General features: G+C 50.4%; 7 protein-coding genes across 16 annotated transcripts; 4 read left to right on the plus strand and 3 right to left on the minus strand.

Annotated features, from left to right (window-relative positions):
* The first annotated feature begins 14582 nt into the window (after positions 1-14582).
* On the plus strand, positions 14583-312025 carry CACNA1B (calcium voltage-gated channel subunit alpha1 B). The gene is given in 50 exon segments (XM_055720862.1): positions 14583-14913; positions 17077-17182; positions 23654-23793; positions 118687-118778; positions 120876-121028; positions 125254-125441; positions 147981-148084; positions 164239-164354; positions 173783-173839; positions 174578-174652; positions 176615-176704; positions 180601-180810; positions 190430-190542; positions 193891-194003; positions 197926-198057; positions 198935-199007; positions 203506-203623; positions 210354-210421; positions 216045-216151; positions 223176-223238; positions 233002-233823; positions 235068-235282; positions 237447-237567; positions 241034-241163; positions 242690-242749; positions 244002-244108; positions 247871-247882; positions 252562-252658; positions 255163-255323; positions 256520-256657; positions 257565-257766; positions 259308-259472; positions 260323-260433; positions 260594-260677; positions 270842-270958; positions 273803-273868; positions 274516-274607; positions 276440-276590; positions 279436-279563; positions 286840-286936; positions 296323-296431; positions 298058-298165; positions 299597-299709; positions 300708-300835; positions 301953-302079; positions 302658-302768; positions 306972-307179; positions 307345-307556; positions 310860-311111; positions 311113-312025. Coding segments are annotated over 50 exon segments (7107 nt in total). The 5' UTR covers positions 14583-14653; the 3' UTR covers positions 311398-312025.
* Positions 312026-320087: 8062 nt separating this feature from the next.
* On the plus strand, positions 320088-410738 carry LOC106631359 (collagen alpha-1(I) chain-like). Its single transcript, XM_055721404.1, has 69 exons — positions 320088-320203; positions 354957-355104; positions 355865-356023; positions 356592-356787; positions 357354-357497; positions 359289-359330; positions 371889-372150; positions 372235-372644; positions 376034-376078; positions 376955-377074; positions 381272-381310; positions 381438-381491; positions 382372-382425; positions 384794-384901; positions 385616-385669; positions 386748-386801; positions 386928-386972; positions 387267-387320; positions 388075-388119; positions 388504-388557; positions 388644-388688; positions 389044-389097; positions 389516-389560; positions 389823-389876; positions 390645-390689; positions 391379-391432; positions 391840-391947; positions 393687-393740; positions 394077-394130; positions 394337-394381; positions 394995-395048; positions 395299-395343; positions 396069-396122; positions 396869-396922; positions 397109-397162; positions 397415-397468; positions 397842-397895; positions 398083-398127; positions 398441-398485; positions 398845-398952; positions 399222-399275; positions 399586-399639; positions 399855-399908; positions 400212-400319; positions 400774-400827; positions 401140-401247; positions 401581-401634; positions 401761-401814; positions 402067-402120; positions 402545-402598; positions 403351-403458; positions 403664-403717; positions 403878-403931; positions 404224-404277; positions 404762-404815; positions 405016-405069; positions 405378-405431; positions 406150-406203; positions 407297-407350; positions 407430-407483; positions 407650-407703; positions 407826-407843; positions 408016-408069; positions 408270-408332; positions 408634-408799; positions 409102-409208; positions 409443-409523; positions 409792-409980; positions 410380-410738. The coding sequence occupies exons 1-69, from the start codon at positions 320107-320109 to the stop codon at positions 410527-410529; spliced, it is 5433 nt and encodes a 1810-aa protein (XP_055577379.1). The 5' UTR covers positions 320088-320106; the 3' UTR covers positions 410530-410738.
* Positions 410739-413315: 2577 nt separating this feature from the next.
* On the plus strand, positions 413316-418321 carry SLC31A2 (solute carrier family 31 member 2). Its single transcript, XM_055720841.1, has 4 exons — positions 413316-413445; positions 415931-415997; positions 416747-416918; positions 417524-418321. Exons 1-4 carry the CDS (start codon positions 413440-413442, stop codon positions 417690-417692), a joined length of 414 nt encoding a protein of 137 aa, XP_055576816.1. The 5' UTR covers positions 413316-413439; the 3' UTR covers positions 417693-418321.
* Positions 418322-418451: 130 nt separating this feature from the next.
* On the minus strand, positions 418452-449786 carry NIBAN2 (niban apoptosis regulator 2). Its single transcript, XM_055720840.1, has 14 exons — positions 449580-449786; positions 433167-433297; positions 429597-429725; positions 429373-429478; positions 428474-428641; positions 424806-424921; positions 424626-424730; positions 423490-423652; positions 422854-423041; positions 422497-422652; positions 421779-421895; positions 421232-421339; positions 421008-421119; positions 418452-420617 (listed from the first exon to the last, which is right to left on the minus strand). The coding sequence occupies exons 1-14, from the start codon at positions 449632-449634 to the stop codon at positions 419674-419676; spliced, it is 2598 nt and encodes an 865-aa protein (XP_055576815.1). The 5' UTR covers positions 449635-449786; the 3' UTR covers positions 418452-419673.
* A 10952-nt stretch (positions 449787-460738) lies between these two features.
* STXBP1 (syntaxin binding protein 1) lies at positions 460739-483825 on the plus strand. 2 transcript variants are annotated; one of them, XM_055720435.1, is made up of 20 exons: positions 460739-460903; positions 472325-472374; positions 472552-472633; positions 472994-473070; positions 473320-473398; positions 473489-473592; positions 474429-474577; positions 474987-475071; positions 475269-475399; positions 475795-475902; positions 476014-476074; positions 476707-476772; positions 476969-477049; positions 477166-477304; positions 477518-477627; positions 477806-477907; positions 479201-479286; positions 479585-479739; positions 480749-480872; positions 482152-483825. In XM_055720435.1, the coding sequence occupies exons 1-19, from the start codon at positions 460867-460869 to the stop codon at positions 480856-480858; spliced, it is 1812 nt and encodes a 603-aa protein (XP_055576410.1). In that variant the 5' UTR covers positions 460739-460866; the 3' UTR covers positions 480859-480872; positions 482152-483825. The 2 variants fall into 2 exon arrangements, with proteins under 2 accessions (XP_055576410.1, XP_055576411.1); XM_055720436.1 differs by lacking the exon at positions 480749-480872 and having other exon boundaries at positions 460740-460903.
* Positions 483826-483986: 161 nt separating this feature from the next.
* AKNA (AT-hook transcription factor) lies at positions 483987-499961 on the minus strand. 6 transcript variants are annotated; one of them, XM_055720434.1, is made up of 22 exons: positions 499848-499961; positions 494237-494521; positions 493123-494084; positions 492494-492568; positions 491872-492016; positions 491561-491718; positions 491419-491478; positions 491204-491304; positions 490938-491100; positions 490705-490832; positions 490452-490625; positions 490049-490256; positions 489831-489937; positions 489381-489598; positions 488959-489145; positions 488420-488585; positions 488100-488199; positions 487785-487931; positions 487596-487697; positions 486809-486934; positions 486345-486501; positions 483987-486053 (listed from the first exon to the last, which is right to left on the minus strand). In XM_055720434.1, exons 2-16 carry the CDS (start codon positions 494406-494408, stop codon positions 488420-488422), a joined length of 3024 nt encoding a protein of 1007 aa, XP_055576409.1. In that variant the 5' UTR covers positions 494409-494521; positions 499848-499961; the 3' UTR covers positions 483987-486053; positions 486345-486501; positions 486809-486934; positions 487596-487697; positions 487785-487931; positions 488100-488199. The 6 variants fall into 6 exon arrangements, with proteins under 6 accessions (XP_055576409.1, XP_055576404.1, XP_055576403.1 ...); XM_055720429.1 differs by lacking the exon at positions 499848-499961 and adding an exon at positions 495304-495593 and having other exon boundaries at positions 486345-486498; XM_055720428.1 differs by lacking the exon at positions 499848-499961 and adding an exon at positions 495304-495593.
* Positions 499962-500453: 492 nt separating this feature from the next.
* On the minus strand, positions 500454-555261 carry WHRN (whirlin). 4 transcript variants are annotated; one of them, XM_055721214.1, is made up of 13 exons: positions 554550-555261; positions 537888-538103; positions 526054-526179; positions 514662-514864; positions 514287-514323; positions 512737-512949; positions 512198-512410; positions 510374-510406; positions 505231-505302; positions 504234-504831; positions 502769-502947; positions 501967-502089; positions 500455-501266 (listed from the first exon to the last, which is right to left on the minus strand). In XM_055721214.1, exons 1-13 carry the CDS (start codon positions 555147-555149, stop codon positions 501084-501086), a joined length of 2796 nt encoding a protein of 931 aa, XP_055577189.1. In that variant the 5' UTR covers positions 555150-555261; the 3' UTR covers positions 500455-501083. The 4 variants fall into 4 exon arrangements, with proteins under 4 accessions (XP_055577191.1, XP_055577189.1, XP_055577190.1 ...); XM_055721217.1 differs by lacking the exon at positions 554550-555261 and adding an exon at positions 539805-539937 and having other exon boundaries at positions 500460-501266; XM_055721216.1 differs by lacking the exon at positions 526054-526179 and having other exon boundaries at positions 500454-501266.
* Positions 555262-566013: the final 10752 nt, after the last annotated feature.

The raw sequence follows: 566013 nt of genomic DNA on the forward strand, positions 1-566013 counted from the left end.
TACATGGATTTTTGCAGGTTTTGCGCAGGGAGAGGATCACCTTCTGAGGGGAAGGTTTACAGGGCTCCCAGGTGGGATGAGGAGGGAACACCAAGAGTGCCTAGCACTCTCTTGGAAAGCATTGAGCTCTTCTGCTTTTATGCTGCTTTCAAAGCAAAATGAGCCTGATGTGTTTATTTCTCAGTGAAGTGAAAAATGCAGCTGTTCCCAAGAACTAATCCTTTATTAAACAGTCTGAAATAGGAACAGTAAAGAGCTCAGTATTTTCTAAACGGTGAACAGGGCTGCTCAGTTATTGGGTGTTATCAAATGTTTTAGGACTAAAGCAAGTAACCGATTTCTGATGAAAATACTGATTTTTTTTTTTTTTTGTCCTGGTTAAGTATAAAATGAATGAGGTGTTTGGAAAGATTGGAAAATGGGTCGGTGAAGGCCACACCTGGCAGTGCGGGCATGGTGCTGGATCTGGTGTTTGCAGGCTGACTTGGCAGGGGAGACTGGTGGAGCTGGGAATAAACTGAAGAGAAGAGCAAAACCTATGTAACTATGCTGTGTGCCTGTTCCTCCACCTTGGCAGGGAGGAAAGACCTCAAAGTGGGTATAATAGTCATGCTCCTTTCAGATTTTCTCTCCCCAGATAGTGTAAATCAGTCGTGGCGAGGCTTGCTGATTTCTATGTGACTTGTTTCACTTGTAACCTTTCCCCCATCCATGGCTGCTGCTGCCGTTATCTTAGCAGAAAGCCAGGCTTTATTAACATGCCTCCAGGCTCTCCTTGCTTTAGAGAAACATCTTTTCCACAAGGTGTGCTGTTCCTCTGCATGTTTTTTGGATAGAAGTATCAATCTCTGTGGCTATGGCTGCCTGTTCAAGTGATGTGGTCCACTCCTCCTCCACAGACAGGGCTGCCCCTGCTGTGTACAGGATGGTGGCTCAGTGGGGCTCATCTGGGCTGTTGTCCCTTCCCACCCTTGCTCCTCACAATGGCTAGGGGGCTATTTGTAGCAGAGAGTGGTCCTGGCAGCTTTGTGAGCACAAGGATGTACCATTCCTCACTGTTCCCACTTAGCTCAGGTCACAAAAACAGGTGGTCACCTTGTCAGGGATGCTTCAAAGCCACTGCCATGACCTTGCTGCCCGTACAGCAGGTACCACCAACCTTGCTTAGCTCCAATACCCAACAAGTCCTGCTCCTACACAAGCTCTGATCACTCTTAACTCTGTCCTTATTGCTCAAAAGCATGAAAAGCTCAGTGCACTGCATGCCAAGCCCTTCTGATTCTTGGTCCTGGGGGTCTTGGCTTTCAGCCCTCATTGGGCTGCTCTGCAGCTTCAAGTAAGTGACCCCAAAATGGGGAGGCAGGGTGGCAATGGTGCTGGGAGCTGAGCCGACCACCCTGCTCCCTGGCGTTAATGCACATTTCTATTCCACCTGGGTGATGATCCCTCTAATTTTCACTTTCCAGGAGATGATGTCAAGTGGATACTGAATGCCCCGTTCACTGGCAGAGGAACTTGTCCCTCCCCTGAATGCTTGTGAGCTGTAATTACTATGTTTAACTTGTAGAGATGCCAGTACTTAAGACACTAGCTGTACATTTGTGTTTTGCCAAGGAGTAACTTGAATAGCGGAGACCGTCATTTGAGAGGAACAGGGGGACTCACCCCTTCTTGGGGAGGGTGAAGAGCCATCACATTTCTGTGCTCATGGAAAACTGACCTGGGGAGAGGAGCAGTCGTGATTGCATCTAACGGTCCTGGATTGGTTAACTGAAGAAAGATTTAGAAGCATTTGATCTGATGATCACACGGGCTGCTTAGATGCTAAAGAAAACATCAAAGAGCTGGCTGTGGAAGGCAGTCTGCTCCTGCGGGATGGCCTCTGTCCACCCAGCCCGCCTCCCTCAGCTGGGCGTTGGGTACCGCTTGTCCCCGAGTTGTGCAGTTTTCTTTCTTCATGGAAGGTCCAAGTCCTGCAGCAGATTGAGATGAGGTAACTTCCAAGGGGAGACAGGCTGTGGGATTTGGATTTTTTTTGGTTCAGATTATGAAAGATTTTTCATTATTTTAAGACCATGGACAATTTCTCCTATCACAGAAAACCAAGTGAAGGCACAGGAGTGTTGTCTTTTTAGGAATAATACAACCACAGGTTTGAATATTTTTTTTTAAAATACATGTGACTTCCCTTTGGATTCCCACAGGTTTTCTTAATGACATCAGTTTGTGTCTTGCAAAAAACTTCAACTGCATTCAGGTGAAAAAAGACCTGGAGCTCCTCATTAGTCTAACCGGTAAGCTCCTGGGGAGGGAAGCAACCGTTAGCATTTGAGGGGCTGTTGTCACCTCTGGGCACTATGTTGTGTGTTGATGATGGGATGTCAACTTCTGGACTGTCCCAGACTGGAAACAGCAGATGTGACCCCTGTGCAAGTTGGACGGTGCCATTCTCTGTGTCTTTGGTGTCACTGCCACCTTTGGGAACTACAGCACCATCAGCAGGTGTGTCCCACCATGCCTGCCATTGCTCTTAGAGGTGGAAAACATGTTGCAGTAAGTGCTCGCTTCATCAGGAACTGGGTACCTGTTGCTAAGTGCTTCTGAGAATCCCACTGGGCTATAAAGACTTTCTGAAACTTTGCCTTAAAGTAATTTTTTTAAATGGAAATACTTTAGAGTGTGCTTGTTTTTCACAAGCTGGTGATAGGTTTAGTGCTTGTGAAAAGCTGCCTGATACCTTCAAGGCTCCTCTTCTGACCACTGGGCTCCACTTGCTGCTGAAACTCAGAAAAGAACATGAACCTCCTGGTCCTACCTCTGTGTGGCTTTTTTTTATTGAGAATTTTTAACCCTTGTCCTTGCCAGTTCTTGTGATGTGAACTTGTTAGAAGAGGTCTCTTCCTCTGATTTCCCACTTTCTGGCATTGCTGGGCCTCTTCTGCAGCACGACTCTCTGGAGAGCTTGCTCAGCTTTGCCACATGCAGGTAGTTTCTCTTGCTGATGGGTCAGCCTGTGGGGTTTGGGCACACGTGGCTGTATGCAGCGAGGGTTTGAGATATGAGCTCTTCAGCCATCTGACTTTCCTGGCGATAAATATTTGGTTGTGGCATGTGCTCTGTTTGCTGATTAAAATTATTTTCTCAGTAATAGAAGCTCTCAGTGTCTCCTCTAATGTGAGGAGGAATAATTAAGTCCTCTCAGTAATCCAAATAAATAATGCCTTTGGAGAGTCCTGAGTGCATCATAAATCATCAGAGTTGTGTTCCTAAGATGCCACCTCCTTGTGTCCTGATGCTGAATGATTACAGCAGGGTTTTATCATGTGTTCTATACAGATCACCCGCTGGCCCCTAATGCCACCTGTAATGTCACTGCCTGAAGAACCAGTTGATGCTGTGGCGTCCCTGATGCCTGGTTGTGACCTGTTACCATTTTATGTAACCCCTTTATAACGGGAATGAAGCAACCTGGGACTTTTGGCACTCTCTTGTCTAAATAGCCCTGTTGTGGAAGGAAATGCTGCCATCCCTCCACCTGTACTGAGGTGGAAGCGTCCAAAACCTGGCCTGACAGAATCCAGTGCTGTGCTATAAATATATGTACACATGTGTATGTATATATGTATGGTTTTTATATATATACATGTATATCCATTTGATTTTTTTTGTTCTTGTTGTTAGAGCTTTGGAAGCCTGTACAGAGCACATGGGCACCTACCAGGTGTAAGGGAAGAGGCAAGTGCCTAAGAAAGAGATTCTCAAAGGGCAGCTGGGAGAAATACCATGAAGAAAGGTGCAGCTTTTCCAGCAGGACATAGCTATTGGACTCTGAACTGTTTCTATTGTGGTTATTCCTCGAGTTGTAAATTATATGCTCTCCAAGGTTGGCCTCAGAAGACTTTCTGGGTGGCAGGAGGCGGTGGTACCTCCTGTTGCACAGCATCCCAGCAATGAGAGCATCAGGAGCTCCTGTCAGGGTGCATCACATTGGAAGGGAAGTGCCTGATCCATGACACTTGCTGGTTGTAAGTGTGCCTTTTTCACTTGGCATTGCAAAGGCTTGGCTAGTTTCAGGCACAACCAGAGATGGGTGTATGGAGGAAAATAATTTTCTGGTGGGAACTTGAAGTCTTAGAGACTTAGGAAGGTTAGGAAGCAGCCGGGCAGGGGTTTGCAACTTTGGGCGGAGATGTTCACCTCTGCAGCAGCAAGGTGCAGAGCAGGTATCCCCGAGGAAGTGGCTTCACCCATGTGCGTATCTGTAAGCGGCTCCATAAAGAACTAGATCCTTTCCTTAAAGATTTTGGAAATGTCCAATTTTACACATGATGTCCCAGTTACCTACAGCAGGTTCCAGTGCTGGAAACCAGCATGGATGAAAATCCTCCATCCCTGCAAGAGACTGAATGGACCCGCCACAGGGCAAAGTTGCTGCTCCCCTCTTTCAAGAAGAAACCTGTCTTGTGCAGAGCAGGGGTGGCTTGGTGCTCTGGGAGGCTCAGCCATAAGCTTTTTGAACAAATGCTAGCAGCTTCCCTCTGCTGAGACAGACTGGCTTTAGTCTGGTTTGTTTACAGAGTCTCTGGCATATGAGCATGCAAAGGAGCTGCAGGAGCAGCTCTGTGCTGTGGGAGCATCTGTCTGTCATGTGGACCAGCTTCTCACAGTGCCCGATCCTGGGGAAGGAGGAGAAGGGTCCCCCAGGTTGTGGCAGGGAAGCTGGACCACTCTGAAGGGATGAGAGCCCTGGCAGGGCTCCAGCTTCCCCAAGATCAGCATCACAGGAGGAAGAGCTCATGGTGGGCAGTGGGTGTTCTGCTCCCAGAGCTTGTGGGAATCAACAAGGAGTGGCCAAATACCTATATATATACCTGAAGAAGCCACATGTGCCTGTGCTGAGGATGGAGGAGCTGTGTAGCGTGGCACTGGGGGCTGCCTAAAATCCAGTGCCAGCCCGGAGGCTGTGTCCCGTGCTCCCGGAGGAGCCCTGAGCAGAGCTGACTGCAGAGATGCTCCCGATGCCTGGAAGAGCTGATGTCCCCTGGCTGGGCAAGGGGCTTTGCACCTCCCCCAGCAACTGCCCTTGCAAATCATCAGTCTTGCAAAGGCTTGTACAAGCCAGAAACCTGCTTAATTGATAAGGCCACTCTCCTGAGCGCCGGGGGTCGTGCTGGCTGGTGAGAGCCAAAGGCAGAGGTGCCAGAGCGGTGGTCGCCGGGCGCAGAGGCGTGGGGGTCGGTGGTACCCAGGGCCGCGCCTGAGAGGAGTTTCAGTTCTGTCCGTGCTGGAGCAGAGGGCGCTGGAGCCCGACGAAAATCCCGAGGCTGCGGCGAGCGGCTGCCCAGCGCCCGCCGAGCCACCCGTGGGCTGGCGAGGAGAGCCCACCGGCTGGGTTCTGTGGGATTGATGTGTGTCAGTGGTGGGCAATTTCCCCCTTGCAAAGGCGGCCTGCCCGCCCCCCCCCCCCCCCCCGCCCCGGGGTGATGCCTGCCCCTGAAGCGTGGGGCCGGGCAGGAGGACAGGCTGAGGCTGCAGGGGAATGGTTTTCCTCCGAAAGCAGTTTCCCACCTTCTTCCCAGCAGCTCTGGGCAGTCTAGGAAGCCAGACCCTCGGCTGGCGTTTCTGTCCCTCGGCCACCAGCTCAGGGACAGCGTGTGCTCCTGCCCCCTCCCCGCCCTGCCCCCTGCTCTGTAGGGTTTCCAGCCTCCCTCCCTTGGCACCCGGAATTAGCTCCGAGCAGCTGGTACTTCTTGCCAGAGGGATAAACACTTCAAAATGCTGGTGATCACCGGTTTTTGCATTTGGGATTAGCTAGTTTGTACCTTCTTAGCCCCTCTGTGCTGGCTCTATAACCTGAAGAAAATCTTCAGATTGCCTATTTACCACTTCAGTGCAGTAATCTTGCTCCACTGACTGGTTTTCCCCTCTCTTGTGACCCTGGGGGTTGATTTTCAGGCTTTCCCACATCTCTGTTTCCATGCTGTCTCATCCCCCTCCTACCATCTTCATGGGCTGGAAGGTGGCCCCTGCCTGTGCCTTGGGCTGCTGCTGCTCCTGGCCAAGGGCATGGCACTGTCAAGGATGGCTCTTCCCCAGCATCCCCCCACTGCTGTGGTCCACGGGCATGGACCCTGGGGCTGCTGCTGCCACAGACAGGGGCTCAGGGGCTGGTGGCTTGTGGCAAGGAGGAAGCGTGGCCCTGTTAGCTCAGCACTTCTCAAGCCAAAGGTGTAGCAGCACTCCCCTTCTGCAAGGAGCGTCACTGTGGGTTTTGCTTGGTCCCCTGCCTGTAGGCGTGATGGGTCTCTTGGGCAATGAGCTAATGTCCTGAGTGGTTTTGCTGGCTCCTAACCCGAATAGAATCTTCTCCCACCCGTGAGAAAGAGCAACCCCCACTACTTCATTTAATGTTTGTGTGATGGGGGTAAGTGATATGCCTAAAGGATTAACTCTTCCTTTTCCTTAGTCTCTCTTCACTTTACTGTGTAAGCCAACAGAGAGAGTGTGATAGAGATTGCTGTATCATGTGTGTGTGACCACAAGAGATTAATTAAACAGCAAGCCCTAATTACTAAGGCTAAGGCTGACAGACTTACTGTGCCTGTAAAATAGCTGAATACTTCATTTACACTAGCATGTGGACATAACTTTCACCATTAGCTGAATAAACAACGAGCACCCAAGCTAAACGGATTGGTTGCCTAATAGATGTACCATTATAAATGGAGCTATCTCCTGGCGCAGGCGTTTGGCTGCCCTCTGCCTGGCTCTGGCTGGCCAAAGATACAAAAAAGCATATTTTGTAAGGGGGAGCTGCTTTACAATACACCAACCTGCCTACACCTGGGGGATTCCCTGCCTGTCAATATTATTCAGCTTTCAGGCTGCTTATCAAAGTCGTTGTCATTTGCATTTCACTGCAGGTTGGGGGGAAAAAAAAAAAAAAAGGAAGATATTGAAAGGCTAAAACAAAACCCCAACTCCCAGCGCAAGGCAGTGGAAGTAGGGCATCTAGCTCCTATTTCTGCCTTTCAATATCTTCCTTAATAACAATAATAGATTCTGAGAAGTGAAAGTTAATCTGTAGCTCCAGAGCTTTTTATTGTGTTTCTCCCTTTTTGTGTGCATTAACCTTTCAGATTTTAGAAGGCTGTGGAGTGTGCATTGCTTTTTTAATTCTTACTATTCTTGCTTGCTGCATAGTTCCTGATCTGGTCCTAGACAGAGTACCAGCGCATCCACGCATTAACTGTAGCTCATTGAGCACTTCATCAGACCTTCAGCCTGTCTCTTAAATTTATGTGTTAGGTGGATTGGAGGTCCCGAGTGGGTTTGAAGCTTCGCTGAGCTGAGCACTCTGCAGAGGAGGAGGGAGCATCCAGGATCACAGAGATAATAACTGAAACAGGGAAAAGATAAGCAAAGGATGTCTAGATGCCTGTTTCAGGATGGGGGGAAATACAGCGATTCAAAGGCCTGTGGTGTGTCCATGTGCTCGGGACTGCTGAGGGTGCTCGTAGCAAAACCTTGGTGGACCCTGTGTCTCCAGGCTCTGGTTCAACGCTTTGCCAGCGGGCAGTAGCACTCACTGCATGTTGGCTAAGATTACTCCTGCCACTGAAGTTTTGGGAAGGGGGAGAAGTTACCTCTGCACTGGCTTTGCTTCTGCCTGCGTATTTGATGTGTGGCTGAACATGTCTGCAATCTCATTTAGTCAAAATGAGTTAAGTGCTCAATTTTTAGCTAACTTAGCCTACTTTTAATATGCATAGTCTCTTTTATTTTGTGCCATATGAACTGAAGACCCCATAGAGGAAACTGATCCTTGTTTTCTGTCATCTGACTGCATCACTAAAACCTATTCCTTTTCCTCAGTTAAAAGGACGAAAACCATCTTGAAGCTGGGAAGACTTGGTTTGTGCTGGTAAAAGGATTCAAAGATACTTTGAAGAACATTTCCCTGCAACAGTGTTCTGCAAGAGGATGTGACGTGTGAGGTGAGTGCCACCAACCTAACCTGATTTTAGCTTTGCCAGGATTTCCTAAGTCAGTATTGAAGGATGAAGGTGAACTCTCACTTACTGCAATTGCAGCACTTCCGATACTATCATTACCCTATATTGCTTCTTTGCTCCATAGTGATGCCGTCTGGGAGGTAAATGTGCCCAGACGGCTGTTTCCAGCTGTTCCAGAGCAAAGGCTTTTATTTTTAGTGCATGAAAATACTGTAGAGGTTACCTGTTCCCCCGACATGACCTCCCTCAGAGACTTCGCATACACACATGCCTAATTATTGCAGATGTCAGGAGCAGAAACACCCACAGAAGCTGCAGGTGCCCAGAAAGCAAACGATCATCCTCCTTAGTTTTAGAATATGAACTTTCACAGCAACAGCCACCCTACAACTGAGGAAGAAGAAGGCTTTGCAATGTGTTATTCTTGTTGTGTAATATTGTTCTTCTGTCCCCAAGTTCTTCAAAACTTTAGAGGCACTTGGGAAAGGGGCCTTCCTACAATTTGTCATTGGGCATCTCAACCCAAAACTTGGCAGCTATAAACACTGAGCTGTTTGCCTGTGTGTTCGTTTCTCCATATTTTCTCTCTTTATGCCTGTAGAACTTCTCTTGCCCGTCACTGAGAAGATGACAAGCTCTTGGTCCTTAATCAACCTGTGTTCAATAATAATCCTGAAAATAATTCAGGAAAAGTGTGATTCCTTTTGCAGTGTGATTTGACATGTACCTGATGCGCTGGGAGCTTTGCAATAATATACAGCAGGCATCTGTGGGGGCAAGTACAGACACTGCTCAGTTTATATGGAAAGGAAACTGGGAGAAGCTGTCTTCTGCTTGCTTTAACCTTTGGGCAAGTGACTGATGAAATTCCAAAACTTCTCTGACTTTCCTTTGCCAGCCCATCTGGCTCCTGATCTGGACCAGTAGATTTCTGGTGCTTTATCAGTCCTTATGATATTTCTCACTCTTGGATTTCAAGAGTGATGCTCATGCAGAGCTGAGCCTCTACGTTACTCTAGTTTGTCTAAAGTCAGATTTGAAAAGGTGTTTCAACACTAGATGTTGAGAAGCTGAGAAGCATCTAGGCAGATTTTCAGAAGAGTCTAAGCAGAGGACAGACCTGAATCTTAAGGAGGATTAGATGTCTAACCATTTTGTGCCACAGACATATATATACTGAAAGACAGACTAAAGCTTACCTAGTCCCCCTCTCTGGTGATCAAGTCCTCAGCTGAACTGAGGTCTGAAGCAATGGAAAAAAAAGTGTGAACTTGTTGCCTTTCCCTGCTGGCTGGTCAGTCTTGGAGACCAGTCGTGTAGAAATTATCTTAGAAATGCCACAAAGAATAAAAGTATGAAGCCTGATGTGAAAATAGTACTTTTTATCCATCATTTTATCAGAATTCCCCTGCTCCGAGCACTGGGTACATGTAGGCAGGTTGCTTTTCCACAGAGTAAACACTGTTATGGTGTTGCTGGGGCTGGAATGTGGTGCACTGACACTGTAAGTGGGACACTGGGCACCAGACAGGAGGTTTCTTGTCTGTCTTCAACGCACAGACAACCTTGCTTCACTGTGTCTTGTGAATTCATGGCTCTATTGCTGTGAATTTTCTAGTGTGGTGTTTTTCAGACTTTGATCCTGCTTGTTGAAGCACTTTCTGAGTAGACTGCCTGGCTATTTAACTACCTGGGACATGAAACAAAGGTGCCAGCGGACTTAATTGCACTAACTTCTTCCACAGTCAAGTAACGGCTGCTGGGTTTTGTGTCATGGTCTGTCTACAAAGGAATTAAGTTCAGTAGAAACAGAGTAAGTGCAACTGCTCTTGGCTCCTGGTGTTCATTCAGGGTTAAGAGGTGATGTGGGGAAGGTGCTGAGCTGGCACTCATGGTACCTGATTTCCCTCCATGACCCGCTGTGTGTTTGCAAGCACCGTGACTCTGTTTCCTTTTCCTCCATTTTAATGGTTTAGACTAAGCTCTTGTAAATAATAAGCCTGATCTGATCTGATCTGATCTGGGCTGGGAAAGCAGTGTGGTGCTGTGGCCTTGGGATGGTGCTAGCTTGGAGGTTTTTGCGCCCCATCATGCAGAGATGAAACTGCCACGCCAGCCAGCTGCAGCCCAGGGGCTTTGCTATCCATACCCCCAGCCCAACTGATGAACTCCCAGGAGCAGGGTGCCTCCTACTCTGCACTTGTGCAGCAGCTAAGGGTAATTGGCCCCAGTAGTTTAGGACATGATTACAGATGACACCACAATCATGACGTGTGTGTAGGAGGAGCTGTGTCTTCATGAGGCCTCTCTTTCCCTTTGTCCACTCTTTTATCCTTTTATTCTTTTGCATAATAACACTGCATCTTCTGGCAGACTCAAGCACCAATCTTTAACAGTTTTCTCTACATGCATCACAGCAGGGTTTTCCTCTAGCACAGCTGGAGTGAAACGTGTGCATGCAAGTGAGGAGAGCAGGATTCACTGGCTGCTCCATATGCTGCTTTTCTTGGCCTGGAGCTGTGGACCTTCCTGTGGGCTAGAAGGTGATGTGAAGTCTGTGGTGTTTGTTTGTTTTTTAAAGGAAAGAAGCTAGTGGGAGCTGCTCTGTTTGAGAATAGCCTGGGTTCAGAGCTTCAAGGTGTGTGGGACTGAGGTGGCTGCTCTGTTCCTCAGTCTTGCAAATTCTGAGAGCAAATAACAGCCTACCTACAGTTCTCTGATCCCTGAACTCACCTGGGCACAGGGAGTGCCGGGAAACCTTGGCTTTCCCTCTGAGCTGCTCAAGGGGACCAGGACCCAGGGGAGTCAGAGTGTGGTGGGAGTCCCTTCCTCTCTTAAAGGAAGAAATCTTACTTTCCTGCTGCTGTTTCTGCAAATGTATCCCTCCTAACCTGCTCAGTGGGGGATGACAGCTGAGGGGATGCTGGGATAATGTCCCTAAATTTTAGCTACAGTCCCTTATATAGAGTACCTGTGCTCATGTCTCTGGAGCACAGCAAGTTGGAAGTCTACTTCGTGGTTCAACCAGAAAACCTCCCAGAGATGGATCCAGACTGTCCCAAGCGTCCCCATGAGCTGCTTTGCCACAGCAAATAAATAGTGCCACTGGTGCATGCCATGATCTAGGTGTCCCAGTCATCTGACATGCAAAGACCTGCAGTATTGTACTATTTTTCCCTGCCCTGTCTCAGCAAGGCAGGCTTTGCCTTTCCAGGTGGAAGTGCTGCTCCATTAAGCCCAGTCACCCGCCTCAGGCTTGGTGCCTGGGATGGGGGTGAAAGTCCAGGGAAATGCTTGGCTGCCTGGCCAAGCTGCTCAGCAAGAAGGAAGGCTCCTTGCTGAAGCCAAGACAGCCAGTGCTGGAGAGCAGTGTGATATGCTCACCTCTGTCTTCGGGGTTTATGAGGAGTTACTCATGACCAAATCCATTTTTAGAACTTGCCATAAAATGCTCTTTGCCCTCCTGTAGTGGTAGATTATAGATGTCTGACCTGTTTCAGTGCTCTAAATTTTTTGCTTTCTCTTAACTCCCCTGCTCTTTTCATAATCTTAAAAAGGCCAAATAAATCCTGATGCTTCCCCTCTCAAAGCTAAATAATCCTGCAATTGCAATCTCCTTCTTGTCTTTAAGACTTTCAATGCTTAAAATCTGTGTGATCTTCCCTATGGTGTGTGTGTGTGGGAAAAAAAAAAAGGAAGAAGCCCTGAGCATGCATATTGAGAAAAGGGCAAACTGGTTTATAGCGCATCCCCATGACATGCTCGCATCATTTTCTTGCCGTCACAAACACCCCCACCACCCTGTCTGCTGACTTCACTGCAATGCCATGGTGGGGAGTTTGTTCCTGGGAGAGGCAGGATGGTTTGGTGGCTCTAGGAGTTTTACCTGATTCTTAATCCCACCTGAGGCAGAAGACAGCACTTTTTTTTTTTTTTTTTTTTAACTTTTCAGATCTGTCATGTCATTCATCCACCCTCCCCATTTTGCAAACACAGAAGGATGCAGACATGAAGATTTTGGAAACCAATTTATTTCTTTTTTTCTGGATGATGATTTCCGTCAGAAGAGGTGGGGGATTACTGAAAATGGCATTTCCCCTTCTAGTGACTGCTGATAAAAAGAGCCAGATTTTTCCACTGAAAACCACAAGACCACAGAATATATTAGATTTAGTGACCAGAAGCAGAGAAGTGAAAAATTTAGACAACTAAATAAATCAGCTGGGGGAAACTTGATTTCCAGATGAAAAAATGAATTCATTATAGAAAAAATGCAGTGAGAATGAAAATGTTTTTAGGGGAAACTTTAAAGAAAAAAAACCCCAACATTCCTCTGCTCTGTTCAGCCTGTGAGTGCCCCACATGCTCCTCCTCCCTCCACAAAATAAAGAAACTTTCCCTCATGAGCCAGTTGTGTGGATCAGCTCCGCGGTGCTTGGGGGTGAAGGCTGACAGGAGGAAACATTTTAATCTCTGCCCAGGGTCTGCTCGAGTGTAACAGGGATCCTGAGCCAGCAGGAGCTGGAGCAGCCTGGTGGCAGCCAAAGCATGAGGCCTCGTTTCCCAAAGTCTTCAGCTTCTTTCTCCAGGTAAAGCTTCTCCCAAAACCTCCAGCACTCAATTTAATCTGCAAATTACCCAAACCTGGGGTTTGGAGAAAGTCCTCTTATTGTATTCCCAGCATGTGCATGGGAAGGCAACATCCATACCGGAGCTTCTTGCTGATCTTTCAATTGCTGATCAATTCCCAGGGCTTTGCAGAAACGGTGTGGCCACGTTCGCGTCGGGGCGGTTGGTGGCTGTTCCTGTACCAGACCCTCAAGGCAGCAGGTTGTGATGCGCCTTCCTCCCTTGCTGCTTCCTTCTGTGGCTCCTTGGGTTAGTGCTGTTGCTGGGTCACCTTGGCAGCCAGTGCTGCCTCCGAGGGTATCTTCTGGCTGTGCTGTGGTGTGAGAAAGCCCTTCAGATGCCAAACCCCTGGGTAAGAAACCACTTTCTTCTGGGGAGTCACCCTCTGGATATTGCCAGCCCTTATTTGTGCCATTTGTGGATGTTGCCAGCCCTCTTGCAGTCTGCTGAAGCCAACAGATATTATTGCTACAGATTTGCCTAGTTGGTGCGTTGGTTTTGAACTGAGATGGCTTGGATGACTAAGGCAAAACCCACATTATCAGCAAAGTCCAGGGTTTCCTTTCTGTGGGAGAAGTGACAATGCCCCTCTGTGACTACCCTGACTTCTCTGGAGGGTTCCTTCTAAAAGTTAATAGTTTGTATTCCAGATTTAGCCTAAATGGGAAAGCATGTCCTCACCAGCTGCTGCAGTGCCTGTTGACGTGAGGCGCTCCAGGAACGAGGAGGAGTTAGCTTTCTGACTTGTGCTGGATGGAAGCAACAGAGGGTGTTGGAATAAACAGGATTAAAGGATTTCATCCATACGTACAGGATTAAAGGTATCCAGTGCCCTGCATGCAAACCAAGGAGAAACAAAGTAACTTGTCCAGAAGGGCACAGCTCTGTTCCAGTCCAGCCTGTGTGCACCAATCCTGCACCACCTGGGCCCCCTGTGCTGGTGCGGGGGCTCATCCCCCCCTTCTGTCCTTGCCACGGGTCCTGGGGCTGGATCTGGAATGAGCACCCCCATCACCCCACACCCCAGCTCCCTGCCTAACATATCCCCACCCCCATTGCCCCCAGACTCCCCCTGGGGGTTCTGGGGGCAGGGGGCAGGGGACGGGTCCTGCCGCGTCTGGGGGCACCCCCGGCTTCAGCAGCTGGGCAATGCACGTCTGGCCAGCGCACACCTGCGCAGCGGCGCGCAGGGGCAGCTTCGCCTGTCCTGTTCCCCCTCCCCAGACAGCGGCACCCCGCGGCCGGGGCTTTGCGCGCCCGCGGAGCCCTGCGCAGGGGGCGGGGGTCGATCCCTCCTTCCCCGCGGGGAGTGGCCGCGGCTCGGCTGTATTTATCGGGGTGGGCGGCGGCGGCCGGGCCGGCTCCATCCCTGCCTGCCATCCCTTCATCCCTGTCTTCCTCCATCCCTGCCTGCCGTCCCTGCCTCCCTGCATCCCTGCCCGCCTCCCGGTGCCGGTGACTGGAGCGGGCGGAGCCGCGGCGGCCGATTGGCTCCGGGCATCACATGCGGCGGGGCCGTGCCGAGCCGGGCTGGGCTGGGCCGGGCCGGGTTGGGCTGGGCTGGGCACGGCGGAGCGCTCCCGCGGCGGGCACGGCAGCAGCGCAGCCCCTTCCCAGCCCAGCGCTCCGCCGGCTTCCGCGGAAGGGAGCGCGGCCGCCTGCCCCCCGCCGCCAGCCCCCCCGCCGCCCCGGCCATGAGGTCGGGCCGGAGAGACGGCACCGGTGCGGGGAGGTGAGCGGAGCCCCGGCGCCTGCCTCCCACCCCCGGGCAGCCACAGCGGCGGGGAAGCAGAGGGGGTGGAGGAAGGGAAAGGGATTATTTTTCTCTCTTTTTTTTTTTTTTTTTTTTTTTTTTTTTTTTTGTAAATCAATTTATATATTTTGCCGCGATCAATCCCGATCCCGCAACTGAAGCCCCCGGAGGGAGAAGTGCTGCGCGCTGTGATGCGTCTTCCTCTCGCCTCGGCTGCCAGTTTGGATTGTAGCGCCCGGCTCCGTGCACTGAGAGGATGGCTCGGTTTGGGGATGATCTGCCAACCCGCTATGGAGGTGGAGGGCCGGCCGGGGCTGGAAGAGGGAGCAGCCGGCAAGGTGGCCCCCAAGCCGGCCAAAGGATGTATAAACAGTCGATGGCTCAGAGGGCCAGGACTATGGCTCTCTACAACCCCATCCCTGTCAAACAGAACTGCTTCACAGTCAACAGATCCCTCTTCATCTTCAGTGAAGATAATGTTATACGGAAATACGCCAAGAGAATAACAGAATGGCCATATCCTTTCAGGGAGGGTGTGTGGGCATGGTGGGGAAGGTGGGGAGGGAGACCAGGGGAAAGAGACACCCCCCTCTCGGCAGCTGAGGATGAGTGTCTGGTGCTAATGTAGACGTGCATGTGTGAGCCAGTGTGTGTAACGGGTGTGTGTGACAGGGATCCGTGTGTCCGACATAATGTATGGCCGTGTAGCTGGGTATCACAGGAAATTGCTTCTGTGGGAACGCAGAGCGTGCTTTCGACTATGCCAGGGGTGTGTGTAAGACATACGTGCATGTTGGTGTGTGCTTAGGTATGAGAGATACAGTTGCATAGATCTACATTTCCTACAATTGAAGCCAAATGTGAAGGGTTCTGTGAGATTCAGGATAATGTATCCTGATTCTTATTTCCATCTTAGAGCCTTTCAACTCTTCTTTCTCACTCTGAATAAAAGAAGGAACATGGGATAAAAATGGTGACACCTTGGCATTAAAGCTGCATTGATAGTAGGGACATTGATAGCCAAGATATCTTATGAATCCCATTAATACAATCATTGCAGCTAGGTTTTTAGTGGATCACCTTCTGAATCCTGAATTAAAATCAACACGAATCTTGTCACTTTGGTTAGGTGTATAGCCAAAGCTTAGGCTGTACTAAAAAAAAAAAAAAATAAAAAAGAAAAGCTTTGTGGCAGAGAGAGGTAGTAAGTGGAGAGAGGGATCATCTGCTGTGTTGTGAAAGGGGCAGATGCTTTCTGTCTCAGAACCAGCTCCCAGGCCAAGTGAGCTGCAGAGATCTTCCTCAGAAGGGGGCTTTGCTTGTAATGATGCACACAGTGGGGTTGTAAGCCATGGGAGAAGGGAAACAGCCTATTTGAGGTTACCAGGGAGTAGATATAGTGTGTGTGTGCGCGTGTGTGCATACAGGAGTGCATTACACTGGCGATCTCAAGGGAGCTGGTTGTTTTCTTTTCATTTGATATCACACACCTATTAATCCTCAGCTACCAGCAGCCAGGCCTCCTCTCAGCCTCCTAGCAACACTTTCAATTGCCACAGAGGCCAGCTCCAGTTCAGGCTTCCCCAGTTTTCACTTCCTGAGGGGCTAACAGGAAAAAAACCCACACCAGTAGAGTGAATGCACTTCCCTTCCCCCTGAACACACCCGCACATATTGATTTTTCTGTCCGTATTATAACATCGCAGAGATTGCTGTAGCTCCTTATCCGTTGCTCCTTCCCTGCATTCAAGTCGGGATAAACAGGCCCCAAAGCTCCGGTGGCAGGCAGAGCATCGCCCTTCCTGCAAGGGTAGGCGCAGTCTCTCCCTCTCCTCCTGCCCCTCGGGCGGCCGGCCTGCGTCTGTCTGCCGAGGTGTGGGGGGACCCACAGCGCTGCGGAGCCGCGGGCCGGGCCGGCAGCGCGCCCCACGCCGGAGCCGCGCCGGGCGGGCGGGGCAGGGCGCTGTCCGCGGTGCTGAGCGCGGCTGCCCGCGGAGCTGCCCACGGTGCTGAGCGGAGCCGTCCTTGGTGCTGGGTGCAGCTGTCCGTGGTGCTGAGCGGAGCCCCGGCGTCCCGCCGCCGCCCGCGCTCCGCCCGGGGAGAGCCGGGGCTCGTCACAGCTCCGCGCTGGAGGCGACGGCGAGGGGCAGGGGGCTGCCTGGCGCCGGGTTCACCGTCCCTGGGGTCCCTTCCCCGGGGTCCCTTCCTCGCACATCCCCACATCGCGCCGGCGGTTATTCTCTGTAGACACTCTAAATTGAACTTTTCTAGCCCATCGCTTATTTTCACTATGCACTCCAGTTAAACGGCAGGGAATTTCTGAAGAATAATTCAGCAGATGGCATTCAACTGTATAATCTATTTTGGGGCAGTTTAGCTTATTGGTGTCATTTAAAAATTATTAATAGCTTTTTGTTTCCTTTGGACCATTTGCTTTCTTGCTCCCAAATTTCCTGAGCAGCTTAGGTTCTAAGTCACTAACTTTCTCAAAGAAGAGAGCCATTTTCCTATTTCCAAAGTCATTGCAGAAAGAACTGAGGAAGACAAGGAAACTAAATGTCTTCAAAAAAGACGAGAGATCTTAGAACGCTCAACTAATGTAACTGTTTAGGTAGAAATGGGAATTGAATGAGTTTCTCCTTGTGTTGTCTAGTGTATTCTTTAACTTCTGGTCCCCACTCCATTTGAATACATGATTTTAGCTACAATCATAGCCAATTGTATTGTGCTGGCTCTGGAACAACATTTGCCAGATGGAGACAAGACACCTATGTCAGAGAGATTGGTGAGTTGTATTCACTTATTCACTTTTTTTTTTTTTTTTTTTTTTTTTTTCTGGGCTAATACAAAAGCAGTAAGTTACCTAAAGCTGCAAGTGCTTGTATCTGTTTTAAATATCCACATGTAAACAAACAGGCATTGACCTGACAATCAGAAAAGATAAGTCAGTGACAACAAGTATAACTCTGACCTCCCAATGCCATCTTCACAAGAATGCTTCATCACTCTAACCAGCCCTGCCCCGTTGCAGAAGAGCTGAATCTTACATTATGATTAGAAGAGCAGCAAACTCAGATTGTCTATAAACCAAGACAGGAAGGGACTGCCAAATGCTCAGAATTATCTGTAGAATCAAATGAACTTCTGTGATATTTTCCCAGGAAGTGGTAGAACAGAGTAACCTTTTAGGTTTGTATGTCTTACAGCTATCTTCCTGATACAGCATTTATCAAGGACCCTACAAAGCAAACTTTAGGTTTAGATGATTACACTTCCCTTTCAAAAAAAAGAAACCAACTTACAGAAGAAAATAATTTACCTGCAGGGTTTATGTTAATGAGCCAAATTAGCTTATTTCAAAAGAAAATACAAGAATAGCTTCAAAATCATTCATCCATTTATCATCACTGTAGGAAAGATAGGTAGTATTACTTTTACTTTTTTTCCCACTGTTAATGATCTGGAATGTCTTTCATGCCTAAATGCATTAATCCTGATGCATGTTCAAAGGGTAAATAAAAATGGATCCATATGTGTTTTACATGTAGATATCAAATTACGCAAGCAAAGATAATATTAGGCTTGCTGCCAAAAGCTAGAGCCTCTGAATGCTGGTTGCTGCAGTTTCCAGGGTTGGTCCATACCAGTGGGCAACTCTCACAATCTTATTCTTCAGAAACAGGAAAAAGTGTGTAAGTGATAGATCTAGAAAGAGCTTCAGAGTCAGCTAGTTGATACTGCCCACCTACATTGTGTTTGCTTAGCCTCTGAATTATTTCTACTTAAGAAGAGATAAGGAAAAAATCAGAGAACACGCATGTATGTTGATCTTTCTGCCATTAACACATCTTCGTATGTTTTGGGGTTCGCTAGTAAAGCAAACCTGGGCTTGTGAGAAAAGCACAGATTTAGACCCAGGGCAGTGATTGAGAGCTGGGAAATGCCTTCCATAGTTATATGGACTAGTGAAGGAGAAAAGTAGTTTTGTGGATGTTCTGGTTTGGTAACCCTTTGGTGATATGTTCTTTTAAGCAGCAGTGGGTATGGTTAGCACATTGTTTCTGTGTTCCTCTATGTCACTAGATACGTAAGGGGATCCTAGATTGTTTTTTATTGGTCCTTTCCCCCCTTTTATTAATTTCATTTTACAACACACACACCTTCAGTTCCTGCCCAAATCGTTCCAGAGGGTGGCACTGGCATTACCACCCAAGAGTGTAAGACAACTGTATGAATTCAGTGCACAGTCTCCAGCTTGCTGGCTCTGCCTTGGTGATGAAGGAAGAATTAACCCCTGAGTTTTGTCCCAAACACTGCTGTGCAGCATTGTCTTTGATCCAGACATTCTGGAGCCATTTTCACTACACCACATTTTCAACTCTGAAGGTTTATCATACCCTTTATCAAATCCTCTGAAGGGGTTTATCATAGAATAACACGTATGCTGGACAGATTAAGCATTGTGAGTAAGAAAACCTGTCTTCTGGTTTTCAAAGTAAAACTTCTTTAGAATGCTCCTGCTGCTTCCATAAACCGTAAGTTTCACTGAGAATGTTACAAATCCTTGCCAAACCAGAGTGGGCAAACGTTCCCATACATTTACAGGTTTGTTGAGCCAAATTGTAAGTCCATGCACAACAGCAGGTGCTTTATTGCTGTCTTTGGCAGGAATGGAATGGGGCTTTTTTTGGTTAATGATAGATGGATATACCTTTCCTTCTCCTGGGTTCATTAAAATCTCCAAATTGGAGTGAGGGCTCATGACTGAAGAGCTAATCATATCTTAAGGTATGAGATGTACATCACAAGCCATTTGTGACTGGGAGGTGTAGGCAGAGTTGCTGAAGGAAAATCAAAGCTTCCCGGATACTTTGTGCCACATATACAAAGACAAAAAAATCTCAAGATTGTCTTTTTTTTAAATCTGAGGAAAAGAGGGAGGACTTGATACAAACATTTTCATTATTTTTCTCTTTTAATCAAAATTTTCGTCTATGAATCTTTCAAGAGATCCAAGGTATTAACCTGCAGTGCAGTCTCACTTGGCTGTTTTCTGTGCTCATGTTACTTGCCAAGCAGGGTTAATTAAACACATGGGAAGAGCAAGTGATGTCTCAGTATATGCAATATTTCAAGAATTGGAGTGGCTGAGTTATGAGTAATCTTTCTTTGTCCATTTTCTGTATGTAGTTTGTAGAATGGAAAAGCATCACTCGGCTCTAGGATGGAAAGTCTGATCAAAACCAGGGCTCTGAAAAAACACCGTCTGGTGGTCAAAGCATTTAGTGGTGAACTGGAGCATGGACTTCAAGTCCTTACTCTTCAGACAAGAGAAATAAGCTCATTCTTCCAGTAGCAGCAGAATGGCCTACCCCCTAAGGGCTTGCCTGCTCTGAGCTGTGAGCCTCGCATGCTTTGGCTGCTGGAAGTGTTTATTTCACATCAGTAATTATCCACTGGAACAGAGATGCTACAGACTTGCTACTGTCCATCTCAGCTGAAAGCCTTAGCCAATAGGTTGTAGAGTCGGTCCCTCTCTCTATCCGAATAAATATTGCGCTGTTTGTATACAATGAAGTGATGGCAGCTGAAAAGATGCTGAGGGAGTTGTGCTGAGTAGCCCAGAGCCTGCTGGTGAGAGATCCAAATGCGGGAATGTGAGCTTCACATCTATGCCCTGAGTGGCCTTGCAGGTGGATGTCTTGTTCATGATGCTCTTGGCTCTCCAGGCTGAGGCATGCTCATTCTCCCTGTCTCCTTCCTAATTTCTCATTTTTTCATGAGGCACTTCAGTAGACCATAGATTTGTCCCAGCCTGATGGAGGCGATATCAGAACTTGCAGGATGGGAAATTTATTTTCTGCCCCGTTCTGCGGCACACCCTGTTTGAAGACACCAGTGGGTCTGTAGGATGTTCATTTGCATGCCAGGGCTCCGAGTGTTTGGCTTCCCTGGGTGTTTTTGATGTGAGGGCAGACTATAACTTTTCTCAGACATTCAGCATGACAGCTCTTGCACTTTACTAATGGATTTAATTTTTTATCCTATCCACAGCCGCTTCGTGCAGTCATATGCGAACTGTTCATATTAACCTTTGCATGAACAAAGCCCTACACACCCAAACCGATCAAGGCTGTCACATCCAAAGGCCAAGGAAAGACACTAGGACATGGACTAGGAATAGTAATGACTTTCCAGACTCAGAAGTTGTTTCTGATCTGAAACATATTGATTAAATGTGTGTTTGGCCCAGCCTCAAGCTTCGCTGTGTCCACAGCAAACAACCTGCTAGCACAGCTCTGGCTGCTACCCAGAATCTCCACCCTCCTTTCAGGCATGCACAGCGATACTCTTCATCACCTGCTTTCCCACTCCTGAACCCAAGCAGCAACACAGCCTCCTGTCTGAAGGGGCTGCAGGACACCCTGGCAGCAGGGTTTCTGAGCTGACAGCAGTGTCACTTCAGTGCTGCGCAGGGCATCACACCTGTGTCCTTGCCCTCCAGCTCCTTCCCTTGCACAGAGTCAAGTGAACCCTTTTTTTTCAGCAGCAGACCCCACTACCTAATGGGGCATACATTTTATTTTTCAGCCTGTTGTTACTGCTTTGATTCTTAGGCTAAATTAGTGTCAGTTTAGATAAGCTTTAGTAAAGACCCTCTTTCTATCCCCTCTTATTTCCCCAGCTACTAACTGCCAACCTTAGAGATGGGAGTTTTCCTTTGACCCACTTCCTTAGAGCTCTGTGTAGTCCTAGCTTTGGGAATAGCATATTCTATCAAACCCTTGAGTACCTGAAGCCTGGCTTTTTAAAGCTGGGAGCTGTAATCACAAGGCACCTGACCTAGATTGAGCATACGACTGGTAGCAGAGTAGATACAAGGCTTCCAGGAAGTGAGGGAGTTAGTGAGGGGGAGTGTATGTGGGTAAAGGTGTGTTTTTTTTCTGGTGTGTGTTAGAAGAGCTGTTTTTAGAAGCATGCTAGTAGCTGTGGGATGGAAACATAGGCTGGGCTAGGAGACCTTTGTTTGCAAAGACTTGGTGTACTTGTTGAACTAGGAGGTGTGGGGTTGGAGAGCATGCAGTCTAGGCTGTCAGAGTGCTCCTGTGTGCAGAAAGGAAAGCAGAGGAGCAGTAAGGTAACTTTTCCTGAAATCACAGCTGATGATTTCTGACCTCTCTTCTTCTTCTTCCCCATTTTCTGTGCTGGGTTGGAGTCCCAGGATGCCTCTAGACCTTCCTGTGGAGAAACTTCTGGAAGAAGACTCTTATTGTAGGGTTTTTGTTGAAGGTCACGAAAACAACCATGGCCTTGCTTTGTTCCTGTTTCTCTGCGGGTAAATAGTACTGACATGGGCAGCTGAGTTTCTCAGTCTGTCAGCAGCAGCTTCTGTGTCCTCTGAGCAGTGTCAGGAAAGCTCTGTGGAGGAGCAGAGGGCTTGGAGGTGCTGCTGTTTGTGGAAACACTTCTTTGGCTGGAGGAGAAGCTAGTTATGGGTTTGGTTTTCTGTCGTTCTGCCCTCCCCCGTTTCAGCCGAAGGCCTGTAGTGTGAGGTCAGCAGCTGCCCACTCTGTGCTGCTGTCTGGTCAGGCGGTGTTTGTGTGGGTGATCTGCAGGTGACCGGTCATCTCGCTTGGCTGTAGGGGAACGGGGGGTGAAGTTGCTGGGCCTGTGAGTTTAGGAATGGTGGAGAGGAGTAGAGACAGGGTGAGAGATGAAGTATATGGAGCAGGTGGGGTCACTGAGGTGTGTAGGGATGCAGGGTGCTGCTTTGTAGGGAACAAAACTTTAATTCAGGTAATGATGAAAAAGCTTGTCCTGAAGTAGCACTTTGCAACAACTTGGAGATACCTTCAGTGATTAAAGTTTTGTGGCTGACTTGCTGAGGATGCACTAAGTGTGTAAGCCCCTTTGGGAAGGGCATGCTATTATATGGGCCTCCTAGGTGTGCAAATCCTGGCTTTCTCTTGCAAGTACTATGCCTAAAGCATGGCTCTGTGTGCCAGTGCTGGGTCAGAGTTGAGCAAGAGTTGTCATGCTTGTAAAAAAATTCTTGTATCAAAACTGCTTTCTTTGTTCTGTGGCCACAAGACTTGACATTCATGTTCTTTTTGTATAAAAGAAAGAAAATTACCTTTTTTCATCAGTAGAATTAAAAGTGTAAACAGCTGTGCATCAAACGGCAGCTCAGCTCTTTGGCTGTGATGGTCAGAAATGTCAAAGCCACTGCAACAAAGATTTCTTATCTCTTAATTTGGGGGTTTGCTTCCTTTGGGTAGGGCTGCTTTACTTCCATTGACTTCAGCTGAAAACAGAGATCTAAGGCACATTTGAAAGTTGGTTACAGGTGCCAAATGTAATTAACATGTTCTTGAAATTGATGCCCCTTGCTTTCACCTTTTGCTTTGTTCCTGCCTACGTCTTCCTTCCAAATGTGAGTGCTTCCATTTGGCATTGAAATTCTTATCGATATAGTACAATACTGAGGGATCTGGTGCCATAGATGGAAAAAAAAAAAAAGATTTAGTAAAACTGTGGAGACTAAAAAGCTTGATTTTTGCCTCTAGTGAGTTAGGATGTGAAACTGTGATCCTGTGGTACGCTTTAGTCTGCGCCACGGGGCTGAGCCACAAGCCTTACTGCTTCTGCTGTCAGTGGAAGGGAGTGGGGGTTTCTCCCTGAATCAGATACAATGAAAGGAAAACAAATGAGACTGCAGCTGTGGAAACTGATAAAATGGAGGAGAAAGAGTGAAGGAAGAACCGATGGAATAAATGATAAGTAAATAATTTCCTACCAGTGTTTGCAAACTTGCTGTGCTGGCTGTTATTCCCTAAGATATCCTCCTCTTTAAGTTTCCTGCATGAATTGTAAAGCACATTTTTTTTTTCTTCCATGTCAATAGCTACAGAAATATGTGATCTCAAGTTTAAATATACCCTTAGAGCAAAACTCAGTATTAAAATTCCCTCCAGAATACTGAGTAAATGTAAAAAGTGTAGGGTGAAGTCATCAGAGTAAAGGCAAATGGAATTTCCAATGTGAAAAAACAAATTTACCTTTAGAGAAATAGTAACGAAATTCTCAAATTCTTCCCTGTGCTTAGTTCCAGTAAACTTAAACTTCTGGTTTTGGGTCTGTTCAGAGAGCTGAAAAGGTTGTGAAGTTGGTGCACATAGTTGTTCATATGGTTCTTGCTTTTAGTGCAGAAGCATAGGTATCTCCTTGACACCTCTGATTTTTGTTTTTTTTTCAGGATGACACTGAGCCGTACTTTATTGGAATATTTTGTTTTGAAGCTGGTATAAAGATCATCGCTCTGGGGTTTGTTTTTCATAAAGGCTCTTACCTTCGAAATGGTTGGAACGTGATGGATTTTGTTGTGGTCCTCACAGGGTAAGTGACCTCCTCTTGCTCTAAGTTTAAAGGGGTCTCTTGCTTTCATTTGTGTTGGTTTTTAACTGTGGGTTGGGGTGGGAGTAATTTCTATCTTTAAATAATGACTATTGTGCTGAACGAGTTGCTTTCAAAGCATCGTTTGAACCAACTAAAAGGAGGTTCCGAGGACATTTATTTGTATATGTGCTGGCATGTGTCTTATCCAGATGTGTACTGACATTTCTTGGGACTTTACAGGTTCTAATGGCCAATAGGTACTTGAACCTGATTTCAGTCAATCTATCTCCCGATGTGATAGGGTAACTTTAGAAGTCAACATGGAGTGAGCTAACAAAATTAATGTTTAAGCCATTACAACTCTGAAATCGGTGAAGTTTCTGCAGGAATGAGTTTGGTCAGCTATAAAATAACTTTTCTAAAAATAATTCAAAGAGGGTGCCTGTCTTACAAAGGATGGAGCTAAAAATCTTAACCTGTGCATTTTGTACCATGGTTTAAAATGATGTTGCTGATTTCTTTCGTGGAAATGCTTATGGTATTTCTGTTATACATTGCAACAGCTTCTGTATCTATTGATGTAAATGTAGTGTAACGCAAGTGGATAATGAAAACCTAAACATTAAGCAATGGTTATGATCTACAAAGTGTGCTTTAAAGCTCCGAAATAAATGCTTCAAAGGTCTGAGTAAGGTCCTGATCTTGCAGTCTTCATCTTGGAAGGATTTCAGTTAGTTTTTCCTCAAGAAGACTGCAGTCTGGCTTCTGTTATTAATATGCACTCATTTCACACACCTTCTCTGCTGCTGTGTGTGAGGAACATATATATTCCTTGGTCTGGTTGGTGGAATACAGTAGGATGCTGTTGGGAAAATGCTTAAATACATATACAAATGTATTCATTAGATACATTATGACTATAATTCTATTTGCATTCAGGGTACCATGTGATATAGCAATTCAGAGGCCAAAGGGAATTCTTTATGTATTGAAAGGGAGAAAATAAATATGCAGGGCTTGATTCCCCTGCTGCTGGGGCTGGGTATTTAATCAATAGAAACTTCAGTGGAGCCATAAGAAGAATCAGATTTACATACTTGGAAGCATAGGGGGTACCAGGATGAAAAGAGAATTAGCACAGATGCTACAATTATTCACACCGACGGTATGTTCTGATTCCTATACCCTTTTGTGTGTTTAAAAAAAAATATTAATATATAAAAAAAATAATCAAGGCCCTGATGCTGGAAAGGACTTTGGCATGTGGTTTAATTTATCCTTCAGCAAAGCATTCAAGTACATGTTTGAATTCAGCTGACTCCAGTGGTTCTGTACTTAAAGTTAAGGCTATACATAAAAGCTTTCTTGAATTACAGCCATGTTGTTATTTGTTTAGGCATGTTTTAGATTTGTCTTTTTTTATAAACACAGGCCAAGAATCAAAACATATTAAGAAAAAAAATCGAACCCATAAAGAGCCTAACTGTGACGATGTGAGATGTTCAAAGTTTTGCAACAGTAGCTGAAACATCACATGAGGAATCGCAGCCGAGCGTGCAATGCTATAGTTGTGGCACTGGCGTCTTACTGGTGCTGATTTCATTGTGAGTGCTGCTTGCAGCGCTGTTTGATCTCTGAGCATAATTGCGAAATATCGGCTTGATTAGACAGCTGTAATAAGGAACCCTGTTGCCATCTGCAAACATGCATATTCTTTTGAAGTACAGTCCTGTTAACGTCAAAGCTGCTGGTTTCCAATGGTGATACTAGCTGGGCTGTATTGAAATTGTCTTGTACATGGACTTCCCACCAGGCAGGCAATGCAGGGAAGGCAGGGTGTAAACTGATTGACATTTAAATCCAAGAGTCCTCTCCACTGAGGAAACCCACAGGCCTCTAATCCTGTAATTCAAGGGCTGGATTTAGCAAGATGCTTGAGCTTGTGCCTAATTTTTGGTGTCTGGGGTGGGGTGAGAGAGCTGCTGAAGATAACAGGGTTATTTGTGTGCTTGGTTAGATAGATGCTTTCCTGAATCTGGGGCTGTATTTCCAAACCTAGTGGTGAGATGGAGGGACCTATAGCAGAGAAATCATGTTGAACGAGCTGCAGCTTCACACAGGGGATTGAATTAGTGTTTTCTCTGTAGCCTGTTGTGTTTTCCTCTGGATTTCTTAGATCCTTACTATGTTCTTCGCTCGCTCCTGTGTTGCCATGGGTCTGTGCTGGAAAGCAGGAGCTCCTCTTCCTTGGGTTTCCTTCACTGGCCAAAACCTGTTCCATCTGCCCATGCCCTGCCCTAGCTCAGCTGACGGGGGAAGCCTGAGCAAGGGCCTTTATCGGAGCCAGGCATCACCCTGCAGTTCTGCATTGGGACTATAAAGGCAGGTTGCTGAGGAAGAACATTTACTCCTGACAACCCTGGCTGTCTCTCCAGGGAGGGGATGTGGGGTGGTGACACAAGTGGGACCTTAATTTTTGTTTCTGTGGAAGATAGTCTCATGTTTTGAAGAATGATAAAGCAGGTTCTGTAATTTATTGGAGAATAATAAAAAAGGGACAGTGCTAAACTTGTACTTAATGTGTTCTTATAAATATAGATAGGTAGGAGATCAGTTTTTGAAATCTATTACTACTCTATCAAAAGCTTTCCATTGCCATATGTGCAAGGTTTCTACTTGAAAATGTTACTTCATGTTTCCCAGGCAGTGATCAGCATTCAGTTCCTAAGCTCAGTTTTACATTGATCTTCAATATCACAGAGGGATTTTGATTTCTCTTTTTTCTATGTAAGCATGAAAGATCATGAAAATGCATTTCATGATACCACACGTGGAGTTGTATACCTGCTAATCCTGTTGAGTGCACATTTTTATTAAGGTAAATGGTGAATGTCAGAAGAATCTGATCTCATTTTCAGCTTTTAGCTAAAACCCATAAAAGCAAAGAGCAGCTTTGCTCTCGTTAGCTGTTTCCATAGGAAGAAGGCCAGCCAGTGTCTGGGTGTGTTTTGGAGGAGGCTGTGGGAGAAGGCTCTGCATTTATTCAACTCACCCTTATGTAAATATTACAGTGATCATGCAGTAACCCCTTCCACCTCTTTTTTTCCAACCTCCTAATTTTGCTGCTCAGTGCCTGCAACACTGGTGTTGATGAATATGTATTCATTATTTATTTATTTACATAAAATTATTTATTTACATGCAATAATGGACATTTGGTTTGTCAAAATCGGACAGTAGAACTTGTTAATCAGAAAATAAATCAGAGTTGTATTATATGCAGCCAGGATCAATATCCTAATGAGCTAAACCAGAGTCTACAGATAGTGGCCCAAAATGGTTTGGCTTGCTGTTCCAGAAAACACTCCCTCAGTTTCTTTCCACAGCAATGCTATGGTGCCTTTTTCTCATTTACTTTTAAGGAAGCATGCTGATTTGCTATTAATAAAGGCCTGGGAAAATAATAGGTTGCTGGTCCTCAAAAGTTGGTTTTTTTTTTATCTCTTGATTTTTTTTTTTTTAGTAATTTCTTGTAAACTTCTCCAGTTGTAGATGAATATTGAGGAAAGCTGCCCTGCTGTGGTGTGCCTATTCCTATTGTGGAGAGAGACACATGCGTTTTATAGCTCCTGCTCATTTTATTTTCATATTTTTATGGGATTGCATTTGCTCTAGTGATGACATCAACCTCTAAATCACATAGAAATGCAATTTCTCAGCTGGCCTGGGACTATATGATCTTAATGCGCTTTTCCCTCAGTAAGAGCAAAGGGACTTTTTGCGCTATTGGCGCAACCTTTCTTGGGGTGGAAACCTCAGAAATCCATAGTTGTCTTGGGAATGAAGTCCTCCCTATATCCAGCCCCCTCAGATAGCAGTGGATGGAGCTATGAGCCCAGATTCAGGGCCTCGAGGGTTCAGACTGTTCCTGTTAGAGTTCATGGGATGACTTCTCCTGGTGTCCTGGGCTTTCAATGCAATAGCCTGAAGAACTGCAGTACTGGATTAAACTGCATCATCTCTAACTGTAGCTGGTGTAATAGGGTGGCAGTTAAGGGGAAGAATGGAGAACAAGGCATGGATAAAATGATCCTTCTTTTCCCGATTCCCCAAACTCAGTTGTCTAGGGATTTATGAGAAAAAATATGCATCTGATGGCTTTGAAACTGTATGGTTCAAGCAGACAGTCTTCCTTGGTTGTGTTTTGCAGGCTGTTTATACTTTTGCCTTTACCATATCCTGGGTAATGGGTTTCATGGTTCATTTACATATCACGAGAAAATGTGCTGCTTATCCCCTTTTTCACCACTAGCTTGATGTCCATTGGCACCTTCTATATTTTGTGTAGCAAGATCTGGAGAACAATCATTCCCATTTCTGCATGCTTATGGTTTTATGAATCCCCAGCATTTCCCCAATCAGAGATCTATGCTGCCCAACCTCCCTCGACCTGAAAGCTTTTCTCCACACCACTCACCTGTGCTGTTGCTCTGGTCCTTTCCTAGCTCTATCATATCCCCTTGGAGGCGGTGACTAGAACAGCGTGCAGTGTTTGTCCAACACCAAGAGTTGCTGAAGACTGGTATAAATAAATGAAGCGCTTGGAAGGGTTGTGCTCTGTCCTTTATGGACAGAGTTAATTTTTTTGGCTTTCAATCAGCCTGGATTAAACACTCTCGAAGAGTCCTGGTAGCTTCTTGAGCCAGTTGGATCAGCTGCCTGGATCTCTGGATGGGACTGGCAGAGACAGTGTGTGCCAGGCCTGGAGCTGCCAAATGATGTGCACAAAGTCTCTGTGCTGTTACTGATGTCTCAGGCTGTCGGGAACAAATTAACAAAAGCTAGAATTATCTTGAATGTCTGGATGACTGAGAAATGTGTTCCTAGCTCCTGGTGATGCTAATAATTTGAAGACTAACTCATTTAGTAGCATAATAAAGACCTGTTCATCCTTGATGCTAGCTTTGCTAGTTACCAGGATCATCTTAGTATGTGGGCAGTCCGAGATGCTATTCCTGGTGCAGTGTATGAGGAGCAGCAGCAGCCTTGGTTGCAGTGATGGCTGTCAAAGGGGGAGGCATAAGAACCATCCAGCCTGGTCTGAGTAGCAGGCTGTGAACCTCTGATCTTTCCATTTGAGGTGGACATACACCTTAGACAGGGTGTGGGGTGAGATGCGACCATGAAAGTATGAGAGAAGTAGATGTCCGGTGGAGGGCTGGGATTTTTAAAGCTGTCAAACATACATAGATGTCTATAGTCTTTAGCATTTTTTTCTCCATATGCATGTTCCTGTGAATTTGAAAGCTTTTAGACTAGGATTTCTGAATTATGAGGCCCTATGTGATGGGCTCTTGCACACTCCCCCAAAACACCTCAGTCTTGCCACCTGCAAATAATCATAGAACATGGTAATTTGAAAAACAAAATTAAAATGAAATAAAAGCCCTTGGGTGCCCTGCCAGCATCACTTTGGACACCATGCTCAGTGCTTTGTTTATAACCTTTAGAGCTAGATACCTAGGGAATAAAGGGGCTAGGAGCAGGGAAATGCAGATTTCTCTCTGCTTTTCCAACACGGAACTTCTGGCACTTCTGTGCTAGAAAGGAAAGCTGAGCAGCAACAGGATTTGGGAAAATGGATACTTTAAGAGGGACAAGTTTCATCTTGATTAGTTGTCACAAGGAAAACGAGTAAGCCTCTTTGCATGGTTATACAGTATGGGTGGTGATGGACAAAGGCTGATTGCTATTAGCATTGTGCATGAGTCACGCCAAGAGCAAAGCCTCTATAGATTTTAATGGAGCTGATCCTTGTTTTCAATTTCTTTTATGTTCTAATGACGGATGGATACGTGCTGGCTCAGAAAAGCTAAGGGTACCTTCTGAAATTAAATCAGATAAAATCAGACAAGGCAAAGAGAATTTACCTGCTTTCCTGAATGCAGGGTGTTGACTTGTGATCTGGCTGGTGTAGGGGGGCAGTAATGGAGGAAGGCAAGTAACCAAATTTTTTTTTTTTTTTTTTTGAGGCAGAGAAAACAAGTGGTTGGTAACTGGAAGGGAAGAGAACATGTGAGGTCTCAGTTAGAGGAACTTCCAACTGTTTTTGACTGTTGAATTTTCTGTCCCCTGGCCATCTGGTCTCTTGGGGAGCTGGAGAAGCAGTTTCTTTCAAAGGAGAAGATGTTGAACAGGAAGTAAGGATTTGTGGGCTCTAAACCCACCTTGGCAAACGTCCCTGCTTCCTTTTATGCACTGTTACAGCCAGTTTTGCCCAGTGGGGCAGCAGGTTCTTTGAGACTGGAGCTTGCTTTCCCTCTGGGCTTGTTTAACCAAGCAAAGGGGGTCCCAGGCCATACTGAACCGGTTGGAGTGTTAATAAGGGCTTCTGTCTTTTTGTATTATAGTGGCTTTTGTGCACTGAGTCTGGTGGGAGTGGGCAGAGGCAGGCTGAGTTAAGCGGGTGGGTGTCTAGTTGTGTGGCTGGCTGCTAAATTAGAAGAAGACTTTCCTGAGCAGTGGAGGACTCAGGGCTGTGCTTAGAGGAAGGCTACAGATGGTCATGGACCCTCAGAGGACCCACAGGTGGGGACAGCCCTTCCCAGGCATGCCCCCCTCGCTCCTTTGGGTTTTTTTTTGGGGGGGAGGGGAGAGGCCTCCCTTTTTTTGCACCTCTTTCCTACTCCTGCATGTAGGGTAGACCCTTGAGGCCTGGCTCTGCTCTGGTTGTGGCAAGCCCAGTGTTTCAGGTCAGAGCATTTCTCAAAGGCAAGTAGACTATGAGCTTCATGCACTTCTCTCTTGCTTTGCTTCTCTCTTGCTTGATTAGAAGTGGCTGGAAGGTGCTGAGTACCTGGTGTGTCAGCTGATAAATGGCCGTAGAGCACCACGAGAAGCCAGGAAGCTGAGGCACGGACAAAATGCTTTTTTCCAAAGACAGAGGAAGCAAAAGCATTTCTTCACATTCCCATCTTGTGCCACTTTCCATGTTTTGTGCCTGTTTATGCTGTTTTGAAGCTTTTTGCTCACAGAGAGGAGGGTGCTGGACACCATCAGAGGATGCTTACATCTCCCTGGCCTGCCGGCCCTGAAGTTGGGCAGCTGTAAAGTGAAAGTGGCCACCCCGAGTGAAAGGGAGCTGTGTTTTCTCATCACGGCCAGGCTTTTATCAAAGCTAGGCAGGATCGTTAGTCCAGAGTCCAGACAGTATTTTTAGCATTTTTATAGCTCTTGAAGGGAGGCTGGTGGCAAGGAAATACTGTCCCTCTTGAGGGACCCAGCTGTTCCAGGCAAAGGCAGCTGTGGAGGCTGCAGGTGGGAAGAGGACTCTGGACCCTGCAATCTGCTCCTAATGCCTGCTCCTGCCCCAGCAATCGTGTCATGGGGGCGTCTGCTCGCTATTCTCCACAGGTGGAGAGCATTGCATACCTACCCACTATTATAGCTGGGTATGAATACAAGGAATTCAAAACCAAAGCAACAAGTAAAATTGCAGCTATGAAGTGCTCTAAGATTAATTTACTTAATGCTCCCCAGTTTATAAAAGAGCAACAACCCAACTCCAAACCTCAAAACACCCAAGTGTGGTGTGGAGTGCTGTGTCATGATTAGATGAGCAGGAGCGTGTGGGATTTCTTAGGCTCCTGTTTCTCAAATGTTGCTCCTGCTGCTGTGCCCCATTCCCAAGTGACCAGCTTTTGATGGCAAAGTGTCTGCTCATCTGAGGTGGTAAGGACCTGGCTGTGATTGTTGAAAAGAATGAGGATTTAGAAAATCAGTCTGTTTTTTAACTATAATCTAATCCTGAGTGCCAGAAGCAACTGTGTCACATTTGCACATGCATCCTTAGATCCACACCCCACCCCAAAGGTTTTGGGTGCTTTGGGAGCATTGCCTTCCTCAGGGCTCTCTGAAAACCTCAGGGAAGCTTAGTGGAGGTGGAAAACTGATCTTTGATTTTGTTCTTGCTGAACCACTGCCAATGTGTGTGGGACGTTCTGGCCAGGGCAAGGCTTTGGTGCTGGAAGCTTGAACCAGGTGGATGAGTGGCCCCAGGTCTCTGTAGGTAATCCAAGCTTTAGGCTCAGCACCTCATGTTTGGGTACCTGGAGGTGCTTTTTGACACCAAGGTTAGGCGCTTCGCTTAACTTCAGCCATCTTGGATACCTTCTCTCTGCTGAAGGATCCGACTGAATTGGGATGGAGGGAAAGGATCCCCTAAATGAGTTTACTAATACCAGTGGCTGTGGGATGAATGGGGCAAAGTGAAGATTGCATGAGCTCTTGGCTGCATGGAAGGGCCACTTTTATGCCATGGGGAAGCCTGGCAGCTTAGGCTGAGAAAGAACTCCTGCTTCCTATATGTGGCACATTAAACATGTAGTGTGAGCTAGCGGGTTTGAAAAGTTGCCTGGTCCTCACAAAGGACCACGGCCACCTAAACAGTGCTCTTCAAATACATGTGAGAAATATTTCCTTCCTGGCATGGTCAGCATTAACTAAATCAATGACTGACAATAAATATAAGGCTTTGTCTCCTTCCTCCTCCATTTACCTGTGTGCTGGTGGTCAGGAAAATCACTTTTCATTTGTTTTTGATTAATAAATGAAATCAACTTATTTGCTCAGTGATCTCAGGGTAGAATATTGAGGAAGCAGGTGAGGTTTTTTTCCTGTGGAAATTCTTCTGCCAGTGCTGGAGAGCATGTCTTGGTTTCAAGTGCTGGCTACAGGGCTGGGTGTGTATGTGTAGGTGGTTCTTGTGATCAGCTGTAGACTTTTAAAAGCATCCCTCTGGAGCAAGAAGTTCAGGTCACTCCTGAGTGAACCCCCAGTTTTTAGCCAATAATGGGTTTAGCTCTTGGCTCAATTCAAGTCAGCTCATGTTGGGCTGTGTGAGATTTAAGGAAAAGATCAGAAGTAGAGGTAGGAGTGATGCTGTGCTTCACTGGGAACAGAAATTGTACTTGGTGCTCTCAAAAGAGAGGGCTGTTCTCAGCATGTGACACCTATACCATAAATCTGTTTGCAGATGCTGTGAAGGTTGTTCCTGATGGACGTTCCTGGGCAGAGGTTAGTGGAGAGTTGACTCCTGCCCTTTACCTCATTAAATGTGTCAAAATTCCCTGCAAGGGCCTGCAAAACAGGAAGTACCCAGTGTCAGACTAAGGGTTTAGGAACATGTTGATGGTCCATGGGGTGATGTAGAGGTAAAGAAATGAAGGACAGAAATGAGTTGCTTGGAGGAGTCTAAGACTTTTTCAGCTGCAAAATATCCCTGTGCTGAAGAGCACTCAAACTGAACTGATAATCAGAAATACTTAGTTGGACAAAGCTTGGTTCTGGTTCAAAGAGGAGATAACTCAAATTTGAGCTCTCAGCTTATTTTCCAGTTAAAAAAAGAAAGAAAGAAAGACTGGAAGATTGAACTTTCTTTTGGCTTAGTTCCCCATCTCAAACATCCTGAACCAGCATCCTTGAATAAAGTTTGAGCATGGGAGGTTAGGACAAAGGCTGTGAAAATGATGAAAGGGTTGGAGAAGCATCCATTTAAGGAGAAATGAAAAGGCTGGGAGAGTTAAAATTAAGAGGAAAGTCTCATAAGAGCGAGATAAAGAAAAAGAGAGAGGAAATCTTGTTTCCCTATCTGTTTTGGCAGGGTTCAAAAAGCATCAGTGAAGAAATTGGAAGTTTAGAACTTCTTTACTAATGGAAATGTAATTAACTCATAGAACTCATCACAAATTGCCTCAGCTGAAATGGTCTGTTTTGGGTCTTAAGACCAAAGGAGCGTAGAAATCATCTACAGATTCACCAGAGAGGAAATGGATTTTTGAAGGAGAATGATTAGGCCCTTTTCCTGGTGCTCCCCGAAATAAGTTAGGTGGAAATGTGAACAGGCTGTTTCATAATTGTCCTTTTCTTTATCTTGTAATTTCTTCTGAATCATGCTGGAGACATGATTCCGGACCAGCAATCCAGTCTGTTACAGCATGACCTGTGAAATACAGCAGGATATGTCAAGGCTAAACGTTGTCTTTTTATACATGAAACAATATCAATGGAAGTAGTGGTATTCCATCACTTAATGTCTGATTCAAAGATCAAATGTCTTTTTGCAAGCTGTGCTACGGCATAGAAAGAAACTTCAATACTCCAGTGCTGTGTTAAGTGTGCCCTCAAAACCTGCAAGCCTAAGCTTCAGGGAAAGATCTGGGTTTGAAAATTGTCACGTTTCATGTGAACCTAAGGTGGTTTCTTATAATGTGGGTGCCACTTTGGTAAAAGTGTTCTGGTTTGGTAGAGGAGTGAGGTCTGGCACCATCATGCCAGGCGCTGCAGGAGTATTACTGTTCTCTCCATGGCAGAACATCACCTTCACCTTGTTCTGGGAGGAGAGGGCTCTCCTTGGCTACAGTCTCCAATCTTTGCAGGATTTGGAGCATGGAAGAAGATTATGGCAGGTGAAGTTACCTTGTCAGAGGCTGTCCCTGTCCTGGATGAGGCTTCAGTCAGACATGTGTGTTTTCAAACACATCCAGCTGCCAGAAATTGAGAATCAAAGCTCTCATGCTGGGTAGGAGTATTAACAAACCTCCCTCCTGATGCCAAAGACAAACCTCTGCTGCTTTTCTGGCCTCCAGCATTGGGTGAAGGGTGGCACCCACAAGCTGGGTAAAGTGGCAGTGAGCTATTTCCGTGCCATGAAGAAATATGCAGTATTGGCTGGTGCATTTGATGGTAGATGGGTGGCACCTCTCTTTGATGGTCATGAGAAGTAAGTCTGGGGAAAAGGCAAGATGAAACCCTCAAGTTTTAGCTTGGTAAAGACATGTACCATTGCATCCTGGCTGCTATGGTGACAGGACAAAGACTGAAGTCCAGCAAATTCCTTAGATGTCTTTTAAATCCCATTCTTTTCAAAGGCTCATAACCATGTGCTCCAAGTGAGTGACGCTGTATCATCCCAAAAACATTTAGCTGATAACATCTATATCCTCATCACTGATCTATGCAGATTTTCTTTACCCTGAGAAAGATGTGTGAAATGAAAAATTTTACCTTTCTTTTGTTCTCTGATGCGAAATCCCAGCCGTGTTTACCTGCTCCCTGGGCAGAAGCACTACAAATTCCTGAAGTTCTGTGATCAAACTTCTCTTCTAGCCTAGACTATGGGTAAATCCTGAGCTTGTTGTGCAGTTCAAATTTATTTTCTATATTAATGAATAAAGTACTTAAATTGGTTATGTACATTGTAAGAGGATTTGGAAATATTAAACATGACCAACAGTTGTGGCAAGGGTAAGACCACTCCATGATCCACTAAGTCTATTATTAAAAGAACACTGTATTTTTCTTTACCTCCCAGGTTACAACATTAAAGCAGGTATAAAATTATGGTAACCCCTGACTTTTGCAAGAGGTGAAAAGGACAAAGGAAGCTTAGCATGATCCAATTTCCTTGCTTTAATTGGGAGGCATGAAAGAACACGAGACTCTAGCAAGCAGATAATGCTGTGTCTGAGACAGATCCAAGAGAATACAGCTTCAGTTCTCTTGCCTAGAAGATTGAGCAATGGAGTGGGATTTTGGGTGTCCTGTTTTTCTCTTCAGTCCATGTCATTGGCTACTAAAGGGTTTTAGGCCACTGTTTTCCTCTTTTGTGTCCACATTTCTACCTCTTTAAAAATGAAGGTAATAACGATACCCAAATTTGTAATGTACTAGTGAAAAAGGCTGCTTGACGGTATTGAAAAGAAGTGAGTTTAAAATGTCTCAAAAGAAGTAAAAATAAGTCTTTAAAAATGTTGAAATCGAGGAGAATTTGAATCAGAAGTAAAATAGATGGTAACAGCATAATCTTCTAGAAATGCAGATGCTCACTCACAGTGAGTGGGAGAATCTTGCATGGAGCTCAGTGTTCGTGTACCACGGGGAATGTGTTAAAACGATGGCGTGCCACACAGGGGAAATTACAAATGTGGGTGTCTGTCAGATTTTAACCTGAGGAAAGATTGGACCTTTGGGGGAGGTGACATGCTTTGAGTCAAAATGTCCAGAAGTATTGTCACTGATTTGCTAGAGAATAAAAAAAAGGAGTGGCTCTACTTTTGCTGGAGCAGAAGTGACTGAACAGAGAAAGAGAAATGTCATCCATGGTAAAGTCAGTCTTTAGGATAATGTCCTGGCTTTAAACTGCTTGAACCATAAGTAGATATTGAAAAGATGGGGATGACGTACAGATACAGGGAATGGATAAAAGGGAGAAGTTGAAGTCCTTGCCTGGTGCCTTCTCCTTTCCACAGGAGAAGGATAGAGGCTGTAATGGTTTACTGCAGCACAAGCCTCACCAGGAAAGCAGCACTGCTGAAGCAGTGGACTATAACCACTTGCCAGGTTCACCTGTTTGGGTTTCAGAGGCCTGATGTGAGAAATGAGCCACTGCCTGCTTGGCATGAAGGAGCGCAAAGAACAAGAACAGGCAGGGACATGTATTTTATTTTCCTTCTTTTTGAAACCTGGAAGACCTCCAGCTCATCAAATAGTATTTCTGCTTCTGATCCCTCTAGGGCTGTCCTCTGGTCTTGCTTGTGTGGGAAGGATGAGAAAACCTTTCCCTGTAATTACAAACCTCTGGTTTCTAGCAGTGGTGGGATCAATGCCACGTGGGGTGGAACGTGGGGAAATTAGTGTCCCTTTTCCCCAGGTCACTGTAGCACCTCCCTGCCCATTAGCAGGAATGGAATAACCCCCTGCATCTTTGGAAACCTTTGTTCCTAGGGAGGAAGGCTGGGGTGAGGCTTAATTTCTGTCTAATAGCCTGTTAAAATCTTCACGTCGTTTCTTTGAGAATGCCATTAAAAATCAATTACATTAATGGGGCCCAGTTGGAGATGTTCTGAAATATGGATAGGATCAAGAAAAGTGACTTTGCAAAACAGGGCCCTTGGTGCTGCAGACATTTGCTCTGCTTGCTCTTCCCAGTCACATGTATGGACCAAACCTGATCCTTGTTTTCATGAGCTCTGCAGAGCTGACCTAGCTCTTTAGGAGCAAGTGGTCAAAGTCATGCACTATGGTGCAAACCCATTGCCAGTGGGGTTAGGAGGGAGTATTTCTCTTGCCCTGATATAGGCGATGCCCCAACAATACAGTTGGGCTGGTTGCCTAAAATTACTCCAGCATCACTGCCAGGTCTAGGAGCTCCTGACCTTGGTCATCCAACTCAGAGTACAGGCAGGTACCTGACATCTTAGGGATGTCTGGTACTCCATGCTGCTGATGTTGCAGGGGGTCCGTGAGCTTATTGTGTCATTGTGTGACAAATGGTCCATGTTCTTACTCTGATCCCAAAGAGAAGGACTATCCAGCAGCTGGACATCAGGCTGGGTGAATGGAGATCAGTGTCACTGCATGGTGACCAGCACAGGCTGTGTCACTTTGTCCCATCTGGGAAATAACAGTACTGCCCAAGTGTGTAGGGGTGTTGTGAGGATGAACGTGTTGGAGAATCTTTAATAATTGCATCCTCTAGTAAGGGAGGCTGCGTGGCTTTCTGAAATGGCCAGCTGAGTAATGCTGTCTCCATCCTGCCTGCACTGAACAATGTCTTCATCTCTAATTCCTAGTTTGCAATTCACCATCCTCTCAAATCTCATTTTATGCACAACTGTGAGCTACTATTTTTCACGTGGAAAACGTGAAACATCGGTTACATGTCTATTCCTCCTTTGGAAAAGCCTGGCCAGTGGATATTTTTGTTTAAAAACTGAAAGCAACTTCTAAGAGCTCCGAGTGGTTTGTGAACATGCTTTTTCAGACATTGGGAGATGGTATTTCCCCAGCCTGCTGCTCCAGAGGTATGAGAGAACTGAAACAGCCTTCTGCCTGTAGCTAGGTTGTCACAATAACTGTCATGCAGTTTGTGAAAGAGGATCCTGACCCATGGAAAGAAGGCTGCAGTGGAGCGAGGCTCAATGTCCTTGCAGGAGTGGTACAGGCACTGTGTATGGCAGGGGAAGGTGACCCATGTGTGCAGCTTGTTGTGAGGCTGATCAGGACCTTGTACAGTGGGGAGACTGAGAGAACATCCACTGCAGCTTCCATGGGGGGTGATTTAATGGGTGCTGGGGATGTGCTAGAGGGGGAAGAGCGCCATGTGCCTATCAGTCTGGCTCGTTTCTGGCCATGGTGGCACTGCTTTGGTCCTGCCACTGGTGTAGGAACTGTGACTGAAGTTGGGGTGGCAGTGAATATGCTGGGGAAAGCTCTTTACCTGGGGCCTGGCATCACTGGGATGGATGGATTGAGGTGAGGCTAGGAAGGAGTCTGAGGTACCACAGTGACTTGGGATGAAGAAGGCACAGGAGAGGGACAAAGCATCCTCACCAGGACAGAGGCAAGGCCTTGGTATACAGCCCAGCTGGGCACTTTCCATCATGCTTGGAGCCTCCTGGCTCTTTCTGCAGGAATGTTTGTAGGAAGGGAAGAAATCTGTGAAATCCAGCTGCCTCGTGCCAGTGTTTCCAAATGGTGCGTGGGCAGCTCAGCTGCAGGCAAGTGGTCTGAAGGACTCAGCCATGAGGCAGAGTCCCATGGTGTTTGCAGCCAAGTGTCAGGCAGTGTATGGGTGTCTGTGTGAGGTGCAGAGAAAGCCTACAAATCTTGAGTACTACCTCTTATCCGCAAGCAATTCCTGGCTGTTACTGCCTGCTCATCTTCATCAGGAACCATGGGTCATACTTATGTCTGCTTTCCTCCTTAGGAATGAGGGACTTGAGGAAAAGCAGAACGACCAATAAGACCTTTAAAACCCTGACAGAAGTGGGGTGAGGACCCACATAGTTGCTCTGTGTGCCTGGATTGAAGGACATACAAGGTGCAACTAACAAGAGCTAGCTGTTGCCTTAGCTAAAGCATTGACGTAGGGTGACAGGTAGAAAACTGCTGATCTGGTACCCTTCACCAGAGCTGCATCCTGTGCAAGGGCTTCAGCCAGTGTGTTATCACCCTTAATATCTCAGGGCTGAAATCTAAGATGGCATGTGAGCTCCTCAGGCTCCTTCCCCTCCCTTGGCACCGCTGTCTACCACCTTGTGCAGCCTGCAAATCAGCTGGGGCTCGCTGTGCGTTAGATGCTGCAGACCCTGGGAAGGTGACTTGATGGAAATGATTGCTGAAACGTTCAGGCTTGGCTTTGCAACTTGAGGCTGGGTAACTGTGGCGTGCCTTTCATAAGACACGATCGGGTGCTGCTGAGGCTCGGGCGTTAGGTAGCTGGCTCCTGCAGCGTGTGGCGCTGAGCTGCAGTCTGTGCCGGATGCAGATCCTCTTCCCTTGTGCTTTGATGAAAGCAAATTCAGCAGCACAAAACCCACCTCCTGCCACTTCCCACCTCATCCGGCCCCAAGTCTGGTTTGTGTGTCTGTGCGAGGCGGATTGCTACATCCATGAGCTTAATACGAGTGTAACCTTGTAGTAGAGAGATGGAAAGGTCGTTGCTTGAGACTAGCCCCAGCCAGACTAACAGTGCAGCTTTCTTGGAAACGAGCTGTGTTTCAGGCAAATATCCGGGAGCTGAGGATTTTTTTAGCTTGTCTCTTGCTGTTCATTTTCTCCCTGGCACTGGGGCTGCAATTCCAGGAACCCTGGCTATACTTAAGAGTGCCTCTCAAACATGGATAAAAGTAATTAAACCTCTCAGCTTTCTCTTTTTTAGACTTAGTGTAGTTCTTCAAATGTAGATTTAAGATGGGGACAAAATGTACAAGCTGAGATCTGACATCCTGTTCCAGCATCGAGCAGGTGAATGAAAGGATGAAGAGACTATTCAGAGGGCTCCAGTGCTGCTCCTGTAGCACTGAGAGATGGTTGCTTGCTGCCAGGTGCAGCCTTTCTTACTGTTCCCCTCTTCTCCCCCCATAATTAAGCAGTTAAATTTAGCTGTCTGATAGGTATGGAAATGTATGTGGCACAACTACTTTGGCTGTGCAAATAACTGTTATTTCAGCTTGCTTATAGCTCTGCAAAATCAGGGAAATTGTTCCATGCCATGCACAAGCACTGAAAGAACTGAGTTTCAGATGAAAAGCAGATTAAAAAGACAAGACAACTGGGTGAAATGAGGAGTAACGTTTTTGTCTGATCTTGATTTAAGGAATTTTTTTGAGCTTTTAATGTTCTCAATAACTTCAGTTTTATCTGGGAAATTAAAATGTAACATCGTTTCAAGCAGAAAAGACCAAACTCTAAAGGTTTCCATTTAACAATGTTGACATATGAAATGTTCTCCATGTTCTCTTCCTTCAAGGAAACATTTTGGCAAACTCGGCTTGAGTTACTCAAGTGTTGTTGTTGACCTAAATTTAGCAGGGGGCGGCAGGGGGGAAGTCAACAAAAATTATCCAGCAAAAAAATTCTGTTGTGCTGCTGTGATACTTGGTTCCTGGGTAGATGGGGGCCAGCAGACAGAGCATCCTTAAAGATGGAGTCTTGCTGAAATGTCTTCTCCGTTAATGAGCCTCCCTGATTGCTCTGTGCTTGTTGGCACGGAGCCATGACCCAACCCGCAGAAGCTGAATTTCAACGTGCTTAGGCTGATTGGAGGGTTGCACACCTGTGGTCCTTGGAGTTGTTTTGAGGTATTATGGGTCTCCACCTCCTGGGGAGCCGGGTTGCTCTGTCCATCCCTGATGGAAAGCCACTGCTTGCGCTCATCAGCAGAGGTGCAGGGGATGCCTGCGATGGAGCATATGGAGCAGATGAACATCAGCCTGGGTGCCTGGTGGGATGGTGCAGGCTGTGCTGCCGGGGCGCAGATGGTGTCCTCCCTCTGTCGAATATTAACTTACATCTCTGCCACACATCTGCCCCTGGAGCCTTTTACAACCCGTGCGTGCAGCACGCATGCGGTGGGTGGTGTTGCAGCTCTGTTTGCTCTCGGTGCTTTGCTCCTGTTGGGTGCAGCATGGTAGGGAGGAAGGCTTCTGGTCTGCCTCAGCCTGGCTGCACCTGTGTCACGAGTAGGGAGGAGGTGGCCTTCCTGGGAGCACAGAAATGCTCTGTGGCATTACTCCTAGGAGGAGGGACAGCCCACCAGACACCTAGTCCATGTCCAAGCTGACTTGTCCTGTTGTAAAGCAGACTCTGTGCCCCAAACCTATCCTCAGCTTAGTGAGCAATTTGTTGGAAATGGGGAAATGTTGGAATTAACCCTGTCTGGCACTGTGATGGTCTTTGATCACCCCCATGATTCTCTGCTGGGCTCCAGCTTTGTTTGGGGCTGCAGAAGATTCCATGCTAATCTCATTTGCCATCTTTATTCTTCAGTGCACAGCCCTGGGTCTTATTTACAGCTCACTACTCAAACTGTGGGCTGAAGATGGAAGTCTTTGTTTCTTTCTAGGCCTTTTTTTATGGACCTCATTGCTATAGTATGAGTGCTTCACACAAACATTAATTCATTTTCACAACAACCCTGTGAGATGGACTTTGATATTTCCTTTTTACAGTGGAAAGGGAGGTACAGGAATATGAAAGACAAAAGTAACCATTAATTTTCACGTAATACTTTCAAAGCATATTTTTGGGAATGGCAATAGGCTCGTTTCTATTGTATGGGCTTGTTCCCTGTCAAGTTTCAGGGCACCGATCCAAAATGAAAGATTTCTAGGGCTTCTCATAAACTCGCTGGAGTTTTCTTACAGTCCTCCTTGATTTTGGAAGGGGCTCTGCTCCATCAGTCACTGAAAAACCCTCAGACACCTAGAAAGCTTCACCTAAAAGTAGAAAACTATAAACAATAAAAAGAGGTGGGAGTGTTTGGCTTTAAGTCTGTTGGTAACTTCGTGTACTTCTCGTCTCATGATGCATAGACACATACAGGAAGAAAAAAATCACGTAGGTGATGGTGGTAAAGAACGTCTTAGTGGACGTTTTAGCTTAAAGATGACAGTTTATGCAACTTGTACTGAATGCTCATCTGAAACCTTCAACCACTCATCCCATCATTTAGCCCTGTTTGCCATCTGTTAGTGAAAAGTGATTTTTAAGTTGTTGGTGATATAGCTGTACTGTGGAGGGAAAAAAAACCTTAGTGGTATTATTTCTTTACTTGGTATATATGTACTTCAGGAGGAAAATGTCCAAGAATAATTGAGATGAATCAGTTTTCTATATGTGGATTGTTTGAATATTTAACATCTGAGATCTTGTGAAGCAAAAGGGGCAAGGAACAAACACTGTTTATTTTTAGGACTGGAAAGTGGTTGAAGCTGCTGGCCTAGATCGCGTACTCCTTCCAGGAGGGAGGAGCAAGGGAGAAAACAATTGTAAGCAGAGCGTGTCTTTGTGTGATGGGGAGGATTTCTCATGTTTGTTTAAGCTGACAAAAGCAGTTGATGTTCATGTTGAATTCTTTCAGCTGTGGAGGGAAAAAGTAAGGACTCGTGTGGAAACTTTCCTTTTTTTTTTGAAACTGGTTTCATTTCCAAACTTGTCCAAACTGAAAATTGTCTAAACTAAATATACGTAAAAAAATAAATGATTAAATAAAGCAGGGGAAGACCTTCTCCCTCTCCCCACCTTTTTCCCCATTCAACCCCTGGCTTGTACCCCTGGTCAAGAGCTGTGAGCTGCCTGGTGAAAGAACCTCCCAGACTCCCATTTGGCCCAGAGCTGTGGTAGATGGGATGGTGCCTTGGCACTCAAAGGCTGTTTTTGTTTCAACAGAGCAAAAATGAGCACATGGCATGGCATGACACAGGGGAGCTGGCTGGTGCCCACCTGCAGGAGGGGATGGGGTGGGCTGCCATTGCCACATCCCTGCTGATGTTCCCAGCTGTCTGTAAACCTACACTGAGAGATGCTGAGCATAGAATCATTTAGATTGGGAAAGACTTTTGAGATCACCAAGTCCAACAGTTAACCCAGGACTGTCAAGTCCATCTTCATCAGCGTTATTGCAGTGTTTTGGGGCCCACAGCCCCATTGGTGCCAGGTGCTATGCGGACCAGGTGGTCCAATTCGTTTTTGAGACAACAGCTCTGCAGGGCTGGTTGTAACCCCAAAGTGGTTAAGCCCATTAGTGGCTATAGCTGCTGCCTTAAAAATTTACCCGTTTGACCACTTGGCAACAAGAATCTGGGAGGATTAATTTGTGAATAGGGTGGCTCAAAAAACTAACCCGGGCCGCCACCACCCCCTGCCCCATGTTCATCTGGGGAAACAAGACTAAACTGTTAAAATATAAAATACATATGTCTGATTGTCTGGGGGGTAGTCACTTCCTTGCTTTCCCAGCTGCCACAATACGAAAATCTGGGGAATCCTGTGGGCATTTTTCCCTCCCCTCCTCTTCCCTGTGCCATTCCTGGTGCTTTGCACTGGTTACAGTGAAAGATGCACCGTGACACTACTGACCTGCTCAGAAAAATTCAGCTGTTTGTCAGACAGGTTATAAATAGTTATCAAATTAAGTGATAGTTACAGGTTGGGAAGAAGTCTGTGCTTTCTCTGCATTTCTTACTGGGATATATTGCTGTTACTTTAAAATTTAAAATAAGAGCAGGATAAACTGCAAGGATGGAAATAAGTGGGGAGAAAAATTGCCTTTCAGTTGAGACCGAGAATGGAAAATTTCTACCCAAAAGAAGAATATTTCTGGAAATGACAACACAATGGAAACATAGTTCTCTAATGCATTCACTGTTAAGTGAACATTATTTATATTGGAGGAAAGAAACACAATGTAGCATAAGTTATTTGGCTGCATGCTTGGAGAGGAAAAAAAAAAAAAAGGAAGAAAATCTGTGAACAGACATTCATAGCTTGCAAGTGGGGAGACTGGGATACAGATGAGATAAAGGATGAAGGCTCCAGACTATTGCTCTTGTAATTTGCATTTTGTTGCTGTATATATAAAATTAAATTACAATTATATTTGTTTCAAGCAGAAGTGCTTAGCAGGCATAGGAAAAGCTGTCTGAAACGTTAAGCATATATTCAAACTAGTTTTCTTGGAACGAAACCATTAGGAGTAAATAGCTACTCTTTTCTTGCTGGGGTGGGATTGTGTTCTCTATGTTGCTCTAATAGCAAGTCTAATGTAATTTTTGATATCTTTTTTTGGAGAGGCAACACATTCTTGGCCATGTGATCCTGCAAACAGTGGTGTTTTTGTGTTAATACTTGGATGCCTCTTGCTCCAAAGGGGAGATGCAAGCCCCAGCTGACTTGGGCTGATTTGTGTGATTAACGGATAAATTAAATTCTGGTGCAAATCTAAGCAGAGGTTTTATTCTTCCTTCCCTTTACTCAGCCCTTCTAAACGTGTTATAATGGTTCAGGCTCTATAGTTGTGCGGTGCTGCTGTTCTGTGGCACAGGCCATGTGTGTGTTGCCAGGACCTACAGCTCCAAGGATTTTGGTGTGTTTTGTCATACAGATGAGAGTGTGATGGGAAGGTGAGGGAGCTCCCAGTGATCCTCCTCTTTCCCAGCTTGAAAATATTCTTCTTGTGCACAAAAGAGGTTTTTCAACATCAGTGTGGTCCCTTGCGATGGTACGCTGGTGGAGACCCCTTTTACACACTGCACTGCTGCTTGTTCAGGCAAGTCATGTCTTTGGAAAAGCCTTTTCCTTTTGCCAGTGGGAAAGGCAAGGTTTTGTGGTTAGGTTTTAGCAGTTTGCTGTAGGTGGTAGATCCTTAAAAACCTTGTTGCTGACTTCAATGGCTTTCAGATCAATCCCAAAATCTTTTGATCGTGTTGCTGTACAGAATTCCTAGCTTAGGACTGGTTTGGTTGCTGGCAGAGGTCCCACTGGCTTCTTAGGGGTCCGCACTCAGTTCAAGGGGGTGAAGGTAGAAAGGTGTCATGTTTGTACAGTGGGAAGAGATGGGCCTTTCTGTCCCACAGCTCATTGTGCTCTACATGTCCTTCCCTGTTGTCGCAGACTGATGCACACAGGTCGGGGCATGGCTGTGCCATTTGTACACCCCGTGGGCAGGAGGTTGGGAAGGCACAACATTGCTGGTGGGCACCTACTGGCTGCTGCTTGTAGGGCAGCCCCAAAGATGTTTGGGTCTGCAGGGCTCCTGTGTGCTGCTGAATTATTCCTTCAGCAATAAAGAGAGTCAGATTGACAGCTAAAATATTTTCTCTCTTTGTAATGACTTTTTTCACTCAAAATTTATGGATCTCTTTATGCTCATAAAACATAGAAAGTATCTTCTCTGTCCTATTCCAGCATCACTTGCGTAAATTTGAATCCATCACTTTGAAATGATATCATTGCAAATGGGGTGCAAGATGAATAATGAAATATCTTGAACCCTAGTAACTTCAAATTAATGTCCTTTACTGCAGAGTAATTACTGTCCCATAAACGAATCCTCTGTACCTCTGAATAAGGCTTTCTATCCCCTCACGCCACAAGGTCCTTCAAGCTGTCTGTTTCAAGCTGGTCCGAACTAAAAATATACATAGACTCCAGGTCCTGATACTTTTTCAGCCCTTTTAATTGGTTTCGTAGAACTGTTTGAGGCTGGAAGTGTGGCTGGAGCACATCTCTGCATGACTTTGTCCTGGACACCAGTGTGATTTGCAATAGCCCTGTTGCTTTTTAGGACTCCAAACAGCATGTCAATTTTGCAGCTCTGCCTCAACCCTTTTGGAGCAAATAACAAATGGCTGCAGTCATCTTTTGTTGCAAATGTGTTCTACTGTGTTCTTGTGGCTGTGAATAGATGCTTCTAGGAACATCTCGTGATAGGATTTTTGCTGATGAAAGGAAAGGCAAAACTCCAAACCTAGGTATAGGCTAATGTAACTCATGTCCTTCTGTGTGTCCAGTTTGCTTGTGTTTCTCAGTGCCCACAGTGCAATGAAGGAGAATCTGGGCCCGGTATTTCATGTACAACCGAGAAACCACTGGTATCACTGAATATGTGGAAATTTCAATCCGCTCTCTTCCAGGAAAGTCTTTCCTCCCACTTCCCCAGTACTTTGTGACTGATCTTGCTTATTTCTACAATTGCTCTCTTGGTTATAGATGAGGGACTGACTCCGGTGCCTGAAAGGAACCTTAGCAATATGTATATATCTCCACAATTTTTAGGATTATTACTCTGTCTTACAGGCTAACAATCAGATTTTTTCCTTGTTTCTTCTTTTGTGGTTTGCACTGTTATGTTTTTGAAATTTCAGTTTGTATAGTATTATTCAATCTATTCTGTATAAATCCGAACCCTGTGATTGGCCTTTTTGCACCACCTTATCATTTGAAACAGAAAGATCATGAGCAGAAAGCCATGCAGACAGATAGAGTATCCCACCCCAGGGCCTCTAAGGATGGGAAAGGCTGGGTAATGTATTGGAGAGACCTGAACCTGTTTGTGGGCTAATGAATCTGCTCCACAATTACCTCATTTTATAATGACTAGTTGGTGCCAGAAGCTTCAGGAAAATAATCAGCCCCAAGCTGAATGACCATCAGTCTGTGTCATTAAACAGGGACTGACCCAATCAACCAGAGCTATTTAAAAATTTAAATATAGTCTCTTAGATGTCTGTGTCTGCATGAATCTCTGAAGGCTGCAAATCTGTGTTGGGTCTTCTAAGAAAAGTTTTCAAAAAAGATTTAACTTTCCTCTCTCATGCTTAGGATCACGAGCAAGATGGCCCTGATGATCTACGCAAATGTGTGCTGCTCTTGGGCCATTTCATCTTCATAAGGGCCATTTAGCAGTCTTCTTTCAGCTGGTGCAAGGGAGCTCTTTGAAGTAAGGGTCAAGGAACTTGATGCAGACAACTGATGCCATCCTCTGAGCTGTCCTTGCCAGCTGCCCAGCTTTAAATATCTCAGATGACACTGTGAAAGACTCCCCGCAGGGCTGTGAGAATCCAGAATGAATAAGTATCCTTGGATTAAATGATGATTGAGTGGCTGATGAAATGGAATGAATGAGGTGCTGCAAGGCAAGAACTCCTCCATTATAACGTCTGACCTTGGGCCAAATTTCCTCTATATCCCCATTTGTAAAAATGGAATTCTATTGTGTCATGAGTTAAGGTTGAAGTTAGCGCCTTATAAACCAGCTTGCTCCGGAGGGCAGAGATCACCATTCTGTTCATAGCACCTACCTCTTGCTGCACAACTAATGATATTTAAGCAGAAACTTTCACTTAATGGGCTAAGTTATGAGCCAGGTTTTTCGTGGGGCTGAAATCCTTTGTGTGAGCCATGTGCCAGGTCAAAATGGCTCCACCAAGATGTCCCCTAACCAAGTCTTCTTGAGGCCTGACAGAGACAGTCGTGCTTCCAGCTTCTGTGCATCTTTCATCGAGGAGCTTGTGGCAGCTGGCAAACAGACTGTTATTGAATATCTCATGAAAGATGAGAGAAACATAGCTATTACCCATCTTCTAGGAGAGGAAATGAAGGAGGGAGGTAGTAGAATAGTAATAAAGCAGCACAGAACAAAAATGCAGTTGTCTTGATGTTTGATTTAGGCAGCTGCCTGCTTTTTTAAGACCAGGAAGGGGAGTGGGTACAGAGCATGCTAAATTCCTCCCCCTCTAGAGCTCGGTGTGCAGTTCATTGCAGATCTTCCTAGCGCAGATATAAAAGTGAGGCCCCAACCTAGCAAGGTCACTGAGCCCACATGGCACTTCTAGCTGAACTCTTTGGGTTTTGGGTTTGTTTGTTTGGTTTTTTTTTTAAGTCCTAGCATCCTGGCAATGACACATCTTAGCATCTGCCTCCGTAAGCTTTCCTTGCACCTTTAATTGCTATGGTTTCTCCTCAGCTTCCTCGCTGGCTCTTCAGGGCACCATTGTACATTGTGAAACTGCTCCCTGCCATCCAACCCAGTGGCTGTGACTGTCTGTTATGTGAAGTGACTGTTACAGCTTGTAAAACATCCTGGGATCATTTGCTAAGAGAGGTGCTACACACGTTTAGGATCGTGATTATTAAGCCCAGAGTGCTTTACCTGCACAGTTCGGTTTTACATAAAACCAATTACTTTCTGAATGATGAGAAAAATGACCCATTGCAGGCTGGATGAAGAATCCCTGGCTCTTATAAAAGCTCAGCACTGTCACTGGGAGCTACTTGTTATGTAAATCTGGAAATCCAACAGATGAAGTAAAGAAGTGGAAATGTGGTTTCTGATGGAAAACTACTTTATTTCTTTACGGTCATTGTGTATTTGAACAATAGTGTTATCTGGGGGTCTCAAACACAGCAGGAAGCATTACTGATATTTCCTGAATGAGTTTGCTGACCCCCTCCCAGCTTGTAAAAAGTAAAAGAAAAAAAAAAAGGGCAAAAAAAAGCATGCTTAAAATGGACAGATGACAATGAAAAATACCAATGGTGTTCTTTTGTATCAGCGTTGGAGATTTTATGTTTGCCTTCCCAGAAATGACTGTTTCTTCCACAAGCAGTTGATTTACTTATTCCTCCTGGATGACGCCAGTTTCTTGAGCCTTGAATGCATTCCTAGTCAGGCAGAAATACCAGATGTGATTCTGGTCTTGTTCAATGGTGTAAGTCATTACCGTCAAGAGAATCTTGTCGCCACCTGGATGAGAATGGAGTCACAGAGAGCCTGTTTTCCTGTATTTCAATTTATTTCAGTCAGTGTGGAGCAAATATTTAATGATTCTTTTCTTCAAAGGAAGTTAGAGATCTCCTTGAGATTGTTCTAAATGAGCTCCACAGGCTTCTCCATCCAGATTTTAGGCTGTGAGCAGCTTTCCTTGCAGTCTAGGTGGTACTGTCTGCCTCTTTGCACAGACAAGTTATCCAACAAACCCTCAGAAAAAGCTTGGTGAGTTGAAGGGGAAAATATTGACCTGAAGGAGCAAAAGGGCACAATTACTTTTGTGTGGACAGGGAAAGGTATATCAAGATGCTCAGGGATTGTTCTGAAGGGCTCAGGGTGGTTGGGATCAACACGTTTTCCTTGGTGCTGTGGAGCCTGGTGGAGAGCTCTGCAGTCTGGTTCATCTAGACAGGCTGGCAGGGAAGGAATGGAAACTGGTATCAGAATTGCTTTTAATGTCAGATAGATTATTCAGACGGTCCTGGTGGCTGGAAATGGCACAACTGAAAAATAACAGGACCTCTGCTTATGGGCAGTGTTAGCGTCCTTTCATGTGTTCATAGTGCTGGATAAAAGTGGGTGGGCGATGCTGGCTGCTGAGCTTTCTTAGCTCAAGTATCTTGCAAAAACAGGGGCTGCATGGAGAAAGAAGGTATTGTCTTTCCCAGCTTCGGGAAAATCTGGCAAAAAAAGAGCCGGTTTTGCAAGCGATGATGTTTTATATCCTTGGGTGCTTGGTGAGTTTGACAAGAGGTTGTTGAAAGGCTGGTGGTTACCTGGACTCTTACCGTGGAAAGTTTCTTAGCTGTAGCTTAACCGTGTTTCAGGGGCTGGGGCACATGAGGTCTCCTTCATCATCATTTTCTAAATTCTGGTTCTGACTTGTTTGTAAGAGTTGTTTCAAATTTGTTCCAGCTCAAGAAACTTTCACCCACTGTGCTGAACAAAGGGCTCTCCGGAAGGCCAAAGAGACAGTTAAGAGCATACATAGGGAAAGAAGCAATGTCGTAAGGGAGTAAAACATGAGTGGTCTTTTTTTTTTATTTATTTATTATTGAAAGATGGAGGTTTCAACACAAAAATGGGGAAGGAAGGAAATTTTAAGTGCTTCGTTTTGGATGCCCCTAAATATATTGCTTTTACATATTTGAAATTATACTCTTTGACTTTATGCTTTGAAATAGCACTGGTCTAAACGGTAAATAAAAATTGACTCAGACATCATAAATGTATTACACTCCCATCAAACTAAATATTTGGTTGGCTTCTCTTAATGCTTTTCCCCTAAGAAAGCACACTGTCTTGCAAACTTTTTTCTCAACTTGTTCAATTGGATCATCAAACTGAAAAGCTCCTTTATCCAGCTCCAGGTGGCAATAATTATTTCTTTCTGTTGTTTCTACACTCAGAATTATGATTTCCACCCAGGGAAGTGTCTGCAATCAGGATTTTCCATTGCTAGTCTCCTGGGAAATGAATTCCTCTTGAATTAGAAGGGACCTGCCTGCTGGCGTGGGAAGTACTTAAACCTGACAGGGAAACAGAACAAAGTAAATACAGGAGAATAAGGAAATGAAGATAATATTTCTGACAGCTTCTTTGCACCGAGCCCTGAAAGGGTATTCTATAGAAAGAATCTAGCACGATGTGAAAAAGAAGTGGCTTTTATTCTGTTTAGTGGGACTGTTTTCAAACCTGTGTTGAGGAAGCGTGTGGATAGGAAGAATCACCTGTTACACAAAGCAGCAGCATGTCTCTGGTCTTCCGCAGTCTGTAATGCCAGAAGAAATACACGGAAGAAAACCAGTTCCTCAGCGTAGCATTTGGACTTTGCTGGTGGCAGGGCTGGGCTGCTAAATTCAATTTAAAACATCTGAAGGGTCTGCTGAAACAGTTCAGACCTTAGAAAGAAACAAAAAAAGAAATGCTGAAAGGTTAAGAGTCTTCTACCAGCATTTTCCTGGAAAACGTGCAGCATTACAGGTGCTTTTGTATCATGAAGAGAAAGTCAAACCGTTTTCAAACACGAGCAATCAGAAAGGGCTGCAGCCAAGCAGAAGATGTACCAAATCTGGCAAGAGTCAGAAAGATGCATCTCCAGGCAAAGTTCCCGGAGATGAAAGCATAGGTGGCTCTTGCCCCATAGTCACCAAATTTCATGGGGAAAATGTTTAAAACAACCCTGCAATGATTACTTTAAGCCTCAGAGGTTTAGAAAAAGGGCATCTGGTGTCATCAGACCTCCCTGTTCCTCCCAAGATAGATGAATTGCCAAAGAGGTACTTGAAGATTTAATTCCGTTTTGTTTTCCCCTTATTGCCTGCAGCCTCTGTACTGGGGGGGAGCGTCCATGGACGGATCCCCAGTTTTCTCTGGATTTCAATGAAATCAGAAGGCGGCAACTTTCTCTTCGTTTTATTTTACACAAAATGCTTTGAGTGTTTCACATGTGTTGTGGCAGGCTGTCTGCTCGTAAAATGGGGCTCTGGTGAGGAAGGGGAGGAACAATCTTTGAGGCAAAAAACCACTCAGTAGCCACCCCCTCTCCCAAACTGAGGATTCACGTGTCCCCTCTGCTTCTCCCTGAGAGGGAAAAGGAGCTGAAGCTGAGTGAAAAAATCACGCAGTTTTCAAAACAAATTCCTGGATTGAGTGTGTCACCTGCCAGTCACCGCCCCGAACGTGCCGTATGCTTGTCTCCTTTTGTCTGGTCTTTTTTTAGGATTTCAGCTGTGCAGTGACAGGATTGTCTTACAGCCTGTTTGTACACTTGTCTATGAAACAATTTGCCTGAGATGGCCCTTGTCCAGTTGTAGGCCAGTCCTGGAAGCCCTCGGGCAGGAGAAGAGCAGCTGGCATGTCCATCCTTTTCCAAACGCTTCTCTACCTGGGATTTCTTCTGCCCCGAAATGTGTGTTCATATATATTTATGTAATTTTTTGTTTGTTCTGAGCTGGGAGGTTTGGTACATTCATACCCTTATTTCTCAGCATCTCTTTATCTCCTGGTGCTTGTCCCACCAGTTTCACCCTTCAGCTCAGGAAGGACCAGGGCAGGTTTCCTCTAACTTAAGAGGAGGAACCTAAAATCTTGTCAATCACTTATTTCAGTGGTTCTTTTTTCAGGGTGTAGTCTGTTGGGACCAGATGCTTCTTTCATTTTACATTGGATTGTCCAATGAGGAGCCATTTGTAGAGCTGTTAAAGTGGAAAAACATGTTTTAAAATATATGTATTTATATGTATACATATAATACCCCTCTCCTCCCCACCTCCCCCGCACATACAGATATCTTTGAACTGAAGTGCTTTCTTTCAGTGTTCCTAAATTTAAAGCATCTGAAAAGAAGTGCTTTTAATTTAAGTTAATTTCTTGTTACAGTTTTTCAGCAGAAGTGGGGCTCAGTCATGGATAATCTTAGCTTCCAATCATCATGTCCAAAATATTTTAATTTAAGAAATTACTACATACCATTTCATTTTATTAACCTATTTATCTACAAAGAGCCCATAGATGATCCAGGACTGCGTTATACTAGGTCCTATACAAATGTGAATTGGATCTGAAACCAATTAGAGGCTCAATTTCAACATGTAGGTCAGTCATTAATCTCTGGTTTGCCAGACAATATAGCTACTTTCCCCAGTACGATAGCTACACATCTATATTTTGGGAATGTGATTCAGAAGAAATTAAGCTTGCATGTAAAACTGTAATTGTTGCATCTCCGCTAGCAGGAAACCCTAGCAGCATCTGTTTTAGCACTGATGTGTAATGTATTTGTTAATGGTCCAGAAAAGTGGGTTGTGAAGATGCAAGGGTCAAAGTCTCATGTAATTAGTGAGATTAGCCAAGACTGAAGGATTTCAGGAGGCAGGGACCAAGCTGGCAGGATGATAGCAGGTGGAAGTCAGCACTGACAGCCACAGAAAGACAACTGATGCCATGGAAGGAATAATTTGAGCTTCTGGTATGATAACCGCACCTTAAGCGAGTGGTAACTGTGGGGAAAAGGGGGTGAGGTAGATCTGGGTGATGTTGTGGAGAAGAAATGGAAAATCTTCTCAGTGCATGGCAATAGTGGAAATAGTAATAAACACACTAGGGTTACAGTGGGATAAAAAAAAAAAGTGTCTTAATACCAATGAAAGACCCTTTTCTGAGCTACTCTCTGATCCTTGCATCTAATGGAGTATATGGAGTAGAAATAGAAGTCGTTAAGATGAAAAGCAGTAGAACTAAAGCAGCATTGAAGTCTAGGGTCATTTAATGTAAAGACATGACTAAATGGGGACATGAGAGATGTAAAAAGTAAGAAATGACAGACCAGTGAATCAGTGGCTCCTTTTCTTACTTTTGAAGCACAAGGAGAAATTGCATGTAACTACTGAAAATAGTAATAATAAAAACAAACACATGCAAGGAAGAATGATATTTGTACTTTTTGCAGAGGACACAAGCTGGGAAGCTTAATCTCTAAATATTATCAAGGCTGAGGACCTGAGTATGTGACATCTCCAGACAGTCCAGCATTGCTAATGTTGCATTAAAGACATGGTGTCATGGTTGTGTTTCATGGCACCTGCAAGCCTGGAAGGGAGGGAAGGAGGCAAGTGGGAAACACTCCAGGGTTTCCTGCCTTTTTTCCAGGTCCAGGCTGCTGTTGAAGATTGATTCCCTGAGGCATCTCCCACGCCAGAAAAGGCCTTGTTGCGTTACAAGATCGTCTCCAGGCTGGGGATGGATTTAAATTTGTGCTGTAGGTAGAAGGTTCAGGACTCTGTGATCTGTTCCCAGACCATTCCCTTCCTCCTCTATTGAACTGTGCAGATGAAAAAGAAAAAGATGCTTTGTCTCTGCGTACTCCGCAGCTGTGGTGGGAGCGCGCGTGCGTGGTGGAGGTGTGCGGGACCAGGCACCGCAGCACAACGGCAGCATCACGGGGGACGCTGTGTCGCAGAGGGATGGTGGGTGGCTGGGGAGGAAGCCTGCCTGTGGCTAAAAATAAAGCCCAGGGGCGGGTGGGGGATCTCCCCACCGGCACACATCTGCTCTTGGACTGGCGCTGCTCCAGGCATCCTTCTCGCCTAGCCCACCTCGGTCCAAAGCGGTTGGTCTCTCTGGTTGTTGTCATGTTGAAATTAGCTGGGGAGAGACACTTCACCCATTTCCTCGCCTAGTTTCTATGGTGATATTCCACTCAACTGTTTTCAGCAGGTCTGAGTTTATTTCCCTGCAGATAAGGCAGCCTATGCTAATATACTGCAGCCTGGGCTCTATATCTTGGCAACAAGCTGAGGGTTCGTACCACTGAAATTAAATGGCTCTAGGTAGAAAGTATTTCATGCTGGCTTTGGCAATAGCTGGCATTATCTCGTAAAATAATATTTTGATTGTTTATTGCTGCTGTTTGACACCCTAAGCTGGAAGGCCAGGAAGCACATGGAAATGTGCATTCTCATGTTCTTCCTCTGTGCTCCCTGGTGCAGAAAGCTCAGGGGCTGCCAGCTCTGGCTTGGTGAAGGCTGAAATACGGTGCAGGATGTGGGAGGAAACAAATGTGTGAGAGAAGGGCGTTGGAAGCAGTGGGAAAGGGGCTGTGCTAGGGATGTTCAGGCTGGTTAGATCTGTCTTGACTCCAGGTGAGTAATTCATGCCCTTTTCTTTTGTGAAGGAGCTGCTGCAGCTCCCATCTCTGCTCCACCGGGAAGGGCTTTGTGAGTAGGCTCACCTGTTTTTCACTAGCGTGGCCTGAAGGCTTTGCATGCTGGCAAGGGAAGGTGATGAACATCTCCCCACGTGCAAGGGGGATGATGGGGGATCACTTACACGCTGCTCTTGGGGCTGGTGCAGTCCTCACCCAGGCTGCTTGCTGGACACCTTCCCTTGGGATGGTTCACAGGGCGACAGCTCACCCACCCACTCAGAAACTGTCGGGCACAGGGACCCCCAAGGACCCTGTCCTTCCCTCGTGCCCCACAGAAGAAGGCTCAGTCCCATTGCTTGGTGCACCAAGCGCCACAGAGGGTGGTACAGCAGCTTAGCTTTGACTGTGGTGTTATTTGGGAATGGATGTCTTCTCTTTAGCCTTCTCCAAAGAAAATATGGTTCCAAACTTGTCTTTACTCCAGCACTGTTGCTGTGGCAGGAGTAGTCTCTCCCTGTCGCGGTGTGCAGTGGTTTGCTTCTGCCAGACAGCACGACATGTTCAGTGAGGCTCACCTACCCGAGTCATGCCTGCATGGTTGCTGCAGAAGGAAGGCAAACTCCGGGAGAAAATGGAACCCCCCAACCCAGCAAGCCAGACTGCGACCTCTGAAAGGACCTGACAAGTACAAACAATTATTTTAATGATTTAATACAATATCCTGCAGGGGGGAAGAGGAAGACTAGGAATATTGCAGCAGAGCTCATGGCAAAGTGATGCTGATCATCGTGGTTCTGCTCTGAGCAGGAATACTCCTGTCCAGCAGGAAAAAGAGGGCAGACAGTCCCAAACACTGGGATGCACCCTGGGGACCAGGGACCCTGCAGTGCATCATGGAGCTGGCAAAGCAGCTGAGCTTGTGTGAAGTAATAATATGCTGAAACCCACCTCACTCTGCCCTGGTGATCATTGGACTCTCAGCTCACGTCTTTCTCATTCTCACTTCTTCACCTCTGTGTCCCCAGGCTAAAGCCTGTTTTGAGAGCTGCCATCTTGAGAAGTGCCTCGGAGCCTCAGTAATGCTGACTCTTCCCGCAGTTGCTGTGTGAGCAGGCAAGAAAGCAGGTCTGTTGTGGGCTCAGACAGCATCTGTGCCTTCGCAGGAAATGTGGTGGCACCATCAAGTCTCCTGCAATGTGACGCAGGTAGTTGGCTGCTTCCCTGATACACTTCACACCTCTCAGAAGTATGACTGATCTCACCAGTGGCATTTTAACATACCCACCACCAAAGCTCTGGGCTGACGTTTCCAGCAAATTCTGTTCCTTTTCAAAGGGCCTCAGTTTAGAGAAGACCTGTGAAAACAAATGAAGGTTTCACTTCGGAAGTTGCAAATTTAAGCTCATCCCAGGCTCACCCTGAAGGTGCTGCCCACCTCCCACGGTTGAGGTGACTGAGGATGGAGCATCATCAAAACATGGGCTCAGCTCCCACCACCCGTGACCAACCCTCATCTACTTGGCCAGCTTTGGCAGCCAGGGACCCTGCCTGTGGAAGAGTGGAGGTAATCCTGCCCTGGGTTGGAGAAAGGATTTGGGGAAAATCACCACTGCTTCTGAGGGGCTCAGAGTCCACTTGCAATGAATGCTATGGAAAAAACAGAGCACACTTCTAAGAAGCACTTCAACCCAGGGCAGCTCCCTGAATGTCCTGAATCCATGGGGACTAGGGGCATGATCTTGTTCCTCTGTGTTTTTAAGAACAAAATGTTTTCTTGGACCCAAATGGAGAATATTGATGTAGTGGACAGAGCTGGACAGTTCAGGAAACCTTCGAAATTTATTCCACGTCTCCAGGATGCTTATGGATCCAGAGCACTGTCCACCTCCATGTTCTATAAGGGAAATTTAGTAAAGGTTATGGTTGTAGCCACTAAATAACTACAGACAACTGACCTGTGTTGCAGCTAATTTTGCCGCTTGGGTTTATTTTTGTCCATCTCAGACTAACAGCTTGTATGTCTGACAGAAGCTTGCTTTTTCTTTTCCCCTTCCAGTGAAGGATTATTAATAGATGAGGCATCAACAAAGACCATTTGAGAAATAAGATGGGACACTTGCTCTACAGTGGAAAAAAACAACAGCACACACCCACATGAAACATTCTTTTCTTTTTAAAGAACATTGACAAGAAAGCCCTCTTTTCCTTCGGGAGGCATTCATATTCCCCAGAGTTCATGATTCAGCCAGCATTTCTGCCCTCTTCAAATAGATTAAAATCTGAAGGGCTTCTTTTTTCTGCTATCGTGCTTGAATGATTTTAACTTAGGTCAGATGCTGACTTGCAAAAGGCTGGGCTTGAGCATCATCTCCTGTTATCACTCCTATCTGAGACTTCATGCTCTTCATGCTCTCTCTTCAGGCTTTAATTAAAATGGGACTAAACATAATAAAATCTTATGCTTCAGGGTAAAATATAATTACCTGAAGGAATCGGGGAAAAAATATTTTTCTTTTGTGAATAGCGCTGGTTGATGTAACGTGGGTTGATAGTGTTTTTTTTCTGAGAAGCAGTTACGGGCTACCACTGGAAACGGACCTCTTGGGCCAAAGCTTTCTGCTTGTGAGAAGCTGATGGTTCATTGGATGGGGCTTGGATGGTGGATTCTGAGAAACAAAGAAACTTTATCTCCAGGGTCTGGGAGACTTTTGGATTCAGAGCTGAAGCAGCACTTCACAGCAGAGCAGTGTGGAGGAGCTAAGGAGAAGTGAACGCACTGCCTCTGTTCAGGTGCTGAGCTGTCCCCAGGGTGCCACCACTCATGGGATGCTTCTGCCCTGGCTGTGCTCTCTATTTGCCCTTCTGTGAGATGCAAGTGATGTAATTGTCCTTAAATCTTGGCACTTGTGGTGCTGTAACAGGCTTTCTCTCAGCTCAACAAGCAGCCTCTGAATGCAGAGATGGTTTCAGAGAATTTATTGTGTCAATGCAGCACCTGCCCTGTTTCCCCAGGGATCTTCATGAAAGATCCCTTTTGTTAGGTAAGTGCTTGAGAGTATTGGAAGCGCTGATGGGAAAAATGAAACATCACTGAGTTTAGCAGAAGTTTTATTTGAGGGCCTTGAGCCACCTTCAGCCCAGCTAGGGGATAGGTAATAGGCTGCAGCCGTATCCAGGTGGCTCAAGCCCTAATTGTAGTCCTGGTGTCAGGTGAGAGGGGAGGAGGAGGTTTAAAAAGGCAGAGGGTGACCAGCTCCTCTCCTGGTGCCAAGGAGAGGTTGATGCTGGTTGAGGCTTGGGGGCAGCAGGCAGCTGAGCTGGGAGCTGGACTCTGGCATTGCTCTCGGGGCTGAAGATGTGCTTGCTCCTGATTTCTTCCTCTCTGTGAAAGGATGGTAAGTCTGGGTCTTTGGCTGTTGCGTCTCTCAGGAATGCAGGTTTCTCAGGGCTAGGCATGTGCTTTTTGTATATAAAGCTCTGTGTTTGTGTGAGGTATGGTGGGGTGTTGGCCAAGCTAAGTTTACCAGGGCTGTTGTGATGTTGCATGATGTGCTGTTGGAAGGTAGCTGGTTGCTGAACCTCAGGCTGCTAAACTGTCCATCAGTTCCCCATAACAACAAGGATATGGCCGTTCATTTGACAGATAAAGCTTATGAAACCCCTTTGGAAAGGGAGCAAAGGCTCTGTTGTTATCATCAGTGGTGGGCCACGAAACCTGCTTGCTATATGATATTGCTGAAGAAGGTGGCTGAGTCTGAGACTTCACTGTCAAAGATCGTGTCTCCTGTGTTAAACCAAACCAGAGCTGTATTTCCTCGTAGAACAGAGTTTCTGCACTCCTCGTGCAGAGTTTTGCTTCAGCCAGGCTTCAAGTCCCCCATAAATTGGGAGGGCATGTTAGAGGAGGGGGAGCACACTCTGGTCTGTCTGGTACTTCTTGATTTACACTACAGCTGCATGTGTGACAGTAACTTTGTGATCTAGGGTCACCCAGCCCTAGTATCCCCGATTTTCCTGTTTGTCTGCTGCACATGAAAATAAAGTAGTCATAAGAGCAGCACATTTGTATATCCTAGGACTTTCTGGCATGCTGGGCTGTATTCTCTGTCCTGTTGGCTGCAGATAATTGGTGGCTCAGGTACCATTAAAATTTTAAACAGCCTCTAAGAAAGTGATATAAAAAGGAAAAGGGAAAAAAAGCAGCCTGTTATGGTTCCTGAACTGATATCTGAATTGTGTGGAAAACAAGAAGTATAATATCTCCAAAAGCCCTGTTAGTTAGGTATCTGAAATGCAGAGATATGCTGAGACTCCAACTGTTTTGCTAGAAGTGTCGACACCAAAACTAATAACCTGCTGGCTATACGAGGATCTGCACAAACAAGAAGGGCATCTAACTGTGGCCATGGGATTCATAACTTTCTTAACTGTTTTTTTCTTGATGTTAAATCCTTAATCTTATTAACAATTTTATTTATAAAGTACCTTCATAGAGGTGCCTAAGATGTTGTACAAGCCATAAAAATGCACTAATAAAGAAAATAGCCTCATAAAAAAGTATAGAAATGAAAAGAAGTACTAGAAAGGTGCTATAATGAAGATAGCAGCTGTTACAAGTCATATATTGATGTCAAAATTGTCCCTTCTTATGCTGTAAAGATTAATAGTTCGCCACTGGGAGCTCAGATACCATGGTGACAGGACCAGGGTGAGATTTTGAGTGGAACAGGACAGATGGAAAGAGCAAAGTCAAAGCAAAGGATGCCTTGTCGCCCTTGTAGAGTGAGGAACAGCACCTGCTGTATCGTCCTGGGCCCCTGAGGTGAGCTGGTTCCTACCAGGGCTCAGCGCAGCTCTTTGTTATGTACCTGCCATCCTCCCCTGTGCTGTCTGGGGCCAAAGAAATGAGTACAATAACTGGCCCTTGGCCTGAAGCATTAATCGATGGAGTGCAGTGCTGTAACCCCCGGGCTCCTGCGTGCACACAAAAGCTCTGTCCAGTGAATGCAATGGTGTCCTGTTGGTATTTGTCTTGAACCAAGCATCTTGTGGCTTTGCGCTAATTTAGAGGTAGAAAATCTGTGTCATCTACCTATCTGTCCTTCTTCCTGTTCCCATTCTGCAAACTTTCTGGTCCAAATATTTCCAGAGCTACAGCTCCTGAGCACCAGTGGTGTGCCAGGTTGTGGTAAAAGCCGTGCTGTCCTCGCTGTGTGTTTGGTTATGTGCGATGGCAGGGATGAACGGGGTCTGCAAGCTGTGCTAGGGGTGTAAAAGGTTAGAGACTGGGGAATGTACAAAATGGCTTATCTGGTTCCCTCTGCTGAGCCCAGAGACAGCCTTGACTATTGCACAACACTGGTGGCACAGGAAATTGTGCCTTTTGTAAAAAAAGTGGGTTTTTAATCAGTGGCAATTGCTATGTGATTTCTCAGAAAGAGGAGCAAAACATACCCCCACTTTCATCCCCACCTCCGTTTTCAGCCCCCAGTTTATTCTGCCTAGTCTATTTTTGACTTCCTAGAGTTACTGGGAGAACAAGATTAGCAACTGATCATTTATGCTGATTTTTAAAGTGTTGAAATGTCTTTCATTAAAACTGTCATTCAAGAAAAAAATGTTAAATTGTGCGTTCAGTTTCACCACGTGCTGCAGCTACGGATGCAGCTTCTATCTGTGTCTCTGGGACAGAGGAATGTGGATGTTGCTAGTGGCAAATTTGCCTTGTCTTGGAAGGAAGAGAGGGGCCAGCAGAAGCAGCTGGAGGGGGCAGTTGGTCCCAGCTGTGTTTGATGGCATCCCTCAGTGATCCCCAAAAAGCTGTGGAGTGGCAGAACAAGCTGCATGGAGCAGGACACGGTGTGTCCTAGCTGTATTGTGTGTGATCCTTGCTTTTATGCAGCCACAGGTGGAGACGCTTTTGTGGCCTGAAGAAAATAAGGGCTTGTTTGTCAGTAGTGTTGACAAAAAGAGTCTACTTTTGCCTCCCAATGCTGTGGAAAATGCTTCCCAGTGTCTGATTTAGAGGCATTTACGGTCTGAAGCTGGGGGTGTGCCTCTCTCCAGGATGGAGGTGGTGTGGAAAAGTGCCAGCCCAGTAAAAGCTTTCAGCTGGGCTCCCCAGAGGCACTGCAGCAACCTGCTCTCGTGCTGGGGTTGGGAGGCTGAGAAGGGATCTGGCCTCCAGCTCATTTCGCTGTTAACCCCTCCATTCTGGGTCAGGCATTCTGCTCCTTCTCCCTGGCACCTTGGTGTTTTCTGAAGGCATTCCCCTCTGGAGCCACGCACAGCTTTGCCGGTACCCCACTGGGGTGCTCAGCCAGCTTCCCCTGCCCTTCCAGGCTTCAACAAGAGTGCTGGGGTTGTACATGGCAAATAATGGGGCCTGGCCTGTGATCACCTACTTTATTCCCTTTGTAACTGCAGGCAGCATCTGCAGTGTTGAAAGGCTGCTGCAATTACCCACCTTGCCAGCCATTGCTTCTCTCCACATGCTCTGTTTTGATCCATGCTACTCCTGGCAACTTGTAGCATTACCTACCAGTGCTTTGATGTTTTGAGACTGAAGTATGTCAGAGGCAGCATAAAAATTGCATGTAATTATCCTTGGTCTGGGTCTGTGGGAGCAAGGAAACATCAATATTGATGTGTGACAGCATTTATGTTTTATGTGCGAGCATATATCTCCTCTCCTCCATATTCAGCAGGAGTTTTTGATCGCTGCCTGTGTGCTACACCATTAGAGAGCTGCTCTTGTGCTGTTTCCTCCTGGGACTGGTGCCTGGGGCTGGGGGCTGGATGCTGCAGTGGCCTCTGGAGCTCATTACAGTGGATGGAGCCCAGCCCTGGGGGACTGGCGGCGGCTGCACAGCCAGGAGCAGGGCGACAGCTTCCCAAAGTGTCTCTGCACCAGGTTTCTTCTCTGTCTGTACTTCTGCACTGCTGCTGACATCGATGAATAATTCAGGCTGAAAGGTGGAAGAGGGAGGATGAGTGCTCTCGTGGCTGGGAGAAGGGAGGTGGTGGGAAGAGGGGAGTGGCAACAATCCTGCAGTGGTCCTGGACCGGGGAAGGGAGGTGGTCGGGCAGCAGTGTAGGTGTTGGTGGGGTTATAACCACTGGTGCAGAGACAAAAGAGAGGGCACTGCTGTCCCTGGAGGGAACTGGATCACCTCTCCTCAGCCTGAGGATGCAGGGGACATGCAATAGGAGAAGGGGTGGTGGTGCAGAGAGGGGCTGGTTGTGTTCAGGCATAAACACCTCACATGGGAGAAAATCCTCATGGACTCTGGTTGTCTGTGACCTGACCTTAAGTCACAGCCAGGACCAGGCATTTCCCACCTCGCTTTCCCTTCTGCACCCAGCCTGGCTCCTGCTCTGTCTCTTCTTTCTCATGTTGGTCCTGTTTGGACCATGTTGCTTATTAGGCAGCTGGGCTTCAGGAATTTGTGCCCTGAATGTCTTTTAAGGGTCTGTCCCCTCAGATGAGTGTGCTGGGCAAAGCCTCCCAGTGTGGGGTGGGATGGGATGGGGGAGCACGGGGTAGTGTCTCTGCAGAGGAGGCAGCAGCAGGGCCAGCAGGTGAAATGCCACAGCACTGATGGGCCGCACATGCTGGGACAGGCCAGTGGAAACACCCTGGTGTGGACTGGGTGGGGTGAGGTTCAGGGGGTCCTTGCCATGTCGGCAGGGTTTGCTCTGAACCAGAGTGAACAAATGAGGGTGAGCTTAGGAATGAGTCTGGACAAGCCTTTTGAGAGAGTTAAATAATGGAAAGCCACGCGACAGAGGGAATCTGTGGGACAGCGGCATCATCCCCTTTGGGACAGAGTATGTGTGTGCCAGGCAGAGCGCAGCAGGGATGGTGGGATCTGTCTGTGCTCACAGGAGCATTGGATGCTTGTAGCACTGCGGTCTTGGTAGTACCATGCCCAACCCTGCCCAAAGCAGGTGCACCTTTCAGGCTTCCAAGCTCCCGACCTTTTGCAGATTTTACAAACCTGGATCTTGAATCTGGTGCACTGGGGTCTTGCTGCCATCCCTTCAGCACGTGGAAAGCTATCAGGTGTTTCTGACTGGGGCAAGGCTGGTGGGAAAGAGCCAAACTGATGTTGCAACAGAACCTCACGTGTGGACAGACAGATGGCTGTGGGGTGGTCTGCTGATGCATGAGGCGATGGACTGGGCTCCTGCTGGCATTTCATGATGCCTTGGGACAATGAAAATATTTAAGCCATGTTGTGCATGGGTACATACCCATGCAGAGGTCACACTTAGACCACGTTGCTGCCCCTGGAGTATCTATCCTAGGGATTCGAGATTTGCCCTAGTCTTCAGGGAGCTGTGCCCGTTCTGCACAGGCATATCTGGGACCAGCACCTGGCCTGCTGAGCACGCTCAATGCACAAGATTTCACTGTCTTCTTCCTACTGCAATTCAGTATTCCTATTCTCAACTCTCAGAGGAGTGATTTGATGAGAAATGCCACCACTCTGGTATTCGTAACTGTGAATGGCTTCTCCCAGGGAAGCTGCCATTTTGCTAATACTGCATCAAAATCGATTTCCCTCCCAGATATGGAGTAAACCACAGAAAGAGAAAAAAACCCCAACCCCAAACCCCAACAAAAAAAACCAAAACCAACCCAACACCTCCCCCTCCCTCAGTCACTAAGAAATTTATAATTCTCCATACATTTGGGAGGGAATGACATTTTCTGTGCTTTGCTTCTCCTGTAGTCACTTTTAAAATGTCCTTTGCTTGAGATGGCTGAATAACTTCAGCCCTTTCAGTAAATCCAGTATAGTATCCACTTCACTAAAGCAGGTGTGGCCATGGTAAGTCATTGGGTTGTCAGTGTCAGCTGCTCTTTATGTTAAAAATTTTCCTAATTACTGTCAAGACACCCAGACACATTTTTTTAGCAGCTTGCTCCCCTTTGTTGAAATTAGTTGCTTTGATGAGGATAATCTATTATGCTTCAAAGTGAGGTTAGGTTCCTGTAAGTAATGCTGTAAATTGAGTACCACAGGGGCTGCTCACACCACTTGAGAGCTGAGGATAGAAACCTTACTCTGAAGTTAAGCACTAGTGCACTGGACAATGCTGATGGCTTTCCTGGAGTGTTGGTTCACTGCAACGCTTCCAAGAAAAATCAACTCATTCATAACTGTTTTGAAAATGTAACTTTTTAATGTTGGGACCTTGTGGGTTGTGTCCCCCAGTACCTTGTAGGATGATGATGGAGATTTAGGTGGGTGATCTCAAGAGGTTCTTTCTGCTGTTCCTGGTTTGGTGGATTTATTCCTGTACTCATCAGTCTAACTTAACTGCAAACAGACTGACACTGAATAAGTATTGGTTTTGGTTTTGCTCTTTAAAAAAGACTTTCTTCCCTCAAATGCATTGTTTTAAAGAAGATTACAGTTCATATTTGTCTGGGTTGTTAAAATCTCTAAAGAAATTACTTTTTGCTTAAAAAAAGAAAGAGACAGCTACCAACAGCTTTCATTTCCAACATATTGTAGCTTCTCAGCGCAGTTAAAAGCAGTCTCTGTTGCAAGGCACTCATTGAAACCATGACCTAGGGCTGAGATTAAACAATCATTTTGCAGGTTTGTCCCTGTGTTGGCATATTTGATGTATTGCTGATCCAATTAAGTTTTCACACAGTGGTTGTATTGTTACTGCAGGACTTCTTTGTTTATTAACCTTTCTGAGTGAGAAATTCCTTCCATAACCCTCAACAGATTGGACATATGCTAATCTTGCGCAATAGAGAAGGGAAAGTGTCAGAGGGAGGTGAACGAGCTGCCATTCTGCTGGAGGAGGTAACTGGGCTCTACTGGGGCTCAGGTTAGGGGTTCAGCAGTTTACAGGCTCGCAGCTGCTGTTACAAAATTAAATATTCTAGATGGCAATATAAGCATCTTTTATCCATCTATGCTTCCATTAAAGCTTTCCATGTTAGGTGGTTTGCAACCTTGAATCATCCATGTTTTTGTGGAAATACATTTTGCTCTCCATCTTGTTGCTGTTGGCATTTCAACGCCGTTGTGTTTGCTCTCTATTACTGCAGGCTAATAACTCACTTAAGACCTGTGATGTTGTTTCTGCTCCTTGACTGGCTCGTGTCTGATGTGCTGGAGAAACTATATTGTCGGAGGGCACCCTGACTCCCAGGGACAGCTGTGTGGGGCTTTGCCTGTGCCCGCACTACGCATCTGAAGCGACAGGGGCTTGTATTCCCCTGGGCAGAATCTGGAGGGTTGCAATGCAAGGGCTGGAGATGGGCGGTGTGTTTCTCGTTGCACAAACTGTGTGCTGGCTTACAGAGCCAGGAAATTGATTTTGACTTGCTGGTCTCTGCTTCATGTCATTCATCAGGTATGTGTGCTTAATAACACGTCTGATTTACTTTTCCCTGGAGCCTGTACCTAGAACCTCCGGCTGCAGATGCACAAACCCCTGTGACTCAGGCTGCAGAGCCAGCAGAGGTTCCAAAGAGGGAAAAAATCTTTTTGCCTTTTCCAGCCTCATGGGGGAAGAAATTTCCCCACAGCATCCATGTGTACAGACCAGCTGCTCTTTGCTGTCCCTTGCTGCATTACCAGGATGTTGGCTAAGAGAGTTAGCAGAATCACTGTGTGTGTGTGCTTCTACTATCCAGCAATGCTATTATAATGGTTTCTTCAAGTGCAGGAGTCAAGTGCTCTGGCTTTTGTTTCCTGCCACTATTTTTCCCATGCAAATTCTAGCCAAGTAAGAAGTATACCTGTTGTAAAACACTAGTGAAGCAAACTTTCCTCTTCAAATGCCACATAAACAGCAACAGGAAGGGACTTGAGGTGACCTGTGCTCCTTTTCATTGTAATTCACTATGCGCCACGCAAGGTCTCTGTAATAAGTCCAAAGCACATCCTTGAGTCTGTCCATAATCAGTGAAACATAAGTAATGTACTTAAGCCAGCAGGATTTAATTCTGTGGTTATGTGCATGCTTACAGGCTTCGTTGTATCAAGGCCTGCACCAATATTACCAGTAAAAATAAAAGTTGTTGATGTAGATTGCTTTCCCTAACTTTAAACAAACCCCAGATTTACTTCCTCTTGGGTTTCTGTTGTAGCCAAAGTTTTATGGCCCTTTTATTTATTTTATTGCATCTACCCTGAAGCAACATGCAACAGCCCAGACTCTCTGCGGCTGATGTCCCTGCTTAGATATTTACAACCCTGCAAGAACCCCTATAGGAATTCTTCAAGTAACAGCCTGACTCTTAGCAAACTGTAAAGGGGGATGAAGGCTATTTGACTCGCCTGGTGCTGTCTCTGAAAAGAAACAGAAGTAAATAAGTTCTTTAGGCTTTACTGTTTTTCTGGTTTGACTGCTTTCTGTTTGAAATGGCACCTATAGTGTTTATAGTATTCTTTGAGAACAGACTGAGCTTGGTGAAAGGAGAAAAACATTGGAAAGGACTGACAAAGAGCAAGGCTGGCTCCCAAACTCAGAACACAGTTCTGTTACACCATTTAAAGGGAATTTTCTTTCCTCTAGTCACCCCTAAAAATACAGATTATTAGTTCCAACATACCAGCTACATTGTTCATCCATTTGGGAGGATGGGGAAGAGGAAAAATGCTTCAAACATCTTTGGCTTTCTTGGCAATTCAACAGTCTTAACGGCAGATGTGGGGCAGCATCCCATTTTCTTCCCTTTGGCTGTTCATCAGCAGTAGCTGCTCCGTAGCATTCCCGATCCTCTGGGCTATGCACCACCACGGGCAGCTGCTGGGGCACAGCAAACTGCATAAAGACTTGGAGGGGCTCTGTGCCTCTTAAGGACCTACAGTTCTCCCAGCACTGCCCTATTTTTTTTTTTTTTTAATGCCTTAGATATTTTTAGATCTTCAGCGACAAATATAGTTAATGCATTCAGCACTGACGTCAAACCCAGAGCCAGTGGGTAGCTGGAATAGCTAACATTTTATTTAATCATCTTGGTAAGCAATATTTTTTCCCTTCCTTTCTTTTTCAGTTAGAGAAAGAGGATCTAGAAAGGCAGTTCAAGCTGGGCCAGACTTGCGAGTACAGGGGAAGGTTTGTTTGTTTTGGTTTCCAAGAGGAACTTCATTTTCTACCTTGTTGCTCTTCAGGCAATAATTTATCTTGGAAAAGTAAGACTGAGATGCTATCCTTTGGATCTGGCATCATCAAAACATTGCTTTTTGATAACTGGTTAGTTATGTTCATCCCTCTTTGTGCCCAGTCCATGGAGGATGTGAATTACAGAGTAATTACAGTTTTGTTCTCTAGTTCAGACAGAGGTACGTTGGTCACTGGCATTTCAGCCATGCATCCCTGCTGGATTAAGCCATAAGATTTCCATAGGGGTGATGGAGCTGTGACCTTTCCCATGACACGAGGCACACAGAGAGCTAGTGTGGGAATTAATACAAGGTATAACTGTACAAAAATACGACCTCTGCAAGCACCAAAAGCAGCTGTGGCTGGCCCCAACCATAGTTGTTATGCCATGGATCTCCTGATGTTATTGTCCTAAGCATCCACTGCGCTAAATCATTGAATGTTAAGTAAGTGTTTGAAAGTGCTTTTATTGCTTACATTTTGTATGAGATAAACAAATCAGTTGGTCAGAGGGAAGGGCTGTGAGACTGAGAACATAGAGCTATGTGCCCCAAGGACATGGGTAACCTCTCAGGTGGCTTCTTCCCACTGTCCTAGGGCAATCACCACAGACCCCACAACTTACCTCCTTATGAAGACAAACCCATGGAGGTCTGCAGCAGACCTTGGGCAAGGCTGGGGAACGGCCAGGTGCTCCTGCACAGGGAGAGGATGCCAGGTCCTGCCACTTGCTGGAGGTGGTAAAAACAGAGAGTAGGAGTTTTGGGGAGGGCAGGTCCTGCCTGCTGCCAGCCCCAGGGCACAGGCAGGGCTGCCCACTGGGAGGGCTTTACTCTTGCCCCATGTTTCCATGCAGTGGTATGTCCAGCCCTGGCAAAAAGCACTAAGAGGGAAAATGTTGTGGGTGCTCTTTCCCTGGGGGATAATGAATGTAATGGTGCTCAGACCCTGGCAATTATTATTATCCTGTTTTTTACAGCCAGTAGTGCAATATTTGAGACCAATGTCTCCATGACATAGAGCAGAGGTGAGAGAAAATCAAAATACTTAGCACTGGATCTTAGCTGCTAGATGGCTCTAGCTCTGATTTATATTTCGTGGATAAATTATTTGATTGTCCTGGGAACTGGCCTTGGAGCTTGGCTCCACAGGGTGACACTGACACTGAGTACTTGGCTGCTCCTGTGTGAACTACCCAGGCTTCAGGGTTGACCTCTACCTCCTTTCTGGAAAGTACGTCCTTCCAAAAAAATGTGGAAAAAATATTTTGGGTTATTATTATTTTACCTGTATGCAAAGGTTCTTGCTGAAGTAGTATTCTTGATAAAAGAGGTTGAGTGACAGGAATGAAGATCTCCAGTCATACAGCTCCAGTGAGAGTATAAGCATTGGCCTGCTTAGCACTGGAAGTTTTGTGTGCGTCTTTTTTGAATATGGAAAACCTTTTATTAATCTCTCTTGGAAGAATGTGTTTGGAGGAGCGATGTATTCGGTTGGACTCTTCCATGGGCTGGGTGGGAGCAGCAGCAACCTGTGTTTTGGCACTTGGCACTGCTGTTGCCGTGGTAAAGTGCTTGCTTTCTCTTTCCAAACACATCCACTGAGAAAACGGGAACATGAGCCTTCCTCTGTAGGCAGCTGGAGGACTGAGCAGCTATGATTGCCAGGTATGTTGTGCTCAGAAAGGGGTAAATCACAAGTTACATCCCATTAGCTCTCAACAGTAAGCTGAAGTAAAGTACGGGAGCATCTTAATACTGCAAGTTAAAACTTGAAGATAATGCCGAAACGAGGTTTCTACAGGTAGCTTTAGAGCTGTTTAATTGTTTTCCCTTAAAGCAGTCTGGGGACTTGCTAAAGCCTTGGCTGTGCTGAGTGTATAAGCCTATAAGTAAGGTTCTTGTAAGTCATGTAATACCACGAAATAACGGTGTTTGCAGAGCCCTGAGGTAATATCCATGGGGCTCCCAGATTCAGCTCTTACCATCGAGCCAGATGGTGAGAAAAACTCTCCAGTGGCCCCAGGCATTGGTCTGGGCTCGGCCAGCCCTGGTTCCCTGCGGTGCCTGCTCCCTGGGCAGCCTTTGCTTCTGGTTGTGCCACAGTTGCTTGCTGTGAGCGAGCTTGTTCTTCTGCTTGGCAACTTGAGGTTGTTTTACCTCATGTGCCCGAGCAGCAGAGCTCTGTTGTACTCCTGGGGCACCCACAGGCTAAATGCGAGGCCGATGAGCATCCAATGCATCCTCCTGGGAGATGGACCATGTTTCCTTGCTCCTTTGCTTTGCTGCTGCAGGGCAAAGCTGAGACTTGCTGCACACAGCCACTGCCATGGCAGAGTCCACAACGTTCTCTTTTATTACTCAAGGATACTGGTAAAAGTGCCTCCAAGGGACCCCTCAAGCGGGTTCTGCCTGTGTCCAAGACTGTTTTGCTTTCTGTAAGCCATCTAGCATGCCCTTCCCCTCCCTCTGCCAGCAGCTCCCGTTATTTCAGCTCTTCCTCGAGCCTCATTCTCCAGGTAACAATGTTCTTTCTCTGCAACAGTAAAACCACACATTTTTCTTAACAGGCAGGTCTCTTTGTGCTATTTTGTGATAATTTCCTTTTTTTTGGTTTTGTAAATGAACATTGCTGCAATCTGTGTTCTAGAAGGTTTTTTTGGGGGGCCTTTGGCAATTAAAAGATTGGGGTCTGATCACTGTTATATAGGGCACGTTGATCCAGGAACGAGCTGGTCTTGTGATTTATGTGCAGCTCCAACTAGATATTGGACCCTGACCAGCATTGATCCAGCCACAGAACAATGACTTTTTCTACCCTAAATTGATTCCTCTGAAGGGTTCTGCTGGGATTCCTCTTTTCTCTTTGTCTAGTGAGCACATCAGGTAGGTGATCTCAGCTGACGCTTGCCAAGTATTTTAATTTCACCCTACTCTAGCTGTTGCAAAGCTCAGCACGTTCCATACTGAAAGCGAAGGTCAGCATTTAGCTGCACCAACTTTCTTTGGCTCAACTTAGATCTGAATTGCTTGAGGAAGGATTTGTGGTGGTGTGGTTTTGTCCAGGGTCTTACAAGCGGAGCTTATAGTGCTGCAAAGTCTCTCCAGGTTTGGGATGCCTGTAGGTGCCACTGTAGTATAAATGCAATTATCTGCCTGTTCTCTAGGAAAGGGAATTGTGCTTGTTCGTAGTTTTTCTGCTCTGCTGTGGGGCTGCGTGGCCACAGCAGAACAGCCAGACCGATTCTGTGTGCTCAGACCTACGCAGCACAGCTTAATGTCTTCAGCAAAGTGCTCGACATGGTAATTAAGTTGCATATGCGGCTCTGTTAAGTGAGCCATGAAGTCAATATCTCCAGTTCCTCTGCAGACACCCCCTGCCACGGTATTTATAGCATACCTGCTAGTGGGCGGTGTGATTCTTTCTTGTGGGTTTTTTTTTTTGGTGTTTTCTTAAATTTTCATTCATGAAGGATGAGGCTGCACCGCCCACTTGGGAGTGATGCTGTCGTCCTGTGCTGCTGCGAGCATCAAAGCTCAAGTCCCTGCACAGAGGTGCCCACTCTGGAGGGAGCTGGTCAAGCTGGTATGGCTTTCTGCTGGGTGTGGACCAAATCCCACCACCACACATCACCTGGGTGCCTCTTGGGACTGTGGTTCTCATACAGGCTGAGTGCAGGGCTGCTTTTGGCTTTGCTAGACAGCCCCAGCTGCCTCCCCTCTGTGCTTGACACTCTCTTCCCTCTCCCTCGGAAGCTCTCCTCCTCCCCTGGTCTTGTCAGATGAACCTGGCTTGGGCAGACTGGGATTTTTGTACCTCAAGTTGATTGTCCAAAGGCAATTACCTTCCTTTCCCATCTGAAAATCAGGGCTGCTTTACCAAGCCCTAATTTGTACACGAAGAATCGCTTCTTCCTTCATTTTTTTTATATTGCTCCACCCCTTCAGCAGCTTCCCCAGCATCTCCAGCACCCACCCCTGCTCGCCTGCAGCCTCCCTTGCCAGTGTGTTCATCGCCCCCTTCCCCTGACAACTTCTCTCCTGCTCCTGATGGACCCTGATGCCTTCCTTGGTGCTTCAGGCCTACGCCACCTTCTTGCTTTCTCTGGCATGCTATGGCCTTCCTGGAGAAAAAAAACCTTCCCTTTGCTTAAGAAAAATAGTCGTGTGAGCCCCAGCTGCTTGCTTTGCTCGCGAGCCCTCCACCACCTTCCTGAGTCATGCGTGGGAAGGGAGCTGGGATGGTTGTGGCTCTGGGGGTCTCTGCTGTGCAGCTTGGGTGTCTTATGGGTCTGGTGAGCATGGAAAAAGGATGCAATGGAGAAACTGCATCTGTGGCTTTCTCAGTGCAAGGTGCCAGACTTGGAGCACAGCATCTGAGCACGGGACGGGTGCCTGTGTGCCTCCCCGCCAGCAGACCTCAGAGGACCCCATCCTGCTTGTGCCTGGCATCCATCCAGACTTCTCCTCACAAATAGCGGGTCTGAGACACAACGGACACCTGCCTGCTAGGACCTGGACCAAACCCATTTGCTTCACACAAACCACCAACCAGCCATCAGATGGTGGTTCTGCATCCCTGCTGCTCTGGGCTGGACTCGGACCAGCAGCTTGTGGGCTGGGCAAATGTCTGCCAGGCTGCAGTAGCCCCTGAGCTACCAGAGATGCTGGGGACGTGCAGGTAGACACGTGCTGGATGGCTGCACGTGGACCTGCACAGCACGAAAGCATCAAGGTGATATTTTTTGCTTTGCCCTTCCTTAGGGATAAGGAATGTCAATACAATAAAACTCACTTAAACAAATGCCTAATGTGAGACTAAACATCCTTGGAGGACAGAGTTATTTTGTAGGCTCTTTAGACAGCTGCTGAGTGCACTGGAGGCCTCCAAGTGCAGTTCAGAGGAATAGATAAATTTTGTTGGAAGAATATGACCCCAATGAACACAGTGCTTTGAAGGAGTAAACTTCTAGATGGATATACCAATAAGCCCTCTAAATAAGCAAACCCAGGGATCAGTCTCTACTTTTGCTTGTGTGACTGCACATGTGATTTTTATTTTTTCCCTCCCCTGGAATCTAATAAAAGAAAACATTTTGAAGAAATTAAGTCAATTTAAACAGTGAGTTGGAGAGAGCCAGGGGAGAGCTGAATGAAAATTACAGTGAGACGAAGTGAGAAGGTGGCTGGTGTCCTGCTCAAGTCGGTGATACCTGTTTTTGAATACCGTCATGCACTGGGATATGGGATGGGAACTGCTCAGACCTGGTGACAAGTCTGAGCTGCCCTCCTGGGGGACCCTCTGTGGTCCTGCCTTGCTTCAGGAAAAATGCTTTCTCTTGTGTGGATGCATTTCTTTACCTGCAGCCTCTGAGCACAAGGAATAAGAGTGAGAGATGGACACAGTGGGTAGAGGTAGAGCTGTAGCAGGAGAGCTGAAAGGAAACTGAGAATGAGCAATAACAAAGCCAAGGCCGTTCTGGAAGAGGTTTGGTTTTGGGCAAAGGATTTCAGGAGCTGAGGACAAATTCTCCCAAACGCTTTGGAAAGCTTGAGCCATCGCAAGTGGTTTTACATGAAGTCATGGCATTTACCAGGTCAAGGCAGCTGCTTTCAACCTCTTTTAGTTTCTGGCTCCCCAGAGAGGAGGTGCAGGATTCTGAATTTCTGATATAATTTTTTTTTTTTTACATCTCTTGTAGCTCCCTTTAGGAATAGACCAGAGACCTTCTTGGGAGGTCCATGGCAGGTGAGGGCACAGTGTGTAGGAAGGGTGGGATGCTGCTGGCAGTGCTGTGTTGTGCTGGAAACACAAAGACCTTCAGACTTTGGTGATGTTCCCAACCTTCCTGTCTTTGGGACACCTGGAGACAAAGGTCCATGTGTCACGAAAGATGATTGAGCAAGATTTGGATGCTCCAGTGCTCTGTTGAGCCAGATGAGTGAGCCTGGTGGCACATGGACAACATGGGCTTTTTCTTTCTTTGTCCATGTGTTTCTGCATCTCATCACCCAAACCCAATGTGCTGCCAGCAGCTTTCTACAAGGGAACATGGGTTTTCTGTCACATTAGTGGCATCCTTCTGGGTCCTACTGACAGCAGCCAAAGTGGATTTGTTCTCTCAAAATATTTTCAGGTTATGCCCAGCAGCCTAAGCTTATAGTTTGTGCCTATTCCTGTGACTTGGAGAGTCATTTACTGTGTGATTCAAAGGAAAAGAAAATGTTACAGCATCAGATGGGCAGCGCTTTGCACCAGGGCACTGACGGATTGAGCTAGCCATGGGTTGTGTTTGATCTGGCACTCACCACCACATAATCTTGGCTGGTTTTCAGCCTAGCACGTATAGTTTGCCATATTGTGCTGCACTAAGTGACAGCTCTGAGTGAGATGTGGACTGGTTCCCAGTCCTGACCCTACCTGAGTGGGAGGCTGTGAGGTTCGGTTGGCCAGGTGCAGTAACTCTGGTGACAAGGGGAAGGCTGGGATGTAAAAATAGATCTTTGCCTCCCCTGTTCCCCTTCTCCAGCCCTCAAGAGGGGTAACCATTGTTATGGGTCACTCCCATGTTGCTGCTGAGACAGCAGGCAATTTTTCCTCCAGAGGAGGAGGGAGGAGATAGGCAGGCTCAGCAGAGGTCCTGAGAAAGGAGAGCCCTGAGCGGGTACCGCAGGCAGGGAGGTGAAGCTGCTGCGAGCTGTGCTTGGAGGTCTGAATGCTTCTGGATAACACGACCCCAAATCTCTTCAGTGTGGGCACAGATCCACAGCTTCTGCCTGCTCACTGGTTGCAGCTGTGGCTGCTCAAGCCTTCTGTATTTTTTCCTTCCCATTGCTTTGTTTGGACTTGCACAGCTGCCCATGAGGAGTTTGCTTTTCTTTTTAAATAAGCGTCTCTCCTCTCTTAGTGCTCTTGGCTGCAGAGTAGTTTCAAAGCAGGACTGTACTGCCTCAAAAATGAGAAGAAGAATCCTTTTTGGAACTCTGTTGGAAAACTCTCTGCTTCCTCAGCCCGTCTCCAGCATTGTGAGTGGGGCTGAGTGCGGAGATGTGAGCACATGGCAGTGTCAGTGGGGTTATGGGCACAGACCCTGGCCGCCGCATTTCACTTCTAGTTTGATGGTTTCAGTGTAAGCTGTGAATTTCTGCCTGGAAGTGGTAGGCTGTCCTCCTGTATCGATATCATTCCGATCTGGTATTGCAAATCCCATGCTATAAAAGCATGATTAGGAGAGAGAGAATAAACAGAGCAGCCATTATTGATGCCACATAATGCATTGTGTCCTTACAATATAAATTTTTCCATTTCCTTTTCTAATTTCTAGTAATTGAGCTCAATGAGCCTGCTTGGAGCTGATTTCTTGATACAGTTTTCTTTACATCTATTTCTGATTTCTGGCCTCACTCCAGCTGCTTGCTTGATGGTGCATTTTATTTTAGCTTCTTAATTTGCTGTTAGAGTTGTCAACACCATGGGGCCCCCTTGCTGCTTTGCTTTGCTTAAGTAGAGTGGATATATTTCTTAGATTAGTTAACCTCTTCGTTGCTGCTAATATAATAAACCTTGCAGGTGTTATTAAAAGACACTTGCTGTGTTGGTGGCAGGTGAATCTAAGCAGGCAAAGTGGGGCTGCTGGGCTGTGCTGCTGCGCACATTCCAGGTATGCTCAGGTAGGGAATGAGCCACAGACATGGAGATGAATTTACCAGACTCATCCTCATGTACCTTCAATTCCAATGACATCCTCATACAACTTGCAGCTGCCCAGCAACAGCCTCCAAGGACCAGATGCGGATGCGGCCGTTGTCTCTTTCCCCATCCACATCCAGGTAGTTGCATTTAGAAAGAATATTATGGACTCACAAGCAAACTGCTTTGAGTACAATTCACTCTGATTGCAGATTTGAGGAGGTCAAAATCTCACTCTTTTCAAGTCCAGGCAGTTTTGTTGAGTGCTGCAGAACAACATTGACCTACAGCTACCTCAGAGCTGGCTCGCTGCCTTTGCAGTTATCTTTCATGCTGGCTTTTGTTGATGCAACAGAAAGCATTTCCATCTTCTCTTTATCCAAGTAACAGACATGATCAAATCAGGGTTGTGATGAGGGAAAATGAAAATATGAGGCATAGAACAGAAGCAGAAATGCTTTCCTTCATGATTTTCTTTTCCCCCTTGGTGGCTCAGGGGTTTATGGCTTTACAGAGAACTCTCCCTAGCACGTTTTTCTTGCATTGCCCACTTACATTTTGCAGAGCTTGGTTATGCAGGCAAAAAGTAGCTGTTTTGCAGGTGTCCCCAGTACATTTTCACTTTTCCAGAAGATCTTTTTGACACAGCATGTTCTCTTAGGCACTTCCATGCTATTGCTAGTTGAAATGTCCCAGCTGGTCTGTGTTTACTGCTGCCTGGATGTAAAAAATTGGTCCTAGAATGTGTGATCCCCTATGGGGCAGAATTTTATTCCTTTTTAAAGCTTTCACGTAGGTGTTTTGGGTTGATGGTCATGTGATCAGCTCTTGACACAGGGACCATGCTGTTGCCTGATGGCTTTATAAGACATCTTGTTCTATTGCTCACTGAAGAATCATCATTGAGAAAATAAAGCACATGTTTGTAGCCTGTTGCTGAAATGCTGATCTGCTTCTTTGGCTGAATCATCACCCCTATGCACATAATCACTGTTTATTGTTTACCTTGCTTCTGAATTAATCAGCGAGTGGCTTTATAGAGGAGAAAGGAACAAGCAGTTGTTTAACCTTGCTTATGGCAAAATCTCTTTGGATTCCTCATTACTGCAGAATTGCTTCTGCATCTTGGGCAAAATAGGTTTTCATAGATGGGGCTCATAGCCTAGCATGCAGTTGTGACTATTGCTGCACTGGAGGGTATCTAATTATGTTTATTTTTTTGTTACGTAGTGAGTAGGAATTAAAAAAAAGAAGCTTGATCTCATTGTGTTATGTGATATACAAAGGAATGGGAAAGAAGAACAATCTCTGCCATCGTTGTCTAGCTGTTGGGTGGACAAAACAGATAAGAGGGAGATATGGTTATGCTGTGGGTAGGGTTTAGCAAGAGAACGTAAAGCTAATGATACAAGTTGCTGGTACAAATGAGGCTCTTTCAGCCAACACCATCAATAGCACAGTTCCTTTTGCAGCAAAGAAACAAACTGCAATTACTTTCTGTTTATTAGCCAAAAGAGGATTTCATTGCTGGTTTGTTTTTTTTTTTTTTCCCCTTGAACACAGACATCTGCAGAAGATATACATCAGCCCACTTGTAGCTTGAATAGAAGAGCGTTTTGAGCTTGATGGTGATGGAAAAAACCCAACTATGGTTAATAGTTTCTAGCTTTAATCCTTTGCTGGGTACTTGTATTGGCAAAGACTGTCCACCCTTGGAGGCAAGTGGGTGGTGATTTGCATGGAAAGAAAGAAAGAAGATGAAGTTGAGATGTAAAATAGAAAAAGAAATTGCCATTAATTGGAGAAAAGCCTGGATTCATCCCAGTTAACTTTAAGTACTTAAATGATGTACCTGCATAAGAAGATTAGGTCTCAGAGAGGAATGTCTCCATGGGGCAGTTCCACACAGTGAAATTGCCTCAGGGGGCATCTCTGTGCATTGGGGAGAGAGAAATAAGAGTGTGTTCAGGTAGCTGGAATGCTACTGGGTTACGCTACCCTGAGTTGTCTTTGTGCAAACCCTCCATGGCTGTGCTGGCTTTGCTTTCCTGCAGTCTTTCAAGTCATGTAATGAAACTGGATGTGGCAGTAGAGGGAGAGACCTGGGTGAGATGGAAATCATGAAGCTAAGCTAATTAATCGTTTAAAATAGCCTTGGCTTGTCCAGGTGGATTTTGCAATTTGCAATGCAGCCAGCAAGTCTCCAGCCATACGCAGGGAGTTGCAGACTTGTAGGGTTGGGGCTTCAATTACCATCCCTACACTCCTCCAGCCTGGTTTCCGAAATCTGAGGAGACTGCAGTGTGAAGCTCTGTGGCATGCTGCCACCGAACACGTGAGATGAGTGCATATTTACATTTTTTATGCACAGCACATAAACCAGTTTTTACAGCCTGAGGTAAAACTTTAATAGTTGTTTGATGGTAAATTTCCATGTCAGCTGCTCTGGAATTTGGTTTCAGGGCCGAGCCAGGAGAAGCATATTGTAGCGGGGGGATTCCTGGTTATGTGAGAGCCACAAATGTGACCCGGGAAGGCAGAGATCCAAGAGGAGAATGTGAAGTTTGAATGATAACAGTTGCCTCCTTCCAAGATGCAAATGAAACACCAAATGTTCAAGTTCAAGCTGGGGTGGCAGCTTTTTTTTTTTTTTCCCCTCTTGAAGGATCTGGCCACCCCCAGACTGGGTCTGATGCAGTTTCTTTCTTGAACATATTGAAGGCAGAATTCATCATCTTGGTAACTTTTTCCATATGGCTGTTATTCCTCCTGGAAATAATTTTGTGTTTGGCTTCCCATTCCCTGGTCCTCCTTTCCCATGTCTGATTTTTCTGATTTTTTTTTTTTTTTTTGCCTTCTTGAGTATGATTGTGGGTCCTTTGCAGTTCTTGACTTGAAAATGAGCCTGTATTGAATTTGGGATAAAGATTAGTAGGGAGCAGTTAGGTATGCACAGCACTGCTGTCGTAGCACGCATGTCTCTAGCCCACTTCTTTGCTCGGACATACTCACTCATCCACATGGTTACCAGCACCAGGCTCAGCTATCCCAGCTTGCGTGAGCACACTCATTCATGTCCTTTGCCAAGTCCTCAGCTCCACCTTGGTGTCAAAAAGCAGGATAATTACATTCCCAAACTTTTGTGAGCCTCTATGTTCTTTCTATTAGCTCACCTTTGCAAGGGTGCACGTTGTCATGGGCCAGCTGCTGAAAGGGAAGGAGGTCAGTGGGTCTCTGCTTTTCCAAGAGCTAATGGAATCCAATCAGCAGCATGTTTTGTGCCGCTTTATTAGAGTGGTGCTTCTGCCTTGGGTTAGTGGGCCTGGGCGGGGAGCTTTGATTCAGTTCTGATTCTTTGCAGCGAATCCTGATTGCAATCTTACAGGTGTCACTCAAGCAGCCAGAGGAGGGGAGGATTTGTTGACAATGGTGCTCTCACAGCCATCTCCTTTCCTTGATAGCCTCAGTGACTAACACCTGATGCTAAAGTAGACTTGATCTTTGCTGGAACAACCTTGAGGTGTTCTATTGCTGGTGAAAAACCTGCGCAAGTGCCAAGGGCTGATTCTCCCAGAGAACCGCTCAGGGCCAAAACCTCTGGGCTCTTTTCAGCGTGCAGGATTGTAAAGCAAAATTACATTCAGCAGTGTAAATTGATGGCCCATAAAAGTTAAGAGCTGATGCTAACTCTGGAGGGAAAGGCATAGAATATAGGTTGCCCTCCCACGCTCTGCTCTGCCCAACACCTGAATCTCAAACTACGTTCATCTTGAGGGGAAGAGGATGAGATCTTGCTAAGCAGGCTGAGAATATCCATCTGAAAGCTCTGACACTCATTTGATTTGTGCCATCGTGCTCGTCAGCATCCACGTCTCCAGTAGTGCCAGGCAGTGGTAGCACCCTGTTGGTGCCAAATACTGACTTCACTGGGGTGTCTGGCATATCACGGGTCAGGCTCTGAATGTCCAGATGGCAGCAAATTGCCCATTAGGTGAATAATTGGGTTTTCTGGAAGGGAACAGGACCTGTGACTGACCTGTGTTCCCAAGAGACACTGCTTAGTAACCTTAGATGTTGGTCCTGGAGCTGATGGCCTTTGGGAAACAGAGAGTCCTCCTGGATAAGTGTGGTACCCTCTTGTGCATATGTAACCCATTGCAGAAAAGGCCCTGAAGTATGTTTCTTTCTCTAGTGGGCAACCTTAGATGGGGCATGGAGACCAAGGAAAGCTGCTTTTTTGGAGCTGAATCTTTTCTGAGCTCCTGGCTGGTGGAGCCCAGAGGTTGGTAGGGGTGGTGAGGGGTAGCAGGAGCACAGAGGCTGTTGTATATGATGGTGAGATCATTAGCACCACCTAGCTAATGAGAGGGAATAAAGTTCCTGAGAGCAGGCTGGAAGAAATTGAAGGTAGCTTAAAGCCCCTGGAAGGAGGAAGGAAGGATCATAAACTGACCTTGCTTGGCCAGGAGCCGGTTCGCATGGTAGATCGCAGGCAGGGGAGACTGTGAGAAACAGCCTAATTACTGGCACAGGCTCACTGGCAAATGCTCTCCTGCAACCCCCCCGGCGTGTGCTGCCAGCGGACACGCGAGGACAGAGCTGGTGTGTGGAAACCACTTGACTGGCCTGGAAAAACTGGGTTCGGTGGGTCTCTGAGGGATCCTGCCTTTTAACATCTAAAAGGAATTAAATGCATTTAGAGCTTTGGGAAAACTGTTGTGTCCTCACCCGAAGCACTTGATCTTTGAAAGAACAAAAAAGAAATGTTTTTTTTCACTTTTTCACTTGCTTTCTTGTCAGTCTGCTCCCCTTGTAACCATGGGATGACCAGACTCTCATCATAGCTTTGACCAGCCAGTTCAGCCCATGTTTGTGTGGGCACTGCTGCCTTCCCAGCTGTGGAAGATGTGGGAGATGTGACACCCTTGAGCAACCTGGGGAGAAGGGGGTGAGGGGATGGATGGAGGAAGCCTTTCCTCTGCTGTGCCAGCTGACCTGTACTCAGCTTTCCCAGCTGGAAGTGGCAGTTACCTTGCCTTCTACCCAAGGTGTGTTTAATCCATGGGAAGATAACACTGGTGCAGTGGCAATCTAGATATTTCTTGTTGGAGCAACTCAGGGCACTGCTGAGAAGGCAGCTGCATTGCCGGTATCTTATAGACAACGTACTTGGCATTATCCTTGATATTCAGCATTGTTCTATTAATTTTTCACATTAAAAGCTATTGCCCTTGTGTAGGAAGGAGGAGTAAGGACAGACACTGACACTGCTGCTTTGTGATGTGCCACCTTCCAACCGAGGGTTGTTCCTCTCTAGATGTGGGGAAGGACAGCCTTGTTTCCTACAAAATGGGTCTTCTTAGGACACTGTAGCTATATGGCAAATATATTAAAGTGTTAACTGAACGATGCTACATGCTTTTAACTGCCTTTACTGGAATATCTGAAAATATTAACTAAACCTTGCGAGAATCCCTGGAAGTCGGAAGACTGCTGTTACTAATCCCTGTTTGTACCCATGGGACACTGAGACAGACACTGGTGCAAAAGCCTGTGAGTGGAGCCCCTGGCTCTAAATCATTGAGCAACGATCACATTTCCTTCCTTCCTTCCTTCTCTCCGCCCTGGAGTCAACAGTGGGTTTTGCACTCTGGGGGATGGTAAGTAATGGCTGGCTGTCACTTGGTGTCATCCCCATGCGAGGACTGATGCCATATTCATTGTGCTGCTGTGATGGAGCCTGACACAAACAGAAGCAATAAACTGTCAAACGTTAAAATTTGACCTCTGACTCTAATCTTGGTGTGCACCTATGTTTGCAGGCCTGGGTCCTCATTTTCTTTTCAGTCTTTACCTGGTACATTAGAGCTTTCCCTGACGCTGCTAGCACTCATTAGGAGCTTTTGTTTTGGGACATGCTCAGCTATCACCCAGTTCTTGTTAGACAGACAAAGGTAATATTTCAGGAACCTGCTAAGATCCCACGTTCTTCCCTGAAGTGTCAGTCTCAGCCATCTGCACCCCTTCCCACACCCAGAGCCTGTGCTGGTGTCTTTGTTTCTTAGAATCTCCACCCCCACCCCCCCAAGGCCAAAGCAAATGCAGCTGGGCTCCTGCAGTGGACCCACGCTTTTGTGCATGGACAATTCCCGGGTGTCTCCTCCAAACCCTCACATTCACCAGCATGCCTGCAGGCTTGCAGTGAGGGCATGCAGCGTGGGTCGGAGGCAGCGGGCTTGCAGTGAGGGCATGCAGCGTGGGGCGGAGGCAGCTTGGCAAAGCCCAGACCACTGCTTCCCTCTGGGGCAGGCTGAAATGCCAGCCTGATGCCTACTTCAACCATTTCTTGGCCTTCAGCAAGGACTAAAAGCTAGTTTTACTGTCTCTAGTACCCATTGGAAGATTAGTTCAATGAATAGTGAAGAGCACGTGTTAATTGCTGGCTCCATTCCAGCCTGGGTCACTCCCTGGGGTTGTTTGTGTGTGACCCTGCTGTTCCCTTTGCTGCAGCCTGTCCCCTCCTGCTGCATCCCAGGGGCTGGGAACAGGGGGTCTCCCACGGAGCCCTCTGATGCTTTGCTCTTTGTGTGCCTGGACGGCAGCATAGCACATTTCCCTCTTTTAATTAAGCTAACTAGGTGTGGGCGGGGCTGTTTGTGCAGCTGGAGGGGCTGGAAGCACAGCCCAAGGTGCCCCAGAGGGGCTGTTTTGACGTTGGGGGATACGATGCTGTGCCAGAGGGACCCAACCCTGCAAGGCATGAGCTGTGTATGACCGCTCCAGTGTGATACCCTGCAGGGGCAACAGCCTGGGTGTCACCAACGGGGACTATTCTGCCCTGGCTGAGCTGCCCCTGCTCCTAGCAGAGGTGACTGGTTCAGGCAAAGGGTTGTGCTCATGTGCTGGTGGTATTTTTGGCGCTGGAGTTATGCTGGATATTGCTGCGTGGCATGGTGCTGCATGGGGAAGCGTTGTTCGGCCCCAGCAAGCAAGGCTGCCCTCTTGGCATCCCACACCACAGGATGCACCATGGTGATGTTGGAGAAATTCAGCTGGATCCATGTGTAGAAGGTAAATTTTAAGGTGTCTCTGCAGGCATTGTGAGCCCTGCTGGTGGAGGCTGACTCCTTGCAGATCCATCCCATAGCTGCTTGATACAACTTACAGATCTTGCTCTGTTCATGCTGAGGGTCAAGGTTAACAACAGATTCCTGAGTGACATGCCTTGATTGTCCCCTCTGGCCCTAAGATTATGATTATTGCAGGATGAACTCTTGTGGCATTTAGATTTTGAGTATTAACAAGTTTCTCAAAGGTTTATATTAAGTGAGCATGATAAATAAGTAACGAGGCACACCGGTGGGGTGATGAGATGTCCAGGAAATACCTGGGTCTTGGTAAATTATCCCTAGAAAACATTATACCGTGTTGTGTTTAGCAAAGCCAGCTCTAACCACTGCTCAGTGCGTTAAGTGCCCCTGTTTCTGCAGGAGTTGACTCTGGCTGGTAATTTATCCCGTTGAGATTTAAATGTTTTTCTGTGGTGACTTTATTTTGGTCCCTTGTGCTGGGCAAGGTGGCAGATGCTGTGAAAAGCCAGACCATTCCCATTTCACTGCTGGGCACCAGCTCACCCTTATGGCCCTTCAGTTTGATCCCATCCCTGTTTGCTCCCCCAGCAAGCTCCTGAGGACCAGGCTGATGGATGTAAGGAGGGACCTGGTGTTTCTATATGTATACCATACCTAGCTTTGGGGTTTGCTTACAAAAACGAGATTTTCAGTCTTGAGGACTTTCAGTAGCCATGAGACTTGTAACATTTTGTTGTTAAATGTCCCCTTCTTGTGCTGGTTGGCTGTGAATGAGGAGCAGGCTGGATTCCTGTCACCCTGTCCTAAAAGAAATTCCCAGGGTGAAATTCCCATTGATGGTGGCTCCCTTTGTTATCCTTGTTGTTAACAGCTGAGATAAGAGACGTGCAAAGAGTTCTTTAGGAGGCTAAATTTGTTTTGCAAAGATAAGGGCAGGAAAGATGAGTATTAGTTAATTTGGCTGCATCAAGGTGGCTACTTGACATCTGCCTCCTGTGGAACTTTGCCTGGTGACCAAAGTGGCTGGTTTGGTCCCTAAAGCAGACATCACTTTGAAGGCAAAGTCCTGCTTGCATCAGCCCCTGTCCGGCTCACCAGACGTCAGTCAGCTGACGGGGGGAGGAGGAGATGGCCTCATCCTGCCCCGAGCAGCCCAACAGTGCACAGCCAGTTAGTAGTATTTAGGCCAGAGATCAGAATTTGTTGCAGTTCCCTTCAATATAGGAGGTTTCAAATAATCCCATTTTCTGCTTCTTTTGCTTGCAATTCCACGTGCTTCCCAGCTGAGGGGTTCAGGGGAAAGCTAGGGCTCCTGGTTTTCTGTACAATATTGGTTTTCTAAGCCCAGTTTGCACCAGTGAAGAAGAGGGATGTCTTGTGCTTCAGCATTTCTCACCATTGTCCCCGTGTTGCAGCATGGTGCCTGCAGTGGGGGAGGGCCTCTGCCACCCCCATGTCGGGTGGGTGTTCCTGCCCTGCATGGGACATCTCCTCGTGCTTCTGGTAGCCAACCCCCACACGTGGAGTCGGGCCAGGGGACCAGCCTGGCTCTGGAGCACTTGCATAATGTGCAGAGCATCTAATTGGGCTTGCTGAGCCGCAGCAGGGCTAAAATGCTGCCTCTCTTCTATAAATAGAGTGAGTAGGCCAGTTTGCCTTGAGACAAAAATCTTCCCTCCCCCGAAAGCATCCTAAACTTTCATGCCTGATGGAGCTGGAACCACTAAAGAAACGGATTGCTCCCTATTAATTGCCCCCTGGTCTTTCCTTTCCCTTTTTCAGAGTTTTTAACCCTAACTGTAGTTTGAGTGCCTCTGTCCCAGCAAGTTCTCTCCAGGTGAGGGTGAGGATGCTCTGGTGGGGGATGTCTTAGTGTGGTGAATATTGGAGGGCTCTTCTACAGGTGGCTTCCTAGGATAGAGGAAAATTTGCGAGTTCACTTGAAGAATGCTTTTGCAGAGCTAGCTGTGGGCAAATTCCTTCTGATAAAGGCAGACTACGTGAAGGGCAAGTTGCTGAAGGACTCAGCAGCTGAAGGACAGGTTTGGAGAGCTGCTGGAAGCGTTTCCAAAAGGAATTTGAGCTTTGCATGCTGCCAGGTGCAAATCCCACAGGACCAGCATGGTGCTGCAAGAGAAAGCTGTGCCCTGCCTGCCTGTGATGTCCCTCACCGTTGTGATCTCTTTGTGTATGTCTGGTCCATCTGGCCCCAACGTGTAGTGCTGAGTCCGGTACAGCCTCTGTCACGGTCCCTGCTCAGCACTGGCCATCCCTCCTTGTCTCCAGCCCTGCTCAGCCACTGTCCACCCCTGCTGTGAGCCACTCTGCCAGGCTGTGACCTTGTGGGTTATTTTTCATCTGAGGGTCAGGCCAAAAGCAATAACCTCCCTGCATTGCCCTTTGCTGGAACCAAAACTGAGCTGAACCTTAAAAAAGTTTCCATAAAATCTTTTGGTGTTCCAAGTTCAATCCTTTTTTTAATTTTTATTTTTTAATAATTTTTACTTCTCTGTTAATCCATCCCTTGAGAACTTGGCAGAAATTCGGAGCTATGCTCCCCCTTACCAGCTTGAACCTTAAAAAAGTTCCCATAAATTCTCTTGATTTGGTGTTCCCGTTCGATCCTTTTTTGTTTTATTTTTTTTTTATTTATTTTTACTGCTCTGTTAATCCATCCCTTGAGAACTTGGCAGAAATTTGGAGCTATGCTCCCCCTTACCAGCTTGAAAATATTTCTATATTAAAGGTTCCAAGCTGCTGGTTAAATACAGTTTCATTTTCATTCATTCCTGCTGCAAGGGATAAATGAAGTATGCTGAGGAGCTAATTATTTTGGGATGTTTTAGACCATTTCTGCAGCCTGGTGTGCTGGTTCGTATTTCTCACTTGGCCCCAGCTCTGCCTCCTGCTAGCTTCTTCCATTGGAGCTGTGTTCTCAGGGACTAGGGTAAATGGTTTGGATTATCGAAGCACTGCTGGCGTGGTTTCCTTGAGAATGTGTAGTCGGTGGCTGAGGTCGTGTTCGCATAGTCCTTGTGTCCTCCACACGGTGCTGCCCTGGCCCTTCAGTGCCTTTCTGATAATCATTGTTCTCTCACCGGGACCTCAAACTTCCTTTTTCTTTAGTAAATGATTCTTTGTAGGCATTTCTAAATGGATTTTCGGGAGGAAGCGGCCTTTGCGGAGGAAGCACTGTCTGTGTAGCTCAGCACATCTGGCAGACCAGGTCTTGCTGAGCTTCATGCTTGTGCTGAAGAGAGAAGTGACTCAGACTAAAGAATCAACTGCCTGTTCTCCCCAGGTGCTGAACGACAATGGCTGATGTGTGAGATACACACACAAAATCTGAGAAACTGTAAATCCGCCACTTGGACTCAAAACCAATTTTGGAGTCTTGTTGCTCTCTTTCTGTCCTTGGTCTGTAGCCTTGCCAGGCTGGTTTGGAGGCAGAGGTTTGCTCCTCAGATGGCTGTGGGAGGACAGGGGTGTGTGTATCCCTCCTCACCGCTGCAGGACGATGCTCTCTCCAGAGTCAGGTGCTAGACAAAAGGGAAGGCAGGTCTAGGCAGAGGTGGTGGCAACCACTGCCCTTTCCTTCACACGTGGACATAAGATGCTTCATGTGTTTCTTGTCATTCCTGCTTTGGAGGTGGACTTTGAGGAAGGCTCCTTTGGTGCTGTGTCTAAACCAGAAAAGCTTGTGTGGTCCGTGTTAGCATGAAACCTTGCTGGGTGTGGGTACATTGCTGGACACTGGAATGTGGTGGTGGGAATGTCCAGCACTGGTGGGTCATGCTGTGCATGCCCAGCCCTGTCCTCTTCCAGGTGCCTGAACCTCTCCCAGGAGCACCGTGAGCGAAGGTGAAGCTGAGAAGCCAGCAGGATGCTTTCGGAGAGGCTGGGGGTGTGCTGGGGAGGCGGTGGGGTGGCTCTGGTGGCTCTGGTCCCTGCTCCAGCCTGCAGGCAGCATAGCCATTCCACGGGGGAGACCTGAGGAACTGCCTCCTTTGTTGGGTTAATTGCAAATAAAACTCCAGTCAAGGAAAAACGTGCATCCCATTTTTCCCCCTTATAAATGCTATGACACATGGTTTTGTATTTGTTTAACTTGTTGTGCTTCTTTCTTGCTTTTGTCCTCATTTCTTATCTGTCTGCTAATGGGGCCTGGTTGTCCTTTAGGAGTTACTGATTTCAGTTTGCAGCACAGTGTTTGGTGGCCTCTGGACAAAGTATCTTAGGGATTAGAGGGTATATGTATTTATTTTGTGCTTTTTTTTTCTCTCTGGCTTACCGACTTTTAACACCTTTGAATCCTACTGAAACATGTCTCTTGTCCTGAGATTTGGAATTGATTCTGTTTCCTCCTCTTTTGGTGGCTTTCCTCACTGGCTCATAAATTTCACCAATAAATCTATGGGCAGCAGCTTTAACATTGTCAGCTGAAAACAGGTTTAAAAAAATCTCTGCGTAAGGAGCCAGAACATCCTTAGCTTTGATTCTATCCCAATCCTGAAATTATTTCTTTTCGGTGGGGGGAAAAAAAAAAGAAGGGACAAGATTGGTTTTCTGCTGGATTTGCTCTGTCATCCCAAGGTGGATCTGCAGCAGTTACCAGAAAAATCCTCCGGAGATTGAGATGAATCATTTACCAGTTGAGGCGGGCGCTGGTGGAAGCCTGTGTAGCCAGGGCATGCAGTGCAGCAGGGGTGAGCTGTCTTTAGCCTCCTCGATAATAAGAACCTGTGGCTTCCTTTTGTGCCGCTCCACATAGGAAGATGCAGTTGGAAACCACTGGGGAGACAAATGATTCAAGTAAACATCTATTTGGCTTTAAGCTACACTAGCTGTGTTCTTTCATTCCCTCTGAAAACCAGATTGAAATTTATGAGGGTGGTCCAAGTGCCTGGAGGGTTGTAAACTGCTTAGGGAGACGACGGGTGTCATTTGGGTTGAGTTTGCATGAAATCACCTCTAAAGAGTCTGGAAAATGACAAGAATTTGGAAAATAACAGGAATTCAGGATATTCTGATATAACTCATTTTCTGCTGAGTTTTTGCTGAAGGCTGCAGCAGACCTTGGATGGTTACTGTTGCTCCTGCTGTTAGCCCAGGCTAGGCTCTGCTGCCCTGCTGGGCTGCGGTGGTGTCTTCCCCCGGGCCAGCAGAAAGCAGAGCAGGGCCATGCTTTGAGGAGACTGGGGACACTGCTCATTGTGTGGGACACGGACAGTGGTGCTGGTCACCCTGCTCTGCTGCAGCTCTGAACTGGGGACAGGCTGGTCACTGCAAATCACTGAGGTGGGTTTGAGAACAAGGACCTGTGGGAGAAGAATTAGAGTTCATACTAACCCCGAGAGATGCCCTGGGCATTTGCTGGAGGATTTTGCAGATGGCAGTGTTACTGCTAAAGGGAAAGAATTGGGCAGTGCCTTGGGGGAGGCAGAGAGACAGAGGAACCCTGAGTGGGACAGTTATTTGCAACTCAGACACTTATTTAATGTGGTTGCTTTCCTTGCTTTGCAGCAGGGTGATTTCCTCTTCCCCCCTTATTTCATCCCAAGTGTTTCTGCTTTTTCTCATTTTATCACCTTCATCCCAGATAAAACAGCAAGTACCTTTGGAGACTTTATTTCCTACTCCTGGTGTAGCTGCCACTGATGTCGCTGGTAGACCCGCCTAGGTGGAAGTAACTTTTGGTGGCAGTAGGACATTTCTGCTGTGGTCGGAGAAGAGGAATCAGGACTGTAACATGCGCTTGGGAACAGTAGAGGGAGCTTGGAGATGGGTGCGGGATCCAGGCGGGGCGATTTTGATCTTTGCCTGTTTTGAAGGCTCCAGCTGGAGCCGGTGAGCTCTCCATGCCCCAACACCTTCCCCCATGTGCCCAGGGAGGGAAGGGACATGGGAGCCTAGCAGATCCTTATTGCTTTTAGGGTGTGTGAGACCTCAAAGGCTCTCCAGTGGTTATATACTGCGTTAGCCTCTATCTCCTTATTATTCTGGGAAGTGTTGCACTTGAACAGCTCCTGCTGTACTTCCCTGTTAAGCCCTTGAGCACAAGCTCAACTCTGAGCATGTGCTTAAGCGCTTTGCAGAGCAGGGCTCCTCTCCCAGGTTCCTCCCTGGCAGGAGAGGGAGCCCGGGCAGACCCAAGTGGATGCAGCGTGGCTTGGGAGTGAATGAGGCACTCTGATCCAGTGGGAAAAATATAAGGAAATGAAGTCAAGTGTCTATGGACTCCTTCTCTCAGGCTTCCAGCGGCTTCGTTACATGACCCTGGGCAAGGCAATTAATGTCTCTCCAGGTTGCCTGCCTGGTTGGGAGAGAGGAGCTAATGCCAATCTACCAGCAGCAATGGGAAGTGCTGCAGGAGCTATTGGTGAAACTGCAGCCGTGTGCTTGGACTGGCACCTGGGGGGGGACATGGGTATGACCCTGAGGCCCTGGCCGCGTCTGCCGCTCTCTAGCCAGACCATATTAACAGTAGATTATCCTGCTTTATTTTTAATGATAAAAGTTTGTTGGTTGTCAGTGGCTATAGACCTTACACCAGGGTGTTTTGTGTGTCAGACAAGGAAAATGATGTATCAGACAAATGGCTTGATGCCATGCTGAGGCTGATGAAAAGCTTTCTTTTCAAAGAGCTACCCTATATTGTTCCCTGCTCCTGTGTTTTGGGAGTTCATTTGTTGTTTTTCTCTTTGTTAATCACTACTGATAGTTATCAGTCTAATAATTCTGGGGTTTGTTTTTTTGGCTGGGTGCTTTTTCACTTTAGGATGAAGGCTAAAAAATACCTCCAGTCCTAATCAACCTGTAAAGCTGCTGGGATAAGCAGGGACCAAAGGGCTGTGCAGCTTGTGTGTGTTAGTGCACACACAAGGGAAATACCAGTGCTGAGCAATCTGAATGGAAAAGCCTGCAAAAGCTGGCTGGGTTTATTGTATGTATAGCATAGGTGCCGTCTGCTTCCCTGGAGCCTGTTCTAAGTCGGGTCTTACTCACGCCGCAGCTTGTATCACTGTGGAATTCACACTCAGCACTGGTGAACAAAGCAGGGAGCGCTCTGTGGGTTTAGTGTGGTGCTGCTTACATTGCCCAGCTTATAAACTGCTTATGATGCTCATCGTGTGAGTCCCTGCGGTGGGGAGCCTCTGAGGAGTGGGGTGAGATCCGTCCCCGGCTCTGCCTGGGGCACAGCTCCATCGGATTTACTCGCTGCAGAGCCTGGCTCCACAGCATAAGCTTATCGTGATGGTGGTGATGTGTTTATTCTGCAACATAGGGCAAGCTGCTGAGGCTGCATGCGTATGGCATGTTGCTTTGTGCGAAGTGTTGCAGACGTGCTTTCGCTGATCGGGGTGGGCTGGCATGAGAAATTCCTGCCCTCAGCTGCAGGTTCCCATGCCCCATTAAGAGGTAACGTTAGGGAAAATCGCAGGAAATTGCACCACGTCTTCAAGGGGGAATGGAGGGAGGTGAAATAAGGTCACCCAGACCCAGATCTCTTGTTCCTGGCTCGCTGCAGGCAGAGCAGAGCGAGTTGGCTTAGTTCTGTCTCAACAGCAGTTTGAGCTGAGCTGCATTGAGCTGCATCCCTGAGGTGGGATGATTGCCTCTAACCGGGGCAGGAATTTCCTACCTAGACCCAGCGAGATCTGCAAGAACACGTGTCTTTTTGGGGAGACAAGGTGGTGGCTCTGCAGCACCTGGTGGAGGTACGGGCACACCCCATCTCATCTGCTCTGGAAGCCTCTGGCTCCATCTTCCTTGTCGGTCGCTCCATGGTCACTGTTTAAAATACGATGCTAGAAAAAATTCAGTGCGGACTTCAGGACTCCTGACCACCTCCAAAACCCAGACAGCAGAAGGGATGCAGTATGAGCAGTGGGGTTTGGATTCGGTGTTGCATCCTCTGCATTCAGCTTGTGGACTTGGAGCGTGGTTAATGAACAGGGTTATTTGAAAGGCAGCTATGTTCCCCCGTCTTTCTTAATACTGTATGAAGAACAGGCGTATAACAAGATCAGGCTGGCATTTTCTAAGTGCAGCTGAGGCTGATTTCACATGCTGAAGGCACCAGAATTCAAAATAAATGCTTTTAATGTCTGAAAAATGGAAATTAAATGAATGCCTTCAGAGTACTGGAGGGAGTGAGGCAAAGGCGATGGTGAATGAAATAAACTGTGATGACAGGAGAGAGGAGAAAAAAAAAAAAAAGAAAAACAGGGAAAAGAACAGAGAGGACAGAGCAGGTGTGAGAAATAATATCCCCAGCCTGGATCCACAAAAGATTTGGTTCCTGGCTTGCTTTGAAAGCAGTGGGAGATAGATGCATAAATGCTGTTGTGACTCTGGTCCTTGGGCTTTTTGCTTATTTTTTGTTACTCTTAAAACTGCATTTTTTTGCTCTACTTTTGGCAACATCTGGAGGACCGAGACCCCTGTGCTGCCATGGCATGTTCTGCTCAGTAAAGTCAGGGCACTCGCTGCCACCCATCCATGGGGACAGGTCACCCTCTGCATCCCCAGCTGGGTCTGCTGGAGGTAGAGGGATATTTTGCCAGTGGATCTCCAGTCTTTTGGCACAGGATCTTGCCGTAATTTGCAGCCAGGAACCTAAAAAAAACCCCAACCCAACAACCCCATGCAACAAAGAAGAAAACCCACCAAACCCCAAAACTACCAAATGAGAAAATGTTTCCATAAAAGTACGCCCAAGCTACCCTTAACCTCACCCATTCTCAGTGAAAGGTATGATTACAGTTGATATCAGTTTAACAATTAAAACAAGTATCACAAATACTCTATAGAATTAGTTCATCCTATTAACGCTTTCGGGCAAAAAGTACTTACACCAGTTCAAACTCAGGGCAGAACCTGGCGTTTCCACTGTGAAAAGTATTTTGCAATGTCAAAATCCACTTTTGGAAAGCTGAACTATGAATCTTCCAGTACAATGAAAATGGTTTGTTTGGGGCAGAAATAAGTTGTTAAATTTTATTTTTAGAATTTAGTTTTGGTATGAGTCTTAATAAAATGAAAGTAAATGTGGTTTCAAATTAAGAACAAACATGTTAAGACATATTGGGACATAATTAAGACAAAAAAATGTTAAGACAGATTGGGACTGTTTTCCTAAAGAAAGTTTTTGAGTTTGACCCATGCTAATAGAAAACTTTGATATGATCTAATTGTTGTTTTCTATCAGAAAAGTGTTCTTACAGAAAATTTACAGCCAGTTCTAATCAATATTTTCCTTTCTTGTGACCTGGGTGTCCTTGGAAATGAATGTCCTGGCACAGTTCTTCGTAATGTTTTTCCTACTCTGTGACATAATTTAGCTCAATTGCACCTGGAGACAGAGGAAGCTTTATAACCTCCTGCCTCCCAACCACCTCCTCCACAGCCTGCCAAGCTCAGCAAAATTTGCTTCTCTTGCTTGAAGCCACTTGAGGAGAGCTGCTGCTCTTTGACCCTTGTCTGGTTGCTGCTGCTCCCTGCCGGGACTGGGATCCCTCAGCGCATCCCTCCTGGTACCCTGTGCAAAGCCCCTGTAGCAGGGCTGGGATCCCTCAGCGCATCCCTTCTGGTACCCTGTACAAAGCCCCTGTAGTGGGGCTGAGATCCCTCAGCGCATCCCTTCTGGTACCCTGTGCAAAGCCCCTGTAGCAGGATGGAGCCATCATGTTGCCGGTGGTTGGCAGGCTGGGTGCTGCCCGTGGTGCGGCAGCAGTGCAAGGAGAGGGGAACAAAAGGTTTGTGCTGGCCGGTAGAGCTTGCACCAGCAGCTCTCTGCATGGGGCTGAAGCACTACACTGCGGAGCTGTAGCTTGGCTAAAGAGCAGAGGGTTCACATGGGAGCCAGGCTCGGCTCTTTGCATGTGGAAGCGGTTGCAGGAGTCAATGGGAACTTTTGTGCTTGCTACATTCCTTTCCTGTCTTTGATCCTTAATTCCAGAGAGGGTTTTTGATGCCGGTCTGGCAGCATGGATGCCCTGGCCCAGTTACAGGCATCTGGAGTCCAGCTCTGCCTCTGCCCTGTGCTGCTGGAAATCAAGCTGGGAAATCCCAGCAGGCGATGCACAGCCATGGGGTTACACCGGCTGCCTGCCTGCCTCCATCCTCAGCTGATGGTGCTGGGAGAGTGGCTGGCTCAAGCCCCGAGGCACATAGGCAGGGCCAGGCGTGCTGTGCATCTCTGCCAGCCGCAGACCTTAAAGCTGTTTCAGTCCCCAGCTCCTTCTGCAGGGAACAAACTCACCCTGCATGTCGGGAGAGATGTGACATCTTGAAGGGTTGCTGTGAAATAAGCCCCAAGTGATCTCTGGGGTTGGGGGGAGCATCTCCTTGGGGTGGTGATGGGGTGTAGAGTGAAAAGAGATGAGGTCTGAGTAATTCTTATTTGATGTCTGCTGTTTTGCCTGAAAACCTGAGTCTGGCAACCTCCTGAGCTAAAATCACAAATTTCCAGGGCTGAGCAGTGGGGGCTGGTCAGGCAGTGTGGGTGTTTGGGGAGGTGTAGTCTTCTGTTAGACCAAATGATACAGCTGCAAGAAAACACATGATTTTATTTATTTAAAGCAATCATCTAATGATGAATGAATTCTTGAAAGCTGCTGTTTTCCCAGAGGGCCTAATAGGAAACATTACCTCTCCCACCCGCCCTGCCGCTCCACTGTCTGTCAGGAATTGAAGAGTTTTTTTCTATAACATGAAAAATACCGGAGTTTGCTGATTTAATTGCAGCCTTAACAGACTCCTGACTGCTGGCTCAGGCAGGGAGAGGAGGTATAAAACACCCACCAGGGAGTTATGTGTGTGCCAGAGGGAACTGAGCAGCCGAAGGGCAGCAGTACCTTTACCAGAGCAGCAAAGCTGGCGTGTCCGTGAGCGGTGCACGCTGCCGGCTGCGTGATGGCACAGCCTTCACCTCACACAGGCAGAGCTTCCAACAGGCCTGAAACCTCTGGGCTGTGACTTGCCCAGGACACATCAGTCCAAATGTGGCACTCCCGATCTGCACGTGCTCTCTCACCATCAGCCAAGGTGGAAAGGTGCATGGATGCTGTGCTAATGCTAATCTCATTTCCCTTTGATAAGAGCGATCCCAGTGCAGTTGTTTAGGCACCAGTATGCAGCTGGGTAGCTACTGGAGTGATACGCTTGTGTGCTGCAGCGTGCCTCTGCAGGATGCACCTTCTATCTCCAGGGTTGTTGCCGGTGGGAGGAATAGTGGAGCAGAATGAACTTTCCCCAGTCTGGGACCAGCTTGGACATGAGGAGTAGTTTCTGGTTTGGGCAATTAGAATGGACAGGTGGAGGTTTCGTGTCTTGGAGGAACAAAATAAGAACATCTTGTCCTGTGTTAAGGTTCCTCTTGACCTGATCTGGTTTGGTGTTTGGTCAAATGGTACGTCTGGTAAACAGGAATATAGGTGTCCTGCTGCAGGGGTGAAGCCATAACCGCTCGCTTTGATAGCCTCCCTGATGGTTTGAAGGTATTTATGTCAAGTGGAACAGTTCCAAGTGAAGAGGCATAACTTGTCCAAGAGCTCCCTGCAGCATCGTGCTTAGAGCTTTTTGCATTCAGGAGAGCAAACTTCAGAGCTAAGCTCTGCTCGATTTTAAGACACGAATCAAAAGCAGTGTTGCATTTTTAAAGAGTACTCTAATCATCAGGCTGCTGGGCGTTTTGAATCCCTTCTGGTGGAGTAGCTCTTCTACTCTACAGAAACAACGTAAGTAGCTGTTGAGGCAGGGACCAGGGAGGGTTCCTCAGCAGGTGCTTCAGGCACCCACACTGATGTTGGCCATCTGTCTTCTGCTTCCTGCCCAGCACAGGTTCATCTGCTCGGAGGGAAGCAGCTTTGAGAGGACGCATTGAGAACCACTCATCCCTGCTCTCACATCCTAGGAACAAGGACCCCCTTTTGGCAGAAGTGAGCCCATATCTGCTCGCTGGCGGGTGCAACGTGGCCTCCGGTGCCCTGAGCAAGCACATCAACCTTGAGAGCTTGGGGGAAAAGGGGTGGCACCGGTGTTTCATCCTTCTCTAGTGTGGTTCTGAATTTAAGCCCCCCTTTTCCCAATCCCATCTTTTCCCCTAGCACCCAAATATCTGACTTAAGAGTCAACAAACCCAACTGAACCTAATTGGGGGGTTATTAGGGGTGCATTCTTCTAGGCAAAGCTACTCCAAAAAACATCACCTAAATCTGCTGAAGGCTTGTTCCTCACACATTTTCCCTATTAAAACATTAGCTCCTGATGAGCTGCAGCCACACAACAGGTGAGAGAAACCAGGTCCCTGAAAAACAAGTGAAAAGGGATGCATGAGGTGTGGGTAGTAACTCCTACAACACCCTTTCTTCTTCTTTGAGTCTTTTGCAGCTTTGCTCATCTCCGGAAAAAGCAGAGCCACCAGGACAGGCTTACTGTCTTGTGTGGTGAGAGCCTGGGTTTTGGGAGAGATGGAGAGACATGTGGGTTGGCAGCTTTGGTTACAGAGCGCCTGGTGGAGCAGGGAGTGATGTTGCAGACTGGTCCCATTGCTTTGGCTGTGGGGAAACTGCCACCTTAGGCAAGACCAGCTCCTGATCCAGGTGGCAGTGAGGGCACCTACCTCAGGGTGTCCATCACCTTGAAGCCACTGCCACCACGGTACTGCTCACCCAGCTGCGAAGGTCCAGGCATGGGCTGGCACAGGGGTGGACTCAGCTGTCCAGTGGCTTCCAGGCATCTCTCTCAGCCTGGTTCCTCGAGCTTGGTCTATTTTCCATTTCTGTTCAATAATCTGAGAAAAATAAGTTCCAGCTTGCTTGGTGGACCCTAGGTAACTTTCTCGTTTTTTTCTAGTAAGATGTGAAAATAAGATGGGTTTCTCCATTTTCCTGTTTTTATGTATATATTTTAAAGCTCGTTTATGCTGACATATGGAGAACTACTGAAGTTAAAACACCATTTTGAACCACCTAATTTAGCAAACACTGAAAGGAAATGTTTGATTACTCCTTCAGCTCTTCATTTTTCCTGGCTGAGGCTATTTACTGTATTCAGCCCAAATTAGCCAGCACTTTTGGTTTCACTCCACATGCATTTTCCTTTGATAAAGTATTTTCCAGAAGCAGTTTGCTCAGCTCTCTTCCTTTCCCGGTGTTTAAAATGCGAATGAAAATAATATTTCTCATCTTCAGAGGGTGTTGAATGGGAGACTCATATTATTTAGGATGCACACCAGTGCTTTTGTATGGGAAACAGTGTGTGTGGATTGAAGATGCTGTAATGTATTTTATACAGATTTTATTTTCCTCCGGTGATAGCTGTGTTTGCACACAAACTAGGAATTTGCACGTGTGTGTGCTGGCAACGTATTTTTGTATGTGCCCCGAATAGCTGGCTGTGTGAGGGAGATGTAGCTGACTTTTCCCTTGGGCAGCTGTAGAAGATGGGTTTCTCGTGTTGCTAATATTGAGGCTAAACCTTACCAAGTTAGCGTATGTGTGGTTAAATTTTTATTAGGGTAATTACTGTAGAATAATTGAGAGTTTTGCTCTGGTTTGACCTGTATCAATTAATTTGTTTTTCCCCTTAGTGTAAGAGGATGGTGCTCTCCACCATCTGAGGTATATCGTTTCAAAATACATTTTCCACTCCTTCTGATGTACTGCTGTGATTTAGATGGAGAGGCCCGCTTTATGGATAGCTTTAATTGTCATGCACTTACCACACAAATGCTGCAAATCTCCAGATGCTAACAGTTACTAGCCTCTGTGCAGATTTACAGATTTTATATATATGGGGCTTTTTTTCTTTTTTTGGGGGGGTGGGGGTAAGGTAGAAAATTGTGTGTTAAGCTCTTACTTGGCTCTGGGGTGGGCAGGTGGGCATGGGATTTGGTCTTGGCAGAGTTATTTCTGCATTTCAGGCAGCCAGACCCACTCTCCCGCCTGAATATTCAGCAGAAATATTCTTGGGTTGCCTTGATAAGCCCTGCTAAAGAATTGATTTGCCACTTGTCAGTGCTTGCACATGGCTGAGGCAGGTGTAGACAATTTTGGCATCTTCTCTCCTCCTTTCAGAGGAACGTAACCTCATTCATTGCAGCCTGTGGCATGCAAGCGCCCTGACACAGGTCCCCGTGGGTCCTCATCGCATCATCCAGCCCTTGCCACAGTGGTTTCTGCCAGCAAGGAGAAGTGCTGGGGGGGTGGCTGTGTATCTGTCTCCCGCATGGTGCCCGGGCCCCCAGTGCAGGGTGCATCCTGCCAGTTGTGCTGGGGGGGTGCAGCAGCCCATTTCCCTCATGCTCTGTAATTCCCCAGGTCCCTTTCTCAGTCCGTGGGGTTTCTCTGCAGGTCAGCCACAGGCCCCAGGTGCTGCATGTGAATCCAGCTCCTGAAACATGTTGGCTTGCTTAGGGGTAATGAATTACAGAGCGATTTCAGTAACGTTGTGCTGGCTTGCAAGCCCAGGAGCTGGTGTTCTTATTAGCCCCGTTATATATGTGTATGTTATATATGTATATCTGCCTTTTGTTCTCCTTTACACCTTTTAGAGATGAAAAATCTCTCTTAGATCATCACAGCTGTGTGTTCAACAAAGCTGCTGTTCAGGGAAGCAAGGGGCTTGGCAAGGGGAAACGTGTGATGTTGCTGACTTGACGTGCAGGGTTTGAGGGCATGTTTTGGAAGCCTTTATGCCGCTGGGTTACACATTGCTTTTGCAAGAAAATTTGGAGGGACTCGAGGCAGTGATGAGGTTTGTGTGAAGCTGGGCTCTGTCTGGGGATGATGCAGCTCTCTCATGGGTGCAGGTGTCAGATATGCAGTGGGAAGGATGGCATGCCCTGGAGGTTGGAGGGGACAAAAGGCAGTTGTACGTTCAAGGGGGTTTTGCACATGAAGTAGGGAAATGGCATCTATGGGGCAATCTTAGTCATGCTTGCCATCGACTGGAAGAGACAGCAATACCAGTCTACCTCTCCTGACACTTTTTCATGCCTCTTTCTAACCTCCAGCACCTGATGAATGGGCTGTGGGGATTGCCTTTCTGCGTTATCCACCTCCTCCGTGGTGGCCAGGAGGGAGTCTGTGCTGGGGGGGAGGCAGGGGAGGCAGGTTTGGCTCCTCACTGGGAGCAGGTCCCTGCCAAGCCCAGAGCCCTTTTGCTATGTACTGTTTGGAAGTGAAATATGAACAGGCATCAGCTGCTCCTCATTTAAATGCTATTAATATTTGGAGCTGGAAGCTTTGGAGCAAAGGAAACTGCTCAAACTGGGGTAATAAATTTTATAGCGGGCATTGGTACTTACAGCCTGGAGGGGCGAGACCAGCACATGGGTCCTAGTGGAAATGCCTGGCATGGCCCATGGAGGTAACTTCATTCAGCGTAAGGACATCTGCATTGCTCCTCTTCTTTGCCTGCTGAGTAAAACAGCTAGCACCACTCTTGCTCTGTGTAAATTATTGCTATTTCTTACTATTGATGTTACGTTAGTGACGGAAGGCTGCCTCTGTGAGATGCATTTCAGACTTTGCAAGTCTGTTACCCAAGTCTGGGCAAGGTGTCCAGCTTGCCTTGCCGAGGAAGAGGAGCTGCTTTCCGTGGTGCTTCACCCCACCCTTCCTGGGTGCTCCTCTTCTCAGCGCATGGCCTTTGCAGGATGTCTGTGGAGGGACCCGAAAGGATTAAGTTGAATTTTGTGAGCCTTGAGGATCTTCAAGGCTGGTTGAAATGAACGCTGTGTACGTGGAGCGACAGTCCCTGTGCCATGGAGCACTGGTGCAGCAGGGCATGCCTGAGCTGGGCTTGTTCCTCGTGCCGGGGATGGGCTGTGCTGGCTGTATGGGAATGCCAGCCTTCCTTGCACCGCCTCCCTGCCGAGGTGCTTCTTCAGGCCTGAAAGGAAGGAGCTTTGCTGTTCAGCAGCCCACATTTAGCATGTCACCATGCCCCGGGATGGTTTGTGGTGTCCCTCTGCCTCGCTGCCACTGTTTCATGAAGCAAAAGCCCAGCTCGCACTACAGGCTACTTGCAGGGACCTTACAGCCTTCGTATGCCTGGGGCTCTTTAAAATACTTGCTAACATGGTTATTGCTGTCTTTCTGAACCCATTCTAGGGGGCAAAGGAGGTCTCTTTGAGCTAGGACAGGCTCATTGCAGAGCTGGTCTCGCCAATTCCCCAGACCCACCAGAGTGAGAGCGCCCTGTGGGGAGGGGGTGGCTCTGGTCACTGTGGTCCTGGGACACGGGACCTAGGAAGGTCTGTGCATGCTGGCCTGGCCTGGCTGATAGCAATACCTGTTGCCCAGGGATGGCACAGCTCTGCTACGCTGCTGTTATCTTCTGCCTTCAGGATGTTTGGAGTTTTATACTGTAGTATAATTTAGTTATAAATTTTTATTGCCACCAGTGATCACCACAGGCTCTGCTTCTAAGGGACTAATCTCACTGATAAATAGACGTTAGGGTCAGCTTATTTATTCCAGCCTGAGAGCGTATAATGTCAGAGTACTGTAGAAATCGCAGTTTATGATTTCAGAATTAAAAGATGGATCAGAAGATAGCTGATGTGAAGCAAACTGGGAGCAACTGGGTGTGTGGAAGGAAAGGCCTACAGTTACATGGGCGGTGGTTGTAGGGGGGGAGCGTGGGCAGGCTGCTGATGCAGAGTAAGCGTGGGTTTGGATGACTGTTTTTGAAAGGGTTGGGGGGCAATGTGGTCTGTAGTGCCAGGCTGGAGGTGTGCAGTGTGTGTATGTGCATAGTCTGAAGGCAATGAGGAGGGTGTGAATAATAGCATGAGTGCTGCTGGTACTGGTGCATTAGGTCTTGGGAAGATTGTGCTCGTAAGTCAAGGGAACGAGGCAGCCGGTTGTTCCCTGTCGGAGGGGTAAAAGGCTTCAGGCCAGTCAAAAGAGAGATCTCGTGGGACAGAATTCCCCTTGGTCAGCGCGCTGCCTGGAGCCCCCGCGCTCCTGCCCGATGTCAGCATGAAGCCGGCAGGTTCGTGCCTCAGCCCGCTCGTCCTCTGAGGCTCCCCGGGAGCAGCACAACCTTGCAGACCTGGCTGGTCTTCAGCAGTTTCTTTTCGGCAGGGGAAGAAGGACAGGGTAAAGCTTTAATTATAAAGCTGCTCCTGCCAGATATTTCATGCTTCTAATTGCTGACACAAGCTGGCCTGGAATGTTTTTCTCCTTCCTTTCCTGCTTAAATAAGTAAGTAAAAGCAGGTTAAAGGATGCTCAAGTTTCGGAGCAAGCTGTGTGACAGATGAGAGATTTCCACAAGTGCTTTGGCCTGATCTTTCCATCGCTGTGCTGAGAACTGCGGGGTGAGGGTGGTAGGGATTTATTGACGGGCAAGGGTGGCACGAGGCAGCTTGAATTCTGAAGGTGCAATTTGACTTCATCTTCCCAGCCCAGGGCAGAGATGAAAGTCTACAGATGAGTCAATTATCTGGGCTGCGGGCGAACACAGTCTGAGCCGTGGAGGAGGATTTGCTGACCTCGCACCCTGCCGAGAGGCTGGATGTTGCAGAAGACAATCCGTCATTGAGGTGGGGAGCATGGCAGAGTGCTGCCACGGCTCGACCTGGCCAGGGGGGAGCATCCCACAGCGCTGGTGGTGGGCAAGGAGAGCCTGGCCCAGAGAGATGGTGCAGCGAGTGGTTGCTGCTTGTTTGCTCCTCCAAAACTGCTTGTTGTGTGCCTGTGGTGAAGGTGCTGAAAGTGGCTGTGCTGCAGGGAGTCACTGACTTCCGTCCAGCTTTTGCCTGGGTATCGAGCTGGGGGATACGGTTTCTCATAGAAGTAATTTAATATATGCATTTTTAACCTGATGAAGTCTCATCGGCTCTGTAGCCCTGGGCCTTTCAAGTGCCTGGCCCTGGCTGTGGTGTCAGTGCAGAGCTCTGTGAGATGGCTGTGCCGGGGAGAGGCTGGAGCTGGCAGGGTCATGCCGCCCTGCAGGCAGCTCCAGGCAAGCCCCGGGCTCTGCGTTGCCCAAATGAGAAGCGGATAAATCCTGCTGTTCTGTGATTCCCGTGCTGCTCCCAGTGCCCCCTTGGAAATGATGGGCAGGACAGATCACTCAGATAAATGAAGGATTAGAGAGATATTTCTGTAAGCACACAGGGCTCACTAAACAGCTGCCTTTGAATGTAGAGGGGAGCAGTGAGGGCAGGGGGAAGGAACATCGTGTCAGATAGCACAACTGATTTTATCTGTCTTTACTTCTTCCCCTCTGCTTCATCCAGCTGCACCCAGCAACTACCTGGGGAGAGCTGTTTACAGACTGAAAGTTTTAAACCTAATAAAAGCACTAGCTCCAGCCAAATCCCCTCTCCTCGTTGCCCCATCTCTGTGTGTAGCTGGTGGCAGACTCCTTTCCAGGCAGTTTCTGGAATGAGCTGGCTGGGTTTTTGGGAAGAACATTCTGCAAAGCTGTTGCTGGAGTCATGTGCTGTCAGGAAATGCTGCTGGAAGGGCAGGTGTGGGATGCGGCAGGTGCTTGCTGCTTCCCGCTGCATCCTCCTGCATCGCAATCCTCCTCCATCCCTCTGCCCTGCCCTGGTGATGCTGCTGCTTGTAACCTGCAGGTCTCACATGGGTGTTCATCAGGGAGCAGAAACTCCCTCAAAATGGCTTCTCACTGCATCTTGTGTCCTCAGGAGGGTCCTTGGTGCACAGGGAGGATGTTAGAAGGTGTTTGGGATGGGTGCTATGTCCTTGAGGGAGTTGGGAGGGTTGGTGCCAAGCACAGAAAAGCTCTGATGCTGTGTGAGACTGCATATCACCATGAAGATGCAGGGACACAGCACTCTGAGGTGATGAGATGTATAACAGCACAAGGGGAAAGTTAAACTCCATGTTTCTGCATAGGTCATGAGTGCTATTGAGTGGGAAGAGACAGGGAAAGGTCATCTGCTGGTGCCCAGCAAAGCACTGGTGGAGGTGTAGGCCAATGTCCATGCTGGTTCTTCTGTGGTGTCTGGAGGTGTTGGCTGCCGGCTGGTTTCTGAGGGCTGGGACCAAAGTCCTGAGATAGTTTAGGTCCACCTTAAAATAGAAAGCATTGGAAGTGGGGGGCAGTGGCCCACAGGCACCAAGCTTTCAGTCCTAGCAAATTTTGGTGTTGAGCAATCTCGGCTGAAATGTGTTTTCACTTTTGGCTTTTTGAGATACCTTTCCGAATCATTAGAGCATCATTTATCATTAAGGGGAAAAAACCCATCCTCTTCTGCAATGGTATGAGACAAACAGCACAAGCTGCTGTGCTGGCTGGGAACCGATCCTTCTGGGAGCCTTTGCAAAGTACTGTCCTATCTATTAATTTGGAAAGATCGAAGAAACTCTGGTGGCAATAGTATAGAGAACATCATATGGTCAGTTATGCATTGGTAAAAGACAGTAATTTTTCAAAATGTTCCCCAAAAGATTATAATTAGTACAATTAAGTGTCTCCAATGGTAATTTTATTCTACTCAGCAATAGTACAAAGGATAAAAAAACCCCTCTGTGAAATAGCGCACCCATCATATGTAAGCCAACATCTTCATGTTGTGATCTGTACAATGTGTGCTTGTCTAAAATTATATTTAGCTCGCTCAATTCTGGATAATTTATTGTCTGCTGGAGAACAGCCCTTGTGTCGCTTCTGCGCTTAGAAACAGGAGCGTGGATGGCTCAGGGGCCAAAAGCAGCTTTGGTCACACAGAGACTGTGCCGGTGGGGTCTGACGGGGGTGAGGGTTGGGAACGCCCATGGCCTTGCACTGAAGTCCCTCTCCCGCTCTGTGCCTCAGTTTCCTTTTTTTTGTTTGTAACCTGGCAGCTACAGCCAGCAACACAGTGAGCTGGTTTGGCGATGATGGGATGGCACCCTTACCGTGTTAATCAGTGGGCTCAAAAAGTGAAAATGTCTCTTTTATTTTAACATCCCCATAGCCCTCCTGATGGTTTGGAAAGGGTCTGAAAGAGCAGGATCCATGGGGCAGGTGCCTTGAAGGAAATGTGTATTGGAAAGCATGCTGCTGTGATTTGGGGTGCTTGTGTCTACAGCTGAAGGGTTGGGGGTGCCTCCAGGACCCAGCTCCGTGCTGGGCACAGGCATCAGCACCAGCCAGGAGCTCTGAATCGCTCCTGGTTCAGGGTTCTCCAGCTCCGTTCTCCTTCGCAGACTTGATTCGCTGGTTCTCACGTGCCAAACAGACAATTAGCTTTTACATTTCCCAGCGATTTTTTTGTGGTGGCTGGCTCCATTGCTGCAAGCATGAGCTGGAAACTTCATTATAGAAAGCAAGCACAAAGTCAGGTGGAAGAAGAGATAATTACCTTTCTGATACAATTATGGCTGGGCTGGTGAGCCTTTTATCTCAATCCGTGTACTTCTGGTGGTAATACAATAACAGCAAGGATTAAAATTTACTTGGTTATCCCTCGCCTATGGCAGTCAGAGCCATTTTCTCTGCGCAGTGGGGAGAAGTTTGTTAGAGGAGACCTCAGGTTAAATGTTTGGGGAAGAGGAAGGAGCAGGGGGAAAAACCCTTTGAGCTGTTTAAGCAGCTTGGAGGGAGATGTCCTGTCTGGTGTGTGAGCCTGTGTTGGGAGATGGTCCCATCCCAGGCGGAGGTGCCACGCTCCGATGCGAATTGGGCTGTGGAACTGGAGCAGGGAGGAGGTCTGGTCTGGTTTGATTGATGTGAGCTGTAAGCAATTTCCCTGTTGAGGTTTTGTGTGTGTCTGCCTGTCAACGCTGCTCTTTGAGCAGCCCCTTCTGCCACTGCCGGAGGAGCAGTGACGGATGTGGCAGGTCCCTGCGCAGGTGAGGAGGGTGCAAGCAGAGCAGAAGGCAGGGCTCCCTGTCCCCCTCCCCAGCCAGGTGACAGCACCCACTTTAAAGCTTGGGAAGTAGCTTGGGCTTGTGGGTTTGGGGCTTAGCTTGTCTTTGTGGGGCTGCATAAGGTGTGGGACTTCACTGCATCTTCATTGCACAGCTGGAGAGACCAAGGGAATCTCCTTTCTGTGCTGTGGAAAGAGCTAGCCACCCTCCAGCAGCGCAGAAGTATCTTTCCTTGCTGTCTTCCTCAGGCTTGTGAAAGACAAAATTGAATCCCTGGGAACTCCCCGGGGCACTGTGATCTCCTCCCCACCCTGGTGCCCTCTGCCGCAGGTGGCATGGCAGGGACCAGTGTCAGGCTCCTGCTTTCAACCCGCCGATCCCAGGCAGAGGGCTGATGCTGTAGGCGGCATCTCCGCAGCCCTCTCCCACTGGGAAAGCCCTGTTGCGGTTCTACACTGGGCAATGGCAGGGCTCTCACCAGCTGCCCCCTCCACCCTGCTCGGCTGGGCACGGAGAGGGGACAGTGGATCTGGGCAGCCGATGGTGTTACAGAACACTGAAAAGGTCAGGGTAGTACCGTTTGCTGTTCTCTTTCACGGAACATAAATAGCATTAAAATTCTGCTGTCTCATTCGTGTAACGATGGAGAAAATGAAAAAGGGAAAAGTCTTCCCTCCTGTTCCTGGGTCAGGGAAATGGAAATGGTGTGAGTTCCTAAGCTGTGCTCAGCTGTGACTTCCAGGGGTCTGATGTAGCTGTGTGTGCAGGTCCAGCCTCTCGTTTCCGTGAGGAGTTAAAAATATTTGGGGACAGTCACTAGTCAACAAATTTGGTGGTCTCAGCTTTCTTCTCAGTTTGGGTTCACCACCTTGATCTTTGGCCTAGCTTGCCTCACACTCTGGGATGTGTTGGGGATGGGGAGACATGGGTTCTGGCAGGTCGGTTTGATGTGGTTTAAGCTGAAATAACATGATGTGAGGATGGTGGCTCAGAGGTGCTGAGGGCTGGGACAGCAATGGCCAGGGTACACGTGCATTTAGCGTTGCTTCTAAAAGGGGCAACGGGGTGGCACGAAGCATGGTGGGACAGCAGTGACATGCATCAACTAGGTGACCCACTGCCATGAAACAACTGCAGTAGAAGCAGTAACCAAACTGTGGTCAATTTGGGATTTGTAATTGCTGCAGGATATGTGATCAAACTTGTATGTCTTTATCTCCACGCCCAAATTACAGTGAAAAAGCTATTGCCAGTAGTGAGCAGGTCTACCTGAGCAGAACCCTGGTCTCCTTTGTCCCTCAGAGCTGCTGCTGATTCATCCGAGCACCTCCGTTGTTGATTTTGGGAGCTTCCAGGCTACGATGCTGCTTTAATTTATTTTTTTTTTTTAAGAGCAGGGCCTGAGATAAATGCCAAATCCTGACTCTACCCCAGCCTGTAAATTTTGTCATCTGCAAAACCCAGATGCAAACTTTATCACTCCTGCACTCTCCTGTGCTCTTGGCAAAGCCATGCAATTGATTTTGCTTGGCATCCTCCAGCCTCTCTCTCTCCTCCCCTCCTTTTCTCCCCCTCCCACAACCTAACTTGTCCTCATTTGCTGGAAGCTTTGCTGGTGATCTGTGTCCTGCATGGCTCCAAGATCTGTCCTCCAGGAGAAGGACTCATCTTGCTAAGCTTGCTCCTTCTGAGGAGGATCTTGCCCCCCAGCATTGCATTCTCTCTCCTTGATCTGATGGTGCAAACCTGCCTTGGATCTCTGCTCATTCTCAGCAACCTGTATTTGTGTTTGAACTCTCCTGCCCTCACCTCCATGCCAGCCTACCAGGGAATATGACAACAGAAGAAAAAGGCCAACATAAATCCATTGCTTCTCCATGAGTTGCAAGGAACTGAAGGAGTTTCCCCTCCTGCCAAAAATGTGGTTTGCTGGAGACTGCTGTGACAAGCAGCAGCTCGTATAAATATCCATGTGCAATCAGTCATCTGAGCCATCAGTGAGTGAGGAGGTGAGTGGGTTTCCCTGAGCCCTGGGAAATCCAGCTGGTGATGGTGGCTGTGCAGGAGCACGAGCACTTTGACTTTTGGGCTGCCTCACGGGGGGACCTGCTGCCCCCAGCTGTCCTGGCCCCCCCAGCTCTGAAGGTGAATGAACATGGGGGAGATGCCACCGAACAACTGTCTCCACCTCAAACGCTGAGACCCTGCACCGATGGGAAGGGACCATGAACTACCTTGGGCTGAGGGCAGCCTCCCTCCAGGTTTGAAGGGTGGCTGCCCACAAATCCAGATTTTTTTCTGCCCCGCCTCCCCCCCCCCCCCCCCCCCCCCCCCCCCCAGCGAGAAATAGTGGAGGGAAGAAATTCTGGTTCCAAAAGTTTTTGTTTCAAAAGCTATAGTTTCCCCGGGAGAGTTCAACCTGATTTTAAGCAAAAATGCCTGCTTTCAGCCAGCTTTACAGTATTGCAGTTAAAAACAACCAAATAAAAATAAAATCTGAAGTCATATTTGAAGTAAAAATGAAACCAAAGTGTTTTGTTATTTCCCAATGGAAAACTGAAATTGATGTTTACCTGAACACAAACATTTTTGGTGGTAAAAGGCATTTTTCAGCACAAAAACCTTTTTTGCTGAGTGCTTTTTCTAAAAACTAGCAATACTTCTTGATTTGCTTGAGTTACTGCCACTAAGATGCCACCTATTTGCATTTTGCCGAGGCTGCTCTTAATGTAGGAGTTACACAATGCAGTGTTGTGTGCTTTCTGCTGTTTCTCTTAATCGAGGTAGTGCTTAGAGCCCTGAAACATGATGGTAATGCCATTGTGCCTGGGTGCTGGAGTGCTGCAGAGCTGCTGGCAGTATCTGGTCTTGAGCTATGGACTGGTCCTTGTAGGCAAAGCTGGGGAAAGCAGAATGGGAGCAGGAAGAAAGCAGAGCAAGTTGCTGAAGGCCCCCAAAACAAGCTGGGGCCCTGATGGAAGGAGGACTTGATTTTTTTTTTTTTTAGGTGCTTCTCACTGCTGGTGTCTCCCCAGATCTCAGTGCCATGGATGCATTTTATCTTGCTGTGGCTTAACCCAGCTGGCAGCTGGGTGTCGTGCGGCTGCTTGCTCCCCCCACTCCGGTGGGATGGGAGAATTGGAAAAAGGTAAAACCTGTGGGTTGAGGTAAGAAGACTTTAATAACTGAAATACAGTAAATAATAATAAAAGTAACGAAGAAGAGAGGGAGAGAGAGGGATAGCACCCAAGTGACACAATACAACTGCCCACCCCCTGCTGACCGATGCCCAACCGGTCCCCCAGCAGCGATCGGTGGCCCCCGGCCAGCTCCCCCCAGTCTCTGTACGGAGCATGAGGGCCTGTGGTATGGAATAGCCCTGTGGCTAGTTCGGGTGAGCTGTCCTGGCTCTGCTCCCTCCCGGCTCCTTGTGCCCCTCCTCACTGGCAGAGATGGGAAACGGAGAAGTCCTTGGCTCAGGGTGAGCACGACTTTGCAACAACTAAACCATCGCCGTGGTATCAACGCTGTTCTCGCGCTAAATCCTAAGCGCAGCACTGTACCAGCTACTGGGGAGAACATTAACTCTATCCCAGCCAAAACCAGGACACCTCCCCAGCCCTCCACCAGCATCCCAGTTCCCTGCTGTGTGGTGTGATGCAGGAATTACCACATTAAGTTGTCGGCTATGTGCTGTGGGAAGATGGACTGGGTGGTGGCAAGGATGGCTGAGGGGGACAAAGTGCAGTTCCCCCCCCAAGTGCCACCTTGCAGCAGCAGCCCATGCCTGGAGCTGCCGCCTCCTGCTGTTTCCAGGGCTACAGGAGGAAGGAATCACTCAGGATACCAAACTGGAGGGAAGGCGATGACTAGGCAAATGTCAGAAATGCTTACTCTGGAAACCATGCTGTGTCCTCCCCGCACCTTCCCTGGTTGGAGCTTAACACTGTCTAGACGATGGTCTGCTCTGTGCAAACTCTCAATTAACGTAATGCTGATAGACTGGGAAAGTGCTCAGGGGTCCTTCTCTGCCTTGATGCTGGCGGGTGCAGCCCCAGAGCTGCAGGTGATTTAGTGGAGGGGGTGTCACAGTCAGGAGGGGAACTGAATGGGCAGAGAGCAGACCTGGCTACTACCAGCCCCCTAAGATTTAAACCCAGTGAAACATGAAGCATCTCCTCCTTAAAAATCACAGGTTAAGCAAGAAAGGCATATTGTAAAAAGAAAACAGCACATGGAGTGAAGCGGTGACTTGTCTTGCTCTCTTGATGATTAAACTCGTCAGATCTTAAAGCCACTCTTGCTACCCCTTGCTGAACCCAACTCATACATTTTGGACACCAGAGATCACCAGCACAGCTTTTGGTTTCTTCTTCTGTGCTTGTGCTTTTCTCTCTGTTGCCTGTAGAGGTAAGCCTGGTATGATTTACCTCCTAACGAAACACTTAACTCTGGTGCTGAAAAGCTAGGGGGAGATTTCTGGACCATTTCACAGCAATAGGCTGCATCAACAAAAAGCATCTGATGCTGTTGGCCTACATCCCAAAGTCCTCGGTGCTATATTCTTGTGTGCTGCCTTGTCAGAAAGCTGCTGTGGACTGCAGGATACTTCTCGCCTCTCCTGCAGCTGTCTAAGAAATTCCCCACAGATGTCTTTCTCGCCTGCCCCATAATTCAGGTCTGTCTTCATGTCACGGGGAAAACTTGCCGCAGCAAATCAGCAGCGCCAACGAACATACAGTCTTCTCTGCTGGATGCTGCTGTCTGCTTGTATTTCAGATGGCTGCAGCACATGGGCAGACTCATCTGCCTGGTCAGTGGAGTAAAATGAAGCTCCGAAACCCACGACTGATGCAAGTGTAACCTCCCCTGGAAAACTGCAACATCCATCTTCGCTCTGCTGGCTTGTAACTGCCCGATGGGCCCAAAGGGACTGCTCTGGAAATCTGAAAAACACAAACATTTGCTGCTGTGCTGGGACCTGAGATGTCAGCTTTCAGCCCAGAGCATGTATTTTTTAATGGCTGGATTATACAGCCCAGAAATGTTGAGCTTATGATGAAAATGCTGCCAGACTTTTTATCTGCAGCAATTCCGGTGTTCTTAACAGCCCAGTGGAGAGCAAAAGCCTCCGTTATCTGAACTGCCGATTAATTTAAGCACATTCCCCTGTCCCGTTATAAAGATGTCACTTCCTTGCACCAGTGATATTGCTGTGGCCTCTGAGGTCCCACAAGCACTGCTCGGTGGGACCTGGTGGCACTGCCCTCTTGCATTGCTGACTAGTAGGTGTCTGCGCTCGTGTTGGCTTTGGCAGGGGGGTTATCATGCTCTGGTGGGTGAAAAGGGATGGGCAGGTTGGGGAAAGAGTGGGCTATGGCAGCGTGGGGAGGAGGATGAGGAAAGCAGGACTGGCAAACCAACGCTGGGAGGGGGCATGTTTTATATTGGCGTCGGGGTGATCCTTGCAGGTATTCAGTGTTGCCTCCTGAGCGTGCCGAAGCTGTGATGCGTTCTTGGGATGTGTTGATTCCAGACCAGTGTGTACCTGGGTGCATCTAGTTAATTAGACTGCATAGGCAACAGGTTGCTGCTTCTCCAGTTTTTTCAGTTTAAGGACATTGGTGGTTTTTGACTCCTGTGCAAAGTAGCTGAGCACTACTGCTCTCTGACAGGTGCTTCCAGTCATGTCCTACAGAGGTTAACTTCAGCCAAACATCCCCCTCTTGCCTCACATCTGCCAGCAGGCTGCTGCACCCTCTGGTAAGCTGCATCTGGGTCCCTGTTTCCTCAGCTTTGCCAGTGGGGAGCTGGTGTGGTAGCTCCGTTTGACTCAACCAGAGCAAGAGCAGCATTGTTTTAAAAAAACAACAAAACCCCCTTGTTGAGCCATTGCATTGGTATGGGCTTAGTCTGAGTGGGTATGACCTGGTGATTGACTTCCTAGCAAATCTGGGTGAGGGTAACTTGCATGCCATGGTTCTAACAGCTGAGCGTTGCCAGAAGAGACTTTTGAATTAAGCCTTAAAAGTTTCTGGGAAGCCAAAACGTATTGTGTTGTGGTTGCACCATGCTGGGCAGAAGCAGCTCTTGGAGGCTGCTGTGCTGCAGACAGTGCTTGCCTGGGACTGCGCCGATCCCTGTTGGCTGCAGAACCTGAGCTTTATCTATTATCTATACAAACTAGGGAAAAGAGGGGGTTCATCTGTCACGTTCATGAAATACTGTTCCCCAAGCACCAAGCATAGGAGCTGATATAACTAAATTATCCTAAAAAACAGAAGGGGGGAAGCTACAATTTTTGTTTGCAGTATGGAAGGAATAAATTCTTTCTTGTGTCCACAGCCCAGCTTGCAACAGGTTTAAAGCACGGTACAGATGGCTGTGCAATTATTGCCAACATCTACTCATTATATTAGATAAGGCCCAGGGTTTATTTAGCAGAAGCAGATGGAGGGAATACACAATATTTTAGATGTCTTGGCAAACTGTGTTTTCCTCAGAACAACATTGCATGTTTACTGTGATAGTCCTGGCCAAAAAAAAAAAAAAAAAAAAAAAAATTCTAAGAAGGAGAATGATGTCTTTTGGGAGTGAAAATGAGGTGTGCATTAAAGTGATATTATATTGCAAGTCTTATGATATCTGGTGCCTTAATATTAATCCCTGTGACAAGAGGAGAGCTTCAGCTTTTATATGAAAGTGTGTATTTCCTGTGGCTCATACACTAAAACTTGAAAGTGTGACCCCAGCTGCCTACAAAAGCTGAGGAATTGCAAGACAAAGAGAGCGCCCTAATATTATTTTTTGCATGGTCTCTTGGCTGTTAATCCAGCCTTGTCGATTTTGGGGCTGCCTGCTTGTGTGACCTGGCGATACAGCATCTCTCAGCAAGGGGCACCTGCTGCAGGCTGAAAAATGCTTGGGGTTTGGGTCCTTTGAGGCAGCAGGTTTGGACAGGAGGTGCATGGGGACCATACGTGTCTCTGCTTGCTCAGAGCATTCATAGGCAAAACCTCCCTCAGAGACCACTGACCTGGGTGACAGTGTCCCCTGACTATCTGTGACATGGCTAGGAGCAAACCCCCTGGCCAGCCTCCCTCCAAGGGGAAGAAACCCAGCTCTGTACCTGCTTGTAGAGGTCCCAGATAGCCTTCCAGTCTTTGTCTTTCTCCAAAACCTGGGATGTCAGAGTAATTTCCTATAGGAACATTTGCCAGAGATGGATGGCATGCAGTTTTCTTGCCTTGTTGAACTCAACTTGAACATCATCTACCTTGATTCAAGCTGTTGTCTGGAAGACACAGGGTGGCAGGTGAAGGTGAGGGAGTCAGCACTGCCCCTAAGGGTGTAACAAGGTGGTGTAACATGGTAGTTGCTTGATCACATGGCCTGGAGGAGCAATCAGACATGGTGATGGGAGCAGGAACACATTGATAGTCAATATTTTACTATATTGTGGGAAAAAAGGAACAGGAACACTGGAAATTCTGGTTAAACTCTCTTGCTAGATTGGCTTGGTTCAGTTTGCGGGTGGTTTTGGGTCTCCAGTTAGTCAAGTGCACGGGTACATCCAGGGGTGGATGATGCTGATGATCCATTTTTGCCATTCTCATCCGTCTGGCTGCACCAGTGAGGGCTTTGCTGGCCAAGTGCTGGAGAGGGAACACAAGAAGTGTGCAAATGTGGCAGCACGAATTAACTACCTCTCTGCTCTCTACCTTCCCATTTGTTATATGAATCTTCTAGGTTATCATTTTGCATGACGTGTTTATCTTTGCTCATTATCTGCCCATCTCTCAGCTGTTACAGGATCCAGCGATGCAGTGACAAGGTGGAGCGGAGGGAGGCCATCCCTCCCAGCACTCCCTCTGGAAACTAGTGTGTGGTTCAGCTGGTGGCTTGGTGGAAAAGAAAAGCCTGTGGTGTAGAAAGGCCCAGACAACAGTAACCTCGAAGCAGTCTCCTTTCCGTCCTGAGCAATATGTCCAGCACTGACAGATATTTTTCCTTGTCCTTTGCACCAGTCCTTCATTGACTGCTGCTCCCCGTCCTTCTCCAGCAGCACCACCAGTTCAGCACCCCAGGAGGGAAGGCTGAGCTCTTATTCTGACCCATTTTGTTTTGGTTTGCTTTTTCAGCTCTAGTGTAATTTGATAGCGATGGCATTTTCTGCTCAACTCATGAACAGCTACTTCTGGGGACTGGCCAAATGGAGAGGGTGATGTGGTTCTGGTTCCAGATAACACAGGCTCCATCACTGCTCCCAGGGCAATCTGGCACAGAGGCTTTCGTTGGGTGGGTCCTATGGGGAAGGAGGGTTGAGATGTGCTTTTAGTGACCTGGAACTCTTACCTCCTGCAGGGTCTGTGCTGCCCTGCTAGCCCACCTGGCAGAAAAATACATCCACCTACCAGCTGTCCCATGCTTTCTGCTCAATTCCAAGCTGCCAGCTAGCAGAGAGCAGCCACGCTCCTCCAGACTTTCTGGCACAGCCATGAAATGTAGTGTCTGGTTTGGGTGACGTTTTTCATGCAGACATGATTTGGGGCGTTGTATTTTTCAGGAAAACGACAGCTTTAAATCAAGTACAAAATATTTGCAGACATGACATCAATTGCTTTCACTAGAAAGGAATACATTAAAAATCAGAATACTTCATTTTAGAACTTGACAAATGGAAGAAACAATCCCAGATGATGTTTTGTTGTTCTCTCTTCCACCTCCTGCCAAAGTGAAAATACTTGAAACATTTTGCTGACCCTGAAATCCCCCTCTCCTCTTTAAGAATCGTTTGCTACTGAGCTAACCCCCTTCATAGCTTGCCCAGGCACAAGAGGCTGTAGGGTGGGGGGTGTGACCCCAGATGTCTCCATGAAAGTGATTTGGGCTCCCAGTTCCTGCTCTCCATATCCTCTGATGCCAGGAACAAAATACTGGGATTCCCATTTCCAAGGACAGAAAGCAGCCATCTCTCCTTTGTAACGTTAATGTAGTGAGACTCAAGGTATGACCTACTTTCTAGCCACAATAAAGTGCAGGATGGTTTTAACTCCTCAGTGCTCAGTTTTCCCAGCGTGAGCTCGCTAAAATATTTTAGACATATGCATTTTGCTGTCAGCCTTTATTGCTTATTGAGAATGAGCCACCTTTTCTACTCTGCGGTGTGGTATGTTCATGCCTTTCCTGCTTAGAAGCAACAAGGACTTATTTGAGCAATTGTCTCGTAACCAGAGTATCTTCCTTCATCCTGGGCAGAAGCCAAGCCCTCAGCAACCTGCACTCTGCAAAACCTCATTTGTTTTGTTCGAGTGTTGCACGCTGCTTAGGTGCTGTGTGTCTTGCTGTAGCGGAGGAGGATGTGTCTACAGATGCTCTTCTCCCTGGAGCCTGGCTCAGGAATTAGTCAGGAAAGTAGGTTGCTGGTGGTTTTGGGAGCGGGGGGAGCATTCTGCTCTCATTTTGTTGTGTCTCCTCCCAGGACTCTAGAGCATTTCTGCCATGCAAAGAGGAGAGAGTTTGCATTCGTATCTGGGCAGCTCTGTATGCTGAAGGCTGGTGGCAAATTTAACGCTGGCTACAAAAGGCTCAGAAATGTGCTTGTTTGGTGTGACACCAAGGAATGAATTGGCTGTTTGTGCCTCTGAAGCAGTGCAACCCCGTACTATTGAATATTGTTATTTCCTCGGTATATTTTATTTTACCCTCTGTTTCCTTTGTGTTATAGCTAAAGACAGGCTTTTCTTTCACCATAGCGAGGCCGTTTTGATGGATACAGTGATTTTTGGCACAAACACATTTATCTGAGGAAGGGGATCAGTCTGAGTTGCTGTTCAGTAGGCTGGTATTAAGGAAAGGGTTGGGAGCCAGTACGTGGTGGTGTGGACGTGCTTTGAAGGGAAGCAGCAGGCTGAGACACAATCTGCAGATATCTGCTTGGATGCTCAGACTTGGTGGTGGCCATCCAAAGGAGAGGCAGAGCTGGCAAGCTGGGTCCTTTCATTTGGGAGGGACTGTGGACAGCTGGTGGGGAAGGCACCAGCGTGGAGTGATAGAGCCAACAGAAGAACCTGGTAATGCCATAAATTAAATGGTGCAATTAGCATGCCAGATCTACTTATCGGCTCAGACCTGGTGTTGACTCTGTCTCTTTGGTAGGCAAGATAAAGCTCGCATGCCATGAAATCAAGCTGAGTGAAAAGGGGCATCTTTCCAACTGCTCCTGTCACCCACCGCTTGCACGCAGGTTTGTGCCGTGGCTGGGAGAACCAGGCAGCAGCGGGGCTGGCGGCCACGTCGCTGCAGTCCAAGCGCAAGCCAGGCTTGCTGTGCGGAGCAAACCGGCTGCCTGCATCCGAGGGGCTGGCTGGCTCACGGGCACCCCTTGGCTGGCTGCCTCTGCTGCGCTGCCCTCAAGTCCCGGGCAAGGGAATCAGCCAGATCGTGTCACCAGCGTAAGGCTGAGCAGTGTGTGCTCTGGAGTTAGGAAGGTGAAAAATACTCGTTTTGATTTGCACTGTGGCTGAGGTGGCTCTCAGCAGACAGACACCCACTACTCGCCGCATCCTTTTGCAGCTTTTAGTGTGTGCAACTGGTGTAGTTTCTCCCTGGGAGTCTTGCTCATTGGCTTCATCTGCTGCCAAGACTTTATCTGCTGCTGGTTGATACGTACAAGGAAACAGGGGCAAGTGATGCCCTGTTGCCACAAGTTGTCAGAGATCACGACACCGTGTCTTCCATGGTGCTGCCTATTTGCCATTGATGCTCTGGTAGTCCTTGGAGGTCAGCACTGTGAGGACCTAATAGCTCTCTTGCAATGCCTCCAAAAATACTCTGTTCCTTGTTCTCCCTCCCTAATTCATTTCATCATGACTTGCTGCTTTCCTCCTGCAGCTCCTCAACCCATTGCCTGGGTGCACAGCCCTTGCAGCCCTTCGCTTGGGCAGCAGCTTCCCTGACAGCCAGTTCTGTCTTGCTGGCCACTTTCACTTGTCCCAGGCTCTCCTGCTGGTAGGTAGGCGGTTCCTGGCCATTGTGCAGGGCAGACACTGGAGAAGTTGGTGTTTTCAAATAAAGACCATTAATTCAAGAGGTGGGATGCGCACAGTGAGGCCAGTGGTTGTCCTGTGTGGGGTGGTGCGCTTCTGGTATTCCTGATTCTGGAAAGTCTTGCCAGCTCCAGCCAGGAGCAGACTGTGTGCTGGTTTGGGGTCGTTCAGGAAAGCAGCAGGCAGAGCAGCCTCCCATGGCAAATGGTTTCAGGGGAAAAGAAAAGAAATGGAGAATATATATTTTTGTAAATTTTTAATGCTCTGCATATGCTGTTGAAGGGAAAATGCTGGTTAAAAAGCCCAGCTACTTCAGATGAATTTTACAGGATTTTTTTTTTTTTTTTTGGGAGATGAATCTTTTCCATAGAATCTCTCATTTCAAAACAATTATTTCTTTCCACTTAATTTTTACTGTAAAATTCTCAAGTGCTGCCACAGTGGCATAGGACCAGAAGGTTCCCTTGGATTGCTAGCTACCATGAACACCACGGCAGCGATCCTGGTGGTGGCAGCTCCCATGGGGTTGGGGTCCTTCTCCATCCCATAAGCAGCAGAGGAGAAACCGGGAAGGAGCAGGTGGGCAAGGATTACAGCTGGCAGGTAGCACAGACTGAGGCAACGGTCAGCCCACCGGCTGCCCATGGGAGGGAGAAAAGTCTTGAAACTACTCAGCCAATACTTATTAAGGTATTTATTTTATTTATTTTTCCCACTGGTTTCCATTTCCTGGGGGTCACTGGGGCTTGTTAAAGATCAGCAGCCTGTGCCTAAAGTCAGGATGGGGATGATTTATTGGAGTTTTCTGTGCTCCCGTATCTGTCATGGTTTTGGGGGCGATGCTGCTTTAGGTGGGGTGAATCTGTGGGTAGGAAGTGATAGCTGCTATTTCTTTTCCTAAGACAGTTGCTGTGATGCTGGCTAGGTTTATCTTTTTTTGAGGGAAGCTGTCTGGTGCGTGTTCAGTCTTTCTCCTAATCTCATGGAAGAGATTGATCCACTTCTTAGGAAAGGGTGCTTGGGATAAGGTCTCTGAAAAAGGCTCTGTTTCCACATACTTTCTAGGACTAGAATATAATAAATAGCAAGTTTACATTAAAACTGCCTATAATTTATGCCCGTGATTCCTCCTTTAGCAGAACCTGCCCTGGCACCAGTGTTGTACAGTGGCAAGATCCCCTTGGAAGCGTTAATCATTCTCAGTTATTCATCGTGCTGCTTTTTGCTGTAGCTGTATGTTATCTGCTCACAAGCAGACATGCTGAAGCTGCTGGACTTGCAGCCAGGTCCAGTTCTTTCCTGCACGTCTCATGCCACCTCCATTGTGATTTATAGGCAGTGATGCCAGGAGACCAGGCGGAAAATGTGCTCCATCACCTGCAGATATGTGTGTGTCAAGTGTGGCCTCCCTGGCTGCTCTTTGAGAGGCCGGACCCAAGGTGTGGTTGCTTTTATAAGCAGAGATACGTATAGAAACCCCTGTATTTTTGATCATCTTGGCTCTCGCTCAGAACATCTCCTGTGTTTCTGTTCCTCCTCCTCTTCCTGCCTTGGGGGAGATGCAAAGCACCTCTGCCACCTGCTCCCTGAGATATCATCTGGAAAAGCTGAAATAAATCCACTAAAAGGCCATTAAGGTGGGAGGAGGACAAGGTGGGGATGATCCTGAGGAGCAGGGCTTTTCCCCACTCCAGCCCTTGGGATTTAGAGATCTGGGGCTAAGCTTGAAGGAGTTTCAAGGCAATTTCTTTGGTCAGAGCTTCAGTCAGGAGATTTGTTATCGGGCAGTTCTGAGAAGTGCAGTGCTGTACGACAGCAGGTCTGGCTAAATCAGTACACAGAAATCCCGAGCTCTGAGGTACTTTAAGAAATGGATTGCTAATTATTTATGTTAGCATAATGTTCAGGAAAGGAACTTTCCCTTCGTTCTTTGCTTTCTTTTATACCCAAAGGAATAAGATGCTTTTATAATTTATTCCAGGCTTTGCTAGAACAAAAGTTGTCAAGTATTTCTCACAAATCCGACCTCTGTCTCTGGGAACAGGTGTCAGTCAGAGCTTGTTGATGGAGGGGGTGATGGAGAAAGCAGCATTTCACCAAGTTGCCATGAAAACGAGGAGTGCAGTGGTCCTGAGCACTACTGGGCTGGCAGGATGCATGCCCGGATCTGGCACAGCAGCATCTGAGCAAGAAAGGTTTGGTGACTGGCCGTCCTGCTCTTAAAAAAGGCAAATTACACGGAATAACTTATTTAACGAGATTTTGTTGTACTTAAACACTTGAAATGCTATCAAAGACAACTTCCTACCAAATCCCAGTGTTTCTGTTCAGCCTGCTAGCAGATCAAGCTGTTCTTTGTGAGGTTATCTCCTAAAAATCTTCTCTTTTTTGCTATTTTTTTTAACCTTTGGTAGCTGATTTCCTCTTCCGGCACTGGCTCGCCCGCCACCTCTGCTTTGTTCTCAGCTGTTCGCTTGCAGCCAGGGATGCTTCGCCAGGATTGTCAGGACATGCTTGTCAGCCTGCTCCTTTGATCTCTCTGTTTCTCTTACTTTTAATGATAATTTCCCACTTGTTCTGGCCTAACTCACAGTGGCTTCTGCGAGCTTTCAGCTGGAGTGGGGGAAAAAGTAAAACAGAAAGAAGGCACTTAGGCAAATGCCATCAAGTTAATTAAAGCTTTTTCTTCACTGGGGCGTTTTTCCATGCATGTCTGTGAATGGTTTAGGGGAATGGACTGCTGAGCAGCTGTAAATTAACTTTGGTTTTGTATGAAGAGCAGGCACCATCTCCGCCCTGGCACGGCTTCCCCCCACCGAGCCACTTTGCTGGGCTCCAGCTGCTGAGAGCTGCCGCGGGTCCTTTGTGCCACCCCATGTGCCAGGGCTCCTGGGGTGGACACTGACCCCACAGCACTTCTAAAAGCCCTGGGACCCTCTTTCCCCTGGTTCCCCTGTTCGGAGAGCCTGTCTGGGGCAGCAGAGCGATGGTTGTGAGCAAGCAGTGCAAGAAGGCTGCAAAGTCCAGCCCTCCCCGCTCCAACTGGTACAGAAAACCTGTTGGATGCCCCCCTGGGTTTTCTCATCATCTGCCTCATTTACCTGCAAGGCTCAGATGTGGATTTTTAGACCTAGAGAGCTACCACCTCATGCCATTGCTTTTCTGTTTCTTACGTGAAAGGTGGCTTTGTTTAGGATGCAGCTGTATTTTTTTTTTCCCTTTCTAGGCAAACTCTGGCCAGGGTTGTGTTGTTTTTCAGGAGCGGCTGATTTGTGGACAGATGTAGCAGTGGCAGCTCAGCTGTGCGGTTATAGATGGTTTGCATGATTCAGCTGTGATTTGATATGATCCATGGACCAGCTCTCCAGTCATGGGAGATGGTAGGCTGTAGGGTACCCCATGTAGGTTAGCTACAGTAGGTTCCCACAGTGCCAGTGATGTGGCAATTAAGGAATGATTAGGGGTTTTGACTGGGGAGGTGGAGAGGCTGGTGTTGCCATGGTTTGAGTAGGCTGGTTTTAGCATCAAGCCTATTAGGAAGACAAGACTGGAATGAAGACCTCCAGCTACTGGAACGTTTTACTGGCACCATGGGACTAATTGATGGTGTCCCCTGTTTGCTCCCATTTTGTCCATGAATTTAGAAACATCAAAGATGAATGTATCAAGCACCCCTCCTCTCAGCTTGTACTAGGAACGAGGGCTCTGCCTGATGACAGCACGAATCCATCTTAGCTCACTTGAGACTAATTGTGCCGTTAGTAGCAACATCCAAGCTGGATGTTTAAGATTATCTTTTGACTTGAAGTGCCTGTGCTATTCCCAGGCTGCAGAGGTTTATAAGTGAGCATTTAAGTTGTGAGGATGGATGGAAGGGAGGAGAGCAATGAAATAGTTGGCATGGGTGCAGAAGACTAAATTAGAAGTCTCTGCATGTGATGGTTCTTGGTTTAAATTGTCTCCTGTTGCTTATGCTCAAACAGCATTGACAGAGCTGATGTAATGTGAATTTTCTGGTTGTGAAAATGTAGGAACAGGTGTCCTATAGAATAGATACTCTGCTCCTCAGGTCCTGGCTTGCTGCTGCCTCTCTTGCCATCCAACATCTCAGCGTGGGTTTTTCCTGATCTTCAGCACCTCCTGCTGATGGAGTCTGGCCCTTTCCGCACAGCAATGCTGATCCTGCTCTTCCCTGCCCCATGCTTGGCAACAGTGCTAAGTCAGTCAGTAAGTCAAGGACAGGGTTTTCATCTGAGTGTAGCTGTGCTGTGAGTGCTCCCAACACAGTTGTGTCCTCTGCTGCTGAATTTGCCAGACATATTATGTATTATATAGGAAATCAGTGTGTCTTGTTTTAAAAAGCTTGTCTTTTTCTTGTATTTTTTTTTATGGTAGCTGGCCATTTTGTTGAATGCTCAGCAGCCTGTTACCAGGAACTGAGAAAAAGGGCACCTGGGCAGGCACAGATAAATCGCAGGTGTACGCTGTGGGTGCTCTGCACCTCGGAGCATCTCTGTGCTCCGGCATGGGATGCTTGCTGTGTCTGGGTGCTTAATCCCCAGGGGACTGCCTGGGATTAGTAGTATCCTTCCAGCTCTGCCCGTGGCCCATGGCACCTCTGGAATCCTGCTTTCCAGCCAGATTTGCAAGTCCCTCTTGCTGCTGTAGCTTTTGGGGAAGGCTTGGCAAAGTGAGTGGTTATGGTCCCCACTGGCAGCGCTTTCAGCAGTTGCAGGTAACAAAGTACTGGCAGCTTGTACATTTGGTGTGTACTGGGGTGGCTGGGGGCTTGCAGACCCCACTGGTGAACTGGTTGCTCAGCCACTTCTACCTTGGTAGAACTGCCTGGGGACAAACCTGGTAAAATCTAATGGCAATTGCTTACAATCACGTTAAATGGTGCAGTCCATGGGGAGCTGGTGAGAGGTGTTTTGCTCTGAAGTAACTGTGTGGTTGGCTTGTGTTAGGGGAGCCCGGTCTCAAATTAAGAATATTTTTGTTGAAGAATCATAGCAAGTGCTGCAGTAATTAACGAACACAGTTTTGCCATGCGCTCTGTAGGTAGCTTGCCTCACAGGGTCTTTGCTTAAGGAGTTTGCATCACTGTGACTTGTGGACACTGTGACAATATTTCTTCCTTTACTGTGCCCTAAACCAGTGAAGACATTTCATTTTTCTATGCAGAGCACTTAGAATTTTAAGAATCATTCTGCTTTGGGAGCTGTATTTCTTATCAGAGTTACTGCAGTGTATCAGAAGAAATACTTGCATCCAGTTCTCTGGATATTCTCCTCAAAAAAAGATGCTCTGAACAAACCTGAATTTTGCACACGGAGTAAACTGTTTAACTAGAAAGTGCTTCAGATATTAGGAAACACCAGACATCAGTACTCGAGGGATTTCTGGATTTATCACAGGGAAAAAAAGCTCTGGCAGGTAATTTCTAGCATAACTGAGGGATTTATTTCCTTCTCACAGTCTCCTTCGGAAAAATGGCGTGTGCTTTCCTAGAGGCACAGGGTGCTGCTCTGTAACAGCCAGAGCCAGGCATGCTCGCTGTGTGTAAATGGCCTCGTAAGGAGGCTGATGTTGCAGATCTGATGTTGCAGGTTTTCTTACAGCCTGAGCAAGGCTCGGCAGCTCTGGAGGAGTGTGTGAATTGATGGTTTTCAGGGGACACAATCTGCAATGTGATTGCAGGTATAAAGTTCAGAGCAGCTTGAATATTTGCTGGTTTTAGACAACACTTCTGTACGCTTTGGAAAGAGGGATTTGCATTTAATCTCAGTTTTTCCCCCTCTCTCCCCTTTTACAATTAGGATTCTAGCAACTGCTGGGACGGACTTTGACCTGCGGACCCTGCGAGCCGTCCGAGTGTTACGACCCCTGAAGCTTGTGTCGGGAATCCCAAGTGAGTGTTGTGATAAGGTCGTCTTCATAGCCAACGGTGCTCTATAGCTTTTGGGATGTTACGTGCTTTTCTGAGCAGCATTTTCTTCGCTTGCTTCTTCATGGTCTGTGCCACCTGCCCTTGCTAGGTCCTGATTTTTCTGTCATCCCGTTTTGTGTGCAGCCAGCCGATTTCAGCGCTGCGCTCACGAATGTGCAGGTGTGCAGCAGGGACTCCTTTGCCTTTGGGCTTGAATTAATTTTCTGGGGTGTGAAGACCTGAGACTCACATTTTTGCAGCTTTCAGGCCCCCAGCCCTGAGGCTGGATCTTCTGACAGTTTTTACCAGCTGGGCATCTTGCACTAGGGATTTTACCCCTTAATAAGGGGGGGTGGGGTGGGGGGTGGGCGCGGAACAAAAGGAAAAAGCAGGTAGGACTTTGCTTTGCCTTCTCAATGGGTGACTTGATATATTTGACATGTTAACGTGAAGGGTGTGAGTGCTCTGGTGAGGAGCTGCAGCATGCCGTGCTGATGCCCTGAAGCCATCAAAGTCCCCACACCGTTGCTCACTGCCTTTTTATTTGTCGCTGTTTACCAGCTGCTCCACCCGCTAGCGGGGGATCGCTGTCAGGAGTGTATTTTGTTTCTGATTGTGGAACAGAGAGATTTTTCCCTCCAGCAAGAGCTGGTGAAAGGGAACTGCTGCTCTGTGGGACACTCTGCTCTTCTCTGCGTTAACCCCTTGGCAGCCAGACGGCCCCCTCTCCTCTTGGGCAGCGGGTTGGGACATCAGCTCTGCCACCTCCCTGGCTGCCTCAGCACTAAAATGTTGGTGCTGGGGAAACCTGCCAGGGGTTATGCTCTGCACTAACAGCTCCAAAATTTCCTGAAACCAGCATCCTTTCATTGGCAAGGCTTGAATTTGAATTCCCCCAGGGAAGAGGTCCTTAGCTAGGCTTGGGAAAAGCATCGTTTATTAACAAGATCTCTAATAAGGAGATGCTGCTGGCGGGTTTTTCATGGACTTGTTGCCTGTGTTGTCATAGTGACAGTCTGAGGATGTCAGAGAAGTAAGGTGGCCCCTCAGGGGTGTCCCTGTTCTGGTGTGGGTGGCACGCTGCCCCCAGGAGGATGTGCTTTCCCACCCAGTGATGTGTCCTGGACCAGCACAGTATTTTCCCACAGAGCATTATTTGCTCTCTTATTTTTAGTGATGCTGTGAAAGCTGTGTGCTGAGGTTTTTTTCCTGTAGTAAATAAAATGTACAACCTTGAGGTACATTCATACACAAGCTTGGTGTATGATTTTCTTCTACTCTCTCAGTACTTTTCCCATCCAACAGATCATGCTTTTTTTTCCTGCATGCCCCGGTATTGACCTCAGTGCTGCTGTACAAGGTGGCAAGACAATGATGATCCTTCATTCTCTACACCTTAGGACAGGCCACCAAGGTGGCATTCAGCTGCTGCTTATCGCTGAAGGTTTTTTTTTGTTACATGCATCTATATGACGTTATCTGACGCCTCCATCTCTCCAGCCTCTCTTGCCTTATCGCCCCTGGTTTTAATTGAAAATGAGTTTTAGTGCCAATGGAAAAACTGTGGATGGATAGCTCTGGAGACAGGGTTTTGTTTCTCCAGAAGCAAGGTGTGATAGGCATGGCAGCATCACGGCTATTGTGTCAGGGAGGCAGAGGCAGCCCCTGTGCAGCTTGAGCCCTCCCTGGAACAGGGGGGTGCCATGGTGCCCAGCTCTGCTGCCGCATCTGTGCTGCTGCAGGATCTGCCTTAAGGACCTGATCCAGCTCCAGGCTGTGTCTTGGAACTCCACTGGCTTCAGGAAAAGTGCTTTTTGTGTCTCTGAGGCTTAAGAGACCTTTGAATCTGTGAGCTGAAGAAAAGGGGTCAGAAAAAGATAAAGCTCCCGATTTTCTCTCTCGCATCTTGAGTGCACTATGGCTGTAGCATCTTTTTTATAGTGCCCTGGGAAAAGCAGCATTGCTTGGCATCACCAGTCCTAAACTTCCCCTTGGACAGCCCCCCTCTCCTACCTTGTGCCCACCCCCAAACCCTTGTTTTTCTTCCCACTGATTGTATGTTTTTCCTTATCCCCACAGGCTTGCAGGTTGTCCTCAAGTCCATCATGAAGGCGATGGTGCCCTTGCTTCAGATCGGGCTGCTCCTCTTCTTCGCCATCGTGATGTTTGCCATCATCGGGCTGGAGTTTTACATGGGGAAGTTTCATAAAACCTGCTTCTCTAATGAGACAGGTGAGCTCTGAGCTTTGCCCCCCTCCCAGTGTATGGTTACTGTGCTTCTGGTCCCCTGCATCTCATCGGGATGCTTTCTACCCTGCTTTTATGTTGCTTTTCCTTTTTCCTCTTCCATGTTCACTGCATTCTCTTCCTCTTTACCCACCTATTCTACAAGTTAACAGACTTTGGTGCTCATCCTACACCCGCTGGAGCATAGTCTCCTCTCTCTGTTACACCACCCCTGATGCTAGTGGGTTGCTCTCAGTCTACACAAGAGTGAGACAAAGGTGCTTAGGGCCTCCTCTCATGGGAGAAATTTTTCATGGTAGAAATACAAACCAAATTCTTGTTACAGCTTGTTGAAGGGTATGGGGTTGTGGTTTTTTATTTTTATTTGTTATTTTGAGTGATTAGCCTCTGTTTACATTTTCATTGGGTTTAGGTCTCTGAAGAGCTGCTGGATGTTGAATTTCCTTGCAAGGTTTCTGGGGCAAGTTGCATGGGTATGAGAAAACTTTGGTGTAAATAGTAAGATTGGAAAGACTGGGAGCAACCAAAAAATAAAATAAAAAAAAGGACAATAGATGGAAGGCAAGGACCCCTTTGATGGAGAAAAGATAAAAATGTCCTTCAAACAAAGAAGGGCAAGGAAAATGGGGCACTGCAGAGTGAATGATGTGTCTACCTGTGAGGAAGTGATAGACCCTAGAAGATGGAGGTGAAGAGGAGTAATGCCCAGAGACCCTCGGCTGGGACTGGCTGCCATGTCAAAGCCAGCTGCTTGTCCCTGCCTCGGAACTCACTGCAATATAAATAAATAAATAAAAGACAGAAAACCAACCAGCCAATTTTTTCCATGTGATATTTTAATATTCCTTTATAGTAGTGCTAATACGTGTTGGTTATCTGGGCTATTCACAGTTGAAAATATTGTTCCTGTCTCCAAAAGATTGCAATTTAAGGTACAAATGGCAGTCTTTAAAACACAGTCTTGTATTTTCAGTGATTATCACTAATAGGTCTTAATATTGATTTATTTATATGCATTCAAATGGTAATAAAACAACTTCCCTGCCAAATCTCTGGGCATCCTTCACAGTGCTTTCTAACAACATGGAAACAGTTTAATTTATTCAGTTTACAAAAAGCTTTTCAAAAGCAGGGTGAATTTTTTTTCTTGTTTATGTTCCTATGAAATGTTAGAAAAACAACAGGACTTGTAAAGGACAGTCAGATATTGTGACTTGTAAGCGAAGCACAATGATTCCTGGAAGAAATGAATTTTTGGACTGGATTTGTAGGAAAGGGAAATCTTTTTGTGAGGGGGATGTGTGTTCACGCCAAGCAGAACAGGTCTCAGCCCACTGCACAGCCTCTGGGGCTACTGCAGCAATTGCAGAGGAATAGTATCGGTGACAATATAGATGTGTAGGAAGCAGAAGCGTTCTCACTGACATGGCAGGGAGAAAGCAATTACGAGCAGGTTTGCATTCCCAGGTCTGTTCAATTGCAACCAAAGTGGGTGATTTTTTTGCATCCTTTGTTTGCAGGTAGTTTGCTGAGCTCTGAGGCTCTCTCGCTGATGGGCTGACTTTAGCCAGTGGGCTAAAGAGAAGAGCAACTTCTTTCCTCCCTCCAGAAACTAGTTAACGTAAAAGGGAAAAATAAAGCCCAAAGCTGTTTGTGTTCTCTGCAGACAACTCTCTGACATCAGTGATGACTGAGAGACCTCTGTGCCAGGACAGATTTTTGTCATGTGTAATGTCGTGTGTAAGTGACTCTTGCTTGCTGGGTGGCTTCCAGCTAGGAATTGGGCGTGCAGCCGAAAAACTGGTGTGTGTGTTGCATATCTCTGCATCGCAGCACCTGGCACCTCAGTGGGAGGGCGCGGCGTGGCCCGACCCACCTCCCCCTGAATCCGCTTGCCGGGTGGTGTGGGAAGGCGCCTGCGTTTACAGGCACTGGCCCCTGTTTTTCCCAAGGGTAGCAAGCTGGTTGTCGGATGAATTATGGGGATCGATTCCACCTGCTCAGCGGGAAATGGCACGATGGTGTTTCTGGAAAGGCGGGGAGCGGTGAGGTTTCCTGGCGCTGTGGTCCCTTGTGAGTGGAGCAGCAGAGCATCCTGCAAAGCCATCAGCTGAGCCTTTTAAAACCTAAGTGCTCATCAGCTACAAAGAGGTACATTAACAAGCCCAGACCTGATACCATGGGCTCCAAAGGCTGGCTTGAGTGTGGAAATGTGAGCCTCATTAAAGAGATGCCTCTGTCAGAGGGTAGCAAATTGGAGAAGGAGGACTTGCTCATGCTTGTTTCTGTTCCAAATCCCCAAAGTGAGCAAACTGGGATTTTTCCTGGAATCAGGAGCCACGTGAGAGGTACCAGCTGCTACTTCAGCACATCATGAGGGGAACCGAGCGCAGATGTCAACAGCAAATGTTGCTATAACCCTGCTAATCCAGTAGCCCTGGGTAGGTTATTAATAAACCGCAACGAAGAGAGAGGCTGGGGACTGAAATATGGCAGAAGAGTTATTCAAGGCATTTGCTACTCAGCCTGACAGGCTGTTGTGAGCTAGTGGAGATATTTCTCTAATGAAAAATGGGTAAAAATTAATACTAGCCCATGTTCCAGTGGATGTCCACCCTGTTTTCCTCTCCCTGCATCCTCCATGCTGTACTATTCTGCCGGCACAGCATTGTTTTTAAGTAGCCACCCTGCAGTTGAGCCAGCCCCAGTGCCTTGAATGTGCTTCAGGAGAGGAGAGCAACACGCTTTTCTTTGAGAGTCCCCTTTTCTCTGTCTTCTCCAGCCTGGGCAGTAGGGACCAGTTCTGTTCTTTTTTTAAAAAAAGGTAAAAAATAAACCAAAACCCACCCCAACACTTCATGGTAGATATGCAGTGCATTTTCAGAGCATTACCTGGCAACAAAAGGCCAGAGATAAAACTGGAATCTCTTTTAAGGCATGCTCACAAATGGTCTGCGAGAGCCAGATTTGGTATTTTCTTTTTGCAGGCTTGTCTCACTAAGCCCCTGTGAAAGCCTGTGGTGACCCATATGGGAGCTGGAGAGAGATGCCCTGCATTAAGGTGTTGAGTCAACAGGAAAAAGCGTCACACACACACACATAAATATATATATCTCCTGGAGCCACAGTGACAATCTTGTTTTCCTCCTGCAGGCTTTGCTCTATGGAATGATTATTCCTAATTATTGCTAGTGCTGATCTTGTTTTCCCCCTGGTGAACTTGATTTTGTGCAGTTTGCTGCTCCATTACCATAACGTGTCACTTTAAAAACCCTTTAATATTTCCCGAATTGCATCTCTGTGTAAATAGCAATATTACTTAGTATATTTATTTACTTTGAAACCCCAGCACTTTAGTTTTCCAAACTGCTCTCTGTTGGTGCTTGCAATGTCTCTGGAGGGCTGCAAGGCTTCAGACTTCACACCTGACCCTCGAAGATGCTGGCCATCCTCCTGGCCATCCCTTGTGGTCCTTAACTAGGACAGATTCATCCTCCTTTGCCTTCTCTGGGTTTGAAATGAAACTCAGCAGAGAAACTTCATCCCTGCTGCAGACAAGGTGACAGTTGGATGCTTTCCCTGCCATGTGTACCTATGGTCCGCAGCATTGCCCTTTTGGGCAGAAATATGAAGCTTACGGAGGGGCTGGAGCTCTTAGTCCCCCTCGCAGGCTGCTGTGGTGGTACTGCCTTGTGATGAAGCCAGGGACTCACATGCAGCTGTGGTCTAACATCTGTATCTGGACAATGTTGGGGCTATCCACAAAGAGCTCTCGCTTAAGCCACTGGTGCAGCACCTGCCCTTTTGCTTTGATGTTGTAGTGCCAATATTTAGCACTTGGCTATGCTGTATGAGGGTGAGTTGTTGGCTCACGGTGTTTGAAGTATGCACCATTGTCAGATCCTTGCTTTTACTGCACTGTTTTTTTTGGTAGCCTTTCATATATATGACATGGCTGAACACTGAGCCAAACTATAAATCATGGGCACTCCAGGGATGTCTCTGCTCCACCCTGCCACTAAAACATCTCTTATAACATAGCAGTAGATAAATGATTGCATAGGTGTAATGTCTTTTACATGCCCATAGTGGCACAAGGAAGCCTGAAATGTAAATTACATTGATGTGGTGGTGCAAGGAGGATGCAGCAGCACCTGCTGCTTGAGCAGCTTTGGTCGGTAACTCTTCTCACTGCTGTTCTTCTCTGCAGGTGATGAGGTGGGAGATTTTCCTTGCGGAGAGGAGCCTCCTGCCAGGCAGTGTGAGAGTGGGACCACCTGCAGGGAGTACTGGCAAGGGCCCAACTATGGCATCACCAACTTTGACAATATCCTCTTTGCTGTGCTCACCGTCTTCCAGTGCATCACCATGGAGGGATGGACAGACATCCTCTACAATGTGAGTCACTGATGGGGCTGTAGCACTCCTGGGGTGCTGTTATGCATTGTGTTATTTCAGAAACGGTTTTTCTGGGGGAAAAAAAAAATAATCAGTTTGTGCATTTTCCCCGTATTGATTATCACCTCATCCTGCTTTTAGGAGGATAGTTCCTGTTTTCCTGAGGGTTTTCCTGTGGGTTCTGTAAGAGCTTTTGAACCACTGTTGTGGCCTGTGGTGGTTTGAGGCTGCAGACTTGCTTACCTGCAACGTAATGTTTTGTGTCAGTGTGGTGTTAGCGTGTGTAAGAATTGGTGTGTTGCTCCAAGATGCTGGTGTTTTCTGCTGCAGCATGGGGGGGTGATTAGGACCATGTTCTCACTCATGATGTCCCATAGAAAATCAGTTACTAAATTGCACAATATAGGGTGGCAAAACCAGTGACTCATTAATATTTTGTACTTAGGGGCTCTCTTGACTGGATCTAGCCTTTGTGGTCAAACTTGTAATCTGCACCAATGAACAGCACCAACTGGATGTTAGCATCAAGATCCAGTACTAGTTTTGGCAACTCTGATACAATTTTACAAAGCCCTACCAGCCACTTCTGCACCTGACATGACTTTTGGCTGTAGAGAAGACACATCAGGCTGAATTTTCTTGCTAGGGTCTTCACTGGCTGTGACTTCTGCCAGCCTGGACCATGTCACAGCCACTCAAGGTCAAAACCTCTTGGTCAGTTTTACTATTTCCAGTTTTACAAAGAGTAGGGCAACCTCACCCAAGTAGTAACAACTGAATGACTCTTCTGTCTTTCAGGCAGTGTAATGCTCTTGTTTGTCTCTGAAATATCTACCCACCCTTTTGAGGTGTTCAGTCTTGAGAGGCAAGCACCTCACCCTGGCTAACAGGCTGGGAATAGAGCCTGTCGGCTGGTTTCCAGCATCTGTGTCATATTTCCTTGCAAAGTGTGATGGCTGCTCTTTGGGAGCTGTAAGGGACCTGTGTGTCTGTTGCAGACATGTTCTCCCCAGCTCTGTGACTTACTTAGGTCTTCACGTTTCTGCAGTGGGTGTAAAGTTCTGTGGTTGGGGTCTGGAGGATAGTCTAGCTGTTTTGTACTCCCATTTTCAATGGTGGTAGAGGACTTCAACAAGTACAGGGACAGGAAGGAGGGAGCAAGTGGTGATGATTAACAATGTATGGCTATGTTGGCTGCTTCTTTGTGGTGACTGTAGAAGGAAGGACAATCTGGCAGCCGTGCACAGGTGATCTGAATTACCCCATGCTGTCCTAGCCAGAAGTGCCAAAGTGGAAAAATAACTAAGGTAGGCATTAATAATGCCTCCGGACCATTTCACTGGCTGGTAGGACTACAAAGTGTTCAGTCTACTTCATTATAGACTCTAGACCCATGCTGGGCTCTTTCGCAGACCTTCCCGTGAGGGTTTCTGTAGCAACAGGAAAGTATTATTAATATCAACGACACTAAATTGCACGGTACAATTCTGCTGTGTTTGTAGCCGATATATCTGATTTATTACCTTCTGCATTCATTGTTTCATTCCTCTGTTTTTTTTTCCCCCGGTCTCTACCCACTTAGAGCAATCTCTAGAAGGGCCCATTTCCCCACTAGCATGCCCTCCCCTCTCCCTGAAACTTTATCACGCAACCAGTTTTGCCCATTCTCATTCAGCAATCCTGCTCCTTCCTTCTAGTGCCAACTGTTGTAAGAAAAGCCCATTAGCATCCTGGCTGGAATCGATTAATCAATACGTGGTGTATTAGATCATCTTCTCCCAAACTGCCTTTTGTACCACATGCAAAAACCAGAGCTTACTATTGGGGTATTGATTTTGGGGGTTGTTTTGAAAATTATAGTATCATTCTAGATACCCATTAATCTAATTGGAAACAGATGCCTGGATGAGACACAGTTGATTTGTTGTTATAATGTCAAGCCTTGACTGAGACCCCAGCTTAGGTTTTAATACTTGGTGGGTTCATGTCTCTGACAGATCCGAGGGTCTCTGGATGGTCCCCTTGTTGGGTGGAGGGTGAACAGTGTGTGTCGTGCTACAGGACCACTTGGCAGATGATGCTCATGTAACTAGTGCCAGCAGCGATCTCTGCCCCTCTTCCCTTGGCCCTGCCCTGCACGCTCTGTCACCCCCTCCCTGTGCTGCTCTGCTTGCTGAAGAGCTGGCTGTGCTTTTGCAAGTTAGTAGCTGAGAAAAGATGTGGGTGGAGAAGATCCACTCTGTGCAGCCCTTTACTTTTTCACAGCTTCAGTCATCTGCTGTTTTCTGGCCACTTGGCTTTCATCTTGGTTTCTTCTGTGCCTATTCTTAAGTTCATCAAGTTTAAAAATGGAACAAAAGCCCAAACGAGGTTGCAGCAATGACTGAAACCCCAGCATGATGGGTGTTTGTGGATGCAGTTGTCAGACTGTGCAGAGGTACCAGCAATGCAATCAGACTGTCCATCCAACACCAGTCAGTTCAGCAACTGTACATTAATGCTGCCTGAGTCAGCTGGATCCCTACTGGGTTGATATGGAAGGAAGCTGGGAGATGTTGCCTCTTGCATCCAGAACTTGAGCAGTGGGATAAACGAACATGTGTCAGGGCCCTTTACCTTGGTTTGTGGAGCACAAGAAGTAAACCAGCATATTTTATTTAGGCTCAGACAGCAGTGAACATCAGAGATTACTACTTGTTCAGGGAGCTTTGATTCACCATTTGGGTTCTCCACTGCTGAGGAGAATGTTTTTGGCCAGGAAAACTTTGCAGTGGTGGAGCTAGTTCCCCTGCCAGCCTCAGCCTCTGGAGTCCTCAAGGAAACCAGCGTTCCCCTGGGTGCAGGATACTCATCAGAGCTGAGCTGTGAACCTACTTTCAATGTTTTGCTTAATTAAGATTTGCAAAAGGCTGTGGACCACAAGAGGCAGTCTATGTAAACTGTGATCGTGCATTAGTAAGAAAATGCTTTCTGATGCTTTTTCTCCCCCTAACTAGAAAGTGGGAAGGTTGCTGCTCCTGAGGCTCAGCAGAGCGCTTCCTTCTCCCCTCCCTTTGTGTGCCCACTGCCACACGGTGGTTTGGTTGGGGTGGGTTTGTTGCTTTGCTTGTGCAAACCCTCTCCCTTCCTGCTGCTAAAGCAGACAGAGCCCCACATGGGTCTGTCCTTAGGGCTGAAATCCCCTTGATGCCAGGCAGTCTAGGACCCAGACCCATTACGGGGAAGCTGAGGTTATGACTGCTTCCTTAATGGGCCATTCATTTCCCTCTGCAAAACTGTGATTGATTGATTGTCCTGCATCAATAGGGCTTTGTTATTGCTCCTGTTTTCCTGCTACTACATTTGTGGTGGGATATTTGGAAGAGTTAGGGTTTTTTTAGTTGGCAGCGGTGGGGGCTGTGTGTGTGTGTCAGTTTCAGGGTGACTGGGGGGCATTAGGAGCATGGCTGGCAGGTGGAGGGAGGTGATCTCCCACTCTGCTCTGCCCTGGTGAGGCCACATCTGGACTGTTGTGTCCAGTTCAAGAGAGACAGGGAGCTACTGGGGAGGGTCCAGCAAAGGCTACAAGGATGATGAGCATCTCCCTTAGGGGGAAAGGCTGAGAGCACTGCGCCTGCTTAGCCCAGAGAAGAGAAGGCTGAGGAGGGGGGATCTTATCAATGCACACAAATATCTCAAGGGCGAGTGTCAGCAGGACAGGGCCAGGCTCTTTGCAGCAGTGCCCAGTGACAGGACAAGGGGCAACGGGCACAAACTGAAGTGCAAGAAGTTCCAACTGACTGTGAGGAAACACCTCTTTACTGTGAGGGTGACGGAGCACTGGTGCAGGCTGTCCAGAGAGGCTGTGGAGTCTCTTCTGGAGACATTCAAACCCCACCTGGATGTGACTGTGCAACCTGCTGGAGGAGAGCCTGCTTCAGCAGGGGGTTGGACTGGGTGGTCTCCAGAGGTCCCTTCCAACCTCGACCATTCTGTGATTCTGTGAGATGTGCTTTACCAGTTCAGCATTAATTTCACCAAGGGAGAGAGTTTGCTTTGTCCTGAAAGTAGCTTTGAGACTAAAAATTTGGGCTGTGGTGGCATCAGGCAAGCTGAAGAGTTTTGTGTAAAGTGGTCTTCAGGAAAGGGGGAGCTTGGGCTTGAGTTTGATGGTTTGGCTCAGGTCTTTCCAAAGTGAGAGGTTTGTTGTGAAGGTTTATTCAGTCAGTTCCGAGGGACTTTGTTTGTGGTCCAGGTGCAGCCTTCCTACAGACTTGGAGAGAAATAGCACCAAAGACTTGGCTTTGCAGTAAGTAATCTACCTTGCAAATATTCGTGCCTTCTGTGACAAATTATTTAGGAGGGCAGGGAGAATGCAAGTCCACAGATCTCAGCCCAGTATTTCCTTGCTGATCCACTGTTTATACTCAGTTTCATTTTAATTAGAGCAAATCATAGAATCTTTTGGGTTGGAAATGTTCTTTAAGATCATTGAGTCCAACCATTAACCTAGCACTGCCATGCTGGTGAAAGCTTTCTAGCAAGACTTTATCTGGAAGGTGATTTATGCTTGAAGCAAAAAACCTGAATCATCAGCTGGTGAAATGCTTTAAGAATAAGCCGGGGGAAGCTCCTTCCTGAATCACAATAGCATCAGAGCAATTGCTCCAAACAAGCACTTCTGTGAGCTGCAGATCTGTCAGCTGTGGTCTGTTTCTACTCAAAAAGGTCCAAGGAGCAACAGGTGATTTGGGAAAGTTGCTGTGTCCTGAGTACAGGGAAGAACCTTTTCTCCAGCAAATGGAGTGCACTTAACCTTCTGCTAATTCAAGGCTCCAGTGTGATCTCGGTATGCATTAAAATAGAGTAAGGAACTGTTTTCCTCATCAGTGTAGGAGGACTCAGTGTCACAGTCCAGTGTTGTGAACAGTTTTTCAATCTAGTCCAGTTCAGATAGATCAGAGGTCCCTGAAGTTTGGGCAGAGCATCTTCTGGACCATGAAATCAGGGAAAAACCTACCTAGAGCACAGCTCACTGTGGGCAGCGATGCTGCTCAAGTACAACCTGCCCTAGAGTAGCAAACCTGTCTCTTTGCAGCTGGGATGAGTTTGGTCCCAGGCTCATGCACCCAGAGGAGTCATGCCTCTCAGCAATGTGGACCAGCCCCTGCACCGGGCTGGTGCAACCATTCTGCATCCTGGTTTGGTGGTGCTGACACAAGCTCTGCTCTGGGCACTGTTGCTCAGGGTGGGCGCTTTCTGCAGTCAGTAGTGTTCACATGGAGCATCACACTGGGGTTGGGGGTGATGTGAGACCCCAGGGGTTGCTGCATCCTCTTTGCTTGTGCTTAAGCTGTTACTGAGGTAAGTGGTAACTGGTGATCAGATAATCCCTTGGGGCCATTATATAAATTTATTCATTAGTTCCCTTCAAGCATTTTAATATGTTAAGTATTACCTTGTTGCACTTGTTATCATGCTTTAAGCATAGTCATCTGACAACTACCAGTGGCTGCTGGAGCTTAAGGATGTTAGCATTGCTGAGGGAGAATGTTTCCAGTGATGGCCTCCAAGTTCTTGGCAAACCAAGGTGCAGAATCTGGGTAAAGAAAACTGAGTCTGAGTACTGGGGACAAGGCAGAGGTGGGAGGAAATGGGACAAATGCCAAGGTGGGAGGAAATAAGGCAGATGCTCAGCAAGAGAAACTGTGGTGCCCTGGGATCCGAGTCCTTCTGAGTTCTGGTCTTCCTCCTGATCTAGTAAACAATGATGTGTAGAGCATCTTGTTTCCATGCTTAGTGTGGGAACATTGGTGGATTCACCTATTGCATATTGCTGATATAGGCTATTTGGAGGTGTGAAACTTTTTGAAGAGACAGTGGAATAACTTCTGGTTTGCTCTTCTATAGCAGCAATGCTCAGTTTTTCCCATGCCTTGCATAACCTTATTACTCACTGTAAAACACAATCCTGATTGCCATGGGAAGCTCCCCTTGTTTTGCAAAGTGAGAAAAGCCTGAAAAGTCTTGTTGCCCGCCCATGAATTCCCCAATTAAAACAATTATTTTACTATGCCAAGTAGAAGCATTCATTACAAAGCCTGTAACCAGAGAAGCAGCACGCTGGTAGCCTTCCATGAGATATCTAGGGTAGACCTAGCACCGTAGCTGCAGTTAGCTTGGAGCTCAATGTTTTCCGTTGTATACAGAGTGAATTGGGAGGGTTTTTGAGCTCCTCGCTGCAGTCCTTGCACAGCCAGCACTGTTTGAGCTAGCTGGTCTATACCCCTCCATGAAGTGTAGTCATGCCTTTGCAGTGGAGGTGCCTGATGAGCTTCCAAGGAGCTGAGGAGTGTGGTTTGTGGTCCCCATTCTACAGAAAATCATGGGTCAAAGCTGATTCACCTGAAGTTGGCTGGAGTCTTGATGTTGACTTTCAAAGAGCTGGGTTTTCACCTTTTATCTTTTCTCTACAGGAGTTCAAAGCTACATGGTGGAATTTGCTTTGCAAAATAGGGACTCCTTGCAGAAAAGGAGAAATGTCAAAGTGTACACTCACTCTCTTTTGATCTTAATGGCAAGAGATTTTCATGTTTCTTCTATTTTCTACCGACAAATATTAGTGTCCAGTGGGTATTTCAAGACTGTGGACTGGGCCTAACCTAATATGCTTGCAAGTAGGAACAAACAGTTCAAATAAAATGTAAGTCTACCTTAAATTGTATCCCAAATAGAACTCTACCCTCACTGAATTTAGAATAAGTTATGATTCACTTGGTATTTTTCATTCCCCTTTGTGTCCTTGAACTTCTTGATTCTTATAAATACATAGAAATGGAAGATTGGTATATAATTGATGTTCCATTTCCAGCCCAACCCAGAGATGGTTTTGTTGGTAGGATGGTGGATGTGTTGGGGCTTGTAGGAGCAGAAAAGAGTCAGTCTGATCCAGTTTTTTGGAGAGCTCACATGTGCCTTTCTGGGGGCATTTATCTATGAAGATTGAACTATTGACACTCTGTTCATCAGTCACAATTGTGAGTTGAAGAATCCAAGGTGATGCCCTCATGGTTTCCTGCCTGCTTGTGAGATACCTCTTGGGCTCAGGCCCCCCCCTACACTTTCAAGCACCTGGTTAACGCTTGAAGGTGACTTAAGTGGATTTTTGAGGGTCCTTTGCTCATGATTGTGGTTTCCTGTGGGGTTATGCGCTTGGCTTTCCTCATGTGTGACTGTCACACCTGCTTTGGGAGAGCAGCAAATGCAATAGCAAAGCCTGTGGGACTCCGTGAAGGTGGCTTTGAAATTGCACTTGTCTCCGAACACACCTAATACGCTGTTGTCTTCTGTCTCTTGTAAGTGATCTGAAGCCAGTCCAGTAAAGCACAAATCCATAATTGCTAGATACTGAGATGGATGAGAATAAATGAAGTTTTGTTTATGGTAATATTTGTGTGTCTTGGTGCTGGCAGCCTGCGGTGTTAGTGGCTGAGGGGTTTTATGACAAGTTCAGTCTCCTGTGATCACTCTTTGTTCGTGTGTGTGTATCTGCTCTCCTTGTCCTGAATTAACATACTTATGAACAAAACTGTTTAGACAGCAAAAGCGTAAGCAGACAGGAAAAGGGGGAAAAAACCTGGTGGAAGTGATTTCCTTACATTATGTTCACAGGAAGAATAAGCCCAAGGAAAGGTTTGGTTTGGCTACTGGGAAGCACACAGTGCATTTCTGATACAGTTTTTCTTTTACACTGCATTTTCTGTTGTGTCCAAGGGCAAGCTTTGCTCCAGTTGAATGTGGGGTGTCAGTGGGATGCCAGGACCCAGGGCTGGAAGAGAGCAGTACCAGCAAAACAGACCAGGGGACTGATGCCATGCTTGGCATTGACAGCTGTACAAGGGCAGCATGGAAACAAGGGCGCTCTGCTTTCACTTAGGCTTTCTGAAATTGTGTCTCATGAGCTGAAACGCTCTCTGGGAACACAGCATGTGGCCAGGGCCTCAAGATTTGCCTGTGTCTTCAAAAAAGTGGGCATAGACCTACTGAAGATCTAATAATTCAGCACACTGAGGGAAGTGAGGAGCAAAGGGATGAAAAAAATTAACGATGATAAAGCAAGCAATGTGTAGAGGTGTGTGAAGAAATGTGCCTCCACAGTCTGTGCATAGCAAAAAGCCTGTTCTGACTTCTCAGCTTTTTAGAGCATCTCAGATGCAAGAGCAGACAGCATCTGCCTAACAGCTAGGTTACACATACAGTGTAAAACTTCCCATAGCCCTGTCTTGGGGAAAGATTAACCTTGGGACCTGATGTTCGTCAGTGCTGAACTTTTCCTGTCACTGTGCGTTTGCTGTAGGAAATGCACTGAGTGCCAGGGGAGATGCCTGGGACCAGGCACTGCGTTACAGAGCCAGCAGTGCATGTGTGACATGCTGGTGTCGTGCACTCGTGATGGAGATGGGAGCTGAGCTCCTGTGCTGTGCTAAGGTGCTGCATGGATGTAACTGTGTTCTCTTTCTCCCTGTGGTTTCATAAAGAAGAGAAAATCCCTTAATGTTGTTAGTGTTAAATGGCATTCACTATTGAGTTAGCATGACTTTAATTTGCTAATAAGAATCAGCCATCTTGTACGTGCACACAAAGGGGATAGTTAATTCCCAGTCTCTCGCTGCTGCTGTGGGGCTGATGTTGATTTGTGTTTCAGTATCACCAATCAATTACAGGAAAGCTGGGCAGCACTGGCAGGATTAGGAGCAGGCAGCCAAGAGCCTGGCAGTAGCTGTGAGTGCAGGATTGGTGCGATAGTGAATAGCTGGGGGAGAAGGGAAGACTGTGGATTGGTGTAGAACCAGTACTGGAAGTGTGCAGAAGGCAGGGACTGACTTAGGGATGACCAAACCCTTGCAAGGAAAGCACAGAACAGATCAGCCAAACTATTAACTTGAGCACAAAACTACATTGGAAGTTCTGGCTGGAGCTTTGCCATGTGTGAAACCCACCCCAACAGAGAGCCTGCATGTTGCCTGTGTCCCATTTATACCTCTTCTGAGGTCTTGAATGGGTTGATGTGTAGACCTTCTTCCAGATGGTTTTAGAGGTGTGGATTTCACCCATGTTTCCTGCTGAATTTAAAGCTGCTCCATCCCATTATGTTGTTACACCATGTGTATTGCTTGGGTGGCATGGAGGTTTATTATTATGTAGAAAAATTAGTCTTTTAGGTCAGAGTTCATTTAGATTATCATTATCACTTGTATGTGACAGTCATTTAGTTCCCAGCATCTTTCCCAAGTTTCAGAAATTCTTGTATGAACAGATCACCCACTACCTGTGCCCTGCTGCCAGGCAGAAACCTAATGACACAAAAATAACCAAACTTCTCTGTGACTGGAGCTCCGTGCCAAAACTGTCCTGAGCATCTTGCTCTTGAGCAGAAGATGGACTGGATTTTTCATCTCCCATTTCCCCAGAGAGAAGCCTCACATCAGGCTTCAGAGTTACATATTTGCTACTAATGAGACCTTATCGTGTATATATATAAATATAGCAGTATAATGAATTGGTGTGTTCATCAACAGACTTGTAGTTCAGCCTGAAAAATCCCTTGAAACAGCAGAAGTCCCCCCGACTAGCTGAACTACTCTGTTGGCGCCTGTGAGAGAAAAGCACATGGTAAATGGAGGAATCTGTACAACTGATAAGTCCTGTGTGGAATGATGAGCTGTTAGTGCAACGATCTTATACCAGTCTTAACTCTGCCCTGGCTGATATCCATTTGTTCATGCTTTCCTCCTGGATTTTGGAGGGCCATAGCACCTGTCTGCCAAAGGGCTGAACTCCCAGATCTGTTAGGGGTGTTACTGCATAGCGGACTTTAAATACTTCCTCACCTGGAAGGTTTTGCAGAAATCCAAAGATATTGTAACAGAAAATGCAAAGCATGTCTAAGGCTAAAACGTCTCTGAAGTGTTTAGATGCCAAGGTGGGTGCAATGCACGTCCCTGTCTGTGCCTGGATGTCCATCCGTCTGGAAACACAGACTAGCTGACCCTGTGCCCCTGTGGACGTTCTTTCTAAGGCTAAAAGGATTGGGACATTTCAGCCCTGAATCAGCAAATTGCTCTGCTCAGAAAAGCACTTGAGCAAACGTGTAAAGCTGAGCAAGAGCTTCAGTGCCTCACTGAATCTTCTGCATTTTATTTAATGTTTCAGTGAAGGTATGTTCAAAATGATTGTGGGGTGCCTACCTCCAGGTTTAATAAGGAGACATTCTGAGGTATACAGCAAGAGAGTGACATATATCATACAAACTTAAAGAGCCCCTTCAACAGAGCAATTGCTCTCTGGAAAAAAAAAAAAAAACAAAATCTCCCCAAACAACAACTTAATCATCGGTGCTTGCCAAGAAGTGAAAACTCCAGCTGAAGAAATTCACTTGCAGCTTGACAACATTATAGCATCAAGGGTACAAGCATCTCTCTTACATGCCCAACAATTGCTTTCCTACGCAGGATGAAAAAGGCAGCTGCATGCTTTCAGTAGTATGCCAGTCTGCTTACGCCATGATTACTGCATCTGTGGCTGGAGTGGAAGAGAAGAACAGAATGCTTCTAAGAAAACCAAAAGTGAACACTTTGTTTGCTCCTATAGTTCCTACAAGAACCCAAAATACCTGTGTCTAGGCTCTTTGATAGAAGAGGCTGGCTGTGCGTGGGCTCTGGGAGAGTCGTTCTTTAATCTCCAGGCCACGTGCCCTGGGGTTTGGGAGAGGGAGCAAAGGCAGGCTGCTCTAACGGGCACAACGCTGGGGTGTTGCTGTGGCCTTGTGTCTGGGTGACCTGGTGGTGGGACGAGCGGGATGCTCAGGGTGTGGGTGCAAGGCAGCTCAGGTGGTGCTGGGCTTAGGGACCGCTGCAGATGGGTCCTACCAGGGCTGTTTTCTGTGTTGTGTCAGCAGCAGAGAAGACGGGGAACAGTCTGCTAGGTTACAGGTCACCTACGGTCACTCTGTTGGCATTACGCCATGGGGGTGCTACAACAAGGTGTGAGCTGAAGTTGCTCTTTGGCAGAAGATGCCATCGTTCTCTCTGCCTGGCCTTCAAGGTCAGCACTGGTGACGTTCAAGCTTCCGTCCTTCTTTTTATAGAATGATAGAATAGTTTGGGTTGGAAGGGACCTTTAAAGGCTCCTGCAGTGAGCAGGGACATCTTCAACTAGATCACTTTGCTCAGAGCCCTGTCCAACCTGACCCCGAACTTTCCCAGGGATGGGGCATCTACCACCTCTCTGGGCAACCTGTTATTTTGCCTCCAACAGACAAAATTCCCAGCACTATAGAGACTTTCAAACAGGTGATTTTTAATCCAGATTTGGTTTTCCATCAACATTTTATTATTTTTTTTCTTGTGTTTTTTGGTGCCGAAATCCAGCAAATGCTCCGCAAATTCCTTGTAGGAGGAAAATTGCCCAGTAACTGTGGAAAGCGGGGTAACTGTTCGTGAAATGAGAAACTCTAAATCAAAGTCACCTTGCCTAAGTGTACAGACAGGCAAGTCATGTACAAGTTGAGAGAGTTCATCCACATGTGTTTGTAGCCATGTCAGAGCTCAAGGCACAGCCCAAGCAGCTGGAGAACTCTGCACTGGCCACTCTGGTCACATATTGAAGCATTTGATGTTGTTTTAATAATAGTTAAGTCACCTGCTCATCAATGCAACAAAAAAAGCTGGGTGTATCTGCTTATTCTAGGGTTAGCTGGTTTGTTAGCTTGGTCTGTGGCAAAGCCTTTTGTTGTTCGGCAGCATCATTCCCTGCGAAGGCTCTTGGAACACGGAGAAGAGCAGCTCTGGGCTAGACTCATAAATTTCTGCAGACTTAATGAATTGGCACTATAGTAAATATTTTAACACTTAAAATTGGAATTTCACAGACAGTCTTCATTCAGATTTGGAACAGTCTGGCAAGGCTTGTGGTTATAAATTTTTTTTCCTCTCTAGCAGACAGTCCTTATCTCTTTAAAACATCTTCATAAAATGTCGCGAAACATCTTTAGATGGAGCTGAGAGGATCATGACCAACTGTGTTTTGCTTTGTTTTGTCTGAAACAGGAAAATGGTAGGGATAAAATAGCTTTGGCCCCCTGTCCTGAGCAGGAGGGTTTGCATTGACCAAGGACTGTTGGACTTGGGGGTTTTGCCATGCTCTGAAGTTTGTGTGACTGAGCCCTCGGCTCCGGCTAGTTCTGTGGGCTGTAGACGTATCTCCAAGGTTATTTTCTGCTTGTAATTAGCTAGAAGAGAAGCTGTACCGCTGGAGATAGTGTCATTAGAGGACAAAATGAGAAGCTGGCCTAACCTAAATAGATCGATACTCTGCTCAATCCCAATCCTCTGCTGAAGATTGCATGCATGTAATAGCCTATTGTTACAATTTTATACAATGGAGTCAAGACTTTCATTAATTTAAACAGTTTTCTGCTATTGAAAATTTTTTGGGAAGCTTTTACCGGCGATGTTTAGAGGGGAAATCAGAAAGAATCTAGATCTGCATTGAACATGATGAGGAAGCCTGTGCATTATTCTTAGGACTGTTGTTAATGATAGTGATTTTGGGCATTGACCCACAGTTTCCTACATTCAAAGTCAGAGAATGATCGAGGATCGGATTGTTTCAGTGTTCTGGGAATCGGTCCATGTGACTGGCCCTGTCTTGCTGACTTAGGGGCTGCAGCCCACAGGAGCTGCTGAGTGGGAGGAAAAGTTTATTCTGCATCTACTCGCTAGACCAACAAAACCTGTGTATTGCTCTGAATGTATCCTTATCTAAATATCACACGTATCCATGAGCAACCAAACTGAACAGAGCTCTAAATACACGTGCCTGTGTGCATACATAAGTATTTGTATTTCTCCCTCCTTATGACTTTAGGAGTGCATTTCGGGACAGCTTTGGCTTTTCAGTGGAAGATGGCAGATATCTGAAGCCTTGTTGGTTGGCTTTGCAGTATAAGAAAAAAACATCAAGAGAGCACTGAATTTATTATAAGTGTATCTTGACTTACACATGAGTCTTCTCAAGCAATGAATGACAAGCACAGCACTCCGGCTTTCCGAGAATTTCAAACTTAAAAGCAGTGCCTGTTTCTCAAGGGGTGATCTTTCCTCAAACTCTGCACGACCCAACCCCAACAGCCTCTGTGCTAACCTTGTGTGGGGACCTGGCAGTGCTCCCTCCCCTGTCTCAGCAAAACAGAACTTGGTTGCGTGCTCAGAGAAAAGGCACTTGAGGATAACGGTGAGGCATCTGCAGTGCTGGTTTGAATTGTAGAGTCTCCTGGAGTTTTGCTGGATGAATTGGCTGCCCCCTTAGCATCTCGGTTTGAGTCACATTTAGGTGAAACTATTTGAATTACTCGGTCTTACTAGCTATTTGGCTTTTAGATTTATGATGAATATTGAATACAGGTAAGGAAGGTTTGTTCTTTGTTCTTTGTTAGACATCGCTTCTGAGGGTGTTGAGGTAAATGGGTCTGGCTTGGTGCAGATGCTGGGTGACCTGTGGGCTGAGTACTGTGGCCATTAGCAAGGCAGTGCCTTGGTCTGCTGTTAAAGACTACTAGCCAGACAAAAGGGTTTGGGGTTGCAGGTAGCCCATGAGATGCATTTGGGTGCTTCTGGTTACAGCTTTGGTCTTTCTGGGCTCTGTTCATCATTGTGCCATTAACTTTGCTGTGTGGCCTTGCAGAAGGAGCTCATATTTGTAAAATGCATGTTCCAGACAGCTTCAGGGCCGTAACTTCCCAGGGTTCACAGGGTTGCTGGGGTGATGCTTTCTCCCGAGTACCTCCACCACAGGTCTGACCTTGCTTATTGTGAACATGCATTACCTGTTTCCAATAGGAATTGCCCATGCCAAGTTTACATTCATAATTAAAAGTCCAGAGCTTTTTAAAAAATAAAAGGGAGGAGAGATTACAAAAAAAAAAAAAGTATTAAAAAGAATAGGTAAAGTCCCTTGGCCAGTAGTTTTTGACAGTGAAAGAGCTTTCACAGTGCCAGGCAGGCAGGTAGGTATGCTCATGAATAAAGCAGCTGAGTGAGTCCACACTAGCTGGGGAAAGAATGAATTTTTTATCAAGAAATCTTGTTAGCTTATTTACGTATTGATTTATTGGTGCCATAAGCCTTTGGATCAAGGCATAAACCATCAGTGGTTTTGCCTTTTCAGTTCTCCCCACTCTGTAAGGCTGGAGAAGGGGAGAAACAAAGGGAGGCATTTGCTTCTGTTTAAACTTGGCCGAATTAACGTTATTATTGCATGCAACAACTACAGTTAAAACATGTTCATACAAGGCTAGCAGTATTGTAGCTAAGTGGAAAATGCTGCCAGCTTGTAGGATGTTAGGAGCAGTGTTTAAGACTGACTCCAACTTTCCCTGCAGCTTGCTGGGCTGAGGCAATTCACTCCCTCTTCATGCAGGGGCACCTGCCCTGAACTCACTGATCCCAGATGGAGGGATGCTCAAGGCAGGGATTTGAAACCCAATCCAACCCCGTTTTGCTGTATGTAGCACGTGTGGGAGTGTGAATTGGGCTGACCACTAATTTCATTAACCAACCTGTTTTAGTTTTATCCTTCACCCGGATGAGCACACCAGGCAGGTGTGCTCTGTCTTCTCCCTCCCGTGGGTGGTACAACCCCTGAGCATCAATTGGAAATGCACCTCGCTGCCAATTTAATTTTGCTCTGAAGGGTCAATCACCAGCACTCCCCCATCCCCGGCTGTCATGTCCCTGAAGAGCTGAATACCAGATGCTCTCTGCAAATGGGCTGTAACATCTGAAAGTCAGTAACCAAAGTTACTGGGCTGACTTTGTGCCAAGATTGTATTTAAACTGGAAGGGATGGGGGGAAATGCTTTTTTTGCAGATATTTTGTGTAAGCCAGCACATTGGGTCAGGACTTGAGAGATGGGACTGCTCTTGCTGGTCTGCTGGGAAATGTGGAAGCAGCTCTGCTCTCACCTGGCTGTGACCCAATTTCACCTCCTGTGAAGCTGGGGATAACAATAAAGACCTCAGTGCAGGGCTTGGTGGTTCTGGGTGAAAAATGCTAGATAAGACTTACAAGATAAAAGCCTTTTTTAAAAAATGTGGTGTTTCTTTGGTTTTTTGTTTGTTTTTTCTCCTTCTGTTTTTAGTTGATCCAAAGAGATTGGGGGGGGGGGGTGTAAGTAGGAATAAAAGGAGAAAAATTAGTATTTTGGAAAAGCAATACTTATTAATACCTTTTCAGTAACTGAATAAATGGAATAGAGAAAAAATATTTCACAGCTCTACTGAATGATCTGTTAAGGTGTGACTTTCTCAGGGAGATGAGGAAGATGCTGCACTCCTCAGCTCTTCCCAGTATGTTATTGATGGGAGACTAAGGCCCCTTCATTATCCCTTAGACCCCTGGATTTATTTCTGAAGGCTGTAATATTTTAAGTTTATGCAAATCCCTCCAGTCATATTTGTTTAAAATGAAACCTGAAATACGATAAAGCTATCCAAAGCCCTGCTAGGTTTTAGGCTTGAGATTATCTTTTTAAGGGGGAAGCCAAGGTCTCATGCTCTAATCTGACAAATACATTAGCCTACGCTGCACCAGGTTGGATTTTGGGACAGATACTTTACGGCTTTCAGCAGAATGGGGTCCAGCCTTGCCACCAGGGATCTTGCTTACAAATACATTGCATATGATAATGAGTATTTCTTAATGAGAGTAGGCAAAGCTTACGCTTGACCACAGCTAAATGCATTCAGGGACTTCAGATGTGAGTTAGATTTGGACTTGAACCTGCTCAGTTCATATGAAGCCTCTGTGCCTCGTTCTCTATCTGCGAAAGCACTTTGCACTCCCCAGAAGTGCAGATCGATGCTTTAGGCTGTTACAGTCATGTGGAATATGTAGCATCTCAGAGAAGTGACTGGTTTAAATGTCATTTGAGTCTGTGACTGTGTTGTGAATAGGGTAGCTTGTCATTGATTCCGCAGATTGAACTCGGAACGGCTTTCCTCAGCAAATTTGGGGTTTCTGCCCTTATAGCCTCCTGTGCAAGGTCTGTCTGTCTCTGATGAAGAGCTCAGCGGGAGTTGCTTAGCGCCTAGAGAAAATGTGCTGGGTAAGGCAGGGCTCTGTGTGCTCGTTGTACACGCTTTTCATATTTTTGGGTTTGTTCTTAGTAATTTCTGTGTTCACCTAATCCTAAGAATTGGAACAGACAGAAATAAATCAACCATAAATAGCGTTGTTAATTAACAGAAGTAGCAAGGAGCGAATTGTGAAAAATCAGATGAAGGGTAAATAGAGTTCATCTCTCAAAGACAGCTGAGAGTTTTCCTCAATGCAAAAGCACTTATCTAAGGGAAAATCACACTTTAATTGCCCCAAATAAGTCAGGCTCTGCCATTGATTAGATTAAAGTGAGTAAACTCTAGGTGTACTATACATTTTGATTAAAACCATACTAAAGAGCTAATGGTCTGTGGTGTTTCAGCTTTGGCTGTATCTGTCAAATTATACCCCTTCTTTATTGAACCCCACTCTGGAAACATTTCCAGAGGATTACATGTTAGCCCATTAATTGCTTGTTTTTCACGTTGATGGACAATGTGCTGAGCAAAGTGGTGGCAGAATTTCCTCCTCTCAGATCCAGGGCAATTGCCTCAGGGTTGCTGCTCTTGTCAAAAGTGGCTGAAATAAGCAACTCATATAAGCAGCAGAATGGCTCCTTGCTCAGGGGCAGAGAGAGTTGTTTTGTTATTCTGCTGGTAAAAAAAAGTAGAGTAACTTGAAGTCTAAAGGGGTTTCTAACAGCCTGAAGAGGTCAAAGCAGCGTCTTTGCCCAGCCAGGGAACCCTGGCTGGAGACCCGCTGGCAGGACCAGTCCAGACCACCTTCTGAGGTTTGTTACTCAGGTTGGTGCTGGCACACAGTGTAATGGTCTGTGACTCCACGCGTCTGCAGACACTGCCCTTAAGGTCTCATTTAGAGCTCCAAGCCAACAGAAGAACACCTGTAAAGGCATTTTGGCTGCCTTTAGGTGCTGGCAGAGGAGCTCTGGTGAAGGCTGTTGTACAGCTACTTGCTTTGAGAGGTGCCTGCCACCCATAGCAGCGCAGAAGGGAATTTGACCCTGAGCCATGAAGCTTGGAGTGTGTTTCCTTTGCTCCTGCTGTGAGCAAGGGTGAGTTTGCATCGTGACTGCACCCACAGAGGTGCAGAAGGGGGTCTGTGGGGGGTTTGTCCGTGCTGTGTGGGCAGTGCTCAGCGCCTAGCTTGCACTGATCCTGTGCACTGGCTTCCTGAGTACAAGTCAAAGTCATCAGGAAGTCTGTATAATTTGTACTAATTATAGCCTTACCATAAAGTCAGGATGTTCGCGTGTGGGTCTCTTCCTTCCAGGACAGGAATAAAGGAACTGCAAGTGGAGGCAGCCATGATTTTGGGAGAAGGGCAAAGAGAATTATGATTTTGTTCAGAAGCCTGGAAATCAGGAGCTGAAATGTGAGACTTTTTTTCCTTAGGTTCATTGCAGCACAACAGCCTTCAGTCAGGGTATCCCATCCCTGCCATGTACCACCTGGCATTTTCCTACAGCAAAGGTCTTTGTTGTTCTGCTGCCTTTGTGTTGCCCGAGAGGATTTAATCAGGTTCAGAAAGTGTTTAATAGCTTATTTTAATAAGTTACTTAAACATGTGGTATCAGTGCCTGGCTCTCTTGGTCCTTGGAGTGTACTGAGTGGGGCTGTGGGCAGTGCAGGGTAGTGGTGGGTTGGTCTGCACCAGCTGGGGGAAGCTGTCAGTTTTGGATTGCAGATCCATCGGGTCTCAGATTGAGCCCTGGGCATGGCCTTAGTGTGCTGGTTTGCTGCTGGCTGGTGGCACACGTGCCCAGGTATGTGGAATTCCCCTTTTTTTTGCCACATCAAATATAGATTTAAGTCGTGTTGCAGAAGCTGGAGGAGAGTGGGAGGTTGGGGACAGCTGTGCTGTCTGCTTAGAGGAAAGAGTGGGGCAGGATTTGGGGGATTATTCTGTTTGACTGGCTCTAATTTGCTGTCTGTAAATCTCCCCAAACCTAAGATTTGCCAGCCATTAAGCCGGGGCAGTCACTTGCCTGTGCGAGGCTGTGTGTAAACCAAATTTCACTTAATTGTGTGTTTGTTATTTTGGGATCCTGGAACTAGGATCTCATCACTGATGTAAACGGTGATCAAGCAACCTTGGGAGAAATTGCACAGGCTTCCCTTCCTCAGGGGCTGCTGGGTCTTTTTTCTGCAGGAGCTCTCTTAGTTTTCCCAGTAACTTCCCACTGCTGATGGAAGCCTTGCTGGCAGGGAAGTGCTGTGGAGTATTTACATGCTCCTTCCCCTACCAAACCAGCTCCTGCTCCCTTTGATCAGTCCCATTTGAAGTCAGCAGTGTGTGGGATTCGGCAAGCTGCGAGGCTCCCCAGTGATGCCCCAGCCATGGGGAGCACCGAGCTGGAAGCAGGCAGGATCCCCAGAGAGCCGGCATCGCGCTGCCAGGATGGGGATGGCCTGGGAGAAGGATGTTGGAGCAGGCAGGGCTTCGCTGGCCATCTCACAGTGAGGGCATGGGGCTGGCTGGAGCAGAGCTGCTTCTGGAGCAAGAAGCTCCACCAAGATGAGAAACTCATCTCAGGGCAGCCAGGCAGCAGGGCTCTGCCTCCTTGTGTCCCTCGGAACATGGGAACTGCCGAAAGGAAGATGGAAGGTAATACGAAAGCATTTCTGGTCTCTGCAGCACATTGCAAGCAACAGCAGGCTGCTTTCAAGTCAATTGTTTCAAAACATATCTTTAAATGAATTAATAGTTAGATGCAGCTGCCATCTTGTTAACATAACGAAGTGGTGGCCGAAGAGCTCGGTCGCTGGGAGACAAAAGCGAGCATTAGTGCTGGACAAGGCACAAAAGTTGTGCCTTGGTTGTGGGAAATACCTCGTGTTGTGCCGGAGTACACTCCGTTCTCTTTGGCTGTATTGAGAGCTCAGGGCATTAATCTCCCTGCGTGACAGAAGCCTTTTAGCCTCTGCATTTGTTGTAGATGACGGTATTCACCCACCTTTCTCTGTGTCTCTGTAGAGAGGTGGCTGTGCTGTCACTGCCTGGGCATGCTGGCAATGTGCTTGGTGCTGTGTGAAAGCAGGAGAGAGCCCCCAGGTGCTTAAAGCCAACTTGTGCAGAGCCAGCATATAAAGGTTGTCCGTTGGCATCCAGCTGTGACCTGGGTGCTCCTGCTGAGCAGTGGCATCAGGCTCCAGGGTGGATGATGAAGCAGTCTCACCTGGAAGAGGCTAGAAGGATGCTGTTGGGCATTTAGGTTACACTTTTAGCAAAGTAAAAGCAACCAACCAAAAAAAAACCAAACCCCAACAAAGATCAAAGGAAAAGGAGGCAGCAGCTGTGAATGGGCATGGTGGGTGCATCTTGATAAAAGTGCCACATCCAGGGGGTGGAAGCTGCTTGGAGCTGAGAGGGAGCTGTGGCAGCTGGGCTGGTTGGGAAGAAAGCTACAGGGGCTGGACAGTTTGTATGGGCTTTAAATGCTTCAGGTACAGATCCCTCTGACCCTGAAAGTGTCTCTCAGACTTCCCGTGCCTCAGTTTCCCGCTGTGTAGCACCTTTCCTGTGGGGATCTTGTGCTGTCTCCTGGAGAAAGGCTGCAGCTTGGTGTAGGCACTGCTTGGGGGGGCTTGTGAAGACCCCTGTGGCTGTTACTGACCGGTGGGTTCCTCAGCTCCTGAGCAGTGAGGGAGCTCTCTTGTAAGCCCTTCCTGTATTTGGGTGTAATTCTGGCACATCGTGACAAGTATTTAGTTTCTCCTTCTTCCCTGTCGGGTTAGACCTGTGATTAGGATCAAGTAGCACTGACAGTCAGCCAGGCGTTACACCAGTGAAATCTTTTACCTGGAACATAAGAATTGATTTGATCTCTTGACTCATCCTACTTAACGAGCAAGCCTGGAGCTGAGCCACAGCCCAAGCCCCAGTGGCTCTGCAGGCAGAAGGCTGCCTCCCCTGCTCAGCGCAGCCAGAAGTGCCTGTGGGACTTGGGGGCTTTCCTTGGGGGAGAGGATTTTGATTTTCCTGGCAGCAAACAGGTTTGATTCATTAAAGCATCTCATGGCAGAGCTGGTGCCACAAATTGTGTTTGGGTTCAAGCACGCTTGGGAGCACTGGGAAAGATGCTGCATGTCCATGAAGGTTCTGGTTTCTCGGGAGAGGTTTTCTGTCAAACCTTTGGCCTAGTGTTTTGCCCTCTAGTTTGTCCTGGATCCCTGTCTGCGAGGCAGAGCAAACAGAGTGAGTCCCTGCCCTGCCCTGAGCATAAGGTAGTCTAGCAAATGCTCAGAGGAGAGTGGTTAATTAGTCGCATTTCAGCACATTTCATTTTTAAGGGCTTTGATCATGGCATGGAATTGTGGATCTGTCGCCAAGTTTGGGCTTCAAATGAATAAATAAATGATAAACGATCATTTGGCAGCAATGAACCTGCTGCACTCTCTTTGCGTGTTTATGTGGTTTCCCTTCTCCCATCTGTTCCCTTCCTCCAGCTCTTCCTTGTGGGCTGGCTAGCAGTCCCCAGCCGGGCTGAATGGGATGCGCTTGCTCCCACTGGAGACGATGAGGGCTGCCACATTGGTCAACAAAATGAGAGTTGAAGAACAGCCTCTAAATATAACCCCCAGGTGTTGCTCTGACCACCCCAGGAGAGCAGGCTGGGGCGGTACCAGGTGCTTTCTCCATGTGTCGGGGAAGAAGCACTGAGGGTGAGCGTCCTTGTTTCCTCCGAAGCCGCCTGTAGAGACGTGGTGCAGGAGAACAGGGAAAAGAAATAGCTAAAAGCAGAGAGAGAGGAATGGAAAGACAGAACAGTGAATGAAGAAGTAGCACCACTGGGGAGGGGTGATGGGTATTGCAAAAGGCATTAAAAAACAGTAATGAGAGATTGGGCTGCACAGAGTTTTCCCTGTCTGTCTGCTCTCATTTTCCCAGCCCGTTTTCTCTTCAGATTAATTTGTCTGTCACGCGCTGGTTTTGCCTCTAGCAGGGGTGGTTTGTGGTGAGGCTAGTTAGTCCCGGTTTCTCTCGGGTGAGTCACTGATCAACTGACACAGATATTTCTGAAGATGTTCACTGTTTAGAGAAATGCTCGTCATGTGTTTGATCCAGAGCGTGTTCCTTGAGGAAGAATTTGTGCAGATATGCACCATATTAAAAATGGCTCAGAAGGTATTTACTTTCCTTAGTGCTGTCAATGTTATTCCTTGCAAGAAATGCTACGACATTGGTCACCTGCATCACACATCGGGTTTGCTTGTTTGGTTTTGCTCATGCAGAGATGTTTTGAGATGGCATCAATTGCAAGAAGTTTAATTCACACTTCTTCCTGTGAATCCTGTGAGCAAAATTATGCTTGCAAATACAGTTGGGAGTAGTGACCAAAAAGCACCACAGCTAATAAGTAAAAGGCACCAATATCGGTTAGAATTGCTGCATTTTTTACAAATCGGTGTTTGAGAGCACTTCTTTGCGGTCTCTGCCAGCCCCTGGGGCTGGGCAGGTAGGTGAGCTCTGTGTGTGTGTTCTTCACCCTCTGCAGGAGGAGGGGAATGTCTTTGGGTCTTTTTGCTTCCCTTTTGCCCTCCCTTACACTCAACGTTAGATTCTCAAATTGCTGCATTCTTCATGCACAAGAGAAGAATTTGCATTTTTCTCCACACTTGGCTTCAGTAAATGGCCATGTGGCGTTTTACTTTTCAGCAGTTCTTTAAAGAGCTCCCTTGTGGCTGATGAATGCAGAAACTTTGTCATAAACTAAACCACCCTTCCCTCCCCTTAATGTAGACTGCTGCTTGCTTCAGGGAGCCTCAGGCGGGTTTTGATGACAGAAGCCAAAAGTGCTGAGTAAGCAGATGTGGAATTGCAATCACTCTGAAGATGCCTCGTTTTCTTGCAGACTTCTTGTCTTCTGCTCTGTGTGTACGTATGCACAGATCCTGGGCACGGTGCCAGCTCTGCCTTAATTGCAGCACAGATTAAAGGAAGGCTGTGGTTCCCTCCCGTAGTTGTGTGTCTCAATTCAGATGTAAATACCATGCTGATGCTCAGCACATGGGAAGTCAGAGCTGAGCTGGGCAGGGAGCAGGCTGGTGTAGAAAGCCTGCACGGAGCTAGGTCGCTCAAAAGTGTGTTTTGGCCCTGCAGCAGGGTCAGCTTGGAACTGTGGAATTAGTTGAATCTTCTCACTGGAGCTGGTGACAAATTGTGGTGTGGACGATGGGATAAGCAGTGCGGTTCAGCAGTCCTTTTGCTGGCATTTTAACTGGAGAACATAACAGAACTGGCCAGTATATCACTGGTGGACAGCCCTGGGGGAATCTGAGGGGCATCCCCCCCTGCCCTTCTGCCCTGCAGTTTCTGTATGGTACTTTTTTTCTGAGGTGAACTAATATTTGGTTTTCTCTCTCCCTTTTTCTTTGTTTCCAGACAAATGATGCTGCAGGAAATACCTGGAACTGGCTTTACTTCATCCCTCTCATCATCATTGGCTCTTTCTTCATGCTCAACTTGGTGCTGGGCGTCTTATCAGGGTAAGGCACTAATGACTTGTGTGTCTCCACCTGGATATGGAAAGGGAAGACCTGTTGGCTTTAGCGCTGTGGGAGGATGTAGGTGAAAAAGAGAAGATGGGGTGGTGCATTACACCGTACGTTTAAATTTCGCACATTTCCTACCCTGCCCTTTCCTTGCAGAGGGGTACTTCGATAAGACTACAGAGGCATAGGATGGGGGGTAGGCGGATGAAAAATCATTACATGAGTTGATTCTGAATCCAGACCCAAGAGTTAAGTGAGCTCCCTGTAACTGTACTGACTTTGGCTTGTGCAGCCAACACTTACACTTGCGTTGTCTTGAAAACCCATCAGGAACCCACCGCTGCTGGTACAAATACTTCAGTGCTGGAGCTGGACATCAAGGTGTTCATAACCACATTTTCATAACATTTGGTGTAACTGTGCAGCACGGAGAAAAGGGAAGGTCAAATAAAAGGCAATTAGAAAAAATCTTAGGGTTTTGTTGTTTGGGTGGTTTGTTGGTGTTTCTTTTTGTTGGTTTGTTTCTTGCGTTTTTTTTTGTGTTGTTTTTGTTTTTAGTGGTTTGTTTTTTGTTGGTGTTTTTTTTTTTTTTTTTTAATCTCTAGCTGTTTAAGCCAATGTCTGGATTTTGGAGACACACTAGTCACTTGATGTTCAAACCCCAGGGTTCAGCCAAAGATTTGGTGTTTGTTGCCTATGAGTTTTGGGTTTGGGCCATTGCAGAGATCAAGCTGCCAAGTTTGAAGCCTAGCTGGAATGTCCCCAACAGCTGTGGAAATTTGATCTGGAATTAACAACCTGACTGATCTTAATGGTTTGCAAGCCTCAGGCTTTGGCACTTCATTTTGCCCACAGTTTCTTCTTAGCCTGTCCAGGTGATCTGGATTATATAGATCTATAAAGATCTGGATTTATTTCTGGCTCTTGGCAGCATGGGAAGAGAGAAAAGAGTTAACGTTGCTGAGTGGTTAAAACCCTTCAGTGCTGCGCCTTTGCTCTTTGAGTCACTAGAGCAAGAAAAATGTTTCCCAAAGAACAGATTCGTGCTCGATTTTATTATTTTGTTAAGGATCCTTGTCCTCAAAGCACATGCTGGGGGCAGGAGCAGGGAGGCAGCAATGCAGTTTTCTTTGAGGACTGGGAGATGTGCTGCTACAAGAGAGGGTCATGGGGGAGGCTGTGTCATGCTTTTTGCTGTTCCTTCAGACCACGAATAATAGGCATGATCAATAACTGATCAAAGCCATTCATCGGACATCCTGTTCTATCAGAGGCTTTGTAAAGGAGAGCTTCGTGACCATCGTTGTTTGATGCATGATTTAAAGCGAGCGCTGGAGCCAGGGCTGAGTGCGGTTCATTAGGTAGTTCATCTTTCTCGTTCCACAGTGGGGTCAGCCCACGTTGGCTGAAATGATACTTGTGATTTAAAACAGAGCTCAGAAGCCTGCAGGCTCCTGTTCCTTTGTGTTGGATTCAAACGTGTTTGGTGACCAAAAGATGGAGACCTCTGTCTGGCCCTCCTGAAAGCCTGTCGTTGCTTGGGGCAAAATATGAATATTATATAAATTCTATTAAAAATGCAGCTCTGTGCATCAGGCTTCCCTTTGTTAGAGGTAAGGATGCTATCTTCTTCACAGAGGGGAAACTTTTAAATTCTATTTTGCATAGTGGATTGATGCCCTTGGCTGGAATAATTCTTGGGGACAGGCTGAAAACCATAAACACCAGTAGCACAGGTGCTGAGCACACTGTTCAGAAGGCTGCTGGTGGGCTTGCAGCTATGGAGCAATGAAGGAATCTGGGTATATCTGAATGGACTGGTGATGAGAAGGCACCAGACAAGACTGAAAGACCCTCTGAAGACAGAAACTGTTGTAACTATATTCTCTAGCCCAAAGCCTCAGGCAGCACTGTAGGGGAAAAAAAACCAAAAACCAACCAACAAACAAATTCCTGCCAGATGTTATTGCTTGCATGGGTTTCTGGGTTGACTTCCATAGCAGTTTCACTCAAGGACATTATGCCACCCATGTCCCAGTGACTGTCAGCTTTGGCTCCTGCAACAGAGACTGGCAATATCCCACGTTCCTGTTTCAATAAAACAAAGTTGGTTTAGGGTTAGGGGTTCTACAAATAGCACAGGGTTAACTCAGCAATCACTTGCCTGCCTCTTATTTTCATGATCTGTGCATCTCATAACCTTTACTGTTGTCCTTGCTGTATCCTGGGGGTGATGCAGTGCTCTGCCCTGCTCTGCACGTTACAAGAGGGAAGCACGGGGTAAAAGGGATGCAACACCTCCAGGAAAGAGCTGCAAGGCCGAGGTTAGGTCACTCCTTTCCTAGGCTTGTGTGTGATGTTCATTATTGTCCTCTTTCACAAAACCCCTGTTGGTCAGGTTGTATTTTATTTTCCAGTACTTTGCCATATACACGGTCAGTGCTAGGGGGTTCAGCTTCAGCATGTTGCTGTCTGTACCTTGGAAAGCCGCAGAAAAAGCTTTTGCCGGAGTATTTTTCACTCCTGTTAGTTTTTGAGCTATTTCTTCTCATATATTTGTGCTCCTCAGTGGGAGATGAGGAAGCTACAAATTTCTGAAGTAGGTATGCAGACACTATCACAGATTATGGCAATATAAATAATCTGAAATGACAACACATTATTGAGCTTCCTACTGACACTAGACTATACAGAGTTTTGCTATAACTCTTAATAGATTTTTTTGGTTTTCTGTAGTTATTTGTGAACCCATGTCAACATTGGGCAGATATGAGTAGGCTTAGCTCCTGGTTTATCTGTATGAGCAGTGTAGGTAGATTGACCCAGTTAGGATCCGAAGTCTCATCTGTTAGCAAAACGTGGAAGCATTTGCATTTCAGATGCTACAGAAGAGATGATACCTCTTTTAAAATAAAGAGCAAACAACCTTTCCCCTCTGCTAATCCTTCTGGAATTATAATAAAAACAAAGGCAGGGAAGTGATAGGAGATGTGGAAATCTGTAAGTGTTGGTAAAAACATGGTATATAAATAAGCCACAGTTGATACGACACAAATCTCTGAGTACCTGGCTAAAGATGTAATTAAAAGCATGTTGACTCCATAATTCAGATTAGATGAGGCTCTGCCTGCTGTACAGTGTGTCCTCCTCATGTGTGCTGATCAAAGCACTGCCAGTGCTCCTGTAATCAGTTAATATTTAAATACCTTCCCCAAATGGCACACTCTGCCTTCTGTTCCTTTCCCTTCCCTGATGTGAGCCCTGGGGGCCAGCCAGCAGAGCTCAGCTCTGCTTGTGCCACCAAATAAGCAGGTTTCCCCAGTGTTCCTAGGATGTAGGGTGCAGAGTTATTGCAAATATCTCATTTCTGATGGTGCAGTAGGGACACTGGCCTCTCCTTTGTCTTTCCATGACGCGTGTGGCAGTAGATGCTGGGCCGTAACCCCTCACCACTGCGCTAAAGGTGGGTGCAGCTCCCCCTGGCCAGGCTGCACATCACAAGCAAAGACAAACTGTGCTGTTCTCTAGCTGTGAATATGGTAGGATTTAGAGTTTTCCTGGAGTAATGTGGTGGTCACAGGTATGCAAGTGGACTGCGACTGGAACAACTCCTAAAATCCAGGAGCAGCCTTTGCTTGTTGGCAGAAGGTCCAGGGCTCTCCAGCAGGAGCACAGCATCCCGTTTGCTGTGGAGTAGTGGTAGTGTGGGTTTCTGTCCCTCGCTGGGGATTTTCCTCTCTGCTCCTAGCTATCTATTCCCCCTGCTTTCTGTTTTCTCTCTCTGGTGCTTGATCCCTCCGTGAGCTGATAAAACTCAGCAGAAACCAACAGAGCAGAAAAACACAGATTATTTTCTTCTGGAGCTTTTATTGTGTGCCATAGCTGATTCAAGAGAAGATCAGGACTGCACAGGGCCAGGAGAGCAGAAGTGGGAGGAGAGATTTCTCGCCCCTGTGGTAGCATTAAGATGCTTGGTAGGCCCATTTGCTTCTGCCTGTGAACTGTAGAGCTCTGCCCACTTGATCAAGGTAAGCAGATGCCTCCACGTGCTGCGAAGCATGTTGGGGTGGCTGCCCAAGCCTCATACCTCCCCAGTCACAGGCACAAAAGAAGGGAAAAAGAGAAATGTAAAATAAATAATAATAAAAAAAAGGAGATTAAATACCTGGTTAAAATTCTGCTGAACCACCCATCTACTCAAAGGATGAGCCAGGTTTTGTTCATACCAGACTGAACATTAGTTCTCTGTTTTAACCATGAGAAGCCATCCTAGCCATGCTAACCTTGTTTCAGAAAGTTAGGACGCCTTGGTTCCCAGAAATCGGAGTAGCATTTTGTTAGGTTTCTGGCACAGAGTGGAACAACAGCAGTAGTGAAAATGTTTAGAAATTTGTATCCATAATATATTTCTTTTGAAACATCTTTTTACATTGGCTGTGGTGGGTGGTTATTCTTATTTATTAGATTATTTGTAAACTCTTTCTGACATAGGGTAGCAATAAAGGCATCCATCCCAGGGAATACAACCTTTCCATAGAAAAAAGATTGGCTGCCTCTGATGGCACCATGGGAATGTTCTGGCTCCAAGTCCTGCCAAGAAGGATTGACCCCAGATGCCTTTCAGTTCTCCCTAAACACAGTGTTGTTTGTTGCTGGGAAATCATGGCATTTGGCTTCGACATGGAGCAGAAAATGTCCTGTGATGATCCTGATAAATTTTTTATTGCACTCTGCACGTGGTTCTTCTGCACTTTACAGTGAGGAGGGAAAAAATACGCCTCATTGAATTGACAAGTCCTGACCAACGTTCATTCTTCTTTTGCCTGTGTACTGTTTTCTGGCAGCCCTCTGCCCCCCTGCTCTGGCAGCTGTTGCCACCGAGAGGTGGGCGCCCATCTCCACCCACCCACCCACCCCCCCCCAAGCTTCCAGGCATTCCCTCCATAGCAGTGATTCCCAGTGCTGTTTTTCTCATCCTGCTGCTTTTCCCCTCCCAGCCCTCAGCCTCCTCGCAGCCCAGCTAGCAGGTTTCTTCTGTGGGCTGGTGGGATTATGGAATTTTCTACTGCTTGGGTGTTGAGCTGGGTATTAATTTTGCCTGTTAATGAGCTGGATGATTCTGTACAATATGTTTGTGACTGTTTTGATGCTTTGGATTACACAATGCAAAGAGGATAAACGTTATCATGGGATGCTGTGAGGAAGATGATTTAACTTATTTCAAGGCTAAGTGCTTTTTGGCACCGTTTCACACAGCGGTGGGGAATGGTGAGGGTGGCGAGACAGCAGGAGCACTGGCCAGGGAGGGCAGCACACTGTGAATGATGCATGTGAATACTGAGAGCCTGTGTCTCTTGAGTGTGAAAAATGCTGCTTGTCACGTCCTCAAGTATTTATGGTGATGCTGGAGGTATTTCCAGACCAGCCAGTGAAGAGTGATGATCTTTCCTAAGGTTTACTCATCTGGCTGCAGTAACCAAGTGTGGAGAGGTACTGCAGTGGCCAGTCTGCGTCTTCCCTGCTTAAGTATTACCGTAACATGGTCCAGACCTGGCCTGAGATGTGCAACACCTGCCTCTTGCTATAGGAGACCACCTGGTGTAAGATCTGCAGGCAGACATTTCGAATGGATGCAACATCTTTGTGACAGCAGGAGCCTGGCAAGGGATGCAGCTGTGGACCGTGCTGGCACCTCACAGCTGAACAAGGGTCAGAGTAAACAGCGCTTTTGTTCTTCACTGCTGCACCCTGTTTTGAGCGGTCTGCAGTGTGGGGTGATGTTCTCTGGGCAGGGTCCCATTAAACATTTGCCCTGCCATGCTCCTGTCTCCCTAGGGGCTGTCTGTTTCTGGCTGGCGTACCCTGGGGCGCTGGGGCTTTTGTGCTGTTAGGGCAGCTCCCTGGGAGGGTGCACAGCCCCATCGAGACCCCATTGAACCGGCTACCTTGGTGACTTCTCTGCTGAGTTTCCTGACATGTTTTCCAATCCTGAGGATTTTTACCAGATTGAGATCATAAAACTTCAGCCTGCAAGATGTGCAGAGGCTGGAGAAGAATCAAGCTGATTAATTTGTCATAATGGCAAAGCATTCTTCTGTCCTCCTTTTCCCTCATTTCAGAGACAATCATTCATTTTCCCTGCAAATTTGTTCCAAGTTCACTGTTACCTGCTGTGATCTGACTTTGGCTGGTGTTAATTATTTGCAGCAGAAGAGCTGCATCATGAAAAATATGAGATTCTGCTTCCTTTCTCATTGCTTTTAGTCTTTTCACAGCTTGTCCTTAAAAAGCAGGGGAAAGACAGGGCAAAAAACCATATTTCTTTCCTGCTGTTTCTTGCTTATCACCTTTTTTAACCGAGACGTTGCTGCAAACAAGAAATGTGGGAGAAGCACATGTGTTTTTTGCAGAAGGGGTCAGGGAGCAATGAGTTTGCACGTGACCTTTGTCACACCAAGCTAAATGTCCTGTCGAATTTGGATCCTTTGCTGCTTCTGTGTTTTTGGTTAGCGTAGGAGAGGTGCACTACCTTTATTTGCCTTTCTGTTAAGCTGCAATGGAAATTAAACCCTGTAATATAGAAATTATATATAGGAGACCTAAATTTGAGCCTCCTGGGGCCTCTGCTTTGGCGTGGAGACATGATGAACAGAGCCAGGGTTTCATCCAGCATGTGCAGTAGGCTGATACTATGAGATAAATAGTACTTTTTAATTCCTTTTTCTCTCTTTGTTGTCGCCTCCTTCGAGCCAGGTTTGCCCAGCTGTAGCACTTGCAGCATTTCAAATCGGAGTAGGTGGAATCAAAGAGAAATCGGCACAAGCTGAATGTAAAGACAAAAGGAAGGAAGACACATTGAAGGCTTCACCTCTGTGCTGTTCCTCTTCTCTTTCTAGAAATACAAGACGTATCCTGTATCTGGCTTGTATTTGAAACATCTTCCTGCTATGTTCGGTGATAAAAGTGACTGTGAAGCCCGGTTCGGTGCCGAGAGATGAATCTCTTGGTGATACTTTCATCCTTTATCAGCTGGTTTCCCCCCCTTTGGAGCAATGAGGAGGAAGCAGAGGCAGAGCCCTAGCTGTGCAGGATTGATAGAGCCAGTCCTTACTCCTAAGCAGTGGATGCTAGGGTGGGTTAAGCCACTTGGCCAGCTGGGTCTGTATGTTTGGGCTCAGTCTGGGAAAGAAGGACATGCTTCTTCAGTCCAGTGTGATCTTGGCCAGCAGCAGCTCTAGGTGGGACAGAAACCTGTAACGCTCTGTGTCTTTGGGATTTCGTGCAGCTGATGGGACAACCTGGGGTGGATGATGAGCCGCAGAGCTTTGTGGCCACAGAGCTTCTATCTTTTATCTTCAGCACTACGAACTCTCAGTCCTCCTCTGGGCTTTCCTTGTTTAAAAACGGGGTTCAAAACTCTGACTTCTCAGCAAACCACCTCTATGGGCAGGCAAACTATCTTAGAGGTACCAAACATCACCAGCATAAAGAAATTCTAACTGATGGTTTTCCAGGTGAATCAGTTGCTTGGTTTCGTCTCATTCCAGCACTTTCCAGCCTGATATCCCTGCGCCCCTGGGATGTGCTGTCTTTCACCTCCCTCAGATTTTCTTCTTGCTCAAATGAGGTGCATTTCCATGCTTTTTCTTCTTGTTCCAGATGGGCTTTTTAATCAATATGTTTTGCCTATGTTCAGTGGTGACCTGGGCCTGATTTTTAGAATTATTTAAAACCAGTGATTTAACAGTACTCTATATGCATTTCTATTCACGTTTTCAGATCAGTAAGTCGGGGGCATGAAATTATTTTTAGTTTTGCCTGCAGGTTTCTCTGCACTTGAGGATTTTTTCTGTGAGTGAGAAAAAACATACCTTGACTCATCCTAAAGTCTTGCCGGACCTTACTGTGGTAAAGATATCCAGTGTTATGGTAAAGAAACTGATGCCCTTGCTGATCTCCTCTCTTTTGTTTGTAGCCCTGCTGGGTGCAAGGTGCTGGCTATGGCTACAGCTGAGCCATGTCCTCTTGGGTTTGCCTCTTCCCAGCTATGGGCTGTGACACCTTGTGTCCAGGCAGCTGGAAATTGCACTGCTTGTCTATTTACTCCTGGATTTATTTTGTATTTTTCTTTTCCTAAGTCAGTTTTGATTCTATCCTCTGAAGAGGGTCCCCCGTGGAGAGTCGGCTCTCTTAGTCAACCGTTTGGTTACATCTATGTCCTGCGATACTTTCTGTCTCTGAAGACAATCCTGCAGAGTACGGTTTGCCCTTTCAATAACTGCTTGCCTGGTTGGGGAGTGAGGAATCCCTTTAACGTATTTAATTCCCCAAGTTGTCATAAACCTAGAGACTTGTTGACTACTGTACGCTGGACCATTGTCTGTCTTCATTTCTACAGGTACTCCCATAACAGCAAAACAAGACATTAAGTGTCTCTCCACATGTAATGCCTTTTCACCGGTTTGTGCAGTGGGCCACATGAAATGAGAATAGGTGTCAACTGTGACATGCACATACTTAAGCTTCCCAAAGTCAGGTACATGTGTTACATCCATTTGCCAAACCTGAAGTGCCTTCAGACCTTTTGGGTTAGTGCCCACCCCTAAACTAGGTCCATGATGACTGCATTGAGGACAGGAGCAAACAATGCCCTTTGCATCTGCCATGGGTATTTACATACTGTTGATGTAAAGACTTTGCATTTTGATGTAACATCTTGTGGCTGTTACGAGCTTCTTCAAACTTATTTGTTGGAGGAGTTATTGCCAGACAGCTGACTGCTTCATCAGCTCTAGCATTACCTTCGCCTAACCCAATGGTCCACTGATGACTTCTAATATGCATAATACAAAATTCATGTTTTCTCTGTCGAAGAGTACTACACAGTTGTATAAACATTTCACCAAGATGTTGGTTCCGCCTTCGTAGTTTCCAGAGTGTTAACTATGGACCGCCATGTAGCTCCTAATGCTTTAGCTTCTTTTCCTTCTCTACCTCCCTTGATCGTAGTATCCCAGAGGCAATTGCCCACTTGTCTCCATTCCGTAATACTAAACAATAACGTGGGCTCGGGGCTCTTATTCTTTTTTCGTGCCCAGCGAACTAAGGTCTCCACTTCTGTCTCTTTAACACCCTCCCCTCTCTTAAAGAGGATGCTAGTTAGCAGTTTAATTGCCACATTTAATTCCATCGCGGTCTTCTCAGAGCTCCCCCCCTCACAGAAAGGATATCAATGGGGAAGACGCACCGCACTTGTTGCGGCCTTCCGTAGTGCCCTCCCTCTCACAGAGAGGAATTTAGCGGAGATCCCCGCCGCGATTTACTCTATGTGGTCTTACCACCAGCAGGGGTGCGATCTGCAGCTCTACACCAAACTCTGGACTTCGCTTTTTGCCTTCCAGGTTCTGCCCGCCTCCGACCTCCAGCTCCCTAATGGGACAGCTTCCCTTCGGGTCTGATGCATGGAGACTTCCGCATTTAAGCGAACAGCATTTAAGCTAAACCGCGTTTAAGCGAATAAATGGGTCCCTGTTTGGGCGCCAGACGAAGAGGGTCCTCCGTGGAGAGTTGGCCAAGGCACGACAATCACACCAATATGGCTACGTGCCGTGCTCCCTTTATTAAACAAACAGGCCATATTTATAACAAACTGACCGCTCACCTGACTTTACACACAGGTGATTGGATAAAAGTCTCTGCCCACGTGGGCATCCGTGTCACTGATCAGTGGGCATGCTGCAGGTGCCTGATCAGAGTGTGCCGATAAGAGTATGTTGATTCCACGGTTACCAGGACTTGCTCTGCACCTGGCTTCTTGTTTGTGCATAGCTTGTTTTCTTTCTCACCCTGCTTGTTCCCAGGACAATTTAAAGTTGCTCTGCAGCTTTAACTAACAGGCCTGGGTTGTCCAACACGGACAATGGTAACATATGTCCTCAGTCCTTTAAAAATCCCTCTACAGTCCTCCACCTATATTTCTAACTTGCCAGCATCCACCCGAGTTAGTGCACTGAAGGGAATGATGCGCTCTCCCCTGCCCCTTCCTCTCACCACTTGCCTCCTGTGGGCTGCTGTGAATGATTCAGCCCCTGCTGTGGCTGCCTTTCCTCCTCTCCTGGAGGAGCTTTTGTGAGAAACACCAAAGGCTGGTGCCTTTGAGGTGGCTGGCCTGCAGGGTGCCATCGCTGCAGGACTGCGGTTCTCCTGCTGCTGCCTCCCTGGCAGCCCCTCTCAGGATCTCAGAGCTGTTGTGTGGTGAGGTGAGTCCTTTAATCTCTGAAAGAGTTCAAAGAGTCGCTGGTGCTGCGGTTGATGAAGGTTCCCTAGTGACAGGGCACACTGCTGAAGTGAAAGGTTTCAGAATCAAGGGAAGATGGTGTCCACTGTTGCTGCTCCGATCCTGAGCTTTGCTGTTGTGCTTCAGATACCCTCCTTCCCACCTGACCCCCCTGCCTGCCTCCCTCTGCTGCCCTGAGTCACCACAACACCCACAAGACGGGTGAGGATGCTCAGCAGGTCCCCAGGCTCTTCCTGCATCTGCATCCAGGACACTGAGCACTTTCTTTTTTCTCTTTCCACTTCCCACTGTTCGTCTCGCTCCTGCTCACTCTCCATGGGCTTTCTTTCTTTTTGCTAGGGCTCCCTCACTGCCTCTGTCTCTCAAAGAACAGGTTTGCAGAAGGTAAAGAAAATGTTTAGTGCAGCCAAGGCTTTGTGTCCTTAGTTGCATAAACAGTTACAGTCATAAAGGTGTTGGGCTTCTTTGTTGCATCCAGCAGAGGCTTCTCCTTATAAAGAATTTACTGTTCTCCAGGAAGGCAAAAGACAGAGATATGAACCTGCAGAATAAATTCTTTCCCTGGAGCAAGAATCTGCTTTTCTATGAACACTTGGATGCTGATGTGATTAGTGAATGAAATGTGGGCAGTATTACCTGGGTCAGACCAGACCCTGGTGAAGCAAGCCACAAGGGGCTTTGCAGGACTGAGTGTATGAGGCAGCAAACTCAATCACTCAGGTACTGCAGGAGCTGCAGGATGGCAGGAGCGCAGGGAAGGCTGGCTCAGCAAGAACCTGCCTACCATGTTATTGCAACAGGCTTCACCCAAGCAGTTGGGATATGGTTGGATTAGGACAAGGTGACGTACTCCAGCATCAGAAACAGGTGTGAGAGGGAAAGGAAAAATTAACCAAAGGTTCTTTCTGTTTCCTTGTCACAGTTACTAACCAAAATAAATGGCAGGAAATGGACTTCCAGCCTTAAAATGCAATTAAGCCTCTCTGCTCACATGTGGATGCTCTCAGGGTGCTGGGAGGTGTGTGCGGTCCCTGTGCTGAGAAGTCACCCTAAGGCTCTCTGGAGGGTCTCCTAGGTGACGTACAGCCTCAGAGCAAGTGGTTGCAGCCTACTAAGAGTACAGGAGGTTTGGTTTTACTGAAAAAAGCAGATAGTATTGCATTCATCTTACCTCTCTTAGCATCCAGCATGTTCGTATGTCTGGGGTGCTACAAGTGCGTGTTGTTAATACAGTTCCTCTGCAGCCTCTTATGGAAATTCCTACCCCAGTGTTGCTCTTACTGAAAGTTAGGGGGGGTAATTGGCACCAAGTTTCTTTGGAGGTTCCTTCCTCGCTGATTGTGGAAGGGGTGGACTGAAACGGGATTTTTTAATATTTCACCTCTCCTCATTCTGGCAGCCCCCGAGTAGCACAGCATGCATGATGTGGTACCACTGCTGCTCTTCCAGCTCGTGTTGTGATGCTCCTCCAACTCACGTGTCAGGCAGCCAGGGGAGTTTGTTTTCCATCCTCTACCTTAGACTGTCCCTCCCTGCTTCCGAGTGACACTGGCTGCTTACAGGCTGCTGACAAGTATCAAATCCCTTCTTGGGCACTGTTCCACGTTCAAGCCACAAAGCTTAAGCTTACAAATTAAGCCTTCTGTCTCGGCCAATTTTGTTTCTCCACCTGGAGAGTTCATTTTGGCCTGTAACTCAGTCAAACATCTGCAGTCCTGGCTGGTTCCTTCGCCAGCAGCTCACCCATTTGAGTTATTTGGCTCCTCTCCATTCCTGAGGGCTGCATTTCTCCAGGCAGGACTATGTCCCTAGATGTCACATGCCATCCAGGCTCAACTTTACTCATTCTTTGGATGTACTTGGACTGGAGATGAAGCCAATCATAAAACACTGGGGGTTTTGTTTTAGACTTAAAATTCTTAAAGTTCTTTACAGCTACTTTTCAGGAGTCCCTGGTGGAGTCCTCCTGAGATCTGAGCTTCTTTCTGCTCACTCTGAACAGTACTTTAGATTCAGTGGATGAGGGCTGTTCTCTCGTTTTGAGATTTGAGGTTTCATTAGATCATGTGTAGCTCGGGTATTATTCTGAATGAGGAGCTGATTACCTGTGTTGTTATTACACATCGCTAATCATCAGCACTATTAGTGGTAGCAATGACAGTGATGCTGTATCATCTCTCTCTGCCTCTTCCCTGTGAGTGGGAAGCATTTCTGTCTGCTTTCTAAGTGGAAAACCTGAATTGCAGAGGTTTAATGGTGTGATTAGTCTTGTAGCAGGCGTGCTGTCGCTGGCCCTGGGAGTGTGCCATGAAACCCAAGAGCAGGAGGCGCATCCATCTCCATGCTCCATCTCTGCTCTCTGCTGTCATATAGGAAAGTTAATCATGGATGAAGATTATGGTTTGTTTATTTTTTTTTCCGTTTTAGTTGCTGTGACAGTATTTTTAATTTAAGACCAGCATGGATTAAGTACTTGTAAGAATTTCGTGGGCTTATAATCTTTTACTGACCCTGGTGGTTACTCATGAGTTGACCCTGTCTCTTTTGTGGCTGCAGGGGGCTCTTGCATTTCCATGGAGTGGCTATTCCAGTGCATATTTATACCGAGATTTATTTCACTTTTCCACCCACCAAGGTGATAAGCAACAATCATCCATTTTCCTGGTGACTTTAAGCACCGACCACTCTTGAGAAGAAAAATGGGACACATTGAGCTCGACGGGATGGCGTGTGGTTTCCATGATGAATGCCCTTTCTTTGATTTCTGTTTGTTCCTGCTGTCTCTATAGAATCAGTTAGTCACCACTGTCATGTTGTAACTAAAATGCATTGTAGTCATCTACGCAGGCAGAGCTCGGCTTCCTCCGAAGCGGTGCCTCCTGTTGCTGTGCTGCGTGCAGGAGTACCCACCTTCCCTCTGCTCTGCTTAATGCCTCTCTGGACGGTGCTGAAAGATGCAGATTTTGGAGGGGTTGGGGCATGTGGTGGTTGAGGAAAGCCAAGGGTGAGAATGGGTGAATTTTATTACTCCTTCCAGAACTGGCCAAGATGTGGAGGACCCACTATGAAGAAAGTCCCAGAGGTGCAGTCAGACAGGAGGCAGCATGTTTCCTGCTCAGGTTTCCTATCTGCTGGTTTGGGAGATTTTTGCAAGTCAATGGCATAAATAGCAATTAAGCTGAGTAGAAGAGGAAACTTATTTACTGCTACCAAACATTCCCATAGGACTTTCTGTGTTTTCACTTAGAACTGGCAGGAGAATTTCAGCTGAAATATTTTTAGATGAAATATGGCATTTTGATACAATTTCTCCCCCTTTTCTTTGACTATGTTCTGAAATTTTGTTGAAAAGCTCTCAAACAGAAAATCTGGGAGTTTTCCAGTTGCTGCAATTGGGGAATATTTCAGCTCCTGAATGGTGATGAATGTAGTGGAAGAGACACACGTGTTTTTGTTAATACATTTGATGAAAGAAACCACAGCCTTTTGACAAGTTCCAGCTTCATCAAACCTCTCTCCTATCTCCTGGAAATAGGAGAAAAGGGCAAGTGATGCGTTTCTCTGCCAGGAATACCATACAGCAAGACCTTCCACTCTTCAGCCTGGATGATTTTGCTACAGCTCTGTAGCACTCGAAGGTGTTCAGTGAGCGGAGATCCAAGGCACTGCCTTCTCCTGGAAGTTCCCTCCCTACCCCTACAGCAGTGCCAAGCCTGCCAGCTCCAGGGAGCACAAGGGTGCAGGTGGCTTTAACCTCAGCAACATTCCTCACTGGTTTCTTGTGAAAAGCGTGCATGGTTGCACAGAAACTACTGAAGTTTTGCAACTTAGCACGGCTTCTCCCTCATTTTCTTACACGTTTGAAGTTGAGATTAAAGGGACAAGTCCTAGGTAGCTCTTACTTTCCTTAGGCCAGATAGGAGCTGGCAGAGAATGAAAGGCTTTGCAAGGAAAGCTCTCCCCCCTTGCCCGCTCCTGGTAGGCGAGGGAGCAGTACGCAGCTCATCTGCTGTCCTGCCTGCCTGCTGTGGTCCTTCAGGAAAGTCCTCACAGGGTGGTGCCTCCTGCTCCCATCCAGCACAGCCCAGCTCTGGGGAATCTGTGGTGACAAGAGCCTGTAATGCAGGAAGTGTGGCCCCTCCACGTCTGGCAATTTAAATGCACGTTGTCACCTTGTGCTGTCTGAGCTCATTCCTCCCACTCTGGAGAGAAATCAAAACTGAGAGGGAGGTCCATGGCCCCAACCAGCAGCCAGTGAACCAGAAATGAGAACATTAAAAAGGAAAAGGGAGAAAATGCACATCCAGCTGACATGTGCAGGATCCCAAATCACCCAGCAGACACATGCTGAATGCCAAGGAGGAGCTGTGGGTTAAGAGCAATGTTTTGGTTTGTTCTATTTCAAGGATGCGGTCATGGGCTGTGCTGTCAGATGGGGGACAGGAGAAGGGAGTCAGGAGATGGGGATGTGCTGCTAAAATCAAGATAATGGCTCAGCCGATAGCAGCTCTCGCATCAGTGGCTGGTATCGGTGTGTGTTGCAGGGCTGAGCCAAGATCTTCCTGCAGTCCCTTCTCCGTGGGTCAGACAGTCCTGCCAAATGAAGCCAAAGTGTCAGCTTTGAAGGGTAAAGTGTAGACTGTGAATGTAAAGCTGCGTCTGGCACTTGCAGCTCCTTTTGCCCCTCCATTCTTCTGCCTTCCTCCCATCTCCTGCTCTTTCTGGCTTCTGAGGAGCTTGTGTGTGTAAGGAACAGATGATTAGGTGAGATATTCAGTCGAGAACAGTGGTTAATTACAGGTTTGCAGCAATTAACAGTTAACTGAAGATTTGAAGGACACAGCAGAGTTAAGATGTGAAATGAGAGAATGAGCGAGCCACTGGTATACACAGGGGACAAATGCCCGATCCCACATTTAACCATATAGCTAGAGCCACTGGGGGACTCACTGCAGTGTGTGCGCAAAGCGACGGGCTGCAAGGGCTGGTTTGCATGGTAGGCAGGGATGTACATCTCCAGGTGGGACATGAGAAACTTCCCAGAAGTGATACGAATTACCTTGGGGAAACCGCCAACGTGGGTGTCTTACAGTGGTGGATGCAGTATTGTCTCAGAATCCTTTCAAAGTGGGCAGTGGGATGAGCTTGGACAAGATTTTTGCAATGGTTGGTTTAACCTTAGGTTCGAACTCTTCTGTACGGTCCTGTTCTAATGATTTGATATCTAGACACTTGCCTTCCATGTGATTTTAGTAAATAGCAGGATCATTGTTACCCTCAACCCAGAGCATCTGGGCTATTTCACCTTGACCCCAGAGCACCCATCCTCTCTTGTAGCTCTTATTTGACTTGTGTCTGTCAAAGTCATCTTCAGCCTGGGAAAACTCAAGGAAAGGCTAACAGGGAAGAGCAGATGTCTTCCAACACCAAGAGAGTGTTGGGGTGTCTGTGACATAATATTGTGCTTCTAGAGGAAATTCTGCTGTGGAGTGAGTAGTGTGGAGGGAGATGGAGGACAGTTTTTAGTGTTGAGGACAATACTTTGTATTGCATGACTGGACAGGTGGTTGTGCATCGGGATCTCATTGCAGTGGGTGCGGTGTGGCCCTAGAACACATGCACATGGCAGTTTGCAGCCCTCCTTCAGGATGAGGGAGGCAGAGAAACAGCTGAGCTACCATCAGAGTAGTAGTTTGGTGGACAGCAATGCGTAGCATGCTGTGGTTTCCGCTCACTATTGCTGTCATCGATTCCACGAGCTGTGCGAATACAATCCTAAAGACAAAAGAAGGGCCGTGTATTTTCCCTGACCACTTATGACGCATGCTTTCTCATTCTTCTCTCTGCATAGTGAATTCGCCAAAGAACGAGAGAGGGTAGAAAATCGTCGCGCTTTCCTGAAACTCCGTAGGCAGCAGCAAATTGAACGGGAACTAAACGGGTACTTGGAGTGGATCTTCAAAGCAGGTAAGGCAAGAGGTCTCATGATTTTGGTTCAGTGTGTTTTGTGGCAATTAGAGTCTGGTGATGACAGAGAGGACAAGGGCCCTAAACGTGGGGGCCATTGGGGTAACCCACGACTGGAGAGGGCCCAGCCAGCACTTGGTGGTTTTGTTGGGCTTGTTTCTATTGCAAGACATCTCAGTTTGGTTAAGCAAAAATAAAGGAGATGGGCCAACTTACGTTATTGCTGAGATCAAAGCAATTGTCTTAATACAGTATAATATAAAATGTGATACAGTGCCCAAAGTCTCCACCGTGGGGAAGCTGTTCCCTTATATGAGTCATTTATATTTTATTTACTTTCCACCACAGCTGTTTTATAAGCCTCTCTTGCTACGATGGTAAAATACACTGGAGTGTCATTTTTATGAGCTACAGAGATCACTTGCATGAAACTCACCCCAGCACATATTAACATTGCTTTATAACTATTATAACTGAACATTGCGGTTTATTGCAAGCTGTGAGCAACTTTAACAAGGACCCAAACACACTAATTTAACGAAAAATAGCATGCTTTTCTTTTCCTTTTTATCGGACAGTAAAGATTACCAATAACCTTTCTGCATTATAGAGTAGCTGAGATATATATTGACATAACCACAGTGCAATTCATTCACATAGCATCAAGAAAGCTTCTGGGGCTAATTTGCTTCCTTGCTTACTTTTCCGAAAAGCTGAAACATCTGAGTAAAGGGAAAATTAATTTCAAAACAATTGTGGAGAGAAAAAGCAGCAATGGTTTCTCAAATACATTTTCAGATGCTTTTCTAGGCAGGTCAGCTACACCCTTGTCCTTTACAAATGGGGAAACTGAGGTCCAACATTATATGGTGACTCACCTGACGTCAGCTGGTAGGCGGGTGGCAGGAGTGGTGCTCCTAGACTGTGGGCTGGCACCACACTAAAATCCATGTCATCATTCCTTGTTTTGAAATCCGTGCTGATGTTAGAGGCCTGATGTGCTAAAATGTGCTTGTGCAAGGATGTAACTGGATGGTCACAGCAACTCGCTGCAGCATTGCACGTGCGTGAGCCGTGTACCGGCCAGGGGCCAGAGTATCCTGGTACTATTCTGTGTGCGAGTGGCTCTGTGGGTTTTACAGCTCCTGTTTTATGTGCACAGCCTGGGTGCCTGTATTTGGAAGAGTGTTTTCCCATAGCTCCTGCTGCTTTGCTTCTGCTTTCCCCTCTGAAAGGTTCTGCCAGCCCATGTGGCGTGGGGACGGGGGCTCTGCCCTGCTACAGGGCTCAGGGAGCGCTGGAGGGGGCGACTGCAACACCTCCCCCTGGGGCCACTGGTCTGGGCATGAGTTTTGACAACCTGGCCAGGGAGGAAAAAGACTGAAGCGCTGAAATGTAGAATAGGAAGAAGCAGCAGCAGTTTGTATGGTGTCTCAAGCCCGTTATTTCCCATAGTGCTATGCACAGTGACAGGCGGGTGCCACTCGTATTGACGGGCTTTTATTCATTGTGACTGTTCAACAGCAACTGTCCTCAATTAGGCAACCACACTTCATCCTGTGTTTCTGTAGGATTCAAAAAAATGATCGTTCATTTTCTTTCCACTTACAATTTGTCTTCCCATTTGTTTACAGCTTTTGTGCTACTCAAATTCAAATTAATTAATGGTTTATCCAGTGGCTGAAGCAGAGTACACTGTGGCTCTCCCTTGGTTCTAGTGCCATCTTGCTTTTAAGGCTCTTGTGATTGCTCGATCTCTAAATCCTGGTCTCCCCATCAGTAAAATAAAGATGAGAATTCTCTTGCAAAGATGTGGGTTGCTTTGTTTCATTTTGGTGGCTGTTCTGCCCAGAAGAGCTGTGCAGAGGTCATTAGCTGATCTTGTCTGCAAGTTGAGGTGAAGTTCTAAACCGTACAGCCCTTCTCTGCTCCAGTTCTGCATCCCTGTGGGAATGGCTGGCTCTTCTTTTTCTGTGTTGCCAGTGCTGTATGAATGCCATATCAGTTTAGAGTGAAATGCTGTAAAATGCCCACCTTTTTATTTTGTCTAATAACAGAATAACAGAAGGTTTCTAATCTTCTAATAACAGAAGATCAGAAGGTTTTCTAGAACAGGAAAGTGTATGCAAAATAACCGAATCAGGGAATAATAAAAATATTCTGTATAAGCATTGTTGAAAATACAATAGGAATATAAAAAAGCTTCCTAGTACAGCTGAATAACGACAATAATTAAAAGCAACCTAGCAGCGTTAGTAAATCTTTGAATACAAAAGGTAGTGTGAAGGCTGACCAAAACTGAAAATCGCGTGTTTAGAATTCAGGTGCTGAAATCTGGGACTATGCCGTCAGTGGGCATTCCCCATTTCTGTTTTAGAGGCCAGGGTTTCAACTATGAAATGATCATGAGTTACTAAACTAGGTAATCAGTCTTCCTTGTCCAGGACTGCGTGTCTGCAGACTGCTTGGTTGGGGGGAACAAAACAGGCAGGGGGGGACTGGGACGGGGGATGGTCATGGGCAGTCCAGCCAGGACAGAAATCTCTTGCAGCAGCCCCGGGCACTGAGGTACAATAAGCTGTTTGCATAAAAGAGTGAGCAAAAGCTCTTGGTCTTCTGCTCCAGTGTAACTCTGGAGGGTTATGTTATTATTCATGTGAATATCTAATTGTTTTTAAATCCTTCTAACATCCTTGACCTCTTTGAATCTTGTAGCAAGGAGTTCCACATACGCTTGGTTTGGTGTTAAAACCCAAACCAACCCACCAAACAGTATGTCCTGTCCTTGATTGTAAACACGTTGCCTTTCTGCAGTGAGAACAAGAGCTCAGGAGCGTGCTTCATATTTCTCTTTATTAATTTTCTGTCTCTGATCTCTCTCTACCTTGTTTCATCTTATTTTTTCAGCTCTAAAGCACGCAGAACCAATCTGCTCAATCCTCTCGCTTCCCATGGAAAGCTCTCTAGGTTTCTAATATTTATAGTATCCTCTCTAAGCATTTTGTTTGTTCGTTTTTTCTCATTTATTTTTGATGCGAGGTAGGAAGAGTGGAAAGCTGCATTCCAGTGATTTGTAAAGTGGCATTTTAACACTTAATCTGCCTGATTTTGCTCCGTAATGTTTTACATATTCTGAGTAGCTACTGGAGCTGGAAAGGAGGTTTCCTTGTTCTCACTGCTGCTCAGGTTTTTGCCTCAAGGGCTGTAACTGGTTTAGGACCAAGGAAAGTATTTGAGTGACTAAAATCACTCCTTCATCTGTACACTACCTCCCATTGGTGAACTATGATTTTAATTTAACATTGTGCTCATTATTTATTGACCACTCTTGAGTGTCTTTTATGTTTCTCTCAGCCTTCTCTATTTGTTATTTGAATGTTATATTATCTCTTGCTGTACATATTGCTTTAAAAAGGTGGTTCAGATAAAACTTTGGGGTTGTTTGCTATCAACCCTTTCTTATACTGCAATTGTAGACTGTTTAGTCCCCCAGAAAAAAAAACAACCAAAGGGTCTTTGGTTTCTACTGCTTAAGTGCTGTCTGACTCGAGCGTGTTCCAGACCTGGTCTAATGACTTGTCTTATATTTGTGTTGTAAGAATGAAACTTCAATAGTCTGGCTCTTGACTTTTATAGTTTTCTTTTTTTCTGGTGGTACTTTTAATTTTTTTTTCTAATGGTAAAATAAGAGGATAAAAGAGAACAAAGTATTAATTAAAAGTGCTTGTGAGGTTTTCAGGTAGGTGCCTTGGCACAGCTGAAAAATTTTGGTGCCAGCTCACTATTAATAAATTGCCAGAGGTGCAGCTGTGCTTGAAACTGAAACAAACACAGCTCAGTCTGTTTTAAATGTGGATTATTTAATACTGGCAGCAGCACATCTGCTTGAGGGATCTATACCAAGGTGTTTTAGACAGTGACAACCTTAATGTGCAAATGCTTGTGTGAGTTATACTTAATACAGGAAGCCTTAATTGATGAAGTGCTTAAACAAATGGCTTCTTAACAAAGGGTTGGAGAACTAAAGGGAAGATTGTAACACAGATAATGTGCTGAAGTGCTGAATTTAAATGTGCATGACTTGAAAAAAAAAATCAACTCACGGTCTGACCAATTTCCTTAGAGTTTGAATTGACTTTCTTCACTTAGCATTATACAGAGGCCAGGTATGAGATTTCTAGCTTGACTTATATCTCAGGTGCACGTTGAAGAATGAATACATAGGGCAATCAGGAGGGTTTAAATATTTTCAAATGAGATACCAAGTGATTTCATGTAAGAGTCCCATATCATGACATCAAGTCTAAGCAAGGACAATTGTAACTTGGTAGGTTCCTCTTGAGGATGTCAAGAAGAAATGCCATCTTATATGATGTAAATCTGTGTCTTCAAATCTGTAACATTTTCAGTCTTACAAAACTAGTGCAAGTTACAGGTGGGAAGCAATGATCAATTCCTATCATTTCTTGCATCTCAGAATTCAGGCCAAAATTTCGTATGCCAGTTGCCATGTTAAGCTCATAAACATTGACTCTGGATCGTTTAGAAGTGACCTGTATGGATCACTTAGAAACAGACTTGTAATCTTAAATTTAATCTTGAAGAATAAAACCAACTGTCTGTTTTTTAGTAAATTCTTTGAAGGGAACAGCTCTGCCCACCACTAGAAGTCAGCTGATATATGTGTAAAAAGCAATGCTTTGCACTGTGTTGCTCCTCTAGGCACGAGACAGCAGTTCTGCTCCCCAAACGCCTCTTCTTCAGTTTTTTTGGCTTTTATTTTCAAATAAAAACTTCAAAAAAAACTTTCAGTTTTTTATTTGATATTCAACCAATATCAAATAAAGGCTTATGATGAGCAAACCCTGTCCTGCTCCACCTGCGGCGTGCTGGGACAGGCTCTGCTCTTCATGCCGTGTTCTCGCTGGGCTCTGTGCAAAGGCAGTAGCAAGTCAGTTTGAAATTGTGCCTGTCAGAGGAATTTTAAAGCGGTGAAGCCAAGCAATGTAATCCATGCAAATGATTTTGCCACCACGGCTTTCTCCATTAAACTCCTCAAAACCATAGCAACTTTTAGGCTGTCGTGCTGCATTTCCAACTGAGAGTGTGGAACCAGAAGTTCTCTGCACAGAGTAAAGTGCTTAGAAGCCCACAAATATTCTTTTGAGGAAGTTTCTCTTATCTTACAAGGACATGCATCGTTTTTGAAAATACTTTGCTCAGACTGGAAGTCTTTCAGTTCAGACCTAATCAAGTTGCATGTCTTTTGCATTTTAATTCTTTCCAGGTCCATCACTTTGCACAGCACTGACTCTGAGTGTTTCTTTTCTCCTGGAGTAAGCAGGCTTTGGGAATGAGTTTAACCTCTCTCTTCCAGTTCACTGTAACTTGAATGCCATTCCTTGAGATGACAAAGGTTTATGAACCTCAGGTTTCAGCTTTCTGTAGAAGGAAGAGAGCAACAAGCCCCTTGATACCGCTGCGAAAAGGCACCTACATAGATGAAAGAGAGCAGCAACGCGTGCGGGATGGCAGGGGAGGATGACTGCCGGGAAGACAAATGACAGTTCCCTGTGAGAGAGTGACGACTTCTTCGAAGGGCTGCATTTTTACTCATTTTTTCTGTTTAACAAGTCTGAAGCTTCAATGGTTAAATTCAGTTGTTCTTCTTTTCTTCTAACCTCTTTTGCCTGTTGAACGTCAGTCATTTCCTGGAATCCGCTCTTGAGCCCACAATGTTCTGTCTCCCCATGCCAAGGGGAGAGGGGGCACCGTGTTTCTCTGCTGCTTTGCCTGTGTTGTTCAGCTTGCCAGTCCCTCAGTATAAGGTTTGCCTTTATTTCCAGTCCTGTAACATGCTGTGTGTTGTCAGTACTTAATGACCAGCAATTAATCTTACTGCTGAAACACCTCTTACTCTGATGTCCTAGCAAAGCCCCTGTGCGTTCGTTTGGAGGCGAGGAGTTGCTGGTCTGATACTGTCTGTGTGAATATTGCTTCTTCTACTGCAGGGGCACTGTTGTTTGGAGGTTTTTCAAGCATCCTAATTATCTTCTTCCAGTCTCTGTGTTACAGTGATGACTAAAGGCAATACAACTTCTGATCCTCTGCTTAGGATGCTGTATGGTTAAAAAAACCCAAACCCTCAAAACAGCCTAGCAATGATGAGTAGCCTGCTGAGCTGTCTTTTTAGCTGGCTTTAAAAACTGTGTGAAGCCCCACTAGAGTAAAGGTGGTCCCTTGGTGTCCCAGAGGATACAAGACAAGACAGGGAGTGACTGTCAAGGGGGAGAACTGGGGAGCGGTGGTGAAGTCAGGCTTGAGGGAATTGCACTCGTGAAACCTGGCTTTTGTTTATTTTAAGGGAACAGTAAAACCGAGCCTTGGTGAGATACGTCTATGGATGGAGATATGTTTTGGCACCAGCTCGGTGCCCTGAATTTGGGGCGCGTTTGCAGAGGTGTCTCGAAAGAGCATGTACTTTGTAGGTGAAAATATGTTGATAACAAATTGTCACACCTTAGAAATTCAGGTCCCACTGGCATTTATCAATCTGGTTTCTGAAACCTCAGTACGGCTAAACTCCTCACCCATCTGACTTGGGGGGGCACAGGAGCATCAGATGGCATTATCACACCGTGGCAAATCGCGATGGTTATGTGTCCATACAGTTCACAGGTCACCTCTGGGGACTCAGGATTGTTCCTCCCCTGCTGCCCAAAGGACAGCGGAGCGTCAGCACAAATTGTTACAGGAACGTGCGGAACAAGAGGCCGCTTAGACATGGGCAAAGAAGAATTTCTTTTTCCTACTCTGAGATCGTTGAAAGGAACCGGTACCATGATTCTCCTCCTGCACTGACACAAATCAAGTGCAGAACAGAGCTTCCATCTAAGTGAACAGGCTTTCTTTCCTGGAGTCTTCTAATTTTTTTAACAAGACATGACTGAAACCAGCACACCTCCGAGCACGAACTGGGAAGCGTGCTGGCTCTTGCCGAGACCTTCCTCCCACAGACGCGGCTCTTACGCTGCGCTCGCCCGTAAGAAGAAGCCCCAGAAGAACAGCCGCCTGCCTTCTGACCTTTGCTAGCTCATTATTTTCATTGCTCACCACTTGCGTGGCAGTGTGTCCATGCCCTGCAGTAGCTTGTATTAGTCTATTTAATTACCAAACACTCTCTAAAAGTCAGCTTTTCGTTCTCGGAGTGGCAGAACTGCTCCTCTGGGAAGTGTTCGCCTTCCCGTGCTTGCTCTTTGTTGTAAGACCCAAATGTGCACTCCACTTCAAATGGTTTTGCGTTTTCACTGCAATGTGCTAGTATGTTGCATAGGAAAAAACCACATCTGCATTATGTAGAGGAGCATGAAATGGAGAACCCCAAAACACTGATGGCAGAACTAACCCCTGGAGCCAGGAGTGCAGAAACATCTGCATGGCACTATCGACTTTACTGGTACTAGGTGCTAGACTCATTTTTATGCAGAGTTCTGTGGCAGCAATATGGGTATATAACCTTCAGATACGACATAAAGCTTTTAAAATCACACTCCATGAGCAATGTAGGCTTTAAGAAAAATCTGTATAAAATGTCCACTGTAGTAGCATCTCAAGCTTATGCTTGTTCCAACGCAGGTTTGCTTTGTGTTTCACGTTTACAGGCCTTTGTTCAGCTGCCTTTGGGAAGGGGTCTCCATATCTAAACCTCCCTTCTATGTGTTTTAGGGCAGTCATATTCACCGCTAATTGCCATTTAACTCCTTCCATATTTTTAGCACCCAAATACCAGTACGGCTTTTCCCTAGGCAAGACTTCAGAAGAACCTTTTGGTTTCTGAGGGGCCGGTTTGAGAGAGAAATCTCTTGAGCTGTCTAAAAAAGCTCATTTCACTTTTCTAACCTGTCTTAAAGAGCCTCAGAAAGCACCTGGATTGTATTGGCTTATGGGCTTTTGGAAGGATTTCATGCCTTTTAAAGTGCAGATTTTTAGCTCAACTGACATTTGTAACCCTCTAGCAACTCTCCTTTCCTCTGTGCCTCTGGTGCACTAGTTTGCACTTTCTTATTTTGTTCTCCTCTGCTTGGGTTTCCAGTCTTCCCTAGTCCTGGATATTATTTTTCAGCCTTCTCAATTTGCTCTGTTATTAATGTATCATTCGCTCTCTCCCCCCAATGATTAATAAAGAGATTATATAAGGCTTGTGTGGTAGTGCTGATCCCTCTAGTATACTAGACAGCTTTCAACTACACGCTTTGATGTTTGGCCTGTGTTTTTTTGGTTTGTGGGTGGGTTTTTTTTTTTTAATAATTTTTTTTTTAGTTAGCCTTCCATCTAGTCTGGTTTAAATGGACTTTAAAGCAAAATTTTGTGGGAACTCAGTGTCAGATGTTTTAGTAAGATCCCAATTTTACATTTGTAATTTAAATTATATTTGTGCCAAACGTGAAAAAAAATGTCATTTATAATATTACAAGGAAGTGTACAGTTTACCAGCTGCCAACTCAATGTTTTGTTTCCTTTAGGTTGTCCTTTAGAAAACCATTACCAAATTTTACAGCAGCAAGGTCAGATCTGTGGCTCAGACTGTATGAGCTGTATGGTTTCGATATTGGTGCAGTGTGGTGTGTACTGCAAATTGACCTGGCTGCTAACATTTTTATTGTGAAACCTTAGGAAATTTGGTTGCTTTTCATGCAGATAAAAATGAGTCAGTTTGGGGGGGTTGAATTTTTCAGTGTTTTTTGAATTCTTTTCTCGTAGGAAGGTATAAACTTGTATTTTGGAGATGAGTTACACAGGAATAGAAAATGAATGGTGGTGTTCTTGTGTGAGCTGTGCTAGCCAGAACTCCCCCATGGAAACTTTGCTGTGGATTTTATTTGGACAAGGGTTTGATGCAGTGGCTCTTTGGTGACATACTGTCTCCTGCAATGTGGTAGCCATCCCTGCTTGTGTTACCCTGTGCCATGACACAGATCTGTTCCCAACGGGCTGAGTCCTGGTCTTATTGATGGAGACAGAAGAACAGCAATGGGTGTAAAGCATCTACCACTTCTCAGTGTCTCCAGTGTGGCAGGGCATGAGGGACCATCCTCTGGCTTGTGGAGACCTGTGGTCTTACTTGGGTCAGAAGGAAGGTTCTTGGTCTCCAGAAGTCTCTTGGGGACGATAGCTGGGTAAAGAAATGAGTGGGTTGTTGGGGGTGAGCAGGGAAATCATGGAGGAATTGCTACAGTCTTCCAACGGTTTGTCTGGCCTCCTCCCCCTGTGGAAGAGGGGCACAGGGTACAAAATATGGTTGTCATCCATCCCTTCTTCCGCAGGCTTGGTATAACTGGTGGCACAATGGGGTAATGCTAGTGGCAGCTGGTTTTAGAGCGAGGATGCGCTAAATGTGAAATTGAATCTTGCTGGTTTACCTTTTACAGAGGAGGTCATGCTGGCGGAGGAAGACAAGAATGCAGAAGAGAAATCTCCTCTGGACGGTAGGTCGTTCTGCTGTGCAGTTTTCCTCCTGTGATACGTGAGAGGTTCACCTGCTGTACGCTGCCGTGGCTTTCCGTTGTAACCAGCAAGGTGTGAGGAACATGCTCTTTTGCATGCACTTGGCATAAGCTGGGCTAAAGAGTCCCTTTTCCCGTATCGGGTCTGTTTGAGGTTGCAGGTGGATGATGAGCAGTTACATGACACCGCTCTGGGATGGGGATCTGCCCTTGGGGTCGGTCGGTCCTTAGGCTGCCTGTGGGACCGGCAGCGTGATGGGGACGCCCGCCAGCCTCTGCCGAGCGTGGCTGGCTGTGTCTACGCGCAGGTTGTGGCGGGGGTAGGCTGCAGAGCGGATGCCAGAAGAGAAATGCATTGACTGAGAGAAGGCAGGGCTCCAAACCGAGGTTTCCAAATGGATTTGACAGAGACTAAGACCCCTGTTACTTGTAAGCAGTAAGACATAACAGGGTGTGGTGATCCTACCTTCCGACGTGTGACCCTAGCACTGCAGGACGGCTGGAGGTACCGAGCTTTGGATGCAGGTGCAGCGGGGCCATGGGGACTGCTCTCCCTGTGCCTCCAGACCGATGAGCTCTTAGGATGCAACAGCCAGTCAAAGTTCAGTTAAAGATTCTTCCCTCTCCCTTTTCTGACCATCTTTCGTCCTCCCATGTCTCCTCCTTTCCCCTCCCCTCCCTTTCCCTCCTCTTTTTTTTTCTCCTCCCATTCACTGTCAGGGAGGGCCGCCTCGGAAGGGCCGATTCAACAAGGCACGGCACCGGCAGAGACTAGCAGCGGCAGCAGCTACAACAGTGAGTGGATTGCAAATCACCAGGGGCTTAGGCGGCACAGCGGGGCAGTGCTTCTCCCCCCGCAGCCCCACGTGCCCAGGTCACCGGTGACATTTCCTGGCTGGTTCTGCACCTTGCTGGGAGCCACACGGCTCCTTGGGCTATCAGGTGCCCAGCTGCTGGTCCACCTTGGCCAGCCTGGTGACCTGCGCTCGGGGGGGGGCTCGGGGGTGGAAGAGCTGGGGCTGCAGAAGGTCAGGGCTGAGGTATGCTTGGAAAATCTTCGTGTGGGTGCGTGGGTGTGTGTGCGCTGGGGAAGTTTGTCCGGCACGTGGGTGCAGACAGGGCTGTTAGTCTCAAGGTGGAACGAGTGTCTGGAAGAGTAGTCTGAAAAGTTGAGTGGTGGAAGCAAACTCGAGGTGGGGACAGGCCACGGAGTAAAGACCCAGGTACACTAAGGCTCCCTCTATGCTAGTAAGCTAAAGGAGCCCAGCGATGTCCCCAACTTTGAAGGCAACTGTTATGGAGCAGCCCACATCTATGCTGGTAAATTATCTTAGTCCCCAAAACAGAGGGGCATTGCACCCAAGGTGCCTGTAGAGGTGGCACGACCTAATTGCTAAACACATGCAGGAGTTATTTGGGAGAGAAGATAAAGGAGAAGGTGCTCAATTCATGCTAGGGAGTGTTGTAAAATTTTACTCCCAGGGCTGGTTATGTTCCAGTGCTGGGGTTGGCCCTAGCCATGCTGGAGTGTACTGGGACAGATGCAGCCTGAAGGACCCAAAAGCTGGTATCGCTGGGACTGAGGATCCAGCCTACTGCTGGGTGGGGAAGGAAAGAGCAAAAGTGGTTATTTGCAAAAAATTGGATCCAGCTCACAGGTTCAGAGCCTCTTCTCTTTGAGCCTCTTCGAACCTGGGTGATGATCTGGGAGTTTCTTTGAAGTGACAAAGGCACTAACTCTTGCCTTAGCTGCGGAGGAAGAAGCGCATCCGTTTCTCTGTCAGGGCAGGGACATTTGTGTCGAGTGAGGGGATGTTCTGGTAGGAACCTGCCCCCAGGGTAGTCGCTGCAGAGTGAGTGGGTTTGCTGTGTGTGCCTACTGAACAGTATGTATCACCACACCGTGGGGTGTCTTACTGCTGATAGAAAATGGTGCTTAGTTACTGTATGTCTTGAAGCTGTTACCAAACTGTATCAACATATTTTTTTCTGCTAGTTCTCAAGGTTTTGCAGGTAGGTGGTCATGGGACCAGCATCCACGCTGTTCCTGCGTTACCCCTTGCACACTGGGTGAACAGTGCACAACTCTCCGAGCCTTAGGCTATAGTTCTCTTTCCCTGTTGAGTAAAACGGTGTAGCGATGTTTGCCCTCCCCACAAAAGATGCTATTGGACAAAGTGTGTTTTCAAAGAGTTATGACATCCCCAGGGGGAAGGAATTGTACACTGGGTGCTATTAAGGGTATGTTCACTGATCTGTGGCAGTTGCTTTCGACATAGCATTTCTGCTCCTTAAGGCATTGTTCTGTGGTAAACTGTACCCGAGCACCGTGAACGCTAACTTCTTAATGGTGCACGCTGTAAACAGCATTAATGTTTTAATGGCTAGAAGCACTCATAACCCACTGGGGCTCAGAAAGGTTCAGTGACCCTGCCCAGCCTTTCTGCTGTGCTAGAAGGTCCAGCAGCTGCAGTGACTCCCCCCCTCTCCTGCATCTGTGGGGTGACATGGAAGCCTGCAGACCTGTGCTTGGCAAACCTTCGAGATCTGGAAGGTCAAATAAATAAGCGACCATGGCGTGGAAGCATACAGAGGCCCTGCGAGGTTGTAGGTTGTCTAATTTGCTCCAGCTTCCCTTTGTGTGAGAGCTTGAAGCTGGCACTGGGAAGTAAACGCTGGCCCTGGAGAGTGAAGGGAGGGGGAGAGAGAATCCACTCTGAATGCTCACAGGGCATTTTCTCTTTAATTTGCACACAGTGTTGAAAAGAGCTGCAATAAAGAAGAGCAAAAATGACCTGATTCATGCTGAAGAAGGTGAGGACCATTTCACAGACATTTGCTCCGTGGGTGAGTACTGGCTTCGCATCCCCTGAGGTTTAGATCTCCACCTAAACGCGGTCATGCCATGTTTCCTCTGAGCGGCTCCTTTGCTCCAGAAGCTGCGGTTTCAAGAAGGAGAATGATCACTGCTCCTGCAGCAGCGCTCTACTTCCCAAAGCTTCGCAGCTTCACCCGCTCCCCCCCACTGCCCTGCTCAGCTGTTGCATGCTGCACCCTTTAAAAGAGCCCTGCCAAAATGCTTGGAGAATCTGTGCTGTGTTGGACCAGACTGCAATTCTGCCTGGAACATGCTCATTTGTGCTAATGAAACCCAAATATGTCAAACGATACTGCTAAGCCCCATCTGTTGAAGGGAGGAGAGGCAGTGGACACAGTCACATCTGCCACCGATGCACAACATGTGGTTTTGCAGCCTTTGCCATGTGAATGGCTGCTGGGAAATGCCGGGCAGTAGCCCTTATGCTCTCATTCTTGCCTTAGAAGAAGATCTTAAAGCAATTCTCTTCATTTTTAAAGCCAAATGTGGAGATACACACCTGTGCGCATGCAATTACCCCCGTGCCTCTGATGCAGAGAGTGGCATCCCGCATAGGGTAGCATTGATGGTGCGAATTTGGCGTCTTCAGCCCTGGAGAGTAAGACCCTGTCAGGCTACAGAGTTCCTGCCTGTTCAGCAGTTAGCAGGGAGCTAGTTCCCTCCTGAGATGCCAGGTGGAGAGGCAGGAGACAGGTCTGGGGTGTGCAAGGGGAGGCAGGCTCTGAGTGTGCAGCATCTCATCTGTGGGGAGCTGTTTGGACATCAGCAGAAAGAACTTTCAGTCGTGGGCTGTTACTTGCTGGCTGGGGAGACATCTTCCTGACTACTTTGGAGTTAGCTATTTTGCTTATTCCTCTCCCTGTTGTTTGAGTCTGTATTTTGTTTTGCTGCTGAAGCAGCAGATGTTCTCATTAACTTCCAAAGAAATGTCTTGGCACCCCAGTTACCATGAAGCAGCAAATCCTGGATGCATAAGAGTAGCAGCACAAACAGTACATTGGAGAGCACATGTCCATATAGGCTTGCGAGCATGAGTGCTTCAAATGCACTTTGGAAACTTGGCATTAACGTTTTAAGAGATTACAGCTGCTGCTGGATTCCCCATCCCACCCCCCACCCCCCCTTTAAATGAAGACCTGGTTGCAGGAAATGAATGTTGCTGAGCATGTTACTGACACCATCACCCACTGTCGAACTGCCACAGTCCCCCAGGCTGAGCAGACTGCAGGTTTTGTGGCTATAAACTGCTGACACTTCTATGAGAGGTTTGTTGCTGAAAGAGGGCAAAAATGCAGCAACCGTCCGCATTTTTGTTTCAGTTTGGTTTATTCTGAGCAGCTCGGATCCCTGCATGGATAACGAGGAATGGTCATTTCTGAAACATTTGTTCGTGGTTGCAATAATTATGAGATCTTTGTATTCACATCCAAGTCCCTCCAGGCTCTGGGCACCCATGCCACGCAAACAGATCTTTGAATTCAGCGTTTCAGGTGGCAACGGATGACGGAGCATCTGGACTCGTGGATAATCTGATGCGGAGCTGGAAACTGTCTCAGGAGCATATGGCAGGGAAAATAACAGCAGTGCTTTCCACCTTCTGCAAGTGGTTCACCCACTTGGGAAAAGTGTTTTTGATTTTGATTCATGGAACAAGGCAGAAAAGAAGAGATGGATACAGCAGATACTTCTGCAAGCTCCTGAAAAGGCTGAAACTGTGCATAACACAAACAGTCAGATCATATGGGCAATTACGCATAAAGAATATGTTTTTGAGAAAAGGTTTTTTTGGATGATTTTCTATAATGTCTTGTTGATGGGAGCGTAAGGAGCACGGAAGAACTAGCAGTATAATTACTGAGTGCAACACGAAGATGCAGACCAGAGTGGTAAAGACTTTGACAGGTCTCTTGCTGGCCGTTGACTGAATACGTTGCACTTTAATTCAAACACAAGTACCTCAATGAGCCTTCTAATTGCATTATAAAGCTCTACAGTGGTAAACACTTCCCAGTGTGTTCTCTGGAGTTGTTCTTAACAGTTATTCTTTTCTTTCCTCCTACCTCTTAGCCTTTCTTTCTGCACTAATAAGCGTGCAGCAGTAGGTTCTGGCTCCTTCTGGCTTCCCACCCTCTACGCTGCACCAGACATGGGACACTGTCTTGATTGTCAGACAGTGAAGCCTGGAGAAGTGGATGTTTCCTATGTTAGACCAGTTTAAATACTGCTGGTTGTCTTTTTTGGAAGATCAGTAGAGAGGGGATCAAAGGGCAGCAGACTATTCCCATGCAAACCTGAGGGTATAGACTGGCTTGAATATCTGAGATCTCTTTACCTGCCAACAGTGTTATGGTATGGTGCAGCCTGCATCTTTACCTGTAGTTCATTTTGTTGTCTTAAAGCAAGAGATGAACACTAAGGGGTTTATTGATTTATTTTTTACACTGCCAAAGGAAGGATAATCAAATTAACAGAACAACAGCACACCAAGGTTTTCTGCAAGGAGTTTGTTCAAAGCCTGGCCAGGGCCAGCTCTGCCTTTGGCATATTGGTGGATGGCCAGAAATGTGAGATGGAGCAGAGAGCTTGCTTTCTGGTGGGGAGATGGTGCGGCACGCTTTCGTGTGGCGGTGAGGCTTGGAGAACCCATTGCTGTCACATCTGGATGCTTCATCCTTTCTATGGGTGCTGCGTTTGATGTTACTGTAGGATGAAACAGGGTGAGATTCCCACCCCTTCCAAGTGTTGAAATGTAAGTGAGCGCACTCAAAAATTTGGCTGCTGCAGCCAGAACACTTTGTTCATGTTAAGTCAGCCATCTCCAACGACAGCCAGTGCAAGTCATCTGCTCTGATGGTGCTTGCTCCAAGACAGGACGGCGTGTGTCCTGGTCAGCCCTACCCCCCGGGAGGCTCCGTCCCACAACGGGGAAGGGTAATAACATATTATCTTGCCACAAACCATCTGGAAACAAGTTTGCTAGCCATTTCAGAGGGGTGCCAGCACAGCGTGAAACAGGTAGTGGACAGCCTGCAACAATCACGATTTTCCATGCTTGCAACGGTGTCTGTGGCTGTTGCAGAAGAACTCCAACAGATGCCTGTGTTTATTACTAACGTGTGCTGATGTCTCCTGCCTCCGCACTGGCCGGAGATTGCCTTTTCATCATTCGTCTGAACCGTGCCTGCTACCACAGGGGGAGAGCTTACGTTAGAAATCATTCCTTCCATCAGCTTCCTATGGTTAAAAGTATTTGACTCTTTTCCAGGGTTTCAGACTAGAGTTGAAATGTAGCTGATATAGGCAGAATTGATACAAATGAGTAGCTGTGCCCAAAGTACGATGCGTGGAGGCAGGTTGAGCCCTCTGCTGTAGAAATACATGAAGTTAGAGAGTAAAATAAGGAGACTTTGCCCTATTCAGTCCTAAGGGCTGGGTCTTTGCCTGGTTCTTGGAGCAGGGGAAATAGGGACCAGCTTTCCTGTTGCCAGCTACCCGGCTCTGAGGGGATGTGCTCCACACCACGAGCAGAAACACCACTGTGCCTGGTACTTTCTGTCCTTCCAGTCAACCAGGAACCCAAAAGTTATGAGTTAAACTGAGACAACCAAGATTGCTCCAGAGGGTTGAAAGCCCAGTTTCTTTAGATGGTGGAGCTGGACATTCATTCATGAAGTCTTAAAATCCCAGCCTTCATTCCTCATGATGTCATTGCAAGCAAGATGCCCTTGCTCAGCCCATAGTCAATGTGCCCAGCTTTCTGCTCAGCCGTGTTTCTGGCGCGTGGCAGAGGGTCTCTGTGCCCAGGAACATCTTCCAGCCTTTCACCTGCCAGGATGTGGTGTGGTGACTCTTCTTTCTGTCCCAGGGTCTCCTTTTGCCCGTGCCAGTTTGAAGAGTGGGAAGAATGAGAGCTCGTCTTACTTCAGGAGAAAAGAGAAAATGTTCCGGTTCTTCATTCGGCGCATGGTGAAAGCTCAGAGCTTCTACTGGATTGTCCTCTGCGTGGTGGCCCTCAACACGCTCTGCGTCGCGATGGTGCACTACGACCAGCCGGAGAAGCTCACCACTGCGCTGTGTGAGTACTGGGGACTCCACCTCTCCCCTAATGAGGTCTTGCATTTTTGAGCGTGCTGAGCACTGCAGTCACATCCCCATGTGGTCGGTTTTTGGCTTCCTAAGCCTCCCTGAGAGGAGATAATGAGTGGTTCTACTAATTCAAGTGTAATTGTGTCACACAATTCTGAAAAAATCCTCCAGGACATAATACTGGTTTGAGATGGGAATGTTATCCTAAATGTTATCTGAAACTTCAGATTCAACCACATTTAAATCTTGTAATGTGGCAGGATTTGTTCTGTAGCAGGCTTCATTGAAGGAGGGGGAACGGCTCCCCATGGGGGTAAAGGCAGGTTTCTCTGTCTAATCAGCATCTGCCCAAAGAACTGCAGAATTCATGCCACTTTGCAGCTGGTCTGCATCCATGGCTGTGGTTGACGTTGACTCAATGTGAGGAGCCCACCAAAGCCACTCTATTACTCTCCTCAAATAGATGGGAGAGAAAATGTAATGAAAAGCTCATGGGCTGAGATAAGGACAGGGGGAGATCACTCTGCAATTACTGTTACAGGCAAAACAGACTCAAATTGGGGAAATTAATTTATTACTATTCAAATCAGAGCAGCATAATGAGAACTAAAATCAAAAATTAAAAATACCTTCCCCCCACCCCTCCCTTCTTCCTGGGCTCAACTTCACTCCTGATTTCTCTGCCTCCTTCTTCCGAGCAGTGCAGTGGGAGGGGGAACGGGGCTGTGGTCAGTTCATCACACGCTGTCTCTGCTGCTCCTTCCTCCTCACGCTCTTCCCGTTCTCCAGCCTGGTTCCCTCCAATGGGTGCAGCATCCCAGGCCCAGCCTGCCCCAGCCGGGGTCTCCGCAGGGTCTCTATTCTGGGCTCTTCTCCATGAGGCCACAGGTCCTGCCAGGAGCTGCTCCAGCGTGGGCTGCCCATGGGTCACAGCCTCCTCTGGGCATCCCCTGCCCTGGCGTGGGACCCTCCAGGGGCTGCCGGTGGGGATGGGCTCCACCACGGGCTCCATGGGCTGGAGGCACAGCCTGCCTCATGGTAGGCTGCACCATGGGCTGCTGGGGAATCTCTGTCCTGGTGCCTACAGCCCCTCCTGCCCTGACCTGGGGGGCTGCAGAGCTGCTGCTCTCGCATATTCTCACTCCTTCCTCCAGCTGCAATTGTTGCACAGATTTTCCTTTCCCCTTCTTAAATACATTATCCCCAAGGTGCTACCACCATCACTGATGGGCTCAGCTTTGGCCAGTGGTGGGTCCCTCTTGGAGCCAGCTGGCCTGGGCTCCGTTGGACATGGGGGAAGCTTCTAGCAGCTTCTCACAGAAGCCACCCCTGTAGCCCCCCACTAACAAAGCCCTGCCACACAAACCCATTACAATGGGTGATTTCTGCTGTGGATATGCTTAAAGCTCTGATGTCCCTGGGATAACAACATGTGCATGGGCAGTGCTACCCGGGAGGACCAGCTGTCTGTCTGTCTGTGCTTATGGAATTACACACTAATTCACTACAGCTGTAGCAACTATTGTCATATTCTTTAAAAGATTGCAACTTTCCAGAAGGTCTTTTTTGATAATCATGCCTTCCCTTACTAATGGTGTGTGATTAGATTGGATAGATGTCACGATGCCCTTCTGCAAAAGTATGTACAACAGTAATAAAAGTAATACCATTCAGAAGATAATACTATGTTTCTGCAAAAGCTTTTATTTTAGCTTGGTTCCTGTGATCACCTATGCGTTTAGGCTTCAGATAGCCTGTAAGTGCTTTTGAAGTCTGATTTTTATTTTTTAATTGCATATTGTTTTGTCCTATGATGAATAATAAATAGAAGCAGCTTTCTGCAGCTGGAGCCTTTACACATCACAGGGTTACACTGAGGTTTCAGACTTGCTCACGAAGCCTGGGGTTTTTTTTAAAAAAAGTGGAAGGTGAGGGCCAGAGCTTCTTTGTTTAATGAAGGTGATAGGTTATGACTCCTAGAGCTGGAAAACTTGTAGAAATTGGTACAGTCAGAATGTGGTGACACTGAAAATGGGACACTGCAAGTTTTTCCTTCTGAAAGGAAGGGATGGAGAGTTTGTTTCTGGAAGATGGAGCCATTGCGTTGGCTACTTCCGACTCTATAAAATGACCAGGAACAAATCTCGTGTTTAGCACCTGATGTTCAGATGTGGCTAGTTCAAAATTTTTCAAATGAAACTTCTGAAGCAAGTGAACAGAGGGCTAGGAATAAACCCTTCAATATTTCAAACAGTCTAACCTAATAATTTTGGCTTAGATCTTTAAAGATACTTATCTACCTAATTTTCCTTGATTTCTGTGTAAGTTAGATACTTAAATATTTCTGGCCCCAGATTCTCAGGTCTTACCTTATTATAAGAAAGCAAACTTTTGAAGGGTTTTCTTTTTGTTGGTGTGGTGGTTTTTTGGGGGTTTTTTTGGTAGACTAAAAAGGTCAAGAATACTAGCTGCTCTGACTTCAAAGAACTCCCTATTAATATTTGCTGAAATATTTAATACTACCAGGTAACTGGAGGTGTAATAAGTGATGCATAAGAAAGAAACTTCTTTCAACTCTGGGTTTTTTTTGGTTGTGAGTTTTTTGTTGGTTTTTTCCCCCTCCAAGATTTAGACTGAAAAGAGAGACTGACTACATGGAGAAGTCAGTCTTACTTTATTAATTTCCTAAATTTAATAGAGGAAATAATAAGCTAGGTTGGCAGAGTAATTAGAAGTTCGAGGCTTAGGACTTCCTCTTGAATTAGGACTAAATGGCTAGAAAGAAAAACTCAAAATAAGACTCAGATTCACAAACCCACTTTCGGGAACACCTTATGCAGTAACTTTTCAAAGAGAACATAAAGAAATCCATGAGCCAGCAGCTTCTACTGAATGTTCATATGAGAGCTGGAAGAGATGTTTCTGTTGATTAGGATTAAAAGGACACCTGAAGGTGGGAAACATTTCTAGGAGAGAAGCCACAAATTAGGCTCCCAGCTTGCCTCAGCTGAAGACAAAACTTAGGGAAGGTTGAATTTGTGCTGTGCCTGGGATCAGGGATTGGGATGGATCTTTCTTTCAGGAGCTCTGCGTGTGTCTGTAATGCCGTATTGTGAATTAGTTTCAGAAGCACTTGGGTGGCATACTTTAATTTGTTGGTGCTAGGGTACAACCTAGCTAAGAATAAGTGATCCCATTGACTTATGTTTAATGGATAAATCAGAAAAGCACCAAGGAGCTGTGTTCTCAGGAGTTAAATCCTCAGCATCCTCCCAGCCATAGGTACTGTACTGTGTCTCATCTGCCCTTGATATGTCTTTGCATCGTTGCGCTGCCATTTACTCATAAGGCTTGAGTGTCCTTTGTCAACAAGGAAACACCTGTCCAGGTGAACCAATTCCTTAGATTCACTAGAAGAAATCATAGTGGCTACAGATAAGCACTGCTAGAAACAACACTGTAAGTATTAAGGTGCAACACAGAGATGGGTGACAGACAAAACCAGAATATCTGAGGATTCACATGATGTTCTCATGTAGGCATAAGCATTGGGTCTTTAAATGGAGTACAAAATTAGCCACTGTGATATAGAGAATAAAAACCCGAGATGCAGAATGAATGGTTGTCATGGAAATTCTAAGATACTCTAGGTAACTTTCTCTTGTGGTTTTTTGTTTTGTTTTTGTTTGTTTGGGGTTGGTTTTGTTTGTTTTTTTCCAAGATAGTTTTCTCCAAGACAAGAAGCAGAGGTGCCATGGGTTCATTCTGGCAAGGATTATCTCTGGTCTGTCCTGCGGCATAGTGTAATGGAAACTCTGGAGAGAAACCTATTTTAATAAAATTTTAGAACAAAAAGCTTTGAGAATTGTCCATTGGAAAAGCTCAAAAGTTCAGCCTCTTAAATTAAATTCTCTTCAGACCTTCCCAGCTTTTCGGGATGATGAGCTGTAGTATTGTATTCACACCTCTCTTTGCATTGGTAATGACCTAAAGTTTCTGCCTGCTTTCCTGAAGGATGCCATAGTTTTCATAGCATCATTTTCCCTACTAATCTAAAGTTGAATCTTGAATGCAGGGAATATTTTACCCCTTAAGGTACGTGGGACTTTGCGTGGACTAACTGGTTGTTTTGTTACTGCAATCATGGTTAGACTGGACTTGCAGCCTGTTTCTCCCGTGTGTACTAAGCTGCAGCCAGCCTGGTTAACCCTGCAGTAAACGCATTTGTGAGGGAACCCAGCTGTGGTTGAGCCCTCCAGGAGTGCTCCTTGAAAGCCCTGTTCCACCCAAGGTCTGTGCACAAATCCATTAGGTATAGGCAGAACAAGATATCACAAAACGAGGGGATTTTAAACAGCTCCTGGAAATACTTAGCAAAATCCTTTAACTGTAAGAGTGACAGGTTTAAAAATGGCTTTTAAGTTAATCCATGATGAGTGAACTTTGCTGCAGAGGGGTAGGACTTGGCTAGTCTGATGTAGAGCAAGAGAGAAATAGCCAATTCTAATTATGTTGTTTCATGGAAGGTGCTTAGAAATGAACTGATGAGGAGTTTTGTGACCTGCAGCAGCAGGAGAGGAGTGTGGTAAAGTCTTGGGAGGATCCACTAAACCCTGGAACTCTACCCAGGCACCTCTAATTCAATTATACCTGTCCCTCTGGGGAAAAGTTTAATTACATTACAAATTAATTTTGCTTAAAGAACAATTGGTAAAAGCCTACGGGTCTGCATTGATTTATTTTCCCCTTGGTCTTTTCTTTTAACTTTTTTGTTCTTGATTCATTCTGATTAGCTTTCTGCTTGACTCTCCATATTGCTGCAACTGCTTTAGAAAGGGAACTGTAGGAGCTCTAGAAAAGGGCTTGGGTTTTCTTTAGTCTTACTGAAAGAGCTGATTAGAAATTCTTTGAATTCTTGTGGTGTGATGAATAACAGGACATACTTTATGCCCCTTTAATTATCCTCAAATTAGGTCAGAGATTTTCCCTCTCCGTATGGAAAGGACTCCAGCGCCGAACTGCAATAGGAGTTTTCTGGTAGGGCACCTGGACACATGGCATGTTCTGCTCACTGAAGCATGGACCTTCAGTTAAATAAATTGCAGCTCCCTATAAATGTATAATTTTCATGCTGCTAACCAGGACTGTCACTTGTTTGTGCTAATTTCCACCGTTGCCAGTATTCTCCGAAAGAAGATACCTCTGTCAGAAGACAATTCCACTGTAGCCTAGAAGAGCATCACTGAGATCTAGTAGCAGCAAAGATGCACCTTCAACTGAAGGCAGCAAACCAATGAAATCTGTAAGGTGGGCCCACGTTGGAGGTACAAAATTAAGGGATTTGCAAAGGACTGTGTCCTTTTGAAATATGTGCTTCAGCTTGAGCAGAACTTGCAAGGCTGATGTGGAAACGGCAGAATGTGTTTGTGTGCTCCGTGGTATGCAGGAGGCCAGCAGAGGTGGTGGTGGTGGGGGTCTCCTCTTCCTCTGGCTAAAGCTGTGGAAGAAGGCTGGAACCAGAGCAATCTGGCCTCCATGGGGTGGGCTTTAGGGACCATGGTGAGAAGGTTTTAGGACTAGATCAGTAAGCTTTCACCTGGTGCCTGCTCATTGGGTTTCCCTTCCCCTGTGGCTGCCCTTCATGAAGCAGTGCTCTCTCCAGCTAACACTACGGTGATCCATAACTTGCTCCTAAATTTATATCTGTCTAAAACCATGACTGAGAATGTCTCCTTTCTGAGAAATACAATATTTGGAAACAGTATTTTAGCCATTATGGCCTGAGAATGTCTTCCCTGTCTGCTGTGCAATACTGAACCATATGTTTGGTGCAATTAGACCTTTTTTGATGATGTTGTGTTTGCCTTTGAAGTAGATAGCCGGCTCCCTCTGGATATAAACAGGCAGCACTTGCAACTGCGAGGAAAAGGCTTTCTGAAACGAGCATATTTATTTATGTCTGCTGAATGTTTCACGTCTGCTTTGTCAAGTTGTACTCTGCTGAGGTTCTCCTCCTGGCTGGTTTAATGTGCAAGGAGGATGAGGAGAGGAAACCAAAGTGTCAGGCTTGGCACCTGCTCCTAATGTCATTGGACTTGGAGATGGAGCAGAAATGGACTTAATCCATGAATGATTGACAAAAAAGAGCTGCTAACTATCTAATTCAAACATATGGGGCAAAAAAGATGCTAGCATGGCCTTTGCCAATAGCACAAATTTGAAATTAAATAAGAGTATTTGTATCAAACTTTTTTCCTTAAATCACATTACAAAATGCTTCTGCTTAAAGCAGATTAAATTACATATGGGGTCTGAATACCAGGAGGTCCAAACAGTGAAATTGCATTTTCAATTATATAGGCGGGGCCATGTCAGAAGAAATTGTGTTTCTGATCCATCTGCTGCAGAAGCCGATTCATTCAGAGTCAATTCCTTCTGCCCCAGGAGTTCGCTATGTCCGTATTTTCCTTGCCTCCATCCCTTGTCCTCACAGTACCATCTGGTACCTGCTGAAATACAGCTATTGCTGCCTGTTTTGAACTCTGCTCTAGATGGAATTTGTTCGCTGTGAAAGGATAGGTTGGGTGATTCTTCAAGACCAGCAGGAAGAAGTTGTTTCTTGAACGTTCTAAGTTTCTAACTTTTTCTGTTTGTTTGATTTTTATTTTTTTTTAATTGAGTATTTCTTGATTGTATTTCACTTAAAGCTAGTTTTTTTTCTCCTATATTATTCTGGTTATAATGGAACATTGCACTTGTTGATACCTGGGATTTGTTCATAGTTTTGCTGGATGGGTGACTGAACACTGAATCTTGTTTCTTTCCTCCATTTCCTTCTTTTGAAACGATGGTAATTGTCTTGGGAAAGTGTACTGAGATCTGCTGGTGCAAATTACAGTAAACCCCACCTACCTAGTATTTTTGTTGTTCTGTGAAAGAATATGGGGTGTACCTGCAATGTAACTCTTTGAGGTGAGTCTGGTGGACAGACAAGGGGACAAGAACCTCCCTGCCAGAGTGGGATGTGAAGCAGGTGGAGGTTGCGTGATGCTTTCTGTAGGTCTGATCTACAACCTCTACCTATGACTTCAAGTTTTGCCTGCTGAGTGATTTAAGCAAAGCCACCAGTTTCAAAGCATTGGTTTGATATTGATCCTAGTGATAGGGAGACTTTACACCGAGGTCATTCCAATCAGCACCATCCGCCTTGCTGAGCTCGGCTGCACGTAAAAGCGAAGATGGGAGTTATAACATCCCAGCGAGGGAGAGACGGCTGCCAGCACAGACACCGGTGTGAGCTTTCCCTCTAGGCTAATGACCCAAATGGGTGGCAACAACAGCACAAACATTTCTGCACCAGAAGATGTGCCTACTTTACTGGGGAGTTTTGCCTTCTGTTTCTTACCATTTCTGAAGTACATAGGGTGCAGAATGGAAGTTCAGGGTCTGGCCTGGAAGCTAGTTTAAACTTCTGATTTACAGGGCTGGCTATTAATAATTAAGGATTTTGACATTCTTACTGCTTCACAATTGCGGTCTTTTTAATTATGTGCAAGGAAATTCAATAGCAGTGAACATGTGTTTGTTGTTGTGTTTTTTGTTGTTTGGTTTTTTTTAATTCTGTATGATTGGACTTGTCAGCCATCTCATTTTATGCTTGACATTGGTTCCCTCAGGTTCTTTCTCGCACCCTCTGCACTTGTATAGTCATATGGATTGCCAGTATAACTGTGGGTAACTCCCTGCTCGGGGATCCCTTGTGTCGAAACCCACTTATTGCTCACTGAGCTGTTGCGTCTGATGTCAGAAAGGGGGGAAAAGTTGTAGCATGGTGCTGGCGTGAACATGCTTCTCCCAGCAAGTTCCAGGCTTAAAGGGATATAGAGATGTGCTGCTCCTTCATGTGACCATGCCTTCCCCTGAGCACTGAGATCCAGAGGATGGAGCCTACCTCTCGGTAGGAAAAAGGCTGAGAAGTCTGCAGACCTCATACTTTGTCACCTTATTCCTCAAATGTGAACACTTTGCCCTTGATAATCTCCTTTAATGACATTGCTCCTGTTTTCAAGGAGAGTAGTGGTACATGGTACAATTAATCCCCTCCTGGTATTTCCTCCCTTATTACAAATGTTGGCAGAGGGTTCCTTGTGGGCTCCTCACTGAAGTGGTAATAAAACCTTTCCCATCTAGTTAATGCTTCCTGGATTTCAGTTAACTTCATGCTCATAATTTTTCATTACTGTCTTTCATTTAAAATTGTAACCACCTTTTTATTTTTTGATAATTGAAGCTATATTTCCTCCAGCAATTTTAAAAGGCGAGCAGCAACACTGCTTGACCTGGGCCAACCATGCTTACTCAACGTGAATGTGCAAGGCAATGAATGGAGCACAAAAAAAGTTTGCAAGGACCTTCCTTCCCTTCCTTTCCCTACATCCACTGGCTGAAGCCGCCTATTGCAGGAGGTGTACAAAGCACCTGGGATTCAACATCCTCTAACTGAAATTTTCCTTGTGGCAACTTGTATCCGTTGGCCCTTGTCTGTCCACGTGCACCTTGGAGAAAAATTTGGCATCAGCTTGTCTTTATCATTCCTGGAATCATAAAACTGCAATTACAGAAGACAACTTTCTTGTAGCATCAGCACCACTGCAGCATCTGAGAACCTTCTGTACTGTGCTAAGCAACGTGATTAATCTCTGCTCTTTGAAGTTTGATTCTTTTCCTCATCTTTTCTCTAAATGGAGAGGTGTGCCTTATGCTGTTAGGTTTATTTCGGTAGTGTAGAGGGGCTTTGCCCTTTCCTTGTTTCTTTTTTGACACTACACTGTTGCTGTTGCTTATTGGTGTCCAGACCTAAACTTACATGACTTAAAATGCCAAAGGCAGTGTTTTCTGTAGCTTCAAGTCTTGAAAACTTTATCTGGAAATTGAAGTCTCTGGCTATGTTCCTTCTGCCCTTTGTTTCATCATAAGTGATAAATTTCCCATCAAAAGCTTCACAGCCTATTTGCTTGTGATATATAAAGCAGAAGGAAACAGAACCTGCTCTTCCATAATTATATGGTTATACAGGCATAATAAAAATAAATGGGTCTATGTGCTAACAGTAGACACAACACCTTTGGATGTGAGCTCTCAGAGGCAGCAGTTCTGTTGGGTATGAAGGTATTTTTATCATGAGAGGGTGTTACAAAAGCTTATACCCCGCTCCCAAAAGTGCCCATCACTTTTAGGTACAGAAGTCCCAAACATACTTTTGCAAAATATTATCTGTGCAATTAAATGAGACCTTTAGAAGTGTTAGATACAGAGCTTTCTTTTGAAATTCCTTTACAAAGATGATGAGACTATTATTTAATGCTCATGGCACATTCCCACAGTACACATGAAACATTGCCTTTGCAGTTCTTGAAGGCTGAATACAGCTTATATGCATATAGAAATAATTATGTCAAACTGTCCTCAGGGTCTTGTTTGCTATTGCAAAGGGATTTTCTTCTGGCAGGAGGCAGTCTGTGTTGTGAAAAATTACCATTGTTCCCCACATGAAGAGATCTGCCTAGCAAGGTCTTGTGGACTAATTTAATCTCTTTTCCTGTTTCCAGATTTCGCAGAGTTTGTTTTTCTGGGTCTGTTCCTTACTGAGATGTCTTTGAAGATGTATGGGCTGGGGCCAAGAAATTACTTCCACTCTTCATTCAACTGCTTTGACTTTGGGGTGAGTAGCCTTTGGCTGTGGGGATGAAGTGTGTGGCTCTCCCATTGGTCACTGGGGTTGGATGTTTAAATGGGAATGTGGGAATCCATGGGAAATGGTGCTCTAAGTGCATCTTCTGTGGGGACTGTAGTCATAGTATAAATTAGCTGCAGTGAAACACGTTAAGCTTCCCCTAGTTATCATCCTTTTTGAAGAAATGTGACAGCTGGGGATTTCGCTTCCTGGGGTGTTCACAGCATCAGCACCAGTAAACGCTCTGATTGCTGCGAGATTCTCTCTCCCATTTAAATGAGGTGATTGAAAGACAAAACCCGCACACATCTTATTGCTCATCTTCCCTATCATCCATTTAATGGCCTTTCCCTCAAGATACAGTAGTTTTCAGACATGAGTGCCCAGAAGCTGAAGCCTAAACATGTGGTTAGGTGACAAAAAGGCAATAACTCGCATCCCTTTATTGCAGAAGTACAGGCTGTCCCCTTGGTGCTAGAACTGTGAATGGTGGGGCTGGTTTTTGACTTGTCTAACGAAGAATGTTGCATACAGATGTTTATTTACTCATTAAAAGCTATTAGGCGGCAAACTGCTCCTGGAGAGCTTAATTTGGCTTCTCTTACCTTTAGTGTGGGCTGAGCAGCGCTTCCCAGAGTGGGACTCGGTCTGTAAGGTTCCTTTAACAAACCAGATATGAAGCTTAGGGTACAGCCATGAGGAAAATAGCTCAGGTCATTACACGTGTCATCCAGGTCTTCAAAATTTAGTTGGTGGTTTCTAGTCTTTACCTGACAAAATGCCAAGAGTGATTCCCCCATGGAGCAAAATTCCCTGCTTCAGCTCTGTCCTGCTAGGCGGGAGGAGGTATTCTTACCACTCCGAAATCCAAGACTATAGGAAAAGCCAACTTCTCATTTCAGCAGCATCAGCAGGAAAAGTCAGAGTTAAACAGACTTTGAGCTCAAACCATCCAGCCCAAGAATCACCTGTGTCCAGCAGACTGAGGTGTTGCACCAGGCTGCACCCAGTGTGGGGCTCTCCTCTCTGGGGTGCCCACGGCAGCTGCTGGTAGCTCAGGGCATCGAAATGGCTTGTGCCACTCTTCCTGGCTGCGTAGCCCCAAGGGCAATGCACAGATGCCAAGTGTCATGAGAGGAAACCAGGGCACCAATAACACAGACAACGTAAGCTAGCGGGATGGCTGCACATCCAGAGCTGGCGCCTCATCCGAGGGGCAGAGAGGCTCTCTCAGCTGAAGGCAGCCCACCCACGGCAAGGTTTAATGGCACCAACAAGATGTGCCACGGAGGCTGGAAGGGAGAGTGTGCCTGCAGGATGCAATGGGGCTGACACCTGGCTCCCGTGGAGTTCAGCACATGCCCAAAGACCCAGCTTCTGTGAGCCGAGTCGAAGACATCAGGTGGCCAGGCAATATCGCCCAGTTGGTCATTGAAGGGGATCGTTGCCTTGTTTGCATTGTCTGGTGACAGATCCTGGATCGATGTCCTTCACCAATGGCTTAGGTAGGCTCCCAGCTCCAGCCAGCTTGGCCCCATGCCAGCTGCCAATTTCCGTGGATCCTTATATCCAAGATGCTCCTTCCACAACAGAAGAGCTTGTACCTGATGGTCAGGGACAGGTCATTTAGGAGCTCGCACTAAGCAGGAGGTAAACCTACCGGCTCTCCCTGCTTTGTGGCATGCTGTGGCAAGTGTGGCACTGGCAATAAGCTTTGCCGAGGGTTTCCCAGGAAGGAAAGCTGTTTCTAATTCCTCCTCCTTTAGAGAATCCACAGGGATCCCACTTCTATCTATTTTTCTTCCTCCTCACCCACCTTCCAGCCCCCAGAATTAATTCAGCTGCTTCACCCCCGCTGGAACATCACACAGATCTGTAGTCAGTTTAGTTTGACAAACCATCAAGATGAAACCGTTCAAATGCAAAAAGCGGAAACAACAAATCGGAGAAACATCAGTCTTGGGAGTAACAGTCTGTGGGGTCTCATGTGAAACGAGCTCCCAGGAGGCCATGCTGAGATGCCAGGAAAATTAATTATCAGCGTAACATGTGGAGGGGCTAAGGAAAAGTTTTTGCTGATTCATGAGGGATCCCCAAGAGTGATAGACTGTGGGAGAGATGTTTTAGTTCCTTTTTCTGATAGGAGAAACCAGATGAGCAACTGTTGTGTATGTCCCTTTGCCGCTACACTTTCTTGAAGCTCAGGGTATGGCATTTCTTGCAGAGCAGCTGCAAGCAATGCTGACCCTTTGAAAAAACAGCCAGGTTTCTGCTTGGGAAAAGGGTTTCCAAGCTGGTGAGTCTTCTTGCACTGCCCAGGTACTCAGACACAGCTCTGCCAGCCCTGGCCTCCCACTACCGCTCCCTCTCCAACACCAACCAGCTGCTTGCTGGGTGTCCAGTGATGATGTGTTTATGGTGTGCTTTGCACAACTGGGGACCATGGTCAATGGGAGCTCTTCAATGCTGCTTTAATGCAAGTAATAACAGCAACTGGCAGCAAAATGCCTGTCTTCTCTTATTAACTGTATAGGTATAATTGCCCTTTTCCAATTGTGCTTAACCCATTATTATTGTGTCCTTTTTATAATAAAGGATTTTGGAGAAGAGTTCTTTATCCCTTGAGGTTAGTTCTGTGCCAACCTTAAAAAAAAAAGCAGACAAAACAAAACTTAAAAAACCACCTTGACTGGGGACAATTTTTTCAATAGCCTGAGGCTCAGGGCCTGACAGGCAATTGGATGTGTATGCTAGAGGCTTTACAGGGTGTCTTAATAGCTATTACCTTAATTGCTCTCCTAAAGACTCTCAGTTGCCAGTTTCTGGTAGGTGGTGCCCAGAGCTAATGCTTTGCTGTTTTGCAGGGCTGTGGGTGAAGGCTTTTGGGGCTTCTCATGGGAAGGGGCGGATGGGGCAGTGTACCCCTGCATCTCTGCAGTCTTTGCAGACAGACTGCATGGGGTGGGAAAGTGAAGTGTTGGCATTTACAGTTTAAAAAAAAAAAAAAAAAAAGATAAACTATGTATGATGCCTTTCAAAAAAACGTGGTTTTCAGGCAGTTTGCTTGCTAGAGAAGAAAGTAACAAATTCCTGTCTGTGCTCTCCCACGTGTCTGCCCCACTTCCAGGTATTGCCCTTTTTTAGGCTGGACTGTGGAAAGCTGGAACAAGATTTTGTAGTGCTGTTGGCTAATTTGTGGTTTTGCTGAAGCCTCCCTCCATAAGCAAACCAACACAGCACAAGCTCTGATTGTTGTTCTGCCCTCAGCCCCTCTAGAAGCACTACAAAGACCTAAGCAGAAGTTTTGCCTTATGTAAAATGGATTTTTTTTTGCAGGTCATCGTGGGAAGTATATTTGAAGTTATTTGGGCTGCAGTGAAACCGGGTACCTCATTCGGCATCAGCGTACTGAGAGCGCTTCGACTGCTGAGGATTTTCAAAGTAACAAAGTAAGTCCAGCTCCCTTTTCTGCTTACATTGTACTTGTAGCATCATTTGAAATCCGTATCAGCAGCCCCACAGCAAGTAGTACTGCTTTCCACTTGTAAAAAAAAAAACAAATCCAAAAAAACCCCATCTAAAACCTGAAAAAACAACCCCCAAAACCTCTGTATTAGCTGGCACAAAGATCTTGCCTGTCCTAACATCCTATGTCTGCACTGGCCCTAACTGGGAGTGGGGGCAGGAGCAGAAGAAAACTGCAGATGCAGAATTGCCCTTTCCTCAGCTGGGCAATTGGGGTTCCTGGCAGTTTAGGGAGTTCCTGAGTCTGTATTTGCATCCAGAAGGACTTCTAATCCCAGCCTCAGGTACAGGTACCCTTGGGCGGGTGGCTCCACAGTGTAGTGATGGGCTGCATGCCACCATCACTCTTCTCTTTGTTTATAAGCTTGCTTAAAACAAAAACCTCGCGAGGTGATCCCTTATTTCTTGTGGTAAGAGAAAAAAGTTTCTTATTTACCTTCTGAGCCACATCAACTGCTCACTGACTTTGTCTGCTGCTGAGCTGGTGATAGTTCCTTAAGTATTTAGGAACTGGAGAACTGAGCTACCCTGGTTATTGCTAGATATTAAATCCTAGTGCCTGAACCGCTGTGTTGACACAAACACTAAGTCTGTTGCTGCTGCCTGTGTCTGGTTTAGGAATGTCTGAAGTTTTCAGGCTTGAGCCTGTGAGGCTGAATTTGCAGGAGAGTTGAGTTGCAAAGCTTTTCAGTTGTTTTCATGCTCATGCATTGCGTTAATGTGTGCTGGCATTAGCAGACAGCGACTATGCAGTTTATAAATCTATCTAGAGCAATTTTCTTCAGGGTTTCAAAATTGTGGTGTGGAAACTGATGACACATTTAGGTGCTCCTGCTGTTGTTTTCCACTTTTTAAAATTTAATTTTTACACCATTTTACACCATTATCTCCTTAGATCTCTCCTTTTTCCATCACGCTCTTACTTGTTTTTGGCTTGTAGTGACAAAAGGAGGAATAGTACTTCCCTCAAAAAAACCCAAATCAACAACCCAATCACCTCAAACAGACAAAGCACAGGATTGAGCACATATTAGAGCAAAACAGTCTTTCGAAGTAACCAGGTGCTTTTGCAGCTGGTTAAACCCAGTTTAGCTCTGTAGGGTTTGCTGATTGGTATCTGCTAGTTGTTGTGCAGATCCAAGGTTTGTGTGTGATGACTCCAGGTTTTGTAGCAAATTCATAGTGATTAGTTGTCAGCAGTTAATTTTATCCAGAGCTACTGATAGTCATTTATTTGTGCGTTTAAAAATTTAGTATACCTGTGTGTTGTACTTTTAAAAAAAATCTGGACATTTTTGATCTTTCTGTGAGTTTTGACTCTTTAGGATTTTAGCCACTGTAATAAAGGGATGAAGCCTGAGATTTAACTTAAAGCACGTCGCGGAGCAAGCTGAGCGCTCTCCCCCCAGCTCAGGACAGCGAGTGGAATTCTCACCCCACTGGTGCTGAAGTTCCCTTGACCTAATGGTGTGGATTTTTCACATAACAGAAGCTGGGGACACCTCAGCCATGTCCCACATTACCCCAGTGCCTGAGCTGCACACCCCAGTCTGAGCAAACTCATGGGGAGCCAGCAAAAGCGATGGCACCAGGCACTGATTGCTGCCCGCCCACTCTCATTACAGTCTTTGCAGTGGAAACATCCTGACCCTCAGTAGGTCCTTTTCCCTTTTTCCATCTCTTTCACAGCCATTTTTCTCTGAAACTCCCTGCCCTGTTGTTCTTTTTTGCCTCTATGTCTATCAAAGCCAGCTGCAGTCCACTCGCTTTGAATAATCAATATTAGACCTTTTGATTCGTATGTCCCCACTCAGTGTGACTGCAGAGAATTGAAATAGTTAAAGAGTTAAATTACAGCTGGCCTGAAAGGTGACGGCAGGGTGTACTAGGAGGTGACACAGCCTAGGAGGGGTTAAAATTCAACTAGGGGGACAAGGAGAAAACAGCTTGATGTGTTCCACTCTGTCATGACAGAACTGAATAGGGAGTGGCATCTGTAGAAATGCAACTCCTCATTAAATCCTGGTGATCGGCAGGCAGGCAGGGTTTGGTGCTGAGCTATTCCAGGACAAGACAGAACCTCCATCCATATCTGTGTCAGGTGGTGTTAACCATGAGGTGCGAACGAACCCTTTGCTTGTGGCAGATTTTGCCTGAAGCCTTTGTGTTGAGCAGGGGGGAGCGGTGCGACCAGCAAAGCCTCCCTCCTCCTGCAAGGGTCGCAGCTCACCCCTTTTGGCTTCGGCACGGACCCTGAGTAGGTTTGCTTGCAGCTTTTTCAGTTGAAGGTTTTCTCCCAAGAGACCTGAAGCCAAGTTTCCTCTGAAACCTCTGTTGCTGTATTATGGATGTAACTTTTCTTGGAATGGGTGCAATGGGAGTGCATGATCCTGCTTCTCCTGGGATGGATGTGCCTGTATCATCCTCAGCACAGGGAAGCACAGGGCACTTCAGTCCTCCCAGCTACACCTGGGGGGAGAAAGAGGAGGAATGTGAAGATAAAGAAAATAGAAGAGATGGCGCTTCTGCTCTTCTGACTCAAGCTCTGAGTTTTTCTCCCCATCAGCAGATCAGACAAATCCATGGGCTTCCTCCTGCTGGATACCCACAGCTGCACTGCGGGAAGGAGCTGGGTGCATGGCTCTGTCCCTGCAGCCGGAGGACAGGCAGGGCAGGACGGTAGAGCTTTCCACTGTGGAGCGTGACCTCTGGATGGCAGCTCCTGGTGTGGGGTGGTGGAAACAAGAGAAGCCGCTGGAGAAAAAGAGAGAAAAATTTCCCCCATGGTCTCAGATCCAAAACTTTTAACAGAGGACATGTGAAATGGCTCTAAATCACTCATTTCCTACTGCCTGCTCCAGCGCCACAGTTCTGCACGCCTGTCTGTCCAAAAGGAGATTGTCAAAGAGCTCCTCCGCTTGATAGCTCTTTCTGCATTTTCTGATTCATTAGTTTTCCTAATATAAATGCTCCCTGCCTGTTCTCAGCAGGGCAATAAAGCCAAGGAAGAGAGCTGTTCCTGAGAACCCACCCCAGCATGCCGTCACTTGACGTGCCTGCCTGCGAGTGTGCCAGGAGCCATCTCGGGGGACGTGGGACATAGAAGCAAAGTAACTTCAGTGTCTGGCCAGATGCGGCTTGGATGTGTCAGTCAGGATTATGGTTGAGCCGTTCCCTCTTGCCGTGTCAGACTCATGTCCTGGATTTGTTTCCATTCTCCGAGGCAGTTGCTTAATCCTGGATGCTTAAACTGTGTGGCTGAATTGCCCCACACTGAAGGCATCGCTGTGCACGATTGTGGGTGTTAAACATGTACAGAAATGTTTAAACACGTGGGAGTTTCAGTGCACTTGTGGGGGCTGGCATTCGGTAAGTGGGAAGGACATGCCGCGGGGACGTGCTGGTGGAAATGAGCTGTTTATTCCTGATCCGTGTCTTACGAAGGGAGATTCACTGTCCCTACATTAAGTCTCACCTTGTTGATATGGCTACATCCCTGGTTTTGACACCCCTGCTGACTGCTGTGCTGCATGAGAAGATGCAGAAAGGTCAAAATCTATACCAGGAAAGGGGTTACTGAGGAACTAAACTGATGCTTTCCCTGCAGATGACTGCTCTGTATGGGTGCACGTATACCAAGGTGCCCGTCTCTGCCCTTGCGATGCTGCAAGAGCCTCTGTCACTCTGTGAGCTGTATTTCCCAACCATAGAGGGGACATTAAAAAAGCTGACGCCCCTTGCTATTCTCTTCTTTTTTTATAATAAGGAAATAGATCATTTTAGTGTTTTGTCAAAGGCTTTTCTCCCACTCATGTTATCTCTTGGCTGCTCTGATCTCCAACGCAGGTACTGGAATTCCCTGAGGAATCTGGTGGTCTCCTTGCTGAACTCCATGAAGTCCATCATCAGTTTGCTCTTCCTGCTGTTCCTGTTCATTGTGGTGTTTGCTTTGCTGGGGATGCAGCTCTTTGGAGGACAGTAAGTCTAATTAATTATTGTCCTTTCAGGGGCAATCCAACAGCAATTGCCTGGAATACATAGCAGGGAGAGGGGCTGCAGGGTTTGAGGGGTTCACATCGTGGGTGCAGATGCCAGTCTTTCTGGGCTGCTAAGTGCTCTCAGTGTGTAGGAAAATACTTCTTGTTCTGATGTTTTACCTGGAGCTGAATTCTTTCTGGTTACCCTTGCTCAAAGCTGCTGTGTCCTGCCGTGGTCCCCATGTACACCCACAGATCTGAAACTGGGCTGGGGGAGGCAGCACTTTCCCTGCTGTTGGGGGAAAGGCACGTCACAGTGCATTTATTCACTTGGAAACCTTTTCTGCTGGAAAACAGCTTTGTTGAATCTGATTTTTCTTATTAGAAATGCCAGTTGTGATGAATTTTGCAGTAAGAAATACCAGAATATTACTGTTCAAACTCCAGCATAAATTTTGAGGAGAAACAATATGGGGTTTGTTTTGGTTTTTTTTCTTTTTTCCCTAATCAAACCCTATTTTATCTTTAAAATATTAAAATGAAATGATCTGCTAAGAGAGCAATTTCAATTTTGACTTGTACACTTGAGGACAGAAACTTTTGGGAATGTTTTGTTCTGCAAAATCGTTTCAGATTTTGATTGTTCATTTTAATTGTGAAAATGAATTTCAAAGACTTTTCTGCAGGAATAAAATTGAGTTTCTGATAATAGTTCTGTTAAGCATCTTCTCTGAGATGCTGTGTTCCCTGCTGTGGTTGCCTGGGGTGTTATTGCCAGGTGGAACAAATGTTGCTCTCTGCCTTGTGTTAGAGGGTATTATGAGGCTGTGTGAGAGTTGCTTGCCCCTTACTGCTCTTTTTTCCCCCCCCCTTTCTAGATTCAATTTCCAAGATGAAACACCAACCACTAATTTCGATACCTTCCCTGCTGCCATCCTCACAGTATTCCAGGTAAAGCCAAACCTTGCCCTGGGTAAGCATTAGAAATTAAATTTCTGAGTATCTCTTTCTGCTTATGGGGGGGTGCAGAGGTCCCCCCAAAATCCATGGAGTTTAGGAAAGGGGAAGCCGGTCGTTCTCGTGTATTTTGCTACAGTGGCCAATCGATACATATTAAAAATCAAATTATTAATTTTTTTTTTTTAAAAAAAAAAAAGGAAAACTAGAACAAAATACTTTTTGCTAGGAAAAGAATATTGATAAAAATAGACATTTCTGTTTGGAGCTGACAGACTGTGCATGCCCACGCTTTTCCCCCCTGAGACCCCTGCTCACGGCTACGGGGGCAGCACTCGCATGTGCCTGGCTGGGTGAATCGTCCTTTCGGAAATCCTAGACCAGCGAGGGAGTGGTTGACCTGTTTCACTTTCTCCTGTGGTTGCCATAATTTAATGAGAGAGGCCTGAGCTAGCTCCAGGCAGTAAGGAAATAATGTAGCATTTTTGCACGGTAATAGCTCGAGATAAGATAATGCTGGATAAGAATGACAATCAATGGGAGAGCACAGAAAGAGGCATCAGCCTCGGGCAAGTTGGTGTGATGGCAGGGAGATGTCACAGTTCTGGCAGATGCAATGCTAATGGATTTAAGAGGCTAATTTTGCAGCTGTTCTCTGCATGCCTTTTTAAAAAACAGTTATTTCAAGTGTTTCGGTAGAGAGCTGGGGATGCTGCACCCTGCTTCGTGTGTGGGTAACACTCACGGGTCCATGGAAAACTGCCCAGCACAAATTGTTGATGTGGGCTTGAGTCGAGGCTTGACCCCAGAACTGAACATTTGTAGCTCTCAGTGAGTGCCTTACGTATTTCAGTGTCATGCCCCAAATAGGAGGGGAAGAGGGAAAAAAGGGTTAGTGTCAATTTTTTGCATTAAAACAGAAAAAGAGTCTAAAAGAAAATGTGTCCTGTGACCTCTGCATAAGCAGCTTCACATGGGTATTGCTTCTCTCCAGATGTGAAGCAGGTTTGGTAGTACTTACCTCGCAGGATATTGGAAATCATGGTAGATTAATATTTGCATAGTGTTTTAGTACACATCAAAGAAAAGGCTTAAAGAAACGTAAAGGTATCGCCACAGAGCCAGAACTGAACACAAGTCAGGCTCCGGATATGAGCATCTGGGAATTTTGATGTTATTTTGCTTTGGGACTATAGCTGCCTCTTGAGAAATACTTAGCTGAAATATTTCCTTTCAGTTTCTGAGATAAATGTAATGTAGTGGCTGTGGGATGAAGGAAAGCACTGTTGCTTTTATGACACTTGTCTAGAATGTCAGAGCTACGAATTAAAACAAGCAAAAACCATCAGCGTTAAGTCAGTGTAGCTTCACAGAGGCATTTCAATAACCTCTACTCCCAGTCCATCCCCCCTGCTCCCCTGAATTGCAAATACCATGGCAATGTTTCTTCATCACATGGGCTCTGGATTTTCTTCTAACCTTGCCTTCCATCAGCTCAGGCAACCAAGCAGGCTTGTTCTGTTGCTGCTGTAATGAGCAGAGTAGCATCTTTCACTGAATGCATTCGGTGTATGGAACAAACGTAATAAAGCTAGATACACCCTGTCCATCCCTAACCCCTTTGGAGATTTTTTTTTTAAGAAGCAGTCTTAAACAAAATCTTCTGCAGCCTCCCTTAGCCTATTTTATTCGAATAAACCTGGCTGGGTCACGATCCTCAGCCACGCGACTCCCAGGACCTCTTTTGCCCACCTGGCTGAGCTCAGCGTTGGGTGCAGCTGAGCCCCGCTCCCCCTAAATTCCCTTTGACGAGCGCTGCACGTTTTTCTCCAGCTCCTGGCTCCCATGAAAGTCTTTGTAAGCTGAATGTCAAGCTGTGTATGTACAAAATACAAATACAAATTATATGTATATATTCATATATGCCTATATACACGTGAAAAATAACTAGTTGCATCCTCCTATTCCAGCAATCATAGAGCTGGAAGCATGTACAACATCCATAAGCGCAGAGACCATAAAGCAGAAAGACCTGTGTTAATTCTACATGTTCTGCTCCCCGAGAGCTGCCAGGTAAATCCTTGCGCACTGCCAGCTGCTAAGGAGCACAGCACTGGTGGCTGCTGGAGTGGCGGTGGCAGGATGGGACTGACCCTCAGCTCTGCTGGTGGGTGCCCTGCTGAGGCTTGGGAAGCAGAGCTGGCTTTGGTTTGATGTCCCAGTGCCCTGGCTGCCCCTGCTGACCTGCCTGCGAGATATGACACTAAGCTGATGTGATTTTTGCATTTGCTCAGGCCCTTCTTCAGGAAAGCATCTCACTTCCAGGACAGTCCTTTGAAACGGTGCCGTACTTCCTCTGCAGCAGAGTGTCTCCCACCGTTAATGTCATCATTAGTTCATTAAGATTCACCGCAGCTCAACAGCTGTTTTTATTCCATCACCTGGTGGCTCCTCAGCCAAGCCTGGGTATTAAATGCCAAGACACACTGGACAAAATGTTCGTCGTCAGCTCTGCCCAGGCAGGCTGGTTAGTTTACATTACCCATCTCTATGCAAAAGTTCCATAAAACATATTTTTTTTCCCCTTGAAGTTTTCATTCCACTTCCAAAATAATGCAGTTGGATTTTCGAACACAGACCTGACCCTGCTGGACTTTTTTATGTGCAGCCTTTAATTTGTGATACCTGCAGCTCCTGGTCTTCTGCAGCGAATAGAAGCATTCCCACCGGTTTCCCTTTCCACAAATGTTTGTGTGATCAAATCACTTCATGGCTGTTCCCTCAAAGCAGGAGCAGTTGTAAATTCATGGAAATTATGTGAATGCAAGTTTGTGAACAGTGTTTTGCATAATTAAGTGCCAGAGTTCAAAGCCCTGTGCCCTGGTTCATATTCTCTGGTGTAAATCCAGAGTAACTCCAACGTTGTGAGTTAGGCTTGGGCTCTGAATTCTGGTTTCTGAATTGAGACCAGATTTTGCATTTAGGAAACAAGATTGTGTATGTGCTGTGTGTCACTGTGTCTGTACTTGTTCTTAGCCTACCGCTCTCATCAGCACCAAGCCTGCAGCAAGAAATTTTCTCTCTATCAGCCGCGGACGACTAGTTTGGAATTTGCAATCATTTCGAGCATACTGTATGCACATGGGACTTGATTACTACAACACGCATCATGCTTTGGGCTCTTTTTTGTGGCTTTTTTTATTTTTCTTCTACTAAACACAAAGACAAGTTCCTATTTAGGAATTTGAGCTTCACATCCCAGTGGGCATGTTTTAATGTACTAAAAGTAGCTATTGTTTGACTCTGCCATGGCAGGCAGATGAAGTGCTTTCCACCCAAAATGCTGTTGTGTTACAGTCACTGGTGAGGAATGGGAGCGGCAGGCGATTCAGACTGGTGCAAAATTAGCACCTAGCATGACAAGGCTTATTTGAGTCTTAGGTGTTTTCACTTACTCTGATTAGTTTTTCTATTATTCATGTGTTTGCTAATTAGCCTCGGGTCAGTATCCAGAGCCTGCAGCCAGGACAGCTCTGCAGAGCCAGGCTGCGGTGGTGCTTGCCTCCGTACAGGGATGCCAGAGCATCACGATCCCCTTCAAGCCACCCTCATCTGTCCTCACTCATACACACTGGTTACTGCTGCCACTTTGTTTTTTGTTTTTGTTTTTTTGTGGTGTGTGGCTGTCTGGGTGGCTGAGCATCCTCCTGGCCTTGGCAAGCAGGAAACCTGGGGAAGAACCGGGTGTGGTGGAGCTCCCTGGCAAACGGCGCCGTGGCTGTGCTGCCCGGTGCCTGGGATTTGGAGCTGTGGTCACCATGCACTAGCTGCAGCGAAGCTGCCGGCAGCCTTGTGGAGCAGAGGATCAGTGGAAAGCGATTACAGAAGTTTCTCCTCCTGTTGTGCAGGCACTCAGGGTGTACAGTGTGTGTGGGCTGGGGGGAGCTGAGCAAACCCTTGGTGTATGGAGTGAGTGAAAGGAGCTGACGCTGGCAGAGATCCCGCTCAGGGCACTGGGCTTTGAGGTCAGAATTTCCTTAGGTCTGTGGGAAAGGTCGTGCACAGAGCTGTTGGAAGCTGGTATTTCCATGTGACTCAAAAACAGAGATGGGGGGAGAAACTGTGCTGGTGGTGAAGGGCTAGAATGTGGCTTTTGCTGCCTCTACCCGCAAGAAAACCTGCGGTCAGAGGTGGGCGGCAGGTATGGCACTAAGAGAGGGCAGGAATGGGGCAGCAGTCCTCCCTCACCAGTGGTCCTCTCTCCTTCTCAGCCCGTGCAGAGAAGAAAACTGTGTCCAGCCTGGCATGAGACCATCCAGGGCTGGGAGGCTGATGCCCAGCACTGCAGTCTGCCACACTAACCTGCTCATCTGTTTTCCCCCTGGAGACCCATCTGGGATCGCATCAAGCTGCCTAGCTCCCCCAGACTTTACCTACTTCATCTCTCCTTCGAGTCACCCTTTCTTCTTTTCTCTTGAATTTCGCTGTGCAGATCCTGACGGGGGAAGACTGGAACGCAGTGATGTACCATGGGATAGAGTCACAGGGTGGTGTCCGCTCGGGGATGTTCTCCTCCATTTACTTCATCGTCCTGACGTTGTTTGGTAACTGTATCCTTGTACTTTGCCTTGTGTTAGCAGCACAGTGTGCCATGCACCCTTCCAAAGATGCTAGAAATACCTAGTTTTGTTTAAATTCTCACACCAGCACTTACACTTTTTAAAACTAAATCGTTGCTATAACTTTGTTCATTACAGCACCTGGGGTAAGAGGTGTAGGTAAGTTCTCCAAGTCGGTGTCACTTTTCTGATGGCAAAGTGAACGTAATCTTCATTCATTTTAATTTTCATGTTTTACCTTAAGAATGTCCTATTATGAGTTAATTTATATTGTGGGGAAAAAGATTGAGGTCAAGGAAGAGCTGGACCTCTGTACCTTGAACGTCTTCACAGACAATTTGCATTAGGTCAGAGGAAGGAAGAATTGAAGTTGGTTTGGTGTGTCATCAGGCTCCTGTCTCTTGGTGCCTTTGTCTACATGGCAGCTTAGCCTAAATGCTTGAAATTGTCTTGTCTCCACATAATGCTTAAAGCTCAGGTCTGGATCTTGGATTTTGGGCTCTGGGATTATTTGGTCATGTTCTAAGACCTGACACATGAAGTGTCTGGAAGATGTTTTGTTCTGCTTAGTCCAGGAAACTGGGAGCTTGTGTTCCCCCCCAGATCTCCCAGGGTGTCTGCTGGGGAACCAGCAGCATTCCGACATGTGCTATGTCCCCAGGGAGGTCTAAGGAGGCAAGAACATAGCAGTCATGTGGAGATGGGATTTGAAAAGGAAGGCTCTATTTTACAGGGAAATGAGCAAAGAGATTCTCCAATCTGATGGCTGGGTGTGATTAGGAGGGCCAGCAGAGCATAGCAGTTGTGATGGCTCTGTTCCTGCTTCGTGATGGAGGCTGCTAATGGGCTGATGTTGCGTAGCATTGCTCACATTAACTAGGTACAAAACTGGTGGTGGGAGATGCTGGCTGGCTGCAGTGACAGGCTGTGTGGAGTCAAACAGAGCATCCTTAAAAATGGAAACTTAAAACCTGTTGCATATACGAGGCAGCCTGGCAGGTTTGTTTGTTCTGTAACATAGGGATAATAATGCCCAGCACTGCCGCTCTGCTGGAGAGCTCTTTGGAGGGTTTCCCAGCAGTGCAAACCTTCTTGCTAGTTACAGTCCTAGTGTTGCTAGTCTTTTCCTAAGAATCTTGTTTGGGCTGGCAGCATTGGCTGGGTGGTTAGGAGAAAGGGAAGGGGACATGGGGGGCAATACTTGTACTAAAGGTGTAGAGGTGTTCTAGACACGGACCCCTTCAGCTGCTGTTCAAGATGACAAGTGATGAGATGTCAGCACCCACGGACTGCACAGCAGGGCTCCAGCCCTTTGCTTTGCCTGAAATGTCCCCATTAGCACGAGGAACCGAGACAGGGAACAGAGGAGCAGACAGCATGCGAGCTGTGCTTGTCACACAAGTGTGTCTCTGCGGGATTTATCCCATTAACGTGCGCTGTCAGAGCCAGAGCAGCCGTGATGCCTGCGCTGGCTCGGCAGCTCTGCTCAGACATCTGCCTCGTGGCAGGCAACATGCCCCCTTCCAGAAACACAAGGCTTTGGAAAACTGGGTCAATGGAGAGCCGGGAGGGAGGGAGATCTCTAAATCCTCAGGGCTTGGCATTTGAAAATGAGATTAAGCTATAATCAGGCTTGACAGCAGAGCTGAGAGAGAGACTTCTAACCTTAGAGCAGCTAAGATCCAGCAGTTTTGAGGAACAGGATACAAATTCCTTTCTTGCACATTTAATTCAGAGGGGGCTTCTCCCTTTTCCTTTAGTTTTCCTTAAAAGGGGAAGAGCAGGGGATGCTCAAAAGAAGGGAATAAGGTCCTGGTTCACCTATTGCCGCTGTCATGAACTTGGTATTTGCCTCTGCTTGCTCTGGCAGCGTGGCAAGTTGAAACCTTACCCCCGTTCTCCCCAAACACCATCCTGGCAGAGAGCAGCTGTATTGGTTTCCCTTCTGCTGCAATGGAGATCCTGGCCGTGGCTTTCCTGGCTGCTTCTCTGGGACCATCTCTGGTGCCTCTGTCACCCCCTTTGCCCGCAGCCTCATGCTGGTGGCACACCTTGGGCACAGCCAGAGCACTGCTGGGGACACCGCCTGTGCGTTCAGCCGGGGAATATGCCAGGTGCAAGTCTTTAATTCTCCGTGAGTCCTGCAGATGGGGATGAGTTTGCTGCAGGTGAGTTTCTGTGAACACAAAGTACAGAGAGAGGGGGGAGCTGGCTGACAAAGTAACAACACTCAGAAACCCTTTTATAATGTCCCGGAAGACTTCTTTCACCAGCTTCTAGTGATCAGAGGTATAAACCTGAAGCAAATCTTTTAATTTCTTTGGAGATTTACCTTCCTGTTGGAGAATTAAGAGACCTGGCCCAGCCTGTCTCTGTAGAAACAGCCTGAGAGCATCAGCTGCTCTCACAGGGAGCTCCTAAGAGCCTTTCTGCATTGCACATAGACCCGTTTGCCTTTAAGCATCATCAGCAGGAGGGGAAAACTGAGGCTGGAGTGTATGGTGGAGAATGGGGGGTTAAATCTTTTTGTCTGTTGACCACGTAAGCCCACTAGCTGCTTGCACTGATATTTCAAACAGTATCTAAGCAAGGTCAGTGCTACCCCTGCTTTTCACTAGCTACAGTGTCGATGCTGAGAGCAAGCAGCAGGCAGTCATTTATCTCTGAGGGAAATCTGAACTGTATGACTTACCAGGGACTTAAGTTACCATTAACTGTCAAAACATAACCAGGAACACCTGCAAATAAAGTTTAGTTTGCCAGAAAAGAACAGTCCTGCGTTTTTGTGGGAAGAAAAATAGTCGTTAGTGTCAATGATGCTGCAGCACCCCAGCGATGTTAAGGACAGGCAAGTGTAGAGGGTGAGGTACGTGCCTGAGCCTTGGCATCACTTTCCCAAGGAGAACCCTGCAGCCCAGTACACAGCAAGAGAATGCCCTACAGAAAGCAGTCCAAGTCGTTGATTAGCTTAATTATAATGTGAGCTGTCTTTTCTGCCCTAACTTGGGACTGCACAAAGATGTGCCGGCCCCCCCCGCCCCCCACCCCCCCCCCCCCCCGCCTTACAGAACTGCCCCTAAAAGCTTTTTGAATGTTCTTTTTTTATGCAATGTTGTTTTCTTCATGTGGATTGGCCATCAGCACTCATCACATGGATGTTCACTATAGCTGAATTTTTAAAGTGGGACTTCTTGGTTTTATTTCCTTATATCACTACTGTTGAAATCAGTCTAAGCCCTTCTGGATGCTGGTCAGCAAAAAGCACTTCAGTTCCTCTGCTGGGAGAGGGGTCTTATCTTCAGTTTTTGCATGTTGGCATTTGGTGTGTCCATTTTTAAGGGTTAAGGCAGATTGGATCAAATCTCATTGAAGAATTGGCATTGGCAATCTTGGGTCAGCTTGCAAAACCTGCTCTTTTTAAACATAAGTGACTCCTTTCTTCTCCTATTGCTGCTTGGGGCATCGTGATTGTTCTTTTTCATGAAGAAGAAAGGTGGGTGGGTGCCAGCTTCCCCTGCTTCTTACTGCAGCCCAGTTGTTTTTGTGAATCCATTTGCATTTTCAAGGGACTATTCTAAGGAAAAGATCCAGAAACTTTGTTTTTCTAAGTCGGAAGTCTCTCATGTTACATTCCCAGTTCCAGAGAGTCTTTGTGGAGCCAGACCTCTGCATCTGAAGTGGTTTAATGGAAGTAGTATGATTAGAGTAACAGCAGGATTTGACCTATTTTCTCGGAAATTGCCCCATGCCTGTATTCATTGTTATCCAGTTAATTGATAAATTGATGCATCTGTTGAGGAAAGAAAACTAGAAAAAAAAAAAACCCTGACCATGAAAAACTGCAGAGGACCCTGAAAGGAGAAGCAGCAAATGCCTGGAGCGTGCTGCTCTTCCCCTTGTCCTTGGCTCTGCATGGGAGAGCCGTACACGGCACCGTGTGCTGGCTCAGCTGCCCGGCTCATACAGCCTGGACCAGAGACCGGAGTCTGGGTGATATTTGGGAATCCCTGAGCTCTGCAGAAAGGGCTAAGGAACTTTTTTTGGGGGCCAGAAACACCCAAGACTGCCAGATTGTGTCTTCTTGGAGATGGATCAAAACAGCCTGATCTGCTAAAAAAAAAAAAAAAATTAATTATATTTCCAGTGGTTGATTATGTTACACGAGACATTTTCAGCATGTGTGTGTAGGAGGCAGGGGTAGGAAGACAGTTTTATTACCAAGACATTTATTCCCAGAGCAGGAGGCTTGGAAGTGTTTCCAACATGTTGGAAGCACCCCAGAGGAAGAAACCCAAACAGCCGGCACCAGCTGGCACCCTGGCGGTGCTGTAGGCAGTGGTGCCCCATCCTCCCTGCCTGCACCCCCATCCTCCCTGCCTGCACCCCCAGCCCACAAGGGGCAGCCCCCTCTTGCCAACTTTCACTTAAAAGGAAATAGAAATTAGTATCTTTGTAAATGAAAAGTTGATTGAGCTCTGACTTCAGCGTGGGAGGGGGGTGATTATTTCAGCATCATCATTCACTTTTTCTTGTTCTTTATCTGCTGGGCTCCCTAGGATTGAGGTGCTCCCACCCTGCCCTCCTCATTGTCCTGCTGGAATGGAGGAAAGAGCAATTGATGGGCATCATGTTTCAAAGCTCTGTCTGTGCCAGAGGAATCATCTTCCTGTGATAAACTTGCATCCCGTATTACATGAAACAGAGAAAACCTGGCCTTTGCCTGGAGAAACCCCAGGGCTCTGCATCCCGTCCCCTGCAGGGTTTGGCAGTCAGGATGCAGATGCAACCTGAGAGATTAAATGCAGCTCCTGCTCTCCACTGTCAGAAGCAGATGCTCCAGTTTTGATAGGCATTCCGGCTCTGGAGACACTTGTCTCAATGGGAATTAGAGACGTGAACATCTGGTTCTGCAGTCTTGGCTGAATTATGTTGAGTAAAAATTCTTGAGAGGGAAGGCAAAGCAGCTTTGGGCTGGTTGTTTGAAGCAGCTTTGGTCCCTGGCTGCCCTGGGAAGTCTCCTGACGCCATGCCAACGTGGGGCAACGGCTGTGCAGCCTCTGGAGGCTGCTGGAGCACAAGGATTTCTAGGCACGCTCCTGTTCAGCAGAGGCGACTGTAGTCAATGAATCAGCTTTGCACCGCTCTGCTTTTCTGTTTATAGAGAAATCTCAGATGCCTCCTCCAGGCATCCTTCTGAGAAATGGAAAGTAACCAGAGGGGCACCAAAACCAAGGTTTTCCCAAATCCTGTTGCAGGTTTGCTGGCACCCTGGGAGCTCACGCCTCGCCTCTCCCCACCTCGCCGGAGTGGTCGCTTGGCTCCCCTGGCATGCTGCCCTCCTCCCTCAGCCTTGCCCTCGCTGCGGCATCGCTTCCAACTCGCAGTGCGATGCAGGGGACACATTAACCCAATAGAAAATAACTGGATCAATTGCCTAAAACTGCTGCAGTCATTTCACTCAGCTTCTGGGGACCTGCATCTGGTCCCCGACTGGCATTTGGCTCTGGCGAGGCCAGTGCAATACGAACGCACATCAGCGTGCTGCTTTAAAGCCGTTGTGAATTTCCAGAGGGTAAACACTCATGAGATCACCTTAATTCTTAGAGACATTCATATTTGGAGGACTAAGCATCACTTTACACAGCTATGGAGCGAGTGACTCTCCTGTCACCAGGTAATGTGCAAGAGCAAAATGGGTTTTCTTATTGGAGAGTAATTTAGGCTTGGTTGTGCTTTGCTGGCTCTCCTTTCACACAAAGGTGTCTGATTTACAACAGGTTTGGGGCTGTTTTGCAGACGCATAGCTGGAATAACAACAATAAAATATAGGAAGGGACAAGTAATAGCTGAAATCATTAAGTGGAAAAACGAAAATAAAATATGAATAAATAATTACAGGCAAATGTTATATCTTAGTGATACAATGCAGTGCTCTGCAGAGAGACCCAGGCTAGCGTGGGCGCTGGCAGTTGTTTAGCTGGGCTACCTGCAATTTGGCCTGGACTAACGGCCCATTTCCCAGCAGAGCTCATTAGCTCGGGCTGGGTGTCCTGCTAACAGGCTCTTCTGGAGATGCGCTCTGCGGGATGCTGCAGCGTTCAGGATAGAGGACGTCCATGGCCGTCTAATTGTCATATCAACTTCAGTGTGATAAGTCATGATAGTTTCCTTCTGCCAGCAGGTAATGCAGCAGTGACCTAAGCTTAACTTTTTCATGGTACCCGATGCCTTTATATAGCTATATGTATATATTATGCAAATGCTGGCTTTAAAATGACTGATTTCCAGGAGCTCTACTGGTTGTCCTTTTAAGCAAGAGGGAAAAATGAAGGTGGTCCTCTGTGTGTGTGTATGGGCAGGAGAGGAGGTGTGGATTTTCTGGAATGAAAAAAGAGGGGCCATTATGTCTTTGAGACAACCCCAGGGTCCCATAACAGTTGCCCCTATAGCGCTGTGAAGCCCATTGCTCAGCACGTGCGCACATCCTCCCCGGGGGGGTGCTGGGCCAGAGACAGACAGATGTCTGGGACCTGCTATGCTGTGGAGCTGGCTCCCGGCCGAAGCGGGGGGGTTAGAAATGAAGATGAAGCAGTGGTGCAAGGAGTCAATCCATAATATACCGATGGCTGGAATCAGGGAAAGAAAGGTTGTGGCAGCAGAAGGGGAACATTTTCTGTATCTGCTGTGTGAAGATTTTTTTCCCTTAACCGCTCCCCAAAAGATACGCTCCTGAATGTCTTCTTGGCTATTGCTGTTGACAATCTGGCCAACGCCCAAGAGCTGACCAAGGTATGTATGAGATTTCTGTTCCTTCAAACTTAGAGCACAGCTGCTGGATCTAAAGCACACGCTAATGAACCTCCCAGACACTCAGAGGTTTCCTCTAGACCCTGTTCACGCGGCATCTCTGTTTACCGGTTTGCATTGTGGAGAGGGACTTGGAGGCTTATTCTTCAGGTTTGTTTCATTTCAGGCTTGTTTCAGCCAAATCCTTTGTTTTTTAGTTGCGTTTTATGACAGAGTGGGCAGTGGCATTGCTCATCTCGCTGCCGCGGGGAGATGCACAGGCATTTGTAGCATTTGCTGTTTTCAAGACCAGAGGCGAAGCAATTAACGGGTTTTGGCTGACTTGAAGCTTAGATTCGAGGAAACACAGGTGTCATATTGCTGCTTTTGCTGTCTCACACTAATGTTTCATACCTTGTTGAGCTTTTGGATGAATCAAAGAATTAACGTTCTCCAATCAACTCCCTGGAAAACAACTTGCAGAGGCTATTGTGAATTCTCAGTGTAGATGTTATAATTTTCCTGCCTTTCACCAGGTGCAAGAGAAATCTGAGGCAGCAGTCCAAGCACAGGCAGAAAGACAGGTCCTGGCAAGAGGTGGAAATGACACTGTACTTTACTGTATGCACAGGTTTATAACGGAGCATTCCCTATGGAAAATAAGGTATAGCCTCGGTATTGCGCAGGAAGGGCTGCAAGTGCTGCAGTTTGTATTCATGTTATTAGATACTTTTTTTCCCTCGTTGTACCATAGTTGTATTTGTGAGGCAGCAGATTTTTTTTTCCACGTTTCTAGTTTGTTCTTACTAAGTGCCCACCCCATTGCTGTGCTGCTGCCAGCACTGTAAGTCAGTGACCTGCCAGTGGCAAAAGCAGCACCATGTCCACCTTGGCAGTTGTGTTTTACAAGCTTTATTTTATATGCCTTTTATAGGGTAAGAGGATCACTAACTATGTGTTTACACAGCAGCGGGCAAGGATATTTTCTCTTTATAGAGTTGTAGAAAGGTGCAGTAGTTTGTGGATAAGTGATGCAACTCCACAGTTCAGGGGGACAGAGATTTCTAGGAGCTTCCTGCCCCACTCCAGCTGCTGAAGACCGAAGCAGCCAGCCGTTCCCAGTTAAAATCCGTGTCTCTGTGGCAGCTGAGCTTGTCTTTATCAGCTCTTCTCTTCTGTGGAGCTGCGTGACTGGCTTCAGGTTCCAGCTTTGACTGGAGCCTTGTTTCCTGACAGCTGATACCCAGCGCAAATCGTACAAGAGGCTGCTGGCTCTCAGGTGTATAATAAATGTTCCTGTGTCTCTGAGAGCATGTTCTGCATCCCTCCTCTCTTATCATGCAGCTCAGGGTTGTGTTTAATGGCACACTGTTTGTTTGGTTTTGGTGTGGTTTTTTTTTTTTTTTCTGGGAAGTTTTTCCCCTTACAGCAGCTCAGCTGTTTCTCTTTAAAGCCCACAGAAATCTCCAGCCTGGAGGCATGCATCCTCCCAGCCTGTTCGGGAGATTTATGGGCATCCCTTGGATGTGTTGAGAGACGATCAGACCTAGGACAATTCTTGGATAATGAAGCTCATCCTACTTCTGCATTAATCCTTTTAGTGCCTTCTTGTGAATATTTCAGCAGCTGACTGGGACAGTTAGAAACCTGGCTTTGTTGATGTTTATAACGTATAATTAAATATTGATGAATTCAGCAGCATTGCCAAATCATAAAGCTTCTTGAGAAACTCTTTTTTGCTTTAATTTTATTTATGATCCCCCAAAATCACTAGGGCTTTCAAAAGAAGAGCAAAAAGATAAAAGTAATTCAATTATATAGCATACCTGGAGAATGAGGGATTTATTGCTAAGTAAATATGATCATGCAAAACCAAAAATGGCCTGGAGATATAATTAAGTTACTCAGGAGTCGGTTGATCTCAGGAGACTTTCTTGACATTTACGCTGTAAAACTAATAGAGATCAGTGCTGCCTACAATGTGGGAAAACCGTAAGCAGTTTGCAACTGCCTCTGTTTTGGAAAGACAGAAAGCTTTCCAGCTGACCTTCAGGACCGAAACTTTTCAACCAGTATTTCTCCTCCTGGATGCTAATTTGGATTTTTTTTGTCATGGCATTGGAACGTTTCTCAGTAGCCTTAGCTGGGCCTTGTGACCTGTCACAGAAGTTACCAGAACTGTAACTATATTTAACTTAAGCTTGATCATCTGCTGTAGGTTACAAAACTCACCAGTACTTTGGAATGACTCATTTTTGGGAAAAAAAACAAAACGACTCACCTTCTTTGCTTTGAATATACAAAGAATCTGCTCTCCAGCCTCTGCCTTCTCCCCCACCAGGTCTTTCTCCTCCTTTCCCTTATCACTGACTTAAATTTCACCAACTTAATTTCTAGTGATTTCTCAGAACTGTCCCAAATCTCTGTGGGTTGTCTATCCTCTAGTTTTTTCTATACACTGGCAGGTTTTTTTTCCTGTTCACTTATTCAGAGGGGAATCGAAAATTGCCCCCCAAACGTGCTTTGAAAATCTTCTTTCTGCTGACCATGGCATGGTGTCTGTGCTGACCACAGCAGTTCATTCTTCATCCTCGTTAAAGTGGCACATAAAGCCACCACCAGCGATCCTTTATTTTCCTAAATGTCCTAAAGCACAAAGCGTGTTCTTCGAACTCTGTGCACTGCCAGCAATCCCTGGGAAAACAGTATAAAAACATGCAGTGTGGGGTAGGAGGGATGTGTGAATTTTACATAGAAACTTATTAAAGAGTTGAGAAATTCACGGAAATAATGGAGTGAAGCGAGCGGCAAAGGCAAGAGTCTAACGGCCATGAAGGTTCTTCCTCCTCCTCCCCAATGGAGAGGGTTTTAATTGGGTGAGGTTAATAAAGAACAGTCAGTGTTAACTGTGCACATCATTATGGGTAGCACTGAAGATGGGCTTTTCCATGTGATAAACTGGTTTAAATGAAGATTTAGAGCTCTAGAAGACAGAAAGGGACCATAAAAGAGAGATGCCCTTATAGGCAGGGCCTTTATATGCACTTGCCCCTACATAACGATGGTGACAGTCTGGGCTGTTGGTGGGATGGATGGATGTTGCCATTGCAGCTCAGAGCTGGCTTCAGTCGTGCACCGTCACACTCCTGCGTGCTCCAAGCAGAACAGGACGAGCCTGTGCCCCAGTGAGACCTGGCAGTGTAAGTACCAGGCAAAAAATTAATTAATTTTTGTAGTGATCTGCAATCTCTTGATGGAAGGAGCTACAGAACTATTATTAAGCAGTCATCTGCTAAAGAGTGTGCTTGTTCGGAGTTAGGGACGGCTGCAATTGTAGTGACAACAGATACTGGGTGCTTTACTTCAAGATACTGAATCTAGCAGAATTGCTGATGCACCAGGGAGAAAGGAGCAGAAGCTGCAAATTTTAAAGAGATGGTAAAAACTGCACCTGGTGCTTTAGGTACAAAGAAAGGAAAATCAAGAGCCTTTGAATGTATGTGATTTTAACACTACTAGTGAGTCCTCAAGAGAAGAAACAACTTGAACATACCTGTGGAATGCAAGGAAAACATTAAAAGCTTTTTTATGGGGGTGGGGGCACTTATTCCTCAAAAGATTCATGCTCTGCAGATACCCTTTGTGCTGGTTTTGGCTGGCACAGAATTAATTTTCTTCACAGTAGCTAGTAGGGGCTGTGTTGTAGGTTTGTGCTGATCACACAGGGATGCTTTTGCTCACCCGGAGCCAAGGGCTGTTCTGCTCCTCACCCCACCCCACGGTGAGCAGGCTGGGGGGCACAAGGGGCTGGGGTAGGGGGGCACAGCTGGGACAGTCGACGCCACTGACCCGAGGGATGTGCCGTGCCATATGGCATCAGCATGTAAAGCTGGGGGAGGAAGGAAGGGGGGGGTGACATTTGGAGTGGTGGCATTTGCCTTCCCAAGTCCTGGTTAAGCGTGCTGGAGCCCTGCCACCCTGGGGATGGCTGAGCCCCTGCCTGCCATGGGGAGCAGGGAGGGATCCCTGGTTTTGCTTTGCTTATTAAACCATCTTTATCTTAATCCACAAGTTTTCCCACTTTTCTGATACTCTCCCCCATCCCACTAGGGGGAAGTCAGCAAGTGGCTGCTGGGATTTAGTTGCTGGCTGGGGTTAAACCACGACACCCTTGATTCACAACAGGCTTCCAAACCACTGATGAGTTTACTGGAAGCTGGTAGTTGATTGACTTTGTATAATTGTTCAGCAGGGCTTTTTTTCATGGCCTGTCTCAGGTTCTTTATTCACTACAGTAAGAATTTACTTGTTATAAACTTACTGATTTCTGGAAAGGAAAAAAATAAATAAAAGAATTTACCACTATTAAATTTTTGGATTAATTTTTTGTCATTTCTTTTTCTTTCTGAAGGAGAAAGAAAAACAGTTTCAAAATGAGGTGCAGTTTAAACAAATAACACCAAAGTCAGAGCAAGGAATTGTTTATGCATATGATATTCAGGATGGATAAATCTATGGTTTCCTATTGCAAAGCTAGATGTCTTGCTGTCTGCTCTCGTGATTTTAAGCATAACTCTTTCACAGTGTTATAGCTGAAGAACAGAGGTAGACCTGTGGCATTTCAAAAAGTCTCACAGAAAAGCCTGTGACTGCTCTCTTCTTGACATCTGGTTATTCCTTGAATATGTGTGATGCCGACATGGCCATCAGAGGGTCTGGGTTTATCCTGCCATGATTTTACTATCTAATTTGACCAGCTAGAGAGTTTAAAGGAAATGTAGCCTAGACGACCATTGAAGAAAACCCAGGGTGTTTCTTTGCTTTTTGCCTTCATCTCATAGCTTAAGATCCTGTAGTTTAAATTTGAGCAACATTTCTCCTGTTGTTACACTAGGTAGGAGGAAATAAATAAATTTTTTTTATTCTCTGCGGGAACTTGCAATGGCAATAGAAGTCAAAAATCCACATGGTCTGGGGGTATGAGTAAAGCATGGACACAACCATCTTTCTGATGATTGCTTGAGTCTACAGACTGCGCCTTAATACGGCTCCTCCACCCTGTCAGTCCTCAGTAATTCAACTGAAATCAGTGGAAATATCTGGGGTAAAGCTGGTGCGAGCTAGATTGCTATTGCTTGTTGGACTTACTGTTTCACAGTACTCACATTGGCAAGAGGTCATGAAGGATTCAGGAGTCTGCCTCATATATTTCAGCAGGAACGTGGGCTTTAGAATGTTTTTACTCAGGTCTGAGATAAACGGGGCTCCCTTCACCCCAGAAATGTCACATTGTGGTCAGGTCTCTCCCCGTAGTTTCCTTTCACAAAACTAAGTGGTAAGAGGAGACCAAAGAGAGGTAAGAAGCTTTGTGAGGGAGATGTAATCCTGGTAAAAATGCACTGAGCACTTGACCAAACCCTGCATTTCTCTTCTCGACCAACTGTTGCTGGCCCCAAACCCTACCTGGCAGTCCTTGCAAGAAGTGACGAAATTTTGCCTTACATTAATGAGTCTGCACTGTTCTTGCAGCATGGTGGTGACAGTCACATGCCACTCGTGCCTTGGGGACTCTGGTTATCATCGTTACATGATGCATGCTCTGATTTCTCTTGGTTTTCTGCACCAGGATGAGGAGGAGATGGAGGAAGCCACCAACCAAAAGCTCGCCCTGCAAAAGGCCAAGGAAGTGGCAGAAGTCAGCCCCATGTCTGCAGCTAACATTTCCATAGCCGCGTAAGCATTATTTTATTATTTGGGAAGTTTATAATTTCGTTTCTGTTTTTTCAGTGTCAGTATGTGTTCGTTCAACTGGAGCATCCCATAGTACTCTGTGAGCCCTCTTATACCGTCTCTGTTACTGCCAGGGCTTTAGGTTGACTGAATACTTCAGTGCTGATTAATTAACCATGGATTTAATTAAGTATTTATGTTAGTTTGTTTCTTCTTCTTTTTTTTTTTTTTTTTTTTGTAATGTCTCATCTTTTGCCTTGCTATAAATAACTGTGTTTTAGAAGGATTTTTTTAAGCTGTCCTAGGATAGATTTCACCAGGTGAAGTGTTAACATTTCACTTTGGATTTTTAATTACAAGAGGTATGTGTGGACATCATGTCTTAGCTATTCTTTAATGATCTCTGCTTTGAGAATTTAGAGTGTAAATGCATCCTCCTAAATATCAGACTGAAAAACATGCTTGAATGCACTTTCCTTGCTGTTTGAAGGAGTGCTGGGTTGAATAAAGTGATGTATGTGAAGAGTCACTGGTTTGTAGCTAGAAACATGGATTTGCATCTTCAGATGCAGGTCTTCTGCATGGATGTGGCCATATGCACAGACTCTGTGATACCAGAACCCTTAGAAAACATTGTCTTGTGGTCCATCTTTTCATATATACTGATCTAAAGTGAAGTGAAAAAATTATATGTAGGTGGAAATACTTGTCCATATGTTGCTGAGGTCAGTGCAGAGTTCTGCCTTCGTGGAATTTTAGCATCGGGACTACCAGCATCAAAAAATTTGGTCATGCATTTTACTGAGAGCTGCTGATGTTTTCCAGATCAAGCATAGAAAAAGAAATTTCCTGTCTAATTTTATTGCAAAGTATCTGAAATGCAGCAGGATCCCTGTTTGTTCCTTCAGTGTGAATCTCTTGAGACCTTTGTCACTGGGAGTTTAATCCACTTCATCAAAGACAATAGGCCAAATGGAGCCAGTTCATTATATGTGAAGGAAAAGAATGGTATTAATTTGGCTTTTTTATTCTTCTTACCATTTTACTCTGCTATTACCGCTTTAATCAGCTTCTATTTTCACCCTGTATGCTTGTTGGTTTTAAATATAATCCCTTTCTCACAATGATTTCCTGTCTGGTCTTGAAAAGAAGTAAAATGAGGATATTTACTCTTGTCCTTTGATGACTTTCCTGGTACTGTTGTTTTAAAATGGAAGATAATGCTGCTTATTCTTTAATCAAAAGCACGATGCATGTGAAGATTTCTTAGAAATAAGCAAAAAGCCCCCAGTTTAACGGAGCTAAGGTTTCTCACGACGTTGTTTGTTGCTTAAAATAACTTTATTTCATGATTTTTCACCAGGTTTGCACCTGGTTTTCTATATCACAGGGCCGGTTTTATGACCACAACTGAAAGTGAGTACAAAATTGTGGATCTCTGCTTATTTTGCCTCAGATTGTATCTGCCCAGTTCCCTACTGGCCGCATTTGTACAGGCAGGTAATTAGGGTGATGAATGAGCACATTTGGAAGTGCGGTCGGTCGCTTGCACATCTAGTAACCACAGCAACACCGCGCACGCCGGGGGGTTATCTCTGCTTTAGTGCCAGCCAGGGGCTTACCAAGCCACGCATGAAGCTCGCAGGGCTTTAGTTTGGGGAAAAAAACCATGTGTTAAGGTCAACAGGTTGATGACCAAATGGATGATAACATAGAGGAGAAGGCAAGGGAGAAGTTTGGTCTTTGGTGAGACAGAAATAGGTGTATGGATGGGTTGCTGGCTCATGATCCAAAAGGTATTTAATGAAAGCATGCCGAAGCAATTTGTTTAAAATAGAAATACACACATAGTGTACTCCAAAGATGCTTAACAGCTACAGCTTTTGGGTTTACAGCACCTATCCCTTAGATATCTCTATCCCATACAGTAGGGCTGATGATGGGGACCTATGGCTGAGAGCCAGATGTGCCCCATGACTTGGTCTCTTGCACTGTTACACTACACAGTGGTCCTGAAGAAGGAGCAGATGCTGTGTTGATGGCAGGGCTTCTCAGATCAAGCCTCTGATGCAACTCAAAGCTGAACATGCTAAGAATGAAAAAGTGCTGGGCATGCTTGGAAAAAGGATTTTTGGTGTATGGAAATATCACCGCAAGAAGCAAATGCCAGTAGTGCCTTGGTGCACCTAAGTGGGTGGTGGTGAGCAGGGGCTGGGAAAAACCGGGACTGAGCTGCCAAAGGCCTGCTGCAAAGGTGGGTCTGCTCTATCAGTTTATATTTTTGTTTTCTCCTAAGGAAAAATTGGTTTAGTTTTATAATTTTATTTTGGTTTCATAACATATGAAAATTATTTTCTCTAACAGGCATCATCTATAGCATGGATCAATGTTCTGAAAACATCAATGTTTTCTCAGTAGAGGAATCATTTTTTGCATCAATCCAAAGAGGTCTTTCAGGTGTTAGCAGAGGGTAGCATGACTTGCATTTCCTTCATCATGATGTTCATGTTCCCGGGATGCTTGTGCACTTCCCACAGAGATGGTAAAGGCGTCCTGGGGCTGAGGCTGGTGAAAAGTTATGTCAGTTGTTCTGCTGTTTCACCGACGAGGTGCTGTGCTTGCTGCTTTGCTTCTTTCTCTTGTCAGTCCTATATCAAGGACTGAGGGTGTGTATCTTCCCCTGAGTCTCCTTCCAGACCATTCCACACTCTGTAGTGTTGTATCTGCTCCCCTGCCTCTGCATTTTCCCTGTGCAAATACAGTGTTCTGTGCGCTCCTGTCCTGCAGTTTATCTGCACCGGTTCTTCTGCTCTCCTCTGCCATTCAAGCCTTTGACCTCCAGGAAACATCAATCTGTTATGTCAGGTGCAAAATATCATTTCCTAGGCATAAAAAGCCGGCTGCTGGTTTAGTGTGTCAGCCCACTCGGGGCGCCTGAAGAGGTACCTTCACCTTTACGCATGTAATAGCTGCTGCGTGAGCCACGGGGGTTTTATGGTTGATAGATGATGAAGCCCTACGGTCTCATGGGGATCTGTTTTAATAATATATTCATTATTACAGTGGCATTAAGATATCATCTGCCTTGCAACTGACTCAAAGTGCTTTATTACAATGTTCTACCTGCACTTGCTTTGTAGCTCCTACTTCATCAGTCTCCCAGGACTTTTTTTGTCTTCTGCTCCACCAAAGGGACTTCACGTGAACAGATTTGTCTGACCACAGTTTGTTTCTTCACCTGGTGAACTCTATCCTGAAGGGGCCTTTTTGTTTTGTGGTTTTTCAGGATTAAAAGCTAGGATGGTACATTGTTTTTCTCATTGTTGCAATGTTTGGTTTAAAACAGAATCTCTGTTTAACATGTGTTATTGCATTTTAATTTGAGCCCATTGTTTCATTCTTTTTTTTGTGATTTTTTTTTTTTGTTGTTTTTGTTTTCTGTTTAGCATTTTCCTTGCTTTGTTGTTTCTGGAGGTGAGTTTCTGGGTTTGTTCAGTTTGCCCAGCATTGTCTTTAAGACCCTCTGTTTCGTACAACATTTAAACCACTCAGCCTCTCAAACTGAGCGACTGTACAGACCGATGGGTCTTCAGAGCAAACCATCGGTGCAGCTTCCCTGGTGGCCAGAATGGAGGAGGGGGGGGTGGGAAAGGGGGCAGTTACACAGGCAGTGAGTGCGCAAAGCACTTTGTGATGCCCCTGTAAAGGTGCTGGTAGAAGGGAGAGCCATCAGGCTCGTTCCCATGGCTCATACAAAGACCCCAGTGCAAACACGGTTTGATTGTCTGGTTTTGCTAACCTGAAGCCTGAACTCCCCACACTGGGGTTCCTCATCCACCTTTTCTATTCCGGCCAGAGATGCACCAATGGCGTGTACAAAAGGGGCTGCAATAAGCACACCCAGCCCAGTGTGGGCCAGCAGACCAGCCGGAGAGGACACGAGCTGTGGCTGACCTGGCACCCAGAGCCCACCACATGTTTTCCAATGGCCTCTCTTCACCTTTTCTTGGGAGAAGTCTTAAAATACCAATCACAACATCAAACAGACACTAAATTTGTAGGAACCTGCTAGATAGTTAGGCTGAAGACATGCTGAGTGAAACTATCTGCATTTTGTAACTGATGGGATGTTTGCAATTCCACATGGTAATGGATTACAGTTGTAGCCAGACCCAATGAAATTATTTAAGGACAGGTATAGGGTGTGAGTTCTGGGTGGGAGAAGAACTTTCCAGATGCAGTGGATGAAACTTTGTTCACAGTGGCAGAGGCAGTTCATGCAATGTGGGCACTAGACCTAAATACAGTCTGCAGAATTGCCCCCTACCGTTTTTCGAAGTGACATGTGCTTCCTAGGACAGCCTTCCCACCTCTGAAGACCTCTTCATCTGTCCAGGCTCTGACTGGTTTCTGCTGGTCCTTCAGAAGGTTGTTCAAAGCAGTTTACATTTTAATTTCACGCCCACAGGTGGATACTGCCTGTTAATGTGAGCAAGTTGACTACTCATTAGACAAGTGCCAAGGGCAAATACAGGTGTCACATCTTTTCACAGTGACTTCTCAGAGTTGTCTGTCCCTTTTGTACAGGTCTGGGGATGAATGGGTTGGGGTTGGGGGGGTGGGGTTTTTGTGTGGGGAGTTGCTATGTTTCTCCAGGACATTTTCCATCTCAGAGGTTCCATATTTTCCTTTTGTGTTAGGAATACTGTGGTCTGTTTCCAAATCCCTGTTGGGCTGTTGGTACCCAACAAGACCCAGCAAGAAGTGTGCCTGAACACCCAGCCCATCAAACGTTCTGTGCTGGGTGATGTGTAGACTAGAAGAGGTGTTCTTTTTCTCTTGCTGGCCTGTGCTTACTTCCCTTGCCTTTTCCCCCTGAAGTGTGTTGATGTGTGAGGTACTGTGATTCCTCCTGTTAGCTTACCTTTTTGCCCTTGCTGTTGGTGGCATGGTCACTCAGCTACACCTAAAGACACTCCCTCGTACTCAGCCCCTCGCAGATGGTAAGTAGCATCAAGCAAAGCTCAAGTACTTCTGTCATTTTGATTTGGAAAAGGAAGCGGTCTTTGTTTCGTGGCTTTGCACCCCGCAGTTCCAGCAGAAATTTAGTCAAATTTATGGTTTTAAAAAAGCAGACTCCAGCAATGGGAGCAGAGGAGCGAACCTGGAGTGCTGCAGGACTTGCATAATGCTGGCTGGCCGGGTTACAAGGATACTTGGCAGGATCAGAGCATGGCCTCCGTCCTGCACTGCGCCAAACGAGGCAGGGATAAACACAGAGGTTCATTCAAGCTGCCTGCCGAGGGATGCTGAGATCTGCTTTCAGCAATTAAAAGCAAAATTTCCATGGGTATTGCACAATGTTGGTGCTGATTTTCAGGCAAACTAGGGCAGCCCAGTACATTCTCCTCCACCGTGAGTTTTCTACCTGTTTTGCCCAAGAAATTTCTTACCTATGCTTGAGGCATTTATGCAGTCAAGGGCTTGTTCTCTGCAGGTTTGAGCTGACACCCTGGGGGTTCAGCATCCAGCCGAAGAGTAAAGGGGTCCACAGCTTGAGCAACCTGGAAACAATAATTTTCTTGGCAAGCAAGCATGGCATCCCACCCCCACTTTGACTCCTGCTCCCCTTTCATTTGGCACAGTACAAATGTAGGAATACTGAAGTTTAGGCAAAATACTTTACCTGACTGTTGAGCAGATTTTTCTCTCCAAGCAAAACTTTTATGATGCCTTTCATAATTTGTTTTATATTCATTCCAGGTTTCTTGACCTCTGGATTGTTGTGTTATAGACTTTACCTGGGCCAACATTTCTGTTCAGAAGAATCCATTAATTTTAAATAAATTTTTATTTAAAACTCTCCTTACATGATAACCAAAGAACATTAGATTTTAACTGGACCTTCTGGTTGGCTAGTATTGATTGTTAACAGATTAAGAGTCTCATGGAAGCAGGAGAAAAAATGCTGGAACTGAAAAAGCAAATTCAGGAGGTGAATGGATTTTATTTTCAGTCTTGGGGAGGTTTCTTTGGATGATGTAGATTTATAAAAATTATTTATAACTATGAAAAAATTAACACCTCAAGCCAAGATATATCAAGATGTTTAAAATTCTGGTTTTCTGTAGATTCCTTGCCAAAGGAAGAATAAACTCCTTTTCTGTGTAATTCAGTGATTTCTGTATTTAGAACCCCCCACGTATAACAGTGTTTGTACAAACACTGGATGGAGGAGAATCTACAAAATTATTTGTGAACTGAAACAAGCTCCTTTCCATAACACGTGATGTCCTGCCCAAGCCGCAGCAGACCGATGGCTTTTAGACATTGTGAGCCACATTCGGACAATCTGAGCCCAGGCACATCCCCGTGCCTGTCAGAGGAGAGAGGTAGGTGCCACTGAAGAACAAATCCAAGGCAGGGACCGAGGAGAAGCAGCCTGGCACCAGCTGCTGGGGCTCAGGTCGATTTTTGGTTCTCTGGATGTGGCCCAGGGTCTTCCCTCCAGCCGGGCTCTTCTCCATGCTAAGGCTTCTTCCTTGTGCCATGGGGCCAGAGCAGGGATTAGCATCCTGCTCCCACTTGGAAATAATTATTTGCAGCACAGCTGTAAAAGCACTCACCACCTGTTTCTACAAAGACCTCTACCCTGAGGTCTTAAAGATGACTTCTGCGGAGGACTTTCATTGTGTGAGTATAGCGTATGGAGGCATAAAGTCCTGATATCATCGTGTGGCTTTTGGTTCACCTTTTGATTTTTTTCCCTTTTGGTTCTGTTTTTGATTCTTTGGTTGTTTCCCTGTTAACTACAAGGTGGTGTGTCTGTGGCTTCCACACTTTCTGAAGCTTGCCTGGTCTCCTACCAAGATGCACGCTGCAGTCTGCATTCGATAGGACACAGCCTGTATGAGTCTTTTCCCAATGTCTTTTATGGTTTCTCTTCTCTTCTTTTTTTTTTTTTTCCTTTTTCTTTTTCTTTTCTCACTTTTTGTTTTCTTTGTTTGTTTTGTTTTTGCATGTGCAGTTTTGTAAAGCAAACTCGAGGTACTGTATCTCGCAGCTCGTCAGTCTCCAGCGTAAATTCACCGTGAGTTGCTCTCTGTTACAATATTCAGTAAATGGATTTATGATTTATATCTCTACCTTTATACACCTCCCTCTTTCCCCTACTTCTGTTGCCTTTGCTGCCCCCTTGTTTTTTCCAAAATTCATTCCCATCATTGTAGAAAGCCTCCAGACCAGCATACGGTGGAAGGACTGGAAGGTGTGCAACATTGCCATATCATGCTTGTGATTTGATCATGAGCAACTCTGTAGTGTTTCGTACATTGACTGTGATCCCCCCCCCCCCTTCCTTCCTTCCTTCCTTCTTTTTTCTCCCATCCCCTTATTTTCCTTTGTTCCTTCCTTAACTATTTTCTGCCTTCTTCTGTCTGCCCTTATTTGATGGTTCGTCTTGTTCTCACTTGTGTTTTTGTTCTCTGTGTTTATTATGTGCTGGGCTGATGGCTTTGATGTTCCACCGGTGTTTGCACTTATGGTTCAATAGGAGAATGAGGGCCCACCATGAGTGCGCTCTGTAAATGAAAATTGGAGGAGGACTTTAAGAAGAAACTTCTGGAAATGGGGCCCAAGTGAAACCAAATTGGAAAACTCTACATAAACATCCTTGGGAAAGTTATGCTTGTGAGAGCGCTGGTTATGCCTGTGCTCTCTAACCTTCTTGAGCTGGACCTTAAAGCTACAGATATCAAAAAAATGAGGCACTCTGCAAACTCCTATGTACCCGTTGTTGAGCAAACACAGTGGTAGACCTTCCATTCGCTCCACGCACTTCCTAACAAACAAATCTTGCTGGCTTTGCTGTGAATCACGAGTGTGCTTTGACACCGATGCAGGTTTGTAGAAAATACCATGGTTCCTGCTGACTAATACAACAAAACTTGTCATCAGCTTCTCCTCAGCCCATCTTAGTGTCTTTGCTTTGGGTTATACTTTCACCGTTTGATGTTATCTTTCTTTAATGCTTTTGGAGAGACAAGTAAGTGCAATTCAAAACCGTGTGGGTTTGTCCTTACGTGCACCATAGCAGATACTAAAGGTGTGGTGAATCAAAGGAGGTTTTCCACCAGCTTCCTGACATCTTCCTTTTCCCCTGGGTGTTTTGGGGGTCCTTGTCCACTGGTGGATCTTACACCTGTTTGTATTAAAAACATGTTGATATGACGTGTGAGTTTAGCTTCTGTGACCAAGACTGAACTTTTGCGACTAACAAAAGTAGGTGTGACATGTCTGTGCTATGGTCTGAGATCTCATGGGGTTGGGACAGTGAAAATTAGGGGAATAAACTAGACCAAGGCAGCTTTTGACTCACTCCTTCCAATGCATTTTCTGGCCGCCTGGAGTCTTGACAGGCAGAAAAGTGCAGAGAGAGGTCTGCTGCCCTTTGGGTCTCTCCCACCTGCCAGGAGGGAGGGGAAGGTTAGTGGTGGTGATGGAGGAGAGGTGCTGCCCAGCTGAATTCATCCCAGCACAAGTTGCACCAAACCGGTCCAAGGCAATGTTTGCCCAACTAGGAATAAAGCCTTGGAAAGAATGAAGAATTTGACACCTTTTCCAAAGTTCCAGTAAGGAAGCTGCCTTTTAAAAGGGTTAAATCAAACTGCAGGTACTAAAATCCCCTTGGAAGCAGGATTTTTCTGTATTTGGAGGCGTCTCCGTTGAGGTCTGTTGCTCACTCCCCACCAGCAATAGAGTCAGTATAATAGAGGCTGCTTTTGCTGATATGACTCACATCTGTTCTCTGAACAGAATAAATTTTTACTGTAAAAGGCTGTAACTGAGGATTCTCATCCTCTTTAACATTTCTATGCACTGTCTGGGCAGTAATTTGTAATTTCCTATGCAAACCAAGGCTGTTTTTGATGGATGAGCCAAGTGTGCATTTTCTTCTTTGTGCATATCCAAAGAGCATTTCCCCAGCAACCCCCCTGGTTTTGGTTAAATAAATGACTGGACCCCATGGCAGTGTGCAATGCATGAAAGTACCAGTCATCACAGAGCATCAGTAGAGCCCCCCCTGAAGTGTAAAGGCATCTGAAGGTCTATTTACTCAGTATAAACTTCACGGTTAGAAATGTGGTTTTTATTGTAAATTCATATAGATAAACTGGAACAACTCCTCTTAGGGCCATGCAGGTGCTGTGGACTCTCATTCCCTGGATGAATATTAGTATGGGTTCCAGATGCCTTTATAGCTCTTTGTTTCTACCCACTGTGAGTGCTATTGCTGTAATTATACTGAATAGATAAGTGGTCTAATTTCTGTGCACAGATAAAAGTTGAGCAGTAATCTACTAATTGAAAAGAGCTTTTAAAGGTTCAAAAAAATCCCTGTTCCTTTTTCTCCCTTGGATTGCTCAAACAGCATAAAATACCATGTGCCTTTAATATCAGTAAGCACCAGGATCTGCAAAACCATGGTTATCTGTTCTGAAAGAACAAAGCTTATTCAAAAATCTTTTCAGATACAGAGGATTGGGTTATTCCCATGTTCTTTTTTTTTGATTATTTAAAAAAATATATTTCTAAGTTGCTAAGAAACTAAAGACAAAATACTAGAGCTAGTTTCTTAATTAAAAAAAAAATATCAAGGTGAGTCATTTTCTTGTGCTAATTCCAGCCTTTCATGCTATAACAAATTTGTGATACAAGCATGCAAGCAGTACAAAATAATTTTTTAATTTACTAAGGAAAGGTAATTAAATACAGTTATACTCTATTTCTTTAAGTAGATCAGCATTTATCTAAAATACATATTGAAATTGGCAACTAATTTATGTGTACACAGGTGATGATACAGCTAAGTGAATAATTATGTTGTATTTTTCCAATAGTATGTATTTAAGAGTTATGGGATGTTGAATTTTCATGTGAATCCTTATATTGCAATGGCTGATGAAACTGAAAATGCTCCATTTAGTAACTGGAGGTTTTCTTTGTATTGCTGTTCTTTATTGTTTGTTTCTAATAGGATCCAGAGGTGTCAGTCATTGCTTGGACATGAAAAATGGCATGTTCTTAAGACATTTTAGAGAATGGTAAATAAAGCAAAAGCCAGTGTGTCACAAGCCAGGGATGTTTTTTTTTCCCCCGAACTGCTGAACACCTGCACCTGCCATAGATTATTCCCCCCCCCACCCCCCACCGAACAAGACCTGGTTTTCTTTGGCAGCTCTTTCTTTCCCACCCCAACCATCACAGCATGTCTCTGCTGTATCCATCCAGCTATAGACAAGCTGATAGGGAACACAGGGAAATGAAAAAGCCTAAATATCTTCCACCAGGATGAATTTGTCATTTGCCATCCAAGAACCCAAGTCTTTCTTGATCTCTATCGCTTGCTTTTGTATATTCACTGTCTGGGCCATCTGCTTTATTTCCATCCTTACAGTGCAAAAAAGGGGCTGTGACTTCATTCCCTGATGGGTTTTGTCTCAGTTTTTATCAAAAGCTTGGAACTCATGGTGGGACTTGGGCTGTAGCAGGGTCTGGTCTGAGCCATTGCAGTGGTTAGGAGAGTGTGGCTTGAACAGTTCAGAGGAAAAAAATAATTTAAAGTAAATGTAATTTGACTGGGTTTCAGGAGAACTTAATGGTTCCACATATTTAACTTTGGTGTGTTTTCTGTTAAACCAGGCCATAGCAATGTGGCTTTGAAGTTTCATTTTTTGTTTTAACTTTTAACTCTCTCACCCTGTTATTCACCACTGAGGATGCAATTATTTGATCACAATTCATAACTGAAATACCAAACAAGTCTTGAGGTCTGAAAAGGGATCTAGTGACTAATGATAACAACATAACTTGAGGCAGGATAAATATTTTCTGGCATTTCTTAAGATCAGAATGTGCATAAAGCTAAGCCTCATATTTATACTTCTGGGATTAGTGTGTGATGTACTTTTGCCGAAAACAATTAGAAAATTCTTCTTACTAGAGCAATAGGGAGCAGCATGCAGGACAGTGAGTGTGGTTGAGTGAAATCATTCTGTTATGAAAAAACTCAAGCTGAAAGCAATAAAACTTTTGCTACATTAACACCAGGAAGCTTTGGCTTGCGTGAGCTTTCCATCACTTCAGAGCTGTACAAAACCAAGTGGCACAACTGCCTTCAAGCTCTAAGCAGCAGCATTTAACAGTTTCTGCTGCTCTTAGGAAATCGTGGCCACGGACATCTCATGGGACTGGTAGCAAAACGCTAGATCTTTCCTGACTTTTTTTTTTTGGTACACACCTTGGAAAGTTTCTGACTCTATGTTGGGCTTGCAGCTGCCAAGCCGTGCGTGCCCACATGCTCAGCAGCTCCTGAAGGACCTGCAGCGGCGCTCAGCTCTGTCCCCCTCGGGCATCTCAGCTTCTTCCTCCTGCTGAGACCAGTTACCTGTGCTCAGCACATCCTGTATCTGCAGCTCTCCAAACTGTCTACAAGAGCAAGTGAAGGGAGTGGAAAGTCAATCTGAGGATGACCATATATGAAAAAAAATCAAATGTTGCATTTAGTGAACTGTCTCGGTCTAAGAAGTTGGCATCTATGATAGTCTGAAAGGCATTTCCAATTTCAGTAGCAAGTTTCTGAACACAAGGGTGTGATATACAGCTAGTATTATATACTTAGACACATTATATAGGCTTAGACACATTCAAAATTTAGAGTTTCTAGCTAATAGACTTTAACAGGAATATTATGGAAGAAAATGTTTTCTTTCTGAGAAACTGCAATATCAGAAATTCTAATATATAAAAACAAAATCAAATTTAAGAATCATATTGGAAGAGACTGGGCAGTGTTTTGTGCAGCGGTCCTCGGTAAGGGTGTTTCAGTGCTGCGCACCATTGCAGCAGCTGGGTGGGAGAGCACAGTGCATCTCCCGATGGTGCTCAGGCAGGAGGTGGAGCTCATAAAGAAGAAAAGGTGCAAAAGCATCCAAGCGGCAACTCCCAACGTCACTGGGAAAGCAAATTCAAACACTAGTGGTGAGTTCATCTGAAAGAAAATTGGTTTATCAAACCAAACGGAGAGAAAGCGTTTGGTTTTGTGCATGCCTTCTTCAAACTAAAACTGCTTCACTTTATTTCCCGAGTGGAAAATTGAAACATGGGAGACACCTTCTCCATCTTTATGAACAGCAAATATGATTTTAGTGGAAAGGTTTTTGCATTGCATTTTGTGTTGAAACTGTATTTTAACAAGAAATTCCCTTTTATCTGTAATCAGAAGATATTGTTTCATACCCACAATCTAATATATAGGTATTTTTAACACCAAATTATTATGTTTGTAGTCAGCTTTCATTCATTATTTACTAAAGCAAAATTTTAAGGATTACATTGATGTAGCTGATTAAACCAGGAGTTCTGGGAAGCAAAGCCATTAACTCTGAAACAGTATTTTAAAAGATTGTGATAACAATATCTTTAATCATTAAGGAATACCCTAAGATTAGAATATGACTAAAATGTGCTTTCCTTTCTTGAATGATCTACACAGTGACTGGTCACATTTTTTATTTATACCAATATTAGTCACTGATTCATTCATATTAATTTTATTTGATTCTACAGGACTGGTATGGTTTTCTTCCCAGCCACAGGCAGGAATTGTTTGACTGCAGGCTTCTTAATCCAAGCAAAACCAGTGGAGCTACTCAGAGGCGTATTAGCAGTAACACCTACTAAACGTTTCAAGCCTAGAGGACCTGAAAACCAAGTGTATTGCCAGTACGCTGTACTGCAGACAGAAAATAGGGATGGGAAGTAATTGTAAAGAGAGTGAATTAACGTTAATCTTTGTACTATGTTTGTAAATCAGAAGCGATTATTGCAATCTTCTTAATGGATTCAGCAGGATTTTAAGAAGCAAATAGTGAACAGGATTTCAGATAAGGAGTTGGCTTCATAAATAGATAGTTTTCCCTTGTGGAAAAAATATTTGTTATCGCAAAGGCTCATTTTTTATCAGTTTGGGCAAGTCATGCTCCACTGCAGCGTATCGTGCTTGTGCTGTAGGTGGTTGGTGTCTGCCCCAGTTCATGCAGCCCCCAGTAACCAACTGACCCAAGCACTGGGGGAAGCAGAGGAAATGATTTTGCCCTGGCTGATTCCCATCACTTCTGCAGTTCTTTGTGTTCCGTGTGCACAGGCACTGTACCCTCGTAGGCAGGCAGTTGTAATGGAACTGGATTTTGTTTTACTGTGATGTTCCTGTTGTGCCATAAATAAGTTCAAAAGCTCTCCTCCACTAAGAAGTACAGCAGAGCAACAGGAGAGGAGAAGCTGTCGCACATGCCCATGTTCAGTTGCTGTGGGAACTTGCAGAACGTGAGTGTCATATAAATTTAATTGGACAAGCAGGTGACATGTTCCCTCCAGTAGCTGCTGCTTTGGCTCTGAAAACCCTAAACATTGTCCCTAGAGGGACCAACCTGTTCGATCGCTTTACCTCCATTTCCTACAGCTGACTTTATGTGCACTGTCACTTGCGCCTGATATTGTTGACTGATTTGAATATGATAATGAGCTTGCAGGCAGGCTTTGCATTTTCCTGATTGTGTTTTTACTGTGCTTCATATTTCTGAGTTTATTTGTGCGTGTGTGTGTGTCTTTTTATGAAGAAAAAAGAAAGAATGCAGTCATTACCTCTGAACCTCCTGCTCTTTGACTTGTTAGTAACCAAAGCCAGTGGGTGGCTGTGTGTTGTAGTCTTTTGACAATCACCTCTTCTGCTTGTGTCAGCGTTAAGGATGCATCTCATTTCTAGATGCTGAGAAATTCGAGTCTGTAATGTCAGTGTCTGATTTAAGGAAGGGATTTTAGCAAAACAGGCTTAGTTAATATGTGCATTACTTGGTTTCTGCAGATTCTCAGTGGTGTATGTACCTGGCAGCATCTTTCAGTTAGCCATGAGTGAAGTACAGTGGAAACTTTAGCACCTCAGAGATAATTTAAAGGCTGATTTATGTTCTTGGCCTAACTGAAACACAACTAAAAAAAAAAATCCTCTTGAAGTGATACATCTTGTGTCAGAGTCAGCAGGTTCTGAGTCTCTCCTCTGCACTGTGATGTATACCAGCCCTGCATCCTCAAGCTTCCTCCTCACCATACCCAGGCTGGTTTAGGAGATTTTCTTTATATTTTGGCTTTGATAGGCTCAGTGCAGGCACCGATGGAGAGGCTCTGTCCATGAAAGTTGCCTGATGATTCATTGTGTGTTTTACTTTGGAAAGTCTCTGCAGGGAGGCTGGGGCTTTGTGTCCCACCCCTGCGTGGTGCCTGCCTCCTGGAAATGGAGCACCGGGTGGTGCACGGTGAGCAGGCGGTTGGGCTCTTCTCTGTGCTCTTAGTTTTGTAGGTAAATCGAAGGCTTAAGTCAGCGTAAGGACAGTTTCCCAGCCCTAACTCGTTATTACTAGTTATCACTTCAGTGTTGACAGCTCGCTCTGGCTGTTCAAAGCACAAAACAGAAGCTGGTCCCCACCCCAAGGACTTTAACTATAAAGTGAGAAATGTCCCCTAAGAACAAATGTGCCTGGTGGCCCTCACCGAGGCAGCGCTCGGGGAGCTCAGACACGCATCGACACATCCCTGAGCTGTCTTGTTTTGCTGAGCCTGTGTGCCGAAGAGAAGGCTTGTTTTTGTAGCCCAGTTCAGTTCAGTGCAGCAGATCTGGAGCACTGCAGAGCAAAGCACTCTGTCTATCCCGGAGGATGCACGGGACAGCCCGGGATGCCTGTCCCAGGCAGCTCTGTCTCTCTGTGCCCATCTCTGCTGACTGCAGAGAGCTGCACATGCAGAGTGCGTGGCTTCTCATGGGAAATCCTTGTACCGGGTGGCAGGTCTGGGCAGTCAGAGGGTTTCTATGTTGCTTGTTAATTCCCCATAAAACCAAATATACTTGCTGATGAGTGATGGCTTTTCAATCTTTTGTAATGTTGAACCAAAAAGACATGGTAAGGTATTGCCTGCTCTGATGAGGCTGTTCATCCTTGTGCCACAGTTACTGGGACAGCCTGGGGGTGCTCTCCTCTGATGAGGAGCCTGCTCTCCCTTCGATGTGGGATTTTTGGTGAGTGGGGCTCTAACTGATGTCCCCAGTAACTTCAGGTATCATTTTTGTTTAGAACTGTGATTTTTGTCTCCCGTTCTTCTGCTGTGGTGTAAACGGGGCACTCAGCTGCTGGAAAATTAGTCCAGAGTGCAACTCTGGGCAACGGGGGATGTAGGTTTTTAGTTTTGGTGATTAGCTCTGCTCATTCTGATTTCTGGATTAAGTCAGATTCCTTCACATCTGCCTGGGTGCCCTCATCCCGTCTGCAGTGAGCTTTTAAGTAGCTTTTTGTCTTTTTAGCAGAACCAGGCAGCAGCACCTTCTGCAAAGCTGCAATCCCCCAGCAGAGCTGGGAGATGCAAAGCCTTTCCGACAGCTCCCACCGTGCGACATGAGCCCGTCTGAACGCCGCCTCCCCCAGGGTCTGCGCACAGCAACAGAGCCTGACAGTTCAAATCAGCACATACACACACAAAAGCTGCTTTCTTCTGTTGTCAGGGGAGCCCAGAAAATACATAGGGAAAAGATGTCTGCCTCCCGCGCGGGCTGGGCGCTGGTGAGCCCCACGCGGCCCCTCCAGCTGCAGAGGGCAGGCTGATGTGTAGTGAATGGAGACATCTGAGCAGGCTGGTGGAAGGAAAATGGTTTTCCTGTCTTTGTCAGAAGAAGTTTCATTAAGGAAGAAAATGGGTGCTGATCCTCCACCAGGCTAAATCCAGAAATCCATCCTGGAAGCCAGTGGGTTTACTGTGATTTCATGCAAAAGCAGCATTTGACTTGCAGTCTTTAGGAGGAAAGAAAAAAAGCTGTCCCTTCCTGCACTGGCCAGGTAGCGACCCATTGGCATCTGGTGGTCAGAAACCAAGTGCTGTGCTGGAAAATCAAAGCATTACAGCAATGCCAGTGGATGTACCCTCATCATAGTAGATGCCAGAGGCAGAAAAGGGTAGGTCTCGTCAGAGGGTGAAGGTGTTCTCATCACATCTGCATCTATGGATGACTCCCCCAGTCCCTGGGGTCTTTTGACTGTACACAGAACTGTTTTCCTTTCTCACTTGTACTTTTCCAGACTCTGGTGATGCTTGGGCTGGGTGGTCCATCCTCACCTTGGAAAGTTGCTGCAGGTTTAGAGCACCAGCTCTCCTGTGCCGTTAGCCAACGGGCCAGCACAGCCCAGAAGGTGACCCCCCGGCTGTCTGTAAGGGGAAGGGGCTGGTGGCAGGGCAGTCAGCCGGGGGTCCTCGAGGGCAGATTGCATTTCCCCTCGCTCCTCCTGCCAACCTAACTTCTCTTTCTCACTGCTAATCTGCTCATCCAGGCATTTCCAGGCAGGGAGAAAGGTGCTGTTGACTGTGGGGCAGCCTTGTAGGCTGTTCAAAAGCTCTGGTTGTACTAGACCATTTTTGTGTGCTGAGACTCTAACTCTTCAGACTATACCTGAGGCTTCCAGCGGGGATGGCTACCTACTTTGTAGAAATCAAGAAAACTCCTTTCCAGAGGGCCTGTTTCATAGTGCCTAATGCATATGGGGGCAAACTAACACTGATGATCCTGCTGCCTTTCCCTGCTCATGTTCTCCACCAGCCATTTTCTCTCCATTCCTACAATTTCTCTGGCTCAACCCTCTAATCCCCCGTCTCAGCTGAAGTTTTCCTCTTTTTTTTTTTTTTTTTTTTTTTTGGTTGTTTTTTAGGGAATCGCTGTGAAGTTGGATACTAACTTTTCACCTTCTACCCCTCCTTAGCAAGCAGCAGAACTCCTCCAAATCCAAGTCTGTTTGGGAGCAGAGGACCAGCCAGATCCGGATGCACAATTTCCGAGCCAGCTGCGAGGCGCTGTACAATGAGCTGGATCCAGAGGAGCGGGTGCGTTACGCTACCACACTTCACATCAGGCCAGACATGAAGACTCATCTGGATCGGCCGCTGGTGGTGGAGCCGAGGAGTGAAGGGAGGAACAACATCAGCAAGCTGAGCCCTGTGGACGTGCAAGAGGTGGAGCAGACTAAAGTCAGCTCTACTGATGGGGCAGAGGCTCCGCGAAAGCACCACCGACATCGGGATAAGGACAAACTGGGAGAGCAAGAGAAGGGGGATGTGACTAAGGATGAGAATGGGGAATCTGGTGCCAACAATAAGGAGGAGCGGCACAGGCAGCACAGAAGCCGCAGCAAAGAGGTGGAAGGGGGGAGTAAGGAAGGGAAAAGTGATCGCAACAGGAGTCAGGAAGGGGGAAAGAGGCACCATCGCCGAGGGTCAGTGGAAGAAGGTGCCGAGAAGGAGCACCGTAGGCATCGGACTCACCGGCACTCTGCTGAACGGCAAGGCAAGGAAGGCAACGGGGCAATCAATGGGGCCAGGAGTGAGCGGCGTTCCCGACACCGGGGAGGGTCAAGGTCTGGAAACCGGGAAGGAGAGCCCGGCTCCAAGGGTGAGAATGGAGAAGAGCCTCACAGACGGCACAGGTTCAGGAACAGGGCTCTGTCAACGTATGATTCAGTGGAGAAGGAGAACGGGGAGAAGGAGGGGGAGGCTGGCGAGAAGGAGCACCGGAATCATCAGCCCAAGTAAGTGAGTGCTGCGTGGCCAGGCTTGTCCCTGGGACAACTCGAGGGTCACAAGGCCCCAGACACATTTCAGGGAATTACTCATTCCCCTCCCCATGGCATTCCCTGCTGTTGTTCTTGCACTCACACCAGCCACCGTCGTAACCTGCAGCTCTGTTTTGTTTAAATCTGTAATGACAGAGGCTCCCTAAGGTGACTTCAGTCCATGATGGCCCATAAGAATAGCTCAGGTTTAAGGAAGAAAATATCCATGATGGAAATACCAACAGGCCCTCTAGGACATAACATCAAGCAGAGAATTTCACAGCCTCTGAAGGAAGTTTCCAAGGGACATATTTTTAAATGGCATACAGTCTTGCTTATAGCCCTTTGGTTTCCTGTTTTTTGGGGGTTTTTTGTTTGTTTTGTTTTTTATCGTGAGCCTGTCAGCTGCATCACCAGTTGTCGCAGCACATGGTTTCTTCCATTAAGAACAATGATGTACCCCATTTGATTTAATTCTCATGTAAGTCAAGTGAGAAAAATAGTATTCGTGAAGCATTTGGAGTAGTTAATAAAGAAGGATAGATTGCCTTTGTAGCTTTATTAGTCTGATGGAAAAGAAATTTCACTGGGATTCTTTAGAATAGAGTTCATGTCACCGTGGAGAGCTGTGAGTGGCACTGAGATGATAATTTTCCTGTCTATATTATTCTCCTTTCAGATGAATTTCAGAACACTTTGCATACTGTTTTAGTTTGATCATGTGCACAAGCTCACTTTCCTCCTCGCTGAAATATAGCTTCTGCTGCAGAGGATTGCAGAAGCTATTTAGTTGCTTACAGCAATGTTACAGAATGGTTTAGGACTGGAAAAGAGAATCACCAGATTTAAATAAGGCCTCAGGAGAACATTAAGAAGCAGAATGTCAGACTTCATTCAGAAACCAGCTGACGCTGGAAAGCTAATGTCACTGCTACATGCAAGTGCCATGTGGTCCTTGCTTATCAACCTCAGTTCTGAGTCTCATTAAACCGAACAAAATGATGTTCAGTGGCACAGTTCTTCTTAATGTTGTGCTTGGATGTTGGAAAGGTCACATGCTGTGCCAGTAGTAAGTTGTCCTGCAATCTGGGACTTTTCTGCAAAGCACTTCCACAAAGAAAGCAGTCTATGAAACTGAGCAAGAGATGCAGCACCAGGGCACATATTTTATCTGCATCCTTCTTGGGCCACATTTAATAAAATCTGGTTTTCTACCTTAGGGAGAATCAGTGTGAGATTGAGGCTAGTGGAAGCGTGAGTGTCCCTGTGCACACCCTTCCCAGCACCTACCTGCAGAAAGTGCCCGAGCAGCCTGAAGATGCTGACAACCAGAAGAACGTGACACGGATGATTCAGCCACCTCTGGACAAAACCATCACTGTGAACATCCCTGTCACTATCACTGCCCCGCCGGGGGAAACCACTGTCATTCCAAGTGAGTGCCTTTGTCCCCCTGCTTTTTGCTATGAAATTGCCAGAAAAGAGCTAACTTTCCTAGGAGCTAGCAACACACACTGGGTGATGGGGGCTCTCCTGGCCACCAGCATCCTTGCAATAGGCAGGCAGGAGAACTTCATATAGGCTTTACAGTTCATGTAGCCTGCAGGAACCCAAAATGAGTGCCTGGGTCACCTGGTGGCTCTGGAAGACACCACGTAAGGTTCCCTGGAGATGGCTCACCCAGAGCAGATCCACAGATCTTTACATAAGAGAAAGATGAAGGAGCAAGAAAACCAGCACAATGTTAGTAACTGAGAGCGGTGCAGCAAAATAAGCAACTTGTGTAGCAAACTGGTCGAGAACTTGTGAGCAGAGGAGAAGGTCCTCTGCTTTATCACCTCCCTTTGCTGCCATGCTGCAAGCTCCTGCTCCCACAGCGCTGTGCCACAGTTCCCCTGGTGTCCCAGGGGCCTGGCTGACCCCAGATCCCTCAGCAAAGGAAGGGGAGGCAGTGGCGTTGCATTCAAGCCCACAGATGGAATTCATGCTCCTTGGCGTGTTAGCTGACCCCGTCGTGGAGCAGCACATCTTTCATGGCTGCACAGCTACCAGAGCACCCACCTGTGACCCTGCCACCTCGGGCTTCTGCAGGCTGTGTAATTTTAGAGCTTCTTGCAGCCCCCTGCGCCTCGTTTTCAGCAGATCCACCATAGCTTGCCCTTTTCCAGAGCTCTCTGCCCTGGGTCTATCAGCAATAGATTTACGCCGTTTCACAGATGGTCCCAACATCATTGTGCCCCTCGTCTGCCCCGCAGCCACCATCCTGTTGTGACCAGCTTGCGGCTCATCCCTGCCAGCAGAGGCACAGCCTGGAGAAGTCTCGAGAGCTGGGGGTACAAGGAGAACTGCAGGGTGAGATCCAAGAGATCCACCTTAGGTTGCAGGCTGTCAAGACTCTGCTTTCCAGGAAGCACAGCCAAAAGCTAGTGGTTTCTATGCGTGCTTTTTCACTGTGTTTTCAGCCACACGAGACTTGTCTTTCCACCCCCTCATCCCTCTTCATTCTTCTTCTTTCTTAAATGGTAATTTAACTATATTGCAATCCTGAGTTCCTGTCAATCAAGATTTATTAGGCTCTCTCTTTCCTGGTCATTTCCTCTGTATCTGGCTTGAGATACAATAAGAGTTTATTGAACATGTCACTCACACACAATGAAATGTCATTTTGTTGCAAAATAAAATAAAAAGTAATAAACCCCCCTGCACCCAACACATTGTCAGTGGGTGGGATTTTTGGATTCTAGGTTCCATGAATTAATAGACAAATATGTATATCTGTGTAGCAAGAGAATTTGCAGCATAAATGTTTTCCAGTTCATATATTGGAAATTATCTTAAGTAAATCACTCTATAAACTCACTGCAAGTAAACTTATGATGGAAATTATTTCTAACTTTTGGAAGTAAGGTTCAGAACAGTTTTCTAGAAAGGGATCATGTAAATTAAAAACCTGATGTGAGATGGAGCTTGACACCTTTATACATAGAAACCTCTGCCAAACCTGGGGTGCACTATGCAGGCACAGAGCTGGGGGGTCCAAGAAGTCCCTTCCAAGTCTCTGTTCCTAACGCTGGGAAGTTCAGCAGTTTTAGTCCCAAAATTATTAAAGCTTGTCTATGAATTTGTTCTTCTACATATTCCAAAGCCAGTCATGCTACTGCTCCATGGGAGAAGATACAGAATTATGCAGTCGGTTAGACTTACCGTCTTTTTTGCTTTCCAAGGATCCCTAGCTGATCCTGTGTCCCTAATAATTTATGAAATTTGGAATGAGATTTCCATCCCCAGTTTGGCAGCTTTTGTATATGTAAGTGTAAGGTTTCTTTGCCTGCGCTGGGCATCTTCGTTTCCTGGCCATTTCTGAGATATTGCTCATCAGTGCAGTTAAGGAGTATAATTGCAGTGTGTATCGTCCTGTAGTAAATAGCGGTGATAATAATCAAATGATTGTTCATCACGTTTAATCAACATATTCAAAGGCTGTTTGCTATCCCAGCTGCATTGTTTGCATATCCAGCTGTTGTAGGCAGCCTGCTGTGTGAAGACTGCAGATACATTTTTAACTCTCTCGTTTCTGTCTCCTTCAATTCATATTTCAGTGAACAATGTTGAATTTGAGGGTAAAACAGAGGAGAAGAAAGACATCGATGACTTGACGAAAAATGGGCCTAAACCAATCTTGCCTTACAGTTCCATGTTTATCCTAAGTCCTACAAATCCGTAAGTCCTCTGACTCCGCAATACCACTCACGGGTTACAGGTACTTCAGGCACTGGTATTTCAAAGCAATAACATTAGCTTGATCTTCATCTCTGCCAGTCAAACACGTTGGGAAATTAAATAAAAGCTCATGTAGGCTGCAGAGCAGATGCTGCCTTTCAACCAGGCATTCCTGGGAGAATAAATTGCCAGGACAGGGAAAAGAAGATGCTTTAGGCAGGTCCCTCTGATGCTCAGGTGGGCAGTTATTTGCTCTGCTGTAGATCACTAAAGGGTGGGAGCATGGACTGTCGCTGGGTCGTTACGGACATTATTGGGAGAAGCAGATTGGGGGCTGGTTTTGTTGTTGACACAATTTTGCAGGTTCCTCGGCGGGACCTCATGCTCTTTCCATGCTAGTACCATTGCATCAGTGAAAACTTTGAGCTTCTGGGAAACCTGAGTGGTTTTCATTTGCCAAGGCTGGGAGTACAGCTTGTGGGATCTGCTGGGATTACAGCATTGCTTCCGCTTCAGGCATCTCTACCTCATGGGGAGCTTTGTACTCAAAGCCTGTAAATACTGAATATGTCGCTCTGAAGGGCTGCAGGACTAGACAAGAGCAGCAGGGGTTGTAATAATTGTAGCATGAAGTCCTATGAGTCATTTTAAGCAGTAACTTAGGGCAACGTAGGGCATTTGAAACTTCTGCCAATGCAGAGACCTGCTAGGACCAAATGTGATCATTTCTCTCTGGCTCAGGTAGACATGTTGCTTTCTGGGGTTGTACACTGTGTGCTCAGATACCGAAGGTGAACTCAGGCCCTTCCTTTGGCAAGATGATTTAAGAGAAGAATGGGTGCTGCTGCACCTCCTGCTGCTCAGGGCTGTGGCATCCTGGCTGCCTGTGCGGTCAGTGGAACAAAACGGGCTGCTCCGTGTACTCATCTTTGGCATCAGAAATGCCTCTGTGGTGGAAGTCATGGTCTGACACCCCTGGTCAGTAGGCAGGCTGAAGAGTTTCTTTAAACTCAAGTGCCAGCTGAGTAGTTCATGCTGCAGTCCTGAAAGGTCCAAGATGATACAGCTGTGAGCAGAAGGAATTCGTCACTGGGGGAAGTTAGAGACTATCTGTCAGTGCCAGCCGTTAGGGAGAATGACCCCAAACTACCACTAATCTAATCTCATCTCCAAAGGAAATGAACTGAAAACTCAATATCTGATCCTTCTGCCTCAAACCCGCAAGAGAGATGCTTGTGTTTCCCCTCTGCCTTCCCCAGCCACCTGCCAGGCAGACCTCAGGACACTTCAGGATAAATGAGCCAAAACCCCAGAAAGTTGCCCCTTTTCAGAACACTGTGATAGCATCGTGCTATTTCAAATACAGCAACGTGTCCTTTGAATTCATGTGAAGGGGGTGGGGGGGGCACTTGTAATATTTGCACTTCAAATACAGCAACGTGTCCTTTGAATTCATGTGAAAGCGTTAGATGAGGTGCACTCACAATGTAATTATACTTTCTGGGTCAAATTTGAATTAAGGAGCTTGGCCCCTGCCTGGCTGGATAAGGAAAGAGTTATTTCCCTAATATTTGGTAGCTCAAGCCTCTTTGTTTTGGAGTGACCACCAAAAATGAGTGTTAGCCACAAAATGTCTGCTGAAGGCAGCACTGCAGAGTGGGAAGCTGGATGGTCCCAAGCCCAGAAGGGTCTGAGATGAGGAGTGGACCGGGCAGAAAAAGAAGCAGAAGAGGTTTTTTTCATGTGTGTCTTCTCTCACCATGTCCTACAGTTTTGACCTTCCGAGCATCATGGTCCAGGGTTAGGCATGTTGTTTCAGTTGCCTTGCAGTCTTCTGCAGCGCACATACCCCTTCCCCAAAAGCTGTACTAAAAGACCATTGAAAAAACAAAGTTCACTGGAAAAGACTTGTTATAACACAGGGCCAAGGGGAAATAACAAGACAAAGACCAAACTCTAGGAATGTCAGCGGCTTGTTTTTCTTCCTCTGGGCAAGATTCAGACCCAGCTGGATCCCCTCAGGTGTTTTGGCTGGTGCTGACTTCTCAGGAGAGGTCTTTCTGTTTGCTGGGGTATGAAGGTTTTCAGCACATCTATTGCAAACTATCTCCCTTCCAAGCCCTGCTGGGGATGCATGACCCGGGTGCTTCTAGTGGGCAAAACAGTTCTGAGAAGCGTAAATGAAATGTGTTACTTTCCAAGTGCCACCACCCCATTAAAGCAGACATGCATTTAAAATGAGTTCTCAAGCACCACTGGCAGTTTGCAAATAATCCCACATCTCACTGCTGGTTATGAATGGTGAAGATCTGAAAATAGGGTCTTGTTATTTGTCTGATGAATCGAGTTTGATGCAAGAATTATGGTTACAAATGTTATTGAAAATGTTGCCTTTCACTTCTATGAATTTGTGGAGCACGTAGATGAAAATCATCTTCTCTTGGGCTGATGACCCGGAGTGAAGGGATCCACAAAAGCACTTTACTTCATGTTATTTTGTATCAAATCTGTTTCCTTGGTATTTGTAACTCTCTCTCATTCTGAATCCATTAGCAAGCCAGAGAAAAGAGATATAAGTAGATGTGAAAAATAAATTTTAATTCTAACTGTTCAGATATTTGCTTAGAGAAAATGTGATACAGTAACTTAATTATATTCTCAGATAACAAAGTTGTTGGCAAGTTGCACATATAATTTGATTCTTGGGCAGAACCAAAGTCCTTTACTCAGCTGACAAATAGGGTGCAAATGTGGAGTTCTCTGTGCAGTTAAGTGTTAGTGAATTGTGGCCAAGGAGAGTTACTAACTGAAGTTTGTGAATAATTTTGCATTGCTTAGAAATTGAGGCATTTGCCACTCAGACATAATTTGTGAAGAAAAAGATTAGATTAATCAAATATATCACTAAAGTATTTGTGCAGCTTATAAAGCATATCTTAGAATAAAGTGCAGGCAGAAGTACTTGGCAAGAGAGAGTTTGGTAGAAATAATACTCATAGTTACAAAGCCAATTTCAGCTAAGTCTCAAAGTGCATAGCATATATCTCAATTTTAAAGGGATTAGTTGATATTAAAAGGATTGAAAACCTCGTTTTGAACTCACAGGACTTTAGCCTGTGAGTTCAAAGTGAAAAGGATGGGGGAGTGTATAAACATAATTTGTAGAATTGAGTCTGAACACTTGAAAGCACTCAGTGCCCCTTTGATGGGTGGGTAGATGTCATTGCTTTGCAGAGGGGTAGAGAGCAGTGCGGAGATGTTAAGTGTCTATCTTTAAATCCCACCGCAGATCCATTGCAATCGAGAGTTTAAAGCCATCAATCCTGGTTTTTATTTTCTTACCATTATTGTAATAGGAATCCTAAGGTGGTATTCCTGACGAACGTTGTCCCACTAGCCTTTTGCAGCACTGCGCCTGGCTTCCAGCACCCGCAGTAGCCCTACCATGTACTTATGTTGTTCGCAGGATTCGGCGTCTGTTCCACTACATCGTCAACCTGCGCTACTTCGAGATGGTCATCCTCATAGTTATAGCCCTCAGCAGCATTGCCCTGGCTGCAGAAGACCCTGTCCAAGCCGAGTCACCGAGGAACGATGTAAGTACCAACCGACATGGCCAGAATAGTCGTCGTGCTTCTCCCAGCAGTTGTGCACGTGGCACATCCGTTCCCATCTCCAAAGGGTAGCATGGTGCATGGGCAAGTGAAAAACTGGAGCTTTCTTTAATGACATACTCAAAGTAGCTTGTTCCACTGTCCAAGGGCTCACAGTTCCTGTCCCCTTCTGCTGCTTCAACCACATCCAAGGTTGAGAACTTGGAGATCACCAGGTGTTTGGCTGGTGTGAGTTCCCTGGAAGGAGCCTACGCACCCTTCAGCAATGGGAGAGGCTTCCCCACTCATGAGGCAGGGTGGTCCTGCCATCCCCTGCTCCTGCCAAAGCAGGGCTGAGGAGGGAAAACCAACCATAGCTTTTTATCTTGGTGGGACATAGTAACAGTCTCCTAGAATTAGTAGCAAATTACTGATCCGTGGATGCCAAACCACACTCGGAGACGTTGCAGATGGGTGCCGTTATGAGCAGTAGTAGGAGTGTGCCATTTTACGTGACGGCATGCTGCCCAGGAGCGTTCGTGAAGTAGATAGCTGGGCATCTTTTTTTGAGCACATTCACATGGGGACATTGGCACAGAGCTGGTTACAGTTACATGACGACTGAAAGTCTACGGAACTGAAGATGAAGTATAGAAATTGCAGTATGCAGTTGCCTAATTTTGGACTCTTCTCAGTGTAGATAGTTGTAGGATGTGAATATTGTGATATTTATATTGAGTTCACATCCATTCACTATGTATAACCATATGAATCTGTGATAGGTGTATCCCATCCACAGAATTATGTTAAGATTTAGAGATCTATAGATATTTAATGGACTGGTATTGCAGTTACCAGGATGTGCGCTGAGGAGTCTGTGTTCATCCAACCCCTTAAATTAAGGAACTGAACTGCTCCAGAGCACAGGTCGTCAGACTGGGTCAGAGCAGGAATTGCCTGGCCTGGCCTCCTGCTTCTGGACGTGGTCAGTACTAGCGTTTTGCAGAGGAGGATCCACAAACCCCTGTGTCTGTATCCATAATGAGCTGAAGAAGCTACAAGCAATCTCTCTTCCTCATCCTTAATAACTGTGGAAGCAGTTTTACAAAAAAGGATTTTATCACTCTCTTAAACTCCCAAGGTCTTTAATAATACTATCATCAGCTACAGCAGAAGAGAAACCCAGGCTGCTACACAGATGCTGGCAAACAAGCTCTTTAGGAAAAAAATATTCAAATATTTCAATTTGAAATATCTGTTTAGCCTTATTAAACCTGCCATATATGCAGGTGCACTGGAGCAACCCATGGGCATGCACCCTGCAGTCTGGCAAGGGCTGGAAAAAATGCCGCTGTTTAAATCAGATGATTCAAGTTTGTGCTTAAGCTATTTGAAAGCCTCCCATCAGATGCTATTTACCCATTGTAGCAAATAGACCATTGCTAGAATAGACTTTTTACTCTTCGCTTAAGTGCAGATTATTGCAGTGTGTAGTCTCCCCCTAACATGCATTTCTTTTCCCCACTTAGGCTCTGAAATACTTGGATTATATATTTACTGGTGTCTTTACCTTTGAGATGGTGATCAAGGTAAGAATTTTTCCAAGCAGAAAGGTTCACCTCTTTTGGATTTACACTCATCTACTTGAGGGAAGCTGTAGGAAGAGGGTGGAGCACGCAGGGGCTCCCAGGGAGGTGGTGATGATGGGAAGCTTTAACTCAGGAACAGCCAGTGCAACAACAGATGCCTTTCTGTAGGGGCTCTTCTATTTTCTTTAATCTCACATTTTATGGAGGAAAATAAGTATATCTTTAGTAGCTGTGGTTGTGTAAGAGGATAAGAAGAATGCAGAAGAACGATGCAGAAATGCCCGTGTGTGGCTAAGGACCTGGGAGCTGTTAGACATTACTGAGACACGTCTGATTCTTCCCTTTTCCTTTGATGCTGGTCAGGAATATTAATAGCAACTGATTCTTGGTCTGTCATGTCACGAAAAGCTGAGGTTTTATCTTTTTACTTCACTTAGTAAGGTGATAGGTTTTGCTAAGACTGTGGACAGTAACTTTGCAGAAAGCACAATTCTCATGAAGTCAGGATTCATTCTTAGGGTGACGATGGAGTTAGTTATTACTGTCAGAGCAAGATGCAGAAGAGAAGCAGAATAAAAATCAGATTTTCCCTGGTTTGCTCAGTAGAGGGATTTGAAGCGAGGTGAGGAAAGTAACGTTATGTGGGCAGTTGTAGAGCTCTCAGAAAAACAGATCAAATGTCTAGCATGGATCTGGAGACTCAGCTGTAGATCTTGAGCAGCACTGTAAGGAGAGACTCAGCCCCGTGCAGAAGCCAGCTGGGCTGCCGCGCTGAGCAGCATCCTTCAGCAAGCGCTGGCAGGCAGGTGTCTGACTGTTGCGTTTGGCTGTGGGTCTCCCCATCCCCGCTTTGTGTTTGGTTGTGTAATATCCTGGGCCAGTTGTTAATTCCTACTAATCTGGTAGGATTGGGGTAGAATAAAATTAAACTATGTGGACGTTTCACACGCAGACTGCTGTTCCATGAAATAATGCATGTCTGTACGAAGATTGCTATGCAGCAGTTAGTGCTCTTGTCTCTTGTGCTTTTGGTTATGGTTTATTGACTTCAGCTTTGCTTTTGATGGAGCTCTCTGGGCCTCTTAGAGCTAAGCACTTTGACTAATCATCTGGATGTTGCCCCGCTGCTGTGAAGCCCTGAAGAAGAGTTTGTGAAGGGTCGTTTGATCGAGGACATTCCTCTGTGCTTCAGTAGCATTGATTCGGTACTTGTTTTAATAAAACTCTTTCTTTTCATGTGTTTCCTCTGAAGATGATTGACTTGGGGCTGTTACTCCACCCTGGCTCCTACTTCCGTGACCTGTGGAATATCCTGGACTTCATTGTGGTCAGTGGGGCCTTAGTGGCATTTGCCTTCTCGTAAGTACATTTTCCTTCATATCTGAATTTTGAGGAAATAAGTTGCAGAGGAGGCAGGACCCTGGCCTATAGAGCTTGTTGAAGTGTAGTGTTTGTGGCTCTGTTTCTCAGTGAAATGTTCAGTTTCTGCCGTTTATCATCTCATGGCTCTGGGGGAAGAAAAAAAAATCCCTAAATTTGTGTTGAGGAATCTCTCGAAAATTCTCTCAGCTTTAGGTTGAGGCCATTCACTGCTCTTGCAGACATTAAGCCAAGATTTGTGTGGCTGTATCTTTTCTAGGATATACTGTAACGGCCTGTGGCAGTCCAGTGTTTTCAGGCAATTGTTTTAAAAATTGTTCTTGCTATGAAAAAATAGTTGATGAAATCAGCTGATAACTCAGTGAACTCTTTACAAAGCATTATTTCTGGAGTCACAGATCTTTCTGGTTGATATACCTTCGGTATTTCTCTCTCCTCCTCCTCTCTCATTCAGCTTACTTGTATTTCCAGAGAGTTTAACTTCTAGGGCTAATTGCTCCCTCCCACAAACACAGCTCTCTATTTTTGACATTAAATAATGTTTCATGTTCTTCTCTAACGTCATGGAGGATTTTGAGTGAGAGACACAGAAGAATTGCTTTTTTAAAATGAAGATTAACTTTTCATTTGAGCTTTTTCTCTCAGAAGAGACCAGAGGAAGAGCAATGCAGGTTTTTCAGAACTTAGGGAGCTCAGAGTTGGATGATGGAAAGAAATTTTCCACGTGTAGTTCTGGGCCACAGAATAATTGTATTGCAAATATTTTCCCAAGAAATTCTAGGAGATGCCCTGGAAACAGGCTAGAGGACTTGGCCAGTTTAATCTTCTGCTAAATAAGCCTTGAGTAATTACAGTGCACATTTACCAGCCCATGCCCAAACTCCACTCACCTGTTTGTTGACATGATGATTACAGAAGGCAAAGAAATTGTTTTACTTGCTAATGGGAATTAGCAGCGCTTTACTTGCTAATGAGAAAAAGCATTCACCTTTGTCAAGGAACTGCAGAAGCGTGTCTAGTGTATTTTAGACTGACAGTCATTTTTAGGCAGACAGCCATATCCATTGCTCCTTTTTATGTGCTCTGCTGATGAAAAATGCTGCCACGTCCCTTGCAGCACAAAAAGTTACTGGGACCTTTCTGGTGAGGTTGGCCTGGAATATTTCTCAAGGCTTTTTCATGTTCTGAGGTGGCAAAATCCCTTTCACAATAAGGCTGGAAGATTTGCATTTTAGATCTTCTATTCTTCATAGAAAATGTTGGACAAAACAAGTGAGAGCTAATTTGCCCAAGGAGCGGATAGACAGAAGGAGAGGGGATTGACATGCTGGCACGATTTTGGACCAGTTGAGGAGTGGCAGGTGGTGATATTGGGATCTGGGCGCTCTGTGCCAAATCCTACACCAAAGAATTGTTTAGATCTTGGAGAAAGTCATGTCCAATACAAGTTTTCCAAAAGGACGCTCCCCTCCCCTTGTTAAAGACACTGTCCCTATTTATTAGAAATTTGGTTTTCAGAGAAGCTGAGGGCTCTGTTGGAAGCAAGATTGTCTTGAGATGGAATTGCTGGTCTGGTCTGGTGAATGTCTTGCTTATCTAAAATTTGACATCCAAAACTAGGCTGCTTTTTAAGCTTGACTAGACATGTGTGTGGCTTAGTTTCCCTGCACAGGAGCTGTATTAGGGTAACATCTTTCAGAACTGGATATGGTCAAGGCTGAGTTAAGCAAAAAATTACTAAAAAAGAAGTTTAGCAAGTTAACGGAGGTCCTCGGAATTGAAGAGAGGTATGAAAGTAAAATATTATTCATCACAAGTATTGCTTTGCAAAAAAGTATTACCCAAGCCTGCGGTTCACTGAGAATTTCCCATTTTCATTAAGAATTCAAACTTTCAAGGCAGGCTGTGAGAAGGGGCATTTTGTGAGCCCTTCGGAGCAACTCCGTGTGCCGTGAGAACAAACACCAGAGTCTGCCTTTAAAGAATCTTCTCTTTGAACAAGATTTTCTTTTGGACGAGTTATGAACGAAAATGAGTAATATTTAATCTTTCTGAGTCTTTCAGTGCTCAGGTTTTCTGTTGCTCACATTGGGCCATGAATATCTAACAGCACCTCATCAGCCTCTAAATAAATTACTTGTACATTCCCTGACTGTGCTTCATAATAGTGTGCCCCAAGCTGCTTCTATTTTACATGCTCTTTGAGTAAGTATTGAGCAGGGATTTGCAGAAAGCGAATGCGTAAAACCTGCCTGCCTATTTACTGTCTCCCAGATTAAAGTGAGTCAAGCCTATTTCTGAGACCTGGAAAAATTTGAATTTCTTTTGTAATTTTTATTATGACTGTAACCTCTGCTACATGCCCGTGTTGCGGCAGGCAGGGAGTGCTGACGTCCAATTCAGAGAATACTTGCGGTATCTCTGGTCTAATCTGAGAGCTGGCAATCCAGTCGTTGGGAGGAGATGATTTGCTCTCTGTTCCCACTAGTCCAGTTATGAATACTAACAAGTCTCAGACCGCTGAGATGAAAATTGGGTAGATAGTCATGTCCCTAGCTCAGCTGCCTTGTTTGGGTAAGCCAGACAGACGCACCCAGCCTGCTGAACCTGGATAATCCTGAAAGCAAGCTCTTGGAGAATAAACTCTCTAATCTTTGTTGTTTAGTTAGTGGGATTTTTCTAGCAAACACTACAGTCCTGTCACTCATCATCAGTGTCACTGTAAAAATGTATTTAATGTAGCTGTTACTGGTTACTGTTTGCAAGAATACACAATTGCCACTCAGTGGGTGTGATTTAATTCATGCATGTTCTTGACCTCATTGGTGTCCAGTGAAGATGATGTGAATCAACTTCTTGCTGAACAGACATGTCACTGAAAACCTTGGAAAATCAGAGCCCCCTGAAAGTCTTCTATTTGGAATACTGCAGCAGCCTATATTTGTTTAGGCGTACAACGTGTTATCAGCTGTTGCTGCAAGGTTCACAAAATCCATCTCAGCCTCTCAAACTAGCTATCAGCCTACTTTCTGCCTGTAGCTCTTTAGAAGCTATTTTGTGCTTGACTGTAGTTCAAAAAAATAAAACAAAATGTAAAACATGGCCCCCAGTGAGATGCTACAAATATTAATAACATTGATGATGATGATGATAAAATAATGCCTTCCATTTAGCAATGTATGTCAAAGAGAAATTCCTTTCTTTTGCTAGAGATAAACACGCCACAAACATACAGACATGTTTTGGTCTTTAGGGAAATAGGAGAGGAGCTTAAAGCAAACTAGCAAATTTATCAACATTTATCAGCCCCAGGTGTAAAAAGTACTTGCTTAATAGAAACAGCTGATGAATAGCAGCGCAGAGATTGCCTTTTTGCATTTTAAACAACAGAAAGGCGCTGGAGGTGCACGTAATTTCACACTGCTCTTTGAAAGACCAAACAGCAGTTGCCAAACAGTCCAGGTTATTGCCTCCCAAAGTACTGGAGGGATGAAGGTGTGTTTGCCCTGTCAGCTGAGGGGCTGATGCGCCATGGGGGGGGGTGTGGGTATGTGCTGCAGAGCCGGTTTGTTGCTTCCTTGCTTGTTTTTACGAACATTGAGTTGGTGGGTGTGGGACAGGGATTGGGAGTATCTGCCAGCACATATCCGTGTGCACGGGGTGCACTGTATAGCCTTATGTTTCTGTTTGTCATTGACTCTGCTCTTTCTTTGTCTTCCTCTTGCTGGAATCTCTCTCTAGGAGTTTCATGGGGTAATATGTTATTCCTGTCTCTTGCTGCACCGTTATGCCTGTCACACATGTGTGCACACACTCGCCACTGTGGAAACAAACCATGTTACACCCATTGCATCGACTCCTTTGTCCCTTTATTACTCATTATTCAGTGAAATGTATTTTCCCTTAACAATCCTCATTCATCCCAGTTTTCTTTAAGCAGAGGACAGAAGCAGACTAGAAAGCTAAGTAGACCAGAGAGTCTTGACTAGAGTCAGAAACCACGATAAGCAGATATATTTGTACTGAAAAGATTTGAGGGGATGACTTGGTGGGTATATTGTTAGTGTGTGAATAGTAATCCATGAAAATCCTCATAACTTGGTTTAAAGAAGCTGTTTTATTCAGAGGATTGCACCTCTAAACTATGTTAGCAGTGCTGGAAGCATCAGGACTAATTTCCTGCAGCCTGGGCAGCAAGACCCAGCTGGGATTCAGGCTGTCCACCTCTGACACTGGGGAAAAGTCTTTGGCATGAAAACAGAGTATAGAGAGCTTTTTGTGAGGTTGGCAGGGGCGATTTGTAAAGGAGGTAGAAAAAGTATTTAAGCACCTGCAAGGAGGTGGCAGTTTTGTTGTCCATGCAACTCCACTTCGGGGACAGCGGGGGAGGCAGAGCTGCAGGGTCTCACGCCACAGTCCCGAGCCTGGGTGGGCTCCTGTGCAGCAGGTAACCCAGGCAGGTGCTGAAAAGGATGCACAGAACAGTGTTTGGTGTGGTCCGGGAAACCGGGTACTTGTTTCTTGCTTCTATCTAGGAAACCAGATTGTTTAGTCCCTGGGAGAGGGTGACTTTGTGCTTGGGCAGAGTTCTGTGACCTCCTTTACTCTGCGTGGAGGAATTCACTTGCCACCCTGGGGATTTCAGGTGATGACAGGAGGCAGCGACTCCGCCTTACACTCAATATTTGATGACCTGTCTCTAAGAGGCCCATGTTACATGAAATCAGAGCTGTCGGCAGGAGCAACAGAAACAAGAAGCTTCCATTTTAAAGAACTATTAATTTTTTAAAGGATCGTTTATTTATTAAAGCGAAAAGGGCCATGCAAAGCTCTTTTTAAATATTGTTAATGTTTTAAATAAATGAGCAGCAAACCGCCCCAGAAAAAAACAGGACTGGACTAATGCAACCAGAATTGACCTAATGCGATTTTTTTCTTGGCAGTGTTCTTTTTTTTTTTTTTTTTCAAAGTCCATGGGCTTCTTTTCACTGTCTGCCTGTATCCTGCTTGCTCTCCTGAATTTTGTAGTTGTTATTCTGCAGTCACCTAAGATCTTGTCCTTCCATAACAATTTATTTTTGTTATGAGGAATGTTCTGGTCAAATGTGTACTAGTATACAACTTCTGACTGAATCCTAGTTCCATCTGGACCTTTTATTTTGTGGGGCATCTGGATTTGTGTTAGAGTGGTGTAAAAACCACTCTTGGCAGAGGGGTTCTTAAAAGCACTGGAAAAAACCCTTAAGATTTTATTTGAAAGGCTGAGATAGTTGCAGAAGATCCATTTAATTAAAATGCAATTTGCATCACTCTAGCAGGAACCTTACTGTGACAAGAAATCAGTATGCTTTTTCAGGATTCTCTATATGACTTAGATCATAAATCCCATTAACATTTAATTGGCTCATGCTCTTTATTTGCTTAGGTGCCTGAAAGGAAAAGAAAATAAAATCAACCCTTCTTAGCGTCCTTCGTTCAGGCAGAAGGAATGTTGTAAGATTGGAGCTGTCTGCCCTTCACCTCCAAGCTCTCAGCACAGTCATCCGCACGCCTCCCCGTGCGAGGGAGAACCAGCTGCTTCTCTCATAGACCCAGGAGGAAGGATTTGCTCTACCCCACGTATTCACTAGTCCCCACTAGGTCTGTTTAATCTTCCTAGGAATATTAAGTCCACAGAGGTTGTTGCTTCAGGCTTGGAGCCGGACCTGAGCTAGGTCCTTCGGTGCCAAAAAGTGTCTTCGTTCTTTGTCTTTAAGTTCCCTTCCAGGGGGGCTTGTTAGTGCAGTTGTGATTTAGTGCAAATGCATGGCAGCGTGGTGAGTAGGTGTTTAGGTCTCCTGGAAGCAGGAGTACTGGAAGACACTATGCAGAAATATCCTGTGGTTCTGCTTGAACCCAGGTGTGAGGGCTGCTGAGGTTTATTAGTTCAGTTGCTACCTGCCAGTGTCTGTGCTGCTAAACCAGGCTGTGTGTGTTAGTCTGCAAACCAGAAATGTGGACACAGATCATCAAAATTGAATAGTTCTGGGCCAAGGTATCCCGCCTCTTTCTTTCTCCTACTGCTCCAACCACATGCCCCTTAACACTCTCACCTTCACTCTTCTCTCGCCCCTACCTTCCTCAGCTCCTGCCTCTTTGCCCTGGCTTCTTCATCCAGCTAAACCCCAAAGAGCTGGGCAACAAGGATCAACCCCAGCCATTTGCTTGGCCTTTAGTGGGGAGGGGGCAGAGGGAGCAGCAGAGGCAGCCAAGGTGATGGGCTTGTGCTGGGTGACCATCAGCCATGGGGACAGGTTTGCTGGCCAAGCCAGGTGGTACCTCCTTTCCAGCAACCTACTGCCCCTTCTACCTCCCTCCTGCCACTGACTGTCCTCCTCAAGAGGCTGAACAAAGAGTTTTGCAGCCAGGGCATTGCTAAGGGTCAGACAAAGCTGCCTGGGGAGCAGGGCAGCTCCAGCTTGGCTGGCTCAGCTGGAGGCTGTGGTGACCAGGAGATGGCTGTGGTGACCAGGAGATGGCTGTGGTGGCTGTGGCAGGCTCGGTACTTGCCTGGGAGCTGGTGATTTGAAAGCAAGTATGTGAAGGCAGATATGGGCCAGATCTTCAGTTGTGCTAAAACCTGAAGAGAAAGCCAGTAAAAGCTACGCTGACAGTGTCTGCTTCATCTCAGCCAGATTAAAAGGTCTTTAATGAGAATCAAAAAATGATTTCTTTTAAATATATAATAGTTACTTTGTGGCATTAAATCGGTGCTGTAACTCTGTGAGCATTAGCTCAATCACCTGGATTTACAGCCACCGGTCGGGATCCATCTGTGACTGATTTAAATGGCCCTAAAGCAGCCCTGAAAGGGAGAGGACAGGTAAATTTCCATCCTGTTCCCACCCTCCTCCATTTCTATTAAACATGTGCAAAGGCAACTTGCGTTCAACGTGTAAGTCATAAGATGACACAACCCACGGCCCTCCAAAAATTCCTTGTGTCTCACTGCTTATTGCATTTCAGGACAACTGCAGTGACTGGTAGTTGGAGGATGAGACAGGAATGTGTATTTCTAGGTTGCAGATTCCAGTCCGGTGTTAGTATTGAGTAGTACGGCATTCGTACTGAGTTATTAGTCTTTGAGAAGTGGATAGATTGTAAAAAGATGCCTTCCAGGGCTGAGCAAGGTCAGCCAGCCATGAAACTGGGTGGTTTCTTCCGCTCTTGGTGCTTACCCCTTAGCATAGTGTGTGGGGCTGGCTGCTAGCAGGGTGGGGGGAGATTTGCAGCCCCCTGCCTGCACATACCTCTTGGGTTACTAGCATTTCTATTGCTTTCCTATTGGAGAAGAGAAATATTTAGCAAACTGGAGGAGCATAGAATAGGTATATCAGCATCTGTTCAACATGTTACTCATTCACACCTGTGTTACTTCAATATGGTCTCAGACTCAAACCTATAGTAATGAATAAAACTCCGTTAAAGATTTTCATCCCATTTTTCACTTCATATGAAATGAAAGAGAATGTCATTGTTTTGCTGTTGGGTTGGAGGAAGATGTAACTGTGTCTTTTTTGTTTGTTTTGGAAGTGCACGAGGAAAGGACCCTTGTCCTTCCCATAAAAACCTCTTAATGGTAACAAGAGGAACCATCTCAAGTCTTGCACTCAGTTTTAACAAAAACTAAAACCAAAATGTGACTTACAGCACCTGCATGCGTAAGTGGGAGGTTGCCCTAGCACTGTTCCAGGCATGTAATATGCCGTCATATTACATGTTCCTGCATGGGTTTGGTAGCATGTCTTCCAAGAGAGACTCAAGGATGAGGGTACAGGCATGGAGTGGCTCTGGTCCCCAGGAGAGCTCTGTCCCTCACCATGAAGGCTTCAGTTCCCTCTGGTTACTATCTGCTTGTCTAGACACAACATCCCTGCCAGAGAAGTGCAAGAAGCACACAGAGAAACACCCTCCTGTCTCACCTAGGTGCCTCGCGGTAAGGCGAGCCAAGTGTGACTTTCTCACTTCTCCTGCCTGGGGCTGGGGTGAACATGCTAAGCCTCCTCTCCTGGTGGCTGCAGCCAAGGCGTGCTGCTCCCTGGCTTGGACCGTTGCCTGGGTGGGGATTCGGGGCAGGAAGGTCACCAGTCCCTGGGTGATGCCCAGTGAGTATCTGTGAAGCGAGTGAAGGCTGGAGAGCATGTGTGACTGAACGCTGCAAGGACACAGCCTTCCTCCTGTGTGGTGATGAACATGTCTCAAGTGGGCATTCATCCGCGGTCCTCACTAGTGTCTGCATCTGTGGTGAGGATGACACCCAAACCCTGTAAAAAATAACAACCCCAAAACGATTCCACAGCCAAAACCACCCTGGGTACCTATAGATATTCTAGCTGGTGACCTACAGACCAAACTATTCGCTCTGTTGTTCTTGTGCCTTTTATCACTTGCAGAGGAACCAAAGGCAAGGACATCAACACAATCAAGTCGCTGCGAGTTCTGCGAGTCCTAAGACCGCTGAAGACCATTAAACGGCTGCCAAAACTAAAGGTTAGAGCATAACCACAAATCTTTCTTTCTCTGGAGTTTTGCAACTGATCTCAGTGGATGCTGATTGACTAAGCTTCATCCAAGTTATTTCTGTTCCTTTTCTTTTGTTGCAATTGATCTCTTTGCCAGATTTATAAAAATAGCTGTGCAGATGTTTAGCAAATGTGAAACACTTATTTCTTTTGCAAATATTGTGTGCAATATTATGAATTACTATGAATCCACATTAAAATCAAACTTCTAAAAAAAGAGAAGAAAAAAATGCAAGTAAATTAAATTACAGTTTGTAAATGTGACGCTCTTTGAAATTATATAGGAGAAAATAGGTTTTGGAATGTTTGATTTTCCCTAGAGAACTTCACGTGAGTATTGCAAGATTTTCCACAGTCAGCCCAGAGAGAAATGTCATTTTTGCATGAGGACTTTTAATCTGTTCATCTCTTCTGTTAAAGAATATGTAGTGTGGGGCTTGATAGCAGTACCCTTTCATCTCTAGAATACTAAGTTAGGAAGTAAAATGCACCTAATGGCCTGTGGTTAGTTATTCAGCACCGTTTCACAAACGCTTTGAGATACAGCCAGCTCCCGGAAGCAGAGAATGGAAGGAGTAAAAAATTTCATCATTTCTGAGTTTTGGGAACTCCTGAATACCTACTGTAGCATGTCTTCATGTGTCATCACTGCTTGCAGGCTCTTTTTCTGTGAGAGATGGGGCGAAAAAGTGATGCGTGCTTTTGCAATGGTGAAACTGTCTGATAATTCCCATTTTCACACAGTGGCATGTAAAGGTCAGGGTCAGCTGTTATATAGATTTGCTTTTGTTCTTGCCCCCAATCCACGCTTAAATATTTTTGTTTTTATGCACTTCTATGCCTACTAAATTCACCTCAGAAAGGAAGGAACAGTTATGTTGAACAATGTAGAAAAGGGTCTTTCTTTGTTTAGAAATTTGGAATGTGCAGCTATTGGGTCATAAACCAGCCAACAGTAGCTCAGTCCTGCAGCAGGATGCTGAGCACGCTTTTTAAGTGAATGTCTTCCTTATTTTCAGGCCATTTTAGGGAGTAATTTTACCACTTCTGAAGACGTATTCAGAAATTTTTGTGTGAAGCAGAAGTCATATTCATGTGATCTGTGGACTGGACTGTGTTCAGTATGGGGCCCCTCGCTACAAGAGGGATGTAGCGATGCTGGAGCGTGTCTGGAGCCGGGCAATGGGGAAGAGGCTGGGGCACAAGTGTTATGGGGAGCAGCTGAGGGAACTGGGGGTGTTTAGGCTGGAGAAAAGGAGGCTTGGGGGGGACCTTATTGCTCTATACAGCTCCCTGACAGGGGCTGTAAACAGGGGGGGTCGGTCTCTTCTCCCAAGTAGCAAGCAACAGGACAAGGGGAAACGGCCTCAAGTTGCACCAGAGGAGGTTTAGGTTGAATATTAGGGAAAAAATTCTTCACTGAAAGGGTTGTCAAGCACTGGAACAGGCTTCCCAGGGACATGGTGGAGTCACCGTCCCTGGAAGTGTTTAAAAGACACCTAGATGCGATGCTGAGGGACATGGTTTAGTGGTAGGATGGGCAGTCCTGGGTTAACTGTTGGATCCGATGGTCTTAAAGGTCTTTTCCAACCTGAATGATTCTATGATTCCACAACTAAAAGTCTTCAAAATTATCTCAATTTTTTCTCCTGGATGTGGTCTTGTGTGCAACAATCAGCAAAATTGGTAGGGTGATTAGAGATATTTCCAGTGTTTTAATTCAGGATTTCTGGGTTGCATTAGGAGTGTAATTTTCTGAATTATTCACTTCCATTCAGAGAAACAGGAACAGTATTGTACAAATCCCATGCTTGGGCAGTAAGACTGCTCAATTTCTATTATTATGACAAACTTCTCAGACTAAAATTAAACTGCAAATTACTTGTAGCAATGAATCAGTGACAAATAACCAAATAATAAATGTATTTGAGAAGGTCTTTGTTAGAGAGTCACATATGCTGACTGAATTAGTCAGACTTAATCTTTATAGAAAGTTCATTAGAAAAGTATTATTTGAAGCATTTTGTTGTTTTGTATCTGGTGTATTTTCCTGATTATTCAAACAGTTCAAATAACAGTCAATGAATAATATATTTGATGAGTTTTTACTTATCGACTGGGAGTTAATTAAACGTGAGTAATTTTTTCATTTCATAATTGGCCATGGAAATATTTGCTCAGGACTAATATTCATCTCAGCAAGCTGTGATTGTCTTTATAAATTGTATGAGCAGCACCAGAAAATTCAGTGGCACAGCCAAACTCACTGAGAAAGCAGGAGATGTAGAAAGCCGGAGTTAATTCTCACGGTTGGAGCATGACTCTTGGTCAAACCCTTGGTGTGCAAGTCGATGAGACCACCTATGGGTTGTAGGTTGGGTAATTGCTCCCGAGTGTATTTAGATGCTAGATGCCAAGATGTTAGATGCACTTTTCTTTCAACCCCTTAGCCTTGTTCTCCTCCATCCCCAGGCTGTCTTTGACTGTGTGGTGAATTCCCTGAAGAACGTCCTCAATATCCTCATAGTTTACATGCTCTTCATGTTCATTTTTGCTGTCATTGCGGTGCAGCTCTTCAAAGGCAGGTTCTTCTACTGCACCGATGAATCAAAGGAGCTGGAGAAGGACTGCAGGTACGTCCAGGGGCAGGGGCTGTGGCAGGGGCTGTGGCAGGGGGAGCCTGGCTTTCCTCCAGCAGCAGCTCCCCAACTCTCCCAAAGCTGCATCAGTCAAACCTGCATCAGCTGCATCCCAAACCTGCTGAGCTTGATGAGTCTCCTGTAAGTAAGAGCCGTGTTTCAGCATAGTTACCCTAGAGGTGAATTTTCCCTTTTGTTGTTTTAATACCTGCGTTGTTCCTGGCTCTGATCTAGCAAATGCTTACCCGAACACTTAACACTTAACGATGCAGGGGAGCAGCCGCATTTCCCAGGGAGGGCTAGGTGTGATTTTAAGGTAAAGGTTTTTTGAAGGGATGGTGTGACTTCTCTTTCTACCTGCTGCCTTGATTCTTAGGGCTTATATGAATTAGAAAAACATAATGAATAAATAATCAGAAGTGAGTTGGTAGGCAGTTAAATAGCTCCTAATTAGCTAGAAAAGGGGACAGTATCTGAAGATCTTAAGAGCCCTGTCATGCTTTGTCCTTCCCGGCAGCCTGTCGAGGTGTATTACTCACCACAACATGCATCTTTCTCACTTGGCTTTTCTCTCGGCACCCAAAGCACCTCCTCAGCACTGCCCAGGGCTGCCCACCTCACCCGCCTCCTGCTGCCTTGCAGGCGCAGGGCATGCCCCCCCGTGGGACCCCACGCACACAGCAGCCGCAGGGGCTGTTGCTGCAGTTCTCCCTTGCAATCAAGCAGATGTGTTACAGAAAGGAAGGTGAAATTACAGAAAAGGGTATGTTGGAGGGGAACTCTCCAGGTGCCAGGTCCCTTGGCCCCTCAAAGCAGGACCCATTTAGAAGTTAGATCCAACCTGAAGTAGGAGCCAGAGACTTCTCTCCATCCAGCAGCCCTGTATTTTGTGGGGTCAAACAATCTGGGGGCCAGCTTGCCGTTAATTGCTGGCTTTGCCTAATGAATGAATACCCTGATTACAATTTCTTTCGTTTCTAGATCTCAGGTCCAGTTCCTGCGGCTCAAAATGGCTCACAAAATGGACTTTAACTTCTGTTACAAACCTAGGGGCTGTCTTTTCATTTGCCTTTAATACACAGCACAGTCGGACTCTGCTACTGGGGCTCCTCGATGCTCCTCAGTGAGTCATATGAAATGGCTGATTTGGTTTAATTTTCTCATTTGGTTTGAATCTCTGTTTTTCCTAGGGGTCAGTACCTCGATTATGAAAAAAATGAGGTGGAGGCACAGCCCAGGGAATGGAAAAAATACGAGTTCCACTATGACAACGTGCTCTGGGCTCTGCTCACGCTCTTCACTGTCTCCACAGGCGAAGGGTGGCCAACGTGAGTACATGGGACTTGGCAGGGTCAGTGACCATGGAGGTAATGGCAGTTTCCACAGCTCTGAGGGACGCATAAACAGCAGGCAACCTGTGAAATAAGGATAGTCTTTTATCAGCTAAGCTTTTGCTTTTCCTTGTGTGATTATTGGGTGAATCAGCAGGCAGGGCTCGCTCTGCGGGTTTTTTTGACGTTCCTCTGAGCTTGCACAGGGATGCTTAGGCAGTTTGCAGTACTTAGTTGCTTGCTTGCTCCAGGCTTTTGGACTTGCACACCTTTCTCAGGTGTAAAATTGATAATGGTAATGTAAGAAAATTAGGGGGAAAAGTATTGTGACCTATGCTGAAAGTATGCTGGGTATGGCAGTCCCAAAATTATATTTACTGTTCAGCATATGACTTTATTTTGGCACACTTTTCTGCTGGGACACGTGGAGTACAATTCATGGTCAGGGTTTCTCCATGGCAGGGTCTTCCCTGTTCTTCACGTTCAACTGTTTCATAAAATAAAGAGTAAAACATACAGCATCAGTCTTCCTTTTCCAGTCCCTCACTGTGTTCCCCTACTTGGAGATCATCAGTCCCTTTCTTTTCCCACCCTTTACTTCATCCCTGTTGACCAAAGAAGAGAAGCCAGATCTAACTGTATCCTCTCTCCTTGGCCGGGGGATCAGTGGATCTGTATGTAGCAAATCTCCATCATTCTGCAGAATGGTGAAAGCTGAAAGGGTTTATCTAAAAATATCCTCAAGGAAAACTTCTTCCCAGCCATAAAGATGGGAGCGAGTTTGACCTGAGCATATGTGGAAAACCCTCCACACAAGTGAAGGCCAGTGAGTGACTGTCAGGGTGTCATCGGTGCTTCACACTGATTTCATTGACTTTTCTTCTCTCTTTGCGCTTGATTGCAGCGTGCTGAAGCACTCAGTGGATGCTACCTACGAGGAACAGGGTCCCAGCCCTGGCTACCGAATGGAAATGTCGATCTTTTACGTGGTGTATTTTGTTGTCTTCCCTTTTTTCTTTGTGAACATCTTTGTGGCGTTAATCATCATCACCTTCCAAGAGCAAGGAGATAAAGTGATGTCAGAGTGCAGCCTCGAGAAAAACGAGGTACCCACGTCTTCTGAATCCAGAGTTAGCACCTGGGGGCTCAGAGCACCTCGATACCGGTGGAAGCCCACTCCTCATCCTTCCCATGCCGTGGGGGGCTTTGGAGCAGTTGTTACCTGAGGGTGTGTGGTGTAGAAACCAAAAAAATTACAGACTTTTTCAGCTTGTGCATAAAACCAAAACCAGGCAGAGCCCCTCAATGCTTCACATTAGTAAGCACTGTCACAAGTCCCCATGGACCACACCTCCGCTTCCAAGTGAAGATTGGCTTGCATGTCAGCTCAAGCATGTAGGTGTGAAAGGAGACAAATCTTTGGCCTTTTAGAGGCCAGGCATCAGATATCAAACTGAACTGCAACAGCTACAGCTCACCAAAGGAAAGCTCCTCTCACCAGGCTGGTTTTGTGCCTGGCTGAGATGATGTCCTCCTGACATGCCATGGGAAGAGTGTAGGACCAGAGCTAGCAAGTATAAGGCTTTTCTTTAATGCCCTAGCCAATACCATCATTTTCAGCTCAGGAGTCTCCCAAGTTGGATGTGATTTTTCTTTAGTTAGGGGTGTCTGTGTATCTTTCTTCCATGGATGTAACCAGTTTCCACCTGAACCCATGCAGATTTTTAGCATCTGCAACATCCTTCATCCGGGGTCCCACAGCCTCAATGACCTGTCGTGCGAAGAACCATCTCTTTTCATTTATTTTGAAACTGGATCCTAATTTTTCATGAAAAGAGATGACTTTTTAACCAGTTATTAATTAGTGCATTGTTTGTCTATATGAACAAAAAGTCCAAAATAAAGCAGAATGTTTAGAGATGCTTTACCCACATTATTTTTCAACTGAGCAGAAAGTGTTTGTGCAGTAATTTAAGATTGAATTCTTATCTAAATCCAAGATGAGAAAATGTTCCAGAATCAAAACTTCTTGTGGGTAGAAACCAATATTTAACGCAGTTTTATACCCATAATAATGTGGACAGAAACAGCCAACTAAGGGAGTCTTTGGGAGTTCACCCAGCAATATTTGTTGGATAATTTATTAGTTGAGTTCCATTCACATTCTATGAAATGTTATTAGCTGTACAGGTTTTGCTATGTGTGAGAACATACCTGAGTTTCATGATACTTTTTTTAAAACACAGATAACATCTTTACCAGTCCTCCAGTTTCTACAATTACGTATCAGGAGGGAATTAGCAGTGTTTGCTGAAGTGAGCCTGTGGATTTAAAACTCCCTTTCCCAAGTGGGATGGGATCGGGACCTACTGGGAGCTGGACTGGGATGGAAGGCTGTCTCTTAGGATTGGAGGGGGCCGTAGGGGTGCTGTGGGGTTTAACATTTCAGCAAGTGTCCAGCAGTAAGCACAATTTGGGGACCCTGCACTGCATTTTAGAGTAGTCACTACTCGCAGGGTGTGTGAGAAACACTTAGAAATACCATCCTCCACTAAATGCTCTGCTCACTCTCCCAACAATATCCTGACTGATAGAGACTGCCAGCCCTTTTTTTTTGTATTCTTTTCATCCCATTTTTGTTTTGTAGAGGGCCTGCATAGACTTCGCCATAAGTGCCAAGCCACTGACCCGCTACATGCCTCAGAACAAGCAATCTTTTCAGTACAAGATGTGGAAATTTGTGGTGTCCCCTCCCTTTGAGTATTTTATCATGGTCATGATTGCACTCAATACCATTGTCCTAATGATGAAGGTTAGTGGGTTGTTACTGAATGTTTGCAATTTTGGGCCAGTGAATACTGGAGTTTGCTTTGTACTCTTGACCTGAGAGCTGGGGGGGGGGGGGGGGGGGGGCGCGGATCGGCAGGAGCAACCACCACTTCTCGTTTGCTTGATGTCGTTTTTAGATGCCTTGTGGGGTTCCTTCAGTCCCCAAAGCGAGGTGGTTTAGTTGTGATGAGATACTGAGAATGGGATTTCCCTGCACAGTGCTGGTCTGGCTCGTACCCCTTTCAGCATGTGGCCAGTGGGATGGGAACTGGGCTCTGCAGGTCCTGAGCTCCCAGCTCAACCTGGGCTTCGTGCTGTGAAGCAGGGACACTTCTTGGGGATGCTCAAAATCCAGCCACGCCAGGGAAACTACTCGAACATGCAGTAGCATTGAGCTTTCTGGGATGTAATTCACAGGGCTTAAGAGGAACAGGTGCAGGTAGTGGTGGATGATATGGTGGGTGATCTCCCCTCCCATCCTTTGCCTAATTTAGACTATCTTCATAGTCAAGGGGTCACCATATTCTCAGGGTCTGCTGGAAGGAAACACAGTTCTGCACTTGTCCTCTGTTTTTGTAAATGACCTTTTTCCCTCTTGGCCCATGTTGTGCTTACAGGGAGATGTACACCAGCAACAGTCCCCGAGTCCTGGGGTGATGTTTGCTGCCCCATTAGGATAGCGTGTAGGCAACAGTGTGCTGCTGGAGTGGCACAAATAACTGGGTTGTAAACCCACTAAAATGAGCAGGAGCCTTGCAGTCAGCAGGTCAGCTGGGAAGGTTTTATTCTGTAAATGATCTTCCAGTAACAGCGTTTCTTCCATCCTGATTTAGTTCTATGATGCTCCAGAAGCATATGAAGAAATGTTGAAATGCCTGAATATTGTCTTTACATCCATGTTTTCAATGGAATGTGTGCTGAAGATCATTGCCTTTGGTGTGCTGGTATGTGCCTTCCTCGCTTACTTTCAACTGTTTCCTCTCTACATGAAATGCTTGTATTTCATGACACGCGTTTAAAAACAAGCAAACAAAAACCCCCCTGTGTTGCAAAAAGAAAATAACCCCTGGATCTCTCTATCCCCCTTGTGTTTTCATTTGGCAGAATTATTTCCGAGATGCCTGGAATGTCTTTGATTTTGTAACAGTGTTGGGAAGTATTACTGATATTTTAGTAACAGAGATTGCGGTAAGTACAGTTTGATCGATTCTCTTCATTTACAAACAAAGCTGTACCCTGTCAGGATATTGCACCTTCTCCCTACCAGCCTCGTTCCCTAAAGCTGCCTCCAGGACTCATCATGTGATGAAGTCCTCGGGTGACCTGGCAACCTGTTCCCATTAGCTCTACTCTTTCCACAGAGATGAGCACAGCTGTCTGCCCCAAAGACTCTGGTGCAAAAAGCTCTGATGAGAACAACAGTGCTGGTGACCCTGCCAGGAAGCAGTGTCTCCTCATTCCTCCAGCGACTCGAACCCTGAGCCGGTTTTGCCTATTAATGGAAAAATCCTGTTGAATTTAATAGAGGGAAAAGATCAAAAGGAATCTGTTGAAGATTGCTGGTCTGTGGTGTGAGGTGCTTTACAGGGCACACACACACCTCTGTCCCTTGGGGCTCCTGCCCAACCATGGTCACGGGGCAGAGTGAAGGCGATGAGAGGAGTGAGAAGTGGAGAGGTGATGGGAAGGTAGAAACAGCCAGAAACTCCTCAGCCTGCATAGTCTGGATTAGGGTAACACAGTGCATTTTTTGTTAAGTGCACAAAAGCTTTCTGGGGTGATTATTAAAACAAGCAAGCAACTTTACCATAGGATTTGTTGGCCAGCCCTACAATGGCTGCTGTCTCCCTGCTAAGAAGTCCTGTACATTACACAAGTGTACAAACTTGCCATTAAATTCTAGAGGATTTTTCCATAAGGGCATAAATGTCTGATGCAAGCCTTGACAACCTGATATTATCCAATTTATAAATTGCTCCTCTCCTCTCCCAATGCATGTTTTAGCTGATAATGCTGTATCTGTATGTGATGAATTTGAACTTTACCATATTTTTTTTTCTCAGTCCCTGGGATTTGTTTATAGATCTGTTTTGTGTGTGCTAAGAACTATGCTCCCCAGACTTCTTTACAGGACATTCAGCTGATGGTGAAGACTATATTACTGTTTCTAACAAAATACATCATTACCTGATCTCCTTAGTAAAAAAAAGCAGACAAACCCTCAAAGTTTTGCTCCCCACACAAACTGTGTTGATTTAACTGTTGGTGAATCCTATCTCATAGACTTTGGATTACCTTTTGTTTCCAATGCACAGCTTACAGCCAGGGTAAAGTTACTCGGACCAAACAGAAGGTCTAACTAACGCTTCTCCAGGTGTTTAGGAGATTTATTGCACTGTGGGCAGGCACTGGCTGCTTGCCTCCACTCCCTCTGTTGTGGGACACTCTTTCTTGCCAGACTCAGGTACCCGAACTCTTGTCTTGGTTTGAAAATTAGTGAAAAATTTTGCAAGTCAGCCACAGGCAGAGTCCTATGCTCCTCTTCCACCCCTCTTCTGACCACTGTCACTGGGAGGAAGCAGCACAGCCACCTTGCACGTGGTAAGGGAGCCTGTGGTCTCACAGAGATTGGTATCTTCTCTTCAAGAAGGTGTCTCCTTCACAACCCCAAGCTCACATGCTTCTTATTAAACCCCTTCTTTGTACAGCTATTTTGCAGGTAGAGAGCAGCCATCAGTGTTGCCCGGTCCCTGCTGGGCAGGTAGCGGTCCTTGCTTGGTTAACAGCCCATTGCCTCTCCCTCCAGCTCCCACGGGGGTGGGCCAGCCTCGGGGAGCGTGGCTGGCACCTGGGGCATTGCCTACAGAGCCATCGGGTTGGGCTGTGCTACATCACTGCATTAACAACCAAGTCACAGCGCAGTCGGGGCTGTACATGCATGTCCCCAGCTCATTGGAAACAGCAGCTGTCCCTCGACACTGCTGGCCAGCCATCGGGGGTAGGAGGGTTTGTGTGTGGGGAGAGGTCCCCCTTCCTTCTTCTGGTCCTTGGGCTGGAGAGTAGATGTTCTCCCAGACACCCTTGTGCGAGTTGGCAGGCACCGGAGCGATAACCTCGTGGGTGCTGGGGGTGATGGCGTCACCCTCCCACTCTGCAGTAATTTCTCTGGTTTCCAGCATCAAAGATAGCAGCAATTTGGGGATGCCTTTGAAAAGTAGTGTGAAATACCTCTAAAACCTATAAACTACAGTAGGGCCAAGCTCCCAAGCACCAATACACCTTCCCATTGTCCTCCCAGGTGGCAATGGGGAGAGGCTTTTGGTTTATGAGAAACTAGATCTATTAAGTCAAACCTTAGAGAGGACTTTCTAATGTAGTCCAATACCTTTCCCTAGGCGTTTATTCAGTACAAAGCTGCTCACAAATATGTCTTTAATATAAAAGCTATATATCCCACAGCACCACTCCAGCCCCTGACTTCTTGGTCCTCTGTCTCAGTCTACACACCCATTCAAGCTCTGCTCTCTCTAAATCTTCCCCTCCTGCAGGATTTTGGTGTAGCCGTCATGCCTCCTTCCCACCAGCTTTCCCCTGCAGACAGGGAGTGCCCAGAGGCTGCCTCTCCCCACTTTTTGCTAGACTTGACTTTCAGAACTCCTTTCATATGGCTCCTCTCTGATCTCCCTCCAGCCCGCCCCACCTGCAGCAGCATGCTCCTCCGCACCCAGCGGCTGTAGTAGCCACCATCTGCGCCTCCTTAAGCCGCACACATCCACCTCCCAGCCTCAGGTGGGGACAATGAGCTGGGAGCTCAAAGGCATCACACGCAACTTGCTGAAGGGGTGTTAGGAACTCAGTTTGATGATGATGCACGGGTCTCAGAATCACTGCTTAATTACACGAGCAGGAGTTTGCGGCGGTGCCCCAAAGATCAGTTATAACAGAAAAGTGAATGGCAGCAAATAATGGCAGCTTTCAGGATGCCTTTCATGGAGCAGTTCATTCTGCTTCATCCAGTGATATGTGGTGGAGGCAGTCTTGTATAAAGGTCTCCACCACCACTACAAGCCTTCCTCCTCTTCCAGTCCTCAGAACAGTCTGTGGCACAGAGGGTGGAAAATGAGCAGAAGGATCCAGCACTCTGCTCCAGTCCTGCTTTGTTGGCTCCATGATAGGTTGCAGCACATGTTATTCTGAGCCACAGCACATTAGAGGAAACCCAAGGGGTCCCAAAGCTGCCTGGGAAACACCAGGACCATTTTGCTGCCTGGAAAGTGGTACAATGCATGTATATCCTGGAAGAGTTACACTTTAAACCATCTTTGTAATATAGAACATACTGCACCTAAGTCACTTAAATATTTCTGGTATTTAGAAATGTTAAAAAAAAATGTAGAAAAGGGCTGAAAATCCAGATCAGTGATGGTGAGCATGCTGTTTGCAAGCAGCAAGGACCAAGGTGTGGACTGGTGAGCGCTTCATTTGCAGCGCACAGGTCAGATGTATGGCTTTGAGTCTTTAATCCCACTGCTTCTGCCCAACTTTTTTGCCCTTTGTGTTTCCAGGTAGGGTAAAGTAGTAACTAAGGCTTGGGATGAATCATAGAACAATTTAGGCTGGAAAAGACCTTTAAGATCAAGTCCAGCTGTAAATCTAAGGCTGCTAAGTCCACCACTAAGCCACATCCCTAAGTGCCACATCTACATGTATGAACATCCACTCTGCCCAAGATGCCATAGCTCATGCTGAACCCCACTTCAGCTTGCTGGCTCAGTGCAAAACCTGCAGTGGAGCAGCTCTCTGCACCTTGTTATGGAGCTGAGAATAACCAAAGAGGAGAACAGGTCTTTACTCATCACCACTCAGAGCTGTGTCCCCAGCAGGGGATGCCCTCTTCTCCGGTTTGCCTTCCTCAGCCTTTCCTCGGCTGGTGGGCAGCTGTGGGGGTAGGTGGGTGGCCTTCCCTGTTAGCCTTTCCCTGGGCGTTCAGCCCTGTATTTACCTGGTCACATGGGAGGGTTGCTTGGGCTGAGAAGCCCAGGTCAGAGCCACACCATGACCTCGACTGCCAGTCTGCATTCCCTCCCTGTACCAACCACCCGGGAAGGTCCCTGTGGAGAGGGGATGCTTCCCGGGCATGACTTTGAGGTCAGGCTCACAACCAGTTGCAGGAGCACCGCCTTTCTCCATGACTATAATTTCCAGCTATAAGTGTTCTCCAAGGTAAATACACCTGCTCACCTGGGTGATCTCATCTTGAGAGACTCTGCTTCCACCAGCCTTGCTGCATCGGTACTTTTAACCCCCTAAAAAGTAAAGATAAAAGGAAAAGAAATGTGTTGGTTAATTGCTTTATTTTAATTTTCTAGTCGTGTCATATGTAATTTACTTTGTGAATGCAGTGGAATATATATATATTTTTTTATTTCCTTAGGCAAAACCACATATGTCAGTTTTTTTACCCTCTCAGTAATTGAGGTAAAATAGGTGGCATTAAGGAGAAGGTGTCCTTGCGGACACGGCTGGTCTCAGGAGGCCGGATGGGTGTACGGCAAACTGACATCTATTGCTATGCCTGGAAATATAAAAAGCATACTGAGAAGTGTTTGTGAATTGTCTCCCAATTTGCATTACAAAATGAAATGCAAATAACTATTGCACTGTCTGTGTTACCTTTAGGATCTCAGAATCTCTTTTGGTTTGAAGCATTTTTTATTTATATAATTACCATAAATTAACACCCCCAAAAGCCCAACAGTTTTTTTCCAGTGAAATTTTCAGAGTTTCCTTTTTTGCTTGTCCTGATTACTCATTTTCTCTTTTGTTTCCTGTTTTGTTCTTTATTTTCCTTATCTACCTGCTGAATCACGCCATCCAATCAACATACAATGCGAAAACCATGTCTCCGTCTGTATGTTGTGCACCTGCTGCTCAAAAAAATAAATTTGTAAATAAACTTGCAAATATCCATCCATGAAAACATCACATATAGGACACGGTTGGTTTCATTGAATTTAAACAATTATTTAAATTCTCTGCTTTTATTTTCTCTCGTTTTTCTTTAATTTAATTCGTTTTGATGAGATTTCCGATTGCACTGGTGAAAAAGCCTCACTGCAGCGTGCCTCAAAACTGGCTTCTGTTCTGCATCTTCTTCCCTTGGCTAATTGGTGACGTGAGGCAAATGCAGTTACCAATAGCCTGTTCTCCGCTGTTTGTTACACCTGAACGATGATAAAGGGGAGACTGACATTTGCTTTATTTTGGTGGAAATTGGCATGAGAATAGGAGGGGAAGGATGCTTCTGAATGACCTGGAGTAGCGAAGATTGGCTGGCTGGGAAATCCTTCATTTTGTAAGTGGTGGTACCAAATTCAGTTTTTCAAAATTCAGGTTTTCTGTTATGATGAGACACATTGAGCTTTCTGCAAAGGGAAGCGGTGCATTTAAAAGGACTGCCTTACAGGTATTTTAAGCCCACAATTTACACTATATTGTAAGGCAAAAAAAAAAAATATGGTTGAAACAATTGCAGATGTGCTTCCCTCAAATCAAAAGAGAAGTCACAGGACAGAGTGATTTTTAGTCAACCTTGAAAATTCTTTGTGATAGGAGCATATAGAAGCATTTGACAGCGTCCCTGGATGCAAAAGTAAAATGCATGAGTTGTGTCATGAAGAAGGCTGAAAAGTACCGGGAACCGGATCCCACTGGGAAATTAGTGCCTGATTCCAAAGATGCCTTTGGAAATGTTGGCCTTTGTCTTTGAAAATCATGAATTAAGCAAAAGAGGATGAACAAAGGAAAATAGAGTCTAAATATATATATATATTATTCCATTTTGAATTGTCTTGGCTATGGTTAATAGCACCAGTGAGACCATAAGCCTATCAAAAATACTTTCTTGGTCACCTGGCAACAGGTGTTGGACCTGTGGTAGCACCTGGGCTTCCTGTTGCACAGTTGCTGTCAAACAAATTGGAGGGCACCCTCATGGCATTTGCTTCCTGCAAATAAGCTCCGTGCGTGCTTCATGGAGGGTCACAGGAGGGAGGTTTCTGCTAGGAGGCAGCAAAGAAGAACATGACAGTCTATAAGTTAAAAGTTTGCCTAGTGCAACCTGAGAGGGGAATCCTCTGTGTGTGCGGCGGTGGATGGAACTGTCACAGATGTGTGGGAGCTGTGAGGATGTCAGTGGAGACTTTGCCTTCTGCACCCCTGGCCCAAGCAGCATGGATAAGTGCTCTGGCATCAGCTGTGCACGTGAAAATATACTGAAAAAAATCAACTTGTCTTTGTTTGGCCAAATTTTAGCTCTCTACGTTGCAGGTTAAAGATTTAAATGGTCATCCTGCCATTTGTTAGGATTGCAGTGTCTGTGGTTACGTGTGCAGGTCTAGGCTCCTGCCATCACTCGGCAGCCAAGACGTCCAAGTTAGACCTTTGGAACATCTAGTTGTCCTCGGGAGCTGCCACCTTCCTTCTACTGCTGCTGATGGGAGCCTACAGTGACTACAGCAGAAGCACCAAAGCCAAAAGGTAGTAGGGAATGAGGAGAGATACTGACATCACACATAAAATCCTTTTTCCAGTGTTCCTGGCTCAGGATGAAAGGATGTGATATGACATACATGTAAGGGCAGAGTCCCCCAGATGCAGACAAGTGCGGCAAAAATATTCAGCTACTTAAAATCAGCCAGGGTTTCCCCCAAGTGTCTGAAGAAGAAAAGACCCTATGCAAGATTCAGGAACTCTTCAGGACTGGCAATGCCTTGGACATTTGGATGAGAACACACCCGATTCCCCCTCAACAGTCGTTCCTTAGCACAATGGGTTGATTCTTGCTGATGCCAGATGAAGAGAAGTGCCAAAGTTTCCTGAGTGATCCCATTCTTGGCTTGGTCAGATTCCTCTTCCTACAGCTCTTTGCAACTTTGGTTGAGCTCTTCATTTTGAGGACAAAAATCTGAGGTTTCAAGCCTGGGGGGTGGTTGTGTCCTGCAACTCAGCTGCAGGAAGAAGCAGGGTTGAGCAGCTCAATTTCTTTGTGGCAGCATAATGTAACCTCCTCCACTAAATCCTGCAAAGCATGTCCAGCCATGGCATAAACCCATCATATTCCCACTGAAGGTTTCAAAATCCAAGCCAGTAAATCCCCTGAGCTGGCGTGCAGAATGGAGCTCATTCTGCACCCCTGTGGACAGTGGGCACGAGTGCTGTGGTCTGCTGCTGAAGATGCTGGAGGAACAGATCCAGGCAATGGCTGTGCAGCCTCTTCATCTCTTTTCTACTTTTCAGTGCAGAAAACACCCTAAGAAAGGGTAAAAGAGCAAGCTTCCCAGGGTGGGACAGCAATCAAGGCTAGTTCTGTCCCCATGATATCTGTTGTGCCTGTTTCCTTGCTGCTTTGCAATTTGCTCCAGGGATGCCTCGTTTGGCTGAGCTGTGGTCCTGCTCCTGCCATGGGAAGCTGTGGCTCTACCCAGACCCTAGCAGGCTGCTGGGTCCCTTTGGTACCAGCACTCCCTCTTTTAGGAAAATAGTGACAGGCCACAGGGAAAGGTTTTTCAAACAGAATTTACTAGTCCTGAGATGGATCATAAAATCATAGAGCTATGGTGCCTCTTGCAAGCACTGGTCAGCCTTTAGCATCTGTGCAACAGAAAAGCAAACGAAAATCCTGGCAAGAAAGACCTTGATAACCCAGAAAATGATCATACCCATGTCATTGCAGAGGTGGCTAAGTGGGAGGAGAATTGATGCAAAATGCTGTTATCCACAAGAAATATCGCAATGTGGAGTTTCCCCTTTAACTGCATGCAATTTAATACCTGCCTGGACAGTTGAGGTGTCGAAGGATGGGTTTTCTACGTGATGTGCTGAGGGTTACACACGCGGAGCCCTCCCATCCATCATGAGCGTGTGTAATTTTGCCTCCCTACGAACAGCGCAGAGAACAGTCCTTCGAACGGTCTGCGAGTGTTGGTGATGGTGGATTTTCCTGGGTTGTGAGTGATTCCTTGCGGAGCCGAGGTTTTCGCTGCGCTTTAGGAAATGGTAGTGCATGAGTTAAAAAAGGAAGGGTTTTTGGGGCTGGGGAAGGGAAAAAAAAAAAAGGTTCTGTACTGTTTGTCCCTCCAGATCCTAGGGAGTGGGGGTTAGGGACGTAACTGCACGGTTCTGAGCCCCCTGTTCCATATTGTGTGTGTACAGACTGGTCTGTACGCACGTCGCACAGGGGTAGCCCGTGCTGCACGACCTTCCAGTCAGCTGAGACCACAGCAGATGTTATGCATCATGTCAGCAGCGATTATGAGATTCTGGCAAAGTCTGAGCCAAGCAACGTTCTTGCCATTAAGCCGCAGTAACATGAGAAAGAGGGAGGTAAGGCAGGTCCATACACAGAGATGGATCCTGCAGATGCCGCCTGGGCACGTGCTTCTTGGTGGAGCATTAAGCTTGTGCACGGGAAGGATCTGGCTTGAGCATTGCTCCAAAGGTAAAAATTCATCAGATTCACAAGCCTGATGCCCAAATGCCATGAGCATTACACGTAAAGTCTGGTCCTGTTCCCACTGGTGGGGAGACTCTGGTTAGGATGGGCTCTGGGTTAAACCTTTGTCCTGCACTGAAACCTGCCGCGACTGTTCCGCGGAGGTGTACCAGCCTGTACCGCAGCCAGCACCGTGGAGCAGGTTACTAAGGACCAGGTTAGTGATGGCACCCGGTTATCCAGCCGTATGCCAGCTCTGCCCCCAGGTATATATGGCCTTACCTGCTAAGGTGAGTTCAGCCCATGTTTTGGGAAGGCAACGTAAGTGATGTGAAAAATAAACTGATGCTGAGGCAAGTATTGAATTTTTAGCACCTATTTTTACTGACCTTGAACAACCCAGGGGAATCCTTGCTTGTGTTTTGCCTGCCAGAGCTGATTTCTGTCGCTGACTTGAATGAGCTCAGTGTTGTCTGCTCTTTCATTGAACATACCTGTGCTTTTCTCTTTTCTCTTTATTTGAGGATTGAGTCTGATATATGGTCTGTGCCTAACTGAGCTGCTTGTGTTTTTAACATGAGAGAAACCGAGTGCATGCCTGAGACTGATTTCTTGAACTCTCTGATGGGATTGGTGGAATGTGATGCTAATGGCCCCAAAACTGAGCTGGCATTTAAAGAAATGAATAGATCCAACAAGCCCCCCAAATCCAGCATGAGCTCTGTAGCCAAATGAGCAAGAAACGTGGGTCAGTTCAATATGACTGGGTGTCTTCTGGTAAAACAATAATACAAGGGAAAGACTGGTTTTGCTCAACTTTACCAACAAGAGCTCCTTATGATTATATTTTCCACTCCACTGCTTGATAGTTTAGAGTGGGATGCTTTCTCTCTTTAGCTAACTCAGTCAAATAAGTGGCTGTGAACAGAGATTCACAAATAAGTGAATTGGAATCAGTACGGAAAGGGGGGATATTTTTCATCTCCTTAAAATAGGAGGGCAAGAGGGATCTGGCTTTTGCATGTTTTGTTTTGGAAAGAACCCTCTCTAGATTAGCTCATTGGGGCAAGAAACCTCTTTTCCCTGGATGAAAGAAAAAAATGGGGTGTGGGGTGGGGAGAATCATAAAACAGATGGAAATCAGAATCTGTCTCCAGCAGTTCTTTGATTCACCTGTGAAGGCACATTTAATAATAATTTAAAAAATCAGCAGGTTCCTAAGGCACCCTCCTGCTGCTGAACGTTAGCCTCCCCAGTTGATTTTCTGCCATTGATCCATCTTCGAAACAGTCTTGCTGGTGCCATTTCTCCTTGATGAGCCTGTCCAGTCACATGATGTATAAACATTTAAAACCTCCAGGTTAGAAAACATCCTCATTCTTTCAAGGATGTTTTAATCTTCACTGGACAATGCCTTTCTTTGTTACGGTAGAGGCTATATACGCAATCCCTTGCAACTGTCTTGGCTAAAGTTCAATTCAATGTAGAAAGCAAGCTGACCAAGACTTAAAACAACCTCATTCTTTACAAAATGATAGTACGGCACCATTACCTCTCCCTGAGGCTTTAGGGGGAGAAAATCTGCCTTACTCAAAGAAAATACAACCTCCATGGACAGTGTGAAAGGGCCTTTTCTGTCATTGACCCAGTAGCAGAGGGGAGGGCTCTTGTGGAGAGGGATTTTCTCATACTTGCTGCATGTGGAGTGATCTGCACTGACGAATGTTTCTTTTGGAAGGTTTTCTGGTGGCCGATTTGCTGCTTAGATCGTGAAGCTGGTAATTTTAATTTCTTTTTTGCGGGCTGTGGTTTCTAATCGCGTTAATTTCTGAAGGACACAAAACCTTTACTTTCCGCAGGACAACTTCATCAACCTCAGCTTCCTGCGGCTCTTCAGGGCAGCGAGACTTATCAAGCTCCTTCGCCAGGGTTACACTATCCGCATCTTACTCTGGACATTTGTGCAGTCTTTTAAGGTGAGTGTTAGGCAGGTGGGAGACAGGAAAGAGATGCGGGGAGATGCTAATGCTTGGCACACCTGTAGCATCCTCCATGGAGTATCAAAGATTTTCCCCTTGCCCTAGGAATGGCCTCTCTGCACCTCTACAAAGCGATTACAGGAATATTAATTCTCAGAAAAGCTGACTGACTTGCACTGAACATCCCCTGAACACTGCAGGTGCTGAGCATTTTGGAAAATGAGTCCGAAAGCTGGACGGCTACTGATGCAGGCTCGCAGCAAGCATGCAGAGCTCAGGTTGCTCTTGAAACTGCCACAAAATCCCTATGGCAAAGTCTGAAGACCCTGGTATTTGCATAAGGAAACAGTAGTCTGACTAATAAGTGCCTTCCTGCCTGCTGTTTGCCAGCAGCAGGTCTGAGGTTGATTGCTTTCACTAGGCTTCAGTCTTGGTAAGAATCTGATAGAGATGAAACCCAAACCCTTGCATTTTGGTAATACAAGCTGTGTTTTTATGACGTGGAGGATTACAAAAGGAGGTTTTGTTCTACAGTGGAGACAGTTACTTCACCTGGTTTGCTATAGCCCTGCCCTTCCCTCCCAGCAAGCAGCAGCACATTGTGGCACCAGGGTAACTGGCCACAGCAGCTGGATATGGCGCTTCTGAACTAAGCGACCCTCCAACAACTGCCTTGCAGCAGCTTTGTTCTCAACCTGCGCTTAGTTTCGAGGTAGCTGTTTTCCAGATCTAAATAAGAGCCCACATGCCCTGAAGCTGGTTGTTTTTAACAGGTCAGCTGGCGGGATGCCACGCTGCCCAGCGCTGCTCATGACGTGGCAGGTGGCCTGGCGAGCCTGGGGACCATACCTCTGGCTTTGCACAGGGTGTCCTTATTCTGGGCTGAGCTCAGAGGTCTGTGGGTGATAGCTTATGTCCTGGGTGCTGACAGAAGCTCAGGGGAGTGTGTCTGCGGGGGGGTGCAATGCCAGGGTATTTTGTGTGGTGCTCTCTGGAAGGCGTTATGGTGGTGCTTGGTATTTAACGACGCAGCGTGCGGTGGGATGCAGGGATGGTGGCACTTGGTATTTAACGACACAGGGTGCGGTGGGATGCAGAGCAACTGCGGGGTTTTTTTGCTTTAGCTGCGCTTTCAAATACATCACAGTCTCTGAGTCAAAACGATGCAGAGAGGTTATTTTGGGTGATAAAACTGTGGGAAGGAGTCTGGTCTCTCCAAGAATGGAAAAGGCTTTTTAAGAGAAGAAAGACATTCCCCTCCTGCAGTTGGAGGGAGATGCCAGGTGGCTCTGCCCACACCAGGCTGGGAGTGCTGACCAGCCCTGTGCTGGCTGCAAGAGATCTGGGGTGGAGAAGGAGTTTCAGCAGAGTGTGAACATGGCTACTGCTCTGCACCGGAGCTGGTCAGGAGGGGAGTTTCTATTATACTATTTAGACTATAGGGCAAAGTCTTTTGGGAGGTTGAAGATGGGAACATGGTGATTGCTTCTTTCTACAAGTAACCTGGAGAAGAACTGCAGGCTGTGCTGGTTTGTTTATATATTTATATATGTTTATATAAAAATATACAAATAAATATATATATACACACATAAAAAAATGTGCTGTTATCCCATGGCCAGGGGTGGAAGCAAGTGCTGTATTACACTGTACATCCCTTTGGGAGACACCAGAGAGGCAGCTGAAGCTCTGGCATTCAGCTTCTGTGTTATGCTTTCCCCTAGCCACCCAGCAGCTCATGGAAAGGGGCTGCGATCTGGCAGGTTGCAGTGCCTCAGGCTTGTTGGGTAGTGTTTTACTTGAGGATGGACGGAGGTGTTGTTGTTGCTGCTCTTATCTTGTAACACATGAGGAATCCTGCAGCCAGGAGAGCCTCTCCCAGAGGCTGAGATGTGGGGTCTGCAGGTATAAGATGTTCTCACTCAGGAGAGCGTCCTTGGACTGTGTGGTCTTGGCTGGATCTTGAGAGAAGGGCTCAGCCAAGGGCCTTTTCAGTATAATCCCAACCCTTTCCAGAGTGTGTGTGCAGAGAGCTGCCCCTGAAGCTGAGCTGGGACAGTTCTGGAGCTGCACAGGGAGCTGCTTGTCTGTCTGTCCCCCCAGCATGGAGCTCTTGGTCCTTGTCCCTGGTGCAAAGGTGGCCAGCAGAAAGCACATCAGCCCTTTGCCCCGTGTTCCCTGCTGGGCTCCCCGTGGGCTGCATAACCCCTCTCCTGCCCTGAGCATCTCATGGTCTAGCCCTAGGACAAGGCTTCCCGATTTTTCAGCTATTACTAATTAAGAGGCATTAATTACCCATTCATTTAACCTGAGTGGAAAGCAGCTATTCCTCTCAGCTTGGGTGACATAATTACGTTGTAGTCTTCACAGATTTCTTGCTAAAACTCAGAATATTTTTGTCCTCCTGGGATTGCAATCTTGCTTGTTTTGGAGCAGGAACTTGTTTCTTGGATGTACATTTCTTTTCTTGTACTAAATTTACAGCAAGATCATTAATAATTAATAATTAATGTTCCTACAATTATGCATAGAAAGTGCCAATGCCTGCCAGTAGCTCCAGTGCTTGTTGTGGAGCTTCTTACTGTGTTTTCCCTGCTTACTGCTTATCTGCTTGCAAGGATGTAGAGAGACCCCTTGGAAAGCCCAGGCTGGTTTGTGATCAATGAATACCTGGCTCCAGGGGTTTGTCTTCTGAAGGCTGCCAGAACTGTTCATATTCTCTTCCCCGTTCCTTCATCTGAAGGACAAATACCACAATACACGGTGTTGCCCAGGAATTAAATGCTACTGGCATATATAATGCATTTGCTGACATTAATATCTTCTTCTCCTTTTCCACAGGCCTTGCCTTATGTGTGTCTCCTCATTGCAATGCTCTTCTTTATCTATGCCATTATTGGCATGCAGGTAAAAATTTTAGGTTTTATACTGACCATAGGTAGATTAGTTTTGTCCCACCAGTTCAGGGTGCAAACGGGTTATTGCCTCCACAACAGGATCAACAACTGACTTAGGATGAGGCAAAAAGCTCATCTTGTCTGGTGCCAGGTATCTTATAAGTGAAAAAAAAAAAAAAAAAAAAAAAAAAGTTACTTTTTCTGCCCTTATTACTAGGTCTTGTGCTGATCCCTGGTTGTACAAAGGGTGAGAGTGGGCAGGGAAACCGACTGTGGGTGATGGGCTGGCAGCACAGCATCGCCGGGGCAGGGGGTATGGGCACATCCCTCCCACTGGGTACCGGCACGCCAAGGGGCACTGCACCCTTCTGAAAAGAAATGGGAAAGTTTTCTTGCCCTGGGATGGAGCTGAACTGTGGTGTTGGAAAGGGTCTGTGTGAAGGTGGAGCATGTTAACCTTGGCTTTTTCCCCATTTGATCTCCACAACACATTTTTATCTCTCTCTTCAGCACAGGAATTATTCCAGATTTTGAGATCCCTTAAACCAGGACAGATTATTTCCCTGCCTTTTCTTCCAACTCCCCTTGATCCACCTTTATTGACAGTGTCCACGTGAGGATGTCTTTGGCCTGAATCCTTTCTGTTTTCTGCGGCAGGTATTTGGAAACATTGCACTAGATGATGAAACCTCCATTAACCGGCACAATAACTTCCGTACCTTCCTGCAAGCCCTGATGCTTCTGTTCAGGTAAGTAAAGTTTAAAATGCCACACGACTTGCACGTGAGCAATAAATAAGCCTTTGCTTTTGCCACTTCAGCTGCTGAGACTTGAGCATCCTCTAAGAAAGGTGTTTGGAGTAAAGCATTTCTGCTTCCTCCTCCTCCTCCTTGGCGTTAAGGGTTGGCCTGGTACATTACCTGAGTACGATGGATGTGATTCAACACAGCAGCACCTCCCCAAAGTGACACCCATGGCTGTGACATGCTACATCAGCTCAGGTGGAGTTTAATATAAGACTCCCCTGGTTTGTCTGCTTCTTGTCATGAAGCTTACTTTTTTTTTTCCTTAAGTGAGAATTCCTTTAATTGGTCATTTTTGCATTACCAACAAGTTAACAGTTCATACGCCAATGCCACCTCTGCTTCAGAGTGAAAGTGTTTCCATCTGGGTTCATTCTGCTGGGAAATGAAGCATTTTCAAATGGGGAAAAAAAAATAATCAATGAAATGACAGATTTTCATTTTCAGACCCAGCAAAAATGAAGTGTAGGCTCTGCTCCCAATCAGGGCAGCTGGGGGAAGATTTCCCTTATCTGGATGTGTGCCGTGTGGTTAATAACTGCTCCGGCCCCACAAGCACCTGCCGGCCGTGCCGAGGCTGGGTTCCGCAGCGCTGGTAACTGGATATCTTGCCTGGGATTTCCTTTGCATCGTTTCTGTGAAGCTAGATGGAAATTAAATTAGCCCTCTCTAGCTCAGCATAATCACTCCACTCAAAACTCTGAATTTTAATAAAACCGGATAATTATTCAGCCTCATGTCCAAACCTCTTGGTCCCTTTCCAGACCCATGTGGCAGGCACGGTGGGACAGAGGGTGCAGAGGCAGCAGGACTACGATGGGAAAACGGGTATCTGCACAGGGGAATGGGGCTTTGGGACTCAATTCAGAGTAATCTGGAAGCTATTTCAGTTTACACTGAGCATCAGGTTTTCTCCCTGACCGGGAGGAAGGCTTGTGAGCTGGCTCTGTGCACAGATTTGCATGGCTGTGAGCAGCACTGCAAGGTGGGCTCTTCATGGTGCTGCGGAGGGGTGCCCCTGACAGCACCTCTGGGTGTGCTGCAGGAATTACAGAGAGAAGAATCAGGGGTTATGTAGGAAGTCAGAGTAAGCCATCCTGGGGGATCCCCTGGCTTCCAATCCACGCATGCACGTTGCAGGGGATGGTTTATTTTGAGGATGGACCCTCTGGAACTCCAAAGTTTTTCCTTTTAGCTATTTTTATCCCTACAGTAGAAGTAGAAGTTAAAGGGGGAGGAGGGAAATGATGAAGAAAACCCAGGAACTGTCATGAAAAAGGGACCCGAGTCACTAGGACCAACCAGCCCATCCTGGTATTTCTGTACCTACCTGATAAATAAGAGATTCAAGCGGAGAAACCTGGTTTTATTTCCCATCATTGCCACAGGGTTCACAGCCAGCACTAGGGCAGAGGCATCAGCTGCTTCAGAAGGGAACAGTCTAAACTCTGTTTACTTACATTTGCACTTTGCACTGGACGTGTTTAAATCAGTCTGGTTTTGTTCTCCATAAAATCAATAAAGCTGAACCTACCTGAGCCTGTTCAGCTTCTTTTACCCCCCTGTAACAGAGGGAAATGTTTTTTCTCCTTTCTTTTTCATGTCAGCAGGCTGATAGTTCAAATTCACAATGTAAATGTAGTCTCTGCACCTGGACACAACCTTGCACCTAGTTTAGTGAATTTGGCACAGTAATAGCACGAGGTGGATGCCCCCAACCCCAGCCTGTAATGAGGAGGGGGCTGGATGAGCTTACCCTCTGCCCTCCCCATCTGCAGGAGTGCCACGGGGGAAGCCTGGCATGAGATCATGCTGTCGTGCCTGAGTAACAGAGCCTGCGACCAGCTTTCTGGCCTCACCAAAAATGAATGTGGCAGCGATTTTGCCTATTTCTACTTTGTATCGTTCATCTTCCTGTGCTCCTTCCTGGTAAGTCAATCCCCATCTGTCCCAAAGTGGAGGTGCCAGTGTGGTTACCCCCCAACCCCCATCCCTTCCTTCCCCTCCCCCTCTTTCTTCCTCCTTCTCCCTAATTATGATTTATACAACATTACATGACAGCTTCACTAAAACCCATTTATCATCCTGGTGATAAAATCCCTTTAATCCCCAAAGAGATCATTTAGTCATTAGTTTAAAGGGAAGGTTTTTATCTTTCTTCTCACAGGGGGGTCTAATATTTGGAATTAGGCATTAATCTGTTTTGTTGTGGTTTGTAATGTGGTCCTTTGAAGAAGGGGCTCGGGAGAGCAGGGTGAGAATGGCCAAGATAACACTGGTTCAGAGGTGCTTGCAGCAGGCAGCTGGGAGCATTACACTTATTTGATGACTTGTGTTTTGTTTTGTTTGTCAAATAAATTAAATAATCGCTTTCTTCTGCAATGGTGCCAGGAAAGCTTTAGGCATGAAAGTACATGGAGCTGCTGTACTCAATTCGTGCCCGTGGCCATCGTATGGGGCTGGGTCTAAGCTTTAACAGGTGCCAGTGTTTTCTGATCACTTACATGCATAAAAAGCTCTCTGCTCTTGGGGCTTCGTTCACTTCTGTGCACCACTGGGACAGAGGAATAGAAAACCAGGGACAGAGACCCAATTAATCTTCAAGCAGGAAGAGATGAAAGTCACAGCTCTGAAATGTACCAAAAAGCAACATATCAAACCTATGTTCAGTTCCCTGGGTTTGCTTTAAAGTATAAGATTTGATGCTTCATGCAGCTAATCCTTGCTATCATCAGACACCTTTAACCAGGCAAAAGAGGTACACGTGGCAGTTTGAAGCTGGTCTCTCTATAGCCATCAGCAGTGGCCCCTACTGAGATCCTTTGTCCGACTGCTGTTGCCCCTTTGACATCCCATGGTTTATTTCTTCTACATATATTAAAAAACGTGGAGCCCTGAAAGCTTATACAAAGTTATCACTCCATTTACTGCTTCCTTCATCACTCTCTATTTTAAAGCCAAATTTTTGCCTTGTACAAATCCCTAACCCATTATCAGACACCCTCATTGTTATTTTCAAGTGCATTATTATTCCTAAAGTTTTCTTCAAAAAAACCCAACCAAACAAAGGAAAACCAATACACACACACATTCACTCCCTCACTCACTCTTCCCGGCTCACATCAGCCGTTCCACTCAGAATGTAGTAGCAAAACTGGGGGCTGGAGCACATCTGTGCAGAAGGCAGTTTTGCGTGAGCTTTGCTGCTGAGTCAGTGCTCCTGGAAAACCCCGTGAAACCACACCCTGGGTTTGGGGGTTTGCTGGCAGGGAATGGGGAGAGCCCTGTGTGGGGAAAAGACAGGGAGGGCAGGCTCCAGAAATAGGCAGCGGAAAGCCAAGCAGCTGGACTGCTATGAGACGGGGCTGTAACTCATTTTTTAGAATGAATTTCACTGCAATGAGATATGGTTCCCCACAAGCATTGCAAAGCTGCAGCCTGGCCAGGAGGGCATGTTTTTATGGTTTGTTCGATGCTGTTACACCACAGACTGGGGGGTATTGGATAAAGTATTTGTTTTTAAATGTTGTTTCTGGCTCTTTGTGGATGTCCAGCTTGACATAATTTTCCTCCTGTAATTTACACTGTTGAAAAATACAAACTGAAATTTAAAAATATACAGGAAATTTAGAAACAGCTGTGTGTCAGTGAGGGAAATGTACTGAGCTGTGGCTGAAGCTGGGAGCAATAGAAAGGGATTTGGGATCAAGTAGAAAACTCTCAAAAGTTTTGCTGCCTCTTGATGCTCTGGGGGTTCTCTGTTACGTGTACCCCCTAAGAGCCAAGAACCCCTCCTTCCTCCAGATCATGCAGGAATGGGAATTCTTTAAAACTGCACAACCCCCAACCTCCACTGCCTGATTTTCTTTTAACAGCTGAGGATATCTATAACCAGTTTAATTCTGCTCCTCCCCACACGAGAGCTCACAGCGGCCCTTGCTCAGCACATTGCGGAGGAGCCGTGCTGGCGGCAGCAGCTCAGCCTCCCTGCAAAGGGCACAGCAAAGGCGGAAAGGGGACTCATACAAGTCAGGTCTTTATCCAGCACAGGAGCATCCGTTCCTGCCTGCCCTCCTGTTCTTCCATTCTGCTTGATCTTTTCCCATTGAAATCCTCATGACTCTTCCGTTGGCTTTAAAAAGAGGAGAATCTTTCTATGCCAGAAGCATTTGCCGGGCTCTGTGTTAGACAGCAGCCATTAGGGACAGGAGCCTTCGGTGTGTCCTGCCCCTCATCTTTCTGGGGATCTTTGAAGGTTTGAACTGTTATGAGTTGAAAATGGGATGTTCCGGTTGAAGAATCATTTTTCTTCTAGCTGTTCTTGCCTTGATGTGCCTTGATATGAGAGTGCTGGAAGAGTTCGCATCACCCAGCTGGTGAAGCAGCCGGTGCATCCCATGTGCTGGTCTGCACTGGTGTAGGGAAGAAGGGGCAAGGGACAGGTGCTGAGCCAGTGGGGTTCTGGGGTGGATCATGCAGGGCATCACCTGGGATGTGGATGTGGCCAAACTTTTCATGGCCAAAAGCCGTGACAAACCTGCCCTGTACTTCAGAGCTGGAGGTGTCTTACAGCATGCAGGGGAGGGTGAGGTGGCAGCAGGTCCCCAGGGACAAGTTTGTAGAGTTTATTCTCCAGGGCATGGCTGCTTCTTGTGGAAACCACTCACCCTGCTAAGGGAATCATACCTGCTCCCCTTCCAGCTTTTTCTTCTCTCTTCTCTTTCCTCTTCCTTTCCCTTCCCTCTCTGACTGCATTATTGCTTCCTCTCTGCAGATGCTAAACCTCTTTGTGGCTGTGATTATGGACAATTTTGAATATCTGACAAGAGACTCCTCCATCCTTGGGCCCCATCACCTGGATGAGTTTGTCCGTGTCTGGGCTGAATATGACCCAGCTGCCTGGTATGTATGCTGTTACGCTTTCACGTGAAGAGAAGGATATACATTATGTATAAATACCATACCTATACAGGCAAACAGCCCGTTTTTAATGTGAGTACAGCTCCAGAAGGAAAACCACTCCAAAGCTTGAGCTAACGTTGGTGCTAAATGCTCCAGCTTCAGCTCACTGTGCACTGGAGATGAGTGAACCTGATGTCATTACAAGGGCATTTCCATCTCATAGACATGAGATAGACGTAAACCAACAAACCAAGAAAGTACAGCTCACCCTCCCCCCCGCCCCCAGCCAAAAATTAATAGGGTAGATTCAAATGATCTTGGCTAAATTGCCAAGTAGAAAAGCTCTTCACCATTTCTAAAGGGAGCTTTGATTGCCTTTGGTTTCTGCGTTGCAGTTCGGAGATAAAAATGTGCTGAATCTCTTGCCATTGGCAGCACTTTGGGTAACTTGAGAGGCTGGGTCTTGTCGTACCCCGTTTGTGCAGCATTTTTTTCCGAGTTGAGAACCACCTTAATGGTTTCACAAATCCTGTGGAGAGACAGGAGGCCACATTAAAAAACAATAACAAAAAGCAAGTTTTCGAGGTGCTCTTTCTTTCCCTTGAAAGGAGATGATGTACCCCACTGCTTTGCATTTGAGTCAAGTTCTACAGACTCAGGCTTCATCATTTGTGTTCACCCACCTGTGAGGCAGCAGGGAGTGACGTGATGGTTCTCAGTGTAAGGGTGGTTTGCTTAAAACATCCGATTTTTAAACAGTTGTTTCTCATCCAACCCAATGTTTTGATGTTGGAAGTCTCCTTCTAATGACATCAAATTATAGAAGGGAATTTTGTTCTTCTAAGCAATATTTTAGCTTTTGGACTTAAGGCTGAAACGTAAGGTGTAAGAAATAATAAGAAGAAAATGCAATAAGCCTAACTCTGGAAGCATTGCAGTTCTCAGTGAGCTGCTGATAAAATGTTCCTGATATACGAGTGTGTTAAAGGAGGAAATGATTTTCTGGCAGCCAGGTGGTGAGGTGTTTGGTTCTATGGTTTTATCTCTTTGTTTTTCTTATTCAAAGACACTTGCAGGGAAAGCTGCACACCTGGGCTTATGTACCACAGCAGCGGAGGAGTGGCACTGTGTGGTGGCAGACCCAAGAGCCACTGCTGAAGTATTTTAAGGCATTTTTTTAAAACAGTGGCACAGCTCTGGGCAGTGATCACTTCTAGAGCAAGGCTGACTTGAATATATTTGTTTTCTCCATTGCCCAGAGAAAGCTACTGCACCACGGTCCTGGTGACTGTGTTATTTTCATTTCTAGATGCTCTAACATACAGGTCACAGTAATTTCCTTTATATTCTGCAGCTTGGGAATTTGCCTGTTGGGAGAAGTTTTTTGATTTAAAGCCCTACTAATTTTGTATCCATTTTCCTCCCCACGAGTCACTCTGCAACGAATCTCCTCTGTATTTGTAATGAAACTGCCTCCAGCTCCTCCAATATCTCCGCTCTTTTTTGTTTCCCTTTAGTAGAGACAGATGCAGAAAGTATTTGTGCAATCAGCATCTCAAACTCCCTGCTAGGATGCAATTAAACTGCTTTAAAATCTCAGTTAAATTGACTTAGGCTAACTTTAAATGTAAACCTATTCCAAAACAACTGCATTTCTCTGAACTGTGTGCGATTTTAACTAGCTCAAAGCCATCCGTACTACAAGCCTGTGTATATTCTGCACACATAGTAGCAGCTTGTAAGCTCCAAGCAGATTTTCATTACCACGTGCTCTGTAACACAGACAAGTCCTTTGTGGCTATTTGGCAGGCAGTAAATAGCTTTTTTTTTTTTTTTCCTTTTTCAAATCCAGTCCTATCTCATATCTCTAAAAAATCTCAATGAGACTGAAAACTTGGGAGTGCCCGTTTTCTCCTTAGAAAATAGTATTGGCTCTGGTTAGCATCCGTGGGAGAAGTAACGCACCTGCAAGGGAAAAAAATAGTATTGATGTGCTTCTTTAATGTTTATGTGTTCAGGAACTTTCCACCCGTAAGAGGCACAAGCATTAAATTTACAGAAAGATGTGTTTGCTCTATTAACTCTGAGCACAGAGGTTACATTTTGTGAGTCACTCAGGGGCCAAAGCTTTTAACTTCTAGAGCTGTTAATATATAATATGTCATATATTAAGATTCTAATTCCTGTTTTGCTCTGGTGTGAAGCTATTAATGTTGGCAGAGTGACTGGGGGAGGGAGTGAGAGTCAAAGGACAAGCAGGACATGTTGCTTGAGGCTTGATCCTAAAACATGTGCATATTCTGGATTTTCCATGTGTGAATAGTTCCACTGAAATCACTAATGTTTTCATAAGTTGGACTAACGTTTCCGCAATTTAAAAGTAATCTGAAATCTGTTCACAATTTAAGGTCAGAACTAGTCTTTTGGTCATTTAGGCTGAACTTCTGTGGAGTTCTGGACATGGTATTTCATAACAGCTACCTGTGGATTGAGCTTAATAGCTCACCTCTTAAGGTCCGGCTCCCAGCAGTACACCCCATTGTGATCTGAAGACACAGGGTGTTAGAGGACCAGGTTTTTATTCAGCTGTTTGTTCCACTAGTTGGTCAAACTCATTGAAATAAAATGTTGATCCAAATTTTTTCTAAGTCAGCCATCTCCTTTTGGCATTTCAGCTCCCAGTATAGACACGTGTAGGGCTATGGTAAATAACCACCATAGCATAATTGGCAAGAGAGATGCCTCCTAGGGAGTGTTCTCTTATGTTTACATGCAGGTGAGCTAGTTCCTACTTCCATCTGTCACTGAATGATCGCCTCTCTCAGGGTCTCTATTTCGCTTGTCCCAAGGAAAAGGAAAATACAGTCTTTGTTCACTTCCCGTAGCTTGAGACCCTCAATGAACGATGCTGCATGGGTAGAAAGTACAAATATTTTTATACTTTTGTTATATAGGTAATATTTTAAATATAGGCTTGAAGTGTATTATTTACATACCTATTTCCAACATCACCTTTGGTTTTGTTACAAAATCCAACTTTCTGTAAACTTTTCCGGGGAAAAACATTCAAAAGGAGGTAAAACAGTAGCTAGCTGCTGCTGCTCTAGATGTGTGTCCCACGCGGTAGGGGTAAGTACGGGGAAACTGCTGGAGTTAGGGGTGGCAGAAGCCTCGGGCTCACAGAAAAAGAGAGCGAGAGAGAAATGGGGCACAGCCAGTGGTTTGGGCCAGGGCTGGGAGTTAATCAGGAAAGAAGTGAAAACACTGAATATAAGGATTAACTGGGAAAGAACAGAAAATTGTCTTTCTATGAGCTTTTATTTGTTCAAGATACATAAAGTGAGCACTTTATCTCTCTTATAACCCCCTTCCCAGTGCATACCCCTTAGAGATACTGGAAATGTTGGTCTTGCCATCACAGTCCTGTTAGTCGCTCCCAAGAGCTGAGGGAGATGCTATTGTGGCAGCACCTTCAGCAGTTGGGAGAAGGTGCAGGTGCTCCCAAGGGAGAGCTTTTTCACACCTACCTGAAATAAAGGGATGCTGATGAAAGCAAACAGAACTCAAATAGATATAAACAACCTGGGAAGGAATCCCTGTTTGTCATAATTTGTCATAATTTGCTGCCATGACCTTCCAAAGCAATACTTCTGCTGGTTTTCCAGCCCTCCACAGGCTCTTGGAGAGCTCAGGGAACTGCTCATACGTATTTTCTACATGCTGATTTTACATAGCCATTCTAAAATTTCAGTAAACTTCTTGACTCAGTTAAACCAATATACTTTTTATAACCATGATTAGGCCTGCAGCCAAGACTTGCACAGTTCCATTTGATCTGTTTCTGAATTAATAGTTTCAAGTTGATTGTGAAGGTTTTGAATAGACCTTAATTTTTTACATCCAAAAAAGCAGTAATATTGAAGGAGATATTCCAATATATTCCAACTTTCTTTATATAATGTACCAAAATAAACATAGTGAAGCCAAATCATCTCGTTTTTCTTTAGAGGTCATTTTGAAGTTCAGTACAGCTCTTTTTGTACACGATTTGGTTACTTATAAAAGATTAAGAAATGTAATCCAGCTGTTAAATTAGCTGAAAATATTGTTGAGAGTTAATGAGACTGGCCATAAAGCTACCTCGAGGTATCTGATTTCACCTACTGGTAATGAAGGCTGGATTTTCCCAGTGCCCATGGCCAAGGCAGCTCTCGAGACGGTGGTTTCTGGACTTCCAGCAAATTGCTTATTGCCCATGAAGCCAAGCACAGCCCTGCTGGGGTTATGTAGGTGGTAACAGTGGAAGGTAAAGGTTCCCAAGTTCTTTTGAACCAGCTCATTTGAATCCCATTTAATAACCCATTAAATAGGCGATTTGTGTGCGGCAGGCTCTGGTGGTGTTGGGCTGCTGCAGCACCTGGGTGGTGGCTGGAGACTGTCAGGCGGCAGATGCTCAGGCACAGAGAAGTAAAACATCAGTGATACAGGTAACTGAATGTAGTGGTTCAAAGGCCTTGCCGTGGCACTGAAGGTTTCACAGAAGAAAATCCAAGACTACAGAATTTGTTAAGGAGTTGGAAGTTCTCTCTCTCTCTCTTTCTCTCTCTGTTAAAGTGCCTTTTCCATTGCAAGCCTGGTTGCTGTCAGACTAACTTTGCTTTTCAGCGTGTTTTGCCCTTCCAACTTCTCCCATTTGTCTGGGGAAAAACTGATTCTTCTTGGGTTTTGCTGTCATAACATCTGATGTTTTCTTTCCAGTTGCCGGATTCATTATAAGGATATGTACAATTTGTTACGTGTAATTGCTCCACCCCTGGGCTTAGGAAAGAAGTGCCCTCATAGGGTGGCATACAAGGTTTGGAACTTCAGAGACTCCATCCAGCATTTTCAGTTCTGGTTTTGTTTCTTTTTAAACACCCCACCCCACCACCCCCCAAACTGCAAATGCAAAGAGTACAGAAAAGAAACTGTAATGTAACTAACCCTTTGCCTGAAACAAGGAATGATTGACTGACTGCCTCCTTTTTCCTCGATGCATCCCTTCCCCATCTACTCCCACACCCCAGCTGGCTGAAGACAGGCAGCTTTATGAGACAGTGAACCCTCCAGCTTCCATCCTGCCGGGTCTAGGTGGGAAGTGTTGGGGAAAAGCAGCACAGCATCTGAGCACTTTGTCTATATATACACGCAGTGGAGAGAAATGTCATCCCGAGATTTCTAAGGAGTAGCAACTCCATTTTGTTTGGGTTTCATAGCAGCATTGCTCCAGTTGAATGCCCGGTATTCAAACCCTTCCCTTTCCTGAGCTGAAAAAACATTTGATGTGGACATTGGTTAACTGGGCAGCAGGGTGGGATGGGTACCTAGGCTAGGAAGAGATGAAGGGATGAGCTTTCCACAGTGCAACAGCCAGGGATTACCTTGGGAGCAAAATTACCTCTCTGAGATCATAAGCTATGGTGGACATCCAGTGAAACCTCCTTCCTCATGGTGCAGGAAAAGTACCCTGTGCTTGGGAGCTGAGCCAGGGAATTGACAGATCTTGCCAAGAAATCAGCACAGGATGACACTGGACCTCAGTGGGGTCCCAGTTACAGGCAGGGATTTTCCTGTAGTCAGTGCACAGAGAGCAGAAGATGCAGAAGAGGGGAGTGGAAACAGTCAGTGTGGAGCTTGCTTTTCTCTTTCACTCCAGCCCAGGTGTTTTCCACACCTAACTGGGGGCTTAGGAGTTAACAACCATTGCAGAGAAGGCACGAGACCCTGTACCTCCAGCCAGGGGGCAGGGGCAGAAGAGAGAAGCCAGAGGGAAGCCATTGGCTGTAATTAGAAATTGTGTCTCTCAGCAGCCTTTAAATTAGCTCTGGGCTAAAAAGCCTGGGTGATATTTTAACTGTGTTAGTTACCAAGGACAGGAATAGCTGCTTTTGGCTTGGTAAGTTCTCTCTTCCACCCCCTCTTGCACTGATGCTCTATATAGGAATTGGGACCCGTGTCAGGGTAGTGAGCTGGCATACAGGTGCCTGTTTCTGTAGGAGAAAGGGATTTCATATGGGAGCTTAGATCTTTGTTTCCTTCCTAGTATAGTGGAGATGATAATGCTGTCCTGCTTTTCCAAGGGTTAAACATTAATTAATAACGTGCTGCAATATACTTAGGTCTCCTCAGATGACAGGCAGCACAGATTTGCGCAGCGTAACAAGCAGGCAGCTCGCTGGGACAAGAAAATGAGATTGTTATAGTCATGCTCCCAGTTTCAGTAGTCAGAAAAAGGCAAAACAGAATTCCTGGCTGTTTCTGCACTTGCCTTTCAGGGCAGGGTTTTATTTACCACGTATGCTGAAGGTAGGCACCATCAGCTGGTTTAAGGGCTTTTTCCCAAATCTCTGCAATTCCCAGTTCCCTCTAACGTACAGGACAGATGGCCACCCTCGGTGGCGGAGACAACCAGTTCCCATTGGCTTGATGAAAGAGGGTCCCAACAAATGACAGGGAGAAACAGGTCCCCTTTCCATCACCTTACTGCAATTCAAGGTCTGGGCTCTGGTTTTGTCAAACTGGAGTTCAGGCTGGAGGAGGACTGAAGGCTGGCCGAGGTTTTGCGGAGCTGCACCCTTGGCTTGGAGCCAGAGCAGTCCCAGGCTGTTCCCTGAGCAAACACACCAGGAACTGGCTTTTCGTTTCTCTCACAGCCCCTCAGGCGAGCCTGAAACCCAAACTCTGCATTTACTGATGGAAAGCTGAATGTTTTCTCTAAGCCCTGTCTCTCCCTGTCCCATAATTCTGCCTACCAGCTCTCCCTGGCATGGTGAATACAGCCTTGACCGACTGGTTCGGGCGGGGGTTGAGAAAGGGAAGCATCCCTCTACCCCCGCCAAGAGCCAGCCAAACCCAGCCCTCCCCACAACTACACCCTCCACCACCACCCCACCACCCCAAGCAGAGACATCAATCATTCCCCACAGGGACCCACGTGCCGAGGCACAGCTCTGGCCACGGGACGTCCCTGCAGTGTGGAGGAGACGTTGGGCATTGAAACGCAGCAACGGAAGTGGAGAAACCTTTCTATTTACCCACCTCTTCATTTTGGTTTTGTTTTCCTGAGAAATCTGATTAACCAGATCTCTGTTTTCTTGTCTGCTTTCCCCTCTCTCTCCTCCTTTTCATTTGCTCCATTGTGTTGCCTTTTCCCCTTCCTTCCCCTCTTCCCCCCCCAACCCGGTCTGGTTTGATTTTTGTGTCCTCTCGCTTTTGCCTCCCTCCCTTTGACTCCAAGCGGGCGCATCAGTTACACAGACATGTATGAGATGCTGAGACACATGTCCCCACCTCTAGGCCTGGGAAAGAAATGCCCTGCTCGCGTTGCCTATAAGGTAGACCAACCCCCTAGAAACTCCTGCCAAACCACCAGCTTTTTGTGCCGTGGCTGACGTGGGTGCCGGTTTTCTGTGGCATTAGTGTTGTTCTCCTGGACTTCTCTGGTGCTTTCTCTGCTTTCCAAGCAGACTGGATTTTGGATCTTCTGCTTCTTTTTTTATTTTTCTTTCTTTTTTTTTTTTTTTAAACCTTTTTTTGGTCTTTGAAACTATGGCACATCAGTTTGTCTTTCTAAGTATGTCTCTGCTGTCTCTATCAGTGTTTCTCTCTCTCATTCTGCTTCCATTTAGGCTAATTTGAGGAAGGAGGGTGCTAATGAGCAAATTACCCCACCAATATGATCCCCATTTATCTTCCTACAGCTCTTTGACTATCCATTCTCACTAGCCCTTCAGTAGTATGTTGTTTTTCCCCCTCCTTAATTAGATTGGAGTAATTAGAGTAGGCAGTACTGTAGGAGTTAGCAAGCTATTAAACAGAGGCAACACCAGAAGGGCTCCTTAAATACCCTTGTGCAAGAAATTATTTTAACAGAAAACATTTAAGACTGTTAGATGAAGAAATCATTCTAACTTATTGTTTATTCTGAAAAACTTTTTAATTCAACCACAAAACTGCAAAAGGCTGTTAGCTGCCGCCTTTCAGATGTTGTGGGGATGAAACTGAGCTAGACATAGAACTGGAATTAAGGAGCAGACCCAGACCCTGCCAGTTAAAGCTGCACTGCCTTCCCAACGGCTCGCAGGGCGCTTGGAAATTTACATTTGCAGGGCTGATTCCTGGGAAGCTTCTAACATTGAATGTCACAGTTTTAGAGGGAGAGGTTTGTCATAAGCATTTAGCACTGGCGTAATTGGGTGCCCATAAAACTCAACAGGGTTTTTTTTGGCAGTTGATGTCATTTGAGTCACCACCAAGCCTAATTACTGGCCCCCACCGTGCTTGGTGCAACAGATCCCAATCACAACAGCCCCTCCAGTAGTGCTTGTTTGTTCACTGAAGCCTTATGAAAGCAAGATTTTGCAAAAAGACTCAAGCTAAACCCAAACCTTGGCCTGCCTTTATGTAGGGCACTTAGCAGCAAGAAGAGGTTCAGATACAAGATCCTTCTTCAGAGTGTTAGGATTTAAAATAAAAAGAAAATTAAACATAACCTTAAGGCTAGCCAGTTAGATATCTTTTATGTATTTCTTCTGATTTGTTTCTGGCCACTTTGGTAGCTGCTTTAAAACAGCATCTCTATTATGAGTAATTCATACCCACCGTACCATAACTAAGCCTGAGAAACCCAGCTACATCAAAATGCCAGCTCTCAGCTATTTCAGATAGATGAGTAGATAGGTAAACATCTGGATAGAAGTGCCAATTATACGCAGAAACCCACTGATTTTAAAGTAATCGGTGTCTCTTTTTAACACCTGTAAGTTTCCTTTGACTTAAGATGGAGCTGTGCCCTGCTGAAAGCCCGGCAGTAGGCATTTGCAGCTGGACAACCCAGACCTGCTGCTCTGTGGTCACACGTGTACCACAAGCATAAAGCTTCCCCACCCCCCAATCTTGTGCAGTTAAAAAAGGAAGAAAATGAAAGGGGACACAGAGATCATGTGTTAAAATAGGCATTTTAAACAAACCCTTTGGCTGATTTTCTTAGTGTGGTGTTTGTGTGCCTCTGCGATTGCTTTTGACGGCTGCAGCAGGCTTTCCCCGGGCAAAGGCACTGTAGATGTGCCTTCCCTGTCTGTCTTTTCCCTGTGAGTCAGCTGGGACCTCATTTAATTTGTCTGTCTTCACAGAACAAATCCACAGAACTTAGGTACATACCAACGGTTTCTTTCTAAAATACAGACTCCTGATTTTCTTTAAAGGCATCTTTGATTTTTACTTATCAACTATGAAACCTCTAAAGGGTGTCTGTGTATGACTGAACCGAAAGTAGAGACTGGTTCCAATCAAACAGCTCAAATCTAGACTGGACATCAGATTTCTCTGAGCTTGAAGGTGATCAGATTCATTTTGCATGTTATCAAAGAGCCCCAAAATACAGAAATATGGATTTAAGACCAGATTTGAATTTTTTCCAACAGTGTAAGGCTGCAGCTTGCACTGACCCTCACTCCCAGCTATGGCTGCTGATAAAACTAAACCCTTGTGGCGAGGCAGTACTGGTTTTGGCTCCCTCCCTCCTCCCCTTCTATCTGCAGCACCAGGAACAGCATGTCCACCGAGACAGATTGGTGCTGAGCATCTTCCCCCAGGTGGCGGCTGCGTGTGGGTCGTGGCATCCCCTTGCCCTACACCTGCCAGCTGTTCCCCTACCAGTGCCAACCTTGCTGTCCTCCCACAGCTGATGGGAGACTTGGGGAGCACAGGGCAGCCCACCCAACCATGCACACCTTCCCGCAGAGCCAGCCTGCAGAGGGACAACGACCCCCTTGTCCTGCAACTGCAGCAGAGTCAGTGCTGACAGCCGCCAGGGCTTTGTCTCTGAGCTGGTTTTGCTCTCTCTCTCTCTGAACAAAATGATATTTTATAAACCTTACTGGTCTGTCTGGCAAAAGCTCTTTTGCCCCACGTGTCCATCCTTTTTCTTTCCATATATTTTTTTCCCAGTCCTCTCTGCAAAGGTTTGATGTGTTTTCCCCATCTTTGTCTGTGTTGCCTTCTCAGTACGTGCACACTGTCATTTTGTTTGGATTTTTCCCTCTTTGCAGCCCCCTTGGCTGCTGTCCTTCCTTTCTGCTGTTTTCTGGTTCCCCTTTCTCAACTGGTCTCCTTGGCCGGCATGACCAGCCTCTGCAGTTCCGTGCGCGTGGCTTGCTGCTTGCCTGGGGCTGCATGCGGGGGGGCCCCGGCTGCGCTGCTCGGGCACCAGGAGAGCTCTGTCCTGCACTGGGGGGTGAGAAGAATGTGAAGGGACTGAATTTTAAAATCTTTTCTACTCAAATGAAAAGAGGAAAGAAACCCACTTTGACTTCACTCCAGTGTCTTGAGATTTGATTGCTTGTCCATTTTCAGATGAGGGTGGTGATGTTTTTTCACGCTGTTGACAGTCATGTGTTGAGATTTTGAGGCCTCTTAGACAATTGTTTGTCTTGATATCAGCTTGTTGATAGTGAAGGGTCCTGGGGTTTGATGTCCTATCCAGTAGTAGCAATAAGGGCAGAGCCGCAGCCAGCTTTGCCGTCACCTGGAGTCAGTCTGTCCTTTGCACTGCAGAGCATCTTTAGAAAAAATAGGAGAAGGAAATCTCTCTGACACTGCAGTGCCATCAAGGTATCTTGCAGGTATTTGCAAGAGTGAAGTTGGAGGAGGGTTTTTTTTGAGAGCCTGAGGGTGTGATTCTTAGGAATGGTGTGATGCAGGAGAGGCATTAACACAAGCCTTTCTCCACTGCTCTTCAGAGTCATTTTTTTACCACCCTTTCCAGGGACAGGAGAAGACAGCATCACCAGCAGCCACGGCTCTACACTGTCCAAGTCCTGCTCTAGGCAAAGTCCCACATGGAGTCTGCTGGGCGATGCTGGCAGCTGGAGGGGGCTCTTGACTTCGTTTTGTGGCTCTGTTGATGCTGTCAAGCAGAGCTTTTTGCTCCCTATTTCAAGGGCGATTGATTTACTGCAGGGATTAGAAGGGCTCTGGCTTCTTCCTTTATCACCTCCTGACATGGCCAAGGCTCCTGGATATGCGATGGGGGGTGATCCCAGAGCTGAGCTGGCTCCCCAGCCCAGACAGGTCCAGCTGTGTGCCTGAGACAGAGCCCACATTTTGGGGCCCAGACCTCGCTCCTCTGTTGGCCATGGGAGGGAGGAGGGCCCTGGCCAGCCTCTCTGAAGCCAACAGAAGAGTTAAATGAGAGTAGAATAATTACAACTAGGTCAGGGTGAATTATTCATAGCAAATAATTTATTCACCAAACTCAGCCTTGTTTCCCACCAGCAGTGTTCCATTGTCCTGAATTTATTCCCATTTGGGACTTATTCGCAGAGCGGTTCTTGTCCCAGTGGCTGCGCGGGGGCTGTGGATGGGGTGCTCTTAATGATTCAAATCCGTTGGGGTGCCAGCTAGTTTTCCTGGCATTTGTAGCTCCATATGCTCCTCTTCCTGCTAACGTTTGGACAAATGTGTCGGTGAATAAAATTTACAGTGCAGATATTTCTGTTCGGTGCTCACTTTCTGGGTCAGGCTGGGAGCCAGCAGGAGACCTTTTATCCTGACTTTTCATACTGGGAGGAATTTTCCCCCATTTCTCTAATAAATTCCCTGCCTATTCAGACATTGTCCAAGAAGTTCTGAGCAGGAAATCTGCAGAAACCAAATGTTGAAAGGGCACAAATTCTGTCAATTCTGCTTGACACACAGGTTTGGTTTCTCGTTAGCAGTGTCTTTGTTTATTTGCAATTAAGTCACTACTAGAACCTCTCTGACCACACAAGTAACCAGAGCAAAAAGCATTGCCTCCCTAACCTGGCTGTAATCGGTTGCTGTCTCGTTATCTGCACAGAGTTAATTAGGAGACTCTAGAGACACTGTTGCAGCTCCTGCCTCTGGGGCCTTTTCCTGCAGAAACACTAACGAGCTCCCCTTACTCAGGAGGGGGATGCCTCCAAAACCACCTAATTAAAACCAAGGGCTGGAGAAGGGTTCCCCAAGCGCAGCTGGGAAACAGAGGCGGGGACTCCATCTGCTGCCAGCTGCTTTTCCTCAAAGGAAATTGGAGATGAAGGGAGGAAGAGGAGCAGCCGGGGGGAGGGGGAGGCCCTTTCCTGCCAGGTCTGGGCACCTGGGAGGGATTTTAACCTTTTTTTCTTCCTGCTTCCCAGCTATTTTCCTGGATACCCCTCATTTGTGGCTGGCAGTTTCCAAGGCACCCGAAGTGATGCAAGCTTTTTACTAGTGTGGGGAAGCATCGGGTGGCCTGACATCTCCATCAGCAGGCTCATATGTTTTCCTTCTGGAGTCCAGAAAGATGAAAACTTATCCAAATCAGATTTATTTATTTTTTACCAGATTTTTGCATTGACTTCCAAAGCACAAGGGATTGGTAAGACATGGCCTTGAAGAACAACTTCAGCCAGGAGTAACAGCAAAAATGGGGAGAGATGTTAATTTTACTTTAAATCGCCATGTACAAGCTAAACAAGTGGTTCAGTTGTTTGGCTTTTGTTAACCATGTTGTTGCCTATGCTGTATGAAAAGCATAGAAATTTTCTCTTGTGTCCTGGTTAAGGATAAAAATCAGAAGTTCGTGATTCATTTTTCAAAGACCAATTTTGGGTCAACAAGAAAATTCATCTTTGAGAAATTTTACCAGTTTCAGTTGGATTCCAGTTCCTTTTAAATGGGTCCTATAGAAATGTAAATGAATTAAAATACAGGTAAAAGTAGGAAGCAGCTTTGAAAACGTTGGAATTTCTTGCTCCGTGCATGTTGGAAGGAGATGTTTTTACATTAAGGTTGTTTTATAACGTTGGAGGGAAGAATTAAGGTATCTTTTTGTTTGCAGTTTCGGCCTTTCCATTGCATTTATGGCACTAGGAACATGCACTAGATGATGGGCAGGGACATTCTGGTGCCGAGTGCCTCCTCTGGGGCAGCTGTGCCAACATCTGGATCACTCCTTGGCTCCACTGGTGCCTATGGTGGTGTGGGGACATGGAGTGAGCATGTCTCACCAAGCTGCCTTCTCCCTTGCCTCCCACATGGCGTGGTGACAAAGCTATTTTGAATCAAAGATGAATTAATTCCTTTCTGGTACCTGCTTCATCTTCAGCAGGAGCTCTCACAGAAATGTGGCATATCCATTTAAGCAACATATTTTCTCATGTCAGGGGCTTCCAAGAAAGCAGTTTTCACTGGTATTGGGAGGGATCTGGGGCAGCTTGTAGCTGAGACCTGTCAAGCTTTGCTGTAGCAGGTTATAAGGCACTTTTGTCTCATTTTATGGGGTTTTTGGCTAAGAAATGGAGAGCTGCTCTGCTCTGGTAAGTGCAACTTGCAGTCCACCTTGCAGTGCACGTGCTTCTCAACTGGCAGTCAACAACCTACCCCAGAGGAGGATGGGGAGATGTGTTCAGGTTTGCTACCCTGATAGGAGAGAGGGAGACATCCCACCCAAGCCAGACCAAGCCTCCCCTCTCCTGATGTGACTGCTAGTGCTGGCCATCCCTAGCTAGGGGCTGTGAGATGCATGAGGAGTGATACAACAACCCCGCCTTCTGTTGGTTGGTGATTTACCAGAAATTTCAATGACCTAAAGGTGTCTGGGTTGACCTGTTTGATCAGTTTGTATTTTGGGATGGGAAGAATGCTGTAGACCAGGCAGCATAGAGGGCGATGTGAGGAGGAAGGAAGGGACATGCTCTGGAGAAAGTTTTTGTGGTTGGTGGCTGGCTGCAGCACTCCTATGCAGCATTTCCATGTGGCTTTTGCTCAGCCAGCCTTCCTGCAAGTGTACCATTACAAGTGTGCAACCTCTTGGAACATCACTCTCTAAATCCTTTGTCCCTGATTAAATTTAGGAGGAAACACCACCACCCAGCATTGCTGCGTATTGCTGGGACATGGCCCGTGTTTTGCATCCATGTCCTTTGGGAATTTGGTCTGGAAAGTCAGCTGGGGGGACCTGGGATATCTCAGTCCCAAAATGCATTTTGGCATTAGCTTTTGTGAGGATAGAGCTCTCCTGTGGGGAATTCTTTCTCATCTGCTTGTTCTTCACTTCCATGCGTCTTCTTTCTCTCTCCATCCCTTAACTCTCTCTCCCACTGAAATGGGATTCAGTGGGACTCTGTAAGTGATAACCATGGACTCTTGTCGATATAACAATTTTTTTGTGTGCTGAGGGCAGAAGTCTGAATTGGAATCCTGTTTCATTCGACACCAGTGAACAGAAAAAAATTGTTGTGGCATTGCCAGCATTTGATACTCTCATTGAATTGTAAAAGGAGGAGAGTCTTGGTTTTATTTCCCTATCTCTGAGGCTTGTCAGACATGGAAGATAACCTCTGGGCGTGCTTTAACAAAAATCTTTGAGATTGTAATGGTTTGTCTCAGACTTCAGGAGGCAGGGTAAGCTGTTACATGAGTTTCTTGTCCCTTTGGCATGCAACGAGATCCGGAGACAAGTAACAAGATAAATAAGGAGGTCTCGTCTGTTCCGAATGTCAGCTCACTTCAGAAGCAGAATTTCTGCACTGGACCAGTGCCCTGTGCCCCCATCAGTGGTGACACATGTCCTGCCTGGAGTGGGGCATTTTCTCCTTGGCTGGCAGAAGGTACCAGGGCTGGAGTCTGTCCTCTTTCAGGCAGCAAAAGGCCTAAGGCAGCTAAGTTCATACTCTGGGAAACTGCGTATCAGAGATTTCTGTAAGCAAGGAGCTAACCCAGTGATGGACCAAGTCCTCGTTCACCAGTGTTGGCTCACGTTTGAGTAGAGCATAAGAGTAGGGAATCGGTGCTCACGCTGAGCACTCTGCCTCTCACCTCACCTGAAACTCCAGGCAGATCCCTGCTCTCAGCTACACGCTGTTTCCCCTCACCAGCAAAAAACCTGCCCATAAGCAGCAGCACTTCCACCGTGCAGCTTCCCCAGCCAGCGAGGAGGGTGAGTGGGGCTGCGTGAGGTACCCCTGAGCCACCGCCGTCACATCTGCAGCTAGGTCTGCGCTGGCAAAGCTGCAGCTACGAGAAACCCTCTCAACCATCGCCATTGCACAGTATTACAGGGTGCTGAGCCTGGGCAGGATCTGGCCTTGCCTGTGCGCTGCCTGCCAGGGCAGCTTGCTGCCTCGGTGAGCCCGCAGCCCACTGCTGGCTCTGCTTAGATTTCTTTTGCAGCATGTTGAGCTGTTGTTAAACAAAGAGAAGGTTTCTGAACAGTGATAGGGATCAAAATAACAGACTAAGCAGCCTTCAGATATGGATGAAATTCCCTCCCAAGCAAGGGGCCCAGGCCAAGCTCACACTTGGTTTTACAGGCTGCTGGGAGGCTCTGCTTAGACGGATGAATGCCCAGAGACTTCCTCAGGTTGCACGTACCCTTGGTGAACGGAAACACTGAGGCTCGTCTGATATGGGTCTGGCCAAGGAGGTTTCTGAACAGCTTGTGAAAGCCGAGGAGCTGAGAAATCATTAGATTGCCAAAGGAGAAGAAATCCATCCTTTAAATGTGTTGCTAAGGTTATCAGCAAGGCTTGTCTCGTCTGCATTTACATGATCTGCTGCCAGGAGTGTTAAGGGAGCCACAGTTTTCCAAAGCAATCTCAGGTACTTCATTGTTTACAAGAAGAATGACTTTGCCCTGTCACAGCTGGTCCTGGCTGGTGATGAGGATGGAATTGCTACCAGGTCTGAAGATCTTGGAAGACACTGGTCCTGAGGGACTATTCCATATCTGTCCGGAAAGAACATAGTTGGGGGAAACTATAGTCCTCATCGTGTTAATCCAGCCTCTTCCTCTGTGGATAAGGTCCAGATGGAGCTGTGTAGCTCACTGACTGGAAGGAAAGGAAGAGACCTTCAGAGCTCCTAGGATGCCCACAGTGAAGGAAGTAAGAGACAGAACCCAAGGGTCTCAAATAAAAAGGATGTCACACACCTTTAGCAGCCAGCCCCAAACTGCCCCAGAGCACTAGAGCCACACCGCAGGGCTCACCAGCCTTGTTTTCAAGTGTGCTTCAGGCTGTGCATGAAATGCATCCTCGTGGAACCACTCCAGAGACTGCACAGCTCCTGTACAAAGCACTCACATGCCTCCTGTTGTCATTGTCACTGACAGTGCCTTCCTCACGTCCCACTCACCTGCACAGCTGGAAGAGGCTCGGTCACTTTCTGGATGGAGCTGCATCCTCGGATGGTAGATGCAAATCCTCCAGCATCTTCCTTCATGTGATGGTGCCAGGTCCCATTTGTTGCTGTCACTCCTGTTGTAGAACCATAACATGGGTGAGGGTAACTGGGGTAGGCAAGGATGGTGGAGGTGGCTCCACAGTTTGTATCTCCTGAGCATGCTGCTTTGGTAGGGTGACGGGTACCAGCCACGTGTCTGGAGGCTGCAGGTATAGTTGGAGACCATCAGGAGCAGGGTGCCAGGTTTGAAATGGAACGAGAGCAGTCACATCGACTTCTTTTGGAAGGAGGCAGGATTGCAGTACAAATGCTGGCAAATCAATTGTTTAACCACTAAAACCACTGTTACAACTCAGACCTGCTCCTGAAAGGGAGGTGACATCTATATGGAAAAGATGCATTTTAGCTCAGTGCGCAAAAAGTTAACGGGCATTTGTAATCTGGCTGTTTCTAAGGCCTCACAGAGGGGGGAGGGAAGGGGGGTGGGGGGAGGAATCCTGACTCACACTCACAGCGACTGCATTTCTCTCTCCAGCGCCTGGTGCGGATGAACATGCCGATCTCACCTGAGGATTTAACTGTCCACTTCACGTCCACGCTGATGGCTTTGATCCGCACTGCCCTAGAAATCAAACTCGCCTCAGGTGAGAGGGAGCTGATGTTTAACAGCATGCGGGGGCTCAGACCCCGATTTGGTGTCTTCCCAAAACCACAGAAGTCCTGCCCCAGGTGGAAATGCTATTTTCATATTATCTGCCAGCGCCTGAGGACAAGGGAGCCTGGGGCAGGCAGCAGTGGGGTCCTGAGCATCACTCTGCCTTTGGGGTGGCTGCACACTGGCAGCCCTGCCGACATGTTGTGGAGAACTTTGGCCATCTCCATTGAGAGCTTTCAGAGAAGCCCTGTGCATGGGCTTGTTGCTGTACATCGGAGATGAGAGTTTCCACACCTCTTAACTATTCCAGCATGAGGGAGGAACAACCCTTTCTCTCCAGTTGCTCTCTGCTGGCAGCGAAGCAGTGACTCCAAGTGCTGTGAACTGCATTCTGCCTTGAGATAAAACTTAATTATTTAAGTGTTTAATCAGGCATTTACTTGACTTCCCAATTAAACTTTGCAATGTAATAAAATCATTGGCCTTTTCTCTGGGTCGTTACACTAGTTAATCAGGCTGGCTGGGGTCAGAATCAAGGCATGACTGGCCAAAGCGCTTTTATACCTCATTTAAAAGCTAACAGGAGGTAACAGTGCTCTTATAAGCAAAGGGCAGGGCAGGGTTAGGATGTTGTGCTTTTCCTAAGTGGTTTTAGGCCAGCCATTCAACCTCTACATATTAATTACCTCCCTCATATGTTGCTTAAACTTTGCCTTTGATGCTTTGGGTAGGCAGTGCTGGAAGACAACAAAAATTTGAGGTCACTGGGACTTCCCTAGGGAGTGACACCAAGTATCGCTCATTTCTAAGGATACGTTTAGGACCGCCTGGGGTTTTAGGGGCCATCGCCTTATTTTAGTAATACCCTCTAGCTAAGGATGCAGCGAGTTTGTGTTATTTTAGGTTTCTAGTTACCTGTCAGCAATGGTAATCCAACCAGCCTTTTCCAGTTGAAAAAGGCTCCCCCCACCCTTGTCTTTGGCTGCACACTGGAAGGGAACCAGAGAAGAGAGCTCAGCTGATAGCGCTGGATTCTTTATAAGGTTTATGTTTGCTGTGGGTTGTGAGGTTTTGACCTGTTTTGTTGATATGTGCTTTGTTTGAATAGGTGTCATGTGCTACATTTAATTGAGTCTTTAGTGGGACTAACAGGCCCTTAATGAACCCTCCCTAATGAGTTTCCTTGGGGAGTTCAAATCGCCACGTAGCAGAGTACCCAGAGCCTCCTCCCATTACTTTTCTCTTAGAAAAATAATCTCTGTCATTCAGATGAACTACTTAATTGGCTACCGTGCAGTGCATTCATCTGGGAGCTGGCCTGTTGGCTTACATATACTTTAATCACTTTCCACTTGTGTGTTAAGACCTCACTTTGGCCATTTGAATAATGCTGCTGTGTTCGGCTCTTTCTCTTTTACCTTGTGATATCGCTGCTGACACCGAACAGCGTGCTTACGTCTCATTGTCAAAGACTTTGGGAAAAGTTGGTGGAGAGGTTTTATAATCAACCATGGCATTGCCTTCTGCGTTTGCAGTGCCAACAGTGGTATGTGCGCACAAGGGTTTTCACTCTCCTTCATGTGCCTCTCTCTCTCTCCCCTATCCCATTCTGCAGGGGGTGTTAAACAGCACCAGTGCGATGCTGAGTTGAGAAAGGAGATCTCACTGGTTTGGCCCAATCTGTCCCAGAAGACGCTGGATTTGCTGGTGCCTCCTCACAAACGTAAGCGGTTCATCAGCCAGCCCCCAGCCCCTCGCAGCCACCTAAGAAGCAGGTTTCTCCCTCCTTGCCCGCTCTGTCCCTAGCCCCGTCTAGGTGCACCTAGAGGATGCAACAAAGAAACCAAGTGCAGTTTGGCTTCTTGGTGCCCTCCCTGCAGGGTTCACAGCTCACACCTCCATGCTATGGGCATATACGGAGCAGGGAAGCTGAGGTCACCTCTAGGCATGTATTTCATCATGCTGCAGCAGGTTTCCTATACTTAGAAAGAAAACAACAACCAACCCAGTGCCAAGAAGGGACCAGTGCCCTGCGTAGCCTCTTCCAAAGCCTTTTCCTGGCCTTTGTCTGCCTTCAGCCTGTGCCTTTCAGGATGAGAGAACAATTTCTACTCTCTGGGCTCCAGAAAACCAGGACAGGAAAATTAAAGTTTGCTGAGAACTTGCAGAATCACAAGTGGGGTATTTTAAGGTTAAAGGCCTTTGTGTCACTTGATGATGTACTGGGCAAATGTGCCAAGAAAATGGAAAGTTTGCCATTATCTTGATTGACCCAGACAAGGGCTCTGGATTCCTGATTAATAAGAATCAGTGCAGAGCAATAAAGACATTGTTAATTAAGAAAAAATGAGGGAGCTGAGGAGGTGCAAATCAGTGGGTAGTGACTGCTTAAGGCTTTTCTTCCCCTTCTCTCTTGATGGCTGTGTACCTGCTGCCTTAACCCTCTGCTGCACAGTAAGTGCTCCAGCCGTGCCAGGAAGGGCTGCTAGCACAGCTGTGAGGGTGGAAAAAGGCAACTGGAAAAACGCAATACTCTTTCAGTGTACGTTAGCCCATTATGCCCCAGTTGACTATAATTCAAAGAAATAGGAGTAAGGCTTCTTTGTTGATAAAAAGCTAGCTGTGGGTCTGGTATTAATTTAGCGAGTCTTCTGAGGGCAATGCTTACAATGCCACAGAGTTTTCCTGCCTGGTCTTGTTCTGCACGTTCTCTGCGAATGTTTGCTGCAGGGAGCTAGAGGCAGCGGCCATCCTCCTCAGGTGTGAAAGGCAGCAACAGGCAAAGATCTGAAGAAGTCTGTTGTAACTTTTTTTCTTTCTTTCTTTCTTTCTTTCTTTCTTTCTTTCTTTCTTTCTTTCTTTCTTTCTTTCTTTCTTTCTCTCTTTCTTTCTTTCTTTCTTTCTTTCTTTCTTTCTTTCTTTCTTTCTTTCTTTCTTTCTTTCTTTCTTTCTTTCTTTCTTTCTTTCTTTCTTTCTTTCTTTCCTCCACTTCTCTCTGTCTATTTTGCCTCATTGTTCTAACCTCACCTCTTCTTTTGCCTTGTTTTTGACACCCATTTGTTGTTTTTTCTTCTGCTCTTTGACTTACTCTTCTCCCGATCCTTCCCTGCTCCTCACATCAACATGTCTGCCGTGTTTCACCATCCTCTGGCAGCCGATGAGATGACTGTGGGGAAGGTCTATGCAGCGCTGATGATATTTGACTTCTACAAGCAGAACAAGAACACCAGGGAGCAAGTCCACCAGCCACCTGGAGGCCTGTGCCAGGTACCCAGCCACGCGGTAGCCTCTCGGTCCTGCCCCTGGGCAGCTCTGACGAGGGTCATCAGCACATTTCATCTAGAAAGTCTGGATGCTTCTTCATGCAGGGTTTGAAAATGCTCTTTCAGAAATGGAAACCTCTCCTCAAAGTCTCTTTCTGTCAAAAAAAAAACCAAACCAAAACTGTTGCAATTGCCTTTTCCAGTAGGTCAGGAAAGATCTTTTCAAAAAAATGTCAGGTGACGTTTGACAGGCTAAATGCTAGTTTCAGAAGTAGTAGCCTAGAGACTAGGGAACACTGAAAGATTTATTTGGGATACCAAAGAATTATTGAAAGCTGATGCTAGTTTGTATATAAAATGTTTAAGTTGCTCCTGAAAATGGGAATTAATCAAAATTGTTTTGGCTGTAAAAGATTTTAAGATTTTTACAATTTTTTGAAAATATTTCCACACAACTGGCTTGGGGTTGTGTGCCCAATGGCATCAACCAAATTTCCTTCCCTCTCCTTGCTCTAACCTGCTGACTCCTACCCCTTATAATCTTAGCCTCCCAAAATCACCTCCAACACAAACCCACCTCCCGAAAACAAATTTTTATCCTTACCCTAGGACAAATATCTGTTGATTTCAGGATACCCTCCAGCTGATCTTCAGCATGGCCTGACTGGCTGGCTCACAGATGGGAGGCTACGACAGACGCTGTGTCTGAGCCACCTGAACTGCAGAGCCCCTTTGGTCACGTCAGTGGGTGCAATCCCCTAGGGACCGCAGGATGCTTTGTCAGAGGGCAGGGGGCTGCAGGACAACTTTGGCTTACCCAGAGCTGAGGGCAGCAAGTGTCCTGCAGAGCACCTTCCAGCTATGGGAAGGCTGGGGTGTGCTTTCTGCTGGGCTGATCCCTCAAGGTGACAAAGTGGACTTCTTATTAATGAGGAAAAGCACTGCAGGGCATCCCCTCCGCTCACAGCTCTGTCTCTGACAACCTTTCCTTGTGCTTCATAGCCTGGACCGGTGTCACTCTTCCACCCCCTGAAGGCCACCTTGGAGCAAACCCAGCCCACAGCGTTCAACAACGCAAAGGCGTTCCTTCGCCAGAAGAGCTCAGCCTCACTCAACAACGGGGGTGCCTTGTGAGTATCCCGGGACCTCCTCGCCAAAGCTGTGACACAGAAAGGGCACGCTGGGTGTATGCACCAACCCCAACCACTGCTGGTTCAGTTGCTTTGGAGGTGGGGCAGCACCGCTGGTGACACCAAAACCAATGGCTCCTTCACGCCATGGATGGGACAATTTCCCACCTGTGGCTACCAAAATTCCTCCCTGTGGCTCTGCTTCCCACTGCTGTCTCAGGTGTAGTTATCCACGTGGTGTTGGCATTGGGGTCTCCAGAGCTGTGTATTTTCTTAATGGTGTCCTCTGAATCTTAATTGGAGAGCTTGTCATTGTGGCTAGTTGTAAGTGTGAGTCTGCTCACAGGAATTTGGGATCATTGCAAAACAACCAAACACATCCCGACCCACCAACCCCCACTGCAGTGAGTTCATGGGAGTCAGAATGTCCTTGGGAACAAAGTCATCCCTCTAGCTCATGGCACTTGGCAATGGCAAGAGCTTCTTGAGACTTTCCGGGACAGAATCTGGCTCTTTGTCTTTAGGTAAAATAATACCTCCACAGAGAAGAGGACAGTTATTGTGTCAGTGATTCCTAATCTATTCTCCATTTCTTGCTCTTCAGGTGACTGTCCTCTGGGTCACAAGCACTATGGTTCTTTAGTAATAGACATCCAAAGTATAAATATCCCAAATAACTGTGATGGGGAAACTAAGATCAGACTGAACAGAGAAACCCAGGGCCACCTGTACCACTGTACCTTCAGTGTATGTACTTCAGCATGGCCACAGATGGGTTTGACCCATGTCCAGCTGGTCTTGGACATAATTTGCCTGAACTCCAAAATTCTTCATTCTTCATCAGAACTTAAGCTGCAGAAGTTGTTTTCCTTAGTTACTGGGGAAAAAAAAAAAAAAAAAGTGATAGCTGGTTTGATTTCCTTGTTGCTCATGAGATCTTCAGGCTGTGTAGAAAGTGGCCAGGGACGTTATAGCTTCACCAGCAGCTGCGCCTATCCTGAAACTAGTTTCACAAGTGAAACCTCAAAGGGCATCTGAGCCATTTACCTTCATCACAACAAGGTCAGCAAAATCTCTTTGCAAAAGAATTAATCTTTTCCTCTTTTCCTTCTGACAGGCCAGCCTCAGAGGGTGGGATCAAAGAGTCCAGTTCTTGGGGGACCCAACGCACCCAGGATATGTTTTATGAAACCAGGACACCAGCTTTTGAACGAGGCCACTCAGAAGAAATTCCCATTGAACGGGTGAGAAAACAGGGTGAAGATGCGAAGATGGGGTGAGATGCAGTAGGTTTTAGAAATGCAGTAGGTTTTTAGAAATTTTAGAAAATGTTTGGAAAAAACAGGTAAAGACAGGGTGAAATGCAGTAGACGGCAGATCCGTCCCTTGCGACAAGCATTGTTCTGTCTCTTACAAGGCCAAGGTTGCCTGAATATTATGGAGAAAAAACAAATCCAGTAGCTTTTACAGTCTGATAGCTGTACATCTGGGCACGCTTTTAATGGAATTACACGTGGGCTGCAATAGGTTACTTAAGGTTATCTCTTCCTAGGTGTCCCATTGTCATCAGTGTATAAACTCAGATGAGGAGTTTCACAGGTCACCTGGGGCTTGTTGCCATGGCTGGTGGAAGAGCTTGGCCTGCTGTCATCCTTGTTGAAGACAGCACTGTAGATAGAGTAACCTGGGCACTCCGCAGCTCTTAATTTACTCTCTTTCCCTCTTTACAATTAAACCAGACTTAGCAGAAGCCTGCTCAGATGAAGGCTTCAAAGCTGACGTTCATATTCTTGCTACTGAAACTATTTCTTGTTTCAATCAGGTGGTAGAAATGAGGGAAATCAGCCCCACACTTGCCAACGGGGAGCACCAACCAGGCCTGGAGAGCCAGGGGCGGGCAGCGTCCATGCCGCGCCTAGCTGCCGAAACTCAGGTGAGCGAGGAAGATGCTACTGGTGGTGGGAGGCTGAGAGCTGGTCAAGAACTCGGTATCTTCTCTCTGCTTGCCATGTTGTTGGAAGTTGCTTGCAAATATTTGTTTTAAAAGATGTTTGCTGAACCTGGAGACAGGTAACCAGCCTTTGTGCTTGGATGGCAGGTATTTATAGGTAGATACACCACTGTCCCAAGTTCTACTCATCCCTGGTTGCAGCAAAAAGAAACCAAAGAAATCCCTCTGGCTGGGTAGCTGACTCAGGACTACCTACCCAGTACTGTGTGTTCTCATTAACCGAGGACAATACTGTTTGCCAGCCTGTATTCCTGGAAGGCATGTGTTTCCCGTTGACAGTTGCATGCCGTCTATCCAGACAGCCAGTCAAGGCGTGCTCCTGTGCCCTAGCCACAAAGAAAGCTGGAGATGTGCTGTGATTCTCTTTGATGAATGTAGTAGGTACAGAAGTACCAGGGAGTATGTGCCTGGTAGGCTGCATTGAGACGTTAAGCATCCTCCCTGGGTTTTTTTCTCTTCCCACTCTATTATATATTTAGCATATATTGTATCGTGGCTTTGGTCAGTAAGATGTTGAGGATTTCCCTTGTTCAACTTCTTGTAAAGAAGCCTCATCGCTAAAGTTGACTTTTACAGCAACTTGTGGATGCTACTTAGCGTGCAGGATGTCATGGTTTTCACAGATCATTTTGGGGCATTTCACATGTTCATTGCCAGCTTGTTGTCCCGGCTGCTCTCCAGCCACCGTTCTGCCTCCTGTGTGTCAGAACATCTTACTGCTCACAGTCATGTCTCTCTCCTCCAAAGGGCCTGATTCATAGTCAGGAAGGAGCAGCCGGTGGCTGTGGGCTGTTTCCCTTGCTCTCCATGGGAAGCAGAATGTAAAGGGTACGCTGCACCCTAGAACTAAAAGCCTGTGTATTGCACGTAGGGCAATAGCTCCAGCAGATAGCATCTTGTTGGTAATGTGCTCAGGCTGGCACAAGCTACACTTCATCAGCTAGCGCGTTTCCCAGCTGACTTCAGAAACTGCAGCCTTTGTATGAGCATTGGGATTCTCTGTGTTATCGGGAACACTACTCAACATGCTTAATAAAAGAAAAAGACCCCAAAGCAAACCCATACCCCCTCCCTTCCCCCTTCCCAGAACAAAATTGTTCTTTATCCTGGACCACAGGTAGCATCTTTCCTTCCCAGGCAGTGCGGTTGGCAGCAGCAGTGCCAGCAGCACGAGCCTTTCCTCAGGGAACTCCTCTCCCCTGCACTCGAGTATTTGCAGGAGTGAGTGTCTCTTGCAGGAGCATGGTACGTGTTCCCCAGGGCACAGCTGCCCCATGCCAAAGCTCCTGAATCTTGTTATGAATCAGGCCCGTAATATCTGAGCGGATCTAACCTCATTTAATAATATTATGTTTTGGTGGTTGTAGCTTCAGGCAAATAACTGATGTACTTTCTGTGTGTGTCTTCCCCCTCCATGCCCTCACCCTCCTTCTCACATGCTGCTTCTGCTCCCCCCAAACTTTGATTTTTTTATAACCCTTATTTGCAATGCTTTCTGTTTCTGGATGTCTCCCTTTCTGTTTGCCTGTCATTCCTCTGTCTTTTTATGTTCTACTTTTTTAATACAAAAAAAATATCTTCCTATGCTTTCAATCTCACCTCCTCCCTCGCTCTTTGCTGTCCTCTTCCCCCATCACCTCCCCTCCCTTTTTGTCATCGTGTCTGCTGCACATCTGCCGTGATGTCTGACAATGGCTGTACTGTGGGGCTGCTTCAAATAATGTTCTCATCTTGTCCGAATTGTTTGCAGAGGAGCAAAGCACGGTCACCTGGGAGTTACCTAGCAGTATGTAGTTTGCACTAAGTTGTACCTTATTAAATTCATGTTAAGAAATAATTAACCTTCCTTAACCCTTTACTTTTTCCCCTTCTCATTTGGAGTCCAATGTTGCACCGTTGCAGCCGCTATCTCTTTCCACTTTGCTGCAGTTCCCTCAATCCACGATTGCACGCTGCACGCTGTAATAGCAGGGATTTTTTGTTTGTTTGTTTGTTTTGCTTATTTATTGGTTTTTGTATGCCTTGTTGCACAGGAATTTAGGAAGTGAAAACAATCGGTTTGGTAATGAAGAAGCAATTAGTAATTCTCTGAAGGGTTATGGTATAGTCTCCCGAGGCTTGTGGGGAGTCTGTGCATGCCCCGTTAACGTAACGAGAGCATTGTCAGGATTTATGGAAAGGGTATTCACTGCTTTGCCACTTCCCATTAGTGTCAGTGGGGACTTTTGTCCCTGGAACAAGCACAGAATCATGTCCAAAGAGAAATGTTCATTTCTTATCAATGGCTGGCTTTTTGTTGGGAAATTTCTGTTGTCTTCTTGCTGGCAGCTTTTATATGGATTTTGGAAATCTGAGGAAGGGTTTTTAGTAGGAAGTATTTTCACGTTTTTTGCCCATCAGACCATCCACCGTACAGACCTCTCTGCCTCCCTCCATCTTCAGGCTGAACAGCAAGCAATGAGGACAAACATGAAGATCTTCAGTGTAATTTCTTGTTCACACAACAAGGGCCACAAGAGTGGACAAATGCAGCACAGCGTGGTCCCGCTAAGTGAACTGGTGCAGACCCTGGGCTGCACCGATGCCACAGGCTGGGCTGTGCTCCCCTGCCCCAGCCAAGTCTTCCTTGTGCCTCTGAAAGAAACGGGAAGCACCAATATTTAGGTAACTGCCTAGCAACAGAGAGAGCACCAAACAAAAACTCAACTCAGACTGCACCTTTGCACACAAGATAGCCTGCCCGCAACAGCCAGCTGGGAGAGAGAGTGGTTCTTTCTACTCAAAATAATGAGCAGAGCTGTGAAACAACTGGCTTTGCATTGTGTAAATATCATGGGGCAACAGAGATCTGAATTTCAGGATAAGCAAACAAAATAGGCATAGACTGTAAAATTAATACAAGGCTCTTTGGAAAGGTTACAGTGAACAAAGTAAATGTTCTGCAAGAACTGTTGTTGGAGGCACATATTGGATTGTGAATTCCAGCCAGCGTAAGAGCTGAGGGACCGGAGGATGTCCTGAGCTCCTTCCCTGGCTGGCTGGACCCCCATGCTCCGAGGTCTTTCCACTGCCATGCAGCTTTGATGCAGTGGCAGACCCAGGGAAACCTTCAGAGGATGGATGAAGCCCTGACTCCACCACAGAGCCAGCTGGAGGCCAGCAGAGTGAAAGAGAAGGACGCATGGGAATCGTCCTCATTTTCTAAGCTTTATACCTGGCAATTGGGTAGTAGGGAAGGGATAGGCTGTGAGACCAGCTGTCCTGCAGCCCACTTGCCCTGGCTTCTGCAAAGCATTTTTGTAAGGTTTTGAAGCTAAAGGGAAGGGAACAGGGTCTGGAGCTGCCACTGGCACAAGGACAGGGTCCAGCAGTGCCCGTGGGAGGTGCCCAGTGTCCAGATGTTTGGCCACAAATGATCTGAAAATAGCAATAGCAAACCCAAGTAGTGATTTTTTGAGATGTCCTGGTAGAGTTGCAGGACATGCATGCTATCCTGCTTGTCCCAGCCCCAAGGGCCTCAAGGAGCAACAGTGGCAGAAGAGAGGTTTAAATGTTTGATTGGAGTGGTCTTCAACCACAGGGAGATAGAACTAATTTCTCAGTGGCTTTGCTTGTACCTTGCCCACTTGTTCCTGATTTTATTCCCTCTCCACATGATGCCCAGCAATGCTTTCATGCTTTCTTCTTTGGAGTTGCTTTGGGATGACAACAGGTCCTGAAGCAGCTTTGGGTGAAACTAGTCTTGGAGAATTATCTTTGTGAGATGCTTGCTACTGTGCTGCCCTATGACCCTGCTAGTCTACTGTTGACTCCTGTGATGCTGTGTTTGGTGTGAAGTGCTGCATATTGCTCTGCACCCATGGTACCTGTGGATTGGCACTCTGCTAAAAGTAAAGCCCATTTCAGCAAATGGAGATCACATTTGCTCCTCAAATTTAGCACTCAATCTACCATTCCACAAGTCCTTCTACCCATTCCAGTTATATCCAATTAACCATTTTTTCTCCTTCCCCTCCTTGCCCCTTTCTCTTACTGTATGACCCTCCCCGTGCTGGGAACCAAGCAGCTGAGCACGGTGCAGTGCCTGCCCTCACCCTGCTCCATGTCCCTCCATCTCCCTTGCAGCCCATCCCTGACACGAGCCCCATGAAGCGCTCCGTCTCCACGCTGACCCCGCAGCGTCCTCACGCCATGCACCTCTACGAGTACTCCTTGGAGCGCATGCCACCAGAGCAAGGGCATCACCACCATCACCACCGCTGTCACCGGCGGAAAGAGAAGAAGCAGAAGTCCTTGGACAGGTCCCCCCACCAGCTGGCTGATGGACAAGCTGGTAAGTGCTTTGCAAACAAGAATTTTTCCCTTGTCCTTCTCCCTTCGGGATGCCCAGAAGTCATCTGATGTGCTCTGGAGTCCCATCTACCTGGAAGGACCTCCCTGACCCACACTTGGAAGTTCCTCCCATGTTAGTGACCCCCAACCAACATTCTTCTTTCAGTAGCCCAGTCTGGTGAGTCTTCTTCCAAGGACAAGAAGCAGGAACGTGGCCGGTCCCAAGAGAGGAAGCAACACTCTTCCTCCTCCTCCGAAAAGCAGCGCTTCTACTCCTGCGACCGCTACGGCAGCCGGGAGCGTTCTCAGCCCAAGTCTGCCGACCAGAGCAGGCCCACCTCGCCCAACGGAGGGCCAGAGCAAGGTCCACACAGACAGGTGAGGAGATGCAGGGCAGGAAAAGAGCCCTAAGGCCTTCCAGGGACGTACACACATTTTGTATGTTTAGAGACAAGCAGAAAGGAGACAGAATGGGGAAGAAAAGCCAGGCAGTAGCAGATAAAGCCATTGAGGTCCTGCTTGACGCTTCACATCCAAAAGAGGCATGGAAGTGTCACTTGATGGCTCTTTAGTAGCCGCCTACGGTGTGAGTGACTCAAGGCATCTTGCAGAGACCCCACTGCCAAGGACTCCCTTGCTCATGGTTGCAGCAAGAGCAGCCTGGGAGCCCTGAGAATGGAGAGCTTTTGATGCTGGTGGAGAAAGTCCACCTGAGCCAAGGTAGGCTGGTAGCGTGGCATGGGACCTGGGCAACTGAGCTGAACTGTTCCCCTGCCAGCTGTGTTAATGCAGCACCCACTGCTGCCCCGTGCACAAACACGTGGTGATTGCCAAAGAGATCCTGGCCATTGCAGTACAAGCTGGTGCGATACTGCGCAGGGATCGCAGGCAGCCAGAGCTGTGATTTCAGCAAGGTTTGCTCATATTAGCAGGATTTTCCAACTGCCGTCGCCTGGGCTTCAGAGCTGTCCTTTATGGTGGAACAGGTTAATTTTCTGAAAATTGAGGGAAAATTCATTTTTACCTACTGTCAAATCAATCTTCAAATGTGCTCTCTAGCTGGGAGGAGAAATCACAGTAAGGGAGAGGAGGGATGTAGGAGAAGGCAGGATGCGGGTGGAAGAGGACTCCCAGTGATGCACAGCCGCTGTGCCTGGAGGGGGGCTCTGGCCACTCTCCAATGTGTCCCTGAGCTCGCAGCCTGCTGGTGGTGTGTGGCTGACCGGGGGTCTCCAAGGGGCTGAGGGGTGCTGTCAGCCCTGAGCCCCTGCAGCAGCTTCAGCTGGTGGGGAGCGGGCAGGAATCCTGTGTTCAGCAGGGGTTAGAGCCCAGGGGAAGGGTTTAAATGAAGTGGTTTCTGCGCAACATCCTGCTAGCTGCAAAATGAAGCAGCTTTTTGTCTTCTTACCCTGTCCTGTGCCTTTCTCTCTCCCTGCATGGTCCACTGCAGCATCAGGGGCTGTGTCCTGCAGTGAGTGCTCAAGGACTGCTGCCCCGCAGCTCTGGAGAGCCCTGGGCGTGGGACATGCTTTGCACGGTCATTGTCAGCCTGGGGGGAGATGTGACATCGGTGTAAGGTCCCATGCACCCAGGACTGCGTGTGGCCATAGCAAGAGGGAGCTGCAGCCTAACGTGTCTTTTCCATTTCTGGTTTCTGCAGTCCCTGACTGACCTTCATCTGATTTTTCAGATGAGTTTTTCTTCCCATTTCTTAATTTCTCCCTCTGGTTTGAGAGGCAGGAAGATGGCACTGATTTTTAGCATGATGCCTCTCCTTTCTTGCGGGCTCAGTTTACCAGAACTTCAAATATCACATATGTTTTAATTAAAAAAACGGAAGCATTCCCATAGTTCATAGACATGCAGCGTTCTTTTCAGCGCAGGAGAATTATTAAACATAAATCCCATTTAATCTGGGAAAAGCATTTTTTTTCAATGAGATGAAACTTCTTAGAATTTCCATATGTTTCAGCAGGAAGGAGCTTGCTGGACATTTTGAAAAAAGACCTCACCATTTTTTTTACAGTCCAAGACCCTTTCCTGCATTGGTCCCGGGTAAAGAAGGTTTGAAAATCTCACAAAAAATATTTTTAGACAGCGCAATATTTATCTAAACAATTTAATTCTGGTTTGTTGTTTTTTTTTAAGTATCGTAATTTTGAGGGGCTCAGCCTCAGGGTCTTGCAAAAAGCTGAGCATCTTCTCCTGGATCTGGGAAAACAGTAGGTCACTGGGTGGGGGTCACCACCTGCTCCATCACCACAGGGAGGGAGGTGATGGGAGGCAGCTCAGCCGGGGATGGCAATACGTGTCTGTAGCAGAGAGTCAAGCTGAAATGTGAGGAAGCCAGAGAAGGGAGAGGGTAAAAATGAAAGAAGAGAAAGGCAAAGACTGTTTCCAGGCTGTGAAAGACATGAGTCATTGGCCCAGCAGCACAAGCAGCAAATGCCACATCAGTCCCCAAAGCTTGCGGAGAGCAGGGCTGCAGAGCGTGACACCCACGCTGCTCTGCACCCCCAGATAATGCAGGTATCACCCCTTCTTCTGATGGACAGGGCAGGGCTCATGTGAACAGCTTCTAAAATAGCCTCTGCATCTAGCTCCTGGGCTGGTAGTCTCCAGCACTGCTGCGCTTGCCCTGAAAACTGTGCTGGCAGAGCAGAACAAGCACTGATTGCTAGCCCAACAAGCAACACCTTGATGTTTTTCTAGGAAGGAAAAGAGGCTCTTTAAAACATAAAGGTCTGGTCTCAAAATCTGCTGAGAGATTTTTAAAATGCGCTCGCGGGGCTATTCATGTACTGCCCTGGGAAAATGTAAACAGAAATGCCACAGCAAGAGTCTGTTCCTCTCACTCGTGGCATTTTTTAACTTACTGTAGCTTAGTTCACTCCCACGTGTCACTATTAGTAACCCAGGAAGCTGTCAGATTCTTCTGCCACTCAAAAATAAAATGTGTAGTATTAAAGAGGAGGAGGAGGAGGTAAATGTATTTTTGTTTAAGGAACTTGCTAGTTAAAGCCCACCCCAAAAGCTTTTCATTGTTGGTTTGGTTTTTTTTCCAGAAAGGGGCTATTTAATCAAAACGCATTTCATTCCCAAACCTACAAAAAATTACTCTGCCCCCAAACCCTCCTTCCGTATAATTCTGTTTTGAACAGAGAAACGATCCCCAGCACCAGTAACCACAACTGTCAGGTGAAGTTTTGCAAAAATCCACCCCCAGAGCAAAGAGTTCTGTTTTGCAAAACTGTATTTGCAAAACTAAAAACCCCAACCCCCAAACCCTCCCTTGTTTTTGAGCTGCTCCCACCTAGTGCAGGTAAGGCGCATGTCGAGCCCGTGTATGATGTGGATGCCTTCCCTCCGGACAGTGTCCCCTTCTGTTGGAGCCGTCTGCCAGTTTGCGTCCTACTGATGCTCTGATCGTTTCTGTTCTTCTTTACTGCTCGCAGAACTTTAGTTCTCCAGCACTTTACATCTTGTGTTGAATGATTTCTCGAGAACCTCCTCCCCCTAACTGTGCTTGTCTAAACTCTCTCTTTTTTGCTTTTCTTTCCTCTTGTGACTTGTCTCTCCCTTCTGTTGCTTCTCCTTCTGTTTTATACCTGCCTGCCTTTGTGTTTGTCTGGTGTTTCCCTTTTTTATTTTTTGATTTGCTTTGTTCCAATTTTTATGTAGGGCAGTGGTTCAGTTAATGGGAGCCCCTTGCTGTCGACATCTGGTGCTAGTACCCCATGCCGGGGTCGGAGGCAGCTCCCACAGACTCCACTGACCCCACGCCCCAGCATCACTTACAAGACCGCTAACTCCTCGCCCGTGCACTTCACCAGTTTCCAAACCGGCCTGCCCACTTTCTCCCCGGGACGCCTGAGCCGCGGCTTGTCCGAGCACAACGCGCTGCTGCGCGGGGACCAGCAGCCGCCCCCCGCCGGCGGTGGCCCGCATCGGCTCCGACCCCTACCTGGGGCACCGCGATGACGCCGACAGCCCCTACTGCGTGGTGCCGGAGGACACGCTCACCTTCGAGGAGGCGGTGGCCACCAACTCGGGCCGGTCCTCAAGGACTTCTTACGTCTCCTCCTTGACCTCCCAGTCTCACCAAATCCGCAGGGTGCCCAACGGCTACCATTACACGCTGGGTCTCAACACGGGCCCTGGGACTGGCACCAGAGGACGTAGTTACTACCATGAAGCCGATGAGGATGACTGGTGCTAGCGGCATGGCAAAACCCTTCAAGGCATGCGTGTTAAAAATCGATGAGTTTTATCATCTGGAAGGCTGCGCTCTCCGATGCGCGCGGTGCCTGGGGCCGGAGGGAGGCCCATGGGGCAGCCCCTGCCACGAGAACTGCTCTGCCCCTGGGTCTGGAGACACTCCTGCAGCCTTTCTCCTCTCGCCTTCTTTTTTTTTCTTTTTTTTTTTCCTCTCTTTTTTTTTTTTTTTTTTTCTTTTTCACTAGACAAATCGAGGAAGAAGGCTCCCTCCTTAGGGGAAAGGCAGTGGGGGGAATGCATCTTTCTCTCCCCTCTCGCCTGCCTCCCTGTTGCCTTGTCTAGTTCAAAGACACGCACCAGATGCCAAATCTGCGACACATGCGAGAAGCCGAAAGAAGAGCAGTCCTCACCCTCAACGGCAGAGAAAGCAGACTGTCGATCCTTTTTGAGATTGGCGCAGATTTTGTTGGGCTATTTCTTAATTAATTTGTTATATTTTTTCCCCAGTCAGGGTGGGAGTCGGGGGTTGCAAATGAACACGCACGAACAAAGATCGCATCCGCTTTTTATCTCATTCACTGCTAAGAAAGAAGTGATCTACCCAAGAAACTGGGAGAGGAGAGACACAGACCAGAACAAAGGACAGTCCATTGGGACTTGATGTTCAGCCACAGCAATCCTTTTTGGCGGAGCTGGTGACCCACCCCCGGGCTGACGGAGCGCTCTGGCAGCCAGGACTCTGCTCTGACACCGCTGCCATGTGGATCTCTTTATTTTACTCACCACGTCGGGTCCTTCACACTGACACATGATAAAGCCACAAGAGAGCTACTTTGTAAGGACTGTTTCCTTGCTGCTGAGACTTTTTCTTTCCGTCCCTCTCTCCTGTTGACCGCAACATGCCCTCACTGTTTTGTCTTGTTTACAATATAAGCTTGATTTAGCAAAAAAAAACAACTAAAAAAAAATATCCAGAAAAAAAAAGAGGAAAAAGCATAGGGGTGAGAAGAAGAAATGTTATTGGTTTTATATCAAGCTATTAGATAGAACTTTAACTTTTCATTGTGTGCATTTTTGTAAATTGTACAGTAAAAAAAAAAAAAGAAAAAAGAAAAAAGAAAAAAATACTCTTTATGTAGAGAATTAGTCCAATTGTCATTCCAGGTCCCACTGTTTCTACCGAATGCTCCAGTTGTTCACTACTAAGTGCCTAACCTTTGAAATCTTTCACAGCGACGATGCAACCTCTTGCTTCGATGCATCAGACCTTGGGCGAGCGTGGGGAGGGGCAGGAGGGGAGGGAGGGCACAGCCCGGAGGAGCTGCTCGTCTTGGAGGTTCCGCGGAGCACACAATGCCCGCGTCGCGTTACTGGACAGTGTATTCGAGTACCAGGTTGGAAGCTTACAGTGGGGAAGGCAAACACGGTTTGGGGTTGGTTTGGGTTTTGTTGGCCTTTTTTTTTTTTTTCTCTTCTTTTTCTTCTTTTTTTATTTATTTTATATATATTTTTATTGGTGGGAGGGGAGTGATTGCAGCAAATAAAACCGGCCTTTTCTCATTGACTAATGTTTAGGTCCTGCAGGAGAGATGCAGGTGGAAAAGTACAGTATCTGCAGAGATGCTCTTGCAGGAGCAGCAGCGCCTTTTGCACTGCATGTCAAGTTGCAGTCGGGCTGCGAGAGCTCTGGCCAGGTTCTATGGGCAGTTGGAGAGAGCAGTTGGAGAGAGTCTTGATTTTGTTGCCTGTTAAGAGAAGGTTAAAAAAAAAAAGCGCTAAACCTCTAACTCTGATTCTCAGGGATGAGATGTCTGTGTTCTTGCAATGCCTCCTGTGTTGGATGATTTCCTTCTTTTGGGCACGGGTGAATTTCTGTGCTTTGAGCCTGGGAAAGGGGCAAACGCGTTGTGCCAGTGGGGAGGGAGCGCTGAAAGAAAAGCCAGGGCAGGACCTGGTGTCTGTGGGTCTGACAAACCGTTGTAGGGCTAATTTGGGGCACAGGCAGCCAGACGACGCGTAGTGAGCTGTCAAAAGGTTAAAGAAGGAAGGGTGGGAGGTGCCAGGCAAGCACATGGCTAAAAATGCTGATAGGAAGGAGGAGATGGTTGGGCAGATAATTTTTTGAGAGGATCTACCAAGCCCCAGGACTGTGAAACCTCTGCAGCCGAAGTGGTCGCTTATGATGAGCAGAGGTCCTGCTGGACCCTGGTGACTCGTTTTGTCGCTGGGGTGCTTGGAGGGCATCAGATGCTACCAAAATGCTCAGGAGGTCTCTCGTGCTCTCAGCAAAAGTCTTTCAGCCTCAGGCAGGGAGCAGTCTGCTGTAGGGTGGGTCTTCACATCTCCTGTAGCTCTTCTGTTGAGGCAATTCAACCTGTTTTCGTTTCCTTCTGTGTTTTTGGTTTTGTTTTTTTTTATGTTCCGTTACGAACTAGTAATCTCTGGCCAATCTCATCCCTGGATTCTGCTAAAGGATAACTCCTGTCTATATCTTTGTCTCTGTATTTATGTGCACTTTGAATAAAGCAAGTGCGGTGGCCAGAGGTCCACCATGGGTAATGGCTGTAATTTGCAAACGGAGGGCTATGCAACAAGATGACACGTTTGGAAACACATCCAAACCACCAACAGTCAGAAAGACCTTCATCCATTCTGTAGCTTTATCTGCTGGATTTTCCTGTTTCAGGCTTCAGCATGATTGTGACCAAATGTTTTATACATTTTCCTTATATGAAGGCACAAACACTTTATTTGAAATTTTAAAGAAAATGTTACTATTTTACTCCAGGAAGGAGAGGGAAAACACAATCTCTCTGACAGTGCATGCAAACATTGTACCCACAATGGAAAGCAAAAGAGATGTCTTTCTGTACTGAGTAATTCTGACTTTTTCTCCACTCTGCCTTTCCCCTTCCTCTACCTTTTCAGCCCCCCAGGCCCCAGCCCCTCACTGACACACCATCTGGAAGCGCACAGCCAAACGACGGCCTTGGGTCACTCCAATTCTTAGGCAGAACCCGAAGAAGAATAATCTCAAGTTGTCTAATCCTCCACCCGCCTCGCAGGGGTCGATGACAGTGACAGACAAGCCTGACCACAATTGTTCATAACCCTTTTCCTGCCTTTTTTTACAGCCTCTCTGCTGTCTCTTCAATGCATACATGATATTTCCAAGAATCCTCATAGTGAGTTGCCAAACTTGAATTGCACCAATCAGTTTTCTGCATCCAGAACCAGTCTCGTAGTGGCTGTACTTTGAATAAGTAATGTTTGCATGTAAAATATATACATATATACATATATATAAAAAGTATGTGCATGGAAAATGTTTATCTTCGTACTTTTTTGATACAATGTATTCATCAGTTGTTAATTTTTAATTATATTTGATATAAATTGGGGGTTTGTTGCAAAACTTTATATTTAAAAAAACAGTGTTAAAAATTATAAAAGTTCCAACCATGCAACACAAGCGGAACTTTACCCCCCCCAAAAAAAGGGGGAAAAAAAAAAGGAAAAAAAAAGTTCTGTGATTGCCTAGTTTGCTGCCTGAGTAATATTTATCAGCCAAACTTTGAATTCTGCAGTTGTTTCTACAATTACATTTTGTATGAAGCAAAGTCCTTGAATTAAAATAAAAACTTAGCAAAAAACCTTACAAATTCAAAGATGGTGTGTGCAGTGTGCCTAGTGACCGGGAGAGCAGCCTCCCACCGGCGGGCTGGCTAGGAGAGAGCTGCAGGAGGCAGCTTGGCTGGACCACCGCGCTGAGGGATAGCCCCTGAGATCTGGTGTGAAACTGGATGTAGTTTAGCCCAAATTGGGATGCTTCAAAGAAATGGGCCACGTCTGTGTTTGTTTCCATACAGGCTTCACAGATGCTTGGTCTGAGTAGAGAGCTGTTTGCAAATTTGCCTTTGCAGTGTGGATCCAGTATGGAGATTGCAGTTCCTGGAGTCCAACAGGCAGCAAAATCACATAATTTAAGCTGAGGTTTACAAAAAAACCCTAGCAGTAATTGATTCCTTCAAGGTTTTTGACAGAGGGACGGTTTCTCTTGCTGATGTGCAAAAATGTTGCGCATGCGGCTCCCTTTAGCATTAACCCTTATTAAATTTCTGCATTTGAACCCATTTCTTGGCGTTACCTCAGGGAAGCACGGGCATGGACATCAGTGGCTGTGGGGCTGGATTGGCGCCAGCAGGCTGCCACGTGTCCAGGGTGTGCTGTAGCACTTGTAGAAAAAAAATAATATTAATAATTATAATACTTGCTGGGTGTACCTTGAAGTTCCTACTCCCGAGGCTTGCACTGAGCAGAAGGAAAACCCAAGGGCTGTTGGTACATGGGCAGGAACTTTTTCAGGGAACATCCTGGGTGGAGAACCGCCCTGATTCCCCACACAGGGGAAAAATCCACTGTGTGCAACTCCTTCATCAGGGACTGCTGGTGCGATGCTTCTGGCAGCGCCAAGGACAGCTCCAAAAAATTTTTGAGAAAAATTAATAGCAGCTGCAGAGCGTCGCTGAAGGGAGGACCATCGCATTGTTGCATTTCTTAATACTCTCCAGAGCACGAGGTCTATTTTAGTATGCAACTCTTATTCTTCTCTCTTGCTGCATCTTTGCTGTGATGAGACCACCCCAGGTCCCACCTGAGACTTGGGCATGGTGTGAAACGCAAGGGAAAGGTCCTTAACTTCCTGATCACAGGTCAGGCTGTAACATGGGAAGAAAATTGTTTTGCTTGAGGTCACACAATACATTATTAGTGAAGTTTTGAGCAGAAGAACTTCTCTTGACTTGCAGTCTAGTCTGTGCAGGGTTTGGGTTTCTTGGGCAGGGTGACAGGGGAGCACAGGGGAGAAAAGTAGGATTTTTATTACCTTTTTGAGATATCCCAAACAAGCACGCAAAATGGATTTCTTAATGTGTCTGAGCAGTGTACAAGGGAAGGTTTGTGCATCCCAACTTCAGCAGAGACCCCGTGGCATTTGCTCCACCACAACCATCTGGGGAGCTGGAATCTGCCTGGAGGACCAGATGAGCAACCTCTCCCCTCCAGATGTGTGTCACACAGGAGCTCCAAACCCAGTTTACAATCCCATATGTGTTTTTAAATCCGTAAAGCCTTTTGATGGTTTTCTGCCCACCCCCCCCTTTTTTTTTAAAAAAAAATTTCTTTTGACCTGTTTCAGTTGTATTCTTTTGGTCCGTGAGACCAAGGCAGCAATGCACCCCACAGCTTCTACAGGGACTGCCTAAGCCCTGGGCTGAAGGAGCTGGAGCAGCTGGGATCCCTGCTGCCACACTCAGAGCATCTCCCACATCTTCGACACTGGAGCTGAAACACCTGGCTTTGCTTCGCAGGGTTTGGGTCCAGCTGAACTCCACAAAACGGCTCTATTTTTGTACCTTGGCCCCAGCGCTGCCTGGTCCTCATGGCCGGTGTGACAACATTCATGAAAAGCTGCTGTGAGTGAGTTTGCATCAGGTCTCTTCCCCTCAGCGGCACATCTTGCTAGCAGAGACCGCTGTATTTCTGTTCCCTAGATCTCCACTCCCAGCCCTGCGGATACAATCTGGATCAGTATTTCTGAGGACAGCACTCCCATGCTTTGTTCTCGCATTAGGGGGTAGCATTTTCAGGCTTTTTGTACTTTCTAGGGAAACAAAAAATGGAAAAAGGCTGGTTCATCTCCCCTTGCCACTCTTTGAGGGGCATTCCTTGAAATATTTGTCTAAGGATGCAGAAAACTCAGGGCAAGACACTGAACACACCTGAGTCCAAGGTGCTTAGGGAATTTGGCTTTTTGTGCTCCGCGGAGCATGAAAACCCAGCATCACCGGCTGATTCCCCATTCCAGCCACATGTGCAGACAGTGCCTGGAGACTCCTGTGTGCCCTCCAAAGTGATGAATTACTCATCCCAGCAGAATTCATCCCTCTTGATCAGCCCTGAGTAGATCTCCTGATATTTTCTGAGCTGTAGAAAGCACCATTTTCAGAAAGTGCCTGACCATAATAAGCCTCAGCTCAATGCTGTCCCCCAGCACATTCCAAAGTATTTTGCGAGAGAGGCTAGTTTTGCATCTCCATGTAATAAAAAAAAATAAACTGAGATGCCTCGAGGGGACTAAATTACCCAGGGTCATGCAGCAAACGAGTGCAGAAGAGAGGACAAGGTCCTGAGCTCTTGCAGGTTACTCTGCCTCCTTCATGTCTTGGTGTTTTAAATCACTGATGTGTGCGTGATAATTTTACATCCACAGGCTCCTGGTAGGGTGCTAGTGAGGTGCCACAGGGAAGCTGGCATCTCCCTAGCAGACCCATTGGTTCATTGGAGGGAATTCAAAGAAAAGGAGCAATAATGAAAATTATGAAAGGCCGGGGACTGATGTATGGCGATAGCTGTGAGGAGCTCTGCACGGTGATGCGGAAGGGTGGCTCTGATAAGGCTGTGCAAGTATTGGTGGGGGTGAAGTCCTGAGGTGGGGCATGAAGGAGGTGCTGAGCTGTTTGAGAAGGGCGGTCTGAGCAAACCAGCTCCCAAGCGAACTGATGGAAAGACCAGCAAGGAGACCCCTGGCCCACAGAGGAAGCCTGGGACATGCCGACAGAGCAGGGCTGTGATTTTTCAAAGAAAACAGTATCAATAACCGTAGTTTATTCATTTTATCTTCATCTCCCCTTTCTGTCATTGCTCTGAAACAGAATATCCCAGCACTGGCTTTGTCTGTGTCTTTTTATTATTTCTTTGTTTCTGGCAGCCTTTCCTCTGCCCAGCACGGCACAAGCAGCGGAGGAGGAGGAGGAGGAGCAGGCACAGTCCTTGTCCAGCTACTCCTGCACAAAAGTCTGAAATACCCACAGGGGTGTAAACCCCCATTTTTCTCACAGGAGACTGAGGAGGGGAGTGGATGTGGTTGCGTCACTGGATTCAGCAAAATGAGAGCATGTTTAGAAAGAGGATGCTGAGCTGAGCCGACAGGACTGCTGCAGGATAAATGCATGACTTTTCCAAGGGTTTTTTTCCCCTCCTCATGAAGTGGAGAGCTGGTTTAAAAGACCTGGTTCTGCAGCTGATCCACCTAAAAAAAACCTTCTCCTGCAGTGGGCTGGCGGCACGTGAAAGTAACGGAGGGCAGCACCTCTGCGCTGCGAGGAGGTTACGTGTCCCACAGCAGCAAAGAGCCAAGGGATGCGACAGGAGAAGTGCTGCTGGGAGAGGTCACAGCCATGGAAGTCAGCAGGATTCAGCAACACCTGAGAAAGGAAAGCCAAGCCTGTGTCACATGCTCTTGACAAATAAAGTCTTCTATGGGGCAAAACAAATGTCTCCTTGAGTGTCTCTGACCTTCGTTTCCTTGACCAGCTGAGTCAGTGCGTGGCAGGGGAAGGGCCTGGGAGCGGCTGAGCACAGAACGCCAAGATCAGGCAGCAATGGAGCTTACCGAAGCCTAATTCCCCACTGCCATGGTGTGGTGTTTGAGCAAAATGACAGCCAAGGTGACACCGCTGGACGTCTGAGCATCTCCTGTGCTCTGGCAGGGTCCTCCACCCGCAGGCAGGCAGGTCTTCAGCCCCTCGCTCCCATATTTTTTGGGGGTCTCTGGGTGATTGCTGCAGAGAAAACATGAGCATGGACTGGGAGTGAGCCTACCTCCCCAGTGGGCATGAGGCATAACCCCCCAAGGGCCTCTGGGAGCGTTCAGGGGTTTGTCACCCAGGGCAGAGCAGCCTTGGCGTGGCTACAGTGGCAGGGACTGTGCCACTGGTGATACTGGAGGGCTTGGTGTGCAGCCCAGTGGGCTCTGCCAGGGGGATGCACTCGTGCTGGGTGCTGTGCAGGCATGGGGCTGTCTGGGGTGGTGATTGGGGAAACTCACTTTTGGGGTGTCTGCTCGCAGTGCTGCTGCTGTGGCTCTGGAGCCTGCAGTGGTGTGAGGGCTGGGCAGGACCTGGGGGAGGGGGGATTTAACCCATGCAATGCCAAGAAGGGGGTGAACCAGCCCAGATTCTGGGTACGGAAAGTGGCATTAAATCCAGATGACCAGTACAGCTCTCAGGGGGTGGGGAGGGGGGGGGGGAGGGGGGGCCGGGGTCCCTCACTCACCCCATGATGCCACGGTGGGAGGCTGCCCTGTTCCCATCACCCTGTGGGAGCAGGGTCGGGTACCCCCCTGGGGGAGGCAGCAGGGTGGGGTACAGCTTTGGGGACAAAGCACTCTGGAAAACACTTACAGCAACTATTATTTGAGTAGCTGGGGTGGTGGTGGAGGTGTCTCCTTTCCCTATGAAGTGCAAACCAGCACGTGGTGGGGGGCAACCCAGCACGTGTGTGTGTGTGGGGGGGGGTCATTAACCCCTGCAGCACCCGCTGGATGGACAAGCACGTGTGTCCGAGCCGGCACAGTGGGGCAGGGGGGGATCCCGAGGGAGGGGTCCCCTCTCCAAGCACTGCAGCGCCGGGGGGCGTTGGGAGCGCTTCTGATTTGGGGTGCGGGGCGTTAACCCCTGCAGCGCTGTGCCCCGGGAGCAGCAGTGCGTGCGGGGCAGGGGGCGGAGGGAAGCCCCCCCGCGGGGTGTGGGGGTCCCCGCAGCGCCGGGCGGGCCGGGGCGGGGCGGGCCGGGGCCGGGGGCGGGGGGGCCGTGCCTGCCCCGGCGGCGGGGCCGGGCCGGGATGCGGCGGGGCCGGCGCCGGGCGCACGATGCGCTGCGGGGCGCTGGCGCTGGCGCTGCTCTGCGCCTTGCCGCTGTGCCCCCCGGGGCTGGAGCCCCCCGAGCCGGGCTCGGGGCTGCACGCAGGTAGGAGCGCACCGGGCCGGGGGGCGGCAGGGCTGGGCAGCGGCCCGGGGGGGACGGGCGTGCTGCCGGCTCGGGGCATCCCGGGCCGGGCTGCTGGGCGCGGCGGTCCCCGCTAGGATGCACTGTTAGCCCGGGGCTCGGGGCCGGGCCCCCCCCCGGAGCGGCCAGCGCGGCTGGGATCCCCCCCGGCAGCGGGTTCCCGCGGGGATGCGGCAGGGGACACCCCCCACCCCCACCCCCTGCAGCCCCGGCATCGCGGCCGCGCTTGCTTTGAGGGCACAAAGGCTTCCCACAGCTGCCGCTGGCATCCCCCGGGGGCTGCGGGGGGCTGCCCCCCTCCAGGCGCTGGGAAGGGCTCTCTTTGGGGGGCTCAGTGTGGCATAAGGGTCTCGGCGGCAGGGCTGGAGCAGGGCACGGTGTCCCTGCTTTCCAAGGGAAGGTGTCCCTCTTCTTGCAGGAGCAGAGCAGCCAGACTTGCTGGAGCTTGTGCATGGCTTCTCCGATGTGTAATATAACATAATGGGCTTGTGTGTGCCACAGCTGGAGCTATTCTTCTATCTGGGGCACTGCAGCACGTCCCCATGTCCCTCCTCTTTCCCCGCTGCGGCCAGTCACTGAGTCATGAAACTTTTCATGAAACTTTTGGGTATGAGAAGTCCTGCCCCTCCCTGTGGCAGGAGCCCCCAGCCGGCTCCCACCTGGGGCAGGCACAGGGGGGTTCAGGCCCCTCACCCTATGGAATGGGCCACGGGGCTGGTTTGTCTCATGAAAATGACAAACAAGCTGTTCCCAAAGTTTGGTGCACAGGGCTGGGGCTTTTCCCTGGAAAGTGCTGAGCTGTGCGGGGCATGACAAATACTTTAATAAAGTGACTGTAGAGAAGGATGTTTATTTTGAAGGAAGCACCGACGTTTGTGGTTGCATTTGCACTGTGCTAACACGTATGGGTCCCGGTCAGAGGCAGTGACCCCATGCTCCTGTCCACTGCGCAACCCCCTGCCCAAACCCATCTGTGTCTGAGTGTGCCGGAGGCTTCAGTATGGCTGCATTGGTGGGAATGTGTTTCTGAGAGGGAAACCACTGATTTATCTCACTAGAGCTTAACTCCACTTGAACCTTGGCTCAGAAACAAGCAGTTCACAGCCTGAGAAACTGAGCTGGGACTTGTGTTCCAGGGGCTGGGACTGGAGCAAAATCCAAGTGGGAATACGGTGCAGGGGACTGGGGTTGAATTGAGGAACGTGGGAGATGGTAACTCCCGTGAGGGTATTGGGCTGCGTGGGGAGCAAGGGAGAGGGCAGAGAGGGGTGTCTGCAGCCTGGCGTCTCCCTGGGCACAGCAGGGATGGGGAGAGCTGGAAGTGCCGGTTGGCTGTAGCAGCATTAGGAAGCCACATGCTCGTTATAAGGGTTTATTTCCTTTGGGTCATGGGGCAGCCCTGAGGAAGATTTGACTGAGCGTTGTCCAGGTGTGTGGCTTTACCCTCTGATCACTGCTGCCTGGGCTGGCAAAGGTCACAAGCTTCGGCAGGCTTTCAGGTCTTATTGTGGATTCTGCTGGGCAAGGGGGCACTGTCCTTCAAATGTGTGGGCTTCTCAGGCACTGGTGTAAAACAAGACAGTTCTTTGTGGCCGAGGTTCTTGTTCTTCAGCCGGTCCCTGCTGATGGTGCAGTTTGCTCCGGGGATGGCCTGAGCAGCACAGCTGCAGCATATACCCTCCAGGAGGTGGATGGGGAGCTGGGGGCTGCGGAGCCTGGCTGGCCTTCCTGCCCTCGGAGCTGGGCTTGGCTTTGCAAGCTGGAGCAGTGGCCTGTGGCTGGCCGGGTGCTTTGCATGCTGAGCCCAGAGCAAGTGGGGAATAATTGAAGCAGGGAATGAGCGCCCAAGGAGAGCAGCTAATGACTTCAGGCAGCGGTTAGTTGGTGTGCAAAGCTGGTAAGACCTTGTTGAGGTTGCATGTTCTCTCTGCTCCATGCGGAGGAGAGGGCATGCCGTGCAGCATCTGCGGCACCTTAGGACTGGAAAAAAATTAAGATTCAGTTCTTAGATGGATCCATTAGGAAATTAGGATCTGTCTTCTTTCCTGTCCCCAGCTGAGTCAGATGATTTGTTGATGCCTCCTGGTTCTCTGCTTGTGTTGGGATAGCAAGCAGCTGGTATTTCGGCAGTATCGCTGTCATGGGGGTGGCACCATCTCCTCCCTTGTGTCAGGGTGGAAGAGTGGTTTGCATGGGTTGGGCTTGGGCGAGGTCAGTTTATAAGTTCATAAGCCCCAGCTGGGGCTTTGGGTTGTAAAAGCAGGAGGTGAATCCATCTGGGAGGGAAATGGGGCTGTTGCTGTTTGTGGTGGTTGTAGCTGTTACCAAAAGGATGTTTGCTGTTGATCTCAGGAGGTGTGAGGGCACCAGAAATGGGTGGGAATTGACTCCAGTACTCTGGGAATGGGGTCTCCATGCATCTGTTCCCTCAGAGCACACCCATGCCCTTTAAGCAAACTGTTTGTGCTGAATCAAATCCATCCCTTGAGCTCTATTCCATGCACCACCCAGAGCTGTAAGCTGGTGTGGAAATGGTGGAGAGGATTTTTATATTTTTTTTAGGGGACCATTATAAGGCAGCAGGTGGGACCTGATCTCCCTGCGATCACTGCTGCTGTTGTGCGAGCTGGTGTGCATGGCACATTGTGCAGGGTAGGTAAAGCCCCAAGGCTGAAGAACTGAGCTTGCACCTGTTTTTCCATTGTTTCAGCTGTAACAATTCCTGAGTGAGATGCTTCGCAGCACCGTGGGTCTGTGAAGGTGGGGGCAAGGTGGCACTGGCCGCATTTCTCTGAGTTTGGGGTGCTGTGGGGTTGCACGAGCCCTAGCTGCCTCTGAGCATCCCCCCTCCATGTTCCTGGTGCCCAGATGTGCTGGCACCAGCAGACACAACACGGGTGTCTCTGGGGCTTTGCTGAGCTCAACCCGCTGTTCAGGGGATGCTGTGTTTAAGAAGGAGGGGAAAATGGGTAAACCTCCTTGGGGTAGTGGGAGTCCAGTGGCTCCAGGGCCCCTGAGAGCTGTTTTTTCCCCCCATGAAGTGCAATAACCATAATTGCAACCCGGCCCCACAAAACTCCCCAAATCAACCCAGAAAAATCCCGTCTGGGAACGTGACCCAAAAACGAATGTGCATGAACAATTTGCCATTAATTAAAGCTTAGAGTCACCCAATTAAAATCTGCTTAATTAAGGGATGCATCTGCAAATGCAACGCTTGGCTCCTGCAGATGGTATTTCTTGCTCGAGGGTTGGTGAAAGTAGTCTTTCAGTAAATTATCCTCCTGGAGGTCTGGTACTCCAAAATGTCAAATACAGCGTTGCGGAGCAAGGCTCCACAAATCTGGTGTCTTATGCTATCGGGTGCTTGTAATTAGGATGTGTGTGTGGACTTTGTGAACTAAATGTGTAACCTAACATAAATAAGCAAAATCATACATAAATTGTGGTGTGTTAGTACTGTTTGTGTATGTATAGTAGCGTATACTTTATAGATCACATCTGTGTGCATGCATGTGTATGTATATAAAAATGATGGTAGTCTTAACTAGTTTCAAGTCAAATTGCTTAAAAATTCAGAAATACCACATTTGGAGTCTTCATATCATCTGCACTTAACCCTCCAGTGCATGCACATTACTATGGAGTCCTCAATTAGGCAATTATATGGGTTTTGGTTTTTTTCCCCTTTCACAAGATCCTAAACTGTGCATTTAAAATGGCATAAATACAGGGGTCACTGCCCCTATCCCCATCACAGAGAGCATCTGTGCAGCCTTCCCCTGTGGCTGTTTGCCCCTGTGAAGGCCGAGAATGAACGATTAAAACTTCAGAGCTTGTAGGAGTTACAAGGGCCCCCAGACAGACCCCGCCAGTATATTTTTACAATGCAGCTTTTATCTCAGAGGTCCTTCGTGTGATCCTCTTAGCCAAGGTTTTCTGCACCAAAGGATGGAGGGGAGAGCCAGCCTGGCCTTGTTGTGCTTTGGGTCCATTCGAAGGGGGCTGGAAGGATGGATGCAGGGTTGCTGCAGTGGTGAGGTGGTCGGTCTGCTCAACTCCCCTGCAAAAAGAAGAAGCAAAACCTGGAGAATTTGGTGTGGTGGTTTTTGGCCGGGCCTGAAGGAGTGCCTCTGTTTTCCCATGTGATGTGAAAGTTGTCCCATCGTAGCATGGAGGCTTGGAGCGATGGCAAAGCTGGTGTTCCCAGGTGAGCTGCAGTGGGAGGTTGCCCTTGCAGCTGAAAAACACCCCCCTCATCTGAAGTCTGAGTTTGCTGGGCATCAGTTTCCAGCTGTACCTGCTGGATGAAAGAGCCCTTTTCCACCCTAAAATCTTCCTGTTCCTTTGTCCAGGAATTGGAAGGAGGTGGGTAGAGGCAGGAGCCCTTGCTGCTTTCCCTCGGACAAATACAGGTGGCACAAATGCCATCACTTGCACTTGTTAACTCTTGGTTGCTGGGTTGTATCCCCCCTTGCACCACCCTCAGTGCTGGCTTGGGTGTTTGGGGAACCCCAGCCTGGATGTGGCCCCAATTTCCTCTGATATGTCTGGAGGAGAAGGCACTGACCTGGGACATGACACTGCATTTCAGGATGTGGCATACGCTGGAGGTTTTCACACTGCCCCCTCTAAATGCTGCCATCCCACCTGCTACTGCTTTCTTCCTGAGGTGATGGTGACACACTATGCTTATGGCAAAGCCGTAAGGGACGGGACCCCGGGGTGCAGGGACACTGGGGGTGTGCATGCACAGAGCTGGTACCGGTCCTTGGGCTGCTGTATCCTGACAGCTGCTGTGATGATGCTTTTTGTTGTGGTGTTTGACTTTGCCGAACTTGAACTGTTTGGATTGAAGAGTCTTTCTGTTATATGTCTGTCTCATGCTGAATTATTTGAAAAATTTCAGCCAAAACTGTCCAGCAATTCCCAGGATCCCTGTCTTCAGTGTGTATTTGTATTCCTGTAAGCTGGAGCACAAACTTGAAGTTTGGCAGCAGCCCCATGAGAAATCCTTCCAGATTAGACCAACTCATAAAATCTTAAACCTTTCCATGAGCAATGGGCCATACAGAACCTAATTTTCTAAAAACTCTCTCTCCCTGTCGATTTATTTTTTTTAAGTGCCCACCTTCTCTGCGCCAGCAGGTCTGGATGCGGCCCTGGGTGGGCTCTGGCACTTGGCAGCCCATGTCCCCATGCGTGCCACCACCTGCCTTGGCACCAGGGATGCTCATGCTGCTTGCACCTCTATTTTTTTGCACGTAATGGGTGGAAATCATTACATTTCAGCTCTAATGTACTGAGAAAGGGCTTCAAGGGTGCATAAGTGCTCTTTCTTAGGGGAAGGTTTTTCTAGAGGAGAAGGAGAATGGATAGCCTGTATGCTGCAGGTTTACAATTACATAAACTTACCAGGAAGTTGAGCTGGATGATAGAAGCATCACACCTGTGGAAAAATAAACAGTTTGAACTGGGCTGTGCACTGTTACGCCTAAACTGGGGCCTGCTCTTGTTGAAATACTGACAGGAGCCTCGCTGCTCTCCCGGGCAAAGCCTGGTGCCGGCAAGCAGCTCCAGCTCCTGGCGCTCAAGCCAAGACTAAGCCAGACTGGTTTTAAGTTTGCTTCCAGCAAGGTGGAGGGGTCCTGGGGGGTGGATGCAGGGTCTGGTGTGAGAAGCAGCTCGGGGTGGCTCTCCCCACCACTTGCCTCCGGCAGGCTCCCAAAAGGCTCCTGATTTCTCGCAGGGGGAACTGCCATCTGCTCCTGGTTGAGGTCCTGGCTGTGCCGTGGGGGCTGACGTAAATTTCCACCGCTGGGCGAGGAAGCCAGAGCTCTTTGTCTATGTTCAGTATGTGCTATATATATCCACAACATTAATCTTCTCTTTCACAAACCCTGTAGTCATTGTGGGGCCATGGGCTGGTGTTAAGCCTGTGTGGGCAAGGGATGCTGGCTGTGCTACCACTACCACAACCACAGTAGCTGCGAACGGTTAGGGCTGAGCCTCCAAGGAGAAGAGCTGATCCACTGATCACTGTGGTGTGGGGGGTCATTCGTTCCTCTGGGGGTTTGGGTTTTTTGAGGCTTCTTTGGGAAGGAAGGCTCAGGAGCCCCTTTGGAGAGGTGGATATCACATAGCTGGTGGGGACTCTTGGGTGCTGGGGGCTCGGTCCTCAGGGTCATAGCTGGGTGCAGGCTTGGGGCTTGGCTCCACAGGGTGTGAGGAAGGAGCCCTCCTCTGCAGGGATGCCCTGGCGGCTGGGAGGGTCTGTGCTGGTGGGGCAGCTCTTGCCCAGGCAGGCAGGGAAAGGGTCTCTCTATGCTCCTGCCTGCCAACCGCAGCAGCGTTTCAGGGGACAGGTGCGAGCACAGAAACCTCCTTTCCTTCAGCTAGAAAGAGAACAGGTGGCTGTTCGCCCCTACCTACTATCCCATAGCATGGTTTGTGGGCTATTTTTTTTCATGTCCTTTGCTCCCTATTTTTAAATGAGCCAGGTTGGGTCTGTCCCCTTCCTTCACAGCGCACAGCAAGCGTGGGAGAGCTCAGCGAGAGGCTGACCATCCTTGGCTCTGCGGGCTGCATCATGGGGTGTAGCAGCACAGTGAGATCTGGTGCTGCCATGGGCTCTGCTTCACTGGGGGCAGACGGAGGCATTGGCAGGGGGAAGTGCTTCCTGATCACCAGCTGTGGCAAAGGGACTCCTTGTCCCTGTTGTTCCTTCATTGTGCAAAGGCTTAATTCAACCTGCAGCCCCTGTGACAGAGCAGTCAGCTGAAAAGCTTTGCTCCCTTGTGGTCATCAATTAAGAAAAAAACCTCTCTAAGACTTAAGCAACCTCTTCCCCTGCCTTTCCCACTCCCAGAACTCAAGGGAGCAACACAGTGACAAAAATCAGCTTCTGTTTAGGGCACGTCAAGCTTGACAGTGCGTCTCTGTCCCACAATGATGGCAATTAGTGCAGCACTAATTACCCACATGGAACTTTGCCTAGCTCTCCCATCCTTCCTGGCAGTGTAATTCCTGCAGGGTTAAAGGCCACCTCAGGTCACATCAGGCTGATCCTGGTGCTGCTGGGGACAAGGGTGCCCGGGCGCGCAGCTGTTGGTGCTGGCTGGGTTGATGGGATGCAGACAGCGGGATGGGGGCTGCAGCAGCCCCTTGCCCTGTGACCATGAGTCTCCTTGTTTCTTTGCCACAGTGGTTTCACAGACAGCTTGCAGCGTCTCTGCAGGACGGAGCAGCAGTATTTGCTGTGATGAGATGGATTTGTTTTCCCTGGTATCTTTTCCTGCTCCTCCCTGCCCAAGGTGCCTGCTGGGGGACAGCATTTGGGAAGGGGCAAGGAGACCCAAGGTGACACGATGGCTCTCCATGAGCAAAGCTGCCTCTGGCACTTCCCCTTCCCTGCTCACTTCCAGCAGCCCTGATGCCTTCTGCAGGTGTCCCCCCGGCATGCAGGAGGATGCAGGTGCACTGTGGCCAGCTTCCTTCTCCAGGAAGGACAGACCCAACTGTTTCAGTCTCTCCTCACAGGCAGGTTCTCCAGCCCCTTGATCATCTTCAAAGCCCTCTCTATTTTCTGCCTCCCCTCCCATCAGCTGCTTGGTGGCCAGGGCTGGATGATGTGCTCCACAACAGCCTGCCAAGGCCATCACCCTGTTGCAAGCCCTAAAATTTGCCTTGGTTCCTCCTCTAAAGCTCATGGGAGCTGCAGTGGGGAATTCTTGCTGCAGGAGTTTTTGTTGGGGAAGGTAAATGCGGAGCTGCTTGTGGAGCCCCCCCTTCTGCCTTTCCATGGGGGTTCACTCCCCGGAGAAGAGTGTAAAGGGGTGGTTAATTAATGAGGTTTCAGCCCGGGCTGGTCTGCTTGGGGTTTGGGGAGGGCTTCTGAGGCCGTTCAGCCAAGCTGTGCAGTGCAGTGGGGGAGCAGTTGTGCTTGGTTCCCAGTCGCCACGGGCAGCAAGTGAGCGGCGATGGCTGCGCCAAAACTGCTCTTCACCCTGGCGTCCTTTTCAATGCTGCAAGTTGTCAAGTCTTTCTGCCAGTGTTGCCAGTCCAAAACATTTTAAGAGTTTGTCAAGGGACCCAATAATTCTTTCCTGAATATCAAGACATAGATACACGCTTCTGTGCTTATTTCTGCAGGAAGAAGGTTCATCAATCCGCTTTTTAGAGCAGAAGGGGAGTTTCTGCCCAATTCCCATGGCTTCCAGAACTGGGGCTCAGGGAAGGCTCCAGCCTTCACTGGGTGATGAGCACAAGCTCACTGGAGCTGCTGTGCATTATTGAATAACCGAGCGCATTAAGGGCTTCGCCAAGCAGTCAGTTTGCACAAGACTTTCTCAGAAGCTTCACACTGGCGTTAGCACAAATACCCCTCTGTTAACACTGCATCGTCCTGCCCGGAGCAGGTTCATCCTCAGGTGCTTCTCCTCCAGGTCCCTCTCAGTGTCTGCAATGAGGAGCAAGAAGTAATTGACCCTTTCTAGACACATGGCTTTCTTTTTAGGCTTACTGTCCTTTTCCTTTTGTTTTTTAAAAAAGGGAAGGTGTTAGTGCAGACCATGCAGCTTTGTGGCTCCCAAGGCAAAGGGAGGCAGCTGGGGTTTTCTAGAGGTGTGATGCCCTTTGGGATCGGGGTGTACCTAAAATTGGAAAGATGCTTGTACTAGACTCTGTCTGAAAAATGCCTGTGCTGATCTGAGCATGCATAGCATCTCCCATGGCAGCTTGGCCCACAAGGGCATTGTTACTGCTTGCTTTTTTTTTTTTTTTTTTTTTTACACAGTCAAGTTCTTCATAAATTAGTTCATTATTTGAAAGATGGGAGTGATTAGTAAAAAAACTGGCAGAAAATGGAGATGTGTTGGGAAGGGAATCTGGCCCCAAACATCAGAGCTGGCTGGAAACATTTTTCCCCATGTCTTTCCAGTGTGTTTGCAACACGAAAATGCACTTTCGGCACTTGAGATGCTGAGATTTTCCTACATAAAATTTTCCCTTAGAATAATTTGTAGCTTTTCCATTGAGAAAACGAAAATAGGATATTTCACTGCGGAGCAGTTTAACCCCAGTAAAACCAGTTACCCCTTCCAGCTTGGAGCAGTGGCTGCACACCTCAGGTGATAGGAAGTCTCCTTTCCTCGGGATCTGTCATCCCACCCTGCTTCTCCTTCCCCATCCCAGTCCAAGAGAGTGGGTCCGTTCATCCTGGGAACTAACACAGCTCTGCAAGGCGATGCAGGTCAATACTAAGCTCCCTCCAACTGAAATAAGATAGTCCATTTCCAAATATCTCGTTCAAATTGTTTCACTTGGGAAGAATGTCAGAATTCCTTTTTTATCGAAAACGCCTCAGTGAACTGCCTGGTGACTTTAAGACATTCCTTCCCCTTCTCCTTCCTAGCTCCACGCATTTTTTCTCTGCTCTGAAACCAGACAGATGGAGCAGGGGTATTTCAGTGCCTGATCATAACCACGCGTGGAGGCAGCGGTGGAAATACTGGCGTCTCCCTAGGCTGGGATTTCTCATGTCTGCTGGAGTTGCTGAGCGCCGGGGGCTCACCAGGCTGGGGAGGGCTGAGCTTCGCTCGCCCCTGCTGCCCCAAAGGGTGAACTCTGAAATATTGCTGCAGCCACTTGCATAAGGTGCTTCACATATTTCCCCGGACAGTCTCGCAGGGTAACAAAGAGCTAATGCGCAGATTTGGTGCTGGGGATGAGTTGGGGCAATGCGTCTGGTGGAAAGAAAGGGCCAAACCTCCTGTAGCTCGTGTCACCCTCACGGCTTCTGGCCCTGCTTTGGGCAGTTCGTGTGGTGCTTTTCCCAGAGGCTGGGCATTTGCCATTCAGTGTCCCAGTAACCTTCCTGCCACTGAAAAAATCTGGGCAGGAGATGCTGCTGCCGAGAGCAGAGTCGTGGGCTGAGGCTGAAGCACAACACCATGGGGTGTAAGCTCATTCCCAGGGTGGCGGGAATCTTTCCATGGGCATATAGCCTTCTGTCCTGCTCTAAGGAGTCCCATAATCTGCATTTATTGTCACTTGAGAACTCTGCTTAGTGGTAGGGGCTCAGCCCTGCGGATGGGACCTGCTGCTGCAACACGTGGTGTTCCTGCTTGTGTGTGGTGACTCCATATGGCAGGTGTGCAGTCCGTCCCCTTCTGCACTTGCTGTGGGGAAATTATAGGGGTTGGGCACAGGTCAAACAGATTTACCCCAGGGAAAACAGTTGATTTTTGTTATTTTCACCAGAGTGCAAATGAAAATCAATTTTTATTTTTATTTTTTTGTCTTCTAAAATCATTCAAATAGTAGTTTCTATTATCTTAAAGAAAGATAATCAACTTTTATTTGTTGAAAGCTGACTACCCTCACGACTAGCATTATGCAGGGGTATGCTTCCCCAGTTGCAGAAGATGGGTGTAAGTTGATACATTGAGATAAGACATAAAATATTTCCATCGGGACTTGGAGAAATAGGAGAAGCATGTAGGTAATACATTGCAGAGACATCTTAAAGCACTTCAGTCCCGAACTCACCCGTGACAGATGTAGGGATAATCTCTCCTGCTGCTATACTGCAGCTCTGCAGGAGGATGCAGCTGATCCTTACCGCAGCAGCAACCGTTTAGAGCTGGCAATGAAAACCAGGAGGTCATGGTGGGAGGATGGTTTAGTGCAGAGAAGGGCAGGGGGTCTTCCACACCAGCTCACCTGGATGGTTTTGATGGGAGAAGCTGGTCTAGTATCCCTCCCTCATTCTGGGGTGGTTGCTAAATGCCTGGTGTCCGGACCTCTTTCTGTGAAGGCTCTGAGCTGACATCTCTTTGCAAGACGAAATGCAGCCAGGCAGCAATGTTCCATTAGCTCCTCTCTTTCTCTCTTGTTTTTTTAAACCTGCTAGACATGATGTTTTGAAGCAGTGCTGTTTTTTTGCCAGCTTGCTGTGTCTCATCCTTATGCATTCCCTCTCTCGCTACTCCTGTCAGTGCCAACATTTATGCCATTGCAGTTTCAGCAGAGCGCTCTGGTTTAGAATGGAGAAACACGGGAGTTGATGGGCTTGCTTGGAGCAAATCCCACCAGCTGGGGAGAAATGCCATGTTGCAGTGCAAGAGCTGAGGGTGACACAACTCACCCCTGAAAACTGTAAATTGGAAGAGGTATTCAAAGTAACCCCAGGCATGAAGACCTTGGAGTCGTAGGGTGAGGGTGGGGGGTGAGGAGAATTTATTGGGGTATTCTGTATGTGGGACCCAGACCTGGTGTGTTATGGGGCATTTCTATGCCTCTGTACTAACAATTAAGTGTGTGTATACTTAAGATTGAGTATGAGTACATGCTACAGGTTAAGTATGGCTGTTCAGAGTGAAAAAGGTAAATTTTGTTATTACTTTTTCTGCTTTGCGGCTGCTGAGCCTTTGTTTCTAAGCCACATTTTCCTGGTAGCTTCCACTGGGAGTGGGAAATGCTTTACTGAAGAGGCAGGTTAAATGAGTTGCCATCCAATGAAGGCATCTGCTGCACAGAAGTGAAACCTTTGGTTTGAAAGAGTTGCCTTATTAATATTTTCTTAAAGCCCTCAAATGGATCAATTAAACAGCTGGGTTTTGCCCGTGGAAATGCTGGTCTTTGTTTTGGCAGGTGGGAATGTACCAGGCCTGAGTGAGATGTTCTGTAATGAGAGCTATTAAAAGGTCATTAGCGATGCAGAGGGGTTTTGAAGTTAGATCTCACTTTCCGGCAGCGAGCTTTGTGTGAGCAGATTTTTAACAATCCCTGTGATTTTTTTTCTTCTTCTTTTTTTTTCCTTTTCCCCTTACTGGAGCATTTCAGCTGTTTTAATTTTGAAGGTGACAAACTAAAAGATTTGGGTGAGAGAAGTGAGAGGAGACAGACCTAGTCTCCATCATGCCACATGGTCCTCCTTGTCCTGGCCAGTGACTAGGGGACACGGATGCAGAGATTTAACTGAACTGCAAAGAAAGAGGGAGAAAGAGAGAAAAACAGTGGATGCACACTCTGTATGTAAAGTTTGAGTGACTTAAAGAACAGCTTTTTGGTAGGATGGCCTCACTGTCCCACATCCCTTGGAAACTCCTGCCTGTGCCTGGGTCTAGCCAGCTCCTTGGTGCCTGTCTGGTGTTTTCCCCATGGATTCTGTAACAGAGGGTTGAACGCAGCCAGCACCGTGGCACAGAGATGCTTTGTGGTGTGAGTGCCAGAGATTTTGCAGGAACTCAGTGGCCACTATCAGCTGGTTGTGGGGTCTCGCTTTCTTCCAGGACAGGGTGGTTGGTGTAGGAACCTTCATTCCTGGCAGCACATGCAGAGGTCTGGTTTGATTCCATGAAGATTGTGTTTCTGCCTTGTGGCCTCAGAGCAAAGCCAGACAACCGAGCCCTGAGCTCCCTACCACAACTTAAATGAAAAATTGCACTATTTGTTCCTGTTTCATGTCAATAACTGCAAGGTTTTGTACTCATCTGGGAGGAGGGAAGGGCCTGAGCTCCTCACACAGGAGTGTTTGAGCAAGACATCAGCCTTGGGGAGATTGTAGATCCTGTGCTGAGCCCTCCCATGCTCCATAGGCAGCTGGAAATTATCCCCAGCCTTCCCACTGATGTGCTCTGTTGCAGAGACAAAAGCAAAGCAGCTCGCAGCTGCCCCAGACCTGCTGCTTCGGCTGGTACAGAGGAGGAAAGTGCTCCTTCTCCCTTGCCAGTGGGAAATGCATGAGGGTGAGCATGTGTTTAACACACACACACACACTCCCAGCTGTACGTCACCGCCAGGTGTTTTCTAGTTGCCATACAGTCTGAAACGGCTTTTGGCGTTAAATCCCTCAGGGCTGAAGTCCACTTTGATGGCTATAAACTGGATGCTGCAGTTGTCAGGCAGGTCAGTGCTTGCCCCTGCTCCCTTGGCTGACTTGAACGTGGACGAAAGGTGGGGGTTCCTGGGCTGGCTGCTCACCCCTGACTTGCTCCCAGCCCCCAGGAAGAGCTGCTGATCCCAGCTTGCTGAGGATGAGCCACAGCGGTGCCCAGCTCCCTGTGTGTCTGTGGCTCATGGAAGCGAAAATCACCCTGCTCAGGCTAGGCAGGTCTTGCAAAGCCGTGCTTTAACGGCGGAGGTCCCCGATGTTTCCCTCCTTTGCAGGATAAACCTTTAAGCTGCTAAACTTGCTTTGAGCAAAACCTTCCTTTGGTGGGTCTTTCTAAGGAGATCAGGCGCCTGCTCAGGGTAGGCAATTTTCTGAATCCTTATTAATGGGTTCATTTTATAATGCCTCTCTCATGATTTTCCTCTCCAAATGAGTAGACTTTGGGGAATCCTATACCTTCTGCAGTAAAAGTGCTGTTAATTTTCTTCCACAGCTCTGATGGTTTTAATTTTAACCTCCCACGTTAGCTGTAATAACCCATATGTTGATTGTATACATTATTCGAGTTGCTGCTGGCCTACCTCAAAGTTGGGTTGTGGTCAGGTTTCAGTTGCTGGTAGGACTTTAAATCCAGATGAGATGTTTTTCCTAAAGGAAAAGATGTTTTTCCAAATTCAGCCACAGCTGTTGGTGTTAAAGTAGGAGTTAAGCTGGAGATCTGCTTTGGCATGTTCTTTGTAGGACACCAGATCACAGTGGTTTGGGTGGTTGGGGTTTTTTTCTGTCTTGAAAATGCATAAATAGGAGCAGATCCCATGCTCAGTGACCAGTTTCGTACTGTTTGATGGATGCTGAGCAAAAGTAACCCAAGATTAAATTAAAACAGCAAAAATGCGGTGCCTCACTGTTCATCCCTGGCATACATGCTTTAGAAGGCAGTACTTAGAAGTCGTGTCTTGTGATTTAACTATTTAGATTTTATATTTTTCTATCTCAAATATACCAGGCAGTCATGGTTCTGGGTGTGACTGTACTCCAGAAGCGCTACTTGTGTCACCTGGGTAGTTGCTTGCTGCTCTCTGGAGCTGGGCTGGTGAGAAATCAAGTTTTATGGCTGTTGAGATATTGCAAGTCAGTTTAATATCACATGCAGTGGCAGGAGGTGTATCACCCACATCCAGGAGTAGGAGATTGTCATAGCGTAATTCACGTTGGAAGAGACTTCTGGAGATCACGGAGTGCAGCCCCTTCTCGAAGCAGGTCCATCTAGACCCAGCCACTGAAAGGGCCACCTGGAGATGACAACTGCTGGGTGATCATTTGCCTGTGGAGGCATGAGTGGCATTTCCAAAAGTGTTCCTTTGTGTCTGGGCTCTTATTTCTGGTCTGTGTAGTCTGGTTTAGTTTAACTTGGTCGTGAGCCTTGGAAAGAAGCGTCTGGGGTTACGTCAGAGACTGCAGCTTTCTTCTTTCAAGTACAAGGAGCCAACTGATACTTGAATGAGCAAGGGGAAGGGGAGACGAAGCTGACATGCTCCAGGAGGTCCCAGGGTATGGAGGTAGCTCCAAGCCTTGTCAGTGTGTGGGAATTTTCCCACAAAGAAGGGAAGGAGGAGAAGGGAAACATCGATAGCTGGAGACTGATCCTAAACTAGGAGGTTGCAGCTCTCCCGGAGGCATTAAAGCAACGCAGGAAGGAGCATCCCGGGTGTCCCAGCATGTTGTGCTGCTCTGCCTTCTCCCCAGTCTTTCATTTCAGCCAAGGGACCCCTATGCCTTGCAGCTTCCTCCCTCTCCTGAGCCAAACGTGTGTAAATGTGGCCATCAATCCCACTCTGGATGGTTTTTACACACATAGGCTGGTATTTCCTCCCAGCTCCCTCTCCCCCTTGCACGGCCCCTTCACAAAGAACGGAGTCAGGCATCGCTCATGACCTTGACCTCCGAACCTCTCCTCCCCCTCCTCCCAAAATGTGAAGCATCTGGCAGGCATGTGCTGCCCGGCTGCTTGGTGGGGCTGGTGGAGCTGCCGTGATGTTACACAGCCTGTGGCTTGTCTCCAGGCTCCCTTGCCCTGCTCATCCTTTTGGGACATGTTTGCTTTGCAGCCCCGGAGTGGTGCTGCTCCTGGCTTGGTGGCTGCTGTTGGGGAGGCCCTGCACCTCAAAGTGATCCCTAAGAAGAGGGGTGGCCCATGCATCCCTTCTCCTTTCGTGTTGCTCAGAAAACGTTTCCTCCAGTGAAAGGGTTTGGTGGCTGCATTGCAAGTTATTGAGGGTTTGACCATCACAGAGCAAGGAGTGATCTAGAATGACTCCAGCCTGTGAAGAGTGAGCCAGATCTCCTCTTGGTTCCTGTGTGCTCCTGGCTCCCAGCCAGGGAGCTCAACGGGAGCTCTTTTTAGGGGCCATTTTGAAGAGGAAACCAGCTAGTTCTCGTTAATCTCTTCCCGGTGCCTCCAGCAGCCATGGTGTGGTGTGGTCTGGAGCTTCAGACTGACACAAAGATACCCAGGTGTCTTGTCCCCTGACCATGGTGGGGTCCTCTCCTGCCGATGCAAAGGGAAGGGGAAAAGAGACTCCCCCTTTTCCATGGGTGGATCTGGGTGCTGGGGCTGGTTCATCCGTCCACAGAGCCAGGAGGTCCCTGAAGTGCTCCCCATGGGCAGGAGGCCAGGGCACCCCTGCACTGTGCAGCGCCGTGAGGCAGTGGCGGTGCTTTGGGCAGGGAGAGGTGGGGTCGTCATCATCAGGTTGTGGGGGGTCCCACTGGGGCTGGTCCTCCCCCAGAACCACTCTCTGGTGGTGTCGGCAGGGGCAGGCGATGCATTTCTCTCTAGGATGGCTCACTGCAACGTGAGTTCCCATGTCTTGCATCTGTGGGGCCAAGCTGTGAGCGCGGTTGGTGCTGTCGGGGGGGAGGCTGGGGCTGGGCACGGGTGCTGCCGTGGGGAGATGGAAGCTTTCATCAGGGCTGGGATGTGGTGGCTGGACAACGGCTTCCTCTTGGTGGTGTGGATGGGCTGGGTGGTTTTCTGGCTGGATTGAGGGACTTCTGGCTTTAAAAATAAAAATAATACGAAGTTTTAAAAGAATAAATAAAATTCACCTCTGAACCTTCGCGTTCAAGTTTTCATGTTTGAACCGTTAGCAGTCAGATTTTCCAAGCTTTTCTCTATAACTGTGAGGCTCAGGAAGCTTAATTACAGAGGGATTCAGATCTGTTAATGAGTCCAGCATCTGGAGCATTAAGTCTTCGTCTGCGTCAGCAAGTAGCGTGCTCCACCAAAAGCAGATCTGCAGAGCAGCGGGTCCAAGGCCCCTGTGTCCACTCTATTATGGGTCCTGTGGTTTTTACCTTGAAATGGTCTTGGATTTTCAGTGCCCAGGATACTCTCCATGTTGGAGAACATTAAATGTCCTCCACAGCACTTCTCCTGGCTCAGTGTCACCAGAAAGGTGTCCGTTTGTGCAGTCCAAGGCTGCTCTGAAGTAGAAGCTAAAGCACAATGTGGGGGTGGTTGGGGTGTTTGTTCATCCTGAAATGCCTTCCTGATCCTAATTAAAGCAACTTGTGCACTGGTGGGGTTTTTTTTTTTTATTTGCTATGTTTATTTTCCCCCTTCAGAAACAGTTTGCAGAAGCATGTTGTGAACACGTCTCTGCTGCAGCTCGGTAGAGCGTGGAGTAATGCTGTCCCAAGGGAGCCCTTCTCAGCCTCCTTTTCTGAAGGAGCTGGGAAGTGTGGAGGTCCCCGCTGCACGCTTGGGTCTTTAAAGCAATGCGAGGATGGCAGAGCTAGTTTTCAAGCCACCTCTCATAATCTGCATTAAGATTTGCTCCGGACTTGTGAATCTGAAATGACAGAGAGGCCCCTGGCCCTGGGCTCCCTCCCGCGTGTGACTGTGACTCACGGTGCGGTGACAGACGTGCTCTGGCTTGTAGGCGTGCTCTGTGCTGGTGGAGTACACGTGCAGCACGTGCGCGGCTCCCTCAGCGGTGGAATCGCTCCTCCACTGGAACCTGGCGGCAGTGTCGGGGTGCTGGCTGGTGCTGCCCGTGGGGTGCCCCATCCTGGGGCTGAGCCCCCCCCCCCAAAGCACTGCCTCAGGCACTCTCCACCCAGCGAGATGTGAGAAATGAACCCTGCTCTTTTTCACAGCACACAGTTGCCTTTTCCCTGCTTTAATCTCCCCAAATGTGTTTTTGTTTCATTTTTATATTCCTTTCAGGCCTTCGCTGGAATTCCCACAGGGCCCAGGCCAAGCGGGTAGGAGATGCTGATTGGAAACAGAATAGCGCTGGAAGTAACCGAGATAAATGGCCTGATAAAACAGCAGGAGCCTGGCTGATGTGCAGGATCAGCATGGGACTGTCCTTGTCCCTTCCTCCCTGCTTGGAGACATCCTGAGCCAGCCAGGAACCAGCCCACTCCCATTAATTGCTCCATCTTTTTTTTTTTTTCCTCCTTCTCTTTTTTAATACCAGCATACAAACATTGCTGTAGAGAGCAGGGGTCAATGCAGCTCAAGCTTTGGCTCATAAGCACCCTGAGCCCCTCTGGTGGGGTTGTGCGTGGTGAGGTCTTGGTCCATTCCTGCTGCTTTACATGCCTGCCTGTATAGGAGAGTTGGCTGCCAAGAAGAAGGGGATGGGCATCAAGGTTTTCCGTAGCATAAAGGCATGCATGTTGCTCTGCTTGGAAAAATGAGTTGGTTTTTCTTCTTATCTCAAGCCTAAAAGTGGATTAAGCGTGTAGGAGAGTAGATGTCTTTTTTGAAGCCTGTAACATCAACAGTTGCCATATCAAAGACAGCGCAAGAACTGCTTGCTCAAAGCACGGTGCTGTAATCAGGAGATTAATGACGTCTCAGGGTGATGGTTGCTGTGGCGTTTAAAGCAATGCCCTGGCTTTGTCGCTTTTGTAGCTCTTTCTGCAGTCGAGCAGAGCAAAGCTTCAGCTGTAGCTCCTCAAGGACCCCCATGCCCCCACCAGGGTGTTTCTCTTTAGCTTGAATGACAGTTTGCTGCTGAGCACTGTGTTGCCCAGGTCTGGCAGCCATCCCTCCTTCCCTGTCCCCTTCCTCCGTGGATTTCTGTGAAAAAGTAACTGTCCGTTGCTCTTTCTCCAGGAGGGATTAGCACCCACAGAGCTGCCCGGCGCTGGCCGATCTCCCCTCCAGTGACAGCCCAGCTCTTGTAGGCACTGACCGCATTGCACCCATGCAGCTGTGTGCCATCGGGCTCGCCGTGCCTTAAGGTGGTGATGACAGAAGGGTAGGACAGGCTCTTGAAATGTAGGAATCAAATATTTTAGGGAGAAGAGGTGTCTGACCCCAACCGTCCTGCACCTTAAGGCAGCATCCTGGCCCCTTGGCTGCAGCAGGGAGGGAACAGCTCCACTGACTTTGTAGATCTGTGATTTGCTCTTATGTTTTATAGATTTTTATAGTGAATTAATATTAAGTATTTAGGGCTGAACTGATTCCTTAAAGTTTATTTTGCGGAAGTTTTGGTGGGAAAGGTACAGCTATTGAAGCCAATTCTACTTTTCATGTGATTTTTCTGTTTGCTTCGCTTCCAAACTGCAAAAAAAAAAGAAGGAAAGATGCTTCTTCATGTAGTTCTTCTGCTCGGGGAGGACTGAAGTGTGCTGCAAAGACTGGAAGCACTCTTGGTGGATAAATCTAGCAGGTACTGCTGGGATTAGACAGGAAAGTAATGTTCCTTGTCCTTAGGAAATACAGGGTGAGAGTGAGAGCAACCATCTCGTGGTGTCTGGAGCACACCAGCCTCAGAGAAGTACTTGTACCTTCACAGAATTTATTCTTATTAGGGATATTTTTGGGAGAGCATAGAGGAGCCGAGCCATGCTGTGGCAGGGGGTTGTCCATGTCTAAGGAGCTTACAGGTGAGCTGTGGAGAGGGTTTTTGGAAGTATAGGAGACTTAGGTCTGGTGGGATCCCAGTTTCTTAAATCCTGTCCTCCCTTGGGACCATGCTCTCTGCAAAGGCACTGTTGTCAGATGCTTTGCTGCTTGTTCCTGTGCTGGACGTCTGTTCTGGGGTGATCTGGACTTCCTCAGCATGTGCCTGGGAAGAAAAAGCGGTGGAGCCTAGGGTTGGGAAACAGGGGCTTGCCTTTCCCAAGTCAGCTGCGGATGCTGGACATCGGCACTGCCCCTCCCTGGCCCAGGAGCTGTGCGAAGGCGCAGGGGTTGCCTGTCCCACAGGGATGCTGTGCAGATGCCTGAAGCTGTCCTGCCCCTCCAGCATCTCCACACAGTGCCTTGATAGATGTGCCAGTGTAGATGGGTCCAGTAGGCTGCCATGACCGGCCCCGTTCCACGGGATAAACCTTTTCCTTCCCTATCTACCTTCCTCACCCTGCTCCCAGTTTTCCTGCAGAGCCTGGTCCACACTGGCTGAGATCTTGAGCTTCAGGGCTGAGAGCTCCAGGTTGCTGAGGATTGGGCACCTCTTCAGGAGCTTGCAAAGCCTAGACCCTTTGGGGGTCACTGCCAGGAACAACGTAGAGCCCCCCTGATCTGCAGTGTGTTGTGGCTAACCTACTTGCTGGCAGTAAGATTCAAGGCCAGGTGACAAGGATTGGTTTTCACAAGTTGGGAATGTTTTAACGTCTCGGAAAGAGAAACCTTGAAACCTTCCACCAGAAGGATTTCTCTCACTGTGATACTGGATACAGTATGCAGCTTAAAAAATAATTCCTGGTACTTTGTTTTAGTTTAGCAAACCCTTCTTTTTCAGTCTGGGAAGTTAGCTCATGGGTCTAGCTGCTCGTCTGGTTTTTAATCATTACACAGAGGTGCAGGGCAGTAGCGTAACGCACTGCTCACTTCAGTGATGCTGGAGAGATACTAGGGGGGGGTTATGGGTGAAGCTCATAGGACTAGAGGAGTTCTGGTGGCTTTCAACCTGTGCCTGCCTATAAAGGTGGTCATTGGAGTGGTCCTTTTCACCCCTCCAGAGTATTTTGTGCTAGAGGTGATTTGCAAGTGAGGTGCAATAGAGATCCAGCAAAGTATTTGCCACAGAGATTATCAAACACGGTGCTGGGGCACTAAACCAGAAGATGCATCTATACGTGGGGATGTTCTATAGGAACAGTGAAGTTGAGGGAGGGTGGGCTCAGGTATCGGCTTTGGTGGACCTTGATGAACTTGGTGGAGCCTGAAGCTGAGCTGCCAGTAGAGAGGTGTCTCTTGGTGGCTCGGTGCTGGTGGTGAGAAGGGGGGTAGATGGAGCACAGCTTGTGAAACTGGGTCTAAATCGGGTGAATGATTTCAAATTGGGAAGTGGGAGTGAAATTCAAAAGCATTAAAACAGTTGGTTTTCCTGTGTTTTGCAAAGAAAGCTTTTTGGGGAAATGTGCTGACACCTCAGGGGTTTAAAAACAAAATTTCATTTTCAGTTTCAAACACCTGTCTGTGTTAGTTAACTAAAGTTCACTTGCACTGAGTAAAAGAAAATAAAAAAGCGGTAACTCATCCACAAAGATGAAACCTTTCATTTCTAGGCTGACTCAAAATGACTCATTTTCCTTCTTTTTTCTTTTTTTTTTCTTTTTTAACTCAAATATTGGGAAAGTTTTCAGTTTGACATGAGTTTCTTTCCAGCAATTTCGTTTCACCCTGAGACCTCCCCCACATCCCAAATCCAGCATTTTCTCAGGGTTGTCTGTTCACAGAAGTGGTGCATCTCTAATGAATGTGTTTTCCCCCACTCCAAGGCAGCAGGAGGAATGAAGAGCACATTTTTTTGAAAGGCAGATCCATCCTTGCTGTTAAAACAAGACTCGTCAACTCTGGGGCTCTCCCAAAATCTGCACTCTTACCTGAGGTGGGCTGCACAGAGGCAGCACCCATGGGTGAGCGTGGGTGACCGCCACCTTTCTCAGTTTTACTTGTCGTGAACAGTAAAGGCTTAAAAAATTCTCTCTTTTTTGGTGGAAAACTGAGGGATTTTCCTCTGGGTTCTTCTGCATAAGAAACTCTGTTTTCCTTCCTGGGAAATCCTCTAGGTTAATAAAGAAATGGAAAGAAAGGAAAACTTTCTTTCCCTGGAGCTGGGAAGTGGTTCTTAGCGGGTAGGATGCTCCAATGCAACTTTACAAGTAGAAGATAGAGGAGTAGACACAAGCCAGCTGGATGGGATGCTTTTCACAGGGAGGAAGAGGATTTTGAGCTCTGGGGAGAAAACAGGGGTGGAGATCTCCACATCCAGCAACGGGCTTTTGTGTAGAGGCTTGCTGTTGCAGACGTTGACCCATGGCCATGAGGCCATGTCCTCCTTGCAACCTCATCTGTAGATGAAGCTGCAGGAGGCTGCTTCATTCTCTGTGGAGCATCCATGCCCATCCTTGGCCAAGCTCGCTGCCTGCAAACCCTCCTCTGCCCAGGATTGGGCCCCGGCGAGCCAAGGCTCAGCCCGGGGACATGGGGCAGCGGTGCGGGAGGAATGCCTGCTGAGGGAGCTCCAGGAGGGTCAGCCCTCCGCGGAGGTGGTCCAGCGGTGCCTCCATCACAGTCTGGGGTTTGACAGCTTCTCTCCACATGAAGGAAATCCTGATTTATGTTTATTTGCCTGAAGCCTTCTGAGCTGTGGTTCAAGCAGCGTGGGCTCAACCTGACCCGTGAGGCTTTGGTAAAGCGAGACTTTACAAGAAGAGGAGGTCTTTTTGCTTGAGGGTCTCAGGGTTCCTGGCTCTGCAGGTGGCCCTGATGCCTGAGAAAACAGCAGCTCGTGGCATCAAGCAGATTGCCGTGAAACTTGAAGGCTCACAGGCACCCTAAGATGCTTCAGGTGCAAAAATACCAGTGGAGGGGGAGAGGTGGGAGGTGAGTAGCTCTGTGAAACACTGAGCATAACGAACTTGGAGGAGCATTCAGGAATTGAGTAGAGGTTGAAACCACAACAATTCAGTCGTTTGTGCAGGAAAATTGGCAGCCGCGAGTGTGGAATGAATCACAAATGTGCACATGTTTTGCCTGAGGTGAATATCAGAGTGCTTTTTGGCTGTGAAATATCAGCTTGTTAGTCTGGGAAACACTCATTTTTAATTTTTTCTTTATTCTTGTGAGCAGCATTGAAGGGAGCATGAGTTGAAGGTCAGGACTGTTGCTCCTGCCCTGCTCTACCCCAGGCTGTGCTGTTGCTGGTACATGAGGCTCTTGTACTTCTTTCTCTCTCTCCTCTCATTCCTGCTCTGTTTCTGCAGATGCCCCGTGGAAGACAATGAGTGGAAGCTCGATAAAACCTCCAGAACATTGCTCTGGATCAAATGAATTTTAATGCCAGGTCACAGCCTGAGCACTGACCCTTGCACCAGTATCCAAATGTGAGGGAAGCAGAAATAGATCCCTGCAAAGCGCTGTGCACTTCACTTGCCTGCAGTGGAAAACTCCATTTAATTAAGTGCGCTGGTACTAATTTTGGGTTGGGCATTAGTCATGTGCTGAGTAATGGGAACTGGTAGAGACACTTGCAAGGCGTGGTGGCAATGCTCAGCTCAGGCAGGTCCAGCACCACAGCCCGGGGCTGTGGCAGACATGGGCTCCCAGAAGCAGCATCGGTTTTTCCCCTCTGTCCCAGCATGGGACCCTTGCTGCTTTGCAGGGAACGCCAGTATCTCTGAAGTGATTAATTGCAGCATGAAGTGGCTGTATTTTAGCTAAGGTCAACCATGCACTGACCTGTAGCCATTCTTTAAAGCAGAAAATGGGCCTTGCTGAACGAAGGCATGTCTAAGAGTGAGTTTCCCTGAGTTAGGGTGGGTTTGGATAGAGATAAAAAGTTTGCCAGATGCTTGTGCAACAGGCAGTCTCCTGCAGTAGACCCTGTGCTCTTGAGAAGAGCAGACAGGAGTTGCCTTTCCCTGCTGGCAGTTGGGACCTCAAGTCTTCAACAAGCTCCCATGAAGCATCCCCCGTCCCATCGCTGCCAGGCAGATGGCTGGAGGAGCCTGGCAGCCAGAAGACCGTGTCTGGGAGCCCTGGCTCTCTGCCCGTCCTGCTTGGCTCAGCATGGGAGCATGTCCCTGGCAGCCTTGTGTCCGGCCCTGTGTCCCCTGCCTGTCCCCTGACTTTTGCCCTCAAGCTGTCTCCCCTGAGTGCCAACTTCTCTCCAAAGCCAGGCGCGTGGGACAGGGAGTGCTGGTGTGCATCCAGTCTGGCGGATGTAGCTGTCGCGCTTGCCCTGTGCTTTGGGACCGTTGGTTACTCCAGGGTGATGTTTTCAGTGTTTTCTCTGCAGACTGGCAGGCAGGAAACAGCTTTAAATGTGAAAGCAGATGCCAGTGAGCATCCAACCCCCTGGCTGGGGCACGATCTACCATCACAGACTCCAAGAGTCTTGTACTCATGGCAGAGTTCATTGCGAAGTCTCTGCAGTTTGCTTCTCTGGCTTCTTGTCACCCCTGAACTTGTGAGTTCGTACGTGTCAAAACAGATCTGAGTGTCAGTTTGCCAGCTTTATGCATGTGGTGGGGCTGGAGGGCACGAGGCCAAGGGCACAGTAAGTTCTGGGTAGGATCTTTGCTCATCCTCCAGCTCCTCATGCAGGGATGCAATAACAAGGTGTTCCCTAGCTGAGCGAGGTGGCAGTGACCTGAGCCAGACCTTTACAGTTGTGTTATATGTTTTCTCCCTGAGTGAAGTCATTGGCTTTTATCAAGCTTGGAAAATTAAGCTATCCATCCGCCTCATGTTCCCCCAGCCAATTAGTCTTCTGGGCCACTGCAGGGAGGTTGATAAAACACATTTGTCATGAATACGCTGAGACCCAGCAGAGCAAGAGGGTTGTGATTGCCAGGGCTTGATGTTAGGAGCAGAGCAGGCAGCTCTGCAAAGGACCTCCAAGCGCACAAAAGGTGAAAGCTTTGAAAAGATGCTCGCTGGATATCTCTGGTTCATATGGAGGTTGCCCTTTTGCCTGCTCCTCTCTAGCTCTGCTGAAGTCTTCTGCCCCTGGGGTCTGCTGGCAGCAGAGTTTGAGTGTGAAAATCAGCCAGGTTGGGGAAAACACACTCTGATTTATTTGATTGTAATGAGGACAATAGCAAACAATTTGGTCAGTGCAAGGACTGGATTGTGGGATTGCTGGGGCTAAAAGCTGCAACTTTTATTGCTTTAGCTGGAGTGTAAAAGATCCCTGCTTGGCATACAAGGTCTCGAGGGAGCAGGGAGGATGGGCACAGGAGAAGACAGGCAAGAGCTTCCAGGCAAGTTCTCTGAGACTTCCCTTTGGCTAGGGCATGCACATGTACATCCTACTTACCTCAGCTCACATATCCTCACGGTGCCTCCCAGCATTAGCTCTGCTTCATCTCCCCACCGGTACAAAAGGAAAATCAATTTACCCATGATGGTGTGGAAATGGAAATGGAAACCTGGGCAACATGCTGAATCATTGGGGGGAGCCATTACATAGGTAGATCTGCTGGAGCCGAGCAGGTTACAAAGCAGGATCCGTTTGGACACTTCAGGGAATATGTTGTGCTGAGCTGTCATTTTTCCTGGGGATCTTGGTCAGCAAGCACACGCGTGTACAGCTGGGGACAGCGCAGGCGCTGCTCGTGTGTGAGCAGTGTGGGGATGCTCGTGGGTGCAGCCTGCACGGGTGTGAGTTAACCTGAGACTCCTTTTTACGCCAGCTGGGTGGGTTTGCTGTTGCTCCCTCCAGCTGTGACCCCTACCAGAAACGAAGCTGCACTTGCAGGTGCTGGTGTCTGACCCAACAGGGCAGCTCCAGTGTTTGAACATGGGGTCCCCTGGGTCTGAAAGCACAAAGGACCTTTCACTACTTTACTGCTGCTACTTTCCTGTGGTTTTTTTGGTACTTTGATTGTAACTTGGAAAACAGGAGTCGCAGAGGTCCTGAGCCAACGTGTGCTTTTTCGTGGTGTGACAGATGGCTGCTGGCACACGATCAGACTCTTTCTGGTTGCCTTTCACCAGTGACTAACATCTGGACATATTGCCTTGGATCTGGCTTGCCTTGCACGTCGCCAGTGATATCAGGTTTAAGCTTCAGATTTTCAGCCTCTGATGACGTTACACGTACAGTTTAAAATCACTGTCAGACTAAACCGAATGAACCCATTCATCACTAGTGGAAGGAGCAGTCGCAGGGGAGTTTGGAGGAAGGGTTTGGGTTTGGGGCGCACCAAGCCCTTATTTGCTGAAATGAGAGGAATTCCCAGGATGGGCTCCCTGGACATATTTATTTTTATTTTCTCAGGCTGTAATGTCTCCCAGATGTGTACGTCTGCAGCAGAAGATAATACTAACCTGACCGTTTCCCTTGTTACTCAAGACGCTTTCAATGTTGTTGAAATAATAGCTCAGGCTGAGCCTCTGCCAGACTTTAAAATAACTACTCTAAGACAGTGGGAGGTTAAGCTGGAGAAACATGTGTGAATACCAACTTGTAATGGAGAAGAAGGGAAATGAGGTATTTCAAAAGTAGGTATTTCCCATCAAACTATTGCTTCCTTCCAAAACGATGAAATTGCATTTCCTTTTGTAAGAAATCTTCCTGCCTTACCTCTACCTCTTCACTTCAGTTTTGTAGCTTCTGGTGTACGTTTTGCTGTTCCCCCTGCCATTTGGTGAAGAAAGAGGAGTTAGGAGGTAAACCAAACCCTTCCACCTCCTTCCCTTCCTACCACTGCTCTGAGAGCGTAGCCTGCAGAGGGGCTGCTTGTGTGCTGCCGTGCTACGGCTGGCTTTCCTGCTCCCACAGCATAAAAAGTCTGAGATTTTAAAAATGCATCCCATTCTGCCTTAGGAGGAGTTTAAGACTTCACAAAACATCATGAAAGCTCAAGAGGGAGAGAATGAAAGCTCAGTGTGTCCAGGGATCTCTTAGGCAGCCCAGACAGCTGAGCAGAAGCATCCTCCGGTGCTCCCTGGGACAGGAGAGACTGGAGCTCAAGTCCCTGCTGCTAACACAGGCACTGCCTTTGGCTCAGCAAATCCTCACACTGCAGGGATCTGGGAGGAAGCAGCAGGAAAGACTCATTCTGTTCCTGCCCTTTTCCTCTCCTCTCCTGCAAGCATCTGCTGTTGGAGCCAGGGATGGGGGCTGGAGAGACCTTCCTGTGGTCCTGACCTTGTAGTCTGTCAAATCCAGACAGCCTTGGCCATGGGAGCCTGGGGGGTGTGTGTGTGTTTGTGTGCGTGTGTGCATGCCAACGTGTGTGTACTTTCCATCAGCACAAGAGGATGCTGAAACTCCAGGGTCCAAACCCTGGCTGTGCCACGAGCTGCCCTGCTTGGTGCTGACCATCCCACCCAGAGGGGGTTCTCATGATCATCCCTTCATTGCTTTTCTCCAGTGGCTTTGTGCATACTGACGTTGTGTCTTCCAACCCTATAAAACAAAACAACAGAGAGGGAGGCTCTTGGAAAGCTCGTACTGGAAACAAGCCCTTGGAGTGTGACAATTTGTAGAATTTGCTATTAATTTACTTTGACAATGAAGCAATAACGAGAAGCTTATTTACTAGCAACAGTGAGGGCCAATGTTTTTGGGACATGTCCCCACTCAGTGTCACACAATTTTTACTAGTATGTTTTTTCAGTTATTTTTAAATTAATCCCACAGAATCTGCTGTATAGGCATTGTAGACTGATTCCGATCTGGTTTATGCTGATTCACTTTAATTCAGTAATTAAGTTTAATTGCTGTGAGGCAGACTTGAACAGATTGAAGAGAGGCTGTGTGAGGATTTGTACAGGTTTAAATGAAATCCATTTAAAAATACCTCTCTAGTTAAACCTATTAAGCAGTGTTAAGAATTGAATTTGGATAAAACATCAGTTCCACCGTGTTTGGTTTGAGTAAAGTGAGTGTTTGAGCTCAACCCAAAAGCATTTGCCGTTGGTGGTCCAGGAGGGGACAGGACATGCATGCACAGAGCAGCAGAAGGGGGAACTGGGAAGGATATGTGGGGAACGGGGGACAGGAGATGCACCAGGGTGTGCATGTGCCCTGGGGGATGAGGGATGTGCAAGACTGGGGTGAAGTGTCGCACCCCAGAGCATTTTCCTAGAGACCAGGAGCTCTGGGTTGAGTTAGCTCTCTCGGTTGTTCAGGAAGGAGATGGTTGAAAGAGTTGTGTGGGATCTCTCAGTAAATGTCTTGGGAATGTTAGAAGTGGCTTCTTTTTTGTTTTCTTAATTAAAAAAAAGGTGAGGCCACCAAAGCCTGTGGAACAGGTAGCCATTGCGAGCTTTCCTCCCAGCACCTCCTTCAAAAGGGTCGTCAGACTCATTTCTCAGCTGTCAGGATGTTGATTTACTCCATGTTTGCAAAGCCTTTCCCTGTCCCCACGAGGGAAGGAAACATACCCTTTTGGTTAATGGGGTGAGGTTTTCATGCTGTCTCATGTCTTGGGTGTTTAGGATTTGCAAGGAGAAGACCTGGTGAGGATGGTGAAGCTGGAGGCTGGAATCCCCAACAAGCCCACCGCCCCACTCCTGTGGCCACTCTGGTATCGTCGTTCCCGTAGGGGTTTAGCAGCTCTTAAACTTCTTGCTTTCCTGCTCCCATTGCTCTTCTCCCAAAAACTCTTTCACAGACTTCTTCCTTCTGCCACTTGGCCTACTTTTTCTTGTAGCCAGTGTATCCTTATTCAAGGTCATCCTCGACTTCCAGCAGCCCTACCTTCTCCCTAGGCTTTGTCCCCAAAAGCCCCTTCCCCATGCCAGCAGAGCCCCCCATGCTGCACTGGTACAAAGGAGCGGCAGCATGCCTGCAGATCTGCATAATGAGCTTGAAAAGAAGTCTGTGCTCTGATTTTTCCTGTCTAAACAATGTGTACAGCTAGCTCTTTCTTCTGCAAAGGTTTCACTTCCCTGAAATTTTCTGTCCTCTCTGTGGGTGCATGGTTGCATTCACTCTTCCGCTAATAGGTACAATGTTCTCTGTGAGAAATGTCCTTTTTCTTTTTCTTCCTGCTTTGGCTCTGTCCCCTTCAACTTGCAGCTGCTGGGTCAGAACCAAATTATCTCTGCTCTCCAGAGCAGGGAGGCAAAGGTTGAAATCCTCTTGCATAACCCTCAGGATGCAGGTCCATCACCACGAGCTGCATCCGCTTCGGTTCAAACCTTGTCTTATGGGCCTTGTGGTGTTGCCCTTGAAAAGAAATACTAGATGACAAGGGAAATGGGAACAGTAGGAAACAAATGTGGCACAGGAGGTGATGCAGATGGCTGCTGTGGATGTTATTTACGTTACAAGCAATGCTAGGATAGAAAGAGAAGCAGGAAGAGCTTGTCCTGCAAACACAACACTACCAAGGTGTCCTTGACCTTGTCCACCCAATGTGCAGAGTCATCAGGCAAGTCCAAACAAAAATGAAGCTGCCATCTTGGTCAGCTTGGTCCAGAGAAGGTCAGGCACAACCTCCAAGCCCAAGAACATCTTTCAAGAGGCAAAGGGTGGAGACGTGTGAGCCATCAAGAGGGGAGTGGAGGAGCATCAGTGTTTTGAGAGGGCTGTCTTGTTTCAAGTGCTTGGCTACAGACCATGCCTGTGTTAATGTGGTGGTGTCAGTGGTGTGAAGTGCCAGGAAACACTTGCCCCACTATAAAGTCCTCTTTTTCCATCATTTAGTGCAGAGAGCCTTGATTATTAAAGTCTAGCGGTGATGTACAAGCCTCTCTAATTCAGAGTTTGAAGTGCATGGCTTATGATCTTAAGCAGACTTCTGGCAGGACATTTTCATAAGGCATTCAGAAATTAGAGGGAGAAAAGACCCATTAAGTCATATGCTCCATTCTCCAGCCAGCAAGCACCAGGGCTGTCCCCTGGAGTTGTCCCCAGGGCTTGTCAGCCCAGTTATTTCTGGTCCCAACCAGTGGTGCCACATCCAGGGGAAGTGACTCAGTCTGACAGACCCTGTAACCAGTTCTCCCAGGGCTCCAGTTATGTTTTATGTTGTTTAATGTCATTGCCTTGTGCCTCATTTCCCTCCTTTGGGGAGAACGTAAAGCCGAGTATAAGCTCCATATCTGTGTACAAGCCAGAGGAGAGCACAGATGGTCACTTTTCTACATTTGCAACCTGGGATACTCTCCCAAGGAATACCTTCCATCCGGATGGGATGGTGGAGAACTGCTACCAAACCCTATCTGGTCCATGAGAACACTAATGGGCATAAATGGCCCTGACCAGCCTCACCTGGGACCTCCACCCACACCCTTATCCCTGGAGCCACTTTAAGCTCAGCCCTGTGCCCCTAGCTTTCCCCTCAGGTACGGTGTGGGGTGCTTGCTTCTCGCCTTGCCTCTGGCTTTGCCTCCTGGACAGACCATGGACCTATGCTGGGTGTAGCTTGTCTCTTGGTAGGACCCCTTGTATGCTTGTTGTTCTATGTCTATCTGTTGGATGGACTTTGCACCTGCTGTGTCTCCCTTTGTGCTGTGCTCCCTGGGGGACCCTGGCCCTGGCTTATGGCTAGCTCTGCCTGGGGCTGCCTGTAGACCCCGTTATCAGTGCCTGGCTCTGCCTGGTGTGTTCACCACCATTGGGACTGTGTGTGTTGGCAAGGCACTGCCCGTCAGGGGTCCCCTGGCTCACCAGCCCCTGGGGAGCACCTGGCCCTTGGTGCTGCCTGCCACCTCCCCTCTCCCCTGCCCAGGCCAGGCTGGTGGGGCCATGCACACCAGCTGTCTTCCCAGTTGGCCTTGCAGGGTAACCCAAATCCAGCTCTGCAAGATTCCCTATGCACCTACCCTCCTCCTCGGAGGACGGATTTACCTTTGGCGTTGCCCTCTGCGCCCCCAGTCTGACCAGGGCATTTTCTGTGTTTCCTGGTAATCCTATTGTTCCTTGGGAATTTTAACTCTGCGTGGGGCCAAAAGACTGACGAGGGCAGGAAAACCCTGTATTGAAAACATTGAGCTTATGGTGTGATGCAGGTATGTTGGCAAAGTCCCTAGCACCAAACAGTGAGGGGCATACGCAGAGCCCTCTGCCTTCATTTCTCCTTTGTCCTAGAAATGCTGGTGCTTTCTGTGTGCTTTATATTTGAGCTGGAATTTGTTTATAATTTCTCAGAGTGGTGGGGTAAAGTCTTTAATCCCTCTTTCTGTGTCTTTTTCTAAGTGACTTCATTTTGAAAAAGGGATGCACAATTCTTTTTTTATTTATTCACCATTTAACTTTTTTACAAAGGAAGCAAACAAGAAGTCATAGTTTTTTAAATAGTGTCTCTTAAAGTGCACCAGTGTGCTCAGACCAAAGCAATGATTGTCCAGGGCATGCTGCTGAAAACTAGAGCATGCACCTTCTCTTGTTGAGCTTTGCAAAAACTCTGCTGGTTTTCTCTTTTAGCCTGAGCTTAGGATTGCTGGGACAGCCGCAGTTTTTACTGTGGTCAGGTCAGGTTTACCACAAGGTCGGGATGGCTGTTACTCTTGGTACGGTTTCTGGGCTCTTGGAGGCAGGGACCTCCTGTCACCACACCAAGCATCTCAATGAGTTCGTGGCATGTGACTGAATAGCTCTGTGGTGTATCTCTAACAGCTAGTTACAGGCATCCCCCTTTGCTGTGCTCCCCATCCTTGGAAGCATTTCTGTGAAAATATGCTTGGCACCCTGATGGCCGCTGGTTAACCTCAGCTTGGGGTTAACTTCAGCTTGTGATGCCACGTTCTTGGCTCTGGCTCCGGTGGCCGGTGCTTGCCCTTGCTGAGGTTGGCCCATGCACAAGTCTCCCTGGCACTGGGCTGCCTGGGAAGATTCCTGCGCTGCTTTAGGAGCCCAGAGGCAAGCTGAATTTGGCAGCAGCTGTTGAACTCCAGGAATCTCTTTTCCAGCGTAGAAAGAGCCATTCTGCAAGCTTTTGGTTTGAGGTTGAATAGCAAAGATGCTGGTGTGGCCTGCTAAACGTGCACTGCAGGCAGTCTTGGCTGGCATTTCTGCAGATGGGCGAAGAAGAACCCAAGCCTAGAGTCCAGTGCAAACACAGCTGGACTGTGCACATCTTGGGGTGAGCCCTGTCTCCAGGGTCCTGGGCAGCATTGCTGCCAGGGTGGAGGTAGGAGCATGCTGGTAGTGAAGGTTGCACAGCAGTGGTAGAGTGTTTGTGAGCATAGCTGCCCACTGATGGCCACTGGAAGGGGATGGGGAAGCCTGGCTGTGAAGCATGGCAGCGGGGTGCATACCCGTGGGGATAAGGCACCTGAGCCCCTAGGAAGGCTGAAAGCTCATGAGAAAACATGATCTTTTGTAAAGGAATACAATTACCATATTGATTATACAGTCCATCCTGTCCCTGACTGGCTACTGCAGTGACTGCGCTCGCTGCATCCTTGCATCCACCTGTCTGGGATTAATCTGTTCCCAGAAAGACTGTGACCCTGATCTCTGATAGCTGGTGACTCAGACTCTGCAGCTGAGAATTGTTTCCACAGGTAATCCATGTCCTTGAGAAGCAGCACGTCTGCTCCCAGAGGTTAAGGCAAAGAGAGAAAAGAAACCTGCTTTGAAATTTAATCTGTGACATTTCTTGAAACAACCAGAAACCCACCAATGTCAGGATGGAGAGTTGACCCTTGGTTAATCCTGGAGAGAAGTTGCAAACAAAAGCTTGGGTGGTGAAGCTGGTTGAAGCACTAAATCCAGTGTTGGAAACAACCTTGCTGTGCGTCAGCTTCTGCCCCAGCATGAGAGCATGGTGCCACGAGCCTCAGCTACCGCAACAAGATGCTCTTCAAAGTGTTTGTAGATCAATCCAATCTGATGCTTTGCTGGCTCGTGCAGCACGGGCTTCTGAGGCCCCACTGGCTTATCCCAATGGCACAGACACTAGCCAGATGTGGCTCAAATAATACATGGAAGGCTGCTTCTGGAGAACAGGGAGGGAGGAGAAAAAGCCATGCATGTGGAAGAGCTGCAGTCTGGAGCTGGTAAAGTGGGAGAAGGGCATCTGCTTTCCAGCTTCCCCAGCTCTGCGTGAGGACTGGTGTCTCAGAGAAACATCATTTTTTATTTCAACACTTCTCTTTTGGCTCAGGGGGGAAGTGAGGGAGAAAAGACTGGGGTTTGCATGGCTGATCTGCCCAGAGTATAACCGTGCAGCTGATCCCCAGGGTTTAAATGCTGATCTTCTCTGGGGATTGAAATGACCTGTTGCCATTCCATTGCCCTTGCTTGTCTCCAGTAGAGGTCTGGCATCACCCTCTGAACTGCGGGCATCGTGCAGGGGCTGTGCTCAGCTCAGCTCTCACGCTGCCATTCCCAGCGTGCATGCAACCCTGTGGAGGGGTGCTCACAGGGACGGGAACATGACTAAATCCTTCCATCAGAGACATTCAGGCTCTGACGGCTGTCATGGGGGAGGCTGCAGCAGTGTGTAGCTCCTGTGTCAGAGCTGGGGTTGCTCTGGGCATGCAGTGGGAACAGCCTGTCTCTCCCTTGGGCTAATAAGCACGATGTGTGCTGGTGCCCTGCACAGTGCACAGCTGCTCCCTTGGCTGTGACGGGTTGTGCTTCCTGCCTGAGCATTAAGAGATCTCATCAGTTTCAACATAATTCTGTTTTTCTTTCATGCCATATTTTTTTCCTGGGGCTGGTGAGGGGTCCGGAGGAGAACATCAACGCTGGCTGTTTAAACCTGCTGGTGTAGCCCTGCCCCTGTGATCGCTCTCTTGCTACCTTCCAGTTCTTTGGCCTTGGGGAGAGAAGTCTCTGCTATTTTATTTAGGAAAGCACCAAGCACATGCTTAACTTTAACCCTAGATGCATATGTTGTTGTGGACCATGACTTTAACTTTCAGCAAACGCCCAAGTCGTGTGTTAAAGCCATACTCTGCCCAGGAAAGCTTCCATGCAAACATGTTATTTCTGGTACTAAGTCCCCAGCCGCAGCCTGTGGAGGAAGGCACTTCACCTGATAGAATCCACTGAATTCACACTTGTCTGCCTGTAATCACCAGCAAAGCTGATGAGTGATGAGGGCTGCAGCCCCCCGAGATGGAGCGTGCGGGTCTTGGCACATCCGCTGGTGTCAGCAGCTGGGAGATAACCTCCCAAAACTTGCCTGGGAATGAGAAGGGACAAACATCCCTGATATTTTTTTCCCCTCCATCAGCGGTGTTTGGTCTCAGATTCATTCCCCACGCTGTGCATACACATCACTTGCCACTCTGATAGCTCTGCCAGCTGGGTACTGTTTCAGGATTTATGACTGTTCAAGTCTGAGGGGCTCAGCCCTGCACCCCGTGGCTTGGTACTGTTTTTGCAATGTTCCTGCTGCTGAAGGCTGATGCACGTTCACGTTGCTGAGCTGAGGGTTGCCTGGGAACATGTAGATGCTGTGACCTTGTGGGGAGCTGGGGAAATACCAGCTGAAATCCCAAATCACCATAAATGGCTGCATCTCCTGCAGGACCCCATCCGCTCCCCTCCTTCCCAGCACACTGGTCTTTCCCTTGCAAAATCTGAGGAGACAGTGGCAGGCCTGATATGTTAGTGTCTGAACTGGATCAAAGCAGCTTTCTGCTCAGCTGACTTGTTATTTTCCAGAGCAGCGGATCTATACGGTGTGTATATCTCCTGTCGGGCTGCAGCACGCCTGAGGCTGTTCATCTGCCCTCAAATAAATCTCGCGCCTCATCAGCAGTGGGGACTGGAGTGAATGCAGAGGCTGGCTGCCTCCCAAGTGATGGCAGACACTAGTGCTGATGGTACTGGCAGGATTCCTGGTGACAAGTCATCAAGTGGGATTGTCTAGGCCCTCCCAGTGCAGGGACTGTGGATCCAGAGTGACCGAGACCCTTCTGGCAAGTCTGGACCCATGGGGTGCTGCTCTTGGTTGGTCCCTCATCCCCACGCCTTGCAGGTGGCAGGGTTATTGCCACACTGCCCAGCAGCATAAAGGGATGACAAGAAAGGAGGGACCTGGCTGCAGGTGGCTCTGAGGTAGAAATGGTGTATCCAGGTAGAGCCAGATGCCTGCCTATGATTTTTTATTATTTTTTTTTTTTCACTAATGGAGGGGAACAAGAGACCTTGTAATTTCAAACAAACGTTTATTCAGGTATTTCTGTAGTTGAAGGATTCTTTAGTTACAGCATGAACTTGGAAGGGGAATGTCTTTTATTCACCAAGGGAGTTAAAAGCCCCTCATGAGACTGAAGTGACGGAGCTGCTGCCAGATAGCCCAGACCAGGGGCTTCTGCCCAATTCAAACCATCTTGCTTGTTCACAATGTAATTCTCAAAGTGGGCCCTTCACCCGCTGGATGATGCACAGCTCCTGGCCCTGACATAGCAATGAACCCTGCTTGGGGCAGAGGGGAGTGCCCTGTGGTCTGGCTGGGCCACCTGCCCCAGTGAGGGACACGGTAACTGCATCCTGCTCCTGGTCTACTTCTTTTGAAATCAGGCAAACTTCAACAAGGAAGCTTGGGAAAGGACTGAGCAGAATTTTCTATACCCAGATGATCCAGGACTTGTGTTTTAGGACATTTGTGTCCCCAGCTCTGCTTTAAAGTCCTGAGCATCCCAACTGTATTGTCATAAAGGTAGCAATGGCCTTTCGTGTCTCTAGGACACTGACTTCTCAACATGTATTCTGTTCCAAAAATCACCTGGCTGCTCCTGAGGTTATCTGAGTGTTTGTTTTGGTCTGACCTTACTGATTTTGTGAATTATTTTAATTTGCCCAAATTGCATTCTCTTCTTCCTGGGGGTTTTGTCTGTTGTTTAATAGGAAGAATAAAGAGAGCAGAGCCCTGTAGGGAAGGTCTCTCAGCTACTGAGCATCTCTTTCTTCTCCCCCAATGCAGATGAAGTTAACTTGCTGGACAAAATTACTTCCCATGCGCAGGACCTCAGCAATGTTTCCTTTGGCTATGATGAAGCCAACTGCAGCATCCTGGAGATTGGGCAGTACGCTACCCTCAACATCCCTACAAGGGAGGCGTTTGGGGACAGGTAGGCTGCCTTCAGGGGCTGGGGTGCTGATCATCCCATGCATGCTTGGTTTGAGGGGTTGCTTTATGACCCCGTTCCATAACGGCACAAAGATAACACATCCACTCTGTGCTCTCAGGAGCTCAGTGCTTCTTCCCTCTCTTTCATCTGCCTTGGTTGTGTGCAGGCAAGACACATGGGCACAGTGCTTGACTGACCCTTTCCAGGAATGTGTTTTCTTGGTGTTCCACCAGGAAGACCTCTCTGCTCCAGCACATAATTGGAGGGAGGAAGGGACAGCACAGCCACATCTATCAGCATTGCCTGATGCCAAGGTGCTGGTCTATGGCGGCATAGACCGGGCTGGGACATTGCCACACTTGATACACGGCTGTAGCTTGCTGTGGGCAAGGACACAGGACATGGTGAGAGAAGGCAGCATTGAAAAGCTGCTTGTAACAGGGTTCCCATCCAACCTCAGCAGTGGGCAGGGCAAGACTCCCATGGGAAATCACGTGCTGAGATTGCACCTGAGAGGGATGTGTTAAGGTTATACGGGCAATGCTAATTTTGGCCTCACCGCTTCTTTTTGAGTACCTGACCTTACAATCTGAATGATTGTTTGCTCTTGTTTTTTTTATTTTTTGTTCTCACTGAGTTCATTTGTGCTGTGGCTCCTTTTTTTTTTTTTTTTTTTTTTTTTTCCTGGCCTAAGAGGGCAGTTAGTTCATGGTGGTGTAGCAGCTGCTGCAAGATACCATACATCACTTCTTTCTGCTAGGTTTGCAGATGAGCTGAGTGTACTGATGAAGCTCAGGTACTCACTGAAGGAGGACACCAGCCTCGTGACCATCCTTAGCCATCGAAGCCATGTGCTCTTCCAGATCAGGATTAACCCCTACGCCTTGGTATTTGTCACCACGAGGAGGAGACACTATGAGTAAGTTCCAGCTCAGGTGCTTTTTTTCTGCCTTTTCATGCTTCCTTTTCTACTCTGAGGGCCAGAGTTAAGGTTTCCCACTACGGGCTTTGAGCAGTGATGCTCTGACCCCACCTCAGTTGAGTCAAGGTCATGTCCCCCCACCCAGGTGACAACCAAGTCCCTCAGACCTGGTGGTGTGACTGCACAGGTAGTTGCTGCCTAACTCCACTCTGACAAAATGGTGCAGATCTGGGAAACAAAGCAAAGAACAACAAGACTCAAATACCTGGAGGTAAATCAAGTGGTAAGAGACACAAATACCGATAATTTCCCAGACACCTCAACTGGTTGTAGACCTGCCCAGATCCATTGGATAGAGATAGCATTCCCATGCTGGAGGAGAAGTGGTGGTGCTTACTTGTGACAATAAGGTGGTCCTGATTTCTCTAGTATTGTCCTTTACCTCTGCACTAAGGATGGATGTATCAGGGACCCTCGGAGCTAGTAAGGGCAAAGCCTAGTCCTGCACAAGGTGTGGGACCTGTTTCATGTTGTACCTCTTCCCTCTCCCCTCTGGGACATGCAGGTTCCCAGTTTCCTTTCTTGGTGACGGGTGCTGGCACCAAGTTGCTCTCAGCATCTCCTTGGAGAGGCTGGAGTTGCATGTGGACTGTCGGCTGGTGGACAGAGTGAGCTGGTCCAGTTATTTCGGGATGGGAGTGAACACTGAAGGGCTGGTCATCATTGGAGGCCTCATCGAGTCCTTCGAGATCCCCTTTAAGGTGAGAGCTTGGGCAGACCTGGCAAGGCTGCCTTTGAGGACGTGGTCTGCTCTAGCTGCATGAAGTGAGGTTGCAACTCCCTCTGAAGGAATCCATTGCCTTCTCTTCCTAAAACACACCATTTATTTTCCCGGTTGGGGAGGGTGAGCTTTGCAAAGGCTTTGCATTGTGCATAGTGCTTGCTTTTGGGCCAGGGCAATGCAAGTGCCCTGCGTTGCAAGGGTCCCTTTCAGTGCTGCCTCTGCACCAGGTACTGCTCAGGCTGGGTCAGGGCAGGATGCTCCCTTAGAGGGGAATAGTAAGGGCCTGATCCTGCAGTGTGCTTAGCGCTTCTTGAATCCTCACTGTTATGTAATTCAAGGATAGCTTGTACATTGCTGGCTCTTAGCCTTTGCTCCCGGGATCTTTGCATCTAGCTTTTGAAGATGAGCAGTGAATGCTGATCACTAAATCATCCTGTAAAGAAGTCCCTGGCTATGAAAGGATGGAGGCATGCACCGAGACCTTTCCCTCTCCTCTGGAGGAAGCATGAGGGTAAACGATGGTTTCTGTGTTTTCCTCCCCAGGGTGCTCTACAGCAACTGACCTTTGTGATGGGAGACCCAGCAGCCGCTGGCGAGCACTGCCACAGCTACAACTCAACGTGCACACACTTCTTCAACCTCAACCGCTTCGCTTCCCCATGGGACCTTTCACCAGCCTGGCCAGAGGTGTGACTGAGGGCAGCTGACAAATCTGGGGGTTGCTGGTCCTCTTTGGTGTAACATGGTTCAAATGAAAGGACCAGCCCAGGACATCCACGCAGCCTGGAAGTACTTGGGTCTCCAGTTGAGTTGAGGTGCAAGGAGGTGATGGTGGCCAGCACATGGGGTGGTTCTTCATTCACCATCCAAACCCTCCTTCCAGGTCATAGATGGGTTTGGTGCAAAGGGAGAGTTAAAAGGAGAGTTTCTGAGCCAAAGAAAGGCTAGGGGGGTGTATGTGCTTATGTGTTTAACACAAGAAAGTTTTGAGTAGCTATTGAGTAATACTGCAGCTGGAGCTTCACTTTAGGAAGAGGCCAAAAGCTGTACTCAATAATTGTACATCACTTTGAAATTCTTGCTCACTCCCAGCAAGATGGCTGCACTGCACCCTTTGGTGCATCATCCTTTCAAAGGTGGTCTCCTCTGTTTTGTGAGCATTGCTGGAAAACAGAAGTTTTGTGGATTTAACATTTATTACAGTGTTCAGCCATTTTCCAAGAAATATGTTTGTGCCAAAACCCCCCAGATCACATAGTAAATCCCCATGGAGCACCCCACCCAGTCTTTCATCAGGAGCTGGAGGTGGCCCAGGGAGACACCTCATCTCTCTAGACCAGGTACCCAGAAGGGTTTTGTAGCTGCCTGGGAAGGGCTTGCTGAAGGGGCAAGCACCTATCGTCAGTTTGGCACAAACCTCTGGAGTGTAATACCCTTTTCTGATGGTTTGGTGAGGAGCTGGGCCAGCTGCTGAGGACGGGCAGTGTCAAGGGAGGGAACTGGGTGTCGGATGGGGCATCTGCCCTGTCTGGATCCTGCCCAGTGTTTCCTTCCTGCGGGATCCTGGTGCCAGCACACCCAGGCAGCGAAGTGGGAGCGGTGACACCCAGCTGGTGCTGCTGCCCCTGCCTCTCCCTGCCCCTGGGGCAGCCCTGCAGTAACTGCCCCATTCCCCAGGATGGGCTGCATCAACCTCTGTATTTACTGTTTTAAGAGGAGGATTTCAAGAAAAGCCTGGATCATAAGGGATTGAATAGGAGCTGGCTTTGCCAGGGAGTAAATGTGGAGAAGGCAAAGTATGTGACGCAGAGCAGGCCACACTGGCTGCCTGCTCTAAGGAGACTGGTGTGTTTGAGTTCCTAGCAAGTGTCACCCATGGTCAGCCCCAAAATGTTACCTGGCATTTCTCATGCTGACAGGCCTTAGGTACTAGCTGTAGCTCCGACAAAAGTTGGACTTACTCCCTAGAGCGAAGAAGGACAAAACCCCACAAACCAAAAGCTACAAGATGTGACTTCTGATAGTGTAAGGTGGTGGGCTCCTCTTAACCTGCTCTCAATATCTAATCTCCTGTGCTCTGTAGGTGTGGAGCACTCACCTGACCGGCTCCCGTGGCTTACCCAGCAGAGAGAAAGTTTTATTTTAACCATCAGTAAGTTGACTGTCAGTGGGAACGCACAGGATAATTGTGCCCCACCTCACACCAGCTCCCACCTCTTGCGGGCCTGCTTTAAGACTGATCAGCTTCAAAACGAAAAGAAACTGTAAAAGTCACCCAAACACCTCAGAGGTTTAATCAAAAGCTGTTCCCTCATGTCACAATGAATGGCTGGTTCCCGCTGTGCTTTCCCTGGATGTCTCCTGTGCCGTCACAGGCAGCGTGCCCTTCAATCCTGAAGCCAACAAAAAGCGCGTGCTTAAGTCAGTGGAGGTCCTTGGGCAGTGATATTTTTCCTCTTTCTTTCTCCATCTGTCCAGGTGCCCAAGGAAACCAATGAAATTCAGGACTCGTCTCTTCAGGTATGACTCCTGCATTGCTGTGGGAGGTATGTGCAGGGACCCTCTCTCCCTGTGCCCCTCCGGTATGTCTCATCACCAGAATGTCTCCTGGGGAAACAAGTTGCTCTAAGGAGCAATCGGGTACAAAGGCAAAATACCCAGGCAAAGCTACTAGTTATTATTGGCTTTATTGCAATCTCGCTCTTTAATGGTTTGAATGTAACTCGACGTGTCTGGGAGCTGGTGGAAGCCAAGGTGACTTCAGGTGACCTTCCTGAGCATTTGCACTGAGCCTAAGAGGGGTGGCTCGGTGAAGGTGGTGATGAGCTGGGTCAGGGCACTGCACGCACGGAGGTGTCGGTGGGTCTGCCCGCGAGCCTGGCTGTGGCTGGGGTGGCTTGGAGGGAAGGAAGCAGCGAGGTTAGTGGGGTGGCAGGTCTCACCATGGGACAGGAAAAAGCAGGAGGCTGGGTGACTGCTGCTTCTGCCTACATGGGACATGGCGCCGGCCTGGGGAGGGCTTGCTGCTGCTGCTCGCCATCCTTGAGGTGGCGGGAAGGGCTTGAAGCTCTGCAGTGGGCGCAGGCAGCTGTGGTTCTGGGGGTTGCAAAGCATCATGCTTCCTTGGCCTGGTTCCTTGGGGAGCCTGCTGGTGGGAGAGGGATAGCTGCTCCAGAGTCCCACTGGTGCTCATGGTGCTGGGGGCTGCCACCTTCCCCTCCGAGCTGCTCTCACCCAGCAGGAGCTTGGTGCGTTGCTCCAGGCTTCTCTCTGTGCATCGGGGAGATGGGTGATCGCTCTCAGTGGGGCAGGCTGCAAGCCCTTTATGTTTCTGCTTTATTGGGGATTTCTAGCCAAGGTTTGCTGTTCAAGTTCATGCAAACAGGTGTCCTGAGGGGGAAATCTGCCAGCGAATGTAAACTGAGATTTTTTTGTATGTGTGGCTGAGCAGTACAGAGTCCTTTCTGTGTTCCCTTCGCTCTCCCAGGCATTGCTGTTAACTGTTTGGGGATAGCCTCTGTTCTCATGCCTGATTTAAACTGTCTGGCTGCACCTTGCTAACTCCTTCATGCGAGCTATGCTTCATGTATGGCCAAGTGGTCTTTTGCAGCTGGGTTCGTATCATCTGCTCCGGGGCTTAATCATGGCACAAGCATTGCAGCAGCAGGCATCCTGCTGCTTTGCTGATGAGGGTGCTTATGGGTTGGGTTTGTGATGATGATAATGAGCTGAGATGGCAAAATGACTCTTCCTGAGCATGTCTGAAAGGTGGTCTCTGCCTCCCTGCAACCACTTCTCAGGTCCTGATGGATCCTCTTTAGGATGTGCTCCCCCATCTGATGCTCATTTGCCAGCTGACCTCGCTGCCAGCGGTTCTCCCAGCAACTGGTGTGAATTGGTGAGATGTTGCCGTAAAAAGAAAAGTGGTGACATTCATGGGTCTACAGGGGAAGACTAACAATATTCTGGATTTGGGACAAGTTTATTTTTCAAGCACTTAATCAGGACCAGAGGCGCCTCGGGATCTCTGACATTTGGATTTATTAAAAGAAAAAAATGCACTACTAACGTGTTACAGTTTGAAAATAATGAAGAGCAGATCAGCTCTGCTGCAGGGATGATCCACAGCTATACTTTGTACTGTGCCTTTGTTCATTTAGAAGTAAATTAGTATATTGGTGAATTTCTTAACTGCTAATTAGAGCTAAATAATTGTGGAGGGCTAGGGTGATGGTGGAGAAAGATGTAAGTGGATGAAGGCAATTGCTTAGTTGTTTGTTACTGGAAGCCTAAATTATACCTGAATCGTAGTCTGGTCCATTTTTTTTTTTGGTTTGGTTTTTTTTTGGTTTTTTTTTTGAGGGATGGTTTGTAATTTATGAGCAGTCTTTGAGACCTGGATGGTATTGAGCCACTTCTACCTTTTATCTTCTCTTTGTCTGCCTGTACTAAATGTGAGCAAGAGGGCTGAGGTGATTACTAAACTTAATGGCTTTTTCCAAAGCAATTTGATCTGCGATCCTAAAGCCATTCAACCAAAAGTCAAATAAAGCCTAAATCTCACTGATTTCCAAAGACACAAAATTTGACAGGTTTCATTATCTGGACAGTTCAAGCTACTTCCGAGATTTCTCCGTGATTAAAAAAATAAAGTGCTATTCCACCTTACCAAGCCATGAGGCATCCTCTAGCGAGAATTGCAGCTACTCCTCCACATTTTATGATTTGACCTTCTGCCTTAGTTCAGGTTTTTGTGCCCTTGCTGGCTTTTATGGCTTGCCATATGCCAGAAGTATTGCAGCAAGGGCTTGGTTTGATCGGCAGCTTCTCTGCTCCTTCTCAAGCAACTTCACGGGGCATTGCACCTCCCAGCAGTGCCTGGTGCCCTGCTGCAGGTTGGTGGCCACTTGCTCGGGGCAGCTGCGTCTCCTGCGTGCAATGGCAGCAGGGCTGTGCTCTGCCCCAGGGTTGCTTCAGAAACTATTTTTGCTCTTTTTTTTTTTTTGGAGGAGGAGAGGCGCTTGTGCTGTTTGAGAGCGTGGCAGGGAGCATGGGGAGTCCTGCAGAGTTGTTCCAGTCTGGATGTGACCCTGGGATGTGATGCTTGCAGGGCTCTTCAGGCTTTTGGGTTGCTTCAGGGTGCCTGGGTAGGATGCTAGCGAGCCCCAAACATCCCCCTGTGAAAACAGGGCACTGCTAAGGCATCTCACATGGACTTCCAAAAGGAAATAATTAATCTGGTATATTATTTAGGCTTACAACATATTCAGTTCCAAAATCCAGCACCCAGGTACCGTATGAAACTTGTGAGCAAAAATTTCTGCCCTTGGTTATACGAAGTAGTGATGGGGGAGGGGTTTGCTGTGGGGAGCTATTCCAGTTTTGATGGAGCAGATGTCTGCTGCACTCCTGGCCCAAAGCAACTGGAGAAGGACCGTGCAATGCCTTAGCTGGGGGCTGCAGCCCTGTGCACCTCCCCCGGGAAGCAAGGGCAACGCCAAGCTGAGCACCAGGAGGGGATTCCCTTCCCCAGACCCCTGCTGTGGATGCTGCAGATCCAAAGGCAGAATTACATCTGGCCTGATCTGCTGCTGAACGCCGCCCATAGGATTTCCTGGCAAGTATTCCTCCTTCAAATCAGTGAAGCTTGCTTAGTAAGAAGTCCAACCTTGATTTTCAACTTCCCCATGACTGAGCTTCTTCCAGGGGCTTGATGCTAGAATGTGCTGGAAAAAGAGTTTAAAACTGTCTTTCTCTGATCTTGAGATTGTAAATCATATTGTACCTTTGTGTGTTGGATAGAAGCCTCTTCTAGCCAACAAAAACGTGTTTCCTGAGAGGAGACACTAAGCTTTGAAAATACACATCACCTAGCTTGACCTAGCTGAAAACTAGGGCAGCATGTTATGCTGGTTGTCTGGGCTTCTGTAGGCAGAGATGCTCCAAGCTGGGTTTTAACCTGTTTGCCATTTAGAAAGTCAGTTGAGTTTTTGGATCGTGGTATCAAACCGTACTAGCTGGGAAAAAAAGCCCTGCAGAAGTCTGGGATCATTACATCAACGTTACATCTTTGTCAACAAAACACTCTTAATCTCCTCAGGCAAGATACAGAGTTAGTTACATGGCTACTCCTTTAAAACCATGGCATTAATTATCTGTGGTTTCTTTATTAATGAGCCCCATATTAGTTGCTGTATTATTTTTCTTGGGCTTGGCTTGAGGGAAGAGGTCTGTAATGACTCAAGGCCTCCTGTTTGCATTTTTTCTTTTTTTCTTTTTTTTTTCCTTTTTTTTTCTTTTTTTCTCCCCCCCCTGGCACAATATAAAGCCTTTTCCCGGTCCCCTGGAGCTTCCCCAGCTTTCTGAGCCACATTGAAAAATCAGTGCTCGTGTTCGCGAGAGCCTGCTGCTATTTGAATGCTTTTTAGTTTGAATTCTTGGGGCAAGATTGAGAAACCCCTCCTCCTTGTCCCTTCTGGACTAGAAAGTATCTCGTTGTCTTCTGGTTATGTCATCTGGCTTTTGTGAGACATAGACAGAGGCGGCAGCTCCTGCTCCCCGCGCCGCTGCGGGTTTGGCTGCTTCCACGTGGCAGGGGGTTGCGATGGGGACCCCGTGCTGGCACTGGGGATGGCTGGGTCAGCGATTTCTCCTGTCTTTACTTTCCTTGTCCAAGTTGATTTTCTACAAATCATAAACTCCATATTGCTTATCACAGGCCAATTCCTTTTTTTCTTCTGCTTTACTATCCTTAATGGTCACTTTCAGTTTCTGCTCATTCCCACCTTCCCAAGTCCAGTTTCTGGGGGTTTTAAACCCACATGCCTTCTGCCTCAACTCTCAGGCTTTGGATGACTCCCGAGCTCTTTAAAGCAGTTCCCAATTTGTCTTTCTCAGCTGGTTCTTCTCTAAATTTGGCCTATTTGAAGGAGCAAACACGTACGCTATTGATTTTGGCTTTTGGTTCTGTTTACACAGAACGGATCTAATTCAGTCATGACGACTTGTGCCTAAGAGACCAGTAACTCTCAGCTTGGAGAGCCCTTTCCCCTGAGCTCGCCAGATGGGAGTTTGCAGGATGGACCTTTCCCATGTCGGACAGTGAAGCTGAATTAAAAAATGTTTGTCTGCAATGTGTTGGAATTCAGGACTGTGTTAGTGCAGGCTGCCAGGGCTGGATCCCGGCTTCCCACTGGGAGTCGGCATCCCTGGCTGGTGTGCATCCTATGGATTCCTTCTGTGCTGCCTTTACCCGAGTACCTGAACGCCTCAGCTCCTGCCCTGCAGTGCCTCACAGCCGGCAGTGAATAAGACCTGGGCATCTGCTGGCAATAACACTTAAACCCGGTGTTTTAGGAAATTGGGATCAGAACTTGGGCTGTAAGCCCTGGCTTCCCACCATACTCTTCCTCACCCGATGCCATCTGCCAGCTGTGCCTAGATGTCTTATCCACAGGTGACTTTCCTGTGAAGAACTTGCTTTTAAATCTTTGGCTTTGTGGAGTTGTCCTCATGAGGCAGAGTCTCCAGCATCTTTTCAAGCCAGGTCTCCCGTTGTCCTCTGCCTGTCCCATTGTTTCTGGCTGTTGATACCCATGGGCTTCATGGGCTTGAGCCTCCAGCCCCCCGTGATGCCCTATGGGAGCAGAAAGGTGCTGATGTCATTCATTAATTTCCCTCTTTAAGGTGTACACAATGAGACACTAAATTCTCTTACAGGTGGCTGTAGCTGAAACTTTTCAATACTCTGGTTTGATTTGTTGCAAAATGTGTTTAAGGAAATTAACACTTTGGATCAAAACTGGTCTTCAACCAGGAGAAATACAGGTCAAGTTGGAAAGCTGAAGTGCTTTGATTTTTTTTTTTCCCACCATTAAAGCTATATTTCAAGACTATTTTTAATCGGAAAACCCCTGAAAGCAACAAAAATGCAGCATCAAAACCACACTACTTTGAAATTTGATTTTTGGAAGAAAAACCTGAAATCTTTATTTCAGCTCATGAGGAAATGGTTGTGGATTTTATCCCTGCCAGGGACTGCTGCACAGAGGATAAATATTCACCTTGCTCCCCTCAAGGGAGCTGTTCTCCTGTGGCGATAGTCACCCGGGGGTTGTGTATCCCTGCTGACATTTGTCCTCCTCTTAGGAGCTTGTCTGGGATGTATAAATGAGGAACGGGTCTGTTACGGTTCTCTCCAAAGTGGCTCCTCAGACTTTGCAGGTCTGCAAAGCACTGGTCACACCACCACAGCGGGGCAGGGAAGACCATGGAATCATTCAGATTGGAAAAGACTTTTAAAATTGAGTCTAGCCATTGGTGATGCTCATGAGTACCTGCATGGATGCAGGCTCCAGACCTTGGGCAAACCCTCCTTCCAGCGAAATGAGGCTGGGGTGGAGGCATGGCTTGCAGGATGACAGGTGATGTCAGGGCAGGCTCGGTTATTATGGAATCATTGGGTAGTTTGGGTTGGAAAGGACCTTAAAGATCATCTAGTTTTACAAGCACATGCCAGCATTTCTGGGGGGGACAGTGTGAGGGTGTCTGCTATGGGTGGTGTGTGATGGGGTGAAGGAAGGGTGTTGAGAAACCTCCTCTCTGGTTTCCTGAGAGGAGCCATGCCTCTGCTGATTCATTTTAATGGGTTCGATGGGACCCTTGCAGCCTCTTTGCCTGGGGTTTCAAGGCACATCTAGGTGTCAGGGGCTTCTCAGTTTTGTTAGCAACTTAACAGCAAACTTAAAAAGACTCCGTGTAACAGCCCATTGATTTTAAGAGCTTTCTTGCTACAGGCATTCACATGGCAGCCCATAGAAACCTGAGCCCAGTCTCCATGGCAGCAGCCAGTGCTGCAGATGAGAAGATGCCCTGGAAAACCTGCTGGCACCTTGCGGCCAGTGGGCCCTGGGACCAGGGCTGGCCACTGCTCACCCTGAAGATGTGCAGTAAACACCTGGATGTTGTACCTTGGTGCTTGTTTTAGAGATGGATGTGCGCAGCTGGCTCTCCGTGCGACCTCTTCTGCCTGTGAGCAGGGAATGTCAAATCATCCGGCAAGGTTTTTCTCTTCCCATAGCAGCTTATGCCTTGAACTTGTCCATCCTTGTCCTTTGTGGAACAGGTGAATCCCTGCGGAGGGGAAAACCTTCAGCTGCTTCTGCCCCCAGCTCCCTGGGCCAGTGCTTTGATCTAGTGCCTGAATCCTCCCTTTTATGGCTCTGTTGGGCACTTTTATTTCCTTGGGCTGCTGTTAGTGATTAGGAAAGGCCTTGGCTAGAAGGAAGCTCCGGGTGGGAGTGGGGCTGTTGTGAAGCCAGTGACTCTCCTGCAACCCCAGGTCTTGGTGGGTTCTGGCTTGGCTCAGCTGGAGCTGCGTGCCCTGCTTGGGGATTTAGGTTGGGAGATGGTGGTGATGTCCATGGTCTCAAAGGTGGAGCTTGGAAGTGAAAAGCCCCTATTTTCCCCCAGAAGATGTTGGTGCCTCATTAAATAAAGGAAGAAAATGCCTGTTACGGAGTTTCCTGCATCTTTGGGTGGCTTAGGTGCTGCGGGAGATGGGACCTTGCAGCAGATCCTGGTACCCAGGTCACGGCAGATCCTGGTACCCAGGTCACGGCAGATCCTGGTACCCAGGTCACAGCAGCCTGAGACAAGGTTCAGCACTGCTTTTTGTTCCATCTCAATTGAAATACTTTCACTGTCACATTGAAAAGCCATTTCTTAATGTCCTGCATTGTTGCAGGTCTGTTCACGGATGAAAAGTCTGGTTACAAAATAAAAAGCCAAGAACTTTTCTTTGAGGGGGGTGGCTGAAGAGGTCGTCTGCACCCCTGCTACAAAATACGCCTAGAAATAGCAAACCCCAAAGCTAACGAGGAAAAAGTCCCTTTGTAAAACTATTTTAATTGGAACTTAGAAATAGGCCAAGTCCCTGCCCCCTCCAGCTCTTGTTTCTTGTTGGATTTACTATGCGCCAAGCCCAAAATTGAATCATGCAGCTGGGATTGCAGAGGGTTTAATTACCGTGCACGGCTGCAGGAAGAGGCTCATGGAGGAGCATCTAACGCCTGGTCCTCGCCTCCAAGCCAATTTGTGCCATGAGGAGGATGGGGAGATAAACTTCCTCTGCCTCCCTCTGAGATGAATTTTTAGCCCCTTTCATGTTTCAGATGCTTTTCTCCAGAGTCCCAGCTGTTGGAGTTGGAGGTTTACAAATAATGCTAAATATGTTTGCTGGCCAGATGTTGGAGTGTGTGGTATGGAGCTGCCGCCAGTTTTGCCGTGGTTTGCTGACAAATTATGCAGGCTGTGGACTGCATTGTTCAGGGAGGAAAGTGAGCTAGTGGCTGCTAATTATAGTGCATTAATAGGAGCAATTAGCATCTTAGACTACCCAGAATCTTCTCCTGGACAAGCCACAGGAGCCGGGTGCTGGGGAGGTGAACGGCAGTGGTATCTGTGGCCAAGCACGGGCTTTGTGGGTCTGGTGAGAGGGTTGTGGGTAGAGCTGAGGGCACTTTGTGGGTCTGCAGAGTCTCCAGGTCTGCCCCATGCTCTGTGCTTCCCTTCCCAAGGTGGGAAGGGTCTCCTTGCTGGGGGTTGGTAAGGAGTCAGCCCTGCAGTGCTCGGCTGGGCTGAGGAGGCTGAACCAGCTGCCTGCAGGTCCCTTGGGTTGCCCTTCGGTTCCTCTCACATCCTCCCTGCGAAGGTGACCTTGCAGGGAATGTGGTTGCTCATAATTAACAGCTGAATCGTTTTAAAGATGTACAAATGATGGAGTCAAGTTTTAGCCAGAATGCTTTTTCTGCAGCGCTCTGTTTGATTTCTTGCTTGAAAGGACTTTGTAAAATAAACTAGGGTTTTTTTCTAAGGCGTATTAGTTAAAAAAAAAATAAATAAAAAAAAATAAAAAAGTGCTGGTTTAGAGTCTGTATGTTATAGCTCCTTACTGACCGCCGCCAGCTCACAGTCATCCTGCTTAAACAGAAACAGGACCACAAACCAAGTTAGTTAAAGCTAATGAGAGGGGGACTCTTAACTGGGTTTGAAATCTGGCTTATATGTTACTTTGAAGGAGCCTCTGAAGGGTTTTATCCTCATGTAATTGAATTCATTGATTCTGATATATTTGGGAAGACTAATTTAATCCAGGGTGCTGATGGTCTCTGCATCAGCCGGGCGGTGTGGCTACATAGGGGCTAGCCCGGGTGAATAGTGTCTGCTTTTCATACAAGCCGTCATTAATCCCTTGGAGCTCCCTCTCCCCGGTGGCTGGTCGTGCTGTGTAGGAAGGGAAAAAAAAAAAAGAAAATTACTATGCTGTGTAAAAAAGGGCTGTAAAATGGAGATAGAGGAAGAAAGCCCATCATAGCAAGGGCAGGTTTCTGCCTTTCCTCAGCTCCAGTTTCACAGCCCTGTTTAGCCTTGGACTCACGTGCAAGGAGAGGGAAGGAACAACGTGCGCGATGGGAAAGCACCAAAGGCTCCTGCCTTGTCCCGAGAGCCTGGACTGCCGCGGGGGGCTGCGAGTCGGACCTGGCAGTGGGTCAAGCTGATGCCTGGCAGCTCTGTCCTCACCCTCCCCACATGCTGCATGGCTTCAACCCCTATTCCAGCAGCTTTGGGGTTCCAAAAAAAAAGCCTGAGGGTTTGATGAGCTGATGGCTCTGGTTTTCTTACTTCCAGGAGAAAGGTGGGCCTGCAGGTGTGCGGTGGGTTAGAGGAGAACATGGCTGGCGGGGCGGTACTGGTTTGCTCTCTGGGCTGTGTTGTATGCTGTCACAGGGGAGGAATGTTCTTTCTTTGGTTGTTCACTAACGTTTCTGAATGGCTTAAGCAAAACCACAGGGTCTTCAGCTGGAAAGGTGCTACGTTCTGGGTGGAGTTTCTGATGCTGATCTAAGGGCAGCAGGGCAAGGGCTTGTCCTGCCCTAGGTCCTGTTCCCAGCAGTCCCCCATTCAGCACTGTGCTCTGTGAACTGCACGGTAGGGTCCATGCAGCTCCCTGGTCTGCCTGAAAAACCACTCTAGCACCAAAAAATTTCTTTAAAAAATCCGGTGCCATTTTAATGCAGTGCAGAGTGTGTCCATGTGGTGAGCTTTGCCCAGCTTGCAATTGCTTCCTCAGACCGACTGCTACCAGCCACTGCCCAGGCCCCTGTGGCTCTAAGCAAAGGGCACAGGCTGGCCAGGATGCTTGGATGAGGGCAGGGACGTGCCAGCTGGCCACACTCAAGAGCTTGCCGTGATGCTCCAGGTCCAGCCTGCCCATCCTGCGGATGAGCAGCACTGGCTGCTTCCCTGCTCTCACCACTTGAAGCCTGATTTCCTTCCACCTCAAAGGCAGCAAAACCGCTGTGATTTAATTGGCAGCATGTTTTAATTTGTTCCAGACTCTGCAGGCTTGTTCATTGTACATTAGCATTTCTCTTGATGAAAACAGCTTCATTGCAGCCTGTCCCCTTCAGGTGCTTTGCTCTGATGACTTTGTGCAGAGCTTTTGCCCCTTACTTTCCTCCATCTCCTTGAATTTTACCCAGACACTGGGTGCTGTTCAGGAAACACAGTGTTTATCTTCTTTTGCTCTTCAGGGCTGCAATGATAACAAGCTCGCCTGGAGGTTGAGCCGGTGGGCTGGGAAGTGCCCAAGGGAAAATCTGAGAGCATCTAACTGCTAAAGCTGGCTGAAGGGAGCTGGCTGGAGATGAATGAGGCTTGCCTTTTCTAAATTGCTTCTCCCTTCTCTCTTGTTTTATGTGTTTTACCCTTCAGTTGCATCCAGTGGTTTTCCCAGCCTGCAAGGCAGGACCATAGGTCCCTGTTAGAGGTCTCTGGAGAAAGAGGAGCTGGCTAGTCACCTCTGGTCTTTGCTTTCCCACTTGCTATCTCTCTTTCCTTTGCTTTCTGTCTTTTCTTGCCTCATCCTGACCTTTCTCAACCATTCCTCCTTGGCACTGGGTTGCCACTTGCCTACTTAGCACCTACTATAGACACCGTTCTTTAGTATAGACTGCTGGGTGAAGGTGTCCAGGGGTTGTGTCCTTGGCTGGCATCAGCAGTAGTTATTGGCACTGCTCACTTTTTAGGAGGATACTGATTTGCCCTTGTTAGAACTTCTTGTGGGGAAAGACTCTGTCTGGGGTGGATTTTGGAGGGGGAAAACAGTTGTCAAAATACTTCATTTTGATATTTAAACAAAAAAAAGTCAACATATTTTTTTCTGTCTTGAAATGAGGTTTAGTTTATAAAATTGCTTGTGCATGAAAGCTTGACATCAAAGTAAATTATAACAAATTCTATATAACAAACAAAGCCAGGACCGCCCAAAAAAGTTTTTGTCAACTGAGAGCAAAGCATTTTGACTGTTTTAAAAAGAAACTCTTCAAACCTGACATTTGAAAATTGAAAAATGAAGATGTTTGCTTTTCCTCCCCACTTGGAATGGGAAGAGGTTGGAAATCTCCAGCCTGATGGCATGGCATCCAGCAGCAGAGCAAAGGCTTCAGCAGCTCCTGCTGACTTTGGAGCTCCTCTGCCTCCCAGAACCCTCCAGAAGTGGGGTTGACCAGAGCCACCTCCCCCGACCCACTGGTACCATTGGATCCTCACTTGCAGAATCATCACTTCTGGCAGTGGAATTGTTGGGTTTCCTACTTGTTGTTCATGCAGCTCCACGTTAGTGCTGCCAGGCAGGCATACACCTTGGGTCTGTGGTGCAGAGCAGAATTAGAGCCAAGTAATGGGTTCAATCAACAGAAGATAGGATGGGAAGGATGATGGGAAGGATGCTCCTTACCTCCTTGTACCTCTCTGCTCCCCTTCTACAGCCCCGCAAGACAAGCATGGGCCTGCATCTCCCTCTAGTGACTTCTTGCAGACTATCTCTTCATCAGCTGCATGGCACCAGCCCCAAGGAGCCACCAGCCAGGGCTGAGCTCTCACCCAGCTCTTCTTGGTGCCATGGGCCAGGTTGTCTGTGCCCTGTGGAGCTCAGTGGAGCGCGGAGCAAGCTCTGAGCTAGGGGTGGTGGGCATGGAAGTGCTGCCAGCTGGTCCAGGAGAGGCGAAGGTCCTTCATACCCACCAGCCAACCCAGCCCTGGGTCTCTGTCTGTGTGGCTCGGTGTGCAAGCCCAGTCTTAAGACACTTACACTGGTGTGTAATGTAAAGCTGATGTGTGTTTTAAATGCAGGTAACTCTAGAATTTAACTCCTTTTCTACATTCAGTGCTTTTGCCTTGAGCGTAGATGTTTCTAGCAACATGGCAGTTCTCCTCCACCCATGGGTGGTGCCTAGGCTCCGCTGGTGGTTGTAGGGCTGAAAGAGGCATCGTGACCTGCACCATCCTGAGGGAGCCGTTTAACACGGTAGCTGAAGACAGAATGAATTCCTGGCAAGCCACTGCCTTAAATTAATTTGCCACAAGCAGCCAGGAGGCTCCTCCACCTGGGCTGGTGCCTGCCTTCCCTTCCCAACCCTCGGAGCTTTGCCAGCAGCACTATTGCAGCTGCTGGATTGGGAAGATGTGTGGTGGGGGCTGCGAGCTCCCCTCTGACCTGCCCGTACCATTGCCCCGAGACCACCAGGAGCCTCGAAATAAGGCAGAAGCAGCAAAATCAAAGGCTGAAGGGGCAGGCTGATCCCCCATGTAACTCTATACATTTGCTTTAATTGTTTTAGTAATTGCTCTCAAGCTTGGGTTTCTGTCGTTAGGCTGTGGGCTCTTCTCTCGGTGCCTCTCCAGCACAGAAAATTGCGTGGGGGGCTCAGTGCGGTGGGACTGTGAGAAGGAGGTTCATGTTAGCGTGACCCACGCCAACAACTGGCTCGTGTCCCTTGTCGAGCACCAGTTTTATTTTGTAGTGGCTGAACTGACCTGCCTGTTGCTGACGAGCTGCCCTGGAGCTCAGGGGCTCCTGCCTGGGACTTGCAAGCCATGAGCTGCTTCATCCCCCACAGCAGCGTTCATGCATGTGGGAAATTAAGAAGCACGAGTGTGTTGAACAGGGAAGGGGGCGTGGGTGTGAGGAAGGAAGTGAAAACTTCAAATTTCATTTTTTCCTTTCTTCCTTTTCAGGACTCCAGACTCACCAATTCAGATCTGAGCCTGGGGCCACCTTGGACGTGGGACAACACCCAGGAGACCCTCAACCTCCAACCCGATGGGAGCTCCCTGACATCGCTCTCTGCTACCGAGATGCCATCTGCTGAGGAGGAGGAGGGGAGCCTTTCTATTGAGGATGAAGACTTTGAGCTGTTGAACTCCACCTATAATAAAATCACTGGCCCTGGCAGGCCAGGGCTCAGCAGGAGCAGCCCGTGGGTCGCTGGTAGCTCTGGTGAGTTCATAGTCATAGTTACCTCTGGTTTTCCTGCACAACATTGTGACGCCTGGGTATCTGATGGTGCTTTTGTCCACCCAGGACCCTCCATCAAAACACACAGAGCAGCCAAGAAGGAGCGTGCCTCCGACCCCCGGGAGGAGAACGTCACCACAGAGAAGCTGACGGGTGATGCGGGCAGCCGCCGACGGCTGTCACACGGCAAACCCGGCGATGCCATCGCTGACCTGGACGTGCCTGCCACCTTCGCCAAGGTCTCCCCATCGGTGCATCAGGCAGCTGCCCCCAAAGGAAATGTTCCCAGAGGTCCCCTGGGGACGGGGTCAGCGGTGGGTGTCCTGGAGCATCCTCCAGTAGCAGCCAGCCCTGCTGTCCCAGGGCTCGGGAATGGTGCTGCCCGCTCAGGGCACCCCATCTCACCGGTGACACGCAGGCAGCAGGGTCATGCGAAGCCGGGACCACCGGGGCTGCCAGGACCACCGGGGCTGCCGGTGAGTGGTGGAGGTGATGGCTGTGGGAGGGGAGTGATGGGTGGTGGGTGCATCTTCCCCTCCAGAGTGGGTGGTGGGTGCAGGCTGCTGAGCTGCAGTGCCAGCAGCTTCCCATGGGAAACTGGGGGGGAAACTCTTCTCTGTGCAGGCAGCATGGGGCTGTGCACCAGCCTGGCCCTGTGAGAAGAACCAGAGAAGGTTTTTTGATGTGCCTGAAGAAACTCTACTGGCAACTGAAGAGGAGATGATGATTCCCTTATCCCCCCTGCCCTAGAGATGGTCTCAAGTCATTTCACCACATTGTTAGTTTTCACTTCACCAGGCCCTGCCCAGAGGCAGGCTGAGGGGCTCAGTGAGGCCAAGCCATCTCCTCCAGCCCCTGTCCCCACATCAAACCCCACGTGTCAGCACATAGTCCCCACCGGCATCTCTGTCTTTTGCTTCTCTACCACTGTGACACCCCAGAATTTGTGCTGGTACTAAGCAGAGCATTGAATTTGTCTTGAAATAAGTTTTGAAGTTTTGATATTTTTCAGATTATTCATCCATCACAGTGAAGTCACCAGTTTTCACTGAGAAGCAGCAGAATATTTTTTTTTCCTATGTTTATTTTCTTCCAACAACATGATTTCCCTTATTTGGTTACATTTTTTAATTCCTCTAGAAAATTGCATTTGATTTACCCAGTGCCACATAGTGACTGACCATGGGCACCTTCTCACCCACCCTGGGCATCTGCCCACACAAAAGCCATCTGGGATGCCCTGAGCTCGGGGCTGCCCTGGGGGATTCATCCGGATGCTGCAGGGCAGGTCTCCACACGTGGCTGGTTTTATGGCTGTTCAAGGGACTTGGCACTAAATTTGTCACGGATGAGCCAGGCTTCATAGGATAACTGTTAAATTTAGGACTGCTAGCTTCCCCCTCGAGCCATCTCCTTGCTGCTGCAGCTATTGCCTGCAAAAATAGAAGAAAATGGCAAAAGGAACAGATGCTGAAGGATGAAAAAAATCCCAGAAGTGCAGGAAACGTCACGGCATTTGACAGCCCTGCTGCCAGCCGGCAGAAGGGGAGGCAGCACGAGGAGGGGACCCAGCCAGGAGGGAACTGCTTTTCCCTCCTGTAAAAAGCATTGAGATGGGGTTTTCTTGGTTGTGAGCATCCTGGGTGGAAACACAGGTACAAGGAGCTCCATTGGGGCATTAGCAGTTTGAGATGCTGGCACAAGCAGGTGTGGGCTTGAAGCTCTGCCATGGCATGTGCCGTGCATGGTTAGAGCTATTATTGGAGCTAAAATTATGTCCTGAGCATGTCAGCCTTTCCTGATGTTTCGTTACTGCTCCCCAGGGCTGAGGACAAGTGGGGTCTGCCCTTGCTGCTGGTCCCCGAAGGTTCTCCTGCCTCCTTGGGTCTCCATCCCACCAAGCCCCTTCAGCCGCCCTGAGTCATGGGGGGTCCCAGGCACATAGAGGCTGTTTTGGGGCTGCTGCCCAGCCCTGAATTCATACCCACACGCCTCACTGCTGCCATGCCCCATGCTCGTGGTGATGCTGGCAAAGGTGCGATGGATGTTTTGGGTGTTTAAATGTATCCTGTGGAAGGGAAACCAAAGAATTGGTGTTCTTGCCTTGGAAAACTTCATTAAAAGGGGTTTTCCTTTGGGAATGGGTTTTTGCTGTACCTCTGGTTTTGGTGGGAGTGATGTGTGGCTCACCCTTTCACTGCATCATCTCGGGCAGCCTTGCACCCGGGACCTGGGCACAAGGCAGGGTGCGTGTCTGAAGGTGACATCTCTCATTATTCTTGGAGGAAAGCTTTGGGAATAATGGGGGGTTAGCATCAACTTTTTCACTTGTGGGTTTTTTCTTCTCCTCTTTCAGTGGCAGTTGATTAGGGAAATTGGTGGGGCACAGACCTCCAGCCCTGCACCCCACCAGGCTCCTCTCCTTCAGTGCAAGTTCATGTATGTCGTTTGCCACCCTCAGAGATTTTTATGCCTTTGCAAACACTTTGAGTAGCTGTTCCAGTCAGGAGGTTTGGATGGAAGTGTTTATTTATAATCCTGCCGAATCCTGATAATGCTCTAATGCTGTTCAGGGCATTTCTGGGCTGCAGACCCCACAGACTGCATGCCCTCAGTTCCCATACCAGTCACCATCCACTGTAAAGTCATTGGAGATCAACTGGGGAAAAAAACAACACGTTGTGAGAAATTAAAAGTGTTTCTTTAAAACCTGCTGATTTTTATGATCTTGCTAATCCTCCTTGCAGGGGTTTCATTGTGTTGCCAGTATTCAAAAGCTCCTTGGCTTTCATAGACAGTGTTTCATGGGGGTTCCCAGCTGTCACTATGTCCCCATAGGCTTTGCTTTTTTTTTTTTTTTTTTCCCCCTCAAACTTAGCACTAGCTGTTTAGCAGCAGAGATGTGGTTTCTATTTGTAGGCTTAAATTGAATCCTGCTGGAGGCATCTGGTATCAGGGATGACGTGAGTTTGGCCTCTTTACCCATCCCAACTTACCATTACCCATCCCATCGGCACAAGGCAGCGAGGTCGGGGCTTGCCTCGGTGGTCACAGGAATGCTGCTGTGTCTGTGCTTGGGTTGTGTTAATTCAGGGTGGATTCCCAGGCTCGCTACCAGGCTTGGATAAGGCTGTTTGCAAGCTCAGAACAAAAACGACAGCAGTAACTGGAGCCACCAGAGCCGCAGCTCTGCAGCAGACACACAGGTAGATGCTGTGCTGCAGCCCAGCACGTTATCAGTCTCTGCTGACATCTTCCAGGGAGATTTCTTTCATCACGAAAAGCCAGGATCTCCCATCTGACTTGGTTTCTGTCTGGACAGATGCTTCAGTAAGCCCTGAAGTGGGGTCACCGCTTGGCCAAAATGCGCTCTTTTGACTAGAGATGGGCTAGATCAGATCTCACACAAGTTAGAAGCCACAGATGTTTGCATCCTTGTCCAAACTACTGTTTGAGTATGTGGACATCATCCAACTTTATGGGATTTTTCCCTAACACTGTCTTTCCTCACCAGGTGTCAGGAAATGTGCTCCTGCTCCCCGGCCATATCATCTGGGGCATTTCTGTGATGGATGCTGCAGGATTACACTGTGCAGCTGCCTGAGCAGAGCTGCTTTCTGATGCCAGGGCAGGAGACTGGGAAGGGAGCAGCATAAAATAGGTTGCACTTTCCACCCGCTGGTCTTTGGGGTGTTTCTTTGAGGCTCGGTGCTGCTGGGTTGCTCTGAATCAGCCGTTTCAGTTCCTGCTTCCCTGGAGCTCGGGTGGCCCTGGCCATGGCACTGGTCACCCAGCCACCGTGGGATCTCCTCTGGTTGTGGGGTCCCCCTTTGGGGTGACACAGTGCTCCTTCTTTGCCTTTCAGGGCTGTCCTGGGAGACGTGGACTGGTGGGACCCAAAGGAGACAAAGTGAGTATCCGGGAAAACACAGGAAGGTGCAGGATGGGGTGTAGGGTCCAGGGCAAATCCCACAGGTGGTTTGGGTTGGTTTGGCTGTTTTTCACCAGGAGGGCAGTGTGAGCTTATGAAGTAGCAGCCTGGTGGCCCTTTGTGTGCATTTGGAAGAGGAAAGAACTTTTTTTACTGGGTATTTGAAGCCCAGACTGAGGACTAAGCTGTCCAGACAAGCTGCTCTCCTTCCTCTGAGCCACTTCCTGACTCTGCAGAGGCAGCAGAGCAGAGACAAAGCAGCTTTAGCTCAGGTCACCTGGAGGAGGGATGCTGGCATGTCCCGAAGTTCAGCCCCATGCTATATCCACCAGCTCATCTTGGAGGGACATCTGTCCTCCAGCACCATGTTGGTCAGACCCTCGGCTGCCCTTCCTGCTCCAGGAACCCCGCACACAGCAGCGCGCACGGTGCAGCTTGGTCTCCTGCAGCACACAGCATTGCCTTGGAGATGCTCTGGATTAAGTGCGGTGCCTCAGTTTCCCCATCAGTAAAACAGTGATAGTGCTCCCAACCACTTTTGCACAGCAGTTTCCATTTTTCCCAAGCTGTAGAGGGTCAGTCTCATTGCCCCATGAATCATGCCACTTCTGTGTGCTTTAGCTTCAATTCCTGTGGCATTTAGATGGGTCTGGGCACAGGCACGTGTGTGCGAAGCTCATTCCTTTTGCTTTCCATCTTGTCATGGTTATTTAGATGTTAAGAGCTGGTTTGAACCCAGGAACGTGCCTAGACCCAGCCTCCACCCAGAGGCTGACTTGAGTCCGAGCCCATGTCCAGCCTGTGTTGACTGTTAAGCCCCCGGCTGGTTTTAAGGAGCTGCCCTTGTCTTTCCAGGGGTACCCTGGAGCCATGGGTCGAACGGGCCCCCCCGGTGACCCGGGCCCTGTGGGCATCCCCGGTGTCCCCACCATCGTCCTCTGGAGGAACTCCAGGGAGGACTGGCAGATGTTCACGGTGAGTTACAGCCACAGCAGGCTTGGACTTCCCCGTCGGCTCCTGGGCAGGCATGCCTCTGCTGGGATGTGAGCTGGGAGGGAGGGTTTGCCATGGTTTGAAATCCCGGATATGCAGGGTGGGAAGACAGAGATGGGGTGGGCAGGTGGGGGCAGAGGGAGGATGCCAAGGCTGCAGCTCGCTGGGGGTGGCTCTGCGGGCAGCTGTGCTTGGTGAAACGGGATCAGCATGTGCCCTATTTACAGCTGTGCTCACACAGCTCTCGCTTTCCCCTGTGACCGACTGGGAGATCTTGGGTCCCTGTGGTCCACGCACATCCATGACATCCCTAGGTTGGTTCGTGGCCTACCGCTGTAGGACAGGGGCCAAAGGTCCAAGCCATGCAGAAGGCAGCCCCTCTCCTGCTCTGCATTACCAGTTACGAAGCATTGCTCCTGTTTTCCACCATATTCCAGTTTCCTGCTGTGCCCCAGCTGTGTGCCGTGGCTTTGGCTCACAGGGTTTGTGCCTGTCAAGCTTCTTGCCAAGACGAGGTATTTTTTTGCCTGAGCTCTGCTGCTGGGGGGGAGCACAGAAGCAGGGATGGGACTTGTGGGGAGGCAGGAGTGCTTCAGCTGCTGCATAGCTGGCTGCAAAACCCCACACACTGCAGAAGCGATCACTGCAGCCACCCAGCCAGCCCCGTCTGGGTTTCCCAGCTGCCTACAGCTAAGCAGCTGCTGTGGTTAATCTCAAACTCCCTCTCAAGCCTTGCCTGAGGCAGGCAGGGCAAGAGCTGAAGGCACTGGCTTTCTAACTGCCTTAGGCACTTCACCAGCCTGGGGCTCCCTGGAGTGGGATCGCTCTCTGCATTGTGCATCTGTAACATCCCTTGACTTATCTTCAACTCATTGATTTGTGAAGTGTGATGGCACCCTCCACTCCAGGACAAATGCCTTTGGTGCTGGCAAGACCATACAGCGAGGAGGACCTCTGCTCTGCAGCACAGCATGTCCTGAGAAAGGGATGATGCTGGCTGGAGGTATGAGGTGGGGAGTGGCCCCGTGCTGGTCTGGCTCCGAGCCTGGACTGACTGACCAGAAGTCCTTGGGCCAGACCTGCCCCTTGCTGTTTTGTGTTGGCTTAGATCAAAGCATCGGCAGATAAATACCTTCCTTAGAGAGCAGATTCCCCCTGGGAAGGGCAGGAAAGCTGATCATTGGGCGATACCTTGGTTGACCTGGAGGACCTCCATGTTCTCCTGTCCTCCTGCTGCTCTAGAGCAGGTGCTGTGCTGTTATCGATGCTCACAAGACCCATTGCAGGCACACAGTGTGGGAAGAGAGTAAACGGGGAGAGAGGAGAGCAAGCTGCAAGTGATGGCTGGAAGAAGCTGGCAGTGCCAGAGAGCATCTCCATGCCTGCGCCAGGGCAGTCACCTTACTCCCAGAGCATTTGGGGTGGACACCTGCAGAATTGATTCCTGTTGTCAGAGCATGATTACAGCACTTTGCAGGGCTGCTGATGCTCTTTGCTCCGCACACTCAGTCAGAATTGCATTTTTTTTTCCCCCTGCCTGCATTTGGAAAGGGATCTCGGGCTTTGTTCTTCTGCAGGCAGAAGTGCTCATGCCTACGGATGTTGCTGCAGACTGTGATTCCTCTGGTGCACCATTCCTTTGGTGCTTAGGTGCTGGGAGTGCTGGAGGGAGCAGACACTCGTCTGGGTTTGGGAAGCTGAAGCTGGAGGGCTGCCGGGGCCCTGGCCGCAGGCTCCCGGTGGGTTGTGTGCTGGCACTTGGCCCGGTGCTTTTGGCAAAGTGCCGATCTCGAGGGGAAGGCAGTGTCTGGCAGGGATGACGTGGGGCACCCAAAAGCCTTTCTGGGCTATTGTGTCTGTGGCCATATGACCCCCGCAGCGCCGGTGGCGGCGTTTTGCTCAGCAGCAGGAAACAGGAGTGCAAAGCTGTGGGCTGGGATTTGCTAATCTTTGTTGAGATAGCACAGGGGTGAAAAGCTGGGTTCTGTGGGGATGGGGGGGGGGGGTGGGGTGTGCTGTCTGCTTCTGCCGTCCCCTGTAACTTACTGGGGGGCTGGAGAAATGTTGTGGCTTGGGACAGTGCTGCTTTTGCCAACTGAATGCTTGTGATTTGGGGGCTGCAGGGGTTGACATTCTGGGCATTTGGGGTTTGTTGTTGGCTCAGCCTTTGGAAATGCAAGTCAGAGGGGCTGCTTCTCAGGCTGGGGGATGTAATGCGGTATGATGGACCAGGAAAGCAAGGGGCGTCCCAGAGCAGTTATGGCTGTTGGGATGCTCAGTAACCTGTCCTGCTCCTTCCTGGTAAAAGAAGCCTTTGCCATTCATGGAAACTGAGCAAAACCAGCTTCAGGCCACCGCGGTTCCAACCCAAGCCCCTGTCATGCGTTTATGTTTACAACAGGTTGACAGGCCTTGGGTTTGCCAAGAAGTTGTCTCAGTGTAGCTCGACGGGCAGGAGCTGTTGCAGTCTTGTTCTAGCAGTGCTGACTTCAGTAGTGGTGGAGTCCCAGAAGCTGGGGAATGAGGTGGGAGAACTGGAGCTCCCATAGTTATTAGGGAGCTTAATTTACAGTACTAGAGTCCTTTATCTCTCCCAGTATCTTTAAAAGCAAGAGGTCAGGCTGGGAAATGAGGGCTGGTAACCTTAGAGCAAAATAAAATAGTGCTTCATGCAAAAAAGAAGCAACCTTTAGGTATGTCCTGCTACTGAACAGTCAGCAGCGATGCAGTTCTATGGCTGTGTGGCTTTGTGGCCGTGGGGAGGGTGGGCACAGGGTGGGCTGGGGAGGGTGGCTGAGACCATGCTGCAGAGCATGACCTGCTCCTCGAGGAGCTGTTGGAAGGGTTTTCTCTGCCCTACTCTCGGGCTGAAGTTTTACAGGAGGATGTATCCATACAGCAGTCACTCCCCGTCCTCCATCCCCTCTATCTGCGTATGATCCCGCTGCCCGTCACACTGCTCCCTGCTGACCAGAGCTGCAGCGAGCAAAGTACCGACTATTTCCTGCTGAAATTGCAGAAGGCAATTAATTTCTCTCCCCTCTCCTTGGCATCTGGTGCTCTGAAATATGAGTTCATGTCTCCTGTGGGATTTTTTTTTTCCCCCTTTTTAAAAGGCTGGAATATTTTTTTTTAAGCCTAATGAAACAATATCCTGTCCCAAGTGAATCTGAGTTCACTGATTCCCGAGACAAGCAAAAGCTTTGGCCATGCTCCAACCACCTAAAAAAGTTTTTCTGAGCATCTTTTGAGGGAAATGAGAACTGGCTGGACAAGAGGACTGTGGCCTGGCCCTGGAAGGCTGGCAAGGATTGCTCCTGTTCACTCACGGTAATCAATTCGGGATCAACTTGAAAGGAACCAAGATGCCTGGTGCAGCATTAGAGCTAGTTAAATGCATCCATCCATCATCTGCCCCCGAGAGCCCCGCTCATTATTAGAAATATTTCCATATGTTGAAAGGTCTGTGTTTATTTTCGTTAATGAGTTCCTTGGCTTTTTCCCTTCTCTTCTCTCTGGTATCGGAGGATGGATCTTTGGGGGGGTGGACAGGAGGGGGTTTCCTGGCGCCCCTGAGGCTGAAGCTGGGGAGCACGTGGAAATCTTGCCCCTCCAGCTGCTTAGGACTGGGGTGATGGACAAGGGGGGCTTTTCTTAGCCTTTGATGCAAGCCAGGATTTGGAGGAGCTCTCTGGACCATATGTCTGGGCTCACCGTGGGAAGGAGGAGGAGGAGCAAAGGTGGGTTTTGCCTCCTGAGTGTCTGTGGTTTGTGGTGCATGGGAGGGCAGGAGGATGGCTGGTAGCTGGAGATACCTGACGGTACCTGCACTCACCAATAACATGTTTCTGACCTCTCCACATGCAAAACATTTTTGGTGTCCCAAGGCTGCAAGATCATCCACAGGGAAGCTGAATTTCAACAAACTTCAGAAGAAGTGGACTCTGTCTTAGTTTGCTAATGAGGCCAATAGTTCCTTATCTCCTACACATTGTCCTTAGATTAAGCCTTCTCCTGTGACATGCACAGAAGTAATATAAAAAAAAGTGGATTAGAGGATTGGTTCATTGCTGTCTTCCCAAACAACAGGAAAAAAGTGTTGAAGACAGCAAAAAGGGATTTGGGATTGGGTTTTGGGGTTTTTTTGACATATTGCTTTTTCTCCCACTCTCCTTTCAGCAATCATCATTTTACCAGCTTCTGCATGCAGGCTGGCCGGTGAGTATAGCTGTTAAGTAACTTTTTCTGGTTTGTTTTTCCCTCGGCTTGGTCAGCTGCGTTTTTCTTCTCTCCAAGCACTCTGTCAATGAGATCTGTTTTACAAGTGTTTCTCTTTTTCATTTAGAGAAAACCTGGAGCCCCTGGCCCCCCCGGACATCCAGGGAAAACAGGAGCACCTGTAAGTAAGAAAAGCCCTGGTGTCCCCACCGTGGCTGGGTGCTGCTTGGCCCCACTGCCACCCTGGCTGGCCCGGGGCACCCTGCAGGGTCAATGGCCTCAATCACTTGCACAGTCCTGAGCTGCCCCAAAAAGTATCTGCTGCCCGGTGGCTTCTGGCATGCTGTAATTAAGGGCTTTGGGATTAGGTTTCAAAGAAGCCTAATGGTTTGCTTGTCTGCTTTCCACCGAAACCCAGATGATGTTTGATATCTAACTCCCCGGGTTTTGTTGGCAGACGCAGCCCCTGCCCCTCTGTCTCTGCCAGCTGAATGGTGCTGCCTTGTCTTCCCCAGGGCATCGGGTTCCTGCCCCCCTGTTTGGATAGGGACCATGTGGATCCCTCCCAGAGGCACAAAAGCAAGCCAGAGACCAGCTGATGCAGTACTTGAATGGGGCCAAGCCCCATGCTGGTGGGTGTGCAGCCCCGTGCCCATGCAACCCTCAGGATTGCTGGGTGATGCTTGCCCACCCCGGCATCTGGCCTCTGCAATAAGGGCAGTGCCATGAGGCAAAAAAACCAAAGGCAAAACTCCCTGTCCTGACCTCCTGTAGGGCGCCAAAGCAATGGGGAGCGGGGCACCAAAGCTGTGGGGAATGGGATCTGTTGCTGCCTCCAAGCCTACCCTGGCCACGGACCCTGTGATGGTGGGCAGGGTGGTGGGTGCGCTGAGGGATGCGAATCCTCCCACTCTGCCCTTCCCAAGGCTGCCTCTGCATTGCTTGTTGTCCTCCCCGTGGCAGCCTCTGCAGGGCTCCAGCTGTCCTTGGCATGGAGCAGGACCGGGGGGAGGGCGGAGGGGGGGGATGTGTTTTTTGACTCAGTCCCTGTTTGCACACAGGGACCCTGTGGAGATCCAGGGGAGCCTGGTGAGAAAGGCCAGCGGGGATATGCGGTAAGTGGGGGTGCTGGCTGGGGGGGGGGGGGAGCTTGGCTGCAGGGCAAGCCCAGTTTGGAGAGGCTGAGCGTGCCCTTGGGGCTGTCCTGGGGACCCTCGGAGACCCTGCCCCTCTTGGATCAAACCCGGGAGCACTGGGTGAGGGAGAACTGTAACAGCCAGGTGTGCTGCTGGTTTGGGAATGGTGCAAGGAAATGTGTGCCTGGTTTGAAAGCTCATGGGAGGTGATGTCCCCTCCCCCTGGGGACCTTGCTGTGGCTGGCAGGGGTGGCTCTGCACAGCAGACTCATTCCCCTGACTGAGTCAGTGCTGTAGCTCCTCTTGCCCTGTGCTTGCAGCACCCTGCTCCAGCAGGTACATGGTCTCAATGGCTGCTCAGCACAGTCCCGTTGGGTGCTGGACTCTGCTGTGTGTTACCTGATGCCCTCCCAAGCTGGTGGACACAGGTTGGCACAGTTGTCCCAAAAGCATTCTGTCCTTTTGTCACCTGCTGAAAACCACCCACCTCCTTCCCCGTGGCTCTGGCTGAAGGGATGTGCCAGTACCTGGCCACCTCCCCCAGGACTGACCGAGTGAGCCCATGGGGTTTGGATGCCCTGTGGGTAAAAGGAAAGGCAAGCAGATGTCCCAGTCTCCCAGCATCGCTGGAGCTTTCCAAAAAGCTTATGATAGAAGTTAGAGTCAATATCTTGGGCAAGAAAGGGAGCTACACCACCAGGCGCTGCGTGTCTGCTCTCCTTTGTGTATCCTGCCACCCTGTCACCCCTGGCCCCACTCTTATGCAGCAGGGGTGCACCCCAGGGATAGTATTTTACCAGCTGCTAACATCTGGAAGACATCACTGACTGTGTTAAGCCGGTTGAGTGTAAACACTGGAGTCTGTCAGTATAGCTTAACGAAAAAGTGCCGAAGTTATTCTCCATCTTCACATAAACAGGATCTGTGAGGAGAGTCAGAAGTTCGGGGTGGGGATCAGCACAGAAACGGAAAGGAGTAAATTTTTTCCACCCATCACAGTCCATCTGCAAGCCTGATGTCTTCAGTTCGGGGGGCTGTGTCACAGCCACAGCCCTGTCCCCAGCTCCTTGCTCTCCTGCTCTTGCTTTGGCATCTACCAAAGGCTTTGTGTGGCAGGTTTCCAACAGGGAAACTCAACTCTGCTTTGGACTCGGCTCTTGACCAGTCTGGGGTGGTTTTTGTTAACGTTCATGTTTCTACTAGATGTTGGCCCAAGAGGTCTTTGATGCCTGTTCAGGCTCCAGCAGGTCTCCGCTCCCTGCTCTCACTGCCTGGGGCAGGCTGATTGTATGACACCAGGGGTGAGGAAGAGGAGGAGGCATTTCATCCACCTGCACCAGCCCCAAGCACCATTGGGTTGGGTTGGGTTGGGTTTGCCCACGATCTGTTTCGTATTTGGCCTGTCTCCTTGGGCTCGCCTGCCACAGTCACAGCCCAAGGTGCATCGCAGCCCAGGTCTCTTTCTTGCAAAATTGCAAATAACAATAAATATTCCCCAGAGCAGGGACTAGGAGTGGAATGGGGCAAAAAAGCTGGCTTTGGGGCTGGGTCCCCCAAGCATACATGACCACTAATGAGCATGGGGGATGCACGTGGGTGGCTGTGCGAGGCTGAAGCCCTTGGGGGAGGGAGATGGAAAAACAAACCTCCCCAAAACAAGCTTTTATATTTTCACAACCAGATTCTTCACTTGAGAAGTAACTGAGGCAGCTGCATGTTTCTGCCCTTCCTTCAAACTCTGACTTTGCAAACTAGAACAAAGTTCAGTTTTTGGACTTGACCAAATGTTCCAAAATTTTTGAGAAATCAAAAGTCAAAGTGAGTTGAAGGGAAATGTCCTCTCTTTGTTCCAGACTGCGCTTTATCTTACCTTAATTCAGAATAGTCCATGAGCTAAGGGATAAAAAAGCTGCCTGTAAGCTTTAGCTGGTGATGCCCAGTCCAGAGGATCTGCTCAGGCTCTTGCATATGGGAAGGCATCAGAAATGGCTTTGAGCATAAGCCCCAGAGCAAGAAGCAGATGCAAAGGGTTTTCGCTTGCCCTTCTCTTAACGTATTGCTGCTTCTTTGCCTTCTACTTTCTTTCTTTCTTGCTGTATGGCTGCTGGTTGTGACTCTCCCACGGTTTCAGTCGGAGAGCCTGGGCAGACCCACATGCCCAATGTTTACAGGGCCTGGATCCATGGAGGTTCTCTCCCTGCCAGCCTCCCCGTCTCCTTGTGAGGTATTTGGTGTTCAGCAGGTATTGCTGCAAAAGCAGGAGGCAAGGAGAGCTCAGCATTTCATTTATTGGTTTCGTAATGATGTGGATTTTTTAATTTTCTATGCTTGGCTTTTTTCTACCCAGGGTGAACCCGGGCTCCAGGGCTTGCCAGGACGTGTGGGTTACCCGGGCTCAGATGGCTTCCCTGGCCTGGATGGCAAACCTGGGCCGTGGGGGCTGCCAGGCGAGCAGGTGAGCTGCAGGCAGGGCCATGGCATGGCTGGTGTCGAGGGGAATGTGCATCCCCAAGCCCTGGGCAGGAGACAAGAGGCTCCTAATGCTGCTGCTCTTTATGTTCCCTTGCCTCCTTCAACTGAAATATTCCTCCTAAGCCTACAAACCCAGGCAGTCCTGGATTAATGCCTCAAGTTTCATGCTTCCCCCCTAAAAAAGCTGTAGAACGTCACGTGTGTCTGTTGAGGTGCACCTGGGATAGCCTGAGCGCTGCAAATCCTGCACTGTGGGTGGCCTGAGCATGAGGGCTGGGCTGCTCATCTGCATCTGAGCCTCCCAGTTGCTTTTACAGGAGAAAATAACTGGGAGAGGGGAAGAAAGAAATGAAACCAATTATGGACTGCCTGGATAGAGTTCAAGACATGAAACTGGTCACTTGGTGGTGTGACAGTTCTTGCCCTTTTCCAGACCCCTGGCAGCAATCCCTGGGGAGCACGGACAATGCACCTGGGCTTGGAAGCTTTCTCAGGGGGGCTATTGGAGGATGGTATCAGGGGCTGGACCACACTGAGAGGTTTGGGGGTCCCAGCAGCCCCCTGGGAGTGTGCACCAGGGTGGCCGTGGGCAGGAGGCAGCACAGTGGGGAGGGGGGAGTGGGTCTGGAGCTGGACATGGGTGGGAGGCACAGGGCAGCCCCTCAATGCCTGCTTGGCTCCTTTTCCCTCTCCCCAGGGACTGCAGGGCTTCCAGGGTGACCGGGGACTGGCTGGCGAGAAGGGAGAAGAGGTAAGGTGGCTCTCACTTGCTCAGCACTCAGTGCTGTGGGCACACCTCGGTGCCAGCCCCAGTCTCAGTCCACTTAATGCCAAGCAATAAGAGCTTTCCAGTACTGGTTCCACTGGTACTGCACCAGCAGCGCCTGGTACCCGCATCCCCCCAGGCCTGCAGCCACGTGTGCCAGCCTGATGTGATGTTACGGGGTGGGATGCCCTATTGCCACGCTCCAGCCGTGTGGGGTCTGGCTGGCAGCTGCCCTCACCGCTGCGCCCGCTGTGCAAGCCCCCAGGCAGCGGGGGCTGCTGGTGCACGTCGCTGCAGTTCCTCTCCAGGCTGCTCCCAGGGTTTGTCAGCCACGATATAAAATGTTCAAAAAAAAGCAAGTGCTTTTTTCCCCCTTTTCCACCACCCAGTCTTTTTAAGGCAAGTGTTAGCTAAAAGTTTTGGAGCTGCCCAGGAGATTTTGGGCTCCTTTGAGGTCTGATCATAGTGGGGTGTTTGAAACCTAGTTTCTTCTTTTTTGAAACAGCAGCCCCACACAGTTTATCATATAGCTTTTCTGGCCTGGACTTTGTACCCTCTGTGCCTGTGAGCATCCTCCAAGCATCCAGACAGAGAATCTCTTGCCCCTGGGCTCAACCTCTGTGCACTTGAGCACCCAGCAGCTGCAGACACGTGAGGCTTTGCACCGCTCGCATGGGCCCGTGAAGCTTTTCTTCTTCTTCCCCACGGCCACTGTGCACAGCTCAGGGCACCATGGTGTCCTCCAAGGCACAGGCGATGCCACCCAGCGTGGCGCTGCTATGGAGAGCCCTGTCCCAGCCCTGCGGGTGCTGGAGCACACCTCCGTGTCACCATTGGGTGCAACACTAGCTTGGGGCACGGGAGGGGAGCAGCCACAGTGGGGTGGCACTGTGCTAGGGACAAGCAAGCAGCCAGGCTTTTCTTCTGGGGCTGCCTCATTTAGCAGAAGCTTGAGGGTCCCCATCCCCCAGTACCACACCAGCAGCCCTTTGGGGCACAGCAGCCACATTTGAACTCCTGGTGGTCCAGCTGGGGTTCATACATCCTTGTTGTTCCATTTCAGGGTTTCTTAGGTGACCCTGGACCAGCTGGGGAGAAAGGAGAGAAGGGAGCCAAGGTGAGGGTGTCTGTCCTTGCTTTTCACAGCCCTGCCTGGGTTGGGCAGGGGGTTGCTCCTTCCCTGCCATGGCCCCCCAGCCCCAGGTCTCTACTCCATCGCTCAGCCTGCTCTTGGCTTTTCCAGGGCGTGAAGGGAGAAAATGGTCTGCCAGGTCCTGCAGGGCTTCATGTGAGTTAATGGAAAAGCTGATGGGGGGGGGGGGGGGGGGGTGTCGTTCCCTGCCACACAGGGATTGCTCCTTCCCTCCATCTCCTTTCCTGGGCCAGCACCTTTGCTTCTCAGTGATGGTCCCAAGCTCCATCCCTGGCTCCAGGCCACATTCTGGCTTTGAGCAAAGCCCTCATGGTCTCTGTGTTTTCACTGACCTTCCTGCAAGGGATGGGACAAAGGCAGCTGCCACCTTGGGGTGAGAACCTCGGGGTGGGCACCTTGCTGACACCCTGCTCCCGGCTTCTTTCCCAGGGGATGTCAGGTCTGAAGGGTGCGATGGGGTTCCAAGGCCCCATGGGGCTGGAGGTGAGTGGTTTTGCTTTCTCTGTGTCACCAGCCATCCCCAAAGAGGTGCAGGAGCCTGCTGCACCCCACTGGAAAGATGGGTCCAAGGAGGAAGGACTCGGGCTCTGTGGGTCACTGGCACTGCTTTGTGGTTCGCTCTTACAAAATCCTTGAGTTTTGTTGTTTGGTTTTTTGTTTTCCTGAGACCTGGATGTAATTACATCTGTATCTTTGTCCTGGAGGTGGCTTTTATTAATGGGATTATTGCCCCAGAGCAACCAGGCACCTTGTCCCTCTGCGTGTTGGGGGCAGGAGCCTCCCCTTGCCTCCAGCCTCTCCCACATGGCTGTTGGCATCCCAGCTCATTCTCCTGGCTGGTGATGAAGAAAAATGAGCTTTTGTGGATCACGTTGCATTGTGGTTTATTTTAGGTGACCACCTTCAGCTGAGATGAATCCCAGGCTGACAGCACCTGGGTTTTTCCATGCTGCACTCAGCCCACTGATAGCTTAACTGTTGCCACATCTTTGGGAGGCATCCCAGCCTGGGAAGGGTTTGCAGAGGCTTTAAAAGGCAAACAGAGGTGGTGAATGGAAGCACCTTGCAACTTGAAGGGAGTGGGGGAGCCAGGGGCTGGCCAGGTTGCTTTTCGAAGGGGCACCAAGTAGCTGATGCTTGAGACAAAGAAAAGGGAGAATTTGGGGTGTGAAGATTAAAACAAGAGAACCAAAGCAAAACAAGCTAGAAAAACTGCATTCTTTCACTCCTGGTCCAGGGAGAAGGTGGCTCGGTGGGTCCCCCAGGCCCTGCTGGCCCCATGGTAAGTCACAGCTTTTCGGTTCAAACGGCCGCTGGAACGCAGGTGGTGGCTGGGCTGGGGGAGCTGCTGCTGCCCAGCCCGCAGGAGCAGGGCAGGGCCACCATGGGCAGGCTGGGATGTGCCACGATGTCCTGCCCAGATTCATCCCTTGTGCTGATTTACCCCTGAAAAGGATGCATCTGGTTAAAATGCAGCCTCCTGGGGGGAGGGAGGGTGGATTGCAGAAGGTCAAATGGTGTTAAAACTCACACATGCTAGTAAAGCCCCCCCAGTACCCCCACGAGCCTGTGGCTGCTGCCATGGGAAATGCTGTGGGGAGCCCTGTTCCGCCTCCTCCTGCATGGTGCAGGCGGCTGCAGGGCTGAGCATCCTCTTGTGCTGCAGGGAGAGCCAGGCCAGCCGGGATCCGTCGGGTGCCGAGGCGTCAATGGCTCTCAGGTGGGTCTGCCCTGGCTGCCTCCCTTTGCTATTTGGGATTTTCTGGCCACTGTGCTCACCCCGTCCTTTCCCTGCTTTCTCCCCAGGGAGAAATGGGCCCTCCTGGCTCGCCTGGCCCCCGGGGCCCCAAGGTACTTGCACCAAGGGATGAGCAAACCGCACGGTGCAGCGGTGTCCTGGGGGACAGCTGCTAGGGGTGCTGGGATGGGAGAGTGTCCCAAGCATCACCTAGCCCAGAGGGGTCTCCTCCAGCTGGGCTGCATTCTCAACCCACCCCAAAGTCTGCAAAGAGGCTGAGACAGGGGTGGGAATCCGTTCTGTACTCCGTGCAGTGGTGGGGGGGTCCCCTCACACCAGCCCGCTGGGAGCCCTGGAGCTCCTCAGCAGCACTGTATTTCCCAAGAGAGGTTTTGCACCACAGGCTTTGCACAATGTGTACGGGGGTTTGATTCTAACAGCAGCATCTTGTCCCCTCCTGCTTTGCAGGGACCGCAGGGCTTGCAGGGGAGACGCGGCCCCCCTGGCCCCAGGGGCGTGCAGGTAAGTGGATGCTGTCCTGGCTTGGAGCCTACCATGTCTCCAAGGTGTGGGTCCCCCCGCCATGTGCTTGCTGAGCAAAGAAAGAGCTACTGGGACTTGTCCCCCATGTCCTTTGCAAGTGGGCATGAAGTCCTTGACCCTGTGGGTCTCTGTGGCTACCTGGGAGCTGGTAGGAATGGGTGGGTGGGAAGAGCTGTGTCTTGTGGGCAGGCTGCTGGCAGCGGGACAGGCAGGCAGGAGGTGGGGGGCAAAGGGAAGGGTGAGCTGGTGGGGACATGGTCCATGGGGTGTGACAGGCAGCTGCTGAGGGGCTGGGCAGGGTTCCTATGGGCTGGGGTCTCATCCGCAGAGCAGCACAATAAGCAGCATCCTTCTTCTGCCAAACCTCCGACCTCCCACCACCTTTGCTTTTCCCCAGGGTCCAGCTGGGATGGAGGGATCAGCTGGTCCCAAAGGAGACACAGTAAGAGCTTCTCGCTGGCTTTCTTTGACCTTGGTTGGGATGAAGTGAGGGCTTGAGGGCTTTCCCTTGAGGGACCGGGGGGTGAGGGGTGGGGTGGGGGGGTGTAGGTGTCCCTGCCCCTGCTTTTGGATGGCAGCGCTTGCAGCAGACCCCACAAATGAAGCCTGGAGGTCGCCAGCAGCCCTGGGGAGGGGATGTGACATGGTGGGGCTGGGCGCTCTGCCCAGCGCCGCACGAGCTGATGCCAGCACCCCTCTTGCAGGGTGCAGACGGTGTCCCCGGGCTGAGGGGACAGCTGGGACAGGAGGGCCCTGGGGTAAGTCCATGGGAGCGGGTGGCTGGATGTGGGGTGCTCTCATCCTCCCCCTTTAAGCCCCCCAAAGCAATGTGGGGGAATGCCCTCTCCCTCATGCCACCCCCAGCTTCCCATGGTGTTTGTGGCTTAAGAGCTGGTGGGGATGCCTGCCACATCCCTATGACCACACTCCTCATTTCCAAAGCTCCTCCGCCTCTGCTGCTTGCAGGGACCTTGCTTTTAATTTTTTTTCCCCTATGGATTTATCAGCAGTGATGCCCCAGCCCTGCCTGTCCCTTCCCTGGTGCGCAGTTAAGTGCACCCCTTTTCCCAAGGGGTTTGGGTGCTGAGCCGTCCTTTCCAAAGGGTTAGGGTGCTGGGGCAACCTGGCCTTCCTGCTGCCTGACCCACAGCGTCCCAGCTGAGCACAGCCCTTGGTGCATTTGCTGCTTGTGTGCTGAAACTGGTGCTTGCAGAGGGGATGAGGGATGCAGGGTGGGATGTGTGTGGTGCATTTTGGAGGCTGACAAGGACCATCAGCTGAGGGCTGGTGCGTGGGTGGGGGCAGCCCTGGGTGGGCTTATGCATCCCCTGGTCCCTGCTGGGAAGCAAATTCCACCATGGCATCTCATCATCATCAACTCTGCAGAGATAAATTGGTGTCTCCCATTTATCAGCATCTTCCCATCCCTGTAGTGTGGGAGGGTTGTCAGCCTCCATGAGTGCATTTGATACTTTCCTTTGTGTTTTTTTTTTTTTTTTACTTGCATTTTGTGTCTCTCTCTGAAGGGGTTTATTGGCCTGCCAGGCTCAAAAGGCACCCAAGGAGAGCGGGTGAGTGATGGCACCCATGCCATCCCTGCTTGGGAAGCAGGAGAGCTGTGTTAGAACAGCCCAAAGCACCATCTTCATGGTCTTTGCCTGTGTTTGAACTTGACATTTGAATAGGTGGAAGCTGGAGTTGTTTGGGATGGCAAAGCTGCACTTGGGCTTGTCTTGCTGTAATAAGAGGAGCTTTCAGACACAACATGTGTCCTAAGATACTGTCTGCTTTGGGGAGGCACAAGAGGAGTGCTTTAGTGCTTTAGTCTGTGCTGGGGAACACAGTACTGAGGACAAGGTGCTAGTCATCATTGTCCTGATACCAGGATGGTGCAGCTGGGATGCCACCACCGGGTGCTGCAGGTGTCCTACCTGCCAGGGAGCTGGGGCTAGGATTGGCACAGGGTGCGGGGGCCACTGACCATTTGCTGGTGAATGAACCCAGAAGCTCTGGAGCACCACACACACACACGCACACACCGCCCCCCCCCCCCCCCCCCCCCCCATGAGGAACAGATCCAGCATGTAACCTGCCCCCGGTTGCAAAAGGCCCATCAGGAGGAAAGCCCTGATCTAAATTGGGCAGAACTCACTTTCTTTGATGCCAAAATGGGATCAAAGCATGCTTTGGTTGTTTGGTTGCAAGAAGTGGCAATAACATGGTTTTCTGAGTGTACCCTCCACCTCTGCTCCTTTTGCAGGGCTGTCGAGGTCCAGGTGGAGCCAAGGGAGACCTGGGAGCCAAAGGAGACAGGGTACCACGTACCCAGGCTTGGGGGGGATTCTTGAAGCTGCTTCTTCTTCTGTTCTTCAAATGTGCTATTTTCCAGCTGGTGGGTGGGTTGGTGTGGATGTCCAGGGACCCAGGGGCATTTGCTTTCAGGGACCGTGGTCCTGCCCCTGATCCATCCTTCCCTGCTCCATCTTGCTTTGGCTGTTTAAAAATGTTATATTGCCCCACTGCTGGTGCCCCAGGGATGCTCTTGGAGGAGGGTTGTGGGATGTTCACCCAGAGTGGCCCCATGGCAAAGGCTGGCTGTGCAGAGAGCTGGGGCAACAAGCGATGGGGGGATTCCTGTCTGCGGGTGGGGGAGCCCCAGGCGTGGGCTGTGGCTCCTGTTTGGGAGCCCTGCAGTGATGTGCTGTGTCTTGTTCCTCCAAGGGTCCACGTGGAGCGCAAGGAGCAAAAGGGCCCCCAGGGATTCGGGGCCAGGCTGGCTTGCAGGGCTTTCCCGGCCCACGGGGAGCAGTGGGGCCCCGGGGACCAGATGTAAGTGCCATGGCTGCTCCAGGGTGCCACGTGGTGGGATACATGGGTGCCCAGTGCTGTGCCATGAGGTGGGTGGTAGGGACAGCGCTGAGGGATGCAGGCAGTGTGGGCAGTGCTGCCTTGCCCCAGCCGTGCCCAGGGTGAGCATTCCTACCTGCTCCTGAGCCGGGCAGTGGCCAGCATGCCGCTGTGCCTGGCCAAGAGCCACGCGTTGCCGTGCTGCTGGTGCAGGCACTGCAGGTTTGCAGGATCCCTCTCTCCCGCTGCCTAAACCCAGCTCCCCTCCAGCATCCTGAGCATCTCTGCCATGTTGCACTGCCTCTTCCTCCTCCTGAAGGAGGACTGAAGGCACTGGGCTGTCCCCAGCAAAAGTCCACTTGGCAGCCGTACTGGTACACGCTGGTTGGGGTGGTGGGAGCTGGTGCAGGCCAAGGGAGCCCTCTAATGGCATCTCCTTCCATGCTGCTGGGGCATCGCTGGCCCCTGCATGGCCACGGGGAGCTTGGCTCAGAGTCCCAGTCCTTGGGGTCGCAGGTGTGCCTGGCACCGAGCACTTGGCACCGACACAGCTTTGACCCGGCTGCTCCAGACCCCTCCAGCTGTGCCCCCATCAATGACCTGGAATTAGGTGGTGGCTTCAGCAATGCGAGGGGATTTCCAGCAGGTCCAAGGGGAGCCCTCCCCAGCTGCCTCTGCCCGAGCACCTTTGCAGGGTCCCTGCCCCCCATCAGCACCCTTTGCGCAGGTATTTTGAGAGCACAGGGCTCACACTTCACTCTCTTGAACTGATGCTCATCCCTGACTCCCGCCAGGCTCTCTGCCTCCTGGAGCCTGTGCTGGCAGCTCCGGAGGGCTGCTGCTGCCCAGCCGGCTGCCCTGCTTCTCACCAGCTATACCACCTGGCCCCAACCCTCGCCAGCTCCCAAGAGCTGAGCACAGCAGTGCCAGGTAGCCACAGGAACAAGGCACAATTTTCAGAGTGCTTTTTCCTGCAGTGCGTGCTCCAGGTGAGTTGTCAGGATGGATGAACCCAGCTGCAGATCAATACTTCTACCTGGGAACTGAAGCCAGGCTGGCTGCTTGTCTCTAGAGCTTTCCAGCTTCTCAGGAGAAGGGGGATTATATTTTCCCACCCACCTTTCTGGTCTGCAGCATCCCCCTGCATCTGATGCCCTCTGCTTCGGAGGGCTTTTGCGATGCCTGCCTGGATCTGCTCTCACATTTGCTGTTCAGGATGAGAAACGAATCCTCCCACCTCTCCAAGAGATGGAGATGCAGCACGACTCATCTCGCTGCCAGGTGGTGCCTTTTCCATCCAGCCGAGCAGCGCTGCCATCACACCACATCAGTCTGGAGCCAGGGTCTGGGCTGTGCCTGCCCTCCCAGGGCTGTAACCAAGCAGCCAGGAGTCTCGGCACATCAGTCCTTTGAATTGTCTTTAATTTGATCAGCAGGCAACAAAAATATTCAGCTGTGCTGTTTTGGGCCAACACTGAACCTATTAGGCTTTTTTTTTTTCTGGCCAGTTTTATGATCCTGATGGAGGTCTCCATCCCTACCCCAAAGCTCAGCTGGTGCCCCAGGTCACATTGCCATTTAATGAGTGCCACCTCCGGCCATGCTCCCCACATTTCTCCCCTACACAGGGCAGGGGCATGGTGGCTGCCATGGCTGGGGGAGCAGGCAGAGGATCAGAGGCTGCATTTTCTCTGGCTGACTCCTCTCCTCTCTCCTGGCAGGGGGAAGAAGGGCAGATCGGCTCAGCAGGGCTGAACAGCAGCGAGGGACCCAAGGTCAGTGCTGGTGTTTGCTGCTGTGTCCCCTGGTTTCCTGCGGGCTCCCCTCATCCTTGCGTGGGGGGCAGGGATGCAGCCTCCCTGCCCAGGAGCTCCATGCAGCATGGGGCCCAGCACCCAGGGACAGCATCAGGATGCCCACCTGGGGCGGGTCCCCAGCCTCTTGGCCCCCCACCCTGTGCACAGCATCCCTGCACCCACTGCAGCCATACACTGACCTTCCAGTGTGGCAGTGGTGGATGGGTCCCCTCGGTGCTCTCCAGGGTGGAGGGGCTGGGGGACACCTGCAGGGTTGTCTAAAATGACTTCTGTTTCCATTTGTGTGAATTTTAGGGAGGCCAAGGACCTGATGGCCTGAAGGGAACCCCAGGACCGCGGGGAGCCCGGGTAACTAATGGGGTGCTGGTACTTGTAGCTGAATCTTGGAGCATCTTTGGCTGTGGGAGACTGAAACAACCCTGGACACCCCTCGCTGGGTGGCTTGGGATGCGCTGGGGCTGAGCCGTGACATGTTTGGGCACCAGCTTTGCCTCCAAATCTCCAGCTCTGTTGCTGGCAGGGAGATGCTTTTCTTACTGCTTGCTGTTTTCCAGGGCCGCGTGGGTCAGCGTGGGCTGGTCGGAGTCCCTGGGCTGCCTGTAAGTAGGAGATGACCCATGGCCCTGGGTTGGCATGTGGTGCCATCAGCGCTGGGATGGGAAAGCCAGCTCTCGGGGAGCAGCATCCCAGGATGCAGCCGGATCAGAGGGAATTTGCACAGGATAAGTTGGGAACGAGCAGCTCAAGCTTTTGCACATTGCATGAAGTGTTTTGACAAACCACCTGCCCAACACCACAACTTCTCTCAACCCTGAGTGTAGAAAACTCAGGAAATAGCAACTTAAGAAAACTCTGTTATTCAGAGTCGTGTTTGGTGACAAAGCCAGGAATAAATAGCTGGGGCAAGAGGGGACAAAACACAGTTGAGGTGTTCACGGTGGGAATGGGTTTCCTCCTACACTCATGTTACTTCCCAGTGATTGCATCCAAAGGTGGAATGGAGCAGGGAGGAGCTGCAGGAGCTGTGCAGGGAGGACCTATGCACTAGTGAACCCATGGCTCAATACAGAGCAGCTGAACACCCTGGGGACCATGCCACTGCTAATTTGCCACCTTTTTAATACTGGAGGGAGGCTCTGGGGCTGGATGAGGCCCTGATGGGGGCACCCTGCCACCAGACTCTGCCTTCCTGAGGTGAGACTCTCCTTCCAGGGCTCGCGGGGCATCCCAGGAGCAGAAGGTGCAGAAGGAAAGCCTGGTACACAGGTTCCCATCCTACACTCTGTACTTGACAGTGGGCAAGGGCTGGGGCAGTGGGTTGTATCAAGAGGGGGAGCTGAGCCTGACATAAGGGGACTTCCCAACCCCACCATCCCCATGGCTGTGTGGGTCAAGACCTTGACACCATGTTGGACCTTGCCGTGATGTGCAGCAGCTGGCTGTGGGCTGACATGGTGGGACTGGGAGAGGCTGCCTCTGCCTCCCCATCCTCATCATTGCCTGCCTTGTCCTGCAGGGTCACCCAGGGACTGTGGGCAGCCCAGGCAGGAGAGGACCACCGGTGAGTAGAGCTGCGTGGCTGCCTGATTTCTGTCCTCCCTCCTTTCTGCTCGGGGCTCTCCCCCTGGGGATGTGCCTCAAAAGCATACCCATAGGATGAGGCACAGGTGGTGGGTGGCCCTGATGGAGCGAGACCAGCCAAAGGGTGCTCTGAAGAGTGCTTCTCCAGGCAAGAACCTGCTGAGAATTGTGCTGAAGGGTGAAGGAGAGGGAATGGGCAGTGCTTTTAAGAACTGGCTATTGCAAAATGATGTCTCATCCCTTGTACTGCTATCCAAGACAGGTCCAGCAGCAAGACCTGGGCTGGTAGCAAGTTTTCCCTTCTGCAGGATTTCTAATATTTGTTTATCTTTGAGCTAAAAGCAAAAGCAAAACCAAATCTGGCACTTCCCTCAAAACAATACATGAAAAATGTTCTGCTCTGGGTCAAGGAGACACACCTCCGAGTTGGCTGTCAGCATCACGTAGCGCTGTCTGGATGCATGTGTGGGTGTTGTGCATGTACACACACATCTGCAGCGCTTCAGCAGCGAGAAACCAAAGAGCTGGTTTGAAGTGGAAAGCACCAGCGCTGCCTTCGAGGGGCTGAGCCCTTCGCCTGCACCTGGCCCTGGGCGCTCGCTCTGGTTTGGGTTGGTCTCAGGCCGTGCACTGCCAGAGGAGAGCTGCTCCATCCCTCCTGCTTCTGCCTTCCCTCCATTGCTCGTCTTCCGCCCTTTCTTCCAGGGTTTTGCCGGCTTGCCAGGGGGCCGTGGACACACAGGATCTCCTGGATCGATAGTAAGGAGACAAAAAAAAAGTTCCTTCTGCATGAGCTCTGCATTTTCTTAGGTGGGAAGTCAGCAGGGTTGGTGCTGCTGCTGGGCGATATGGGGCTTTCCCACCTTGGGAACTGGCAGGGGATCAGGACATCTGTAGGACCTGGTCTTAACTTCTCGTTAAAAGACATGGAAAAGCCTCATTGGCAGAAAGAACTGGGGCTAGGGAAAAGCAGAATGATTTCCCCAGGGAATCTGCCTGAAAGATTTTTTGCAGCTTCCCCAAGCCTAGCAGGGTCTCCATGGGGGATGGCAGCCCGTGGAAACCCTTCACGCCTGGGTGGCTGAATAGCAGCGTGGTCCTGAGTCCTGGGAGGGGATCAAAGCATACGCTCCATCCCAGGAGGAAATGGGTGGTACAGGTTCAGGGAGGAGGTCCCAGGTCCTTGCCCACTGGGATGGGGACCCAGAGCAGCCCCTGCTGCTGGAAGAGCCCCTCCCTGAGAGCCTGCTCTCAGCTGGGCTTGGTGATGACCCCAGGATTGACTATTGTCACCTTCCCTAGGACAGCCCTGCTGGAGAGCCAGCCACAGGGTACTGGTGTGCAGGAGCCACCAGGGTGGGCCACAGTGACAGAGTTTGTCCCCAGCAACCTGGCTTGGACCAGGTGACTCTTGTCCGTGAGCACAGAGGCAGCAGCAATGGCTCGGTGGGGCTTGGCTCATCTCAGCCTTTTGACTGATATCTCCTCCCCAAATATTTCCAAAGGGCTCTCTGGGAAAACCTGGACCTGATGGAGACCTGGGTTACCTGGGCCCAAAGGTGAGAGCTGGGGCTTGTGGGGGCTAGTTGGAGCTGTGATGATGGTGAACAGCCCTGAGAGGCTCTTGGCTGCCATGGGGAGACCTGGGGGGATCCTGTGGGCACAGACATGGACACCAAGGGTGGGAAGTGCCTGCCAGCATCCCAGGAGCAGAGGTTCATTAATGCTCTCATCTCACCTGGCAGGGGCTGCCTGGAAAGCCTGGCTCGGAGGGGCCACAAGGACCTGTTGGCACCTATGTAAGTGATAATGTCCCTGGGGGGAGGGGGGAGGGTGCTGCCCACCTGCCTGCAGGAGCGGCTGAGTTGGGAGGGAGGCTCGCTGGAGCAGGGCTGCCTCCAGCCAGGCACTCGCCATCCTGCCAGGGCTCCTGCGGTGCCCGGGGTCCTGCCTTTCCCTGGCGAAGAGCTCAGCCTCAGCAGCCACCTTCTCCCAAAACCCTGGAGATTCTGGGCAGCCCCGGCTGCCTCCTGATGCCATGCTCTCCTCAGGGCTACCCGGGACCTGCTGGTGACCGTGGGAGGCCAGGGCGCAGGGGAGACAAGGTAGGGCTGGGAGGTCCAGCACAGCAGTGAGGAGATGCACTGGGGTGGGAGTTCAGGCTTCAGAAACTTTTTTGCATTGGAGCGTTGAACCAAATGGGTGGGTTTGGGTGGTATCTGTGAATGGTCTCCATCAGGGGGCTGCAGGGATGGCAGGAGGAGAATGGCTGGAGCTGGCTCCCACATTGGGTGAGCTGATGGTTCTGGGCACTTACCTGCCCAGACTCCTGTGGCTTGTTATAAGATGCTAGGCACCTGTTTTTTTGGTTGGGTTGGGGGGGTGGGGGGAGAGTTGGCTGGGGTGGGTGGTTCTCACTGAAGAAATTACGGCATTAAAACATAAAGAAGAAAGGAAATCTTTCCTGCCTCGTAACAGGGAGAAAAGGGAGCCCAAGGCCCACCAGGATTTCCAGGAAAAGCTGGTCCCAAGGTGAGTGTTGTTTGCTGCTGCCCTGGGCAGCTCCAGGCCACCAGAGAAGCACTGAGCAGGTTGCCTTTGCTGGGCTGGGTATGGGAAAATGGGAAAACTTTGCCATTGGCATCAAGGGGCTAAACTGGGGAGAGGGGAACACTCAGGGCTGCGGCGTGGGGCTCTGATGGTGCTCTCCTCCCCCTAGGCCCTGCCAGGTCCCCCTGGTCCCCGAGGCGCTCCCGGCTCCCAGGTAGGGCTTGCCATGCTCCCCGTGTGCCTGGCTTGTTCCGCTCCCTCTGCCGCGGTCCCCTGCAGATGTGCAATGCTCTGCAACAGATACATGTGCTACCTGTAGCATAAGCAGCGTGGACCCCGGACCCTTTTGCAGGAGCAGGCAGGAGCCTGGTGTCCCACTTGCTGCTGCCCGGGCTTTGTGCTATCTGCCCAGACACTGCTGAGGCGGCCCAGGCACACGGGGATTGTCCAAGCAAAGCCTTACCCTACTCGGGGTCCCCTGTGCCTCCTTGCCATGACCATGCTGCTGAGCATCCTTCTTGTTTCAGGGCAGAGCAGGAGACCCGGGTCCTCGAGGGCTTCCAGGGCCACCTGTAAGTGGGAGAGCTGTAGCTTGCGGAGATGCTCTGTAGGCTGAAGTTGGGTGATGTCCAATGGGATGAAAGATAGGTGCCCACTCTGGAGGCAGCTTCATCCCTGGGCTGGTTGTGGGGCAGAGAATGACCCAAACCCTGCATGGGTAGCTGGGTGGTGACCAGTCAGGTACGGGGACAGCAGGACCCTCATGCACCTGCAGTGATGAGGCACTGGTACCCACCAGGTGCAGGTGGTACCTTGCAGACCCTGTGGTGGCCCAGCTGCTTCAGGCATGGGGCTCCCACTGGCCTGCCCTCCCCGGAGCTGCACCCTGCACTGCATTTTGAGGTACCTAAGTGGCCTTTTGGCTTTGCAGGGCATTCCCGGCACGCAGGGGCTGGATGGCATCCCTGGGAAGCCTGGCTCAGCAGGAGAAGGAGGAGCTCCTGGAGTGGCTGGTGCTGCTGGCCCAGCTGGGTACCCGGTGAGTGCAGATGGGGCTCCTTGGATCGATGCCCAGCACAACCTCCTGCCTCAGGTACTAGGACAGGGTGCAAGAATTTTGCTAGTGCAACTCTTTGGGGAGTTCCCTAAAGCACCTGCAGGAAGAGAAGGATAAGGGAAGATGGTGTGTGGCTTCTCTGCCCATGGGGATGTGGTGTGCTGGGGCACCCCAGACCCCTGCTTAGGAACTGCAAAGGCCTCCTGGGTTAAGGCAAAGCCTTGCTGCTGATATGGGTTGTTTGTTTTCAGGGCCGGGAAGGTGCTAAGGGACCTGAAGGGCCTTCAGGGATGAGAGGAGAAAAGGTAAGGATAGAGAAAGTGGGTTTATTCCCTTCCCAGTCCCATGAGTCAGGAGCTGCCCAGGCAGGTCTTGGTCTCACTCTGCTTGCCCAAAGTGGGGTTTACTCCCCAGGGCTGTAGGGGCCAGCACTCCTCCCAGTTTGGCCATTGGCTTTCCCCAGTTGGATGGGGATTTACATGTCTGGTGCAGGGTGGGAGAAGAGTCTTGCAAGCCCTCCTGCAAATGCTGGACAGCTGGGGCAGGGAGGTCTGTGGGGAACCTGGTTGGAGGACCACCATGGCTGCCTGTCCTCATGTCTGTGTCCTCTGGCAGGGTGATGTGGGAGATCCTGGGCAAGCCGGCATCAGCGGGCTGGATGGCGAGCAGGTACATCAGCTGGGGAGCCCTGCCCTTCCCTCGGCTGGGGCTGCTTCAGCCCGCCTCTCCCCACGTGCCTTCTCCAGGGATGGGAAATGAAGGGAGGAGGTTGCTGATCCTCAACTAAACCAGAAGGTTAAAGCTGCGTCTGCATTAACTGAGCCAAAGGCTTTGCGCAATGTAAAAGAGCTGTGCTAGGGCTGGGCTGTGTGTTTCCTCCCCAGGGACCACCAGGACCACCAGGAGCAGAGGGTCAGCTGGGGCGCAAAGGCGAGCAGGTTGGTCCCTGCTGGGTGCTGGGGTGATACCGATGCAGGTGCTGGGCTCACCTGGCCCCGCTGCTGCAGGGACAGGCAGGCACCTAAAACCACGTGGGACTGTTTAAAATCCACCTGCAGCATGTTCATGTCCAGGGATTTATGTTGCTAGGCATGGTAGGTGGGTCCAGGTCCCCTCATAGTTGGGGGTACCTGTATAAGGAAAGCTGAGGTGGCTGTATGGTGAGAAACGATGGAGGGCAGAGCCAGGGTCAGCCGGAAAAGACAGCCAAGAGTAATCCTGGTTGTCTTAATCCTGTCCAGGGGGAGGCAGGAACCTGCGGAGCTCCGGGCATCAGAGGGGACCCCGGGGAGCCAGGGGATGATGGGCCAGAGGGGCTGCCGGGGAGCCCCGGGGAGCAAGGAAAGGAGGTACGTGTGCTGACTGACACCACCACGGTGGTCACTGCTGCCCACCAGCATCCTCTGCCAGGGAATGGGGACAGGATGGGGATCAGAAAGCTGTGCACCCGGTGCACTGGCTCCGGACAACTGCACGTGCTACAGCTTTGCCATGGATAGGCTGAGGTGTCCCCATGGAAGGAGGGAGCTGATGCTTTGGGTTCCCTGTGCTGGGCAAGGTGCTGCTTGGCTGTGCTCAGCATTTTGTCTTCACCCACTTTTAGGCCAGTGTGGGTCATAGCTGGCCGTGGCCTCCTGGTGCAGGCAAAGCCACACGGCCAGCTCTTACCCAGCACAAAAATCCTGGCCAGAGGAGGGTGGAGAAGCCCATGGAAGTCAGAGTCAGCTTTTAACCCACCCTGGGATGGTGCTGGGGAGCAGTTGCAGTTGCTGCATCTGATGCCGGTATTTCCCCTCTGGGCAGGGTGACACTGGTGATGCTGGAGACCCGGGTGAGCCAGGACCTCAGGGACAGAAGGTGAGGAGTGCCTGTAGCTCTTTCCCCTCCTTGCAGCACCCATGGAACACACCCATAACCTGCTCAGCATCTGCTGCTCCATTTGCCATGGTGGGGGCAGAAGCATGGCAGAGGTGTCCCCATGGCTGAGGACCACTGGAGATGCGGGGCTCAGACCTGGCATCGGCACCTCTGTTGAGCACCCTAGGGTGAACTTCTGTCTGCAGCACTCAGTGAGAGGGTGTGAAACACACCATCTCCATGAAGAAGCTCATTTAATTGGAATGCCTTTTCCTTCTTTGTGGTGACACGTCTGTCTGCATCCCTGAGCAGGGTGATGCTGGCCCCAGGGGGCTTCCTGGAGTGCCTGGCCTTGGAGCTGCCACGGGGGAGATTGGAGAAAAAGGCCATAAAGGAGAGAAAGGCCAAGAAGGTTTGCTGGCAAGTACAGAGAGGGGCTGCCTCAGCCCACCAGGCTCCCAGCATCCGTGCAGGCTGGTGGTTGGGGGCTGGGTGCCAAGGAGGGGGACCTCACCCCTGGCAGGAAACCTTGGGCTCCAGGAGCCACATAAAATACTAGGAATGGGTAAATGTCCATAATTAGGGAGTTTTTGTGTCTCATGGGCATGACTCCAAAATTGGGGTTTGTTGGCACAAAAGGACAGCTTGGATTTGCTGGACAGCCTGGGTTAACGTTGCCTCTGGCCAAACTCCAGCCTCCTGCCCCCCAGCCGGGCTGTGACCCTGCTGAACGTGTCTCCTTCTGTGTCCCAGGGCCAGGTTGGTGTCACCGGAGTTGCGGGACCTGCAGGAGCCAGAGGACGATTTGTAAGTCAGGTCACTTCCCTCCTCCCCTTTTGGCTGATCGCAGACCTGGCTGGGGAGGAGTGTGTGTGACTGGGAGAACTGGGCAGGGGTGAATCAATGGGGCTCCTTTGCTTGTGCCCTGAACAGGGTGGGACGGGTCTCCGAGGTCCTCCTGGGCTCGATGGTCCCGAGGGAGTGAAGGTATGACACGGTGATGGCTCCAGCCCTTTATGTGTGGGTGAAACACCCTTTTCTGGTCTTTTCCCAAGCTCTGCTTTCTGCTTCTGGCTGATGGGGGATGGGGTGGGGCTGGCTGTGGTGAAGGACCTGGGTCAGACTGGGGACCTGGGGGACCTGCCATGGAGCACTCCCTGTCTTTTGGCCTGAGATCCAAAGTCAACAAGGCAAGGAAGGGTTTTTTTGCAGACAGAGCTGTTTCCCCTTCTTCCTCAGGGAGAGCCAGGGCCACGAGGCATGGATGGACCCACTGGTGCTCCAGGATTAGAGGTACTGAAGCCTGGGACCTTGTAGACCCAGGAGCTGCCAAAGGCTTCCCCAGTACTTCACCACTTCTAATACAAACCAAAACCAAAGGATTTACTTCCCCTTAACTGCCCAGGCCAGGGGGCTCAGGAGTGAGGAGGGGGTTTTAATGCCTCATACCTTGGCACTGACTCCCAGGAGGTACTTATATGCCCCCACCCCAAAAATCAGACCATTTCAGCCTGGCACCCAGGGATGCCCTGTGGAAGACCCGTTCCTGTGATCAAATCGTGTTCACTCCCACGTGGTGCCCGGGTGCTGCCTGGGCATGTGCCTCGGCCAGCTGAACGTGGTACGAGGGAGAGGATGCTTAAAATACCTGCAGGGGGCCTGAGCGCAGAGCACGTGGTGGTGACGGGCTTATTCTAAATCCCCAACATCACCGCAGGGACTCGCTGGAGATGATGGAGTCAAGGGGGATGGTGGCAAGCCCGGTTTGGTGGTGAGTACCTGCCCTACCTCTGCAAAACTTCCCTGGGAAAAAGGTTTGGTGGCATCTTGTGATGGAGCAGCAGAGCCTGGGCTTGGGGCTGTGCCTCACCCTCACCCCGGGGGTGGCCACAAAGCAAGCTCTGGCAGCCCCGGTTCCAGGCAGTGTCTCCCAGGTCCTGCCCTGCAGTGGCTTCGTAACTGAGTCATTGTTTCCCTGGTTTCCCTAGAGCCAAACCTCCACAAAGGCGTTTAATATAGCTGTTAAAAACCGTGCAGAAGTGCCGCCAGCTGTTGCGCAATTAATGCTCGGCTGTTGGAGTCTGCCTGGGGCACTTGGTTTCCCCCTCTGCTGTCCCCGAGCAGATCTGTGGGTGTCCATAGGGTCAGGTGGCTCCAGGAGCCACCTGTGCTCAGGAGCACTCTGCCCTGAGATGCATTTTTATGGTCCTGGTCCTGACATGCACAGAGCCCCAGGTGTGTTACTGGTGCCCTGCACTCAGCAGCAGGATACATCCCATGTGCATCCCAGTTTTCCCGTGTTGCAGTGTCGCTTTACCCAGGCAAGACATGTCCTTAACTCAGGCAGTCGCCTTTCCTGGGAGAGGTTGGGATGCAGAATAAACTCTGGGTGGATTTGCAAAGCAGACAGCAGGAGTTGTGGCTTGGTGTGGTTGAAGCCCCTCAGGGGGCAGCTGCTCAAGCCCTGCTCCAGGTGGGCCTGGGCTGGAGTGTAACCTGTGCCCCCCTCTGTGTGCACCCCAGGGCGCAGCAGGTGCCCGGGGGCCAGTGGGTGCCCCTGGGCTCCGGGGCTACACTGGGCACGAAGGAGCCAGAGGAGCAGTGGGAGCCAAGGGAGAGCCAGGCCAGCAGGTAACTCTGCCATGGGGATGGGCAGGGGATGTCCCCACAGGGTGGTCTTCCCTGGCACAACACCAGCAGTCCCTGCGGGGAGCAACCCCAGCCCAGACGCTGGGGCGAGGCAGCTGGCTTTGTACGCGCCCTCCTGCCTTCCTCCAAATAACCTGGCGCTGATGCCAGCCTCATCTGTTGGTCTTTTGTCCCCTCATGAACTCAGGGTCCTCTCGGGCCACCAGGTGAAGCTGGAGCCCCAGGGCTGAGTGGCACCGAGGTGAGTGGGCTCCTCTGCTACCCTGCTTCTCTGCCTCTGGTTTTTCTGTCTCTGCCACTCTAACAGCCTTCCCAGGATTTGGGTGAATAACCCTGGAGCTTTTTCTTCGAGCTGGGTTGATTTTCATACTTTTTTTTTTTTTTTTCCCCCCACTTCCTAGGGCCTGGCAGGTGTGAAAGGGAAGCCAGGCAAGCCAGGAAAACCAGGGCAAACGGTGAGGAATGGGATGGAGCCATACTGGTTCTCCTGGCACAGATGGTAGGATGCTGGGATCTCCCAGCTGCGGTGAGATCCCACATGGGCAACATCTCCTGTTCCTACTGGAACGCCCTTGTTGCCCCACTCTGCCCAGCCTGCTCCAGAGAGGGGCAAAAGTCTCAAATGGAGACTTCAGCTTAGAGCATCCTCCTGCGCACGCTGTGGCAAGAGCAGGGAGGGAGACTGGGAGGAGACATCCCTGGCACATCATCCTTACGGAGGGGTTTCCTTCTCCTTTGAGATTTTAGGGGTCTCCAGGACAAGCTGGTCCTAAAGGCTGGAAAGGTCGCAAAGGAGAAAAGGTACCTTTGAAATCGTCTTCTGTGGATGGCACCTGGGGGGGAGACCAGCCACCAGACATGGGGTGGCTGAGCCTGAGCTGGTCAACCCCACTGTGGTCTGTGGAGAGAAACCAGGGGGAATCGCCCTGGGGGGACCTGCTTCTCCCTGCTGTAAAGGCAGCTGTGCACCAGTGCCTGGCAAACACAGACCCCTTCGATGCCTTTGGGCTGTCTTGGCTGGTTTTTGGGTGAGGGGCTGGCAAGTCTCCCCAGTTCAGCCCCACAGGGCTGCCTCCATCCTGACTCGGGTGCCCTTGGAAACAGGGAACCTCCCCTTCAGTGGCCAGCTGCGCACTATGGCCTTGGTCTCCATCCCCAGGGTCCCACAGCACCTGCTGAGCTCCGTCCCCATCTCCACGCAGCAAGCAGCCCCTTTTCCCCAGTCCTGGTTCAGGCTGTGGCTGGCCTGCTGGTGACCCACGTCTCCTGTCTCTTCTTCCCCCAGGGTGATATGGGGCACGAAGGGGAAGAAGGGGTCCCTGGAGAAGCTGGCAGACGGGTAAACGGCGTTGTTGTCCCCATGGAGGTTGGCAGGAAGCATGGGGCTGATGCTTAGAACCCACAGAGATCTTGCAGAGCACCCCCAGTTTGCTGGGGGCTCAGCAACCCTGGGGGGGCAGCGAGGGGGATGTGGGGCAGCCAGCTTAGTGCCTTTAACATGCCTGAATTGCTCGTGAGTCTTTCATCTGTCATTCCCAGGGGAAGCGAGGCAAAGTTGGCCACCGACCCCCGAGAGGTCCCCAGGGACCCAAGGTAGGTTGGCTTTGCCCCACCGGGGCAAGGGCTGCTTTGGCACCCTGACAGCTCAGGGGTGCTCTCAAGACAGGGGGTGCTCCCAACTACCTGAGCCCCAGCTCAGAAAACAATAAGCCAATACAGGGGCACCGCATAGCTGGAGGGCTCTGTGTCCCCAGTCCCTTCCAGCTCAAGACAAGGGTCTTCCACACCCCCAGCCCCCATGGGCTGCTTTCCCTGCAAGAGGCATCAGGGCATCACTCCTGCCTCCCCTCGCCCTGCCCCTCTGGGCTCACCAGCCAGGATCTCTCGCTTTTGCATTTCAGGGCTACCCAGGTGACAAGGGGCTGGAAGGACCCCAGGGCCCCCAGGGACCCTATGTGAGTATTAGTTTGAAGGTTTTGGGGTGACAGCTGCTCACTGTTTGGCCCCCACAGGTACCACTGTGCAACCCAGCTCTGCAGACAACCAAAGCAGAGACCCATTTAAAATAAGTGATGTTTCTAGGTGTTTTAACCATCTGTCATTTAACCATCTCATTGTGCCTTCTCCTCCCAAATTAGCATCCCAACAATGTGCATGCAGTCAGGCAAATCACGTAATTTCCAATATGTTGTTCTAGAGGCCAAATACTTCCCTTCCAGTTAAGTGTCTGATGCTCGGCAGTGCTGAGCACTTGTGGAGGACTGTGCCCATGTGCCCAGCGAGCTGCCATGGCTGGAGGGACTGGCTGCACTGCAGCAGCCAGCATTCCCCCAAAAAACCTACTCAGATGTTTGGGGTTTTTTTAATTGCTGAGAATTGTTTTTTCTCATTTAAAATAAAAATCCTGACTTTGGAAACTTCACAGAAGAAAGGTGGCATGTTCGGCAACCAGCTAAGGGACCTGAACTGCACTATTTAATGGTCTTTGCTTGAGGGATCCTCCTGAAAGCAAAAATCAAAGATATGATGAGAAAATACCTCAAAGTTTGTAAAACTGCCTGAAATTCTCAGAATCCTGGAAGCCACCATTGTGGCAAGGTTCCCCTTTGCCAGGGAGCCGACGGGAGCAGCTCAGGCGCAGGGTGATGCGGTACTGCATCATTTCTCTCTTAGGGCATCCCAGGGCTGAAGGGCATGAAGGGAGACCCTGGACCGAAAGGACCCAAGGTAGGTGATATGTACTGGGCACTTGAGTCCCAGGCACGGGGACAGGGGGACTCTGGGCTGGGCTAGCATTTAATTTGCTGGATGCCATCACTTATTCCCCTCTTCTTGAACCCTGATCGCTGCAGCATCCTTCTTTGGGGGTTGACCATGTCCCCAGGTGCTGCGAGGTGGGACCGTGAGGCTTTCTCCAAAACCAGGTCCTGTTCCAGCCTCTCCATCCTCCTGGAGTTGCAAGCAGCAGCATAGTCCTTTAATCCCCTGCTCTCAGTGTTGATGCTGATGCAGCACAAGCACATACCATCTCTGTGCCATTACTGATGAGCTGATGGATCCAACCTTGGCCTGAGAAGCAAAGCGTATCCTCACGGCCCCATCCATCAGCCATAAGGCTGTAAATAAGAGTGACAAGCAGTCCCTGGTGGCGGATAGTTGCTCACAGCATTCAGGAAAATGAAACCTCAGCATTAAATTTATTGCGAGCTAAATGAGCAATAGCAGAAGCTAAAGTCCAGGGTGTTCAGCAAGGCCAGAGCCTGGGAGAGGAGGCTGTGGGCAGCTGCTCCGCTGTGGTTTCTTCCCCTGCTCCACCAGATTTCAGCACACAAGAAATTTTCTTTGTTTTCCCAAAGGGTTTTCTGGGAAGTTGCGAGGTTGTCTTGAATGATATTTTAGTCTGGGACAAAATGCTTTCAGTTTTTACCCGTCACAGCTGAGGAGGGGAGGCAGATGCGCTATCACACCTCCTCCTTCCCCAGCAATATGGCTACAGTTAATTCTACCAAACCAGAAGAATGGAAGGTTTTTTTCAGAAATTTTGCACCCAGCTGTAACTGGGGATTTCCCATTTCCAACTGTTTGCTGGAGGCCAGGAGATATTCGACCTTGGGAAACGTCCTCAGGCAGGTGTCTCCTGCCAGGGTCAGGCAGCAAGCAAAACCTCTGTTGCCTACGCAATGAAACACCACTGATGGGGTAACTAGAGTAGGGTTCCCGAAGCCCACCGTCCAGGGCAGAGCCCCCCACCTCGGCCTGGTGTCCCAGGGGGTTTCTACCCTCCTCTTTGCCACCAGAGCTCTCCCTCACTCTCTCCTAGGGCGAGAAGGGCAGTGTGGGCGAGCTGGGACAGCAAGGGGACGATGGCTTCAAGGTGTGTGAAGGGGTTTGCTCTTTTCCTCCCCCCTCTTGGTCCCTTGTCACCCTGTGTGACACCCTTCCATGTCTCCTAGGGCAAGCTGGGACCCCATGGCATCCCTGGGAGGCCAGGACCCAAGGGACAGCAGGTAAGGGCAGGGTGGAGGGGGGATGGCAGGAACCAAGGTGACTATTTGGGGTGAATTCCTCATTTTTCTGTGCAAAATCCACCTGGGGAAGGGGCTGAGCTGTAGAAGGACATAGGGCTGGGAGATGCCCCATGCAGTGTCCTGACCTCCTTCGGTGTCTTTGCAGGGTGACACTGGCCCCCCCGGCCCACGGGGACACCCTGGCATCCCCGGGACACCGGTGAGTCCCTCACCCTCTGGGCAGGTTTGGGGTTCACTCCTGGACCCACCCGCAGTTACGCTGTGATGGGGCTTCAATCCCACCTGCCTCCGTCTTAGCTGGGACTTGTCCTTCTCTTCCAGGGCTTGTCTGGACCCAAAGTAAGTAGGGGGAAGCACCTGAGCTGGGCTCAGCCCTGCTGTGGGGCACCATCCCCCCCTGTCCTCTCCCCGGAGTGCAGGGTGGCCCTGTGGGGCACCCTGGGGTGCAGCTCAGCACAGCAGCATCTTGCCACCTTGCTTTTCTTCTCTCCTCCACCTTGACCTTTGGCAGGGGCCGAAAGGCTTCCCGGGGCTGCCGGGACCCAGGGGCACACCGGGCACACCGGTAAGCAGAGCCGCTAATGTCCCTCGTGCCAAAATTTGGGTCCCTTCTCCCTCGGGTTTGGCAGTGAGGTCCCACCATGCCATGCCATGCCATGCCGTGGGGATGGCCAGCTGCTGGCACTGTTGGAGGAGCTGCAAATGGGGGGGGGGGGGGGCTCGTGGGTAGCAGTCAGCATCACCAGCATTGTCATTGTCACCCAGGGTCTCGCTGGCCCCCCTGGTCCCAGAGGACCCACGCTGATGCTGTCCAGGGAGCAGCTGCGGGTGAGTGCATGGGGGCAAGGGCTTCCCATCCTGCTTTTGGTGGGTGTCGACTGGGGTGGGAAGGGGCTGACAGTGGTGCTGTCCCATCTCCCACTGCTTCTGAGGTCCTCTGTGCACAGGGGCCAAAGTCCTTGCAGAAAGAGCAAGCGGTTCTGGTTAATCTCTCTCCCACCAGGCTTGTCCTTGTGCCCTGCGTGTCCCATCCTCTCCCTGAGCACCCAATGATGCTCCTAGACAAAATAAGAGGTGGGGAGGGGGGAGCTAATGTCAGCTTGATTATATCCCCCTCTTTTTCTTTCAGCACCTAATTTATCCCTCCAACCACCTGAATTACACTGCGGTCTGGGCTCTGCTGGACACCTTGAGTCAGGAGCTGCAAGCTCTTGTCGAGCAACCCAACGGCACCAAAACCAACCCAGCGGCCACCTGCAAGGAGCTGCTGCTGGCTCACCCCAGCCTGCCCAACGGTACTGGGGTGCACACGGGGTCCCCCACAATGGCCTCACTTCAGGCCAGCCCTCCCTGCTGGCCAATGTGGGGGAACAGGCAGCTTCTGCAGTTAAGAGGGAATAAGGATTTGGGGGGATGAGCTCAGCTGCATTTCATGGGCATCCCTGGAGAAACAGGATGGCAGCCAGGCTGCATCCCAGGAGGATGGAAGTTGCAGCCAGGAATGTGCTACAAGCTGGGGTGGGATGGCACGGTACAGCATGGCATCCTCCTTGTTCCAAAAACTGGGTGCCAGGACCTCCCCTCTGCCTCCCTCCAGGGCAATACTACATCGACCCCAACCAGGGCAGCCCCCAGGACGCACTGGTGGCCTTCTGCAACTTCACAGCAGGGGGTGAGACCTGCATAGCCCCCGTCCACAACCAGGTATGGGGTGGCTTTCATGGGGCAGCTTCAGCCCCGTGTTATCCCTCGGGGCAGGTGAGGACAGGGGTTGTCAGGGCTGGAGAGGGGACAATGTGGCCGGTCCCTTGCTGTGGTGACCACTGCCATCCCAGGGAACTGTTGGAGCACTTTGGGGTGAGGATCCTGGTCACAAAGTTTGCAAGTCCCAGGGAACTGAAGCCTGGGACAGTGTGACATGGTCCCCACTCCCCACAGGTCCCTATCAAGGCTTGGCTGAGTGCCTACACCTCCAAGGACACCTTTGAGTGGTTCAGCGCCCTGCCCGGGGGCTTCCTGGTGAGTGCCTGGCCAGGACAGCCAAGGGGACACAATGCCCATCTCGTGGGATCGGGGGTCTTCCAGTGCCTGCCCTGCTGTGGTGGGAAGTGCCTGGGCACAAGGTCCCACTGGCTGTGCATGGTGGGATGTGACACCTCCTTCTGCAAGAAAATCCAAACGAGTGCTTTAGCAGACAGCTGAATCCTGCCTAGTTTGGAACTGGGGGAAGCACAGGTACCTCCAGGCAGCCCCCGCTACCCGGGTTTCTCTCTCGTTGCCCCTGCAGCTGGAGTACGAGGGGGCCAGCCCGGTGCAGCTCCGCTTCCTCCGACTGCACAGCCACCTGGCCACCCAGAAGGTCTCATACTCCTGCAGACCCGCTCCCGAGCAGGGCCAGCCCCAGCCCGAGAAGGAAATCCGCTTCCTGGCCGACTCCCGGGAGCAGAGCTATGCAGCCAGCCTGCAGGGCTGTGTGGTAAGCCTGGCTGTGGCCAGACCCTTTTCTAGTCCCCCGACATTTGCAGAGCCCCTCAGCATGGTTGGCACCCTCGGGGTTTGGGATAAACCTGGTGGATGCAGCTTCACGTGGCGGGATGGGGATGGAGAGCATCCTCTCCCTGGGCCCAAGGAGCTGCCCTGGTCTTGGGAAGCAGGCTGGGATGTGGCAGGGCATGAATGGGACAGGGGGGAGGCCACCTCCCTGGACAAGCCACGAAGGGCTGGGGATGGAGACCTGGCCATGCCCACAGGGCTGTTGGGTGTATCGAGGAGCAACCGGAGCAGCAAAGGGGACAGCGGGTGCTCTGAGAGGGTCCTCCAGGCCCACCAGCCGAGGGTTTCTGTGCCACTCAGATGCCCCTGGTGCTTGTTTCAGCTGGACAACGAGTCCTCCATCACCGACACCATCTTCCAGTTCACCACAGAGGAGCTCTCCCTGCTGCCCCTGCGGGACCTGGCCGTCTTTCACAATGGCGATGCCTCGCACCAGTTTGGTTTCACAGTTGGACCAGTTTGCTTCAGCTGAAACCGGTGACACCCAAACCGAGCCGGCCAGTTCACTCCCCACCCAAGAACTGTCCTGCTGGGGACATGCGCGGAGGCTGGGGGTGGCATGGGGCTCCCACCCGCTCCCCAGAGCTGCTGCTCCTCTTTCTGAGATACGTGTTTGTAGCTGCATTATGCCACGGACTACACTTCCTTCTGGAGTAGAAGAATATTGTTTACAAAATTCATTTCTTTATAAATTATATATTATATATATATATGTATGAAAGAAGGTGCTAATTTAATGACTGATTGGGGGAGGCTTGTGTAATTATAACCACCAAGAACTAAACTGTCTGCTGAAGAAAAAAACGCCAAAAAAAATCCCGCTAGCTTGGGAGGAGGGAAAGGAAAGGGGGTTTTCTTTGCCTCGGTCAAGTGCACAAATGCTCGGAGGCTCATCCCCCCAGGACCAGGCTGAGGAGCAGCCTGGAGAGCCCCAGCAGGCAGGTCCCTGCTGCGCTACCTGCTCTCTGCCGGGCAAAGCGACCGCAGGCTGCTGCAAGCAGCAGGGATTGAGAAGGGCTGGAGAATGCAAAACCTGCCCAAGTTCTGGCTCTGTTGTGGGTCTGCAACTCAGGTGGGGGTCAGTGGGCTTTTGGTGGGGTAGACCCGGGTGCTACAGCAGGACTGTGCTGCAAGGCAGCATTGCTCTGCTCGTGCAGGGGCAGGAACTGAAGCCCGTGCTGCAGTACTGATACTCACTGCTCTATTTCTGTTGTTCCCACCAGTGTTTCCCTTGCCTCTAACCCTCCTGCTATTGCTGGGCTGCTTGGCCCTAGGTGGGTACAGGTGACTCCCAAGGGCAGAGGGCTTCCGTGTGGCACCTGAGCCATAGCTGTATTCCAGCACCCCCATTTCGCTGGTGCACAGCCCCAGACCCCCGAGATCTCAGCTGGTTTTGTGCTGCACCGCTGGTTTTCTCAGCACCCTTCACTGCAGAGTCTAACGCGGAGCTTGCCTACCTTGCCCTTGCAGCATGTGTGCCCAGGTGAGTTGAGCACCAGTGCCGGTGGAGCAGCGCAGCACCCAGACCCTACCCTGCCCTGGGGGTCAAGGAGAGCAGCAGGTGAAGCTTTTTGGGGGGGCACAGTACTTAGGGAGCAGCTTAAGCAATGCTGAATTGTGTGTGCAAGCTGTACCGCTCTTTGCTAGCTCAGTCCCTGGTGTAGCATCTTTTTGTGGGTTGCAGTAGCCATCCCCACTGTGCCCGGGTGCATCACCAGCCGTACTCGCCAAGGGGGACAGGGGGCAGTGACCGAGTGCCTTGAAAAGGGTTTTTCCACTCTGGCATTTCATTTCTGTTTGCTGCAATACACTGCTTGTCATGTGGGGTACCCCTCTGTAAAACCGCTCCCAGCTCTGCCCTGCAAGGGCATGATGCCAGTCCTGGACCCACCGGCCTTTCCTCCCCCTGCAGCTGCCACCACCCTGTGGGAACCCCCCGGCGACATGCCCTCACCTGCAGCCCACCATGGGGACATGCGGGTGCATTGTCACCCCGGTGGTCCCTGCCATGCAGCCACCTCCCTTCCTGGCAGGGAGGTGAAAGGGGAAGCGGAGCTGCTCGTGGCCGGGCTGGCTGGGGAGCAGGGGGCTGGCTGGGGAGCAGGGGGCAGGCAGGGGCTCGGGCAGCACCCGTGGGTGCTGGGTGCTGAGGAGAGACACCCTATGCAGCAGATTGCAAAGGGAAAATTAAATCCCAACTCAAGGCACATGTTGGATCCAGGGGACATAAGCAGAGCAGACTCTCAAGTGACAGCAAACCAACATTTTTTTCAGGGCAGAATGTTTTTTGTTTTCTGGGGTGGGTTTTTTTTTTTGTTTGGTTTTGCTTTTTCTTTGCACAAATTACTCTTTTTAGCAGCGTTCTCCGCTGTGTTTTTGCAAAGGAGGAAAGCGGCAGGCACAGTCTTCACCTCACCCGCCAGCCATGCTGGCCACCACCCAGAGGAGCTTCAGCTGCCAAAAAAATCGGGTGTCCATTTTTGATGGAAACTTGAGGAAAGATTTTAAAGAGAAGTAGCGCATTGGTGGGTTTATCCAGTATTTTTTCTTAATTCAAGTAGCCAACACACCGTGAATAACTTCAATTCCACCTCTCTAGTGACAAGGAAAAATACACTGGCTACTAACAGTGGTGTTTTGCCTGCGGCCCCCTATCCCCTTCCCAAGCAGGGACTTACACGTATATCCCCTGGCAGGCACTGGGTGCCTCTGTGGGCATCAGCACTTGGGGAAACTGAGGCAGGGGCAGCTCCAGCTCCTGCCCCCCGGGAAATGGAGATGGGCAGGGAGGGCCAGCAAGGAGAGAGCGCCTGCGTGCTCTTGCTGCGGCCCCAGCTGGGAAGCCAAGTTCCCCTTCGGAAATCCTGCCCCTTTCCGGGAAAGCCTTGATGGTGGGGGGAAGACTTCTCGTCTTCTGCAGCTGCGGGGCGGCTGGGGTTGCAAGCGCCCTGTGATTCCGTGGGGAAAGCGGCAGAAACACTCGTGAATGCTTCGAGGGGCTTTTTGCTACTGCTGGGAACGGGGATGGGGTGGGAAACGGGACCAGCCCCCTCCCCGCTGCCCGGAGATGCTGAGCCCCCTCCCTCCGCAGGGATGCTGAGCCCCCTCCCCGCTGCCCGGGGACGCTGAGCCCCCTCCCCCCGCAGGGATGCTGAGCCCCCTCCCCGCTGCCCGGGGATGCTGAGCCCCCTCCCCCCGCAGGGATGCTGAGCCCCCTCCCCGCTGCCCGCGGCCGCCCCGCCCGGCGCGTGCCCCGCCCCCCTCCGCACTACAACTCCCAGCGAGCCCCGCTGCTCGTGTCAGCGCCCGCGACGGGCTGGGCCGGGCCGAGCCGAGCCGGGCTGCGACGGGGCGGGCAGCGACGGGGCCGCGCACCGCCGCCATGCAGGTGAGCCGGGCCGGGGGGCGGCCGGGCCGGGTGTGCGTCCCGGGGGGGCCCCGCAGGCTCACCGGTGCGGGACCCGTAGGTCGGCGCGGAGACCACGCACGTCCCTGCGTAGCCGCTGCGCCCCCCCGCGCCCCCCGCTCAGCCGGGGCCGGGCAGCGATCCCCAAACCGCGGCCCCGGTGAGGCGTGCGGCGGGTGGGCAGCCTGCGCCTGGCACCCCGGGGCTGCGCGTCCCCTACCCGAAGGCTCCCTGTCACCCGCTGCCCTGTCACCCGCTGCCCCTTATCACCCGTCACCCCTTATCACCCGTCACCCACTCCCCCATCACCCACGCTCCCCCACCGCCAGCTCTCCCCTATCACCCACTCCCTACTGTCTCCCACTCCCGTCCCCCACTCCTGTCACCCCCGCTCCCCCTGTCACCCGCTCTCTGCCGTCACTCTCTCGTCCATCCCCGTGGCGGGGCTGTCGCGGGTGCCAGCTGACACCAGCCCCTCGAGCTCACGTCGTGGCAGCAGCCTTAATCCATCGCCGTGGCACAGGTTTGTGCTTTAAGCTCAGGTGTGAGGTGCGATGCTTAAAGGCTCCTGGGTCCTCCCGGTTTGCTGGCACCAGCCTCCTGTAGCAGCATCCCAGTGAGGCTCAAGGGGTGGCTCCCACTGGCTCCAGGGAGCACCCTGGTGTGGGGACATCTCCCCAGGCCACTGTGTCCCCAGTGGGGGCTGCAGCTGGGGCTGGCTGGAACAGCCGTGCTGTTTTGCATCCCAGGGGTCGGTGCGCTGCAGGGAGGCAGCTCATCCCGCCGTTCGGGGCCAGGTGTCCCAGTCAGACTGGAGCAGCAGGTTGGGATGTGCCAGGCAGCCCAACACTGCTTCACATGTACACCACTGATTTTTTCACTTAATGGTGAAGGTTAACCCCAGAACTGCAGTGAATTAAGTGGTGACACATAGGTGTTGCGTGCATGGGAGGAGGCAGTGCAGGATATCTTTCAGCAGCTTGATTTGCGTGTGTGAGCACCAGCAAGGTGCAGAGGAGGAGCAGGGCGCAGCCTTACCCCAGCGCCTGCTGAATCACTGCCGTGTGGGCAGGGGCGTGAGGACAGGACCGCATCCCTCCAAGCCATATCCCTGGGCCTGCCCCATCGCCCCGCCAGCACAATTCCTCTCTTGCAAAGGGCGCAGAGATTTTTAGGGTTCATCCTTTTGAGGTTTGCATCTCACCCAGCAAGATGCTGTGTCTGGGGAGATCATGCTCTAGCGTGGCTATAGGAGAGGAGCGAGGGGTCATTGGCCCAAGAGGCATCGTTTTGGTCTCACAGCCACGCTGGGTGCCTGAAGACACATGGCTTCACCCCAGGCTGGGAGACCTGGTGCGGTGAGGGGATCTTCTGCTGGTCACTTTTCTTCGCCTGTCCTTAAGATAGTTACTTTTTCCTTACAAGACACTACAGACTTATGGGTGAAGCCTGCAAAGGAGAATTAGCTTTATTTAAAGGCTAATTATCATTAATCTGTTGCCAAAGGAAGCTTAAAAGCATGAGCCAATTATACATGCTAATGTGCTTTGGGTAACAAGCGGCCGAAGGGTGTAATTAGAGCCTGTCTGCGGTGTGGACACCCGGTTATGGGATGGTATTTCTGGCCGAGGCCGGTCCCGTCAGCCACATCTGCTGGTGCCAGTAACGGTGGGTGCGGGCGGCCAAAGCCGGGTCGGTGCAGCAGAGGAGAGAGCACAAGCCCCAGGAGCACTAGCTAGAGGGAAGCGCTGAAGGGAGGCAGAAAATAACCCAACAAAATTCCACTTTTTGGTGGAGCAAGACTTGGCAGCTGTGGTATCAGCACTGTAGGTGGATTCGTTACGCAAGAGCAGTACTTGTTCTTCGTGTTTGAGTGTGATAAAGAGGGGGTTGATGCCTTTGTAGGTCCCGGCAGCCCCAGTGCTTGGACCGATGCTCCTGTGCCAGGGAGGCAGCCCTGGACCAGCTGCCCTGGCGCCCATCATCAGGCCTGTGGCTGTGGGTGCTTTGGCCGGTCCCAGCGATACAAGAGGAGCCACGGGAGGCAGAGGAGAGCAGAGGGTGGCTGGGCTCTGGCCACCACTGCTTCAGGCTGCAGATGATGTCCACTAGCTTCTGTCTGTCTCCCACAGACCTTCCCTTCTCAAATCTGGGCTAATGAAGCCCTGGGATCGTCTCTCTCTCACAGGGATAAACTCTTTTTCTCACCATCCCAGACACAGGCGCGGGAACTGCTGCTAGAGGTGAAAACTGTCCTGCTAGAGGGTGGTCTGCGTGATTGATTTTCAGTGCAAGTTCCTCTTCCAGTTTCAGGAATTTGGGGGTGGGAAATTGCACCATTTGGTAAAACCCCGGCTGAGCATCAGCACTGGGGCTCAGCCCTTCGGAGTGGTGGGTGCATGGACCCACTGAAGGTGTGGGCACCCCAGCCCCTGTCTGCCCCATCACTGCTTGACCTCTCTTCCAGATGTCCTTCTACTTCTCGGACACAGCAGTGCTGCTGTTTGACTTCTGGAGTGTCCACACCCCCACAGGTAGGCTGCCAGCCCCAGGACACCCATCTGTTCGGCTGTGTTTTCCACCCAGGGAAAGGGATGTGGGGCAGAGAACCAAGCCGTGGCTTTGCATTCCCAGCCGGAGCAGTGTTAGCAATGGGCTGGGAGTAGGGGGAGCAGGGCCCCCACGCAGCATTAGTGTGGGGGCACCTACTGCTTGGAGGGGTCGGGGCAGAGCTCTGGTGGGCTCCACTTGCCCCAGAGCTCGGCGGGCACTGTCTGTTTTTGGCTGACCCTTTCCTACCGTGATGAACAGTGCCGTGCCCCTGTAATGCCCTGGGCAGGGGGTGATCCTCCCAAGCTGCTCAGGGAAGCATCCCCCTCCCAGGCTTGCCAACCCCCGTCTTCCTGGTCACTCGGTGGTGACTCAGCTTCCTGTTTTCTTTTATGCTGTTGGGGTTTTTTAAATTATTGTCCCAGCATCATACTTCAACCTTCTCATTTTTATGGAGTAGATGCAAAGATGCTGATTTTTTTCAGAGCAACCCCTTCCAAAAAATACTCCCTAGGAATATGGAGGGGGGATTGGGCTAAATACGTCGTTTCCCAGCACATCCCAAACCTGCTGCCTGTCACTGCGGCCCAACCCCAATCCCAGGAGCCCTTCGTTCCTTCCACTTTATCCTATGGATGTGCCCAAGCCCTCTGTGCCAGGACCTGCTGTCCCCCTCCTTGCCCCCACACCCCCTCTCCCACCAGCACGCAGCAGCAGGGTGTTTCTCATGCAGGGATGGCACTCTCAGTGCTGGTGATCCTGCTGCTGTCGATGCTTTACGAAGCCGTCAAGATGGGTAAGGCCGTGCTGCTGCGGCGGGCGCTGCTGGCTCTGCCCCACAGCCTCAGCCGAGAGGCACTGGTGGAGCCGGAGGAGGAGGAGGACACTGGCCTCACACAGGGCAGGTACTGTGGGGACCCCCATGCACCTGGCTAGTGGGGTCGCCTGGGGCTGGGGCTCAGGGATGGATGTAGGACCCCTGGGCTAGCGCAGGAGAGGAGCAAGGCTGTGAAGGGGCAGACGGGGATTAACAGGCTTGCAGGAAAGAGGCAGGTGTACAGCCTCGGGAGGTGGCCCTGGGGGCATCCCGGCCCCTCCAGGTACTGGGGGAGATGTCCAGGGTGTTCTTCAACTGTCTTAAATGCTCGCATTCCCCCAGGAGCCACTGTGGGTGCAGGAGGGTCCTTGTGCTTCAGGGCTGGGAACCAGCAGCAGCTCAGGCACCCCAGCAAAGCTGGCCCAGGTCTTTCCTTCCCAGCACAAGCCATTGGAGCCAAGCCCTGGGGTTTTCTGTTTCATCCCAGACCATTCCCGAGGCTCTTCTTCCTGCCAACCTCTTAGTAATACCCTCCCGGTGCTGTTGGCGTGGGATTTCCCCCTGCACTGCTGGTTGTAGCCCCCATCCCTCTCCCTTCTCCCCAAACCCATCTCTGCCCGCTGTGGACTGCTGGCGAGGCAGGGGTGCCAGCTGCCCTGGCCCCTCGTTGATGGGGTTTCCCATCTTCCACAGGTGGTTTCAGTACCACGTCGGCCAGACGCTGTTCCACGTGGTGCAGGTGGTGCTGGGCTACATGGTGATGCTGGCCGTCATGTCCTACAACACCTGGATCTTTCTGGGGGCCATTGCGGGCTCCACACTGGGCTATTTCCTGGTGTACCCCCTGCTCGGTCGGGGGTAGGCACCCCCCCTGGGATGGTGGGCGATGTGCTCCATGCCTCCTGCTACTTTGTCTGGAATAGCTGCTGTCACTTCTGCTGGGTCTGTCCTTGTCTCTGTCCTGTGCGGGACACAGCACACCAAGGATTTGCTGCAGGGACCCTCAGTGCTGGCCTGATTCGGATGGGGAGGTGCTGGGGAGTCCCATGGCCAGCACTCTGCCACACTGCCACCGTCCTCGGCTGGTGGCTGCCCCCCGGCTCTCAGGGAGCTTTGGCCGGGTGATGACGGCAGGGGGGTGCTGGGCATTTCCTCCCCCCAACACTTCAGGGGGGTCATCCTGGCTGGAACAAGAATGGCCCAGTGACCTGCTGGGGAAGGGGACATGCTGGGGACAGGCATCCCTGCCCTCCTGCTCAGAACTTCCCTGCACCAAGCCCCAATTCACACAGTGCCTTCTGGGGACAAGGGGGGGTCCTGTTGACCTTCCCCGCCCCCATTGCCCCCTACTCCTGCCCAGGGCTTCAGGGATGGGGTCAGAGCAGCCCCCAGGCCATGCGTGGGGCCGTGCTGAGGGGAAGCTGCTGCTGCGGGTGCCTCTTGCTGCTTTCTCGGGACACCCCTTTTAATAAAAGTCATCTCAGTTGTTCAGCTCCTGGCTCATATTGCTGCTGGGTGGTCTCAGGATGGGGCACCCCCCCAGTCTTAGTGGGAGTAGGGATCCCCAGCCCTACCCCTCCAGCCCAGCCCCCGGGGGCGGGGGAATAAGAACAGTCTCCTCTGGCTTTAAATAAAGCTTTTCCGTTTTATTAATTATTATAAGCATATTTTTAAACATTTGTATAACTTTCTTAATAAAATATCCTGGAAGAGACAGGTTTTAAGTTCCCAAAGCAAGGCACTCTGGGGGGTGTCCTTCCCGAGCGGGTTCAGCCGGGCACCCCCCTTCAGAGGCAGAAACAGCGGCACCTAAAATACAGGCGAGTGTTGGGGTGCTGGTCCCTGCTCCGTGCACGTGCACACGTGTCTCACGCTCACGAGTCCTGCCAACTCCCACCAGCTCCGGGGCTTTTAGCATCTCTGCATGGGGGCTGTGCCAGTCCCGTCCCCCTCCCCACGGTGGGCAGGGCTGCTGGGGGGGGGGCAGCAAGCCCCTGCTAAGGCACCAGCTCTTTGCTTCACCATCGGTGCAGGTGCCAAAACCTGCAGAGCCTGAGAGCCAGAGAAATCATCCGTGCACGGTGCTGGGGAGCACCAGTGGGCGAGAGCTGGGGTCCCTCCGCTGCGTGGCAAGCCTCAGCCCGGAGGCAGCCCCTGGAGGCACTGCGTGAATGCCGCCTTCCCCTCTAACATTTTCCTCTGAACTTAAATAGCTGCTTGAAGACCCTGCGGTGAGGGTAGTCAGGGGGTGGGCGCTGGGTGCTGTGAGCTCAGCCTGGGCGCTGCCAGCCCCAGCTCTCGCCTCACCAGCAGCAGTGCCAGCACCCATCCCTGCCCTGCCCTGGCTGCTATCACATTTTCCATCATCCCCTGCAGTCCCCTCTCCCACAGGCACTGCTGGAGCTGGCTGGGTAGGATGGCAGTGGGCAGGCTTCCAGGAAACCCCCGGGTTGGGGCAGGGGCTGACCCTCACCCATCCACGGTGGGGTTAGTGCCAGCTCCCCCCTGGCAGCCACAGGCACTTGTGCTGGGGCGGGGGCGGGGGTGGGAGGAGGCAGATAAAGCATCTCTTCAGTAGAAAAGAAGAAAATAAGGCAGAAGGACAGAGCAGAGTCCAGGGGGTGCCCTGTGCCAGGGCAGGGGCCCCCCGGTCCGACCCAGTAGGACCACTTGGCTGTGGCCAGACCCACGCAGCAGCGAGGACCCCCTCCAGGCTAGGCAATAAGGTCTCAGTGTTCCCCATCCCCTCCCTCTCCCGCTGTGCTGCTTTCTGTCCCCAGCAGCGCAACAGGTCCTATTCCCCCTACCCCAACCCCCAGCATCACTGGGGCCAGTCCATGGGGCTAGAACTCAGTCTGCACCCCCTCACCACTCTCTGTTGTGCCCATGGGCTGCGGGGCTCTGCACTTGCCAACCGGGGGGGTCACCTCCTCACCCGTCTCCTTGTCACTGGGCTGGTGGCAAGCGGTCCCGGCGGATGGCGATGGGGTCTCAGCTGTGGGCACGGGCGATGCTGGTGTGGCATGGGGCACCTTGGCCTCTGCTGGGCCATCGGCTGCCCTGGGTTTGGGTGGTGCTGGTGCGGTGTGTTGCACACTGGCCCCTAACGGGACATCGGCTCCGGGCATGGGTGATGCCAGCATGGGTGGTGCTGGTGCGTCATGTTGCACCACAGCTCCTGATGGGACCTCGGCTCCAGGGACAGGTGATGTTGGAGCAGCATGTTGCACCCCAGCCCCCGATGGGACTTCAGCTCCAGGCACAGGCGATGCCGGTGTGGCGCAGTGCACCCCGTCCCCCTCACTGGCTGGATCTTGTGGGAGGACGTCACCTGTGACAGACCCTACCGCCACCACCACCACCTCCTCGGTGGCACTGCTCTCCTGTGTGGTGTTGGTACCGTTCGTCAGCTGCTCCTCCTCCGCCTTGACGCTGTCCCCAAGGCTCTCCTTCGCCAGCGCCTTCCGGATCTCCTGCACCCCATCGGGGGAGCTCGGCTGCGCTCCAGAGTCCGGCTCCTCTGGCTCTGGGGAGCCGGGCTGCAGCAGCGCCTCAGCACGCACCGTGTAGGGCAGCCCCCCCTCGTCGTCTTGGATCACTGACACCACTTGCTTGGCTCTGCGGCGCTTGTCGGCCGCCGGCTCAGGCTCCGGCTGCCCGCTGTACTCCTCGCCCCAGTCGATGGGGATGCTCTCACCCAGGAGGTGCAGGTTGGGATCGCTGTTGTGCATGACCATGCTGTCTCGGTACAGGTTGTGCTTCCGCTGCACGGCTGCCTCCTTCACAGCTGGGGGACCGAGAGAGATGTCAGACGGGCTGTGGGCACAGGGCAGTGCCCACCACGCTTGGGCACCTCTCCCCGCCAGCCCCTTGGGTGTCTGGAGCTGGACAGAGGGTTCAGCATCTCACCTACTGCTCAGCTGGGAAAGCTGCTCCTGGTACAGCCCCCGGCACCCTCCTCAGAGTCATCCCTCCTCCTATGTTTCCCAGCACCCTGCATGGGTGCACCCTTCCTCCTATGGTCCCCAGCATCCATCACGGTCCCTCCAGGTGCTGCTGAGCTCAGGTTTGGCTCACACTGACTCCATCCAGGACCAAACACCCACCCCAGGGTGCTGGAGCCCCCCGAGGCAAAGAGCTGAGTGGGTCCAGGCTCCCTGGTGCTGCGGGACCCTACCTTGCATGATGTCTTTCATCACTGACTGTAGCACAACCTCCTCATAAGTGTTCTCCACCAGGATGAAGCTGGCAAAGTCCTCGAAGATCAGCTCCTGAAACTTGGCTAATTCCTGCCGCAGGGGAGAGCCTGCTCAGCTGGGGGGCAATGGGAGGGAGGGATGCTCCAGCCCCTCCGTGGGGGAGAGTGGTCCTTCCCTCCGACCCCAAACTGCACCCTCTTACCCCCTTGCAGGTCGGTGCCAGCTTCTTCAGCAGGAAGGGGATGGTGATCTGTAGCAGGGCCTCCCTGAAGAACTTCTTCCGCACAGTGCTGCTGTCGTAGTCATATTTCTGCGGGGTGAGTGAGAGGTACTGCTCAGTGAGGGCTGCGGGCTGGCAGCTCCCCCATTTGCCCCCCCCCCCATCCAATTTCCATGGGCATGAGCAAGTTCCTCTGCCCCTCACATCCTTCCCTCCAGCCGGTTCTGGGGGTGCCTGAACCCCGGTAGGAGCCAGTTCCTCCATCATGATCTGCAGAAAAGGTTTTTGGGCCAGCCTGAACCCGGGTGGCTTTTACAGTGATGCATGTGTTAAAGAGGGACCTAGTTCCTCCAGGTGATTTCAAGCTCACCTGCCCCACATCCCATCAAAATGCACAAAAAATCTCAATATAAAGAAATATTTTCCCTGAAGACTTTTGTTAAAATTGGCAAGGTCACTCCTGGCCTCTCCCGCAGGCTGCTGGCCCTGGGAACGAAGCCACCAAAGGCCCTGACCCGCCACCCCTCACCTTGAGCACTCTCTCGAGGATGCGCTGGATGGACTTGCACAAGTCGTCTTTGCCCTGCAGCTTCCCCAGCTCCTGGTGGAGCAGGGTCTCAAATGTGAACACGGCGTCATCCATTTGCTGTGAGCAGAGGCAGACAGTCAGTACTGGGGGGGGGGTGGGGGGGAGGGGGGCAATCCAAAGGGACCAACCATGGGGGTGAGCAGGGTGCTTTTTTGGGGCACTGCCACACCAAGATGAGCCTTCACACTGGTAATGTTCCTGGCATCCCAGCACGACATCCACTGACTCTACCCTGGGGACCAAGGGTGCTGGGGGAGGAGGGTGCCCAAAGCTGGTTTGCACCCTCCCTTCTACACCCCGCTCCAGGTTTGGCTGGATCAGACCCCCAGGACTGGGCTACTGGCCCTGCTGGTGCCAGTGGGCTCAGCGGCAAAGGGGCAGCTGTGCCGTGATGCCCAAGCCTGGGTGCCGAGTTGGAAGGGTGCCCCACGCTGCTGCCCACCCATGGGGTTCCACCCTGCCTGGGCTCCAGCCCAAAGGGCCAGATCCATCACACGTCCTTAGGTGGGTGCTAAGGACATGAAGGTCCCCGAGACAGGACAGACATCCCAGCCAAATCCCTGCCAGTGCGGCACAGCCTGGGCTCCCCACCCTGCCTCCCATCTCCAGCACTCTGCTCAGCCAGGGGGACACAGGAGGACCCTGGTCCCTGTCCCACCTGTCTCATGTGGATCTGGGCCCTCTGCTTGAAGACGGACGTGCTGGAGACATCGAATCGCTGCTGAAGGCCCTCCAGTTTCAGCTGGTCCATCTTCTCATAGCACGACTGCATCTTGACTGGGTGGAAAGCCAGGTGGGAAAGCTTCTCCATGTACTGGGGGTAAAACCAAGCTCAGCAGGGCAGGACAGCCTCCCCGCATACTCGGGGTTGGGACATGCCACCCCACACAGGATTCATCCCCATGTGTTTTCTCAGCCTGGCATTCCCCAGTGCTGTCCACACTGAGGATGGCAGCAGGACTGGCCCCACCACCCCCAAGCCCACCAGCCAGCAAGGAGCATCACCAGGTCTCACCTCCACCAGTTTCTCCAGACCACCTTCGTTGACGATGTTCATGTTCATGTCTGTCACCTCCTTGAAGAAGACCTCCCGCACCTCAGCAAAGCCCTGGCTCGTGGGGGTCATCAGGGCTTCCAGGATGGAGGAGATGTAGGGCTGGACATGGTTACGGACACAGACCTCCGCTTTGGGAAGGACGAATGCTGGGCAGAAAGCCGGGATAAGCATGGTGATGCTCCTCCTCTGCCCTTCCAGCTCTTCCAATGAGGTCCTGAACCCACCCTAGGTGGGGGACCTGTCCCCCTCCCCAAGCCTCTCCAGAAGATGGCTCCCAGACTTGCAGGACAATGCAAGTTTTTTTTGCAGAGGGCTCTCAGTCTGTATTGGACCCATTCCTGCCCCACTGCCTTGCTTGAGGGGGTCACCGTCCACCTTGCCCCCCACCTCTGGGGACAATGCCAATGAGGATGTGCACCCTGGCAACTGTGGCTACTGGCATCTCCCCAGGGGTGCTGGGCTGTGCTGGCAGGAGCCACACTGCACCCCAGGAACAGCCACATCTTGGTGACATAGTGGTAATGCCACACCAGGAGCTGGTCACAAACACAGCCACATACATCTATGTCCATGCACCTCCCCACAGGGCTGTACCTCGGATCTTGCTGGCCAAGTGCTCCTTGGAAGTGATGATCTGGTCCATGTCTGTGCGGATGGTGCTCTCCATCTGGGGCCGCTCCTGTTCGCACTTGGCCATCGCTGCATCGTACTGGGCATTAGTCTGCTCATAGACCATCCTATAGACAGCATCCGAGATCTGGCAGGAGAGAGATGGCGTGGTCAGCTGCCCCCCATGCCTCCTGCTGCCCCCCTAACCAGCGCCTCCAGCACCAGGTGCCTGCAGGACCTGTGGAGCCTTCACTCGTGCCCCCAAGCTGCATGGGATGAAGCTCCCACAGTACAGAAGCTGCTCTGAAGCGGTACCCGAGGGGCAGAGAGCCAAGCCCTGCCTCCATCAGCCAACCTGCCCCAGGCAGGTCTGGAGATGCTGCAGGTCTGGGGATGCTGGTGGTCCAGCCAGGAGAGCCCCTGGCCCAGTTTGAAAGCTATGCCCTGCCCCGTGGGGTCTCAGGAACCAACCCCAAGCAGGTGGAGCCTCCTGCTGAGGCTTCGTGCTCACTTTGCAGCCAAACTCTGTGATTTCAGGGCTGCTGGGAGGCAGAGCTGCCCCCCCCGCACCCCCCCCCCCCCTCCCTTGGGCTTCCCAGCTTTGCAGCTAAGACCACAGCTACTGAAAAAGTGCGTTTGTGCATTTTTAGGCTGCTCCAGTGGCACATTGTGAGCCTGGTGGTAATTATCTATCAGCTTTTAAGGTTTTAACAGGCAGTTTTGAAGAGCCTTCAGTCTTTTGCAAGGGTTCAGGCTGGATTTAGCCTGTGCTGCTCTAAAAATGGCTCGGCTAAATATAGCCAGGACAGGCTTCGCTGCGGGGCTGGGCTTCCTCCTGTTTGCTTCCCTTGCCCCAGGGAGCAGGCAGCGCAGGCAGGGATGGGCAGGGCCGCTCGCAGGGGGACAACAAGGAGCTTTAAAGAGCCACAGTGGAGAATAAGGACGGCTGCCTTGAGAGGGGGGGATGCGGGGGGCAGCGCTGGCTCTGGCAGGCAGGAAAGCTGGCAGGCACCCAGCCCGGTGCGAAGGGAGGCAGCAGCGCAGCCCCCAAAGCAGAGTTAGTGCAGGCAGGGGGGGAGCAGATGATGATGACCCCCCCCCCAGCAGCCCCAGCCCCACACCTGGATCCAGGTCCGCTGGCGCTCCTGAGCCTTGCCCTTCAGCCGGGGGCCGATGGCGGTCCTCAGCTCGGGGAGCAGCTCCTCCATCACCAGGTTGCTCAGGACCTGCAAAGGCAGGAGGCTCTGGGGACCCTGCTCAGCCCACAGCCCACCACCCCAGCCTTGGGGAGAGCTCCTCACCTGGGTTTCGTTGCCGCACAGCATGTCCCAGGTGCCGTACTGCTCCTTTGACTGGCGGTACATGCGGACGGCATCTGTGAAGGCTGGAGCCTCCACTTTGGAGTCCTCAGAGATCCCTGGGGAGGAGACCAGTGAGCAGCCCAGCACAGGGAGCGAGAGGCAGCCCAGCTGCTTGCAGCACCCCAGCCTACCTTCACAGGGGGTCCCTTGCACCCCCCGACACACTCGGACCCACACAAGAAGCTCAGGGCTATCACTGGGACTGGGGGACCCCACTCCAAGCTGCTGTCTCTGCCCGGGTGGGGGGCAGCGGTCTCCCAGACACACCAGATTCCCTCCAGAGCTGGACGAAGGGCAGGGAGGCAGGAGCAGGGGCATGGCAGGACGGGGGGCTCAGTGACTCTTGAGGGTGCAGGGGACCTGGGGGGTCAGAGAGCCGTGAAGGCACAGCAGAAGCAGGGGTTCAGCAGTCAGGGGGGGCTCACTGACCCCCAACACTGCAGGAAGCAGTGCAGCTCGGGAGGGAGAGGGAATCAGTGAAGTGGTGTCGGGGATGAGCCAGGGCCCCATCCCCGAGCCAGCCCCAGGAGGCACGCTATGCTGCAGCTGGTGGGGCTGCCCCCTGGGATGTCCCTGCCACCGGCACAAGGGGGACTCTGATATCACCCCCACCCCCCCGCAGCACCCAGGATGAGGGGCAGGGTGCTGGGAGCCTGCAGCCATGTCCCATGGGGAGGTGGAGATGGGGACAGTGGACAGGCAGGACAGCCTTGGAGCCCACTGGCACATGTCCCACGCGTGTCGCTGCCTCGCCCCAGCCTCTCTGGGCCCTGCCTTTTGGGGGTCCCTGTCAGCCAGAAAGAAACGCTCCTGGGAGGGAAACCCACCCCAGCACCCCAACTCCCCTCCCCATGCCCGGAGCCCTGGCAGGAGGAAAGCAGGATGGGACCCAAGCCCTGGGTGGCCCCATGGTGAAGGGTCCCCTAGCAGAGCCACCCTGCTCAGGGGCTCCCAGAGAGCATCCCCACAGCGATGACAGCGGAGGTTCGTGGCACGTCCCTGGACCGCCCAGCGAGCCGGCGTGCTGGGGAGATGCAGCCAGGGGTGATTCTCCCTTCCCAGGAGGGACAGCCCAGGGCGGTAAGCGGATCTTTTCCAATGAACACAGATTTTTCTAAGATGATTACATTTAACTCCAAGCCTAAGCAGCTTTTCCTAAGGGGCAGCTTAACATACACAGGAAAAATACTCAGAAAGTCAAGTCTGACCCTTTCTCAATGCTCAGTGGGAGCCAGAGCAGGGCTGAGCTCCCAGGGGCCAGTGCTCCTCCATCCACGGCTCCTTGCAGCTCAGCATCACCTCCTGGTTGGGACAGCCTGCTACGGGCTTCAGTCCCCTGCCAGAGCTGCTATAGCCAAACCTCGTCCTCCAAACCATGCAGAGAGCAGGGCAGGATTTGCCCCCTGAGAAGCCACCTGGATCTGCCCCACCAGGGTCACTCATCCCTGGCTCAGCCTGGGGGACAGCAGGCTGCGGGGACCCGTCCCCAGCCCTGTGCCCTGCCCACGGACAAGCAGACAGGGCTGGCTGCAGGAAGCCACTGTGCCACTTCGCAGGGCAAATTTAATGAGTTTGCTTCATTAATATCCAGCTCATTAGGCACTGATCTGAGCTTGCCTTGTCAGGGACGGGAAGCAACTGCCCAAGCCTGGACTCGGTCCTGGAAAGGCTCCTGAGGTGATGGTGCACCGTGGGATAGGAGTACCCAACACTGGAGAGCAATGCTACACCTTGGCTTTTCCAAAGTCCAGCCTGCTCACAGCACAGGATAATCCCCTCTCATCAGGGGAACAGTGCTGAGGAAGGAATGTGAGTCTGAAGTTGTTTTTTGCCCCAAACACAGCTGAACAGGGCAGCCTGCCCACAACAAGGTGCAAGAGTCAGTGGGGCAGGCACTGCTTCAGCCCCATGTGCCACCTTACAGGACATTCTCGGAGCAGCCAAGGGCACCCAGGCTCCAGGGAAACCAGGCTAGACACCTCCTGCATGAGGAATGATGTTGCACATCCCCAGTCCATACAGAAGAGCTGGTGTTACAAAAATACAGTCTTAAAAAGGGAGGTGAAAATTCCCACACTCATCACAACCGGAGGCAGAAACAGAAACTCTAGTTTAGGAAAAAAAATATAAATTGCTCAGCAACAACAAAAGAGCTTTCATGGAATTTGAAACAGTATCTCGGACCTCGCAGGAGCAGTGAGGGGCAGAAATGGCACTCGGGAGGGAAGAACCATCTCGCAGAGAAACTCAGGCTGTGGAAATGCAGAAACCCACCAGCATGGAGCCTTCCCTGGACCACTGGGAGGAGAGGATTTAATGGCACAACCCTGGCTGGCAGCAGGGGTGGTGGAGGGGCTCACATCTCTCCTCTCCCCCACAGCAGCACCCAGCAGCCAGGGCAGGGGGGAAATTAAAGCTAAATAAAGTGAATTTTTGTTAGTAGGCACAATCGGTTTCTCTTGTATCAGGAGCTGGGTTTGCTCACAGTGTCCCACCTTTGTGGGTTCAGCTAGCAAGCACGGGGGGTGCAGCAGCATCCCCTGGGGGGACAGTGGCTGGAGGGGTGGCTGCACCCAGCCCCTCGCCAAGGTGCCCAGGCCCCGGGTGGGCTGCAGGGACACTCATCCCAATGAGCTCTGACACGCCCAGCTCACCAACAGTACGTGGATGTGTCCTGCAGTGAGGAGCACCAAAAGGAAGGGAAAGAGCAAAGCTTTCAGAAGATTTAACCTAACATGGGAGGATGGAAACCCCCATCCAAACTCAAGCTCCAGAACCAACCCCGCTACCCCACTCCCCAAACAACTAAACTCCCTAAACATTACTAAACTCCCTAAACAGCAGCTCTGGCAAAATTGGGGCTACACAGAGCTCCCAGGAGTGAAAGAAGCACTTTTAAAATAGGCAGCATTGCTCTTTGCCCACTGAAAGACACAATTTTGAGCAGATTTCAGCACAGGCACCTCCTTCCCCAGGAAACTTCTCACTATCCAAGGCACCACTGGGACCTGGGTCTCAGCCCAGGAGCGCACAGGCCACAGCCAAGCAGGAAAATCGTGTTTTCCTGCCAGAGTATCGCTGACGTGGGAGGCAGGTCCTGCCTCTGCCCTGGCCCCTCGCAGCCCTGCACCCCCCCCTGCACCCCCTCTGCCCGCTGCCCTCGCTTGCCAGAGCCAGGCGGTGCCGGTGGGGTGGGAGACGGACAGTGGGGCTTGGGGTTTCGATGACTAATTACCAAATATTTTCTACCTCAGGGTGGAAAATAGGCATCAGGGCGTCTCTTGAGCCAGGCTCTGTGCTGGCTCCTGCAAATGCTGCCTGCCCTCGTGCAGGCATCGCATTCCTTACGGGCAGTGGGATAAAGCCAGGCACAGGGATGCCCTGACCACCTGGATCCCTCCCGCTCCCCACCCTCGCTCAGAGAGAAGATGAGATGTTCCATGATGCTCAACAACTCCCAGCCAATTCCTCCTCTTGACACCCAAATCACCCCCTTTACCCTAAAACCAAACCCGAACCCCGCAGGGTCCCCAGGACCCTCTCCAGAGCAGGAGGACAATGCCATCCCCACCCAAAGCCCCTGTGTCTCCCCTGCCAGCGTTGCTCACCATTGTTGCAGTGTCGTACACAGTCCTGGAAAACCGCCTGCCACTTCTCCTGCTCCTTGCCTGTCATCACGCAGAAATAATAGTGCCGGGCGTAGGGGTGCCAGAGGATGAGGGGGAAATCCGTGGGGCACTTCAAGATGGGGGAGTGCCCCGATTTGGGTGTCACACCTGCAGAGGGGGGAAGGATGCTTTGAGGAGCAGGACAGGGATGGGGACGCTGCAGGGCTGGGGGTGTCCATCTCCCCCAGCATTCGGGACTGGGGCTACAGCAGGGGTACACAAGACTCCTCAGCTCCTTCCCAGTGCCTTTGCTGTGAACTCTACCAAAAACACGGGGCAAAAAAAGCGTAAAAAGCCTCTTCCTTCCAAAAAAGAGATCGGAAATGAAAATTGGAAAATAAATATTAAAAAATCATTAATTCCAGCGTGAAACCCTCCCCAGAGCTGCCAGTCTGCCCCTGCTGCTGTCGTGCACATACCCCGAACTGGCAAAGGGCTTGTTGCCCTGTGCGAGCTGCTTCAGCAGCTCCTGCCCCACTCCCCAGGGGCTGCCCCGGCCTTTAGGGACCCAGGGCAGGAGGACAGTGAGCAGGGGGGTCCTGGATGGAGGAGTGGGAGCTGCAGCTCTCATGGGGCCACAGGAACATCTTCCTTCCTTCCCCAGCAGCTGTGGCAGGACCTTAGCAGTACACACCTCACATTGCATCCCATACCCCACGGGGGGAATGGGGCTGTTCTCCTTCCCTACAGCCCCACACCCCAAAACCTCCCCTTCCAGAAGGTTCCCAGGGATGCTACACCCCAAAACCACCCTTTCCAGAAGTCCCCAGGGATGCTACACCCCAAAACCACCCCTTCCAGAAGGTCCCCAGGCATGCCAGGTCCCCAGGACCACTCACCAGGCAGACTGCTGTTCACCAGCTCCAGGTACTGGTCCACAGAGGTGAGGATCTTGTAGCCAGCGCTGTTGATCATCACACGGGCCGGCAGGTCCCGCTCATAGGCCTGAGCAGAAAAAGATGGTCATGGATGATGGGGAGCACAGCCACACCACCACAGCAATGGAGTGTCCCCCTTTGGACCTGTGCCCACCAGAGATGGGCAAAAGGGTGATGCCCCTCACCAGTTTGTTCTCATAGAGGACCAAGCCGTAGTTGTGTGGGACCACGCAGAAGCGGTTCCTCCACTTCTTGTTCTCCTCGATGTACTGGAAGAGGTTGCCTGAGTAGATGACATGGTCCTCCAGCGGGACCTGTGGGGAAGAGACGCATGTGGGTGGCATGGGGCAGGCAGGGAGGGGGGAAGCTGGGTGCCCCTCTATCCCATGGCCACAGCCTGGCTCAGGGAGATCAGCAAGGTCCATTTGTGGTGTTTTTTTCTGCACTAGGGCTATGCTGAGGGTCTCCAAGTTCACCAGTGGATTATCTCCCCTAGCACTGCAGATTTTGATGCCTGAATAAGTGCGTCTGGGTGACAGCTTTGAGGGGTACCACATGCAGAGCCTGAGAAAAAAACTCAGAGGGGCTGCTCATACAGCAGCAAAGTCGCACATGGTGGTGGTCACCATGGTGGTGGTCACACCTTCATCCCTGGTGTCCCCTCCCTGGGACTGATCTCAGCTGAGCAACAGGAGCTCACTTGGCTGAGCAGCAGGTTGGAGCAGAGCCCTCCAGCAGCTCTTCCCAACCTCAGCTGCTGTGAATTCCTCAGCTTGGGGCCAGCGGGAGCGTGCGTGGTACTGCGCAGTGGTCGCCGTCAACCAGAAGGTCCTGCCAGGGTGTGGGCCAGAGGCACGCTGCAGATGGCAGGCACCAAGCCCTGCTCTAGCATGGGCTCCAGATGGGACATGGAAGAGGAAAAGCAAGATGTCACCCTGCAGAGCTCAGCAGCAGATGATGCTTAAATACTCTGGACTCCACAGAGGACCAGTGACAGGAACAGGCTGAGGACATTCCATGCCCCCAAGCCCCCCTGGCTGAGCAGCCCCTCGCCAGCTCTCCAGCACCTTTTGGCCCTCACGCCGACAGCATTTACGCCATCCCAAACACAGGCTGGCTGAACAAGCCAAGAATTTGTCCCAAGAATTTTTATGATCCCAGGAACATAAACAAGAGCCAAGAGCTCTCGTGAGGGTGGGAGCATGCCGTGGCTGCCTCTCCTGCCACGGCCACCCACCATCTACCACAGTGGCCGTCAGGATGGACCAGCCAGGGCTTGGGTCCCACCATGCCCCAGCAGGACACTTCTGCAGGACATTTCCCTCTCCTCTCCCTCCCCTGTCCATCTCCTGGTTCACAGGAACCCCACTGCCTTCCCCAAGCCCCCCACCAATCCCTGACTCCACACCCCCATGGGTGGCAGGGAGGTCTGAGAGCAGCCTGGCTCAGCACCTCGCTCCCAATACTGCTTTCCAGAGCCCTTGGAAGGGGGAGAAGATATCACAAAGCAAGCCCTGCAGGGCTGGGGGACAGTGGGAGGGATGAGAGCCCAAACCCATGGCCACCAGCAGGGATGGGGACAGAAAGGTGGTGCCAGCTCCGGGAGTCCTCACTAGCATCTCACCAGGGTAGCTCATCCAAGGAGAATCAGCCCTTATAAATTAGCTTTGAAACTGCTGCCCAAGGCAGACGAAGCCATACGGCCTGTCTGCTAATGAAATGAAATGAAACCCAGGCTGAACTCTGACCCTCGCTCACAGCCACCAGCACCCTGGGAGCCCTGGCGCAGCCGTCCCCTCCTCACACCCCCTCCTTGCCCAGGGGAGGTACTGAAGCGGCACCACCCAGCCCCAGCAAATATTTGGGACAGGCAGGTATGTGCCAAATTGCTAGGCTGGGCAGGGAGGGGGCCAGGAGTGTGTGGGAGGAGGGCCCCACGCTGCCGGCATCCCTGCTGCGGGATGGGGAGCGATGGGGAGCAAGACCAGGGTCTGGTATGTCAGCAGTGGGGCTCAGAGGGAGAGGCTGCTATGAGGCAAGATTATGTCTGGGGACAGTTTTTCAGGGGCGCTGGCTGGGGACACCCGGGCTGCTGGAGAGACCAAAGGCAGAGACATCTATTCCTTATTCTCATGGCTGTTGCTTCTTCCTGGAATTTCAGGTGACTGAGCCATGCTTCACACCCCAGCCCAGCTGTCCCACTTTGCCCAGGAGGGTCACCAGTCCCTGGCATCGCTGCAGGAGCTGCCTCTGAGCACTGCATCCCCATGGAGATCACAAAAGAAAAGGTAATAAATAAGTAAATTATAAAAACCCAACTGCCACAATGCAACTGGACCTGCCTGAGGACAGGGAGAATGCTACTCCGCATCTTCTTGACACCCACAACTTTTTGGGTATATCTGGGGGTGCAAAGCCCAGCTGGAGGATGTGCTCTCCCCAGCTCTTTGCAGATCCATCCCACAAACACACAGGTCCCCATGGCGTCTGGAGCCCTGGTACATCCCAGTGACACTGCCGGGACCCTGGCACCCTGGCAGAGGACAGGCAGCAGATGGGACATTATGCAAAGGAATGTCCTATTTATACACCGCTGTTTTAAAAGACTTGCACAGTGTCCCTGACCTCCCTGCCTTGCTGCCATTCCTCAGACATTCCTGGGCTGCTTGCTGGAGCTTTTTAATGAAGCAGCCAACCTTGGGACGGAGGTACCGCCCGGGGAGCTGAAGACATCTGCCAAATTGCAGGGAACTCAAGGGACACCTTGCTGAGGACGCTGGGTGCTCAGCTCCTGCCCAGGAACCTGCACACCTTTATTTTGCTCAACACACTCAGCACCCAGCCAGCTTTCGGAGGAGATAGGGCATGTCCAAGTGCCTAAGCAAGGTGTCACCTTCATGGGTGGGCCAGGGAGACAACTGCTGTGAGCAGCCAGGGCTTAAGTCTGGTGTCGTGCACGCAATTTCTACAGATTTCTTCAAAAAATACTTCTTTAAGTCCCAGACAAAAGCAGAAGCCCATCCCCAATGTGCAATCCACATCTGCTTTCAAGGAGCACCCGCAGGACAGCAGCTCCACTGACACAGCCAGGGAGGAACCCCCAACCCTGCCTGCTGGCGAGCAGCCCCGGCTGCTGCATCTGCCTTGGGAGGAGGGAGGGGAGGGCAGGATCCATCCCCAGCCGCCAGAGGCACAGGCAGCAAGGGGGGATGCTTGGGGACCTTTTGCCAGGCAGGAGGCATGTGGCTGCTGGAGATCAGGCTTGGAGCCACCTCCTTTTGCCCCACAGGGTTAGGGACACCTGCCAGGGGGTTCCTACCATCCCTGGGCATTTGTCTGGGCTGGAGCATTGCTGGCACCCAGGAGCAGGAGGACGAGAGCCCAGCATGCCCTGCTTAGGGTTTCACTGGGCGCAAGGGGGTCCCGGGAGCTCTTGCCAGCCCTGGCATCAAACACAGACATCCACGGGGGCTACAGCCAAAAGCCAGCTTTGCCCCTGCTTGCTGGCTGCACTCATCGCACGGGTTGGAAAGAAAACCATCCCAAGGAGCCCCGTGTGCTGCACAGATGGTGGGACACCAGGGGGATGGTCTGGGCCAGTGGCACAGGGGCTACGTTCCACCTTGGCAGGGTGTAATGGGGAGGGGGCACAAGCCTGGGTTTTGGGGAGGGCACTGGTGCAGGCTCACTGGGCACAGGGACAGAGCTCCCTGCCGGCTCCAGGCTCCCGGTGTGGAGCCGGGCTGGGCTCTTACCTTGCGGTGGAGCAGCTGGGCCTGGGGCCCTCCGTTGCCTTCGATCTCATAGCGGACGCTGTTGAAGAGCGCTACACCATACTGCTCCTTGTAGCACCGGCAGAACTCCCCCAGCACCTTCCCTGTCTTCTCTGCAAGGGGAGAGCACAGCTGCGTTAGGCAGGGGCTGGATTCAGGGGTCTCCTGGCTGCAAAGCCCCCTGGCACCCTGCTCGGACACCTTCCCCCTGCCCTCCCCACCCACCCAACACCTCCCGCTGCCCTCCTGCCTGCCGGAGCAGGCTTTGGTGCAAGGGCCACGGCCGAGCCCGCTGCCCTCTGCCCTCCCCGTCCAGCCCAGGGACTAATTTGGGGTCAGGATCATCTCTTTTTCTTGGCCTTTCATGTTAATGCCATGGATTCCTCTCCCCGGCAGGAAATTCCTGACATTAAGCTGATTCTGGCAATGCTGATGGCTTCCCGTGCCTTGTGCAGCTCCCCAGCCCAGCTCCAACTGCCTCGACTGGCTAAGACTGGGGGGAAACCCCCATTCCCAGCCCCAGGCATCGCCCACAGCCCCCCGACCCCCTGCACCCCGGTAAGGGCCATCTGACAGAGGGGCCAGGCAGCTCCAGGCTCTGCAGCCAGTGATTCTTGGGGCTTGCATGCAGCACGGAGGTTCCAAAGGGAAAGGACAGCTCGGCTCCCACTACACTCCCCGCGTCACCCCCCTGTGAGGCAGGGACCCCCACCAGGACTGCCCCTCCAGACTGGGGTGAGCCCAAGGTGCTGGCAGAGCTTGAGCTTCCAGGTGCCCCGCTGCACCCCACACCAGAGGAGGTCCCCTCCATCCCGCAGGCAGTCCCAAGGCAGCCACCTGCTCCTCGATGGATGGGGTGGGGGAAGGTTGCAAACCCCCCCCTCAGCAGCAAGGATGGTGCTTTCCCAGCCCCAGGGTTGCAGTCACAGGAACCCCCTTGCTCCTCCCGGGGCATCAGCCACAGGGGTGCAGGGCTGCCCTCCCAGTCTTTGCCAGCACCCCTGCCCCACGCAGCAAACCCTGCCCCATGCAACACTGTTCCCAATGCAGCAAACTCTGCCCCATGCAAGCACCCTGCCCCACGCAGCACCCTGCCCCACGCAGCAAACCCTGCCCTTTCTCCTCCCCAGCCCAGCTCCAGACCCCACATGTGGCTCCTACACCAAAAACCCCATCACAGAGCATCACAGGTCTGGGGAAACAACGCCCTCAGAGCTGCCTTTGGCACACGGGGCCTCTACTTTGAATTTCGCTCTCAACTTTGCCCCAGAGCCTGTGAAAAGGAAAGAATCTGAGTCGCCTCCAACTATTTCTGACGGCTCAGCCTCTGCCAGAGCGCTGGCGATGGGCGCGGGGAAGAACGATGCTGGCTATGCATCCCAGTGCAGGAGCCAGCACAATGCTGGGGGCATGAACCCAGACAAAACAGACCCCCACGCCGGCCCCGGCGCAGCTTGGCAGGAGCCAAAATCTCCAGCAGCAGCCGACCCGGAGCTGTGCTCGCAGCCAAGCCATCACGAAGAAGCGGGTTGCTGCAGGGTGCTGCAAATCCCTGTGGGATGAGCAGCTCCGGAGGAAAAAGCTGCCCGAGGACAGTGGCTGGAGGCAGATAAACCCATCCCCAAGGAGATGCTGGCACCACCAGCACCGCAACAGGAGCAAACACCGCAGGCCGGCATCTTACTGTGCCAGGGCTGAAAACCCCCCTAAATTTAAGCAACCTTTTTTTGTGGCAAAGAACGAGACGCCTGCTCGTCCCAGCAGAGAAATTCCTCACCCCCGATTTTGGCATTTTCTCCTGGAAAAGAAAGAGCTCGCAGTCACGCCGCGCTTGCGTCCACGCCACACCTCTGTTGCAACTCCCGTCTACAAAACTGTATGATTTTGGCCAGGGCTCTGGGCAGCGATGCTGACAGCTGAGATTTAGAAGGACATTTTGAGGTTTCATTTCCTTTCAGTTCATGGGAAAAAAAGAGCCCCTGGTCCCCAGGCAGGCGAGACGGCTTAGTCACTCATTCTTCCCTGATTAACGACGGGGCCAATTAGGTAATTTTAAGTAAATGGAAAAGCAAAAGTCGATTACTTGCAGACACTGAAACAAATATTTGCAGTCAAATATCCAAGGTGACTAAATCCCCCCCAGCTCAGCAAGACCCTGTGAGGAGCTGCGGGGATGCTGGGGGGCCCACTGATGCTCCCTGCTCCATCAACCACCGTGCTCAGCCCCAGGGAGGCAAGAGGGGCAGGGACCCACAGGGGGGGTCGGGAGGGGGTTGCCAGCAGCATGGCGAGGTGACACAAGGTGACACCAGGTTTGACAAGATGTGGACTGCTAGCAGTGGTACAGCCAGGCTTTGCTTGAGAGCAGAGGATGGGAAGCCCACGCTGATGATACCAGCGGGTGCCCTGACCCCCGCATGCCTGTAGCAGCCTGCATGGGGCTCACATGTCCCACACAGGAGCTGGCCTGGCCACCCACCGGCTCCTTCACCAGGCTGAACAAAACCTGGCAGCGCTAGGGGCTATGCAGAGCACCCCCTGACCCACCTGCATGACAGAGGCCACCCATGAACAGCCGTCCCTCTATGCGCAGCTTTGGGTGCATGTCCAGCCAAGAGCTGGCAGGTTTGGGGACAGGTGGCAGTCCAAGGAGCTGTGTCCCCTGCCTCCTCCTGGCCCCTCACCTCAGCTCCCCCCCTAGTCACGGCAGGGTGAGGGAGGGATGGGGCTCGGCTGGCTCCCACCCCAACCTGGGTGTGGGCTCAGACACCCACGGCAAAGCGCTGTGGCAAGCTGGGTGCACATGCAGGGACCCTGCAGGGCCAAGTGTCCCCAGCCACCTACTGATGGTGCTTTCTCAAGCCTGGTGTTTGCTCTGGGACCACTGTGCTCCCAGCACTGACACCTTCCCGCTGCTCAGGGTGCCACCACCCTGGTCCCTGTCACACTGAGCTATGCAGGGGGGCTGGTCCCCAGGCAGCCAGGGTTGCTGAGCTGGTGCAGGCTCTGGCACGTCCCTCGGGTTCCTGGCAAGGACAGGGGGAAACTGCCAGTTTTGTGGTCACAGAGGTGTGCCAACAGCACCCACCAACATGAACGCCTGGCTCAGCAGGAGCTCCAGCACCAGCACCTCTGATCACAGACTTCATCTGTTACTTGGCCTCTGGGTTCCCCTCCTTCCCTCCCCAGCCATCCCTATGACTAAGCTGCACGTGGTGGCTGCAGGCAGAGATAAAGGGGCTCTGCAGCAGCCAGCTTTGCACGGGGAGGGTGGAGAAAGGGCTCTGAGCATCCCAGCCACCGGGCAAACCCCGGAGGTCAGGATGGATGCAGGGCTGGGCAGGATGCTGGGAGCAAAAAGCAGGGTCCATCTATGCCACACAGCTTCGCATCGCCAGGCACACTCCAGCCCTCCCTGACAGATCCCCAGGGATGCACACACCCTCCGCATCACCCAGCCACCACAACACGGCAGGACAAGCAGCTCCCACGAGGACACCCTGACAAGGAGACGAAACAGGCAGCACAGGTTTGCCCTTGTCCCGGATGACGCCCGAGGACCACGGAGCCCGAGGCTTGTCTGGGCGAAACTGGCTGGGAGAGGCAGCTCCTGCTCCTGGCCACCCCACCGACCGGTCGTGCCACCACAGCTGTCACCAAATCCAAAGCACAACGGCACGGGCTGGATCCTGGAGCAGCCGGTGCTGCTGGCGATGTGGGCTGCATCCCCACAGGCATGTGCAGCCCTTGCATTTTGAGAGGTCACAGCCGGGCCAGAGCAGCCCTTGGTCCAGTGGCAGTCCCTTTGAACCAAGGCAGGAGGTGGATCTCACCCAAGGACTCCAAAAGCCACAGCAAGCTGCCCAAGCTGGTCCAGCAGCCTGGACTGGATGCACCCTGTCCTTGGAAGCATCATGAGCATCACCAGCTGCCCCCCATGCGCACATCCCAAGGCAGAAGTCAGCTCTTACCCTGACCTTCCATATGACCAGGGTCAGCCCCAGCTCTGGCATCTCCTACAGCAAAGCCAAGAGGAAAAAATGAGCCATGAGCTCCAGGTCTAGCCCAGAGACCTTATCACCTAGAGAGCAGCTTGGACAGCTTGACCGTATCCTTCCCTCCAGCTGCTCGTATTTGCTCCCTGCTGTTTGTTTCCCTGCCATGGGGACACCAGAGCGCCAGAAACACCAGCCTAGCAGCCCTGGCTTGCAGAGAGCCGTGCCAGCACGAGTCCGTGGCCGGAGTTCGTTTTCCTCATTACCCTCAAAATCATGTGAAAATGACAGTGATGCTTTAAATAGCCCAGGCCATGGCCAGCAGTCACCAGATCTGGCAGCGGGGCAGTCAGATCCTGTACAGGTTTTGCTGCAAAGTTTGCTCAGCCCTCACCCAACAGCAGTGCCCTTCCTGCTCACCGTCCTCTCAATGCATCCATGACCTGTGGAGGTATCTCCAGGATCAGGGCTGCTGCAACATCACAGCACATCCCAGGTAGGACAGAGGCCAGCAGGGACAGGGACGTGGCTCAGCCCAAGTGGCTCCCTAGGGCTGGGGACCAGCTCAGCCTCCCCCGGCAGTAGGCTGAGCTGCACACTGCTGGGCAGGCTCTGCTGGGGATGCTCAGGAAAGCTGCTCTTCAGATGAGCATCCCTCTCCAAGCCCTTTCAAAGATACCTGATAAGCTGAGGTTGGAGATGTCCCTTCCCCTTTCCTGATGTGGCAGGATCCTGGGTGGGCAGCAAAGGGTTAAAGCTGAAGGGGAAAAGGTAGAGGAGCCTGCACTGCTCCTCTGCACCCAAAACTGCCTTCACCCCTCTGCACCCCAACAGTAGGCAGGTCCATGCCTTTGGGGACGCAGAGCTGCCTCCTGCTCCTCAGCTCCCCCCCAGGCTGGCTGGGTTGGCCCCTGGGGCATGGCCACCAAGATCGTGCCCCCCCTGAACGGGGTGGCATTGCCACAAGCGTGCATGGCCCAGGAGAACATCCCACCTGCACCTGCGGGATGGGGCTCTCCCAAATGTACCCCATGGGGCGGTGCAGGCACAGCAGGATGGGGTGCTCTGCAGCTGAGCTGCTCATGCTCAAAGCATCATATATCCCCACACACTCATGCACACCCATGCACACACCCATGCGCAAACATGCACATACCTGCGTGCACACACACCCATGCACACACGTGTACACCTGTGCACACCCCCATGCCACACACACCCATGCACACACGTGCACACACACGCACACCCCCAAGAGAAGCTGGCGGCTGACAAATCCGAGCGGGAAGAGTCATCTGCAACCTCCCTTCAGCCCACATCCCGTTTTGCAAGCCCAGAGCCCCAGTTCCTCACGCTAGGCACACCCTCCAGAGACTGTGTCATCCCTCTGCTGCTATTTTCATATATTCAGGGGGTGAGAGTGCCTTTAAAATCCCAGCCTTCCCCAGAAGACCCCCTGGGTTTATGTCACTGAGATGAGCGGGAGCAGGAGCAGCAGCTGGGAGATGGGGGATGCCATAGGGATGCCTCACCAGAGGCAAGGAATTTTCCCCCTGGTCCAGAAAAAAAATAAAATAATAAAAAAAAAAAAAGGACAAAAAAGCTCATTGAAGCAGAGCCCCCGGGCTGGCTGAGCCGTGTCCCCTGCACTCGTGACGAAACCATGCCTGGCTCATTTCCCCAGCCCCCGCGGGACAGCCTGACTCAGCGGGGCCACAGGAAAGCCCCAGCTCCCCCTGCCTCCACGCAGGCTGCCCATGTCCCCCCGCTGCCAGCTCAGCAAGGGGGTGATGGCATCGGGAAGTGTTTGCAGAGCGATGGAGGAACAGACACCCGGGGGGGTCAGCCTGTCACATCCCTTTGCTGGTGTCCCTGCCCGGTGAAGGTCCCTCTGTGCTGTGGTGGCCCACAGGACACCCCGCTGGAAGGGGAACCATGAGCAGCGTGTGCTGGCCTGGCCAGGCTTGCCAAGGCTGCTGGGAAGGAGTTAATCACTAATTTAGCCAGTAAATGATTAGCGAGCAGGGACAGGTTGCTGTGAGGAGTACAGGCTCCCAGCAGCCGCAGAACCAGTGGCACTAACAGGGACATCCACGGGCTGGCACATAGTGCCACCAGCCCAGCCAGCTCACACCTCAGGGAGGCAAGAAAGGACAGAAGCTGACGGTCACCCAGATAAAGGCACCAAAACCAAATGGGCCCCTCCGCACCCAGTCACCAGCTGCTGGGCGCAGGCAGGGGTGCCGGTGCGAGGCAGTGGGGCACTGCTCACCAGCACAGCCCCATGGCATCCCTGGCTGTCCCCTGTGTGCCAGGCAGTGCCCACTCGGCTAGCGGTTCCCACACCTGGCACGCAAGGGGTGTAGCATTGCTGCCAGCATCCTTGCACCTGGCTGGCGGGAGGGGAGCTGGGGAGCACAGGCAGCACCACGGTGCGTATGCCACCCCAAAAGTCACCCAAGCGCCGACTTTCCCATGCTGACCCCCTGCCTCTGCCCTGCCCCTTGCATCCCCTTCTTGGACTGCTCCGATTCTCCCTGGTAGCCTGGGAGGACAATGAGGTTGGCTCTTCCAGCAAGAGAAACAGAGGAAAAGGCCACTGCAAGGAGGCTGATGTCACCAGCTGCATAAAGGGTGCCCGGGTCACCCACTGTGAGAGTGGGGCTGCTCCAGCAGTCCTGCATCGCTGCCTGTTCTAAACGCACCCGGGGGGTTCACCCACTGCCCCTCGGCTGCCCTCATGTGCCCCAAATCCTGGCATTACGCAGACAGTGTGTTTGGGCATCCCCTGCTGAGGGTGCACAGCACACTGGGGATGGGGTGCAGAGCATGCCATGGAAGGGATGCACAGCATGCCTTGGATACACTGCCCAGCACACCGGGGATGGGGTGCACAGGATGACAGGGATGGGGTTCTGAGCCAGACCTCAAGCAGCAGCACCCTGGGAGCCCTGAGCACCACCTGCAGCTGCTGAGCTGGGAATGGCCCGTGGACACAGGCTGTCCCCGCCAGGCACAGAGCCCCACTGCTGTGCCACCTGCCCTGATGCCAGCTCCCCCCACTGCAGCGCTGGGCTCTGCTCAGCACAGGCTCATCCCTGAGAGATTTTAGGAGTCAGCGTGACAGCACGTGATGGCTCGGGGCAGTCTGAGCATCAACAACGCAGTGACAACCAGGAGAAGGGACAGTGCAAGAGGTGCCACTGTCCACCTCCCTGTGGAGAGCCAGGCAAGCATCCCGCAGCACTGACAGGTGCCCCCAAAGGGTTAAGTCCCAGCTCACAGTTTAGGGTTCGGGGAATTTGATTCTGAGTTCATTTCCACCCAGAGACACTAACTCCTTCATATGGGCCTGACTCAGCCCAGCTGAGCATCTCCTGAGCATCCCCGGGGAGGAGGTTTCCAGCACCGGCTCCCAGGGCCATGCTGGGGCTGAGGGGAGTCGGCTGGGGGGACACGTGCCAGAACAGGGGCTGAAAGAAGGTTATTCCTGGGAGCAGCAAAACTCCCAGGGTCGACCCGGGCACTTTGTATTTTCCCCTCTCACACAGGCCAGGAGAGGCTGAAACAGGGAAAAACAAATTGAGGGGGGAGAGCAAAGCCCTGGACAGTTTCCCCTCTTACCGCCCCGTACCCAAACGCACCCTTCGCACAAATGCACCCAAACCCAGCCCAGGGCGTCTCTGCTCCTGGCTGCTATCAGGTTTTACACGGAGCTTATCTGGAACCAACCAGGAATGGAAACTGCTGCAGCGCTCCGTGCACTCCCCTGATGCCTGCACCCCGGGCACAGCACTGGGGGCCCCGGCAGGACTGCCATCACAGCCTGGCTCCAGCACCACTTCAAAATCCATCGGGAATATTTTCAGCTACAGATCAGCTCAGAAGCCCGGTCCGGGTGGCTAGGGGACACATCCTGCCACCCCCGCCGGCAGCAGCCCCGTGCAGCTCCACGGCCAGTAGCGCCGGGGATGTGCGGAGCGGCCAGCTGCCCTCTGACTCATGCCATTGTGGGGACGAGTGGGCAGGACGGAGGCTGAGCAGCAGGAAGGGATGAGGCAGCGGAGCCTCGGAGAAACCAGATGGGCCCAGGCCTGAACCGGTTCATCCTCTCCCGCCCTGCCTTTGCCGCACATGGTCTGCCCCAGATGAGTCAGAAGCGCCCGTAGTGCCAGCTCAAGGCTGGGGCACCCGTCGGGGACACGACTCTGTGCTTCGCCGCCTGCAAGGTGCACCCTTCACCAGCACCCAGCACCCTGCGGCATCCCTCATCCCAACTGTGTCCCTGGGGACGGCCCCGGGGATGCTCGGGGGGTGCAGCCCCAGCGTGGCAGCACCCACCCCGTCTCCCAGCACCGCGCCCAGCCCCGGCGGTTGCACAACGCTGCTCCCCTCCCAGCCCAGAGCAAACAAACCTGCCGCAGCAGAGCCGTGCCCAGCGCGGCCGCAGGAGGATCTAACGCAGACCATGAAATCCGTGGGGCCCAAAACGAAGCAGCACACTCAGCGGCAGCTCCCCGGCCTAGGAACAGCCAAAAAACCCCAACGGCGCTCTCGACCATGCTTCGGACAGCCTTCACCCGCTGCTCCTGCTCCCCAATCCCAGCCACAAAGCACAGGCTCAGCCTCCTGCATCAGCCCCGCTCCTGTGGCTTGGGGCCGCATCCAGCCCAGCGGATGAGGGATTAGCGTCCAGCTACGTGCTGGCGGGTGTTTTCCTGCAGTGTGGATGCCGGTCTCCCGCTGCTCCCCAGGAACAAGGCTGCTGTGGGACTGCGTGCGAGGAATGTGCATGTGAATAACAAACAGCGTTCAGCGTCTTTGAACGTCTCTGAGAAGCTGGTTGGGGCTGGACTGAGCCCAGTGCAAGATGTCTGCCCTGAACCTCCCTACCCAAACAGCCTCTGAGGGATGGGGGCAGACCCCTCCTGCCCACCCAACCCTGCCTGATCCAGGCAAGACCCTCCTGCCCTGTCCCTTGCCCTTTGAGCAGCCTTGCCTCCAGGGGTGATGCTCCAAAGCCACGGGGCGCAGCTGCCCACACAGGTATCCCAGCAGGAAACCCAGCCCAAAGTGCCACCCACCTGGGACCCAGGTTCAAACCTACCAGAAGAGGTGAATGCACTCACAGGACAGTCAGGATACATCCCACAGGCAGGGAGGTGGCTGTGGGGAGACGAAGCATCCCCATGGAGCACCTTGACTCAAGATGGATACCACCTGCCAAACCCTGTGCTGGACCAGGACCCACTGCCCTCATCCAGGCTGTAGTCATATCACCCTGCATGTCCCTTGTCCCCCAGGATCCCACCACCACCTGGTCAGACTTGAGAGGAGCTTCCAACCCTTTGGTGCTCACCCCATAGCGGGTGCTGCCCCACATTAGAGTGGGACTCAGCATCACCCCTCCCCAGATAAGGCACTGCTCATCCACTGGCACCAGCCCAGCAGCGTTGCATCTGCTCCAGCATGGTGCAACCTGCACCACGGCTGAGTCAAAGCAGGCAGTGCCACTGCAGGGTGCCGTGCCAGCATCCTTTGGGCACCCATGGCACCTGGGAGCTGCAAGACCAGGGGGTCCCCAAGGCAAAGAGGAGTCACCAAGGCAAAGGGGCCAGATCAAACTTGGGCATCTCTTGGTCTCTCATGCTCCAGGTGCCAGGGACAGCAGGGACTGGGTGGTCCTGGCTCTGGGATGTCCCAGCAAATGCTTCTGTGCTCAGCAGGGGACAAGCAGCCAGCCCCCTTGTGCCCCTGCCGTGCCCAGCCCTAGGGAGAGAAACTGAACCTGGCACACTCTCCCTCTGCTGAGCTGGCCAGTGCCAGTGGGAAACCCAATCCAATACCACGGGAGGAGACCAAACAAAGACTTTTATGTACATCCAAAAAAAAAAAAAAAAAGAAAAAAAGGGAAAAAAAAAAAAGAGGTATTTGAACAAAACAGCCCTGAGCCTGTTCAAGCTCTGCTGCAGCCCCTGCTGCCAGGGAGGTTCCTGTGCCCGGCTCCTCTGCAAGGCCGGGGCAGGACAGAGGGTCTCGCCCTGCCTCACAGTGCCCATCCCACCCCATGCCCCCAACACCTACTCCCTCCTCGCCACAGAGGGTGATGTCCTGGCCAAAGGTGGCCACGAGCTGTGTCTCCCACAGCCGAGGACGCTCCAGAAGCACCACAGCCCCTGGTGAAGCATGGACAACCCAGGCTGGTGGGCACCTGCCCCATGGGGCTGGCAGCCAGTGCCCAGCAGCACGGAACATCACCAGCTCCCTTGCTGCGGGAGGGTGGGCAGCAGCCAGCAGAGCGAAGCAGCTCCTAGGGAGAGGAAAGTCAGGGATGTTCCCCCAAGCAGGGATGCTCCCAAGGCAAGGTTCTGTCCTGGTCTCAGATGATGCCCTGCATGCGTTGGGATCAGAGGAAGGGACTCAGAATGCTTCCCATGGCTGAGCCACCACCATTTCATGTGCCTGGGGGCTGGCAGCCCTGCTCTCCTGCCCCACGCAGCAGCACTGAGGTCACCCCCACTTTGGGGAACATCCCTTCATGCAGGGAAACCCCCAAAGGGGCATCACGCCTAGCACTGAGCAGAGCTGGCAGAGAGGGGAAGCCAGGACAAGTGTTCTTTGCCCCACAGAAACCACTAGCATAGCAGGAGGGGAAGGAGGTCCTGCTCCAGGTCCTCTGCCAGCACCAGGGCAGAGCATCCCATCCATCCCTGCTGCATGGGGACAGCCCACCCTGGGGACTCCCACAGCAGAGGGGTCCAAGCCCCCAGGAGGAGGGCTGGGAGCCCGGCTGCAGGCACGAACAGATCCCTGCCAGGGAAGGGCAGAAAGGTATGGAGAAGGGCAGGAGGGCACGGAGAAGGCACCAGCCAAAGCAAGGAGCTGCACAGAACGCTACTGCCCTTTCCCTTTGAAAAAGGGGAAAAGGTGGAGTTTTACTCCTTCCTCCTCCTCTGGTCCAGGAGGCTGGGAGGAAGTCTGTTTGCAACGAGCAGCTCTGCTCGGCCCCTTCCTCCCCTCCCAGCTCCCCCTGGCACCGGGCTCTCCATAGAGCTGGCGTGGGCACATCCAGGCATGGGGCAGGGCTCAGGGCTGGCGAGGGGGCACAGCTGCTGCCTGGGGATCTCATGGCTGGGCACCACTTGGGCTCTGGGTGCTGCAGCCCAAGGCTGCGGTGATGCCTTCTGCAAACTGGGCAGTGGGACCAGACCTGGGTCCTGTGCAGGTGCTCAGCCTTGCGCTGGAGAGCTGGTGCTGGCCTGCCTGCAAACTGCACCCCGGCAAGCTTCCGTGTGGATAAGGATCCCTGGATCCCTCCAGCCCTCCTGCCTACTGAAAAGCTCCAAGACATGCTGAGCCCAGGGTCCTGGGAGTGTGGACGGCAAGAGCCCCATCCTGCAAGCAGACAGCTTCCCAGCTTCCCCCCATCTCCCCACTCGTTGGGAGCACGGGCAGGGCCACTGCCAGCTGGGTTGTGAAATAAAGCCTGGTCACAGGATGCTGTAACAGGGATAGAAATGGGACGGGTGGGTCCAACACTGCTCCTTCCCCATGGGCTGGACCAGACTTCTGCCTGGTTTGTCCATGAGATCCACCACCCATTGCATCCTCATGGACCAGGGCTGTCTAACCCTGGGCTCTATCGGTGGCTATTTCGGTGACTGTCTCCAAGCCCACGTGGCACCTTTTCTGTCCCTAGCACAGGGCCGGACCAGCAGCACTGTGGCTGTGGCAGAGCCATGGGTGGGAGCCAGCGGCTTGTTGTAACCTGCTGTGGGGCTCAGGCAGAGGGACGGGAGCCCGTCAGTCCCCAGGAGGGTGGGATAGAGCTGCAGTGGCGTGCCAAGAGGCGCCAAGCCTCCCTGGGCTCAGAGCCAGCCTCTGTAGCGACCTGAGGGCAGGAGGGAGGCAAAGGCTTGGGGAACTCCAGCTCTTGGCTGTGCTTCCTTCGCTGGGTCGCTTCAATGGGTTTAGGGGTGTCCGATACTGCAGTGGCAGAGGGGTCCTGGTCTGCGGGGTGCTTGTCTCTCCCTGGGCTGACCCAAGGGCCAAGGAGAGCTCTCGGCCATGATGCCAGCTGTGCTCCTCCTGTCCCCAGCCCTCCTGCTCCCAGGCAGAGCAGGGATGCCCTCCATGCGTGTCCCAGCCTGCTCAAGGCAAGACCTTGCTGGGGGAGGCAGGGAAAGACCCCTGGGAGGGGAGGCAGGCGCTGCCTCAGGGCTGAGCACAGGCAGGGCCAGGAGGGCTCCTGCCTCCTGCCCACGTGGGAAGGCCACCGGCACAAGAGGCCCCCGAAGCCAGTGATGTCCCCTGCCCCAACACGCTGGCTCCGAGTGAGCCCCGTGCCCTGACATGACGGCTGCAGGTAAGCCCTGGCTTGCCAGAACCAGCCCTTCCCCGCTGGCAGGGAGCCCTGACATGCCAGGGGAGTTATTTATTTCACAATGAAAGAAGACACACACTTCATTAGGAGAAACCACTTCACATCTCCAGCACATTACAGCACCGATCCCTCAGAGCCTCCCTGCATTGGACCCCTCCCAGGGCAGGGTGAGGGTGTCAGCCTTGAGACCAACCACAGAGCACATCACCAGCAGCCACCACCTCCCGCCCTGGCTGGAGCTGATCTGTGGTCAAGGCTAGGAAACGAGCATCATGCTTAAGGAAGCCATGGCAAACCTCTTTCCACTGCCAGTAACTTTCCCCCTGTGGCACACAGCAGCCAGGTGCCTTTCCATGTTTGCTGGGCACCTCCGGACCTGACCCGCAGCCTCTCCCGCCCACACTCAGCCTTCCAGCAGTAGGATGCTTCTCGGTGGCATTGCAGATACGCAGCCACTGATGCCCAATAAGGCTTGTTGGAGCAGAAAGGCTCTGGGTCCCAGCACCAGGGGTGAAGCTCAGTGTCACCTCTGCCATTGTTGTGTGGGCAGGTGTCTGTAGAAGTCCCACCCCAAATTAACAGCTAGTTTACTCAGTAATTAACAGGTTGGCGACTCCCTGGAGATACCAGAACAAGGTGTGAGATCCCGGGGACCCTCCCTGCACTGCCACCCACCTCCCACCCACCTCCCCATCCCTCTGGCCACAGAGGCACCCAGCAGCTCCTGCTGCACCCCTGGGCTCTCTCACCCGCCAGGTGCCTGGGACCACCAGCCCCATCGAGCAAAGTCACCCAGCTCCTGCCAACCACACTCCACCTCACCCTCCTGGAGAAGTGGTCCATGGGGCTGGGACGCGCTAGGGAAGGAACTATTCCAGCAGGAGGAAAGAGCTTCATGGAGTCCTGTGCTGAAGGCGCTATTGCCTTGGACATGAGGGGACACTGTGCAAAAACTCAAGACACCCTGTGACATCCTGGCTTTCCTGGGAGCCCTGGCAGGACACCCCATGCCTACCACCCTCGTGTCCCCAGGTGATGGTGCCTGTACTGGGCATCCTTACACAAGAAGAGGAGCCAGCCCTGCTCCAGCCTACGAAGCAGGTCAGAAGCAACTCCCAACTCACATTTGGGAGGAGGAGGAGGGCAGCTGAAGTGTGTTGACAAACAAGCTGGGTGACTCAGTCCAGGATGACATCCAAAGCTAGGCGACAAAAGAAAGCATTTACAGGTCATAGAGACCCTGGAGAAAGGGATGCAGGAGCTGCAGGCAGCACCACCTGAAAACCACCCCAGTGTAGATCACACCCCCTGGGCTGCCCTGTCAGCCCTAGCGCAGCAGAGAATCATCAGTGCTGGCAGGGACACTGCCTGCAGGCCTGCTTAGGCAGCAGGAGAGCAGTCCAGCCCCACCAGCACCGCCGGTGGGAGGAAAGACCCTGGTCCTGGGCCACCAACACACAAATCACGCGCCTGTGGCTCATAACCTCCAGGAGGTGTTGGCATCAGCTTCACTGCAGCCACTGCTGCGTGGGCTGGGACAGGGCATGGGACTGTCGCAGCACGGCTTTGATGGCAGAGGTCCCAGCACAGAGGGGACTGCACTGTGCATGGCACGGGAAGGCTTTTTGCCACCTCCCTCCTGCCTTTAAGGCACTTGCAGTGCTCAGAGCTCCGCTCCCAGCATGGGGGAAGATCTGGCCCAGGCTCTCACCATCTCCCCACAGCCCCAGGGCTTGCTGTGTGCCCAGCCAGCACAGTTCTGCCACTGTAAGGGGGCTGCAACCATGGGGAGCATCGCCAAGCCCAGGGGGCTCCTGTCCCTGCTGCAATTAGGAGTCACATCACCCTGGGAAGCCCCTCCAAACTCCCCAGAGTTGGGAGGACAACTGGGAAAAGTTTCTTGGAGAGAGGATAGATCATTCCCTGGGTGCTGGCAGGAGAAGCAGCAGCAGAGAACAGGCCGCGCTAAGCAGGAAAACCTGGAGTTTTCCCCGCCACGTTGCTTTGCATGCCTGACAGCAAGTCGTGCCTTGCCTGTTGGGTTACAGCCCCTCCCAGCTCCAGGGGCTTTTCACCCATCGAGGAGCCCGGGCGGAAAGCGGAGAGGTGCGTACTGAACCCAGTGGGCTCCAGCGTCTCCCAGGGAGGTGTCCCAGTACAGGTGTGGGTCCCCCACCTTCCTCACCCCGAACCTTCAGAGCTGCAGCATGGCACAGGACACATACCAGCACAATCTCCGTAATCCTGTCTCATAGGAATCCTATTTTCACCATGAAAACTCATCTGCAGACCCCGGAACCCCCTAGGCATGGGCTGAAACCCCCCTGGTGTAACAGCTCGGCTCCTGCCAGCATGCAGCCATCCAGCCTGGCCTCGCACACACCCAATTTCTAGCCCAGCAGAGACAGATTCCTGCATAGGAAACCCAGCCAGGCTTTTCCTTGTTATTCTTCAGGATTAAGATCACAGGGCTTGGCCGGGGAGCTCTCTCTGCACGGAGAACCAGCAAGTTAAAGGGAGATTCGGGATATGCTTCGGACCCGAAGGTGCTGCGGTGAGCAGCCGCGTGCAGACCCAAGTTGGTGCAACCTCCCGGATCGGCGGCGGCGAGCTTTTAACTACGCAACACGAAAACCCCACAGCATGTTACAAGCTTTCCTTCAAAGCTCGGAAACCTGCTGGCGTCCTGCTGAGCTGCATACCACGTAAGCATTCCTGCCAGCCGGGCCAGGATGGTGGGGCCTGGCAAGACAGATGGGCTCCACCATACGCTGCAAGACATGGAGCCCGTGTGCCGGTACCACAGCAGCAGCACCATCAGCGCCGGACCCGCAGCCGCTTTTTCCCCAAAGTCCTTGGGGAAAAGGACTTTCGAGCTGCTCCAGTGGCTTTATGGTGGAGATGGAGGAAAGATACAGCAGAGCCACCTCCAAAACCCTGGTGCCCCCTGAGCCCTTGAGCCCTCTGCAAGGCGCACAAGGTCCAGCACGAAGCCAGCACGCTCCTCCGTGCCACACAGCTAGGTGTGGCTTCGCGGGGGGGTTGTTTAACCCCCCGGAGAGGTGGATTTTTCAGCCTGGGGGGCTGAAACCGAAGCCGGCACACGAAAGGGCTCAGAGGTCAAGTCCTGCCTGCTTGGAAGCCCCGGGGAGCAGAGCGCCCGCATCACAACTGATGCAAGGTGGCTTGGGGGGGGGGGCACAGCACCCTGCCAGAGGGGTGACCCCACTTACAGGGGTCACGCGAGTCACCGCAGGCACCAATTAGCAGCCCTGCCGCCCCCCCAGCCCTGGCTCACACAAACCCCTGCCTGTCCAGAGCCATAATCCCACGTTCAGCGATTCCCAGCCAGCCCTGAGCAGACACCCCGCCGGGGGCACAGGCGCTGCCGACACCCCGGGACAGCCGGGCTCTCAATAACCACATTGTCACCCTGCCCCGTCCCACTGCGGCAGGGGGGGCCTGAGCGTCCTGCCCGTGCCAGGGCAGGCCTGAAGCATCCCAGTGAGACCCCAGGGGTGCAGCCAGTCCTTACTCCCACCCCAGAGCCCCTGGGGGGGCTTCCCTCGGTACCCCCCGCTGACAGCGGCTTCCCTGCACAGGACCCAGGTTGCCAGCATCCCCCCGGAGCCCAGCTCCCCCCCTTCCCTCCCCACCGCCCGGGGAAGCTCAGCACACGAACACGCTCCCCGCTCCTCGGAGCCAACACAAACACCCCCGGCACAACCCAGCCTTTCATTTGGGAGGCAGACAGGCACCTCGGGTACCCCCCCCACCCCCACCTCCGGGCTGTGCCCAGCCAAGGGGACAGGCAAAAACACAGAGAAACTGCAACGTGGTGGGGGGAAAAAAAAAAAAAAAAAGTTTAAAGTCCGGGAGAAAGAGGCAGAGCAGGCGGGGGGGTCCCGGGAACACGGGGAGGGTGTGTGCCCAACCCGCCCCCCACCCCGGAGTGCGGCAAGGCATGGGGACAGCCCGGCTGGGGCAGGGGGAGGGGGCAGCGCGCCGGGGGCTCACCCGCGATGTGCTGGCGGCGACCCTCGTCCAGGTGCGTGGAGACCACATCTCCCATGGCGAGCGGAGCCGGGCCGGGCCGGGCGGCGGGAGGAGGAGAGGAGGAGGAGGAGGTGGAGGAGGAGGAGGAGAGGAGGAGGAGGAAGGCAGCGCCCGGGGCGGTCAGGCAGCGCGGCGCCCCATGGCAGCCCCGGCTCCGCCGGCCCCCCCGGCCCCTCCCCCCGCACCGCCCCGGCCGCGTCAGCGCCCGGGGAGCGCCGCGCCGGGGGGGGAGTGTGTGTGCGGGGGTGTGAGGTGGGAGTGAGTGTGAGTGCCTGCGTGTGTGAGTGTGTGTACGTATGTGTGAGTGAGAGTGCCTGCGTGTGTGTGTGTGCATGCGTGTGTGAGTGTGAGTATGAGCATGTGAGTGTGGGTGTATGTGTGTAAGTGTGAGTGTGTGTACACGTGTGTGTATGTGTGTGTGTGTGCATGCGTGTGTGTGTGTGTGTATGTGAATATGGGTGTCAGTGAGTGTGTGAGTGTATGTGTGTGAGTGTGAGTGGGTGTGCATGCATGTGAGTGTATGTATGTGTGAGTGTGCGTGCATGCATGTGAGTGCAAGTATGTGTGTCAGTGTGAGTGGGTGTGGGTATGTATGCACAATTGAGGGGGGTGTGATGGGGTGTGAGTGTGTGTGCACGTGTGTGAGTGTTAGTGTGTGTGTGCACATGTGATATGTCTGTGTGGGTGTGTATGTGATTGTATGTGGGGTGTGTGTACAAGTGTGTGTATAAAAAAGTGTGTGTTTGTGTGTGTACAGGCCTGTGTCCCATTGCCTGTCCCCTCGCTGTAATTAGCTACCCTGACACTGCCGGGGGAGGCCCAAGGAGGGCAGCTGCGCCCCCCACCAGGCTGCACCCCCCCACCAGGCTGTGCCCCTCGGGTCTGGGTGCCAGGGAGCACCTCAGCCCCCCCATGGCTGTGCCCGCGGGTCCCCAGCCAGCCCGTGGCTGCTGGCACCAGCCAAACCAGCTCAGTCCTGGCACCAGCCTCCCCTACTCCTGACATCCCTTCACCCGGCTGTTGCGGACCCTCCTGACATCGCTTCACCTGGCCATCGCCGACCCTGCGTGCTCCTGCTCCCTGCAGCCCTGCACTCCCCAGTGCCAAGGTGGATGGTGGCCCTGGGAGCCGGAGTGGGGCGGGGGGGGGGGTGGGGGGTGGGGGGGTGGCAGGCAGGGGGCCTCCCTCCCCAGCCTCTGGGCAGCCCACGTCCTGCGGGGGAATGGGATGGAAAAACTCAAGTTGCCTTAAAACACATTCCATAGATTTTGGACCAAGAGCTGTTTGGCTCCACTCGCCTGGGGTGGGGGCTGGCATCCCCCACACCAACCAGCTGGGGAGCTGGAGGGCACAAAGTGGGATACTGGAACCAGTAACGCTCCACCGATCTAGCCAAAATCCACTGGCACACCCTGCGTCGGAGCTGAAGATCACCCGGCCGGCTCCCCGGAGCGCTGCGGGGAGGTGGGTGAGCTCCCACGCCGGGGCTGCCCCACCGGGGAGGGAAGCCGCGGGGGCTGGGGAGCTGGAGGAAGCGGTGGGAAAGCTCCTCCTTCCTCTGCTCTTGCTGCAGCTCCTCTCCCGAGAGCAACATGCGGAAACAGCCCTCGCAGGATCCTCCACGCGCTGCCTGGGCAGGATCCAGCGATCCGGCTGGAGGCAGCAGCCGGGCTGTGACCAAAGAAGGAAGAGGAGGAGGAAGGGGGAGGACGTGGTGGTGTGGCCAGAAAGTTCAGACTGTTCCCAGTTGGCAGCTCCAGGGAGTAGCTACCGAGGTGGATCCATGCCTTGGGATTGCTCTGGTCCCTGGATGCTTCCAGACCACTGAGAGCCTGGGCTTGGCGGGGCTTAGCCACGGCCAGGTTGCTTGGCCAGGTCCAGGCCAGCCGGCATGGAAACGGCTCGGAGGCTGCGAGTCTTTTCCTGGGCTGGACTGTTTACCCGGCGGCAGGAGCGGAGAGTGGAGGAGGCCAGCCTGGAGCAAGGCATCCTGTTTATCCTGCCTGAAATAGCTCTTTGCAGCCGGCCGCAAGCTGCTGGGCTGGGGAGTGGGACAGGAGGCTGCTTGCACCTCTCCCTGCCAGCTGCCACCAGTCCTGCCCTGAAATGGCACCCACCACCCACCCAGCACACCCAGGGGGGGCCAGGGGCTCCTTCCCTCCCACCGTGCCGGGATGCTGCCACCCTGGGGCTAAGCATCCTCCTGAGTGGGGAGGCTTACGGGTACTCCCACGCCAGGCTGAGCTCTGCTAAAGCCAAACACTCAACACGACGCCAAAGAACATCAGGACATCAATTCACACCCAGATGCCACCCTGCACCTTCCCCAGCACCCGTGGGAGCAAGGGGGGCTGGGGTGTCCCCTGGGCTGGGCTCACCCCCCGAGGATGCCCACCATGCATCAGCCCTTTCCATCTTAACACAGTTCTTACCCCCACAAGACATTTAAAAGGGAAAATCGTTCCAAAGCTGAAATATTTGCCTTTTTTTCTTTGCCATGCCTTGTAAGAAGAAGGCTTTACCCTTAGCAGTGGGTTTGTTTGCAGTTTGTTTGCTTGGCCAAAATGCTGTTGAAATCAAGGGAATCTCGTGGGAAATTTAGCTACAGTGAAATCTCATTTCCAACAGAAAATTGTTCCACTGGAGACTTTTAAACACTTTCCCCATCACTGATCCCCGAGGAGTCTGGCTCTGAATTAATTTGAAAGTCTGCCTTAGTGGGGTGATGGTATTTGAAAGGTGGGGAAAATGCATCCACCTTCCTCAAATCGAAAAAAACCCGTCGATGTCTACCCACAGTAATAACTCCATTATTATAAACCAAGCTTCATTCCTTTAAAAGAAGCAATGTATGGAATAGGATTTAGGCAGTGCGCACAGAGTCCTGCTAAATAGGCCAAGAAAGTGGTATAAACCCCTTATTTTTGAAAAATCCATCCACATAAGCACTGGAGCACTACATACTGAGCCATTACCCACCTCTTTTGCCCACTGATGTATTTCTTAAATAAAAAGCTAAAGCAACCAATTAAAAGGTAAAAAATAGAGGCCATTGATATTGTTGATTTGCAAACAGAAAGGTTATATTTGTGGCATGCTCAGAATAGCATGTCAACAGAGACTGGAGGCTACAGCACAGACACAGAGGCCATTTCTGGGGCTTGAAAAACCACCTGAAAATGGGCACGCCACTCCGGCACCGCTGGTGCTGGGCGGTGATGCAGCGCTGGGCTTTTGCCACACACTGGCTGGTGGCAGAGACAGGCTCAGCTGCTAAAGCTTGTGAGGGGGAAAGAAAAGGAGTTATCTTAAGGGTTTTGTTATGATAGGAGGCGTTTGGAAGCTCAAAGCTCAGCTGCGGCATCATGTTGAGCACTTCTCGATGTATTCCCACGTGGCCATGTGCAGAGGTTGTCCCTATGCAGTCTTGGTGGGGATTTGCTCTGTCCCTGCTGCCCCACTGGGTGCCTGAGGAGGATGGGGACAAGGATGGGGTGGGGACAGGGATGGGAATGGGGATGGTTTGTCCTTCCTCTATTACTGCCAGTTTCTGGGAGTAGCATGGGGCAAAGCCCTGCTCAAGTGTTGAGCCTGTCCCGCCATAGCTGGGTAAGGGGTGCAAGCCCCCCAGTGCCCCAGTGCTTTCCTGCCACCCCCCCAGCCCCATCCTCCCCCAGGACACCTTTAAATTCATCCCTTCTGCACTGCCTGTGTGCGAGGGTGGCTCGCTCCTTTGGCATAATGACAGGCAGCAGCGCCTGTCTGCTGGCTGGGACATCATCCCACGCTCCTTCCCCACATCCCTCAGCAGAGGCACCTGTTCTGTGTGCTGCTGCTGCCGCTGAGGCTGGAGCTGAGCCCTGCTGAGTTCAGGAGCCCTCTGCAGCCCTGAGCAGAAGGAAACCAAACACAGCAGCTCCTGCACCACAGATGATGTTTAAATGGGTTTATCAAGCCCAGCCCCGTGTCTGTCCATGTGCCCAGGCCGTGAGCGGACCCAGCACAGACATCCCTCCCGTTAGAGACTGTGGAAATACAGAGTTTTAAAAAATTACACTGTGATAAAGTCTAATCATCCCAGCTAATTACATCTCACAGAGCAGATGGAAATAGTGCTTATCTGCCTGGAGCTGGCTGAATTATCCTAGCTTCGAAATGAAGGATTTCCCTGTGAAAATAAGCCTGGGAAAACAAACACTGTCATGGTTTCAGGCAGCTGCCCGGGACCACGGCGATGGCAGCAGCGATCTGAGGTAGTCCCTGAATCGGCAAAGCCCTCAAAGCACCCGTGAAGCCTGAGGCTGGTGTAGAAGTCCACCATGATGAGCAAAGTACTCCAGACCTCTCCTTCACCTTCCCAGGGACCCAACACAGCTGGACGATCCTGATGCCCCAATCCATGTCCGTGAGGGAGCATTAAAAAAAAAAAAAAAAAAAGTTGATTGTTTGGGACACTTTTGTGTTCACAGAGGTCAAACTAAGCCTGCCAGGGTCAGCATGCTCAGCTCCCTGCCCCTTTGGCTGGTCCCCCTGGGTTCGGTACCCATGGGGAGGATCACCCCTGCCTTGCTCCCTTTGGATTTCCCACGCAGTCATTATCACGGTGTAAAATCTGACCTCTTAGCAGCAAAGGTGGTCAGTGCACCTGCAGAGCACCCAGAACAGGCTGTTCCCCATCCCTTAACACCTCCAGGACCTGCTGAATTCCTGCAACCACCGAACACAGGAGTACATTGCAGGATAAGGCTTTCAGCCCAGTAAATATTTATTTCCCTTTCTCTGGCATAAGGAGCAATCAGCAGTTTTCCTTTCACTTTCATTGACCCTGGGGCCAGGATCTGTTTCCACCTCAGCCAGATCACCAGGAAACCTGATCGCTTTGGGGGAAGAGCCTGGAGGTGCTTGCAGGCAGGACGTGCAGCCTGGGGGGTTTCAGGCTGTCCTTTGCAAATAGAGCTGCATGCATTTCTTTGGTGGTGCTGGCAGCCAAGGCTCAGGTCCCTATCCACGGGGGGACAGCCACATGCAAACCCACCTGGGGTCACCCCTAAGGCCTCGGAGGTGAATAAGACATGTCCCTGGTAAGGGACTCTGCTGTGGCACAGGGTCTGAGCAAGCCAAGGTTGGGCAGGAGGGAAAAGCACCCCTGTCAAACAAGAGTGTGAACGTGTCCTTGAGCGCAGGGGGCTGCTCGCCTTTGAGCAGTGGTCTTGGTGCAATTAACAGCTGTATAATTGCAGCAGTAAAACTTCCTTCTGCTGATAAAGACAAGGGCAACTCTGCGTAGCCCTGCAGAGCAGCAGTGCAGTGCTCGTGGCTCCGGGGATGGGCCCCATGGGCTGTTGCACCCTCAGTTCCACCGACTCCAGGGGGATTTGCTGTGCCGGAGCAGCGCTCTGAGATAACAGGGTGACTAAGCAGTGCTGAATCAGGCCTGCCACGACCCCGGCTTTTGCTGAATCAGGGCCAGAGCCGGGGCAGGGCAGGATCAATAACCTCCAGCCCCAGCTCCAGCCTGGTTCTGCGCAGAGGGATGGAGAGGACCAGCTCCAGGCCTGGCCCTGGCTGGGGAGAAACTGGGACCCTGCAAAAAAACACAAGCCAGTCCCACGGGGCTGTGGCAGGTAGCACAGAGGTCGGGGGGTGCTCGGGAGGTTCACCCCCACTCACACACCCCGTGGGTGAGCACCCACCCACCGCGCCTGCGAGCGCCGCGCTGCAGGGAGCGGGCGACGGGGCCAGGGACCGCAGCCCCCGGGGCTGCCCAGGGCACGGGTGGAGGCGGGTGGCTCATGCGGATCACCATTCCCCTCTGCTGGTCGGGACTGGGATAACTGGTCGCCGCCAACCAGGCGGAGGGTGCGACAGCCTGGCTGCCTCGGCACCAGCACTGGCAGCGGCACGGGCGTGCGTATGGCATGGGCACGGGTATGGGTATGGCATGGGTGTGGGTATGGCATGGGCATAGGTATGGGTATGGGTATGGCATGGGCACAGGTATGGGTATGGCATGGGCACAGGTATGGGTATGGCATGGGTGTGGGTATGGCATGGGCATAGGTATGGGTATGGGTATGGCATGGGCACAGGTATGGGTATGGCATGGGTATGGGTATGGCATGGGCACAGGTATGGGTATGGCATGGGTGTGGGTATGGCATGGGCATAGGTATGGGTATGGGTATGGCATGGGCACAGGTATGGATATGGCATGGGTGTGGGTATGGGTATGGCATGGGCACAGGTATGGGTATGGCATGGGTGTGGGTATGGCATGGGCATGGGTGTGGGTATGGGTATGGCATGGGCACAGGTATGGGTATGGCATGGGTGTGGGTATGGCATGGGCATAGGTATGGGTATGGCATGAGTGTAGGAGTGGGTATGGGTATGGCATGGGTGTGGGTATGGCATGGGCATGGGAGTGGGTATGGGTATGGCATGGGTATGGGTATGGCATGGGTGTGGGTATGGGTATGGCATAGGTATGGATATGGCACGAGTATGGCTTGCGTACAGCATGTGCATGGCATGTGCATGGGTATGGCACGGGTATGACATGGGTATGGCGTGAGTATGGCATGGGTATGGCATGGGCGTGAGTATGGCATGGGTATGGCATGGACGTGAGTATGGCATGGGTATGGCGTGGGAACAGGCATGGGCACTGGCACTGGCACAGGGTGTGAGAACTGGTCGGGGCATGAGAATAGGCACAGGCACCAGCACGACAGGGGCATGGCAGACAGCCTGCCTGCCTCGGGCAGCGGCACTAACATGGGCAAGGGGTGTGGGAACGGGCACTGGCACTGGCATGGCTGTAGGTGTGGACACCAGAACTGGTATGGGCATGGGGTACTGGCACTAGCATGGGCACCAGGGTGACCACAGGGTGTGGGCATGGGCACCAGCACCAGCGTGGGGCGTGCTTGTGTGTACAAGGCATGGGCACAGGACACAGGGCATGGGAGTGGGAATATGGCTTGGGCACTGGCAGTGGTATGAGGCGTGGGAACAGGCACTGGTATAGGACGTGAGAACAGGTATGGGCATGGGCACAGGCACTGGCATGGAGCATGGGAACAGGCACGGGCACCAGCACGGCATGGGCATGGCAGACAGCCTATCTGCCTCAGGCAGCAGCACCAACATGGGCAAGGGGTGTGGGAACAGGCTCTGGCATGGCTGTAGGCATGGGCTTAGGCACCAGCACTGGCATGGACATGGGGTACTGGCACCAGCATGGGCACCGGGATGACCACTGAGTATGGGCATGGACACTGGCACAGCATGGGGCATGTTTGTGTGTGCACAAGGCATGGGCACAGGACACAGGCATGGGATATAGGGCATGAGGATGGGAATGGGGCATGGGCATGACATGGGGCACAGGCAATGCCTCCCCAGCCCCTCCAGCTGCCTGCAGGCTTCTGCAGGGACTCTGGAGAGGCTGGGGGTTCTGCCAGCTGCCCAGCCTTCCTGAGGAGCCCACGTGTATGGGCACTGGACACCAATAAACATGGGAACGATGGTCTCAGCCCCTTTGGCACTGGTGGCTATTCCCAGTGGCAGTCAGGCCAGGATGCGGCCCTGGCTCTGCTCTTTGCTGTGGGATACCGCCAAGAGTGGTTTTCTGACCTGTAGGTTCTGCTCCGCTTCTAAACCCTGGGCAGGGACGTGGCGTCGCTTCATGCAAATCCTGGTGCTGGGTCACTGCAGCCACCACCCTGGCATTTGCACCAGGGAAAGGAAAAAACCCTCCTATGTCTGAACAATGATGAACAGCTGGAAACAGTGGGAAAACCCAAAGCACAGAGCCTGAGCCCCGCTTGCACCTGCAGCAAGGTACCTCTGCTCAGCCATCACCCCTCACTGACTCCAGTGAAAACACTGGACGCTTGGAGATGATTAACCCTGAGCAGCTTCACCCAAGGCAGCGCATGGGGACAAAGCAACGGGTGAGGCTGTGCCCTCCCTATCCCTGCAGCCACCTTCACTTGGGACACATTCCTGGCCCCAGGTGAGTCATTTAATGGTCACCAATTTGTCCCTGCCCGCACTGAGGGTGGGGTGGAAGCAGCCTGCCTGTTTCACACCCCCTGAGGATGGATGCATCCCCCAGCGGGATGAAGCCTGGGGGGTTTCCACCTCTCTGGGGCTCTGGAGGAGAGGACAGCCCCAGGGCTCACACAGTTTTGCAGAGACTCACCCTGCCTGCTAGCCAGGGGAATCAGAGGGCCCAGGGATACGCTCACACTCTTCCCCCACTGCCCTGTGAGTGCCCCTGAGCCCCCCAGTGCTTCTGGGGACTGCCTGGTCCCCGGGGAAGGTGGGCAGGGGGCAGTAGGAGCTGCTGGTGTTTCCCCCAAGCCTCAGGACTCAGCAGACTGTGGGACGTCCCCATTTTTCCCAGTTAAACTTATTTCCCACATCTCAACAGTTTTCAACTGAACTTTTGGGGCTGAAAAAGCCCAGAGCAAGGCCTCCCAGTCCAGATGCCTTAGGAGAGGACCAGCAAGGAGGAATCAGGATGAGGCCCCGGGGCTGCTTGGGAAAGCTTCTCCTACATCAACCCCACCTCGGTGCCGCAGACATCCTCAAACTTGTCATGCAGGAAAACCAGTTTCAGCCAGCTCCCTCGAATTTCTTGACCAGTCCCTCATCTTGCCTCTGAGCTCCCCCCGTTATTTAGGCAGGGTTCAATCCCATGCCAACAGCCACTGCTCCCTGCAGAGTTCCCAGCTGCCAGACCCGGTCACCCCAATTCACATCACCTGGACCAAACCAGCACAGGATGGAGCGAGGGGAGCAGCCACCACCCCTCCCCTCCCCCCCTGATGTTCCTTCTCAGCCCTGTGGTGGAAAGGGGGGATGAAGAAATGCTGGTCCCCTTCCCTTACCTGCAGATGGTGGCTCTGCTGTGCTGGGGGGGTCCAGGCTGCATGGCTCCAGCTCATGACCTGAAGCCCCTTGCAGAGAATGGCTCCTGGTGGTCCCCAAGGTCTATGGCCTGTGGCCAGCAGCCCATGGTCTCTGCCTGGGGGACCCACCAGCCCGAGGTATTTTGCACCCCAGCAAATGCCTTCAAGTGGGAACCAGCCTCCAGTCCCCCAGCCCCAAAGCCAGCAGGCTCCTGGGCATCAGGACGTGGGCTCCCCAGATCTGACGGGGCTGAGCCCATTCTGTCAGGAAGGCAACACCAAAGCATCCTTCCCACAGGCAGCCCACTCCCCACCCCAGCATCTGCGGGACATTTCTGTCCCTGCCCACCCAGCGCTCACCCCCAAAAGCCCCCCCCCCAAGCCTGGCACCCTGCCTCTGCCGGCACATCGGGGTGCTCAGCATTTGGTTGCTGATTTTTTGAACGAAGCAAGTGTTACTCTAATTTTTTTTTTTTCTGCCAGGTGTAATGGATGTGAGAACCAACTGGCTGCTGGGGAGCCGAGTGTCCCTGAGGGCAGAGAGGGGGGACATGGCGGGGACCCCAGCAGATGGGTCCTGGTCCCGGTTCACCAGTGGCTCTGTACACGTGCTGTATTTTTGCCTACAGACAAGTGATGCTCGGCCTCACTGGGAAGATTGATGGGGAGATGAGGAAGGCAATATAAATACCTCGCTCTTAAATAGCCTGCTGGTATTTATAGCCTGTGGTTGGCAGAGAGTCCGGCAGCTCTGACAAACTCAACTCCAGCTTATTTTTAAGGAAGTATTGACGAGAACAGGTTTTAAAGCAAAGGATCGAGACACACGTCTGCCTGACCTGGGGTTGCTGGGGGCCGACGCAGTGGGATGGAGCACTGGCCCTCATCACCCTGCTGTCCCCCCTACTCACCTTTGCCGTCCTCTGTCCCCAGGCACCCTTGTCCTGCCTCACCTCTGAGTGATGCAGTGGACACTCATATGGCCACACAGATATATATAAATATACATATATATGTATATAAATATAAATATATATATATACAGACACAGACAGTATACCTGTCTGCCTGTGGAGCACGCTGCCGTTGGCTCGGGCTCTGTGCTAGCATCATGCCATTTCCCACCTCCTTTCCCATTTCCCCCCCTTCACCCCATCACACCCTGTCCAGCCCTTGGGGGGAGGGGGATGCACAGAAACTCTCAGACCCCCCCTGGCACAGCCAGGAGCCAGCTCGGCAGTGCCTGGCAGCCCGGGCACCCACCCTGCACCCTAGCCTGGCAGGAAAGCTCCCCCCCCGGCAGCAGCACCCGGGTGCGGGGAGTGGCAGCACTGGGTGCTGGGGGGCGCAGCCTTTGCCCCCAACATTTACAGCCCTGGCCATTGCCCATCTGCGAGTGGCTGGGGGGGGGCTGCCACCCCTGCGTGGTGGGTGGGGGCTGAAGTTACTCCACTGGAAAATAGACACCCCAGGGACCCCCGCCCCACTGCCTTCCCTGCTGTCCTGTGCAGGGTCTTGCCCCCCCAGGTAGATGCTGCAGGCCGGGGTGGGGGGCATAGTGTATGTTTGGGACAGAGCTCTGCTTCAGCAGAGCTGAGGCTTGGGGCGTGCGGGGCGAGGGGGGGCTTAGCGGTAGGTGCCAGGGGGTGCTGGGTGCCAGGGGGATATGCCGGGGGGTGGGGGGTGCCCGCGTGGGGGTCCAGGGTGCCAGGGGATGCTGGGGTGGGGGTGTGGGGTGCCAGGGGGATATGCGGGGGGATGCCGGTGTGGGGTGCCAGGGGGATGTGCTGGGGGGTGCGGTGTGGGGGTGCGGGGTGCCGGGGGGATATGTGGGAGGGTGCGGTGCGGGGTGCCAGAGGGACGTGCCGGGGGCGTGGTGCGGGACGCCAGGAGGTGCCGGGGCTGCGGTGCGGGGTGCCTGGCTTCGTGTCGTGGGTGCGGTGCGGGGGCGCGGGGTGCCAGGGGGACGTGCCAGGGGGTGCGGTGCGGGGGGTGGCAGGGGGATACGCCGGGGCCGCGTTGCGGGGTGCCAGGGTTCGTGCCGGGGTTGCGGTGCGGGGGCGCGGGGCGCAGGGGGCGCTCGGCCGCGGGCGCTGCGGCGCGGAGCGGCGCGGGGCGGGGCGGGGCGGGCGCAGTGACGCAGCCCCGCCCCCCGCGCGGTCAGCTGAGCCGCGCCGCGCGCCGCCCCCCGCCCGGCCCGGCCCGGCCCCCCCGCCCTGCGCCGCCCGGCGCTGCCCGCCGCCCGCAGCCTTACCCGGCGCTGCCTGCCCCCGGCCGCCCCCCCCGGACCCTCCCCCGGCCGCGGAGGGCCCCCCCGGCACGGAGACATGGCACCTATCGGACTCAAGGCTGTGGTGGGAGAAAGTAAGATCCGCGTCCCGCCGCGCTACTTGCGCACCCCGCGGGGGGGGGGCGGTATGGGGGGGGTTATGAAGATGACCAGGCTCCGGCCCCCCCTTTTCCGCGGGTGGGGGGATGCTGCGGATGCGCAATACGGACCCTCGGGGCGGCATCGGCGCCCGGCGGGGGACGGGGGAGGGGGCTTGGGACACCCCCGTGGGGACAGGCCGGCCCGGTGGGCTTGGGGGGGGGGACACGGGGCTTGCTGTCCCCGTCCGCGTTTTGTTTATTTAATTTTAGGGGAGGGTGTTGAGGCTGTTGGGATTTTTCTGCAGTGCTGAGGGGAGGGGAGGAGAAGGGGGGGCGGTGGAAGTAGGAGGGGGGGTAAAGAGGGAAGCGAGAGGCGCCCGAGCCTTCCCACCTCCCCGGTTCTGGCTCCGAGGTGGCCGAGGGGCGATCGCCTCATCCCAGCATAACGAGGAAAGCCCAATCGCCCCCCACCGGGGGTCTGCCCCGGGGAGGCGGGGGGGGGGGCACAGGGATGTCCGGCTGTGCAGACCCTCCTGCACCGCCAGGCCGCCCGCCTCTCGGCTTTGTCTGCCACAAATCCCGCTGTAATGGTGATATATAATTTTTTATTTATTTTTTTTTCCCCCGGACGTGACTCGGCTTCCGTGATCCCGGGGCCGCCGTGCCCCCCCGGCCTCCCCCCCGGGGCATTTCTGCGCCCTTGGGGTGGCGCTGGGCCGCGCTGTTTCGGAGGGGGGGGGGGGGGGGGCGGAGGAGCAGCCCCGGCTCCGCTTCCTCCTTCCCCGCTGGTGCAAGGCGGTATTTTTTTCAACGTCTTGATAGCGGGGGGGGGAGTTCTCCAAAACGCCCGAGGCTGGGAGGGGGGTGGTGTGTGTGTGCTGGCGGCTCCCTTCCCCCCTTGCAAAATTAAAGCGAAAAACTCCGCATTAAGAAAAACCAACTAAATCCAGAGCAGGAACGGCAGGAACCGGTGGGAAGTTCCCGGGTTCCCGCAGCCATGAAAAGCCCTTCTCGTCCCTCCCCGCTCCCCCTGCGTGATTTATTTCCGTGGCATCGCGGCCAGCGGGGGGCCGGATCGCCCTTTATTATTTTTTTTTTTTTTCGGGGCGGGGGGTGCCCCTGGGTGCAGCCCCCGCGGGTGCGGTGGCTCCGGCCGCGCTGTGCAGCGCAGCCCTCCCGCGCAGGCTGCAGATGGTGCGGCCGGGGCTGGTGGTGTGATCGGGTGGGTGGTGATGTGATGGGGAGGGGGGGATCCCCCTGGATTCATGTCCCTGCTTTGTTCCCAGCCATCACCTGCCCCGGGGATGGGGGGCTGCGCCACCCCCCTCCCCCCCCCCCAGGGTTCTGCATTGGGGGTTAGAGCCCAGCCCGCTGCAAAATGAAAGGGAAAAGCCAGGGAAATGCCCCGCTGTTTCTCTGCTGCAGGATCAGCTTTGGGGAGGGGGGAGGCTGGCTCTTGTGCTTGGCTGGGTTTTCTTTTGGGGGGGCTGGTCCCCTCGCCTCCAAGGTGGGCAGAGGGGCAGCCCCCAGCCCAGCCGAGCGGCGGGGGGGAGCTGGACCAGCTGCCCACATGCCCCCAGGCAGGGCCGCATCCAGCTCATCCAGTGCCCTCGCTAACCAGGGGACAGGGACCAGCGCCACTGCGTGTTCCTTATTTTCATTCATTGTCTCTCCGCTGAAATAGGCTGGGAGAGAGCACACACACACACACACAGAGGTTCAAGGCAGCATCATGGAAATCTGGCTCAGTCCTTCCCTTCAGGGTTTTTTAACCAACTGCTCTGTTCTTCCCTGAAAAACATCATTCCAGATTGAAAATGATAGCTGGGCATCAGTGCTGTAGCGGGGCTGCCGGGGAAGCGTGGGTGTCTGGAAGGAGAGAGCAGGGTTTGTGCAGGCAAAATGCTGCATAGGAGCGAAGGACGGGGCCCTCGGAGGAGGGCCCTGCGGGGTCCAGCCCTCCCCTCCTGCCGGAGCTCGAGGTGCTCCTTGGGCTGCCATGGGAGGCTTCTGGGTTTGATGGGCTCAGCTCCTGCCTCGAGGTGCTGTTTCCAGCTGGAGCTGCTCCCCCAGAGTCAGGAGCTGCAGGGTACCCAGATCTCCCCCTTCCCTGGGCACCAATGCAGCTGGCACAAGGTCTCCCCGGCTCTCCCTCACTGCACCAGCCTGCTCCCAGGCAGGGATTCCCCAAAGGTTTACCTGCAGGAGAAGATGCTGGTTCATAAGGAGCAAAAGGTCCAAGCCTGGGGCAGGGTATCTCTGCTGGGCTCCCTCCGGAGGAGGGTGGGAATGATGCTGCCGCGTTGCCATGGCTCGCTCTGCCAGGCCCCCCCTCTGGAGCTGCATTCTGCCCTGGCTTCCCTCCAGACCCGGATTAGTCTTCTGACCAGCTGGTGCCATAACAAGACGGGTTTGAGAGGCCCCTGGAGAGGTGGGAGGGGGTGGCAGGGGAACGAAGTGGGTGAGTGTTGCAGGAGATGGACAGAACCGGATTGTCACCCCCCCAGAGCTGTGGGGTGTGTGCTGGGGGGCTGTCTCTGTGCCTCCCCGCAGTCTCCAGCAGTGATGGCTGCATCCCTCCAGGACTTGTTTTCATCTGACTGGGCTTGGACCTGAGCATGCTCAGCCCTGGAGGTGATGCCCGAGGACCAGGTCCTCCTGGTACATCTTCTTCTGTTCCCTCTGCGGCTACCTCCCAGGGAGCCCCATTGAAGAACCAGTCGCTTTGTTCTGGTACTGGTTTAGAAAATTCTCATCCAAGCATGGGAAGCAGTCCCCACCTCTGATGACACCCATCCCCAAATCTTCATCTAACCCCCTTGCCACATAGACATTCCTCCCATCCCTTCATGCCCCAGGGCCTCCTTAGATCTTCTCAGGGCAGCCTGCCCTGAGCTTCCCCTGCCTGGCTGGGTCCCTGCTCTCCTGCAGCACCCTGCAGTGGAGAGGAGGAGGAGGCGGCTGGGTTTACTTCATTGAACTATCATCAGTGAGGCAAGACGAGCTGTGCTGCAGGGGTGACACCTGTGCCATGTCTGTCCCCGTGGTGGGCTGGTGCAAGACATGTAGGCAGAGCATACAGAGGTCATACATGTGCTGGATCTGAAAACCCCTGGACCCCCTCACCTGTAAGAGGAGAGAATCCCCCCCCTCAGGGCTTCCTTTTGCTCAAGTCACGGACAGATGGGAGAGGCAGAGCAGCGCTGGGATAAAGGAGCGCCCTTCCAGAGACAGCAAGAAAACACCTTTCCCCCAGGACAGTAGCTGATCCTCCCACAGAGCACCCTTGTCTATTCATCCTCCTGCAGAGGCGGCCTGTGCCCAGCTCCTGCCTGCTAGAGCCACACCAAGGAGCCCCACAGTTAAAACCTGCCTGGATGAGGTCTGATGGCCCCTCAGCACCCATGTGCTGTGTCAGTTGGGGTCCCCATTTGTACCTCTCAAGGGTCCACCGCCACCTGGGGATGTGATAACTCAGGGACCCAGGCTCATGTGGAGCTGCACATGCTGTGCTGCACCTCCAGGGACAGGGAGGAGGCACTGGCAGGGCTGCCGGCCAGCTGCCAGCCTTGGGGCACAGCCTGGGGACCTGCCACCCATGTGTGACTTACCCAGGCTGCTTGGGGCACCTCACAGCTCCCACCACCCGTTTGCTGAGGGCACAGGGAGACTTTGTGGGCCAGATGCTGCTCATTGAGGATACTCCAAGCCCATCTCAGGAACCAGGATGCCAGGCTCGTGTGCTGCCCCCGAGCCAGGTCTGGCAAGGTCTTTGCCAAGCAAGAGAAAGAGGCGGCAGCAAAAGGCGCAGGGCTGGCTGGTCCTGGTGGGACCATTGCAGGGATGTGTGCTGCATCCTCCTGCCTGCACAAGGGCAGAGCCTTCAGCCCTGCCATGTTCTCAGCATGACGGTGCAGTGGATGGCTGAGGAGGAGAGGGTCTCTGTGCCCTGTCCCCCATGGGTGGGAGATCCTGAAGCCAGTCGCATCCTGGGCAGCCCACCGTCCCAGTCCCCAGCTTTGGGGAGTCCTAAGGGCAGCTGCCTGCCTGAGACGTGGGTGAAGGAACAGGCGCTTGGCAAAGCCTCTGCTGGGGCCTTTGGCTCTGTCACCAGGGTCTGTCTCGCCTCCAGTGTTGGCTCTAGGTTGGAAAAGCTTGAAAAAATAACTGCAACATTCAAGGCTCACCTTCACACACATTGCAGAGCAATTTCAGGCTTCAATCTGTGGTCTGCACCAGGGGCTGAGAAACACTTTGCCTGTATGTGACCATGGAAGGTTACCAAGAATGACAAACCTCACTTTGGCAGGTCTGCATCCACCCACCAGTGTCTGCATGTGCAAGAAGGTTGAAAAAGCCACCGACATAGAGGGCATGGACTCTTTGCCTCTTAGAAAAAAAAAAAAAAAAAAAAAGGGGTCTGGGTCTAATTCCCCTGCACCTCTCAGGAAAAGTGTCCCAGGAGAGATTCCCTCCCTCTTCCCACAAAATCAACACATTTAAAAAGAGAATCATTGTCACATGGCTTATAGCTGCACACTGAGAAGCAGATGCTGCGTCCACCAACTCACGGTGCGGGAAGGAACTTGGCTGTTGTGCTTTGGAGAGTGCAGAAATAGATCAAGCTGAAGGTGCATTAATTTATGGGCTTCCACATTGCCCATGCGCATACGCAAACACGTGAATGTGTACACGCACACACTGACACATGTGCTATAGGGTCATTCATGGGATGGAGTCCATCAGATGGTTTGACATTTGGCCACTAAGGGAGCAGAAAAGACCATTCAGAGTTGGACCAGCTACCCTCCAGCCTGTCCCTGGTGTCCGTGTGGGCACAGGAGACCAGCCCAGCCTGAAGAGCCCCAATTTATTGATGTGCTGCTCCCTCTTGGTTTAAGGCAGAGAAGAGCCAGCACAGAAAGTCATGGCCACATGCGTAGGAGAGCGTGACTTACCCCTGGGAGAGGGTCACCTCCCCTCCAGGATGCCATGACACCCCATATGTGCTGTCCTGCTGCAGGGAAGCACTTGACACGGAAGCACTGGCAACGCTGGCTATACCAACAGCCCCGACAGCCAGGTACAGCATCTGCTGGGGATGGAAACACCTGGTGGAAGAGGACAAATGTTAGTGAGGGGTGATGCCTTCAGAAGGGACCTGACATGGTCTGTGGCCCGTTGACTCTGCCCAGATGAAGAAACTGCTCAACTCCCAGATCCTTGTGCAGACCTGAGGAGATGGTGCCAGGAGTGACCCGGCAGTGAAAACCTGTGATTTTACCCTGATTCTCCAGTGCTGTCAGTGAGAGCGATTCATGGGTGTGGAGATGCATTTCATTTCCTGTATTTCCCTTTGGGTGTGCTACTCAATTTCTAAAGACTTCAAGACCTCCAGGTCTCTGTCCTTCTTTCCAGGCTGTGCAGGTTTCCCATGGCTTTGGCTGGCAGATATAAATACATACATCCTTCACGAGAGCCGTGCAAATAGGAAGAGGAGGAATTAATCACAGGTTACTACGATTACTGTGACTAATCCTTGAAGCTAGAGCCACAGCAGCAAAGCAGCACTGTGTGGTTCCCCGGAGTAGCACAAATACTGGTGTGGCTTTGACACGTGGCATGTTTCACCAGCGGCTCTGAGGGAGATGTGGTGCTGCTCTGGATGTGAAAATACCAACATTCACCTCATCCAGGGTTGGGGAAGGAAGGGATGAAGCTTAGCCTTGGCAATTCTGCCCATTTCAGGAGTTATTGCAGCTGGATGGCACCTGGGCTGCACCACTAGCAGGTTGCTACATGAGGTTATGTGTCCTTCAGAAAGGCTGAGGTCTTCCAGGTAGACACCAGAAATAATCCAGTGAGAGAAATAGATGTTCAGGACACAGACTGCCAGAGAGGAGATGTTTGAGACTTGCTTGCTTTATGGACACAGCAGTCTCCAGGCTCAGATCGTCCCTGAGATGGCTCTTAGCTGCACTGAAGGACATCAGCTAGGCTTTGCCTCCTGTAAATGGAATTATTCTCTGTGCACTGAATGGGGCTGATGGCCTTCCTGCCATCCTGCGGTCCGTAAAACCTATTTTATTAGGGACTGCTTGGGGATGGTACACTGGCACCTAGAGATCCCTCACTGAGGATGTTCAGAGGTAGATATGTGCTCCACTACATTCAAACGTGGTTGTATCTATGTAACATTCACACTGTCTTAAGCAATTAGTTAACGAACCAGCAAAAAGGCAGTTGCCAAGCCAACCCAAAGCCAAACTTGATTGTCTTGGAGATGCACTGTGACAGCTTTTTGAGAGAAGTGGGTCTTGAGCAAACCTCAGTGTGGATTTCTGAGATCTGGCTCTCCAGAATATTGGATCCCAAAACAGAGGATACATGAGGGGAGTGAAAGGACTGAACCCCACCTGTGACAGGGAAAAGCCCACGGTTAAGACCACTCATCTCTTCTAGGACCTTGGGCAATTCCTACAGCCTGCTGCCCATCCGTAAAGCAGCTCCATCTTCTCTCACCACATCAGGCCAAGGTGTGCAGCCTGTGAGGTCCTGGGACGTGGCAGTGAAGGAGCTTTTCTGAGCAGCAGGAGTCTGGCCTCCTGTGTTGCTCCAGGAGGGAAGGGCTTGGCCATCACTGCTGGCACCGGCCAGGCTTGGGGCAGCACTAGAGCAGAAATGTCCCCTGGCTGTGGCATCCCTTGCCTGCAGCATCCTTCACCCATCCTGGTGCTCCAGGGTGAGGTGGTGGCCAGGACAAGGTTTTACTGCTTCCTCCTCCGTGGAGAAGGTCGGGGCTGCTCATGATGTTTCAGGCTCTTTCTGAAGCAGGATAACGGGGCTGGGACATCCCCAGATGAGTCCATCTCAGCACAGGCTGTGTTTGGGCGCAGCTTTGCTGGTGTGGGTGCAAGTGGTGGCAGGGTTGGTCCCTCTTCCCCCAGGACCAGCTGGAGGCACGGGGCTGGTTGCTGTTGCCATGAGCCAGCGAGGCAAGGCAGGCCTGGAGAAAGGCTGCCTGGCCAGCTCGGTATAAATAACGCGGGCTAAGCCTCTTGGAGTGACGTATGGGCTTGAGTCCTACTAGGCCACCGTGTCACCAGCTTCTGGCCCTGCTTGGAAACAATGCAGTGGGTCATTTCCATGCCACGTGTCACCCCAAGAACGAGGCTAACTGCAGGCAGTGGGCTGGGCGAGGTGGTTGCTCTCAAGCCTGTTATCTGCATGATGGCACTGTTAGGACCGTATTACTGCAGTGCAACGGAGGTCCTCCATCCACAGGTGGGATGTGCTTCCTTGTCCATGTCGTCTCTACATTGGAGGAGAAGTCTAGAGCTATTTGTATTGTCTGTTCTTGGTAGAAATTGTCATTAAAATTCTTCCAGCCTGAAGGAAACAGATGAAGTGTGGTAGGTCCAGACAAGCCAGGTGTTGAAGGCACTGGGTGAGATACAGATACACGTTTTGTTCCCCTCAAAACCCAGTTTATCTCCAAGATTAAAAGCTTGACTGTGAGCACCACTGACTGAAGTTAGAGCCCAAAAGTTCCGGCTGGCCAGACGGTTTGAGTATATGGGTGGGAACAGCTGACCTGCTAATGTAGAGACATGAGAACAGTGCTCACCTCCTGCCCAGCTTCGCAGCCACAGCAACACAGACAGCATCCAGCCCCACTGCTAGCAGCCACGTTAGCCAAAACAGCCCCAGGGAGCAGCTGGCACCTTTCCACCTTGAAATTCCCACATCTTCCCCCTTTCCTTGCCAACCCTGGCCACAGCCAGCATTTAGCATTGCCCTCTTGGTCCACCCAAGAGCTAACAGACTGCTTTTCCCTAACCTGGGGGTTTCACGGCTGCTGCAAGGACACCCAGGATGTCATGGCCATTCTCCTCCAAATGTGACACTGATCTCAGGCTTTTCCTGGGGTCTGTGTGTCGTGCCCTCCTGGGCTTTGTCATGGCCACAGAGCCTCTTTGGAGGATGCTCTGTGGATCTGCCTTTCCTGACCCTGCGTGGGCTCTGAGCTGGCTCTGGCAGCTGGTGGACAAGCAGCTCTTTGGAGCCAGATCTGAGCCATGGTCAAGGCAAGAGAAGATGCTGGTTTAGGGAACGGCTGTGCCTGTCTGCAGCCCAGGCACAGGGCAGCTCTGCAGCGGGGCTGGCCCCTAGGGCTGATGGGGGCCTGTCGCAGCACTAACAAAACCAGCATCTTCCCAGGTTAACTTCCATAAGCAGTTCCCCCGCCTTGCCCCAGCACAGCCACCAGTCCCCCTGCAAGGTTTCAAAAGTCCATCTACTGTCCATGCTGTTTCTCCACCCTCTTCATGCCAGTCCACCTGCTTCTTGCCTCTGCTGCATCTGGATTCTTCCTTCTCCAGGCTCCTTTTCCAGCCAGCCTCTCCTCACCTGGCCCCCTTGCTTCTCCTGGGACCTCTCCTACATCCAGGGCACTCTCTCTCCTCCCTCTGTATCTTCCAGGTTTCTCTTCATCCAGTGCTCCTCTTCCATCCCCCTTAGAGCTATTTAACTCCTTAGCAGGAACCAGCCACAGCTGCACATCATCCACACCAGCCAACCCACCGCCCCTGAAGCCAGCCCACAGCTGCACATTATCAATGTTAATTAACCTGCCTTCGTTCCTCTGTAATTCCTCTACAAGGGCCTACCTCAGACCAGGGGATGGACACCCTAAAACTGCAAAGCTCAGAGCAGTCCTCCTCAGAGGTGCCCAGCTGCTGCTCTGGGAGGCCCATCTTGGTGTCAGGATCAGGCCAGGGGACATGATGGTGCTTTTTGCACGGGGAGGTGCACAGCCAGGTAGATGCTCCCCCCATCAAACATGCACACACCCCCCCTCCAGCTCAACCCCTACGCAGGCGATAGAGAGACTTCCCGCAAAGCCAAGCACTGAAGATGAAATGTCCCCTGCAGTGGCTGTCACAGTGAGGACAAGCTCGGGGGTGGCTGAGGCAGCTTTTTGGGGTCCCTTTCCCTGCGACCCTTGCCGCAGCAAACAGAGGGTGCCATGAGCTGAGCTGCTGGGGCCTTTGCACCATGCCTGGGCCCCAGGTTGCTCCTTCCCAGCCTCCTTCTTCCTTCCCCTCCTGCCCCTGGACCAAAGTGGTGTTTTCCTTGCAGGGGCAGGATTTCTGCCTGGCTGCTCCTGACCCCTTCCCGGGTGGTACCGCTGCCCCAGCACGTGGTGCGCCACCGCAGTCCCCTGTGCTTTGCCCCCCGTTGTTGGCGACTGAGGTGGTTGGTGTGGGATGGAGGGCGCGTGCGTACTGCCTTGTAAACAGCGCTGTTATTTCTGGATCCTTGCTCTGGGGAAGGAGCCAAATGTGAGTAATGAAAGGAAGAGGAGGGATGCGCTGGCATCCCTCCCTCCCGGCCCTGCTTGTGCACCAGCAGGACTGAGAGGGGACCAGAGAGCAGGACCGGGGACACACGGGCAGCCCTCGCTGCTGGCTTCTGCCCATGGCAGAGGACAATTCCCGGCTCACTTTTTTGCTGTGTGGGAGATCTGGATTTGGGTGGGCAGCACACATGGGTGCAGGCAGCAGGATTTACCCCCCAGCAGTGTCCAGCTTGGGGGCTCAAGGGTATAGATTATCTGTACCCCGTTACCCTCCATCCCCCCTCCCCCACACCTGCACACCCTTCACCAATGATGAGGCTAAAGGATGTGACCAAGAGCAGGCAGAACCCCAAGTTCGTGGCCAGCATCCTTCTGAGGTTCCCCCAAGGCAGATATTGCTGGGAAGGAGATGGATGTGAGTGGTGGGAATGGCTGCCTCCAGGTTTTGCAGCAGGACAGACAGACCAGCGATGCTCACAGGCTCCTGTTCTGTCCCTGCTGGCACTATGTGCTGCGGCTCTGAGCCCCTCTGGCAGCCTGGGAGGTGTTCCAGCCTCACTCAGCACGTGAAAACACTGCAGTGTGTTTGGGTGCTAGCATGGTGAATGAGCCCAGCAGCATGGGGAAACCACAGGGACCATCATCCCGGGGGGCCGGGGCCAAGCTGAGCCTGGCAGGGTCCCTCTGCTCTCCTGGTGAGGCTGCCCCATGCAGCACAGGGCAGCTGCCAGGCTTCGACTGTCCCTGAGCCGCTCGTACCCGTGCAAATCCCCAGTGGGGGTAGGAGCTGGGAAGATGAGGTGTTTTGCCCAAATTCAGCATCACCCAAAAGCAGGAGTTTCTACGGCTGGGTGCTCCCAGGGCAGTCCCCCCTGCATACGACCCTCACGCCTTATTCCAAACAAGGGACAAATTTAGAATTCTTTAGATTGGAAAAGACCTTTAAGATCATCGAGTCCATTTAGACCCCAAACTGCCCCCTGTAAACCCAAACGGATCTTTACCTGGGCGACCAGCACCCTTGGGGTCACTGCCACAGGGGAAGCTCCCAAGGCTGAGGCTGGCAGGGTGACACCCTCAAAAATGGGCTCCCCACAGCTCACATGTTTTCTAATTTAGAAACATTTCTTAATTGGCTTTTAATTGGCCATTTGCATCCCTGTCCCTGGGACCAGAGGGAAAGCCAGGGAGAAGACACGGTTGCAGAATTTGCTCTGGGCTCACCCAGGCAGTTCCCTGCTCTGTGAAGGCTGATGGTTCATACACCAGGGTAAAAAGGGGTTTGGGGCACCTCATGGCCCTGCACACAGATGTTTAGGCAGCACATGTGTCTGGCGGGACAGGCACCTATTCTGGCAAGGCTTGAAACCCCCTTCCTGCAGCCCAGCCCCAAAAGGTAACATCACCATCCCACTGCTGGGACCACCTCCTCGCATGGCCTTACCCTGCATCCCATGGGGAGCAGCCCTGCAAGCTGCCTGGGGCAGAAGCAGGGTGTCTGTGCCTGGGATTGGGGGTGCCCCAGCCCTGAGGGGTCCCTGGGGTGCAGGGGGGGACCTATGGGTGCTGTCGTCCTGGCTGGTTGCATAAGCCCAGCAGCCACAGGAGGTGAAATGAGATTGCGGGGGATTACAAGGAGCAGGCTCAGGCCGCTTGATTCTTGTTTCTAAAAGGAGCTCTTAAGCTGCTGCTGTTTTCCCGATGTTTTGGATTAGGCCTGAGACATATGGGGTGGCCCCCAGGCTCCCCAGAGGGACCCCCCAACCCTCTGCCAGCCTGCGGCCCCCCACCGGCGTGGGGTCCATCTGTTAGTGCCAAATGTGAGAGAAAACTGGGTCTGGGGGGGTGACCACCCCTCCCTGGGTACCCCAAACCCACCCCCCATCTCCCCAGGCCCCCAGGAAAGGCAGTGGGGGAGCGGGGCTCCCCCTGGCCCTACAGATGGGTGGGGGTTTGGTGCCCCCGGCGCAGACCCCACAGCTGCTGGTGGGCCCTGGCGTGTTACAGGGGGGAACTTGGGGTGCTCACCCCACCCCGCACTCCCTCTCTTGCAGAGATTATGCACGATGTGATCCGGAAAGTGAAGAAGAAGGGCGAATGGAAGGTGAGTTCAAACCTTGGGGGGCCCAGGAGAGGAGGAGGAGGAGGAGGAGGAGGAGGAGGAGGATGGGGAGGAGGAAGCAGGGGAAGGGGGTAGGTGTGGGCAGGGAGCCCCCAAGGGTGGGGAAGGGCAGTTCCCTGGCTGCCTGCCATGCCCCCAGCTCACAGCCCCTCTCCCCAGGTGCTGGTGGTGGACCAGCTCAGCATGCGCATGCTCTCCTCCTGCTGCAAGATGACCGACATCATGACGGAGGGTATAACAAGTGAGTACCGGCTCCCAGCTGTCTCTCGCAAGCCTCACCACGAGGAGGGCAAAACCTCCCCCTGTACCCGGGACCTGCAAATGCAGCTCCAGGCTGGCACAAGCCAGGCGAGGTGGTGGCATGGCCCCCACGCACCCCCCTCCCACTTGGGATGGAGACATGCTACAAGGACTGGGACAGAGCGGGGACAGCCCTGGCCCCAGCTTCTGAGTGGGCAGGGATGAGTGGCTGGGGATGTTTTGGACACGGGGTGGCTGGCAGGGCTGGTCCTGTGCTGCTGTGGGACATCCAGTAACCCCACGTAGCTGGGTGCCCCTGCCTGCACCCGTCCCTGCCATGGTGCCTGTTTTTTCCCCCTAGTTGTGGAAGATATCAACAAGCGCCGGGAGCCACTGCCCAGCCTGGAGGCTGTCTATCTCATCACCCCCTCCGAGAAGGTGAGAGCATGGTGTGGGGTGTGGGGGCATGGCCTTTGGCTGCGGGGAGGCAGGGGGATGCCCTGCTGGGATGGTAAGCCATGCCCATGGGAAGCGTCTTGGCCCCAGTGAGACCAGCGGTGCCGCCTGGGTGGTGGACCAGAGGTGCAGAGCTTCCCCCGTGCCAGGAGGAGGGAGGACCCTGGGTGACCCTGCTGAGATGTTCGCGGTGCCACCCTGCCAGCTCGGCTGGTCCCTTCTCTCTTGCAGTCCATCCACTCCCTCATCAATGACTTCAAGGATCCCCCCACCTCCAAGTACAGAGCTGCCCATGTCTTCTTCACTGACTGTGAGTACCCAGAGGGGAGGGAACGTCCCTGTCGGTCAAGCAAGTGGGGATGGAGAGATGCTGAGCGCTGCCCTCCTCCTCCTCTTGCAGCCTGCCCCGACGCCCTCTTCAATGAGCTGGTGAAATCCCGTGCCGCCAAGGTCATCAAAACCCTGACGGAGATCAACATTGCCTTCCTCCCCTCTGAGTCCCAGGTGAGGCTGGGCTGGGGACCGACCCCACCGGGGTGGCCCGGGGATGGGATGGCCGGGGGATGCTCTGGGTCCTTCTCTAGCTCATGGGGGTTTGTGTAACAGCCTCGCACTCCTCTCTGCCGGCTGTCTCCTCGCCGCCTGCTCGGCTCTTCCTCGCTGTCTCCTTTGATTACTTCTCAGGGCTGATCCGCTGCGGGGGATTTAGCCGGCGCCACACTTTGGCCCTGTGCCGGCAGCCGCATTGGCCAGCTCTGTGCCGCCCCAGCACGGCCCCTGCCAAGGGCACCGGGGAGCAGCCCTGTGCCATCTGCCCCTGCTGGGGACATGGGGATGGGAGGGACAGATGGTGCCAGACCTGCTTGGTGCCATTAACCCTTCAAGCCTCAGCATTTCTGGGGAGACAGGCAGGTGGAAGATGACCTCTTGGCATCTCCACATGCAACCAAATTGGCTTCTGGTTTTTACCAGGGGTACGGCTGGGAGCGGCATGTCCCTGCTTGTCCCAGGATCTCTGGTACCCTGTCTGGGAGCAGGTGGCTGCTGTGGGCAGGGTGTCTCCTGCCTCCTCTGCTCGCCCTGAGGGCTACACATGGGTAGGGACCGTGCCATGGAGTGGGAGCTGGGGAAGGCATCAGGGTTCAGGGCTGGCAGCCAAACACCCAAGGGATGCCGTGAGCATCACTGAGCTCCCCTGCCTGGTCCGAGGCTCAGCTGGGGACCTTCATCTGGGATTGAATCTGGTTTCCAAACCCACTGGGGTGTCCTGTGGGGCTGCTCCCCTCCGGATGTCACCTGCAGCGCATCCCCTCTAACCTCCCTCCCGCTGCACCTCCCAGGTTTACTCTCTGGATTCGGCTGACTCCTTCCAAAGCTTTTACAGCCCCCACAAGGCCCAGATGAAAAATCCGATCCTGGAGCGCCTGGCCGAGCAGATCGCCACGCTGTGTGCCACACTGAAGGAGTACCCAGCTGTGCGGTACAGGGGGTAAGGGCAGTGGGGTCTGCACCCCTCCAGGGACCTGTCCCCTGCCCCAGCAGCTGGGGCCGTGCTGAACATGGGGCAGGGTGAGGCAGTGCTGTGTCAGGTGCTGGTGAGGATGTGGGGATGGAGGAGGTGGTGGGACGGACAGACATCTGCGCTCAGTGTAAAAACAGGCTCAGACCTGAAGATGCTCTGGAGAGTGGGGGGGGGTTGGGACTCTAAAGTCCAAGTGGCACCAAGGCAAAGTGGAGCACCCCAGGGAGAGACGGAAATGGGCATCGAAACCTACTCAGGTCCCTCCTCTCCTGCGAGCCAAGGATGTTAACGCAGGGAAACCAGCAGCTCCTCCCCATCCCATGCTGGCGAGAGCCACCCGTGCCAGGGAGCTGACCTCTCCCCCTGCCTCCTCCAGGGATTACAAGGACAACGCCATGCTGGCACAGCTCATACAGGACAAGCTGGACGCCTACAAGGCTGATGACCCCACCATGGGTGAGGTGAGCAGGGATGGTGCCAACAGCCCCGGGGGAGGATGCTCGGGTGATGCTTCACTCCTAAAGTCCTGCTCGAGCTCTGCCACGTGGCAGTCGTAGATCCCGAGCAGGGACCCTGAAATGGCCCTGGCTTCCCCTGGCTGCCTGTGGGGCTGGAGGAGCCCCCGGCCCGGCTACTGATGGCTTCCCCGGCTCTGCAGGGGCCAGACAAGGCTCGCTCCCAGCTCCTCATCCTGGACCGTGGCTTTGACCCTGCTTCCCCGGTGCTGCACGAGCTGACCTTCCAGGCGATGAGCTATGACCTGCTGCCAATCGAGAACGATGTCTACAAGTGAGTGCAGCGCTGCTGTCCCCCCGACCCCTGTGGCCCCCCCCGACCCCAGCCCTCAAGTGGGATTTGGAAGCATTCCTCCATCCGTCACAAGTAATTGGTTGGGAGGAAGCATTCCTGCCTGCAGTCTGGCAGCCGTGGTGGGCAGGACGATGGAAAAGGGGCTTTTCTAGCCTTCAGCCCTTGGCCCCTTCCTAGCATTTAGCAGTTGAAGAGGTATGAGAAGGCAAGATGTGAAAACTGAGTTGAAATAGCTTTGCCTCGCTGCTGGCAGAGCCAAGAAGATTCCCCATGTCCTCCCATGTCCTGCCCCCCTCCCTAGAGCCCAAGCAGTGAGGAGATTGTTTGCCCCCCCAGCCCTGTCCCCATCATGACGGTCCCTGCCCTCTTCCCAGGTACGAGACGAGCGGCATCGGGGAAGCCCGGATTAAGGAGGTTCTCCTGGATGAGGATGATGACCTGTGGGTCACCTTGCGCCACAAACACATCGCCGAGGTGTCCCAGTGAGTGTCCCAGTGGGCGGTGTGCCAGCTGGGTGGGATGTCAGCTTGGCATCGTCACCCACCCCCATTAGGGTCTGCTCCCCGCTGACAGCTCTGCCCTCCTCTCCCCAGGGAGGTGACCCGATCCCTGAAAGAGTTTTCTTCGAGCAAGAGGATGAACACAGGCGATAAGGTGACCTGACTGCATCTGCGAAGCTGGGGACAGGCACCTGGGGGACTCGGCCACAGGCTGGCATGTGGTGAAGTCTCCTGGGGGACTCCCAATGAGGACCTCTGCAAAGTGCCCAGGGTGCTCAGGTCCCTGACGGGGGGAGATGGCCGTGGGGTGCCAGCCCTACATCCCAGCCTGTGGAGACAGAGTGCCCTGGGAGGGCGCTGCACCGCAGGGGTCTGCTTGGTCCAAACACGGAGCCTGTGCACCTCGTGCAGCGGCTGCCCCTGTCGCCAGCTGGTACTCTTGCGGAGACCCCAAGCTGGTCACAGTGAGGAGACACAGGTGGCAATAGGATGTAGAAGTGGCCAGTAGCTGAAAGCACCATCTCGGCCTCAGCCAAGCGCACAGGGGTCCGGGGGGAGGGTCCTCAGCGTATTTCTCCCCCCAGCACTCCAGTTTGCAAAGCTGCAGACCCCGTCCCTGCCCCTCAGCCATAGCAGAGACCTGGCAGTGCCACAGCAGAGACCTGGCAGTGCCACAGCAGCACCACCAAACCCCCTCAAGGGGCTCGTGTGGGGGCAGGGTCACCCCTCTCTGCTTATGGTCCCCAAGTCCCTGAAGTTGAGTGACCGCGTCCCCTTTCCTCGCAGACCACCATGAGAGATCTGTCCCAGATGCTGAAGAAGATGCCGCAGTACCAGAAGGAGCTCAGCAAGGTACGAGGAGGGGGGGGATGTCTGCAGAGCAGCTGGCACTGAGCCCACCCAGAGAACGGGTGATGGCAGCTCTCCCCAGAGGGTCCCTGGCCACGGGCAGGGGCTGAGGCTGGGGCTGAGGCTGGGGTGGTGGCATGGGGACTCTGGGCTGCTGCCCAGCACTGTGAAGGTGACTGCACCACTCGTGTCTCCCCAGTACTCCACCCACCTGCATTTGGCTGAGGACTGCATGAAGCACTACCAGGGCACGGTGGACAAGCTCTGCCGAGTCGAACAGGTACCAGCTCCCCCAGCCCCCCAGCCACCATGGGGACAATGGGCTGGCAGCTGCTGCCCCACAGCTCAGCCCTGAGCCATGGGTTGAGGGGTGATGAGCATGTGCGTTCTGTGCAGGACCTGGCCATGGGCACCGATGCTGAAGGTGAGAAGATCAAGGACCCCATGAGGGCCATTGTCCCCATCCTGCTGGATGGGAATGTCAGCACCTATGACAAGATCCGCATCATCTTGCTCTACATCTTCCTGAAGAACGGTGAGGACACGTGCGCACGGGTGGGCAAGGCATGCAGGCAGCTCTGGGTGGCAAAAAGCTCAGGGTTCAGCCGAGATGAGCTGGATGGAAAAGCTCAGCCCCGTCTCCCTGGTCACCATTGCGGTCAGGGTGTACTAAGGTGGCAATGGAGGGGCTGTGTCCCCACCGGGAGGCATTGCCCAGGAGGACACCATCTCTCCATTGCATTTCCAGGTATCACTGAGGAGAACCTGAACAAGCTGATCCAGCACGCTCAGATCCCAGCAGAGGACAGCGAGATCATCACCAACATGGCCCACCTCGGGGTGCCCATCATCACAGACGTGAGTGTCCCCGTCCCACTCCCCGTGGCCCTCCTTGCCCCCTGGAAGGACCATGGCACCTGCTGTTCTATGGGAACCGCGTACCCCCTGGAATGTCCCCAGCACCCCTCCGGGGTGGCCCTGGTCCCACCACCGGAGCCCCTGTGTCTTAGGGTGTCTCTGTGCTTTTTCTGCCCAGTCCACCCTGCGCCGCCGGAGCAAGCCTGAACGGAAGGAGCGGATCAGTGAGCAGACCTACCAGCTCTCTCGATGGACCCCCGTAATTAAGGACATCATGGAGGTGAGCCAGCACGGACAGGGATGGAGCAGGGACCCTAGCACTGCTTGGGAAGGGACCTGCAGGGAGCTGGCTGCCTCCAGCCCAAACCCTGATGCCTCTCCCCCACACATACCCTCCATGCTGCTCGCTGCCTGCCATTGCAACAAGGTTGGGATGTTTTGGGAAGCTTTCCTGGCCCCCACGTGCGTGCTGGCCCCAGGTGGCATGCATGGCCCCGTCTGGACTTGTACAGTGTCCCTGCAATACAAAATGCAGCAACAAACTAGTTGCTCTTGTGCTGCACCCTGTGCCATGATGGTCACATCTGGGTGGCCTCATCACAGCATTACCCGTGTCCCAGCCAAGCCGGGGGACAGGCACGGCACCATTCACCCCTGCCCACAGGCACAGCTGTGCCTGTACCCATGGGAGCTACAAGCTCTGCACTTGGGTAGCACTGGGCAGAGCCAAAATGTGATTTTTTTCCAGGCTCTGCCTTCCTCCTGACCCACTCCCTCCTGACCCCTCCTCGAATTGGGGCAGCGGGGTTTGCCCAGAGCCGGGGCATCCAGGCACCAAAACTGCTCCCCAACACAGACATTTCCCACCTGCTCAGACAGACGGACCGACCCTGGGGACACATTTTTTTTGGGGGGGGGTGTGTATTGCTGCAGCTCAGAGCCACCCCTGCTCCCAGGCACCGATGACAAGCAGAGCTGCAGCTCTCTCAATTTCCGAAAGCACACAGCTCTTGCCTTCCTCTACCACAATCCGTGCAAACCCTCCTGGGGTGGCTTCATGCCCAGGACACCCTAAACCTCATCCCCAGGACCAGAGGGAACTGCACAGGGCAGCGACATCTCACCAACATCTCCCAGATGGCGTTAACCCTCCACCACTGATGAAAGCAAGAGCAGGTCCCTTACTGTGTGGGGGGGTGTGGATCACAGGTGTGAAGCTTCCAGCTCAGCTCATGCCCCTGAACTTGCAGAAGAGCATCTTTCCTTCGCCCTGCCCCTTACCCTACCTCCCCAGACACCCCCAAGCTGAGGGCAAGCCTCACCCCCTGCCCCACGCTGCAGCCCCCCTGCACTGTCCCTGCCTCACAGCAGCCAAGCACCACCCTCCTCCCCCTAAGTGCACCCTAGTACAGAAACACAGCCAAGTTGTTCCAAAAAATTAAGCTATGCAAATACATGCAAATGATTCCTGACCCCCTTGGGCCAGTCCTGGGCGTAGCCCTGCAGAGGGGCTCCTGGGCCAGGGGCCATGCCCAGCTCCTCACGAACCCCTGATGTGGGGCTCTGCCCACAGGATGCCATCGATGACAAGCTGGACACCAAGCACTACCCGTACATCTCCACCCGCTCCTCCGCCTCCTTCAGCACCACTGCCGTCAGGTGGGTCCTGCGCCCCATGCCCTCCTCCTGTACATTAGCACGTATATCACCAGCTGCATCCATCCCTCACCTGCCCGGGGGGGCCGTACCCGTTGCCAGGTCTGAGCTGCTCTGCGGTCACTCAGGCATCCCGTGCCTCAGTTTCCCTACCTGTAGCAGCGAGTGGCACTTGCGGCTGGAAAGCTTGACTGTACTTGCTCTAACAGCAATGTGGGAGCTAATTAATGCGTGATTTAGTGAAAATGTGAGCTCAGGGTTGCCTCGTGTCCATCCTTCATCCTTCTTTTCCTCTCTTCAGTGCCCGCTATGGCCACTGGCACAAGAACAAGGCTCCCGGTGAGTACCGAAGTGGCCCCCGCCTCATCATCTTCATCCTGGGCGGTGTCAGCATGAACGAGATGCGTTGCGCCTACGAGGTGACACAAGCCAGCGGCAAGTGGGAAGTGCTAATAGGTGAGTGAGGGTCGGCGCCAGACCCTGCGCCCCGTCGCGCTGGCTGCTCATCCCACGCTCCCTCTGCCATCCCGCAAATTCCCGGCTCCAGCTGACTGCGGGAGCTGGAACTCTATGGAAAGGTCTTGTCCTGCCGCCCAGTGTCACCCCTGTGTCCCCCCCTCCGCAAGGACAGGGTACATTGTGCCCCCCCACCCACCCCTCCGCGCCCCCGGTTTTGCTCCCATCTTTCCCCTCCCTGGCTGGTTTTGTTCGAGCAGAGCTGGGTGAGGGGGTTTTGCAGGTTGAATTGCTCCTGTTGCACCCGTGTTGCACATTCATTGTTGGGGTCAGGGAGGAAAAACAAAATAAAGAGGCGTGTGACACTGCACGCCAACCCCAGTGTGCCCTGTGCACGCAACAGGAGATGCATTTTCCTGTTGCACACGTGCTGTATGTCTTGTTGCACATGCAATGCAACAGGAGATGCGTTCTCCTGTTGCACATGTCCTGCACATGCACAACAGGTCGTGCATTGCGTGCTCAGTCTCAGTACCCTGGCTATGCTCCCAGAGGAGCCATGGGTCAGGTGTGGAGGATGCGGTGGAAGCCCTGCCAGATGTTAGCAAGGAGCTTTTAGGCCCCCTAAAATTCCCTTGGAGAAGCGCAGCTGGATACACATCTTGTAGGGCAGGGGCAGGAGCCCCTCACCATCTCATCTGGTCCCTGGATTCTTGCCTGGGGTGTCTGGTAGAGCCTATTGCTGGCATTTCATCTGCTCCTTGTATTCCCCTAGGAGCAGCAGCCCCCTCTTCATCATCGGCCCCCGGCCGTGTGCCCCCGCCACTGGACCACCACCATTGCCCAGCTCCATCCTGCCTCTTGCCCATCTCATCCCGCGTCTCTCCGGGGACCATCTCCTGCATGCGCCTGTGATGCTCCGGGTGGCAACCGCGTCCTTCCTCACCCCGAAAAATGGTGGTGGTGGGGGTCTTGGCGCAGCCGTCAGCCCCGCTCTGTTCTCCCGCAGGTTCTACTCACATTCTCACTCCCACCAAATTTCTCATGGACCTGAGGCACCCCGACTTCAGGGACTCTACTAGGGTATCATTTGAGGATCAGGCTCCAGCAATGGAGTGAGCCAAAGAAACCAAGTAAAGGCAGCTTACTAATGAAAAAGAAACTCTTCTTCCCCGAAGGGTTTTCTTTGATTCTTCCGTTCCTCCTTTCTTTAATTATTATTTTGGGTTTTGTTTCCGTTTGGTTCTCTAATAAGACAAATGCTTGCAGTTCCTCCTCCCAGGTGGAAAAGCATCCAGTGCCGCTCCATCATCCCTCTGCCATGTCTTTCGGCCAGACCTGGCCGGCTCCGTCATGCCATGAGTTCCCCCTCGCCGGGGCCGGAGGGGCCGGGGGCGGCGGGGTCGGGGTCCTGCCTGCCCAGTAGACGCGTCCAGGGCCAGGCAGGGGGACGGAGCCCCCCTGGGATGCTGCCTGCAGTGGGCAGCTGGAGTGGGGCTGGGGGTTTGGCGCCCAAGGGAGAGCATGCAGCGGTGGGCGCATGGTGCAGACCCCAGCACTTGGCCCAGCTCCAGCCCCTTGTCCCCTACAGCAAAGGCTGGGTGCTGCTGTGACCCCTCAGCTCTGGGGTGTGATGGGGCTGAAATCCTGAGCCGATGGGAAAGCTCAGGTTTGCCTTTGTGGCTCTTGGTGCCCTTGGATGGGCAGGACTCCCTTGATGTTGCAGACCCCCGAAACCCATGCTGGGGTTTAGCTTCTGCCAGTGGTTTTGCCCATTAAAGACCCACCATGACATCCCCCTGAGCCACCGCTGCCACGAGCTGGTCCGTGCAGAGCCAGAGAGGCTGCCAGGGTGGCACGGTGGCACGGAGGGCAGGGGCCGGGCAGCACGGCGGGAGCCACCGAGCCAGGGCCAGCAGAAGGCGAGAGCCCTTTTCCTCCTCCTCTCCCCTCCCACCCACCTCTGTGACCCAGCGATGCTCTGTGCAGGCAAGGAAGAGCCGGGGGTCCCCGCAGAGGGTCCCTCTGTGCCCGCCTGCTGCCTGCCCGCCCCTCCTGCCCCCTGCACCCCCTGGCTTTTTGGCCAGTGCCTCCTGCATCCCCAAAGGGTCCAGGAGTGACCCACTGCATGGGCACCTCCCGGCCTCTGCCTCATCCCACCCTGCTCCATGCATCTCCTTCATTTCTCCTTTTCCGTTCCTTTCCCGTTATCCGCACCCCCACACACACCCCCACCCCCCATAGACATACATTTTCTCGCAAGCATTTCCACCGGCATGCGGGGCCATCGCCGCCAGGTAAGGCCTCGCCGGGGGGGATTTGGGGGACAGCGGGGCCGGCGGCCGGGGCACAACAAGGGGGGGTGGTCCTGAAGCCATCACTGATGCTCCCCCACCTTCCTCTGCTCCACAGGGTCCACGCACATCCTCACCCCACAGAAACTGCTGGACACGCTGAAGAAACTCAATAAAACAGAGGAAGAAAGCAGCAGTTAAAAGGAAACACCGCCACCGACTCGATGCCGAATTCACCTTCCCTGCTGGGCGCCCAGCCCGGGGTGCCATCCTGCACCCAGCCCGGCCCAGCTTTCTCTCTTGTTCTTGTGTTGGCCCCCCTCTCCCCTCCCACTGCCTTCCCCATCTCATTTTACCCACAGGGAGGGGACAACAGCCAAAAAAAAAAAAATATATTAAGAAAACGGATGCATTGTGTTTAAAAGAGGAAAAGAAAAAAAATTAATAATCTATATATTTGTAGCTGCAGCTATCGGAAGCACCCAGGAGCTCATTGCTGAGTAACCCATCTGCCCATTGCTAGCGAATGATGGCGATGAAAAAACAACAGAAAAACCCCACCTTTTTCTGAAAGCGGCTCCTCGTTGGGGTTCTTTGTGGATTTGGATGGACAGCGGGGGGGACAGATGCGCACCCCCCCCCCAAGCCTCTGCTTAGGCAGGCACCGCGGGCTGGGCTCGGCTGTCACGTCGCTCTTGGCTGGGGGTCCCCACCGCTGTCTGCTGTCCCTTGTCTTTTTGGGGTGGTGGGTGCTGCTGCTGGATGTGCACGCCAACATCTGGCTTGGGGTGTGTATGTGTGTGTGTGCGTGTGCGCGCACGCGTGTGCACCCGGGATGCTTCGCGCTGCTGCGATTCCCATGTGAAAAGGGACCAAAATGGTCAAAACATGGAGATGGGGCCCGTTTGCTTGCACGGCTGCTCCTCTATCCTGCTGCAGCCTGGCCTCCCCCTTTGGGTATTCCTTAAAATGCATATATATATATATAATAAAAAAAAATATTTTTTTTTAATATATATATATATATCTCCATCCATCCCCATGGAAGCTCGGTGTCCCCACACCTGGCTCCGCTCATGTCATCCCGTGGTGAAGCGTTTCTGAGCGTGCCGTCACCCCGAGGCACCCCCTCTCCTCCGGGCCCCCCCCTCTGGACTCTGTGTATATTAATGACTGTGTCTTGTGACGTTCTTACAAGCTTGGTGTATAGTGATTTAACCAAACCTCTGATTTTAGTTGGTTTTTTATGTTACACCCAAGGATTGCCCCCGCCTTCCCCTGCCATTAGATGCACTGCAATATTTTGGGGTCCATTGTTTTGTTCTCTCCCCCTGAAGGCTGTGACTCCCTTTTCCTTCCCCAAAATCTCTTTCTTGCCTCGTTGGTGGTTAGCCCCCCCCTTCCCTCCCTGTCTTTTCCTTGCCCATAAAGTTAAATATATATTTTTAGGGCAAAGGCTGTATCATTGCACTGATATTTGTTGGTTCCTCCTTGGTCCTCCCTCCCCATTTGAGTTCCTTCTTGGTTTAGCAATGCAAATGCTTCAGGATCTTGTATGTTGGACATTATTATTTTTTTCTGTTACAGTTATTTATATAAAAAATAATTTATCAAAAAGGAAAACTTTAAAAAAAATAATCTAGTCTGTCTTGGAACTTGTTTACCTTGAAATTACTGGAATCTAAATGTTTGAAAGTGTTGAAGCACAAACATGTATCATCTCTGTATATCTGTTCTTCTGTACTAAAGCACTCGAGTGACTAAATAAAAGCGATCTCCATCCCTAGTGCAACCGGGGCTGTGCCGTGCCGCTTGCTCAGGGGCCAGGCAGGCGAGGGAAAGGCTTGGGGGAATATCCTTACCAAAACTTAGGTGCCTCCAAGGGAGGGATCCTGGTGTGGGGATGCCAAAACTCACCCGAGAAATGGCTTTGAAAGGAAGATGAACCCAGAAGCCAACCAACCGCATTTATTTCGTTCAAAAATAAGGCGATTATCTTCGTATAAAATACCATCCAAACGGCTCTGCTGGTCATTACAAAATAGGAGATACAGAAAAAACAGATCATCTTTGCTCCTGGCTATTGCATTTGGGACAGTTAAATACGGCCGCACGCTCCCTGCACGCTCCCGCACACCCCGGCTGGGCTGGGGGGGGGGGTCACAGCTGCCAGCGTGGCCACAGTCTGGTCCGCCGGCTCATTTGGGACACAGGTACAAGCAAATGCAACCAGAGACAATAAATCCTCCTAAAATCTGCCCCCTCCCTGCATGTCCCCAACCCGCCCCGCTCCCCCCAAAGGGCAGTGCCGGGGCAGCCCCGTTCCCAGCCCCTCCATGTCCCCCCCCGGCTGGTTGCAGGGTCTGGGCTCAGTGGCTTTGCAAGTGCTTGGGGAGGGTCTAGACCTGAGAAACATGCTGGGGGCATGAGTGGTCCCCCCCCACCCCAAAAAAAACACGTGGGTCTTTGTACAACAACAACAACAAAAAATAATTCAAAAATAAATAAATTTGACACAGGCACTTTAGGTAGGTCCTACACATAAACGCAGCCGGGGCACTGCAGGCTGAGATGCTCGGGGTGGAGCGGGGGTTTGGCTGGACCCATCCCGGGTTCCACAGGGGTGCACCAGGGTTTGTGGGGTGCAGAGCTGGGCCCTCTCCAAGGGCTGCTCCCACCACATCCATTTCCCTAAAAAAAATAGGCATTAACTCATTACAAACCCAGCGTGGAGGTACAGGGGCTCCGCAGACCCACCTCAGGGCCGGATCCTGCCCCCGCCTCAGCCTCACGGGGTGATCTTTCCTCTGCCAGCCTAGATGCCCTGGGATTCCCAAGGAAAACCCCAAATCCTTCTTTTTTTTGTCCAGATGATACTGTGGGAGGCCACATCCAGGGGTGGCCAAAAAACCCCACAAATGCCCTAAGGATTATGCTGGAAATTAAAACCAGAACATATATATGTATCTATATATAGAGAGATAGATGTAGATACATATATATAGATACACACACACATCACAGATCATCGATCAACCCTAAAAGAGTGATTTAGCTGCTTACTCGCTACCTTGGAGAAAAAAAAACAAAACCAAAACTAAATTCACATAAAACGATGAAAAGAAGAGCTTTCCCAGGGAGGACCTGGCTGGGTTCAAGTCCAAGGGCAGAGCGGGGGGTGGAGGGGGCACTCGGGTCCAGCCCCCGGCACGGAGCCTAAAGGCTGGGAAACAGGCTGGATAGGGAACCGTGGGAATTGCTGCTCACGCAGGCACAGAGGTAAACACAGCTGCCAACGGGGACCCGACCTGTGTTGCAGTAGGACCTACACAAAGTCAGAGCGTCCCCAGAAGTGCTCAGCTCAGGGTGGCATCTGCCCTAGGGGACACAGGGCCACCCCGTTGGTCCCAGGGCACGGTGCCCTCCTGCCGGGGCTGCGCTCGCACCCCAGGGTGCTGCAGGATGGAGCAGGTCTTGGGAGACCTCTGCCCATCTCTTGTGCCTCTCCTGTGGCTTGGGTGGTCCTGAAAATGGCCAGACAGACAGACAAGGATGCAGGAGGTCTAGGGCAAGCAGGATGGGGATGGGGGCCCATGCAGGACCCTGCCGAGATGCCTCCAGTCCTGCTGCCCCCAGATGTGGCAGGGAGCATCTAATGCTGACTGGGGGACCATCCTCCTCCTCCTCCTCCTGCCCCCTGCGAGGGCAGGGGGGTTTGGCAGGTGCCAGTTGGACCCTCAGAAGAGGCAGGAGCCCCGCAGGTCCCGTGCCCGGCTCAGCTCGGCAGCCAGCACCCGGCTCATGCGGGTGGTGCTGAGCCTCACGCTCTGGGCAGCCTCCATGGCCTGGCTCAGCGACCAGTTCAGCTCCTCCAGCTCCTCCAGCCCCAGGGTCAGGCAGCGGCGGTGGGCAGCAGCGTGGGGCCGGAGGGGATGCTCTGCGCGCCCATGACCTGCGGTCTGTCGGAGGGGGACCCCAGCCACGGCTGGGGCTGAGGTAGGTACCGCTGGGGAGCAGTAGCTGGGAAGAAGAAGGACATGGGTTTGGCTTTGCTCCATGGGCTCTGCCCCCCCCCGGGCTCTGCGCCTCCACTCTGCCTTGGTTTTCATCCGTCTCCCCCTTCTCATAAATCTCCAAACCAGCACCCATCCCCCCAGACAGACACCCCCCCCCCCAAAGGAGCCAGGGGCTGTGTGACCCCACTCCCAGCCAGCTGCCACCTGTGAGCAAACCAGCGGGTCCCTGGGGTGGCCACAGCCCCTCCAGTGCTCACCGCCCGCCCCCCCCCCCACCATCACAGAGCATCCTTACAGCACAGAGGGCACGTAAGGCACGAGGGGGACGGGCGCAAGGCAGCTGACGGCAGCGGTGGCACCAGGGCAGTACCAAAGCCTGGGCTGCTCCGGCTTCTTGGCTTGGGGACCAACGTGGGGGCCTGAGGGGGACGTGCCAGTGGGGCCAGGCTCTGCTGCGGGGAAGAAGGCGGTTAGATGTCCCCAGGGGTGTTTGTTAGATGTCCCCAGGGGTGTTAGATGTCCCCAGGGGGGTGTAGCCAGTGGTGGCCACAGGTGAGCCCACCCGTGCCGCACTGGGCTGCCACTGCTGGCGGGGAACAACACCCATGCCCACGGGTGGTGGCACCACAGGCTGTCACTTCTGTCCCTGCGCAGCACGCCAGCACTGTGCCAGGGGCCAGAGGGCTGTTCCGTGTCCCCCAACCCCAGCACCCACACAGGGACAAGCCATGCCAAGCATGTGCCACCCCCATCACCCACCGTGTGTGGCTCCGTCCCTGCTGCTGGATGCAGGGGCACCCATGGGTGCCTGGCAAGTGGGGCAGCGCGTCCTCCTCGGGGTGCTGTGCTGGGGCTGCCTGGCGGCATTGCCTGCCTTGAAGCCAGCTACAGACAGAGGAGTGAGCGTGTCCTGGAATGTCCCCGCGCAGCCCAAGCATGGGCCGTTTGGGAAGAGCAGAGCAGTTTTGGGGAGCAGGTGGGAGAGGAGGTGAGGAGGCCTTTCTCTGCAAGGGCAGCTGCAAGGGGGGTGGCAAAGGGGGGACTGAAAAGGCAGAGCTCCAAAAAGAGGGGTTTGAAAAGGGGGGTTATGAAAAGGAGAAGCTGCAAAGGGGGGTCTGAAAAAGGCAGGGGGGGGGGGGGCCTGCAAAAAGGAGGGTCTGCAAAAGAGCCGGGGAGTCTGCAAAGCAGGGCTCTTCAAAATACAGGGGTCTGCAAAACAGGGGGTCTGAACAGCACTCTGCATGCAGCCAGCTCTGTTCCAGGCACCCATGGGACACAGCAGAGCCTGGCTCTGCGCCGGGTGAGCCTTTCACTAAGGGACAGGGCTGGGGACAGGCTCCCACTGACCCCGGTGACACCAGGGGCCACAGCCAGCACAAGGAGCAGGGTGGGTGCCCCACAGCAGGGGGGACCCCCAGGCCATGGGGGGTGGTCTCATATCTCCCCCCCTCCCCTCTGCAGTTAATGAACTGAAGTCATTAGCAGTTCTGTTAGTGGGCGTTAGGGAAGGCCAGAGGGGCTGGGAGCATCTCTGGGGACCACTCACCCGACAGCGTCCTGCTGCCATGGCACCGGGGGCACCCTGGGGTGCCCAGCTTTTCCTGGGGTGCCGGGGCGGTGGGCGGCATCACTGCCTGGTACCACGTTCCTGTCAAAACCCAGTGTGAGCGCAGCTGGGGACCCCAACACGGGCAGCTGCCCTCAGCCCCTGGCACCGCCTGCTGCTGGCACCCACCTGTGTACTGTCCCTGAAACGTCACCACACCCGGAGGGCTCCCAGGGCTCTTCCGTGGGGAGGGGGCAGCCTGGGGCCCAGAGGGTGAGGGGTCCGAAGCGGAGGAGAGTGAAGCGGGGTGGGATCCAGTGGGTCCGAGCCCTGGATCTGCAGGATCTGGTCTTGGGCTGAGCACTGCAGGGTCCCATGGGGACACCAGGACCTGCCCAGTCCCCGTGGTCCCACAGCCCCCCACTCCGCTTGAGGAAGCGGTGCACAGGGGGGAGCATGTCCCCACTGTCCCCTCCATCCCCACTTCGGCGGGGTCCCACTTACTGAGATCCAGCTCTGGCCTCTCCCGTGGCAGCGATGCCGACCTCCCCCTCCTCGTGGGTGCGACCCTGGGGGCTGCCCTGCCCCGCACCGGGGGGCTTAGCTCTCTGCAGAGGGGACAGAGCTGCCATCAGTGTCCTCGCAGTGTCCCCCTGACCCACCACACCATGCAGCCAGGCTGCCAACCCCCCGAGCCCAACCTCCCCCCGACTGCATCAGAAATGGGATGGGCTGGGAGTATCCCCATCCCATGGGACACCCACCGCGCTGTCCCCAGGCAAGGGTGGCTGCTGCCACCCCCCTCCCCATGTCCCTCCTGCCACCTACCCCGAGGATGCCGCGTCCTTGGGGGACGATGGTCTGTTGGCCACCGGGTGCCTCCTGGCTGGGGTGGCTTTTCCCTGGGGATGGGTGCGGGAGCGGCGCAGGCTCTCCTCCAGCCTCCGCTGGAGCTGCCACACTTCGTCCCGCAGTGCCCGGATGGCCTGGCTGCCACGGGACAGATGCCACGGTGAGGGGCGCCTGCAGCCAGCAAAGGCTCCCAACAGTGCTGGGTGCCCTGCGGGGAGCAGCCGTGTGTCCACCCTGCGCCTGCCCCCACCCCCGCCAGCCCCAGGACCCAGCAGCTCATGCTGTGGTGCTCCCCAAAACCAAGCCTGGGGCTGGTCGCAGCCCACCCACTCGTGTCATGAGTTGGGAGGACTCAGCCCCAGCTATGTCCTGGCTCTCAAGAAGGGAAAACCTGCCACTGCCCAGCGGGAGATGCTGGGGCCTTTGGGGACATTGCTTGGGGGGGTTCCCGTGTCACCCAGGGGGAGTTTGGCCCCGTTGGGGCGGGGGGGAGGGGTATACGGATACTCACTCACGCTCCAGACGAGAGCCCAGCAGATTGCAGTGAGTCGGCTCAAGGGACAGCAGGGTGGGGGACAGCTGGGGGGGTGATGGTGTTTTGGGGGCTGGCGGGGGGCTGGCTGGGCCCCTGGCTGTGGAGGGGGGGTGGCAGGCGGCGCTGGCACAACTCCTGCCTTCTGCCTCCGAGTCCGTGTGAGCTAGGAGAAGGGGGTGCACGCTGAGCCGAGCTGGGGGATGTGGGGGTGTCTCCCCGCCCCAGAAGAGACCTGTGAGAGCAGGCAGCAGACACCCCCAGGCCAGCACCCCAAGGGGGCTGGGGGAACAGCATAAACCAGAGCCTCTTCCACACTCGTGAGCCAGCCCCCCCCCAACCCCCCGCCCCCAATCTCCCTCCCTGGGGACATGTCGCTCCCCAAAATGCTGCCCACTCACCGTCAGGTCCCACCTCGCTGCCTGTGCTCTCAGCCCAGCCGTGGGGAGAGCTGCTCTGCGAGGGGGTGCTGGGGGGCAGGCGGGGCCCCTCTGTGCCCCCCTGCCCCCCTGAGGGGTAGATGCCCGTCACCGTTGTCTCAGAGGGAAGCGGGGTCACCTCTCTCTTCCGCAGAGGATGGAGGGTCATGGGGATGGAGAGTCCCAGTGAGTGGGGGGTCCTGGGGATGAATGGGTCACATGTGGGCAGCCCCCACAGCTTGTCCCCCAGTCATGGGCCACCCTGCACACCTCCCACCCCCCCAGCACCCCCTCCCTGCCCCCCACATCCTTGCTGCCTCTCCCTCCATCCCTGCTCCCCTTCAATGCCCCAAATCCCCCCAGACAGAGCCGACAGCCTGTGTCCCTGAATCCTCCCACCCCCGGGGTGAGGGCAGGGACCCTGCGCCATACCTGGTGCCAGGGGGCCGGTGCTCGGGGGTGTGCATGGGGGGTGACACCCTGCTGGCCTCCGAGCCCATGAAGCCACTGTCTGTCTCCGGTGACACAATGCGCTGCTCCTGCGGATGCATCAGGGAGAGCAGGATTGGTGCTGAGCACCCCCAGGACCCGGCGGCAGGGTCTGGGGGTGCTGGCAGATGGGGACCCACAGTTCCAGGGGATGGGCTCACCTTGCTGGGCTGGTGCTGGTTGGCAGCGCCACCCACCCTGCTGCTGCAGCGGGACAGGGGGGGCCGTGGTGCCTCGGGAAGCCCCAGGGGGGGCTTGGCTGCAGCCGGCAGCTCCTCCGCGGTGGTGGGGGACAGGTGGCCCCCTGTGCCTCCTGGCCATGAGGGCTCCCTGGGGGGCAGCAGCGTGGCTCTCCTCTCTAGGGGGTGCCTGCGGGGAGAGGATGGAGCATGAGCGATGGGGCAGAGCAAACCCCAAATGCAGGGAAACGCCCTGGCGCAGCCAGCTTTCCCGTGGAGGCTGTTAACTCTGAAGCCTATCAATGCCAGTGATGCAAACCCTGAGATCTGATGTAAAACCTCCCACTGGCCCTGCCGAGGGGACTTGTCCTCCCACAACACTTACAAAGGGGAAGTCTTGAGGTCAGCCCCCTTCTCTAGAGCCTGTGTCCTGCCGGGGATGTTGCTGGGGCCACTGTCCCCTGCTGCGGGACCATCCGCCTCCTCCTGGGACCTGCTCCCTGCCAGGCTCAGCTGCTCCAGGCTCAGCGACTCCGGCAAGGATTTGAAGTGCTTGTACCTGGTGGGGACCCACAGGCAGGAGCTGGTGATTCCGGGGAGCCGCTCCCTGCCCATCCCCACCCCGTGAGAGCACTCACTGCTCCAGCAGACCACCAAAATCCTCCTCCACTCTCCGCTGCTTGTGCCAGAGGGGCTGGGGCAACCCCCCTGTCACCACCTCACTGTCCCCCGCTGTCCCCTGGGGTCCCTCCATCAGCCTGGGCCTCTGCAGGGCACAGCAAAAGGGGGTCAGAGAAGCATGACACACACCCCCTCCGCATTTTTGCATCCCCCAGCCCCACCTGCCCCGCTGCAGCCATGCCCAGCTCACCTGGGGGCACAGGGAGCCGGTGGCCGGCGGCGCGGAAGGGGCTGGTGGGGAGCAGGGCTGAGCTGGGTGCTGCGCAGGGGGCTGCCACCTGGCCCCGGGCTCCAGCCGGTCCTTCAGCTCCTCCAGGCGCAGCCCAAGGTGGAAAATCGCCCCTTCCACCCCGCTGCAAGACAGTGACCATCAGTATCAGGGACACACGGAACCCTGCGGGGCGGCAGCACTGGGCGCTGGGGCTCTGTGGTGGGCAGCGGGGGTCAGGCACTCACCGGTCGGGATCAAACTCCGCCGAGACCCCTGGGTGCTGCTGCCGGGCTTGCAGGTACGCCCGCTCCAGCGCATCCTGCGCATCCTTCAGCTTCCTAAACCTCTGCACACGATGGCAGTGAGGTCCGAGCCTGCCAGTGGGGCCCCTGGTCCCCACCAGCCCCCCCAGCTCTGCTGCACATCCCTGGGGTGGGGTCCTGGGAAGGGGCTAACTCACCTGGAGCTGCTCCCGGGGCACGGGACCCCCCGCCTGCACCCAGCCTTCAAAGGACTCCACCTGGCCAGGAGAGAAAGGGCTGAGCCCAGCCTTGCTGCAGCCCCCCCTGCAGCCCCCCACCCCGTGTCCCCTCGGGGCTTGCCTGTGCCTGTAGCTTGAGGGTCTGTCCCGCCAACGTCTGTGTCAGCCGGGCGCCCGAGCAGCAGCAGGGCCCTGGGCAGGTGGGGCAGACCCCCCTGGGTGGAGGGGGGCAAGGAGGCTGGGGTGATCCCCCCCGGTCTGATGGTCCCGGTGCTGGAGCTGCAAGAAAACACCAGGACAAGGTGATGTTGGGGATCCCCATGCAGCACCAGTCCCCCACACTGTGAGGAATGGGGGTCTCAGCTGAACATCACCCCCAAAAACCAGAGCAGGGGGGCGATGAGGTGGACGGGAAGATGCAGTTAAACCCACCTCCAGCCGGTGAGGACGGTGGGGCCACGCTGAACGCCGCCATGCTGGCCTGCGGGATGCTGAGGGTCACCACTTGGCAGCCGGTGCCCACCGTGCCCACAGCCAGGCTGCGGCTGGGCTGTGGTGGGTCCGCGTACAGGCTCACCTGGGGGCAAGGAGAGGGGGCTCAGGCACCCACCCTGCACCCCAACCCTGGCACTGCCCCCCCAGCCGTGCCCCTTGGGCACCCTGAAGCACCACTGGGGACAACAGGCAGATGGGGGCTCAGCCCGACACCAGCCCTGCCTCCGTTTCCCCACCCACGCAGTGGTGCAGGGCAGGAGGCAGTGAGGGTGACATGGGGACACGCTTCCATCCTGCTGTCCTGCCATTTCAGTGACACGCCACGCAGCTGCATCCCTGGCAGAGGGGAGCCCCCCGGGAGTGGGGGCACAGCAGCCCCCAGTTTTGCCGTGGGCTCTGTGGTGGCCTCAACCCCCTCCCTGGGCTGTGCTTGCTGAACCACAGGTCCTGGGAGGAGGAAGAGCTCGGGGCCCAGGGGAGCAAGCACCCCAAATAACCCTGGGGAGGGGGGAGCAGAGCAGGAAGACGCCCCTGCAGCCACACCAGCCCTGGCACCCACCCTGGCACCCAGGCGCAGCTGGTCGATGGTGTTCTCGGCCTCGGCATACTTGGTCAGCAGCTTGTGGTAGTCATCCTGCGGGGAGGGCAGACAGTGGGGTGACAGCACCCGGCATGGGGCTGGGGGCTTGGAGGATGCCCCAGGGGTGGGTGTCAAAGGGGGATGTGGCACGGAGGGAGGCATCCCTGTGTGGGGATGATGGGGCTGGGAGGCTCCCTTGGGTGTGGGACACCCTGGGGTGCTGAAACCCACCCCCCCAAAGCACCCGGCTGCTGTTTCTCTGCATGGGGGAGAGCCTCCCTCTGCTCCCGGGGGATGGGAGGGCATCCCCGGGGACAAGCATCCTGGGGGTGACAAACATCGGTGGGGTGTACAAGCATCTGGGGGGGACATGAGCATCCCTGCCTCCAGCCCCGAGCGCTGCCCACATCCCTGCCTGGTCCTTCCCTCCCTGCCAGCCCCCTTGCAGGACCGGGAAAAGGTGACCAGCCCCAAACCCCGCATCAGTGACACAGGGCTGGCTCACAGGGCTGGTGCCATCTCCGTTTCACCTGCACCGTCTTGTCCCCCCACCCTGGAGACCCTCCCAGTAAGTCCTCGCTGGCTGAACTGGGGGAGCTGGGAGTTACCTGGAGCTGCTGTACCAGCTCGGTGGCTTGCCTGGGGGACCTGAACTCCTGTGGCAGCACAGCGGTGGTGGGGGGCTGCGGGGGGACCCCCTCCCCACTGCTCAGCAGCACCTCCCGGACGATTTCGGCTGGGGACTTGAAGCTGACGGGGCCGGTGGTGCTGGCACGGGCAGGCAGGGCTCGGCCCCGCGGTGGCTGGTAGCTCTGGTCAAACTTCACCCGTGCCTCCACCTTGGAGAGGTCAGGCAGGGGGTGGTTGAGCCGCCCTCGGCCGTACGGGGTGCCATGGGCGCCATGGGTGCCTGTCCCCAAGGGACCCCTCGTGTCCTTCCTGCCCGTGTGCCGCTGCCGGGGGCTGAGGGACCATGATGGGCGGCCAGGCTTGGGGGGCTGCACCGTGGGTGCTGCTTTCTTGGGCACCTGGAACCTGTCACGCAGTTGGGGTGCAGAGGAGGTCCCAGCACCCCAGGGCTCCCTGGTGGGTTCCAAGCCAGTGGTGGCCGGGGCTGGAAGCTCTGACCCAGCTGGCTGGGGCTTGGGGACAGGCTCGATGCTAGTGGCATCGTGGGGGTCATCAGTGGAGAGGTGCAGCAGGAGGCTCCGGCTCGGGGTCCAGCCCTGCCCGTGTGCCCCACCGGTGCCCCCAGCTGCACCCCAGCCCTGGTGCCGGTGGGACGAGGTGGCGGGGCCAGGGCTGGCATCTGAGGTGTCACCACCATCCGTGCTGCAGCGCTGGGGCTGGCAGAGAGCTCGGCTGTCCCGCAACGCCTGGGGGCTGCTGCTGGACCCCGAGCCCCACTGGCCCTCGTAGGAGAGCTGGGGGTAGGGCTCCCCATCACTCTCTGTCCCCCAGGGCCCCTTGTCCCCCCTGAAGCTGCCCTGCTCCTCCTCCACCAGGTCCGGCTGCGGGTGCCAGCGACCCTCCTCCACTGGGGACCCTTCCTCCAGCTCCTCGCCATCGCCTGCAAAACACCAGCGCCGCGGGGCTGCTGCCAGCCAGCCGGTGCCCCCCAGCCCCCTCCCAGCCCTCTCCCAGCCCCCCGTGGCTCCAGCAGCTCCTGGGACCCCCGGACATCCCCACGAGGGTCTGGGCAGCAGGGAGGGGACAACTCACCCCACTGTGGGCTCCCAGCATCCTCCCCCAGGCCGATGATCCCATCCTCGTCCATTCGCCTTTCAAAGTTGTCGTTGTCTTCTTCCTCCTCCTCCTCCTCCTCCTCCTCCTCTCCCTCCCAGCGCGTCAGCTCTGTTTGTGTCCAGCGCAGCCATGGTGCCGGGCTGGCCATGGCCCGCAGGCACAGCGTCCCTGTCACTTGTGCCGCTTCATGGCCCTGCAGCGGCAGCGGCAGGCTGGGGACCTCCTTGCCACAAATGTAGGTCACTTCATCGCCGCTGTGCCCTGGTGGGGGCCGAGGCAGAGGGAGGGATGCTCAGCAGGACACAGTGGGCTTTGTTTGAGGTGTGTGTTGTCCCCCCCACTTCTGGGGCTCCCTCTGTCCCTCAGACCCTGGGGACAACCCACCATGATGGGGGGTGACACCCTTGGGCCAGCCACCCCCCCTGCATCCCACCATGGGCCATGATGGTCCCCAGGGGTCCCAGTGGGGAAGGAGCCCCCCAGGGCACCCCAAAGGCTTTTTCTCACCCTGGAGGTGAGCACTGGGGGACACCCAGACCATGTTGGCACCCTCTGGATGTCACCCCAGCTGGGCAGCCACAGCCTGGGGACCATCAGCAGTGCCACCATGGCACAGAACAGTGCCGGGGGAGGCAGGAGCACCCCAAGGCCCCTCCAGCTCTGGGGGCTGAGAGCAAGAGGGACCAGAGCAGAGGCCTGGCACACTCCCTCCACTGATGGCCTGAACACAGAGGCTCGCCCCGCTCCTCAGCATGCCGGGGTTCCCAGGGCCACAGCCGCAGCTCGAGACACCGGATGCTGAAAACCCAGCTGCAGGGCGGGTAGCAAGAAAGGCCACGAGGTTTTCCCGGCAACATCCCCTCGGCCAGATCTGAGCCCCCCGCAACTCCGTTTTGTCCATGGGGTGCTGGAAGCGGCAGCTGCCTGTGTGGCGGTGGCTGGTACCAAGCATGGTATTGGCATCACCTGCAGCCACCCCAACAGCATCCCCACGCAAGGCTGGAGCATGGAGGAGCCACCGGCCCCACACAGGGTACACTCACCCTGTACCGACATCCCTGGAACGTCCCCATCACCGTGACGCTGTTGGGGGTCCCCAAAGCAGCATTGCCTCCGAGCACCCCAAAACCTTCCTGTGCCTGAGCGGCTTTTGCAGAAGTAGGAAATGATGCTCGATGCTCGGGTGCTTCCTGCAAGTTTGCAGGCGGCCGCAAATTTTTTAACCCCATCAGGCCCTGCGCGGCGGGGGATGAACCCTCCTTCCGCACTGCTCATCATCAAAACCCTTATTTTTTAACCCAATTTGGAGCACGACACTGAAGCAAAATGGGGGAGGAACCCTGGGACTGTTAGCAGCTGCAGCCTCCAAAAGACATGAGGGTCTTCCAGGAGGACAAGCAGCTCCCAAATTCAGCCATACTGTCCCAAAATCCAGCTAGACGGATCCCCCATCCTTGGAAATACAGGGTATGAGCTTTGCCTGTATCTCAGATTTCCAAGTAGGGGGTCCGCCTGGCCTCCGCCCTGGGATGCTGCTCACAGCCCCAGGGATGCTGGCGGCCATAATCAGGCGCTGAAGCGCATCCTGGCACATTTACAGGGAGACAATTAATCCAGCTCGTTACTGTGTAATTAGTGGCACGCGAAGGAGAGCTTGCACGAGCTCCTGGCTGCTAACGAAACCACAGCATGGTTCCTGGGGTGGCTGCATTTAGCCCGGAGGATGCTGTAGTGATTTTGGGGTGCTGCAGGCTTGGGGATGACAATGACAAGCAGCAAACCTATGGCACCCACATGCTCCGGGAGAAGTCCTCTAACCCACTCTGAAGTCTCCGAACTGCAACTTCCCTCACTTAAATCCTACTGTTAGTGGAGGTTTTGGGGTTATTTTCTGGTGTCACTGGGCATCAAGGTCCTCAGGCACCATCCTTGCACCAGCAGCACTCACTCTCCCAGCCCTGCCGCAGCCCTGGGGTTTTCTGGGCAGGAAGAGAACCCTGAAGCATCCCTTGGGGTCTTGCAGACCTGCTGGGGTGTTCGCACAAAGCTTTTCCCCATACGCCAGCTGGGACACTCCATTCTCCATACCCAGAGATGCTCCACAGCTTCTCCTGCCTCCACGGAGGATGGGGCTGCCCATGGGATGCTTCAGGCTCTGCAGCTGCTCAGTGCAGCTATAGAGTGATTATGGCTTTAACCCCTCTCTGAGCTGGGATGTTCCCAGCCCCGAGCCCCTGCCTGCACCCTGGCCTGGAGAAGCGGCATATCAAAGTGCCCCCTGATCCATCTCAAGCCCCACAGCATCCCCGAGAGATGAGATGCCCAAAACACCAGCCCCAGGGAGGGTCCCTGCGGGTGGGCAGTGGGTGAAAGGAGCCTGTGGGTCCTGTTGTCTCAGGGCAAAGAGGGTTAAAACGTTTCCAACCCAGTTTTGGCAGGCTGGCGCCTAGATCATGCCTAACCCATATGCCATCAGCTGTCACCCCATTTCTGAGCAGCAGCCCCCTCCGGGCTGTGCTGCCCACAGCAGCCGCAGTCTGCAGGATCTGCTTGCAAATCCAGCCACATTTATCGCTTTCCCAGAAAGTCCCTCCACTGATGGTCATGGTGGTAAGGGACAAAAATCTCTGATTTTTTCCCCTTGAAGTGAGTTGCTGGCTGTTATGGTAGCACAGAAAAGCTTGAAAAGTGATGTGGCCACATTCTCAGGAACCACAAAGCAAATGCAAACAATCCCAAGTGTGTGTGTATGTATAAATATATATATATTCTGAAACTCGCTCTTCAAAAGCTGAGATTTTGCAATGGGGTAACTGGAGAAAGAGCTAAAAGGAAATTTAAAACTCTCAGCTAGAAAATGTCTTGCACCCCTGAACTCTGCTCTGCCTGCAACCCTGGGTCCCTCTCCTGCCCTCTGCCCCTCAGCCCGGGCTGTCCTGAATCATGCCTCCGCGGTGGAGGTGCTGGGGAGAGGGAAGGGATGCTCAAGGGCAGTGATGAGTGCTGCCAGGCCTCTGCCCAGCCAGCAGGCAGGAGGGGCTGCCACTGCTGCCCCTGCCCTTGGCTCCTCTAATCTTTGATCCTCTCCACAGACTGCTTCACTCTCTGTCACAGCGATCCTGTCCTGCTCCCTGCCCCACAGACCCCCGTGGGACAGATGGAGGTGTGAGGCTGAGACCGCCCAACTCATTGCATGTGTGAGGCAGAGGGACAGCAGCACAGTCAGGGCCAACACGAAGCAGTGTGCAGCCCCATCGCCGCTCCTGGGTTTATCAGTGGTGACAGCGGAGAAGACCGCCACATCCCCCGCTCCAGGGCTCACTGGGTGACATGGAGGGGGGGGAAAAGGCTGCTGTCACTCTGCCTTCTCTGCCTTGTCAACCCTAGGCAGAGCAGGTAGGGTGGGGTGGGGGGCCTCTAACCCCCCACCCCCATCCCCAAGGCGCAAAGGCAATATCACCCGAATGAAAGGGAACAACCCTCCCTGTGCCCCAAAATAAAATATACATCCCTTGCCTGGGAGGGGGGTTACATCCTCCCCGCCACCTTGGCTGGGCACAGACATGGATATTTTGTTTTCCTAAACCACCGGCTTCAAACCAAACCCACCTCCAGAGAGCTCCCAGAAGTGCCCGGCACCCACATTCCCACAGGGATCGACACCCCAGCACCCCAAGAGGGCAAGTGGGCAGCCCCAATGGCCCTGCCCGCAGCGGGGACCTCTGGCCGCAGGGGGTTGGCTAAAAAGCTCTGCAGCCCAGGGCTGCCCACGCACGCACTGCCCACAGACAGACAATATTCTGCTCGAATGTCTGAAAAGACAGAGAGGTTAAAGCAAGGGAGGGCTGATGTCTGGCCCCAGCGACCTGCAGGGGAGGGCTCAGGAGGGCTGGTTTTTGGGACCGGGGGTTTCTGGCCCCACGCTCCCCTTCCCCTTCGGCTGTCTGAGCAAAGCATCTCTTCTGGGGGGGGTTTGAAGGAGGCCAGAACGGCCTCGGGCTGAAACTTGGCAATGGGTGTCCGCACTCCTGGAGGGAGGAATTCGTCGTTTATAAACCCTTTTTTTGAGCTCACAGAGTCCTGTTTTATGAGCATGAAAGAGGGCAGAAAAGCGGAAACGCTGCTTTCTTAGTTCGCACTCTTTCCCATTAAAACAAAGGAGAAACCATCATAGTGAGGAAGAGCCTGACCAACCCTCCTCATCCTCTGAAAGCACACACGCCTGTTACTATGCCGTCACTCTGAAACCCATGTGTCCCCCAGTTCCTCAGCCTGGAGGGGCCATGTTCCCCCAGCTCCCCTGCACCGGCACATCCCCATGGAGAGCTACAAAAATGCAGAAGCGGCATCTCTCCATCACTTGCACCACAGTGAGGCCCCGCAGCGGGACAGGGAGCAGCTCCTGCAGCTGCTTCCCAACCTCCTCCTCAGAACACGAACCCTCCTGCGCCTGCCCCGGGGCTCTGCCACCCCTGGGGACGGCATCATCCCCAGGGCCTGCCCTGGAAAGCTGTGGGTGTCCACCGTGGGGCTGAACCCCAAGGTGCCTGTGGGAGCCAGGGTGCCGATGGCTGTAATGCCCCTGCAGGGTGGCCTTAATCCCCATCTAGAGAGAGCTGCGGCCGTGCCAGGGCCAGTGGCACCGAGATCCCTTATTAGCATAGGGCAGGGGGAGGCAGCAGGCGGCACAGGAGGGCAGCCGGAGCAGCCGGGAGCGAGCCATGAGGTTAAACCAGCAACGGGCTGGGTGCGGGTAAATGGTGTGTCGACTGCCATGCTCTCCGGCGAGTCCCTAGAACATCCCGGCCGGCACGTTCGGAAAGGGTGCTGCAGGATGAGGGAAACCCCGTGACACCCCGCCGGCGCTGAGGAACACAGCTGCCCTTTAAATGCAACAAGGAACCGGGGCCGAGGGCAGCCCTCGCACTTCCTCAGCGGGGCCGCAGGCAGTGCCACGGCCTCCATCCCGCAGCCGCCCCGCAGCCCCGCTTGGCCTCCTGCTGCCCACTGTGGTTCCTGAAATCCGACGGCAGCATCGCCCGTGCCGGGCCCTGGTGGGATTCGGCCCCGGCTGCGCAGGCAGCGCTGGAATCAGAAAAGTTACGACAAGTTTGCCCAGGGCCACGAAGGCTCTGATGGCGTGGGGCGGCGTGGGGCAACACGTGTTGTCAAGAAGCATCGCAGCGCACATCCTGCATCCTCTCGGCGCATCCCCTCGGCCACAGGGACCCCCCTGGGGTGGGGGGTCCCCCCCCTCCACCCAGCGGGCTCCCAGCTGTAAGCCAGCCCTGCCAGCGCCAGGCTCAGCACAGCCGGGGGTGCTGGATGCGGCCCCCCGGGATGGGGCCGGCCCCGCGGGTTGTGCATCCAGCTGTGCCCCCTGCGGTACCCCCGCGGCCCCCTCCTCCCCTCCAGCTGCAGAAGGCGGCTCGCAGGGAGCAGCCCCGCCGCGCTGCCCCCCGCCCTAAGCCACCCCCGCCCCCCCGGCACAGCTGGGGGGCACATCTGGCCCGCGGGCACCGCTGGAGGGGCACCCCCCGCCCCGCGCACGCAACGGCTGCCCCGCCACCGCCCCGCGGCTGCCCACCTGCAGGGGGGGCCCGGGCGGCCCCTCCTCGCCCGGCGCTGGGCGGCCCCGCACGGCGGCCCCGCTGCCGGCCCCGCTGCCGGCCCCGCTCCCGCTCCTGCTCCCGGCCCGGCCCGGCCCGGCCCCGCCGGACAATAGCGCGGCCCGCGGCGGCGGGGGGCGGGGCCTGCGCCCCCATTAGCATCCCCCCCGCTTCCCGCCAATCCGTGCGCGCCGCCCCGCGGGAAACGGGAAGTCGTTAGCATAAAGCTCGTCCCTCCCCGGTATTTGCATAGCCCGCGGCCGCCCGCCAATCAGAGCCGCGGCGACTGGTTTACATTGGCATAATTTATGCAGCGCGGGCACCCCCTGGTGGGGCGCAGCGGGGCCGGGGGCTGCCCCGTCCGCGGCCCTGGGCATGGGCATGGGGATGGGCATGGCCCTGGCCCTGGTCCTGGTCCTGGCGGGCATGGGGACTGGGATGGGATGGGGATGGCCCTGGCAGGGATGGGGACAGCCCTGGTGGGGATGGGGACTGGGATGGAATGGAGCATTGCCTCCCTGGAGACGGGACAGGTTTGCCCAGCCATGATGCCCATCACCACCGCGCTCCCACCTGCCCTGCTGGGGTGCCCCAAAGGCGTCCCTGCCCCTCACCCACACGCAGGCTTTTTCTAACCTGATAGATTTATTGAAAAATTAAAAGCACAAGCTCTGTATATATAAATACGACGACATTGCCAGCAATTTACAAGGCCTCCGGTTGCTCTCTTTGCATCCCCACCCGTGGCCTGCACCTCCTGCCTGAGCACAGGGGGGCGAGCACCCGAGGGAGCAGCGACCACCCGAAACACCCTCCAGCCTGAGCCACGGGCCCACCTTGCTCTGTGTGTGGCACTCAAATGACAGCGGGGACACCCAGACCTTTGCCATCCTCCTGCCCCGCTCCCCAGCCTGGCCAAGGGGGAGAGGGTGTTCCCAAAGGGGCAGCCCCCACCCTGGAGAGGTCAGGGATGGAGACTTTAAGGGATGTGCACTGAGTTCTGCCCGTTCTCAGCCCGCCCTACCCAGCCAGTGAGAGCCTGCAGTGGGTGAGGGGACATTTGGGGACAAGCTGGGGGTATCTGCGTGTGCGGGGTGGTGCAGCGGGTGAGGGCTCTGCGTGGTGGGATGCTGCTTTCACACCGCGGCGCTGCCTTCCATCCCCCTCCGGGTGCTCTCCAGCCCAAGCCACGCTCCCCAAACCCAGGCAGGTTCCTAAAGGGCGACGTTGAATTCTGTGACCAAGAAATCAATGTAGTCCTTTTCCTTCAGCTTAAAGGCTTCAGCGATGATACGGGCGGCTTCCCGATGCTCTTTGCCCCGTAGCCCCGTGCCGTTCACCTCCAAAATGACGTGGCCCACCTTCAGCTTCCCGCAGTTGTGCGCCGAGCCCCCACGCTGCAGGAGAGAGGTGGTCAGCTCATGCCCAACCCAGGGTGAAACACAGGTTTGGGGAAAATGCAAAATACTTCATTTCCATCATGTTCACCCTGACCTGGTGAACATGATGGATGCGAAACATTTCACATTTTGGAAAGAGGGGAAGAATTTGGCTTCTCCTCTGCTTGCAGTGCCAGCTGGGAGGGCCAAGAATAACCAAGGCGCAGTTGGCTCTGCTTTTCTTTTGCTGTAAATAACTTGAATTTTGCTCCGAGTAAACAGCAGAGAAAACAGTGCAGGGAGACACTCCCGAGGGCTCGGTTCTCCAGCCATCATCCACCATTCCCCCTCCCCAACCCTCCGTCTGAGCAGAAAATGGGAGTTGCCAGACATCTGGAGACACCAGCCAAGCTTTCGGGGCTGCCCAGAGCCCTCTGAAATGTCTGCAGCAAATCCCAGGACACGCTTTATGGTACGGGTTCATCCACGGGACACGACTGCGATCCTCAGCAACCCCCCCCCTGCAGCAGAATGACGCCTCTGATGTCTGGGGAGATGCAGGGCTATAGGAGGGGGAAAGCACACCTCCAGAACGCCCCCCACCAGGGGCAGGGCTGTCGCTGCGCTCTGGCCGTGGCTGAAGGGCTTTCCTGAGCCTGCCCAGGGAGGAAAGGGGTGGGATGTGCATCCAGCTCTTCCCACTCTCTGCCTGCCCTACCTGGATGGTGACGATGCGGGGCAGCGGCTGCCGCGTGTTCGCTCCACCCTCAATGGCGATCCCCAAGGTCGGTGCGCTCTTGGACACCCGGATCAGACACGACGTGGGCTCCAGGAGCCCCGGCTGTGGGGACAGATGGCAGCGCTGCCGATGGATGCTGGGCACCGTCTGCCTGTGGTGCTGCCTCAGCTGGGGCCCCAGGGCAGCAGCCCACCCACAGCAGCGGGACAGACACGCTGCCTGCAGTTGCTCTCCGACTCCTGACATCCAAGATCCCGACCACGTGTGGGTGTGGACGGGCTTGGGGAAGAGCAGAGCAGCCCTCTGCCTGCCTGCCTACACCCCTCAACCTGGCCACCATCAGAAACCCCCCAGTTTACTTCTGATACCCGGTGCCACCTTCCTTTCTGGGCAACAGCTGACATCACTGATGGGACGGTGAAGCCCCATAGATGTCTCCTCAAAGCCAGGAACTCTGCCACGTCCCAAGCTGCTGTTTGCTGGAGCCGGGAGGGATGGGGTTTACCCTGGATGGAGTGGATCAGCCATCCACTGTCCCGCTCAGCCGCTCCTGGCTCCCTTCTCCACAGCTCAGCCCACCACCCAGCTGACTCAGCTCATCAAACAAGACGCTAAATAACCCATCAAAGCATGAAAAAAGGGGTGCTGCCTGCAGGCAGTGGGAGCAGAACCGGCAGGCAGCCAGTCGAGCCAGCGGGGAGCAGCACTGCCCCTGGGCAGCCCTGGGTGCCCACCTCCCCGCAAGGGCAGCACCCTGCGGCCCCCGGGCACCCAGCCTCACCGGCTTGGAGGCCCCTTCTGCCGCCCCCTCGCTCCTCGTGGCCTCCTTGAGGCTTCGGCTTTTCCCAGGGACCGGCTGCCAGCTCTTGTCCTTGCCGCTCATCTCGACCTCCCCGATGTCCACCCCGCTGTCCTCGCTGAGGGTCTGCCCGCTGTCCGACAGCTGGGAGAGCGTGGAGGCTGGGGAGAGACGAGGGCTGTTAGAGGCCGGGCAGCGCGGCTCTGCGACCAGTCGAGCACCCACAGGACCACATACCAGAGGGAGGACATGTCACCCTCTCCCAGGGCTGGGCAGGCTTCCTGGGATGTGGAGCTGGACTTCAGAGCGAGGTTCCCAAGAGGACGCCTCCCCAAGAGCAGAGCTGTGCGCAGGGAGCATCAAGTCGTTTCAAACCCAAGCCTGGGATCCCACCTACATCCCAAACTGGGATGGAGGGACCTGCTGGAGGCCAGTTTGAGCCAGTCCATGCTCAGCACAGGGTTTGGGAGGAGATGGGGACAGACATCCCTTGGGGGATGAAGGCTCTGAGTGCAGATGGAGGTTCTGCCTCTGGGAACAAGCATCAGGAACAACGGTACAATGGGGAGGGCTGGGGGCCTGGAAGATCGGCTCTGGGACTTGGAGGAGTCGGGGCCACACTGCTGACACCGCTTGGGCAGGATCCGGCCAGCATCCAGACCCCCTCATCCATCGCCTTGCCAGGGATGAAGCAGCTGCAGGGGGGTCACAATGCCACGGGAGGGCGACAATGCCACTCGCATCAGGTCCCACGGAGCCCCAGCACCAGCGTAGGCACCATCAAGACCTTTTTTTTTTTTTCCCCCTCCAAAATCTGGGGTTAATGGGAAAATCTCAGAAGCGCTTCTTTTTTTTTTTTCTTTTAAAACCCCACTGGAAGCACATTTTATTACCTAACACAGCCAAGCCCACACAAGAGAGAAGTTGCCATCAGCTGCCTGACAGAGCTCGGTCTTTCAGCAAAGGTCAGCCTGAATTGCGGGGGAAGCCCAGGGAGGCTTTGGGGAGCTGCTGCCCCTGCCCTGCCCTCACAGGTTTCCCAGGGCTGCCAAAATCCAGGGCTGCAGCTTTGTCTCCGAGATTAACCGCTGCTGCTGCTGCTAGCGCTGCGCGGGGCTTTATGTGGTTCCTGGCTTTTTTTTTTTTTTTTTTTGCCACGATGCCATCAAGCCATTTTCTGAATTGAAAACTCATCAATGAAAAAACAGCAAACTACCCCCCAGCTACCCAACAGCAGCACACCGCTGCGCCCAGCTGGGCTCTGGGGCTTTCACCCCACCCTGCTGACCTGGAGTCTGAACCGAAACGGCGATGTTTTCCCCTGTGACTTGCTCAGGACCTGACGCAGGTCTTGCTCTTCCAACCCCCTCGCCCAGCTCCTGCCCTTGAGATCCAAATCTTCTCCTGTTTCTGTTTCCCTCTCCGCCCCCCGTGGCTGATAACCCACCTCTGGCCTGGGGCAGGGGTCTCACTTCATTGACGTCAGGCTCGCTGTTGGGTTGGTGCACCTCCACCATGATGAAGTGCTGGTTGGCCACAGCCTGCGGGCTGCCCTTGTCCGGTGGAGGGGGTGCCGGGTGGGGGGGAGGAGGAGGAGGGGATGGGGAAGGGGGGTTCTGAAGCCCCCGGACTGCAGGGCTCTCTGGGGGTGGGCTCTTCAACCTCGTTGGGGACTGGACCCTGGGGAAGGGACCGATGGGGTGCTGGCTGACCAAGGAGAGCTGGGCATCCATTTGCCTCCTGGAGCTGTGCAGGGCCGGGGAAATGGTGGCATAGATAGCGCTGGGGGCTGACTCCTCGGTGGATGCTGTAGCGGTGGAGGTCACGCTGACTGTGTCCTTCTCAGGGTGGCTGGGGGGGGGCGTGGGGTTTCGGGGGGCCACAAAGAAAAGGCCTGACTGAGAGGACTCGGAGGAAGGGCGCTTGGGCTTGTCTTTCCCTGGGTTCCTGTGCTGGGCAGTGGAGGGGTCCAGCATCTGAGGGGCTGAAGGAGGAGGCGGAGGCTTGAAGTTGGGTGGTTCCTCTGGGAAGGAGGAGAGATCATCCTGCCGAACCAAGAGCAGAAGTTTTTAGGACACCATGCCCAGCCACAAGAACTTCCCCAGGCTCACAGTCACCTGCACCTGCCTTCTCACGGTGACCATGGCAAAACGAGCTCATTTTCACGGAAACACCTTTCTCATCTTACTGATAATAAGACTCACAAATGGGAATGATTAGAAGACAAACCACCCAACTTTTGCTTTCGTTCACACAGATGCTACTCTTATTCAGACAGCCAGAATCCTCTTCCTAACTAGTTTGATTAACTTGCTTCAGTGACTACAGTGACATCCATTGGATGTTGATGTAGCAAAGAGCTACAGAAGCCGAGGCAGAACCCAGTGTCATCAGTTTTCCTCCAGCTCCCACCCGAGGTGCAGCAGCACAGTGCAGTGCCTTACCAGGGAGATGTCCGGCAGGGTGTTGATGCTACTTTGGTGGTCGTCTCCACCTGCCTCCAATTCTGAGGTGTTCTGGTAGGGCAAAGAAAGAAGAGAAAACCCCGTCACACCAGCAAGGAGCAACCACCACAGGGCCAGCATGACAGGGAACATGCAGAGGGATGCAGGTTATCACCCAAAACCCCCACACAAGGCCAGTCTTTCACTCAAAGGTTTTTGTTTCCTTGGAGGTTCCCTGGAGACTCACACAACATAGGAACAAAGCAACTTTGTTGGAGATACAGACTCTCCCAAACTAAGAAGGCTGCCCAAGGCATGCTATGAACCTGACTTACTGGGGGAACCTCCTCCGCAGTGGAGTGTGCTCCTCTTAACCCAAATCTCAGCTGCTCTGCTCCTTTTGATTTGGAAGGAGGGGGGGAACCAGCTCTGAGGGCTGCAGGTTCAATACCTGGATCTTTCCCGGGAAAAGGGCAATAGAAAAGTTTAAAACTTCCCTCCCTTGCAAGCCAGAGCAGTCTTGTGCAAACACCAGCTGCTGCCACTGCTTTCCCTTTATGAGTCAAAATTCCATTAGAAAACACAGCTCTGAAGACGCCAGAAGCTCCAGAAATCAAGAAGGGCTATGGGGGTCTGTCAGCCTGTCTGTGCAGGGGCAGCTGTCAGTCAGGATGGACCCAAGGAGAGGACGTGGATAGTCAAGCAAAGCAGACGGGCCCCCTGGCTAAGCAACAGCAGAGCTGGGGGTGTGCAGCGGAGGCTGGGTGCGCAGCCTGGCCCTGGAGGGGGCTGAGCCCAGCTGGTCCTGAGGCCAGAGGCATGGGTCTGCTGCTGGCTCTGCCCCGGGCAGGTACTACTCTGGGGGATGCTCTGTTGGCAGTGCACATCCCCAGCTCCACCTGGCTCCCCTGCAAGGCCCAGTAAGAGCAAACCCAGGCTCAGCACCCCCCTGCCACAGTGACTCCTGATCTGGAGAGGTGCTGCTGCTGCTCAGAAAGGGTGTACTTAATTTCTGTCACGTTCATAGGGATGTTTGTTAGTTTGTGCTGGAATGGGCAGGGTACAGTTTGTGTTTAACTGCGTGTTATTTATTGCAGGGTAAACAACTGATTAGTTGAAATGCTGGTGCATCTGCATTTCCCCCATCTGCTGGAGGCTGCTGCTGTGCCTGTAAGATGTTAGCATCCCAAAATAGACACGGGAGACAATTAAGAGCATTAAAGAAGCAGCAAAAACATTGATGGAAAGTGCTTTTATCTCTGTGTCTTCAGAAGGAACCCTGGAGAATGCAAACTAAAATAAACGGCTTGTTCAGGGGGTGACAGGTAAAGTATTAGCTTGGGAAACCACTCCTTCCTCTGACAATGGTTGATTTCATCATCAATTAATTCAATGTAAAGGCAGGTGGCTTTTGAAAGAGAAACATCCCCTACTCCTTCTTGGGTCACTGACCGTGTGGCAAGCCAGGGCAGAGACAGATTTGGCTGAAGTGCATGGCAGCAGGAAGGGAAGGATCAGGCTTCAGCCAGACCCGACATGCCACAGGATGGTGCAAATCCAAGCACTGGCATGAAGGATGGGGTGATCCTGTATGTCTGAGGCTGGAGGAAGAGCCAGGTAGGGCTATTTCAAAAGCGACCTGCCTTCATATTGATTAAAATGAGCACGAACTGCTCTGGGCTGTGCACACATTAGCAATGGGACTTCAGATTTGATTGACGTGCCAATGAATTTAAAAGCTCGAGTGCCATCATGTCCCTGTGTGATGCCAAGGCAGAAAGATGCTCAGCTGGACAAAACGCAGTGCTGGGGAAACTGCACCAAACTGCACCAGTGCTCTGGCCGCAGAGCTCCCTGCTCTCGCCGTTCTGCAGAAACTGCCCAGGCATCACCCTCCCCCTGCACCAGCCCACCTTCAGATGCTGCCCGGAGCCTTTAATCCAGCCAAATGGCTGCGTGCACGAGGAAAGGAGCCAAGGCAGAGACGGTGACATTTCAGCACCAGCCTGGCTGTGTCTGGGAGGATCTCAGCTGTGTCCCTAACTCTTCCCTCTCCAGCCCTGCCTCTACCAGCTTCAACCTGCCTTCACCGAGCTCTTAGCGAAGGCACAAAGACCAGACCCCTGCAATGCGACCAGGAGCAGCCTGCCGTCAAACAGCTACGGGCACGTTGCTACTAAAACAAAAAGAGTCTGCCCAATGCCCCCCTAAAATGTGCCAGTGGCATCTCCCCCCTGTCCTGCCACCCTGTGCCCATCACCATGACATCAAGCCCACTCCAGAGCACACCACATGCTGTGTCCCAGCCCCAGCCTCATAGTTTGGACCAGTCTGCACCGAGACTTGAATCCTCCTGGCAAATGGAGGGTGGGCACAGCCAGCTGCACCCCATGCCCTCGCCCCCGCCCCCAACCCAGCCCGAATCCCGCTGCCCTGGCTCTGCTCTCCCTGACCAGCCAGGGACACTAATACTGCTCATCTTCTTCAGGCACTTTTTCTGCTGAAGTGTACAAGCAAGAGATTTGCCTTTCCCCAAGCTTAGTACTTTGGGGGCAAAAGCAATTAAATAGAAATTGCTCTGGGCTATAAAATGTAACGGCTTTTAAGCTGAGCACATTTGCTTTCAGGAATTGGCTATTTTAAGACTGTGCTTTCCTGGATTTCCCTTGAAAGACCCATTGAAGCCATGTGCCACTGCTCTGAAAAATGAGCATTTACCGAGGAGGCTGCTCCCTCCTACCACTCTCTGCTCCTTTACCCCATCTATCTTCTAGTTACTTATAGAAACTGGGGGCCAGGCGAGACCCTTCCAGCCCTTCTGCAGGGTGCAGCTGAAAAACTGTTGTCCTTCCTCTCTTACACAGAGTCCACAGCAGGAGTGATGGAGCTGGAGAGCATCTTTCAGACAGACAGCCAGTTTCCGTCTGCAGATTAAGTGGTGGAGAAACTGCCACCACCCTGGGGAATAAAACCCAACCTTTAATTAACCTCACAGCTCCAAATGAGTCCCTTATTTTCCAGTTACTGCTAACAAGAGCTTTGCAGAGCTACTCAGTCTGAATCCTGCAGGCTTTAAATTCTGAACAGCTGCGCCAGTCTGAGAATAAGCCCAGCTTTCCTCCTCTCTCCCCTTCCCTCTCCCACCCCTGAAAGCATCCACAGGGCTGGAGGAGCCCCAGAGCCCTGGCTCTGCCTCAGCCTGAGCACAGACCTCTCTGACTTCGGGGGCTCTGAGGGTGATTCCATGACACCCACAGGGTGGCTTCATCTCTATCCTCACCGCCTGAAAGGATCATCACTTAGGAACCCTCCACGTGGGATGTCTGTGCCTGTCCTGGAAGGGGTCAGAGGACCAGCTGGGAGCTGGGGCAGCTCTGTATTGGGGGACATAGATGCAGAAGATGTCCCCTGTTTCTCTGCTCTCGTTCTGCTCTCCCTCTGGGGATGCAGACATCACCTGACAGCTGCCAAAGAGGCTGTGGGCTTTTGCGCTTGAGATTCTCTTTCCAGAGAAAGGAACTGCTCAGCGCCATCCTCTCCTTAATTACACTCCTTGTGAAACAGAGACCAAAGACAGACAGGGGTGAGCAACTCAACTGGGTTACTACACGGGGCCCAATCCTGCAGCTTCAGGGAGCTGGGGGGCAAGTCACCACCTGTGGAATCGTGCCCTGGGAGGAGAAGGCACCTTTGGATGGCAATGTCTTTGCTAGGAGGCTGTGGAGAAGCAAAACGAAATCCACAAGGATTTCAGTTCCTTAATCCGCACAACGAAGGCTGGGGCAGGAGGGACAAAGAAAATGCTAGGCTGCCTTGCTTGTAAGCAATCAGAAATTCATGCTGCTCTGATAAGACAAGTTACACATGATTATTGCAGTCCACAATTAACCTCTGCTTTGCAGGACTCAGCCTGAGATCCAAGATTTGCAAGAGGTGATGGTGACACTTAGGCAGACACACGTCATCCATCGGTGGCACCATCAGACATGGCTTTGTCTCATTTCCAAGTATCATTCCAGCATCCCATAAGGGAAACGCTTTTCGCATGGTAGGTCCTGACCAGCCCCATACTGGTTATTTTTGGTGTATGTTCACCCACTGACTCACGGAGAGTTGATGGGACAGGGAGTCTGGTCTAGCGTCACCGCCTTTGGTCATGAAGCCAAAGAAATCTGTGTCCCACGGTTCAGGGTGCCTGTGATAAACTCCCTCTGGGAGCACTACAGCTGTTCTCTTCTAGCTGTGCCATTCCCAGAGGAATCTGGCTTTTGAGCCACGTTCACAGCTACCAGAGGTCCTCTCTCCCAAAGCAGCACTAGCTGCTCCCAGCTCCACTGCTCGCGGTGTGTGCTCAACCCGCTGACCCCTGTGATTTCCTCCCGGACAAGGAGGAGGGAATGCACCCTGCACCATGAAGCTGCACTGCAGGGCACAAGCCAGCAGCTTTTTCCAGCCTCCTCCCAACCAAGAGCTTTGTTACAACAGAGGGATTTCCGAGGCTCTCGCCACATCCACATCTGGCCTCCTCTAAGTCTGCATGAGGATTTCTCCAAGGCTGAACATGCACAACGCGAGTATACCGACCCCTCCTGCACTGTAGCGTGGATTTGTGCAGGCACCTGGCCTGTAATGAAAATTCTCTCCCATCCCTGAGGATGCGTGGTAGGATGTGACCAGCCTACTGGTATTTAGCCAGGGTGCCCATGTAGCAAGACAGCACAGCAGCAGGTAAAAGCAGGCAACAAGGCAGGAAGGGCAGTCTGGGGTCCATCAGGCATCAATGCTGCTGGTCCTTCTACAGCCCCAGCCTTCAGCTGTCAGTGGCACTCGGAGCTTTAGTACCAGCAGGACACTGGTATCAGCTGGGTTTGGTTCAAGGCTGAATCTGGTCTGCACTGCAGCACCGAGGCCGGCAGCCCTGCTGCCGAGCTGGGGAAAGGGACTCTGGAACGGCTCAGCCGAGCCACAGGAAGAAAAGGCAGAGATGGGTGAAACAGGGAGGCTGTTCGCATGGCCGAGTCGCATGCTGGTCCCTGGATGGCCCGTGCCCGCCTCCCCCACGATGCACATTCGCACGCACTCTCAACCCGTCTACTATGGCAACCACAGTACTCTAGCTCCCCGTCTCGCTGACAGCCCCTACCTCCATCAGGTCTATTAGCCACAAGAGTCGCTCCTGGGGATGTGCGAGGGGAAAAGCAGATTAAAACAAGCATAAAAGCGACAACAGAACATCAGGGAGGATGCAGAACAAATGAGTGAGACAAGCAAATCCCGGCATAACACGACCCTCCTCCCCCAAAACCCACCCTGCAGAATCCACATCCAGCTGCGATGAGCCCCTCCCGCGAGAGATGCTGGGGAGGGCAACGGCAGCAGGGGCTTCGGGCGGCAGAGGGAACAGTTTGGGAGCTCTGTGCCTCTTCTCTCTCTCCTGCTTGCTGAGATAAGCACCCATCCAGCCTGCGCTGGTGCTCTTTGCTTGGCAGTTGTTTCAGCAAGCAGTGGTGACAACCACCTCAAGTGGTAGCATCCCCACCACCCCAGGCAGAGCTCAGAGGGACCTATGTTCTCACGCCCCTGGAACGAGGTGCCACACTGTCAGGGAGGGCCTGCAGTGCGACCACGTGCTCTTGAAGGCAGCTTTTAAAACAGCGGTGCCCACCCTCTTCTCTATGCCAGAACTGCACCCCGGTCTCCCTCCCTGACCGTGGGGCTCGTGTGCCAGGCGCAGCAGAGCCATGGCTCACACCAGGCCCAGCAGCCGCGCTTGACATGGGGTGTCATGGCGCAGGAGGGAGAGCACGGCACAGCTGAAGCACGAGGTACAGCCCCAGGCACGGGGGTAGCGTGAGAACAGGGTGTCACGCTCAGTGCACAAGTCCTGGCAGACCTGTGTTAGCCCTCTGATACTTCAGGAAGATTTTCCAGCAGGCCTTTGGAGAGCAGAGCAAAAATCGCTTTGTTTACCCTGATCCAGAGAGGACCGCACCGTAATCCACCCTGAACAGAGCAGATGGCTTTCCTATGGGTATTTGTGAAATCAACAGGACAAAAGCACAGATCTGATGCTCTGAAACTCCCCGAGGAGGCTGGACCAAACGGTGTAGGCAGGCACAGCCCCAGGAAAGCCCCCCACCTCTCTCCCTGCTGGCTTTTGCCTGGGCCCTCCCAGCACAAGCCCACTCGCCCTGGCCATGGGCTGCCTTGCTTGCTGTCAAATGAGCAGAAAGCCCATCGTCATCCGTTCTTTTCATGAAGGTTTTAATTTCCAAGGTTGCTAATGCATTTATGATGAAAGGCATTTTATGGCTAGGAAATTAATTTCGGGGCTGTGTGCCTGCACACTCTGAGGTGATTACGATAACTTAATTAGACTGTGCGTGCGATGAAGGCCTGGCAGAGAGATGTGGGAGCACTGCCACTTAATGCTGGAGAGTGGGCAGGGGCTGGGACAGGATGCAGCTGGCCTGGCTGCTGCAGCCCCACTGGGACGGGGAGCAGGCAGCCAGCGTCTTTAAGGAGGTGATTTAAAAGTGACAGCCAGAGCTGGTGAATAGCGGCAGGCACGGTATGGCAGTGACAAGGGGCTGAGCTTTCTGCGTGGAGGCAGCTCGCATTGCACAGTGGAGGTCCTGGAAGGGAGGCAGACTTCCTCCCTCGCTGGGGACAAAGTGACATTTAGCACCAGGCTCAGCCCCCGTGCAGAGGTCAGTAGAATCTCAGTCTCAGGAGCACAGAGATACCAAACACGTGTCACGACATCACCCTATTACACCTACAAATCACGCTATTGCACCCAGCCTGCAAGGGAAAAGAAAAAGGCTTCGGAGGAATCCACTGGGGAAGCAGACTGAACAGGGTTTCTGCGGAGTGAAATGCTTCTGTAGCACCAGGGAAATGAGTTTGTTGTAGGGCTGCCAGGAGCAGGTGCTGAAAGAAAAAGGAACAGCCAGGAGGGACTTACCCGGGCTGAGCTGACGGTGGTGGCAGTGAAGTGGCTGCTCGAGGAAGAGACGGTGTCACTGTAGGACATCATAGAGTAGGAGTCGGTGCCCGCTCTGGGTCCTGAGGGCTGACGTGCCTTCATGGACTCGATCTCTCTCTTCAGCACCAGGTTGTCGAAGCGGTCGAGGTCTTGCGGGGAGATCACGCCCCGCACCTCTGAAAGCAGTGAGAACTGGGCCAGGCAGACAGACAACCAAAGAGAGGTTGGAGCACGACCATATTCCTGGCAGAAGACCCATCCTCCCACACTGCTCAACAGCAGTAATGAGCTGTACTAGCAGGTAACGCATGAGGAGGTTTGGTCCCCGACTTTACCAGAGGAGCCACTGAACACGAGCCTGTATCCCCCATAATGTCCTGCATCCGGGATTTTGCCTTCCTACCCTCACCCTTGACCCTGAGCAGGTAACCTTGGAGGCACCGAGCCACACCGTGACAATGGCTCTGCTCAGTCCACTGGGTACAAGAAACTGTCCCTGACCTTGGTGTGGGCCTCACCTTAGCGTGTGTGTTGAGTAGCTCGAAAAGTGCCATGACCAGAGCATCCACGGAGATGTTGCCTTCCTTGTACTCATCAAGGTAGTACCCCATGGTGGCCCGCTCCTGTTCGTTCAGCAGGTGCCGTGCCTGCTCCTCCAGCATGACGCGGGTCTGGTTCACCATGCTGCTCAGTGTCACCTGGGAGCCAGCCAGGCCCCGGTAAAACACAGGCTGCGGAAGAGAGGAGAGAGGTTTGCCAAGGGATGACAAGGAATCAGCTGCTGAAGGGGCTTTGCTGAGACAGCTGGGCAGCACCAGCAGGACTGAGAACTGCCCCCTTGCTTTGCTCTGCCTGCCAGCCCAAGCTGCCTGTTCCATTCGCTGCTCTCAGCCAGCTACCGGTGGTGAAGCTGGAAAGCAGGACTGGCAGGGGGATGCTGAGGAGGACCGGAGGCAGGTACCCCCAGGGATCCACCAGCACGGCCGCTCACTTAGTGTCGCTACTTGTCTGGGCAACTCCAGAGCCAAGAGTTTATGCAGCACCAGCTGAATAGAGAACAGCTTCCCAGCTCTGTTCAGCAAGCAGGGATGCCGTCCCATGACCAGCTACTGATCTAATAGCAGGCTGTATTCCTTCCTGGGGGGATTGGGGCCATGAGAGAGAGGCAAGCTTCCCATCTTGTGTGAAAGGCACACTTGCGCCCACTGCAAGCTCGAAGCAGACCCCGGTGAAGATAGAGTCACTGGCAACCAAAGGAGTCCCAGGGAGGGACGAGTCTGGCTGCAGATGAAAGGCTTTTTATTCTGAGAGGGATTTCTAAGAGGAGATCCTTGCTGTTCCCCTCCCAGGCAGTGTTGGCACTCTCAGCACAGGGATATGGAGCCAGTCAAGACCCTGACTACCCCAGAGATGCTGACGGGAGCTGAGGCTGGGGGCGGGGGCATGTATTGCCAGCAAACAGCCGTTATCAGTGAGAGCCACCTGTGAAACCTTGCTGCTTCATTTCCATTTGAAAGAAACATACTTTGCAAAAAGGTGTTGGGAGAAGACATGCAGTCACAGGGCTGCAGTCACAGCACTGGGTGAATCCCTGCCACTGCTGCAGCCCTGCCACCAACTGGTGTGCTGGTGAGGGCTGGCTCAGCTCTGCTTTGGGGTGGGAAAGATCCTAGGAGCTGTCAGGGCCCAGAGACAGCCACTGTGTGGAAGGCACCACGGTCACCTCTGCAGGGTTGGAGGGGGTCCCCACAGCCCTTGCCCACATGTGATCATTGTGCCTGGCCCATTAATGGGATCATTCCCAGGTTAGGAGGTACCAGATGCACTGCAGAACTGACCCACCAGCGGCACAGGAGACGGGGCTCACGTTATGTGCTTGCAGAAACACAGCTGGCAACATGAGGCGAGAAGAAAGGCTAAAGCCACCTACCCCCCCACCCCACCCCCGTCCTCATAAAGCTAGCATCCCCTTTATAATCAGGAGCAGAAAGCCCTCCCTCCCATGGAAAAGAAAAGACAGTAACAGTGATTTTTTCACAAGGCATCAGGAAGGATTTGTATCTCTTACCCTGGCTGTCACCTCCGCAGCATGGTTGCCCACTGCCCTGCGAGGAGGGAGAAGATCAGTTAGCACCGAGCACAGCGTGCCCACTGGTCAGTACCTGGCACAAGTCCTGTTATGTACCTTCCCCTCCGTGCCTGCAAACTGAAAGCTTCTGGCCTGAGAGAAGAGGGAAGGGGGAGCAGAACGTTGCCCAGATCTGATGTCCAGGCTGGAGATGCTGCCTTCCAAGCACTGGATATGGAGGCCACACACCCGAGCACTGGGGGTGCTCCCACCAACAGGCTGCCCGTGCACCCTGCTGTGTGCACCTTGCGAGCGGGAGCTCTGAGCCGACAGACCTACACAGCAAGCTTGCACTGGGGTGTAGCGAGCACATACCCTGCTGAATTGACGAGGGTCTCTCCGATCTGGGAGCTTGCTATCCACCTGGTCTCATCCACGGTGGTGCGGGCATGGGGCAGCCTCCCGATGTCCTTCACGGTCATGATGAGGTGGCGGGAAGACTTGAGCAGCTTCACTGCCTCGTCGTGGGGGATGCTGAGGAAGCTCCTGCCATTCACCTCCAGGATCTGGTCTCCTACCTGTGGAATCAGGACGGGGTGAGCCCTGCAGGGCTTTCCTGTTAGGAAGATACACCTTCCTCTCCCACCAGGGCGGAGCTACTCAGTCTAACCCACCACCAAACGAGGGACACAGCAACTGGAGGGACCAAGAAAAATGAGGGAGAGGGGCCAAGTGCTGGTGGCTGGAGACCAAGCACTCAAGCTGACAGCCAGTAAAGGACCAGGCTGTGAAGCCTGGAGGAGCCTGTTTAGGATACCAAGTCAGACCAATCTGCCCAGTCTCCTCCATTAACTAGATCTGCAGGCCAGCTTGGTTAAAACAGCCCCCAAAGAATATCAAGACCTCCATCTCCAATCCCTCCTGCTGATCTGGGAGGCCAGGAACCATCTGCAGAAGCCCCAAACCTCAGATCCCTGTGTGCAGCAGGGAGGGTTCACCTCGGATGCCTCACCACAGCCTCCAACGCCCTGTAAACTGTCGGTTCTGAGACAGCTGCATTTCATTTCTCCTCTCCTCTTATTTCCTCCCCAGCTGCTCCTACCAGCTTTCATTTTTTGGCCAGGGCCTTTGCTGTCATCAGGAGCTTCCCCCGCAGCCCAGCCACGCTCAAGATATAGCACTCATCTGGCATTGCCCCCTTCTTCCCAGGTCCTCTTCCTCTTTGCTTCTAGGGCATTCAGCGCCACTCCTCCTCGCTCCCGTATCACAATTCACCCTCCTCCTGATAAGGCACCTCTCTAAAACTGCTCTTTCATATCTTTGCTTAACCACAGGCTTCTGTTCAGCTCTGTCAAAACACAGTTTTACTTTCTTTATGCTGCAATGCAAGCAGAACGAGACATCCCTTTAAATTACTGACCTCCATCTTGGAGAAGAGGAGAAAAGAGGGAGGGGGGAGAATTTCTAAGTCTAAGATAACACGGAGAGTCAATATGATCCTTTTCAGTTCACTCCATCTCATTCTGTCGCTGAGTTAAGGAAGCCTCAGAGGACTGGAATTAATTCTCCAGACTCTTATCCCAGTGAGAAGCCATGACTAACCGCTGCCCGGTCTGTTATGTCAACTCTGCTGTCATCCAAGTTTCCCCCAGCGCTACCCAGAACTTCCCTGGGGTGAAAGCAGCCATCTGGGGTACCACCAGCAAAGCTCAGCTCAGTATAAAGCACTAGAGATCCACCAACTGCTCCAGCAAGGAGGGGAAGCCAGTTGCTTGTCTGAGGAGAGAGCAGCTGATCCAGGAACCGCAGCACAGCCCCCGCACTTGGACATCGCCTCTGGTTTACGCTACGGCTGTGCTGAAGCTCACAGGAGCACAGGGCCAGAGCTTGCACCAGCTCCTCTCCAGGCACAGCATTGCCAGCTGAGACGGAAGAAGGCCAGGGGCTGTGGCAGCAGGACTGGCACACATACGGGCAACTTGCATGCCTACTCCCGCTCGACTCCTGCTAGGCTGTGCTGCTCTGCCTATGGCATCCAGACGGTCGATGCAACCACCATCGAGGCTTCAAGGCTAACAAGACCCCTGACAAGGCATCCGCTGCTCTCACTTGGCCTTCCTGGGGCAACATGTCCCTTCCACTAGTGCATCCAGCAATGGGCACCGAGGGCAGAGTGGCTGTGCCACAGTGTCACCTAGTGCTGATATAACCCAGCCGTGGCTTCTCCAGGCACCCCCAGGAGGACATCCTTGGTGGAGGCAGCACAAGAACAGGGAAGAAAAGGCAGAGAGAAATCCTGCTGCATGGGCCAGGAGGGACCCCTGCTCACGACCCTGGCTGTCTTGAGGTCTGTGGGGTGACAGACACCGCTCAGACCACCTGAGAGGTGATCTTTATGAGAAATCAAGCAGAGAAGAAGAGTGAGCTGGTGCAGAGTCCCTGGGTGGCAGAAGTGATCACGACTTCGTAGGGCTCTGTCAGAGGTGACAGGGGCAGCAGGACCCTGGCTCTGTGCTTACCTTAAGAGCCACTGACCCACCTCGGGCTGTCTGAAACTGATGCAAATCCTAGTCCTGAGAGTCCTGCTGGGTGAGGGTGTTTTGTGAGCAGGGTCTGACCCTGCCAACAGCCACACTCAGGGACAGTTACCCAGTGGTGAGAGGCTGTCCCAACTGCAGTGTAACCAGCAAAGGGTGCGGGATGCAACCGGGAGCATAAGCCAGAGTCTCAACAGCAGCACGACTGACCCTTTCAGACAGAGGGTTTTAGCCTGGCAGCTACCACCATCAAAGCAGAGGGCACAGTCCATCCCTGTGGTTCCCTCTCATACTCTGCAGTGCCGTGGTCTTGGCATCCCATTTCTGCCAGGTTTTTTATATTCTAGTAGCACCAGGGCAACTCCCGGACAGACTGCTGTAGAGCAAAGTTGGCTCAAGAGCAAAGAAAAACACCATTACCTTGAATCACGCTCCTCCCAGCAGCTCTCAAGGGGAGACTGCAGCAGTTTGATTATGTTTTGCTTTGTTTTGAAATGAGTCTTAAAGAAAATTCCAGGTGCCTTTTACAGGGGCCTTGGGCCGGGGGTACCAGGCACTCCACCCCCAGTGTAAAACCAAGGGCAAGATGCAGGAGCCTGGAGAAACTCTGGGACCCACAGTCCGCACAGAGAGGCTGCAGAGCACTACTTCGGGCAGGTGAAGACTGCCGAAGTGCCAGCTGTCAGCTCAGGGCTGTTCCCAAGGAGGGTCTGGCTCTTGCCATCCAGCTCAGCACTCACAAGCAGCCCTCCCTTCACCTGCCCCACAGCGGTGATCCAGCTCGGTTAACGGAGCTGGCTGAAACTCACGGCTGCTTCTTGCAGGGCTGAGTTTCTGCTGCTTCAGCTCTTTCACCCAGCCCCCACCCCACCATGGCTGCAGGATCAGGCAGCTGCTCCGGGGTGGCAGGAAGCCCCAGGACTGTCCTGGGCTGGTGGGTGGCCGCCACGGCAGCAGAGAGGTGGCATGGCCTCAGAGCAGCAGAAACCTCCAGGAGCACTTCACTTGCTCCAGCCTGCTTTCCAGAGGAGGGCAGAAGAAATCCTCCAAATCCACTGCACGGCACTTGTGCAAATAGGTATGCTCGGGCTATTTAAGGGATTACAGAGGTTCTGTATGCCAAGGAGCCATGAGGTTTCTCATTATTGCCAGCATTGCCAGAGCTTCTGAATGCCAAGGAGCCATGGCAGCTTCCCTCCCTGCCCACTGCAGGCCACGGAGGGTCATATATGGAGACCTGTGTGCTCCTCTGACCTTGCAAAAATAGATGCAGAGGGAGAGATGGCACATACTGCTTCTCCCTGAGAAGCAATAAAGAGATGCAAAGGAACAGGAGAACCTGGGAGCTGGTTACTGAACATCCAGAAGTTGAGGAGGAAAATCCTAAGACGCCCGCAGCAGCAGTGTGAGAGCGAGCCCAGGAGGGAGTCGAGATCTGCCAGCAACACTCAACTGTTGGGGTTAGTTCAGACTAGAAGTGTCAGAAGGGGTCGGTAAAGGTGCTTTGAAGAACTAGGCAGGACTTTGCCACTGGCCGAGATGTGGCTGATGCCTCTTCAATGACCAGAGAGGACACAGGCGAAAGACTACAACCAATAACTCATGGACCACCTTGCTCAGGGTGCAGCTGTGAGAACGATCGAGTAAGCCTGCAACAAAAACACATGATGGCAAACTTAAGAACCATATCAAGAATAGCTCTAAAACTAGCGTAATGGCAATATCCAAGCAAACGTGTGCCCTTGCTGTGAGCGCATTCCCTGGTCACGTCTCTGCCTGCCCAGCAAGGAGATGCAGAGAGAAAAGTTCCAGAAGAGGGAAACAAGAATGATTAGTGGTAGATGAAGGTGCTTGTGAAAGGACAGATCAAAAAGATTAGGCCTGTTAAATTTAGAGAAGAGATAATGTGTGGGGAGCTTGACGGAGCTATACAAAATAATGCTGGCAATAATGAGAAACCAGAGAAGGGCTCCTGTTTACCCTTCACTCTGATGAAAGGACAGAGTATGCTCAGTGAGGCTGGAAGGATGCTCCGAGTGGCACTGACAGGAGAAAAGGACCTGGAGCCAGAGCACCACAGAATCCTGTAATTGTTTAGGCTGGAAAAGACCTTTAAGATCATCGAGGCCAGACGCAGCTTGGATGCAGCAGAGCTTGGTTCTGCGTTCAGCTCTGTCCAGTGACCTTGAGCAGATTTGCCTCATTCTTCTGGGGACAGTTCGTTCCTCTGGGACACACAGAGGGGCTGGTGGATAGCCAGGGCTGTGGCAGCACAGGACAGTTGAAGCCCCTACCAACACCACTGTCAGGGTCCCCGACTTCCATCTTCACGTGGGTCAGCCGATGCCCTCTGTTTGCTGTCTTCATAACTGCTGTTAATGGGGCAGCTGCACAACTAATGAAGCAAAAGAGGTGACGCAGATAAGAGATAAACCCACAGTCCTACGGCCAGCCAGGAAGGCAGCTGACACCTTCAAGCTGGGCTGATGCAAGCCCGCAGCTCAAAGGGAAGAGTGACACATGCGTTATAACAGCCACTGCAAGGCCCTGGTGGTGGCACGGGCCAGGTCCTGCTGCACCATCTTCTGCTTTGGTCCCGGTAAGACCCTTAAAGCAGCAGGTCCTGCAGAGCCACCTGCTCTTGGCTGGCCTTTCCCTCCTCTGACATTCTCTGGGCAAGGACAAGAGACAGCACGAGGCACAGGTCGGACTTGGCAGGTCACGACCAGGGGATGGCCCTTTGCACCAGCTGGCTGGAAGGGAGAGAGTGCAGGGCAGAGCTGGGTCAGGGTGGGACACTCACACTGACCCCAGCAGACTGCCAAAATCACGTGCCAGGGATGTGAAACTTCCTTGGTTTGAAAGAAAGGACAGCCTGGAACCAGCCTCACCTCTGTGAACCAGCTGCAGAAAGAGCCAGAGGCAGCCAGCTCCACAGAGACCAGGAGACAAGGAAGGAGGGAGGGAGCCCAAGGAAAGGCAAATGACACAGATGACCACGTTCCCAACCATCAGACTCCACAAATATCTCAGGTTCCCTTCAAGCTCTGTCAGCTTTAAACCAACAATTAGAAAATTGCTGAGCACCGACGTAACAGAAAGGGAAAATTATGCAAGTGGCTGAACTGCCAAGAGAAACAGACATTCAGGTGTAATGAGTATCATCTCTCAGGTCCTTCTAATTCACTGGGCAAACCAATGGAGTGGATTTTGCTGCTAAAATAAGGAGCACTGGGCTCACTGCGGCACCACCAAAACAATGAAAATCCAAATTCGATTGGATAGTTTTATTGCAATTATGAAACTGTAACAGTTTTCTGCATCAGGGATTAAACTGTCATGATTTTTCTGTTCAAGATGGTTATACAGATTTAATAACCTTTCTTCAGTTTCTCCTTTCAAGAGTGGACCAAAAGGAACCTTGCCATATCACGGAGGTCAGAGGGGCCCTGGACAAGCTACTTCACCTGCATCTGTCCTTAATTTCTGCCTCAATATTTATTCAAAGTCCTTCATGGCTCTCTGGTCTCTTGTGCTCCATTAAGTAGAGTGCCCAGCACCAGACCACCTCTGTTTGGGGCTGCTGGAGTATTAACACTGTGTGAGAACAACTAGTCACAAAATACTTGGGTAACTTTGAGCACCTCGTGCAGGGGGGAAAAAAGACCTTGCAGAAATAATTGCTGGTGAAGGGCAGATAAGGGAATCACCGGACAGCCCAAATGTCTGCAAATCAGCCTATCTTGATGATAGGCTCTTATTAGAGCTGGAAAGGAATTTTTGCTAATTAACGTAGATAATTATTATTTTTTTCCTCCAAAAGTCGAGGACAACTGGGAAGGTAACAAAAGACTGCAGCGACGCAGAAGAACCATCTTTTAAACCAAACATTGACGCTGGCAAATTATTTGCTGTATGCACAGCTCCAAACCAGCACAGAATAAAAGAATTAATAATAAGACACAAAAAAAAAGTTATAACAAAACATACAAAAATTATTACCCTGGATATTTCAGGAACAAGTTTTCAGTTGCGCTCAGTTAATGGTGGGTGGACACAACAGGACCTGCTGAGTGCCTGATCATTTCTGAAAATGGAATTATTCTCATTTCTTAGGGAAAAACCTACCCTGAAAAGCAGGGGCTGAACACGATATGCAAAAGGTGACAGCCTGCGGACAAGAAACAGAGTTCAGGAATATCACACCTCAGTGATGAGCTTGCCTTCTCTTCCTTATGACAGAGTAACATGGGAAAGGGAGGTGCAGTCAAGAGAAACTAAATGGGCTTAAGACAAGGGTTCTGAGCACTCAAGTCTCTTAAAAATAATCAAAATTGGCTCTGGGAGAAATTCAGTCACACAGATATAAAAATAGGTGAGAGATTTTAAACATGAGTTAATGTTAAATGACACCAAATTGAGCTGGGAATAACAGGGCTAATAGGATGCCAAATGGTTTGGCACTAGCACTAGTCTTATTTAATGCCACTAATGTGCTAGAAGAGAGGTTAAATTACACTTGTGGATACCACTGAAGTAGAAGGAGTCTCTCTCCAGCACACATAATTACCAAAAGCAGACCTTAAGAAATTAAAAATACGGGTAGGAAAAAGCATGAATCGATTTGGAAACAATCAAATTAAGATCCGCAGAAAAATAAGGGAGGTACTCAGCTTCCCCAGGAGCAAAACGGGTCGGGGCAGATGATCAGTGTCCGACGAGGCCAACACAGCCTGCTGGAAGGATCAGAGATGGATTTGAGAGCAAGGGAAGGGAACAGCAGGTGCCCAGTGCTGTCTGAAAACGTGTTCTTTTCCCCAAACACCTTGCAATACAAAGACGAGGAACAAAGCAGACGCTGACTGGAAATGGAAGCATACAGGGCAGGAGATCGCCTCTTGGAGCAGGCGGTGATTTCGGCACAGCTGCAGGGAGGGCTCTGGTCGCCTCCCAGCAGAGGAGCAATTTAAGTAACGTCTGTCCCCATAAAGGTGGCATTGCTTGAAGGACTGCTGCACGGTGCTTCCAGTGGAAAGGTGACATCTTGTGCAGCACAACCATGCGCCCCCCCATGGAATTTCTCACTACACAGATTATTCCCCAGACTCCAAGAGAGCCACAAAGCATTTTTTAATTTTTTTCTTTTTCAGTATCCTTCTCTAAATGCAGACCTCAAAATACAAGCCAGTTTTCAAGAGGCAGCTTCATGACTGCTCCCGATGACGTAAAATCATTCACCTCTTCTTATTTATAGTTTCTCTTTTTCTTTCCTTCTCTTGTATATGGATGTACACGGATTGTGGTAGCATCTTTTTACTTCGGCTTTCATGCTGGGAACACAATATTGAGTTGTTTGTTCAAAGAAAACTACTTGAAATCTGCTATTTCTGATCTGAAGGTCAAGGAGAGAAAAAGAAAGTGGCTTAAAAAAACCCTGACAAAATACACTATCAGAAAAAATGACTGAGGAAGAAATTGGGATGAGCAGAGCTACGAATGGCAGCTGAACAAGCTCAGCTCCTGTACGGCATCGCTGCAAACGTCACGCAGGAGGCAGGAAGGACAGAAGCTGAAAGCAAACAAGACTGGCTCACGTTCCTCCTTTGCAGTCCTCTGCTCACCTGCACCTTTTCAGTCTGAGAACTTTACATCGAGGCAGCCTATTTTAAAACGTGCCAAGGAACACGTTGTCAGAAGTTTCACGAATGAATAAACATAAAGACCACCAAGGCCAAGAGTATGAATATTTAATTATTGACTGACTGCAGTGATCCAGCCTGTTTTCTGCTGGCACCTGCAGAGCACTCTGCCTCGTGGCCATGGAGCCAGAGGGAGCAGAGCAGCAGTACCCAAACCAGCATCAGCAGGGCTGGATCTCCTCTGGGACTCTCAGCTCCTCTGGGACCACGGCCCCTGTTTGGGTAGCAGGTAAAAGCCAGCTTGGCTTTTGGGCCCAAGATAAACTTCCTTGGTTTTGACTGGCTTTCAATACCATGCTGTTCACCCTTTAATAAAAATTTAAAGGAAGTGTAAAATGTGTTATTAGAACATTCGAAAATTCTGATTTGGTGCCACAGATGCAAGAAGGTTTTACCTAAAATGAAAAGTCTGGCAGAATCAACTCACACAGTTCTGGCAACGAATTCAGTGCAAGCAGCAAAACCCACAGAAGTATTTGCTGCCTGGGAAGTCAGCAGGAACCTTCCCGTGGACCCGACAAGGCTGGGTTGCGCCCACATTGAAAAAATCCACAATTTTTCTATTTTAGAGAGCAACGAGTCGCCTGGAAATCACATTTACCTGTCAGCTCTTCCCTCTTCAGGATATTGCAACCCTTCCACCACCACCTGGAGCAGCGCAGGGAGCATGGGGATGCAATCTACACCCTACCGTGTCTAACAGCAGGACATAAAAGGCCTTTCTTTATCTCCAAACCTCCAAGCAGTTCTAAATTTACAGCCTGCAGCATACACAAATCAGGGTGGGAAGTGTCTGTGCGTATCTGAAATCACATAAAGCCTGACATTCAGGAAAGCATCGGCCTGCTGGCGTGCACAAATCAGTTACTAGAAAACAGAACAGCAAGGAGAGAGATATAAAGAATCAATAAGCAGAGGCTCTGGTGTGCAAACAGTTGTGGTGGCACAGGCACCCGGCTCCGCAGGGACGGAGGGGAGCAGCACGCACCACTTTGTGTGCTTCACTACAGCGTGTGCGCAATTGTTGTCTTGCCTTCCTGGCAGGTATGAAATGAGAGGTGGCAGGGTAAAGCTGTGTGTTGTGTAAATGCTGCTGTGACTTCTCCTACGTGTGCGAGACTGCAGTGTGACATTAGGTGTGCTGAGCTGACCAGCACCTGGACTGACCCAAGAAAAGCGGCAGTTTTCCCTGTGCAGTGAAGAGAGGGATTTGGAGCAGCGTGGAAGCACTTAACGTGAAACAAACAGAAAGAACCGTAGGAAAACAATGCAATTTCTTTTCCTGCCTTTAATCCTCCAGGCTTCTGGTGTTTGTGAGATGGAGTCTGACACTCCGGCACAGGGTCAGCAGGGAACGAACAGGCTTGCTTCAGATGGCGGGTCCTCTGACTCAGCAAAGTCATCCGTGTGACGCCCGGGGCAGCTCCAGCCAGTCCCTCTCTTTCCAGCTCTATTAGGTAGGAACAAATTGTCCTGCGCCTCTTATCATCTGTCCTGAAACCCTCGTGTCCCAGAGCGTTGTCTCTGCTGCCTCCTACCACCACCTTGCACCCCTGACCAAGCACGGGCTGACAGCCTGGGGGACGGCTGCGTGCCCTGGTGGGGTGTGCAGGCACAGCGGCTGCGAGGTGGGCAGCACAGGGGGCATGTACACCCTGTGAGAGGATGGTCTGCAGGGAGTTCCCAGCAGCAGCTCTCACTTCTTGCTGCCCTGAGAAATACTCAGCCACCTCCCTAGGATGCTCCCACAGCTCTTCGTCCCTAGTGCCCAAATGACCCTCTCATACGGCAGAGTCCAAAACCCCTTTTTCCCTGCTAAGGACCTGAGAGAGTGACAAAAGCTTGGACTGACCCAAACCCTCAAGTTCAGCATTTACATTCTATGGCAAAAAGAGCCAGCAGTGAAAAACAGGAGCCTGCAGCAGCCAGTTAAGTTCAGCAGTGGCTGCGTTACCCCCATAAATGTCTCCTTGTCTATAAGGGCAGCCCTGCTCGACCTCAGTGCCCAGTTAGATGCAATATTTTGTGCCACAGCAACTTGAGGGACAGGACTGCATCTGCCCCAGCCCGAATCACAGCCCTCTCCACCCGACTGTCCAACCCACTCCATGCTACCAGCCTCAACAGATTTAAGTGACTTTATGACGCCACCAGAGCAAAGCTGAAGGCTTAGCCCTAAACTCTCCAGGGCCGACCAATGGAGAAATGTATCACTCCACAATACAGAGAGGGGATCAGGGCGGATTACCCCTCGATCCACAGCAGTCCAGCACTATTTTCAGCGGACAGAGAGAACATTAGGGAGTTTAACATCCATTGAGTCTTGACCGACACAAGGAGCAGTGAAAGAACTGTCCCTCAGAGCCCATGGGATTGCACTGGAGGAAGCAAAAGGGCACAATGTGATTCCAGGGAGTTGGATCATTCAAAGAGAAAAAACACACCAGAAAAGAAACCCTGAGTGATGAAACAAAATGCTACAGCCTGAGGAGTTTATGCTCCATTCACGAGGAGCACAGAGATACACCCAAAGTCCAATGGCTTCTTTTTCAACTTATTTTACTGGTGAACACCCTAGAACACATAACATTTTAACCCCAAATGCCCCTTCCAAGAACAGCTGAGGTCCCAGGGTGTCCCATCCTGTTCTCAGGAAGACTGGAGGAGCTCGGAGGTGATTTTTGTGCATGTGTACATGGTGGGATGAAAGAGATGTAGGATCTCGCTTTCCAAGAGGTCTGCGGCAAAACTGTAGCCAGCTCTGGACCAGCGCAGCCTCAGCAGGGCCCAGCCAAACCACAGAGCATCCTTTAGGAACCTGTTTGACTACGGAGGAAGCCTGATGTTGCTGGAGGTCACACCAAGTTAAGCTGCTGATAGATCAGCTCTGCTCTGAGGGTGATCCTGCTGTTTCTGCCTGTTAAGACACGATCCTTGTGAACGCCAGTGCTGCCGGAGGAAACTAGCAGGCACCTGCTCCCACCTCAGCCAGCCTGTCCGTCTCTCATCACAGCATTTAAACCATTCCTTGCAGGCAGGCTAAGAGCACCTTGTGCAAAACACTACCTCCAAACATAATGGATTTGGATGCCAGACGCAGGAACAGGGCACAGGACCAGGATCTTTAATAGGAAACTCTCCCCTGCCAGCTCAGGGAGGTGAGAGTGACTTTCTTCACCTGCCAGGTCGGGGCTGCACTTTTAGATATCTACACCAAACCATCCCCAGGCTCTCTCAAAGGGGAGAAATCAGGCGTGGGGGCGTGCTAAGGCAGAAAGCAAGTACAACCTACTGCAGAAACTGTAAGACTGCGTTTTTCTCTTCACAACCACCTCGCTCCCCCTAAGCTTAGTATCCAAAACGCCCAAATAACATGCCCTGAAAAGCCATCACTGACCTTTCCACTGAGAGCTTGGCTTGAGCCAGGGGCAGAGGGATAGGAACAGCCACAGTTACACGCCGACGTGGCTCTGCAGCCCCAGCGTGTGAAGCTCTACTTCCCACCCCAGCCCACTCTGGGGTCACTCGTACCTTTAAGCCAGTGCTCTCTGCTTCAGAGCCTTTATCTACACCAGTGATGTAGATGCCCAGGGAATATTCTGCCCCTCCTCGGATCATAAGGCCCAGGGATTTCCCTTCATTCAGGACCAGATGCACCTGCAGAGGAATAGGAACAGTCATTTATGTGGCATCTGAGCGCTGCACAAAGGTGGTGGCAGCTCCACGCTTCTGACAGCAGTCACGTCCCTGCTGCTGCCACCAGCTCTCCCACCACTCCCCTAGCGAGGGGCACACACCCTGGGACAGAGCCCCTTCTGGAGATGCCTCCAGACAACCCTGGACAGAGCTCTAAACCAGCGCTGTCCCCTCCTGCAGCAATGCAGAGGCGGGAGAAGTGCAGGTTTAGCTGTGGCTCCCCAGGCTTGTCTGTCTCCCTGTGCCTAAAACAGCCAGTGCTGGCTGTGGCTCGAAGGATGCTTTAGATACACAGCCTGTGGGGTGGGCAATGCCCCCTGCATCCCCAGAGAGCAGCACAGCTACCCGCAGGCACAGGGTGGGGGACAGGCAGGGTAATTCTTCCAAGAGGGGCATTTTCCAGTGAAGCGTGGAAAACATGCAACGTCCGTGATTTGGGTTTGTTTTGTCTTTTCCTGTTTTTCAATAATTTAGAGGCTCAGGTGGAGTGAGAGGGCAGATCACGTTGAGAAAGTGTGGAAGTTTGGCTCTTTGAAAGGAAAACTCGGAAGAAGAGAGAAAGATGGAATGCCATCCAGTAGCCAGACGACAAATCCAGAAGTAAAGCACTGGCACGGAAGGAGGTTAATGCCTCAAGTGGAGCAAGTAATGTTATTTCAGGAGAGGTGTGGGCCTCAGGAAAGGAGACACAGCTTAGGCAAGGGCTGAGAGACCATTCTGCAGGTTGGAGTCCAGCTAACGTATCGGCCAGACGAGGGACTGCCAGAGCTCTGCTGGATACTGCCCTTCTCCTCCTGTCTGTCCTAGAGAAAACCAGCCTCCAGGCGTCAGCAACTAACAACATAACTAAAAAAAGCAAGCTACAGGTTTCACTCCAGTTTATGGAAAACGCTGCCAGGGGTCCAGACAGCTGCTGTTAAGCTCTTCAGCCGAGGGCTAGGCTGCTCAGGCCCATTGCACCTCCCCTGGCACCGGCCCCAGGTGTCGCAGGGTGACAAAGCACCACCCAAGGGGCCCTTCTGCTCCTGTTCTGCAGTCCTCAGAACCATGAGGAGGAAACGGTGCAGGCGAAGAGAGAGGCGGGGTGCACGGCAAGCTGGAACGCAGGGCAGCTGTGCCCACACTGTGTCCCCTGCCCAGACGGGGCAGCTCCAGCGGCATAGAGGTGGTGGGGGGAACACAGGAGGGAAATGCCAGCTCTAGAGGACCGAGAGGGTCCGGCTACGTGAGGGGCAGCGCACATGGCCTGGGAGGATTACACCCATAAAACGGAGGAGGAGTTGCTGGCAGTTTCAGCTCTCTGCTTCCCCAGGTGTATCGCTGGGGGTAGACAGGCAGCTGAGAGAAACCCCCAGAGCACCACGGGCACTGACGGCAGCGGTGCCAGTCCGCACGGGCTGTGAACGTCCCCCCCTCTGCCTACCCGTGCCCTGTGCACACGCGTGATGGCCCAGCAGTTACCCACACCCACCCTCACGGGGAACCCAGCTCCATTGCTGCCCTTCTTTTATGCAGTGGTGACTGCAAGGGGCCACCCTGGGCACGCTCCCCTCAGGACAGGGGACAGAGAACAAGCAACAAGACAACACAGAGGCACAGGCTGCAGTGGGGAAAGACCCCGAGGCAGCACAGGCTGCTCCTCACCCACCTCCACCAGCCCCGTCACGGCTCTGCACGGATGGCAGCGTCCCAGGACACCCCACCCCGGCACCTCGCCTGCCCAAGGCACAGAAGGCACTCGGGGGCTCCCCCGCTCAGCCATGTACCTTATTATCTCTAATTAATAATACTAGGATGGATTTTCCATCTATCCTGCCCAGAACAGCCAGCACATACTGCAACAGACATTGTGTATTTTCCACAGACCTGAAGTACCCAGCAGCAGCTGGACAGCTGTTTTCCCCACCAAGCGCTGCCCGCAGGGCTGGGTTTGCAAGGCATGCCAAAGCTATTAGCCAGCTTCCCATCTGCCTTCTTCCATCCTCTCCTACTCAGAGGGCCTGATGATATATGGAACTTCAGGTGAGAATTTAGAGTGAATGAGCAAGCCTGTATTTAGCTCCCTTGAGGACTCTCAATTTAAAATGGCCTTTGTTCACTCGCTGCGTGACATTTCCTAAATGAATAACTCCAGGGCTTTTTTTCTGCTTTTGTCCCAAGTTTTAAGTCAATTCTGCAGAAAAGCAGACAGCAGGAATAAAAACAAATGAGAAAAGCCAAATTGTGTTTCACACTGATAGAAACAACCAGAAACAGACTGTTTGCGAATGGCTTTTATATTTAAAATTCTTCATTGCACTCAAAGCAAAAGCTTGTGCATTTACCTGGATGGAAAAGTCATTTCCAGCATCAAGTCACTAATTAAGCTGCCTTTCCAGAGGAAACAGCAACACGCAGGGAGTTCAGCCCAGCCTTAGAGAGGCTGGTATTGAAAACCCATTTTCTGTCTTGGTGGTGGTGCAGTAGCAAGAGAGAAACCAGCAGCAGGACATAAATCTGCCTAAGGACAATACACTGCAAAATTCTGTACTTTCTAAGAAACGGCTGCCCAAACAGTTCTTGCTTTTCTATACTGCTATCGCAGCTGGCTAGCAACTGTATTAATGCCTCATCGGCTGCACGTTTTACGGATCCGCAAGCTAAAGCTGGGGTGATCAGAAAGGGGTGACCAACACAGGCAGGCTCTCAGCACGGCACCGCTGCCCTCTGCTCCCGCACCCCGGGAATGGCTGGACCGTGGAAAGGCCAAGAGCTGCAAGACACGAACCGCCTGCATCAGTGTCCTTGTCCAGCACTGCACAACGCTGCCGTTCCCTGGGTTAGTCCCTCCCCTGCTTGAAAGTGCACAAAGTGCTGGAAACAATTTGAAGATTGAAGCATTGTAAAGGAAGCACATAAAGGGACCTTCATGCTTGAGGCTGGAGAAGAGAGCTGGGCATTGTCCCTACCCAACGGAGTGTTTGCCTGTCAAAGTCAAGGGCAGTTTAACCTTCTTTTTACATGAAAATGCTGCTTTGGACATAGAACGATTACTTTATAGAATATTTCACTGAGTTTCTTTTTAAAACCAGAAAAATATTCAACTTTTCCAAAGCCCTTCTGTTTTTTGCCTAACGACATTCAGGGTTTCCCTTCTACTACACCTTCTTCACCGCACCGTGGCCATACCGTCCAAAAATCCCCCGACATCAGGGAAAAATACAAGTAGCAGAAACGCAGCAAAGCGCACGCAATCACAGATCAGGGTCACAGCAGAGTAGTAACACCAACACCCTCTCTACGAGCCCTGAACAACAAATAGATGTGGCAGCACTGCACTGGGCTTGGCAACAGGAGGAGTAGCTCTGTATCAAGATATTTACATTTCCCTTTAACACCACCCTGATGGCCGGGTAAGTTGAGAAGCTGCGCTCTCCACCCGGGTATCATCAGATGGAGTAAGAGATACTCTCCCTATAAACCTGACGTGTGGTGTGTGAGCTGGTTTGTTTATGCAGGTACCAGGCAAACTTGCGTCTTCAAGAAGCAGAAAGCGATGAGAATACAGCCCCGAGTAATCAAGGTCCAAAACACCTTCCCGCAAACCCAAAACTCCAGCTGCGTGCCAAAACCTACGCACTACTTAAAAATGTGTTGCCACCGGCAATCCCAGAAAGTTGGGCTCTAGGGTTTAATTGCATTTCTTAATCAACTAATGCCTATGCCTCTGCCAATAAACCATGCGGAAATTGCAATAGAAACTCAGGCTGCCATGAAAAGCATGGCAGCAGCAGGGGCCAGGGAAATAACCGCTCTCGGAGCACTCGGCTTATTGACCAACGGCAGATTTAGGGAACAGCTGAGAAATGAAGTGAGTGCTCGCAGGCAGGGGGCTTGGTTTGATCAGGCTGGAGAGCGAGGAGGGAGGCGGGAAGGAGGAGCAGAGAGAAGGCATCCAGGAGCCAAACGGAGAGATAAGCCGATTGCCAGGATGAAGCAGAGGCTGAGTCACTCCGTGTTAAGGGCTTAGGGATAAGACGGGAGACTATTTTGCACACCATCTCCCAAGGGCCTCCTGCCTCCACGAGGCTGTCCCCAGTGCCGGGGCACACCACAGAGACAGTGTTAGGTGGGTTGGCACCATCATGCCGGATGCCCCAAGCCCAGCACTGCCCACACTCGCTGCCACCCTGCTGAGGGCACCCTTCCCACACCGTAAGCCCACCCTCCGCACACGGTGTGGGGTGGGAAGGAGACTGCAGGATGACAGTGAAGCGCAAGCCAAGCTGTGCTGTCCAAGGAGGGAGATAAACATGTCCACTATGGCCAGGCTGTTGTTTCCAGTGGTTCCCACCTCCATGACTTGCTCTTGCCACGATGAAAAGTGTCCATCCTGGGTCCCACTGGGAACAGACCCCCAGGACACCATTCCCCAGACCAAGCGCTTCTTCTTGAGCTTCTCCACTCAGGTAAGCAGGTTTGTACACATACAATTAATACTTCTGTGCAAGTCTTGTCCCAGAAGAGGGCATTTTGGTTCCATTTCCACTTTGTTTCCTCCCTCCTCAACTCTCTCCCTGTTCTACTGCCAGGCTGAAGCTCAGGGGGAGAAGCTGTAACATACCACAGGGGCTAGTTTAGGGGATAGCTGGGATCACTCCAAGCTGCTAAATGCACAGCTGTCCTGACACCATCCTAAACCAGGGCCAGCAATTAAGGCATGCAGAAGGGCAGCTATTCTGTAGGGGGAAACTGAGGATATCCAGGCAAGGTAACCCCTCCTCACCTTGCTGAGAAGGGTCCGGTATTCCCAGGCTCACAGTGGCACAGATGCTGCGCGGTCCCCACCTCCTCCCCATGCCCTACCGAGGCCGCGTCCAGCCCCAGGCTACTCCTGTGTGTACAACACAGGAGCATTTGAAAGATCAAGGTCACAAATTTAATTTCAATTTCAACACCGAAACATCTGCTGCCTCCTGTAGCAGGAAACGAAGGAAAACATGCCATCATCAGTCAGGCATTTGCTCTGAGTAGATTCTTGCATGGGATATCTTTTCTCCCGGTTTATGAAATTACCTGTTGACAGATTCGATTTTACCATTAGAAAAAGCAGTTTCAGACAAGAATGACTGCACCAGTGCAATTCAGCACACAGCTGTGAATGGCTGAGGAGGTTTCACCCATGCCGACAGCTATTTCCATGCCATTACTGCTACCACACAACAAAAAACAACACTTAAGGAGGCTCACACGGCTCATCCTCCTCCTGCCTACCACAGAAACCCCACTGACTTATGTCTAGACATCCTGCAAACGTGCGAGCACAGCTCACAGGAACACAGAGCCAGCTCACGACCCATTAACTGAGGTCCTGGGAGCAGCAGTCACAGCTGCTAGAGGTGCCAGATCCATCAGAGCTGCCTCTAATACCAACCCCACTTCCAGGCCAGGCTTTGCAAGGCTGTGCCAGTGACTGCAGCCACAGCTGCCCTGGCAGCCATCTCTGAGCATGTTTAATAGTAGCGCGGCTCCAGGGCTGCCTCTGGCTACGCAGCAGGAGCATGTGGGGCGCCGATTTGCAAACAGGTTCTTGTAGGAGGTGTGTGCCGGGACAGCGAGCATCTCCCACGGCTGAGAGGTGGCACTCGGAGCAGAGGGACAAGCAGGCAACAACAGAAGCAGCACAGGACAGCCTCTAAACCAAGCCCGCTGCCCCGGGGCCAGATCCCCGCTCTCAGCCCAGCGGTGCTGCCCAGCTCTCACCCACGCTGCTGAGCCCACCGGCTGCCCCTCCCCACCCCCCGGGGCACCGCTCGACTTGCCCAGCACAATTACTGCTTCTGGGGGCTTTTCTGCTAAAGTGCCTGAAATAATGAAGAGATGGCACTGCCACCCACCAGCGTGGGGTGAGCTGAGGTCTGACCCAAGGGGTGTTTCGGGGTAAGTCTGCTGGGACAGTGCTACAGGCCACCCAAGGCAGGAGGACCCCTTTAATCCCTGGGGAGCTGGGGAACCAGTGGCTCACGCCACATACTCCAGTCACCACGGGGAACTAACCACATACCCCTGGAGCAGCCTGGATATGCTTCCAGCTGTAAACCAAAGCAAACCCCAGCAAGGTCAGAGCAAGCAAGCAGTGAGAGACGTGAGGAGCTGTATCAATTCTCACTGAAAATATCATTACAATTTAATAGAAAGAAATCCTTCCTTATCTCTCCTGCATCTCTTATCCTTCATGCTCAAGTAGTCACCATTAGTGTCTCAAGCATTTGAGCCATGCAATGTTATCACAGATATATTTTTTCTTTTTGTTTTTTAACAATTACAGCTACTTTTGGATACAGAACTGCCTGAAGGCAAAGAGATGCTCACACTCTCTTTTTTATGTGTATTTTCTTTCTTCTGCTGCATCAAAAGCTTAAAGGAATAAGCAGCTCCCCTGGCAATAAGCACATTAGAGCAACGATTCAGCTGATGAAATGGCGTTTCTCAGAGAATTAGCAGTCCGACACTTGCAGAGCATTTTGCACAGTTAGTCTTCCTCCCAGCTCAGCAGCACCTATGAGTTTTTGCAGGCTGACGGTTTCCAAAGTGCTTTTAATGAAATAAGCTGTTGATCCCAGAAGTATATCAGTGACAATTCACAGCACAAATGGTCCTTGCTGTTGCAAAAAATCTAGAGGACTTAAGCCTGGACAGATCATAAAAAGTAAACTGTTCTGAAGCACAAGGTGACCACGGGAAGCAGGTCCCATCCTTCCAGCAAGCAGGCTACATCCTCTGCTGGGATTGTGCTGGGGGACTGTGACTTGCTGCTGTGTCTGCCCTGGAGACAGGTGGCTCCAACAACATTTCTCCAGAACTTTGCACTAGTGCAAGCCCTTCATGTCACACTTATTGACCACCATCAATGGCTACTTCACTTAAGGGGAAGACGGGCACAGGGCTCTCACGAAACACTGCATCCATTGATTACAACCACAGGGAAGGCTGCCCTTACTGCAGGAAACTAATAGTAGCAAAACTTAGGAAATACGGCCATCTGTTTTTATGTTACCTGCCACAGACAACACAGACACGGAAAGCATAAAATTTGCAACAACTTGCACAACCACAAATGCGTACCTGCCAGCACCTCCATCATCTCGACATTCCCTTTAATTCTTGCATCCCTTCTTGTGCCTTTTCATGAGATATCATTTGTGTTAGGTCAGGTCTACAATGAATAATCGGCCCAGATCTTAGCATTCACCTCCTGCTCATCCACACAGAACAGCCTCTGACCCAGGCTTGGTGCAAGCTGGATTTTGGCCCAGAACCACTGACTGGAACAAGATGGTGAAAGCAAAGCCAGTGGACAGCTGACAGTCCACCCATAACCTCCCAAATCCCCGTCACTGCTTCTTCCACAGCTGACAGTGAAGGAATCCCACTGTCTACACAAAAACACAATTCAAAGCCACGGGCAAGGAATGTGCCAGCACTGGGACAGCAGCATTGGCTGCCTTCTGCGCTGAATCTGCACTGCAGCAAAGCTACCCAAGGAGGTCAGACTGACCCGCCAGCTGAAAGCCCAACCGCCCTGGCTGCACACCAGCCCACCTGCCCCACGCCTGCAGCCCACCGCCCACGTGCCCCTCCAGGAAGGTACGCAGCCGTGCACCAGATCTCCCCTCCACCAGGCAGATCGGTTACACTATCACACACACGCCAACAGCAGCGGGGTTTCCATTTCAAGCCTTTTGATAACAAATGCTTCTGCCTACAGATAAGCAAACTTGTTAAACTATGCTACAAAAGCCATCCTTTCAGGCATACAGAACAGATGCGCTGGAGGAAAAGGTAGCCAGACAGGGATATCTCTATTGCCTGATGAATGTAGGATGCCTCCACCAACCTTGAATTTAACCTTGCAAAAGCTGGAAATAACCACCTTAGCTACAGCAGCGTTGCAGGCTTACTGAACTGTAGCGACGTATTAACAAACTTGCTGGTTTAGGTGGCTTCAGCCTCCTGCTGTAGGGCTGAAGGCTGATCTCTGCTGTACGTTTCCAAACGGTGCCTGTTCGAAAGCTTTTACATATGTATTCCAGGACGTTCAGATCGATTAGAAATGGGGGGGGCGCAGGGGGGCACACACCAACGAACTAATCCCCAGCCCTTCTCTCAGAATATAAAACCACCCAGAAATCAAATAGCCCATAGCAGTACCTGTCAATTCCAGTTGACTGGGCTGAATTAACCAGGGACCAGTTGCATTTATTTGCCTGATATTTGTGAACAGAATAACCCCATTTTCAACAGTTAACTCTCTCTGTGTATCTACACATAAAGAGAAAAAACTAGAGGCAGGCTGCTCCTGTGTTCTGGGACATGTTTTCATCTCTTGATGGCGCACAGCAAGTCAGGACAAAGCGGCTCAGCTAATTCATGCCCTGGAGCATGTGTTCAAACAAATGACACAGGCAGTCACACCAAATAACCCCTCTTAAATCTACTGGCCAGGTCAGGCTCTCCTCACTGCCAGGCAGCCTTTGATCATGGTGGGGCTTTCTTTCACCGTCAGCTGGCAAAGCCAGGGACCTCTGCATACAGAAGCGTCTGGGTTGCCTTGGCCATTTAAAAGTTGTAACACCCGGTAATTTTCTTTTGCTGGTCTTACAGATGGGATTCAGGAGTGGAGGTTATTGCAACGTGCATACCAAACCTTGCACGCTGACACCAACGAGCAGGATTGTCAGGAGGAGCTGAGTTTGGAGGCAGGCTCAAGGTAGTGCAAGGAGTGGAGGGGCCAGGGTCCTGTTCTGAGCAACCTTGGATCCCATCAGCACTAACAGCTACTGCTGAAAGCGCTTCTGAACTGCTGAGCCAGCAGGCTACGGAGAAAGGTACACCATGCTTGTGGTCAGCAAGGACGGAGCCGCGTTAAGACAGCAAGGAGGCAGCTTCCAGGGAGCACCAAGCTGGGCTGCAGCGAGCAGAAGGCACGCTGGAGTCTGACACAAGAAGTCAAGTCTGGAGTAGCAAAGGCAGCCAAGGGCCCCCACAGGGCTGCGCAGGGACCCCAGGAGTGCGACAACACACGGTTGATAGCTCCTGTCACAAGCATGGTAATGGGCCAGTGTGGCCCAGCGGGGCAGGAGGGGAACAGCAGAGCGACCGCTGTCACTGCTGACATGCCACGGAGGAGCAGTGCCAGGAGAAGGTTGAGCAGTGCCTGTTCTCATGTTGCCAGCACTGCCCTCCACATCAGACCTCTGTACACCCACTTCTGAGAGCTTCAGGTATCTCCTGCAACTGTCATTTTGATTCTTCCCAGGTTAACAGAGGGGCCTCCACACCCCTGCCCTGCAGTTAAAGACCATTCTCCACTACAAGCCAAAGGGCTGTCCGACTGTGTGAAGCAGCACCAAGGAATGGAAAAAGCAAGCTCAGATTTTGGAAGAGCAAGGCTCTTCCACCACCCCTCACATCTGGGCAAAAGGTCCTGAAGCCATCAAGCCACAAACTGGTAGCACCATGAAGACTGGGCATCCCACCCAAGGCTGGTAGATTTCCTCAGTGCTCTGTAAGTGCAGCGCTGCCACAAAAAGGCATCACAGCAATGGCACCAGAGAAGCACAGCTCAGAACAAGGACAGCCACTTTTGTGAGCCACAGCCCCACAACCTGGCTCAGCCAGAATGGTGCCACAGTGGGCGACCTGGAGCTGGGACCCCCCCCTCACACCTTGGGAGTGTATCCAAGAGCAGCCAAGCCCAGCACGGATGCTCTTCGAAGTTTAACGTGGCCTTCATTCAACTTGGCTTCATTCCCTTCCAAAGCAGATTAAGTCACGGTAATTAAAGGTCTTTTAACTTGCAAAGTTCAGTTGGATTCATTTTCCTGTGCCCCACCTGGAAATGCCAGCCCTGACGAGCTTGGGACCAGGAGCAGCAGAGGGGAGGCTGCTTTGGTCTGATGACCGACCCATGCAGCAGCCAAGCAGCCCAGGGACAGCTCGGGCACCTGGCATCACATTTCCTTAGGGACTGAGGGAAACGGGCTGTCTGGGGCCCTGCAAGGCTCAGGCACCCGGCAGGGATGTGTACAGCTGCAGGCTTCTAAGGGGTTTGTGTCGATACACAGCAAGGACTAAAGGAACAATGTGCAGAGGAACACCTCCTACCCACAGCTTCAAAGAGTTGCTGCCTGCTGTATCAAGGTGACACTGAGTGGTAGGGGGTGGGGGACACCAGCAAGCCAGCAGTGCCTGCTTTTCTCTTTTCCTTAGAGTAAAAATAATGGGCCCTTCTCCCTTGTGGCCCACATGAATATTTCATCAGTCAACTGCCTCATCCTGTATTAATTTTTTCTCCCTCTGGCTGAGATGGGAGGCTCCAGCCTACAGATCCTTCCACAGCCTTTCCAGGAGGAGCTGAGGACATTTTGGGCATACAATCAAAGCACTAGGGACAGGCAGAGCAATCTCAGGATAACAGGATGGAAATACCTCAAGGCTCCAAGCAATTCTGTGCCTTTGGGAAGCAAGCACCCTGCTCGCTCTTATGATAGTTCTTTGATGTCCCATGAACACCGGTGAGGCAACAGCATGTCCTACGTGCACAGGACAAACAGGTTCCCTATCCATCACCACCAAGAGAGCCAGCAGAGTCTGTCCCTCCAGCCTGTGCCTCACTGCAAAGGCATCTGAGCTCTGTTCCTCTGCACCTAAAACTCTCTACATCTCCCTGGGCATGAGAAGCATGACAGAGGAAAAAAAATAAAAACCCCGAGATCAGAGATTGCAGCTTGAACATACCCTTTGCTGGCTTCACTTACTATAAGGCCTATTTGAAAGGAGGGCAGGCTCACAGTAAGAGCACTGGGAATTAGATGTGCTGATATGCTTTCCTTTCCGTTGAGATTGAGGTCCTGCTGGAGTGGCCAGCGCTGGCCTGGCACCGCCAGCTCCCCTGGGTACTGCTAAGAAAGCCATTCCTTTTCACTTGCAAGCTCCTTTTTCACTTGCCAGGGCTTTTTACACAAGCACTGCTCAGGCCCTTCCTGCCTCAGCCTGCCTCTTCCCAAATGGAAAAGGAAAATCATCCATTTTATTTTACAGCATTTTTGGAAGAGAAAAATTGGTTTCGTTCTGTTGGGTTTTTTACTTAGAGAATGCTGCCAAGAGACCCAAGAAAGCTTCACGGGAACACCTGAGGAAGGATCTGAAATGCAGGAAGAAGGGCAGCGATGTATTCTGAGATCTAGTGCTCCAAATCCACTCGCTCTCCTGAACATAACATCTATGTCAGCCTCTCAACGACCATGTTGGCAGCAGGCCTCCAGCCAAGAAAACAACCTGTTTGGGAAAAGTCTTCAAAGCAACTTCTGGTTTGACCACTCTTCCTGGCAGGACCCTCACTGCCAGACCAGTCAGCACTGGGACAACACCTTCTCTCCAGCTCAGGTTCTATTTGTGTCAGATGGGAACAAAGGCAATCCATCCCATAGGAACAGGACAGAGGGAAAGCTACAGACAGAGTGAGAAAATCAGGATCCAGTGCATCCTAAAGGAGGAACAAGCTATCCCCGTGGAGGCCGGCATCGCACAAATCAAAAGCCGAAGGGGAACGAAGAGGGTTGGCACCTACATGGTAACAGGTACTCACAGACAGGCCTGCAGGGCTGTAGCCCATCCCCCTTGCTCACCTTTTTCTCATCTCCCTCTTGCAGGAGCTGGAGGTGGCTCCTCTTCTCGCTGTCCTTGCGGAGGGAGCTGTTCTGGTGGTGTGGCAGACCTGTCGGCGGGGACACGCTCCGGCCCTGCGGGTCCACCCAGGTGTAGATGTGGTTGGTGACATAGCCCCCTGGGATGCGTCCCACCGAATGTACAGACAGGTTCAGCTTCTTGCAGCCTTTCAGTACCTGGAAGACAAGCCAAGGAGAGGAAAGAGTTAATGCCTATGGAGGGGGAAGGACAATCTGTCTTAGGACCCTAGGGTCACACGTTTTGCTCTTCCTTGAGGCTGAAAGATCTCAAGCTATTCTGCAACTAGCAACTGTATGACCGAGTTACATAAAAAGCTAGTGAAAAAGCTGGGATTCTTCTATTCTCTCCTGAACTGCAATGGTATTAAGGCAAAGCTGCTGCTGCTGACAGAAAAAATACACACTTCCCATCAGCCAGGGAAAGAGCAGAGAGGGGCAGAGTACAGGGAGGCAAGGTGGGCAGTGACATGCCCAAGAGGAACCCCCCAGTACGGGCTGAACCTTAGGCTGAGCAGTTCCAGCAGCTTTGGAGAGGAGTCAGAGCAGGACCGGGACTGATGCTGGAGGAGAGCAGCACTGCCGCTCCCCACAGCTCGCTCCCCACAGCTCGGCCCCAAACTCTGCCATTGGAAAAGCTCCTGATGCCTTCAGGGGACGCTGACAACACTCCCAGAAGTTCAGCCTCTGCTGCCATTTCATTACCAGCTGCCTTCCCCAGCACAAGCAGCCAATTAATGAGCACAATAATTATTAAATACACACATATATTTAAAACAGCATGCACAGAGATGACCTTGGGACTCAGATAAGGTGACCTACAATTACTCCTCTACCCCTCCAGCTTCCACTGTGAGAAGCTTTATAGTAAAATTAACATATAAGAGTTCTCCCTGGGGACATCTGTAAGTGCTAACTCCTCCTGAGGCCTCAGGAATGTCAACACTCTGGATCTTCTCTCAGAAAGGAGATGCTTTGGGTTTTTTTTTCCATATATACATGTTTTTGATGAGCTGCTCCCACAAGGTCTCCTCTCCCAACTGAGCAGAGAAGCTGCCGAGCAAAGCTCATGACCAGGAAGAACTAATACGGGCAGCTCTTCAGTAAAGAGTAATATCATTAGTAATAGTGGGCTGGCTGGATCCCAGCTCTGACCTGGCAAGACTCCTGTCCCTCCCTGCCAGAGCTAGACAGAGTCCAGCTTACCAATTCCCAGTTCAGCATCTCCATCACATACAGCAATTTGGCTGCAAATTTGTCACACGCTCCCAAGGTCATCACGTGCCTGGAGAGCTTAAACAAGGATTGCAAAACCAACAGCCTCATCAGAACAACTGCAGAGCACCTCAACATCCCGGGCTGCTTACTAACTCCAGCCCCTGTCCCCTTAGCTCCCCCAGTCCCCCAAACACATCGCCTGCCATGATCTCTGCTCTCCCTGCGAGCACACGGAGCCCAGCCCGGCTGGTGGGACAGGCAGAGGTGCTCACTGCTCTCCAGTCTTGCCAGCATCAGCCCAGATCTCATCGGGACAGTGAAGCTACTTCTGAGCCTGCTGTCCACCCCAGGGTACCGCTCTGAAATGGGCACCACAGCACCGGGGCCCATCTGTGCTCCAGGGCACAGGTCTGCTTCCTGACCCGCAGCCCCTGCACGAGCTGCCACGCAGGCAGGCTCAGGGTGACTGCAGCTCCACGGCAATCAGGTGGGGGTGGCAGGGTTTCTCACCTACCTTAGAGCTACCAGTGCAGAGTGACCCCCATGAGGTGGGGAACAGCCCCTCCCTGAAACACTCTGCATTCAAACTAGAGGCATCTCTAAGAAAACCTCTTTTAAGCCTGCATAACGTCACTTACTTACCTCAGTACTGGGACAGCAAACAACATGGACAGTCCCATGAGCAAAATCTCTTCTCTGAATGAAGCTGCAACCCCTCATCGAGCACAAGCAAATGATGAGGCTATTCAGTGATTTGCCCAACTGTACAGGGTTACTGTCCTCCCTCTGCCACAGAAATGCCACGTGAGTGATCCTAACAGACACTCGCACTCCCACCCTTCGCCCCCTCTAAATGAAAGAGCAGGCTCTCCGTCCGCACCGATCCTGGCCATTCCTCCCCGTAGACATTCATACAATGCCTCAAAGCCAGCTGCTGAATGTCACTGTAATCTAAGGAAGGAGCAAACAAAAAAACCTCAGAGCTGGGGCCAGGTCAGGAGTGTGCACAGGGCCCCCGCCAAGCTGCTCCCTCCCCTTTCACACCACATTCACTGTCACCCCATTCCCCAGCAGGTCTCTTTGGGACTGACACAGGGATCCTGCTTCTCCCCTTCCTCAGAGAGCCTGTCCTGGCAGGGGAACAGAACGTAACCCTCCGGGTTTTCTCCTACACAGGAGGGACAGACACCAGGCAGAGCGCTCCCAGGCTGTCCCCAGGACAGTGGTGGCTGCTGAAGGCTGGCAGCGGGCAGAGCGCTGGATGCTCCCATTCTGCCTCAGCGAAATGTCAGCCCCTGAAAGAGCAGCAACAGCAGCAAAGCTGCTCTCTGGAGGCACAGTAAAGTTTCCAAGGATGAGAGGCCAGAGATTTACAAGGGACTTTTTACGTCCCCCTGCAGCTCCTTTGACAAGGCCACCAGGAGATGGGATCTCAGTCAACAGGGAGATGTTTTATGCATGAAGGTGACAGCAGAGAGCTGGGAGGTGAAGAAAGCAGCCGTCTGGCTCGAGGCAGCAGGCTGGGCCAGGGCTCCCGGCAGCTCAGTACCAGAGACACAAGAGGAGGGAACGAACAGGAGCTGGCCATGCCTGTTGGGACTTGCTGGTGACAGTCTCTCCCAGCAGAAGGCTGAGCTGCAGTGGGCAGGCTGCTGACACTCTGTGTAGCCCTTTATAAATTTACCGAGCCCTCTTTAAGCACTCGGCGAGTGAAGCAGTTTCCTGCCCAGCACAGTGCTCTCCCCCAACATATCCCCTCTGCTAATGCCTACTGAAGAGCTAGTGCAGGACGAACGGTACCCCATCCACACCATTCCCTACACCTGGGAGCCCTTCAGGACACAGCTCTGCTGGCCCAGCCACTGCACTGGCAGGTGATCTGCACCTTCTGGAGCCCTTTTTGATGATCACAGGTGGGGGAGGACAGTGACACCCACGAAGGACTTGCCTTACTGCTGTGAGGCACAGTGAGACCAGCCACATGGCCCGATGGTACCCCACCGAGACCTCAGTAGCTGGGGATTCCAGGTACCTGCCCTCATGCCAGGTGCTAAACACACCCAAAGGGATGGGGCTTGCCTCCAGAAACACAAGCAAGAGCAGCTGAGCAGAAAGGGGAGAAGAAAGGCAGGACCCCCCTTGTCCAAGGTGACCCCACAAAGCCCTGAGCAAGCTGGTGAGAGCCCCCCTCTCAGCATGGTGTCACACCTGCTCAGTGACACTGCCGCTGCATGTGGCCGGGTCTCCGTGCCTCCCACTGCAACTCCGACCTGCTTTCCAGCACTGCCTTTGCTGAGTGAGGCTGCACCTCGGCCCCTGCCTGCTCCCACCCTGCCTGCCCTGATTCACAGCCTGCACCAGATGGCCCCTCCATCACATGCCGCTTCCCTGCAGCTGCCACCCTCTCTGGTTAAACTCCCTCTTCCCCAGCTTCATAACCCAGGACACAACGAAGGGCCGTGACACAAGCAAACCCTTTCACCCAGCTACAAGCTGGTAGAAGAGCTATAGGCGCTTGGGCATCCCCAAACCACACAGAACTTGCATGTATATACTGACACAGATGTGTAACGCACCATCACAAGCACCACTGAGCAGCAGCTGTTTAACACTGCAACACTATGTATATTAAGAGAGGTAACAGATAATTTTTTTCCTAGAAGACTGTCTTCCATAGCCCTGATTCAACATGGTCTTCAGGCACGCGCTTACATGAGCAAGCATTTAAGCCTTTGCTTAAGCACAGGTCTGAAATTCAGCCAGCAAAGCTTATTTCTAAGCTGAATCTCTTTGTAATCTAATCTATTTATACAAACAGATTTTTGACTTGTGAGCTTGCATCCATTTGAATAGATTATTTTTATTAATTGTAGGGTAAGCCTAGGTTTGTATCAGCTCAGGGGGTAAATCCTTTTTCAAGCAGGAGCACCAATACCTTGAGGAATCCCTGCTTTCAACTTCCACGAGAAGCACACCTGCTGCAGTAAGCCAAAGTACAGCTCCTGTCTGAGGAACGGGCCCAGCAGGAGAGCTGGAGGTCGAGGAGCACAAAGCTCGCTCAGCACCACCCGTGTCCTCCCTCTGGCCACCGCAGTATTGTCAAAAACCACAGGACAGTCAACACAAGCCACTTCCCCAACCCAGTGACCACCAAAGTCAGACGTGTTCAAACGTTCGAGCTTCCAGGAAGTCTTTTTTCATTAGGAAGCCACCAGCTATTGAAACTAAAGCTGCCATGGCTATGGGAAGAGATGAGAAGGGAAGCAGTGTCTTCCTTCAGACAACAGCACCGCACACGCTCCGTAACGAAGCGCAGCAGGCATGGGAACAAGATCTGGCACAGACCTATAAACCTTTGTACATCTACACACTGAACTAGACTTTAACAAAGCACTTGGCATGCAGAGCTGCAAAACAACAAGGCGTCAGGTGAGCCAAACAGGAGCAGCTTTCATGGTACCTACAGAGACAGAAATCACTCTCAGCTGCCTTGAGCTCCAGGTGAGCAGAGCTACTACCCATTTCCCTGCACAGAATGAAATGCCACCCTTCCCGCTCTGGTTTTCTTCTGGCTCTACTAAGCCTGGTGCATCTGCTCCAGCCCCAATAGTGGCTCCTACGAGCAACCACCATAGCAAAGCATTCACCATAAATTTCTTAATACCACCTTGGTCCCGACAATTTTTATTGCTGCAGCACTGGGATACGGAGCAGATTTAATGAGGCCGTTTATGCCTGCTACTAAGGTAATGAGGTGCAGCCTGCTGCCGCACCGCCTCCGGGCCAGGATCTCACCACCTGCTTTACAATGGAAGCAAGGCCAGGCCTGGGCGAGCCAGGGGGCTGCAGAGGCTTCCTACGGCACCGCTCCTCCCAGCTCAGGCTGCAGCTGGGTGCTGGAGTACCTAAGGAAACAACTTCACAGCGAGAATTGAGGGGGAAGTCTTGCCTTTCATAAAAGAAAGCGCTTTGGGCGTAGAGGTGTTGCAAAAATGGAAATCGTTTATAGCCATTCAAGGAGGCAAGAGCAAAGGCTAATGGGCTGAGCTGGAGAGGCAGCAGGCATCCCGCATGTGGATACACCAGCGCCAGGGGATGATGGCAACTGCATTACAAACCGGCAACTTGGCAGCTCAGGCAGGATGGAAGGTTTTCAAGCCAAGGATGCAGCACCAAAAGCCTTTCATCACAAGGAGGGGAGGTGGCCAATGTCAGGGCATCAGGGAGCACAACAGCCCCTGCTGCTCACCAGAGCCAGCTGCGCTCACCTTGTCCCCTACCGCAGCAAGAGCAGAGAGCCTTGTTCTCCAGGGACACGGTGTGGAGTCCTGGTGTCCCCTGGGAGCTGCCAGCAGCCTGAGCAGACTTTGTGCTGAGGGACAGACACCAGATAGAGCCTCCAGCTGGAGCTCTGCACTGCCAGGAGCATTGCCATAGCTTCACTTCCCACTCCCAATGAGGGGTAGCTGGTGCTGGCTCTGCTAAACCAGCTGGGAACCCAGGACAAGGGTGGAATCAGTCCTGGATGGGCAGATCCAGGCCAGTATCCAAGGGCAGATCCAGCCCTAAGACTCATCTTTACCCAGCTGTCCCAGCAAGCAGGATTATTCTCTCCTCTGCTTCATTTTAATTTAATTTCTCAGTTTATTTGGTTTGTGTGGCAAGGGTTTGGTAGCAAGGGGGCTACAGGGATGGCTTCTGTTAGCAACTTCCCCTGTGTCCAACGGAGCCCATGCCAACCAGCTCCAGGACGGATCCACTGTTGGCCAAGGCTGAGCCCATCAGCGACAGTGGTAGCACCTCAGGGATAACGTATTTAAGGAGAAAAAGTTGCTGCGTGACAGCAATTGCAGCTGGAGAGAGGAGTGACAACATGTGAGGGCAGCAGCCCTGCAGACACGCAGGGCAGGGCAGGAGCAGGCAGGTGGGTCCATATCTCGACCCATGAGTCTTTCACTATTATTTTCCCTCCCCTGCCCAGCTGAGGAGGGGAGTGACAGAGCAGCTTTGGTGGTCTCCTGGCATCTAGCTAGGGTCACCCCGCCACACTCAGGGCTGGTGAAAAGGGGCTAACTGCCCACCTGCGGATCAGAGGTGCCAATTGCTGACAGACCAGGGACCACACAGGCAGCTTCTTCAATAAGTCTTTCCCTGCTGTCGCACAGGCATTTTGGCCAGCAGGGACCATATCTACAGCAGAGAGCAGGAACCATTTTCCAGCTGATCTCCCTGAATATCAAGCAACCAGGAGGAATTGTTTTCCAGCCCTGCCACAGAATGGTCGGGGTTGGAAGGGACCTCTGGAGACCACCCAGTCCAACCCCCTGCTGAAGCAGGCTCTCCTCCAGCAGGTTGCACAGTCACATCCAGGTGGGGTTTGAATGTCTCCAGAAGAGACTCCACAGCCTCTCTGGACAGCCTGCACCAGTGCTCCGTCACCCTCACAGTAAAGAGGTGTTTCCTCACAGTCAGTTGGAACTTCTTGCACTTCAGTTTGTGCCCGTTGCCCCTTGTCCTGTCACTGGGCACCGCTGCAAAGAGCCTGGCCCTGTCCTGCTGACACTCGCCCTTGAGATATTTGTGTGCATTGATAAGATCCCCCCTGCTCAGCCTTCTCTTCTCTGGGCTAAGCAGGCGCAGTGCTCTCAGCCTTTCCCCTTAAGGGAGATGCTCCACTCCCTCATCATCCTCTGCTGGACCCTCCCCAGTAGCTCCTTGGCTTCTCTGCACTGTGCATCCACCCTGGCCTCCTGGAATGTGTTTGCAGGGAGTCCCAACACCCATCTGAGCACAGGATTTTGGCCAGCTGCACCGGCCCCTTGGTGGAGGGGGGGTTCTGACTGTTTCCACCACTGAACCCCCCTCCCTTGTGTGAGCTTTCAGGCTGCTGGTCCCTGTGCCTGGCAGCCTGGCTACTGCTCCAACATTTAGCACTTTGCCCTTCCCCGATCCCAGCGAGGTGGACTCGTGCCAGAATGCTGGCACTGTGGCACTGACCTCTATTTTGCTGTCAGCCTTACTTATAAAGCAACAACGGCAAGTGAGAGGGCCAGCACCTGCCCACATAAAAAAAGACACTTCCCATGAAGCATGTCACCCCAGCTCCCTGGGACAAAGGGAAAAGCTTTTCAGGCCAGAGTTTTCATCTAACTTAAAAAACATGCGGCCCACGGAGAGAAAGGATAGGCTCTGGATGGGAATATTGCAAGAGAGAACTTCTTCCTCAGAGACACGCAGGTTATCTTGCGTCTGGTGACTGCAGAGATGCCACCACAAAAGCAACAGCATAATTCATCCTGCAAGCTCTTTGGGAAAGCATGTTATTTGATGGGCATGCTGAACCTAACCCATTTGCATTGGACCATTAAATACAATAATTCCACCTCCCTAATCCCCTCTGCAGCATCAGACGGTGCAGACTGCCTCTCCATTTCCCTTCTCAAGACATTTCAGGGACTTGTTGTTCAGTGCTGCTGTGTTTCACTCCAGACTCAGATAAAATTTGGCTTTGCCCCATCTAGAACATGTTTGAAGACTGGGGCATGAAAGGTTTAACACTGGCACCACAGTGTGCAAGCACACTTGCTAGAAGACAAGCTTAAGAAAATAATGTAGTTTAATCTGTGGATCTGTGCCAAAACATTTAGCAGGGAAACAGTCACCAATTGCCTAGAAATGTTATTAGAAGAAGCAAGTGCCAGAGAAGGGAAGATTGATTCCATAAGGCCATCGATCCCCTCACAACACTATTTCATTATCTATCAAGTCCTTTGAGAGTGAAGTAGATAGCTTAAAATAGAAAAGGAAACACACATCTCGCGTACCCACAGTTATTAGCTTTTTAAATAAAACTAAACACAAAACCCAAACCAACACACCACACAGCATGTTCTTTCCTAAGATCAAGACTGACAGCTGCCACTGTCCCTGAAACCCACCTGTGCCAGGCCATTCTTGCCCAGCAGGTCTTACACCACCGACAGCTTTCCTCTCTCCCCTTCTGAATTTGACCCTTGTTATTTTTACTTCTCGAGGGCACCGAAAGGTTGAAGGCTGCGTAAGGCCTTCAAAAATTCTCCCAGTAGGAACACACAGATGTCAAATCAATGGCGATTAATCACCAGTATTCTTCTGGTGGTCTGAATAAAATATGCATCTTATATGGATACAACCCACTCACTTACCTTCACCGCTAATGAAATGAGCAATCTATTCCAATTCATTCCGTTAGTGGGTAGATCACAGTTTGATACAAGAAGCATTAACTATGAGCCATCCTCCCCCTTGCTACAGACGCCAGCTGCTTTCTTCTGGCGATAATAGACTCACCAGAGCTGTTTGGCTTCTTGGGCTGCTCAGATAATGGGCATCCGAGCACTTGCTCCATTTGCGAGCGGCAAAGGTCAGTGTGGAGGTTATCAATCATCGAAGCACCACGCAATTTTGCACCAAGTTCCAAAAAAGTAAGGTACGGAACTGAGGGGGGGGGGGGGCGGCGGGGGGGGGGAAGCTGCAAAAAGGGAAAGAAATGCAGAGATACCACAGGAGGGAGGCAGAGGGAGCTTTTACAGCATGCTGTACCATTAGAGCACCATGGAGGGAACAATTCGCAGAAGTTTGTCTAATCACCATTTCCTGCACTATCCTGGGGTGCTCCTGCTGGACCCAGGTAGTTTTAAGCTTGTGGGCTCAGCTAGACTGAGCAAAACCATCTCAGTGCCAGTGGGAACGATGAGGCCCCCCGTGTCTGCTATGGAGTGGAGGGGGCTGCACGGGCAGGCCTGTGAGACATTTTACAGGGGGATGGATTGAGCCATATAAGCCAAGCGGCTCCTCTGCCAGCAGAAAGGACTGAGCAGAAGACAGCAGGCAGAGGCACTACCTGCCTGCCCACCCCCAAGGCTTGCTCCAGGGACGCTCTGCAGGCAGGACAAATACAAGACTATCCCAGTTCCCACTGCATGCCTTAGACCAAGTTTGCCAGGTGCCATATAAACGCATGGGGAGAGACTTTCCCCTGCCCCAGATGGCAATCTGTAGCTGTAAAGAAGAGGGTTTGGATCAAGCATCTCCCCTCCCCATCTTGCCCGGCAAAGACCAGGGAAGGGCTTCTGTGCAGAGGAGCCGGGAGGCAAACGCTCGTCCCTGCGTGGGGAAGGTGCAGCCAGGGCAGGCAGGAACGAAGGGAACTGGTACAACAAGAAGGTGACACAGAGGTAGGTGGAGAGAGAACGAGATAGAAGGAGGGATGAAGGAAAGCAGAGGCACTCCAGATGGAGTGCTGGGTGAGAGGAACCAGAGAGGAAAGCAGTGGGTAACACAGCATAGGGGACAGAGGGTGTGAAATGTGTCATCCCCCCACCCCATCATAAAGACAAATGGGAATTGCAGGAGGCACAGCCCAACATCTCCCCCTATCCCAAGGCAAAGGTGACAGCAGTTTGGCTTTCAAGTAGTGGCATTATGCAAATAAATGCAAATGGATGCATAATTATGGTGATTGCACACATTTAGCCCCCAGGCATCAGGATGCCTATGTCCCTTTCACCTGGAAAGGTCAGATGAAATCTTAGCCCCAGGGCTCTAACCCCTCCGAGGGCTGACACCCCCAGCCCCGCTCCAAGGCAGCAGCTCTGTAACCTCCCACCCCCTCAAAGCTGGTCACTGCCCAGTGTATCCCTCAGGCAAGTCCAGGACAATTTTAAGAGCAGCAGAAAACTCCACATACCTTTATTTCAGTGCAAGCCTGGAAAGCTGTTCAGGTGCTTTCTGGGGTGTGGGGGGCACGAGGGGAATCTAGATCAAAGCAATCCCCCACGCTTCCTCTTGCCTTATTTCTCCACTCCACCCCAAACAATGCTGAAAACCGGCATGAGAACCACCAGCAAGCCCATATTGTCTAGACAGGGTTAGTTGGTAGAAAAACTAACTCCAAAAGGATCAATGGGGTGAAACGAGGAAGATGCTTGACTAAGCACCAAGGATACCCCGGCAGTGCCTGCACAGAGCAGTGGCCCTTCCAGCCTTCCCCTGCCAGCACATCCCACCCCAGGAGGCTCAGATGCAGTTTCTGAGTCCAGCAACAAGAAGCCAGCAGGAACAGAGCTCCTCCAGGCTGCCGGCTCCAGGCCCCGGCTTCACCTGTATTTGCTAAGCACTTGGTGGTCTGTGACAGGGAGAATTTTCAGAGCACCCAGTCAAAAGAAGCCAAGCCAAATCATTTTAGCAGATGCATTGTCGGTTTAGGTGAGGGGATTTAGAGCTGAATAATTCTCTGAGCAGATGTGCCATTGAGGAAGGTGTCAAGAAAATCCATTGTCTTCCCCGAGGGCAGAGAAACTGAGTAAAAGACTTTTTAATCCATCAGTTATGCTGCACACTAATGCTTTTGTTTTCTTCTAATGGACACTGGAATGAAAAAGGCTTTTATCCTTTGGGTTACCTTAACAATTTTTCTATTGAGACAAAACTGTTTATTTACAAGAAGCCCACTAAATAACATTAATGTGCAAAGAACTCAAGGATGCCCTAACAATACTAATGCTGATGAACGAGCCAATACCGAAGCCAAGTATTATGATCCTTGCATTATGAGGAGAGGAGAGATTAAGGACCTCATTCTAATCTTTCACATCAGTATAATGCCATTTGATTTCATTAGGGCCGATTTTGATTTGCTGGTGTAATGAAGGGAAACAGATGACTAAGTAACTTGCCCACTAAGAGAAGTCAGTGGCAGAGCAGCACATGTAACCTGCTCTTAACTCCAGTGCATTCCCACAGATCCCCTCCCAATGTGCAAGTTCACCCCACTCCAAGTTACACACTACATTAATTTGACCAGCTCCGATTAGCTCACGGGCACAAGGGAGCATCGCCCCTCAGCCCCCAGCCAGGCCCTCCGCACCAGGTGAGGTCTGGTGCTCCAGTCTGCCGTGTCACCCATCACCAGATCTGCCTGTGAAACCAAGACCATCACTTGCCAGATCTACGCTCTGCCACTACCATGGGCCCTTCCCTTTAAGAAGCATTAAAACTAATTTAAAACATACATGCCTCCAAATACAAGGAGGACCTTTTTCCCTTCCCCTTTTTCCTCAAGGGAGATCCTGGTGACTATATACTTTCTACCCTCTCCCTCTGAGCTCAGCTCGCTACAGAAGTTAAAATGGAAACTGTTTGCGGGACAGGAAAGCAGAGCAGAAGCCTGTGGCACTGCACAACACCTGTGTTTTAAGCTGTAGGTGCTTTTTTGTGTGCAGTTCTTGGGTTTGGGTGTTTGTTCGTTTCTAAGCAGACCCAGACATCAAGGAATACATTACTACTTTACTGTTGGGGCAGATGCTAGTCACATCCTTGTTTTCCATGCTCCAGCTACCTGAGATCCCTTGGGAAGTGGAAAGGTTTCTAGCCTCTGGATCAGTCAATGACTTCTAAAAATATAGACACGCTGAGATAAGCAAGCAGGCATTTAAAGGAACAAGTCTGATACCTTTACAGAATCAGGGGGTTGGTGCACTGCTTTCACTCCTCATTCATCCCAGCCATGACTGTGTGTGATGGCCCACTACTCCAAATACTGGGAAGGGTTAAAAAACAACCAAAGAAACCAAGCTGCAGTCATTCCTACTAGCTGTTATGACTCTACAGTACGGTAGTGACTACTGACTACAGCAAATAAGCAGTCTCAGATAATGATAATCAATTAATTGGGCATCACAAGAAACAATGAAATGAGATTTGCTTTCTTGTAAGCTGACGGGAAAGTGAAATTGCTCTAGATATGCTTCCAAGGCTCAGGGCTGCACATTTCTTCTGTCATTTCTCAGCGGTCTTTTAGCAAGAGCACAAGCAGCTGGAGCCCTTTCCACCTCGCACGAAATATTACAGTCTCTGAAGAGATCACCTTGTTTGCCATCACGGAAGTCCAAATTAATAGAACATACAAAGAATTGTAATCCCCTTTTAATTATTTTTCAATGCCTGCTTGACACGGTCAGAGCAGGAGATGGAAAAGCTGGTTTGGAAGGAGTGAAAACCTCTGCCCCAGCAGGCAGCCAGCAATGCGACCCCGGCCGCTGGCGATGCCTCCCTGGCAGGGCTGCAGCAGGGAGCAACCCACCAGCCAGCGAGCCGGCGGAGCACCGCGCTGCCTGCCAAAGACCCCTGCCTTGTCAGTAACAGATCTGCCTCATCACACCCCCACCCCCAGCCCCACCACGCCTACAGCAAAACCCGCCGCTTCTCTCCAAAGAGCCCAAGACGGTGAAGTCAAACCACCCCAGCTCCTTCGATGCAAGTCCACTGACTTTAGCAAAGCTACCACAGATTTATGCCAAGACAGAAGAATCACGCTCCCTAAGACCATTGCATACAAATTAGTCTAGTTTTGGTGATTTTGACCAAGCTCATTGGGATTTGCCCAGCTGTCAGCACAAACAGAAAGACGCAGCATGGCAAATGGTGGAGTCAATGCAGCAATTTTGAGGCTGGTGTAGCTCACTGAGCCAAATCCTCAATCAGGAATGATCCATCATAGCTGTGATGCACTACACTTTCTCTTGTCCCCTTCTTCCCTAAATGATTTAAAGGGCACAAAAACCTACTGCAGAGACACAAAAGTAAGGGGTGAGGGAGAAAGCAGGTGTGAGTTTAATGCAGACCCCGGAGTAGATGAGAAATACCTCCCTGTGTAACATTTTCATGGTCTAAACCCACAAGCACCTCAATTTTAACTACTCTGGACAAAATATTACAGCTTGTCAATATAAACTTTCAGCATGACTGCTACAATATCAACTGTATACTATATAGCAAGGCTGATGAAAGCCAAGTAAGCTCTAAAAATATGGCAGACAATACAAGCTTCTTCACTTACACCATAATTCAAATTACAGTGATCTGTTGCTAAAGTGCACTCTTGAATGCTGGAATGATAGAGCTATAATTGTAATGGAGTCATTTAATTTTGATTTGGATGAAACAGCGAGCACGAAGCAGACAAGGCATAAAACTCTGCTACTCCCATAAAGGTTAAGAAGCTGGTCATTAAGTGAATTGATTTGGAGTGCTTAGGTAATCCTGTCATTTAAGTCAGAATTCTACTTTTATCCAGTTTACACTAAAATATCTACAAACCCCACAGAACTGGTCACGGCACACCAGGCAGTTTTCAGCTAGGACAATACCCAGCTCGTTACATTTGTTGTCTTTGCCCAGTGTTGTGACAGTTTTCATCTGGTGACCTGATTCCACTTTTGGTACATCACAGCTCTGCTGAAAATACAGAAGGCAGAAATTGCTCCTACCCCACAGTCAGTGCCCCTCTCCTCCCAGAGAGGAGCGCTGGAACCAGCTGGGGTACAGCCAGGCATGCACAAAAAGGCGGCAACCGAGCTATCGCACAGTAACTACTGTGTGAATGCTCTTACAAGGCTGTACAAATGAGTTAAGGCTCCGTATTTCTTCACTGCTCCATCTGAACAGCTGCCTCTCTGCCGGTATTCACAGCTGGGCATCTCGGAGCACCCTGACAGAAAGTTGATTTCTGGTTCAGTAAGTTTGTCATGCTCACCCCGGAGAAAGCGAAGCACCCGGGAGCAGGCCAGGCCAGCGGTGAAACAGCCTTCCCAACCTCTGCAATCATCTTATGCCCCCAAGAACAAGCTGTGACAACTTCTCGCACAACACGTTCTGCATATTACGAATAACAACACTGTCCTAGACAGACAGTTTCTTGCTGCAGGACAGTCAAGATGGAAGCCCAGCACAGGAACGTGCTCCTCCTCAGATGGAGAGCCGCGCCATCGCTCCTCACGCAGAAACAGGAGCTGTGCTTTGATCAGACAGCTTCTGACGGGGAGAGAGTTCACCGCGTCTACTCGTCTAAAGCAGGCAGAGACAGTGTGTGGGAGATCGAGCTACAGAGCCATGGTTTTGTGTTAAGCAAGCCTCTCTCGGCTCACCTTTCTGCCCTCTCTGTATTTGATCCTGAGTAAGTGTACGCATAAATTCCAGGACCAAACCCAGCTCTGGTACAAGGCTGTTCATCCAACATTTCTCTCTTCATTAATCTGCTACAGAGCGGACCCACAGACATCCATGAGGACGTCAGGACACAGTGAGGTTTGCTCTGCTCGAGGAGACCAGAACACAGCCCAGGCCTTTGTGGAGCTGTTAACACATCAAGAACAAGCAGCGAACACGGGGCCAAGCCACCCTGTACATCACCACCTCTTGTCCCTGCAGCTCTGACCCTGCACAGCATCCAGAACAGTAGGCTGAGGTATTTGTACCTTAACCCCTGGGAAATTATCCAAAAAGTGCCCTTTAGCATCACTGAACACCATCTACTCCTCATTTCCCTCCCCTCCCAGATACAGCATGCGAGGACAAATTAGCACTTGCCTAATTTGAAAATCTCCAAAGGAACTATTAGAGCTGCACTGTAAATCACTCTGTGACTCTTCTGAAGGGAGGTGTTTTTACCACTGCTATGTGGGTCATAAAGCCTGCCTAGATGCAACAAGAGCGCAGGAGCTCTGGAAGACACCAGCACAACCGGGCAAGTGATGAAACCGTTGTTTAAAGAAGTTCAGCTCATGAGCAGACAATTTCTAAGCTTTTTTCCTATCAGGATCACATTAACAAAATACAGCTCTCAGCACAGAGCAACCCCTTGGCAAACTGCATCCTGCAGGAATTAGCTCTATGCAGGAAGCACTTAGTTTCACTCAATATTAATAGTGTCTACAAGGCCTCACATATGTTATATTAGAGAACAAACTGAAAGCGAATTCCCCAGCAGAGCGGGTTGAATTAGAGATTAAGTCATTTAACAGGCCAGAGCATTCCTTACACCTGGTTCCTACCCATCCCAGCACCACAGCCAAAACACAGGAGATTTTTTTTATTTTTTTTTCAGTCTTCAGGGCACAGAATTGCAGACTAACTTCCGAAAGCTTACACCGTAGTCCTATCGTTAGGAACAACACCAAAAATAATTCCTATAAATCTTTTCTCCTGTCTCGAGATTACCAGGGGCTCAGTTCCAGCCTGGAAGATGTGCCCTTGCCTGGGGCACAGATTTAAAGCTGGTGCAGGGCGCAGGCAGGTTTGCTGTGAAGATGCTGTTCAAAGCCGTGCAAGATTAATGCACTGTTGGAGGAGCGTGCCACATGAAGCGGGCTGCGAACAGAAGCGCTTTAGCTTATTATGTTAGAATTAAAGCACAAACAGCTGGAAAACAGTCTTGCCAGCCCAGACCCCAGCTCTCTGTGCGCTGCCTAATTGCTGTCCTAAAAGCCGATTCTCCATTCAATAGGTTTGTGCTGAGCACTGCTGTGCTGAGCTGAGCCCGCCAGCCACCAGATCATCTCTGTGAATGGTCCGGGTCACTCGGACACGGATTTTGCCTCAAAACACTGAGCTTCAGGTGAAAATCCCACAGTTTATGGAGCCCTGCCCCCCCCCCCCCCAGCCTTACGTGAAGGCTTTTATCGATAGCACCACAGCCGCTATGTACTACAACAGGTCTCCGGGGAATAGGGGAACCGCCGTGCTGCGGGAAGAGCCGGGGGCACTTCAGTTGTTAAACTGCTCCCCTTTTCCCCTGACAGTCAGGATCCGAGATCTACTCCTGCTTTCGGCACTGGGCAGTCCCGGGGGGGTTGTTCTGCTTCTCCATGCCTCAGCTTCTCTGCCTTGGGGAGAAGAAAACACACTACAGCAGTTCGAGCACATGCCTGAAAACCCGGCTCGAGCAGATTCCCAACTTCCAGCAGACTGCCAGAGCGAAAGGCAGCCACAAGCAGCATCGCTACGTTCCACAGACGTTGCGATTAAAATATAAAAAAGTACCGCTTGGTCCTGCCGGGCGAACTCGCCGCGTCAAGGGCTGCAGACGATGCCAGGCTGGCCCCCGGCAGCGAGTCCCTGCCCGTGCTGGCCCCAGGCACCGGCGCTGCCAGCGCAAACTCTCGGGCTCGGCTCCGCGCTGTCCCGCACGCCGCCCGGACCAGCCCCACCTCCCCGGCACGGAGCCGCTCCGCGAAGGGGCTGCAGGGGGGCCGGGGCTGCGGCGGGGGGGTACCGGGGCTCATGCCCCGCGGCGGGATGCAGACGGGGGGGAACCGGGGTGGGCCGGGGCTCCTGCCTTCCCCCGGCCGCGGCGGGATGCAGACGGGAGGGAACTGGGGCTCCCGCACCCCCGGCCGCGGCGGACAGCACCGGCGGCGGTGCGGCTGGACGGGGCGCCCTGCAGCAGCACCGGGGAAGGGAGGGGTGCGCGAGGGGACACACGGGACGTCCCCGCGGGACGGGGCGAACAGTGGGCAGGGATACGGCGGAGCCCGGGCCGGTGGGGCAGAGCAACCGGAGCCGGCTTACCTTGACAGCCTCGGCGTGGGTCACCCTGTCCAGGGGCTTGCCGTTGACACCCAGGATCTGATCGCCGACGCGCAGCCCCTCCCGCTCGGCCAGGGAGCCCGGTTCCACCAGGGACACGTAGATGCCGACGCCGTGCTCGGCGCCGCCGCGGATGCTGAAGCCCAGGCCCTCGTGGGCCTTGCTCCGCCGGAGGGTCACCTGCCGCAGCTCGCTGGGGACCACCGGCGGCGGGGCGGGGGCGGCCGGGGGGCGGCCGGGCGGCAGCAGGTAGGGCCCCTCGGCCGTGTACTGGTCGAAGAGGAGCTGGTCGGAGCGGGGCAGGACGAGCCGGAGCAGCGGCAGGAGCTGCCGGCGGCGGGGCCCGTCGAGGAGGGCGCGGAGGGAGCGCACCAGGTCGCAGACGTTGCGGCGGCCGTGGTAGGCGTTGAGGCAGAGGATGAAGCGCTCCCGCTCCGCCTCGCTCAGCAGCGCCGTCAGCGCCTGGTGCAGCCGCCGCACGTTGGCGGACAGCGGCCGCGGAGCCGGCCCCGCCGCCGAGCCCAGCGAGCCCGACGAGGAGGAGGAGGAGTGCACCGACACGCCGTCCAGCTCCGCGCTCATCGCGCCGGGCGGGCCTGGGCAGCACCGGCACCGACCGGGCAGCACCGGCACCGGCCGGGCGGGACCGGGCGGCACCGGCGCCGCACGCGCCACTCCACCTGGCCGCGCGCTCACCGGCGCCTCGCGGCGGCTCCCCAGGAAGTGACGTGCCCTCCGTTGCCGGGAGACGGGTTATACAGAGCGGCCCCGCGCCCCCCCCCCGGGCCCCCGCCCCGCCGCCCCGCCCCCGTGGGACCGGCAACGAGCGCGGCCGCGCCGGGGCGGGGCTGAGGCCTGGCGCAGCTCATCGCAGCTGTGAGCGCCGGCCGCCTCGGCAGGGGGCCGGGCCCCGCCGGTAAATTACAGCCGTGGCAGGCATACCTGGTAAGTTGTTATAGTCCTGGCAATCATACCTGGTAAGCTGCAGCTCTGGTAATCATACCTGGTAAGTTACAACCCTGGTAATCATAACTGATAAGTTACAGCCCTGGTAATTATAAGTGGTAAGTTACAGCCCTGGCGATCGTACCTGGTAAGTTGTTACAGCCCTGGCAATCATAACCGGTAAGTTACAACCCTGGCAATTATAACCGGTAAGTTACAGCCCTGGCAATCATAACCGGTAAGTTACAGCCCTGGCAATCATAACCGGTAAGTTACAGCCCTGGTGATTGTACCTGGTAGGTTACAGCCCTGGCAACTCACCCATTCAGCCGTGATTCAGTCAGGAACTTCAGCGCAGGCTTCAGTTTTAATCCCAAATCCATGGGATTTAGGCTCGTGCCCCCCTGACAGTGTGTTGAAGCCATTGATGATGTCGGGCTTGGAGTCGAACCAGAGGTCGCTGCAGGTAAGCCCCCCTTCATTCAGCAAACACAGCCGCCCCAGAGAAACCCTTCCTCTGAGCGATCCCGGTGATCCAGGCCCAGCAACGAAGGAGCTGGCAGGGCCACAGACAGCTTTTCTACTTGCTGCATAAAGTATTTGTTACTCCTTGAAGTTTTTTTCTTCTGCATCTCTGGAGCACTGAGCCTCAGTCATCCAAAATCTTTCTGTCTTCACTGAAGTGCCTTCTATCTGCTGCAGTAGAGGAGGATTAAACCTAATTTGTCAGATGCGTCCTGATAGCAATACAATTCATTTTGTTCATGGATATGATGGAAGAGCTTTAACAGCTGCATTACAAGGGGGTTTATGTATTAAAGCTTTGTTGGAGTTTTCAATGCCTTGTTTAAAACAAAACTAAACAGAGCAGATTGCTAATTGAAATTTGGGTTCTAACTGTGGGTGATAAATAAGCAGATGGAACAGTCAACATTACTGGAAAAAAGGGACAATATAGGACAGAAAAGTGAGTAAAAACAAAAATACGCCTACATCAGCCAAACAAAATGAGAAGGGCAAACAAGGTATTGCATGTCTTTGAATTGCGCTCAAACACAGTGTTAATGCTTAGTACCCTGCTCAAAGACTCCTCTATTTAAAGTACTGCTATTCCCACAAGCACAGTCTCTAAGCATCTCCAACCTTTTTTTATCCTACGAGAAGACACCAAGTATGTTAACACAAGCAGATGCAGGAAAAGCTGCCACTGTACTGCACTAGCTCCAGACTGGAGTAGCACATCCCATTCTGCTCACTTGAGCAGAGCATGGCAGTACCCAAACCACAGCTGCCACGTATTCAGTGACCAAACCTGCCCAGCAGTGGCATTCTGTCCCTGATATTTTGACCACTGCTCCAGAAGCTACCACAAAGCCAGTTTCCCAAGCCTAAGACAAGTTCAAGTCAATGCTACTCGGCAGAAATGCCCACAACATCCACACTGAGTAGGTGCATTTGGAAATGGTGGTTTTCTTGCTGCTACTACAGCCCTACCAGCAGAGGCTGTTCATCCTTGGGATGCCCCATCCAGCTGCTACTCACTGTAGGACAACTCTGAGGCACCCCTTTGGAGCAGGGCTGGCTGCGATGCCTTCTAGTTCACAGAACACATACAGGGTTTTAATCCCCAGATGTTTTACAAGTTTAGATTGTTCACACACTGCAAGCTGGGTCTTCATCAGGGACCCCCACACCTTTGTTGAAGAAAGGGACGGAGATTTTCTCATAGAACCCCAGCCTTGAAGTGAAGCTGATTTATTTCTAGGGGCTTTATCCTTTCCACTGCTTTAAGCACTTAAGCCATGCAGTTGAGAGACAGCAGTACATAGCCTTGGGAAAGAGGGGGTTCGTCCAGCTCTCAGGCACAGGGGTGTTCCCACACCTGAATAAAACCTCTCAAAGCTTTCTCAGCACAAGTAACACCACTGAACAAATGCCTCACAGCAGCTTGCAATACCTGTGTAGGGCTGCATGGCTCAGTGGGCCAGGTTCTCACTAGTATAAATCAAAATAGTCCTTTCAGAAAGGGAGCTCTGCCAGCTGGGGAGTCAGCAGCAAGTGCTTGGGGTGGAAAGTCAGTGCCAGGCACAAACAGCATTGCTCTGCAAACGTCCAGGTAAGTGGTCCTTCAGAAGTTAGTGAATGCTGAGAGTCCATATTCATTTGTGGGGCAACTCCTGGCTGAACTGGACCTTTGTAAGCAGAAGGGCTACACAGACACCGGCAGCGAAACTCGAGCATCCTCACACACAGCTGAGAGCTGTCGGAGCAGTTGGACACTACACACGCTCAAATCCCAAACAGCATTTCAGATCCAACGCCTCGCTTGCGCGGCAGAGTGCCCTAAGGCTAGCAAGAGCTGAAAAGGTGTTACTCATTTTCTTTTTTAAATCATCCTTGCAGCACAAAATAATCCGATGCATTTGCTAAGTGCCACATGAATAAATTGCCTAACCTTTCCACTTTAATCCATTGTAATCACTTTCCAGAGCCCTCTTTGAAAAGTGAGCTCCATGTTTCCAGAGCAGCTGTGCTCCTAATTAAAAGGCACTGTTGCAAGAAGACAACGGAACGTAATTCTGGTTGGAAATGCCTCGCTGCAGAGTTGGAGGGCTGAGCTGAACTGCGAGATGGGCCAGGGAGGAAGCAGCAGCTGCCTGTGCTGCTAAGGCTCCTTAAAAAAGTATTAGGAGATGGCTGGCACTCAGGGCTGCCTCTTGGCTAAATCCCTGTTTAGCAGATTGGCTCCCAATCCTCTGTCCCTGGCCAGCTGGACTGGTTTGTGTGGCTCAAACGTGCTGTCCTCAGTATGGGCAAGAATCAGCTGAGCGCTGCAGTTAAGCGGTCTACAGGAATAGCCAATGCAGAGGAAAAAGCGCCGTGAGGGTTTGCTAACAGGAGGCCTGGGTACTGTGGGTCCCAGCACCATCTCGCTGGCTTGCGGTAAAGCTGAATCCAGCACAATACAGACACAAGATCCCCACTGTGCTGGGAGCTGCACAAACAGCAGAGACACACCTTCCATCTTTTCAGCTCCAGGTATAACGGGCAGAAGCAGGATTTAAAGAAAAGCCCTAGGAGCAGTGAGAAATCATCATTTCAAGGGGGATTTTCTAAGCTCTGAGTTATAAGCATAAATGTAATCCACTCGCAACAGGAATGTTTCCAATTTATGGGCGCTGCCATGCTTAATCAGACCAAGTTCAATTTGACACGTTCCAGCCAACAGCCAGGGGTAGATACTTGACAGCACGGTTCAAGCAGGCAGAGGAGGCAGGGAATTCAGACACTTCTTAAATCCTTCTGTGTCTGCGTATCTACAGACCTCTATGCTCAGCGCCACACTGAGACTGTTACTGAGCAAGGCCAGCCTGAAACAGGTTCAGCTGGGGGGGAATTTGGTGTTTTCCGTTGTGCGAGAGAAGATCAAATATGAGAATTTTAGCTCAAAACCACTGAGACATACTGCTTCTATAGGGTGGGCACCACAGGATTACAGTTTATCAATCATTTAGATACCGCCTAGATTAAAAGTCAATTAAATCAGAGTAATAGTTTCACCTGTACTACCAGAAATACATTGGTTTAATGCCACTGAAATTCCTTGACACTTGTTAAAACCCAAAGTCAAAACAATTCAAATTAAAACAAAACCACATGTTCAGAAAGCTTTAGATAAGGCTACATTTTCTGGTGAAAAACCTCTTCCAACTAAAAGAAGTTTCACCCAGATTTGCCTGCAGTGCTCTCTCCACTGTGCCAACATCTCTGAGTGTAACCCTGCATCACAGTGCCAGGCGATTTAAAAGCTGCAGTCCTCCTCCCCTCTCCAGCAATTTCTTGCACTTACACTCTCTCCAGTCTTTTTTGAAATGCCTGAAAGAAAAAAGCCGTTTGCGTCACTGGCTTTTTTTTTTTTTTTAAATGCCCAGCACAAATAATCTGTAAGTCACTATGTGGGCTTGAATGTTACAGACAGGCAAAGCAGAGACTGGCTGAGGGGATCAGTCTTTGTCATTGCCTGGTCTCCCATTTGGGGACCATGGCTGTTGAACTTCTCCGTGTGCAAAGGACATGGAGCCTGTTTGTGGGGGTTGATTGTCCTTAAGTGTGAAGTCTCTGGAGTAGTGGTGTAGGGCAAAAGAAACATGCACATGCAAAAGGAGCCAGCCTTCGGGTGCAAGCTACTGGCTCCACAGAACCAGGCTTGTTTATATTAACTGTGGAAATTGTAAAGCGAGTCCAGTATTGTCACATAGATGAGCTTTGCGGCAGAGGAGCACTAGGTAGATTTGCATGTGAAGTCGCAGGATGCTTTGACAGAGGGGAGAGCACAGACTCTTTATGCTGGGTGTTGCCCTTATGCATGATCTGGAGTCTACCTTGTACATGGCTGGTACAAATCTATGCCTCCAACCCTGAACTCCCTTCCTGCTGGGTACATCACCTCCCCAGCTCAGTGGCCTAATTAGTCTCCACCCTTCAGGCAAAGACTGCCTCATACTGAGCATCTGCACACTGGAGCCTTGACTTCTCTAGAAGCTACGGCTGAGGCACCCAAGCCAGTGCAACACGTGGCACATGAGCAGTGATGCTTACTCACAGCTGTCACTGTGGTTGGAGAGTACCAAATAAATCTGGGGGAAGTACAGTCCCTTTCTGAAGAGCTCTCTTAATATATCTGACAATTTCAGAATAAGCCTGAGCATTGCAGAGCTCATTCACACAAGTTCAGCCTCCCAGCAGGTGGGAAATTCAGGGGCTTCACTCACACCGAGAACTGACAAACTCACACAGAGCTAATCTAATTTGAAGACATTTACCTAATTCAAATAAATCTAAGTCTGCTACTTGTGGAAGCCTGTCAGTCTGGCAGGATTTATAGGCTGACCTCTCGACTGCATTTTCTGCAGCAGTGGAAACCCAGCTGGCTGCCTGCAGCGGTACACACTGTCCCCGCAGGTTTGCATCAGGGGCACAATTCAGCTCAGTAAGCAGGAGAACTCAGCATCAAGGTCTGATTGCACAGATGTGGGGGAACAAACTGTGTTCTGGGGAGAAAGCGGGGGTTATTCCTTAGAGCCTCTCACTGATGCTATCTCCTTTCCTGTGCATCTATCATCATAGAGACTGTCCTGTGTCCTGGGGACAAGTGCAACACAAAAAAAGTCAGCTCACTCCTGCTGTGACAACCCTGAAACACTGGCAGAGCACCGGGCAATTCTCTCTTCCTCAGACATTTTCACCACACCAGAGGTCTTGCACTGCTGAGAGTTGTGCTCCCTATTCAACCATTGCCACAGAGTTTTGGGGTCGAGATTATTTGCCAGCTTATGCTGTGGGAGCCTGGAGGTGAGCAAACCTTCCCATGAGCATCTCTCCTGCTAAGGACGATTTACACTGTGTGTCCTGCACTTAGAGAAGTAATAGGGCTGCAGGGTCACTCTCCTCATCATAAGCATCAGCACTCATCTTCTCCAGCCCACAAACCCATCTCTCCCAGGCTGGAGAGGGATGCTCTGTACTTTATTACCACACCGTAAGAAGGCAATCAAAAGAAAAGTCAATGAGGTACTAATCACTATTGATTTGTAGTATATAAAACAAATACCTGCTGCCATTAATTAAATGTAGCAGGTCAAAGGCATCTAATTAATCACACCAGCCATTTTTCTTTTTCAAAATTAATTTCATATCATCAGGGAAACTCTAATAGATGCCAGCAGACTGACCTCTGGCCCGAGGAGCATGGCTGGCTGAGCAGCTACAGCCTCAATTCCCTGCCAGGACCCACCACAGAACAGCAGCCACATCACTGGCAGGCCAAGCATTGCTGATGGGCTCCACGAGGTTGCACTGAAAAAGCCACAGTGAGGAATTGGGAGCATGGATGGATAAGAAGAAAGGCCAGGGCAAGTTTGAATCTCTGCAGGCTTTTACTTGTTTGCTTCCAGCCCCAAACCCCATTTTATTGTAGAAATTAAGCATCTGGGAGAATACTGGTTTTAGCAAAAAACCTCTTCTGAATACTGAAAGTTCTCCTAAAGTGAAAAATGGCCAATAGAAAACAGATTAAAAATAAATAAATCTCGAGTTGTCATCGCATTTCTGAAACTCCCCAGAAGAGAGAATAAAGTGCTCAGACTTCTGTTAGGGAGACAACTATGAGGGAAACCCCCTACCAACCAGGTGTAGGCACTGCCCTGGTCTGGCCTTGAGACACAATGGACAGCAGCACGGTGCTATGCCGAAGCCTGAGTAACTCCAGCACATCAGAGGGTGTTTCTGGCTGCACCGGACAGCGAAATGGTTTGGCTGCCAGTAGAGGATAAGACTAATTAAGGCTGCGATCCCCTGACTCACACAAACTAATGCCCATGGATAGATATCTAATGCTCTCAATTCCTGCTCATTAGCACAGGCAGCAGAGACAAGACAAGCATGTTATGTCATTGTTTAAATCCTGTCACATTTCCCCAATGACTCTGATTACATTTTTAAATATTTATTCTCCTCTCCTGAGGCAGGACTGGCTTGCCCTGGAAGCTCTGAACCCAGCAGATCTGCTCTGAGCAAAGCTCCCACACATGGCAATGACGAACTGATCCCCAGCCCTCCCCTTTCCCAGGTCCTGAGGAAAGCAGTTCCCCTGGTACGAGCTTTCAAGGCATCGGCTCATCCTCCCCTAATTTTCAAGATTACTTTACATCTCAGACAAGAGTTAAACAGAATGTTTTCTAGTTGCTTTTGCATAAGGAAGGAGAACCGCAGCAGTGGACATGCAAGTAGGTGGCTGCGCATCTTGGTGCATGAGCAGTCACACTCCAGTTAAATAAGCATAAAACACTTTTGCAGGCACAAGAAGCAGATTTTTCAGGTCAACTAGCAGCAGGACTGAAAAGAAAATATTTATGGACACATCTTTCACTAATCAGTACCAGCTGTATTTATACCAACCCTCTGTGTGCCCAGAGTGTGGCTTCAGCCTTTTGCCCTCCTGAGTCTTCCCTGCCCTCATTGCCTAGTGACCCTGTTGGTGACAGGGTGGTTGGAAGGGTTATAGCTCCCCAGGGACCCCAACCAGCCCGTACCCAGTGGCTACTCGGCAGCAGCATCCCCCGGGAGAGCATCAGGCAGGGATACAAAATCAGCCTTCATCCTTTGAAAGCCTGAGGCAGAGCACATCACACCACTAGTCACAAGCACAGCTCCTCCTGTCCAAGGGGAAAGAACGTCCCCCACTGAGTTCAATGCAGGCTGGATCCAACCCATTCATTCTTCCTAGGAGCAAACTATCTCCACGATAATTTTACAGAGGCTACAGAGGGAGACCTGGGCCAGGAGCATGAGGGACAGCCCAGTGCTTCCTTGCAAGCTCCCAGCCACAGATTCAACCCCACAGCACATCCACCCCATCGCACTCCTGCTTTGTTTCCCCAGCTGGGCTGTAGAATAGATGGTGTTGTAGGTCTGAGACTTCTGCGGCCCTCCCTTTAGCACTGCAGACAGCACCGGCAGGCACTTGGTGAGTGAGGTTTTTACTGCAGGATCTCCCAGGGGAAGGGCTGAATTGCTTTTGTTACAACAGTTGTGGATTTCAAATCTTGCATATCAAAGCAGGGAAAGGAAGAAATAACAGAAGCCTGGATGGAGTCACATCTGCATTAACAGGATGGGTTTACACTAGATGGCACCTGATCTTATAATTTTAGGTGCAAAGAATAAAGCCACCAGGATTATTATACTGAATGATGTTATTCTTTTACCGGGAGCTGGCTTTGTGGCCCTCCCTGAGCTCCCAGCAGCAGTAATGCACGAAGCACAGCTAGCCCAGCAGCCAGCGCACTGCTGTGAATGTTAAACACCCTTTGCATAAGCCCAGTCTGAATCTCTTCCGAGATGCCGAAGTACCTGGGCTTGCTCAGCTCAAGCCACTGTCAGAGTGCCCAGTCTTTCTTCAGCAACTTGCCAGACGGGCTTCATCTAACCTGAAGAGCCACCTTGCTGTGTGCAAGCAAAGGTGGTTAGAAGGGCTCAATGATTTACCTTGGTGTTAACAGGCAGCAAAACTGCTACAGGGCTGTAACATGGTTAATCCAGCAGATACCACCCACTCTGAACACAGCACTACCAGGACAGCCACTCAGGCACACGAGGACACTAGCTCTGCCACAAAGCCCAAGATGTGGCACAGATATGCCAAACCCAGCTGCAAGCTCAAGCCCCTTATCCCAGCTGCTCCCTATGAGGATACGGACAGCACTGTGATAACAGCTAAATTAGACACAAAGACCCTAACCATGATCTTTACAGCACTGGTGCACGAGCAGCCCCAGGACCTGCCCACAGAGGCAGGTGTGGATAGAGGGTTTGCAGGAATCACTGCTCCACACTGCACATGGAACGATTCAGTGACTTCTCGGGGGGGGCGGGGGGGGGGCGGAAGGGAAACACTGCCATCTGGGAAGAGCAGAAAAGGAGGCTTGAGGCTCAAACTTCAGGCTTGCTCCTAATACAGCATCCTCTCTCCCTCTGTCATCAAGAGCCAAACACACTGAAGGTGCAAGCTGGCTCCAGCCCATGGGCAATTAGCGACCATTCCCTGAATTACCAGCCTGACCCCCAGCTAGAGCTGCCCAACCCCACCCAGTTTCTGCCCCTAAATACTATTGCTGAGATTCCCAGCTAAATGAAAGATGGTAAAAACTAAACAAAAGCTAAGTGGGTGAGTGAGGAAGTGATCCTTCCACAGATCGGTGGATCTGCCACCAGCAGGTCTCAGCCCAACATCACAGTCCCTCGCCTCGACTGTTCTACCTCTTAGAGTCTACGCTGGGCTAGGGAAGAGAATTCTGCTCCTGGTAGCTGTGCAGCACCTTTGCAACAAGTCTCAGAGTAAGGTCACTATCATGCTGCTCTGAAGACATTCACAGGGAAATTATTCTGCCTCTCCCAAGCACAGATAGTCATCGCTTCAGCAGGAGGCAGCAACTAGATTGCATGAGATAATTTAGTAGCTGACATTAAAAACATCTCATTTAGCCTGGAATAAAAATATCTTCACTCAGCCTAAGCTATATTAAGATAACTGAATTTATAGTAACTTCTGAATAGCTGCTCACCTGAGCAGTTGAATGAAGATTGCCTCCTCCAAGCCAGCACCTCCCTGTCATCATGTCCTTGCTGGAAATCAGAAATGACAGCAGGGACTACTACAGTAAATGGATTCTCATGTGGCCTAAATCTTCCTCTTTGGTACAACAGATTTAATTTTCCAGCTTTCCTATATGAATTGCTTTTTACCTTCTTCCTCATGTGGGCCCACAGCCTTCAGCTAATAAGGAAGAGCAGATGAATTTTGCTGCATCTCAAGCAGCTGTTGCTCTGTTTTGCCTTAATGCTGTGCTGTAAGCAGAGCTACGACTAAAGTGATTGAGTTAATAGTATCCTGAATGAGACAAGCAACAGGGAGATGTAATGGGATGCAGTGAGGAGGCATAATATAAGCACTGGTTTATCTGACAAATTCTGCAGTTATACATCCTGTGCTCTGCTTTTCACCACAGCCCATCAGCAGACAGATGAAAACAATTTTTGCATGGCATAAGCAAAAGAGAAGCAATCAAATCCTTGTTCCCAGTGCAAAACTCAACTGCAGAGGTGCCATTTTCTGTAAAATTTGGAGACCTTCATAATAAAGGAAATACAAAAAAAATGAAGGTACAATCCTTGTCCAACCCCATTTTTGTGGCAGCAGCTGCTCCAAGGTGTTTGGGACTCATTCAGGCACTAGCCCAGGAGAATCTCCTCCCAGGCAAAGCAGGTGAAGGGGTCCTGACTTTCAGCAGCAGAACCAACAGCTCTGTGCACAATGATGCTATGACACCCCCTTCACCCCCAAAATAAAAAACCCCAAACCCAACAAAAACTCCATGACTGCAAGGGCCACAGCCTTATGTGGCTTTAATTTCTGATTGCCCATCTCTGTGCTTTTCCCCCTGCCATGATATCTGGAGCTGAAGAATCACAATTTGCACCCCCCCCACCCCCCCAAAAAAGCTTCTAGCAGTTCAAGATCTCTCACTCTTTGTAGCTGCTCTACTAGAGGGGACTCCCCTGGAGGTGCACATGTGCTGCCCCAGCTCTCCCACCACACTATCAGCAGAACACTTTTAGAGAAGAAATCCTGATCTAAAAAAACCCTCCTGGTCTGAATCCCAGCTCTGGGCCAAAGTCTACACAGAGGCAGGAGCTGGCTGGTCTCCATTTAACATTTTCTTTAGCAGCTCTAAGCTAAAGTCCTTCAATACCCCAATCTTTCAGATCCCTTCCAGAGGTGCCTTGGTCTCTTTAGGCAATCTGGGTACCCAGCTCATGGTTAGTGTTGCTCCAGTTGTTAGACATATCTGAACGTAACTCCTTGTGGAACAGAACTAGGATTTACTCTGATGCTTTATGGGTCAGATGCTCCTGGAGGCGTCGGACAGAGGGACTTCCAGCC

This window comes from Falco cherrug, chromosome 9 (assembly GCF_023634085.1).
Source record: "Falco cherrug isolate bFalChe1 chromosome 9, bFalChe1.pri, whole genome shotgun sequence".
NCBI lineage: Eukaryota > Metazoa > Chordata > Aves > Falconiformes > Falconidae > Falco > Falco cherrug.

Excerpts from the sequence above, each read along its gene's own strand:
- SLC31A2 (XM_055720841.1), top strand. Across the intron at positions 415,998-416,746 it reads GAGTGTCCACACCCCCACAG|GGATGGCACTCTCAGTGCTG; the intron begins GTAGGCTGCCAG and ends TTTCTCATGCAG. Across the intron at positions 416,919-417,523 it reads ACTGGCCTCACACAGGGCAG|GTGGTTTCAGTACCACGTCG; the intron begins GTACTGTGGGGA and ends CATCTTCCACAG.
- STXBP1 (XM_055720435.1), top strand. The coding sequence starts at position 460,867 with ATGGCACCTATCGGACTCAAGGCTGTGGTGGGAGAAA. Across the intron at positions 476,773-476,968 it reads ACCAGAAGGAGCTCAGCAAG|TACTCCACCCACCTGCATTT; the intron begins GTACGAGGAGGG and ends GTGTCTCCCCAG. Across the intron at positions 477,908-479,200 it reads TAATTAAGGACATCATGGAG|GATGCCATCGATGACAAGCT; the intron begins GTGAGCCAGCAC and ends CTCTGCCCACAG.
- WHRN (XM_055721214.1), bottom strand. The coding sequence starts at position 555,149 with ATGAGCGCGGAGCTGGACGGCGTGTCGGTGCACTCCTCCTCCTCCTCG. Across the intron at positions 512,950-514,286 it reads CTGCGGAGGTGACAGCCAGG|CCTGTGTTTTACCGGGGCCT; the intron begins GTAAGAGATACA and ends TCTCTTCCGCAG. Across the intron at positions 512,411-512,736 it reads TACTCAACACACACGCTAAG|TTCTCACTGCTTTCAGAGGT; the intron begins GTGAGGCCCACA and ends TGCCTGGCCCAG.
- NIBAN2 (XM_055720840.1), bottom strand. The coding sequence starts at position 449,634 with ATGGGAGATGTGGTCTCCACGCACCTGGACGAGGGTCGCCGCCAGCAC. Across the intron at positions 422,653-422,853 it reads GTCTGGAGAAACTGGTGGAG|TACATGGAGAAGCTTTCCCA; the intron begins GTGAGACCTGGT and ends TTTTACCCCCAG. Across the intron at positions 421,340-421,778 it reads TCCTCGAGAGAGTGCTCAAG|AAATATGACTACGACAGCAG; the intron begins GTGAGGGGTGGC and ends CTCACCCCGCAG.
- AKNA (XM_055720432.1), bottom strand. The coding sequence starts at position 495,538 with ATGATGAGCAGTGCGGAAGGAGGGTTCATCCCCCGCCGCGCAGGGCCT. Across the intron at positions 492,569-493,122 it reads AGCTGGTACAGCAGCTCCAG|GATGACTACCACAAGCTGCT; the intron begins GTAACTCCCAGC and ends CCCTCCCCGCAG. Across the intron at positions 489,599-489,830 it reads CACCGGCCCCCTGGCACCAG|GACCCCCCACTCACTGGGAC; the intron begins GTATGGCGCAGG and ends ATTCATCCCCAG.
- LOC106631359 (XM_055721404.1), top strand. The coding sequence starts at position 320,107 with ATGCGCTGCGGGGCGCTGGCGCTGGCGCTGCTCTGCGCCTTGCCGCTG. Across the intron at positions 397,163-397,414 it reads AAGGACCTGTTGGCACCTAT|GGCTACCCGGGACCTGCTGG; the intron begins GTAAGTGATAAT and ends TGCTCTCCTCAG. Across the intron at positions 404,816-405,015 it reads CTGGAGAAGCTGGCAGACGG|GGGAAGCGAGGCAAAGTTGG; the intron begins GTAAACGGCGTT and ends TGTCATTCCCAG.